Genomic DNA, 561,636 nt, shown 5'->3' with positions numbered 1-561,636 from the left:
TGGAAAAACTCAGCAGGTCTGGCAGCATCGGCGGAGAAGAAAAGAGTTGACGTTTCGAGTCCTCATGACCCTAACATATGCCTGTCTCTGAATCTGCTGTAAAGAACAATGGTTGGTCTCAAGAGGGGTCCAAAGAGTCAAAAGCTCAGACTTCCAGGTTTAAAAAGGCACTGAAACCTCAGACAGGCAATAAAGAGTTAAAAAGGATTGGAAATGGAATGAAGCTGTGTGATTTTAGCTTGCTGGCAGAACCTCAACCAGAGGTGTCAAAGCAGAATGTAACCATGGCACACCAGGCTGATGAGAAAAAAAGTAAGGCAGTGCTTTAAACAAGTGACTTGTCTGTAACTAATGCTGATACTGTGGAACTGCGAGGAAGAATTAGAGTTCTAGGATGCAAATTAAAACTTCAGAATGATAAAGCCGTTTCTCTTATGAGGGAAGATTTGCACAAAGTTCACGTGTAGTGAGGAAAAGAATTTAAAATAAGTTGTGAATGGAACAGAAAAGAGCATCAGGATTTTTCGACCAATCATCAACTTAGGTTATCCTTAAAGCAGCAAATGAAACAATAATCCTGCATTTAAACGGGAAGAGGATAATTAATTTGCTTTCTCTAGCAGAGACTTTTTTCAACAACCTGGACAAAAAAAAACCTACAGCCGTGAAAGAGAATGGAGATCCAGGGTTAAAACTGAACACACTGTCTTTAAAAGTTAACACCCTGTTGATAAGGCAATGCCTGATTCTAAATAAGAATAAAAGGACATACTGACGCCACATGAGTAGAGAATTGGCATAGAGGATTTCATCTCGATTTACAGTTTGCGCCTCATGAAGTTAAAAACTCACAGGGATTGTTAGCAAGTAACAGTGTTGTTCTTGACAAAGTTCCAAAATTGAATGAATTGTGCATTCTTTTAATCAATGCCAGAACACCAGAAAACATAGACACTGTGGAAAGTAAGAAGGGTGATATTTTGTGACACATAACAGAAGGTTAAGTCACTAGCAGTAAAACAAATTCTTATTTATATGAAAGAAAGATCTTTAAAATCTCATAAGTTGAACTTTAAATCTTGACTGTTACATGGAATTGGTGATGACTTAATCCATGTGAGAGTGTTGATGTGGATTATATACTGGTGAAATGGGACAAAGGGGAAGAGATTGATAAATAAATGTGTCATAAATTAATCATTAAAATGTGTAGAATGTTGTAATTTATTGTATTTTGTATGGTGTTCTTGAAAATTCACCACTTCTGTGATGACTTTTCATTTTTTAGAGGGGAGGTGTTACAGATATGAAGTTTGTAAGATGGTTATGTTTTGGGACTGTCTCTTTAATTTAGGGTAAAATGGAGGAATGGAGGGGGACATGTGACCTATTCTGAATTCTCCGACAACAAGGCCCAATTTGTATTATTGGGAAGAAGGTCTAAGATATTCATAACTGTGGACAACGGTAAGAGCATCTGTGATGACGTATGTAGACTGCTAGCCTTCAAGTCTCACCAGTAGAAATGTCAGGCCCTATAAATGTTTATACTTTAAAATGTTGATTTAATTCCAAGATAGAATGGAATTGGGGGTCTAGAGCAGAGTTGATTAGCATTTCTACCTGGATACCAGTCCCATGTGATTCAATTTGCTATTGAGATGGGCTTTGAGAGGGGAAGAATCCAGAGGAATCCATTGTAGGATCGGGTTGCAGGTTTTTCCTAAGATATCACTGAACCTGACAGTCTGCAAGAATCTGAGAGAAAGAGGGAAAGAGCGAAAGAGAGGGAGAGAGAGAGAGAGAAAGAGAGACCAAATGAGAGACAGCAGTCACTGTTTTTTATCAGGCAGAATACTGGTGAGAGCTCATGCTTTGATTGAAGAAACTAAGCTTATGAGGATCTTTACGAGGCTGGAAGATTTGCCAAGCGTTGGCTAGAATGCAGAATCCTTTAGCTTTGGCTAGAGGGAGGTAACCGTCACAGTGACAGTCAATTTGGGGATTAAAAATTACCCAGCTTAAAAAGGTAAAAAGGAAGACAGCCCTCAGGAGCTAAGATCACTTTGGACTGGTTTTTTTAAGATACAGTCTAAAGCATAAACGTAACATCGGATTTTTGGTTGTTTTAAAGGTTAAATGGGGGAAGTTCTTTTCTGTAGTTTAAATTACATGTTGCCAACAATGTTGCTTTTAATTAATTTGTTACAGTAAAAGTCTCAAGGCTTGAAATCTTGTCATGTGATCATTTCAGTCAGTCACTGGAAGTTCAAGTGTCTTTTCAGAAGTTATTGGTTTCTACTGGGATCATAATAATATACCAGATGGCACTTGTCTCCTGATTGCACTAAGGTCATCATCATCATCAATCCCTTGAGCTGAGGATGTCATCTGCCAGGCTTTATGATTTGTGTGTCCTCAGGTGACTCAGCAGGCTAATCCTGGAGCCACTGGTCTTTGGCAGAGAGGACAAGAGTTGCCCCAAGGTATGGGTTTCTTGAAGGAGAGTCATACGGGCTCGAAACATTAACTCTGTCTTTCTCTCTGCAGATACTGTCAGACCTGCTGAGTTTTTCCAGCACTTCTTTTGCTTTTGTTGTGGGCTTCTTGAGCCAGGGTTTTGATCTCTCTGCTTCCACTTTTGTTGCTTTCCCACAAGGTACAACAGTAGGCATCAATGGTGTGAGTAAAGAGAAGTGAAAGATGAGGTCAATGCTCTTACCCAGCCAATGACCCAGCACAGAAACCTCCTAGACCACAGGTGCACAACCATATCGTTCTCAGAAATCACTCACTTGAAGGTGAAAGCCACCTTAGACCTCAGGTGCAACTAAATTCTCAAAGCCCTCTCATGCATTGGCGAGGTCACTCTAACCCAGGAAAATCTTACAGCCCAAGCCATTCATGGCATGCAGCAAATTAAGGCATCCCTCTACATTCTCCAAGGTTACGTCTGGCAGTAAGATAACGTAGGCACCAGAATAAAGAAAAACAGAGAGGGACATATCACCATAGATCAGTAAACTGTAACATTTTTTTGGTCACTTACCAGAAACACAGCTCTTGAACACCTCCTGATGGATGTAGAGCCAACACTCTGTCAACGGTTTAACAGAAGTTCAGGGAATCTCACATCCAGAGAGAGTACGGTTCCTCCACTCTTATTACCCCCTCGTTGCTGGTCACATAAGGCTGCTTTGGGGTGGTGGAGGTGGGGTGCTTAGAATGACAATTAAACACCTAATAACTAGACGCTTTCAACACCCTATCTGTTAATTTAGACTCATTAATGGATCATGCAGCTCAGTATCTCTGCTACACAAAGTTAATGTTTCTGCCGACTGTGTCTCGACTTCCACCTGACAATGTCCTCTCCTTGCTCCTTTCTATCAGCGAGTCCCAGAATACCTGGTTAGATCTGTTGTAAGCTTAATATTTTTGATTGGTTTACTAATCCCTTAAAATGTTGTAGGGGATTTGTGTGGTTTTTTTTATTCCCAGCATGCTGTTGCCTGAATTACTTTAATCTGCACTATCAGTGAGAGCCTGTCATTTCTCAAATACAATTTTAGTCATGAAAACTGATTTTCAAAAATGGTTTACAGCTTCCAGATAAAGGCAGCCGTTCACTATCTGGAATTGTCCTCAAAGCAAGTGACTGAAATTGCCCAGATTAATGAATTAAGGAATGAATTTCCTGTCCTCTCTTGTTTTTATCTCCCGTCTCCTTTCGATCTCGGCCTCACATATCACGATATTGTTCTACGATGAAAAATCAATTTAAAAAATTGCAAAATCAGGATATTGTTGGTTTGTTTTCACTTAGAGAAATTTTTAGTTCATGCATGTGGCAGGAGGAAGATTAAATCTTTAGCCCTGCCTGCCACATATTAAAACAACAGACCATTCTGTCAGTGTTGAATTGGATAACAAGCAACAGACATTAAACAAAATGAATAAAGGGCTAAATCCATTTTACTTTCTACTGGCCTCATTTCTTTTTTCAACAAAGCTGTGCTATTTTTAGTGAGGGCACTGTTGACTATTAACCATCTCCAGTAAGAAAGAAACTCAGTTAGTGAGAATCCTATATCTAAATGGGTACATAAATGGGCCAAATCCTCTTGGAAAACTAACTGGAAGTTCATGATATACGTTGTGATTAATGCGCAAATTAGGCAACAAGTTCAGGGGTTTAAGAGGTACAATGCGAGCTGTAACTCTCCAGAACTTGCTGATCAATTTACATCGCTCTGTTGTTTGCCTGACAAAAATAGGGCATCTGGCTCTCAGTTGCACCATTATTTTTAAGAGCTTGCTGAATTAATTCAGCATTAATTGCCTATTAAACTCACCAGAGAAAGTCAGGGCTTATACTTAACAGCGCAAGTATCTCTTTAATGATGTGATCATTGTTAATACAATGTAGCATTCTCTCCTGCTAGGAATGGGAACAATTTAAACCATTAGACCTCATTCCAGCAGATAGAAAACTCTTCTTAAATATTTTTTAAAAAGTAAAATTTTATATTTAAACATTTTTCTTTAGTTTTCCTTTTGTCCCTCGATCTTTTTTTCTCTCTATCTCTCGTTTATACTTGATTTGACTTGAATTTGCCCTCCTTTTCTGTTCTTCCTGTTGCTTACTTGATCCCGAAATCTCATTGGTTCAGGGGATACACTGTTGGCCCCATTGTTCACTGAGGTCCCCGATACCCCTGTTTCCCTCACCATCATAAGCTTGCACTTCCAATAAGTTACAACGTAAATTGTATTTGAGCTAAAGGGTGCAGGAAATAGCTAACCAAACAGCACATGCACATGAAACATCCCATTCCATTTGGCCCAATTATGGTTTGGTCTAAGTTTGCATGTGTGTCCTCTGCTGCCTTCCGTGTATATATCTCATTGCCTCTCTCAGTGTGCTGCACATTGCTCTTTCTCTGCCTGTCTGATTACATTGCATGATTTCGCCACGTGTGTCACACTCACCGTTTTCCAATCGATTATCTGTCAATGTTTATCTATCTTAGGGCCACTCTTTCTGTCCTGTCAAAATGAGGATCAAATTCCTTCTCTCACCCCACAAACACATCAACAATAAAGCCAAAGCAATGGGAAGACAGTAGCAAAGCGGTGTTGTTACTGAAGCTGTAATCCAGAGGCTCAGGCTAATGCTCTGGGGACATGGGTTCAAATCTGGCCATGGCAGCTGGTGGAATTTAAATTCAATTAATAAATCTGTAATATAAAGCCAGTCTTATGACAACTCAATTGTTGTAAAACCCCAGCTGGTTCACTCAAATGCCCCTTTAGGGAAGGGGAAGGAAATCTGCTGTCCTTACCCACATGTAACTCAAGAGTCATGACTTAACTGCCCTCTGAAATGGCCTAGAAAGCCACAAAGTTCAAGGGCAATTAGGGATGGGCAACAAATACTGGCCTTGCAGGGGTGATGCCCACATCCCATGATAAAAATAAAGAAAATAAACTTGCTGCTGGTCAGACCCTCTCCATCCACACCCTGGAAAAACATGAAACAAGTCAACAGCGAGGCTGGGTTTCCATCACTTTCGTTGGAGTTTTACAGCCTCGTCTTGGCGAGGGCAGGGCCCGGAAAATGTGGTGAGCCGTTCAAAAGCCTACTGACTTCGGTGGGACCTGAAAATCCTGCCAGCAGGAGAAGCCGTAAAATTCCGCCCCTGGTTGTATCCCAAACTCAAAGAAAATCACTTTGATTTGTGCACAGCCGCAGGTAACAGAAACTCTTGAGAAGAGCAGTGTCAGCTGAGCACATCTATCTCAAATACCTGTATGTCAATGAGTAGCAATATCCTGTTGCAGCCCCTTTATAGCCTCTTCCATCTCTATCCTGGCTCAGTGGTACGTTTTTCGCCTTACAGCCAGAAGTTCACAGGTTCATGCCCCACTCTAGAGGCTAGGCCACAAAATCTAGGCTGAAACCCCTCTGTAAGACTGAGAGAGTGAAGCACTGGCCAGAATTTTTCCATCGGCGAGCTGGGGTCGGGGCCCGCTTGCCGACGTGAAAATGATGCGGGAACCCCTGGCATCACCCGCCCCATTTAAATATTCAGGAAGGTGTTGGTGGGGGGGGGGGATCAGTGCGATCAGCTGGCCACCCGCCGACTTGTCAATGGCCAATTGAGGCCATTGACAGGATCATTAAACCAATTAAATGCCCCACGTTGGTGGGCAGGCCAGGAGCCCCAGCGGGCTTCTGAAAAAGCATCAAACCTCATCCACCGGCGGGATGAGGTTTCATGTCTGTTTTAAAAATGTTTAATAAGGTTTTAGTGATATTTATTAACATGAGCCATCTTGTGTGACATTTTCACATGAGGGGGACATGTTAATAATTCTTTTATTATTCTATTTTTGAAGTTTGAAACACTATCAGTGATCTCCCTGAAGCAGCACTTAGTCTCAGGGAGATGTGCGCTCTTCCGTGCTCATGCGTGAAAGAGAGCACTCTGACAGTTGGGAAATTCTCCCCCACCCCCGCACAGGAAGCGCATAGCATTTCCCATCGGGCGGCCCGCTGTGTGGTCCTTAATTGGCCCACCCATTCAAAATGGCGGCGGGGCCCGTTTCGGCGGCAGTGATCAGCTGCCTGCCCGCTGCCGAGCCAGTGGGGCCCGCCCGCCCATCAAGGGAAAAATTCTGCCCATTATTGGAAATGCCATTTATCTGAAGAGATGTTAAACTGTAGCCTCATCTAAGGTCTCATAGCTCGCTTATTTTTGTAGAATAGATCAGCAGTGAAGGCAGAAACCATGACAAGTTTTCAAAATGAAGGTGACATCAACAATGGCCTCCTCTTCCCAGAAACATGACATCAGATTTAATTTTTATTTAGTGGTGTTATGGGAATCATAAATAATGGCTATTTCCCACAGCAGTGTTATCATCTAAAGCACAAACAAGGCAGCAATTGAAGTGATTGCTAAAGGATTTATGAGTTTAGATCAAAGCCGTAAATCTCCTTCCATCATTCAAATAGCCTGAAATCTTTAATAAATAGATCAATGTTTTCAAAGCATCAAAGGATAACACATGAGAGAGAGACAGAGAGACAGGCAGTGAGCCAGAGACAAAGAGGGAGAGGCAGAGACAGAAAGAGAAAGGCAGACAGGAGGGCAATAACCAGAGGTCCCAGCTTTTATATAATAAAAGAAGCTGGAGAATCAGTTGGAGGAAATACTTTTTGTGATCTTGAATGCAATGCTGGAAAGGGTGGTGGAAGTAGATGCAATAGTAACTTATAAAAGGGAATTGGATAAATTACTTAAAGAGGGAAAAACTAAGAGGGCTATGGGGAAAGGGTAGGACATGTGATGGGTTTGTGAGTGTGTGAATTGAGATTGATGAGAAGAGTGACTTACCCTGGCGGAACGATGAGACCATTCACTCTCTTGCAACATAGAAGTGCTGAAAGAAAGGTTATACATTTCTAAAGTGCCTTTCACAACTTCCGGAGGTCCCAAAGTGTTTTACAGTCAATGAAGTACTTTTGACACAATGGTTGCAATTTAGGAAACATAGCAGCCGCTTTGCACACAGCAAGATCCCACAACGTGGTGATGACCAAATAATCTGTTTTAGTTAATGCATATTGGCCAAGGTGCCAGCGAGATCTCCCTTGCTCTTTTTTGAAATGGTGGTGGCTTCTCACACCGCACTCTCCCAAACCGCATTAATTATTCATTCCCGGGAAACACGCTGTTTCCAAGGTAGGCGGGTTCTGATTTGCCAGCCACACCATCGCCTCACTGCTTCCTCACACTGGCACCATGGTTAAAGTGGAGCCACAAGCACATCTCTCAGTGCTTCCAGCCCAGGGACACTGCAAAGAAGACCCGAAAGGCAAAACAGCTGCAGTCCCCGGTTTAATGATGTGACCTTCAAGCACCTTTTGGACACCGTGGAGGCCCACCCTGACGTCCACTAACCCTGCTCTGGGCGAAGGCCAGCAAGCAAGGTCCACCATGGGAGGCTTTGGCTGCGCAGGTCAGCGCCAACACCCTGCAAAGGAGGACAGCCACACAATGCAGAAAGAGGATGAATGATCTCCCCCGGTCCCCCAGGGTAAGTCACTCTTCTCATCACTCTCAACTCACACACTCACAACCCATCACACATCCACAGGGATCTCACATCTCAAGGGATAACACCACTAACTCTCACACACACCCTCACATCTCCATCAGGCTCATATCCTCTTGAGCATGCATCCTCATCCCGTCCATGGCTCCACTCACCACCCAAACATTCCACACACCATGTGTCCTGCTCACAATCTCTCCATCTGTTTTCATGTAGGGGAAGCTGGCTCACAACAGCAGGGAGAGGTCCCAGGCCGGGGGCGGAGTGGCCCACATTAGGCCCCTCGCTCACTTTGAGGAGTGCGCCATCGTGCTGACAAGTGAGGACATGGACTGTGCCTGCGGCAATGGCGAGGTCAGCGGTGAACACCCATGTGAGGACCGGCACCACACCCTCCTTCTCTCAATGCAACTGTGAGTGCTCTCTCTCCTGCTTTTAACTTTGCTGCCATGCACTAATCACCTCTACTTTGGTTCACTGGGAGCTCTGCCAAGTGACCTATACCCTCAGCCAGCCAGTCCCTCAGATCCATCCAGGTCCTCACCTCCAGCCAAGAGGACACCTCCTCCATTGAAGAGCTGGAAATAAGCAGCCTGGAAGACCCATCACGGCGCTTACTCACACCCTCCACTAGTGCAGAGACATACACCTCAGTGGGACCTAGATCTACAGCAGGCTCAGGTTCACAATCTGGTGGTCACCGCACAGACACATGTCTGCAGCAGGAGGAGGCAGGTTCAGCTGAGCTCCCCGGCACTCAGAGGGCTGCTGGGGAAGAAGTATCTGTGAGGCTCGAGTCAGATGACAAGCCTCTGGATTCAGCCTTCCAATGCATCCTGGAAAGTCAGCAGAAGGCGGGGGAACATCACGCAGAGCTGTTGAAATTCCTTAACAGTGTGGCACGCAAGTTGGACGAGTGCGTCTGCCTGCTCTTTGATGAAGTGGTGCCCACATATGTGAGTATGGAGGTCTCCATGTGGAGGATAGTGGACACCATGGAGACCCTGGTTTAGCAGAACACAAGGATGCATGCAAACTTGCACTCCAGCGTGATAGCCCTCCTACAGAGTTCCTGTAGTGGCAATGCGAGAGGGAAATGGGGCACCTCAACATCTCTCCAGGTAATCCTTCCCCTCAAGGAATCAATCCGAAGCCCTCGGAAACCCAAAAGGAGGAGGAGCGGCAACTGGACACCCCTGGGTTAACCAATCAGGAATCTCAGAGGCTGTCTTCTCCCTCCAAGTCCCCTTTGCCCGTGATCCCCTCAACCTCGTCCTCTGTCACCGCAGCTGGCCCACAGGAGGACAGCCAAAGCAAGCCGAGGCCCCCAAAGTCTCAGCTCTCCAGAGGATGCACACCAAAGGCATCATAGGTAACAGGGCCAACCAGTGTACAGGCTGTCACCACCTCTGCTGTGGATTTCAGGGCAGCACCTAGAAGTCTAAGGCATAGAAAAGTTAAGAAATTCTGATCACAGTTGTTTGCATGAGTGAACAGACTTTGTCACTTTACAACCTGAAAAAATATTCACGTTCACTGAATAATGTGTAATTGAGTGTTTCAGCTCCATTTACAGGCTTCACGAGTCAGCCCCCTGCTTCTCTCCCTCCCCCACCACTAGCAGTCCAGCTGCATGCAGCTGGCCCACAGGTGATTCTGGAAAGGGAGAAGTTGTGTGGCAGGGCCTTTTGGAGCCTCGTGCAAGCACTCTCCCCTCCCACGTACACAGAGCCTTCATCCATCACACTCATCTCAATGTCCTGAGCTTTTTCAGTGTGGCCTGCTGGGGTTTGCTTTCAGTTGTCCATCTGAGCTAACCTGCATCTCTGCCCACCAATTGATCACAATCCCATAAAGCACCTATTCCCACCCACCATGACTCTTGTTTCACTTTTGGATTTGCAAACATGGTGCATCTGACATTTTTCTTGGTGAACGTGTACATTCCCTACCTTCCCAAAAATCCACCCTCATCCACATTAGCCTCCCTGACCTCCTCCTTCCCACCACCAGGGTGCTTGTCTGCCTCCAAGTCTCCAACAACAACCCTCGCCTACCCTTCTACCGATACATGCCCTCCATGTCCCCATGGCACCAAATCCTGTAGCAAGTGGCAGATGCGACTGACTAGTTCCCTGGACATGTGCAATCTTCGGCAACACTAGTTCTCAGTCATCTGCAGGAATGATAAGTGCCATCTGTAGACCCTGGGTCTAGCTCTTCAGCACTGAGTGTGGGAGCCCCAGTTGCCCCTTCTTCCTGAGGATGCACCTCCTCCCTCTGCCCAGCCAGGCACCTCCATCACTCTCTTCTCCTTTGTCTCCGTTCCCCGTCAGCCATGAATCATACAACTAGGTCACTAGGCTCCACGCTCCTGATGTACTCCTCCTGCAGGATGAAAGAGAGAGACACATGGGCTAGCATGGATGTTCTAAGAACCTCTCTTGGTTAAGTTTGAAGGCCCCTTAATGTATCCCAGAGAGTGCTGGCCACCACTTGAATATCCAGAGTTTAGTGCGCTGCATGGCTGCCAGAAACCCCACCCTCCTCCACCCCACTCCACCCGATTGGCAGCAGCTTTGCCCATTGGACTGCAGGCTGTGCCCTGAGCTCAGGCACAGACATTCTCCTAACCCGCACTGCAAGGCTGCTCTGTTAGCTTGGACCATGGGGGAGACTGGTCCAAACCGGGATGATGACATTACAAGGGCCTGTGAGCACCTCCAACAGTGACTGCTCCATGGCCAACTTTAGCAAGGAGCTTGTACAATGTGCCCAGTCCTCAAACTGTTCCGCAAGCCACTAAAATGCTCATTAGTTTGCAGTCTGTGCCCGAGCAGTGAAAAGCTCTGGAGTATTTGGTGGCATTTCCATGCCTCTGCACTGTTTGAGTGGGCAGATAAGCGAGAGGCCTGACTCCAAACATGTTATTGTGGCTGCGCCTGAACTGTCTCAGTTGCAGAGGAATGGTCACTTTATACAAGGGCCTGAATTTTACGTTCTGGGAACAGGAGCATTTCCCGTTTTGCGGAGCATAATATCGGGCACGATGATGTTGGGCGGCATTCCTGACATCATCACGCTCGTTTTAGATAATACCATGCAGGTCAAAAGGCCAGGAACTCGCCCACCACTAGGGCCCGGTTGGTCCACCCTGCGAGGTTCCAGGATCTGGATGGGCGACTAAGCTCCCAGTTCTCCTGTCACCCAAGGCCTGGGCCCCTGAGCGCAGAGCCAGGGCGATGGTGTGCAGGTCAGAGCACATCCTGACAATTGCATCTACAATGCGCTTGGTTTGCCTCCCCAGGACAGTTGCCAATCTGAAGAGTGGGTGATCGCAATACACATGGCCTGCATGGACACCTCCACAGTCTGGGCCAGTGCCTGCATCCCCTCTGGTATACCAGCCATATCTTCACAGACCTCGCACTGCACATCCAGCATCTGCTGCCTTATGGACGACTCCTGAGGCTCATCGACTGACTTGGATTCAGAATCTAGCTCACCCCAGGCACTCCAACACTGCCGGAGGACTGCTCCACCCCACTCTCTGGGAGCCTGTGCAGTGCCCTCATCAGTGTATATATTACCCCTGTCCAATGCGCTGATCCCTGCCGAAGTGCCAGTATCTGCGATGGTGCTGAATGCTGAGAGAGGGTGCAATGGTGCATCCTCCGAGGGTTGATCCTCAGAGGAGGGTGGAGGTTCTTCAATCTTATCCAGTGGATGCTGCACTGAAGAGCTTTTTGCTGTAAGGAACAGAATTAATTCAAGGGAGTGAAGAAGAAGAGTCATATGGACTCGAAACGTTAACTCTGTCTTTCTCTCCACAGATGCTGTCAGACCTGCTGAGCTTTTCCAGCACTAGCATCCACAGTATTTTGCTTTTAATTCAAGAGGGTCATCAGCTATCACATAAAAGCATTACAACTAAATCTTAACTCAGATACACTCTCACCTGGCCAAACCTGCATTAATTAACTCCACGGAAACTCTGATCTCATGAATGAAGACTTCTACCCTCTGATGACGCTTGCCAACAGTCATGGGTGTGCAACCCCAGCACCAAACACCGTGCATTTCACCAATACACCTTCAAATCACAGGGATCATTTCATCCTTTCATCCAGTATGATGCCTCAGGCATCTCACCAGAACCAGGTCGACCTCCAATCTCACCAATGCCTATAAGCCTTGGCCCCTGTGTGTCTACGAGAGACAGCACCTGTACCTCAAATGCGGTGAGGATCTGGAGCCATGCAGCTCCGCCACCAATGCAGGACTGTTTGCTGGCATTCTTAGCTCACCTTTCCTGAAAACATTAGATAGGGTTGGTGTTAACACTCTCAAGTACTCAAATGTTTCAACAACATTATCAGATGAGCACATGGCTGGCTGAAGACTGTCCTCAGTCGGAGGAATGTCATCATGCCAACCAACCACCGTCCAAAATAGAAGAAAAAGATGTACACACGGGGAATGCTGGTAGATGTCATCAGGTCTGGCATCACCTGTGGAGGGAGAGAGGCTGAGTGAAAATTTCCAGGAAGCATGACTCTTCTTCAGATCTCAGAGGAATTGATCATCACTGCAAACGGCTCCCTATGTTTCCCTCTTCACACATGATGCCAGATGTGCTGACTTCTACCAGCATACTTTACTTTTTGTTCTGGCTTTGCTGCTTCTGCAGTTCTTGAGCTGCCTGATTCATTGCTTGGAATGATCCATGGCATGATTAAAGAAAGCTGTGTGCTTGTGCAAACATGCAACTGTGGATGAGCTGGGTACATGGCCCACCCGCTGGATTTGCTTTTTACTTGTGCTCCACACTGGAAAGGCCTTGTCCATACTGATATCATGCTCACCCTTGATGGCCTCACAAGGTCATTGAATCTCTTCTGGCACTGACTCCAGCTCCGCCTCACCATGTCCACATTCAGGACATGCTCGGCCATCCCACACAGCTCGTGTCTGCCTGTGGTCCCTCCCCTTGCCCTCTCTCGGGAGGAGGTGTTCAGCTCGAGCTCCTCCACTGCGAGGAGGAATGCATCAAGCGCCCTCTCTGTGAACCTGGGGACAGCTTTGCTCCTTCTGGAGCTGATCTCCCCTTGCTCCGATGGGGCAGAATGGAAATATAACATAAATGCACAAATCTTCAATGACTGCAGCTAGTAAACTTGCTGAAATATTCAGTTATAGCTCATTGTGAGGCTGTAGAAGCAATCATTAACATGAAATTACCTTCATACAGTGCAGAGGAATGTGATGCTCTCTAGTCCACACTTTCTTTCCATTCAGGACTCCCTTTGGCTCACCTGACCCTGCCTATCTTTAAAGTTCTGACCTGACTTGGTTCCGGGTCATGGCAGAAAATTTCAGGACCTAATTCCTACCTTCCGGACCGCATTGGACAGGATGGCTGTCTGTCATCCACCCTTGCAGCTAATTGGTGGCAATTAGCGCATTATAGCATACGCTCGCATGGCAAACCTGGAAGTCAGAACGCAGTGTGGGGGGATGATACCAGCTAGCTGGGCTTATAATGATATGCAGTTGTATTACAATGAAGTTCCTGACATCCAAAAAATGTGGCCCACCATTGATAGGCAGAGCATACAATTGCAAGCTGGTTTCACAACATCATGAAACCAATTTTTGGCCTTCTCGCCATATTGTTCACTCACGCCACCAAACACACCCGATGCCAGCAGGCAGGGAAAAGTCTACCCAGTGTTACAGATTCTTTTAAACCCACCTGAGAGGGAAGGCAGAGCCTTAGTTTAACATCTCATCTGAAGGATGGTATCTCCAACAGAGCAGCCCTCCCTCAGTAATGCACTGGACCATCAGCCTGGATTTTGTGCTCAAGGTTGGGTTGTGGGGGGCTGGGTGCTGGGGCCAAGCAGACTGGGAGTGAGAGACATCGGTTCATCTGGGGGAACTAAAGAAATGAAGAAATGCCAACATATCAAGGACTCAACAGAAACCTGCCGACTTCGGCATTTCACTGGTACTCTTTTTGGAAACGTATGGAAAACCTTTGTGGGGTTTAAATATGTTAAAAACCACAATTGACTGGCTCCCTAAAGCCTGTCCACCATCTACAAGGCACAAGTCAGGATTGTTATGGAATACTCCCCACTTGCCTGGATGAGTGCAGCTCTACAATACTCAAGAAGCTCAACACTGTCCGGGACCACCCAGTGGCTCTCCAAACCCTTAGCTCCCTGCCTCACCTTAGCCTGCGAGGACTTTTTCAATACAAATCCACCTATGGTAACAAAACTGACTGCCCCATAACAGCTTCTTCTCCAAACCCTCACCAAGCATCGAATTCCTTTTGTTTTGCCTCCCTTTTTAGTTAATGGTAAGCACCAAAGCTTCAAGATCATGAAGAATTTTGCTTCTAGTTTTGTTCCGAGACTGCCCTGTAGCCTTTATTTGTCTAATCTGTTCAAGCTACAGCCTCTAGTTGCACTTCTATGTCTGCTGGGATTATTACTCCAAGATCGTCCTCTCACACCATTGGAGGCTCTTTCTCTAACGTGGGATGGTTTTCTGCGCATTTCTACTCTCCACTCTTTCATTCCATTTTGTCAGTCCATGGGCCTCATTTCTTAACCATCATTCTGAACGTTCAACCAATATTTAAACTTGTCAGTAGTTTTTCCTGCATTTCCCATATTTGTTGTATCCCTCCATTCATTAGACCTCTCTTGCGTATTCTACGGACTTGCATAATAAAGGATACAATGATTTGTGGTACAAATTAATGATTACTTCTATCAGCTGCTCCAAGTCCAAGATTTTGTAATTAATCACAATTAATCATGAGGAATACATCTTAACCATTTCATTGGTATGTTTGATAAATGCTGTCTTACCATCATGACTTATTACTTTACCATGGCCTTTCCATTCCCCATGACACTCTCTTTTCTAAACACCAAATCTCCAGGACTAAATTCTGCCTTGGAGGGTCTTAAACAGAGCTCCTGAGTTTTCTCCGAGATTTCAGCCTTTGTGAAAGCCCGTGTGATTCTGTGATCCTGTCTCCCTGCATGTTGTAAGGGGAGTCTGTTTTTAAAGTTAATTCGTACTTTTTGAGTTAGACCCTAACTAAAACAGAAACTGAACTGAAAAGGGAAGCAGAAAGGGAAACAGAACAGGAAAACATAGAAAAGAAACTGACCATCCCAGTTTCTAAGGAAACAAAAATGAACTGAGGATTGGAAACAAACCTTCTGGGTAAACTTAACCTGGTTAAAAGATATATAAGGGCACAGATCAGTCTGAGATGGGTTCGCAGTTGATAAGTCCAGTGGTGCACAACTGGGCAAGACTGAAGGCAGATTCCAAATCCAGAAGCTGAGAGCAAGGTGCTGCAGTTGGTTCTATTACTGGAAGATAACATTGGTGCATCTATCTTATCCAGACTGAGTTGAGCAGGTTCTGCAGATATGTGCCATTTGTGGTGAAGACTGCGTCAGTGGAACTCGGGTTAGTTATGTGCTAATGTCGGCTGGGGAGGAGCTGGAAGGAGAGGAGCTGAAATTCATGATGAACAAGACAGAGTTTGAAGGACTTTGTGACTGAGAGTAATCACCAATATCTGAGTGGATTACTAAACCAATCCATAAGTTTAATCTTAGTTGTTTCTGCAATTCAATGTGCAATTCATAGTTTATATTTGATACAATTTGCCTGTTAGTTCATGTTTAACTCATGTTAATTCTGGATGTTAAGAGTATAGGATAGATAGTATTTAGTGTTTGCTTTGTTGACCCTTGTATAGTAAAATGTATTCTGTTTTAAACCATGGAATCTTGTGGCTTTATTCTTTGAGTAAATAATAGGGATTTTGAACTTTATAAACTTTAAAAAAAAAATTATTGTTCTCTATGAGATCAGAGCAATGTAAAGCATTCAAATGTGCAGAAAAAATAAACTAATTGTAGTACCTTCTAAAGCAGGAGGATTATCGGGAGGAACAGAAGGCAAATTGGGAATTTGCCTAAGACTAATTGGTAGGGACTATATCCTCCAACTGTCTCGAATGAATTCTTGCATGAACCACCCATGTCAGGGTGGTTGTTAACTTGCAGTCTGGTTGTTAACTTGCAGTCTGATTGATCAGCTAAGATTTGATGCAGTATTTCATTTTTCACTGCAGGATTCCTTTCACCCTCTTTTTGCCCTCCAAGTTACTTGCCTTGTATTGCAGCCACTTGCTTCTTTGAATCTGAAAGGCCTCTGCTTGGCCTTCCAGGTTCAAAAGCCTGCCTGCCATCCTTAATTAGACAGGGAACCCATTTCCATGCCAAGTAAGGGCTCACCTCCATGTGAAAATCTTAAATTTAATCAATCATTTTCCCACATGAGGTGTGTTATGACCAGGTGAGAAGGGGTGAAGCAGCTCTCTTCTATTCAACAGCCTTGGTTGTCACAACAAAGGTTTAAGTTTCTCTTTCCCGGGGATATACCTTTTTAAATCAGATTCTATTTAACCATTTATGCAGTGAGCAATAGGGAGCCAATCAAACAAGGTTTCCTTGGGTAAAAGTAAGCAAGTTTATTAACCACCAAATGCAAGAAAAAAAATAATAAAAACGTGACGTCACTCGCACAGGTATGAGAAATAAGAGAAGATAGAGTCCAGTAAAAAAAAGGTTAGGAAAGATATATTTAAGTGTCCTTTGCTTGTCCCTGAGGCATAGGTTGTTAAATGTTATGGCTGACTTGGATTAGCTGGTTTCATGGATGTGGTCAGATTTATAAGATGTGGCAATTATTTCGAGACCTAGGTTTGCTGGCTGGTTTCTGATTGTTGACTTCTCAAACTGGGTGACAGACACTTTTTCCAAAAGGGACAGAGGGAGAGAACAGAGCTTTTCAGCCTGTTTCCTCTGCTGAAAACTTTCTGGACATTCCCTGTGTCACTTCCAATCTCCGCAGCAACTGTAGACAGGCCTGTTATACTTCATCCATTGTGTATTTCCAAGGGGTTTTGGGTAGATCTTACTGTGGCAGTCATTGTTTCAATATCCAGCACTTTGCATTTTAATGTCTCTTCCTTAGACGGTGAGGAGTTGTGATGGATCTTTGAATTATAGGAAATGTCCCTCTCTTCACATTCCCCTGAGGGTATTTCGCTTGCTTTTTCACCTTCACCTTGCACTGTTAAATGGTTTGTTTTCTCTCAGTGCAAATTGCAAAATTTCCAGTCAGATGAAAGTTGGAAAATAATTTTTCAGAATTAAAGGATCATAGCCATATGACACGTGGATTCCTGACTTGAAAACCCAAATCCTGTTTTCTGCCTGTTGCAAAGTTCGGCTCAAAGAGCACTGTTCAAAAGAAATTGACCTAAGATAGCTAGAAGCTCTTCAAGCGAAAGCTTGTGAAATGCAAAGCACACTCTCTCAGATGTCCACCTGACATCTATCACAGCACCTAAGGAAAGAACAAATAAAATTAAATAATATGCTGACTGTTTTAATTACATTAACATTGTCCATGTGAAAGTAAGTCTATGAGTATTTTAATAAAACAACTCCCCCTTCCCCCGCCCCGCCCAACCACCCCACAAATTGTAATGTGTGGTAGAATAGCTATGCAATAGCTGGATCTTGCAGGTTAATTTCATATTTTAATTATAAGCTCCACCTGGCAGGGGGAAGAAAATGGAGCCTTGAGCATGGAGGTTGTGGTGGGCATCTTATTATTTTTGCCACTATCCTGATCCATTTATTTGCAAGGTAACAAAAGAAAAATCATTCCCAAATGTTAACTGCATGTTTAACTCTCAATGTTCTGTATGATTCACCACCATGCTTTCAGGACAGCTATAGAGGCACTATAAATTGTAAAGCCATAGATATTACAGTGTAGAAAGAGACCAGTCAGTCCACTGAGTCTGTGTGACAATCCACTAAGTCTGCTCCCCTGTCCTTTCAATTATCCAACTTCTCTTTTAAAAGTATTATGAATTCTGCTCCTACCATTGCATTTGCTAGATCATTTATTAATCAGTTCTTACTTATATTTTTCCTTACTTGTGTAGCAAAGTTACTTCAAGTTATCTAACAGACAAATGATCTTCGCAGATAGGTTAACAAGATAGAGGCAAAGAAGGCAATGCAAATGCAGCCTATCCAAATCTGTTCATCATTTACTCATTCATCAAACAACTCTAATTTCACATTTTACTAAGGTTACCTATCTTGCTTTGTTATGGTATGACAGCTTAGTTTTAAGCAGTGTTCAGAGATTCCTATATCATTTATTAACTTAAAAATTCTATACCATCTATTCTCAGTCACCTCCTTTCAAAGCTGAAAGCCCTTATTCCCCCAAGTCTCACCTCATAACTCAAACATTTACTTTTGAAGGTGAGCCTTGTCACTCTTTCTTTGCACTTTCCCTGGACTTGGCATTCCCTATTCTGAATGGTCAGCACTGGAAAGGGTGCTTAAGGTGTGCCAGCCAGAACACTCTGCAGTTGGAACCAGACTTTCTCTGACTTGTATACTTATGTTTTGGTTATAATATCCGGTATTCTATTTTATTTGTAGAAGTGTCCAGGAGTACTCCAAACAATCCTAACTCATTAACCTTACTGGTTTTGATGGAAGTCATATTTGGGTTTATAGTTTTGCGAGTTAATGGACTTATCAAATTAGAAATTAGTGCACAAACATTTAATATTCTTATGACACCACTCCGTCTGTTATTTTAAAGGGTAGCCTCTTGTATGGTAAATGGTGGAATATCATAAAAAGTAGTTAAGTTTCTTTTGCTAATATGGCTAACAGTAATTTCTAGATTATATTGTTTCCACAGCTTATTAAAACATACTGAATTCAACAGCTTGCTACAGTAGCTTTTTTGACTTGCATGGGAAGGGGAATTATTCAGATTTGGATCTGAATTTGATGCCCTTTGAACATTTTAACAAGTATCTAGGCAGAGGTTCCCCACATGCCAAATTTTTTAATTGGCTTGTGAATCAAGAATTTGACTAACAGATACGGTACTTTTGATTCTCCTTCCCTTGCTAAGTCCAATGGAGTGGTAAGGTCGAGTGGGAGTTTCAATTACTGAAAGCAATGAACAATTACAAGGTGTAGCCCACTGAAAGATGAGAGGGAGATCGAGGCCATTGTCTATGTGCAGCCCAAAGCCCAAAATCATAAGAAATAGAGCTGCTGCTTTCTTCTTTATATCTGGGAGTCCTAACCTATCATGTTGCATTCTTGAAATCCCAACTCACATGTTCCATTTCATGACAAATATGAGCAGGAAATTAAAAACATCTTACCTTGACATAGCTATCACACTGATGCAGAAGCTGTATTTCAGTTTTGTACTCATTCACTTTAATGCCCAGCATCTTCAATTCTCTTCCTATCTCACAGAACAATGTTGTTGGTGGTTTGAATATGATAACATTAATCTCATCGAAGCCATCTGTTACAGTGATACGAAGTGGGGCTACATCACTTTCCTTGGCTGGGCGTGAAACCTATAACAAAACACACACAAATACAAGCTATTCAAATGTACAACAGTTTGCATGTGTATTTCTTATCTCAGAACCATTTTAAGTTGACTTTTTCTTGTTCAGTGAACAATAATGAATCAAAATTACAATGCATAAATACAGCATCTTGTTTTTCACATCCTCAGCTCATACCAAAGCACTTCTCAGCAATGAATTGATTTTGAAGTAATCACTTGTTTTTTTGGCTACTTCCCAAGGAAGTCCCTCTGTCCCTCTGCTTTAACTATTTACACCTTCTCTGGACCTGTCTATTATTTCTTTACTTGCTTCATTAATTCCCAAACCCCATCCACACACCATCATTCCTTTTGTCATTTAGTCAAAGTTGGCAAACACAGACCTAACCCTTTGATCTTTCCTTGACCGCCCCATTTCCCTGGTTCTGTACTTGCTTAAAAACTGCTAAATATCAATGTCACAGTAAAAAGGAAGAAGCAGTAGAAAAAAAAGATAGAATAAAAAAATAAATAAAGAGGTACTTAATAGGTTGGTAGCAATCAAAATAGAAAAGGTACCATCTATGATCCTACCAGATCCATATGGAATTTATCCAAGATGGATGAGTGAACTAAGGATGGAAATTGTGTAGGCTCCTGATCCAATTCTGCTTAGATATAGGAGTGCTGCCAGAGGAGTGGAGGATTGTACACTTCTGTTCAGGAAAGAGGAGTGGAATAATCCCAGTAATTCGTAGGCCACTCAGTCTAACATAGTCGCTGGGAAAATTCTTAGAGACAATAATCTGGGACAAAACTAAATACTACTTGGAAACATATGGGTAAATAAATGAAAGCCAGCACAGATGTTTATAAAAAGCAAGTTCTATTTGACTAACATGATTGATTAAATAATGGAGAAAGTTGACGTTGTGTATATGGACTTTTCAAAATGATGAAGTGCCACATAACAGACTTGTTAGCAAAATTGCAGTTTATGGGATTAGTGGAGCAGTAGCTGTTTGGATACAGAATTGGCTAAGGGACAGGAAGCAAAAAGTACTGGTGAACAATTATTTTTCAGACTAGAGGGAAGTGTGTGCTGGTGCCCCTTAGGGAATATTCCTCTTTTTAATACATACTAATTACCTGGATTTCAGTACAGTATACCAAGGCACAATTTCAAAGTTTTCACATAAATGAAACTTGGGAATGTAGCAAAGAGTGAGGATGATAGTAACAAACATCAAGAAGACACAACAAGACTGGAGAAATGGGCAGATGCATGGTAGATGGCAAATGGTTTGATTTTAAGGGTTGCAGGAACATGTACACAAATCCTTGAAGGTGGCAGAGCAAATTGTAAGTTCTGTTAAAATGAGTAATTGGCTTTAGAAATGGAGGCATAAGTATAAAAGTAACAAGTTATGCTTTATAAAATATTGGTTCAGACTAAACTGGAGAATTGTGGCCAATTCTAGAAACCCTACTTTAGGGAGCACTGTCAACATCTTAGAGAGGATGCAGGAGGTTTACTAGAATGTTATTCAATTATGTAGAGAGACAAGATAAACTGGGGTTGTTTGCCTTAGAACAGGGTGGGTTAAGGGAGATTTAATAAAAGTGCTCAAAATATTGAAGGTTTTTAATAGAATAAATAGGGAGAAACTTTCTAGTGGTAATCGGGTCATGAACCAGAGGATACAGATTTAATGCAATTGCCAAACAACCAGAGGTGACATGACAACAGGTTGTTATGATCTGGAATGCACTGCCTGAAAGGGTGGCAGAGGCAGATTTTCAATAGAAACTTTAAAAAAGGAATTTAATAAATACTTAAAGGAGAAAACCTTGCAATATTTTGAGGAAAGAGCGGGGGAGTGGGATTAATTGGATAGCTCTTTCAAAGCACTGGCACAGTCAGTCAAAGAGCCTGCTTCAGTGATTTATCTTTCTATCATATGTCTCTAAGTTGTTCCAGTTCTGAACAAGAACTCAGTTTTTCTCTCGAAGATGCCGTCTGATCTGAAGAGTGTTTCTAGCATTTTCTGTTTTCTTTCTAGGTTTCCAGCATCCTTGGAATTTTTCTCTTGTTACTTCTTGTCTTCATTAAAAATGGTTAAATGGGTTTAGATAGCATTTTAATTAAGCAACAACAAATTCATTGAATGTGTATGGCCACTCCTGCCCCTGTTCTATGCCCCTTGCCTCTATTCCAAGCCCCCTGTCCCTGTTCCACAGCCCCTGCCCCCAAACCCTGTATAGGTACTTCCCAACATTTCCCAAAAGGCAAAACCAGCAAAACTTGAAAATGAAGGGTACCGGTCAAACTTGTCTGAACTGGTTCTGAGGGGGAGTCATATTGGCTTCGAAACGATAACTCTGTTTCTCTCTTCATAGATACTGCCAGACCTGTTGAGTTTTTCCAGAATTTTCTGTTTTTATTTCAGATTTCCAGCATATTTTGCTTTTATATAATTGTCCAAACTGGTCTTGTATATCTTAAAATGGAACTCCAGTATTACTGGTGACAGTATTACTGATTTTACAGGGGTTTGAACATTTTGAACTGGCTTTTCCTTATGGGTTACTAACTCAAACTAAATGATGGATCAAACCTGGGACCATTCTGACCGACATTCAGCTCACTGACACACTATGCAGTACACTTGTGCAATGTTCAGTCTTCATTTGGGAAAGGACATCTTACTGAAACATACCTTTGTGATCTCAAAACATCCATTTACAAATGTTCCTTTGGGCATTTGTTTGATCTCTCTCAGACTGAGGACTGGCACTTCTTTGATTGCTTTGATCACATTATTTGACAGTTTGGTGATCTGTGAGCCTTTGGTCACCTCCATGACCCCATTAGAAAACTTAAAATTGGTGATCAGAACGTTGGCACCTTTGTAAAATTCCTTCGGTTCTCTGTTATACACTTTCACTTGAATGGTATCATTTTCATCTGCTATTATTGCGTGGAAAACCTTCATTTTCTTCTTTTGGTTGTTTACGTAATTATGGATCACCTTCTCAATAATCTTCCCTCTGACAGCTATGTCTCTCTGATATTCCATTTCATTTAATTCCATTGCTTTTAGTTCCCATAAAGTTGTGATGCGAGGTCCAAATGCCTGTGTGAAATACAATTCATTGACTGTTAAATTTATATTAAAAAACACCATTAATATCAATCAACACACCTTCAAAATGTTTCTCTTTTAAACTGTTAATTTGATCTAAAACAGAACACACTCCTGTTATCGGTTTCTCTGTTAACCGTTAATGTGTCTTAAAGCAAACTCTAGTTGCCGAGTGCATAAAATCACCACCAGGTATAACATTAAGCCATAGAGAACAGAAGGTTGTGTTTATATTGAGTTAACTGATCTCAAGCAAAGGTGCTGCAATTGACTATTCACCTTCTGGGATGGGCAGGTAAAATAACTCAGCTGTTCCAAGGACAGTGGCAGGTGGCAAATTCGACTGGGGTGGTACACCTGTCACACTGTAACTCAGATGTCTTAAGGCTCAAGGAGGACAGAAACCTCCCAGGGAGCAGAAGGGCAAAGGCTCACTTGATCTTGATTTTCATTATTAAGAGATGCTCCTCATCACCTTAAGTGAAGAATGGAATTGACTGTCAAGTTCAGCACAGTCTAAGTCTGTTGATGCTCACTGTTTCAGTTGATGGAATATTGATCAATAGGGTGAGATTCTGGAGAGCTTATTATCAAGAAAGTTGTATCCCAAAGTGTGGGGTGGGGGTTGTGTAGTTAAAACAGAAGAAGAATGTGGCATGATAAAGGAAGACATTAATAAACTTGTGTAATGAGCATGAAGTTGGTAAATTAACTTCAATACAAATAAATGTAAGATGGTACATTTTAGAAGGAAGATTAAGGAGGTCATATACTCTTTATAATAAGAGACTAAATGGGGTAGACGGACAGAGGAGTCTGGACGTACAGATACACAACTGACTAAAATTAGTGTGCCAATTAATAAGGCCATTAAAAAAGCAACAAAGCACTGGGGCTCATTTCTAGACAGATAGAATTGAAAAACAAAGCAGTTATGTTAAACCTGTTTAGAACTTTGTTAAGACCACACTTGGACTACTTACACATTTTTGGTCTCCATATTCGCAGATGACCCAAAAACCTGGGATATTGTGAACTGTGAGAAGGATAGTGATAGACTTCATGACAATATAGACAGGGTGGTGGGAATAGATATGGTATGTAGCATATGAAATTTGATACAGAGAAGTGTGCAGTATGAAGAACAAGGGCAATACAATATAACGGATACAATTATAGAAGAGGATGCAGGAGCAGAAGAACCCTGGTGGTATATGTGCACAAATTGTTGAAGGGGTCAGGGCAGATTGAGAGCACGGTCAAAAAAGAATATGGAATCCTGGGCTTTATAAATGGAGGTATCGAGAACAAAAACAAGGGCCAGGATTTTCCTCTCAGCGATTTGGGGGCGGGGCCTGCTCGCCGAGGGGAAAATGACGCGGGATAACGTTGGGAGGAACCCCCGACGTCATCCTGGTCCATTTAAATATTCAGGAAGGCGGGCGGACAGCGAAATCAGCTATCCGCCCGCCGACCTGTCAATGGCCAACTAAGGCCACTGACAGGCTAACTAGCCTTATTAAACACCCTGCCCAGCCAACCTTAAGGCTGGCGGGCAGGCCAGGAGCCCCAGTGGGCTGCAGATTTTTAATGAAACTTCATCCACTGGCGGGATGAAGTTTTATGTCCGTTTTTTAAAAATTTAATACATTTTATGTGTTTATTATTAACATGTTCCATCTCGTGTGACATTGTCACATGAGGGGGACATGTTAATAATTTTAATATTTCTCTATTTTTAGAGTTTACTTACCTCTCACGAATCTCCCTGAGACAGGACTTTGCCTCAGGGAGCTGTGCGCTCTTTCGCACGCATGCGCGAAAGAGCGCACTTTGACAGATGGGGAATCCCTCCCCCCCCCCGCCCAAACACAGGAAGCACATAGCGCTTCCTGTCGGGCAGGCCGCTGGGCGGCCCTTAATTGGCCCATCCACTCAAAATGGCGGCGGGCCCCGTTTCGGTGGTGGAGGTCGGCTGTCCGCCCACAGCCGAGCCGGTGGGGCCCGCCCGCCATCTGAGGGAAAACTTCTGCCCAAGGAAGTTATGGTGAACCTTTATAAAACACTAGTTCAGCCTAAACAGGAGTATAGTATCAAATTCTGGGCTTCGGACTTTGGAAAAGATGTGAAGACAGTGAGTTTGCAGACAACGTTTACGAGGATGGTTCCAGCGATGAGGGACTTCAGTTACCTGGATAGATTGGAGAAACTGGGCTGTTATCCTTGGAGACGGGAAGGTTGAGAGGAGATTTGATAGTTATTCAAAACCATGAGGGGTCTGGACAGAGTAGGCAGAAGCTGTTCCCACTGGTGGAAGGATCGAGATCAAGAGGACATCAATTTAATGTGAAGGCAAAAGAGCCAACAGAAACATGAGGAAAAGATGTTTTCTTAACAGAGCAAGTCATTAGGATTTGGAGTGCACTGCCTGAGAGTGTGGAGGCAGATTCAATTGAGGCTTTCAAAAGAGAAGTGGATGATTAATGAAGAGAAAATAATTGCATGGCTACAGGGAAAGAGCAATGGAGTAGGACTAGCTGAGTGCTATTGCAGAAAGCAGCCTGGACACAATGGGCCAAATGGCCTCTTTCTGTGCAGTAACTATTCTATGATTATAAAAAGGGGCAGAGAGATACTGGAGAAGGTGCAAAAAAGATTTACTAGGGTGATACCAGAACTGGAAGTAATGCCAATCATGAAAGATTAAACGGCTTGGAACTCTTTTCTCTAAGACTGGAAGGTGACCTGATAGAGGACTTTATTATGAGATTATGAAAGGTTTTGATATGGCTGACTTAGAAAAGATGTTTCCACTGTGGCCAGTACCAAAACTAGGGGACTTAAATATAAGATGGTCAATAATACATTTAATTGGGAATTCAGGAGAGAAGTCCTTACTCACAGATTGGTTAGAATGTGGAATTCACTATAAAGGAGTAGTTGAAGTGAATGGTATAGATGTCTTTAAGAGGAAGCTATGTAATGGAGAAAGGATTGAAAGGATGTGTTGATGGGATTAGGTAAAGAGCTTTGGGAAGAAACTTATTGGAGCAGAAACACTGGCAATGACCTATTGGGTCAAATGACCTTTGTGCTATAAATACCATGCAATACGTACCATCTTAGTAAATCTTTTTTGCACCTTCTCCAGTGTCTCTCTGTTCATTTTTAATAATCATAGAATGATTACAGCACAGAATGAGGCCATTTGGCCCATTGTGTCCAGGCTGCTCTCTGCAATAGCATTCAGCTAGTCCTACTCTACTTCTCTTTCCCTGTAGCCATGCAATTATTTTGATCATTGGTCATTTCAATATTAAAATTGTAATGAATGGTACCTCTGGTGTTGAGTCAATTTTTCGTTCCTTTGTTCTTTGCATTTGCTGTAGTTTGGCCAGTTTACCTTCTGATGCTTTGCGTTTTGGTGGACCTGTAATGCAAAAGCTGTTACCATTACTGGAACACAGGAACAGGAGTAGGTCATTCTGAAAATTATATTAGTGTCTATTGTTTTAATCCCAATAGCTTTTCCCACGCTCCCCTCCCCATCCTTAATCATACTAGCTTATCAACCAAGACATTTCAATTGATTTACATCTTTAGCGGTGTGCCCACATTCTCATAAACCTTCATGAGAAAAATCATGCCTTGACTTGCTATTAAAATGCTTAACTCAAATGTGAAGTTTGTTCTGGATTCCACTACTAGAAAGAAGGTTCATCACTGCTTTACCCAGTCAGCTTCTTTGATTATTTTAAAGGTGGGGATCAGAATCTTCCTCCACCTCCTCAAATAAGTTCACCCAGTCTCTCATCATAGCTTAGTCCTTTCATCTCAGGTATCAAGTTGATATATCATTGCTGGGCTTTCTTCAAGAGCAGCATATCCTTCAAAAAGATGCCCACAAAACCGAATAGCATGCTATAATTTAAAAAGAATTAAAACTAAGCACAACTATAATTATGACCTGAAAAGAACCAAAATCTGGCTTTTGAGCTGAGACTGATCAATCTCAATGCTTACATAAACATACTGGGAAAAGTAAAGGAAAAAGCTGCAAAGTTCAAGAGGACAAGGTCTGGCAAGCAGCCAAGAAGGAGCATGAAGCAGTGTAGCAGTGTATAATCCAGATAGGGTGCCAGACAGCACCATGTGTAGAGGTTAGGCTCTGTAAAGAGCCATTTTCTATCTTCTGGGGGCAAAGATAGATGATCTCTGGAATCGCGCGATGATCTGATGGAATGTATAATCAATTTACATACTGGTGATAATGAAATAATGGATAGAAACCCATTTGTTTTCCAGGATTCCTGCAAAGACTTAGGGTTGTCCTCCAGCAAAAGGGTGCAAAGGTAGCAATCTTCAGACTATTACCAATCATGTCCAGTTCACTAGAGAGGAACAGCCAAACCGTAGGATTCAACATCTGGCTTTTGGACCTTTGTAAAAAGAAGCTATTCAATTTCAATGAAAGTGGGACATTTTGATTGGACAAAGCAAGCTGTTTGGGAAAGACAGTCTCCATCTAAACTCTGTGGGAGCACAATGGTTGGTAGAGGGTGTTGAGCTGGCATTTAGAAAACCTTTAAACAAATTCAGCACGAATACTGTGCAAATATGTTTAAGGAAAGCTTTACTGATAGTTATTATTACCTAGATTCTAAACATGTAATTAAACCAGATAGTAAGCAAGCCTTAAAGACCTTTACAGTTTTTTTAATGTAAAAGTGTGGACAGTTAGGAACAAATTGTTGGATGTGGATTGGCCAGAAGCCATCTCAGTGAAATGGAAGATCTTAATAAAAAAAATTATTTTTTCAGCTTTGTAGTTACAGAGCATCAATCAGGCAGGAAGAGCCTTAAAAACAGCCTCATAATTGAATGTTAATTTAGTTAAAATACTGAGATGGAGGTAAGCACCTTCTCAAGGTCAATTAGGGATGGACAATAAATGCTGGCCTAGCCAATGACACCCAGGTCCAGTGAAAGAATAAAAAAAGTGCTGTGCGCCCTCTTCACTTGTTAGTAATTGTTACTGACCCTGACACCCGAACAAGAATAATTACTATAACATAGATTGCTAATTCAATGATTAATGGTTGTTCCTGTCAATTAAAATAGGTAATAAGTGCACCCTCCCCCCACCTTCTTAAAGTGGAAACACTAATAAATTACTGCTTAAACAAAAATTTAAAGGAAACTTAACAAGTCAAATTAAAATTCAGTTCCAGGTGTTAATAAAGCACTTCAGTCCATCTTGTGCCTACTGGTCGCAGAAGGCCTCAAATGTGTCCATGCATATCATGTCCTCTCTCTCCAGGGACACTCGGGGCCGAATTGGGGGAATGTGTTACTGGTTAAAACGAGTGGGAGGAGTTCAAAAAATAATTTTAGTATGAATTTAATACAGAAACAGATTATAACCCTAAGAGGCAAGAGTTCTACTGGCCAAAAAGACTGCCATAGACAACTAAAGAGGTAAATACAACATTAAACTAAAAGGAAAATCACACAAAAATGAGAAAGAGGCAGGCGGTCAGGCCAAATGACCTCCTTGACTGCACACTGCCTAGACCTTTTAATGACCACTTTGACTAAGCTCAGGATCAGTGCCAGAGGAGGTCCTCTGATCTACTCACCCTCGCTCCCCACTGGATGGCCAAAGACCAAGAGTGTGGGACTGAGTTTCAACCAAAAATTAAGGAGCATCCCTTCAAAAACTGAAAGAGGGGCTGCAACCTCTCATGCTCTAGAACACATGATACAGCAACTCCCCTAAGCTGCAAAAAATTGTAGGTAGCTTGGGGCTCTGTGAATCTATTTAAAGTGTGAGGAACTAGGATCTAAATTAAAACACAGAACCTCACCTTTAGATTGTAACTTCAGCCATGCGCAAATTGACAAAGGGATAAACAGATTAGCAAGTTAAATGTGTGGCTGTGAGTGATGGAAAGAGGAAAGGCAGAATTTGCAGTTCATGGGCCACTGGCATCAGTACTGGGGAAAGAAGAAGCTGTTCCATTGGGACAGCTCCACTTAAACAAAAACAGAATTACCTGGAAAAACTCAGCAGGTCTGGCAGCATCGGCGGAGAAGAAAAGAATTGATGTTTCGAGTCCTCATGACCCTTCGACAGAACTTGAGTTCGAGTCCAAGAAAGAGCTGAAATATAAGCTGGTTTAAGGTGTGTGTGTGGGGGGCGGAGAGATAGAGAGACAGAGAGGTGGAGGGGGGGGTGTGGTTGTAGGGACAAACAAGCAGTGATAGAAGCAGATCATCAAAAGATGTCAACGACACAAACACTAGGAGGGAAATGGAAAGCAATGAAGGTGAACAAGGCAACAGAGAGATACGGAAATCTTGTCGCAGAGAGGAACAGAACTTCTTCAAGGAGGTAGGCATTTCTTGAAGAGCAGTGGCAGTCAATTAAACACAGAGATAAAAACAAAAAAACTGCGGATGCTGGAAATCCAAAACAAAAACAGAATTACCTGGAAAAACTCAGCAGGTCTGGCAGCATTGGCGGAGAAGAAAAGAGTTGACGTTTCGAGTCCTCATGACCCTTCGACAGAACTTGAGTTCGAGTCCAAGAAAGAGCTGAAATATGAGCTGGTTTAAGGTGTGTGTGTGGGGGGCGGAGAGATAGAGAGACAGAGAGGTGGAGGGGGGGGTGTGGTTGTAGGGACAAACAAGCAGTGATAGAAGCAGATCATCAAAAGATGTCAACGACACAAACACTAGGAGGGAAATGGAAAGCAATGAAGGTGAACAAGGCAACAGAGAGATACGGAAATCTTGTCGCAGAGAGGAACAGAAATTCTTCAAGGAGGTAGGCATTTCTTGGAGAGCAGTGGCAGTCAATTAAACACAGAGATAAAAACAAAAAAACTGCGGATGCTGGAAATCCAAAACAAAAACAGAATTACCTGGAAAAACTCAGCAGGTCTGGCAGCATTGGCGGAGAAGAAAAGAGTTGACGTTTCGAGTCCTCATGACCCTTCGACAGAACTTGAGTTCGAGTCCAAGAAAGAGCTGAAATATAAGCTGGTTTAAGGTGTGTGTGTGGGGGGCGGAGAGATAGAGAGACAGAGAGATGGGGGGGGGGGTGTGGTTGTAGGGACAAACAAGCAGTGATAGAAGCAGATCATCAAAAGATGTCAACGACACAAACACTAGGAGGGAAATGGAAAGCAATGAAGGTGAACAAGGCAACAGAGAGATAAAACCTGGCTAGGACCATTCTCCTGGTGAATAGAACAACAAGGGAGATAACAAGGCTTCAAACTAATGAAGTGGTATAGGAGGATTCAGGAAAGGGTACATTCAAACACAGTCAGCGAAATGTCAAGGCTGTAGAGCAGAGTAATGATTTGGATAAAAATCAGCAGGAAAGGACAAAGAACTTAACAAAGCTAACAGGGTATTTGAGATAAACCATCTGTTCGGAAAAGCCTGCATTTCTTTGTGTGGTGTCCAAAGTGGGCCTTGAAGTATTCTGAAAGACGGTTAAATGGTTATTTGATTATGACATCATTAGGTTCCAAGAAATGTGACCTGAGGCTGCCACAGTGAAGAATAGCTAGGAAACAAAGGGTAAATTGAAAGCATAATGCAGTGGGGTTGGGTCAGCTTGCATTTTCTGTTTAGCAGTGTAAAAAGGAAACAAATAAGATTTTCTCCAAATGGAACAGTTCTCGTTTTGGCAGTCTTAAAACAGATCTTTGTGTTGAAGCAGGTCTCTGAGAATAGAAGAGACTATGCTACTATGTATCTTATATAGTTGGAAAGATCAGAGAGCTAAAGGCAGAAGGGCAATGGATTTTGGATTGGACAAGGTCCTTTGCAGTTGTTTCAGTGTTGCCAGAGACCACCAGATGGTTCAGAGCATGGTTTCTCTGGGGCTTCTGTGCCATGAGAACTGTTGTGACCCAAGTAGGGAGTTTTTGGATGAGCGCCTTGTCGGACGTAACTGTGACTAAGGACTTTGGATGGAAAATGGCTGCTGGGAATGCGACTAAAGAGTCAAAATGATTGTGCGGAAAGTGAGAGACCCTACATAGTGGGGGCTGAATTGAAAAAACTGTGAGAGGCACATGGTGCCACATTTATGCAGGAAGTAATGAAAATGCTTGTTACTACATGAGGCGTATCTTTGATGTATGGAATATTTAAAGCAAAATTTACCTTTTTATTTGCAATATCCTTTGCTTGTTAATTAAAGTTTGAATTGTGTTGAGTTTAGTTACAGTAAAAGGTAAAATACTGTCCAAGAGTTTTCTTTATGATGGCTTCATAGGGTTCCTTTTGTTTAAAATTTATTGGTCTCTACAGAAATAGTAACACATTAGTGACTAAGGTGACATTAGGGCAAAAAAGAAGTTAAAGTTCAATGTAGTATTTGAAGGGGGGCAAACATGAAACAGCTACCAAGATTATAGATTTAGGTAAGACGGACCTCAGTGGGATGAGACTGAGGCTTTCTACAGTAAACTGGATAAATCTGTTATTGGGTAAAATGACAGAAGATTAGTGAGAACTGTTCAAAAAGAATTTAAGGGACTCAACAAAATTAATATGGAAAAAGTAGCAGAATGGCACTGAAGGTTGACAAGTCCCCAGGACCACATGGTTTCTATCCCAGGGTTTTAAAGGAAGAAGATGAGAACATTGCAGATGCCCTAACTATTAATTTTCAAAGTTTTCTCCATTCACAAACCATTTCTTTAGGCTGAAAAATTATGCATGACACTCTGCTAATTAGGAAAGTTGAGAAGAGAAAACCATGGAATTGTAGACAATTTAGCCTAATATTGGCTGTTGGTGAATTGTTTGAGTTTATCCTTGAGAATAAATTGACTAAACACTGAAAATTTTCATCTGAGCAGAGGGAGGCAGCACTTAGTCATGCCTGGTGAATCTGATTGAATTTGGAAAAGTTAATGGGTAATGGATGTTATGTATATGGACTTCCAGAAGACATTTGATAAAGTCCCCAAAGATAATCGTTAGCTAAAGTTGAAGCTCATGGAATTAAAGGCAATTTTTTGACCTGGTAGGGAAATTGATTGAGCAGCAAGAGACAGAAAATAGGGATAATGGACAGGTACTCTAAATGGCAGAATGTGACAAGTGGCGTCCTGCTAGGATCTGTATTAGGACCTCAACTATTCACCATATTTACTAATAACTTAGATGATGGACAGATGAAAATGGAAAGATGAAAGTGGACAAATCTCCAGGTCCGGATGATTTGTGTCCCAGACTGCTGAGGGAGGCAAGGCAGGGGATTGCAGGGGCTCTGACCCAAATTTTTAATTCTTCTCTGGCACGGGGGAGGACTGGAGAACAGCTAATGTGGTTCCATTATTTAAGAAAGGTTGTAGACTTAAGCCAGGGAACTGCAGGCCACAGAGTCTCACGTCAGAGGTAGGGAAACTATTGGAGAAATTTCTGAAGGAGAGTATCTATCTCCACTTGGAGTGGCAAGGTTTGATCAGGGATAGTCAGTATGGCTTTGTCAGAGGGAGGTCATGCCTAACAAATTTGATTGAATTTTTTGAGGAAGTGACCAGGTGTGTAGATAAGGGTAGTGCAGTTGATGTAGTTTATATGGATTTCAGCAAAGCCTTTGACAAGGTGCCACATGGGACACTTATAAAGAAGGCAAAGGCACATGGGATACAGGATAATTTGATAAGGTGGATTCAAAATTGGCTTAGTTGTAGGAGACAGAGGGTGATGACAGAAGGGTGCTTTAGTGACTGGAAGCCAGTGTCCAGTGGCGTACCACAAAGATCTGTGCTGGGTCCCCTATTATTTGTCATTTATATAAACGACATAGATGACTATGTGGGGGATAGGATTAGTAAGTTTGCGGATGACACAAAGATTGGCCGGGTGGTTAACAGTGAAACTGAGTGTCTTGGGGCTACAGGAAGATATAGATGGGATGGTCAAATGGGCAGATAAGTGGCAGATGGAATTTAACCCTGAAAAGTGTGAGGTGATACACTTTGGAAGGAGTAATTTGACAAGGAAGTATTCAATGAACGGCATGGCACTAAGAAGTTTTGAGGAACAAATGGAACTTGGTGTGTGTGTCCATAGATCTCTGAAGACAGAGGGGCATGTTAGTGGGGTGGTGAAAAAGGCATATGGAACACTTGCCTTTATCAATCGAGGCATAGATTACAAAAGTAGGAAGGTCATGTTGCAGTTGTATAGAACCTTTGTGAGGCCACAGCTGGAGTACTGTGTGCAGTTCTGGTCGCCACATGATAGGAAGGATGTGATTGCATTGGAGGAGGTGCAGAGGAGATTCACCAAGATGTTGCCTGGAATGAAACATTTAAGTTATGAAGAGAGATTGGATAGACTTGGGTTGCTTTTGTTGGTGCAGAGAAGACTGAGGGGCAACCTGATCGAGGTGTACAAGATTATGAAGGGCATGGACAGGGTGGATAGGGAGCAGCTGTTCCCCTTAGTTGAAGGGTCAGTCACAAGGGGACACAAGTTCAAGGTGAGAGGCAGGAGGTTTGGGGGGATGTGAGGAAAAACCTTTTTACCCAGAGGGTGGTGACAGTCTGGAATGCGCTGTCTGGGAGGGTGGTGGAGGCAGGTTGCCTCACATCCTTTAAAAAGTGCCTGGATGAGCACTTGGCACGTCATAACATTCAAGGCTATGGGCCAAGTGCTGGTAAATGGGATTAAGTAGGTAAATCAGGTGTTTCTCATGTGTCAGTGCAGACTCGATGGGCCAAAGGGCCTCTTCTGCACTGTATGATTCTCTGATTCTGTGATGATGGGATAGAAAGCCACACATCAAAATTTGCTGATGGCATTGTGAGCAGTGACACATTGATCGATCAAGTGAAGGAAAAGACCATGGCAAATGTAGATCATCCACTTTGAATTTAAAAAAGATAGAACAGGGTACTTTCTAAATGGTGAATGGCTAGAAACAGTGGAGATCCAAAGAGACTTGGAGGTCCAAGTACGTAAGTCATTAAAATGTCATGAATAGGTGTAGAAAATAATCAAAAAGGCTAATGAATGCTGACCTTTACATCCAGAGGAATAGAACACAAGTGGGGAGCTATACAAAGCTCAGTTTACAGCACACCTGGAGTACTGAAAGCAGCTCTGGGCAGCACACCTTGGCAGGACACAGTGCGTGGGATGGGGGGGTTGGGGGTGGTGGTTTGTTTACCAGGTCGGTACCTGGAGTCAAAGGATTACATTATGAGGAGAGATTGCACAAATTAGTGTTGTATTCCCTGAAATGTAGAAACCTAAGGAATGATTCGACTGAAGTTTTCAAGAGGTTAAGGGGAGCAGAGAAGGTAGATAGAGGGAAATTATTTCATTTGATTGAAGAGTCTAGGATCAGGGGCATAGCCCAAAAATTAGAGCCAGACTTTTCAGGATTGAAACTAGAAAGCACTTCTACACACAAAGGGTGGTACAGATTTGGAACTCCAAGGTATTAAAGGATATGGGGCAAAGGTGGGTACGGAGTTAGTTTCCAAATCAGCCACAGTCTCACTGAATGGTAGAACAGGCTGAAGGTGTTATGTTCCACTATATCTGAATGCATGGAGCATTCACAACAAAATAGCTGGAATAAAAGCACAGATGGAAATTAATGGGTTTGATCCAATAGCTATTACAAAGACATGGGCAGGATTTTGCCCTTGGCGGGGGCGGTCGGCTCCGCACCACGATTTCACGTGGGCAGGTCAATTAAGGCCCGCTCTGCATTGATCGCGAGCAGCAGCGCTGATCACTGCCTGTGTGAAGAGCAGGCTTAGCACACAGTTTGTGCATGCGCGAGAAAGAACGCTTCAATCTCCCTGAGACACGCAACTGCCTCAGGGAGATTAAAGCATTTTTTTAAAAAATTAATAAAGACAATAAAAATTTAATGAAACATGTCCCCTCATGTGACTTTGTCACATGAGCTGGGACATGTTTTTAATTCAAAAATAAAGTTTTTACTTAATATTTATTTGCTTTAGGAAACCTCATCCCACTCGTGAATGAGGTTTCCTCAAAAAATGTAACGGCCGCTTGGTTACTTTGCCTGCCGGACAACCGTTAGGTTGGACGGGCAGCGTAAATTTGAATTTAATTAGATTGTTAATGGCCTTAATAGGCCTTTTAATTATAGGTGGGTGCACAATCGACTCCGGCACACATCCGCTGAACAAAGTATCGCGACACTGCATGATGACGTTGGGACGCACAGCCGACATCATCGTGTGACATTTTACACTCGGGAGTGTTGGGCGTGTGCCAGCACGCCAAGCGTAATATTCTGCCCATGATTCCAGAGTGAACATGGTTGGAAATTAAATATTTAGGATTTTTAGATGATCCAGGCAAAATGGAAAAAAAGTTGGGTGGGGGGAGGGGTGGTGTGAGGAAGGGTAGCCTTGATTATAAAGGATGGGATAAATACAATAGGCAGAAAGAATCTTACCTTAGAAAATCATACAAACATACAAATTAGTAGCAGGAGTAGAGCACTTGGCCCTTTGAGCCTGCTCTGCCATTCAAAGAGATCACGGCTGATCTGAATGTAACCTCAACGCCACATTCCTGCCTACCCACAATAAACTTTCACCCCTTTGCTCATCAAGAATCTACCTAGATCTGCCTTATAAATAGTCAAAGACTCTCCTACCACTGCCTTTTAGGGAAGAGAGTTCCAAAGACACTCAATCCTTTGACAGAAAAAAAATTCTCCTCATCTGTCTTAAATGGGCAGTCCCACATTTTTAAACAGTGACCCCCTAGTTCTAGATTCCCCCACAAAGGGAAACAGCCTCTCCACATCCACCCTGTCAAGGCCCCTCAGGATGTTATCTGTTTCAATCAAGTCAACTCTTACTCTTCTAAACTCCAGCAGATACAAGCCTAACCTGTCCAACCTTTCCTCAGAAAACAACCCACCCAATTCAGGTATTAGTTTAACACAGAATCAATTTCAATGAACAGAAAAAACAATATGGGCCAAAAAGCACTAGTGGGAGTTATTTATGACCCTCTACCAGTAGTTGTAGAGTTTGGTAGTGTAGAAATCAGGAAATTAGAGGTGCATAAACAAGAACAATAAAGTAATAACTTTATTGTGACTTTAAACTTTATGTAGACTGGGTAAACCAGAATTGTTTCAGTAGTGTGGTGTATGAGTTTATGGAATGTGTACAAAATAATTCTCTAGGTCATTATGTCAAGGAACCAACTAGGAAACAGACAGTCCTAGAATTATTATAGTGCAATGATAAAAAGTTAATAATCTTGCAAAGGGGCTTTTAGAGAAGAGTGAACATAAAATAATAACATTTTACATTGAGCTAGAAAGTGATTTAGTTGAGTCCAAAACTACTGCTTTAAATCTGTGTGAAGCAAACTAGGAGGGCATGAGTGGCAAACTGGTTAAGGTAGATGGGAAAACTGCATTAAAAGATATGATGGCAGATAACCAAGTGAGGCCACCAGGGGAAGTGAGCTAGGCAGCCAGGGGAAAACGAGCAAGTGAGGCCACTGGGGGAAGTGAGCTAGGCCGCCGGGGGGAAGTGAGCGAGTGAGGCCGCTGGGGGGGGGGGGGGGGGGTGAAACGAGCAAGTGAGGCCTCCGGGGGAAGTGAGCGAGTGAGGCCACTAGGGAAAGTGAGCTAGGCTGCCAGGGGGAAGTGAGCGAGTGAGGCCACTGGGGTGGGAAACAAGCAATTGAGGCTGCCGGGGCAAGTGAGCTAGGCTGACGGGGGGGAAACGAGCAAGTGAGGCTGCTGGGGGAAGTGAGCGAATGAGGCTGCCAGGGGAAGTGAACGAGTGAGGCCACTGGGGGCGGAAGCAAGCGAGTGAGGCCGCTGGGAGGGTGGGGAAGCGAGGGAGGCCGCTGTGGGGGGGAGTGAGAGAGCGAGGCCGCTGGGGTGGGGGAAGTGAGCGAGTGAGGCCGCTGGGGGGGCGGGAAGTGAGTGAGTGAGGCCACTGGGGTGGGGGGGAGTGAGCGAGTGAGGCTGGGGGGGGGGAAGTGAGCGAGTGAGGCTGCTGCGGGGGGGAAGCGAGCGAGTGAGCAAGGCCACTGCGGGGGAGTGAGCGAGCAAGGCTGTCAGTGGAAGAGAGCATGCAAGGCTCCTGGGGGTGAGGAGTGAGCAGAGCTACTGGCGAGGGAGTTGAGAGAGTGAGTGAGGTTGCCAAGGGGAGTAGGCAAGGGTGCTGGTGGGGGTGGGGGTGTGGCTGCCAGGGGAGCGAGCGGGTGAGGCTGCTGGCAGTGGCTGAGAGGTTGCTGCAGGGAGGAGGCTGCTGAGGCGGTTGAAATGAAAATAATGAGCTTGATTAAAGTTAATTGGAGTAGGGTAAAGATGATCGAAATCAATTTTGATTTACAATATGGTTGTAATCTTGTAAAAAAAAACTGTCTGTTCAGTGAGGTAACTTGTGTTTCCAGATATTGATTGAGGTACAACCAAACATTGGCCTATTAATAAATCTGCAACAATATAATTAGAGACTATACATGCAATTGTCAACTTGGCTACAACATCAAACTTCAGCAAGGGCATAAAGGAATAGTGGATCAGGAGGGAGAGAGAAAACAGTGAACTATGGGTCAGTTAGCCTGTCAACATTATTAAGGAAAATGCTGGAATCTGTTATGAGGGGTGTAATTCCTGCGCATTTTGAAAATCATACAGGGCCGTAACTTCCTCGGAGTGGCAATCAGCGTCGGATTGCCACTCTGTGTTCACTGACCTATGCCAAATTTCTTCCATGTGTCTTGCCCAACCTTCTAACTCAGGCTGGGTAAGATCCAGGCAGCGCAGCTGTTACCAAACCCCAGTGTCAAAGTCCAGCACCGAATTGAAGGAGGACGCACCCCCTTTTTTATGGCTTTAAAGCAGGTAAGTTTAAATGTCTCATTGAAATCGGGATTGGTGGGATGGGGGTATTCAGAGATCGGTTGTGGATGGAGGGGCGGGTATCAGACATCAGGGGTGATGTGGGCGGTGTTGGACATTGGGAGGGGGTGCCAGACATTAGGATGGGATGCAGCGGGCCGGGCAGTCGTGGGGGTTGGGGAGGTCAGACATCAGGAGGGCTTGATGGCTAAGGAAGGTGCATTCATAATGTGGCTAAGCAGGTTGATTGTTGGCCTGTAATTCTTTCCAATATGCTTATGGCATGGCAGGACAGTTGCCTGCTCAGCCAGAATTGTGTGGTAGCTACAGCACAGCCTCTCCATGTTAAAAGACTCCATGTGCTCCAGTTGTAAACAGATTGGTTTAATCTCAGACTGTTACCGGAGAGAGGGATAGTGTCAGTAGCTAGGGAATGGAGTTTGTAGGGGGGACCGAAGAACAAATGGCTTCATTCATCCGAAGACAGTGTTAGTTTTCACATGTACACTGAAGACCCCCAGCTCTACTTCACCACCCCCTCTCTCGGCTCCTCCACTGTTGCTAAATTATCAGACTGCTTATCCCACATCCCATACTGGACGAGTGGAAATTTCCTCCAATTAAATATTCGGAGGACGAAGTCGGTTTTTTTTCAGCCCCCATTACAAATTCTGTTCCCTAGTTACTGACTCTATCCCTATCCTTGGTAACAGTCTGGGGTTAAAACAGTCTGTTCACAATCTTGGTGTAAGTTTTGACCTTGAGCTGGGCTTTTGGCATCATATTTGTGCCTTCACTAAGACCGCCTATTTAAAACTCGGTTACATTGTCTGACTTCGCCTCAGTCTCAGCTCATCTGCTTATGAAACTCTCATTCACGTTTTCGTTACCTCTAGATGTGATTATTCCAGTGTACTCCAGATTGGTCTCCCAACTTTTTACCTCCCATAAGCTTGAAGTCATCCAAAACCCTGCTGGCCATGTCTTAACCCGCAGCAACCTGTTCCCCTACCACCTCTGTGCTCGCTGACCTACATTGGTTCCTAGCCAAGTAACATCTTATCTTAAAACTCCCAAATTCCTCATGACCTTTCCCCTCCCTATCTCTGTCATCTCCTCCAGCCTCACAATCCTCTGAGATAGCTGTGCTCTACTAATTCTGGGCTGTTGAACATCACTGATTTTAATTGCTTCAACATTTGGCGTGCCTTCAGTTGCTTAAGCCCTAAGCTCTGGAATTCCCTCCCTAAACCTCTCCACCTCACTACCTCACTTTCCTCCTTTAAGACACTCCCTAAAACCTACTTTTGTATGCAGTTATGGTCTCCTTATCTAAAGAAGGATATAAATGTGTTGGAGGCAATTCAGAGGAGGTTTACAAGATTGATACCTGGAATGAGCTGGTTGTCTTATGAGGAAAGGTTGGACAGACTGGGCTTGTTTCCACTGGAGTTTTGAAGAGTGAGGGGTGATTTGATTTAAGGATATAAGAACCTGAATGGTCTCGACAAGGTGGACATGGAAAGGATGTTTCCTCTTGCGGGTGAGTCCAGAACCAGGGGGCACTGTTTTAAAATTAGGGGTCACCCTTTTAGGGCATGGATGAGAAACTTTTTCTCTCAGAGGGTTGTGCAACTTTGGAACTCTGCCCCCGAAGGTGTTGGAGGCGGAGTCATCCAATATTTTTAAGGCAGCGGTAGATAGAATCTTGTTAAGCAAGGGAATTAAAGGTTATTGGGGATAGATGGGAATGTGGAATTCGAAACACAAACAGATCAGCCATGATCTTACAGAATGCCAGAGCTGGCTCAAGTGGCTGAATGGCCCACTTCTGCTCCTAACTGTATGTTCATATGTACTTCTTTGACCAAGTTTTCAGTATTCAATCTAATATATCCGTATGTGGCTCAGTATCATACTTCATTTATAATGCTCCTGTGAAGGGCCTTGTGTTTTATTAGGTCAAAGACAATATATAAATACAAGCTATGTTGTTGATCTAATTGAAACCTATAAAATTCTTAAGGGGCTTAACAGGGTAGATGCTGGAGGATATTTCTCCTGGATGGGGAGCAAGGATAAAGGGTCAGCTATTTAGGGTTGAGATAAGGAGAAATTTCTTCACTCAAAGGGTTGTTAACTTTTAGATTCTCTACCTCAGAGAGCTGTAGCTGTTCAGTCATTGTATATATTCAAAACAGATGTTTATAGATTTTTGAGTCCTAAGGAAATTAAGAGATATGGGGTTAATGCAGGAAGGTGGCCTAGAGGTAGATCAGCTATGAGCTTATTGAATAACAGAGCTGGTGTGAAGTATCAAATGGCTCACTCCAGCTTCTGTTGCATGGAAGTGCCCTCTGTAAAACTCTACATGCCAAATTCCCAATGGAAAATAGCAGGGTTCCCATGTAAAGAGCTCTGTTCTGGGGGTGCCCATTTCCTTCAGATGGTGTGCAACGACATTTCTGGATGACAGAGCAGTAGAAGGAACTGGAGTGCATGCAGGAGCAGCCTATGCAGCAATCCTCTCTGTGCAGAATCAAATGGCATGGAGGGGATTATTGAAAGATGGCTCAAGTTGAAGTGCCAGCTCTCAAGGGAGGGTTCTGGGCCTTGCACCAATGAAAAATTCTATTCAAAGAAGGGTCAGTTCAGTTGGGAGTGGTCCATCCACTTTAGCCTCCTCAATGCCCCAAAGAACGAGAACCAAGAACCATTTTTGGTGTCCCAGTGATTTCGATTGTGAGCAGAATGTGCTGTGCCAGTTCCTGCAGTGACACAAAGCCCATTTTTTCACCTTTCACTACATCCCAGACTCCCGTTACCTTGCACAGGCCATGACACTGATGTTCTCTAGCTTAGAGACCAGTGATTGGTCATTGCCAGCAATTCCAAGAACTGATTAGGGAATCCCTATATTTTTCCAGTACATAGAAGAAGGGAAAGCTGAGATACAGGTATTGAAGGAGCCTGATCCACAGCCTCACATGCCTCAGGACCCAACAAACAATAGTACTCACCAATTTCGATTGGAAGGAGATCGTTGCGAGGTATTTTTGACAAAGCCTTTTCCAGGACCTCGACTGCCATTGGGTAAGGATAGTGACTAATTAATGTTCTAACAAGGTACACTTTCGACTTGTTGTTTAGCTGTCCCCTGGGAATTTTCATTTCCTTAAACTTTTCTTCCAGTAAGAATAGAAGTTTTTCATATTCCTCCATTGTCAGTTCTTCGACTGTGTCCAACAGTTTTAATCTAATATCCATTCTGAAACACAATGCTCCACTTTCAGGAGACAGTGTAAACAGGCTACAAAGCAGACAATTTAAGCAATACAAGTATTACACATTTATAATTTGATGAACATATAGGTATAAATGTATTAGTAAGTTACTGTACAATTATTATTTATTTTTACTTCTATTTCCTCAATGATTACTGGTTTGGGTCTGCAGAATTTGCTATATGGTGCCGTGATGCAGTGACCATTTTCAACAGAGTGCTAACCCATGGTTGTAACAGCGATAAGCTACAACTAACCTGGTACTTACTTGCAGTAAAGGGGAAAATTCTTTTCCAAATAACTTCATTTATTCATGAAATGAAGCCAAGATTCACAAAGTTCTGCAGGTAGCACTAACTATACAGGTCTTCATGCTGAACTTTGAATCTTGACAAGTAAAGTTCAAAGTATATTTGAATCTGCAGCTGCATGTAAGAATTTCCTTACACATCTCAATATGCTCCATCATGTGCTCAGATTTACCTTTGAAATGAAGCAGTCTAACAAGCTCCCTTTCCTCAATATGCTAGATGAGAAATCCACTAATGGGTTCTCTACTACTGCCTACCACAAGCCTACCTGCATTGGTTAATATGCGCATTGGGATTCCTAGACCTCCACACACTATAAGATTGGCCTTATCGGTAATCTGGTAAATAGGGTCCGAACCATTTGCTCACCATGCAAGCTTAACATTGAAATACAACACATCAAAGCTATCCTGTGAGATAATGCCTACCCAAGGCAGCATTTGACAGAGTGTGGCATCCAGGAGCCCTATAAAAACTGAAGTCAATGGGAATCGGGGGAAAATTCTCCACTGGTTGGAGTCATACCTAGAAAAAACGAAGATGTTTGTGTTTCTTGGAGGTCAATCATCTCAGTCCCAGGACATCACTGCAGGAGTCTCTCACGGTAGTGTCCTAGGCCCAACCATTCTCAGTTGCTTCATCAATGACCCTCCTCATATCATAAGGTCAGAAGTTGGGATATTTGTTGATGATTGCACATTGTTTGCAACTCCTCAGGTACTGAAGCTGTCTGAATCCATGTGCAGCAAGACCTCAACAACACTCAGGCTTGGGCTGATAAGTAAAATTCGTGTCACACAAGTGCCGGGCAATGACCATTTCCAACAAGAGAGAATCTAACCAACTTCACTTGACATTAAATGACATCATCATCGCTGAATCCCCCACTATCAACATCCTGAGTGGTTACCATTGACCGGAAACTGAGCTGGACCAGCAATATAAATACTCTGGCCACAAGAGCAGATCAGACTCTGGGAATTCTGTGGCAAGCAACTCACCTCCTGACTCCAAAAAGCCTGTCCACCATCTACAATGCACAAGTCAGGGGCGTGATGGAATACTCTCCACTTGCCCAGGTGACTACTGCTCCAACCACACTCAAGAGGTTTTACACCATCCAGATCATACCAAATAGCACTTCCCTTTGGCTATTCACAACAGAAAGAGTACAGGCCATATTCAACCAGACAATGCTTGCAAAACTCAGAACAGAATGTCTAAGATCAGATGTGATTGTGTGATTTGACAGCACTTGCTGAACAATCCTGAGTGTGCTAAGAATTACACTAACAACCAATTTAAGATTACCAATCGGATTCACCATGTAGCTCATTTACACTTGCTGGAAGCTACTTATATTCATACATAGGGACCTGTTCTCAGCAGGCAAAAAGAACATGTCCAGGCATTGTGTGCTTTTTGAATTAAACAAAAGCACAGGTGACAATAGTTTCTCTAGTGCATTCTCCATGACAATTTTCAGCTATATTCAAGCAATGAAAGGAGTACAAAACTAATAAGGTGCTTAATTGTATGATGGGATCCACACTTGAGTATTGCTGAAAGAAAAAGCCATGATGTAGAAGAAGTGCCGTGTAGATGATCCACCTCGGTCTCCTCCAGAGGTCCCCAGCATCACAGATGCCAGTCTTCAGTCAATTTGATTTACTCCATGTGATATCAAGAAATGGCTGAAGGCACTGGATAATGCAAAGGCTATGGGCGCTGACAATATTCCAGTAATGGTACTGAATACTTGTGCTCCAGAACTTGTTGCACTCCTAGCCAAGCTGTTCCAGTACAGTTACAACATAGGCATCTAGCCGGCAAGGTGGAAAATTGCCCAGGTATGTCCTGCACACAAAAAGCAGGACAAATACAACCTGGCTAATTACTGCCCCATCAGTCTACTCTCGATCATCAGTATATTGATGGAAGGGGTCATCAATAGTGCTATCAAGCAGCACTTAGCAATAACCTGCTTACTGACGCTCAGTTTGGGTTCCGCCAGGGTCACTCGGCTTCTGACTTCATTACAGCCATGGTTCAAACATGGGCAAAAGAGCTGAACTCCAGAGGTGAGGTGAGACCAACTGCCCTTGACATCAAGGTAGCATTTGACTGAGTGTGGCATAAAGGGGCCTTAGCAAAATGGAGTCAATGGGAATCAGGGGGAAAAGTCTCCACTGGCTGGAGTCATACCTAGCACAAATGCTGTGGTTGTGGAGGTCAATCATCTCAGCTCCAGAACATCACCGCAGGGGTTCCTCAGGGTAGTGTCCTCAACCCAACCATCTTCAGCTGCTTCATCAATGACCTTCCTTCCATCATGAAGTCAGAAGTGGGGATGTTCATTGATGATTGCACAATATTCAGCACCATTCGCGACTCCTCAGATACTTAAGCAGTTCATGTCCAAATGCAGTAAGGCCTGGACAATATCCAGGCTTGGGCTGACAAGTGGAAAGTAACATTCGTGCCTTACAAGTGCCAGGCAATGAGCATCTCCAACAAGATAGAATCCAACCATCATCCCTTGACATTCAATGCCATTGCCATCGCTGAATCCCCCACTATCAACATGCTGGGGGTTACCAGTGACCAGAAGCTGAACTGGACTAGCCATATAAATACTGTGGCTACAAGAGCAAGTCAGAGGTTAGGAATCCTGTGACAAGTAACCCACATCCTGACTCCCCAAAGCTGTTCACCATCTACAAGGCACAAGTCAGGAGTGTGATGGAATACTCTCCACTTGCCTGGATGAATGCAACTCCAACAACACTCAAGAAGCTTGATACCACCCAGGACACTCAAGAAGCTTGATACCACCCAGGACAAAGCAATCCACTTCATTGGCACCCCTTCCACAAACATTCACTCCCTTCACCACCGACTCACAGTAGCAGCAATGTGTACCATCCACAAGATGTATTGTAGAAACTCACCAAAGTTCCTTAGACAGCACCTTCCAAACCCATGATCACTAGCACATAGAAGGACAAGGGCAGCAAACAGATGGGAACACCAACACCTGGAAGTTCCCCTCCAAGCCACTCACCATCCTGACTTGGAAATATATTGCCGTTCCTTCACTGTCGCTGGGTCAAAATCCTAGAACTCCCTCCCTAACAGCACTGTGGGTGTACCTACACCACAGGGACTGCAGCGGTTCAAGAAGGCAGCTCATCACCACCTTCTCAAGGGCAACTAGGGATAGGCAATAAATGCTGGCCTAGCCAGCATCTCGTAAATGAATTAAAAAATCTATCCGCCCTATGCTAGTGGGCTCAGGGCTGTTCAATCAGAGCTTCCGAGCTGGGTCATCTCCTCTCCACAGTCGCCACTGCTGCTCGGAGGATGGCAGCTCACAACATCAAACGTGGCCTCTGCGACCCACAGTTTGGGAATCCCTGTTCTAGATGGTAGAGGTTGTGGATTTGGAAGCAGTCATCAGGGAAGCATTGGTGATGTAGCAGTGCAACAGTGCAACAGTGCATTTTGGTAGATGCTTTACATGGGCAGCCACGGTGCACTGATGGAGGGAGCGAAGACTTAAGGGAGGTGGTGGGTGAGTTGCCAATCACGCAGACTACTATTCCTGGATGGTGTCAAGTTTCTTGGGTGCTGTTGGACTGCACTCACCCAGGCAAGTAAGGCCTATTCCACCACACTCTTGGCTTGTGCCTTTTAGATGGTGGAAAGGCTTTGACGAGTCAGAAAGTCAGTTTCTGCTGCAGAATACACAGATACTGACATTCCTATTGCCACAGTACTTATTTGGCTGGTCCAGTTAAGCTTCTGGTCAACGGTGACCCCCAGGATATTAATGATGGAGGATTCAATCACAGGAGTGGTGTTGAATATCAAGCGGAGGTATTTAGATGCTCTCACTGTTCCATATGTTAGTTGCTATCCTATCTTAGGTAACTCTGGTCTGACTCAAGTAGCTTACTTCAAACTAGTTTATTAACACTACATACAAGATAGGCTCTAGAGTAGGTATATCTCTCTTGAGTACAGACTATTCCCTCTGCTCTACTGGGTCTCGAGTACATGACTGCCGATGTCACTGTCAGATCATAAGACACATCACTAAATCGCTACCATAACTGTAACCCATTATACTGCACCTCCTCCCAAGTATACTGTCAACGTATTTAATGACAATGTTCAACTATTTCTTAAGCTACTTACATCACTTTTCAAACTTTTGTAGTCTCCTTTACAGTTACAGGTTCTATCCAAACTTACTCCAATTCCTCCCCCTTGTCCCCAAGTCACTGTTATGAGGGATTCAATCTCCCACAGTGTGCTTGGACATGCTCGAAAGACGTTTTGGATACATGTGGGCATTCATCTTTTCCGGGGTAGGCTGTTATCAGCAATAAAATGTGCAGCAGCATTCCAGGGCTGCTGGTAATTGGGATGTGATATTCAGGACAGCTGAACTGCAAGGACAGTGGACCCTTTTCATAGAAAGGCTGATACAAGAGAGAATGCTAAAAGATGTCAACACTTGCTGTCTCTTGAACCGGAAGAGGGTAGATTAGAATTCACTCAAGAATGTTCTACTCCCTTGAAAAACGCTGGGGAAAGACCTGGATGACAAAAGATCTTCAACTCCACTGAAGAATTGCACAGCTTTTTCATTCATTGTTGCATTAAGGACGATAAAGGTATTGCAAATCTGAGTCAAATGTTTCAGAAACTACTTTTGCTTTCTGTAGGCAGTAGTAACATTGTCGCACTTTCCTCAGTGTGATACTGCTCCACTCTGGGCAATGGGGAGACCATATCAGGATAAGAAAATAAGACAGCAATGGAATGAATCTGCAGAACAACATCTCGACAAAATTCTAGTACAGGATTCCTACGCTGTAGAAGCTCTGAAGATTTCACCTCAGTTTCAGTGCTGAAGAACAGTTTTAGTGGGATGAAAATTTCCTGATGAGATTGAAATGTGGGCATCAACTTATTTTCACCCAAGCTAATAGGCTCTACCAACACTCTAGCTGTGTGATCCTCTATGGAATCAAGCATTTTGTTCTCCATGGACAACTCTTCAGGGTCAACTAGCTTACACCTCTTTGGTGGGGTCAGTGGGGCAAACATAAAAAAAAAACCCCCACTAGAGCTATACCTTGAGTGCCCTATCATCCATTCTTAATCAGCACATTCGTTTAGATAATATCACCAACTTTAACTTTAACACCTATGTGTTCTATTGTACTATTGTCGTTGACATCTTTTGATGATCTGCTTCTATCACTGCTTGTTTGTCCCTACAACCACACACCCCCCCCCACCTCTCTCTCTCTCTATCTCTCCACCCCCCACACACACACCTTAAACCAGCTTATATTTCAGCTCTTTCTTGGTCTCGAACTCAAGTTCTGTCGAAGGGTCATGAGGACTCGAAACGTCAACTCTTTTCTTTTCCGCCGATGCTGCCAGACCTGCTGAGTTTTTCCAGGTAATTCTGTTTTTGTTTTGGATTTCCAGCATCCGCAGTTTTTTTGTTTTTATCAAACATATGAATGCTGCTCTTCCAAGCAAATACAGCTGACTCCTCAGTGAAAAAAAGCAGAGATTTCATACACTTCAGCAGTATATTTGAACAGAGTACCAATCCCTAGGGCCTTAGCTTCCAACAGATCATTCGGTACTACAATGGCCTTTTTCTCATAACCTTCTCAGAAAAGAGTCAATCCAGGTCCAAAAGGTTTTCTTGGATGACCCCTTGGATGGCCAGGCTTCTAAAGAACTGAGAGACCCACAATCTCAATATCAGCCCAGGATTGAGTGGATGGTGTCTATGTGATGGAGAGTGAAGCATTGCTCAATAAGTAAACCTCACCAGGTTTAGGGTGAAAATCTACCAGTTCACCACATGAATTGCATAACTCCTCCATGAAAGTCAACCAGTTGTCTTGTTGTAGGTCCTCACCTGCTTTTTCCAGTATGCCCAGTTGTATAGACATTTCCACTCATTAAAGATATGCGTTGATTGTGGACAACATAGAGAGTCTCAACAATCTGCCGCCCCTTGTAGCAAAGGGTGGTGATTAGCTGACCTTCAACTGGAAGATTCATGCCACCTGAATCTTGCAACTTAATGTCTGAGGGATAGAGGGATATTGTTTGGAGCCAGTCCAGATGAGCAGCTAATATTGTAATGCCAGCTCTATGGAATCAAGCATTTTGTTCTCCATGGACAACTCTTCAGAGTCAACCAGCATACACCTCTTTGGTGGGGTCAGTGGGGCAAACATATGAATGCTGCTCTTCCAAGCAAACACAGCTGACTCCTCAGAGAAAAAAACAGAGATTTCATACACTTCAGCAGTATATTTGAACAGAGTACCAATCCCTAGGGCCTTAGCTTCCAACAGATTATTTGGTACTACAATGGCTTTTTTCTCATAACCTTCCTCAGGAAAGAGTCAATCCAGGTCAATTTGAAAGTCAGTTTTAAAGCTTTTAACTTCCACTGTGACTGACCAATAGTCTTGATCATGACCCTTTGCTTCTCCTAGGAATTCTGTAATTCTGTGTCTGTCATTATTTCCAATTTCTTAAATAGTTTGCATTTCATGAATGTTCTCCTGTCTTCTTCCTCTATTGAAATGGTTAGACTTACAGAATTGCTTGAAGTGTCCTGGAAACACTCTGTGGGGCAATTCTGGCATCTGTCCTGCTTCTTTGCACTGTAACGTAAGCATCTCAAGATGTCTACTGTAGGGTTTACCACCCTTTCACTGTTTAGGCAGGCTTTTGAGTGGGTGGTGTTGCCGCTCTTAGGCCTACCCAGCAAATGGAATCATCTAGAACCTCGCTGTCACAACGGATTATAGCCCAATTTGACTCTGAGTTCAGCCTGCCTCACGTACTGAACCACTTGATCAAAGGGGAGGTCATGTTTCATCCATAAAAAAATCAGAGCTTTTCAGCGCAGATTCTGACAACAACGCAGTCATGAGTAAATTCATCTTTCAATGCACCATGGCTGCAAGGACTAGCTAGGAAACTTTGGGATCTCTAATCAAATTGCACTTGCTCAATCAAGAGGTTTTGTTTCGGACTAAAGAACATATTGAACGCTTCTCGAACTCTGCATAGGTCTCTTCTACCCCCGTCTCAAGAGGACATCATTGCCAACAGGTCCTATGGCGTAAAAGAATGAACTAACCTGATGGTTCTGCTCTTTGGCATGCAAGCCCAGTACCCCTCAATACCTTAGGAAGTATTTCTTCATAACTCCCAGTGTTGGCCTCTCTGCGAGTCTTCGAGACCTTCGAGCGGGCAGGGTAGGGGCAGTGACTACTCACCTGGTACAGACTTTGCTACCGCATTCAAGTGTGCATCCCTCAAAGGTAATTTTTCAGATTCTTGCTTCTAACAGGTTTTCTTCTATTTCCGCACCATGGATGTTTTGTCGATGGCACTAGCCCATTGTTAGATTGGTGTCACCACCGCTGCTGCCATGTTTTGTATCTTAGTTATGTAACCTATCTTATCTTGAGTAACTCTGGTCTGTCTCAGGTAGGTTACTTCAAACTAGATAGGCTACAGTGTAGGTACATCTCTCTTGAGTACAGACTATTCCCTCTGCTCTACCGAGTCTCTAGCACATGACTGCTGATGTCACTGTTTCATAGTGATACACATCACTAACTCATTGCCATAACTATAATGTTAACCCATCATGGAGACGGCCATTTTTCACTTATCAGATCAAGCCTGAATGTTATACAGGCCTTGACGCATGCAGGCACGGACTGCTTCATTATCTGCAAATCAGATTTTGTATTGATGTCAAGGGCAGTCACTGTCACCCCAGCTTTGCAATTCAGCTCTTTTCATAGAATTACCGAATGATTACAGCACTGAAGGGAGCCATCCAGACTGACATATCTATGCCAGCTCTCCAGGCTAGTCCCATTCCCTTGTCACTTCCCTGTAGCCCTGCAAATATTTTCTCCTCTGGTGCTTATTAAATTCTCTTTTGAAAGCCATGATTGAATCTACCTCCACTCACCTGGACAGGGAGTCCTGCAGGAGTGGACACAGGAGGGAGTGGAGGCAGCTGGGAAATTGAAACCCAGGCCTGGGGCCCCATCTGGAGTGGCAGCCAGCAGCAATTAAATTGAACTCAGGCTCAGGGCTATTCACTTACCTGGACAGAGAGAGAGAGAGAGTCGGCAATGGGAGCGGACATGGGCATGCTCAAATTTGAAAAAGTGATTGATAACCATCAGTGTGACTCCACAGGAAAGCCATGAGTTGATTGGTAGGTGAGTATTACAACTTTGTTTCCCTTTCTCCAGAGTTAGGTGTTTGATCTAAATTACCTTCTAGTAGCTTATACCCAAGACAAATAGCTTGAAGGTCATCAGATTGATTGAAGAATATAATTAGACATCTAAGCAGCCCAGCTGTAGCTGAGAGAAGCAGGTCGTTCTTCCATAAACAAAACACTTTTTTTCACAACATCTCCTTAAATAGTAATCTATTGAGTGTCTAATGACACCAATGTTTTCGTCCATGAGTGAAGGCTGGTCAGGACATGTTTAGCATTATACGCAGCCCAAAATTTATGGCTGGTTCCAATTTTCAATGCCAAGTTCTATTGGAAGATCACTCGTTCTATTTCTTAGAGCGGAGTCATTCCAGAGTTGCACAAAGTGAAAAAGGGTGTTTTACCAGCTGGCCGCAATGGCAGGTTTTTGTGCTGTATCATCCCATTCCTGGCGCGTCCCGCCTCATTAATAATGTATTCCCAGGATACACGCCGGATTACAGGCAGTGGTGGGGGGCTCTAATTCACCCGCCCCACAATCACCTTAGGCCTTCAGTAATCCAGGCGCCATCTTTAAAAAGCGCTTCTACACAGAACTAGCTCTCTCTAGAGCATCGGAAGCTTTTGGAAAGTCATGGCTGACAAAGGAAGGAAACATGCTGCTCCCAAATTTTGCCACACCTCCCTCAGGGGCCTACTGGAAACACGTTGTTGTTTGAACATACCAACATCTCAGTAATCAGTCCGAAGCTAGACTAGCGAACATACAATGTTACGGTAATGGTGATGAACCCCAAAACACTGAAATTTCAACTTTTCAAGAAGACAAAGATCGGGATTTTCCGGCCCCGTCATGGGCAGGACAAGCCGCAGGGGAGGCGGTGCCCCAGCCAGAAGTCCACTGACTTGTGGCAGGACTGGAAGATAACCATGGCGGGCGGGTGCGGAAAATCCCAGAGTAAATGTCAGACCTGTAAAAGTAGTGCTAAAACTGCAGAACTATAAAAGACATGGTTGAAGAACTCCAGACATGCTCCATAGATTAAATGGAGGCAGGAAAAGTCAGAAAATCAACTTTCAAAGTCATTCAGAGCTGCACCACAGGTCTGTGAAGAAATGCCCGATCCAGCAATCATAGGCTTCGAGTCAGGTAACCAAGCAAAGATTGTAGAACTGGTGAGCAACCCTTAAAAAGGGTAAAAATTAATTTTAAATGGCACACTGGGCAGGCAGCTGGGGAAAACCAGATCCCTAGCAAGGGCAGGTTACGGGAAACGCTGCAGTCTGGCTCCGAGATCCCGGACGACACAAACCTACTGTTAAACCAGCTCTGCTGGATTTTAAGGGAAACCAAGACATTGATCAAGAGGGTTCCTCACAGCTTCCATTCCGACCCAAAGAATTACTTACAGGGCTGAAAGTCCAGGACTATCCGAGAGATCAAAAATGAGGGAATGCTCCAGAAGTAAGGAAGGACAGAAGAAACAAAGGAAAAAGGGTATACTCATGAAGCAAGGATAGGGAGCATGTAAAACACCGAGAGAGGGATAAACCTTCAAAATCAAATAAAAAAAAAAAGGCAATGTGATGGAGAGAAATATAACAGTGAACTGAGGAAGAAACAGGTCAAGTCCAGATCCAGAAGTTGGACCGGGGAAAGGAGTAATAGCCCAGAAAGATGACAATCAACAGAGATTTTATTTAGTACATACTTCAGAAGGTACAATAAGTAGAAACCAGAGGAATCTTATTTCTATTTTCAAAGGTGACAATCAGTCATACATTTGGAAGAAATTGTTCATTTCCAACTCAATGCCTAAGAACCAGATACTGCAACGCCCAATGAAGATCATCCAAGTCAAGAAAAAGGAGTTCAGAGAGAGACTAGTGATCTTCTAAGTCTGACAAGAACACAGTCAGGGAGAGTTGTGAAGGCCCCTGACATACTGAACCTGTGATGTCAGATTTGGGGTAGTTGGGGTATTATGTAAATATGAATGTAAAAATATGGATGAAGACTGGGAGGGGAAATGTATTATTAGGGTATTAGAGTTTGCAAGGGTTAATGTGTGGGACTGTTAAAATAGCTTCTCCCATATGATGATGTAAGAGAACACTTGTAAGAGCACACAGAGGAGGGAGGGAATGCTCATGGCTTCAGCAGCGTAACAGCTAGACATGGAAAGCTGTACATAGTTCAGTTGTGTAAAATAAACCAGTTGTCATTTGAACATACCAACGTCTCAGTAATTATTCTGAAGCTAAACTGACCAACATACAACAACTTCATGTGAAGTGGAAACAGGGCCAGGGAGAGAAATCATGGTGCTTCTCCTGTTTCTGGGCCCTGTATTGCCTCCCTACCCTTTAACTCTCCCCCTTAGTCATGCATGATGTTTTTTTCCCCTTTCAAGATTCACCAATCAATTCACCAAACAATCACAGAAAGCTCCTTGTAAAATGATAACTCCCATTGTTGGCATCTGCTTACAAATATCGTCCAATATATATGCAGCATGGGTCATTAATATTAAGAGAAGCAACAATATAATAGTGTTAGTTTGGGTGTGCCCTATAGGTGATCCCACCATAACTAACAAACAAACCAGAGAGCACAAATTTTAGTTTAACAGTATCACACAATATTGTTAATGTGACAGGAAAATATCCCATTAGTTATTTATAATACTGCGGGCAATAACATTGATTTTGGTGGCTGCCTCATTAACATGTTCTGCACATTGCACCATATGTGCACGGTGACAGTAAATTCAAATTTGGGGGAAATATTCAATACTTGCAACCCAGATTGCAAGAAAACCTTTTGTTTTATATATTTCGACTACCTATTCTGTATAGAAAAGACAGTCTCCATGCTACAACTCCTATTGTTTCATTGTTGGAGAATTGTAAAATGGAAAGAGGGAAGGAAGGAGAGATAGGAGTAGGAGAGGGGATGGCCTCATTCACTGGCTGCTGCCTAAGCTTCCTCCTCCTTCCCCAGACACATTGACACAGCACTCACTCAACTCATTCAAGATAATTCAATATCACTAGAAGTGAAGTTCCAGCTCTCTGGGAGTGGCTCATACTGTGGAGTTGGATGGCTGCTGGGTCCAGCCTGCCACGAGCCTGAGCTGCCCTCAGCCTGCTCTGGCCTCATTACAGGCAGGGACTTCCTGCTTTTCTTTCATTTTTTGCTTTATCTCCTTGGCCTCCCAGGAAGTGTCATCACAAATCATTCAGTGCAGCTGAATGACTCCTGCATGATGGCCTTAACCTTTTAGGCCCATGAATTTGATGTTGCTGAAAACCCTAATGACTTATAACAGATGCACAGATAATTTCTTACACTTACAGAAATGCTGTTCTGTGGATTTCCCCTGTGATGGCCCCTCAAAAATATTAGTTTTGTTTTAAATGTATTTTTAAGTTCAAAAGTGTGATTATTCATCGGATTCCCTTGACGCCACAGTCAGGTTTTCATTGAAATCTTAAACAAACTAGTTTTGATTCCAGCTGCTTTAATCACTTTCCTCCTAAGGATACCTGCAAAATCTGAGAGCCCAAGAAATCTTTGCTGCTTGGCCTGCACATATTTCCATATTAACCAACTTTAGTTTGCCAGGGTCATTGTGATTATACATGGAGGTTTTATTTCCAACCCTCCCTCTGGTTCTCTCCCCTCTCACCCCCACCCCATCGTCCTCTCCCCTCTCCTTACCAAATCAAAATGCACATCCTCCTTTTCTGATCATCTTTGTTTCCTTTTTGGGTTAAATTCATAAATCCCAGAGTAATTGGCTTAAAAAAAACCTATATTCATTGAAGGTTATTATAAGAGATTTGGAGACCAATGCAGAAGTGGGAGAAGCAGGATCTGTCATTGGAGGTGCAGCTCTGTCTTTTCTGCATGCACTGTTGCTCGCATCACTGCTCTGCTGTCAGTCTGAACTTTGGGCAGCTGTGGTTGGCTGGTTTTAAAAAAAAACTTGGAACCGCAAAGTTGCTCAAAAGGCAGAAGCAGCAGAGCAGCAAGTTAGTTAAACTGGCCTGAAAAACCAGTTTCAAAAAATATAATCAGAACTGTCAAGCAGACAGTTCCAATTTTTAAAGCTGGTCTCTTCCGGTCTGCAGCTCTGCCTCTGGCTGCTCAGACTGAATGGACTCCGTTCACAAAATGGAGCCCGAGCCTGAGCCCGAGCCCTCTAGTCCTCGGGTTGCCTACTAGCTGTACCCCACCTCTTCTGGGCCCTGAGCTGGGAGAGCATAAATTGAACCCAGGCCCCGGGCCATTCACTTACCTGGAGATGGAGGGAGAGAGCCAGCAGTGGGAGCAGCAGAGAAAGGATAAATTGAACCCAGGATTAGGGTAACTCGCTGGAAAGAGCGAGTGGCAGTTGCAGCAGACTTGGACACGCACAAATTTGAAAAAGTGAAAGGTAACCAAGATGACATCACAGGATGTGCATGAGTATTGCAGTTTTGTTTCTCTTTCTTCAGAGTTAGGGGTTTGGTCTAAATTACCTTCCAGTGATGAAAGCTAAAATGAATAGGCTTGAAGGTTATCAAGTAGATTGAAGAATATAATTAGACAATTGAGCAGCCCAACTGTAGCTGAAGAACACAGGTTATTCGTTGGTAAACAAACACTTTTTTCACAACATCTCCTCAAATACCATTTATTGGTGTCTAATGACACCAGTGGTTAGTACATGAGGTGAAACAGGTCAGGCCATGTCAAACACTATATGCAGCCCAAATCTATGATCAATTTCAGTTTTCGATGCCAAGTTTTGTCGGAAGACCACTTCTAATTATTAGTTTTAATAATATCTACAATTTCTAGTAAAGTCCCGTTTTAAAGATATATTACATATTTTAAACCGATTCGTAACTGCTTAGATGGTAAAGCAGTCTGTGTCTCCACGCAGCAAAACCTGAACAATATTCAGGCTTGCACTGATAAGTGGCAAGCACCACACAATTGCCTAGCCATGACCAACTCCAACAACAATGAATCCAAACACCCCCCTTGACATTCAATGGTATTACCATTGCTGATTCCGCCATCATCATTAGCCTAAGGGTCACCATTGAGCAGAAACATAACCGGACCAGCCACATAAAGATTGTGGATAGCTATTGTGGCTATAAGAGCAGGTCAGAGCTCGGGTGTTCCATTGGTATTCGCCTCCTGACTCCCCATAACTTTTCCACCATCTACAAGGCACAAGTTTATTTGATCCATTCCTGAAATGTGGGTGTCATTAGCAAGGTCAGCATTTATTGCCAAACTCTAATTGCCTTGAGAAGATGGTGCTGAGCTGTCTTCCTGAACTGTTGCGGTTCATGTGGTGTAGGTACAGCCACAGTGCTGGTTAGGAGGAAGTTCCAGGATTTTGACCCAGCAACAGTGAAAACAGTGATATAATTCCAAGACAGGATAGGATGGTGTGTGATAAAAACAAAAAAACTGCGGATCCTGGAAATCCAAAACAAAAACAGAATTACCTGGAAAAACTCAGCAGGTCTGGCAGCATCGGCGGAGAAGAAAAGAGTTGATGTTTCGAGTCCTCATGACCCTTCGACAGAACTTCAAGTTCAACTTGAAGTTCTGTCGAAGGGTCATGAGGACTCGAAACGCCAACTCTTTTCTTCTCCGCCGATGCTGCCAGACCTGCTGAGTTTTTCCAGGATGGTGTGTGATTTGGAGGGGAACTTGCAGATCTTGATATTCTCATCCATTTGCTGCCCTGGTCTTTCTAGGTCAATGCTTCCCAAACTATTTTCCAATGTGACACTATTTTAACACCTGAAAATTAACATGAAGCCAGCAAAAGGAAAATAGCAATAAAGCAGCATAGTGACAGCAATAAAGTAGCATATAAATAGCAATAAAGCAACATAGTAACAGCAATAAAATAACACAGTAACAGCGATAAAGCAACATAGAAACAGCAATAACGCAACATATTAACAGCAATAAAGCAACATAGTAACAGCAATAAAGCATAGAAACAGCAATAAAGCGGCATAGAAACAGCAATAAAGCAGCATAGAAACAGCGATAAAGCAGCATAGAAACAGCGATAAAGCAATGTAGAAACAGCGATAAAGCAACGTAAAAACAGCGATAAAGCAACGTAGAAACAGCGATAAAGCAACATAGAAACAGCGATAAAGCAACATAGAAACAGCGAAAAAGCAACATAGAAACAGCGATAATGCAACATAGAAACAGCGATAAAGCAACATAGAAACAGCGAAAAAGCAACATATAAACAGCGATAATGCAACATAGAAACAGCAATAAAGCAACATAGAAGCAGCAATAAAGCGGCATAGAAGCAGCAATAAAGCGGCATAGAAACAGCAATAAAACAACAATAAAACAGCACAGTAACAGCAATAAGGGGAGGTGATGACGTAGTGGTATTGTTGCTGGACTAGTAACTCAGAGACCCAGGGTTATGCTCTGGGGACCCGGGTTAAAATCCCACCACAGCAGTTGGTGGAATTTTAATTCAATAAAAATCTGGAATTAAAAGTCTAATGATGACCATGAAGCCATTGTCGATTGTTGTAAAAACCATCTGCTTCATTTATGCCCTTTAGGGAAGGAAATCTGTCATCCTTACCTGGTCTGGCCTACATGTGACTCTTAAACATCCTCTGAAATGGCCTAGTGAACCACTCAGTTGTACCAAACCCCTACAAGGTCACAAAAAAGGGATGAAGCCAGATGGACCACGCAGCATTGACCTAAACACCAGAAACAACAACAGCAATCATAGCCCTGTCAACCCTGCAAAGTCCTCCTGTTAACATCTGGGGGCTAGTGCCAAAATTGGGAGACCTGTCTCACAGACTAGTCAAGCAACAGCCTGACATAGTCATTCTCACAGAATCATACCTTACAAACAATGTCCCAGACACCACCATCACCATCCCTGGGTATGTCCTGGCCCAGCGGCCAGACAGACCCAGCAGAAGTGGCGGCACAGTGGTATACAGTCGGGGAGGGAATTGCCCTGGGAGTCCTCAACGTTGGCTCCAGGCCCTATGAAGTTTCATGGCATCAGGTCAAACATGGGCTGATTACCACGCACAACCCTCCCTCAGCAGATGAATCAATATTCCTCCAAGTTGAACATCACTTGGAGAAAGCACTGAGGGAGGCAAGGGTACAGAATGTACTATGGGTGGGGGACTTCAATGTAGCAGTAGCACCACTACTGATCGAGCTGGCCGAATCCTAATGGTCTGAAAGAACCAACAAGAGGGAAAAATCTCATCCTCACCAACCTGCCTGCCGAAGATGCATCTTTCCATGACAGTATCAGTAATCAGTATCGCCACACAGTCGTTAGACGAAATCACACCTTCACAATGAGGATACCCTCCATCGTGTTGTGTGGCACTACTGCCATGCTAAATGGGATAGATTTTGAACAGATCGAGCAACACATCCATGAGGCGTTGTGGGCCATCAGCAGCAGCAGAATTGTACTCGAATACAATCTATAACCTCATGGCTCGGCATATGCCCCACTCTATCATTACCATCAACCCTGGCTCAATGAAGAGTGCAGGAGAGCATGCCAGGAGCAGCACCAGGCATACCTAAAAATGAGGTGTCAACCTGATGAAGCAACAACACAAGACAACTTGCAAGCCAAACAGCATAAGCAGCAAGTGATAGACAGAGCTAAGTGATCCCACAACCAACAGATCAGACCTAAGCTTTGCAGTCCTGTCACTCCAGTCGTGAATGGTGGTGGACAAATAAACAACTCACTGGAGGAGGAGGCTCCAAAAATATCCCAATATCCAATGATGGAGGAGCCCAGCACAGCAGTGCAAAAGATAAGGCTGAAGCATTCACAACAATCTTCAGCCAGAAGTGCCAAGTGGATGATCCATCTTGGCCTCCTCTGGAGGTACCCAGCATCATAGATGCCAGTCTGCAGCCAATTTGATTCAATCCATGTTATCAAGAAACAGCACTGGATACTGCAAAGGCTGTGGGCCCTGACAATATTCCGGCAAAAGTACCGAAGACTTGTATTCCAGAACTTGCCGGACCCTAGCCAAGCTGTTCCAGTACAGCTACAACACTGGCATCTACCTGGCTATGTGGAAAATTGCCCAGGAATGTCCTGCACACAAAAAGGACAAATCCAACCGAACCAATTATGCCCCATTAGTCTACCCTCGATCATCAGTAAAGTAATGGAAGGGGTCATCAACAGTGCTATCAAGCGGCTTTTGCTTAGCAATAACCTGCTCACTGATGCCCAGTTTGGGTTCTGCCAGGGCCACTCAGCTCCTGACCTCACTGCAGCTTTGGTTCAAATATGGACAAGAGCTGAACTCCCAAGATGAGGTGAGAGTGACTGCCCTTGACATCAAGGCCACATTTGATCAAGGAGCCCTAGCAAAACTGGAGTCAATGGTAATCAGGGGGAAAACTCTCCACTGGTTGGGGTCATACATAGCACAAAGGAAGGTGGTTGTGGTTGTTGGAGGTCAGTCATCTCAACTTCATCTCATCAATGCAGGAGTTCCTCAGGGTAGTGTCCTCGACCCAACAATCTTTAGCTGCTTCATCAATGACCTTCCTTCCATCATAAGGTCAGAAGTGGGGATGTTCGCTGATGATTGCACAATGTTCAACACCATTTGCGACTCCTCAGATACTAAAACACTCCATGTCCAAATGCAGCAAAATCTGGACAATATCCAGACTTGGGCTGACCATCTCCAAGAGAGAACCCAACCATTGCCCCTTGATGTTCAATGGCATTACCATCACTGAATCCCCCACTATCAACATCCTGGGGTTGCCATTGACCAGAAACTGAATTGGACTAGCCACATAAATATTATGGCTACAAAAGCAGATTAGAGGCTAGGAATCGTATGACGAGTAACTCACCTCCTGACTCCCCAAAGCCTGTCCACCATCTATAAGGCACAAGTTCGGAGTGTGATGGAATACTCCCCACTTGGTTGGATGATTGCAGCTACCACAACACTCAAGAAGCTTGACACCATCCAGGACAAAGCAGCCCACTTGATTGGCACATCCACAAACATTCGTGCCCTCCACCACCGACGGACATTAGCAGCAGTGTGTACCATCTACAGGATGTACTGCAGGAATTTGCCAAGGTTTCTTCAACAACATCTTCCAAACCCATGAACACTACATCTAGAAGGCAGAAAGATGGGAACACCACCACCAGGAAGTTCTTCTCCAAGTCACTTACCGTCCTGACTTGGAAATATATTGCCGTTCCTTCACTGTCTTGGAGATAAAATCCTGGAACGCCCTTCCTTACAGCACTCTGGGGTGTATCTACACCAAATGGACTGTAGCAGTTCAAAAATGCAGCTCACCACAAGCTTCTCAAGGGCAACTAGGGATGGGCAATAAATACTGGCCCAGCCAGTGATGCTCATATCCCATGAATGAAGAAAATAAATAAATAAAACAGTATAGTGACAGCAATAAAGCAGCATAGTGATAGCAATAAAAGAGCATAGTAACAGCAATAAAACAGCATAGTGACAGCAGGAAGGCAGCATAGTGACAACAAGAAAGCAGCATAGTGACAGCAAGAAAGCAGCATAGTGACAGCAATAAAACAGCGAAGAACAGCATAGTTACAGCAAAGAAACAACTCGTGTCATGAAGCTGCTAATGTATATAATGTTATTGGAAATTATTTTTTTAAATAGTGATTTATTCTGTGGGTGCGTCTGTGTGTATCTTAATTGGATTAAAGCCATCTAGTCTGGGTGCTTTGATGTATAGCAGTTTTGAGGTGTAAACAGAGGTAGAGGTACATTTGCATTTTGTTGAATAGAGCATTCAAGGGTGGGAGTGAAATCTTACACCTAGCTAGGAGAGACCAAGCAATGTTCATATTACTAATAAATTGGTACTATGAAACTAGTTCAAAGGGCCTGGTGACATAATGAGAATTTACATTCAAAGAGGAGTGCTGGGTATAACAGAAAGCAAGTTTGTGTATGCAGAACAAAGGCATGTAATATCAAAGCAACTGTAAGCCTACAACTGTCTGCAAAGAAACCAAATTGAAAGGAACCTCATTTTGAATTTGTAAGGCGAAAATGCTTTGTCTGGTGTCTGATTAAGTCTATTGGTTATTGTTGTCTTAGTGGAGATTAATTTGGGAATTTGTTTAGGGTTATGATAGCAGTCATTTGTAGCCATGTGTATATATTTAATTTATTGTAGATTAATAAATGTCTCAAGCAGTTTGACATAAAAAACCTCTTGACAACTGGTGGTCTTAATCCTGGATTTAGAGCTGCAACTCAAAACATACCAATTGAAAATATAAGTTACGACAGTTGTTTAAAGTTTCCCTCTGAGATTTTAAATAACTCAGCCATTTAAAAACTGCTGTGTCATAACAATTGGGGGCTTTTGGTGGTATAAGATTTTAATTCCTTAATTGGTTTGGAATTGGTGAACCTTAAGGTTACAATTATAAGAAGCATTTTGAATTCAGGAATTGGTGAGGTATTTTAGAAGTGGTGAGACTGCAAGATGGCTTTGGCAATTGCTAAGACTTGTCTGGGAGTAAACGATATAACTCTTATTGGATTAGAAAAAATAACTAAAAGTAAGTTAATAGAGTTGGCAAATAAGTTAAAATTGGGGTTACCTGAGGGTGCTAGGAAATCATATATAATTAAAAGTATAGCACAACATCTACAGGTGGAAGTGAAACCTGACACGAGTGAGTCACAGCTGGAGGTAGTGAGATTTCAGTTACAAATGAAGACGCTTGAATTTGAACAAGCAAAGGAACTGAAGAAACTTGAATTAGAAGCAAAGGACAGAGAAATGGCTTTTAAAAGGGAGCAGGTAGAAAGGTAGGAAAGAGAAAGAAAAACAGGAAAGGAAATTAGAAATTGTGAAGATAGAGGAGGAAAGAGAAAAAAAGAGAGAATTTCAACTGAAAGTGTTGGCAGTTAAAAAAGAGATGCCAGGAGATGAGGAAGGACTTATCTCCAGAGTAGAACCAGAGGGGAGATGTTTAAATTTGTACAAGCTCTTCTAAAGTTTGAAGAAAAAGATATTGAAGCATTCTTTATTTCATCTGAGAAGCTAGCTAAACGGATGAAATGGCTACAGGAAAACTAGACATTATTATTACAGTCTAAATTAGTGGGTATAATGCTTCGCTATCAGAAGAAATGTCAGTGAAATATGATGAGGTGAAAAAGGCTATTTTGAGTGCATTGGAGTTGGTTCCTGAAGCATACAGGCAGAAATTTCAGAATATGAGAAAACAGCCTGGGCAAACTTACATTGAGTTTGAATGAGTAAAACAAAGTAATTTTGACCAGTGGATACGGGTGTTAAAAATAGAAACAACCTATACAGCACTTTGGGAAGTCATTCTTTTGGAAGAATTTAAAGATTCAACCCCTTCAGTAGTGAGAACTCATATGGAGGAACAGAGGGTTGATTCTGTAAGACAATCAGCAGGGATGGCTAATGATTATGAGTTAGTTCATAGAACTAAACCTATTTTTCGTCACCCTTTCAAATTGGAAAAGGACAATAAGTGGGAAGGTGAAAGGAAGGCAGGTAGTCAGGGAAGAGAAGGAGTAGCTGGAAGTTCCGAGGAAGTGATTTCTCAGAATAAAAAGGAAGGTACTGAAGGTAGAAGTGACATTTGAAAATTAAGGTATTTTCATTGTAATAAAGCGGGGCACACAAAGTAAGTGTGTTGGAAATCGCATGAAAAATCTGTTGGAATTATTGGGATACAGAAACACTCTGGAAATAAAAGGACTGTGTGTTCTGAGGTTCAGGCACAGGAGAAACCAGCACAGGTTTGTGTACAGGTGCAACAGGGAGAATCAGTGATAGGTGAAGAAGTGAAAATGTGTTCACAGTTTACTCAAGGGAATTCTGAGGAGCAGGTTGCAGAAATGTTTAAAGACTTTGTGTGTGAAGGGAAAGTCTTTCCATGCGTACATGATGGAGTAGGTAAAGTTGTTAAAATTTTAAGAGACACAGGGGCGAGTCAATCTTTAATGTTGTGGAATAGTGATATTTGTTGTTCAAAGGGAGTATTGCAGAAGCAGGTAATAATAAGTGGGGTTCATGGAGATGCTAAATATATTCCATTGTGGAAGGTAAATTTAAAGAGCAAATAGAAGACAGGTGAATTATAATTGGAGTGGTGGAAAAATTGCCCATTGTAGGGGTTCAGTTTATTCTGGGTAATGATATAATGGATCGCAAATATGGGTGATGCCTATGGTAGTTCAGCAGCCTGTAGAAGTGCTTTCAACAGAGGTGTTACAGAAGGAATATCCTGGATTCTTTCCTGATTGTGTTGTAACGAGATCAAAAGCTCATAGGGAAGAACGAGAAAAAGAAGACAGGCAGATCAAAGGCAAGAAGAAGGTGTCGAAATCCAATTAGCTGGCACTGTGTTTGATAACATTGTTCAGGAGGAAAGAATATAGGACAATTCAGCTGAAGTGTTTAACTCAAGGAGGTTAGTGGAGTTACAGAAAAATGATTTGCAATTAAAGCAGTTATATCAAAAAGCTTATTCAGAAACAGAAGCAAAACGTATTCCAGTATGTTATTACCTTCGGGGAGATATTTTAATGAGAAAGTGGAGGTCGGATCATGTCTGAGCAAATGAAAGCTGGAGGGAGATGCATCAGATTGTTATCTCATTAGGGTATAGAAATGAGATTCTGAGGATTACTCATGAAATTCCAATGGGGGGACATTTAAGAACTAGGAAAACACAGGAAAAGGTAAAGAGGTTTTTTTGGCCAGGATTGCATAGGGATGTAGTCAAATTCTGTAGAACCTGTCATACATGTCAAATAACAGCGATTAAGCTGGCGCCTTTAATCCCAATACCAGCATTTGAAGAACCTATTGCCAGGGTAATGATTAATTGTGTAGGACCCCTCCCTAAGACTAAAAATGGAAATCAGCATTTACTGACAATAATAGATTTGTCTACCAGGTTTCCTGAAGCAATATCTTTAAGAAATATTACAACTAAGATGAATGTGGAGACATTAATTAATTTTTTTACAAGATATGGTTTACCTAAAGAAATACAATCAGGTCAGTGATCAAATTTCATGTCACAGCTGTTTAAGGAAGTAATGAACAGTTTGGGGATAAAATGGTTTAAGCCAACAGCCAGAGTCACGAGGAGCTTTGGAAAGATGGCATCAAACTTTAAAAACTATAATGACAGTGTACTGTCAAGGATTATCCACAGGATTGGGATACATGAATTCCATTTTTGTTATTTGCTATTAGAGATGCTTCTAATTCATCGACTGGTTTTAGCCCTTTTGAACTAATTTATGGTCATGAGGTAAGGGGAACACTGAAATTGATTCATGAGAAATTGGTGGGTCAAAATTCAGAAACTATTCTCCTGGATTACATATCAAATTTCAGGGAAAGATTGAACAGGGCATGTGAGTTTGCTTGGGAACAATTAAAGACATCATAGAAAGCGATGAAAGTGAAGGCAGATAAGAAAGCTAAAACTCACAGTTTTGTTTCTGGAGAGAAAGTAGTTTTGTTCAGTACCAGATGATTTGCTAAATACAAGATTTAGTGTGCCTTACAGGATTGAAAAGAAATTGAGTGAAGTAAATTATTTAAGAAATATTCCAGAGAGAAAAAAGCAGAGGGTGTGTCATGTAAATATACTTAAAAAGTACTTTGATAGGGAGGAGGAACAGAAAGAGGTATTAGTGATGGTGGATGATGAGAAAAAGTGCAGGGCTCTGAAACTGATTTTCCTTTAATCAAACTGGATAATGAGGGGGTGCTTGAAAATGTAAATACAATATTGAGTTACCTTCCAAGCAAGTGTCAAAGTGATTTGGAAAAGCTATTGCAGTCACACAAACCTATTTGTGGAAATAACTTGGGAAAGATATTGTATGTATAGAAATATCATCTTCAATAAGGCAACATCCTTATAGATTAAATTTGGCAAAGTTATCACAAGTACAAAAAGAAATTGATTTCATGCTTCAAAATGATATCATTGAGTCTAGTTGCAGTAACTGGAGTTCACCTATTGTACTGGTGCCAAAATTGGATGGAACACAAACACTGTTTGTGGACTATCAAAAAGTGAATGAGGTGACAAAAACAGATTCACATCCTATACCATGGTTGGAGGATTGCATTGAGAAAGTGGGACAATCCAAATTTATCACAAAGATTGACTTGCTAAAAGGATATTGGCAAGTACTGTTATTGGGGAGGGCAAAGGAGATATCAGATTTTGTAATGCCAAGTGGACTATATCAGTTTAAAATCATGCCATTTGGTATGAAGAATGCATCTGCGACATTTCAAAGACTGACAAACAAAATAATTGCAGGTCTAAGCAATTGTGCTCTTTATATCGATGATTTAATCGTTTTCAGTCAGACGTGGGAGGAGCATTTACAGCATCTGGAAGAATTATTTACTCGACTACAAAAAGCTAATTTGGTGATGAACTTGGCTAAAAGTTAATATGCAAAAGCGCAAGTTACATATCTAGGCCATACCATTGGACATGGTAAGGTGGCTCCAAGAGATGCGAAAGTCAAGGCTATCATGGATTTCCCAGTGTCTACAACAAAATAAGAAGTTTTGCAATTTCTGGGCATGAGTGGGTTTTACTGGAAATTTGTACCAAAGTTTAGCCAAGTGGTTGCTCCACTGTCTGAACTATTAAAAAAGAACAAGAAGTTTCAATGGACACTGGAGTATCAGAAGTCATTTGATAGTTTGAAAACTGCATTAACTACGACACCAGTTTTGGCAGTATCCAATTATGCCAAACAATTCAAGTTGGCCATTGACGCAAGCGATATAGGCATTGGGGCTGTACTGTTACAAGAAGGTGACACTGGAATTGAAAAACCGATCGGGTATTTTTCACAGAAGCTGAATGTACAGCAGAGAAGATATTCAACGATTGAAAAAGAGACTTTGGGTTTGGTGTTAGCATTGCAGCATTTTGAAATTTATGTTGCAAACAATTCATCACAATCAATTGTTTATACAGACCATAATCCTTTGAAGTTTTTGGACAAATTTCAAGACAAAAGTGCAAGACATTTTAGGTGGATTTTATTATTGCAACCATTTAATCTACAGATTATACATATTGCTGGAAGAGAACATCTGTTTGCAGATGCCTTATCAAGAATTTGAAGCTTAAAGAAGAATTGGACTTTTTTTTTTAAAACCTGGACACTGAACACATATGTATATATATTATATATATATATATAGAGTTATGTCAATTCATGCATCTGTAATTTAATAGTGTAATAAGTGTAGGTGATAGTGTTAGATGGGTTATTAAAAATGAAGCCATCTTTTAGAATTATGACAGTTCATTTTACGATAGGAAGGGGGATATCATGAAGCTATTAAGCAGGTGGGGCCCGCTCCCTGATGCATAAAATGATGCGCAGTGACGTCGGGCAGGTGTCCCAACGTCACCGCATACCATTTAGATTTTCAAAACAAAAAATAAAAAATACCTAGAAAAACTCAGCAGGTCTGGCAGCATCGGCGGAGAAGAGTACAGTTGTCCTCATGACCCTTCAACAGAACAAAGTAAAAATAGGAGAGGGGTGAAATATAAGGTTGGGGGAGGGGGTTGCGGGGAGAGAGAGAGAGAGAGAAGGGGGGGATGGTTGTTGGGACAAGTAAGCTGTGATAGAAGGAGATAACCAAAAGATGTCACAGACAAAAGAACAAAGAGGTGTTGAAGGTGGTGATATTATCTAAAATAATGTGCTAATTAAGAATAGATAGCAGGACAAGCAAGGTACAGATAGCTCTAGTTGGGGTGGGGTGAAATAAGACTAAAAGGGCATAAAAGGTATAGATAAATGATCGGTGGAATACATTAAAAATAATGGAAATATGTGGGAAAAGAAAAATCTATATAAATTATTGGAAAAAACAAGGAGGGGGAAGAAATGGAAAGGGGGTGGGGATGGAGGAGGGAGTTTAAGATCTAAAATTGTTGAACTCAATATTCAGTCCGGAAGGCTGTAAAGTGCCTAGTTGGAAGATGAGGTGCTGTTCCTCCAGTTTGCGTTGAGCTTCACTGGAACAATGCAGCAAGCCAAGGACAGACATGTGGGCAAGAGAGCAGGATGGAGTGTTAAAATGGCGAGCAACAGGGAGGTCTGGATCATGCTTGCAGACAGACCGAAGGTGTTTCACAAAGTGGTCACCCAGTCTGCGTTTGGACTCTCCAATGTAGAGGAAACCGCATTGGGAGCAACCAATGCAGTCAGTTCGGCGCACCCGCCGAACCATCAAAGGCCTATTTAAGGCCATTTAAAACCTAATTAACTCAATTAAATGAGCTGCCTGTCCAACCTTAAGCCCAGGCGACCTTCGCATTTTTCATGAAACCTCATCACAGTCAGGATGAGGTATCATGAAGTGGTTTAAAACCTAATAAAAATGTTTACATTAATTCTTTGACATGTCCCAGCTCATGAGATGGTGTCACGTGAGGGGACATGTTTTAAAAGTTTTTTTCTCCTTCATTTAAATTTACGCATGTCAAACTAACCTCCCTGAAGCACCTCCATGCCTCAAGGAGATTTTTGTGCGCGGAAGTGCGCAGGCCCCGACTCAGGGAAACAGTCCCCTCCAAATGTACAGCACTTCTGGCCGAGCATCTTGATGGGCAGGCCTTAATCGGCCTGTCCACGTAAAATGGCAGCGCGGCCCCAATCAGGGGTGCGGATCAGGTGTGTGCCCGCCCCCGCACAACCCCCCCGACAGGGGAAAATTTTTCCCAGGTAGATTGAAGCGCTTTTAAAAAAATAAATGCATTAAAAATTTAATGAAACATGTCCCCTCATGTTTTTATTTTTCAAAGAATGTTTTCACTTAATTTGTAAAAGCTTTAGGAAACCTCATCCTGCTGGTGGATGAAATTTCCTAAAACACTTAAAGGCCGCTTGGCCTTTTCGCCTGCCCACCAATTGTAAGGTTGGATGGGCAACGTAAAATTCAGGCTAATTACCCGGTTAATGGCCTTAATAGGCCTATCAATTATCGGCAGGCACCCAGCCGACTCAAACACGTGCCCACCAAACTAAATATCGTGCGACTTCACGATGACGTTGGGACGCACGCCCGATGTCATTGCTCATCATTTAACGTTCCAGCATGTAGAGCACGTGCCTGCATGCCAAATGGAAAATTCTGTCCATGCAGGTTTCAGTCAAGCTCTCCATATTACTTGGTAACAGGAAGACTCAGTGAAGCTACTCTCTCCACCACTGCTGCAGACACATTGTAATCAGCCCCTCTCCCCATATCGTGCGTGCACACACACACACACACACACCCTTTCCCAACTCGCAAACTGTCTGCTCACTCAGCAGCCCCTCTTTCCAAACCCACAGCCCCATTCACTCGGCAGCACCTTGTCCAGAACCCCCTAACCCGCACTCACTCAACAGCCTCCTTCACAGTCCTCTTCTCCCCACTATCTCAACAGCCTCCTTCACAGCCCTCTTACTCCCACTCACTCAACAGTCCCATTCCCAAATCTCCTCCCTCGACTCACTCAGCACACCCTCTTCCCAACAGCACCCCCCCCCCAACACACACACAATACATCAGCCCCTCTCCCCTTCCCGCCTTTTGGTCTAGTTATTAGTGCCTGTGAAGCACAATCGCTATCCTAGTGAGGGGTGGGGGATAAGGAGTCTGTAAACAGGTAGACAGGAGCAGGAATCCAGTAAAGTTTGAAGTCACCACTCACCATTCTGGTTTAGTCCCACGACCTCCAGATTTTTCCTGCACTCAGGCAGTGACTGTGTTACACCTGCAGGCCGCCAGCTGTGCCAAGTCAGCGCACAAACAACCCAGGCCCACTCAAACCCATGTTTTCTGAAATTAAAGAACACTTTAGGCTCACCGTCCACCCTGCGCTGTTTTGCGGAACTGATCCAGTGGATCCAGGGCTGTCCTATCAGAACTTCCGGACGGGGTCATCTCCTCTCCATAGTTGTAATTGCTGCTCGGAGGATGGCAGCTCATAACACCAAACATGACCTCTGTGATCGCATTGGGGATCACAACCCAGAGTCTGGGAATCCCAGTTTTTAAGTGGTAGAGGTTGTGAAGGTCAAGCTGTCATCAAAGAAGCATTGGTAACTTGACCAAATATTGTGCTGTTGTCAAGGCACAAGTACCTGGATCTGCACCTTAAGTGCTGTAAGCTGCAGGGCTATGGGCTGGGTGAAGGAAGGTGGGATTAGAAAGGACACCTGGGAGTCCTTGGGCTGGCATGGACAAGATGGGCCGAATGGCCTCCTTCTGTGCTGTAACTTTTCTATGGTTCTAACTTGCTGCAGTGCATTTTGGTAGATGCTATACATGGCAGCCATGGTGCACTGATGATGGAGGGCATGAATGTTAAAGGCAGGTGGTGGGTAAGTTGCCAATAGCACCGACTGCTATGTCCTGGATGGTGTCAAGTTTGTTGGGTGTTGTTGGAGCTGCACTCACACAGTTAAGTAGGGCCTATTTCATCACGCTCCTGATTTGTGCCTTGTAGATGGTGGACAGGTTTTGAGAAGTCAGGGGGTGAGTTACTTGTAGCAGATTCTGACCTGCTCTTATAGCCACAGTGCTTATGTGGTTGGTCCAGTTAAGTTTCTGTTCAAAGGTGACTCCCAGAGTGTTAATGGTGGGGGAGTCAACCACATTAGTGCTGTTGAATGTCAAGGGAGGTGTTTCGACGTTCTCATGTTGGAGACAGTCATTGTCTGTCATTTGTCACTTGTCAGCTCAAGCCTGACTATGGTCCAGGCCTTGCTGCATGCAGGCACGGACTGTTTCATTATCTGCAAGATTATAAATGGAAACGAAAATTTTGCAAAAATCAGTGAGCTTCCCACTTCTGACCTTAGGATGGAAGGAAGGTCATTGATAAAGCAGCTGATATGTTTGGACCTAGGATGTTCCCCTGAAGAAATCTTGTAGTGATGTCCTAGGGTTGAGATGATTGCCTCCAGCAACCACAACCATCTTCTTTTGTGGTGGGCATGACCCCAGCTAGTGGAGAGTTTTCCACCTGATTCCTATTGACTTGAATTTTACCAAATCTCCTTGATGCCACACTGGACCAAATATTGTGCTGTTGTCAAGGGCAGTCACTCTCACCTCAGCTCTGCAATTCAGCTCTTTCACAGATGGATAACAGAATGATTACAACACTGAAGAAAGACATTCAACCTGACCCTATCTGTACCCGCTCTCTAGTCCAGTCCCATTCCCTTGTCCTTTCCCTGTAACCCTGCAAATTTTTCCTCTTCAGGTGTGTAGATAATTCCCTTTTGAATGCCACAATTGACTCTACCTCCATTCGCACACACCTGGAGAGAGAATCGGCAGCAGAAGCAGACCCGAGAGGAAGTGGAAGCAGCTGGGAGAGGATAAATTGAAACCCAGGTATAGGGACATCGACTGTCTGGACCATGTGTAGCCAGGAGCGGTTAAATTGAACCCAGGCTCAGGGCTATACGCTTACCTGGAGAGAGAGTGGATAAATTGAAATCCAGGCTTGGGGCTACTTCTTAGAGAGAGAGAGTTGGCAGTTGCAGCAGACTTGGGCACACACAGATTTGAAAAAGTGAAAGATAACCTTCAATGCGACATCACAGGAAGGCCATGAGTTGATTGGTAGGTGAGTATTGCAGCTTTGTTTCTCTTTCTCCAGCATTAGCGGTTTGGTCTAAATTACCTTCCAGTAATAAAAGCGTATACCTAAAATAAATAGGCTTGAAGGTTATCAAATAGATTGAAGAATATAATTAGACAACTAGCAGCCCAACTGTAGCTGAGGAACACAGGTGATTCATTAGTAAACAACACATTTTTTTTCACGGCATCCTTCCTTCTAGGAAAGATGATGGACACAAAGCAAACAAATTAATTTCAGGTGGGGCAACTTCATATGGCACACCTTTGCTGATGGCTGAAGAGGCCAATCTTTGAGGAGAGGGAGGTTCTTCCACAAGTGCTGCACATCAAGCTACCAACTATCTTTGTGGGTTGTTGTGTTTGCTGTTGGTGTCTGTTGCCAAGCAGCTGCAGGCACTGGTCATCGTGGTGGTGCACACCAGCCCATAGGAGTTGCTGCCATTTTCCTCTGTCATCAGCTAATGACTCTCAGGTGCGATAACTGATGTCTGGGGCCTTCATGTCACGCTTGCAAGCATCCTTGAGGTGACGCTTTCGGTGTCCTACTGGTCATCTGGCTCCGGCTACTTCACCATAAAGCAAGTCTTTGGTTACGCAACCATCTTTCATTCTGTGGAAGTGCACGAGCCAACGAAACCACCTCTGTTTGATGAATGCTTACAAACTTGGGAGCTCTGCCTTCGGGAGGACTGCCGCATTTGTTTTCTGTCCTGCCGGATCTCGCCTCAGATAGCAAAGATGGAAAGGATGGAATCCCAGCCAAACTGCTCAAGTACAGGAAGTTCCATCTATTTTGACCTTCTCCTTCTCTGCTGGAGTGTAGGCTCCATTCCACAGGAGATGCCTGATGTAAAAATTGTCACCCTATACCAAAAACAAAGGTGAGACTGCAACAACTACAAGGGCATCTCACACTTCGGGGTCACGGGGAAGATATTTGCTAGAACCAAACTTAACAGATCCCATGTACTTGTAGACCAAGACCTGGAAGTGGAATGTGGTTTCCATGTCGGCAGATCTGTTATGGACATGATCTTTTCCAATGCCAGCAACAATTGTAAGAGTATACCTTTTTAACTTACTTTTATAGATCTCACTAAAGCATTTGACACTATCAGCAGAACAGGACTCTGTAAGATTTTGGGGAAAACTGGCTGTCCACCAAAGCTCCTCAGTCTCATCCACTCCTTCCATGACAACGTGCACTGCACTGTACAGTGTGATGGGTCCGCTTCCGACAGTTTCAGAGTGAAAAATGGAGTGAAACAGGGTTGTGTCCTAGCCCCCACTCTGCTTGGCATCTTCTTCTCCCTGTTCCTGACCTTTGCCTTCACTGCAAACAAAATAGTGAGTATCTTAATAATGAGTAGTTTGATTATACCTGTTAAGTGAGTTAATATAATAAATAGAAGTATGGTAGAGTTCCTGAGACCCATGGAATGTGCATACTGTGTCATGTGGAAACTCCAGTATGCTTCCTGTGTCCTGAATAATCACAGATGCAAGATGTGTCATCAACTGGAGGAGGTTGAGGTCCAAGTTTTGGAGTTTGAGTAACAGCTGACACTATGCAGTCGATCCATGAGGTTGAGTATTTCGCAGATAGCACATTTCAGGAAGTGGTCACCTTGCAACTTAAGAGAATGCAGACAAAGAAGTGACTGTCAGACAGACGAACAAGAGCAGGCAGATAGCTCAGACGACCCTGACAGCATCTTGCTCTCGAATCAGTAGTCGGTTCTGAATACAGAATGGGGAGAATGTTCCTCTGGGGGATACAGCCAGAACCAAGACAATAACACAGTGAGTAGCTCAACTGTACAGGAAGGGAGGAGAAAGGTAAAGAGAGCAATAGATTATAGAACATTCCATAATTATGGGAGCAGGTCAGCACTTCTGTGGCAGCAGACACTGGTTGGTATGTTGACTCCCTGGTGCTAGGTTCAAGGGTATTATCCACTGGCAGGACATTCTGGAGGAGGAGGATGAACAGTCATACATGGCTCATATCAGTACCAATGACATAGGTAGAAAAGGGGTTGAGGTCCTGCAGGCAGATTTTAAGGAGTTAGGAAAGAGATTAAGAAGCACACCTCAAAGGTAGTAACTTCTGGTGCTACGCACTAGTGAGTACAAAAATAGAGTAAATGTGTGATGGAGGAGAGAAGACTTTAACTTCTTGGGGCTTTGGGACCAGTTTGGGGAAAACTGGGCTCTCCATAATGGTTGCACCGTAACAGAGCTGGGAACAATATCCTAACGGGCAGGCTGTTGGGGAGCTTTTAAATTAATTTGGTGGGGATGGGAAACTAAGCATAGATTCAGAAGGGAGAGAATCAGAGCTGGAAATGGAAGGGAGAAAGTTAGCAAGAGAGTTTGGAAAGCAGGACAAACAAAGGCTGGAAAATAGGCAAAAAAGTAGTCTGGTTGTGTTTAATGATAAATACATAAATGCAAGAGTACAGTGAACAAGGTAGATGAGTTTAGGACACAAATTGGCTTGTGGGAGTATGATTTTTCACTATTACTACAATATGGCTTAGAGAAGGGGAAGAAAGGCAGCTTAACACTCTGAGTTACAGAGTTTTCAGAGAGTACAGAGCATGATATTTTTTATCTTCTACCTTTTTGGAGGTGGGGTGGCAATATTGATTAAAGAAACAATCACAACAGTGAGAAGGAATGATATGTATGAGGAATCATCAAATGAGGCTTTTATGAATTGAACTACAGAACAAAAAAGGGACAATGACACTGCTGGGAGTGTGCTATAGACCTCTAAACAGTCCAAGGGACATAGAAGAGCAAATTTGTAGGCAAATTTCTGACATGCAAAAACAATAAGGCAGTAAGTGTGGGGGATTTTAATTACCCTAATAATAACTGACACACAATTAGTGTAAAAGGTATTCCTAAATTGCATTCAGGAGAACTTTTTTCTCTTCACAGATGCTCCTTGGCCAAATGAAACATATCCCAGGTTGTTAAAAGGGAGAAAACTATGGAGGCTATGACCATCATATTTCACAATCCTCCCTCGCTATAAGATTGGCACCAAGATTGAGCCAGACGGGGTAGTAAGGAATGAAGTTGAGGATGTCTAACTCGAAGACAGAGGCTCGGTTGAGGAATTTTTCAAAATGTTTTCTCCAATGAGCACTGACTGCCTCCCTGTCCTTGATGACCTCCAATGCATGCCTGCCTCTCGGTGGTGTGGATCCTTGAATGCTTGGGCCATATATCTTCTCAATAATGCTGAAGAAACTGCACATGACATTGATGTCTGCGTGTTGTTGGATCTCCTGCGCTCTTTCTACCTACTCTTTGTTCTTTGGTTTTAATGTACTACTGTTGCCTTCAGTCATCTATAGGGTTGTTGATTTTCTCTTGAGGTATGGTGAACCTGAGACTAAGGTCATGGTTTACAGGCAGCAGTGATCCCCATGCTCCTATACAACCTACAGAAGGCACCTCAAAGCATTTGCCATTGCAAGATTCTCCAAATTCAGTGGTGTCCTCTCCCAAGCCAATTTAACAGGTCTAGCACCTAGTTGCTAATCACTCAAAACCATTTTCACTAGACAGGACATGTCATCCATATGTCTGACACCAGACTTCCGAAGCAACTGCTCTACTCGGAACTTGGTCATGGCAGGAGACTCCTAGGAGGGCAGCGGAAATGCTTTAGGGATGTCCTCATGTCCCTGAAGAGGTCAAACATCCCTGCCGATTCTTGAGAGTTCCTGGCTTGTGACTCACTTAAATGGAGAAGGTTCATTTGGGAAGGCACCAAACACATCGAGAGACTTCATTGGGAATATGCAGAGGCAAAGTTGAGGAGTCGGAGAGTTCACACGCACACCTCCAAACAACTCATCTACCCGACCCACCAAGGACAACCAGATATGGTAGAGTCTGCAGGTCGTGCATTGAATTTATCAACAATCTCAGAGCCCATTGAACTGGAGTGGAAGCAAATTATTCAAGAGCCTGAGGGGCTGCCTAAGAAGGAGAGTGATTTCATTGATGAGGAACCTGCTGTTCTCTCTAAGGATGACAGCGTTCCTTCTGCCTTCCTTACCACTCCACTCTATCCTCAATTGAATGTCAGTAGTATTCCATTTGTAAAGCTGTAGCTTCTGGGACAGCAACTCATAGGAACACTAGGTAGGCAAAGGCACATGGAAGACAGGTTGCGAGGGAATGCACAATATTTATGTATGATTCATTTGATACATTTTTGATTTCTCATTTGATATCTGTGGTCTACCGAAGGGAGTACCATTAAGTGTTCACAGAAAGAGGATGATGTGATGGTAATTGAAAGAGGAAAGGTAATGAATGTAGGACTGCTGGTGAAAGGAATCGTCCTTCAATCAGCTGATCATGTATAGCCTTGAAAGAAAGGTCTATGTTGCAGTCTCCCTTCCTCCTGCTCCATTTCCTCCTCCTTCTCATGCTTCTTATCCTCAGATAGCTGCCTGCCAAGTAATGGCAAGGGCTGTTCCCTCACCAGAAGAGACTAAAGACAGATTATAAAAGCTTCTGCTGGTATGTAAAAGAGAATAGCATTAGCGAATGTGAATCACTTAGAGGCAGAGACAAGAGAAACTACAAAGGGAAATGAAGAAATGGCAGAGACAAATGCTTTGTATCTGTCTGCATAATAAAAGACACAAAAAAATTCCAGAAGTAAAGAGGGAATAAAAAACAACAGATAGACATCAGCAATAGGAAAAAATGCTAGATTCTATTGTTAAAGACATGATAGCAGGCACTTAGAAATCATAATAGAGTCAACACAGATTTATGAAAGGGATATTGTGTTTGATAATTCTGTGAGAGTTTTTTGAGATTGTTACTAGCAGAGAAGATTAGGGGGAACCAATGGAAGTAGTGCATTTGTATTTTCAAAAGCATTCGATAAGGTGCAGGTTATTGCACAAGATTAGGGCTCATGGAATTGCCTGGGAAGGTGGTGGAGGTGGGTTGCCTTACATCTTTTAAAAAGTACCTGGATGAGCACTTGGCACATCATAACATTCAAGACTATGGGCCAAGTGCTGGTAAATGGGATTAGGTAGGTAGGTCAGGTGTTTCTCACATATCAGTGCAGGCTCGTTGGGCTGAAGGGCCTCTTCTGCACTCTGTGATTCTGTGAAGTGTTGTATCAAGGAGCCCTAGCAAAACCGCAGTCAATGGGAATCAGGGGGAAATCTCTCCGCTGGTTGGAGTCATACCTAGCACAAAAGGTGATGGTCGTGATTGTTGGAGGTCAGTCATCTTGGCTCCAGGACGTCGCTGCAGGAGTTCCTCAGGGTAGTGTCCTCGGCCCAACAATCTTCAGCTGCTTCATGAATGACCTTCCTTCCATCATAAGGTCAAAAGGGTGGTTATTTGCTGATGATTGCACAAGTTTCAGCACCATTCATGACTCCTCAGATAGTGAAGCAGTCCATGTCCAAATGCAGAAAGACTTGGACAATATCCAGGCTTGGACTGAAAAGTGGCAAGTAACATTCGTGCTACATAATTGTCAGGCAATGACCATCTCCAGTGAGAGAGAGTCCAACCACTGCCCCTTGATGTTCAATGGCATTACCATCACTGAATCCCCCACCATCAACATCCTGTGGGTTACCATTGACAAGAAACTGAACTGGACTAGCTATATAAATACTATGGTTACAAGAGCAATTCAGAGGCTAGGAATCATGTGATGAGTAACTCATTTCCTGACTCCCCAAAGCCTGTCCACCATCTACAAGGCACAAGTCAGGAGTGTGATGGAATACTCCCCACTTGCCTGGATGAGCGCAGCTCCCACAACACTCAAGAAGCTTGACACCATCCAGGACAAAGCAGCCCACTTGATTGGCACCACATCCACAAACATTCACTTCCTCCACCATCGATGCAGCAGTGTGTACCATCTACAATATGCACTGCGGGAATTCACCAAGGATCCTTCTACAGCACCTTCCAAACTCACTAGTGCCACCTAGAAGCACAAGAGTAGCAGATAGATGGGAACACCGCCACCATGATGTTCCCTCCAAGTCACTCACCATCCTGACTTGGAAATATATCACCATTCCTTCACTGTCAAAATCTTGGGACTCCCTTCTTAACAGCACTGTGGGTGTACCTACACCACATGGACTGCAGGGGTTCAAGGAGACAGTTCACCACCACCTTCTCAAGGGCAATTAGGGATGGGAAATAAATGCTGGCCTGGCCGGCGAAGCCCACAGCCCGTGAATGAATAAAAAAAAACATGGTAGTTCACTGTGAGTAAAAGAGTCTGGAAGGAGCCAGCATGGAGACAGCACCCATGTAGGGCTGTGCCTTGGATAGATATATTTTTATGGGCTACCAATAAATGATTTATGTTTAAACATATCAGCCTCCAGATCTCACAGTGAGATCCAAACAACCTTACAACATGACTGCTGCCAAAATAGCAAACATTCCATTTTCACACATGGCCACATATCACCGCAAGAGAAATAGACACCATTCAGCCTAATTTAACTCCCCCTTCCCCATGGATGTATCAAAACAGGGAAACAACCCATGTAGTCCCTTTAAGAGGATGCTATCCCTTTAAATGGTACTCAGAAAACCACCATTAACTCAGATACAGAACACTATTACATCAATAGTGAGAAAATGTTATAATTTTATAAAGCATTTGATGTACTTCCCTCACAAAAATTAAGCTTAGCATTTAGTTACAACATATAAAATATTTGAATCAGTTAGGCAATCAACACTTTTCCTTTAGTTCACTTCAATTTTCCATTGTTTGATCAGTTATTTTATGCCACTGTTCATGTGCAGCTGATATTCAGCCAGTGCTGAGCCTTTTCATCCATAGATGGAGCCATTGCGAGTGGTTTGGTATTTCTCAACAGGATTTTCATAAAGAACGTGGTGGATAAATGCTAAGTCAGGAGAAGTTCTGTCGAGGGGTCATGAGGACTCGAAACGTCAACTCTTTTCTTCTCCGCCGATGCTGCCAGACCTGCTGAGTTTTTCCAGGTAATTCTGTTTTTGTGTTGACCAATATCCATTTGTGTCCATACTTAAACATATGCTAATTAACAGGAATGGTGAGTTAAACAGCCTCAAATGCACGTGGGTATATATATCAATGCGGTGCTTGGACACAAAAGCTTGGACTAGGAAAAGAAAAATTACCCCATAAGTTGCACTTATGAATGCTATGCAGTGACCCTGCTGCAAAACGCAATGCGGATAGTGGTTTAGCTGTGAAGTCCTACTTTGTGCAATACCTACTGAGCCACTTATCATTCATAAATACAGATATTCCTTAGGAACATTTTGTAACATAACCAAAATACTGCAGCTGCTGCTGAAAACCTTAAATAAAAACAGAAGTGCTGGAAATACCACTGTCATTTTGTAGCACTCTTGCTTTCACATTTGAAAACTGTGGGCTCAAGTCCCACTTGACTTGAGCAGAAAGTCTGGTTGACAGCCCACTACAGTACTGAGGGAGTGCTGCACTTTCAGAAATACCATCTAACAGAGGCAATGTCCACCTGTTCAAGTTGTTGAAGGCAAGCAGAGCAGTTCTCCTGGTATCACAGCTAACAACCATACCTTAATCACCCTTAAAAACAGATTCTGAGCTGAACCTCTTCCAAGGCCTATAAATCCTTCCTGAGCTGTGGTGCCCAGAACTGAACACAGTACTTCAGAAATAAAAACAGAACATGCTGAAAATGCTCAGCAGGTTTGGCAGCATCTGTGGAGAGAGAAAACAGAGTTAATGTTTCATCAGATGAAAGGCCATCGACCTGAAATGTCAACCATCTCTCTCCACAGATGCTGCCAGACCTGCTGAGTATTTCCAGCATTTTCTGTTTCTATTTCAGATGTTCAGCAGCAGCTGCAGTATTTTTGGTTATGTTGCAATCCTCAGATGTGGCCCAACTGGAGCTTTATATAAAACAAAAAACTGCGGATGCTGGAAAAAAACAAAAACAGAAACCTGGAAAAACTCAGCAGGTCTGGCAGCATCGGCGGAGAAGAACAAAGTTGACGTTTCGAGTCCTCATGACCCTTCTGTTGAAGGGTCTGTTTTTGTTTTGGAGCTTTATATAGTTGCTGAGATAAAACTCAACATTCCATTCGTCTTTTTAAATTACCGTATATACTTATGTAAAAGTTGTCCACATGCTTTTTGGCCGAAAAAGCTCTAATTTTTTCATAAGCCTCATGTAAAAGTTGATCCTAGTTTTTCAGGAATAAAAGCCCAAAAATTTCAGAAGCAAAGAATAATCTCAACAATCACATGAAAAACCTCAATTCATTATTCATTAAAAAAGTTACACTTACCATATTTCCTCCAGTTCCTATGTGTCAAGAAGGAAAAATGTAGATTGATTTTAATTTTCAAGGGGGAGAAACTGACAGATTGGAGAAGGGGAATAAACAGTGGACATGGAAACAAGATGCAGGGGACAACTTCCAAATAAATGAATGGCTGGGACTTTTGTCCTCCAGCAATGTCCTGAGACTTCCTGCGGAGGGGAGGGGAGGCTTAGGCCTTGCCAATCATGCCCTTGCAAGTGCTGACTTAGTGAATGCCCAGGCAACAATGCCTAGATCAAGGGCTAGGGCCGTCAGTGTGAGATTTTCTAATGACATGGCCCTTTCCTTTCCTTCCACTGAGCAGCATTGAAACAGCAGGTCCAGTGATGCTGCTGCTTCCTCTCCTGAGGAAAACAAAAAATAAAAAATAGCTGCAAAAACTCAGCAGGTCTGGCAGCATCGGCGGAGAAGTGTACAGTTGACGTTTCGAGTCCTCATGACCCTTCAACAGAACTGTTTTTCCAGCTATTTTTTTATTTTGGATTTCCAGCATCCGCAGTTTTTTTGTTTTTATCCCCTCCTGAGGTATTGGCAGGGGAGGGGAAGTTGGGGCGGGGAGAGTCTTAATATAAACAGAGAGAGAGAGATAGACAATAAACGGCTGGTGTGGATGCCAATTCTCCCATTATCTTGCGGATTCTTTTGAGAACCATTTTAGGTGTGCTGGGCCAGTGTGTTTTAGTAAACAAGCCCCTTGAAAATGCTACCTGTGTAAAAGTAACCCTTTAACCTTTTGCCTAAAAAAAGGTTTCAAAAATTTGACTTTTACATGGTATGGTAATATATGGTAATTTTGTACCTCTAGTTTTCAATGCTTTCTGAATTTAGACCCCTAAGTCTCTCTACTCATCCACAGTTCCCAGGTTATCACCATTTAGAATGATCTATCTTTCTTAGGTCCAAAGTGGATGGCCTCACAGTTTTGCCCACTCACTTAATCTATCATTGTCCCTTTGCAACTTTTTGCTTCCATCTCCTTACTAAAATGTCATCAGCAAACTTGGATGTACGACTTTGAGATTCCTTCATTCCAATCATCGATATGTGTAGCGAAAAGATGAGATTCCAATACAGATTGCTGGGAGACATCACAAGTTACATTCAGCCAAAGTACATATACTTTATGCCTACCCTGTTTCATACCTCCTAATCAAATCCCCACCTACATCTAAAGGTTGTTTCCAATTTCAAGTTTTTTCAGATTTTCTAAGTCTCTTGTATAAATTGGATGCTATGCTTCCCCCCATTACAATGACTGCACTTCTAATAATTCAGTGGCTGTCATCCTCAGGATATGAAGGGTGCTATATAAATGCAAATCTGTAATAATTTGTGAATGGATTTGTGAATGAAGCAAAAACAAGATATTAAACAGCACAATACCTATATACAATGCTTCACAACCAAGACAGGAAGCCATTTTCTATTGTTCTCAAAGAAGAGCTGGGTTGTTGTGTTTGGGTTGGGAGGGGGGATGCATGTCCTGGCCAATATGCCTCCCTTAGCCCACAGCACCAAACTGCTTTGGGATGTTCTTGGGACCAGAAAAGTCCTTTTTGATTGTCTTAAAACGTAACTCTGAGGACATGGGCACTTATTGCCCATCCCTAATTGCCCTTGAGAAGGTGGTGGGTGAGCTGCCTTCCTGAACCGCTGCAGTCCATGTGGTGTAGGTACACCCACAGTGCTGTTAGGGAGGGAGCTCCAGGATTTTGATCCAGCGACAGTGAAGAAACGGAGATATATTTCCAAGTCAGGATGGTGAGCGACTCGGAGGGGGAGCTTCCAGGTGCCGATGTTCTCATCTACCTGCTGCCCTTGTCCTTCCAGATGGTGGAGAAACTCCAAATCCATTTCTAGATCAAAAATAGAACTCCAGTGTCGTGGTCTTGAAGGATGCCATCACCAACTGGCAAATGAAAGCTTAAGTCTGCCAGGAAGAAGAAGAAATTAAAGGAGGTGAGTTTGGGGCACTTGGTTCTATTTCACCCACTCATTTTGATGGATAGCACGAAACTAGTGGCGGCCAAAGGGCAGTGAGTGTGCGGCTAGGCACAGCAATCTACAGTCCAGTGCGGGCGATCCCAATATGTTTTTAAAAAAATGTATAAAAATAAAAGGACAGTTTTATTCATCGCCGCAGGGATGCCAGCGACGGCCGCGCGCGCGAACAGCTCGGCTCAACGGCCGGTCAGGGGGAGGGGCTGGGGTGGGCGAGGAGCGGGGCGGGGCGGGGGAGGGGAGGGCAGGCGGGCACGGGGATACGGCGCGAGCCTCAAAACCCAAAGGCGGGGCTCGCGGGGGGGCGGGGCCAACCTGGCAGGTGTCGCGTCGCGGTGAGGCCTCGTCATTGGACAGGCGCGCGCTCTGGCCGCGAGCGGTGACGCACGCGCTCTGCGGCGGCGTGTGCGCGCGCCCCCGCCCCCGCCGCCGCCGGCCCGCGCGCCCTTGTTGTGTAGTATTGTCAGTAAGATGGCGGATGATCGGCAGTGAGTGACGGTTCCCTTGTTCCGCCTGACGGAAGCGAGCGACGTAAACAAGGCAGCGAGACAGAGAGAGAGAGAGAGAGAGCCGCAGTCCTTCTGGAGCGTCCATCAGGGATGGGTGGTTAGTCAGCGGATGCCCCCAACTCACTGCTGGGATTTTTAATTTGTGTGTATGTTTCTTTAAAAAAATAACCAAGTGCAGAAAACACCAATCATGAAATTCGCCGAACATCTATCAGCCCACATCACGCCGGAATGGCGCAAACAGTACATCCAGTATGAGGTGAGCAGCGGCACGAAAGGACAGGGAGGCGGATGGGTTAATGGCACAATGGACAGTTCGCATCTGAGAGGGTTAGGACGCTGAGGGGAGAGGGGGAGCGGGATTGGAGGAGATGGGATGGAGGGCGAGGGGATGGAGAGGAGGATGAGGGGATGGAGAGGAGGTGGGTGGAGGGAGAGGAGGTGGGTGGAGGGCGAGGGGATGGAGAGGAGGGGATGGAGAGGAGGGGGGTGGAGGGCGAGGGGATGGAGAGGAGGGGGGTGGAGGGCGAGGGGATGGAGAGGGGGAAGGCGAGGGGGTGGAGAGGTGGGTGGAGGGCGAGGGGATGGAGAGGAGGGGGTTGGAGGGCGAGGGGATGGAGAGGAGGGGGTTGGAGGGCGAGGGGATGGAGAGGAGGGGGTTGGAGGGCGAGGGGATGGAGAGGAGGGGGTTGGAGGGCGAGGGGATGGAGAGGAGGGGGTTGGAGGGCGAGGGGATGGAGAGGAGGGGGTTGGAGGGCGAGGGGATGGAGAGGAGGGGGTTGGAGGGCGAGGGGATGGAGAGGAGGGGGTTGGAGGGCGAGGGGATGGAGAGGAGGGGGTTGGAGGGCGAGGGGATGGAGAGGAGGGGGTTGGAGGGCGAGGGGATGGAGAGGAGGGGGTTGGAGGGCGAGGGGATGGAGAGGAGGGGGTTGGAGGGCGAGGGGATGGAGAGGAGGGGGTTGGAGGGCGAGGGGATGGAGAGGAGGGGGTTGGAGGGCGAGGGGATGGAGAGGAGGGGGTTGGAGGGCGAGGGGATGGAGAGGAGGGGGTTGGAGGGCGAGGGGATGGAGAGGAGGGGGTTGGAGGGCGAGGGGATGGAGAGGAGGGGGTTGGAGGGCGAGGGGATGGAGAGGAGGGGGTTGGTGGGCGAGGGGATGGAGAGGAGGGGGTTGGTGGGCGAGGGGATGGAGAGGAGGGGGTTGGAGGGCGAGGGGATGGAGAGGAGGGGGTTGGAGGGCGAGGGGATGGAGAGGAGGGGGTTGGAGGGCGAGGGGATGGAGAGGAGGGGGTTGGAGGGCGAGGGGATGGAGAGGAGGGGGTTGGAGGGCGAGGGGATGGAGAGGAGGGGGTTGGAGGGCGAGGGGATGGAGAGGAGGGGGTTGGAGGGCGAGGGGATGGAGAGGAGGGCGAGGGGATGGAGAGGAGGAGATGGAGAGGAGGGCGTGGGGGTGGAGAGGAGGAGGGGGTGGGGAGGGCGAGGGGAGCAGAGTGAGGGGGTGGAGAGTGGAGGGTGAGGGATGGAGAGGTGCGGGGTGGGGGTGAGGGATGGAGGGGGAGGAGTGCGAGGGGAGCAGGGTGAGGGGGTGGAGAGGTTGGAGAGTGAGGGGTTGGAGGGGGTAGGGACACTGGGAGCAGAGGGGGATTGGAGGTGGGATGGGAGGGGAGGGGTTTGGCCAGGAAGATTGGGGATGGGGCAAGGGAGGGTTCAAAGGGAGATGCAGAGCTATGAGAACAGGAAGTGAGTAGGTGATCGGAGAGACGTTGATGGTCTGAGGAGGGGGAGACGGTGAAATGTTAGAGATGGAGATTGGGATTGGGATGGTGGTCAAAGAATAATAATTTTAATGACCTCTGAAATATGCTAAGAACTGCAGATAACAATACCCAATGGTAAAGTGTTGGGTCTGGGAGGAGATTTTATATAATTATGAGATAAGGATTGGACACAGTAAATTGATCTTGGAGGGATGTAAGGCTGCAGGCAGTGTTGATGTGAAAAATAAACACTTTGTATTACATTCCACGGCATTAACGTTTGAGATTGTATAAACAGCTTGAACAGTTTATTTAGACCTTTTGTGTGTGGCTGCTTTAGGATCTATTTCTGAATAAATTCTTCAGTGTAAGCCATTAGTGGATTTGTTTCTGCATCTTTGTGTTACTTCTGGTGAGTAGGGTTGAACTGTCAGAGACAAATAGCAAGGCTCTGTGATTGAACATCATTAAAATCTTGTGTGATATTGTGATGTCTTTTATTGATTGAAAGATGGAAATATGATAGCTTTTCTAAATCCAAAAACTACATTGTACCTAGGTTCGTTTCTGCAAAGATTGGAGAGTAATTAATATTGAATGTAAAAGTCCCAGAATTGTAAACGCTGGAATATAACCACAGCACAGCATAATTAGTGGTGTGCATGTGGGATTTTCAGTATTCTGCAGGTAAATTACTTGGAGGAAAGTGAAAAAGAGAGACTGCATCTACAAAGAAATCAGAGAAAAAGGGAAAACGATGGTAGAGGTGCTATGATAAAAGCAAAAAACTGCGGATGCTGGAAATCCAAGACAAAAACCAAAATACCTGGAAAAACTCAGCAGGTCTGGCAACATCTGCGGAGAGGGACACAGTTAACATTTCGAATCCGAGTGACCCTTCAACAGAACTAAGTAAAAATAGAACAGAGATGAAATATAAGCTGGTTTAAGGGGAGGGTGGGACAAGTAGAGCTAGATAGAGGGCCAGTGACAGGTGGAGATAACCAAAAGATGTCACAGACAAAAGGACAAAGAGGTGTTGAAGGTGGTGATATTATCTAAAGAATGTGCTAATTAAGGGTAGAAAGCAGGACAAGCAAGGTACAGATAGCCCTAGTGGGGTGAAGGAATCGAAAAAGGCTAAAAGGTAGAGATAAAACAATGGATGGAAATACATTTAAAAATAATGGAAATAGGTGGGAAAAGAAAAATCTATATAAATTATTGGAAAAAAGGGGGGGGGGGTAGATTGGAAAGGGGGTGGGGTTGGAGGAGAGAGTTCATGATCTAAAATTGTTGAACTCAATATTCAGTCCGGAAGGCTATAAAGTGCCTAGTCAGAAGATGAGGTGCTGTTCCTCCAGTTTGCGTTGAGCTTCACTGGAACATTGCAGCAGGCCAAGGACGGACATGTGGGCATGAGAGCAGGGTGGAGTGTTGAAATGGCCCGCAACAGGGAGGTCTTGGTAATGCTTGCGGACAGACCGAAGTTGTTCCGCAAAGTGGTCACCCAGTCTGCGTTTGGTCTCTCCAATGTAGAGGAAACTGCATTGGGAGCAACAAATGCAGTAGACTAAATTGAGGGAAGTACAAGTGAAATGCTGCTTCACTTGAAAGGAGTGTTTGGGCCCTTGGACGGTGAGGAGAGGGGAAGTGAAGGGACAGGTGTTGCACCTTCTGCGTTTGCATGGGTAGGTGCTGTGGGAGAGGGTTGAGGAGTAGGGGGTGATGGAGGAGTGGACCAGGGTGTCCCGGAGGGAACGATCCCTCCGGAATGCCGCCGGGGGGGTGGTGAAGGGAAGATGTGTTTGGTGTTGGCATCATGCTGGAGTTGGCGGAAATGGTGGAGGATAATCCTTTGAATGCGGAAGCTGGTGGGGTGATAAGTGAGAACAAGGGGAACCCTATCATGTTTCTGGGAGGGAGAGGAAGGTGAGGGTATCCGCTTAGATAATATCACCACCTTCAACACCTCTTTGTCCTTTTGTCTGTGACATCTTTTGGTTATCTCCACCTGTCACTGGCCCTCTGTCCAGCTCTGCTTGTCCCACCCTCCCCTTAAACCAGCTTCTATTTCACCTCTCTTCTATTTTTACTTAGTTCTGTTGAAGGGTCATTAGGACTCGAAACGTTAACTGTGTCCCTTTCTGCAGATGCTGCCAGACCTGCTGAGTTTTTCCAGGTATTTTTGTTTTTGTTATAGTGGTGCTATCCATGGTCTCAGCAGCCCCAGCTAGAACTCGTCAATCATGGCCCTACTTATGCCATGCCTGGGTATATTAATTTATTCCTAACAGTTAAATAGCATCATAGAATCATACAGCACAAAAGGAGGCATTTGGCCCAGCGTGTCTGTACCAGTTCTTGGAAAGAGCTACCCTGCTCTTTCCTTGTAGCCCTGTCAATCTTTCCTTTTCAATAATATGTCCAATACCCTTTTGAAACTTATTGAATCTGCATTCATTTCAGGCAGTGCGTTCCACATCATTGTAAATTGCACAAAACAGTTTTTTTGTAGCTTGTCTATCATTACTATCTCGACTCAAACTATGTGAGACAGAGGAGAAAAAACACGTTTTTTTGTGGGTTGTTGTGCATTTAAATAGGATAGGATATGCATATCATTCTTCAACCTACCCCAAACCAACAATCGTCAGTGCATTGGACTTACTCACAGTACTAGCACTTATGAGTTAATTAGGTATGTTAGTCTCACCCATATAGTTATTTATAATTCGGCAAAGTATAACGCTATCATTATTCTAAAGCTTGGTTTGTTTTACTTTGGTCAATGTACGTGGATTCCACCTCACCTGCAAAATAAATTTTGTAAAAGTGGTTTGGAACTACTGTAATAATGAGTATGGGTGTACATAATATGAAGTAAAAACTAGTAATACAGTTTATAAATCAGTGAACAATCTTATTAGACTGAAGCAAATAGTACAGTTAATGAGAATACATGCAATAAAAGCTGAATTCTCGTTGTGTTCCCTGTAACCCTATTTCTTGATTTCAAGCAAAACTCAACAAGTAGTGAAGAGTTTGAAACATAAGCATTTAGCTTGTGTTCTGTTACCTTGGTGGACCCCCTTTGATGTTGGCATGATTTTTACAAAATATTGTTGCAGCTTTTGGAGAGGTGAGGTGGAATGTTTATAAAACTAAAACGTGCCAGGCATTAGAATAATGATAGCATTATACCTTACTGAATTATAAATAACTGTATGGTGGAGGCTGGCATACCTAATTAACTCATAAGTGCTAGTTTTGTAATTAATCCAATGCACTGACAATTGTTGGTTTGGTGGTGGCTGATTACATGCCTAAGAATGATTTGCGTATCCTATCCCAGTTTTTAAGATCATGACAGCTCGCAAAGGGTCTTGTTTTGTTGACTTTATGTTAAGAGCTTTTTCTTGACTTCATCATTGCAGCACAGCTGCTCAGGTGGTTGCAAAGTTGTGGAGGAATATACTCTTAGCCAGCCTTTCACATTCTACCTTCCAGAAACACATTTCTGTCCGTGTCCTTATTCACACCAAATATCGTTCACTTATCACTCCTCTGCTTGCTGACCTACCCTGTTAAGCAAAACCTCAATTTCAAAATTATCATCTTGTTTTCAAATCCTTCTTTCCTTGCTCCTCCCTTTGCCCCTCTGTACTCTCCTAGTGCCCCACAACCTACCGTTGTCTGCATTAATCTAATTCTGACCTCTTGAGCTTTCCTGATTTTAATCGCTTCACTATTGGTGGCTATGCCTTCAGCTGCCAAAGACTTAAGCTCTAAAATTTCTACCCTAAAGCTTTCCGCCTCTCTAACTTTCTTTCCTCCTTTAAGACACTCCTTAAAACCTACCTCTTTGACCAAGCTTTTGACCAGCCGCCCTAATGTTGCCTTAAGTGACTCAGTGTCAAATTTTGCTTAATGTGAAGTGCCTTGGGACAATTTATGTTAATGGTGCCATGTAAATGCAAGTTGTTGTTGATGCTGGGAAACTATTCTCAGTGTGGAGATGTATCCCCCAGTTATCTCATAACACATATCAATGGATTATAGAGGAAAGTCAGTATGAAACAAAGACTGCCAATATCTTACTGCATTTTTTTAAAGTTTTCGATTTCCAGCATCTGCAGTTTTTTGCTTTTATCTTAGTGTTGCATTTTTTTTAAACCTGGGTGATGAAAAGAAATAGTGAGTGTATGTCAGTCCCCACCCTCCCATCAATAATAGTAATCAACTGCATGCCTGTGGCCTGGAATTCATGGCCTCTCAGGTCTAGAGTGTTACATGGCATATCTTTTTTCAAAAAAGTTAAACACACTGTGTATTAGTTTTGTGCAAATGGTCCTCAGAAAATCTGCAACCAATGTCTTTGGCCACCACCCTGCTCCCATGCTACTGATTCTTTCACTTCCCTGGCCATTGTCTTGGGCTCAGCCATACAATTTTTAACCTTGTCAGGTCCTGTTCAGCTCTGAGCTTAGCTTTAGATCTCCATACTTGGCACTATAAAGAAAGATTACTTCCATCTCTGCAATATTGTCTGCCTCCACACCTGTGCCTTTGGTGAAACACGACTTCAGGACATCAAGGTTCTTATTGCTCGCCTCTCTTTCTCCAACTTGAGCAAGTTTACAGCATGCATGCTGTCCCACACTAAATTCTGTTTGTCCATCAGCTTGCTGTATTTACTCGAGTCCTCAACCTTAAAGCTCTCCAACAAACTCTGGCTCTTGATCCCCCGATGAGCATTGTTCCTCTGATATAAAAATAAAAACAAAAAACTGCGGATGCTGGAAATCCAAAACAAAAATTAAAAAATACCTGGAAAAACTCAGCAGGTCTGACAACATCGGCGGAGAAGAGTACAGTTGACGTTTCGAGTCCTCATGACCCTTCAACAGAACTAAGTAAAAATAGGAGAGGGGTGAAATATAAGCTGGTTTAAGTGGTGGTGGGGGAGAGAAGGGGCGGGCGGCAGTTGTTGGGACAAGCAAGCAGTGGTAGGAGGAGATAACCAAAATATGTCACAGACAAAAGAACAAAGAGCTGTTGAAGATGGTGATATCTAAAATAATGTGCTAATTAAGAATGGATAGCAGGACAAGCAAGGTACAGATAGCTCTAGTTGGGGTGGAGTGAAATAAGACTAAAAGGGCATAAGAGGTATAGATAAATGATCGGTGGAATACGTTAAAAGTAATGGAAATAGGTGGGAAAAGAAAAATCTATATAAATTATTGGAAAAAAACAAAAAGGAGGGTGAAGAAATGGAAAGGGGGTGGGGATGGAGGGGGGAGTTTAAAATCTAAAATTGTTGAACTCAATATTCAGTCCGGAAGGCTGTAATGTGCCTAGTTGGAAGATGAGGTGCTGTTCCTCCAGTTTGCGTTGAGCTTCACTGGAACAATGCAGCAAGCCAAGGACAGACATGTGGGCAAGAGAGCAGGGTGGAGTGTTAAAATGGCGAGCGACAGGGAGGTCTGGGTGATGCGGACAGACCGAAGGTGTTCTGCAAAGCGGTCACCCAGTCTGCATTTGGTCTCTCCAATGTAGAGGAAACCACATTGGGAGCAACGAATGCAGTAGACGAGGTTGAAGGAAATGCAAGTGAAATGCTGCTTCACTTGAAAGGAGTGTTTGGGCCCTTTGACGGTGAGGAGAGAGGAAGTGAAGGGGCAGGTGTTGCATACCTTGCGTTCGCATGGGGAGGTGCCGTATGAGGGAGTTGAGGAGTATGGTGTGATGGAGGAGTGGACCAGGGTGTCATGGAGGGAACGATCCCTACGGAATGCCGCCGGGGGTGGTGAAGGGAAGATGTGTTTGGTGGTGGTATCATTCTGGAGTTGGCGGAAATGGCAGAGAATGATCCTTTGAATGTGGAGGCTGGTGGGGGTGATAAGTGAGGACAAGGGGGACCCTATCATGTTTCTGGGAGGGAGGAGAAGGCGTGAGGGCGGATGCGCGGGAGATGGACTGGACACGGTTGAGGGCCCTGTCAACTACCGTGGGTGGAAAACCTCAGTTAAGGAAGAAGGAGGACATGTCAGAGGAATTGTTTTTGAAGGTAGCATCATCAGAACAGATGCGACGGAGGTGAGGGAACTGAGAGAATGGGATGGAGTCCTTACAGGAAGCGGGGTGTGAGGAGCTGGAGTTGAGGTAGCTGTGGGAGTCGGTAGGCTTGTAATGGATATTGGTGGACAGTCTATCACCAGAAATTGAGACAGAGAGGTCAAGGAAGGGAAGGGAAATGTCAGAGATGGACCATGTGAAAATGATGGAGGGGTGGAGATTGGAAGCAAAATTTAAAATTTTTCCAGGTCCCGATGGGAGCATGAAGCATCACCAAAGTAATCATCGATGTACTGGAGAAAGAGTTGTGGGAAGGGGCCAGAGTAGGATTGGAACAAGGAATGTTCCACATACCCCATAAAGAGACAGGCATAGCTGGGGCCCATGCGGGTACCCATAGCCACACCTTTTATTTGGAGGAAGTGAGAGGAGTTAAAGGAGAAATTGTTCAATGTGAGAACAAGTTCAGCCAGACGGAGGAGAGTAGTGGTGGATGTGGATTGTTCGGGCCTCTGTTCGAGGAAAAAGCTGAGAGCCCTCAGACCATCCCGGTGGGGGATGGAGGTGTAGAGGGATTGGATGTCCATGGTGAAGAGGAGGCAGTTGGGGCCAGGGAACTGGAAATTGTTGATACGATGTAGGGTGTCAGAGGAATCACGGATGTAGGTGTGAAGGGACTGGACAAGGGGAGAGAGAAGGGAGTCAGGATAGCGAGAAATGAGTTCCGTGGGTCAGGAACAGGCTGACAGGATCGGTCTGCCGGGACAGTTCTGTTTGTGGATTTTGGGTAAGAGGTAGAAGCGGGCCATCCGAGGTTGGGCGACTATCAGGTTGGAAGCTGTGGAAGGAAGATCTCCAGAGGAGATGAGGTCACTGACAGTCCTGGAAACAATGGCTTGATGTTCAGTGGTGGGGTCATGGTCCAGGGAGAGGTAGGAGGAAGTGTATGTGAGTTGATGCTCAGCCTCCGTGAGGTAGAGGTCAGTGCGCCAGACAACAACCTTGTCAGCGGGTTTGATGACAATGTTAGGGTTAGACCTGAGAAAACAGAGTGCAGTAATTTCAGAGAGAGAGAGGTTAGAATGGGTGAGAGGAGCAGAGAAATTGAGATGACTAATGTCACGCCGACAGTTCTCAATGAAAAGATCAAGAGAAGGTAAGAATCCAGAGGGAGGGGTCCAGGTGGAGGGAGAATATTGGAGGTGGGTAAAAGGATCCGTTGAACGGGGAGAGGACTCCTGCCCAAAGAAGTGAGCCTGGAGATGAACACGGCGGAAGAAGAGTTCAGCATTGTGCCGAGCCCGAAATTCATTGAGATGAGGGCGTAAAGGTATGAAACTAAGTCCTTTGCTGAGCACTGAACGTTCAGCATTGGAGAGGGGAAAGTCAGGGGGTATAGTGAATACCCTGCTGGGGCTGGGATTGGAAGATGAGGTGGGGACAGAGGGACAGGCAGGGGTGGAGGGTCCTGGATGGGTGTTGGTTTCGATGAGTTGTTGGAGCTTGCGTTCCTTAGCACTTGAGAGAAAGAGAAAAAGTTTCTTGTTGAGGCGCGGATGAAACGAAGAATAAAATGAATTGGGGACACGTGCAGCTTTGGAAAAGGGTGTGGTGGTGGTGCTGCTGGAGGGAGAGGTCGAGTGTGTTCATATGGCGGTGCATAGCACTGAGTGTGGATCTCAGAATGCAATGGGAACAGCAATCCAAGGAACGTTCTATGTCCCGGAGATACCTGTAATCCTGGGTGGGTTTGAAACATGAGGGATGGAATTTCAGTTGAAATCCACATCGGGTAAGTCGGAGACGGAGACAGTCACTTAGAAAGGAAATATGGCTGTGAAAGCGGGTTTTAGTAACCACCTTGTCAAACACCAGGCGAGAAATAGAAAGCAATGAAGGTGAACAAGGAAAAAGAAAGATTTGAAAATCCTGACAGTAGAACAAAATTTCTTCAAGGAGGGCATTTCTTGAAGAGATGTGGCAGTCAATTAAACACAGAGATAAAAACAAAAAACTGCGGATGCTGGAAATCCAAAACAAAAAATAAAAAATACCTGGAAAAACTCAGCAGGTCTGGCAGCATCGGCGGAGAAGAGTACAGTAGTACAGTTGACGTTTCAAGTCCTCATGACCCTTCAACAGAACTAAGTAAAAATAGGAGAGGGGTGAAATATAAGCTGGTTTAGGGCGGCGGTGGGGAGAAGTGGGGTGTGGTTGTTGGGACAAGCAAGCCATGATGACTCTGGCTTTTTCTATGTCATCTCCTTCCATCTCAACAATGGTGTTTGTTAAAGCTGCCCTGATCCTGAGCTCTGGAATTTTCTCCCTAAGCCCACCTACCTCACTCTGCTCCATTAGAAAGGTCCAAAATCCACCTCTTTGATCAAGCTTATGGCCACCCTCATAACCTCTTTCTCCCTGGCACCGCGCCCAATTTTTTTTACCTCTGTGAGTTGTCTTTATGTTGAATGCAAGTTGTTACTGAATGCATTATATTATTCTCTACCACTTCAGATATTTGAAAGTAATTTAAGTCTGACCTGGGGACTTTAAATGACAATATACATATTTCAGTAGCAGAATAAAAAAAAGCAAGGTTTTGACTGCAGACACTAGTGGCTTCCACTAAAGGAAACCCTGTATCTGTATAATTATAGAGAGGAACATACCTTAGTAATTCAGCAGGAACTTTGAAATGAGTATTTAGGGATGCTGTTATCACTGCTTATGTATAGCACAATTGAAGAGTGCAGATGATGTCAGCAATTCTGTGTGCTTAGATATTGTGGTTTGTTCTTCGGTTGAATTCTAAAATTGTTTTACTGCCTGAAATAACCCAGGTGGCCAGCTTCTATTATATATTATACGAAGGTTAGTGAATTTTAGAAATCAAGAAAATCAATTCTTTCATTGCTATGGTATCGTTGATGACCCAGGCACTGCCAGGGAATCAATTGTAGTACTTTGTGATATTGGATCCAAGTTTATAGTGGGACATATTTTGATGATGACCTGAAGGATTCTTCCCTGTCTGTTCTGAAAATCCTGGTCTGGCAGAGATAGCGATTCTAGCTGACAAAATTTTTGTCCAGTGCTCTGTTCTGGTAATTTGCAGTTTTAGCTGGATAAACTCCAGTTGTACACCTGCACACACCTGAGGATGCCCAAACCTTGGTCTGTTACCAGCTGGCACCTCAACTCTCTAGACTTGGGCAAGTGAAGTATCTTTCTAAGGCACAGTGTTGTTTATCTTTATTGGCCAAACAGACCTCTACCTGTGTGAATTTGCAGTATCTTGGTTTAAAGACTGTTGCACATGATGATGGATTTACGTGCTTTCGGCACGTGGTTATCAAAAAAACGTAGTCAGCACATTCAATAATTCAATCAAAGTATGAAGTGTGACAAGCATCCATGTTATTGAATGAGTTGTTTCCATTCTCTATTACTGTGTGCAGAGTTTTAATCTGATAATGATAAAATTATATGTTTCAGATGAAATTATACCATGTATGGTCTCAGAGGCAAATGTTTGTTTGCCACGCCTATTTACCAGGCTACCATAAGTGTAACTACTTATAACTACTTCACATACCACTTTTCAGTTGAGCACAGGTCTCTTCACCAATATGTTGCCACCCACTGCTCTTTGCATTAGATCTTCACACTTGGCATTATGAAGAAAGATTACTTCCACCTCTGCAATATTGGCTAGGGTCTAAGCCTGTCCCTGTCTCATCTCAGTCTAGGTCTCTCGTAGAGTTTCCCTTTTCTATTTGCTTGATGGTTTACACTATATACTTGCTTATTGAAATGCAGCACAGCATTTAACTCGAGTTGCAGAAAGTGACCAACTAAATACCAGAGCAGGAAAAATCAGATCATCTTTTATCTTGGATGGTCCCAAATAATTTAACCAGAAATGATTGTGAAAGAGAGTGTTAACAGTATTCATTGAAGATGATCAGGAAAGCATTGTAAAGTTTTATATTCGGGTTCAAGAGATCTGATCTCTGTAACAGATTGCTTCGTATGTATTGCTGTCTATTGTATGTGAAATGCTTTAAACCATTGTGAATGCGGCAGATAGTGAGTGAGACCATAGTGAAGCAGTGCATGTATGATCTTGGCAGAATGCTACTTAGTATGAGAGACTGTCTAACAGTTTAATCTGTACAAAGTGAGGTGCTGCGGACACTATTAACACTGTTTTGTGTATACAGCAGCATGTTAAAATGGTCGTCTTAGAATAGGGCCAGCATCACGGTGAAGAGAAGATGGTATTGGTTTGTTTATGGGCTAACAGCTTAGTACAGTACAGGCAGTTTATTCAGTACAATGAGAGTGAATTATGTTATTTTACAATCAGTTGAGAAAGATGGAGATCAAACAATCATTGCTTACATTTTTACTGGACTATTATGTCCAATACGAGGCACCACAGTTAGGAAGGATGTGTAAGCTTCAGAGAGGGTGCAGAAAAAATTTACGGGAATGGTTCCTGGGATGAGGGACTTCAGATCATCTTTTACCTTGGATATGAGTTACATGTTTAGATTGGAGAAGCTGGGATTGTTCTCCTTAATACTGAGAAGTTTGAGAGGAGATTTCATGGAATCACAGAATGGTTACAGCACAGAAGGAGGCCATTCAGTTTGTTGTGTCTGCACCAACTGTCTGAATGGGCAATTCACTTGGTGCCACTTCCCCGCCTTCTTCCCATAAGCTGCACAATCTTGCTTTTCGGACGATAATCCAATTCCCTCTTGAATGCCTCGATTGAAACTTCCTTCACCACACTCTCAAGCAGTGCGTTCCATTTCCTAACCACTTGCTGTATAAAAAAAAATTCTCTTTTGTCAATTATCTTAAATCTGTGCCCTCTCATTCTTGATCCTTCCACCAATGGGAACAGTTTTTCCCTGTCCAGAACCCTCATAATGAATACCTCTATCAAATCCCTCCTCAACCTTCTCTTCTCCAAGAAAAACAGTTCCAACTTCTCCAGTCTTTCTATATAACTGAAGTTCCTCATCACTGGAACCACTCTTTGTGAATCTTTTCTGCACTCTCTCTAATGCCTTCACATCTTTCCTAAAGCGTGGTGCCAGAACTGGATGCGATACTCCAGTTGAGGTTTTGTACAAGTTCAACATAATCTCCTTGCTCTTATATTCTATGCCCCTATTAATAAAGCCTTGGATGCTGTATGCTTTATTAACGACTCAACCTGCCCTTCACCTTCAATGACTTATGCACATATACACCCAGGTCCCTTTGCTCTTGCACTCTTTATTTTATATTGCCTCTGTATTCTTCCTACCAAAATGAATCACTTCATTCTTTGCTACTTTGAATTTCTGTCATTCCTTTTGAAGTTCTGCATTTGATAGAAGTGTTCAAAATCATGAGCCTAGACAGAGTAGATGGAGAAATTGTTTGGCAAGAAGATAGAGAACTAGAGGACACCTAATTAAAGCGATTGGCAATAGAACAAAGATGACATAAGGTAAAACTTCTTTACACAGTGAGTGATTAGGATCTGGAATACACTGCCTGAAAGAGTAGTGGAGGCACATTCGCTCCTGGCTTCCTAAAGGAAATTGAATAAGCACCTGAAGGGAAAAAAATGTGGAGGGCTGTGAGGAAGGGGTGAGGGAACAAGCTAAATTGTTATTCCAGAATCGACAATGACTCAATGAGCCAATTGGCCCCCTTCTGTGCTTTAATTTAAAAAGAGTATGCGTGAAATAAAAAGCTTTGCAGATTTTGTATCTGTTGTAACAGAATAGAGTCCTCCTATGACCTAGTGAGTGAAGACACTGTCCAGTATTGTACTAAGCCATACAGGAGGTCCTCGGTTTGATTTCTGACGTATGCTGATTTAGCTGATCTCGGCTGAAGCAACAAATGTGATCCTGCAATTGATCACGTATCCCCGGTTAAAGGAAGGAGAAAGTGATTTGGCCATTCTGCTTCTGCTTTATATCATCTTGCAAAGTGTATTTTCTTGGATGTCAGGTGAGAGCAGGATTAGGTTTAATTATGGTCTTCCCTAAGGTTCAGTAACATTCACTCTCTCTCTAGGCTTACACATGAACAACGATTGCTAATGTGAAATATTGGATCGTCTGACACTGGAACTGTGTTTCAACATAGCCTGTCCCTTCAGGAGAGTGTGATGAAATTTAAGTGGGTGGGATAGTGGTTGCAGGGGGAGCGGGGAGTGAAGGGAAGAGATAATTATACAAAGTTACAAAAGAGCATTGCGTGTCTATGCGCGTGTCCTTAGCATGTGTAGCTGTGGAATGGGTGGATGAATGTGGGCTTGACTTTCTACTCCCTCCTAAGATTCCTGTGCTATTTGTGCCAGTGTAGGATGTACTGAGTAGAGGTCAGGTGCTTCCTGTAGGGCTGTAGGGGAGAGAAATTGTGTGAGAAGTTTGCATCAAGCCACTTGCCCCTTCTAGTGGCTAGCTGTTTTGATGTTGCGAGTGGTTAGGGAGCCAGCCCAGCCACCTATACTGTTAGACTGAAGTGATCAGAGTTGTAGATTAAAAAGGTATTAAGCCTGAAAGGCACACTGGTACTGTAGCATTCTGTGCCACAGAGTGGTGGAGAGTGGTTTGTCTTCTCATGATTTCCCTTTACTATCAGTTTCCAATTATAATTGGAAGATATGGAATTAATGCATTGGTAGAGGTCTTGAAACCAGGTTAACTGGCCTTATTGCAGATGTTACACAATGTCAGATCTGATAAAAGGAGGGAATACATGAAATTAAATATGTAAAACAAAATTGGAACAAGAGCAATGAATGAAATACAAACCTGTTAAGGTTCTTAATTGTATGATGGGGTCCAAGCTCATACCGAATGCTTGTATTGTGTGGTCAGCTGCCATTAATGATCCCATACAAACTGAATTGCTTAAAATTTCTATTGAAGTTGCAAAATTAATAGATGTAAAATGTTTCAGATACTTTTTCTATCTGGTTCATTTGAAAATATGTGGCAGAATCTTCCACACCTGGTTAAAAGAGCTGGTTAAGGTGATGTTGTGCAGGAATGAATAGAAATAGTCGCTCAATTCCGATAAACCTTTAGAGTGTAAATCTTTGAAAAATACTTTGGCAATCTGCATTTTCCAATATTACATTGCTGATCCATTCTGTATTATCCTGGAGGATGAATTCATGGAGTGTATTCAGGACAGTTTTTTAGAACAATATATCCTGGAACGTATGCAGTAGCAGACATTTAAGGAGGTATTTCTTAACTCTCAAAAAGATATATTCGATTGAGGAAGTAAGACTCTATTAGAAGGATACAGCATTCATTGTTAACTAAAGAAGGATGGTATCAAATCGAAAGAAAAGGCATACAATGCTGTGAAGATTAGTGGTAGGGCAGAAGGTTGTGAAAATTTTAGAAACTAGCAAAGGCTAACGAAAAGAAAGGTGGAAGAATTGGAATACGAAAGAAAACTAGCAAGAAGTATAAAAACAGACAGTAAAAGTTTTAAGTATTTAAAAAGGAAAAGAGTAATGGGAAACAAGGAAATGGCAGAGGCTTTGAACAAGTATTTTTGAATCTGTCTTCACAGTAGGAGACACAAAAAGGATTCCAAGAATAATAGAAAATCAGAGGCGAAAGGGTAAAGCAAACACTGTCACTGAAGAAAAAGTAATGGGAATACTAATGGGACATAAGGCTGACAAGTTCCCTGGACCTGATGACCTGCATTGCGGGACTTAAAAGTGGCTACAGAGATAGGGATGCATTGCTTGTGATCCTCCAAAATTCCCTAGATTCTGGAAAGGTCCCAGCAGATTGGATAACTACAAATGTAGCACCTCTTTTCAAGAGTTGAGAGAGGCAAAAAGCAGGAAACTGTAGGCCAGTTAGCCTAACATCTGTCATTGGGAAAATGTTAGAATCCATTATTAAAGAGGTAGTAGAAAATCATAATACGATCAAGCAGAGTCAACATGGTTTTATGAAGTAAAAACCATGTTTAGTAAATTTCTTTGAGTATTGCTGGAAAAAAGACATTTGTCGAAGCTTTTTGTCTTGCACCCATCAGGACAATCGCATAAATACCAATGTCAGGGGAAGCAACAAGTTTATACTGTATGAGAAGAGAGTGCTAATTGGTTGGCAAGTGGACTCTAATTGATAGAGGCGTTGCCATAGAGAATGCATCAGTCAATGGTTACGGAATGCACCATTAACTGGTGACAAGGGAGTCGAGGGTTATGGACGATAGACAGGAAAATAGATTTAAGGCCACATCAGATCAGTCATGATCTTATTGACTGGTGGTGCAGGCTTGAGGGACCAAATGGCCTATTCCTTCTACCTATTTTATGTTCTTATCCAATATTACATTGCTGATCCACGGTGCTTTGTAGCACACATTATTTGATAGACAATTTTGTTTATGCAATCTTAGTTTTATGTGCACTCTCCTGAAACTCTGATCTCCACCCATTCTGTTCTATTCTGTTATGTACTTTTGCCCATCCACACATGGAAATGGGTGTTTGCATGCCAGGTTAGTATAAAATTTTAACATGAATTAAAACCCACAGTTGAATATAAACTATCCATGGAGACAAATAGACAATGAATATTACTACATGCATCCTCTGGATCAGCAGCAGGTATCCATCAATGCCATAGGAGATCGTACAACTGTATTCACAAAAAAAATGTTGGTCATGAAGTACGTTCTCCAAAACATCAGTAAAAATCCCCATTTATTATACTTAAATCTTTTTCTTAGTTCCAGTGCCTATGTCATCATAAGCCTCCAGCAACAGACAGGTTTATAAATCTACGCTTTTGGGATTGGATCATAATACTGGCTTAAAGCAGCTAGATGTGAACTATTGGTAGTAAATAATCGACATGTTAGGTTTAGTGTATATAACATAAACAGTGTTTGTGATGGTGTTTGAACTTGTCTGCTTAATACAAACATTGCTTCTATTTACATGATTTACATGCTTTTTATTTTCACCAGTGACTGATTGTAAATTGCTAGTTTAATCCAACTGCTAAATCTGCACTGCTGACTTTCCTTGGGAACATTTTTTAAAAAAAACCTTTAAAGTATCAATAGCTTATTGCAATGTAAGAGTCTGTGATAGTGATATTTTGTGTTCTGATGCCATGATGTGAAATCAAATAAATATCTAGGATCATCAGAAACCTTTACAATATTTGAATAAAGTATGTATTCTAATCTGACCTTTTACTTTGGTGCTGGATTACTGTTGAGGACCTGGAAAAGTTAATTTACGATGACCATAGTTTGAGACTTCCCAGTGGTTTATTAGGTGAAGCATCACCTGAATGGTATATTTTCTGTGTAATAGATTAGCAAAATTCTAAACATGTTTGCAAAGAATGCATTTCTAAATTAGTTACACCTAGCACATAGAGGCAATCTTCCCTGCTGGTGCAGTGCTTATTATTTAGCGAATGCGAATCCCCGCAGCCAAATGATCGTCTCCTCATTAGCTGAATTTAAGGTGATAAGTTCGCCACTTGGTCAGTAGGGGGGACACTCCTAGGTGACATGCAGCACTGTCAGTGTTTCTCCACAAATGCATAAGAGGTTTGTACTGAGGCCCCAGCGGTGGAGGATGGCTGCGCATGGACCCTGACTTGTCCTGAACCTTACTAGCAAGGACCACTCCTGCTGTGGTAGATCAAAGCCTGCTATTCGACAGGTGGGGTTTGTCACAAGAAGCTTATTAATGACTTCCCGTGTTTCTCATTCCTTGGCCCAAAGAATGTCTGCTCAGGGCGATTACTCCATATGGGGCACCGAGATGGAAGGCAGGCAGCAGGATTGAATGTATCATTGTGTAGTGGCAAGTGAGGTGCATCACGGATGTTTTCAACCAGCTTGTGGGCTTTCATCAGTTGGTAGATGTTTGGCGGAGTGATGTTTATGAGGACAGGAGGCCAGGGGCAGGCTGTTGAGTGGAGAGTTCCAGTTATTATGTGCATTGTTGCATTTAATTGAGTGTCAACAATATGCATGTGTGATGACCTGTATCAGACATGTACACAGTACTCTGCTGTGGAGAACGATAGGGCAAGTGCTGAGGTCTGGAGTGTTGTGGCAACTGTGCCCATGTAGATCCAGCAAGTTTGGTTAATAAGTTGTTTCTGGTTTTGACCTTTGCTGCTGTTTTCTTCAGATGTTCCCGAAAGGACAGAGTTCTATCTGGAGTCAGTCCCAAGTATATTGGGTTGGGTCATGCTTCACTCTCTGACCACTCATGTAAACGCAATTCTTTTTTGGCACTGGCATTATGGAGGTAGAATATAGTGGATATAGTCTTAGAGGAATTCAGTCACCATTTGCTGCAGTGATTCGTCAACTTCGTAATGTCTTTGTTAAGGATCTGGTCCAGGATGCAGAATGATGGGGCTTGGGTGGCACAACAGATGTTGTCAGCATAGATGTACTTACGGGATGTGGTTGTTGGCAGGTCATTTGTATATAAATTGAACAGCATTGGGGCTAGCATTGAGCCCCATGGTAGTCCATTGGCCAGTCTTCTCCATGCACTTCTCCCTTGTCTAAGATGGACTTTAAATCATCTGTTGCAAAGAGGTGTTTCAACAACTGTCCTGACCCAGCTTTAGGAACAGACCAGTATGCCACACTGTATCATAGGCAACTGAGAGGTCCAGCAGCACCGTGCTTGTCTTCAAGGTCTTTTGGAAGCATTTTTGATGTAGGTGGTGAGTACCAGAACTTGATCACTTGTGCTGCACCCCTAATGGAAACCAGCTTGGGCGACATTAAGGATGGTCTCTACTTCCGGAGCTATGAGTTGCAGCATTAGATGCCCAAAAATCTTCAAGCACACAGAAAGTAGCTGGCTGCCAGTGTTGGATCTTTTCCATGTTTTGGTATGGCAGTGATTTTTGCCATACGCCACACCTTCGAGAGTGAGTTTGAGCTGATGATCCTTATGTAGAACTGAGTCAATCAGGCACGAGCACAGGGGCTGAGTTGTTTCAGGAATTCTAGTGTAATGTTGTCATGTTCCATTGCTTTGCCACATTTTGGGTCCCTTAATGTTGTCTCCAGTTCTGTGCTGGCTAGACCAGCATTTATTGCCCATCCCTAATTGCTTTGGTTCTGGGGTCACATGTAGGACAGACCTGGTAAGGACAGCAGATTTCCTTCCCTAAAGGACGGTAGTGAACCAGATGGGTTTTTACGGCAGTTGGCAATTAATGGTTTCATGGTCATCATCAGACTTTTAATTCCAGATATTTATTGAATTCAGATTTCACCATCTGCCATGGTGGGATCCCACCAGGGCCCCCAGAGCATTATCCTGGGTGTTTGGAATACTAATCCAGTGACAGTGCCAGTATGCCTTTGCCTCCCACCCGGACTGCCTTGTTCTGCATGTTGCTGGTGTGATTTATTTTAGTTCATTATAGATGGTGAGTTTTGTTTTCTTATCCACTGGTGCCCTCACCACATTGAGCAGACGATGGGCAGTTTGGTTTGGGTTGACTGATGAGCGATTCAATACAGGTGATTTTTGGGCTGCTTCAAGGTGGTACTTCCAATGGGAATGAGTGAAGTTGAGCCCTGCTGTCATTTCCTCCCATCTGTCACAGTGAGCAGCATTGAGAGACTCAATGAGGTGGTCTGCTATTTCAGGTTTGCCAGATGATTCATATTCCTTTAGGAGTGCTGCTCTTTCAGTTTCAAGGCATCGGATATGGATGGCTCAGTAGCCATGAGGGATGGCTATGCAAACAGCCTTGTGAATGGCGCCACAAAAGCGCTTATATATCTTCCACAGGTATGTTACGGATAGGCATATTTCCAATAATCCAGCCCGAGGTCTCACTGTATTTTTGCCAGTCAGCTTTTCGGAATTTCCATCACATCTTCCTTGCACTGTTGATGACTGGAAGACAAAGGCCAATATGGATGAGTGATAGCCTGTGTTGACTATGTGGGAAATCATCCATGTTGAGGATTACCATCAAAGGAACTGACCCAGCACAAGTCAGATAAGCATTTCTGGCCCCATCCAGCTGAATGAAATGTTCTCTGTTGCCTGGGGTCATGTTTCAAGGTAAGGTCATTTTTGGAGACCCACTGTAGGAGCTGTCCGCTATCACTTTGGTACTGAGTCAGTGTGGTGGTTGTTGAAGTCTCCCAGGTGGTTGAGTGAGGCAATGTTGGCAGAATTGTTCCCAGCTGGCACTTGGAGGCTCAAACACATTTGCGATATGAAAATGCTGACCCGAATTGTGTCACAGAACTTGGTTGATGACAAGACTACATTAGCAATGCCAGATCAGACATGGGGGGTGGCTGTGTTTAGCATGAGGGGAGTAGCACAGTTGGTCAAAGCTGTTGATTAATAGTGACCTGCTTCTTCAGTCCCATTATGGGCCTCTTGGAGACAGATGATGTTGATGGAGTGTTGGGTGGCAAGGCTGATAGGCCCTCGACATTAAGTTCTAAGATTCGGAGAGCATGCCCTTTTGCCATAACGCCAGTGGGCTACTCAATGTTAAGACTGTTGGTTCTGGGGGAACTGGGATTCTGCAAGGGAGCTCTTTTGGAGCCCTTTAATTTTCTCATGGAATTCACTCTACTGGTAGGATTATTTACTTCCCCAGGGGCAACTGGGTACTAACCAGGGATGCGATGTGAATGTTGATCCATTGTTCCCTGTAGTGCTGAGCCATAAGACCAGAGGGTTGCAGCTTTGAATGGTGTTCCACAGTGAATTAACTGAACTCGGGTGAGATGCTATAACTGACATCCCTGAGCTAGGAATAGCTGAGATTTCCTGCTCCTGACACCTATCCAGTGATCCACAAAGAATTGTCCATTGAGTACTGCACCTGCAGTCTGCCTGACCCACAGATCTGTATCTCCGTAAAAGTCATTGCCTTTAGGAGAGTAGAAAGAGACAAATGATGAAAAATTCTCAGCACCTTAATTTTTAAAAACACATGCACAGTGTTGTAAAATACCTTTAAAATAGCATTCATATTCAAAGTGGACTTTTGGAGCAGTAAATTGGTATATTTGTCCGGAAAGGTGTAGATTCAACTTGTGCCTGTGATATCTTGCTCTTTGCTTGTCCTTTGGTAGGAGGAAGAAAGGGAGGTGTTGAGTGGAGGTAACCTGCACGGAGGGGGATCCCATGGAGAGGAAAAATTGAGAAGGTGGTCACCTGGGCAATTTTTGTCTATCTCCTAATGGCAAGCTTGGAGTGTCTTTGAGATTTTCTCGATGTCACCTGTCTCAGTCCCAGCCTTGCTTCCCTTTACTCTAGATCATTCTCCACAGCTTTTGCCCAAGTTTTGCACGTGACAACTTGCGATTTGTCCAAAATTCCACTAGTTGAATTCTATTCTGAAATAATTTTTGCTTCTCTCTCATGCCTTGCATACTTCATTTGCTGTTGGTCCCTGCAACACATTGTTTTCCAAGTTTTTGTTTTCATCTACAAGTGTCTTTGTAGCCTCATCCCTCCTTATTAGCAACCTCCCTCCCAATTCCGGTTTCTTTTGCATCTCACTTGCCTGCATATTCCACCATTGATACTAAAAAACCTTAAAGCCACCTTTATCTCCAAGTTTTGGAATGTTCCCTATCACCTTTGCCTTGCTGTCTTTCGCCTCTCATTCAAAAACCTCAAAACCTATCTCTTTAATCAAAATTTTGCTGCCCCCTCTAATCTATCTTAATCACCATTGCTAGATGTCTGGTTACTTTTACCTCCTGTAAAGTGTTAATGGACATTCTGTTACATTAAGACACTTATATAAGTGAAAGTTGGAAAGGAGTATGCATTTGAGTAGAGAGGAAAGCCTTTAATAGGGAAAATAAATGAATGGGGAAGTAGGAAAATGCAAATTTCACAAGAGGTTTTTAAAATATACTGCCAATATGCTTACATAGCCATTAAATGAGTAAGCAGGGGCCATTTATCTTTTAAAATATATATCTGACTATCTGCTGTGTTTCGCAATAACACTCGTGCCTAAAAAAAGCATGACTAATTCCTGAGCCAGGTTATTTGGAAGACGGTTACTAGAAATTACTTCAGCTGAGTTACAGTAATACCTTGAACTCTGAGGCGCTGCCAGTCCATAGTACATCACATTGCACTGCTCAAATAAATATGTTAATATTTAACTCATATCTTTTCCCTCTTCTCATGACTTGGTATAAATTGTGCTTCAAAGAGGATTTGAAGAATTGCATCAAGAATTGCAGCAACTAAATGAAAAACTTGCACAGCCTGGGATTGTTCAAATTGGAATAATTTGTCCTCATTTGAAGCGATCCCAGAGCTAGTTTTGAATTATTTGTTTTCCACTTTCCCACCCAAATATACTCTGCAGAAAACATGCAATTTTTTTTTGCCTTTTTTATCTATAATATTCCATTTTTTTTTGCTTTGTGACGGAGTTCTTTAACTTTGAGCGGCACATAAAACTCTGTTAAATTAACTGGTGTGATGAGGCAGTGAAATCAGATTCACAGAATGTAGCTGCTTGGGTTGAATACTGTTAACGGTAACAGATCATTTCAGAGTTTTTGTTGCATTACCTATTGAGTGCTGGAGAAAATTTCCGAGGTTTTGCCTTGGAGATTTTAATTGTGATTATTCGATTTTGTTAGATTGCTAAAATTTGGAGAACCCACTAAAGAGGCGGTATTCTCCTAAACGTTTTCATAAGCAGAACAGCCCGATTTAACCAGAAGCTCTGACTGTAGGTTAACCATGTGTAGGTTAATGTTGCTTATATTTAAAATGTTAGAAAACTAATTTTCCAGTCAATTTAGAAGGTGGAAAGAACCAAACTGCTGGACCTATCTGTACATTCAAAACTAGTGTCTACATATACTTATAGACAAAAAAATCAGAAAGATGTGATTCAGTATAATAATTGAACGCATTGAACCAGTTCCTAAAGGGTTAATTGCACCTTCTTTTCAGAAAGCTTTCTTAGTGGTAAACTCATGGCTCTCTGGATGAGGCAGTTGGGTTTTCTCCTTTGCAGTTTTGTTAGAGGAAACTGTGAGCTCCATATACCCATTGAATTTGTTGTGCTTATACCAGAACTAAACACTACTGAAGACTTCCCATGTTTTATGGTTTTAATGGCCCAATTTTATGGTCAGCAATGAATGAACAGCCGCAAGCCATTCATTACCTTTATACACATACTTTTTAAAGGCTTTTGCATTGAAACTTGCCATAATTAGAAACATAGAAAAATAAAGTAGACAACAATGTTGCCAAACAATGACGTAGAAGAGCAGTGAGAAACATTTAAAAAGGTGTTCAGCAGAGTGCAGGGAAAAACATACTCCACTAAAAAGCAAGAACAAAATAAACGCTAATGACTTACCATGCTTGAATAAATGACATGAGGGAGGTAAGGAAAGAGCCTAAACTAAGTACATGGATGGCAGGGGAAAGTATGATGTGTGCAGTTCTGGTCACCACATGTTAAAGGGGATATAGAGGCACTATAGATTTAAAGATTTATAAGGATGATACCTTAGGTTATACCTATTAGGTAAGATATAAAGCCTGGGTCTTATTTCTCTTGAAGATAGAATGCTGAGGGGTTACCTGATAGAGGCTTTTAAAATTGTCAAATGTTTTGATAGAGTAAACACAGAGACTGTTCCTATTTGTGGAGAAGAGAAAAGCTAGAGGCCAACGATATAAAATTGTCACTAAGGAATTCAATAGAAACTTCTTTACCCAGAGAGTAAAACTCATTACCACAGGGAGTAGTTGATGCATTTAAGGGAAACCTGGATAAATATTTGAAGGAGAAGGGAATAGAGTGTAATAAAAACGGAAAATGTTGGAAAAACTCAGCAGGTCTGACAGAATCTGTGGAGAGAGAAACAGAGTTAATGTTTTGAGACCGTATGACTCTTCAGAGCTGAAGAAGTCACATAGACTCAAAACATTAACTCTGTTTTTCTCTCAACAGATGCTACCAGACCTGCTGAGTTTTCCCAGCATTTTCTGTTTTTATTTCAGATTTCCAGCATCTGCAGTATTTTGCTTTTATCTTAGGGATAATATGCTAATGTAATTAAATGAGGAAGAATAAGAAAAGGCTCGAGTGGAGTATAAACATAGACATCGACTGGTTGGGCTGAATGGCCTTTTTTTGTGTTGTATATTGTAGGCAATTCTGTGTAAAACAGCACCCTCTTCAGGGATCCAGGATCTGCGTGAATGCGGCAAGCAATTGGATTGAAAAATCTTTGAGCCTGTCAGTTTGAACCAGGAAGTCTACGTTAGAACAGCTAGTTCAAAGCAAAATCATGTACTGATAGTGAAATAACAAGAGCGAAAGATAGAATTGCAAGAGAGATTACAGAATTGTTACAGTGCGGAAGAAGACCATTCGGCCCATTGTGTTTGCATTGGCTTTCCGAATGAGCAATTCACTTAGTTCCATTCTCCTGCCTTCTCCCCATAACCCTACACATTCTTCCTTTTCAGATAACCGTCTGATTCCCTTTAGAATGCTTCGATTGAACCTGCCTCCACCACACTCTCAGGCAGTGCATTCCAGACCTTAACCTCTCGCTGTGAGAGAGTTCTTTTCTCATACTACTTTTGCAAATTACTTTAAACCTGTAAGATTAGAAACAAAGACAAAGGTAACATTTTATTTAAAATTCTTTATTTTTTAAAATTTTCAACAATAATTAAAAACTGAAGTGATGAGATTCCACACTTGCAAATGTTAATTTTTTCAATGCCAGAGAGGCTTTTTGGGAGTAATTAAGACTTACCATAAAATTGCTTACCCTGTAATGGATAGGCCCCAACTTTTTCTGGCATGTTAAGTGGGTACCTATCATGTAAATACCCCATCCTAATGCCCTTCCATATATTCGAATGTTGAGCCTCTTGCCGAGATACAGTTATAGCAAAGCTTCTGGAGGAGCCGTGCAACCTTGATAACAAGTTTCTCATTCAATTGTGCAGTCTTTGGAAGAGGTCCAATTTTCTCCTTAATAACCATGGCCCAGATGGTTTTGTGGAAGGATTTTCTCCATATAGTCGGAGACTGGATGTATCCTGGAAGATGGGCTATGGGACCTCTTGGAAGTCTCAGCGCAAGGATTTCGTGAGAATTTGAACATTCCCCTGCTCCATGGGACACTCTGAAAAAGTCTCCAACTCTGGGTTCGAGTTGAAGACTTCAGGCGGTTCCGACTTACTTAACTGGATATAGTTACCCAGGAAATGATAGACAGAAAATTTCTCATCTGACACCTGGGCAACTATGCATCTAAACTCCCAATCACTCTCACTGATGCCACCTGACTCTCCCGAATTCCAGAATACCCAGCCTGACTGCGCCCACCCCCAACCTCCGAGCCTGACCACCCCCATCTCCCCGGCTTCCAAGTTTGCCCCCCCCCCCCCCCCCCCCCCCCCCCCCCCCCCCCCCCCCCAGTTTGACCTGACTACCCCCTGAGCTGCTTCAACTACCCACTTATACACCCACTGCCCTGCTCGTTTCCACTGGCACCCGCATGGTTTCTGCGCAGATTCTCTGCTCCCTATGAATTTTTCTGCATTAGGTCAGATGCAAAGAATCCTCCATCAGAAGATTACTCAGAAAAATCAGAGGAAGATAAGTGTGTGTTTACTTTGGCTGATCAGGGTCGGCAACTGGGGTTCTGATCCTGAACAGACAACCTGGACCGGTGAGTGTTGATAGTCTCAGCACTTTTTTTAAACTGCTAACTTATTCACTCCATTTTAAATGAAGCATTGCCAGTAACAAATTATCAAAGGGCAGTCCATGAGGATGTTTGTCACTGAGCTGTTAAACACACATTGCTTGGTTCTCAAGCCCATATTAAAAGTTTATTTTGGTACAATCCAAAATTGCAAACTACAAAAACTCATTGTCTTAACTAATCTTCTACTGAACATCCTTGCTTGTTTATCACAGATAGATTGCTTCCTGCCTTCTGTTTTGGAACTTATTGCAGCCACTTAGCTATCGTTTTAAAAGCCAAATCAAAGACTGAAAGTCTCTTTTTGTCATGCCAAGATAACAGACTTAATACAGACAGCGTTGGATTGATAGATTGAACAGTCTTTTCTCATTTCACAGTTTACGTTCTGGTGCCACTAACTGTTGTTTCATGTTGTTACATAAAATGAATCACACTTCTATTTCAGTGGAAAAAATTCAGGGTGAGTGGAGTGCAGTTTGCACATTGCAGGATACTTGTACTTGCAGCAAATTTAGAACAAAAAGAACTGCAATTAATTTTGCAGTTGACTTTTCCAACCAGGAACTGCCATGTTAACAAATTCTTCAAGGATTCATGGTTATAAATTGATCAACAGCTTGGTGTCTAGCTCTCTTTAAATACTGTTTAGTGATTTTCTGCAGAGTGCAGTGAACAGTAAACCATACTGAAGTAGGAAATTCTAATAACCACTTAATTTTAAGCAGGGCGGGGGAAGAATCTTATAACCATAAAACATTGTAACTCCAATAGCCCACATCCCGTAAAATGAATAAGAAAAAAACCCTGCTCTCTTGCCCACATGTCTGTCCTTGGCTTGCTGCATTGTTCCAATGAAGCCCAACGCAAACTGGAGGAACAACACCTCATCTTCCGACTAGGCACTTTACAGCCTTTCGGACTGAATATTGAATTCAACAACTTTAGGTCTTGAGCTCCCTCCTCCATCCCTACCCCCTTTCTGTTTCTTCCCCCTTCCTTTTGTTTTTTTCAATAAATTATGTAGATTTTTCTTTTCCCACCTATTTCCATTATTTTTAAATATTTTAAAATCTTTTATGCTCTCCCCACCCCCACTAGAGCTATACCTTGAGTGCCCTACCATCCATTCTTAATTAGCACATTCGTTTAGATAATATCACCAACTTCAACACCTATGTGTTCTTTTGTTCTGTTGTCTGTGACATCTTTTGATGATCTGCTTCTATCACTGCTTGTTTGTCCCTACAACCACACCCCCTCTCCACTTCTCTCCCCCCACCCAAACCCCCCCCCTGCCACACACACACACACACACACACACACACACCTTAAACCAGCTTATATTTCACCCCTTCCTCGGATTCACCTAGTTCTGTTGAAGGGTCATGAGGACTCGAAACGTCAACTCTTTTCTTCTCCGCTGATGCTGCCAGACCTGCTGAGTTTTTCCAGGTAATTCTGTTTTTGTTCAGTGATAGAAGCAGATCATCAAAAGATGTCACAGACAACAGAACAAAAGAACACATAGGTGTTGAAGTTGGTGATATTATCTAAACAAATGTGCTAATTAAGAATGGATGGTAGGGCACTCAAGGTATAGCTCTAGTGGGGGTGGGGGGAGCATAAAAGATTTAAAAATATTTAAAAATAATGGAAATAGGTGGGAAAAGAAAAATCTATATAATTTATTGGAAAAAACAAAAGGAAGGGGGAAGAAACAGAAAGGGGGTGGGGATGGAGGAGGGAGCTCAAGACCTAAAGTTGTTGAATTCAATATTCAGTCCGGAAGGCTGTAAAGTGCCTAGTCGGAAGATGAGGTGTTGTTCCTCCAGTTTGCGTTGGGCTTCACTGGAACAATGCAGCAAGCCAAGGACAGACATGTGGGCAAGAGAGCAGGGTGGAGTGTTAAAATGGCAAGCAACAGGGAGGTTTGGGTCATTCTTGCGGACAGACCGCAGGTGTTCTGCAAAGCGGTCGCCCAGTTTACGTTTGGTCTCTCCAATGTAGAGGAGACCACATTGGGAGCAATGAATGCAGTAGACTAAGTTGGGGGAAATGCGATTTTATCCCTATCCACCACTACTCTCCTCCGTCTGGCTGAACTTGTTCTCACACTGAACAATTTCTCCTTCAACTCCTCGCACTTCCTCCAAATAAAATGTGTGGCTATGGGTACCCACATGGGCCCCAGCTATGCCTGTCTCTTTATGGGGTATGTGGAACATTCCTTGTTCCAGTCCTACTCCGGCCCCCTTCCACAACTCTTTCTCCAGTACATCGATGATTACTTCGGTGCTGCTTCATGCTCTCGTCAGGACTTGGAAAAATTTATTAATTTTGCTTCCAATCTCCACCCCTCCATCATTTTCACATGGTCCATCTCTGACACTTCCCTTCCCTTCCTTGACCTCTCTGTCTCAATCTCTGGTGATAGACTGTCCACCAATATCCATTACAAACCTACCGACTCCCACAGCTACCTCGACTACAGTTCCTCACACCCCGCTTCCTGGAAGGACTCCATCCCATACTCTCAGTTCCTTCGCCTCTGTCACATCTGTTCCGATGATGCTACCTGCAAAAACAGTTCCTCTGACATGTCCTCCTTCCTTAACCGACTGGGCCCTCAACCGTGTCCGGCCCATCTCCTGCGCATCTGCCCTCATGCCTTCTCCACCCTCCCAGAAACATGATAGGCTTCCCCTTGTCCTAACTTATCACCCCACCAGCCTCCACATTCAAAGGATCATCCTCCGCCATTTCCGCCAACTCCAGCATGATGCTACCACATCTTCCCTTCACCTCCCCTGTCGGCATTCCGTAGGGATCGTTCCCTCCGGGACACCCTGGTCCACTCCTCCATCACCCCCTACTCCTCAACCCCCTCCTATGGCACCACCTCATGCCCATGCAAAAGATGTAACACCTGCCCCTTCACTTCCTCTCTCCTCACCGTCCAAGGGCCCAAACACTCCTTTCAAGTGAAGCTGCATTTCACTTGCATTTCCCCCAACTTAGTCTACTGCATTCGTTGCTCCCAATGTGGTCTCCTCTACATTGGAGAGACCAAACGTAAACTGGGCGACCGCTTTGCAGAACACCTGCGGTCTGTCCGCAAGAATGACCCAAACCTCCCTGTCGCTTGCCATTTTAACACTCCACTCTGCTCTCTTGCCCACATGTCTGTCCTTGGCTTGCTGCATTGTTCCAGTGAAGCCCAACGCAAACTGGAGGAACAACTCCTCATCTTCCGACTAGGCACTTTACAGCCTTCCGGACTGAATATTGAATTCAACAACTTTAGGACTTGAGCTCCCTCCTCCATCCCCACCCCCTTTCTGTTTCTTCCCCCTTCCTTTTGTTTTTTCCAATAAATTATATAGATTTTTCTTTTCCCACCTATTTCCCTTATTTTAAAATATTTTTAAAGCTTTTATGCTCGCCCTACCCCCACTGGAGCTATACCTTGAGTGCCCTACCATCCATTCTTAATTAGCACATTTTGTTTAGATAATATCACCAACTTCAACACCTATGTGTTCTTTTGTTCTGTTGTCTGTGACATCTTTTGATGATCTGCTTCTATCACTGCTTGTTTGTCCCTACAACCACACCACCCCCCTCCACTTCTCTCCTCCCACCCCCCCACACACACACACCTTAAACCAGCTTATATTTCACCCCTTCCTTGGATTCACCTAGTTCTGTTGAAGGGTCATGAGAACGCGAAACGTCAACTCTTTTCTTCTCTGCTGATGCTGCCATACCTGAGTTTTTCCAGGTTGTTCTGTTTTTGTTTTCGATTTCCAGCATCCGCAGTTTTTTGTTTTTATTTAAGAAAAAAACTTTCCTGTTAACATGAGGTGCTTTAATTCAGATGTAGGAGAAAGGGACTTTTGAATTTGAGATGTGTATTGCAAAATGAGATTGATTTTGAAAGGCATTTCAGCAGCCTTTTGTTATGCTGTTGGTGCAAAATGCGGATGAATGCAAAGTTATGCCAAAGCAGATAACTTGTTAATACTTGGAACTACTTCCTGTTAATCAAACTGTCTTATCTATATTGTAGATTGGATTCACTAAGAGGCGAGCACTTAAAAATAAACCCCAATGTATTACAATGTATACATGTAGGCAGTAGGTAAATTATTATTTACCACGTGCCTCTTCTATTATTTGGCTCCATCTTGATTATAATGTGGCTGTGAACATATGCACATGTGTAAATTTGGCTGTTTGACCTCATTAAGAAATTCTTCTAAAGCACGTGCTTGACATTGTAGTGACAAACTACTGGCACCAAGTGGTTTTTGACATGCCTTTTCCTCAATTATGTTCTAGCAGCACAATTGCCTGACATTTGAGAAAATATTACTGCATTTTCATATTTATAATTTTCAAGATAAATACTATGATGTTTGTTGAGAGCATATTGCTTATTCATTGGAACTGAAGTAATGCAACTTCTCATCTTATACCAGGAAATACTTTTTCACTCCAGATGAGTTTTTGCCACGACTCGCCTTAACTTGGCTTTACTTACACACAACCTCATTTACCTGCTTGTTCTCTCTCTCCCTCTCTCTGTCCCTACTCCAGGCAGTGATCTTGTTGGTATAAATTTAGCTATCAGATTGTTACTTGGATCCATATCTTACCCTTCTCCCTGTAAATTTTGGAGGCAAAGACTCTTGATGCATGTGGTTCCACTAGTGCCGGCAGCATTTTCAGCACATCAATCCACATGGAAGCTCAGGTGATGAGTGTCAGCAGGTCATTTGACCACAGTAAGCATTACAGGCAAGCCTTATCTGTCCTCACTTGATGACATATTTGCACTTTCCAGCAGGGGCCACAGGATAGCAGTCAGGAGTGGTTGATTTTTGATCCTTATTGGCACCAATTGTAGCAGTTAGCTGAGATCAGATAACTCAGCACAGACTTGCAGTTAAACCTGGGAACTTCTGATCTGTGAGATACAGTAATAGACTAGATTGTGCATAGAATGTTGGTGGTTAAGCTGCCCTATAATATCTGTAATGGAAGAAGGAGGTAACTGAGGCAGATAGTTATTTACCAGGGAATCTGTGATGGGGAACACCATGTATAGTAATTTATTTATTGATGTTGGATTTTTAATAATTTCTGTTTTGAATGATAATTGATGTTTAATTCTGAAATGTTTTGTATTGCAGGCTTTCAAAGAGATGCTGTATGCAGCCCAAGACCAAGCACCATCTTTAGAAGGTAATGGACTTTCATGTAATTCCTCTGATGAGCAAGGCTGATTCTCTCAGCTATTGACTGCAGAATTTAACATTTGCAACCCAATTTATGGAGTCATTCATGTGCCTACCAGTTTCATACCATAATAAAATAAAACTGCAAATAAAGTGGAGAGAATACATTGCATTGTGAGGGGAACCTAGGAGCTAAACTGGGTTTATTTTTAATAATTGGAAGTTGTTTACTTTTCAGTGGAAAAATAATTCTGACTAGTAATCCCACATTCATACCATTCAACACAATTAGTCCACATGGTAAAATGGAACTGAATAGAATGAAAATGTCTGAAGTAGATTAAAAGTTGGCTAAAGCACAGAGTCTATACGTTGATTGTCATGGAGCATGGTGTCACTAGTGGGGCATTGGAGGGACCAACAATCAGGCGAGTGCTGTTTGGAGACACCAAACAGGCTATCTTAAGCTTGAAGATGACACCAAATTGTGGTTTTGTTGGGGGGTTGGGGAGGGTGGGGTGCAAGTAAAAGAGAAGGGGCAAACCAAATGCAGAATGATCTGGAGAGATTGAGAAGTGACTGATGAATGATCAGTGGAAATGCAGAGTAATGGCACTTCCTTGGGAACAGCAGGAAAATAAATTTTAATGAGTGATCGTGCAGCAATTTTATTCTTTTTTTAATACTCTGCACATTCTGGCTGCGGCAGTAAGAGGAGTCAAGTGCAGAGGATGGCTCTTTGAGGCGAATGGGAGTTGAGTGTCATTTCCACAGGCCTGTTTTCTCCTTGTGTCTGAGTTGATTTAAGCTTTAGAGCTGGGTAAAGTGGGTTCTGGTTAGGTTCTTTCTGATCTTTATTTCACACTGTGGATGTCAAATTGTCTTAGTAAGATAAAGTGCGACTGTTTTCCATTAATTTGGTGGAGTGCCATTAACAGGTTATCCAATTCCAGCCTCACTGAAAATGGTCTTCTTGCACCATGTGCAACAAATGTGGAATATCAGCAGTGCAGTTTCACACATCAGGTTTAACTGTGGCATTCTTTCCAAGATATAATTTGTGGCTCAGTGATTGTATTCTCACCTCTTAGAGAATTTTGAATCCCAGTTCCAATGTTACTGTTTTCGTAAGGACCAAAGTCATGGAACAGCTGCCCTTGTTCTTCATCTTCTGTTCTACATCTATGTATTTTGGAGATTCCATTCAAACTCTGTCTTGTTTGAAACAAAAACAGAATTACCTGGAAAAACTCAGCAGGTCTGGCAGCATCGGCGGAGAAGAAAAGAGTTGACGTTTCGAGTCCTCATGACCCTTTGACAGAACTTGAGTTCGAGTCCAGGAAAGAGCTGAAATATAAGCTGGTTTAAGGTGTGTGTGTGGGGGGGCGGAGAGATAGAGAGACAGAGAGGTGGAGGGGGTTGGTGTGGTTGTAGGGACAAACAAGCAGTGATAGAAGCAGATCATCAAAAGATGTCAACGACAATAGTACAATAGAACACATAGGTGTTAAAGTTAAAGTTGGTGATATTATCTAAACGAATGTGCTAATTAAGAATGGATGGTAGGGCACTCAAGGTATAGCTCTAGTGGGTTTTTTTTTAATAATGGAAATAGGTGGTAAAAGGAAAATCTATATAATTTATTGGAAAAAAAAGGAAGGGGGAAACAGAAAGGGGGTGGGGATGGGGGAGGGAGCTCACGACCTAAAGTTGTTGAATTCAATATTCAGGAATATTGAATTCAACAACTTTAGGTCGTGAGCTCCCTCCCCCATCCCCACCCCCTTTCTGTTTCCCCCTTCTTTTTTTTCCAATAAATTATAAAGATTTTCCTTTTACCACCTATTTCCATTATTAAAAAAAAACCCACTAGAGCTATACCTTGAGTGCCCTACCATCCATTCTTAATTAGCACATTCGTTTAGATAATATCACCAACTTTAACTTTAACACCTATGTGTTCTATTGTACTATTGTCGTTGACATCTTTTGATGATCTGCTTCTATCACTGCTTGTTTGTCCCTACAACCACACCAACCCTCTCCACCTCTCTGTCTCTCAACAACTTTAGGTCGTGAGCTCCCTCCCCCATCCCCACCCCCTTTCTGTTTCCCCCTTCTTTTTTTTCCAATAAATTATAAAGATTTTCCTTTTACCACTTATTTCCATTATTAAAAAAAAAACCCACTAGAGCTATACCTTGAGTGCCCTACCATCCATTCTTAATTAGCACATTCGTTTAGATAATATCACCAACTTTAACTTTAACACCTATGTGTTCTATTGTACTATTGTCGTTGACATCTTTTGATGATCTGCTTCTATCACTGCTTGTTTGTCCCTACAACCACACCAACCCCCTCCACCTCTCTGTCTCTCTATCTCTCCACCCCCCACACACACACCTTAAACCAGCTTATATTTCAGCTCTTTCCTGGACTCGAACTCAAGTTCTGTTGAAGGGTCATGAGGACTCGAAACGTCAACTCTTTTCTTCTCCGCCGATGCTGCCAGACCTGCTGAGTTTTTCCAGGTAATTCTGTTTTTGTTTTGGATTTCCAGCATCCGCAGTTTTTTTGTTTTTATCTCTGTCTTGTTTGACCTTGAACTAAGTTTCAAACCTCTGCTTCCCACAGTTTCAATGACCACCTACCTTCCCTTGTTCAGTTGCTCCTCTGCCCTTTCTCAGTTATCCATTTTTCCATGAAAGTCATAAATCGGTAGTGTTGAACATTAATGACCTTATCTGGACTGTCTCAGATGGTGAGATCACATGGAGATGAGGGTTGTTGTAGGAAATGTATCATAAACTGAAAACAATAGATATTGCCAAGTGGCATAGAAGCCTAAATTTCACAAGTTTATTTCTAGGAATGTTGAATCCTCTAGGAAATTCAGATGAGAACATCTCATTGAAAGAATACCAGCAAAATAAATTGCCATATTGCTTTATAAATTGCATAAATATGGGGACCACACAATTTATGCAAAACCATAAAACCACCAACCCATGAATAACCAACTGAATATGATGCCACATGATTCTGGTATGGGTCAGGAGTTTGTGAAGTTCACTAGCTCATCATGAGGACTCGAAACATCAACTCTTTTATTCTCCGCCGATGCTGCCAGACCTGCTGAGTTTTTCCAGGTAATTCTGTTTTTGTTTTGGATTTCCAGCATCTGCAGTTTTTTGTTTTCATCTCTGGCTGTGTTGTGCAGCACTACCTCACCTTGTACTCATACCTGAATAAAATATTTCCATGCCCCTTCATCACTGTCAAAATCCCCAGTTCATTTAAAGTGACATTACCTGTTACCATTATGGCTTAGCGTGTCTGTGAAATATGGGAAATATCCTGACATTGTTTCTCTCTGGTCACTTGTAAGATATCTGTGTTTTCCAGGGTTGGAAACATGGCTCCATATAGCTGTTTTGATGCAGCTGCTCTGCTGTAGCCCTTTGGGGTTATATAGTGAGTTTAATTATTCCTTTCTGTTTTATTCCTGTTGATCCTCTTTACAATAGCAATGTTGTTTGCCAGACAGAACGTGCTGGGCTCTGCCATAGACTGGAAATTCCTTTATGAAGGTTAATTAAACCTTCAAAGCTCTCAGACGAAACAATTGCTTGATACCAGGGCTTGAAATTGGAGTGAGATAAAAGGGACCGAGTGTTAAAAGCAACAGCTTCTATAAGCCTTTCAGGAGAGAAAAGTTTATCTCTCGCTGCAGCTCTCCCTTAACATTAACAGTGCTGTAATCCCATATAATTCCCTGTGCCAGCAAAGAATGCTATCTTCCCCGGTGTCTTCTCTAGCTTTTAAGATAGTTTACAGTTCAGAACACGGTCTTTTAAGCTAAAATCAGATAACTATTTAAATCATTCTTTTTTGCCCAGAGTAACTCCTAACTAAGAAACTTTAAGTCAAGCTGTGCTAATATTTTCAAAATGAAAGGAAGAAACTCTAATGGTGGAAATTTGAAAGAAAAACAATATGCTAGAAAAACATGGCAGGATTGTCAGCATCTGGACAGAAAGAAAGATTAACCTCTCAAGACAATTATGAAGGAGGAAAGTAATTGAACCCATCTCCAGTTTATCTACTCAAAAACACTGAAATTCTTTTATTTTCTGAAATGATTCTAGGGTTCTGATGCCCACTGTTCTTTTACCATTGTTTATTCCATTCCGTCTACAGGTCCTGCTTTGTGTGTAAAAGGATTTCTTAACATCTATCCTGGATTTGCCTTTTACTAGGTTAGCTGTTTGTCAACCTGAATTGGTACCATTCTTGGCTCTGAGTCATATGGTCGTGGACTTGTGCTCATGCCTCTGGAGCAGAGCTCATAATATAGGTCGACATTCCAGTGTAGTAGTGAGGGAGTGCTACACTATTGAACATGCTGGCTTTCAGATGATATTTTAATTGAGACCCTATCTGCCCTTTCAATGGATGTAAATTTCCCATGACAATATTTAAAGAACAGCAGTGGAATATCAATCCCTCAATACACCACCACACCAGATTATCTGGACATTATTACATTACTGTTTATGGGAGCATGCTATGTGCAATTTGGCTGCTGCATTACAGCAGTGACTGCACTTCAAAAATATTTAGTTTAGGAAGCCCTAATATCGTGAAAGTCGCTATGTAACTGCAAGTTTTATTTGTATTTTTAACTGTTGTCCCCTAGTCCCACTCTCACAATATGGTTTAAAAATTTCCAGATTTACTTTTATCCAGTCCAGTCAGCTGCCTTATTTACCTCTAAGCTCACCCTTTGGGTGCTACTTTTCAAGGCAGATAAGTCTTGGAGGTTCTTCAATCACTCCCTAGAAATGTGTCCAAGTAGCTTCTGAAGCTATTCATACTGTTGGCTTCAATGGCCTTCCCCGATAAGTTATTCCACAAGTTGATTCCTGTGTGTAGCTCCTCTTTTTTTTTATTACTTAATGATCTAATTTTTAACTTGTGTCCTTTGCTATTTGAACCTTAGCTAATAGATCAGTCTTACACATGTGACATGGATAAGTTGCAGGAGAAGACCGCTTGAAATGAAAAGATAATGATGGAAATATATAGCAGGCCTGCCTGCGTGTGGAAGCAGCAAAAATGGTTTAAGTTTTCATGTTTATCAGAATGGGAAACTGGAAAACAGGCAAACCTTAAATGGCTCAGAAGGAAACAAGCAATAGAAAAGAAAGGTGAATCAAGAATTGTGACTCGTGTCATGAGATAATGAGTTGAATGCTGCCTTGTACATTTGTACTGTCAGAGAGATCCAGTGAAACTCTATATCAAGGAGGGTTCTTGTACCAAGTTGTTACTATCACAACCCAGAACTCCTGATCTCTGGATGGCCATAGCCCAGAAGTACCTCCGTAAGATCAGAGGGGGATCCCTCTGAAGTCTCTGCACACTGTATATGCGGGAATTGCTCAGGTAGAATGAAACCCTCCAAAAAAGTCTCCAACTCTTGAGATAGAGTTGGAGACTTTGGATGGTTCAGACTCACTTACCAGAATAGTTACCCAGGAAAAGTTAGAAGGATTAATACCAGTTCCAACTCCACTAATGCCTGGGTAACTATTCTACTGACCATCTAACCCTGCCCCCCCACCCCCACCCCCCAAACAACCATCCCCACAAACCGACTACTCACCCCCCTCCCCCGACCCCCTAACCACCATCCTAACTGCCCAACTACGCCTGACTCTCCGGACCACCCGACTACCCTACCGACACTTGACTACCCTCCCCTTGACAAACCCCACACTCCCCTGACTCACCCAATCGCTCACCCACCTGTGGCCCTGCCTCCTCACCACCTTATCTGCTGCCCTACCCCCTCACCCATCTACCTGCCACCCTACCCCCTCACTCTCTAACCTGCCACTCCACCCTCTCACCCACCGCTACGCTACTTTACCCTCTCACCCAATTACCTTACAAACAGACCTTCTCTCTGTAGCTTCTCAAAGTGACTTTGGGACCTTTAAATCTCTACTGACTGAAATACGACAGCTAGTGCCGTTTTGAGATGTGGCTTCTACAATGATTTTCTCCACTGCTCCCTGTGAGGATTTCTGCACTGTGAGAGTTTGGAAGGAGCTTCTGTCAGAAGATGAGTCCAAAATATTGTAGGAAGGTAAGTATGTCACTTTTATAAAAACAAAAAACTGCGGATGCTGGAAATCCAAAACAAAAACAGAATTACCTGGAAAAACTCAGCAGGTCTGGCAGCATCGGCAGAGAAGAAAAGAGTTGACGTTTCGAGTTCTCATGACCCTTCAACAGAACTGAGTGAATCTAAGGAGAGGGGTGAAATATAAGCTGGTTTAAGGTTGGGGGACATAAGTTGGGGGGGGTGGTGGTGGTGTGGTTGTAGGGACAAGCAAGCAGTGATAGGAACAGATAATCAAAAGATGTCACAGACAAAAGAACACAGGCGTTGAAGGTGATGATATTATCTAAATGAATGTGCTAATTAAGAATGGATGGTAGGGCACTCAAGGTACAGCTCTAGTGGGGGTGGGGTGGAAAGGCTAGCAGGGCAAAAAAGATTTAAAAATAATGGAAATAGGTGGGAAAAGAAAAATCTATATAAATTATTGGAAAAAACAAAAGGAAGGGGAAAGAAGCAGAAAGGGGGTGGGGATGGAGGAAGGAGTTCAAGATCTAAAGTTGTTGAATTCAATATTCAGTCCGGAAGGCTGTAAAGTGCCTAGTCGGAAGATGAGGTGCTGTTCCTCTGTTGGGCTACACTGGAACAATGCAGCAAGCCAAGGACAGACATGCAGGGTGGAGAGTTAAAATGGCAAGTGACAGGGAGGTTTGGGTCATTCTTGCGGACAGACCGCAGGTGTTCTGCAAAGCGGTCGCCCAGTTTACGTTTGGTCTCTCTAATGTAGAGGAGACCGCGTTGGGAGCAATGAATGCAGTAGACTAAGTTGGGGGAAATGCAAGTGAAATGCTGCTTCACTTGAAAGGAGTATTTGGGCCCTTGGACGGTGAGGAGAGAGGAAATGAAGGGGCAGGTGTTGCATCTTTTGCATGGGCATGGGGAGGTGCCATAGGTGGGGGTTGAGGAGTAGGGGGTGATGGAGGAGTGGACCAAGATGTCCCAGAGGGAATGATCCCTACGGAATGCCACCGGGGGGGTGAAGGGAAGATGTGTTAGGTGGTGTCATCAAGCTGGAGTTGGCGGAAATGGTGGAGGATGATCCTTTGAATGCAGAGGCTGGTGGGGTGATAAGTGAGGACAAGGGGGACCCTATCATGTTTCTGGGAGGGAGGAGAAGGCGTGAGGGCGGATGTGTGGGAGATGGGCCGGACACGGTTGAGGGCCCTGTCAATGACCGTGTGGGGAAAACCTCAGCTAAGGAAGGAGGAGGACATGTCAGAGGAACTGTTTTTGCAGGTAGCATCATCAGAACAGATGCGACAGAGGCGAAGGAACTGAGAGAATGGGATGGAGACCTTACAGGAAGCGGGGTGTGAGAAGCTGTAGTCGAGGTAGCTGTGGGAGTCGGTAGGCTTGTAATGGATATTGGTGGACAGTCTATCACCAGAGATTGAGACAGAGAGGTTAAGGAAGGGAAGGGAAGTGTCAGAGATGGACCATGTGAAAATGATGGAGGGGTGGAGATTGGAAGCAAAATTAATAAATTTTTCCAAGTCCCAGCAAGAGCATGAAGCGGCACCAAAGTAATCATCGATGTACTGGAGAAAGAGTTGTGGAAGGGGGCCAGAGTAGGACTGCAACAAGGAATGTTCCACATACCCCATAAAGAGACAGGCACAGCTGTGGCCCATGCGGGTACCCATAGCCACACCTTTTATTTGGAGGAAGTGAGAGGAGTTGAAGGAGAAATTGTTCAGTGTGTTCACTCCTCTATCATTCCCTACTCCTCAACCCCCACCTATGGCAACTCCCCATGCCCACGCAAAAGATGCAACACCTGCCCCTTCACTTCCTCTCTCCTCACCGTCCAAGGACCCAAACACTCCTTTCAAGTGAAGCAGCATTTCACTTGCATTTCCCCCAACTTAATCTACTGCATTCGTTGCTCCCAATGCTGTCTCCTCTACATTGGAGAGACCAATCGTAAACTGGGTGACCGCTTTGCAGAACACCTGCGGTCTGTCCGCAAGAATGACCGAAACCTCCCTGTCGCTTGCCATTTTAACACTCCACCCTGCTCTCTTGCCCACATGTCTGTCCTTGGCTTGCTGCATTGTTCCAGTGAAGCCCAATGCAAACTGGAGAAACAACACCTCATCTTCCGACTAGGCACTTTACAGACTTCCGGACTGAATATTGAATTCAACAACTTTAGATCTTGAACTCCTTCCTCCATCCCCACCCCCTTTCTGTTTCTTCCCCTTTCTTTTTGTTTTTTCCAATAATTAATATAGATTTTTCTTTTCCCACCTATTTCCATTATTTTTAAATCTTTTATGCCCTGCTAGCCTTTCCACCCCACCCCCACTAGAGCTGTACCTTGAGTGCCCTACCATCCATTCTTAATTAGCACATTCGTTTAGATAATATTATCACCTTCAACGCCTCTGTGTTCTTTTGTCTGTGACATCTTTTGATTGTCTGTTCCTATCACTGCTTGCTTGTCCCTACAAACACCCCGCCCCCCCCCCCCCCCCACTTCTCTTCCCCCACCCCCCACCTTAAACTAGCTTATATTTCACCCCTCTCCTTAGATTCACTCAGTTCTGTTGAAGGGTCATGAGGACTTGAAACGTCAACTCTTTTCTTCTCCGCTGATGCTGCCAAGTATGTCACTTTTGTCTGGTTGGGTCTGAGATCGGCATTCCAATCCAGATTGGAAGTTTTGGTCCTCGTTGTTGCTATAGTTGTCATCAGTGACAACTCTGATGAATGGGATATCAATCTTCAGTCAGAACAGTTTCAATACAGGAGCCCCTTCTATACTTTGGGGTGACATTGCATGAAATCTGTAGACTTGTGTGGTTCTTCAGGGTTAGAAGTCATAATAGATTTTATAACTGGCAGGCATTCCATTAGGAGTAAACCTGTTTTAAATAATTCAGTAAATTTTAGTACAATGAATTATGATTTCATTGGGAGATTTGCAATATGTTGGAGAAAAGCCAGGCAGGGTAAAATAAGATGCAGCATGATCTTCAGCTAGAACACTCAAATTGGAATAATGAAAGCTTTAGTACTAAATAGCAACACTTTTGTGTGTCAGAAGATCGTGGGTTCAAGTGTCACTCCAGGACTTGATCTCATAGTTTTGGCTGACAACTTCAGTGGAATACTAAGGGATTATGGTGTCGGGAGTGTCATCTTTTGAATGATTTGAGTGAAACTGAGCTTGTTCAGGTGAGTGTAAAAGGTCCCATAGCACTTTTGAAGAGAGCTGTGAAGCTCTCCTGGCCCTGACCAGCTTTCAGTCCTCAACCAAAACAGATCAACTGTTCAGTTATCTATTTCGCTGTTTGAATCCTGCTGTACACTAATTGACTGCCAGATTTGCATGCCTAACAACAGTGACTACATTTCAACATTAATCCATTGCCAAGTCTGAAGGATGTGAAAGGCATTATATAAATACAAGTTCATTCTTCTAAATTTTCAATTCTCCTGGTGGCTTTTAACTGTTCAATTTACTGTGCGTGCCATTTGAAGGTCACTTGCATACCAAAGACACCATTGGACATCCTGTTCCCAAGCATTTAGAAATGTTAAAGCTCTATAAATATCATCCCATGCTGTCCTGTAATCCTTGGTTATTTCACTTTTGACATACTGATGACAGAATGACAAGGTGCATTCGGCTGTAACTTCATTCTCCTGGCCTGATGTAACTAATCTTTTCCACACAACTAACAACTTGTCTTAATGAGATATTGTTTTTGAAATTTATGTGTTTGTTGTGTTTATGTAAAACTGATTATTGTTGCCATTGTGTAGCACATTGATACCAATGCTCTCCAGGGTTAGAAGGTCATAATAGATTTTATAACTGGCAGGCATTATATTAAAAGTAAACATGTTTTAGAAAAGCCATGCTTAAATCAACACTCTTAAAGTTGTGCCACTAAGATTCTTGTGTAATGCAACCAGTGACTGGTTTGAAAATGCGAATACTTCTCTGGTTTTATGTAGCTCTAAATATTCTCTAAACAGGAATTGCATTTAGAGGTACAAAATCTATAGTTGTACTGTTGACTGCCCCTCACACTTTGAGTGGACAAAAATTAAAAATTTCACTCACCAACTTTAGAGTTATCTGGCAATAGTACCAAGTAAGCAAGCTAGAAGACAGCAAAGATGGAGAAAGTACAAACAACATTCCGTATGCAGTGAAATGTTAATATATCAGCCTTTGACTTGTAGCTTGGCTTGGTGTTCCAAAGTTTAGTGTCCTCCCAGTCCCTAGAATCAAATTATATTTAATTTTACTTTGATATATCAAAAGTAATTTTGTTTCTTTGCTCAGTTGCACTCACCTGCTCATGGTCCAACTCCACTTCATAGCCTAAAAGATTTGGGGTTTGGCTGTGTGCAACTTAACCCAAAACAACAGAGGTAATTGCTGCACCAGTTCCCTGTGTTACTGTCTAGTCCTGATTTCGGCGCGCTCCCAATCTGCTGTCCCTGGTTCCCAATCAGCATGAGATCCTAGTTGGAACAGGCAGTGTTTTCCTGTTTATGCCATTGATTGCATTAGGCCTGTCAAATTTAAGCAGATAAGCCCAATGACACGGATAAGAATAGTGCTCACTGTTCCAACTGAGTCTCTTCCCTCGCATTGCTCATGCTATCCAAGACTCAAAGTGAGGAGAGCAGGGAAGCAGTAAACTGATACTGGAGAGTAATATGAAGGCTAGAATGGTTTTGATATCAGATGGCTTGGGTCAGGTTTATATCTGGTGTGATGGGACTGGAGCAAGTACAATTAAGTGGTAGGCTGAGAGAGCAGAAGAATAGAACTGGCACAGTTGCAAAAATCTTGGTGCATCTAAGCCACAATATATTAATTTCTTTGGACTTTGATATATAGTTTCTTCTGTATGTTGTACAAAATATTAGGGCTTACAGTGCATCTTGGCTTTAGTGAGTGTCACTGAATCCTTTCAGGTTTTAAACTTGTGGTGTATAATAATATCTGAACAATGGGATTTGCTGGTCTATAACTCTCTCCTTGTATCACACATGTCACACCTTGAATTAAGACCAAAAAGAATATAGAAAAATACCCGCATGGGCCCCAGCTATGCCTGTCTCTTTATGGGGTATGTGGAACATTCCTTGTTCCAGTTCTACTCTGGCCCCCTTCCACAACTCTTTCTCCGGTACATCGATGATTACTTCGGTGCTGCTTCATGCTCTCGTCGGGACTTGGAAAAATTTATTAGTTTTGCTTCCAATCTCCACCCCTCCGTCATTTTCACTTGGTCCATCTCTGACACTTCCCTTCCCTTCCTTGACCTCTCTGTCTCAATCTCTGGTGATAGACTGTCCACCAATATCCATTACAAACCTACCGACTCCCACAGCTACCTCGACTACAGCTCTCCACACCCCGCTTCCTGTAAGGACTCCATCCCATTCTCTCAGTTCCTTCGCCTCTGTCGCATCTGTTCTGATGATGCTACCTTCAAAAACAGTTCCTCTGACATGTCCTACTTCTTCCTTAACCGACGTTTTCCACCCACGGTCGTTGACAGGGCCCTTAACTGTGTCCGGCCCATCTCCCGTGCATCCGCCCTCACGCCTTCTCCTCCCTCCCAGAAACATGATAGGGTCCCCCTTGTCCTCACTTATCACCCCACCAGCCTCTGCATTCAAAGGATCATCCTCCACCATTTCCACCAACTCCAGCATGATGCCACCACCAAACACATCTTCCCTTCACCCCCCCGGCGGCATTCCGTAGGGATCGTTCCCTCTGGGACACCCTGGTCCACTCCTCCATCACCCCTACTCCTCAACCCCCTCCTATGGCACCTCCCCATGCCCACGCAAAAGATGAAACAGCTGCCCCTTCACTTCCTCTCTCCTCACCGTCCAAGGGCCCAAACACTCCTTTCAAGTGAAGCAGCATTTCACTTGCATTTTCCCCAACTTAGTTTACTGCATTCGTTGCTCCCAATGCGGTCTCCTCTACATTAGAGAGACCAACGTAAACTGGGCGACCTCTTTGCAGAACACCTGCGGTCTGTCCGCAAGAATGACCCAAACCTCCCTGTCGCTTGCCATTTTAACACTCCACCCTGCTCTCTTGCCCACATGTCTGTCCTTGGCTTGCTGCATTGTTCCAGTGAAGCCCAACGCAAACTGGAGGAACAGCACCTCATCTTCCGACTAGGGACTTTACAGCCTTCTGGACTGAATATTGAATTCAACAACTTTAGATCTTGAACTCCTTCCTCCATCCCCACCCCCTTTCTGATTCTTCCCCGTTACTTTTGTTTTTTCCAATAATTAATATAGATTTTTCTTTTCCCACCTATTTCCATTATTTTTAAATCTTTTATGCTCTGCTAGTCTTTCCACCCCACCCCCACTAGAGCTATACCTTGAGTGCCCTGCCATCCATTCTTAATTAGCACATTCGTTTAGATAATGTCACTACCTTCAACATCTGTGTTCTTTTGTCTGTGACATCTTTTGATTATCTGTTCCTATCACTGCTCGCTTGTCCCTATAAACACACCTCCCCCCCAACCTTAAGCCAGCTTATATATCACTCCTCTCCTTATATTCGCTCAGCTCTGTGGAAGGGTCATGAAGACTCGAAACGTCAACTTTTTTCTTCTGCACCGATGCTGCCAGACCTGCTGAGTTTTTCCAGGTAATTCTGTTTTTGTTTTAGAAAAATACAAAGTCTGAATCATAAATATTAGTGAAAGGTGCTGCAGATTGTGACCACGTTCTTGTGCTAGTGATGCTAAACACGGATGCAGCAAAAGTTCCAGGGTTCCCATAAAGATAATGTCCAATGGTCATGATGGATTGGGTGCAGTCTTAATGGCGTTGACCTCAACAGAATTCAATGTACCCTTTCCCTCCATACAAAATACAGTCTTCCATGAAGAAAACACAGTGACCCACAAATGTATGCATGTGTGTGTGTGATTGTGGGGAGCTACTGTCTTTTCAGAACATTCTGTAATTTGTGGAAATTATTTATAGCCCCTGAAAAGGTTGCTAGACTATGTTATCAAAAGAAACCCTGCTGATGCTGGTATTTGATTGGTAAATGTGCAGGCATTTCCCCAGACTCCTTTCCCCTTCAATTAGATGCTGTGTTAGTGCAGATGAAAGTACGTGTATAAATTATTCATTTGAATTATCTGTTTGATAGGCTGATGGGGGCTGATGTTTTTTTAAGTGCTGTTCCCTTTGTAATAACTGTGTCTATCTCAGTTGTCGTGCTTTTGCCCCCAATAAAATTGGTTTACTCTTAATAACTTTCTAGATTGTTCACTGAGATGAAAGGTCTCAATTGTAGTCCAGCCCTGGGAGCAAGTATTAGAGCAAGAAAATATAGCAAGGAAATAAGACAAAGCAAGATAATATTTTGACGAAAACAATGAATACAAACATCCAGATCATCCAGTGGAAAAATCATTAATAAAAGGGGAAAAAAAAATCAATGTACCTGTAATTACCAGTATAAGGTAACAACTATTGGCCACTTGCCAGTAGAGCAGTACCAAACACCATGTATTGGGAGGCATTCTGTGAAAACGGATGCAGACAGATGTAAATCAAATTCAGACAAATTGCTAGCAAAACTTCAAATTGTTTACAGGTTTTAAGCTATCATCAAAATATACAGAGCAACTACACTAAGAAAATACACTGATATTTGGTGGATTTAGGTTGGCAATCTGCCATTGTGTGACTTCATGATAATTGTCATCTTCCCTTTATTTACTATCTTGTCTAAAGAGTCTGTCAGGCTTCATTGAGGCATCTGCCATTGGCATTGTCCATCTCATTAGTATGTTTGGCTTGCTCCGAGTTTCCCTTGCTTTTTGTTGGGGGTGCTTATCCCTCTGCTCAGTGTGTCTTGACAGCTTGGCTTCCCATATGGGAAATTATCAAGCAGGTAGGTAGCACTGTGCACATATGTGAGTAGATCAACGGTCAGATTATTATTTTGTAATGGAACCGCTTAACATGTAACTGTAATTATAGAGCTCCAAGAATGCAATGCCCGAATTGAAGTAATCTTTGTATTTGTCTTTCTGAATGTGGAAACCCAGCATTTGTAAGTTGGCTTTCATTGTTACTGCTGTTAAATCTAGTTTCTATAAACTTGCAACATACATATAGACCCACTTAAAGTTGGCTGCTTTTATAATATTTTTAGAACTGCAGCTCCTGTAGCATGGGTCTCCCACAAATGACAACCTTATCAAGGTAGCCTGTTGGAACCAGAAACAGAGAAGATCTCTGTTTTCAAGAGGTTCCTGGCTTTTGCTATCCCTAATATAGCTGGTAAACATGTTGCTATGATGGCAGCAGCATGATTCTGTAGAAATGTAGGATCTAATCATGCACACAGGTCAACCAACACTATCCCATTCCCCAATAGTGATTTCCCTTACCTTGATGAACATTGAGATCACCAAAATACACCAAGCTGATAGCTGTGGTAGAATGGAAGACTGGTGAAAGTAATAGGCCTACATTCTGTACCTAAACATACTTCAGCTTTAAAAACAAGTGCATTTGCTGCTGAAATCCTCATTCATGCTTTCGTAGATAGATCAAGTAAGGATCCGAGTTTCCTAGCACTGTAAAATTGTAACGTGTAGTGTTTAGGTTTGTCCAAATTCATTTGAATGCCTCTCATTTGTGAAGTCTTCGATCTTTTAATCTAATCTACCATATAGAAGTCATTTTTGCTCCTTTCTTAAAGATAATCACTAAAGTTGGAATCATTGAAAAGTGATTAGAAGGAGGATCTTTGTAATTTTTCCTGTATTCCATCCTCGTCCAGCCTAGGAATACTGAGGCCAGTTTACACTCAACTGAAATCAGTCAGCTTGTCGTTGCATAGCGATCAAACTTGGGATCTTCCTAGTTTCTTTACGGCTTAGTAGCACACTAAGCAACATGTTTATCCTCTATGCTGTAGAGGACACCAACAGAATCATAGAAAAGTTCCAGCACAGAAAGAGGCTATTCAGCCCATCATGTCTGCGCCAGTCGAAAAAGAGAAAAAGAAAAAACTAACCGCACATTCTAATCCCACATTCCAGTATCTGGCCTGTAGCCTTGCAGATTAATGCATTTAGGGGCTGATCAAGGTACCTTTTAAATGAGTTGAGGGTTTTCGCCTCAACCACCAAACTAGGTAGCAAATTCCAGACACCTACCACCCTCTGGGGCAAGAAGATTTTCCTCATGTCCCCTCTAATCCTTCTACCACTCACCTTAAATCTGTGCCCCCTTGTAATTGACCTCTTCACTAGGGGAAATTGGCTCTTTCCTGTCTACTCTATCTAGGCCCTTCATAATTTTGTACACCTCAATTAAGTCGCTTGCCAGCTTCCTCTGTTCTAAGGAAAACAACCCCAGCCCATCCATCCTTTCCTCATAACTGAAATTTTCCAGCCCTGGCAACATTCTTGTAAATCGCCTCTGCACTCTCTCCAGAGCAATTATGTCCTTCCTGTAATGTGGTAACCAGAACTGTACACAAAATTCCAGCTGTGGCCTAACCTGCGTTTTCTACAGTTCCAGCATTACATCCCTGCTTTTGTGTTCAATACCTCATCCAATAAAGGAAACATTCTTTGCTTTCTTTACCACTGTACCCACCTGTCCTGCCACTTCAGGGACCTGTAGACATTTACTCCAAGGTCCCTCACTTCCTCTACCCCTGTCAATATCCTTGCATTTATTGTATATTCTCCAGCTTTGTTTGCCCTCCCCAAATGTGTTACCGCACACTTCTCTGGATTGAATTCCATTTGCCACTTTTCTGCCCATTGAACCAATCCATTGGCATCATTCTGGAGTTAACAGCTTGCCTCTTCACAATCAACTACACGGCCAACTTTTGAGTCATCTGCAAATTTCCCAAATTTGCCTCCCACATTTAAGTCTAAATCATTAATTTATACAACAGACAGCAAGGGCCCCAACACTGAGCCCAGTGGAACTTCACTGGAAATAACTTTCCATTCTCAACCATTACCCTTTGTTTCCTGCCACTGAGCCAATTTTGGATCCAACGCTCCACATTCCTCCGTATCCCATGGACTTTTACTTTTCTGACCAGTCTGCCATGTGGGACCTTGTCGAATGACTTACTAAAATCCAAGTAGACAACATCCACTGCACTACCCTCATCAATCCTTCTTGCTACTTCCTGAAGAAATTCGATTAAATTAGTAAGACCCAACCTTCCCCTAACAAAACCATGCTGACTATCCCTGATTAATCCATTCCTTTCTAAGTGACAGTTATCCTGTCTCTCAGAATTGATTCTAATAACTTGCCCACCACCAAAGTTAAACTGACTATAATTATTTGACCTAACCCTTCCACCCTTTTAAAATAATATTACAACATTCGCAGACTTCAAATCCTCTGATACCTCGCCTGTATCTAGTGAGGATTGGAAAATGATCCCCAGAGCATCTGCGATTTCCTCCCTGGTTTCTTTAACAGCCTAGGATACAATCCATCTGGTCCGGGTGATTTATCCGCCTTCAAGGATGTCAGCCCCTCCAGTACTTCTTCTCTCACTATGCTTATTGTATCTAATAGTTAATAACCCTCCTCCTTAACTAGAATGTCTGCATCATCCCTCTTATTTGTAAAGGCAGAGATAAAGCACTCATTGAGAACCCTGCCCACATCTTCTGCATCAATGCGTAAGTTACCTTGTTCACTCCTGATAGTTCTACCCTTTCCTTAGTTATCCTCTTGCTCTTAATGTACTGATAAGACATCTTTGGGTTTTCCTTGATTTTACCTGCCAATAGTTTTTTAAATCTTCTCTTTGCTTTCCTAATTTCCTTTTTTGCTTCACCCCTGTACTTTCTATACTTCTCTAGGCTTCCTACAATATTAAGTTTTCTTTATGACTGTCATTGGCTTTCTTTTTCTGCTTGATCCTATCTTGATTGCTTCTGGATAACCAGATTTGGCAGTAACGCCCTTTTTCTTTGTGGGGCACGTCTACACTGTGCCCGTTGAATCTTGCTTTTGAATGCCTCCCACTGATTTGTCACTGATTTTCCTTCAAGTAGCTGTGTCCTGTCCACTTTTGCCAGAACACTTATCAGCATCATAAGATTTGTCTTCCTGCTCCTCCCCCCACCAATTTAAACTTTTACTCCTGTTCTATCTTTGCCCTTTTCCATAATGCTAACTATATTATGGTCACTATCTCAATTCGTCATCCCCTGCAATTTCATTAATTTGCCCTGCTTCATTTCCTAAGACTAAATCAAGAATTGCGCTCCCTCTCATTGGGTTTGTTACGTGCTGGCTAAAAATGTTCTCTTGCATGCAGTTCAAGAAAAAATGCTGAACAATTTAGGATCTAACATAGAATACTCGATGCCTGCCCACCGAAACTGATGGGGTTAGTGGTACTTAAATTCACTCTAAGTAGACCAAAAAATTATAACCTTCAAAACAAATAACATTAATGGTAAGCCCCAGATGTTTAATTGGATCCCATCTGTTGAGGGTCAACCTAAATATTTAATTGCAAGGCTTGTTTGATCCCAAATTGTAAGCTTTGAAAGGCCCTACTTCAGACAGTGATAAAATATTGTCCTATATGGTTGAAATTCCCCTGAGCACTGTTTTTAACCTACTAGTCAAGGTTTGCCTTCCTGTTATTTTAAATGGTTAGTGTTATTGTCAAAATAGCGCACATAGGAATTTGACAAGTGTGCTAACCAGTGCTCTAAATATAGCGAGCAGAGAGTAGTCAACTTCAATGTATTTCATTGGTTGAATTTTTACTTCTCTTTAAAGCTATTCTTCAGACCTTTCCTCTCTCCTATACTGAAGGCATTGATAGCTTCGATGAAGTCTTTTTCCAAGACTGTCCCCCTTTCAGCACTTTGCCCAGTGTATAAACATTGATGGTAGTGGGCGAAGATAACTCCACCTAATCCAGTCTTAGCCCAATGCCTGCCTCTTTGGTTATGAGGAGTGGGCTAATTGATTCTTTTCTAACTATGGCGCAGTAGCTAATTGCGCTATTGTTATAAATCTAGCATGGCTTGTGGATTGAATCTGGGGTTCACCTGATCTGTGTGCTTCAGAGATGGGGATTTTACCTCTCAGCCATAGAAGTGATGATTACTTGTTGTGCTTTTTAAATTAAAAGTAAATTGCTGTGTGCCAAAGAATAATTTATTATCTGAGTTGCTAACTATTGTAACAGGAACATATTAATGCAGATACTTATTTATGAATCCTCTTTTCTGTATGCAGTTATCAAAATAAATTATAATCAAAGATCAATGAATGTTGTTTGAATTTACATATGTAATCAAAAATGTGTGTTTGAAAATGAGAGAAAAATGATCCAAGTGTCTTGGAATCTTTTTAGCTCCACAGAGTTCAATATTTATTAACTTCTCCAAATGTTTTCTTTGTCTGTAGCCAAACCAAATGATTGAGGACAGGAAGAGTTATTGTTGGAATGAAATCCCACCTTCCTGATCTGAACAGCCTGAGGTAGAATACACATTGCTTAGAAGCCAGGTTTATATCAGTAGAGGTAGTATCAAGGGAGCATGGTGTGAAGATGACCAGATGAGCAGAGGGAAACTACAGGCTAATTTAGGTTTAATCTATGTGTGGATTCAAGTGTTGCCTAGGAGACCACTAGACATCCACTGTGATTGCAAATTGAAAGATTTGCCATCAGAATGTGCTTCACATCACAGCAAGAATTATTGTGATATAAAATAAGTAATTTAGTGGCTAAGGCTTCAGAAAGATGTCTGAAAAATGTGAAATAGAAGTTTATGTACTTCAGATTGTATGAAGTTATACAGTAAAGATCAAAGGAAATGTGAATTCAAAACAGAAAATGCTGGAAATACACATCGGGTGCACTCGTATCTGAATGGAATGGCACGTTTTGAGTCTGGTGCTTCTTTAGTTGGACAAAAGATCTTGAAAATATCTTGAAACTTGAATTTTAACTTTCCAAGAGGCCTGCTGTGTATTTGTGATTTTCTTTTCATTATATAATTGTTTTGCAATGGATTAGTAAAACACAGCATGATTAAAGTCAGTATAATGATGCCTTGCAGAATGTACGTGACAAGAATAGGAATTTCTTTCTTTTACTTGAGTAGCATTTAAATAGTCATGGTTAAAATTGGTTATCACCAGCTATCGGGTGTGGGAGGAGTGGGGGTTATGCTTGGGGATGTTTGCAGCAGTCATGTGGGCATTCATGGACTAATATTGCAAAACAAGGGGAATGCAATGCTTGTATATCAGAAACAACATACTCAGTGTACACACTTGAATAAAACCTGTTATTTCATATTTGCCGGATTCCCGAAAACACATCATATTGTTAGTTTCCGTGGGATCCTCTGCAGGTCTAGTTTTTATGACTTCATCTTCATTAATTTCCAACTGCTAGATGGTGAAACCAGTAGAGTTGAAATTTGAATAGTACCAAGAAACATGATTGCTTGTAGGTGTGCTTTTTTGGAGTCAGTCTTCAAGCAAACTGTAGCTACGTAGGGATGGACAGCGATGCTCACATCCCATGAGCAAAGTAAAAATAAAGGTGTTTTCATTTTTTATGTTTGGTTTATAGATGGGGTTGGATTTTTTTTATGTACACTTAAATATGTGCCATCCGAGACTGACCTTCCAGAATTTTTCAAGTGATTGATTCTGTGGGCTCTTCAAACTGCCAATCCAGTTTAGATGTATCACAAACTGTTCAATTGATTCCACAGTATCTTGCATCCGTCTCTTTGTTTCTGCTTATCACATATTGTTAACTGTAGTTTAGCATGTATAAGATCACTTAAGGGTGTGAAACTTTCCCTTGTCTAAATTGGCAGATTTATTGAGATCCCACATTTTCTACAGCGAGCAATCTTCGACAATCACAGATAATTGTTGGATTCAGGCTGTGCCAACTAGCAGAGTGAAAGATGCTGGTTTTGGGTTGTAGATATTTTTGTTAACAAACTGTGTGTATGTGGAAAGAGGTGTTGGACAGACCTCCAGGTTAAATGATTTGTGACTTGAACTGCTGATTAGCATTCATTATGTATATTTTCTTGCAGCTTGACTGCTTTGTATAATTAGTTTTTTTGATTATTTTCCTTACCCCTTCCCCCACCCCATCAACATGTCCCAGCGTTCAGTTAGACAAAGAATCGATTCCTGTGTTTCTGCCACAACTTCGTTTGAAATAATTGCAAAAGAACAGCTTTGGATGTGGCAGATACTGTGAACATTAAGATGAACATCATAGTATTACTTTTGTATGGTTTCAGAAATATGGTTCATGGTTTTAGTTTCATCATAAGAATGTGCTAACATCAGTTTTGCAGTATTGTCTCTCTTTTAGGCTTTACTGTAAACTGCATGATTAAATGTGGAATTCAGTTTCCAAACTGTAAGTAGTACAGTGAATGCTATCAAGTGCACGTATGGGATAATTCTGCATCATGTATGGACCACCAGGAGGAGGTTCTGAAGGGAAAACAGATGGTGAAATCACTCTTATGCATCATCCGATGAACTGGTCAAAGAGTGGAGTTTGAGATTAGGGAGTAACTCACTTGTGCCGATGGTGACATTTTATTTGGAGGGTGACACATGAAAAAAAGGAGCATGCATTTTAAAGCTTAGTCACTGCCTGCAAATAGGAGAATACCAAAATAAGAGTAACATAAATACTGTACATATATAAGCAGTGTATTTTATGTACTGTACTTCATGTAATTTTCATCAATATCAATCATTAGTTTTTGAGTCGTAATAGGATGTTGTCTGGTTAATTGTTTGTTTCAATGCAGAAACAAAATGGAAATGGCAACCATTGTTTCTACCTTGCTCCTATGTGGAGTTTTATTTCTTGTGACCGAGACATTTGCCTCAGTGCAGTCTTTGTAACTCTTTCGAGTACAAACACGTTTCCATCTGTTTCAGATGAAGTTACATTGTTTCATAGTTTGCCATTGTGAGATTTGAACTCTTGATCTTGGGGTTACAAACCCAGTACCATAACCACTTGGCTATTTAGGCCAAGCATGCAGTCTTTGTAACTCTTTCGAGTACAAACCCGTTTCCATCTGTTTCAGATGTTGTTTCATAGTTTGCCATTGTGAGATTTGAACTCTTGATACTCTTTTGAGTAAACCTGTTTCCATCTGTTTCAGATGAAGTTACATTGTTTCATAGTTTGCCATTGTGAGATTTGAACTCTTGATCTTGGGGTTACAAACCCAGTACCATAATCACTTGGCTATTTAGGCCAAGCGTGCAGTCTTTGTAACTCTTTAGAGTACAAACCCGTTTCCATCTGTTTCAGATGAAGTTACATTGTTTCATAGTTTGCCACTGTGAGATTTGAACTCTTGATCTTGGGGTTACAAACCCAGTACCATAACCACTTGGCTATTTAAGCCAAGCCCCAAAGACTTCACCAGGACAAGCATCATAGTTTGCCATTGTGAGATTTGAACTCTTGATCTTGGGGTTACAAACCCAGTACCATAACCACTTGGCTATTTAGGCCAAGCGTGCAGTCTTTGTACTTGGCTTTCTTGCTAGCTCTTTTTAAAATGCTCAACTAGCATCTCAGATGATGTTAATTGTGACATTATTGGTGGCTTTGTGGTTAAGGTTGAAATTGGAATGATTCCACGGAGAGAGTTAGGATGATTTATTTGAATTTCATGAAATTGATTGGATGTGCAGCGTGATTGGAAGTTGAGGGAGTATTCCCATTTATCTATCAATCCCAACACTTTAAAAAAAAAACCAGGATGGTATTATGGTTTATAGCTCAGTAGAACAGGAAAAAAGTTTCCAAAGATACGATCAATGCTGCATGTTTTTTTTACGTGCTTTAAATCGAATATCCAGTTTTGTGTACACTATTTTGTATGAATGTCACCTTTTCCAGATATGTACAAAGAACAATTATTCAGTGAAGTTGTAACTGACTTAGCAATCCATACTTTGATTTAACAGCTGCGGTCTGTCCGCAAGAATGACCCAAACCTCCCTTTCGCTTGCCATTTTAACACTCCACCCTGCTCTCTTGCCCACATGTCTGTCCTTGGCTTGCTGCATTGTTCCAGTGAAGCCCAATGCAAACTGGAGGAACAGCACCTCATCTTCCGACTAGGCACTTTACAGACTTCCGGACTGAATATTGAATTCAACAACTTTAGATCTTGAACTCCTTCCTCCATCCCCACCCCCTTTCTGTTTCTTCCCCCTTCCTTTTGTTTTTTCCAATAATTAATATAGATTTTTCTTTTCCCACCTATTTCCATTATTTTTAAATCTTTTTAAATCTTTTATGCTCCCCCCACCCCCACTAGAGCTATACCTTGAGTGCCCTACCATCCATTCTTAATTAGCACATTCGTTTAGATAATATCACCAACTTCAACACCTCTGTGTTCTTTTGTTTTGTCTGTGACATCTTTTGATTATCTGCTCTTGTCACTGCTTGCTTGTCCCTACAACTACACCCCCCCCTTCCACTTCTCTTTCCCCCCCACCCCCCACCTTAAACCAGCTTATATTTCACCCCTCTCCTTGGATTCACCTAGTTCTGTTGAAGGGTCATGAGGACTCGAAACATCAACTCTTTTCTTCTCCACTGATGCTGCCAGACCTGCTGAGTTTTCCAGGTAATTCTGTTTTTGTCTTTGATTTATTTTGTTTGTTCAGCTTTCTTATAAGGCTGTTGCTGGATTAAAGTTGCATTGATTTCAGCTATGCTCTAGTATCGTATCCATGTGTAAATCCGAAAGTGTTGTTCTCGGTGTTGCCTATTCAACCACAGAGAGCACCACCACTGAGCTGGATTCTGACCTCCGGTTACTAGATAGCAATGAGGACTAGGAACGCTTTTTCAGGGCACATGAAAATGTCACACAGGAAAAGATAGGCTAGTCTGTCAAGCCTGTCCCATATAGTGGTGATGCATTATGCATCACCTTGAGACTCCTTATTTCCCAGGTGCCATGAGAGACGAAAAAACCAAATAAAAAAGGTTGTTTTAGAAAAAGGATGTGGATATTCTTCTGAGTCCTCCAGATGATGTAAGCTCTACCAGGAGACCACATTGCCCACTACTTAAATTGTTTGGTACCTGTCTGTATGATATGATCATTGCCCCAGCCAAAAAGGTAAACAGTAACTCAGTACTCTTTGTACAAGTCAGCAACCTTTTCCACAGGCCTATTCTCTGGAGAAAGAGGAGCCACCAGTTATTATCTAACATGTGATACCTTGGCTGGACTTACCTAAATATGCAAGGACTGCAAATCCAACATATTCATGTCTTTTGTACTTTATTTAAAAATTCTTATTAGAAGTTAGTGACTTGATCCCTTGTCCTTCTGCAGGATTTTTCAATTTGTAGATGGTGCCTGTTAGAATCTGATGAATTTTGATTAGTCCTGGCTATTTAAATAGACCCAGCTGTGACAAAGTCGACTTTGCTATGTATGAATAATACAATGGATGTGGATGGCTGATGCACTTAGGTATAACTCTTGAAGTGGGTATTTTAAATTGATAATTGGAGAAAAAGCACCTGGCTATTTTGGTTATGATTTAGCTCTGAGGGGAAGGTTTTCATAGATGAAATTTCAAGCAAAAGCACTCTTTATGCAAGCAGCTTTTGATGTGGTTTAACCAACTTTGATTTCTGTAAATAAGATAAATTGATAAGATTCCTTTTAAAGAGTACATTGTACAGTGTTTCAGACTTCAGAAGTACAGCAAAAGAATTCTGATCCTGTAGGGGAATTCTGGGTTTTCATAATTTATAGCTAAGATCTGCATTTAACCACAAAAGTTATTTTGCTCAGCATTGAGCAACTGCTTATTTTTACTATAATAAAAACAAAAAAACTGCGGATGCTGGAAATCCAAAACAAAAACAGAATTACCTGGAAAAACTCAGCAGGTCTGGCAGCATCGGCGGAGAAGAAAAGAGTTGACGTTTCGAGTCCTCATGACCCTTCGACAGAACTTATTTTTACTGATGGCTTTGGAATAAATCAGGTTCCTCCAATGTTTGCACATTTGTAATCTTATCTAAAGTAACTTTTATTACTCAATATGTGTTTAGACATGGTGTTGGAACATTTACTTATGTTTGCCTATGTAATTTAACCTACAGCCTGTTGGTTAGAATTAAATGAGTTTGTGGGAAGAAGTGAACCATTTCTTATCAATGCAAATATCCCATGTGGTTGCTGTTTACAGTGCCCATTTTATGCCTGAGGATGCTCTTGTGTGTTTTTCTCTCTTGGCTGATGATCTTGGCTGTTCGGCTCAGTTAATAGCTACTCTACAAAATTTCTAATTATACTACTAAACAAACAACAGCTCCATGTACATGCACAAATAATGTAGATGTTTTTGGTGCCATGCTTGAAATTTTATCTTGACAGAATCTCCTATTTCCTCCCAATCCATAGTGACAATCCCCAAAATCCAAAAGCAGTTCATTCTGTGGAGCACCAAAACAAAAACAGAATTACCTGGAAAAACTCAGCAGGTCTGGCAGCATCGGCGGAGAAGAAAAGAGTTGACCTTTCGAGTCCTCATGACCCCTCAACAGGCCAGAGTTCTGTTGAAGGGTCATGAGGACTCGAAACGTCAACTCTTCTTCTCCGCCGATGCTGCCAGATCTGCTGAGTTTTTCCAGGTAATTCTGTTTTTGTTTTGGATTTCCAGCATCCGCAGTTTTTTGTTTTTATCATTCTGTGGAGCCTTTTTAATTGGTTTGATGTGATAAAATGCAAGTATTAACAAAAAACATATGAATATAACACTATATTTATATTCCAGAACACCAGTAATGAGGGAGTTTTAACACTTGCTTCAGGGGGCAAAGTGCCATTGACCACAAATGCAATGGCCGTTGTTCTTGTCTGGATTATCTTTTTATTTTGGTCAGTGGGCTTTGTTATACAGGCACTATTGTGGTTTTATCCTTGCTGGCCTCTAATAGATCTTCACCTGACATAGGGGTACAGTTGTCCTGATGTTAGATCACACAGAGTGCTGAGATTCGAAGTACCTAGAACAAGAGGAGAAAATGCAAGGTTAGCTACTTTAATTCCGAAGCTAAGGACCTACATTCTAATAAAACTGTAAATGACACCTTACATAAGCAAAGCTTTTCTCTTAATCATAATCAAAGTGGAAGGTAATGGGTAGTAAAACTAGGACAAATTATAAACCATTTTGAAAAACCCATGTTCATTGCTTGGATATCCTGCTGATACAACATCTTTGCACTGCTAAATGCTTTCCAAACCATTGCTAATCTAGTCCATGATTATCCACACTGTTGAATAACTGGTTTTAACCTTGGCTTTGCTGTTAGTGTTTTTTGGAAATGTTGATCTTAGCTGAGGATTTTGCTGATTCTGCACTTGATAATGTTGCACGTGATTTTGCATGGGTATTGGAATGCGGAAGGAACTTGCACACTGTTGTGTATCTGTGTTGTTTATAAAATTGATTTTAAATATATTTTAAACGCAAGCACAAATTTTGATTAACCTAAACCTGTTCCATTGGGAATAAAATGGCACTAAAGCTATAATACACTAAGAACTAGATTAGTGTCACCAGCCAGCAGTGTGCGAGTGTCATGCAGTCAGCTGCAATCCAAAAGTAAATTTTCTGGTTTCATGAGATGTTGATTTACTTGTACTTCTTCCAGCCTCGTTTTGCTACTTATGGTGTGACCTTCACTACATCGGAGAAATCAAATGCAACTGGGTGATCACTTTGCTGAATAACTCCATTCTGTCCACAGGTGTAACCCTGAGCTTTCACTTGCTAGTTTAAATTCCTCTGCTGCCACTGTGACATTTGTCCTTGACCTACTGTTCCAAATAGCCCCAACACAAGCTTGAGGAATAGCACCTCTTCTTTCTAGTAGTACTTTACAACCCTCTGGTTTTAATGTTGACATTAACAGCTTCCATCCTTCCCTTAGTCCATAATTTTTCTCATGCACAGCAAGTGCTGATAATGTAGGATAGGTACACTGTTTTTCTGGGAATGGATGAAATTGTGGGCTGGTGCATGAGTTGGGAACCTCCCCAATGTCTACATTGCAGATGGGGTGGCCACTCACCTTTTCCTTCCATAATACCCCTGGGTCACTGGGGTCTGGGCAAATTTTCCATCCTTCCCTCCTTCTGTTATTCTGTAACCGTTCATACATCCTCTAAATCTCAAATTCATCTTTTATTTTTCTAATTATTGCCTTCCTTCATCATTTTATCATCGTATCACTGAATTAGATTTTTTTTGGCCATCCTTTTGCCCCATTCTCCCTGGCTCTGGTTCTGTTTGTAAACTGTTCATCTACATAATCTCTTGTCCTGATATGTTAACCCTACCTTCCTCTCTCAACAGTTGCTGCCTGACCAGTTTCCAGCGTTTTCTCTTTCAACATCCGCAGTATGTTGTTTTCCATCTTCCTTGCCAAATTTCCCTTTGGATTGCAGTCACTGCATGAAATTTCACTAATAATTCCAAAAGCATATTCAGGATCCAAAGAATGGTGAGAATGTAGGATTTCCTACCATACGGAGCAGTTGAGGTGAATTGCATAGGAGCTTTTAAGGAGAAGCTGGAGAAAACAATAGAAGAAGATGTCAATAGGTTCAAATGAAGTAAACAGTGGGAGAAGGCTGGTGTGGACTGACTGGATGGGTTCTGCGCTGTAAATGCCATTCTGTAGAATTTTAAAATTCTAAAGCTCTAGTCTCAAGGGTGCTGCACAATATAAAAGCAGCATCCATTCCAACTGATGAAGAATCATACGGACTCGAAACGTTAACTGTATTCCTCTTTGCAGATGCTGTCAGACCTGCATTTTTCTAGGTATTTTTGTTTTTGATCCATTCCAACTACATTGATATTTCTATCGTAAAATCTGATTTGGAAAGCTATGATTGTGATGCTCTTTCTTTTCCTCATTCTTAAAATATGCCCTTCTCCCCCTCCTTGGTTTCTTTTGTGCCATGTGTTGTTCTCCAACACTAATGGCAGGTGGGAGAGCAATTCCTCTACAATTTTCATATTCGAGATGGCTCTAAGAAATGGTCCCTTTAAGTTGAGTGCAGGTCATGTACAAGTCAGTCCCTTTTATTTACCATGTGCGGCTGTGCAAAAAAAATTAAACAAGTTGACCATGCACTCCCAAAAAAAACATTAGCAGGTACACTAGTTCTAAGAGATGCCAATTTTCACCCTTCTCGCTGTTTCCTTCCCTTGTTCCTTGTCCCACAAGTCTGTGATTCTTGCTGGACTACGCTATTGACTGCCGCCTTATAACTCACCCAAGTAGCTATTTTTGAGTGAGCTCTGATGGTTTGTGGTGCTTACTTTGTTGGGCTAATACAGCCAAGCTCTACCTGTGAACTCACTCAATGTCTGCCTGCATGTGCGTTATTGGATGGTGATCAGGAATGGGAGTGTTGGGAGATTTTGTACTGACGAGTTGTACTTCCTGCTGTATGGGTCACTGATGCTCGGGCGTGGAAAGCTAGGCTTACTCCTTTTCATTCCTATCTTCTCCTATCAGTACAAGGCTATGAAGGCTCATTATTAAGTTCCAGTGATAACTGTATCCTGGGGACAGCATTGTCTTCATGTTTCAGCACTACACTGAATATAAAGCTAGTCTCAGTAATGGTGACCATGACAACCGCCAATTATTGTAAAAGCCCATCTGATTCGCTATGTCCTTTAGGGAAGGAAATCTGCCCCCTCTACCCGGTCTGGCCTATATGTGACTCCAGGCCCACAGCAGTGTGGATGACTCTTAACTGCCCCCTGAAATGGCCAAGCAAGCCAGTCAGTTCAAGGGCTATTAGGGATAGGCAATAAATGCTGGCCTTGCCAGTGACACCCACATCCCATGATAGAATAAAGAAAAAAAATGTGGTACATCTACCCAGTGTCATAAGAGAACTTCTTATAGCACTTATGTTTGCTGTGAGACTAAAATTGTGCGAGGGTCACTTCAAAAATAGATTCAAATTTGTTTTTGAAAATATGTGACCATATTATCATCCCAGACCTAAAGCATTGAGTTGTGGCTGACTTTCAGGATGTAGGTGGTTCAGTGCACAGGTTGGTTGCTACTTGATTTGAAGATGTTAATAAAATAACAAGACAGTATTGCCCAGGGTAGTATATGTGGCTTGGTGTTGAATTTTGTTTGGGGAAGGGTTTGTTGGTCAGTTAGCACTGTTGCATTGTCGTCTCCTCAATGCCCCGAAATAGGGAGTGAAAGATTACAGGGTTCCACTCCTGATTATTGCCCAATGGCATCTGCTGGACAGTGCACATATGTGGCTGTCACAAGAGGACAACTCAGCTGTGATGCCTGCAGTGATCAACTAGCTTGTCAACATTCAGCATCTAGTTTCACACATGAAGATTGGGCACTTGGACAAGTCACCAGAGGACTGCCTTTATCGTATGCCCTAGCAAGAGAGCAGCTTCAGAAGAAGAGGGCTGCGTTGCGTTTTGGGGTTAATTGATATTCTGACAAAACTTTTTTCAAGCCACCAAGCGTTCAAATTCAAACATGATTATTCAACAATCAAGAAACATAAGGACAATTTACCTGATGTGCATGAGCTTTGAGGACAGGATTGTCGAGGCTTGAGAAGCAATTTGTGCTTGGGTCATAGTCGTACACCCCTGGTCAACTGTGAAACTATAGATTTTTTTTGTTGGCATTGCCAGTCAGTCATGCTGCAGAACATGAAATGCTGCACTGTACAAGGCAATGTAAAACATGGATTACTTAAGTACAAATATAGCATTAAAGATATCAAGTATTCTTGAAGAATTCATTCAGATAGAAACGTTGAAGAATGCAGTGAATGTTGTAACTGGCTGCATTTTGTGTTTCTAGCTTGTTGGTTGCTGTGAATTATGGTCCTTTTAAATTGGTCCTTTATTTTGCGGTTGCGCTTTTGGCATTTGGAGCATTTAAGCTCCTTGCAGTGTTAACGTATGCTATCCTGTTCAATATTTATAGGCTGTTAAGTAACTTTTTTTGAGGTTAAGAGTGATTTTTGGTGGATTTAAAGTTTTGTGTTGTTGCTCATTTTTGCTGTCACGTAATATGTCTAGAAGAGAGAGATTAAGTATTTCATAACAAAAACAGAATTACCTGGAAAAACTCAGCAGGTCTGGCAGCATCGACGGAGAAGAAAAGAGTTGATGTTTCGAGTCCTCATGACCCTTCAACAGAACAGTATTTCATAAATGACTTGCACCTTCTTGCTCCCAAATACCTAGGCATTCTGGATTACAAGTTGAGTGGATTTTACCACCAGATTCTAAACACAGGAAATTCACTTTCATTCTCAATATAGCCTGGCTTTATGGATCTGGAGAAACCACATATGGAAACGACGTTGAGGATAGATATTATTTCACATGAAAGCCTGCCTACTCCCTTTTCATGACTTGCTAAGGCTCCTTGCTGTTTTTGGGACAAAATCTCTAGTTTAAGTTAGTAGGACATGAGACTATCAAATATTCTATTGGTTAATCAGGCCTCTCCAGTTTTTTGAGAGTCATTTCTGGGTTTCTCAGGAAGCTGAGTTAAAAATATCAGGCAGAGCTTGCTGATGAAAATTGGCAGCACCTTTTCAAGGCAAGCTGATAAAAGAAACTAAAGCAATGCCATTTTGGTTGTACGAGAACACCAGGCCTCAAATCTTAGTTCCTAGGTGGCTGTAGAGAGAGTAAATAAGGCAGGCGAAACCAGTTAAGGCACAAATTGGGATTTTGCATAAACTGCTCAAGCTGGGCTGTTAGTAGTTTTGGCACTGATTCATCTAATTAGATCAAACTAAATGCCTCCGTAGTTTCATTCACCTGTCTGCACCGTTATCAACAACAACAACTTCTTTCATGTATATAGTGCTTTTATTGCAGTAAACTGCCCCAAGCTGCCATATAAGAGTGATTATCAAACAAAATTTGATTTGAAGCCACCTAAGGAAATATTAAGACAGAAAAATAAAAACATGGTCAAAAAAGCAGGTTTTAAGCAACATCTTAAAGGAGGAGAAAGAGGTAGAGAGATTTAGGGAGAAAATTCCAGAGCTTAGGGCCTTGGCAATTGAAGTCGCAGCTGCTATGAGGGAAATGAAGAAAATAGGGGATGTGCAATAAGGCAGAAATAGAGACATCTTGGAACTTGGTGGGCTGGAGGAGTTACAGAGATTATGTTCAATAAGTGCAGAAGGACAAAATGTGGAGTCATGATTGCTGATACACTCAACTTTTGTGTAAAATGTTTGTTGCCTAAAAGTGATGCTGACTTCCCCAATCAAGTTCATGACATGCACCAGTAAAGAATAACTGAATTGTTTCCCTCTAATCAGAGTAAAATAGATGAGCACATTAAGCCTACAAAATCCACCTGTGCCCATATTGATTTCCGACACTGGTCTATTGAATTAGGCACCCTTTTTAGTGCAACCGTATGCTGAGACCCGAGGATACTGCATGGACTGAAAAGAGTGCATATTGGGGTATTTGAATTTTCTATGAATTAGGACTTGTGTTTCTGCAAAATAAGATTAACCACATGACTATCCGTCCTCAGCTCCAAAAGATTGAACGTCCTTGGCATAAAATGTATTTTTAAGACATTGCATCCCATCATTTTTAAATTAATTTTGCCAAATCCTTTGGTAAAGGATTCATTCCATTTTTCTATTATTGCACCTATTTGGAGAACACTGGTGTCCTAAGAAAAAGCTCTTAAAAAATGAAGGCAAAAAAATGAATAATGGGTACAGTCTGATGTGAATGTTTTTGAAAATTAATGTTGCTTATAAAACTTTATTGTGTAACAAGAACAAAGCAGCAAATTCTAACAATCGGGCATTGAGTCATATATTTCACCTGTGAGGGTTGCTACCCTTCTCTAGCTCACTTATAGTGTTCTGTCCACTCTAAGATTGTCCATTGTATGTCACATAGTGTGATGTACCTCAGTGTTATCACTCAGCTGGTGGAAGATGGGAAAGGGCGAAAGCATCTCCAACACAATATGTTGAATAATTTAAACCTGACCTAAAAGCTGGTAGAATAGCTTTATTATAATTTGTAAAGATTGCAAACCTGGCCTAAAGGCAGGGACTAAGAACACATCACTAGAATGTGATTATGTTGCTGTTGTGACAAGTGGAAAAAATTGACTTGGAACAGTGTTAAATGTATGATAAAGCAAGCAGGCAGATTGCCTGACAGCTGGGACAACTGTAAAAATCTGCATGATATAATGGATAAGCAGGAGGATGTTTCAGGTTGTTTGCATAGCTAAGGATTCAAATGCAATAAACTGAAAATAATCAAATCTGTGTCTATACAGCTTATCCTAAATTTGCAGTGCTATATTTCTCCCACCTGGCATTTTTTTAAATAAAGATTTGCACACATTTTGACTGCTGGAAGTTGTAAATTGTGGATGATTTACCAGTGTTGAAAGCTGCTTTGTGGAGCAGATATTGTGCTGATTGGGTGACTGTGACTTGTTGGGTTTACAATATCAGTAATGAGGGGCTGAAGTTACTCACTTCCTTGTATGTTGCTCCATAATGGAACACCTTATTGAAATGTGGAAAGAAATGGAACAAGAACAGTCCATATTACCCTTTCCCTCACCCAGCCTGGCACCTGTGTTCTTTGTTCTGAAAATGGTTCTGTTTGTTTCTTGAGCAGTATTAATAGGATTTTTTTTTTTGGAAATTTGTGTATTGAGTTTTTCCCCCTATTTTAATACTTAAGATAGTTGAAATTTCTTGGGACCATGATTGATTTTATTACAATACTCTTTATGGGGCAATGGAATAAGTAGTTTGTAATGAATCATAAATATAATGTTGACATTAAAGTTGTAAATCTTGTGTGCAAATTATAACTCCTTTCTGTAGTGCACCTTTTAGTCTGGTCACAGAGATGGAGATCCTGGGATTGTATTGTCATGTGACTGAGCTGTAACCATTGACTAAGGGACCACTTTGTATGTGACTATTTTGACTAGTGTATTATGATCAAGGAATGGGTACACATTGTTTTTCAGTTTGAGGCCTGCACATTTAAAAATGCAGGGATGCTTTGCATAGAATAACAGATCTTAATGTTTTAACATAGGCTCTGAGCTGTGAGGCAAATAAAAAACACAATTGGATCATTTGAAACTAGAATGGTGAATCTGTGTATATAACGAAAGATCTAAATGCAAGAGGCCAACCCACAGATACCTTTAAGAGCTGCCAGAAGGGAGAGTGAGATATGATATGAGATAGATATGAAATGATTTGAGAGAGATTCTTGATTAACAAGGGAGTGAAAGGGTATCGGGGTTCTGCAGGAGTGTGGGGTTGTGGTTAAATTCAGATCAGCCATGATCTTATTGAATGGTCGAGCAGGCTCGAGGGGCCGAGTGACCTACCCCTGCTCCTAATTCGTATGCTCGTGAGGCCTGTGGTTAAGTCCAGGAACTGAGTGACCAAGTTTTATGCAATCCTGAATTCAATGTTACTCTATACAGAATGCACAGTGCGCATTTTGAAGCATCTGAAGTCATGGTTGCAGGGCTGTACTTTGGGTTTTAAAATTTCTCAGTGGTAGAAACATAACATACGTAATTATTTACATAATTTGGGTAAACCAGTTTCAGCAGTGCAGTGGCTCCAAGTAAAAAGACAGTTGGATTTCTAACTGTGTTGCAGATTTAACATAGAAGATTGATACTTGCAGTACATTACAATCTTATCAACTGGGGGCATTGTCTCTGGAATGAAGAACTGTTGTAATATAGAAAATAGGAAACTGACAATTTTCATATTTAAGTAAACCTGCCTTTTCAAGTCTTACTGAGGGCTATCTATTTTTTGCGCATTGCCAAATTAAATCACAAAGGGGAAAAAAAAACAATGATAATTATTTGCAAAAAATTGTCTTATTGATCCTTGTATTTAGTGAGAAGGATACAGATGTATTACAGTGCTATCTTGCTTCTGTGTGGGCAATAATCTGTTGAGGACAACAGTCTTAGGCTCCTTTGCTTTGTTGTATCGATGTATCATTGGGAAGTGGCAGAAGACAGGCTTGCTCTGCAGTCTAGCTTCGAAGAGTTAAGAGTTCCAGAGGGGGTTCTTGTTTGAAGAGAAGTGACTGTCTCAGGTGTAGTGTTGACTGGGGCAAAATGTTGATGCCGTGGGTTAGCCATTTGTGAATCCAGGCTGTGCTAATGGGATGTTTTTGATTGTAAAATGAGTGTAGACAATTCAATGGAAATCCTTAGTGAAAGTTATGGAAGGATAGCTTGTGAGAAATGGAAATGCCTTATCAATGAGATTACCGACTGAGGTTGCAATGCAGTTTTGGGATAATGTGGGCACAAAAAAAATCACTCAGTAATAGTGAAAAAGAAAAAAGACTTGCATTTATATAGCACCTTGAGATGTCCAGCTCTTTTCAACCAATGAGATACTGTTTTTTAAAAAAAGTGCAGTCGCTGTTGTAATGTAGGAAATGTAGCAGCCAGTTGTCACACAGCAAGCTCCAGCAAACAGCAATGTGATGATATCAGATAACGTTTTTTATGATGTTGATTGAAGGATAAGTATTGGCTTTGAAGTAGTGCAATGGGATATTTTACATTCACCCAGGTGGGCAGATGGGGCCGCGATTAAAGGCTCATCTGAAAGACTGCATCTCCAACAGTGCAACGCTCCCTCAGTTTTGCATTTGAGTTTCAGCCTTGATTGTTGTGTTCAAGCACTGGAGTGGAACTTGAACCCACAACCGAGAGCGCTGCTAACTGAGCCATGCTCATGACATATTGAGCATGAGATGCTACCCTAGTTGAAAGAAGGAACATTTTTATTTTTACACAGTAGTGAATTGATGCATTGTAAAAATGAATTATTGATCTCTTATTGCTAGCTGATTGCTATAATCTCTCACCCATTGGATTGACAGATGGTCAGGAGCGGAGTACAAAGTGTGAAATAACAAGGGGAGAGAGAATCTTTTTTTTGTGTTTTTAATCCTCATGAAACCTTCCCAATGGTTCACTATTTTGTGCTTTTTCATTTTAAAGTGCAGTGATTGCCCTGCAATGTTTGAGACATTGGAGACATGCACCTTGCAAAATAAAAACGTTAGAATCGTAGAAATTGCAGCAAGAAGGAGGATGCCATTCAGGCCGTGTCATCAGTGCTGGCCCTTGAACTATAATAGTTACTCCAATTGTCCTGCACTTTCCTCCTTTTTCAGTGTTATATTCTTCCTTTTTAAATACATAACCAATTGCCTTTTAAATGATATAGCCTCTATATCAGTAGCCCCTGGCAACCCTCAGTGTGAAAATATTTCTAACTTCCCCATTCAATCTTGTGGTAATCAAGAGTTTTTCGCCTCAACAGCATTTTATCAGCCAATGGAAATATTTTTCCATTATTTCTGCTCTCAGAACCTTTTAGAATGTTGAAACCCTTTATCAGATTCCCCTTTAACCTTTTATTTTCCAGTGAAAAAGATCCAACTTTTGATTATTTCTTTTGAACTATAGCCTCATTCTCAGTATCATTCTAGTGAATTATTTGCTGTACTACATGGCCTGGAACTGCATGTACGTGCAGTGCCCTAGTCGTCTAACCAATGTGTTCCACAAATTAATATCTCTACTTTTTATATTCAATGTCCTTAATTATAAAATTTAAAATCCTGTTTGAGAATTAAAATTTACTATCACAAATAACATACAATTGTTTTGCATTTTTTCCAGTTATAATCCTATTAACTAATGCCAGCAAATACCAGTTTCCCAGCAACAGCATCAAATATTTTTCTTTAAAAAAAAGTCTATATGAAAATGATGAGCTAATGTGTTTTCTTTCTTGAAGAGGAACCAATCGTAAAATGAGAATTTACATATGTCAGTGACTTTAATTAAGCGATTATACTAAACATCATGCTAATACCTGCTGTGGGATAGGTGGAAATGCACTGTCCTTCACTTTTCAGTGGAAGTCAATGGCTCTAAGCAAGGCATGTTTAATTTCCACAAAGTGAATCTTAAAAGCCCTCCTATTATATCAGCTGTTCTCTTCTATAAACATACAAACAAGGAGCAGGAGTAGGCCATTCAGCCTGCTGAGCCTGCTTCGCCATTTAATAAATCGTGGCTGATCTGATAGTAACCTGATATCTGCATCTCACCTACCCCTGATAACCTTGCTTACCAAGAAACTATCCAGCTCTGCCTTAAAAATCTTTAAAGACTCTGCTTCCACCACCTTTTCAGGAAGAGAGTTCCAAAGATACTCTACCCTCTGAAAAAAAGTTTGCCTCATCTCTGTTTTAAATGGGAGACCCCTTATTTTTAAACAGTGACCCTTAGTTCCAGATTTTCCCACAAGAGGAAACATCCTCTCCACATCCACCCTGTCAAGACCCCTCAGGATCATATATGTTTCAATCAAGTTGCCTCTTACTCTTGTGAACGCCAGTGGATACAAGCCTAGACTGTCCAATCTTTCCTCATAAGACAACCCACGCATTCCAGCATTAGTCTAGTAAACCATTTCTGAACTGCTTCCAAAGCATTTACATCCTTCCTTGAATAAGGTGACCAATACTGTACACAGTATTCCAAATGTGATATTACCAATGCCCTGTACAACTGAAACATAACCTCCCTACTTTTGTATTTAATTTCCCTCGCAATAAATGATAACACTCTTATTAACTTTCCTAATTACTTGATCTAGTTGCAAACTAGCCTTTTGTGATTCATGCACTAGGACACCCAGATCTCACCGTACCTCAGATCTCTGCAGCCTCTCGTAATTTAGTTAATATGTTTCTCTTTTATTCTTCTTGCCAAAATGGACAATTTCATATTTTCCCACATACTCCATTTGCCAGATCTTTGCCACTCACTTAACCTTCTTTATCTTTTTGTAATCTCATGTCCTCTTCACAACTAACTTTCCTACCTTTATGTCATCAGCAAATTTGGCAACCATCCCTTCAAACTCTTCATCCAAGTCATTTGTATAAACTGTAAACAGTTGAGGCCCCAGCACTGATGCCTGTGGCACACCCCTCATTACAATTTGCCAACCTGAAAAAGATCCATTTAAGCCTACTTTCTGCTTCCTGTTAGCCAGCCAATTTTCTATCCACGCCAATATGTTACCCCAATATGTTATATTTTCCATAATAACCTTTGATGTGGCACTTTATCAATGCCTTCTGGAAATCTAAGTACAGTACATCCACCAATTCCCCTTTATCCACATCATATGTTACTTCTTCAAAGAGCTCCAATAAGTTGGTTAAACACGATTTCCCTTTCACAAAACCATGTTAACTCTGTCAGATGACGTTGAACTTATCCAACTGCCCTGCTATAACTTCTTTAATAATAGCTTCTAACATTTTCCCTACGACAGATGTTAAGTTTCCCACTTTCTGTCTCCTCTTTTTGAATAATGGAGTTACATTTGCTATCTTCCAATCTCATGAGACCTTCCCTGAATTCTATAGAGTTTTGGAAATTTACAAGGGCCTTGGGCCGCCACTTTCAGACTTGAAAAGGCCCAGCCTACCTCCAATTACAATGGAAGGGTAAAGTAGAACTATAGAATCATAGAAAAGCTACAGCACAGAAAGAGGCCATTCAGCCCATTGTGCCTGTGCTGGAAGGTATCGCAAAAACATGAGCAGCAGGTGAAGCTAGCTGTTTTGTGCTGCTACTGTGCACTAGCAACGTGAATGTTTTTTTCTACTAAAAAGATGCTGCTGTCAAGCCAACAAGACGTTCTGTCTACCACACAAATAAGTAATATAGTATATAAATTCCAGTGCTGTTGCGATGCCAGATACCTAGGCAGTATGACCCAATGACTGGTGGATCATATCAAACGGTGCATCCCTTCGGCTGTTTGCAATAGACAGAGTGCTGACCATACTCAACCACCCTGTGCTTGGAAAACTCAGAACATAATGTCTAATGTTAGGTGTGATTCTGCAATTGGGCAACACTTGCTGAACAACCCCGAGAGTGCTAAGAATTATGCTAACAACCAATTTAAGATTATTAGCCGGGTTTGCAATGTGGCTCACTTACACTTGCCATGAGCTACACATATTCGTAAGGAGGGACTTATCCTCTGCAGCCAAAAGGAGCATGTCCAGGCATTGTGCCTTTTTTTGAATTAGACAAAAGCGTGTTGCACTCTCTCCCCTCCATCCTCACCCCCTTTTTTTATCCCCTTTCTTCTACATTAATTTTTATTTTTTATCCACTTGTTTTATTTTTATTCATTTATCCATGGTTTTATCCCTTTTTTTTATCCTTTTTTTCCCCCACCACTGCCCCCTCCCCCTACCCCATCCACTACAGGGCAATCCGTCACTTGTTCCATGCTGTCCTTTCACACGATGCTTCCCTTGTTCTGCTATAATCACATTCTGCTGTCTTACCTTTGCGCCACTATTAGCACCTTTTTTTTTATCACTAACCATTACCATTAACAATCCCTTTCTCCTTTAGCTTGTGACATCTTTGTCAATCCCCTCTTTGTCCCCACCTATCTCTGGCCTTCTATCCAGCTCCACCTGCTCCACCCCCTTAAACAGTTTAAATTTAATCACTTTTCCAATTTCTCTTCAGCTCTGAGGAAGGGTCATACGGACTCGAAATGTTAACTTTGTTTTTCTCTCTCCACAGATGCTGTCAGGCCTGCTGAGTTTTTCTAGCATTTTCTGTTTTTGTTTAATACTAAAGGAATACTGGTTATTTGTAGTTAAAAGATTTAGATTGAGCTGTTAATAGTCTGTAACTTGTAAAAGTGGTATAAACAAACAACAAATGCTGGTTAGGCCACAGCTGGAATTTTGTGTACAGTTCTGGTCACCATATTACAGGAAGAACACAATTGCTCTGCAGAGAGTATAGAGGAGATTTACAAAAATGTTGCCAGGGCTGGAAAATTGCAGCTTTGAGGAAAGATTGGATAGGCAAGGGTTGTTTTCCTTGGAACAGAGGAGGCTGAGAGGTGACCTAATTGAGGTGTACAAAATTGAGGGGCCTAGATATGATAGACAGGAAATACCTGTTTCCCTAGCTGATGGGTGAATTACCAGGGGGCATAGACTTAAGGTGATCGATAGAAGGATTAGAGGGCACATGAAGAAAATTTTTTTCACCCAGAGGGTAGTGGGTGTCTGGAATTCACTGCCTAAATTGGTGGTTGAGGCTGAAACTCTCAACTCATTTAAATGATTATAATAAATCTGGACCTGCACCTGAAGTGCTGTAACCTGCAAGGCTACAGACCAGGTGCTGGAAAGTGGGATTAAAAATGAGTGTCTAGTTTCTTTTGTCCCGCCAGCTCAGACATGATGGGCTGAATGGCCTCTTTCTGAACCGTAACTTTTCTATGGTTCTAATTGGTTAATTGGGACAAATTGGCTTCCTCAAAGGTGTCCTGAATAAACAACTTTTATTATAAACATTTGAAGCAAGCTTGTAATCATTGAATCTTATTTTAATTTGCTTTTCCTGCTTCGAACCCTACCCATCCACCCAAGTAGCTGGCTGGGTCGTAAGATTGCCAACTCCAGATATATTCTAGGAGGTTTCATTGAAAAATGAGACAGCACTGACTTTATGATGTGTTGAGAGTCATGGAACTAGTGTGAATGAATGATGAAAGGTGACAATGACCAGTCTCCAGAATGTATTGAATTAACATGATGTTGATAAAATAAACCTGATTCACCGTTTGAGATTCTTTGAGAATTTCCTATGACTTTTGTCCTGTATTGCTTGAAGCAGTGTCTGGGAGATAAATCTTTAATTTCTGGAGATTCCAGGACAATCCAGGAGGGCTGGCAATCTTTTAAGACTGTGTAGTAACTCCCTCATCTAACATTCAAAGTTGCCACACAGTTTAGCATCCAATTTGTACTATAACCTCTAGTTGAATTTCCCTTCACTTTACCAATGCAATTCCAATTCCTTGGGCTGATAGCTTCACCAAGTTATGTATCATCAGATTGCCCTTGTTGCATGTACTGGGCATTTTGGCTTGCTGCAGTACTCACTGTGGTACTGTGAATTTGTGGTTGTGCATGATGCATTGCACAGCCTGTATCTGTAGTGCTGTCCCCAATTCAAAAAGCTCAATGTTTGCCATGACAAATGACGTAGTAGAAGTGAAGTTGTACTATTACCATGTTTCTCCTGCTGTGGCTATTTAATTATAACTGCATATAACATGTACCCACCTCATCCTGAATTGCTCTTTCAATATAGACCCTCCTTTGCAATTCTTGTTTTTATGTTTGAATTCTATACTTGCAAATAACTTTGTATCACTATTGTGATGTAGTAATCGGCAGCGTGCAATCAGTGACTGCATTCACATTACCATTTCAAAAATGAATCGACTTTTATTTTATTCTAGAATTTTGAAATTCTCTACTGCAGAGAGATGTGAATTCTCAGTTGTTGAGTATATTCAAGTTAGAGGCTAACAGATTTTTGGCAGCTCGAGTCGAGGTATGTTGGTATAGTGCAGGAAGGTGTAGCTGAGGTAGAAGATCAGCCATGATCTTACAGAATGGCAGAGCAGGCTTGAGGCCGAATGACCTACTCTTTTTCCTTATGTTCTTATTTAAAATTTCATGACACGCCAATTGAAAGGAAAGGAATGATCATGTGAACCATCAGTCAATCGTTCAGGCTTTAATATTTACAATCAAAAGTATAACAATTTCTGTTCAACTATTGGACTATACAATGGCTCCTTTGGTTTTCCAATATGAATAGTCTTGAATTTGGTTTCATATGTGACAGAACAATCTGGTGGACCCATTTATTGACAGTAGAACACACTGTATTGCACAGTGGCAGGGCACAAGTTTGTGGTGGTGATTTTATGCATAGTGAGTACATTTAACTGTCGGTGGGAGGCATTATGTGGCAGATGGCTGCTGCCCTTTAATGAGAGATCAGTAATTGTAAAATGAGATATCTTGGATACTTGTAACAGATTGCCTCAGATTACCATTGACAGATCCAGTAGATGCAGCCTTATATTGTGAGAAACCTAACAGAAGCTGGCTTTTTTAGCTGGAGAGTTACTCCTAGCACAAAAGTTTTTTTTATTCCTCCTCTTCCTCCTCATAAAACCATTGACTCTTGTGGAAGTGGCATTCCAGGAGTGTTGACAGCTCTTCCGTATCTCATATGAGCCACCATTCTTTATGTATGAAGCTGGAAAATGAGTCTTGATAGAATATTGAACTGTCTGTTGGGAGATGGGGATGTGGGGGGTGGGGGAATGATTGCATCACACCTGATCCTGTCATGACCCAACATATAGAGATCAGGAGATGGAATCTTTGTTAATTTCCCCAGAGACACTGGGCTTAAATTATTATTCCTACCATTGCCTCAGCTTCCATCAGCTAACTCAGCAAGTCCAAAAGTTGAAACCTCTTGGGTTTGTATGGCTCATTGATGCTCTGCATTCACCCACTGAGCTATCAGAAGAGCACTGTGTAAGGGCTACCGGATGAGAGTGCAGAAAACAAAGGGTGGGAGGAGACAGTGAAACTAAACACAGAACACATAGTCATTAAAGCAGAATGCTGTCATTCTGGGCAATACACCTCTAATTATCATTATCTCACTTAAGACTGCAAACTTTGTGACGTGTAAATGAAAGATCATTTTTATCCCTAATATTACTGTGGGATACTGAAGTAGGCTTATGGGGACTGTTAGTGTGTCTAATTTAATTAAACTGCAGACAGTCAGACTGCAAGGTTTGAATCATAAAAAGGGGTTAGGTGTAAAACAGGCACTTGAAATGAGATGAATAAGCTAGGATGAAGTCTCAGCAGATAGTGTGAGTGGAATTTGCAGTTTTAGATATTGAGAGGTTGTTTAATTTTCAAAGGGACATGAAAAGATGTTTGAACACAAGGATGTTCATAAGTGTACCTGATATTGGAGCACCTTGGGTCGAAAGTCGATTATTGACTTTATAGTTGTGTCATTGGATCTAAGGCCATATGTTCTGGACGCGTGGGTGAAGAGAGGGGCAGGGCTGTCAACTGATACCACTTGGTGGTGAGTTGGATTTGGCGCGCGGGACGTGGGCCGGACAGTCACGGGAGGCCTAAGCATGCTGTGAGGGTCACCTGGGAATGTCTGGCAGACGTTTCTGAGCGAAATGATTTCAAATCCCTTGCCCGAAAGAATTTCTCTTGTATCCCGGGTGAGGTCAAGAACATCGAGTCCGAATGGACCATGTTGAAGGCCTCAATTGCTGAGGCGGCTGCAAAAAGTTGTGGCTTGAAGACGGTTGGTGCTTGTTGTGGCAGCAACCCAAGGACCCGCTGATGGTCACCAGTTGCGAGGGAGGCTGTCAAATTGAAGAAAGAGGCCTTCCAGGCAATGCTCGCAGATCGGTCTCCTGATTCGGTCGGGAGGTAGCAGCAGCGGTTGGTGAAGCGAAAGCTCGGGCTTGGGAGGAGTTTAGAGAGGCCTTGAAGACTGACTATTGGGTGGCATTAAAGTTGTTCTGGCAAATCATTTGGCGCCTCAGGAGGGGTCAGCGGGATGTCGCCCAAACTGTTCTCAGCAAGGGTGGGGAAACGCTGACCACAATTGAGGAGATTGCAGAGAGGTGGAAGGAGCACTTTGATGCCCTCCTTAATCCAGTGGACACACCCTCCTTACAGGAGGCAGTGTCAGAATCCTCCGTTGAGCTCAAATCTATTGCTGTTGCTGAGGTGGCTGCAGTGGTCAAGGACCTCCATAGTGGTAAGGCAGCAGGGTGGACAAGGTTCATCTGGAAATAGTGAAGGTGCTGGAGAATGTTGGGGTGTCATGGTTAATGCGTCTCTTCAATGTTGCATGGAAGCCAAGGACAGTACTGTTGGATTGGCAAACTGGGGTCCCCATCTTTAATAAAGGGGATCAGAGGGTGTGATCCAATTATAGAGGGATCGCACTTCTCAGCCCCCCTGGGAAATCCTATGCCGGCGTGCTAGAGAGGAGACTTCATCTGTTAGTCGAACCTCAGATTCAGGAGGAACAATGTAGATTCTGTCCTAACAGTGGAACAGCTCAGTTCCCTATCACGGATATTTGAGGATTTGTGGGAGTTTGCTAACCTGTTCATTTTCTGATTTGTGGATCTGGAGAAGGCATGTGACTGTGTTCCTCAGGGTATTTATGGTGGTGGTGGTGGTGGGTGGTTGGGTGGGGGGGGTGGGTGGGGAGGTGGCAGGGAATAGCTTCCCTTTGTGGAGGAGTTCAAGTATCTCAGGATCTTGTTCATGAGTGATGGCGGGGGGAGAGGGGGAAGGCGTGAGATTGACCAGCAGATCAATGCAGTGGCTGCTGTTCAGCGAGTGCTATACTGGTCCATGGTGAAGCGGGAACTGAGTTTTAGGATGAAGCTCTCGGTTTACCGGTCAATCTACGTCCCCATCCTCACCTATGATCATAATCTGTGGTAATGATCGAAAGGATAAGATTGCGGGTATAAGCGGCAGAAGTGAGGTTTCTCCACAGGGTTGCTGGCGTACTCTCCTGCACAGGGTGAGGAGTTCGGCAATCTGAGAGAGTGTCAGAGTAGAGTCGCTGTTCCTGCGGATCAAGTTGAGGTAGTTCGGGAATCTGAATAGGATGCCCCCCGATAGGCTCCCGCCGGAGCTGTACCGGGCACAGTCCACTGGGTTCAGACCTTGAGGCTGACCCAGGACACACTGGGAGTTTACACCTCTTGGCTGGCCTGGGAACGCCTGGGAATCCCTCAGGAGGAGTTGGAACTTGTGACTGAGGAAAGGGAAGTCTGGTCAGCCCTGTTCAGCTTACTGCCACTGCAACCCTTACCAGGCGAACCAGTGTGAAAATGAATGGATGATTGGATGGATGGATGGACGTGATAACATGTTTACAACAGGCAAGATAAATAAGGCAAAGTTATTAGGTTTATTTTTCCCTGAAGTGCTGGCTTTAATGACTACATGAAAGATTTTATATTCTGGGAAAAGTAGCTTCCAAAGAAAGGTTGAATCAATGGGATTTACAGATCAAAAGGGAGAAATATATTTAAAGCAGGATGGAAAGCTTTATAGGTGTGGCCGTGTTAGATCTTGGAAGGTGCACTGTGTGAAACAGACTGATGGAAAAGCCTGGTGAGGTTTGCTGTTTCAGTAATCAGGGTTTTATTAAAAGCCTTTGGAATTCCATTGTTGAGTAAGAGGGAAGCCGTGAAATACCTCCCTTATAGCAACAGTGGGTGCTTGTGGTAATATTGCTGGATGCTTTACAGATTACAAATCTATTTGGACTGTTGCCCAAAAGGGGTATGTAGTAGGGAGTTGTGAAGTAGAAACCTTGTGGGAACTGTTATAAAACTAAATGTAACTGTGTAACTGTAATCTTGTGCATTTAAGTTTTCTTTTCTTTTGTTAATAAGTGTTTTAACATAACCTTTAAAATCTATGAAGGTGGTAGTTGACTCTTTATTTCTGACTTCAGTGAACAAACCATCTCTTAATAAATACAAATTGCAAAATTGTCATGATAAAGTGGCCAAGTTTCCCTTTGGGTTTTGGTCAGCCTGGCAAATGCCACTTGCTTTATTTTTTAAAAATACATTCACAGGATGTGGACTTCGCTGGCTGGGCTAGCATTTATTGCCCATCCCTCGTTGTCCTTGAGAAGGTGGTGGTGGGCTGCCTTCTTGAACCGCTGTTGTCCATGTGGTGTAGGTACACCCACAGTGCTGTTAGGAAGGGAGTTCCAGGAATTTGACGCAGCGACAGTGAAGGAACGGCGATATATTTCCAAGTCAGGACAGTGAGTAACATGGAGGGAAACCTCCAGGTGGTAGTGTTCCCATCTATCTGCTGCCCTGGTCCTTCTAGGTAGTAGTGGTTGTGGGTTTGGAAGATGCTGTCTAAAGTGCCTTGGTGAATTCCTGCAGATCATCTTGTAAATGGTATACACTGCTGCTACTGTGTGTCGGTGGTGGAGGAAGTGAATGTTTGTTGATGTGGTGCCAATCAAGCAGACTGCTTTGTCCTGGATGGTGTCCAGCTTCTTCAGTGTTGTAGGAGCTGCACTCATGCAGGCAAATGGGGAGTATTCCATCACATTCCTGATTTGTGCCTTGTCAATGGTGGACAGGCTTTAGAGAGTCAGGAGGCAAGTTATTTGTCGCACGATTCCTTGCCCCTGACCTGCTCTTATAGCCACAGTATTTATATGGCTAGTCCAGTTCAGTTTCTGGTCAATGGTAACCCCCAGAATGTTGATAGTGGAGGATTTAGTGATTGTTGAATTCTCTCATGTTGGAAATGGTCATTGCCTGACACTTGTGTGGCACGAATGTTATTTGCCACTTGTCAGCCCAAGCCTGGATATTGTCCAGGTCTTGCTCCATTTGGACATGGACTGCTTCAGTATCTGAGGAGCCGTGAATGGTACTGAACATTGTGCAATCATCAGCGAACATCCCCACTTCTGACCTTATGATGGATGGAAGGTCATTGATGAAGCAGCTGAAGATGGTTGGGCCTAGGATACTACCCTGAGGAACTCCTGCAGTGATGCCCTGGAGCTGAGATGACTAACCTCCAACAATCATCTTCCTTTGTGCTAGGTAGGACTCCAAACAGTGGAGAGTTTTCCTCCTGATTCCCATTGACTCCAATTTTGCTAGGGTTCCTTGATGCCACACTCAGTCAAATGCTGTCTTGATGTCAAGGCATCTCACCTCTGGAGTTCAGCTCTTTTCTCCATTTGAACCAAGGCTGTAATGAGGTGAGGTCAGGAGCTGAGTGGCCCTGGCAGAACCCAAACTGGGTATCAGTGAGCAGGTTATTGTTAAGCAAGTGCCACTTGATAGCACTGTTGATGACACCTTCCATTACTTTACTGATGATCGAGAGTATACTGATGGGGAGGTAATTGGCTGGGTTGGATTTGCCCTGCTTTTTGTGTACAGGACATACCTGAGCAATTTTTCACATAGCTGGGTAGATGCCAGTGTTGTAGCTGTACTGGAACGGCTCGGTTGGGGGTGCAGCAAGTTCTGGACCAGAAGTCTTCCTGCTTTATCATAACAGAGAAACATATTGATGTTAGTTGTTAATGTCTTTGTATCAAGAAAATCTTATGGGATTTTTTGGATAAGTATAGAGCGTACTATACTGGAAGATTTACGGTAAGCACTGAAACATTGGCACACAAATGGTTTGTCCTTATGAATTAGCTTCACTCTTAAGTGGATTGTGCACCTGGTGCATGTGTTAAAACAGAATTAACATTGATTAAACCATGGTCATCTGTTGTGTGACCAACACAACATGCCATTAGTTGGGTTTGTTAGATCTCTGAGATGTGCTCAAGTATGGATTAGTTTTAATTCCTCAGTATCGAGAATTGGATGTAGGAAAATAGCAAGACACTAACCCTGTGCCTAATTTGCTTCGTCCGATCAGTTGTGACTGAGGTAACGCTGTGGCATAAATCAACTGATGTCAACTATGTTGTCAGAAATGCCCAAACCCCTCTCAGGAGGTGGTTTCTCTGTTGTCAAGGGCCATTGCCACGGGTCTATCTTTTGAATGTTTCAGTTCAGCACTGACGTTTCCATTTTGCTAATTTGTACGGGTCTTTCCTTGACGTTAAATAAAGATGTTATGAAGCAAGCTACTATTATCTCATTTGCCAACGCAACATAAATGGGCAAATTCATCTCTCTGGAAGTTGATGCATATACAAGTGAAAACAGTTTTGCAACATAACGTGGATGTACGGTAAACTGAAAAAAACAGGGTTCCATCATAGGGCTTGGTTTAAACTCGCTGATTATTGAGGCTACCATTTTGTATAACGGGACAGTTGGGGTACACTTTCACCAATGTAATTAGTAAGCTGTGCTTACTGACTTTACATTGCATCCAGTGGGGCTTACTGTGCTTGTCCTATATTTCTTTATTCACTTAAAATTCCTTACTGTGCCTTGAAATCTGGACAGCTGGTTTGTTGTTGTGGATCTTCACATCTAATTATTCAGTGCAAAGGCAGCTTTGTATTACCTCGGGTGATTTCCACTGAAAATCATGTGACAGTTTTAAGCCATTTCTTTTGAGTGGGGGTTATCTAGCACCAATTATCTGCAGACAGCCAGATTCTAGCGAAGGTCAGGTTTGAGAGGACATTCGCTTCACAAACACAAGGCACTAATGTTCATATCCTTGGACACAGCATGAATACTTCAAATTGTTTCTGTCCTTTGGTGCTTTCATTGAAATTGCTAGCTTATTATGCAGTGTTATTTTAAAGCTTTCAAAAGATCATCACAGTATCTGGAAAAATCATTAACTCCTAAGATGCAGTCAGGATTTGTCATCATTGTTTGCAAGTTTTCAGTTAAATAATCATCTTTTGTATCAATTGGCAAAATGACCGTGTACCTTGATTTGTGAAAATGAAATTACAAGGCTGTAATCTTTTGTTGTTCAACACTGCCACTAGTGAATTGTAGAATACGTAGAATTCTGCGTTATAGCGTAGAAGGAGGCCATTTGGCCTGTTGTGTCTGTGCTGGCTCTCTCAAGCAGCAATTCACCTAGTGTCATTCCTCCACCTTCTTCCTGTAGCCCTGCACATTCTTCCTTTTCTGCTAACCCAATTCCTTCTTGAATGCCTTGATCTAACCTGCCTCTGCCACACGCTCAGGCAAGGCATTCCAGATCCTAACCACTTGCTGTGTGAAAAAGTTCGTCCTCATGTTGCCATTGTTTGCTTTGCCAATTACCTTAAATCTATGGTAAGGAGAAGCAAGATGCGCAGAGGATCGGGTGAGACAGATGGCACTTAGAGTGAGAAGTAGCAAGGTTTTTGGTGAGATCAGACTAAGTAGGAAATACATTAAGATTTGAATCGTGTTTACAGTGCTTGTACGTAAACGCGCAAAATGTGATAAATAAGGTTGGTGAGCTGCAGGTGCAAACAGCCATCTGGAATATGATGTTGTGATGATAACCGACATCTGGCTCTAAAAAGGGCAGGGCTGGGTACTAAATATGCCTGGTGTTCAGGAAAGATTGGGAAGGAAGGAAAGAAAGGAAGAGGGATGGTAGTATTGATCAAGGAGAATATGACAGTGATGGAGAGAAAGATTTCCTAGAGGGATCAAGCATGAACTCTATGTAGTTTGAGTTAAGAAACAATAAAGATGCCATTATACTACTGGGTGTGTTCTTAAGGCCACCAACTGGTAAAGCTACAGATCAGTAAATTTGTAGGGAAATTAGAGGTTCAAGAACTATTAGTGAGTGATAATGAGGGACTTAATTGTTCTAATGTAGACTGGGATAGTAACATAAACAGCAAATAAGAAGAGGAGGTCCTGGAGTGTGTTCAGGAGAATTTTTCAGATCAGCATCTTTCTGGCCAAAGAGGAAGGATCTGGTTCCTGGGAATGAAGTGGGGTCAAGTGGTTCTAGTCTTAGTAGAGGAACATTTAGAGAACAGTGATCATAAGGTTTAGATTAACTGTGGAAAAGGACCAAGAACTCACTCACTTTTCCAGAAAGGCTTCATCCAATTCAGGCTCGTGGGGAGATGGAGCCTATCTCAACAGGCAATGGGCGCTTGGCGGGGTACATCCAGGATGGGGTGCTGGCCCATCACGGGGCACACACGCACGCACACGCGCACACAATTTACCGTAGCCAATCCACCTAACCAACACGTCTTTGGATGGTGGGAGGAAACCAGAGCACCTGGCGAAAACCCATACAGACACATGGAGAACGTGCAAACTCCACACAGACCGACACCCGAGGTCAGGATCGAACTCTGGCCTCTGGAGCTGTGAGGCAGCAGTGCTAACCATTGTGCCACCAGGACCAAGAACAATCTAGAGTAAAAATACTTAATTGGAGGAGAGCCAATTTCAGTGGAGCTGGGTGCTGTCCAGCAGTGACATGGTGTATTCCTGTAATGTATACAGAAGTGGTGATGCCATCAGTCTGAACAGTTGAAGGAAAGCTCACATTTCCCTCTCTACAGATGATGAAGTGGTTTCGTTGGTAATCCAGATTGTATTTTTTTAAATAAAAAGTGAGTAATAGAGGGTCTTTGGGCCTGTGATCTCAGTATTCTGCATGGTGAATTCAAGTGTACTTTAACCCTTTAGTGCATTTGTTGGTAAAATAGTAAGTTGGAAAACTGTGCATTTGGGATTATTTGATCATCATATATGCTCTACTTCCTTGATTAGTATGTATCAGCCATCTGTTAAAATGGATGAAAATGTTGGTTTTCTGGTTACTGTATGTCTTTGTGACCAACTTGACCAATCAGATTAACTATTCTAGGATAGCAAAGCATGCCCAACTCATAATGAACACCACCTACTGGACAATGGACATGCAGCATTCAGCTGCATTCCAGAAAGAGAGTGTGGAAGCCTGGCATGGATGAAGGACAGGTGATTTCTGGATGGGGAACAGAGTTATGTGCCTGGATGGGGAACAGGTGTTGGGTCTGGATAGGGAAGTATGGAGGTTGGGCTCTAGGTCGGAGAGGAAGGGGGATGTGTCTGAAAGGGGCTGTAGGTCTGGAAGGAAGCTGAAGAGGGTGTATCTGAAAGAGGAGGGGGGTGGGGCAGGGAAAAGATGTGGGCCTGGATGAACAATAAGTAAGGCTGGGAAGCAAGAAAGGGTGAGCCTGCTGCTGCTTTTATTAGTCAATCTTCACATAATCACTTTGAAGTCATAAGAACAAAAGAAATAGGAACAGGAGTAGACCATTTGGCCCCTCGAGCCTGCTCTGCCATTCAATAAGATCATGGCTGATCATCTTGCATTTCTATTCCCACATCCCCATCTAACCTCAATAACCTTTGATTCCTTTTACCTAACAAGAATCTATCTACCTCTGCCTTAAAAATATTCAATGACCCCATTTCCACCACCTTCTGAGGCAGAGAATTCCAAAGTCGCACAACCCCCTGAGAGAAAAATTTCTCCTCATCTCGGCCCTAAAAGGGCGTCCCCTAATTCTGGACTCACCCACAAGAGGAAACATCCTTTTGACATCCACCTTGTCAAGGCTGTTCAGAATCTTGTATACTTCACTTAAATCACTCCTCACTCTAATATTTTCTTCTAAACTCCAGTGGAAACAAGCCCAATCTGTCCAACCTTTACCTTTGTAACTGTTGAACAAAAGCATAGCTGAACATGTGAAGAGAGCACTCAAGTAGAGCACATACCTGCACCATGTTGTGTTAACTCAACATTATTACAATTATGCAGCCCTTTTGTAAGACTTTTCTCTGCCTGGTGATGCTCTATAACTACAAAGCTGACGTTTTTTTTTAATAGCGTTTCCATTTCACTGTGGGGGCTTCAGGCCAATCCGCATCCAACAACCTACTCTGAAAACTCTGCTCACATTTTGACAGCTGTGACAAATTTCACCACAGCAGCTGAAACAATCCACAACATACTAAAACAATCAGCAACATTCCAAAACAAAAGTCAATTTGCCCCATCTCCCAGTGTTAACAGATCCTTTAAAAAAAAGTCTAGGATCTGGATCTGTACCTTCACCAAAAGCTAATGAGTTCTTCCTTGGGCTATCAATGTACCAAATTTCATTGAAACCCATCCATTAGTTTTTGAGATATATTGTTTAGAGACAAATAGGTTAACAGGTTGAAAACATTACCTCCCCTCACCTTCAGTGGTGGAGGTACTTGGTAAGGTTTTCCTCTGTAGTTTTCTATCAGGAAGTTTTCACAGGTGCACAATAAGTGCAGTAGATGGTCACATTAATTAAAATGGTACAGTGGAGGTAACTAAGATGTACTGGGTCTGTTAAATTCATGCCAGAACCCAAACAGGTGAAAGAGAAAATCTGCATTTCGCACTGAATGGCAGTGGATGTTTAAGAAAATATAGCCATAACAAACCTGTACTGTTTGCCACATTTTCTACTGAAACAAGTTGCAGGTGGTGAAAATGTTGTCGGCACCTTCTCCTTGCTATGTTGCATGGCTCTCAAGTCCAGTGGCTAATGTATTGGATAATGCTCCTGTGCGGGAAAATATGGACCATTTTCTGTATCTTGGGAGCCTCCTCTTGACAAAGGCAAATGTAGATGGTGAAATTCATCATCACCTCGGACATGCCAGCTCAGCCTTTGGCCGACTGAGAAAAAGAGTATTTGAGAACTAGGAACTCAAACACGAGACCAAGGTCATGCTTTACCGAACAGCAGTGATCCCTGCATTCTTATGTGCTTTGGAGACTTACAGCAGGCAACTCAGAGCACTGGAGAAGTACCACTAGGAGTGGCTTCACAAGCTCCCCCAAATCCAGTGGCAAGAAAGGCAACCCAACAGCAGCATCCTCTCCCAAGCTAAGTTGCCCAGCATCGAGCTGCTAATCACTTAAAACTAGCTCCACTGGACAGGCCATATTGTTCGTATGCCTGACATCTCACTCCTGAAGCAACTGTTCTATTGGAACTCAGTTGCAGCAGGAGATTCCCAGGAGGACAGTGGAAATGCTTTAGATGTGTCCTCAAGGCATCTTTGAAGAGATCAAATATACCCTTCACTAATGGGAGTCCCTGGCTTGTGACCAACCGAAATAGAGAAGGTACATTCGGAAGACACGGAACACATCGAGAGACTCCATCGGAAACATGCAGAGGTGAAGTCAAGGTGTCAGGGAGAGCACACAAACCTCCAAATCCCTCAGCTACCCAACCTGCCCCACATGTGGCCGTATCTGCAGATTGCAAATTGGACTTAGCAGCCATCTCAGAATCCATCGAACTGGAGTGGAAGCAAGTCATCCTCGATCCCCAGGGACTACCTAAGAGAAGAAGATTCCAATATAGAATGGTAAGGGCTGATGTGTAAATATAAGTTCTTACTGTGCATTTATTTTGTTCCATCCCTGCATTTGCCAACCTATGCCTGGCACCGTTCCTTTGTATGGCTGAGATTGGCAATCTACTGTTCGTGTTCATTTCCTTTCACTTTGTGGCACAGTATGTTCAAGTTAACCACAAGAATTTTAATCCAGAATGAGTGAAAAGCATTGAAATTGGTGGCAGTCAGAATATTCAGTCAGAAAGCTCTGTGCCCTCTATATTTTGTATCTATGTATGTGTGTGATGCACACTTTTATTCTGCATGTTTGAGTGCATGTGGAGAAGCAGATGGGCTTTTCCTTCATCCCTGTTTATGTGTAAAATGGTAGATTAGTTGCAAAATGCTGGCAATTTCCAAATTCTGCTGCTTGAGTTTCATTTGCAATTTGGCTCTGGTGTTAGGAAATTACCTTGTTGAGGTTGTCTAGAATTGTTGTGTGTGAGAGACTCTTTTTTTGCAGTATTTAGATTGTAATTAGGAATGACAGCTCTGGTGGAATGATAAATATTATGTTGACATGTTCCTACACTGATCGTGGGTTTTCAGCAGATTAATAGCAGAACATTTTCAGACTACTGGTTGTTGGCATTAGCCAGAGACAGAATCTAGTCATTGCCTGATCTTAACTCACCCTGGATAGTCAACAGTTTTTAATCATGTTCAGTGTTCCGACAAAAATATAGGAGCTGCTTATGTTTTGCACATTACACTAAAAGCTTCAGTGAGAAATTAAGATGATTCATTCACTGGTTCAGGTACATATTAAAGATCCCATGGCATTGAGAGACCTGGAAAGTGGAATTAGGCTGTATTGTATAGTTCATTTCCTGCCGTTGCAGACAGGTTGGGCCAAACAGTGTCCTATGCCATTAATTTCTGATTGTACACATCAATGCACAAAACTTGCCACAGTGCTGCATTTACCAGGTTTCTTCCAATGCAGCCATGAGCTAAATATTCACATATAAAGCTATTGTGTATGTGCAACTTGCAGTCATTGCAAAACTGCATGTGGCAGGGTCCTCCCCATAATTATCGTTTCCTATGGTCAGACCTGACGGTCTGGTGCACCATGAAGCATTTTCCATCAGGAGCAGCCTGTTTCAGTGCTTCTGACAGAGCATTTGAACGTTTACATGTGTTTGGCAGATGCATCTCTGTGGCACTGGCTGGTACAGTTTTTATTCTCCCCTCTTCCCTCCCCCACAAAAAAATAATCTGGAGGCTCTTTTAGTAGAAGACTGGAAACATCCTTTGAGAATAATGTAGATTTTAACTTGACTGATAGATACATTTTATTCCAGTATGAATATTCAGGCCATGTTCGGAGTGTTTAGTAAACCTGACAGATATCAGTTTTGATGTTAATAGGCAATATTTAGGAGAGGAAACCTAATGTCGCAAGCAGCGTGGAAGCTGCTGTCCTATATATTTCTATGTTTAAGATCTTTTATATTTGAATTGCAAAGAAAAGGATTTAAGATCCATTTTTGGTGCAATATATTGATAATCATTTTGACAGGGGATGTGATTTCTCTACATCAAATCTGAATTAATCTCCGGCAATGCCAACAGTTCGTGTTGCCTTCTCTTAATTTTCTAGTTTCCTTGTGTCCTTGCTACAGAGGCATTGATTGTTGTGACCCTGACCTTGTAGATTGTGACATACTTAATAATCGCCTCAACTTAGAATTTTCATATGACAAATATTAAATATGCCTACTTATTTGGAGTTGCCAAATGGATGAAAGTACCATCCTCAAAGAATGGCTCAGAATTCCCTTCCCATCTATTTTTTAAAAATCAGCCAAAAGCTTTGTTTTCAGGTGATTTTTTCTTAAATACCAAACAACAATGTCAGCTCAGGGGAGCTGGTTTGGAGAAGTCATTGAGCTATCTGCTGATTTAACAGAGGTAAAGACAAAATCATCAACCCACAGGAGTGCTGGCTTCAACCAAGCATATGCACGTATAGCACACTCGTACCCTCAGACGTAGTATCTCCTCAGCTGTCATCTCTTTGCATTGGCTGTTTACGTTCCGAAAAATAAAAAGATGGACATACAAGTCTGCATTTTTTAAAAGCCCGCTTGACTCAAGGTAGCTTTCTCCTTCATAATTCAGGAGTTTGTGAGTTTGGGCACATAATTTTAGCTAAACTTCAGTGCAGCACTGAGGTAATGCTGCGTTATCAGTCTTTTGAATGAGGCTTTCAGTTGAAGGCCCTGACTGTCTCTTCAGGTTGGTAAAAGATCCCATGGTATTGTTCCAGGAAAACAGGGGAATTCTCCTGACCATTGGTTATCCATCAGTCAGTACCGTCAAATACAGATTAATTTCTCATGTATCTCATAGATGTCCGTGGGCCCTAGCTGTGTGCAAATTGGCTGCTGTGCTAATGAATCTAATATACTGACAGCACTTGATTAAGTAATTTATTGTCTGCAAAATGCTTTGGATGTGAGAAGATACGTAAAATGCAAGTTCTTTAATTTTCCCTTTTTAAAAGGGTATTGTGGGGTTGGGCTGATTAGTACTGTAACATCAGAGTTATCTATGGTATGATATTGTCTAGATTTCTGTTGTCACTTTTACTGCTGTAATGGATCTAGAGGCAGGTATGTGAATGCCAAGAAGGCTTTTCAGCAGTTGGGACATTCAGAGCAATCAATCTCATAGATTAGAGGTGTGTGAAGATAGCTGTTGTAAATCGGCCCTGTATTACTGATATCCCTCTGGAGAGTTAATTAAAGATTTGATTACCAAGTAATCTTGGTCTGTTTGGACAGATGGCATGATGTTGGCATGAAGTGGGATCTGTCCAACTCCCTTTGCATGGTTTTAATGTTTGCAAGTATAAGCAGGTCAAACAATTTTTTTTCTGAGTGGCCCACTTCATTTCTTGCTTAGTTTCCTCAGGCATCTGGATTCAGTGGAGGTACTTGTACTTGATAATTATCATAGTTTTCTGCCTGGGGATAAGTGAATACTTCTATGCAGCTCCAAAATAGTTCATCCCTGGATTTTGTTCTTAATTTTGTAATTTTAAAAAAGCCATTCTGACATTGATTTGTTTGTAAAATGACGGGTAGTTTTTTTTTGGAAGAGGCTACTTTTCTAGGTTTTAATTTCGAAGTAGGTCAGTTTTTTGTAAAAAAAAAGAAATTCTTACCCTGGTTTTCAGGGCCTTCTGGCTTGCCTCTCCCTATCTCTGTAACTGCCTCCATCCCTACATCTCTGAGAATTCTACATTCTTCCAACTTTGTCCTCTTGTGCATCCCGGACTCCCTTTGCCCCACTGTGTCTTCAGCAGGTGTTGGTAACCTATTGTCTGGAGCAGCATATGGCTCTTCAACATCTCATTTGTGGTTCCCAACCTTTTTAGAGTTGGATGCATTATCATGAGAAAAAGCCCAAAAAAATTAAGTCAAGAAAATGACAAATCAAAGGACCACGTGGCACACATTTATTTAATCAAAAATGTAGCTTCCACGCTGTCAAACTTCAAAATAGCATTTATAGGGACTTTTTTTAGAAAATATATGGTAATTGCACTATTAAAAAGATGGAAGCTTAAACTGCCCTTAACAGTGCAATCCCCCTAGTTGTTGACAATTTATCTCTTGATTCAATTCATAGATGTTAAAGATTTTATCACATCCAATTACTTAACGCTTGAATTTACTAAATTGTATGAATAATGTTAGGAGAAATATCTCACAGGGGATTTATCTATCTTGTTGAAGAGTTGAGAATCATGTTTTTATTGTGAGGATGAAAGGCTAACCATTATGCTGCACTTTATGGTTTCAAATGATTATTTTAATGAAAAATATCATTGTGCTCTAAATGAACCGGGCCAAGTAGTATAGCTACGCCAGGGTTATCTATAACATATAAAATGTGAACATGGATGAATTGGATAGCTCTTCAGGTAAAAAAGGGTGCCAACCCCTGGTCTAGGCCCTAGGCTCTGGGATTTCCTCCCCACCTCTCATCTTCCTTTAAGTTGGCCCTTAAATCCTACCACATTGATCAAGATTCCACCCTAATATCTCCTCGTCTTGCTCAATTCTCACTTGATTATGCTGCTGTAAACCTCCTTTACTGCATTAGAGGTGCTGTCATTATTGTGCTGTCTAACCTGGCAACCCAGAATAGGATGTTTAATACAGTGCATAGGCCTGAGTCATGCAAAAAAAAATTACTGTTGCCAAATTCATAATTATAATTATTGCATGCTGTTGATGTTTGCAATTATAAGAGTAATAAGTGGGATAGTATTGAAAGATTTTTTTCTGTCGCTGTGATGAGCATAGGGCATTGAATAATTAGTTGTTGAGTGTGTATTCATTATTCTGGGCTGGCTAACTGTTACTGTATTATGGACATTACAGCTGTAGCAATGGACCAACCTCTGTTATATTATTTTGCCTTGCATATCCAGCACTGTTCAGTGTTAAAGGGGAATTTTTTGATTAGATTGCCCAATTTGTTTTTTAAAAGGAAAACATTGGCACTTGTAGGCTTGCCGGTGTGTATTAATTTATTTTTACTTCATCTGTTTGCAAACTATTTGTTAGGTACAGGTTGGCAGCAGATATTTTGTATCTAGGACGATGTGAATGAAGCGTGCTATTCACGATTCACTGTCCCATCTTCATTGTGACATGAGGGGTAATTATTTATATTGCTAGGTTATTTCTATGAACATACGAATTAGGAGCAGGAGTAGGCCATTCGGCCCCTCGAGCCTGCTCAGGCATTCAATAAGATCATGGCTGATCTGAATGTAACCTCAACCCCACATTGCTGCCTGCCCCTGATAACCTGTCACCACCTTGTTAATCAGGAACCTATCTAGATCTGCCTTAAAAATATTCAAAGACTCTGCTTCCGCTGTCTTTTGGGGAAGAGAGTCCCAAAGACACTCAACCCTAAAGCTTTATTCCATGTGTAAACAAACTCCTTGAGCAAATCTCCATCACTGGCCTTGGCTGGGTTAATTGTGAGCAACTCAGCTACTGAGAACGGTAGAAATAAATTTATGGCTACCTCTGCTGCTCGGAATGACATTGCCTTGTGTGTTGGTCCAATGCAATCAACTCTTCATGCAGCCTTGTCTGTTGACAGCCTCAAGACTGATGCCACCAGTGAAATAAATGAAATGGCCTTCGTCTCATCTGGGGGTTTATCAAAACAAAACCTTTTCTTCCTTTCAGGTGTGGAGTATTGTAAGCTTCAATAATTCACGAATATCAACGCCCCTCTGGATCTCTCTTTCTCTTCACCTCCCTCTGATCCCATCCCTACTTCCTATCTCACCGCTTGCTGTATGTTCACGATCTTCCCCTCTCACCCTGAACAATCTGCCCTTGGCAAAGGCCTCTGCTTCATCCCTATTCCCCATTACAAATTATCCTGTCTGTGCCAGTAATGGACCCCCCATTTATTCTTGCTAATATTTTCCTTTTCACATACCTAAAGAAGCTTTTACATCTGCCTTTATGTCTCTTGCTAGCTTGATTTCATATTCTTTTTCCCCTTTCTTTACCACTTTCTTGTTGTACTTTGCTGGATTCTAAATTGCTGCCATTCCTCAGGCTTACCACTTTTTCTGGCAACCATATAAGTCAGTTCTTTTGATCTAATGCATTTGCTAACTTCTTTTGTTAGCCACGGCTCATTGTTGGGTTTTTGTGTCTGAGGTATGTGTATTTGTTGTGGACCGTGTAGTACTTCATTAAATACTAATCATTGCTTGTCTACTGTCAATTTTTTTTGCGTATTTTCCCAATCCTCTATAATTTACCCCTCATAGCTTCAAAGTTTCAGAATTAAGACCTTAGTTTCAGAATTAACTGTATCACTTTCAAACTTAATGTAAAATTCTATGATATTATCGTCACTATTTCTCAAAGGCTCCATTACAGCAAGGTTATTAATTAGCTCTTTCTCATTGCATAATACTAAATCTAAAGTTGATCCCTAGTTATTTCTTCACCACACTGCTTCAGAAATTGTCTCGTACATACTCCAGGAATTCATCCTCCACTGCAATAGTGCTAATTAAGCTTACCCAGCCTATATGTAAATTGAAGCCGCCCATTATTACTGCATTTCCCATTGTTACATGCAGCTCTAATTTCCTGATTTATACAGTGCCCAATGTTTTCACTACAGTTTGGTGGCCTATAAACAACTCCCTCTAATGTTTGATACCCTTTGCTGTTTCTTAGCTCCACCCAAACTGATTCTACATCTTAATCCTTTGACCTAAGATCCTCTCGCATGTACTGATCCTGTCCCTTATTAACAGCGCTATCCCACTTCCTTTAACTTTTTTCCTATCCTTCCTGAATAACGAATATTCTTGAATATTCAGTTCCAAGTCTTGGTCACCCTGTAACCACATTTCTGTAATGGAATTAAATCATACCCATTTACCTCTATTTGTGCCTTTAAATTATCTACCTTATTGTGAATGCTGCATGCATTCAGAATGCCCTTAACTTTGTCTTTTTAACATTATTCTGCGTCCTTATCCTATTTGATGCTTGCCTTTGCTTCACCTGCCGTCTCATTTTGCTTACTACTTTTCTACTTCCTGTTACCAGTGTCACTTGCCTGAAATCTAAGCTCCCTCTTAGTTCCCATCCTCATGCCAATCTAGTTTAAACCCTCCCCAAAAGGATTAGCAAATCTCCCTGCGAGGATAGGGAAATGGCAGAGAAACTAAAAAAATGATTTGGTGCCGGTTTTCACAGAGGATGATGCAGAAAATCTGCCAAGAATACTAGGCAAGCAAGGGGCTTATGAAAATAAGGAACTGAAAGAAATTAGTATTAATAAAGAGGTACTATTCAAAAAATTAATTAGTTTGGAGGTTGATAAATCCCCTGTGCCTGATCAGCTACATCCCAGAGTGTTGAAGGAGGTGGCGATAGAGAGAATGGATGCCATGGGTAGTTATCTTTCAAAATTATATAGATTCTAGAAAGCTTCCTGCAGACTGGAAAGTTGCAAATACAACCCAAGTTTTAAGAAGGCAGGGAGAGGGAAAACAGAGAACTGCAGACCTGTTAGTTTGACGTCAGCAATAGAGAGAATGTTAGAATCTATTAGAAAGGATGTGTGAACTTGGAAAATGATGATATGATTGGGCAGAGTCAGCATGGATTTATGAAAGAGAAATCATGTTCGACAAACCTGTTGGCGCTTTTTAAGGATGTTACCTGTAGCATAGATAAAGGAGAATCAGAGGATGTGGCGTATTTGGATTTTCAGAAGGCTTTTGATAAGGTCCCACACAGGAGGTTAGTAAACAAAATTAGAGCACATGGGATTGGGGGTAAGAGGCTGCTATGGATTGAGAATTGATTAATAGAAAACAGAGAGTAATAATAAATGAGTCTTTCTCAGGATGGCAGGCTGTTACTAATGGGGCACTGCAAGGATCAGTGCTGGGGCCACAGCTGTTTACAATCTATATAAATGATTTGGATGTGGCAATGGCATAGTGGTATTGTTGCTGGACTAGTAATCCAGAGACCCAGGGTAATGTTCTGGGGATACCATGTCAGATGGTAGAATTTGAATTCAATAAAAATCTGGAATTAAAAGTCTAATGAAGACCGTGAAACCATCGTCGATTGTTGTAGAAACCCATGTGGTTCACTAATGTCATTTACGGAAGGAAATCTGCCGTCCTTACCTGGTCTGGCCTACATGTGACTCCAGACCCACAGCAATGTGATTGACTCTTAAATGCCTTCTGAAATGGCCTAATAAGCCATCCAGCTGTATCAAACCACTACAAAGTCACAAAAAAGGAATTAAACCAGACAGACCAGCCGGCATCGACCTAGGCACCAGAAACGACAACGGCAATTTATCAACCCTAGCCCTTTTGACCCTGCAAAGCCCTCCTTACTAACATCTGGGGCTAGTGTCAACAGCTTGACATAGTCATCCTCATGTAATCATACCTTACAGAAAATGTCCCAGACACCGCCATTACCATCCCTGGGTATGTCCTGTCCCACTGGCAGGGCAGACAGAGCTGGTGGCACAGTGGTATATAGTAGGGAGGGAGTTGCCCTGGGAGTCCTCAACATCGACTCTGGACCCCATGAAGTCTCATGGCATCAAGTCAAACATGGGCAAGGAAGCCTCCTGCTGACTACCATGTACCACCCTCCCTCAGGTGATGATTCAGTGTTCCTCCATGTTGAACACTACTTAGAGGAAGCACTGAGGGTGGCAAGGATGCAGAATGTACTCTGGGTGGGGGACTTCAATGTCCATTACCAAGAGTTGCTCATTAGCATCACTGCTGACCGAGCTGGCCGAGTCCTAAAGGACATAGCTGCTAGACTGGGTCTGCGGCAGGTGGTGAGGGAACAAATGAGGAAAAAACATACTTGACCTCATCCTCACCAGGCATCTGCCTGCCGCAGATGCATCTGTCCATGAAAGTTTCAGCAGGAGTGACCACTGCACAGTCATTGTGGAGATGAAGTCACGTCTTCACATTGAGAATACCTTCTATCGTGTTGTGTGGCACTATCACCATGCTCAATGGGATAGATTTCGAACAGATCTAGCAACTCAAAACTAAGCATCCATGAGGCGCTGTGGGCCATCAGCAGCAGCAGCATTGTACAATCTGTAACCTCGTGGCCTGGTATATCCCCCACTCAGTGTCCCCCAAAGTAATGGAAGGGGTCACCAACAGTGCTATCAAGCAGCACTTGCTTAGCAATAACCTGCTCACTGACACCCAGTTTGGGTTCTGCCAGGGCCACTCAGCTCCTGACCTCATTGCAGCCTTGGTTCAAACCTGGACACAAGTGCTGAACTCCTGAGGTAAGGTGAGGCGAGAATGACTGCCATTGACATCAAGGCCTCATTTGACTTGAGTGTGGCACCAAGGAGCCCTAGCAAAACTGGAATCAGGGAAAACTCTCCACTGGTTGGACCCAAATCTAGCACAAAGGAAGATGGTTGTTGTTGGAGGTCAGTCATCTCAGCTCCAGGATATCACTGCAGGAGTTCCTCAGGGTAGTGCCCTCGGCCCAACCATCTTCAGCTGCTTCATCAGTGACCTTCTTTCCATCATAAGGTCAGAAGTAGGGATGTTTGCTGATGATTGCACAATGTTCAGCACCATTCGTGACTCCTCAGGTAGTGAAGCAGTCCATGTCCAAATGCAGAAAGACCTGGACAATATCCAGGCTTGGACTGACAAGGAGCAAGTAACATTCACACCACACAAGCGTCAGGCAACAACAAGAGAGAATCCAATCATCACCCCTTGATGTTCAATGGCATTATCATCAATGAATCTCCCACGATCGATATCCTGTGGGTTACCATTGACCAGAAACTGAACTAGACTAGCCATATAAATACTGTGGCTACAAGAGCAGGTCAGAGGCTAGGAATCGTGTGATGAGTAACTCACCACCTGACTCCCCAAAGTCTGTCCACCAGGTACAAGTCAGGAGTGTGATGGAATGGTCCCCACTTGCCTGGATGAGTACAGCTCCCACAGCACTCAAGAAGCTTGACACAGTCCAGGACAAAGCTGCCCACTTGATTGGCACCACATCCATAAACATTTATTCCCCTCCACCACCGAGGCACAGTAGGAGCAACGTGTACCATCTATAAGGTGCACTGCAGGAATTCACCAAGGCTCCTTCGACAGCACCTTCCAAACTCACAATCAGTACCACCTAGAAGGACAAGGGCAGCAGATAGATGGGAACACCACCATCTGGATGTTCCCGTCCAAGTCACTCGCCATCCTAACTTGGAAATATATTGCCATTCCTTCACTGTTGAGGAATCAAAATCTCGGAACTCCCTAACAGCACTGTGGGCGTACCTACACCACATGGACTGCAGTGATTCAAGAAGGCAGCTCACCACCACCCTTTCAAGGGCAACTAGAGATGGGAAATAAATGCTGGCCCAGCCAGCGAAGTCCACATCCCGTGAATTATTTTTTTAAAAAGTCACTTAGGTGCAGCAAGCAATTAGGAAGGCAAATGGCATGTTGACCTTCGTTGCAAGATAATTTGTTGCTGCAATTATATAGCGCCTTGATGAGGCCGCTATCTGGAATATTGTGTACAGTTTTAGTCTCCTTATCTAAGGGAGCATTCATGGGATGTGGGCGTTGCTAGCTAGGCCAGCATTTATTGCCCACCCCTAATTTCTCTTGTTCAGAGGGCAGTTAAGAGTCAACCACATCTGGAGTCACGTGTAGGCCAGACCAGGTAGGTACAACAGTGAACCAGATGGGTTTTGACGACAATCGTTTCATGGTCATCAGCAGACTTTTAATTCCAGATTTTTATTGAAATACCAACATCTGCCATGGCTGGATTCGAACCTGGGTCCCAAGAGCATTACCTTGGGTCTCTGGATTACTAGTTTAGCAACAATACCACTACGCCATTGCCTCCCCTATATTCTTACTATAGAGGGAGTGCGACAAAGGGTTCACCAGACCAATCCCTGGGATGGCAGGATTGCCTTATAAGGACAGATTGGGGAAACTGAGCCTGTATTCTCAAGAGTTTTGCAGATTGAAAAGTAATCTCATTGGAACTTAAAAAATTCTTACAGTGCGTGTCAGGATAGATGTAGGTGGGATGTTTTCCTTGGCTGGTGAGTCTAGGACCAGAGGACACAGTCCCTAATGGCCTGCCTTTGTCCTGAGACTGAGATGAGGAGGTATTCCTTCATTCAGAGGGTGGTGAATCTTTGGAATCCTCTACCCCAGAGGGCAGTGGAAGTTCAATCATTGAGCATGTTCAAGACAGAAATTGATAGATTTCTGGAGACTGATGACATCAAGAGATATGGGGATAGCGCAGAAAGTGGAGTTGAAGTAGATGATCAGCCATGATCTAATTGAATGGTGGAGCAGGCTCAATGGACTAAATGGCCTTCTCCTGCTCTGTGTTCCTATGTTCATCTCCTTACTTTACTGCAAGATTTTGCTGCCTTTGTGGCTCTTCAATTGTTCAGTTTGCATATGTCAAGCTTTTTGATCACATGTGCCTTCAGAAATTATGTTGACTTGGAAACTTGATAACTGTTGAGGACTGGAAACTGGCTGCTGTGTTGTGTTTTGCCTTTGACAGCTCAACTTCTTTGTTTACTTTGTGAGTCTGCTGCTGCTGTTTGAGGTATCATTGCCAAACCAAGAATGTTAAAATTGTATTTTAAATCTTGATGGACTGTAAGAAAGAACTACCGTTGGTAAAGTGTGTAGCCTAAGAAGTCCTCTATATTTGTTAGAAAGAAATTGCATTCTAAAATTGTCATATATTGCACCTTTCACAATCTCAATGTCGCAGAGCTAATTATGTACTTTTTGAAGTGTGGTCACTGTGCTAATGAAAGAAATGTGGCGGCCAATTTATGCCAACTGAAGTCCCATAACCAGCAAAGAAATAATCTATTTTAGTGACATTGGTTGAGGGATAAATCAAAGGGGAGACTTCCTCTGTTTTTCTTTATAAAGTGCTGTTGAGTCTTTTACAACCATCTTGAAGAACAGATAGGGTCTAGTTTTAATGCCTCTTGTGAAAGATGGTACCTGTGGCATTGCAGCATGCCCTCAGAACGAAACTACCCGTCCAAGATTGTGCGCTCAATTCTGTGAAGTGGGGCCTGAACCCATTGTGATATGTGACAAATTGTGAAATGCCTTTTTATCGAATTACTCTTCCTAACAATCTCTTGAAATGTAAAAGAATTTTTGCCTTTTTGCCAGTGATATTTGAAAAATAACGATAGCAACTACCAAAAAGGTTCTGTGTTGTGGAGCCCCGAACATGACAATTGCGTGATCTCAATTGGACAATCAGGGATGCAGAGTGGATATACCAGGTCTTTCCTGATAGATTAGGAGAAGGGTTGGATGAATTGTTTCGAGCATCTTTTTTTGAACCCTTTAGTCCACAGTTAGAATGAAACTGGTGCTCTACCAATAAGGATAGAAAATATTAAACAAAATACCTTGCTTAATATGCTGAAAAGACTGGCTATTAAGACAAACTGGAAGGTCTGTGTTTCACAAAAGCAGTATCCACATCTGGTGACATTTGTAAACCACAAAATTGTGATGGTGCATGACCATTTTAAAGCAAGTTTTTCAGTATTGAGTTGTCACGTTATTCATTTAGTAATGATCTCTGTGAAATTGGAGGCTTGCACCACCTTTCTGTGAATGCACATAGTGTCTGTTTTAGTATTGATGGGAAATTAGTACAAATATCTTAAACATCAGATGACCAATCTGCAGAGAAATGCACTAAGTACTTACTTAGCTCTTTGGTTGCTGAGACCATTTTTTTGGCTATAAAACAGCACACTGCCTGTACGTTTTTAAAATTGTGACACCTTTGTTAACAGCTATAGTCAGTGAAGCATGTTGTCTGTCCATGTATGATATAGGTGATTTGCCATTAACAAGAGGCAGGAAATTCTTCATTGCTGAATGATTAAAGGTGTTATTTTATGCGTAATTAATGCCACCCTCTCCCATGAATTTCATATCAGTCATTAAAATACTGAAACATCACCTTAGCTCAATTTTTGCTCTAAATCAAGCTAGTTGCATGAGTAGCAGAATCACAGAATTATTACGACGCAGGAGGAGGCCATTTGGCCCATTGTGTCTGCACCAGCTCTCCGAATGAGCATTATGACTTCGTGCCATTCTCCTGCCCTTTCCCCATAACCCTGCACATTGTTTCCATGTAAATAATCATCTAATGCCCTCTTGAATGTCTCGATTGAACCTGCCTCCACCACAGTTCCAGGCAGCGTATTCTAGACCTGAGCCACTCGCTATGTGAAAAAGTTTTTTTCTCACATCACATTTATTTCTTTTGCATATCACTTTAAATCTGTGTCCTCTTGTTCTTGATTCTTTTACGAGCGGGAACAGTTTCTCCCTATCTACTCTATCCAGCCCCCTCATGATTTTGAACACCTCTATCAAATCTCCTCTCCAAGGAGAACAGTCCCAACCCCTCTAGTCTATCTTTGTAACTCAAGTTTCTCATCCCTGGAACCATTCTTGTAAATGTTTTCTGCACTCTCTCCAATGCGTTCACATCCTTCCTATAGTATGGTGTCCAGAACTGTACACAATACTCCAGCTGAGGTCTAACTAGTGCTTTATATAAACTCATCATAAACTCTTCTATTAATAAAGCCCAGGATACTGTATGCGTTATTGGTTGCTCCTGCCACCTATCTGCCAGATGAAGTTCAATGTGGAGAAGTGTGAGGTGATGCATTTGGGTAGGAAGAATATGGAGAGGCAATATAAAGTAATTGTTGATGATGGCAGGACAGGTGGAGAGAGCAATATCCTGGGCTTTATTAATAGAGACATTGTGTACAAGAGCAGGGAGGTTATATGAGCTTGGAGAGGACATTAGTTAGACGATAGCAGCAGGACCTCAGCCATGTCTGCTGTCTTTATTTAAAAACAAGAACAAAAATGTTGACAATACAGAGCAGGAAGAACTATTTGAAGACCTTCTGCATTCTGAGCTTCTAATACTTCAGACTTCTACCATTCACAGTTTATCTTTGTATCCGTCGTTTTTGTTTGACAACGATTGCTTATATTGTCCGAGATGCCTTTGCACATGCCAGGTTTAAATTCAAGGACCATGTCTGCTCAGGGGTTTGGCAAACCTGAAACATGTGTTTTTGTGTGTTTTTAAATTAGATTAGAATCTCACTTTCTAAAATATTTAATAACCATTCATAAATTTCTTTAAAAACGAATGTTGCTTCATATTGTGAAGCAGTGTATGGCAAAAAGAAAATATGTCTTTACGTTGTGAAAATTCATATTAAAATTTTGTTTGGTTTGTAAATCGCAACAAACAACAGTAATTCTAATTTACTAACTGTTAATTATCTGCTTTGAGGGTAGAGTGGTGTCATCAGTTGAGCATAAGTACCAAGCTTGTATTAAGGGCAGCTCCCAAGTGGCCCAAAAAGTTCTGGCATTGCTTGGTGTAGTACTAAGCTACATAGTCTTGAAGGTCCCAGGTTTAGTCTCTGTTCTGCACTGAGGCAGTAATTAATTCCCCCACTCAAAAAAAAACCTCCATTTACCCACCTGACTTCACTATCAGCCACCCCATCTCCAGCATCCCTCTCCTCTCCAAAATACTTGAATATGCTGTCACTTCCCAGATCTATGCCCACTTCTTGCCGCAATTCTTTAATAAATTTAGCCACATACTTAATCTCCAACAACTCTCCTTTGTCTGGTAAAAACAAAAAACTGCAGATGCTGGAAATCCAAAACAAAAAATAAAAAATACCTGGAAAAACTCAGCAGGCAACCACCGCAGCTCCCCCCCCCCCCGCCCCTTAAACCAGATTATATTTCACCCCTCTCCTATTTTTACTTAGTTCTGTTGAAGGGTCACGAGGACTCAAAACGTCAACTGTGCTCTTCTCCACTGATGCTGCTTGACCTGCTGAGTTTTTCCAGGTATTTTTTATCTCAGTAAGAGCTTCTAACGCTTATCCTCAATCACAAAGACTGCCATACCTCTATGACAACACCTGTCTCAGCCCATCTGCTGTTGAAGCCTTCATCTACATCTTTGTTTCTTGCAGACTCGATTTCTCCAGTAGTCTCCTGATCAGTCTCCCATTCTTTACCTTCCATAAACTGCACAATTTTAAAACCATACATTGCTGCATGTACTCTCTTTAACCTACATTGTCTCTTGTCCCCCTTTTGTTCCCTTACACCTCTGCAAAGGACTGAGGGATGTTTTTCTACATTAAGGGTGTTCTATAAATAGAAACTGTTATTCTATGTGCTTAATACTTATATTTTCTTTTAAATTCATATTGTCCATTACCTTTATTTTGCAGGTTTCAAAAAAATGTTAAAGGCTCGTTAGCTGGTTAGAGAACCTTACTTTTAATTCCCTCTTCTGATCTAACATTGAACACAAGCATTTTCCAACTAGATAGTGTGAGCAGTAGCAATCCTGCCTGATCTTCCTCCTCAACCTCCAGCCCCACTCTCCCTGCAGTGATGAAGCAATTGTAATGTAATGACTGCTGCCCTAGCTGAGATCAGCTAACACAGTATAAACTGTGAAGTAAACCATCCTGTTGATACTTTGTAAATCTAATCGGGAAAATATATTTGGAAAGCTTTTTATGAATTATTCCGCAGTACTGCTTTGTATAGAGTTTTGTATTTTATCCTTATAATTGGTTCGGAATAAAAACAAGCTAATTCAATCTTGGAGAATGACAGAAGAGAGAATGGAAAATAATATCAGCTGCAACTGGAAAATCAAATTGTTGCAGCTGCAAACTTAATTTCATGTGATCTTCTATCAGCTATGTCAGGCTTCAGCCATGACAATTGCATTTAAATTTACAGACACTTGTCTGCACTGTATCCTGAAGTATTTCATGCAGTTCCTCTGTTGCATCAATTTGCCCACTAATCGGAAGAAAATTCATAGAGCCGTAGAATAGTTACAGCATAGGAGGGGGCCATTTGGTCTTCCATTCTATGTCGGATCTCTTCAAGAGCAGCTCGGCTAGTTCCACTCACCTGCCTTCTCCTGGTAGCCCTGATTTTTTTTCTTTCTGTTCAGATAATTATCTGAGATCTGTAAGGTTTTTTACTAATCCAGGGCTGATTCACGGTACAGTATAAAGAGCAATATATTGATTACATATTGTGACATGTTCTAAATATACTGTTCATATCTTTCCACCACAGTTTTATAATTACAATTTTTGCCACCTCTTTCTTCTCCCAAATGTGCTGACATCTGGTGCAGCCACCTGATATTTCGTTCCGTTGAGAATGAAAACCCACAGCCTTTTTGGTTTACAGGGCCCATCCCTCTCCTTATCCACCAAACACACAGGCCACTTGTTGACACCCAAATGCACAATCCAGCAAATGAATCCAGGATCTCTGAGTTTGTGTCTTAGCATCACAACATATTGTGCATTTGCCTGTTCTGCTTTTGGGACCTGTATTGGAATATCCATAAACTATGGCATACCCTTAAGAATTCTACGGAGTTAGGGAAAAACCAACAAAATGTTTGCATGCTAAACAATTTGTATCTCACTCATTTGACCATCAGCCCTTTAGTTTACTTGTAGCCTACCCTTCTTCCCTCTTAAAGGAATTGATGTTTTAAGAGATTTGGTCCCATGAAATGCGGGGTAATCTCCAGTATCTTGCCCAAGTGACCATTATCTGCTGATACTTGACGGTTGGTGTTGATGGGCTAGACTATGAGGCCATCAAAGCTGAACCCAGTCTGCTCTCATCCGGCATCCACGAGCAGTAGACATCCAACAATGTCATTGTATAGTGAGGAGCAAAATCGTTAGCTCTTGCTGTTCTCCCATCCCCCCCACCTCAGTAACTTTAGGGCACAAGCCTCCACTACCTAATCCTGCTGAGGTTAGCTAATTTCATATAGATCATGGATCAAATATGAAACCATCCTTACTTCCTTGTCTGTCTCTAAGCCACAAGGGAAATCATCTTTTAAAGAAAAATTTCAGAAGTCATAGCTGTGTGCATGATGTAGTCTGCTATTGTGACCAAAGATGGAAATCCCTCTGGCTTTTAAACAGCTGGTCATCAGACAACAGTCTTTGACATTTGTTCAAGGCTGGCAAATAATTGATGAGAAGCTTTAATGGACAGAAAAGATTGATTTGATGAACAGTAAACCAGTACGAACCTGGTATTCTTTTTAATGTTCATTAGATACACAACATGGTTTAAAGTTGCAATGCCTGTTCTGTACAAGGTGTAACACCAGTTGGACTAGTAATTTTACTTTTAGGAATTCATCTGTCAAATATTGTACTTGATGGAAATTTCCAATAATTGTTGCTGTAAAGGTTTTCACTGGAAGTAGCAATTGGCAGACAACCTGGTTGTGTGTGGCTGACTTATCTTATGTGACAGTAATGTATATTAAACATGGTTGCTGTTCTTGCCCTTTTGCAATATTCACAAATTCTGCACTTCTATTGCTTAAGCCAGCAGCACTCTCTGAAATCAATAAACTGAATGAAAACAGGCAATTGTCATTCCTGGGGGATTTGGTCTCTTCCTCTCATAAATTTACTGCATTCTCTGTCTTAGAGAAATGCCACATCGCTTTCAGATAGTGAGCATAAACTGTCTTTATACATATGCATATGTTTTATCCACATTCACATTTGTTTTCTCCTTTCTTTGCTCCCCTACAGTGGGGACTTTCCACCGCAGACCGTGAGCTGTTGTATCTGCTTTGTCAGCTTAATCTTAGTATTTTCTGAAAAGTGGAATCGCTCTGATGATATCAAAATCTCCAGGCGATTCTATATTAATGTGTAACACACTTATTGGCTCTACTTCACCCTGTCTCTTTTATGATCCCAATCGGTAATAAGTGTCTGACTGACAGAGGTGTTCTAGCATGGGCAGTAAAGAAAAGCCCATTTTCAGGACACTGGGCCAAGTAAATTCCACTATGTCTCCATCATTGACTTTAACAGCCTTCTGAACATAGAGCCCAAAGCTGCAAATAATATTGACTTACCTATTAAAGGAAAATGGAAAGAAAAGTTCCCAGAAATAATATCAGCTTGGCATTGAAGCAGAGTGGGTGTCCGGGAAAATTGGACTGTTTAGAAGTGGCATATTCTTGTGTAGATTTTACACGTAGCATTACTAAGCTCTCTTGATGTGGATAATAGTTGTATGTAATTGTGCTTTTATTTCAAGATACAAAGATGCAAGTCTCCTAGGTTCATTCCTAATTTCCCTTCCCCTTTTCTTTTTGCTGTGAGTTACAGTTTTTGCTGTGGTGTGGGTCCACAGACATGAGCAAGCTCCAGATGCCACTCCCACATAATCATTTGTTTGTAAGCTCAGTGAGTGTTGGAAGGTTGTTCATTGCCAGGAATACTCAAAAAAAAAACTCAGCAGGTCTGACAGCATCTGAGGGGGAGACTGAGTTAAAGTTTGCAGTCCGTATGACCCTTCTTCAGAGCAAAAGAGAAGTAGAAATGTGATGAAATTGGTACTGTTTAAGGGGGGTGGGGTAGGTGAAGCTGGATGGAAGGCCAGCAATAGGTGGGGGCGTAGGAGAGATCCTCTACATTGGGGGGACCAAACGCAGACTGGGTGATTGCTTTGCGGAACACCTTTGGTCTGTCCACAGCATGATCCAGATCTTCCTGTTGTCTGCCATTTCAACACGCCATCCTGCTGTAACACCCACATGTCCTGCTGCAATGTTCCAGTGAAGCCCAATGTAAACTGGAAGAACAGTACCTCATCTTCCGATTAAGCATTTTACAGCCTTCCAGACTTAACATTGAGTTCAACAACTTCAGACCATGAACTCCCTCCTGTATCTTCACCCCTTTAATCCCTTTTTTCAAAATTCTTTTTTATTTTTTTATCCGCTAATTTTATTTATTTTCATTTTTGTTTGTTTAGTCATTGTTTTATCCCATTTTCTATCCTTCTCCTCACCACTACCACCTCTCCCCACTCAAGCCCCAAAAGGGCCATCTCTTACTTGTTCCATGTTGTTCTTTCACAGAGTGCTTACCCTTGTTCTGCTATTTTCACATTCTGCTTTCTTATCTTTGTGCCATTATCAGCAACTTTTTTAGCCCTTACCACTACCATTAACACTCCCATTGTCCTTTTGTTCATGACATCTTTGCCAATCTCTCCTTTGCCCCTACCTATCGCTGGCCTTCCATCCAGCTTCACCTGCTCCACCTTTAAACAGTATACATTTCATCACATTTCTACTCCTCTTTAGCTCTGAAGAACGGTCATACGGACTTGAAACATTAATTCTGTTTCTCTCCCCACAGATGCTGTCAGATCTGCTGAGTTTTTCCAGCATTTTCTGATTTTGTTTCAGATTTCCAGCATCTGCAGTATTTTGCTTTTACCTTATTTTTCATAGCCAGGTTTGGTCCTGCACTCTTTGTATATCCATACACATAATCTTTGCCAGCAATCTTTGGCAGCAACTAGGAATATACACACTAGCTGTTTTTCTTTTTTCTCTTCTCCCAATTCTGCTCCAACTTTCCTTGGCCCAAGACCTTGATGCCAGTTGTACAATCTTCATTATACTGGAATCAATTCAACTACCTCACCACAAATGAAGATTTATACTTGGAACCTTAAATGTGTATTGGCTTGGTGGCCAGTAGCTACAGCCTGTGACTCCGTACCATGACGCATGATGCATTTACCTGCTGAAGTTATTAGTCTTGAGTGAAGTAAATTATTCTGTAACAAGCATCATTCATAGACACTGCTCTTACTGGGTTCCCTACAACCCACAAGATTGGTAACTAAATATGTGATTCTAAATCAATCCAACCAAGTGATTCTCAGTGAAATTTTGTTGCTTGTGTGTGACTTTGAGGCTCCATTTACAAAAAAAAACTTTTACAAAAAAAGTTTGTTATTGTATACCTCGACAATAACTCGTCAGATTATTAGGATAACTTGGTGTAACTTTCAGTGTCAGTGTTTGTTTAAAAATAAAATATTGCAATGCTGTACAATGCATCTGAACTTCATTGTATCTATACTGACTCGCCTGTGAGTTTCCACATACAGCTACTAACGTTAGCTGTAATGTAAATAAGGCATTGCTGCTGGGGAATTGTGTAGAATGATCTACTTCACTCAAGACTAATAACTTCCTCAATGCCTCCTGCCTCCACTCCGATCTTTACTGGCCATGCAGCATTTGACCAGCCAGTGCAAACCTACATTTTAAATATTGCTGGGTAATCTGCCAGGAAAGTCAGTTACCAGTAGTGAAGGTCACAGTCTCATGACTTCTAAGCAACTGTGCATCTACAAGCCTCCATAGATATGGTTTCCCTGATTGTGTGTGGAATCTGTCCCGCATTGTATTTTGAATAGATTCCATAGCCCTAAAAAAAAAGTGGTGAAGTTCTGTAAATAAAAGGGGTATGAGTCATTGAGTGAGAATTTTAATAGTTAGCACCTTAGCGCTGTCTCCTTTTAATGAAACCCCTCAAATCATCAGATTAAATCTGTAGTGATATCATTGTATTTTTAGACATCATTAGTTGAATCTGCTAAGAATTTACCCCTAAAGTCTCTTACTGTAAGCTTTTCATTGAATTTCCTTGCTGGCCTAAACTCTGCTGAATCTTGAGTGAGGTTTTACTGCATGTATTTTCCAACTTTATTCATGAATCTCGTGGGTCCGGGTAATAGAACTAGGGAAAACACTTCTCCTTTTAGTTCACTGAAATCAATATGTTATCACTCATGCGGAAGGTTCATCACTTGAACATCGTACTTCTGCAAAACGGATATGTTGTACTGCTGCAGAAAATTAATTATTTTCTTCAAACTGCAGAACTGTTGTTTCTGACACAAAAGCCGTTTAATTCTTTTTGGTTTTTGTATATGGACGTCTTCAGTGTTTGTGCTGATTGGTCCAATTTCACTGCAGGTACACTTAGTATAGTTTGCTGTCTTTCTTTTTCATCCACTGTTAATATGGATGAGGCCGTGCCATGACCATCAGTATTGATTGGGAGCAAGGAAAATCCGCTTGGTTGTATCAATGAAGGTATAACATGAATGACACCCAATTATATCTTGATTTAGTGATCTCACCTGCATATATTAGTTGGCAATTATTTTCTAATGCTATGGATGCAGGAAATGTTAACCACAGGTTTATGGCACACTGATGCTCTTCTTCTATGTTTTAAACTAGAGGTAATTACAGAATTGTTACAAAGTAGGAGGAGGCCATTTGGCCCATCGTACCTGCATCAGCTCTCCGAATTAGCAACTTACTTAGTTCTATTTCCCTAACGTCTCCCTGTAACCCTGAACATTCTTCCTTTTCAGATAAGTCTAATTCCCTTTTGAATGCTTCAGTTGAACCTGCCTCCATACTGTCAGGCAGTGCATTCCAGACCTGAACTACTCATTGTGTGAAAATGAGTGTGACTACTCATACCACTATTGCTTTTCTCATTAATTATTTTAAAACGCAAAAGTATTTTTCAGTGATGCCGCCCCGACATGTGTACTGTGCTTATGTTGCTGGTTTGCCTCTGGTGGCAGCTTTAAGCACAGCAGATCAGCAAATAAGCTGGTTTTAGGCCAAGCTGCTGACAGCACCTGTCGTGGCAGCAAAAAAAACATGAAGAAAGTGGCCAAAGCATTTGTGTTATGTCTTTTTAGCTCTACTGGCCCATACAAACTTTTTCATGACCATTTATCCCAAGCATGTAGTTGCCACATGCAGTTTTAAGGTGGAACATAATTGTGCCAATTCTGCAGTGGCCACCATTATTACTGGCTTCTTTAGGAAACTGTTCTGCAATATAAAGACAGTAGTGTTGGCCATGTACTTTGTCCCATTATCTCACATTTTGGATATTGCAAACATATAAACAATGACAGACAGGTCTGCTCAATACAATTGCATCAGAGTGTGGAGATCCCACCCAAAACACTAGGATACCATTTTTGGTTCTACCTTTTCAGCATGGGGTATACTCACGAGAGATAGAAGCGAGGTTAGAATGAAATTATCATAACAACATGCTTTAGCCCAGACCTCAAAAAGTAGCATTTATTGAATTAGTGTTTGTACTTGCATTTCTATTTCCCATGGGAAATATTTTTGTGGCTTATCAGAGTGAGAAATTGCATGTTAATATGACCTTGTTGCTAATGTTGTTGGGAGTTTTGTACTGTGAACTTGTACTGGTGTTTATGTTCAAATAGAAAAATAAACACAAATATTATAAGGCTTTACTATAAGTTATGGTTGCGTTTCTGAAAATTGTGACTTTAAGTGAAATGACTTCAAATGAATCGAGGGTTCCCATAGGAATCAATGTTAAAGCTGGAGTTAGGTTCCTTTGGTTTTTCCAGGCAAGAAATATCCAATGTACAAGTTGAAATACTACTGTATATGTGCAGCACTGTACGTTACTAGCTGGAATAACTTGCAAAATAAAATAAATTACTGAACATAAAAGGAATACTATATATATATTGAAATTATATAACACTAAATCACCAAGATAATCCCTGAGCAGCACAGCTCCTGTGTCTCACCCACAGCACTCCCAAAGCTCAACTCAACTTTTTGCTTGCTTTTCTTTCCTGCTGTTTCTCTCTCTCACTCTCCTTTTTAATTTTCTCCCTCTTTCCATCTCTCCTTTCCCACTCTCTGTCTCTCTCTCTCCCTCTCCTTCTATGTCTCTCTCTCACACCTGTCTCTCTGTCTAGCTCTCTGTCTCTCTCTCTCTCTCTCCTTCTGTCTCTCTCTCTCCCATTCTGTCTGTCTTTCTGTCTCTCTCCCCTTCTGTCTTTCTGTCTCTCTCCCCTTCTGTCTGTCTGTCTCTCTCCCCTTCTGTCTGTCTGTCTGTCTCGCTCTCCCCTTCTGTCTCTCTCTCTCTCATCTGTCTCTTTCTGTCTCTCTCTCCTCTCTCTCTCCTTTCTGTCTCCCTCTCTCTCCTTCTGTCTCCCTCTCTCTCTCGCTCTCCTTCTGTCTCTCTCTCCTTCTGTCTCATTCTGTTTCTCTCTCTCTCACCTGTCTCTCTCTCACCTGTCTCTCTCTCTCTCCTGGTCTCCTTGTGTCTGTCCCTCTCTCTCCGCTGTCGCTCCCTCCCCATCCGTCTCTCTCTCTCTCCTCTGTCGCTCGCTCCCTGTCCATCCCCTCCCTCCCTTCGCGCGCACCCTCCCCTTGTGCCCGCCCCGCCCCTCCCTCCCCTTGTGCCCGCCCCGCCCCTCCCTCCACTTGTGCCCGCCCCTCCCTCCCCTTGTGCCCGCCCCTCCCTCCCCTCGCGCCCGCCCCGCCCCTCCCTCCCCTCGCGCCCGGCCCTCCCTCCCCTCGCGCCCGCCCCGCCCCTCCCTCCCCTCGCGCCTGGCCCTCCCTCCCCTCGCGCCTGGCCCTCCCTCCCCTCGCGCCCGGCCCTCCCTCCCCTCGCGCCCGGCCCTCCCTCCCCTCGCGCCCGGCCCTCCCTCCCCTCGCGCCCGGCCCTCCCTCCCCTCGCGCCCGGCCCTCCTCTCCCCTCGCGCCCGGCCCTTCCCTCACCGCCCCCTCCCTCCCCCTCGCGCCCGCCCCCTCCCTCCCCCTAGCGCCCACCCCCTCCCTCCCCCTCACGCCCGCCCCCTCCCTCCCCCTCCCTCCCTCCCCCCCTCCCTCCCTCCCCCTCGTGCCCTCCCCCTCCCTCCCTCTCGTGCCCTCCCCCTCCCTCCCTCTCGTGCCCTCCCCCTCCCTCCCTCCCCCTCGTGCCCTCCCCCTCCCTCCCTCCCCCCTCCCCCCTCCCCCCTCCCCCCTCCCCCCTCCCCTCGCGCCCGCCCCCTCGCGCCCACCCCCTCGCGCCCGTCCCCTCCCTCCCCCTCGCACCCGCCCCCTCCCTCCCCCTCGCGCCCACCCCCTCCCTCCCCCTCTCGCCCACCCCCTCGCGCCCCCCTCGCGCCCACCCCCTCGCGCCCCCCTCTCTCCTTTTCCTCTGTCTTCTCTTTCTCCTGTCTTGCCCCCTCCTTTCCCACTATCTCTGTTGTTCGCTGGCGCCATGCTGGTTTGTTGAATTTAAAACAAGACACGGCAGCTTTTTTGTTGGAGAGAGTTTATTGACTTAGTTCACAATCAATACTACTGCAACACATCAGTGCCTCGGTTTATTTTTTATATATTCCTGTTTATTTAGTTTTTTGACACAAACACAGTTTAATTACCCTGTACAATTGAAAAAGGTTCTTCAAACACCCATCACCTGTTTAACAATGTAATTGCTATTAAACCTTAACAATGTAATTAATAAGACATTGAAACACCTCCCTGGCAGTTTGCAGGGGCAGGGCCCTGTCTAGCGGTTGCCACGGAAGAAGGTGGTGGGCTACAGAAGAAGCCGGGGGTGTGGAGGGACCACTCCTTCCCCTCCCACCCTGGGTTACTCACAGTTCAGCGGCTGGCAGCTTCCCATCCCCACACTGCAATCCTGCTCCTGAGATCTTGGGCCCCATTCTCATTCCCTGCAGCCTGGGCTTCTGGCAATAGCGGCAACTGCTCCGGTGTCAGAACATGGTGGCAGCTGTCCCAGAGTTCTACACAGAGGGCTGAGGCCAGAATGCTAATGATGTAAAGTTGAAACTACCGACCCAAATAAAAAAAAAATCCTAAAGCGTATAAATGACGTTATAGTGAAATGACTTATAGTGAAGACTTACTGTAAGTTGGCTCTTCTGCTTAATCCTTTTAATTATCTTAAGTTTGTAATCATGACTTGAGCTACTTTTATACTAGATTTAGTGTGTGCTTGTGTTCGCTTCTAAAGTGTCTCCTGGCGTAAGCAAGTTTAGGAGTATTACTTTTAAGGTTCTGTTTCTCTCTCCATCTGTCTGTCTCTGTCTCTGTCTCTTTCTCTTTCTCTCTCTCTCTCTCTCACCTTCTGTCTGTCCAGTAGGCTTAGCTTCCTACTTGCGGTTCTTAGAGCCACTGGACAAGTGTAGTTGTGACCTTTGGGGTTCTCAGAGTACTGGCCTCACAGTTCCCACAGTATAAGCAAAGTAAATTCAGACCAATGAGTTCCATGTTGTTGTGGAAACTGGAAGGGATTCTTCAGTGGAATTGAAATTAACAGAGTAAAGCAGAACTTGATCAAGGAGTTAGTTTGAGTACTGCCTAGCTTCATTTTACTTTAAACCATTACTGCCAGCAAATGAAGAGAGCTGTTCCATCCTGTCTGTCAAGGCTGAATTCAAACTCTGTTCTCAATAGAATTTATAAATATGTTAAAGTCTAGGCTATTAAATTTTAGTCATTAAAACTCCGTGTTAATTTATTACTGTCAATGAATGGCAAGGCCAAAAGCTGACCTGAGAGCTCAGTGTGTTGTAGATTGAATTGCCTGTATACTAAATCTATTAATCATGTTGGACACATGACAGCGCAGGACTGTGTGGGTTTCATAATTGCCTTTCCTCTCCCTTTCCTTCAAAGTTCTTAAGTTCTTCTGAATATCTGTGTTCTTTGAAAAAGGCATTTGTTTGTATTTTAGCACAATGTCAATATTCCTTTTCCACAGTATGGGGAAGGCAGTGTGAATGATTAAGCTATTCTGCAGTATTAGGTTGGTGATTATTCTGCAGTTCCCAGGAGACAGTGACTGAACATATTTCACGTTGCTTTGGGTTTATTAGTGCGAAAATCTTTAGGAATACATAGTCAACAAGTACTACCACATGTGTTTATATAGCACCTTTAATATAGAGACACATCCTAAAGCAGTTCATAAGAGCGTAAACAAAAACAGAATTACCTGGAAAAACTCAGCAGGTCTGGCAGCATCGGCGGAGAAGAAAAGAGTTGACGTTTCGAGTCCTCATGACCCTTCGACAGAACTTGAGTTCGAGTCCAGGAAAGAGCTGAAATATAAGCTGGTTTAAGGTGTGTGTGTGGGGGGCGGAGAGATAGAGAGACAGAGAGGTGGAGGGGGTTGGTGTGGTTGTAGCGACAAACAAACAGTGATAGAAGCAGATCATCAAAAGATGTCAACAACAATAGTACAATAGAACACATAGGTGTTAAAGTTAAAGTTGGTGATATTATCTAAACGAATGTGCTAATTAAGAATGGATGGTAGGGCACTCAAGGTATAGCTCTAGTGGGTTTTTTTTTTTATTTTATATAATGGAAATAGGTGGGAAAAGGAAAATCTTTATAATTTATTGGGAAAAAAAAGAAGGGGGAAACAGAAAGGGGGTGGGGATGGGGGAGGGGACTCACGACCTAAAGTTGTTGAATTCAATATTCAGTCCGGAAGGCTGTAAAGTCCCTAGTCGGAAGATGAGGTGTTGTTCCTCCAGTTTGCGTTGGGCTTCACTGGAACAATGCAGCAAGCCAAGGACAGACATGTGGGCAAGAGAGCAGGGTGGAGTGTTAAAATGGCAAGCGACAGGGAGGTTTGGGTCATTCTTGCGGACAGACCGCAGGTGTTCTGCAAAGCGGTCGCCCAGTTTACGTTTGGTCTCTCCAATGTAGAGGAGACCACATTGGGAGCAACGAATGCAGTAGACTAAGTTGGGGGAAATGCAAGTGAAATGCTGCTTCACTTGAAAGGAGTGTTTGGGTCCTTGGACGGTGAGGAGAGAGGAAGTGAAGGGGCAGGTGTTGCATCTTTTGCGTGGGCAAGGGGTTGTGCCATAGGAGGGGGTTGAGGAGTAGGGGGTGATGGAGGAGTGGACCAGGGTGTCCCGGAGGGAGCGATCCCTACGGAATGCCGATAAGGGGGGTGAAGGGAAGATGTGTTTGGTAGTGGCATCATGCTGGAGTTGGCGGAAATGGCGGAGGATGATCCTTTGAATGCGGAGGCTGGTGGGGTGATAAGTGAGGACAAGGGGGACCCTATCATGTTTCTGGGAGGGAGGAGAAGGAGTGAGGGCGGATGCGCGGGAGATGGGCCGGACACGGTTGAGGGCCCTGTCAACGACCGTGGGTGGAAAACCTCGGTTAAGGAAGAAGGAGGACATGTCAGAGGAACTGTTTTTGAATGTAGCATCATCGGAACAGATGCGACGGAGGCGAAGGAACTGAGAGAATGGGATGGAGTCCTTACAGGAAGTGGGGTGTGAGGAGCTGTAGTCGAGATAGCTGTGGGTGTCGGTGGGTTTGTAATGGATATTGGTGGACAGTCTATCACCAGAGATTGAGACAGAGAGGTCAAGGAAGGGAAGGGAAGTGTCAGAGATGGACCACGTGAAAATGATGGAGGGGTGGAGATTGGAAGCAAAATTAATAAATTTTTCCAAGTCCTGACGAGAGCATGAAGCAGCACCAAAGTAATCATCGATGTACCGGAGAAAGAGTTGTGGAAGGGGGCCGGAGTAGGACTGCAACAAGGAATGTTCCACATACCCCATAAAGAGACAGGCATAGCTGGGGCCCATGCGGGTACCCATAGCCACACCTTTTATTTGGAGGAAGTGAGAGGAGTTGAAGGAGAAATTGTTCAGCGTGAGAACAAGTTCAGCCAGACGGAGGAGAGTAGTGGTGGATGGGGATTGTTCGGGCCTCTGTTCGAGGAAGAAGCTAAGGGCCCTCAGACCATCCTGGTGGGGGATGGAGGTGTAGAGGGATTGGACGTCCATGGTGAAGAGGAAGCGGTAGGGGCCAGGGAACTGGAAATTGTTGATGTGACGTAAGGTGTCAGAGGAATCACGGATGTAGGTGGGAAGAGACTGGACAAGGGGAGAGAGAAGGGAGTCAAGATAATGAGAAATGAGTTCTGTGGGGCAGGAGCAAGCTGAGACGATCGGTCTACCGGGGCAGTTCTGTTTGTGGATTTTGGGTAGGAGATAGAAGCGGGCCGTCCGAGGTTGGGCAACTATCAGGTTGGAAGCTGTGGGAGGGAGATCCCCAGAGGAGATGAGGTCAGTGACAGTCCTGGGAACAGTGGCTTGATGTTCAGTGGTGGGGTCATGGTCCAGGGAGAGGTAGGAGGAAGTGTCTGCGAGTTGACGCTCAGCCTCCGCGTGGTAGAGGTCAGTTTCCACCCACGGTCGTTGACAGGGCCCTCAACCGTGTCCGGCCCATCTCCCGCGCATCCGCCCTCACTCCTTCTCCTCCCTCCCAGAAACATGATAGGGTCCCCCTTGTCCTCACTTATCACCCCACCAGCCTCCGCATTCAAAGGATCATCCTCCGCCATTTCCGCCAACTCCAGCATGATGCCACTACCAAACACATCTTCCCTTCACCCCCCTTATCGGCATTCCGTAGGGATCGCTCCCTCCGGGACACCCTGGTCCACTCCTCCATCACCCCCTACTCCTCAACCCCCTCCTATGGCACAACCCCTTGCCCACGCAAAAGATGCAACACCTGCCCCTTCACTTCCTCTCTCCTCACCGTCCAAGGACCCAAACACTCCTTTCAAGTGAAGCAGCATTTCACTTGCATTTCCCCCAACTTAGTCTACTGCATTCGTTGCTCCCAATGTGGTCTCCTCTACATTGGAGAGACCAAACGTAAACTGGGCGACCGCTTTGCAGAACACCTGCGGTCTGTCCGCAAGAATGACCCAAACCTCCCTGTCGCTTGCCATTTTAACACTCCACCCTGCTCTCTTGCCCACATGTCTGTCCTTGGCTTGCTGCATTGTTCCAGTGAAGCCCAACGCAAACTGGAGGAACAACACCTCATCTTCCGACTAGGGACTTTACAGCCTTCCGGACTGAATATTGAATTCAACAACTTTAGGTCGTGAGTCCCCTCCCCCATCCCCACCCCCTTTCTGTTTCCCCCTTCTTTTTTTTCCCAATAAATTATAAAGATTTTCCTTTTCCCACCTATTTCCATTATATAAAATAAAAAAAAAAACCCACTAGAGCTATACCTTGAGTGCCCTACCATCCATTCTTAATTAGCACATTCTTTTAGATAATATCACCAACTTTAACTTTAACACCTATGTGTTCTATTGTACTATTGTTGTTGACATCTTTTGATGATCTGCTTCTATCACTGCTTGTTTGTCGCTACAACCACACCAACCCCCTCCACCTCTCTGTCTCTCTATCTCTCCGCCCCCCACACACACACCTTAAACCAGCTTATATTTCAGCTCTTTCCTGGACTCGAACTCAAGTTCTGTCGAAGGGTCATGAGGACTCGAAACGTCAACTCTTTTCTTCTCCGCCGATGCTGCCAGACCTGCTGAGTTTTTCCAGGTAATTCTGTTTTTGTTTTGGATTTCCAGCATCCGCAGTTTTTTTGTTTTTATCTCATAAGAGCGTAATATTGCCAAAGGAGGAGACTTTGCACAAGTGACCGAAAGGTTGGTCAATGGGGTAGGTTTTAACTGGACTTCAAGAAGGGAAGAGAGGCAGAGAGGTTTAACAAAGGAATTTCAGAGCTTGGAGACCACTGAATGCATTAATGGTGAGGTAAAGGAAGTGAGGAAGAGGCTGGAGTAGATGTAGGAAGGTCCAAGGTCATGAAAAGAATTGAATATAAGTAGAATATAGTGAATTGTTCATAAGTAACAAAATATGTAAATGAAGTTGTTTTAATTCTTGTAAAGCAAGGTTTCTGTAAAAATTTGAAAATCTTGATCCTGTTCATTTATAAAAGTGCTATATGAACTCATAACTGAAAACTATTTTCGTTAACTTAAATATAGTGGAATTCACTTAGTGTTAAAAATATTTATTTTCCATGTATAAATTGCATTGTAATTTCAACATTTCTGTGAATATTTGATTGCAATTAGATTTCGCTAAGTGAAGCTTGTTTATAACATCAACACTCAGGCATGGTGTTACATCTTTCTCTGGCTTCCCTCTTTGATCCATTGCCCTGACCCATGAAATAATTTTGCTAGACTCTGTACTTCTAGCCCTCCTGCACTCGCTGACCTACATTGGCTCCTGATAAAACCACACCTCAAATTTTTAAATTCTCATCTCTATTTCAAATCCTTCCATGACCTCTTCTGTTCTTCTCTCTATAATTTCCTCCACCCCTACAACTCTTCAAGAACTCTGCATTCCTCCAATTCTGTCCTTATGTCCATCCACAATTTTAATCACCTTGCCATTTTTGGTCTTGTTTTCAGCTGCCAGGGAGCTAAGCTTCTAACATTCCTCACCTAAACCTCTCCACCTCTCTATCTCCTTTTAAGAAGCTCCTTTAAACCAACCTCTTTGGTCAAAATTTTGGTCACCTGACCTAACATCTCCTTATGTGTCTCGGTGTCAAATTTTGTTTGATAGCTCTCCCATGAAGCACCTTGGGACATTTTAGTACCTTAAAGGGACTACATAAATACAAGCTGCTGTTAGGCTGTTTCATTGCTGCTCCTACTTAGAATTCTGCACATGATAACATTGATAACTGCTCTTCCTTCCTCCATTTGGCACGGCCTCTTCACATCCTGAGTCATTTGAGCCTGTCATTTTTAAATATCAATTTGCTGTTCTGAGCAGCAATCACAGTTGTGCTGCAACTGTTCTTTGTTTCAGCGTAGGTTTTTGTTCCTGGCCTCCATTGTAATACCATTGTGTGGATGTCGGTTGAGGACAGGTTCAGATTCAATTCTGATGCTTAGAATGCTGAAGCTCCCTATTCAGTCTGTCAAATCATTCATGACCACGTGCAGAAGGAATCAGAGAGCTATTGGCATCTGTGAGCCTGTCAATTCACCATTAGTGTTTGCATTCAATAGAGGAGTGCAAAATTACACTAGGGGTTTGGTTTAACAAAAAACGTTTTCTGTGATTTTTCTAAATAGCAGATTTGCAGTTGTTATGTTTGTATACACTCATAATAAATGCCCTGAAATATTGCTGTATGTGAGAAATATAAAATTGTGTTAAAATGGCTCTCATTTCCTAGTCAATCTATCATTGAAATAGAAACTCAGTGATGGGTGTGCACGGTGCTAAAGGTTGAGTGAAGGGTTGTGGATTGTTCAACAGTTAGATGACATTCTGGAAAGGGGAGAAGCTTGTTGGCCATCAAAAATGGTAGAGTGAGGACTGTGAAGAATTCACCAAAGATTAGGTTTTGAAGTCTCAGCTCCTTAAAATTCTTGACTGGGTCTTGTGATTTTGTCAGTCGTCTGGCAGCATTACTATTACTGAGTGGAATGTGTCAACATGTATCAACTACCAGGAATTGCATTCTATCTTTGATTTGTTACTATCAATTCCTTGTTTGAATTTTTTTAAAAATCTTATTACGTTTAGACACTAGATTTAGCAAAGAAAGATCTAGTCTGAAATTTTCCCACAAGCAGATCTGATCATCTGATTTAAATATCCCCAGAATAGAAATGCTGTAATATGGCTATTAGTGCTGTAGTGAGAGCTATAAAAGTGCACCAAAACTGCTGTTGTCGTCCAGTCAACTTTATTTGGTTAACAGACTTTCTGGGCATTGACTAATTTCTCTGTTCATCTTTCTCTCTAAACAGGTGACTATTCAGTTGCCTGCTTACTACTCCCACAAAAAAAATCACCAATGGCATATTAGATAGCTGCATAATCAATTATAGTAACATAGTATAGTATAGTAGAGCATAAGTGTCGGTATATAGTAGAGCATAAGTAGAGCATAAGTGTCGGTATATAGTAGAGCATGTGTCTTTGCCACAGGTCTGACTTAGGGCCAAGTCACCTCATTGGTGTTTTAACCTGTTTCATCACTCGTCCTTCAGACATTGGCCCACAGTTTGCAACCCCAATAGCAGTGAATGCTGAGAGGTTCCCTGCTATTGAGGGCTGCAATGATACAGCCCACTTATGCTCAGACTCAAAAGTTACAGTGCACCTGAAAAGGTAGGTTTTGGAGGAGCCCCACATGATGGTTCCGTTGGGACCTGTCACATGAGAACTTGGGCTGATTGCTCAGCACTTACACCACATCTGATGTTTTTTTTTACAGCTGCTCGTAGCACTCCCGCTCCTCTCTCCTGCTCAGCCCTCCTGGGAAAATCCCCCCACTAGGTTCCATCTCCAAAATCGGTGGGATTGAGAAGCTGGAAGCTTTGCTGGGAGGAGCTATAACTAAAATTGCATCAGATGTATGAACATGTGAATTAGGAACAGGAGTAGGCCATTCGGCCCCTCCAGCCTGCTCCCCCATTCAATAAAATCATAGCTGATCTGATTGTGGCCTCAGCGCCACTATCCTGCCAACGCTTGATAGCCTTTGACTCCCTTGTTAGTCAAGAATTTGTCTACATCTACCTTAAAAATATTCAACGACCCTGTCTCCACCACTTTCTGGGGAAAGGGAGTTCCACAGAGTCACGACCCTATTGGGAAGAAAAATTGCTCCTCATCCCTGTCTGAAATGGGAGACCCCTTATTTTTAAACTGTGTTCCCTAGTTCTAGTCTCTCTCACAAAAGGAAGCATCCTTTTAGCATCCACTCTGTCAACCCCCCTCAGGAACTTACATGTTTCAATAAGATTACCACTCATTCTTCTAAACTCCAATAAATACAGGCCCAACTTATACAACCTTTCCTCATAAGATAACCCCCTCACCGCAGGAGTCAGTCGAGTGAACCTTCTCTGAACTGCTTCTAATGCAGTTATGTCCTTTTTTCAAATAAGGGGACCCAAACTGTACACAATACAATACATGTGGCCTCGCCAATGCCCTATACAACTTTTTTAAAAATTCATTCACAGGATGTGGGCTTCGCTGGCTGGGCCAGCATTTATTGCCATCTCTAGTTGCCCTTGAGAAGGTGGTGGTGTGCTGTCTTCTTGAACCGCTGCAGTCCATGTGGTGTAGGTGCACCCACAGTGCTGTTAGGGAGGGAGTTCCAGGATTTTGACCCAACGACAGTGAAGTAACGACGATATATTTCCAAGTCAGGATGGTGAATGACTTGGAGGGGAACTTCCAGATGGTGGTGTTCCCATCTATGTGCTGCCCTTGTCCTTCCAGGTGGCACTGGTCGTGGGTTTGGAAGGTTCTGCCTTAGGAGCCTTGGTGAACTGCCGCTACTGTGCATCGGTGGTGGAGGGAGTGAATGTTTGTGGATGTGGTGCCAATCAAGCAGGTTGCTTTGTCCTGGATGGTGTCCACCTTCTTGAGTGTTGTGGGAGCTGCACTCATCCATGCAAGTGGGGAGTCCCCTACTCTATCACACTCTTGATTTGTGCCTTGTAGATGGTGGACAAACTTTGGTGAGTCAGGAGATGAGTTATTCGCTGCAGGATTCCTAGCCTCTGACCTGTTCTCGTAGCCACAGTATTTACATGGCTAGTCCAGTTCAGTTTCTGGTCAGTAGTAACCACCAGGTGTTGATAGTGGAGGATTCAGTGATGGGTAATGCTTTTGAACATCAAGGGGTGATGGTTGGATTTTCTTTTGTTGGAGATGGTCATTGCCTGACACTTGTGTGGCGCGCATGTTATTTGCCACTTGTCAGCCCTAGCCTGGATATTGTCCAGGTCTTGCTGCATTTGGACATGAAGTGCTTCAATATTTGAGGAGTTGCGAATGGTGCTGAACATTGTGCAATAATCAGCGAACATCCCCACTTCTGACCTTATGATGCAAGGAAGGTCATTGATGAAGCAGCTGAAGATGGTTCGACCAAGGGCACTATCCTGAGGAACTCCTGCAGTGATGCCCTGGAGCTGAGATGACTGCCTCCAACAACCACAATCATCTTCCTTTGTGCTAGGTATGACTCCAACCAGTGGAGAGTTCCCCCCCTGATTCCCATTGACTTCAGTTTTGCTAGGGCTCCTTGATGCCACACTCAGTTAAATGCTTCCTTGATGTCAAGGGCAGTCACTCTCACCTCACCTCAACTGTAGCAAAACATCCCTACTTTTATATTCCATTTCCCTTGCAGTAAGCAACAACATTCTGTTTGCCTTCCTAATCATTTGCTGTACTAACTTTTTGCGATTCATATACCAGGACACCCATATCCCTCTGTACCTCAGAGTTCTGCAGTCTCTCTCCATTTTGATGCTGCTTTCCTATTCTTCCTGCCAAAATGGACAAGTTCACATTTTCAAAATTGAAGATCAGTCTAAAGAGCCTGTCAGTGAGCTGAACACAGACCTTAGAATGTGTCTCCAGTTCATGATATCAGAGGGGGTATAGCTTCGCCAGCAATGCGGCTTGCCACTAGACCTCTCCACTCAGTTCGCTGTTGGACTGACGCTGCAGCCGGGAGCGCGAGTTCTTACTGCAATCTATGGAAAAGTGAGGGTTGTACTTTTTGACTCAGTGATTAATGCATCCACTTTGTTGCTGACCACATGATCCTGGCCTTTATATTCTCTCCAATTTAGTTCCTCCTGTCCTGTTGCTGAGGTATGACTCCACAACTGCTGGGCATCCCTTGATACTTTACACAATTGTCTTGCAAAGAGTTTTGTAGATATTACAACCAAGAAAGAAGCCATTTGGGCACTCCATGTTGGTACTTATCCTCTATACAAGCATAGTCCTAATCCCATGTATCTGCCCTGTTGCCATATCACTTTTGTCCCCCTTTCCTTCAACTACTTATCCAACTAATTATTATTATATTTTGACACAATCTCAGCTTGAATCATTAAATCTAGTTGTGCATCCACAGTTTAACAACCTTGTTTAAATAGAAAACCCTTCTGTTTATCCTAAAGCTTTTACATTTAACCTTTACCTATGTTCCTTGTTCTAGATGCCTCAACTACTAGAAATTGTTTTTATCTACTTTGTTCCATCTCTTCTAATCTTCTTACAAGAACAGCCCCAATTTGTAAAACCAGAAAATTTCTGTTGGCAGGCTACTTAAAAAAGGTAGTGTATTAATAATGTTACTGGATTAATAATCCAGAGGCCTGGACTAATAATCTGGAGAATGAGAATTTAAATCCAAACGTGGAAATTTGAGACTGAATTAAGTTTACAAAGTCTGGAAATAGTGTCAGCAGAAGTGCCCATGAACCTGTTTGGATTGTTGCAAAAACCCAACTGGTTCACTAATGTCCTTTTAATGAAGGAAGAAAGCCTGCTATCCTTGCACAGTTTGGCTATACCTGAGTCCAGTTTTACAACCACAAACTGCCTTTGAAGTAGTCCAGCAAACCACTCAGTTGTCAAGACAGCTGTGGACGGGCTGGCTTTATCAGTGACATCCTGATCTCCAGAATGAGTTTAAAAAATTCCATCGTAGGGCTTCTCACAGTGACCTCAAATCTGCCCTCAGCTAATGTATGCCAGAAGTATAATGTGCAGCATGAAACCCCAAATAAGTATAAAGAGCAGGAAATGTTTCTGACTGTCTCTGCCCTGAGCTGGTTGTGGTGTCCCAAATGTAATCTTAGGCTGATGCCGTAACAGTAAAATCTGATATCTCTAACAAATGCTGCTTTTTAAACTGCTGTAAACCTATTTAAATACTTTGGAAAACAGTATAAACCTAGCCTCTTTTGGTCTTCATGTTACAAAAAGATTTAGTCATCACTTCCTAATGTTTTGCATTCATTGAGGGAGGAATTTTAACCTATTCCACCCTACTGTTGATTTGCCTCCCACATCAGCTTTTTACTCCCTTTGTAGGAAATACTGATTTTTTTTTTTAATAGTTGGATCAGGCTGGCTTTGATGGCCCCTTGTTTAAATAATCTGTTGATGTTCACTGGTCTCAAATGTGAATAATAGGCGCTTGCATCATATAACACTTGTCTGTCACTCCCAGTTTAACTGCACTCCCATAAAAGTTATGGGAATGCCTCAAGCTCCAAATCTTCAAGTCATAAGAACTAGGCCCAGGAGAAGATCATCCGGCCCCTTGAGCTTGCTCCGCCATTGAATATGATCGTGTCTATCTTCTGCCTCAGCATTATTTTCCCACCTGCTCCACATATTCCTTGATTCCTTGAGTGAAAATAAATCTATCACAGCTTTTTATATACATTCAATGATGGCGCATTCACAGCACTCTGTGGTAGAGAATTCCAAATTTCACAAGCCTTTGAGTGAACAAAATTCTCCTCCTCCTAAAAGACCGGCCCCTTAACCTCAGACTGTGCTGCCGTGTTCTAGATTCACCAGCCAGGGGAGAGCAACCTCTGTTTTTACCCTGACAAGCACCTTCAGAATCTCATATGTTTCAATGGAATCGCCTCTCATTTTTCTAAACTCCAGAAAGTATAGCTCCAATTTACTCAGCCTCTTATCACAGGTAATTTTCTCGTCTCAGAGACTAACCTAGTGAACCTTTGCTTGCACTTGATATAAGCAAGTATGTATCCTTCCTTAAACATGGAAGCCAAAGCTGCGCACAGTATTCCAGATGTGGTCCCACCAAAGTCCTGTACAATTGTAGCAAAACTTCCTTATCCTTGTACTCCAATCTCCTTTTAAGAAAGGCCAACATGCCATTTGCCTTCCTAATTGCTTACTGTACCTGCATGCTAACTTTGAGTTCCTTCTACAAGTGCACCCAAAGTTCTCTGACCATCAACATTTACAAGTTTCACGCCTTTTAAAAAATATTCTGCTTTTATGTTCTCATCTACCACCTTGTTGCTTATTTCACTTGACCAGTCTATATCTCTTTGCAGCTGTTTTGGTCTCCTCTCCTCACAGCTTATGTTCCCAAATAGCTTTGTATCATCAGCAAACCCAGATACATTGCTCTTGTCCTCTTCATCTAAGCCATTAATGTAGATTGTAAATAGCTGAGGCCCCAGTACTGACCCAGCAGCATTCCACTATTGTTAATCTACCAATTTGAAAATGCTCTGTTTACCTGTACTCCTTACTTCCTTTCCATTAACCAATCCTCTATCATGCTTATATGTACCAATCCCAACCCCGAGCCCTTATCTTGCGTATTAACCATTTTTTGTGGCACCTTATGGAATACCTTTTGGAAATCCCAGTATACTACATCTACTGACTCATTTTTTTTGAGGATGCAACCAATAATAAATTTGTGAAACTCAATTTCCCTTTTGTAAAACTGTGTTGACTTTGTCTGACTAGATACTGACTTTCTAAGTTCATGTTAAGTCTTCCTTAATGATAAATTCCAGCATTTTCTTGACAACTCTTGGTCAGGCTAACTGGCCTGTAGTTCCATGTTTTTGAACATATACTGCCATTCTTCCGTTGCTGCTAGGTCAAAATCTGGAGATCTTTTAACGTAACATTGGAAACGTCATTAGCAGAGTGACTTTAAGCAGTTCAATAAGGCTCACCACTAACTTCTGAGGGCAATTAGAGATGATTATATATGTAACCTTGCAGTGTTGTTTTCCTCTCCTGAACAAATAATGAAGTAGATACCTTCGAAAGATTAAATGTGAAAACTTGATTCAGGTCCAATACTGTTTCTGTTGCAGGCTATACCTGCATTTGTCTATCAAGATGCCTTTACTGTCTTCATGTGCTTGTACATGGTTTGCCAGTATATAGTGTAAACAAGTACAAAATAAGATTTATTTTAATATAGCATTGCTAGCTATCTAGCATTGGATGATTGAAGTAGGTTTGCAGTAAACTGAGTGAATCAATTTACAAATTTTTTCTTCCAACTAGATTCATAACAAGATAAAAGCAAAATTCTGCGGATGCTGGAAATCTGAAACAAAAACAGATTTATAACAAGTTTAACCCCTGAAAGTCTGGGGTTTGAGCATTTTGTTCCAGATATTTTTGGTGACCTTGATCTGTTTATTATTTGCAAATTATTTATGCTTTTCTAACCTGAAATATTATTGTTTTGACATAAGTCTAATAATCATTCAACAATGAATTCTGCAGCATTATCCTTTGCATCTCAATGCTCCTGTGATGTAAAAGTCCTTATTCTTTTATTGATGCTTTCAGTTGGAATAGTGGAAGGTTGTATCAAATAGACATTTTGTTTTTCTCATTTACTTATTTACATTATCTGTTAGTCGTGGCAGATATTTATGCATTCTCTGATCTTGTAAGCATTCCTGATGTAGAATTTAATTGGGACTGAGCTTGTAATCTTCTATGACAGCATGGTTTGTTCAGTAAGCCACTTTAAGTCATTTTCTGGATATTTCCTAAGGGAATGAATTTAAACCTGACACTCCTCAGGTATTTACATCTTGCTATATGTGACCTATTTCCTAGTAATTCAGAGAAGTCCCTACTTAACAGGATTGTGAGTGTGTCTGCACCATACTGAATTTGGCAGCTGAAAAAAAATGGCTCACCACCACTTCCCAGTCTCCCCCCCCCCTCCCCCTCCCCCTCCCCGCTTTCTAAAAAGAATCCTCTTTGTCCCCCCACATCCTAAAGAGAATAACTGTTTGTCAGGGTGCAATCTCACAGATGCAGACCACCCTCCAGTAGCTTACTCTAACTCATCATTCATTATGTGTGGTTTTCTTTGAGGGCATCACAAACTGGACCAATGTAATTCTCACTGGATCGTCGCACAGATACTTTCTAGCTGGATAATGGGGAGCTCGAGCTGTTTTCTTTACTTACACACACACACACACACACACTCACACTCACACTCACACTCTCACACACTCTCACACACTCACTTCAAGGCAAACACAACTTATCATGCCCCCAGACCAGTAACATGATAGCTACCTACATGTCCTATAAATCCATTCTTTGATACCCTTTTACCTACATCATTTACTTATGCTTCACACATTCACAGCATAACAGAAGGAAAAATAAAACTTGAGTTGGTTGCCAGTGTGTGTCACTTTGGCTCAGAGGTAGCAATCTTGCATTTGAGTCAGTGAGGTTTTTTTTTTCATTCATGGGATGTGGCCATAGGTGGCAATGCCAGCACTTATTGCCCATTCTTAATTGCCCTTGAGGAAGTGGTGGCGAGCTGCTGAATTCCTTATGGGGCAGGCATCCTACAGCCTTGTTAAGTAACAAAAACAGAATTACCTGGAAAAACTCAGCAGGTCTGGCAGCATCGGCGGAGAAGAAAAGAGTTGACGTTTCGAGTCCTCATGACCCTTCGACAGAACTTGCGTTCGAGTCCAAGAAAGAGTTGAAATATAGGCTGGTTTAAGGTGTGTGTGTGGGGGGCGGAGAGATAGAGAGACAAAAAGGTGGAGGGGGGGGTGGGGGGGTGTGGTTGTAGGGACAAACAAGCAGTGATAGAAGCAGATCATCAAAAGATGTCAACGACAATAGTACAATAGAACACACAGGTGTTAAAATTAAAGTGGGTTTTTTTTATATAATGGAAATAGGTTGGAAAAGGAAAATCTTTATAATTTATTGGGAAAAAAAAGGGGAAGGGGGAAACAGAAAGGGGGTGGGGATGGGGGAGGGAGCTTACGACCTAAAGTTGTTGAATTCAATATTCAGTCCAGAAGGCTGTAAAGTCCCTAGTCGGAAGATGAGGTGTTGTTCCTCCAGTTTGCGTTGGGCTTCACTGGAACAATGCAGCAAGCCAAGGACAGACATGTGGGCAAGAGAGCAGGGTGGAGTGTTGAAATGGCAAGCGACAGGGAGGTTTGGGTCATTCTTGCGGACAGACCGCAGGTGTTCTGCAAAGCGGTCGCCCAGTTTACATTTGGTCTCTCCAATGTAGAGGAGACCACATTGGGAGCAACGGATGCAGTAGACTAAGTTGGGGGAAATGCAAGTGAAATGCTGCTTCACTTGAAAGGAGTGTTTGGGTCCTTGGACGGTGAGGAGAGAGGAAGTGAAGGGGCAGGTGTTGCATCTTTTGCGTGGGCATGGGGTGGTGCCATAGGAGGGGGTTGAGGAGTAGGGGGTGATGGAGGAGTGGACCAGGGTGTCCCGGAGGGAGCGATCCCTACGGAATGCCGATAAGGGGGGTGAAGGGAAGATGTGTTTGGTGGTGGCATCATGCTGGAGTTGGCGGAAATGGCGGAGGATGATCCTTTGAATGCGGAGGCTGGTGGGGTGATAAGTGAGGACAAGGGGGACCCTATCATGTTTCTGGGAGGGAGGAGAAGGCGTGAGGGCGGATGCGCGGGAGATGGGCCGGACACGGTTGAGGGCCCTGTCAACGACCGTGGGTGGAAAACCTCGGTTAAGGAAGAAGGAGGACATGTCAGAGGAACTGTTTTTGAAGGTAGCATCATCGGAACAGATACGACGGAGGCGAAGGAACTGAGAGAATGGGATGGAGTCCTTACAGGAAGCGGGGTGTGAGGAGCTGTAGTCGAGATAGCTGTGGGAGTCGGTGGGTTTCTAATGGATATTGGTGGACAGTCTATCACCAGAGATTGAGACAGAGAGGTCAAGGAAGGGAAGGGAAGTGTCAGAGATAGACCACGTGAAAATGATGGAGGGGTGGAGATTGGAAGCAAAATTAATAAATTTTTCCAAGTCCTGACGAGAGCATGAAGCGGCACCGAAGTAATCATCGATGTACCGGAGAAAGAGTTGTGGAAGGGGGCCAGAGTAGGACTGCAACAAGGAATGTTCCACATACCCCATAAAGAGACAGGCATAGCTGGGGCCCATGCGGGTACCCATATCCACACCTTTTATTTGGAGGAAGTGAGAGGAGTTGAAGGAGAAATTGTTCAGTGTGAGAACAAGTTCAGCCAGACGGAGGAGAGTAGTGGTGGATGGGGATTGTTCGGGCCTCTGTTCGAGGAAGAAGCTAAGGGCCCTCAAACCATCCTGGTGGGGGATGGAGGTGTAGAGGGATTGGACGTCCATGGTGAAGAGTAAGCGGTTGGGGCCAGGGAACTGGAAATTGTTGATGTGACGTAAGGTGTCAGAGGAATCACGGATGTAGGTGGGAAGGGACTGGACAAGGGGAGAGAGAAGGGAGTCAAGATAACGAGAAATGAGTTCTGTGGGGCAGGAGCAAGCTGAGACGATCGGTCTACCTGGGCAGTTCTGTTTGTGGATTTTGGGTAGGAGATAGAAGCGGGCCGTCCGAGGTTGGGCGACTATCAGGTTGGAAGCTGTGGGAGGGAGATCCCCAGAGGAGATGAGGTCACTGACAGTCCTGGAAACAATGGCTTGATGTTCAGTGGTGGGGTCATGGTCCAGGGAGAGGTAGGAGGAAATGTCTGCGAGTTGACGCTCAGCCTCCGCGAGGTAGAGGTCAGTGCGCCAGACAACAACAGCACCACCCTTGTCAGCGGGTTTGATGACAATGTCAGGGTTGGACCTGAGAGAATGGAGTGCAGTAAGTTCAGAGAGAGACAGGTTAGAATGGGTGAGAGGAGCAGAGAAATTGAGACGACTAATGTCGCGCCGACAGTTCTCAATGAAAAGATCGAGAGAAGGTAAGAATCCAGAGGGAGGGGTCCAGGTGGAGGGAGAATATTGGAGATGGGTAAAAGGATCCGTTGAACTGGGAGAGGACTCCTGCCTAAAGAAGTGAGCCCGGAGACGAAGACGGCGGAAGAAGAGTTCAGTATCATGCCGAGCCCGAAATTCATTGAGGTGAGGGCGTAAGGGTATGAAACTAAGTCCTTTGCTGAGCACTGAACGTTCAGCATCGGAGAGGGGAAGGTCAGGGGGTATAGTGAATACACGGCTGGGGTTGAGATTGGAAGAAAGGGTGGGGACGGAGGAACAGGCAGGGGTGGGGGGTCCTGGATGGGTATTGGTGTCGATGAGTTGTTGTAGCTTGCGTTCCTTAGCACTTGAGAGAAAGAGAAAAAGTTTCTTGCTGAGGCGTCAGATGAGCCGAAGGATAAAATGAAACTGGGGGCACGCGCAGCTTTGAAAAAGGGTACGGCGGTGCTGCTGGAGGGAGAGGTCGATGCTGAACGTTCAGTGCTCAGCAAAGGACTTAGTTTCATACCCTTACGCCCTCACCTCAATGAATTTCGGGCTCGGCATGATACTGAACTCTTCTTCCGCCGTCTTCGTCTCCGGGCTCACTTCTTTGGGCAGGAGTCCTCTCCCAGTTCAACGGATCCTTTTACCCATCTCCAATATTCTCCCTCCACCTGGACCCCTCCCTCTGGATTCTTACCTTCTCTCGATCTTTTCATTGAGAACTGTCGGCGCGACATTAGTCGTCTCAATTTCTCTGCTCCTCTCACCCATTCTAACCTGTCTCTCTCTGAACTTACTGCACTCCATTCTCTCAGGTCCAACCCTGACATTGTCATCAAACCCGCTGACAAGGGTGGTGCTGTTGTTGTCTGGCGCACTGACCTCTACCTCGCGGAGGCTGAGCGTCAACTCGCAGACACTTCCTCCTACCTCTCCCTGGACCATGACCCCACCACTGAACATCAAGCCATTGTTTCCAGGACTGTCAGTGACCTCATCTCCTCTGGGGATCTCCCTCCCACAGCTTCCAACCTGATAGTCGCCCAACCTCGGACGGCCCGCTTCTATCTCCTACCCAAAATCCACAAACAGAACTGCCCCGGTAGACCGATCGTCTCAGCTTGCTCCTGCTCCACAGAACTCATTTCTCATTATCTTGACTCCCTTCTCTCTCCCCTTGTCCAGTCCCTTCCCACCTACATCCGTGATTCCTCTGACACCTTACGTCACATCAACAATTTCCAGTTCCCTGGCCCCAACCGCTTACTCTTCACCATGGACGTTCAATCCCTCTACACCTCCATCCCCCACCAGGATGGTCTGAGGGCCCTTAGCTTCTTCCTCGAACAGAGGCCCGAACAATCCCCATCCACCACTACTCTCCTCCGTCTGGCTGAACTTGTTCTCACACTGAACAATTTCTCCTTCAACTCCTCTCACTTCCTCCAAATAAAAGGTGTGGCTATGGGTACCCGCATGGGCCCCAGCTATGCCTGTCTCTTTATGGGGTATGTGGAACATTCCTTGTTGCAGACCTACTCTGGCCCCCTTCCACAACTCTTTCTCCGGTACATCGATGATTACTTCGGTGCCGCTTCATGCTCTCGTCAGGACTTGGAAAGATTTATTAATTTTGCTTCCAATCTCCACCCCTCCATCATTTTCACGTGGTCTATCTCTGACACTTCCCTTCCCTTCCTTGACCTCTCTGTCTCAATCTCTGGTGATAGACTATCCACCAATATCCATCACAAACCCACCGATTCCCACAGCTATCTCGACTACAGCTCCTCACACCCCGCTTCCTGTAAGGACTCCATCCCATTCTCTCAGTTCCTTCGCCTCCGTCGCATCTGTTCCGATGATGCTACCTTCAAAAACAGTTCCTCTGACATGTCCTCCTTCTTCCTTAACCGAGGTTTTCCACCCACGGTCGTTGACAGGGCCCTCAACTGTGTCCGGCCCATCTCCCGCACATCCGCCCTCACGCCTTCTCCTCCCTCCCAGAAACATGATAGGGTCCCCCTTGTCCTCACTTATCACCCCACCAGCCTCCGCATTCGAAGGATCATCCTCCGCCATTTCCGCCAACTCCAGCATGATGCCACCACCAAACACATCTTCCCTTCACCCCCCTTATCGGCATTCCGTAGGGATCACTCCCTCTGGGACACCCTGGTCCACTCCTCCATCACCCCCTACTCCTCAACCCCCTCCTATGGCATCACCCCATGCCCACGCAAAAGATGCAACACCTGCCCCTTCACTTCCTCTCTCCTCACCGTCCAAGGACCCAAACACTCCTTTCAAGTGAAGCAGCATTTCGCTTGCATTTCCCCCAACTTAGTCTACTGCATCCGTTGCTCCCAATGTGGTCTTCTCTACATTGGAGAGACCAAACGTAAACTGGGCGACCGCTTTGCAGAACACCTGCGGTCTGTCCGCAAGAATGACCCAAACCTCCCTGTCGCTTGCCATTTCAACACTCCACCCTGCTCTCTTGCCCACATGTCTGTCCTTGGCTTGCTGCATTGTTCCAGTGAAGCCCAACGCAAACTGGAGGAACAACACCTCATCTTCCGACTAGGGACTTTACAGCCTTCTGGACTGAATATTGAATTCAACAACTTTAGGTCGTAAGCTCCCTCCCCCATCCCCACCCCCTTTCTGTTTCCCCCTTCCCCTTTCTTTTTCCAATAAATGATAAAGATTTTCCTTTTCCCACCTATTTCCATTATATAAAAAAAACCCACTAGAGCTATACCTTGAGTGCCCTACCATCCATTCTTAATTAGCACTTTCGTTTAGATAATATCACCAACTTTAATTTTAACACCTATGTGTTCTATTGTACTATTGTCGTTGACATCTTTTGATGATCTGCTTCTATCACTGCTTGTTTGTCCCTACAACCACACCCCCCCACCCCCCCCCTCCACCTTTTTGTCTCTCTATCTCTCCGCCCCCCACACACACACCTTAAACCAGCCTATATTTCAACTCTTTCTTGGACTCGAATGCAAGTTCTGTCGAAGGGTCATGAGGACGCGAAACGTCAACTCTTTTCTTCTCCGCCGATGCTGCCAGACCTGCTGAGTTTTTGCAGGTAATTCTGTTTTTGTTTTGGATTTCCAGCATCCGCAGTTTTTTTGTTTTTAGCCTTGTTAAGTATGTTGTTCCTGGATTTTGACCCAGCAAAGAGGAAGGAACGAGAATTTTATCATTCAGTTCAGTGTTAGAAGCCAGCTTTGGATCCATTGCATCACCATAATTACAACATACTAAACCTATAAGATGCAACATTGCACAATTAATATATGCACACATTATCTATTGAGTTGTGATAAACAACTAAGTGCAATATATTACTATGGACAATGGGGAACGAGTTACTCCAAACTGGCAGTGATTTTTGACTCAGCAACGATAAAGGAACAGTGGTGCATCTCCAAGTCAGGATGGTATGTGTCTTGGAGGGGAATTTGCATGTTCCCATGTGCCTGCTGCTCTTGTTCTTCTAGGCAGTAGGAGTTGTGGATTCAAGAGGCTATCGCTGAACCATGGCTGACATCAATGTGAGAGTGATCTCTCATACCATTAACTTTGCAAATTTTGTTGCATCCCAGTTTTTGAAATCTACATTTGTTGAATTTTTAATTCATAGCAGAGCAGAGCTTTTCTTTTACCCACCATGGTCTACTGTATGAAATACAACATTCACTGCCTTGCTGCAGCATGAGTTCTGTTCAGATGGTTTGAGATGGGATTCCGAGTCTCGGGTTGGAGATTGCATGCTCGTAAACTGTGCAATGTTTATGCTGAAGGCTGTTCCTCATGCAGTCCTCAAATGTAATAGGATGTGAACCCTCTCTTTCATCTGAATAGAATTCAACATTGTACATTAATTTGACTGGATGGCAATTTGATTTTCAGTGTTCTTAATAAAGCTAAACTGTTCCAAGAAATAACTTTGTATAATGATGTCTGTAGGCTAGCTTATCAGCCTGGCAACTGTAAACCTTGAAATAAAAACTGAAAATGCTGGAAATACTCAGCAGGTCAGCTGGAGAGAGAACCAGAGTTAATGTTTCAGGTCGTGAGCTTTCATCAAAACACATGCTGCCTGACCTGGCAAGTATTACCAGCATTTTCTGTTTTTATTTCAGATTTCCAGCAGCTATAATATTTTGCTTTAGTGAACCCAAACAGTTATGTGCAATGACAGCCACATTGTTGCTAAAATGTCACATTTTAAATGACACACTTTTATTTGCTAAAGTATTAAGAAATAAAGCGTACAGTTTCCTGTGCTTGGTTGCTTCTTTTCCACTGGCTGGATGATATAATGGCTTATAAGTATTCAAGGGATGAGCTTCAAAAGTCAGATGACCTTTTCTTATCCCTTTTGTATTTATCTTGCTGAACAAATTTGGCTGTAATGTTAGGATATCTCTGCCATATAGCGTTGGATTGTATTATTTATTTACTCTTCAACTCTTCCTCCTCTCCTTCCCTTTAACGAGCTTTAAATTAGTACTTGGTAAGTGTTAGAAAAGAAAACATAACATAAGAAATAGGAGCAGGAGTAGGCCATTTGGCCCCTCAAGCCTGCCCTGCCATTCAATAAGGTTGTGGCTGACCTGCCCCAAGCCTCAACCCCTCTTTCGTGCCAGCTCCTCATAACCCTCAACTCCCCGATATTTCAAAAATGTATCTACCTCCTCTTTAAATACTTTCAGCGATCTAGCCTCCACAACTCTCTGGGGTAGAGAATTCCAGACATTCACTACCCTTTGAGAGAAGAAATTCCTTCGCATCTCAGTTTTAAATGAGTGCCCCTTTATTCTGTAACTACTTCTCCTGGTTCAAGATTCCCCCACTAGTGGAAACATCATCTCAACATCTACCCTGTCAAGACCCCTCAGAATCTTGTATGTTTCAATAGATCACCCCACATTCTTCTAAACTCTAATGAATAAAGGCCTAACCTGTTTAGCCATTTTTGATAAGTCAACCCCTTCATCCCAGGATTCAGCCTAGTGAATCTCTCTTGAACTGCCTACACTGCCAGTATATCCAGGGACCAAAACTGTACACAGTACTCCAGGTGCGGCATCACCAACACCCTGTACAATTGTAGCAAGACTTCCCTATTTTTAAACTCCAACCCCTTAGCAACACAGGCTAAAATTCCATTTGCCGCCTTAATCACTGGCTGCACCTGCATGCTAACTTATTGTGTTTCATGCACAAGAACACACAGATCCCTCTGTGCTGCACTTTTTTGTAGTCTCTCTCCATTTTAGCAATAGTCTGCCTTTTGATTTTTTCTACCGAAGTGCTTGACCTCACACTTTGCTACATTAAACTCTATCTGCAAAGTTGTTGCCCACTCACTCAACATGTCCATATCCCCTTGCAGATACCTTATGTCCTCATCATAACATGCCCTCCCACCTATTTTTGTATCATCAGCCAATTTAGGTACATTACAATCTGCCCCCTCCTCCAAGTCATTAATATAGATAGTAAATAATTGAGACCTTAGGACTGATTCTTGTGGCACTCCACAGTTACAAGTTTCCAACCTGAAAAAGACCCATTAACCCTGACTCTTTGTCTTCTGCGTGTTAACCAATCCTCAACCTATGCTAATACATTACCCCCAATACCGGGAGCTCCTATCTTGTGCAATAATCTTTTATGTGGCACGTTATTGAATGCCTTCTGGAATCCAAATACACTACATCTACTAGTTCCCCTTTATCAACTCTGCTTGTTATATCCTCAAAGAACTCTAGCAAATTTGTCAAACATGATTTCCCTTTCACAAAACCATGTTGACTCTATTTGATTGCGTTAAGCTTTACTAAATGTCCTGCTATTTCTTCCATGACAGATGTGAGGCTGACTAGCCTATAGTTTCCTGCTTTTTGTTTCCCTCCCTTCTTGAACAGGGGCATCACATTAGCTCTAATCTACTGGGACCCTCCCAGAATCCAGTGAGTTTCGGAATATTTCAACCAATGCCTCCACTATCTCTGCAGCCACTTCCTTTAAAACCCTTGAATGCAGGCCATCAGGTTCTGGTGACCTGTCTGCCTTCAGCCCCATTAGTTTGTCAAATACTTTGTCCCTCATGATAGAGACTGTTACAAGATTTTTCCTGTCATTAGCTCCTTGCTTATCCGATATCTTTGGAATGTCCTCTACCATGAAAGCTGATGCAAAAAATATTGGTTTAAATTATGTGTCATTTCCCTGTTCCCCGTTATCAGTTCTGCAGTCGCATCCTCCAAGGGTTCCACGCTCACTTTAGCTACTCTCTTTTTATATGCCCGTAGAAGCTCTTGCTGTTTGTTTTTATATTTTTTGCCAATTTACTTTCATAATCAATTTTCTCCCACTTTATTAACTTTTTAGTCATCAGCTGCTGGTTCCTAAAAAAAAATTCCTAATCCTCTGACCTACCACTAGTTTTCACCACTTTGTATGCCTTAGTTTTTGATTGGTTACTCTCCTTGATCGTCTTTGTTAACCATGGGTGGTTCATTCTTCTCATCGAGTCCTTCTTTTTGACCGGGATAAATTTTTGCTGAGCGTTATGAAATATCTGTTTAAATGTCTGCCACTGCTCATCCACTGACCTTCCCCTTAGTCTATTTTCCCAGTCTGCTTTAGACAACTTTTTTTTCATACCTCTGCAATTGCCCTTATTTAAGTTAAGGACACTGGTTTGAGATCTAAGTTGCTTGCCCTGAACCTGAATTTGAAATGCTATCATGTTGAGATTGCTATCCTCTAGAGGATCCTTAACCATGATATCTCTTATTAATCCTACCTCATTGCACATTACTAGATCTAAAACAGCCTGTTCCTGGGTAGGTTCTGCAATGTATTGCTCTAAGAAACAATCCCTGATGCACTCATTCGTGTTCCATGTTACCCCTGCTAATCTGACTTGTCCAGTCATTATGCAGATTAAAATCACCCATGACAATTGTCGTGCCCTTCTTACACGCCTCCATTATTTCCAGATTTGCAGTTTGTCCTACAGTGAGGCAACTCTTTGGTGACCTATAGACTCCCATCCATGATAACTTCCCCTTGCTATTCCTTATTTCTATCCAAACTGATTCCACATCATGACCAATGGAACCTAAATCACTACTCGCCACTGCAATGATACCTTCCTTTATTAACAAAGCTACCCCACCTGCTTTTCTGTTTCACCTATTTTTCTGGAACGTCGAACACCCTTGGATATTGAGTTCCCAGTCTTGGTCACCCTGCAACTACGTTTCTGTAATAGTTATCAAGTCATATCCATATATTTCTATTTGTGCCATCAACTCACCTCATTACAAATGCTGCATGCCTTCAGATAAAGAGCCTTAAGCTTCGACGTTTTACCACTATTGTTCATTCTGGTTCTAATTTCTGCTACACTTTTGCTTATATTTTCTGCCCCTTCCTATCACACTTTGATTATCGTTCGCCTCTTCACTATCTTGCACCTCTGCTCTCTCGTTTCTTTTTGAATTTTTAAAACTTCCCTTCAATTGAACCGTCCCCAACACTAGTTAGCTTAAAGCCCTATCTACAACCCTAGTTATATGATTCACCAGGACACTGGTCCCAGCATGTTTCAAATGAAGCCCGTCTCAATGGAACAGTTCTTTCCTTCCCCAGCATTGGTGCCAGTGCCCCATGAATTGGAACCCATTTCTCCCACACCAATCTTTGAGCCACCCATTTATCTCTCTAATCTTATTTACCCGACATCAATTTGCACATGGCTTAGGTAGTAATCCGGAGATTATTATCTTTGTGGTTCTGCTTTTTAATTTAGCCCTGAGTCGCTTGTAGTCCCTCGGGAAAACCTTTTTCCTAGTCCTACCTATGTTGTTGATACCTACGTGGACCACGACAGCTGGATCCTCTCCCTTCCACTCCCGATCCTCTCCAGCCTAGAAGAGATGTCCCTAACCTTGGCAACAGGTAGGCAACACAGTCTTTTGGAGACACTGTCTTTGCTGCAGAGAACAGCATCTATTCCTCTAACTATACTTTCCTCTATTACTACGACACTTCTCTTTTCTCCCTGCACTTGAATGGCACTTTGTACCATGTTGCTGTGGTCAGTTCGCTCATCCTCCCTGCAGTGTGCGCCCTCGTCCACACTGGGAGCAAGAACCTTTTACCTATTGGACAAGGGCACCAGCTGAGGCTCCTCTAAAGCTAAACTCTGGATCCCCAGACCTCCTCACTTACAGTCACACCCTCTGGTCCCTGACTGCGGACCAAATTTGATGTAATTCATCTAAAGGGTGTGACTGCTTCCTGAAACAGTATCCAGGTAACTCTCCCCCTCCCTGATGTGTTGCAGTATCTGCAGATGGGCCTCCAGCTCATCAACTCTGAGCCGAAGTTCCTCGATCAGCCAACACATGCTGCAGGTGTGGTCACCGTGGATCGCACTGACGTCTACCAGCATCCATCTACTATAGCTGCAACACAGCGCCTGCCCAGCCATCTCTATTCTATTTAATTAATTCATTTGGATGTTAAATATTTTAAAAGTGAATTTCTTAACTGTAATCTTCAGTTGTAAATTACGTCTCCTGATTTAAACTGCTTGGCCAATCAAAAGAGATTTTTTAACATGCAGCTGGATCCCATTCTGCACTCCCTGGCATTGCATTTGTCTGTCTGTGTGTGTCTGTCTCTGTCTGTCTCTCTCTCTCTCTCTCTTATATATCTCTTATATATTTGTTGGAAGTCCTTAATGTTAACATGAGTTACTTTCAAGACGTCAGCTGTGACTCAGTGGTAGCTTTGCTGCCTCTGAATTATAAGGCCACAGGTTCAAAACCCATGAGCTCTTAATTAAGGCTGGCAGTACTGAGGGAGTGATGCATTGTCGAAGGTGCTGTCTTTCATATTCTCCCAATATATATCCCTCAACCAACATTTCTGAAATAAATTATCTGTTTAGTGTAGGTAATGTATTCCTGAAAAACAACATGCTAAACAAAAATAACTTTCCCATGAGAAAACATGTGATGAGGGCGGATTACATTGCTGACCTGTTACATTCAGATTAAAAACACATTTTTCTGTGTTTCTATATTAGTTTAATATATTATGTAATTTTGTATTAATTAAACATAGAAACACGTGAATAAGCACAAGTAATGACTCGCCAAACATGCACCAAATGCAGAAACTTGGGTGATTAGTTACAGGGTGCTGGAACACGTTAAATCACTTGCCTAACTGCTGGGACCAAAATTCTTTGACTATAATGAAGCTCGGGGTGGAAGCTGAACCTCAAGATACCCAGTAGAGGTGGGATTTCTGACAGGGCCTGGGAACACGGAATCTTTTCTCAAAATCCTATGCACTACAATTGGAACATAGGAACAGGAGTAGGCCATTCAGCCCATCAAGCTTGCTCTGCCATTCTATATGATCATGGCTGATCATCCACTTCAATGCCTTTTTCTCACACTATCCCCATATCCCTTTATGTCATTGGTGTTAAAAAACCTGCCAATCTCTGCTTTAAACATACTCAATGACTGAGCTTTCACAGCCCTCTGGAGTACAGAATTCTGAGTAAAAAGATTTCTCATCTCAGTCCTAAATGGCTTCCCCCTTATTTTGAAATTGTGTCCCTGGTTCTAGACTTTCCAACCAGGAGAAACATCTTACCTGCATCTACCCTGTCTATCCCTTTAAGTATTTTGTAGATTTCAATGAGGTGACCCCTCATTCTTCAAAATTCGAGAGAATGCAGGTCCAGTTTCCCCAATCTCTCTTCATAGGACAGTCTTGCCATCCCTGGAATAAGTCTGGTGGACCTTCATTGCACTTCCCCTATGGTAATAATATCCTCCTTAAGGTAAGGGAACCAAAACTGCACTCAGTACTCCAGGTGTGGTCTAACCAAGGTTCTATACAACTGAAGCTAGACTTCGCTACTCCTGTACTCAAATCCTCTTGTGATAAAGGCAAACATACCATTAGCCATCCTAATTGCTTGCTACACCTGCATGTTAGCTTTCAGTGACTTATTGGCGAAGACACCCTGGTCCCTTTGTACATCTACACTTTCTAATCTCTCACCATTTAAGAAATACTGTGCGCATCTGTTCCTCCTACCAAAGTGGATAACCTCACATTTTTCCACATTATATTCCATCTGCCATGTTCTTGCCCACTCAATAAGTCTGTCCAAATTCCCTTAAAACTACTTTTTATCTTACTCACAACACACATTCACATCTAGCTTTGTGTCATCCGTGAACTTACATGGAGGCCTGGACAAGTATAAATTTTGCCCACCATAAAGATGGCCTCTGATGTCAGAAAGGGTGGAGTGGCAGAGTTGGTGCCCACCTAAGCATCCAAGTTTGGACCTCTTATTAGAACACCAATATCAAGGGAGCTACTTGAGTAACAACCAAAAATAGCAGAGGTGGACCAATGAGTGCCTTCGTGCTACAATACCCACTCTCTCAAGATCCTATTTAAATAAGAGATAAAAACAAAAAAACTGCGGATGCTGGAAATCCAAAAGAAAAACAGAATTACCTGGAAAAGCTCAGCAGGTCTGGCAGCATCGGCGGAGAAGAAAAGAGTTGACGTTTCGAGTCCTCATGACCCTTCGACAGAACTTGAGTTCGAGTCCAAGAAAGAGTTGAAATATAAGCTGGTTTAAAGTGTGTGTGGGGGGCAGAGAGAGAGAGATAGAGAGAGAGAAGTGGAGGGGGGGTGTGGTTGTAGGGACAAACAAGCAGTGATAGAAGCAGATCATCAAAAGATGTCAACAACAATAGAACAAAAGAACATATAGGTGTTAAAGTTGGTGATATTATCTAAACGAATGTGCTAATTAAGAATGGATGGTAGGGCACTCAAGGTATAGCTCTAGTGGGGTTGGGGAGAGCATAAAAGATTTTAAAATATTTAAAAATAATGGAAATAGGTGGGAAAAGAAAAATCTATATAATTTATTGGAAAAAAAAGGAAGGGGGAAACAGAAAGGGGGTGGGGATGGGGGAGGGAGCTCAAGACCTAAAGTTGTTGAATTCAATATTCAGTCCGGAAGGCTGTAAAGTGCCTAGTCGGACGATGAGGTGTTGTTCCTCCAGTTTGCGTTGGGCTTCACTGGAACAATGCAGCAAGCCAAGGACAGACATGTGGGCAAGAGAGCAGGGTGGAGTGTTAAAATGGCAAGCGACAGGGAGGTTTGGGTCATTCTTGCGGACAGACCGCAGGTGTTCTGCAAAGCGGTCGCCCAGTTTACGTTTGGTCTCTCCAATGTAGAGGAGACCACATTGGGAGCAACGAATGCAGTAGACTAAATTGGGGGAAATGCAAGTGAAATGCTGCTTCACTTGAAAGGAGTGTTTGGGTTCTTGGACGGTGAGGAGAGAGGAAGTGAAGGGGCAGGTGTTGCATCTTTTGCGTGGGCATGGGGTGGTGCCATAGGAGGGGGTTGAGGAGTAGGGGGTGATGGAGGACTGGACCAGGGTGTCCCGGAGGGAGCGATCCCTATGGAATGCCGATAGGGGGGATGAAGGGAAGATGTGTTTGGTGGTGGCATCAGGCTGGAGTTGGCGGAAATGGCGGAGGATGATCCTTTGAATGCGGAGGCTGGTGGGGTGATAAGTGAGGACAAGGGGGACCCTATCATGTTTCTGGGAGGGAGGAGAAGGCGTGAGGGCGGATGCGCGGGAGATGGGCCGGACACGGTTGAGGGCCCTGTCAACGACCGTGGGTGGAAAACCTCGGTTAAGGAAGAAGGAGGACATGTCAGAGGAACTGTTTTTGAATGTAGCATCATCGGAACAGATACGACGGCGGCGAAGGAACTGAGAGAATGGGATGGAGTCCTTACAGGAAGCGGGGTGTGAGGAGCTGTAGTCGAGGTAGCTATTGGAGTTGGTGGGTTTGTAATGGATATTAGTGGACAGTCTATCACCAGAGATTGAGACAGAGAGGTCAAGGAAGGGAAGGGAAGTGTCAGAGATGGACCATGTGAAAATGGTGGAGGGGTGGAGATTGGAAGCAAAATTAATAAATTTTTCCAAGTCCCGACGAGAGCATGAAGCGGCACCGAAGTAATCATCGATGTACTGGAGAAAGAGTTGTGGAAGGGGGCCGGAGTAGGACTGCAACAAGGAATGTTCCACATACCCCATAAAGAGACAGGCATAGCTGGGGCCCATGCGGGTACCCATAGCCACACCTTTTACTTGGAGGAAGTGAGAGGAGTTGAAGGAGAAGTTGTTCAGCGTGAGAACAAGTTCAGCCAGACGGAGGAGAGTAGTGGTGGATGGGGATTGTTCGGGCCTCTGTTCAAGGAAGAAGCTAAGGGCCCTCAGATCATCCTGGTGGGGAATGGAGGTGTAGAGGGATTGGACGTCCATGGTGAAGAGGAAGCGGTTGGGGCCAGGGAACTGGAAATTGTTGATGTGACGTAAGGTGTCAGAGGAATCATGGATGTCGGTGGGAAGGGACTGGACAAGGGGAGAGAGAAGGGAGTCAAGATAACGAGAAATGAGTTCTGTGGGGCAGGAGCAAGCTGAGATGATCGGTCTACCGGGGCAGTTCTGTTTGTGGATTTTGGGTAGGAGATAGAAGCGGGCCGTCCGAGCTTGGGTGACTATCAGGTTGGAAGCTGTGGGAGGGAGATCCCCAGAGGAGATGAGGTCGATGACAGTCCTGGAAACAATGGCTTGATGTTCAGTGGTGGGGTCATGGTTTCCAGTTCCCTGGCCCCAACCGCTTCCTCTTCACCATGGACGTCCAATGCCTCTACACCTCCATCCCCCACCAGGATGGTCTGAGGGCCCTTAGCTTCTTCCTCGAACAGAGGCCCGAACAATCCCCATCCACCACTACTCTCCTCCGTCTGGCTGAACTTGTTCTCACGCTGAACAATTTCTCCTTCAACTCCTCTCACTTCCTCCAAATAAAAGGTGTGGATATGGGTACCCGCATGGGCCCCAGCTATGCCTGTCTCTTTATGGGGTATGTGGAACATTCCTTGTTCCAGTCCTACTCCGGCCCCCTTCCACAACTCTTTCTCCAGTACATCGATGATTACTTCGGTGCCGCTTCATGCTCTCGTCAGGACTTGGAAAAATTTATTAATTTTGCTTCCAATCTCCACCCCTCCATCATTTTCACGTGGTCCGTCTCTGACACTTCCCTTCCCTTCCTTGACCTCTCTGTCTCAATCTCTGGTGATAGACTATCCATCAATATCCATTACAAACCCACCGACTCCCACAGCTACCTCGACTACAGCTTCTCACACCCCGCTTCCTGTAAGGACTCCATCCCATTCTCTCAGTTCCTTCGCCTCCGTCGCATCTGTTCCGATGATGCTACCTTCAAAAACAGTTCCTCTGACATGTCCTCCTTCTTCCTTAACCGAGGTTTTCCACCCACGGTCGTTGACAGGGCCCTCAACCGTGTCTGGCCCATCTCCCGCGCATCCGCCCTCACGCCTTCTCCTCCCTCCCAGAAACATGATAGGGTCCCCCTTGTCCTCACTTATCACCCCACCAGCCTCCGCATTCAAAGGATCATCCTCTGCCATTTCCGCCAACTCCAGCATGATGCCACCACCAAACACATCTTCCCTTCATCCCCCCTATCGGCATTCCGTAGGAATCGCTCCCTCCGGGACACCCTGGTCCACTCCTCCATCACCCCCTACTCCTCAACCCCCTCCTATGGCACCACCCCATGCCCACGCAAAAGATGCAGTCTACTGCATTCGTTGCTCCCAATGTGGTCTCCTCTACATTGGAGAGACCAAACGTAAACTGGGCGACCGCTTTGCAGAACACCTGCGGTCTGTCCGCAAAATGACCCAAACCTCCCTGTCGCTTGCCATTTTAACACTCCGCCCTGCTCTCTTGCCCAAATGTTTGTCCTTGGCTTGCTGCATTGTTCCAGTGAAGCCCAACGCAAACTGGAGGAACAACACCTCATCTTCCAACTAGGCACTTTACTGCCTTCCGGACTGAATATTGAATTCAACAACTTTAGGTCTTGAGCTCCCTCCCCCATCCCCACCCCCTTTCTGTTTCCCCCTTCCTTTTTTTTCCAATAAATTATATAGATTTTTCTTTTCCCACCTATTTCCATTATTTTTAAATATTTTAAAATCTTTTATGCTCTCCCCACCCCCACTAGAGCTATACCTTGAGTGCCCTACCATCCATTCTTAATTAGCACATTCGTTTAGATAATATCACCAACTTTAACACCTATGTGTTCTATTGTTGTTGACATCTTTTGATGATCTGCTTCTATCACTGCTTGTTTGTCCCTACAACCACACCCCCCCTCCACTTCTCTCTCTCTCTCTCTCTCTCCGCCCCCCCCCCACACACCTTAAACCAGCTTATATTTCAACTCTTTCTTGGACTCGAACTCAAGTTCTGTCGAAGGGTCATGAGGACTCGAAACGTCAACTCTTTTCTTCTCCGCCGATGCTGCCAGACCTGCTGAGTTTTTCCAGGTAATTCTGTTTTTGTTTCCTATTTAAATAAGGTGATCTAGCTATGACTGCAGATTGTATAGTGAGACCAGAAGCATGTCCAGTAATGACTGAGCAAACACGCTTCTTGACACATGTGCAATAACTGCGCTAAACGGAAAGTAGGCGGGCAGCAATAGTTTTTCGGAAAGCTCTCTTATTGTAAAACTGCTATAAAATGAAGAGATGTTGTTAGCATGTGCTCTAAAAATGGAATATCCATAAAGCACTTTGGGACATTCTGATTGCTGTTTAAATGCAAGCCTGTCTGTCTCTCCTTTCTCTCTCCTTTCTCTCTGCTTTTTCTCTCCCATCTCTCTCTCCCATCTCTCTCTCCCATCTCTCTCTCCCATCTCTCTCTCCCATCTCTCTCTCCCATCTCTCTCTCCCATCTCTCTCTCCCATCTCTCTCTCCCATCTCTCTCTCCCATCCATCTCTCTCTCCCATCCATCTCTCTCTCCCATCCATCTCTCTCTCCCATCCATCTCTCTCTCCCATCCATCTCTCTCTCCCATCCATCTCTCTCTCCCATCCATCTCTCTCTCCCATCCATCTCTCTCTCCCATCCATCTCTCTCTCCCATCCATCTCTCTCTCCCATCTCTCTCTCCCATCTCTCTCTCCCATCTCTCTCTCCCATCTCTCTCTCCCATCTCTCTCTCCCATCTCTCTCTCCCATCTCTCTCCCATCTCTCTCCCATCTCTCTCCCATCTCTCTCTCCCATCTCTCTCTCCCATCTCTCTCCTTTCTCTCTCCTTTCTCTCCCTTCTCTCTCGCTCTCTTCTTTCGCTCTCTCTCATGCTCGCACGCTCTCTTTCTCTCGTTCTCTCTCTCTCTCTCTCTTTCTAATTCCCCAAAGTATAAATTTCATCATAACATTAATGCATTCTTTGTTACTGAATTATTTGCAAGCTGAATATTTGTATTGAGTTTCTGGATCAGATCATTAATGCAAATTAGAAATAGTATTGATCTGCTCACTCGCTCCTCTCTCTGCTCCCCCACTGACATATTTCGCCTTACAAGTTGTTATTCCTTAAACTTCAGTTTCCTATTCATTCCTGAGTTTTCCCTGAATCCACACAGCTTCGAGGTAGTGGCCTATTGTGTGGAACTTTGTAAAAAGGCCTTTGGAAGTTGAAGTTCACAATATCTTGAGGCTTCCCACAGGCCACCTGGGTTATTACTTCCTCAAAGAAGTCAAGATAAGCATGATTGTCTCCTCCTTAATACATGCTGACTGCTGTTAAAAATTGTCTAATATTAGATTTAAGTTACAAACGTACATGCGGACACATGAATTAAGAGTAGGAGTTAGCCATTTGGCCCTGGAGCTTGCTCCACCATTTGATAAGATCATGGCTTATCTGACTGTGGCCTCAACTCTACTTTCCTGTCTACCCTCTATAGTCTTTGACACCCTTGTTATTCAAGAACCTATCTAACTCAGCCTTAAAAATATTCCATGACCTTGCCTCCACTGCTCCCTGGGGAGAAGAATTCCACAGACCAAACAACCCCCTGGGGAAAAAAAAATTCTCCTCATCTCAGTCTTAAATGGGAGATCCATTATTTTTAAATGGTGTCCCCTAGTTCTAGTCTCTTCTATAATGGGAAACATCCTTCCAGCATCCACCCTGTCAAGTTCTTCTAAACTGCCATGGATACAGGCCCAATCTGTCCAATCTTTCCTCCATAAGACAACCTCTTCATCCCAGGAATCAGTTGAATGAACCTTCTCTGAACTGCTTCCAATAAAATTATATCCTTTAAGTAAGTAGACCAAGAGTGTACACCAGATGTTATCTCACCAACACCCTGTACAACTGTAGCAAAACTTCCCTACTTTTATATTCCATTTGCCTTGCAATAGATGACAACATTACATTTGCCTTCCTAATCATTTGCTGTACCTGCATACCAACCTTGTGTGATTCATGTAGATCAGCTATGATCTTATTAAATGGTGGAACAGGCTCGACGGGCCAAATGGCAGCCTTCTGCTCCTCGCTTGTACGTTCATTTGTACCAGGACATCCAGATCCCTGAATACTGCAGAATTCTGCGAACTCTGTCCATTTAAATAATATGCTGCTTTTCTATTCTTCCTGCCAAAGTCATCAAGTTCACATTTTCCAACATTATATGCCATCTGCCAAATTTTTGTCCACTAACTTAACCTATCTTCATTCTTCTGCAGACTCCTTATGTCCTCTTCACAACTTACTTTCCTACCTACCTTTGTGTCATTAGCAAAGGTAGCAACCATCCCTTCAATCTCTTCATCCAAGTCATTGATATACATTGTAAATAGTTGACACCCCAGCACTGATCCCTGTGGCACCCCACTCATTGCATCTTGCCAACCTGAAAATGACCCATTTATGCCAGCTCTCTCTGTTTCCTGTTAGCTAACCAATCCTCTAACCAGGCTAATGTGTTACCCCCGACACCATGAGCTCTTAGCTTGTATAGCAGCCTTTGATGTGACACCTTATCAGATGTCTTTTTGAAATTCATTTACACTACATTTATAGGTTCCCCTCTACCATCTTGAATACCTCGATTGAACCTGCCTCTATCACACTTCCAGGCATTGCATTCCAGATTCGAACCATGCGCTGTGTGAGTAAGTTTTTCTCACATCTTCTTTTGCAAATCACTTCAAATCTGTGCCCTCTCGTTCTCGATGCTTGCAGCAATAGGAGCAGTTTCTTCCTATCTACTCTGCCCAGCCCCCTCATGATCTTGAAAACATCTATCAAATCTCCTCTTAGCCTTGTCCACTCCAAGGAGAACAGTCCCAACCTCTCCAATCTATCTTCATAATTGAAGTTTCTCATCCCTGGAACCATTCTTGTAAACCTCTTCTGCACTCTCCAATGCAGTCACATTCTTCCTACAGTGTGGCACTCAGAACTGTACACAATGCTCCAGTTGAGTCTCATTGGATGTCTTATATAAGCTCAGCCTAACCTCCTTGTTCTTTTACTCTATGTCCATATTAATAAAGCCCAATATACTGTGTGCTTTATTAACTGCTCTCTCCACCTGTGCTGCAACTTCCAATGATCTATGCACATCTACACCCAGGTCCCTCTGCTCCTACACCCCTTTAAGAATTATACCCCTTATTTTATATTGTCTCTCCACATTCTTCCTACCAAAACACATCACCTCACACTTCTCTGCATTGAACTTCATCTACCACCTATCTGCCCACATTGCCAACTTGTCTGTGTCCTTTTGAAGTTCTACACTGTCCTTCTCATAGTTTACAATGCTTCCAAGTTTCATATCATCTACAAACTTTGAAATTATTCCCTGCACATCAGATCTCGATCATTAATATATGTCAGGAAAAGCAAGGGTCCCAATACTGATCCCTGGGGAACTCCACCACAAACCTTCCTCCAGCCCAAAAAATATTCATTGACCATTAGTCGCTGTTCCCTATTACTCAGCCAGTTTTGTATCCACATTGCTACCGTCCGTTTTATTCCATGAGCTATAACTTTTCTCTCAAATCTGTTGTATGGCACTGTATTTGAATGCCTTTTGAAATCCATTTATATCACATCAACAGCACTGCTCTCATCAACCCTCTCTGTTACTTCTTCAAAAATCTCCAAGTTAGTTAAACATGATTTTCCATGTAGAAATCCATGCTGGCTCTCCCTGATCAACCCACGTTTTACCATGTGACTACTAATTCTACCCCGAATAATTTTCTCTAGAAGCTTGCCCACCACGGAAGTTGAATTGACTGGTCTGTAATTGCTGGGCTCATCCTTGCAACCTTTTTTGAACAAGGGCATAATGTTGCAATTCTCCAGTCCTCTGGCACCTCCCTTGAGTCTAGGGAAGATTGAAAGTTAATGGCCAGTGCCCCTGCAATTTCCACACTCACTTCCTTCAATATTCTGGGATGCATCTCAACCGGTCCTGGTGCCTTGTCAACTTTAAGTACCAACAGTTTACCCAACACTTCCTCCTTATCAATTTTCAACAGAGACAGAGTTTCCTCCTCTGTTGTCATGGCTTGGGTAGCATCTGCTTCCTTGGCAAAAGCAGATGCATTTAACACCTCAGCCATGGGAAAATCCCCTTTTTTGGCCCTGAATCAGCCCTAATCCTCATTTTAGCACGTTTTACTATTTATGCGCCCACAGAAGACTTTGGGATTCCCCTTTATGTTGGCTGCTGATCTTTTCTTATAATCCCTCTTAGCTTCGCTTATTGGCTTCTTCACCTCTCTAAACCTTTGTATTCCATTTGGTTCTCAGTTGTATTTTCTACCTGACACCTGTCATTAGCACACTTTTTCTTCTTTATATTAATTTCTATCTCCTTTTTCAACCAGGGAGCTCTGGATTGTTTGCCCTACCTTTCCCTTTTGAGGGAATATACCTTGACTGTGCCAGAACCATTTCTTTTTTGAAGGTAGCTCATTGTTCAGCTACAGTTTTTTCTGCCAAACTTTGGTTCCAGTCTATCCAGCCCAGCTAGTTCTTGCCCCATTGAAATCGGCTCTCCCCCAGTTAATTATTCTTATTCTGGGTTGCCTATTGTCCTTTCTACCGTCACCCTAAACCTTATGGTACAATATGCAATACAATATCTATTCAATGCTTTTGCCATTTCCTTATTTCCTATTATTAATTCCGCAGACACACTCTTTAGAGGACCTACACTCACTTTAGTTACTCTTTCCTCTTTAAATACTTGTAGAAGCTCTTGCTATCTGTTTTTATATTTCTAGCTAGCTTTTTCTCATACTCTAATTTCCCCACCATTTATTTTTTAGTCATTATTTGCTGGTTTTTAAATTCTGTCCTACCACTAATCTGCGCAGAATTGTTTGCTTTTTCTTTCAGTTTGATACTATTCTTAACTTCCTTAGATAGCCACACATGGTGCATCCTTTTCATAGAGGGGTTAGCAATTTTACTCAGGGAGACCAGAAGTTTTGATTGGTGTAGGAACTCAGTAGATGTCAGCTCTTGCAGTAGCTCTTTTGCAGGACTTATGGCACACTGAGGAGGCACAGTTGAGGGAGCTATAAGAATAGAGGAACATTGTGCAGAGTAGGCCATTCAGCCCCTCGAAGCTGTTCCATCTCCTCTGTTAGATCATGGTTGATCTGTATCTCAAATTCCTTTATCTGACCTTGTTCCATATCTGTTGACACCTTACCTAACAAACATTTTTGCATTTTCTTTGTATTCACCTTGTGAGAGAAGAGTGGCTAATGCTGCACTGAGTATGAATCTTTAATAGAGGGGCTTTGATTTTAATAAATGCGACCCCATCAGAAAGTTATCTGGCTTTATTCGGATAAGTCAGAGTGAAGTTCAATTTAAAATTTTGATTTATTTCATCTACTCATGATCACAATTGTTTTGCTGATCCTGTTGTTCACGAAGAAAGTATCTTCACCAGAGTATTACATGAGTAGTGTTAATGTCACAGTTCAAGCTCCCTGCCCCCAATCTCCCCACCCACCAACACCTTACTCATGTTCATGGCTGCACTGTTAATTTCTATGAACTGTTCTTAAGAACTGTTCTTATGAACTGAAATCCATGTATCTAATCCAGTTAGTCTGGCTGAAATTTATTAATACTCACTTGCAAGTAAATTCTTGGGATACTTACCACCATACTTAAGTACCTTAAGCAGGCAGAAAAATAACATGCTGTAGGATAAGAGGCAAATAAGATCAGAATTATTTATAAACGTGCAAAAAGACTTGGAAAGATAATGATACAGTACAATAACGAAATCTACACACTATATAAATTAATTTGTCTAAAACTATAGAAAGGTGAAGACTGACTTCATGCAGTTCTTAGAAAATTCTTGGTGCTTTGTTTACCTGTCAATATAATTGCGCATTTGGTTTCAATCCTGCCTTCTTTAACAAAAGGGGCTAGACAGGTAGAGGACTTTTGAATGACTTGCCAATGCTTGCTCTCTGTGCTGACACTGAAATAATGGCCATTTACTTGAAGTAATGGAGAACATTTGGAACAATAGACAAGCAAGAGAGAGAAAAGGGAGAAGAATCACAATCCCTTTAAAAATTTGAGTATCTAAATAAAAATCACTCTAGTGCTGACAAACATTTACCCTTTAACCAAGAGATAAAAACAAAAAAACTGCGGATGCTGGAAATCCAAAACAAAAACAAAAACAGAATTACCTGGAAAAACTCAGCAGGTCTGGCAGCATCGGCGGAGAAGAAAAGAGTTGACGTTTCGAGTCCTCATGACCCTTTGACAGAACTTGAGTTCGAGTCCAAGAAAGAGTTAGTGTTAGCTTATATTTCAACTCTGTTAATGACACCCAACTGCACCTCACCACCATCACTCTCAACTCGCCCACTGTTGCTAAATTATCAGGCTACTTATTCAACATTCAGTACCAGAGGAGCAGAATTCCCACCAAAAAAAATTTGGGAAGACTGAAGCCATTGTTTTTGGTCTCCATTCCAAACTCCATTACCTATCTACCGATTCTATCTCTCTCCTTGGCAACTGTTTGAGACTAAACCAGACTATTTACAACTTGGTGTCATATTTGATCCCGGGGTGAACTTCTGACTACAAACTTGTTTATCACTTGGACTGCCTATTTCCATCTCTAACATTGCCTAATTCCCCCTTGCCTCAGTTCATCCCCTGAAACCCTCATTCATGCTTTTGTTATCTCCAGCCTCAACTATTCCAGTACTCTCCTAACTGGTCCCCCCACATTCTATCCCATTGTAAACTTAAAGGATAATTCAAACTTCTATTCCCCTTGTCTCATCCCCCTTGGCCCCAGCCAAGCAACATCTTGATTTTTAAATTCTCATCCTTGTTTTCAAATCCCTCCATGGCCTTGCCCCTCCCTATCTCTGTAATCTCTTGCAGCCCAATAACCATCTGAGATATCTGTGCTCCTCTAATTCAGGCCTCTTGAGCATCTGTAATTTTAATTGCCCTGCCATTGGTGGCTGTGCATTCAGTTGCCTAGGACCTAAGCTCTGGAATTCCCCCTGTATACGTCTCCACCTCACTTTCCTCCTTTAATGCGTCCATTAAAACCTACTCTTTTGACTGAGCTTTTGGTCCTCTGACCCTAATATCTCCTTATGTAGCATGGTGCCATATGTTGTTTTATAATGCTGCTGTGAAGTCCCTTGGGATCATTTAAGTTAAAGGCGCTATATAATTGTCACTGATGTGTGCAAGTAAGCTCCCATGTTTGCCTGCAGAACAGCAGTGACTACTCTTAAAAGTAATTCATTGAGTAAACTATGACATGCGATGTCCTTGTAAAGATAGTGTAAATAAAGCCATTGCTTCTTCTTGCCCTCTTTAGTGTAACTAAACTGAGCTCCAGTAATCCCTGCTGACTCTAGTGCAATACTAAGAGAATGGTGCACCTTCAAACATGTGTCTTTTGACTAGAATAAATTGATGCCCTGTCTGCCCTTTCGGATGCTTGTAAAATATATGGCAGTACTCAAAGAGCAAGGAGTACTTCAGCTATCCTGGCCAACATTGATCATTTGACCAACACCAGCAAAAACAAATTGACTGCTTATTTATCTCAATGCTGTTTCATTTTTCTTCGATCTAGATAATCTATTCTTTAGTGATGTTGGTTGAGGGATTAAAAATTGTTCACTGCACTGGGCGAACCTCTTTGAATAGTACAATGGAATTTTATACATCCAATTAATACAGCAGATACACAGAATTGTTTCCAGGACTGTCAGAATCTTCACCTCTGAAGATCTTCCCTCCATAGCCTCCAACCTCTTTAGTCCCCCAACCCTGTACAGCCCACTTCTACCTCCTTCTCAAAATCCACAAACAGGACTGTGCGGTAGACCCATCATGTCAGCCTGTTCCTGCCCCATGGAACTCACTTCTTCCTATCTTGACTCCATTCTCTCTCACCTTGTCCAGTCTCTTCCCACGTACATTTGCGATTCCTCTGACATCCTTCATCATATCAACAATTTCTAATTCCTTGACCCTAACTGGCTCCTCTTCACAATGGACGTCCAGTTCCTCTACACCTCCATCCCCCACCAGGGTGGTCTGAGGGCTCTCCACTTCCTTGAAAAGAGGCCTGAACAATCTCCATCCACCACCACTCTCCTCCGCCTTGCTGAACTTGTTCTCTCACTGAACAATTTCTCCCTTAACTTGTCTCACTTGCTCCAAATAAAAGATATGGCCGTGGGTACCCACCTGCGCCCCAGTTATGTCTGTATTTTTGTGGGATATATGAAACATTTCTTGTTCCAGTCCTACTCAGGCCCCTTCCCATAACTCTTTTCTCGGTACATCGACGACTGTATCTGTGCTGCATCATGTTCTCGTCTGGACCTAGAAAATTTATCGAATTTTGCTTCCAATTTCCACCACACTCTCACCTTCACATGGCCCATCTCTGAAACATCCCTTCCCTTCCTTGACCTTTCTGTCTCCATTTCTGGTGATAGACTGTCTACCAATGTTCGTTACAAGCCCACTGACTCCTACAGCTACATCAACTACAACTCCTCACACCCTGCTTCCTGTAAGAACTCCACCCCATTCTCCCATTTCCTCAGCCTCCGTTGCAATTGTTTTGATGACACTACCTTTCAGAACAGCACTTTTTTCCTTAACTGAGGATTCCCCCCCCTTCACAGTGGTTGACAGGGCCCACAACTGTATCAGACCCATCTTCCACACCTCTGCGCTCATCTCTTCTCCTCCGTCCCAGAACCATGATAGAGGCCCCCCCCTGTTCTCACTTTTTTTATCCCACCAGCTTCCGCATTCAAAGGATCATCCTTCACTATTCCAGCCAACTCCCAGCATGATGCCACCACCAAATACATCTTCCCCTGTTGCACACACCACCCCCCCGCCAGCATTCCCTCTGTGACGCCCTGGTCTACTCCTTATCCAAAGCCCCAAATACTCCTTTCAGGTGAAGCAGTGCTTCATTTGCACTCCTTCAATTTGGTCCACTGCATTCGCTACTCCCAATAAAGGCTCTTCTAAATTGGGGAGACGAATCACAGACTGGGTGACGCTTTGCAGAACACCATCACTTGGTCTGCAAGCATTATTCAGACCTTTCTGTTGCTTACTGTTTCAACACACCATCTTGCTCTCATGCCCACATGTCCGTCCTTGGCCTGTTGCAATATTCCAGCGAAGTCCAATGTAAACTGAAGGAGCAGCACCTTATCTTCCCATTAGACATTTTACAGCCTTCTGGACTTAACATAGAGTTCAGCAACTTCAGACTACGAACTCAGACCATGCACTGGGATTCCTCAACATCGATCTGGACCCCATGAAGCCTCATGGCATCAGGTCAAAGGTGGGCAAGGAAACCTAACGCTGATTACCACCTACTGCCCTCCCTCAGCTGATGAATCAGTGCTCCTCCATGTTGAACACCACTTGGAGGATGCACAGAGGGTGGCAAGGGTGCAGAATGTACTCTGAGTGGGGGACTTCAATGTCCATCACCAAGTGTGGCTTGGTAGCACCACTACTGACCCAGCTGGCTGAGTCCTAAGGGATATAGCTGCTAGACCTGGCCTGTAGCAGGTGGTGAGGGGACCAACAAAAGTGAAAAACACACTTGACCTCATCCTCACCAACTTGCCTGCCACAGATGCATCTGTTCATGACAGTATCGGTAGGAGTTATCACTGCAGTTGTTGTGGAGACGAAGTCCCACCTTCACATTGAGGATACCCTCCATCATGTTGTGTGGCACTACCACCGTGCTAAATGGGATAGATTTTGAACAGATCTAGCAAGTCAAGACTGGGCATCCATGAGGCACTGTGGGCCATTAGCAGCAGAATTACACTTGAACACAATCTGTAACCTCATGGCCAGGCATATCTACCATTACCATCAAGCCAGTGGATCAACCTTGGTTCGAGGAAGAATGCAGGAGGGCATTCCAGGAACAGCATCAGGCATACCTAAAAATGAGGTGTCAACCTGTTGAAGCTATAACAGAGGACTACTTGCGTGCCAAACAGCATAAGCAGCAAGTGAGAGACAGACAGAGAGAGAGAGAGATAAGCAGTCTCACAACCAATGGATCAGATCTCCAGTCCTGCCGCATTCAGCCATGAATGATGGTGGACAATTAAACAACTCAGTGAAGGAAGAGGAGGCTCCACAAATATCCCCATCCCCAATGATGGTGGAGCCCAGCACATCAGTGCAAAAGATAAGACTGAAGCATTTTCTGCAATCTTCAGCCAGAAGCAACGAGTGGATGATCCATCCCGGCCTCCCCCAGAGACTCCCAGCACCACAAATGCCAGTCTTCAGCCAATTCAATTAACTCCATGTGATATCAAGAAATGGCTGAAGGCACTGGATAGTACAAAGGCTATGGGCCTTGACAAGCATTCCAGCAATAGTAATGAAGGCTCCAGAACTTGCCGTGCCCCTAGCCAAGCTGATCCAGTACAGCTACCCTGCTGGCATCTACCCGACTTTGTGGAAAATTGCCCAGGTGTGCTCTGTACACAAAAAGCAGGATAAATCCAACCCGGCCAATTACTGCCCCATCTACTATCGATCATCAGTAAAGTAATGGAAGGGGTCATCAACAGTGCTACCAAGTGGCACTTACTTAGAAATAACAAGCTCATTAACACCTAGTTTGGGACCTGCCAGAGCCACTCAGCTTCTGACCTAATTACCCATTAACAGGTCCAGGCAGCGGGCGATCGACGGGGAAGCCCCGCCCGATTGTTTGTCCCTCTTCCGCGGCTATGTTCGCAGCCGGATGTCCCTGGAGAGGGAGCACGCGGTGTCTGCTGGCACTCTTGAGGCCTTTTGTGCTCGGTGGGCACCGTGGGGACTGGGGTGTTTTATTGACCCCTTTAATCACATTTTGGTTTGAAGTTGTAAGTTTCCTTTAAATTTTTTCTTTAGTTTTACAGCTGACCTGAATTAGGGGCTGTGCTTGATTTGTCTTCATTTTGTTGATTTGGTTTAATTGGTTTCACCAGAAAGATACCCTGACCTAATTACATCCTTGGATTGAACATGGACAAAAGAGCTGAACTACCGAGGTGAGGTGAGAGTGTCTGCCCTTGACATCAAGGCCGCATTTGACCAAGTGTGGTATCAAGGAGCCCTAGCAAAACTGAAGTCAATGGGAATCAGGGGAAAAATTCTCTGCTGTTTGGAGATATACCTAGCACAAAGGATGATGGTTGTGGTTGTTGGAGGTCAGTCATCTCAGCTCCAGGACATCACTGCAGGAGTTCCTCAGGGCAGTGCCCTCGGCCCAACCATCTTCAGCTGCTTCATCAATGATCTTCTTTCAATCATAAGGTCAGAAGTGGGGGTGTTTGCTGATGATTGCACAATGTCAGCACCATTCGTGATTCCTCATACTAAAGCAGTCCATGTCCAAATGCAGTGAAACCTGGACAATACCCAGGCTTAGACTGACAAGTGGCAAGTAACATTCACACCACAAGAAGTGCCAGGCAATGAACATCTCCAACAAGAGAGAATCTAACCATCGCCCCTTGATGTTCAATGGCATTACCATCACTGAATCCCCCACTATCAACATCCTGGGGATTACCATTGACCAGAAACTGATCTGGACTAGCCATATAAATACAAGAGCATGTCAGATGCTATGAATCCTGTGATGAGTAACTGTGAGTAACATCTCCTGACTCCCCAAAGCCTGTGCACCATCTACAAGGCACAAGTCAGGAGTGTGATGGAATACTCCCCATTTGCCTGGATGAATGCAGCTCCCCTAGCACTCAAGAAGCTTGACACCGTCCAGGACAAAGCTGCCCACTTGATTGGCACCACATCCACAAACATTCACTCCCTCCATTGCCGTTGCACAGTAGCAGCAGTGTGTATCATCTACAAGATACACTCCAGAAACTCACCAAGGCTCCTTAAGCAGCACCTTTCAAACCCACGACTGCTGCCATTTAGAAGGACAAGGGCAGCAGATAGATGAGAACATCGCCACCTGGAAGTTCTCCTCCAAGCCACACACCATGCTGACTTGGAAATATATTGCCGTTCCTTCACTGTCGCTGGGTCAAAATCCTGGAATCCCTCCCTAATAGCACTGTGGGTGTACCTACACCACATGGACAGCAGCAGTTCAAGAAGGCAGCTCACCACCACCTTATCAAGGGCAATTTGGTATGGGCAATAAATGCTGGCCTTGCCAGCGAAGCCCACGTCCTGAGAGTAGATGAAAAAAACACTTTAGCTCTGAAGAGTCATATGGACTCGAAGCGTTAACTCTGTTTCTCTCTCTGCAGATGCTGCCTGACCTGAGTTTTCCAGCATTTTTTTATTACAGCAATTTCAATGCCTTCTTTGAAAATGAGCCTCTTGACAGTGTGTTACTCCCTCAGTGGTACTGCAGTAGGGTGTCAGGATTAAATGATGCCATTTTTGAAGTGGGGCTTTAATCTATCGCCACTGAGTCAGAGGTGAGAGTTCTACTACTGAGCCAAGATACAAATAAAATATTGTGTAAGTACCAATATCTGCAGACCTTTTTATCTCTACCATCACTAACACTGATGGAAATTGAATTTGTTTTAACATGTGCAATGTTCCAAAGATTGAGTAGTATTTTAACAGATGTGGCATGAGACAGTGCATTGACACAATATAAATATTCTGCACAATTCTGCAATATACAAAGAACTTAGTGGAGCATGTATTATATTCTGATTGTCTGCTGGCCGGATGGCCTGCCTGAATGTCTTTCAAGTAGCAACACAATTGTGCTCCAGTTTATAGTTTTGGGCTTCCATCCATGACCTTCTCAATCAGATGAGAGCACTACCACTGTGACATGGTTCACACTATTCATACCGTCCTTTATCTCATTGCTGTTTGTGGAATCTTGCTCTGCACAAATTGACAGGTTAGTTCCTAATTATGAAAGTGACTGTTTCAAAAAAACTTCATTGCCTGTAAAGCAATTTGGCACATTGTGAGGTCATGAAGAGCACTCTATGGAAAAATAATAATCAAAAGTTAGTTCAAAAAAACAGTAAAAAGCTTATTTTTGCTGGAGCAACTGGATGGAGTGTTAAGTATTCTAAATGTCTCAGTTCAGGGACCTGTTTGTTCTTGTGTTGTCTTGTGATTGTTTTGCCACTGCTTCACGTGTTGGACTGTGGTGTGGAGCTTGAACCCATGACCATAGAGAGTGCAGCTACTGAACAATGAATTGATCTTTTTCACCTTATAAATGTCATACTAACTGACAGAGAGGAGTAGATCTGCTTATCCCTGTACTGTGAATCCATTTTCAATCTGAAATGCTGCAATCACTCCCCGCTAATCTGTAAGAATACTTCTGTTTATGTCAAAAGCACAAACTTGAAGGAGAATTTTTCAGAGATATGAGGAAAGAGTAGCTCCAGTGTTCCTGCCATCTTCTGACTGATGGATCTGCTCATCTGGTTCCATCCTTGCAGTTAAAGAGTCATCTGCATTGGCCTCCGCTCCTGCATCATTACCTCTGGTATCTGGCACCTCTCCTATTTCTCATCCATGTGCTGGTCCTTGATGACATCCTTCCCAAAAACCATGTTAGTTGCCACATTTATGCTGATGATAATGAGCTCCACCTCACCTCCACCTCTCTTGCTCCTTCCACTTCTCTAAACTGACAGTCCGACACCTAATGCTGGAGGAGCAGAAATTTCCTCCAGCTAACTATTAAGACAAAACCCATTTTCTTCAGGCAATGTCACAAAGTTCATCCCCTTGCCACTGACCACATCCCTCTCCTGATAAATTGAGATTGAACTGTTCTCCACTACAGATCACAAATTACATTAACGATTTGGACGTTGGAATCAAAAACACAATTTCTAAATTTGAAGGTGGCACCAAGTTAGGGGAATTGGTAAATCAGTACCGAGGAGGACGAAAACAAATTGCAGGAGGGCATTAACAAACTTGCAGAATGGATAAAAGGCAAGGCTGTTAATAGTGGAGAAATTAAAAACAGGAATGCTCAGGAAGCCAGAAATGGAGGAGCACAGAGCGCTCAGGGGTTGTAGGAGATTAAAGAGACTGGGAGGAGGTGAGGCCATAGAGGGATTGACAACATGGGTGGGAATTTTAAAATTGAGGTGTTGCTTAACTGGGAGCCAATGTAGATCAGCAAGCACGTGGAGATGGGTGAGCAGGACTTGCTGCAAGTTAGATCACAAGTAGCAGCATTCACATGCTCCTTTGAGCCTCCTCCCATCTTTTCTCATATTTGTGTCGTTTCCCCTTAAATGCATCTATACTATTTACTTCAATCAGTTCCTGTGGTAGCCAGCCCTAAGCTCTGGAATTCCCTCCCTAAATCTCTCCACCTCTCCACTTCTCTTTCCTCCTTTAAGATGCTCCTTAAAACCTGCCACTTTGATCAAGCTTTTGGCCATCTGCCCTAGTATCTCCTTACGTGGCTCAGTGTATAATTTTGTTTGTAAGCTCTCCTGTAAAGCACCTTGGGACATATTACAGTCACTATATAAACAAATAAGTACGATCCTAATCCAACATACTTGGGACTGACTCTAGGTAGGACTTTGTCCTTCCGGGAATACCTAAACAAAACGACAGCAAAGGTCAAAACCAGAAACAACCTGCTACCCAAACTTGCTGGATCTATTTGGGGTGCTGCTGCTACAACACACCACACCACAGCATTTACCCTATTGTGCCCTGCAACAAAGTGCTGTGCACTGTCTGGTAAAGGTCATCACACACAGCAATGCGCACTATAACTGGAACTCTCCACTCAACACCCCACTTCTCCCACAGGACAGGCTTCCTGTCCTCATGAACATCACTCTCCCACACATCCGCCAACTGACGAAAACCCACAAGCATGTTGAAAAGATGCATGCTGCATCTCACTTAACGCCCAGTGATGACCTGTTTAACCCCCACTCCCCTATGTCCACCTTCCATCTCGGTGTCCCATATGGAACAACCTTCCTGAGCAAGACCTACTAGCAGACATTTTTTTGAATCAAGGAATGGGAAACATGGGAAGTCACTAACTCCCTTGCGATAAACTCCATATGTCGAATGGCAGGCTTTGAACTACCACAGTGAGAGTGGTCCTTGCTAAATAGGTTCAGGACAGGCCAGGTCTCTTGACCAGCCAACTGCTGGAGCCTTAGTACAAACCCTTTAGGGACAGTGGAAAGACACAGACAATGCTTCAAATTACCGAGGAGTGTCCCTTCTGCAGACTAAGGTGTGCTGACTTATCAGCTTTGCTCCTCAACAAATGAGGAGGTTATCACTGGGCTCCAGGGATTTGCATTCGCTAAATAAATAAATAAACTGTAGCTGTTGAGTGGGATTTACTAGGTTGGTTTCTGAAAAAGCTACCACTATTGCAGACTTGATAGGTTGAATGGCTCCCTTCTCTGTAATTTTTTGAGAGTCCAAGTTCTTAAAGCTTGTTTGGTTCCTCATCAGCACTGTGCTTCAGGGCAATTGCTCCCCCATGAGAGAGTTGTTGTTGCTGGGCTGCTATCATGCACTTCCTGGTGACTGGCTGAAGAAGGGAATTGATGAAGATCTTCGAGCAGATCGACTGCAGGAAGCATTCGACTGACAAAAACAGAACAGAATGAAAGGATGGAAACAAAACTATTTCAGATCTTCAATACAAATTAAATTGTGTATGGCATATAATTTGCAACAGAGACATTTTTGTTCAGTTTGGTGACTGTGATTTTATGCAGGATTTTATTTTAACTAGTGGTATTGGGGATGAGATTGGATCTCTGGTCATATACTGCTGGTCCTAAAGGACAGCTGTCTGTTAGTACTTTTGCACTTTTTTAACATTGTGGTATTAAAAAACGAGTTTTGCAATTCGCTAATAATGTGAAATGGGTCATTTCTTTTCCAATTCTCTGCTTTCTTGAACACACTGGCTATTGACATCTGTCATTGGGAAAATGTTAAGAGTCCGTTATAAAGGATGTAATAGCAGAGCATTTAGAAATGCATAATATAATCAAGCAGAGTCAGCATGGCTTCATGAAGGGGAAATCACGCCCAACAAATTTATTCAAATTCTTTGAGGAGATAACAAGCAGGATAGATAAAGGGGAACCAGTAGATGTAATATATCTGGATTTCCAAAAAGCGTTCAATAAGGTACCACACAAAAAGCTACTTAATGGTGTTGGGGGTAGTATATTAGCATGGATAGAGGAATGGCTAACTAATAGAAGACAGAGAGTTGGGATAAGAGGGGCATTTTCAGGATAGCAACCTGTAACAAGTGGAATGCCACAGGGATCAGTGCTGGGACCTCAATTATTTATAATATATGTAAATGACTTAGATGAGGGAATTGAATGTTCTATCGACAGATTTGCGGATGACACAGAAATAGGTGGGAGGCAAGTGGTGAGGATGACACAGAGAGTCTACAGAGGGATATAGGCAAGTTAAGTGAGTGGGCAAAAACTTGGCAGATGGAATATAATGTGGGAAAGTATGAGGTTATGTATTTTGGCAGGAAGAATAAGGAGCTGAATATTATTTAAATAGAGAAAGGCTGCAGCGCATTGGGATTTGGGAGTACTTGTATATGAATCCCAAAAAGCTAACATACAAGTTCAGCAGGTAATAGGAAAGTCCAGTGGAATGTTGGCCTTTATTTCAGAGGGAATGGAGTATAAAAATAGAGAAATCTTGCAAAAACAAACAAGGCACTAGTTAGACCACACCTAGAATACTGTGAACAGTTTTGGTCCCCTTATCAAGGGAAAATATGCTGGCATTGAAGGCAGTCCAGAGAAGGTTCACTAGGTTGATCCCAGGTATGGAGGGATTTTCTCATGAGAAGAGGTTAAGTAGATTGGAGTTTAGAAGAATGAGAGTTGACCTTATTGGAACATATGAGATTCTTAGGAGGCTTGATAGGGTAGATGCTGAGAGGTTGATTCCCCTTGTGGGAGAGTCTAGGACCAGAGGGCATGATCTCAGAATAAAGAAGCGCCCATTTAGAACAGAGATGAGGAGGAATTTCTTCTCCTAAGGGTAGTCAATCTGTGAAATTCTTTACTGCAGAGGGTTGTAGAGGCTGAGTTGTCAAGTACGTTCAAGGCTGAGATAGACATTTTTAATCAGTAAGGGAATCATGGGTTATGGGGAAATGGCAGGAAAGTGGGGTTGAGGAGTATCAGATTAGCCATGATCTCAGTGAAATACGGAGCAGACTCGATGGGCCAAATGGCCTACTTCTGCTGCTACGCCTTATGGTCTTATGGTTAGGGGATAGATCCGATTGTCGCCATCTTCAGTTCTGTGTCCGAAGGCATGTCTGATCACAGAGTCAGTGATCTCCACCGTGGGCAGGGCAAGGAGGCAGGTTCTGAATCCACCCCAGCTAGAATGGGGATCAGATCCTGCCCTATTGGCACCAATGTGATCCACATTGGTGTCCAACCAATTGAACTGCACCACCCCTCCCCCCGGCAAGGAGTCAGAGTCCTTGTGGCACTTTTGCGTGCATGTTGTAGCCGGGAACTATGGATAGTGATGGTAGAGGCTCCAATTTCTTTCCAGCACATGGCTGACCAGTAATCTCTCCTGCTCTTACTGCCTACAATTGATGTATATGGAAGGATTTACATGTTGATGCTCAACCTGTTTTGTTACATGTTATGAATGCACCTTCCTTGGCCATCAAGTCCTGGAGTGGGACTTTAACCCAGAGTTTCTGTCTCGGAGGTAGGGGCGCTACCCATTGTACCACAATACCCCCTTTTCACAGGTTTAGTACCTCACTTCAGTGCTATTTTTCCTATTCAAACCTAGGCGTTGAATGTTGAAGAAATCATTCTACCATGAAAGCCATTCTAATCTCATCCTGATCCAACATCCATGTGCACACACTTTCTAGCAGTAGCCTTGGTTGATTTTCTAACCCAGAAACCAATTGGGATGTTGCAATAAAAACAAAGAATGCTAGAAATACTTAGCGTTAACATTTCAAGACATGATGACCCTTCTCCAGAAGTGAGGAAAGTTAGAAACTTGCAGTACGTCCTGACTTAAAGTTGGGGTTGCGTTCCTGGTGGGGAGGATAAGAATAGGAGGCCTTGTATGCCCCCATAGCCAGCCACCAGCATGCCATCTAAAGAGACATGCCAGGTTGGCTCTCAATGTGAAGTCCTTCTGTCACAAGTAATGTCCTGATGCTGTCCCCAGCCAGGTGAGAAATAGACAGCTAATTACCCAAATTCACCACATATTGCTGCTGAACAGGTAGCCTCTGCCAGTGAGGACCCGCTCCTGGGAAGGCCATCAAGAGATGCATTGGACTGCTGACTGATGCCAGGATATCTGTATTTTCTCCTGGCTCTGCCTTCCTGAGCCTGCAGAACTGGAAAGATTCCACCATTTGAGTTATTCAAGATCACCTACTTCTCTGCCCCCTGCCCTCCACAAGCCCCATTTCCAACATCCAATGATTTTTTTTGCCTACATTTTATAGTGGGCTGGCAAACGGATGGGCAATAAATGCTGGCCTAGCTAACGAAGCCCACATCCTGTGAACGAATTAAAAAAAAAAGGAATCATCTGGAGATTCAGGTGATAGTTGCCTTTATCAGCACGGTCATCACAATCCCCACTGAACAGAAACAACAACCCTAAATCACTGCATTGCTACATTTTCCAAACTAGAGGGTTATTGATGACAATGATGTGGGCATCCTGTAATCTATCCTGCATGTTTAAAACTGATCATTTGTCAGACAGGTACAAGGTACAGGTCCTTGACTGCTCAGCTGCTTTCCCCCTCTCTTCAACCCTTCAAAGACAGAACAGCACCTTGTCTTGTGTCCAGGGTAATGTAATTGGCGTACCGGCACCACCCATTCCTGGAGCATGCCAGATAGCAAAACTTTTTACTGCATCTGTTCTTAAATTCACTTTTCAATCAATTTAAACTTAAGTCCCTGGTTCTGCTTTTCTAATTATTGGAGTTTACCTTATTTTAACGTATCTAACACCTTTGATACCTTAGGAAGCTCCCCTCCTTCTCCATAAACCATTGAGCTTCAACTTTGCTAACCTGTCCGTGTACCTTGTTGCTTTCCACTTAGGGATCAGTGTTTTTTGCTTTTTTTTTCATTCTCTCCAATGTTTGTGTTGTTTGTAGGATTAGAATCAAACTCTTATTTTAAATTTACGATAGTTATGCTCCATTAAAGTGTGCATACAAGGCAAGAAAAGATTCTTTTAGGGTTCAGACTGATTTTATTGTAACAACTCCTTTGTGCATTGTGGTTTAAGTTTGCCGACCATAAAGATTGTTCAGAGTTTTTTTCCCAGTGAATTGCCATGCAATTGGGAAATTGTGAATATGATGAAATTAGTTGTTTTTAACTGTGAAGCTAATCATCTTAAAATTAAATGGATTGCAGTAGCCCAATTTCAAAGTCTTGAAGAATTCCAACAATGTGGTATGGTTGGCATATAATATTAGATGAAACAACTGAGCAGAATGAGGCATATTGGCAGCAGAAACAATGGTGAGGCAATCACCACTTATAGTTATTAAGGAGTAAATTGGTCAGGAACTTCTAGCAACTGCAGTAAGATGCGTAAATCGGGAAGTTTGCTGTTTGCGTTGCCCTGCTCCTCCAGGGCTTTAGCGATATCTTGCTGAGACACTCCGCATTGAAATAGATGAAAGGAAATTAAATTGCAGTCCCAATGAGATGCCCGTTAAACACTTCAGAAAAAGTTATTGTCTGTTCAAGGTGTTAAGGGATTTTTTTTAAAAAGTGTGATAAGTCTTAATCACTGAAAAACAACCTATGGCACTGAAAATAACTTTCTTGAAGTGTGGAGTCCCATTCCTTCAGATTTTAATTATTTTGGAGATGTTAAAACATTAAAATTTTCCTTTTTCTTTCAGTGTCTCTCCTTTCTTAATCCCCAATTTTTAAAAATCTTTTTTTTCTTTCTGTACATAATATGGCATTGAATTAAATGTTCTAGCTGATGCTTCTGGTCCAGACAGTGCATGTCTGTGTGTCTCAGTAAGATTCTTTAGTTTGATTGGTTGAGGTTAATACAGACCTGAAATGGCCTACAGAGGTTGCCAAGTTGTTTTTGATTTCTATTTATCACGTTCCAGTGTAATATCTGATAGAAAGTCCGTGGGTAAGTTTGGGTAGTGAATGCCTATCACTGTTTGTTGCTGACTGCAAAAGTGCAGACAAATTAATGTAAGCCAAAAGTTTGAAGTTAATATTTTTATTTTTTCATTCTTCAATTTTTTCCTAGGATACAGTGCCATTGTCACCTTCCAGTACTTTACCCAAATGACCATTCTCCCATCACTTATTGGAGACTGTTTTACCATGAAGAGCATCACACGCGAGCCTAGCTTTATTCTCGCCAAACACTGTTGCAAGTATACTTTCCACCTGGGAGCCCTGGCTATCGATTTGGATATTGAGCTGATTTTTCTCCTCCCTGGTCCAGGGACACTGAAGCCAATTTTTTGACCTCAACTGAGATCAATGAATTCAGCTCAGCTTGGAAATCAAATCCAAGACCTTCTGGTCTGTGTGGCTTAGTGGGTGCACCTAAACAAGAATATTTGGTTTCTTCTAAAAACTAGCACACAGTTGCAGTTGAGTGCATCATAGGCTGAGAAGTTACAGCCTGACGGGCAGCTAAAGGGACCGAGCAGACAGGTGTGGAGGATCCTCAGATATTGCAACTGTCAAACAAGTTGAGGTGCTCAGAACCTGTGGGCCAAAGTGAGGTCTGCAAGGTGGATGAGCAGGCTGGCCATTGCACCATGGTTCAAGAAGCCATTCAAGTTGGGGGAGCAAATACGAATGTAGTGGCAGTGGAGAACAGTATAGTGAGGGGGATTGACACTGTTGTCTGCAGTAAAGAGCGAGAGTCCAGACGTCTGCTCAGGGCTGGAGAGGGAGTGGGAGGGGGAGGATTCAGTTGTTGTGGTCCAGTGGGTACCAATGACATAGACAGAACTAGGAAAGAGATTCTGTATGCCAGTATGAAGAACTTGACATCAAACTAAGAAGCAGAACCTCAAAGGTAATAATCTCTGTATTATTAACTGAGCCAAAGGCAAATTGGCACAGGGCAAATAAGAGTAGAGAGATGAATGCATGGCTCAAAGACTGGTGTGGGAGAAGTGGGTTCCAGTTTGTGGGGCACTGGCATCAGTATTAGGGAAAGTGGGGGCTGTACCATTGGGATGGCCTTCATCTGAATTGCGCAAGGACCAGTGTTCTTGCGAACCACATATCTAGGGAGGTAGAAAGGACTTTAAACTAAATAAGGGATCAAACTTGAGTAGATGTTGCAAATCATGGAGTAGAGTCAAAGCAGGAGACCAAAATCGTAATATGGGAAATGACGGTCAGAGAATGGCAGGAAGGGAAAGAGAGAAACCTAAGAATGCACCCACAGCCAAGACTAGATGTTATGAAGATAACAAAAAGGCAGAACTAAAGGCTGTGTATCTGAATGTGCATAGCATTCACAACAAAGTAAATGAATTGATAGTGCACATTGAAGTAAATATGATCTGATAGCCATTATGGAGGCGTGGCTGCAGGATGACAAGGATTGGGTCCTGAATATTGAGGGGCAAATGACATTCAAGGAGAATAGGAAGCTAGGTAAAGGTGGAGGGATAGCATTGTTAATCAAGGATGGCATTTGTGCAATTGTCAGAGATTACTTTGGATCAGGATATAGAACCAGTTTGGGTGGAGATGAGGGATAATAGGGGAAAGAAGTCACTAGTGGGAGTGACCTACAGGCTCCCAACAGTAACCATAATGTAGGATAAACTATACAGGAAGAAATATTGGATGCTTGTGATAAAGGGACAGCAATAATCATGGTCGATTTTAATCTACACGTAAACTGGAAAAGTCAAATTGGCAGTAATTGTCTGGATGAGGTGTTTAGTTTTGGAGATAGTTTCTTAGAGCAGTATGTTCTGGAACGAACCAGTGAGCAAGTTATATTAGACTTGGTATTGTGTAATGTGACAGGATTAATTAATGACCTCAGGGTAAAGGCACCCCAAGGTAACAGCGACCACAATATGATTGAATTTTATATCCGGTTTGAAAGAGAAAAGAGTTGTCTAAGACTAGTATTTTAAGCTTAAATAAGGGTAACTGTGGGCATGAGAGCTGAGCTAGCTGAAGTGAACTAGGATATTAGGATAGAGGATAGATCGTTAGAGGAACAGTAGAAGACATTTAAGGGGATATTCCAGAATAAGTATATTGCTTCTATAAAGAAATATTCTAAGGGGAGGACCCACCATCCTTGGTTAACTAAAGAAGTTAAAGAAAGTATCAAACTTATGGAAAAAGCATATAACTGCAAAGACGAATAATAGGTCAGGTGATTGGTCAGAAAATAAAGAACGGCAGAGTATCACTAAAAGGTTAACCATGAGAAAGAAATTAGATTATGAGGGGAAGCTAGCAAGGAGTGTAAAAATGGATAGCAAGATTTTCTTCAGGTATTTAAAAAGGAAAAAAGTAGAGTGTTGATCCTCAACAAAGTGAGAATGAGGAGTTAATCGTAGATAATAAGGAAATGGCTGATAAATGAACAAATATTTTGCTTCTGCCTTCACTATAGAGGACACAAAAAACATTTCAGTAATAGCTGTAAACCAAGAGTGGAAGGGAGAGGGGAACTTAGCGAAATTACAATCACTAGGGAAGCCTTGCTGAGTAAGCTGTTGGAGCTGCGGGCTGACAAGTCTCTGGGTCCCGATGGACTTCATGCTAGGACCTTAGAAGAGGTTTCTAATGAGGTCATAGATGTGTTGGCATTAATTTTCCAAAAATTGCTAAATTCTGGAAAAGTTCCATTAGACTGGAAGGTAGCAAATATAACCCCTCTATTCAAGAAGGGAGGGAGGCAAAAATGGGAAATTATAGGTCAGTTAGCCTGATATCTGATGTGGGGAAGGTGCTAGAATCACTCTAAGGAGGTTATAGCTGGGCACTTAGAAAAACTCAAGGTAATTGGGAAGGGTCAGTATGGTTTTGTGAAAGGGAAATCATGTTTAACCATTTTATTGATCTTTTGAAGGACTAACTTACACCATGGATAAAGGGGAGCCTGTAGATGTACTGTCCTTTGATTTCCAGAAGGCATTTGATAAGGTGTCACATCAAAGGTCATTGCGGAAAATAAAAGCTCATGGTGTAGGAGGTTACATACTGGCATGGATAGAAGATTGGCTGAATGGGAGAAAACAGTATGCATAAATGGGTCATTTTCTTATTGACAAGATGTAACGAGCGGAATCCCGCAGGGGTCTGTCCTGGGGCCTCAACATTTTACAGTTTATATCAATGACTTAGATGAGGGCAGCGAAGGCATGGTAGCTAAATTTTCAGATGACACAAATATAGGAAGGAAAGTATGTTGTGAAGAGGACCTTAAGGAGATTGCAAATGGATATAGATATTTTAAGTGAGTGGGCAAAAATATGGCAGATGCAGTACAATGTGGGAAAATGTGCAGTTGTTCACTTGGCAGGAAGAATGAAAAAGCAGAGTATTACTTAAACAGAGAACGACTGCAGAATTCCGAGGTGCAGAGGAATCTAGGTGTTCTTGTTCATGAGTCACAAAATGCTAGTATGCAAGTACAACAAATAATTAAGGCTAATAGAATGCTATCTTTCACTACAAGAGGAATTGAACATGAAAGTAAGGATGTTATGTTTCAGTTATACAGGGCATTGGTGAGACCATATCTCAAATACTGTGTGCAGTTTTGATCTCCTTAGTTAATTAGGATGTTAATACTTTAGAGACGGTTCAGAGGAGGTTTACTAGTTTGATAAGGGGTGACTTATATACTTGAAGTATATAAGATCCTGAACAGTATTGACAAGGTAGACGCAGAAATGATGTTTCCTCTTGTAGGTGAGTCCAGAACTAGGGGGCGCTGTTTTAAAATTACGGGTCGCCTTTTAGGACAGAGATAAGAAATTTTTTCTGAGGGTTGTCCGACTTTGGAACACTTTGCCTCCGAAGGTGGCGGAGACAGGGCCATTGAATATTACTATGCTTTCTTAAATCCAGTAGATCTTGACTAAATGTCATTATTGTAGGCTCCAAACATTTTGAGCTTGGAATCTTCCCATTGGAGCAGTGTAGCTTCTGAAGCTGTTATTGTCAAATGGTTCACTTTGGGTATGGGGTTTCTGACTAACTGAATTTCTTCTACATGGTTAACAACTACTGTTGCTTCTGTTATGGGTTTCAGTTCCTGAATTTTGATTATAAACTTGGCTTAGTTGCGCCGAAGGTTCAAAAGGCTGCTATTCAAAAGTATTTTTGTAATCGACTTGCTATTTAGAAGTACAGATCTGCTATTGAAACAATCTCAGTTCCATATATCTCAGCCTAACATTTCTTTTAGATTTCTTTATCACAATATCTAAAGAAGTTTTATGGTGACAGTGGGTTGTCGGAGAGAATGGTGCTCAAGGTTTGCAGTGTGCTGTTAGTTTCTATAGGACCTACTAGAGACCCAGTAAATTAGAGGGTAATAATGTATGTTCTCCTGATGGCAGCTCCTAGGTCATGCATGACAGTTGCTGCTTCCAATGGTATGCATGAGCTAGGAGCTGCCATTCAGACAGCACAAAATGTTCCATTGGTGTGTGTTATTGGCATGAGAAGTATGATGCACATCTTTCTAAGGTTCTCAGTGCCATGCTGCTTTAATATTCAATACAAACCAAACACTCAACTAATTATAGATCTCCAAAAAACTTTAATTGCTTAACTTTTAAGCCAGCATATTGAGATATGAAATATTGTTTGACAAATCTTTTGAATTTAAAAGAAGCCTTTATTGACATATTACAACACTAGTTTTTCACACTATCGCATTCTTCTACTTCTGAATGCTAGTAGGAGTGAATCAGGTCACCAGCAAGGAGAATTGTTTGGCACCATTCATTTGACTTGTATGTGACATGTTTGTAGCTTATGTGATTCTCACTTCCTGTGTCATGTTGCGGGGGGTCTTCTCATGGACTTCATTTCTCTGGTGCCTTCTCACAAGCATCTTGTGAATCTGTGCTGAAATGGATGTGCCACCTTGTGGTGTCTTTTTCAGTCTTACAATCATTAGAGAAACAAACCTAAAGAGGCATTCAAAAATCATTTGAAAGGCCTGTCCACTTGTTAGCTAGTTGACTTCTGTTTAAAGTTTTCACCAGCTCCTAGGACCCAAAATGGCTACAACCGTAGATTTGTATCCATACACCCAAAAGAGTTCTTGGCTATAGATCAAAATGTTGATCTCAGCAGGGCATTGGCTGCATTGTGGAGAGAAACAGAGTTAACATTTCAGATCTATCACCTTACATCAGAACTGGGATAAGATGCGGATGTGATGGGTTTGAGCAAAGGATGGGTGGGACAAGGACAAAAGGAAGGTCTGTGATAGGGTGGAAGGCAGGAGCGATTGAATGACAGATGAGTTAGTCTTCCAAGGCCACAGGGCAAGAAAAGAAATAAAGAAGCAAAAGATGTGACTTGAGCAGGTGAGCTGCTCACTGAAAGAAAAAAAACAAAACTAGCAAAGGAAAGGGAACAAAATGGAGCAGAGTTTATGCTTTGAAATTTTTGAACTCAGTGCTGAAGGCTGTGAAGTGCCTATTTTGAAAGATGAGCTGTTGAAGCTTTTGTACAGAGATGACAGTGTGATAGCCAGGTGGAAAATTAAAATAACAGGCCACCAGAAGCTCAGGGTCCTGCTTGCGGACTGAACCAAGGCAGCCTGCAAAGTGGTCAACCAATCAGTGTTTGGTTTTAGAGGCAACCACATTGTGAGCAGCGAGTACAGTAGACTAGATTGAAAAAAGTACACATAAATTACTGCTTTATCTAGAAGGAGTGTTTGGGACAGTGAGGAGGCAGTTGTAACAGTTCCTACGTTTGCATGGAAGGGGCGGGGTGTGGGGGTGACTGAGGAGTTGACCAGGGGTATCACAGAGAAACATTTCCTTTGGAATGCTGAAAGGGGAGGGGAAGATATATTTGGTGGTGGCATCACAGTGGAGGTGGCAGTAATGTTGGAAAATGACTTACTGAATATAGAGACTGGTGGGGGAAGGTGAGGACAAGGGGAACCCTAGCGTGGTTCTGGGGATGAGGGGAAGGGGTGAGAGTAGAAGAGTTGGAAATGTGGCGGACATGGTTAAGGGCCCTGTTAACCACAGTGGGCAGGGGAGGGGGGGAGAACATCGGAGGGAAAAAGAAGACACCTCAGAAGTGCTGCTGTGGAAGGTAGCATCATCAGAACAGATGCATTGAAGATGGAAAAACAGAGGATGGAATGGAATCCTTACAGGGTGTAAGGTGTGAAGAATTGTAGTTGAGGTAGCTATGGGAATCAGTGAGCTTATAACGAATGAGTTGATAACCAGTTGCCAGAAATGGAGACAGTGAAGTCAAGGAAAGGAAGATAAGAGTCGGAGATAAACCATGTGAAACTGAGAGCGGTGGAAATTAGAAGCAGAGTTGATGATTTCCAATTCAGGGAGAGAGCAGGACATGGCACCAATACAGTCATCAGTGGACCAGAAAGAGTTGAGGGAGAGGGCTGGAGTAGGATGAGAACAAGAAAAGTTCGACATATCTTACAAAAAGGAAGGCATAGCTAGGACCCATTGTAACACCTTTTATTTGGAGGGAGTGAGATGAGTTAAAGGAGAAATTGTTCAATTAAAGAACAAGCTGAACCAGGCGGAAGAGGGTAGTGTTGATGGAAACTGGTTGGGCTTCCACTCGAAGAAGAAGCAGAGAGCCCTCAGATCACCCTGGTGTAAAATGGAGGTGTAAAGAGGTGGTTAGGGCCAAGGATATGGAAATTTTTTAAAGTGACATGGGGGAGTCAGAAGAGTTGCAGATATAGGACTGGACAAGGGAAGAAAAAATAGAATCAAAGTAGGAAGAAATCAGTTCGAGGATAAAAGATCACAGACCTGAAAGATTAACCCAATTTCTCTGCACAGATACTGCAATGGCCTGCTGAGTATTTCCAGCATTTTCTGTTGTTATTTTAGATTTCCAGCATCTGCAGTTTTCTGCTGTCTGTAATATTGATCTGTTGAATTCCAAATGTTCCCTGTTGTACACTGGAACGTCTTTTTATAAAGTTACCATTCAAGACTTCCTTACCAGGTTGAAAATATTGGGAGAGGATCATAGCTTATGTGGGCGTTAATGGCACTAGAGGCATTAGTATCAGGGGTATCCATCCTACAAAGTAGCCTCCAATAATATTGCAAGTATAAATATATTATATTGAAAATTGTGATCAGGTGAGAGTGTTTGCTTAATCTGAACTGGAGCAATATGTAGCAAGTATATTGAGTTGTTATATGCAAATGTTCCAGTTCAAGGGTCTTGAATATAATATCTATGGCCATTAATATTTTGGTGCTGTTTATCTAATCTTCACTGGACATGAAATTTAAGTTATCCTTAATATTAAGCATAGTGTTCTCGACAAAGAATTTGGGCCCAAGAAGTGATGAATGATCCATCAATAATTTTATCTGAGCATTATATCGGAGGGTTTTGTTTTAATATTTTATCTATATTTTGTTTCTATATAATGAATTTTTAAAAATCTCATGGACAAAATAAATATCATTTGCCCCCCCCCCAAGCTTTTTACTTCTGAGCATTTGGCTACACTCAGCAGCATCTAATGGCGTTGGTGATCTTTCGCATCCAACGGCCACTATCACACTCACTGTTATCAATACGAAGAATCCTCTCCCCAGCCCCGGGTTATTTAAAAAAAAATGTTATGGCTGTACATATCTCTGACCTATTCCTGGGGCTTATAAAGCTGCAAATCTGGCTCTCAATCTTCTCATCTGCTTATCTATCTATCACCATCTTGACAGAAGCAGGACACTCAATACTTACTTGCCCAATTTAACTTTGAAGATTTCAGTCACATTTCTGCACAAAAGCAATCAATCTATAATGAAAACAAAAATACCTGGATAAACTCAGCAAGTCTGGCAGCATCTGCGGACAGGAACACAGTTAACGTTTCAAGCCCAAACGCCCCTTCAACAGAACTAAGTAAAAATAGAAGAGAGGTGAAATATAAGGTGGTTTAAGGGGGGTGGGGGGGGAGCTGTGGGAAAAGTAGAGCCAGTGATAGGTGGAGATAACCAAAAGATGTCACAGACAAAAGGACAAAGAGGTGTTGAAGGTGGTGATATTATCTAAGGAATGTGCTAATTAAGGGTAGAAAGCAAGACAAGCAAGGTACATATAGCCCTAGTGGGCGTGGGGTGGGGTGGGGTGAAGGAATCGAAAAAGGCTAAAAGGTAGAGATAAAACAATGGATGGAAATACATTTAAAAATAATGGAAATAGGTGGGAAAAGAAAAATCTATATATAAATTATTGGAAAAAAGTGGGGGGGGGGGGGGCGATCGGAAAGGGGATGGGGATGGAGGAGAGAGTTTATGATCTAAAATTGTTGAACTCAATATTCAGTCCGGAAGGCTGTAAAGTGCTAGTCCGCCTTCCAGACTGAATATTGAGTTCAAAAATTTTGATGGGCCCATCGAGTCTGCTCCGCCATTCAGTCGTGGCTGATAAGTTTCTCAACCCCATTTTCCCGCCTTCTTCCCATAATCTTTGATCCCCTTACTAATCAAGAACCTATCTTTCTCAATGACCTGGCCTCCACAGCCTTCTGTGGCAATGAATTCCATAGATTCACCACTCTCTGACTAAAGAAGTTTCTCTTCATCTCTGTTCTAAAAGGTCTTCCCTTTACTCTGAGGCTGTGCCCTTGGGTCCTAGTCTCTCCTACTAAAGGAAACATCTTCCCCACATCCACTCTATCCAGGCCTTTCAGTATTCTGTAAGTTTCAATCAGATCCCCCCTCATCCTTCTAAATTCCATCGAGTATAGACCCAGAGTCCTCAAATGTTCCTCATATGTTAAGCCTTTCATTCCTGGGATCATTCTCGTGAACCTCCTCTGGACCCTCTCCAATGTATTTCCATCCATTGTATCCTGAGATACGGGGCCCAAAATTGTATACAATATTTTAAATGTGGTCTGACCAGAGCCTTATAAAGCCTCAGCAGCACATCCCTGCTTTTATATTCTAGTCCTCTCGAAATAAATGCCAACATTGCATTTGCCTTCCTAATTACTGACTCAACCTGCAAGTTAACCTTAAGAGAATCCTGGACTAGGACTCGCAAGTCCCTTTGCACTCCAGATTTCTGAATTCTCTTCCCATTTAGAAAATAGTCCATGCCTCTATTCTTCCTAAAGTGCATGACCTCACACTTCCCCACATTGTATTCCATCTGCCACTTCTTTGCCCATTCTCCTAACCTTTCCAAATCCTTCTGCAGCCTCTCCGCCTCCTCAACACTACCTGTCCCTCCACCAATCTTTGTGTCATCTGCAAACTTAGCCAGGATGCCCTCAGTTCCTTCATCTAGATCATTAATGTATAAAGTGAAAAGTTATGGTCCCAACACTGACCCTTGCGGAACTCCACTAGTCACCGGCCGCCATCCTGAGAAGGACCCCCTTATCCTCACTCTGCCTCCTGCCAGACAGCCAATCTTCTATCCATGCTAATACCTTGCCTCTAACACCATGGGCTCTTATCTTACTGAGCAGCCTCCTGTGCGGCACCTTGTCAAAGGCCTTCTGGAAGTCCAAGTAGATAACATCCATTGGCTCTCCTTTGCCTAACCTACTCAAAGAATTCTAACAGATTTGTCAGGCGTGACCTCCCCTTGATGAAACCATGCTGACTTTGCCCAATCTTACCAAGACCGACGTCAGGCTAATCGGCCTGTAATTTCCTGTCTTTTGCCTCACTCCCTTCTTAAACAGGGGGGTTACATTAGCGATTTCAAGTCCTCTGGGACCCTCCCTGACTCCAGTGATTCCTGAAAGATCACCACTAACTCCTCCACTATCTCTTCAGCTATCTCCTTCAGAACTCTGGGGTGTAATCCATCTGGTCCAGGTGATTTATCCACCTTCAGACCTTTCAGTTTTCCTAGCACCTTCTCCTTAGTAATGGCCACCATACTCACCTCTGCCCCCCGACTCTCTTGCACTTTGGGGATGTCACTCGTGTCTTCCACTGTGAAGACTGACGCAAAGTACCTATTCAGTTCCTCCGCCATTTCTTTGTTCCCCACTACTACTTCTCCAGCATCATTTTCCAGCGGCCCAGTGTCCACTTTTGCCTCTCTCTTACTCTTTATATATCTAAAAGAACTCTTGCAATCTTCTTTTATATTACTGGCTAGTTTACCCTCATATTTAATCTTCTCCCTCCTTATTTCTATTTTAGTTGTCCTATGTTGGTCTTTGTAGGCTTCCCAATCCCCTGGTTTCCCACTGCTCTTTTCCGCATTGTATGCTTTCTCTTTAGCTTTTATGCTGTCCCTTGTCAGCCATGGTTGCCTTGTCCTCCCTTTAGTATGCTTCTTCTTCTTAGGGATGAATTTTTGCTGTGTCTCCCAAATTACTCCCAGAAACTCCTGCCATTGCTGTTCCACTGTCTTTCCTGCTAGGCTCATCTCCCAGTCAATTCTGGCCAGCTCCTCCCTCATGCCTCTGTAGTTGCCTTTATTCAACTGCAATACCGTTACATCTGATTCCAGCTTTTTCTTCTCAAATTGCAGGGTAAATTCAATCATATTATGGTCACTTCCTCCTAAGGGTTCCTTCACCTTAAGCTCCCTTATCAAATCTACCTCATTACACATCACTAAATCTAGAATTGCCTGTTCCCTAGTGGGCTCCACCACAAGCTGCTCCAAAATGCCATCTCGTAGATATTCCACAATTCCTTTTCTTGGGATCCACTACCAACCTGATTTTCCCAGTCTACCTGCATATTGAAATCCCCCATGATCACCATAACCTTGCCTTTCTTACACACCTTTTCTATCTCCTGATGTATCTTGTGCCCCACAAGCTGACTACTGTTCGGAGGCCTGTACATAACTCCCATTATGGTTTTTTTACCTTTGCGGTTCCTCAACTCTACCCACACAGATTCTACATCATCTGACCCTACACCATTTCTTGCTATCGATTTAATTTCATTTCTTACTAACAAAGCAACCCCACCCTCTCTGCCAACCTGCCTATCTTTTCGATAGGGTTTATATCCTTGGATATTTAGCTCCCAGTCCGGATCCCCTTACAGCCATTTCTCCGTAATGCCCACCACATCATACCTGCCAATTTCAATCTGCACCACAAGCTCATTTACCTTATTTCGTATACTGCGTGCATTCAGATACAACACTTTCAGTCCTGTATTTCCTGCCCCCATTCTCATTGTTGTCCCTTTATCTGATGTGCTTGAAGTTAGATTCCTAGCCCTTTCCAAACACTCTGTCCTATTTTGTATTCTGGAGACTTTAATAGCCTCTCCAGTTTTTTCATAATTTTCCATGAAGTTGAATCCATGCCCCCCCCCCCCCCCCCCCCCCCCACCCACCACCACATGCTAACCTGCTACTTTGTTTCCCATTAGTCATACTTATTGGAGTTTACCCTTCCTTCCCCCCCGCCCCCCACCTTCTAGTTTAAAGTCCTGTTGACCACCCTATTCACCCTTTTCGCTAGAATATTGGTCCCAGATCGGTTCAGGTGGAGACCGTCCCAACAGTACAGATCCCTCCTGTTCCAATACTGATGCCAGTGCCCCATGAAATCGAACCCCTCCTTCTCGCACCACTCCTTTAGCCACGTGTTTACTTCCCTTATTCTCACATCCCTATGCCAATTTGCACGTGGCTCGGGTAGTAATTTGGAGATTATAACCCTTGAGGACCTGTTCTTTAATTTAGTTCCTAGTTCCTGATAATCCCCAAACAGGTCCTGTTTCCTAGTCTTACCTATGTTATTTGTCCCGTTGTGGACCACAACAACTGGATCCTTCCCGTCCCTCTCCAATATCCTTTCAAGCCGGTCAGAGATGTCCCTCACCCTGGCACCGGGCAGGCAACATACCATGCGGGACCCTCGATCCTGCTCACAAAGGAAGCTATCAATTCCCCTAATTATAGAATCCCCTACACCTACTAATTGTCGTTTTGCTCCCCCCTCTTGAATGGCCTCCTGTGCCAGGGTGCCGTGGTCAGCTGGCTCATCCTCCCTACCGCCCTCTTCCTCATCCACACAGGGAGCGAGTACCTCATACCTGTTGGACAAGGTCAAGAGCTGAGGCTCCTCTGTTCCTGAACACAGGATCCCTCTACCTGTCTCACTTGCAGTCACACCCTGCTGACCCTGACCACTGACCGGACTTGAGGTACTTAATCTGCCGTGTGTAACCGCCTCCTGATACAAACCATCCAGGTAACTCTCCCCCTCCCGGATGTGCCGCAGTGTCCGCAGCTCGGACTTCAGCTCATGAATTCTGAGCTGAAGTTCCTTCAGCGACCAACGCTTGCTGCAGATGTGGTCACTGCGGCTCGCAGTGGGATCTGCCAGCTCCCACATCATACAGCTACAACACATCACCTGTCCAGCCATCTCTTCTTAGATAATTAATTTATTAATTAGCTTTGCAGTTTTTTTTTCAAATTTGGTGCAGAGTTCCTTCCAACCAATCAGGTCACAGCTTTCCTGTGACGTCACTTTTTCAGTTTTGGCTTCAGTTACTCTGTGCCCCGAGGTCACCACTCCGCTGCTCCTCCCTCCGAGTCTGCTCTAGAGACAAGGCTGCGAATCCCCGAGGTAAGCTAGATTTATACTCACCGCTCCGGTGCTCCTCCCTCCGAGTCTGCTCCCAGGGTTACTCACCAATCAGCTGCTTTTTCTTTAAAATCCACTTTCAGAAGAGTGTCCCTCGCAGGTCTGGTGCACTCCTGAAGGTACTGCCTCTTCCTCTCTTTTTTTTAGGTTTGAGGAGGAGGGAGGGATGGAAACACTGCAGCAATGTAAGAACCATGAACATAGGTAACAAACACATGCCAGTGCCCTGTGATGCAAGCTCAATAAAAGCCAGTATAGTACTTGTATGCAATGAATTTATATTTTCATTGTGCATAGTTAAATACTCCAACTGTAATCACATTTGTTCCAAATTAGTTGCACTGATTTTGAATCAGAGATACCGTCAAAATTTCATAATTCATTCTGCTTTGCAAGGATCATTAAGCTTGTCTTGCTGATCTTCCTATAATCCAAATTGATAATGGATTCAAGTCCTGCCTGAATCAACAATCTTGTGCCCAAATGGTCATTTGATAGTACTGAACTTGAGTATTGCTGAAAAAAGACATTTTGTTGAAGCGTTTTGTCTTGCACTCGTCAGAACAATCGCAAGAATACAAATGTCAGGGGAAGCAACAACTTTATACTGTATGAGAAGAAGGTGTTGTTAGGCTGGCAAGTGGACTCTGATTGGTAGAGGCGTTGCCATGGAGAATGCATCAGTTAATGGTGACTGATAGTTAAGTGCCAAGCATTGTTTGAAATTTAAACCAGGTAGCTTGGTCAAGGCATTGCCTTGAGGAATGAATGACTGTCACTTATTTTGTTTAGCTGAAACAGGCGCAATGTGTGTACATGTTTTTTCTGTCTGCAAAGAACAGGGCCCTCTGAATTAATATATGTAGCTTCCAGTATAAGCAAATGTGCCACAGTGCGAGCTCGACTGACAATCTTAAATTGGTTGTCAACCTAACTTTTAGCACGTTGAGGATTGTTTAGCAAATGTTGTACAATCGCGGAATCACATCTAATGTTGGACACTGTGTTTTGAGCTTTGTAAGCATAGAGTGGTTGCATGTGGTCTATACCTTGCCTGTTGTGAACATTGGAACGGCCATACTGTTTGATATGGTCTGCCAGTCTTTGGGAGGCATGGCCTACATACCTAGCATCACTGGCACTGAAATTCATATACCACATTACTCATTTGTCTGATAGGCAGAACATCTTTCTGGCTTGACGACAGCATCCTGTTAGTGACGAATACCACCCATGTTGCTACTGCATAGTAGCAGCATGAAACAGCTAGCTTCACCCGTTGCTCAAATATTTGAGATACCTTGCCCTTCCAAGGTAATGTGAGGTCAACTGGGCACTTTTAAGGCCCAAAAGTGACAGCCTTAGGCCTGTTCATGAGGTTGCGCGATATACAATGTGAAATGACCTGACCAGGGTAGTCATTATCCTGCAGGATGCCTTTGATGCGCCTTATTTCAGCATCCAGCTTGCATGACGTGCAAATGGCTTGGGCCCTATTTATAAAGTTGCCGATAAGGCAAATCTTATAGTGCTTGGAACTGTAAGAATCTCAATGCATGTACTGACCAGTGAAGGTAGGCTTGCGGTAGACCATGGTAGAGAACCCCACCCCCTGACAGATTTCTCAACCAGTACATCAAGGAAAGGGAGTTCATTTGACTGCTCCGTTTCATAGGTAAATTTGAATGCAGGATGGAGCCAATTAAGACATCCAAGTAAATTATTATATGCTGCTTCGGATTTAGATATAGTAAATGTATCATCCACATATCAGAAATATGCAAGGGGCAGGAGGTTTGGTGTCACACACGCGGTGTCGTTAAAACTGAAATCTGCTGCATGAGTTGCTGAGTACATAAGCTCAATGAATACTGATTCACGCAATAGTGTTGGGTCTGGATCTCCATGATACAGTGCTACAGTGCAATTATTTATGGCTTCCATAAGTGGAACATTGGTGAACAGGCTAGCAATGTCAAATGAGCACATGGACACAGCATTGCTATCAATATACAAGTCCTGTATCGCCTTTCCAAATGTGAAGGAGTCCTTCACCGTGTACCTGGAAAACTTGTTCAAACTTGGTTGTAACAATTTGCCCAACTATCTGGCCGATTCATGTTGTACAGAACTGACCATAGAAAAGATAGGGTGTAAAGAGGCATCACTTTTGTGTGTCTTCGGCAGCCCGTACGTATGCGGACACAGTGAGCTGCGAGGATGAATCCTGTTACATATATATCACACAGCAGCTCATCGTTCTTACACAAGTTCAGCAAGTGTTTTTTTTAGCTTACTTTTGAGCAAAGCTGTCTAGTCATGTCAAGCAGCAGGTCCAATGGATACAGATTTGGACACATCATTAAGAGTGGTATGCATTTTGTTGATATAGTCACACTTGTTAAGGATGATTATACCCGTCCCTTTGTCAGGTTTACTGATGTGTGTGTCCGGGTTGATCTTAAGACCTTGCAACTCTGTAGGACATCCGCGTTGCATGTGAAAATTGGACCGATCGTTCGAAATCCTGCAATGAGTGCATGCTAGGTCAGCTGGACATCCTTTCTAGGATTCAGCATCTTCCGTGGATGCTGGTTTGTGGTGGGATAGTTGGGAGTAGAGGAGTTTGAACTCAGCAAATACCTCTTCCCATTTGATTTGGGATGAAGGCACACCAAAATTGAAACCATGTACAATAACAAACTCTTCATTTTCTGAGAGTACATGGTCAGAGATTTGTGTGCTTAGTGGCGTCATTAATTATGTTGCTAAACTGTATCCGCTTAATTGAGTTTATGGTGTGGATGTGTTTCAAGGGGTACGGTCTATGGTGCGGTCATCAATTGAAATAATATAGCGGCATATATGGATCAAATAAAAAGAGAAATTTGCGCACCTCAGACCAAGCACAGTCTAAGGCACAGCGTAAATTAGCAACCTTATTACCAATCTGTTCAATCTCATCTCGCATAAACGCTCACTCAATCATGGGATTGTGTCTCACTTTAGCATTATCGATACATTTGGAAATGAAAACTGGCACAACCTTGGGTTTTATACACTCTTGGAGAAATTCGATAGATAGCTTACCTCTTTTTAACTTGCCTGTAAGTAGGACTTGTTGAGATCCTGAATTTGGTCTTTGTCGTACCTCTGTCTCAGGTATGCAAATAGTCATTTAGTAGAACAAAACTTGAGTATTGCTGAAAAAAGACATTCTGTCAAAGCTTTTTGCCTTGCACTCATCAGGACAATTGCAGGAATACCAATGCCGGGGAAATAAATACTTTATACTGAATGAGAAGTGAGTGCTGATGTCTTTTTTTTTCAGCAACCCCCAAATCTTGTGTCCCTTTTATACTATAGAAATACTTCCAATGTTATGAGATGTGTGATTGTGCCAGTTCCCAATGTGCTGCATTTATTTTGATCATATTTTGTGGTGGATTCTGTAATAACAATTAATTGTGGAGTCACTCTTTCACCCAGCTGCTTGCACTGAATCAAATGTTTTTACAATAAAATTAGGCTGTTGGCCTGGATGGGGAGACTTGGAGCTCAGCAGAATAGTGATTTTCTTTAAAATGAAAAGTTAAATTACATGCATTTAAATCACATTTCAGTCAAGTTTAAATGTGTGTGTTCACACTGCAAAATTACTCTTGGAATAGAATAATCAAGCTGGGGTTGTTGTCCTTAGAGAAGGAAAGGTTGAGAGTAGATTTGATTGAGATTGTCAAAATCATGAGGGGCCTAGATAGAGAGAAATTGTTCTCATTGGTGGAAGGGTCAAGAACCAGAGGACACCAAGATGAACCAAAGGTGACGAAAAGAAAACCCTTTTTACACAGCAAGACCTGGAATGCACTGCCTGAGACTGTGTTGGGGGCTTTTTGGTAGGGATAAGCACCTGAAGAGAAGAAAATTGAAGAGTTATGAGGAAAAGGTGGGCAGAGTGGGACGAGTTAAATTGCTCTTGAACAGTGAACAATCTGTAACCTCATGGCCTCGCATATCCCTCACTCTACCATTGCCCTGGTTCACTAAAGAGCGCAGGAGGGCATGCCAGGAGCAGTGCCAGGCATACCTAAAAATGAGGCGTCAACATGGTGAAACTAGAACACGGGACGACTTGCATGCAGACAGATCTGAGCGATCCCACACCAATGTATCAGATCTAAGCTTTGCAGTCCTGCCGCATCCAGTCCTGGATGGTGGTGGACAATTAAACAACTAACTGGAGGAGGACCCTCCACAAATATCCTCATCCTCAGTGATGGTGAAGTCCAGCATATCAGTGCAAAATACAAGGCTGAAGCATTTTCAGCCATCTTTATCCAGAAGTGCCGAGTGGATGATCCATCTTGACCTCCTCCTGAGGTCCCCAGCATCGCAGATGCCAGTCTTCAGCCAATTCATTTCACTCCACATGATATCAAGAAACGGTTGAAGGCACTGGATACTGCCAAGGCTACAGGCTCTGGCAACATTCAAGCAAAAGTACTGAAGACTTTGTTCACCAGAACTAGCCATGCTCCTCGCCAAGCTGTTCCAGTAGAGCTACAATACTGGCATCTATTCGATATTGTGGAAAGTTGCCCAGGTATATCTTGTCCACAAAAAGCAGGGCAAATCCAATCCGGCCAATTACTGCCTCTTGATCATCTGGATCCTGAGCAGAGTGATGAAAGGTGTTGTCAACACTACTGGGTAACTGTCACTTGAAAGCAATAACCTGCTCGCTGACGTTCAGTTTGGGTTCTGCCAGGGCCACTTGGCTCCTAATCTCTGTACAGCTTTGGTCTAAGCATGGACAAAAAAATTAACTCAAGAGCAGAGGTCAGAGTGACATCAAGGCCGCATTTTACCGTGTGTGGCATCAAGGAGTCCTGGCAAAGTTGAAGTCAATGGGAATCGAGGTGAAAATTCTCCATTGGTTGGAGTCATACCTTCCACAAAGGAAGGTGGTTGTGGTTGTTAGAAGCCAATCATCTCTGTCCTACCACAGGGGTCTGCATGAGTTCTTCAGGGTAGTCTCCTCAGCCCAACCATCTTCAGTTGTTTCATCAATGACTTCCTTCCAACGTAAGGTCAGAAGTGGGGATGTTTGCTGATGCTCGCACAATGTTCAGTACCATTCTTCTTAGATACTGAAGCAGTCCACACTAATAAACATCAAGCCCTGGACAACATTCAGGCTTGGGCTGATAAGTGGCAAGTAACATTTGTGATACACAAGTGCCAGATAATGACCATTTCCAACAATAGAGAATCCAACCATCTCCCATTGACATTCATTGGCATTATCATACGTACATACAAACATACGAATTAGGAGCAGGAGTAAGCCACTCAGCCCCTCGAGCCTGCTCTGCCATTCAATAATATCATGGCTGATCTAAATGTAACCTCAACCCCACATTCCTGCCGAGCTCCGATAACTTTTCATCCCCTTGTTAATCAAGAATCTATCGAGCTCTGCCTTAAAAATATTCAAAGACTCTGTTTCCACCGCCTTTTAAGGAAGAGAGTTCCAAAGACTCATGACCCTCTGAGAGAAAAAATTTCTCGTCGCTGTCTTAAATGAGTGACCCCTTATTTTTAATCAGTTACCCCTAGTTCTAGATTCTCCCACAAGAGGAAACATCCTCTCCACATCCACCCTGTCAAGACCCCTCAGGATCGTAAAGGTTTCAATCAAGTCACCTCCTACTTGTCTAAACTCCAGTGGAAGAATCCTAACCTGTCAGAGCCTTTCCTCATAAGATAACCAGCCCATTATTATTGCTGAAACCCCCACTATCAATATCTTGGGGGTTACCGTTTACCAGAAACTGAACTGGACCAGCCATATAAATACTGTAGCTACAAGAGCAGGTCAGAGACTGTGAATTCTGAAGTGAGTAAGTCACCTCCTAACTTCCCAAACTCTGTCCACTATTTACAAGACACAAGTTAGGGGTGTGATGGAATACTCTCCACTTGTCTGGATGAGTGCAGCTCTAACAAAACTTGAGAAGGTCAACACCCTCCATGACAAAGCAGTCTGTTTGATTGACACATCATCCAGCACCTTCTGAACAAACATACGAATTAAGAGCAGGAATAGGTCACACGACTACTCAATCTTGCTCTGCCATTTGATAAGATCATAAACATTCACTCCCTCCACCACTGACACACATTGGCAGCAAATGCACTGCAGCAAACTCACCAAGGTTCTTTAACAGCAACTTCCAAACCTGCCACTCCTACAACCTAGAAGGACAAGGGCAGCAAATGCATGGGAACACCATCACCTGCAAGTTCCCCTCCAAGCCCCACACTGTCCTGACTTGGAAATATACTGCCATTCCTTCACTGTCACTGGGTTTAAATGCTGGAACTCCCTCTCTCACAGCACTGTGCATGTACCTACACCACATGGACTGCATGTGTTCAGGAAGGCAGTTCACCACCATCAAGTGCAATTAGGGATGGGCAACAAAGGCTGGCCTAGCCAGCGACGTCCTCATCTCATGAAAGAATAAAAAAAAAGTCAACAAAGGCTCGGTGGGCTGAATGCCTCCTCCTATACTATAACCATTCTATGATATATCAATGATTTCTATCAGGAAACTGTCACCTGAGGTGGGTTATGGTGTTCCTTACAGCATTAGTCCTCTGATCTGTCAGGTACTTCCGATACGATCCTTGGTATAAAGAAGAGTTGTTTTAGTATAAAAGAGACATTTGTATATTAGTTATATTGAATGCAATTCTCATACAGCCCTCCTATTTTTTCACAGAGATTTTTTAGAGAAATAGTTAATTGCATATCTTTTATTATTCTGGAAACATTTGGAGGCAGCTGTTTTTCCCCCAATTGATCTTTATTGTAGTGAGTTTAATAAGCGATATAGTGCACCAACTCAGCCACACTTACATGTGGAACTATTTAAAATAGATAAGAATGCTTTTTATTCACAGATAAGTGCTCACTCCTGTTCAGATGATAGGATTTCAAAGAACTTTCACATGGTTGAAACATTACTCGTTGCATATTAAAGGCACGTCGGTCACATCTTCTCTGATAATCATTCATCAGGATGCTTTCACAGTGTTCCTAAAATGAAATTTGTCAGGAAAAACATATTAACCACAAGAACTGCCTATTTCCCAATTCTCCAGCTTATCACCTTTGACATAGACCAGCTGGTTGTATGCATGCATTGTACCTACCCAGGGAAAGGGAAGAGCAAAGGGAGAATGAAGCTATTGTCTAACTAGTTTTTGCAAAGACTTCATTGAAATCACATTATTTACTTATGAAACGGCAACCTTCTTCAAGAAGCAGAGGGTTAAAGTGGTTTAGACATTCCTATATTTAACACCCATTTTTCATTCAAGATAGCAAACAATAGCAAGTCTTTAGAATAGTAAGATGTTTTTGTTGCTTTAGTTTTGGTTTGTTTCTTCCAGCTGAATTGTACCTTAAAAGCCTCTTAAGAAGGCAGGAACAGGAGCAGATCATATGGCCCCTTGAGCATTCAGAATGATCAAGACTGATCTTCTGCCTCAACTCCATATTCCCCATATTCCTGAGAGACCAAAAATTTGTCTGTCACAGCCTTAAATATGTTCAATGATGGAGCATCCGTAACCTTCTGGGGTAGAGAATTACAAAGATTTATAACCCGCTGAATGAAGAAATATTTTCTCATTCAGCCCAATTTAATAAGCCCCTCATCATAGGATAAGCCTCTCATCCCAGGAACCAGCCCAGTGAACCTTCATTGCACTTCCTCCAATGCAAGTATATTCTTGCTTAGATATTGAGACCAAATCTGCGCACAGTATTCCAGGTGTAGTCTCACCGAAGTCCTGTACAATTGTAACAAGACTTCCTTTACTTGTGCTTCAATCTCCTTACAATAAAAGCCAACATACCATTTGCTTTCCTAATTGCTTGATGTATCTGCATGTTAACTTTATGTTCCTTGTACCTAGTCTCTCTCAACATCAATATTTAGAAATTTCACACCTTTTTAAAAGTCTGATTTTCTGTTCTCACTACCAAAGTGAATAACCTCACACATCCCCACATTATACTCCATTTGCCATCTTGTTGCCTACTCACTTAACCTGTCTGTACCTCTTAGCCTCTTGATGTCCCCCTTGCAGCTTACATTCCCACCTAACTTTGTATTGTTAGAAAACTTGGATACATTACTGTTGGCCTCTTTGTCTACGTCGTTAATGTAGGTTGTAAATAGCTGAGGTCCTAGCACTGATCCTTGTAGCACTCCACTAGTCGCAGCCTGTCAATTTGCAATGCCCCATTTATCCCTACTGTTTGTTTCCTGGCTGTTAACAAATCCTCCAATTCCATGAGCCCTGATCTTGCCTATCAAAGTATACTATATCTTCTGGTTTCCCTTTATCTTCCCTACTAGTTACATCCTCAAAAAAACTTTAATAAATTTGTCAAGCATGATTTACCCTTGTAAAACCATGCTGACTCTGTCAATAAAGTGCGTTGTTAAGATTCCTTAATAATAGATTCCAATATTTTCCCAACAATTGATCTCAGGCTAACTAGCATATAGCACTCTGCTTTCTCTCTCCCTCCTTTCTAGAATAGCTGTGTTACATTTGTTAACGTCCAATTCGCTGGTATTGGTCTAGAATCTAGGAAACTTTGAAAATCACAACCAGTGCACCCACTAAATCTGCAGTTATCTCTTTCAGAACTCTAGGAAGTAGGATGTCAGGTCCATGAGGATTTGTTGGCATTTTGTCCCTTAAGTTTCTCCAATACTTTTTCTTTTACTAAAATTCATGACCTTATATTCCTCACTCTTAGCTCCTTGGTTACACTCTGTTTCTGGTATGTAATTTGTTACTTCTACTACGAAGACAGACGCAAAACATTTGTTCAACATCTCTGCCATTTACTCATTCTCCATGACGATTTCTCCTGTCTCTGCCTCTAAGGGATCATTGTTTAGCTGCCTTCCTTCTTAATTTGTAAATGCTCTTACAATCTGTTGCACAAATTCCAAACATTGTGTTACTGTACAGCCAAATATTGGATTTACTTTAATGCAGTCCCTCCAAGCACAGCTCTGGGCAGCAACACAGTGAAGTAAATGAGGTAACACTACTCTCACAAAAAGACTGAAATTCACTTTAACACATGTCGGTCTTTTGGATTAATCTGTTCACTCTGTCCGTGACATTCCAAGCACATTGTCCAATTTGTTGTACGTGAATTTCAATCCCTCTGCCTTTGCAGTTTGGACATTTTTCCACCGTTACTTGCTTACCTCCACAACCACCACATTTGTCACAAATTACATTTTTCTTCCATGCCAGCTTCCTTGTTGCTTTGTTGTAAAGATCTTCAAGTGAAACAGCCAACTGGTGAACAACATCCTTACCTCTTTTCTCCCTTTGCTTTCTGCCACCACCACCACCAAAGAACATGTCAAAGATGACCATGAGTGAGGAGAAACCACCATCCCCTACTTCTCCTTCCTTAATGGCTTGTTCACCACCTTGGTCATAGAGGTCTCGCTTCTTAGGGATAAAAACAAAAAACAAAAAACTGCAGATGCTGGAAATCCAAAACAAAAACAGAATTACCTGGAAACACTCAGCAGTTCTGGCAGCATCAGCGGAGAAGAAAAGAGTCGACATTTCGAGTCCTCAGGTTGAAGGGTCATGAGGGCTCGAAACATCGGCTCTTTTCTTCTCCGCCGATGCTGCCGGATCTGCTGAGTTTTTCCAGGTAATTCTGTTTTCGCTTCTTATGGTCTAACAAAACCTCATAGGTCTATGATATAAGCTTGAACCTTTTCCCCTTTATGTTAAGTGAGTGGGCAAACTTGGCAGATGGAATATAATGTGGGAAAATATGAGGTTATGCACTTTGGCAAGAAGAATAGAGGAGCTGAATAATATTTAAATGGAGAAAGATTGCAGAAGGCTGCAGCACATTGGGATTTGGGAGTCCTTGTGCATGAATCTCAAAAAGCTAACATGTTAGTTCAACAGATAACAGGGAAGGCAAATGGAATGCTGGCCTTTATTTCAAAGGGAATAGAGAATAAAAACAAGGAGGTCTTGCTAAAACTATGCAAGGCATTAGTTCGACCACACCTAGAATACTGTGAACAACTTTGGTCCCCTTCCCTAAGGAAAGATATACTGGCATTGGAGGCAGTCCAGAAAAAGTTCACTAGGTTGATCCCAGGTGTGGAGGGATTTCCTTATGAGGAGAGGTTGAGTTGGTTGGGCCTGTACTCACTGGAGTTTAGAAGAATGAGAGTCGACTTTATTGAAACATATAAGATTCTTAGGAATCTTGACAGAGTAGATGCAGAGAAGTTGTTTCCCCTTATGGGAGAGTCTAGGACCAGAGGACATAATCTCAGAGTAAGGGGGCACCCATTTAAAACAGAGATGAGGAGAAATTTCTTCTCTCAGAGTCAATCTGTAGAATTCTTTACTGCAGAGGGCTGTAGAAGCTGGGTTGTTAAGTACATTCAAGGCTGAGATAGACAGATTTTTAATCAGTAATGGAATCAAGGGTTATGGGGACAAAGCAGGAAAGTGGAGTTGAGGATTATCAGATCAGCCATGACCTCATTGAATGGCGGAGCAGACTCAATGGCCTACTTCTGTTCCAACGTCTCATGGTCATTTCATAGCAGGTCAAGCAAAGCATCATCTTGAATCTTAGTAGCAATGTACTGATCATTGTAATGCATTGGCTGACCTGTTTGGATGGGCACCATAAATTTGTACATGAGTTTAAGATTTTTCTGTTTGTTTGTACCCCATTAAAGTGTGGATTTAGTCAGTGAGTGTTGATAGGTTATCAGATTTTGGTAGGAGTCTGAACCTAAGGCTCTGCCTCCAGCACCTGCCCTCATACACATGCACTTTCCAGCAGGGATCACTGGAAAACAGTCATGAGTAGGAGTTGGATTTCCATATGCCTGGTTTTGAGATATTAAGTCCAGCTGCAGTGTGCCATCTCTTATTCCACTGAGATCTGCTATAGTACAGGTTGGAAAATGGACAACTTTGTTGAAACCATAAATTAACTGATGTCCTCTTACAATAACTGTCTGGGGCAGCTTGAGAATTGTCGCTGTTGTTGAGTCAGTAAACAGGCCTGATTTATTGAAATGGTTTGGCTGGAGTTGTGACATCTTGACATTGTGCTCTGAGCTGAATTTCTTCCTTTGCCCTTCCACTTGAAATGTTTTCACTCTGCAAGTTGCTAGAAGTGTAAGCTGATAATGGTGCAGTGAGATAATAGGGCGACTGGAGCCCTGATGAGCCAAGGGACCAAAGAAAATATATTTGTATGTTGGGAAGAAATGGGAATGACAGAGAAGGAAATAAAAGGAATCAGAGTCATTTCAGGTACAGAAAGAGGAAGAAAGATTGGAATGAGAGAAAGGAAAAGCAAGTTTTTTTTTTAAAAAAACCTTTCCATTTCAAGTTCTCTAGTAACTGACTGCCTGTAGGAATGAGACTGCAGAATTTCAGTTGTTCCCTTTCTAGGCTGGAAGGGTTGAGTGACATCGTAAGATCATAAACTTTATTATTAAAGATACTTTTTAAAAATGAAAATTTGCATTTTTATAGCACTTAAAACCACCAGACATCTCAAAGTGCTCTACAGCCAATGAAGTAATTTTTGAAGCACAGTCACTGTTGTAATGTAGGAAGCGCAGCAGCCAATATGTGCTGAGTAAACTACCACAAACAGCAATGTGATAATGAGCACATAATCTGGTTTTGTAATGTTGATTAAGGAATAAATACTAAATAATAGTAAATAAATAGTAAAAGCCTTAATTTTCTGCGCAATTCACGGGATATCTCTTCCTCACCATAAGTTAATGAAGAATATACACATTAATTTTGCTAAATGAACACATTCACCCAGATTTTGTTTAATAACAATATGTTCCTGTAGCTTGCAAATCTGTTTCCCCTAGTTAAGCAATCAATATTCTGTTCAAGTACACCAAAAGATAAAACAAGTGTGCACTAATGATTGTAATTGATTTTTTAGCATTTATATATTTACTGCAATCTGTTAATATTGAGAGGATTAATAAATCTCTTCCAGAAGAGTGGTAAATGGATGCTGATTGTGCATTCAGTCCTGTTCATTGTGTTCCTGTAGCTTAGCAGATTTGTTGAAGTAAATGTGATTCTTATTCACACTCTAGCTGAAAAGTTGGCCTTGTGCAATAATGCTTTGAATATTGTGAACTTCTGTGCATGGTGCTTTTGTCTGAACAATGTCTAGCTTTGAAGATTAGAAAAGTCAGAGACCGTCTTTCATTGACTCGAATTTGAGGGGATGCAGGATAAAAGGTAACTGTTCAGCCAGGCAGATTTCTGTAATTAAAAATTTGAGCGAGTTTTTTCAGTTAGCACGCAGTTTATTTTAAATTAACCATTTGGCAAAGAAGCTTGACTGCCTAAATAGCCAGTGACGAGTTCTCCTTCATTTAGTTGACAAGTTTAAGGAAACTCTTAGCTGTACCGCTGTGACAATGCTCAATTAGTGCTCATGTTTAATGCTGGATTTTGTTTAAATTAGATTACTGATTTGAGTATCTTGTAAAGGTGATATTGGAATATCTCATCCATGGAGATTATAAGGACAGGTTACCACAGATAGTAATGGGTAATTTATATGTTAATTGAATTTTGACCTAGAACGTAAAATAAAAAATGGGCAGCAGTATCCAAAATGTAGACATTTTGTTGGGCATCTTTGGGATGCACATGCATCCAATGAGTCAACACAAACAGACATTTCAGAAATTTGGGAAAGCAAATCTCCTTAAGGAATGGAAAGCTAGAATTCTGATATTGGGTTAGCTTATTGGATGGATGTAATCAATGGATTAATGTTCATGGTTTCCCATTTACATTACTCATGCTAATATTGTTAGCTTAGTATTTGAACTAGCAGTTGACTAGCATGGGTTGGTGTGTATATGCAATTGGCTAGTGATGACATTACATTGCAAGAGCACACTCTCTACAGATTTAGTAAAATTTACCATGGTAACAACACTTTGAAAAAAAAATCTGGCAAAAGAATACACACTGCCTGCCTACCAAGAGTTAATAGACTTTGGGCATCCTAAAGCAGGCTGTCTAACCATATTTAAAACAAAAACAGAATTACCTGGAAAAACTCAGCAGGTCTGGCAGCATAGGCGGAGAAGACAAGAGTTGATGTTTCAAGTCCTCATAACCCTTCAACAGAACTGAGTGAATCTTAGGAAAGGGGTGAAATATAAGCTGGTTTAAGGTGGAGGAGGGAGGGGGGAGAGAGAGAGAGAGAAAGAAAAGTGTTAGGGGGTGGTGTGGTTGTAGGGTCAAGCAAGCAGTGATAGGAGCAGATAATCAAAAGATGTCACAGACAAAAGAACAGAAGAACACAGGCTTTGAAGGTGGTGATATTATCTAAACAAACACCACCTTCAACGCCTGTGTTCTTTTGTTCTTTTGTCTGTGACATCTTTTGATTATCTGCTCCTATCACTGCTTGCTTGTCCCTACAACCAAACCACCCCCACCCCACTTCTCTCTCTCTCTCTCTCTCTCTCTCTCTCTCCCCCCCCTCCCTCCTCCACCTTAAACCAGCTTATATTTCACCCCTTTCCTAAGATCCACTCAGTTCTGTTGAAGGGTCATGAGGACTCGAAACGTCAACCCTTGTCTTCTCCGCCGATGCTGCCAGACCTGCTGCGTTTTTCCAGGTAATTCTGTTTTTGTTTTGGATTTCCAGTATCCACAGTTTTTTGTTTTTATAACTATATTTAAATGCTGTTTAAATGTGGTGAGGAATATAAAATGGCTTAGTACTTTCAAATTGACTAATCACTTAAGTTTCCTTCCTTTTTAAGAAACCCCAGTTAACTGACTGAGACAATGCCTATTCTTGGACTTGTGGCCACAATGTGTCTCAGTTCTCAGATTCAGAAAACTTGCAGACTGGGTAGTTAAGTGACAAATGAACTTTAACATGGGTAAATGTAAGGTACTACACTTTGGTAGGAAAACTAGAAGCAAAACTAACACCATAGAAAATAAGAAATTGATTGGGGAAGAAGAGCAAAGGCATACCAGTGAGCAAATCATTAAAAGCAGCATTGTAGGCTAGCAAGGTAATTAAAACTGCTATCAAAGCCCTGTGATTTATGGATGTAGAATTCAAAAATATTCATATGTTAAACTTGTAAAGCATGCTGGTCAGACCACACTTCAGACTGCGCACAGTCCTGGTATCCATAATATAAAAAGGACATAGAAGCACTAGAGAAAGTTAAAAGAGGATTTACAAGGTACCAAACTGAGAGATGACAGCTATCAGGAAAGATTGTACATGTTGGAGCTTTTTTCCTTTAGAAAATAGAAGATTTAGAGATCTTTACAATTATGAATTGGTTGGTCAGGGGAGATGTGCAGTGAATGTTTCCATTTGTGGGGAAAGTCCAAAACTAGGGGTTATATATAGATACAGGATCATGTCATGTGTGCTCTGCCCACAGGCAGGTCTGTGATTCATTGTCTGCTGATGCATCATAGAGTTACTAATAAATCCAATAAGGTTAAAAAAGGAAATGTCTTCGCTTAGAGTAATTAGAATGTGGTTCAGGTGTTATGGCGCAGCTGATGGTAAGTGCCGAGCTGCTTAAATCCCAGAGGAAAACTTGAAACAGCTTCCAAAACAGTTTTTGCAATTTGTATAGTATGAGGAGCAGTTCTGAAATCAGGAACTTATTTCCCTGATTACTTGTGATGATTTTGTAGTAAACATTTATTAAAAGAATAAAGAGAGAAAAAAAACACAATTACATTTAAACACAAGAATGGCTTCACACAGTAAACAGTACTTTAAACAGTTCCACAAATCTTATCTTAACTACCCTCAGAGCTAACCTTTCACTTTTCTGTTCATCAACTATCCTTATAGATTTGAAAATCTATAGAAGTCCAGTAATTTTACCACAGTGCTTTTTCCTTGGGGTGTCCCCTGAGGCTGACAGCACCTGGTTCTTTCAGTCTGGCCTTGTTCACACTGTCTTCTGGGAGTTCTGACCAGCTACCCTGCTGTCTCCTGGGAGATCTCAGCAGCTACCCCCTCACCTAGGCTTCAGTATTTCCTTAAATGCATTCCTTCCCTTTCATCTCTCTATTGTTTCAACCAGTCTCTTCAGAAATGCTTTCTTCTCAGAATTGATTATATTTTTCTTTAGCTCTTAGACTTGTAAAAAACAAACTTACTCTTTAAGCTTTACCTCACTTCCTTACGCCTTTTTTACAACCTGCATATATCCCCCTTTAAACTAAAACAACTCAATTCAACTATTCCTGTTATTGCTTTATGGAAAACTCTGATTGAAGTTCCTTTTGGTTCATTAATATATCAAAACCACTTCTTATGATTAGACTTCAGACCTTGCCATCACTCTAGCTCTTAATCCAATTACAGCCTGACTTCCAGTACATAAGAAAATATGCCAGGGTTATTACCAGAAGAAAAATATTACAGTTTCTTGTTTTCTTGACACAGTTGAGTAGCTTAGATGCCAATATAAATGTTGCTCACCAAATTAGAAATAAACCAGTTAAATGATTTGTGTCAAGTCTGCTCCATCCAGATATTCACTCAATTTACCTTGAGAGAAATTGAAGAAATGCATGTGAGAAATGCTGATACCTGATTCAGGGCACGAGGGATTGTTATTTTACACCCCAAGTCATACTATCTTACGGGGCGAGGGTCAACTCCCATAAACATAAGACACTCAGTTCATCTAAAGATGCAACTGAACCTGAATAAAAACAATAGACCAGAATTTGAAATATGCACAGGAAAACTTTGAACATTAATAGAACTGTTTGTTTTGCTTTCACAGTCACTGATGAAGATACGGTTAAGCGTTACTTTGCCAAGTTTGAAGAGAAGTTCTTCCAGTGTTGTGAGAAGGAACTTGCCAAAATCAACACATTCTATTCAGGTAACTTTTGATGGAAAAGGAAAGTCAAGGCGGAATACTTTTTGTTCAAGGTTCTATATTTGTGTGCAAAAATAAGGAACAAATATACATGTTATCTCTGTGATAAAATATTGTTGAATTTGGTGTCTCTCAAAAATCTGCTATTTTAGGCCTCTCTCCATATTTACCCTGGCTTGTTGTGAATCCTGGATTACGGGCAGACGAACAATGACAGACAGATAGGGAAAGATCCTCCAGTCGTCCAGTCTGACCCACACAATTGTGATATCTTGTGTATCAAAATAATATAAAATCTCTACCCAACTTAAAACCGTGCGCTCTCCTGGGAGAGGTGAACAAACCAGGTAAAATTCCAGTCCAAATTCTGGAGGAAAACCTGGGAAATCCCTCCTCTTAGATGTTCAAAACTATCCCAGGGTTCAATCTGGCCCTGATGATTACTTACAGTTAATTATCTTTTGAATAAGATAATCTCCACCTCAACCAGATATATGTTAGAAAAGGAATTCTGCAAATCAGCACCCACACCATAAACCAGCCAGTTCCACAGGTTCCTATTCTCGGGGAAAAGAACTTAAAAATTGTGACCTCAGGTCCTCCCTAACCTATTTAATTGGAACAAGCTGTCTAGCTGTCTACTCAAGCACAATCAAATCCTTTCTTAATCTTACAAACCTTTTAACAAACAGATTACCTACTAAGTCTACCTTTCTCTAAACTATGGGATCCCAGCCTATCTCAATAATTGTTCCAAACTGGGAATTAATCTAATCTTTACACCTACTCTACACCTTTTCAAAGTTTCAATTTCACCCGCCATGTGAGGAGATGAAAACTGATACTATATTCTCACTGAGGCCTAGTACTTCGTTCTTTAGCCAGTTGTCCTGTAAATGCCACCTCAACACAGTATTTACTCTGGATTTTGCTTAATGGCATTGCATGTGAACCTTTTGAAATCTATGCACTAGATCACTCAGATCTCTCTCTTTCTCACCTTTTATTGCTTTTCCCTGTATGTATATTGAGTATTAAATATTAAGTTATTGAGTATTGCCCAGATGTACAAGAGTATACTTTTCTAAATTAAACATAATGTGCCCATCCCTAACTCACCTAGATTCATTAAACCATCAAGCATTCACTGCAGTCCTGACTTCAGCGCAAATCTTAGTATCATCTGAAATTTTTCAGATTGAACCCCAACACCCACATGTAGACCGTTAACAAATATAGTAAAAGGCAACAGTCCTAGCAGTGGTCCTCGTAGGATACCATAGTGATCAGCCTTCAAACAGATCCATACCCACCTGTAACTTTTCTATTTGGAGGTAGCAGCCACTGGGGATAGTTTGAGTGCAATGTTACTCCAAGTGTGACATGACAGGCTGAGGCCAGTGGCTTATGCCTCCCGAGTCCAGATAGAGGTAGAGAGGGACTACTCAAATTATGAACACCATCTCTTGGTGACCTACTAGGCCGTGAAACATTTTCAGTCTTTTACAGGGTCATCCTTAGTGACCTTATCACCTGTCACACCGTAACACAGATGTTACTGGGCAGCAGGATAAAAGATGAGACAGTGAGTAGCAACCGCATTGCCTATTGGACATTGTTGCTCTCCTAAATGAACTTGGGGGTGGAAAGATTGGCGAACCGAAGCTGGCCCAGAACATGATCTATCCGGGAACAGACCACGTGTGCTCAGTAGAAGGGATATGGGATGTAGATGTTGGGTTCTGGACCAGGAAACACCCGACAGGGAGAGACATATATGTGGATGGGTCCAACTCTGTAACAAATGGAGACCGGAGGACAGGGTGTGGAATTTATGACCCGGAGACTGGGATAGAGAAGCTATAAAACTCCCCTCCACACTGAGTGTGCAGCAGGTCCAGCTGGCAGCTGTAGCCCATGTGGTTACGCACCCCTAGGAATTCCCGACCCCCTACACCATGTGCTCAGATTTGATGTTCACTTGTAGTTCCTGTACTAAATATTTATCAATATGGGCCAGGCGAGGATTCAAGTCCACAGACAGGAAACCATTGGTAACAGCCCCACTGCTAAAAACAATACTGAGTGTCCCGGGAAACGGAGGGAATATTATATCCAGAAGGTGAAAGCGTATTCAAAAACAGAACCTAAATGGGCAGGCAACTAGAAGGCCAATGAGTTGGCGAGGAAGGAGACCAGGGAAAGAATATTTTGAGGCCCGTACTCATTGGGACAGATTGCTGCTTTAAGGGGAAAAGAGTGCCCACAGAAGGTAAATCTGCACCCCCCCCCCCCCCCGGTCTGACCCAGGTCCAAGCGCAAGTGTGGTTCTGAAGGCAAGAATCAAGAAAAAGGTAGAGCGGGAGCCAATTGAGGGTCCTTTTGGAATGGACAATGTGGTTAAGGAAGAGATGCTGTTTAAAGGGGATCAGAGGATCGTGCCTGCACAGTGCCAGAAGGAATTTATACATCCAGACCATGGGGGCTCAGGAGCTGGAAGTCCAGGGCTGGAGATGACCTGGAGGAGAGCAGAAGAGGTGGGTTGGTGGCCTTATCTCGGGGAAGAGGTAAGGGAATACAGCAATAGATGCTTGGTGTGCACCGCTCATAACCCAGATTCCCACCACAGAAAAGCCCCACTGGAACATACTAGAAGGACGGAAGGTCCCAGGCAATCCAGACTTCATTGGGCCATTGCCCACCACAAATCAGGCAACAACTATTGCCTGGTGCTAGTGGATGTCTTTTCCAAATGGGTCGAAGCCTTCCCTTGTAGAACAGCCACAACACTGACCACCACTAGGAATTTGGTAAGGCACGTGTTCTCCCAAAGGGGACTGCCTCAGGTCGTGGGGTCAGATCAGGAGAGCCATTTCATGGGACAAGTTTTGAAAGCCCCCCTGAAACACTCAGGGATACAGGGGAAATGGCATGTAGCCCACAACTCTCAGTCATCAGGTATAGTCGAGAGGTAAGGAATGAGAAGGATGCAATAAAATTCGTTGGTGTAGCATATAGACCACCAACTTGTGGGAAAGATGTGGAGAAACAAATTTGCAAAGAAATTACGGAGAGGTGCACAAGTTATAGAGTAATCATAATGGGGGACTTCAATTATCCAAATATAGACTTGGAAAAGAATAGTACAAAAGGACAACAGGGGTGAGAGTGCCTGGAATGTGTTCAAGATAATTTTCTATAGCAGTATTTTTTTTCCAGTCCAATGAGAGGACATGCACTTTTGGACCTGGTTCTGGAGAATGAATTGGCCCAAGTGGATCGGATATCAGTGGGAGAGCCTCTAGGGGACAGTGACCATTGTATCATAAGGTTAATTTAGGTTAATCATGGAAAAAGACAGCGAACAATCCAGAGCAGGGATAATTAACTAGAGAAACCAACTTCAATGGGATGAGAATGCATCTGAGTCGAGTGAGTTGGAATCAAATGGTCTCAGAGAAGATGGTGGCTGATCAATGGGCCACCTTCAAAGAAAACATATTGCAGACAATATCAAGGTATATTTCCTTGAAGGGGAAAGGTAGGAAAAATAAATCCAGAGCGCCTTGGAAGACGAGAGAGGTAGAGGTGAAGATGAAAAGGAAAACGTGTACGTAGGACAGATGTCAGGTAGAAAATACAATGGAGAATCAGGCTGAATATAGAAGGACCAGAGAGAAAGTGAAGAAACTAATAAGAAAAGCAAGGAGAGAACATGAAAAGAGACTGGCAGCAAACATAAAAGGAAATCTCAAGGTCTTCTAAAAAGGGGTGGTAATGGAAAGAGTAGGGCCGATTAGGGACAAAAAAGGGGGCTTGCATGTGGAGGCTGGAGAGATAATGGAGGTATTGAACAAGTACTTTGCATCTGCCTTTACAAAGGAAGAACTTGCTACCCAGGCCAAGGTGATAGAGGACGTAACTGGTACACTAGAAGAACTTGCAATTGAGAGGAAGGAGGTGTTGGAAAGGCTATCTTTACTTAAAGTAAATAAGGTTACCAGGACCCAGATGAGATGCATCCAAGGGTACTGAGGGAAGTGAGTGGAAATTGCAGAGGCACTAATGATAATCTTCCAGTCTTCCTTAGACACGGGAGGTGCCAGAGGACTGGAGACCTGCGAATGTTATGCCTCTGTTCAAAAAGGGGTGCAAGGATAAAGCTGGCAACTACAGACCGGTCATTTTGACCTCAGTGGTAGGAAAACTTCTGAAAACTTTAGTACAGGATAAAATCAATAATCACTTAGACAAGTAAAAGATAATTAAGGAAAGCCAGCATGGATTCATCAAGGAAAAATCATATTTAACTAATGATGGAGTTTTTTGAGGAGGTAGCAGAGAAGGTTGATAAAGGCAATGCTATTGATGTGGTGTATATGGATTTTCAAAAGGCATTTGATACAGTGCCACACAACAGACTTGTAAGAAAAATTCTAGCTCATGGAATAAAAGGAAAAGTAGGCACTTGGATAAAAAATTGGCTGAGTGACAGGAAACAGAATATTGATAAATGGTTGTTTTTCTGATTGGAGGAATGTTTGTAGTAGAGTTCCTCAGGTGCCAGCGTTGAGACCCTTGATCTTCTTGATATATATTAATAACTTAGACCGTGGCGTACAGGGCATGATTTCAAAATTTGCAGATGATACGAAGATTGGAAATGTCAACTGTGATGGGATAGTCTTGAACTTCAAAAGGGCATAGACATGTTGGTGGATTAGGCAGACAAATGGCAGATGAAGGTCAATGCAGAGAAATGAGAGTGATTCATTTTGGCACGAAAGATATGGTGAGGCAGTATAACATAAAGGGAGAACCTCTAAAGGAGATGCAAGAACAAAGGGGCCTCGGTGTATATGTACATAGGTCATTGAAGATGGCAAGGCATGTTGAGAGAGCAGTTAATAAAGAATATAGTACCTTAGGCTTTATTAATAGGGGCATTGAGTACAAGAGCAAGGAGGTCATGTTGAACGTACATAAGACACTAGGTCTCAGCTGGAGTACTGTGTCCAGTTCTGGGCACCATACTTAAGGAAGGATGTGAAGGCATTGGAGAGAGTACAGAGGAGATTCACAAGAATGATAACTGGGATGAAGAACTGTAGCAATGAGGATAGATTGGAGAGATTGGGGCTGTTTCCCTTGGAGAAAAGAAGGCTGAGAGGAGACTTGATAGAGATATTCAAGATCCTGATGGGTATGGACAGGGTAAATAATGAGACACTGTTCCCACTCAAAATAACATCAAAAACTAGAGGGCACAGATTCAGAATAATTAGCAAAAGATGTAAATGTGATGAGGAAAATTTTTTTCTCCTAGAGGTGGTTGAAGTCTGGAACAAACTTCCTGAAAGGGTGGTGGAGGCAGATTCGTTTGAGGTATTCAAAAGGGATTGCTACCTGAAAAGAGAGAATGTGCAAGGTTACAAGGATAATGCAGGAAAGTGGGAATACGTGGAATGCTCTTCAGAGAGCCAGTGCAGACTTGATGGGCTGAATGGCCTCCTTCTGCACTTGTAAAGATACTGTGATACTTTCCAGCCAGTTCTCAATCCAGTTCGAAATGTTACCACTGTTACAGTCAGGTGAGGAGAGGTAGGATGGCTTCCTCTTTTCCCGCTCATTGTTTGACCGCAAGATTTTTTTTTTCGAAGACTATGCTTTCCAATTCGGTGAGTGTTTAACTGTGTAAGTGCTGTGACTGTAAAAGACACACACAGGCACACTTCCAGATTATTTTTCTTGAGGATTTTCATAATGTTTAGTAAAATACTGTTTATAGCGAGCATGGTGTCACTAAAATAGAAGCTGCAGCAAATGTATGTACTTTAATATTTATCGTAGAATGGTTACAACATATAATGAGGCCATTCAGCTGCTTCTCTCTAAGAGCAATCCAGCTAGTCCCACCGCCATGCCCTTTCCCTTTTGCTCTCTACTTTTTTTCTCTCAGGTGCTTTTCCAATTCCAGTTGAAACCCATGATTGAATCTGCCTCCTCCTGTGTTCCACCAGGGTCACTCAGCTTCTGACCTCATTACAGCCTTAGCACAGACAAAAGCGCTAAACTCCAGAGGTGGAGTGAAGTGAGAGTGACTGTCCTTGACATCAAGGCAGCATTTGACTGAGAGTGGCATCGAGGGGCCCGAGCAAAACTGGAGTCAATGGGAATCAGGGAAAATTCTCCCCTGATTGGAGTCATATCCAGCACAAAGGAAGATGGTTGGGGCTGTTGGAGGTCAATCATCTCAGTTCGAAGACATCACTGCAGGAATTCCTCGGGGTAGTGTCCTCAGCTCAACCATCTTCAGATGCTTCATCAATGAGCTTCCTTCCACCATAAGGTCGAAAGCAAAGAGGTTCGCTGATGATTGCACAATGCTCAGCACCATTCGCGACTCTTCAGATACTGAAGCAGTCCATGTCAAAATGCAGCAAGACCTGGATAATATCCCAGCTTGGGCTGAAAAGTGGCACGTAACATTGCCTGGCACTTGTGTGGCATGAATGACCATCTCCAATAAGAGAGAATATAACCATCACTCCTTAACATTCAATGGCATTACCATCGCTGAATCCCCCACTATCAAAATCCTAGGGTTACCATTGAACAGAAACTGAACTGGACTAGCCATATAAATACTGTGGCTACAAGAGTAGGTCAGAGGCTAGGAATCCTGCAGCGAATAAATCACCTCCTGACTCCCCAAAGCCGGCCCACCATCTACCAGGCACAAGTCAGGAGTGTGATGGAATACTCTCCCCTTGCCTGGATAAGTGTAGCGCCAACAGCACTCAAGAAGCTTGACACCATCTAGGCCAAAGCAGCCTGCTTGATTGGCATCCCTTTCCACAAACATTCACTCCCTCCACCACCAACAAACAGTGTACCATCTACAAGATGTACGGCAAAAACTCACCAAGGCTCCTTAGGCAGCACCTTCCAAAGCCACGACTGCTACCACCTAGAACTACAAGGGCAGCAGATAGATTGGAATGCCACCATCCTGACTTGGAAATATATCGCTGGTCCTTCGCTGTCGCTGGGTCAAAATCCTGGAGCTCCCTCCCTACCAGCACTGTGGGTGCCCCTACACCACATGGACTGCAGCAGTTCAAGTAGGCAGCTCACCACTACCTACTCGAGGGAATTAGGGATGGGAAATAAATGCTGGCTGTGCCAGCAATGGCCTCATCCCATAAATGAATGAAAGAAACTCTGTGCATAACCACTCATTCCATAAAAAATAGTTCCTCCTCATGTCACCATCGATTCTTTTGCAAGTCATCTTAAATCTTCTGGTTTTCAACCTTTCCACTAATGGGAACAGTTTCTCCCTGTCTACTCAGTCCAGACCCCTCATGATTTTGAACACCTCTATCAAATCTCCTCTCAACCTTCTCTTTAAGGAGAGCAATTTAAATTTCTCCAGTTTATCCACATAACTGATGCCCCTCATCCCTGGAACCATTCTTGTAAATCTTTCTTGCACCCTGATTAAAGCCTTCATATCCTTAAGTACCATGCCCAGAGTTTAATACTGCTTGCTTTTGTACTCTACCCCTATTTATGAAGCCCATTATCCCATATATCTTTTGAACCACTTTCAACCTGCCCTACCACCTTCAGCGATTTGTTCACATATACCCCCAGGTTTCGCAGGGATCTCAGTTCCTGCATGCCCTTTAGAATTGTACCGAAAATTTTAAAAGCCTCCCCTTATTCTTCCTCCCAAATCTTCCTACCAAAATGTACCACTTCACACTTCTCCATTTCAAATGTAATCCGCCACGTTTACTCTTTCCACCAACCTGTCTTACAGTTCACAATTGTTCCAAACTTTGTGTCACCTGCAAATTTTGAAATTTGTGTCCTGCACAGCGAAATCTAAGTCACTATTATATATATCCAGAGAAACATTGTTCCTAGTACTAACCTTCCTCTGGCCTGAAAAACAACTGTTCACTGTTGCCTGTCACTTATTCAACTTCATATCCGTGCTGTCACCATCCCTTTTATTCCACGGGCTTCAACTTTGTTCTGTATGGAAATACATTCAGTTGGCTCACAAAGCATCAACAAGGTAATTGTCCATTTCTTGGTAGGATATTGGTACAGTGCAGAAGAAACTGCAAAAGTACAGTGCAAATTTTAAAGAGGCTGGAGTAATAAGCAGAAATAGAAGAGTTGGACTCCACCTGGTGGTGCACTGATCACAGGCTAGAAAATCCAAATAAATAAAAGCAAAATACTGCAGATGTTGGAAATCTGAAATAAAAACAAAAGTGCTGGAAAGGTTCAGAAGGTCTGGCACATCTGTGGAGAGCGAAACTTTGAGTTGAATCTGACTGTTCTTCAGAAAAAAGTGTTTGATTCCTAGCTTTTGCTGAATAAACTGATCTCAACATCTGCTCCATGCTTGAGTCGACCTCAGCATCTTTGGACTTGGAAGGGAAAATCTCAGCCGTGGTTCCCGCTCCACAATCCATTTGTACATTTTGGGCATCCAGCGAGGGCAGCATTAGGCTCAACAATGATACTCCTCACAGGCAAAATAGCCTACCAGCAGTCATTGTTTTATTCTAGCACTGAAGAAATGGTTACTTGCTCACATTACCACACGGGAGGCTTTTTATTTATTCACAGGGTGTGGGTGTCGCTGGTTGGGCCAGCATTTATTTCCCATCTCTAGCTGCCATTGAGAAGGTGGTGGTGAGCTGCCTTCTTGTACCGCTGCAGCCCATGTGGTGTAGGTATATCCACGGTGCTGTTTAGGAGGGAGTTCCAGGATTTTGACCCAGCAACAGTAAAGGAACGGCGATATATTTCCAAGCCTGGATGGTGAGTGGCTTGGAGGGGAACTTCCAGGTGGTGGTGTTCCCATCTACCTGCTGCCCTTGTCGTTCTGGATGGTCGAAGTCATGGGTTTGTAAGGTGCTGTCTAAGGAGCCGTGGTGAATTCCTGCAGTGCACTTTGTAGATGGTACACACTGCTGCCATGAATGTCAGTGGTGGAGGGAGTGAATGTTTGTGGATGTGGTGCCAATCAAGCGGGCTGCTTTGTCCTGGATGGTGTCAAGCTTCTGAGTGATGTGGGAGCTGCACTCATCCAGGCAAGTGGGGAGTATTCTATCACACTCCTGACTTGCGCCTTTAGATGCTGGACAGGCTTTGGAGAGTCAGGAGGTGAGTTACTTACCGCAGGATTCCTAGCATCTGACCTGAACAGTATTTATATGGCTAGTCCAGTTCAGCTTCTGGTCAATGGTAACCGCCAGTCTGTTGATAGTGGGGGATTCAGTGATGGTAATACCATTGAATGTCAAGGGGTGATGGTTAGATTTTCTCTTGTTGGAGATGGCCATTGCTTGACACTTGTCAGCCCAAGCCTGGATATTGTCCAGGTCTTACTGTATTTGGACATGCACTGCCCCAGTATCTGAGGAGCCATGAATGGTGCTGAACATTGTACAATCATCAGCGAAGATCCCCACTTTTGACCTCATGATGGAAGGAAGGTCATTGATGAAACAGCTGAAGGTGGTTGGGCCGAGGACACTACCCTGAGGAACTCTGCACCTGTGGAACTGTAAATGCAAAAAGAAAGCCACTCCGTGGAAAGTAAGGGAGAAGGCTATTTTTTAAAAATCTGAGCGAGGAAAGGAGAGGGAGAAAAAAGGCAGAAAAAATTGTGAAAACCTGCATAACTTTGTAATCCAAAATCCAAAAGATTTAATGGTTCAGTTAGAAGAAATATTCGCCTTCTAAATTCTGTTGTGAGAGATGAAGGTTGCGTGAGTCTCATGGGTCTTTTTTTTCAAGCAGCCTGAAGATGATTACACTATTGGATCTCATCTTTTAAAAATTATTCCTATTGCAGCATCTTGCTATTCCTTAAAGGCTCAGTTCCCTGGATTCAACATCATTACTAATTTGGGAGGGGAGTGGCTTGTGTAATTTGGCTTGTTGAGAATTAAAGCTGAGATTCTGGCATTATTAGTGCCAAATGCTGTACAGGCTCTATCTAACTTTAGTGCTGGATTCATTCCAACATAGTCCTTATTTTACTCTCCCTTTTTTTTCCCATCCCTCACCACCTGCCAACAAAATAAACCAAGCAAGAAATTAGCACTGTTAATGGCACAGCTATGTCTCATCTCCCATGGTTTGGTGCTTACCTGGGGATTGCTTACCTGGCTCAAGCTATGGTTTGCTCACATCAGTTGCATTACCAACATCAAAATCTTTGTAGAAAGCTCCTAATATCTGATTTTAATTAACAGTAATGACATAATTTTCAGTGGTAAGTTAAAGCAGATGTGAAATTGGCTATTCCAATATGGAAAATAACATTGTATATGAAGCCATCCATCATTATGTGTGAGCTGCTGAGAGGCAGTTTAGAAGTACTCATTTAAAAAAAAAACCATAGCAGAAACCAAACAGAAAAGACCAATTCACTTCTGGAGTATTCTCCTGTTTCCACAAAGATGGTGAGTGAGGGGAGTGCATTGTCTACTTCGACTTACAAAAGTTTTCGATAAGGTACTGCAAATTACAAGTTCTTTACAAAGAGTAAAGCCATTGATGTTTAGGTAGTATATTGAGCTAATTGAAAACTGACTGTCAAGACAAACAAAAAGCAGTTTCACATGGATTTGGATCTGTTTGGAGATTGGTCACCAGTGGAGTCCCACAGGGATCGGGGTTGGGGATGTTACCCTGTACTTTTTTTTAATGACCCTGGTGTTAGTGCACAGTCAAGATCTCTGAGCGTTAGGACTTTAGACAGTGTAGATGAAGGTGGATCTTAAAGTGTTGTGAGATCAGGGTCATGACTGGCAAATAATGTTTAATTTGGATGTGTGCGGTGTTATGCATGTGGACAGTGCAAATGCTCAATATTTGTATACCCTTCAGAGAAAAGCATAAGAAAAAGGTGGAGAAAGCAATAAAGAAGAAAGGTTCTCGTGCATAGACCTCTAAAGGTACCTGAGCAATGCCATGAAGTGATAGCTGGAGAAAATAGAGAAATGTGTTGGGATACCTTCATAGGACAATTGAATTTAAAACTACTTTGTCCTTGTAGAAAGAAGTTGGTCAAGCCTCACTTGGAATGCTGTTCCCATTTTGATCTCCTCACATGGTGGGTGAAAAGCTGCAGAGGAGGGTCACGAGAACTGTTCCCAGTAAAAAGCATCTTACTTATCAAGATAGATTAAAAGATTGAGACTCTGCACTTTAAAGAAGGATAAATTTAGGGGTGATCTTTTTAAGAATTATAAGATAATGAAGGGAGTAGATTCTGATGGCACTTTGTTCCAACTAAATAGATTAGGGAGGGCCAGGAGCCATGATCTTTTCACAGAGAATAGTGAGCCTCTAGCACAGTCTACCATCTAGTGCAGTGCAGTTGATGTGTTGAATTCCTTCAAGCAAATGCTGGACCTGTTTCTACTTGGGACAGATCTCACCCATTATTAAAGGTGGATGCTTCAGGGAATGATGGTCTGGACTATTTTGATTTGTCTGCATAGATTGGAGAGGAATTTCCCAGATTTTTACCACCCCTTCCCCCAACCCATATACGCTTGGATTTTTATTTGGTTTTTCACCTCTCCCAGGAGATTACATGGTTTTGGGTGGGGTGAACAGTAGTGATAAGTAAGCTGCCACAATTGCGTAGAAAGGACTAGTTGAACCTGAGGGTCTTCACTTGTCTGTTATTGTTTGTATATTTATATTTGGAGATTTGAGTCGGCCTCACAATATCGTCCCATGCTAGTGTTCTAAAGCTAGTGGATAATTAAACGCATTTGAAGAATGTACAAGATTGGAAGGGCTGCCTCTCCCACAGTTGAAAACCACTTTTTTTTTAACCCGGGAAAAGCTGCATGGTGTTTCATGAGACTAATTTGCTTAAATGTTTTAAGCTGATGCTGTATGTTTAAGGGTTACCAAAATGAACACGGGAAACTGACTTTCAAATGCTGCTCTCCTGCAATCTGGCCTCCAGTAGGCTAACAGGAAGTGTCTTTCAACGGAACAACAGTCAGGTGCTTGTCTATAGAAAGAATGTAGGTTTTCTTGCACACCTTTCCCAAGTGGCACTCAGTATCCATATGTAATCTATTATATTTTGGATGTCTATTAAGAAATCACAGAACTTATATTTCAGGTACATAACTGCATCTTTAGAACTCTGTTTAGCAGACTTTCTTCTCCTAGGACTGAGTCCATATTGGTACCATGGGAAAGTAATGTTCAGCAGAGTGTTGATGGGCATGTTTCAAAATGTTTGTTTTATACTTATTTTTAAATAAAATAAACCCAATGCAACCAGACAGCTTTACTTGTATGAGATTGCTCACCGCCAGGAGGTTTAATGAAGAAAAGTGCTGCAGCTGTTTGCAGTAACCTCACCAACGGTCACCAGCATACTATAAGTAATAATTACACTCTACTTCGGGGTGCCTCTGGGACTGGTGATGCATTTCAACAAACATTACATCAGTTGTTTTCAGGAGACACGAGTTACTTGGCTATTGAGAGAAATGCAATTGATTTTTATGCCTTCAAATAAGGGGGGAAGGTGGGTGTCAGTGAGGAGACAAATACCGCGACGTTGCAAAAACTTAAAAACTACCCCTGATTTTGAGGGTTGCCAAATATGGCAGTCTACTATTTGCTAGATTCATAAGCACTTGCTTTTTTAAGTCACTGTATTAGAAGTGGACAGCAATATGTGCAGTGTGCTTTTCAGTAATAGCTGAGTATCAAGTTAGGAAATATCACATGCAGAATGTCATTGCGCTTTGGAATCATAGAATAATGCAGCACAGAAGGAAGCCATTCACCGTGTCTGTGGCCGCTCTTTGAAAGTGCTATCCAATAACTCCCATTCCCTTGTTCTTTACCCCCCATAAATAATAGGCCTATACACAGAGACTAAAACTATTCTGTTTGTGTTAGTGTTTTTGCACATTACATAGAGACAATAACATATAACAAATTAAATATTTTAAAAAGCCAACAATGGTTAACATACATTTTTAAAAATGTATTAGATAAAATAGAACTTTAAGAATCGGTTTAGTATGTGGATCTCAAAAATTTTAATGCACTCATGAATTTGAGATTCTTTCAACTACCAAACAATCCCATTTTTCCAGTGTAAAAGCAAAATACTGCAGCTGTTAGAATAGAAACAAAATGCTCAAAATATTCAACAGGCCTGGCAACATCTGTGAAGAGAGAAACAGAGTTAATGCTTTGAGTCAAATATGACTCCTCTTCAGAGCTGAAGGAAGGTCAAAATGTGATGGATTTTCTTCTATTGAAAGTGGGGAGGGGGAGGAAGAACAAAAGGGATGGTCTGGGACAGGGTCGAGGGTGGTAGAATTTAAGCGACAAAGATATCATGGAACAAAAGGCAAAAGGAGTTGTAATGGCTGTAGTAAAGAAACAAAACATTTGTCCAGACTGAGTGTGAATGGCAGAGTAATGAGCAGCTCTATATTGTTTTGTACCATTTTGAAGTCTCTGGGTCACCTCCTGACTCCCTAAAGACTGTCCACCATCTACAAGGCACAAGTCAGGAGTGTGATGGCATACTTTCTGCTTGCCTGGATGAGTGCAGTTCCAACAACACTCAAGAAGCTTGACACCATCCAGGACAAAGTAGCCTGCTTGATTGGCACCATATCCACAAACATTCATTCCCTCCATCACCAAACAGTGGCAGCAGTATTTATCATCTACAAGATGCACTGCAGGAATTCACCAAGGCTCCTTACAAACCCACAACTGCTACCATCTAGAAGGACAAGGGCAATGGATACATGGGAACATCCCCTTCAAGCCACTCACCATCTTGACTTGTAAATATATCAACGTTCCTTCACTGTTGCTGGGTCAAAATCCTGGAACTTCCTCCCTAACAGCACTGTGGGTGTACCTATACCACATGGACTACAGCGATTCAAGAAGGCAGCTCACCACCACCTTCTCAAAGGCAATTAGGGAATGGCAATAAATGCTGGCCAGCGAAATAAATGAATTTTTAAAAAGTGATGCTGTCAATCACCTCTGATCAAAGACACAGTACTTTCTTTGGAACTTCAATAAAAAAATTATCTTATGTTGTCCGAGTTCCAAATGCTTACTTAGGCCTGATGCTGTAGGATTTAAATATACTTTACCTTGATTTAGTTTCCAGATTGAACAACCTTGTTTGGTTCCTGTAGAAGACCCATATCCCATTCTCCAATTGAAACTTAGAGAGGGAGGAGAGTTTTTTCACCACTTGTTGCACTGGATAATTTAAAGCAGGCTTGTCCAACCTTTTCGCATTGGGGCTACATTTCAAAATTTTTTTCACTCAAGGGGCTGATGAGCAAATTTCAGAAGGATAAACTTTGGCACAACAGTGAACATGAATTTCAAAATAAAACTGAAGTATGAAAAGAAACACCTTGTTGAGCAAAAAAACAATGAGTAAGATGAATGTGTGCGTATGACTCCCAGTTTGAGGGCGCTCATTCACTCACTCTCACCCACAGAGTGGATGAAAATGCATTATGGTGTATATGGGTGAGGGTGAATGAGAACTCTGATACTCTGAGACAGGCTTATGGGCACACCATGCCCACACACACCCTCTCCTCACTCTCTTTCTCTCCCTCTCCTCTCTCACATCCCTTCCACACACACTAACACCCCCCACAAACTCTCTCACTCCCTCCCCCACACTCTCACCGCCCCCACACACACACACACACACACCCCCCACACACTCTCTCACACCCCACACTCTCTCAGCCCCACCCACACTCTTTCGCCCCTCCACACATGCTTACCCTCCCGCTCACAAGCTCTCAACTCCCCCTCACTCTCTATCTCAACCTCCCCCAACACTCTCTCTTAACGCCCCTGCCCCTCCCCACCCACCCATACTCTCTCTCAGATATTCTTCAGTCACTTGCTTTCTCAGATGCCACTGGGCACTGCTCCAGCTGCCTCGTTTTCTGCTTTAGCCCACCTAAGTCCCACTCAAAGTTGCCTGAGACACTCTGGCTGCTTCGCCGCCTGGGACCCGCTCTGACTGTCTCACATCCCTCAAAACTTCTGCTCCCTGGGCCACGCTACCTGGGCCCCGAACTCTCCACTGCTGGTATTTGCTGCTGCTCCAGTGTAGATGGTTTCTCTCCCACATTTGCTGTGGGAGAAATAGCCTGTGATTGGTGGAGCAGCTCCATGCAGAATCTTCCATTCAAACTTGCCTGCTTGACCAGCAATTTAAAAACTAGCTCCAGGGGCCTCATAGAGAGGCTTCGCGGGCTGCATTCAAGCCTGGTTTAAAGTGATTTGTATATACTGCCAGCAAAGTTATTGTGCACATTCTGTGGAGCCTTTAGAAGGAATCATGTTCTAATAAACTGCTTGGAGGCAAGTATTGAGATAAATGAGCCATATTTATCATGCTGCTTGTTTGGAAGGAGGATCAGTTTTATGAAAGACATTAACGCTAGGGATGTTGGAAATCTGAAATAAAACAGAAAATGCTGGAAATATTTAACAGGTGTGACAGCATTTGTGAAGAGAGGGATAACCAGAGTTCTAATGATGGGTATCACTAGCTTTCAACACATGGATTGTACAGCCTGTGGCAAAACCAGAGTGACAGTGCTGCTTTCATTAAGGCCATCAACTGGGAAGAGACAGTATAAAAGATAGGTCTCTTTAATGAATTTGGCATCTTTACTGTGTTGGGTCTCAATTAGTGCTAACCTGTGCATTACCTAATGAAGGTGTTTGGAGCACTATGATTAAGAGGACCAGTCATAAAGAATTAGAATTCCACAGGCGCCAGTCTGCTTCAGCTAACAATTAAAATTGTACAGCGCCTCCCTAAGTTCTTTGTGCTGAGAAACTATATAATTATATTTAGCACAGAGTTCAATCATTATGTACCTTTCACCATTACACAAAGTCCTGATGCTGCTTATGGAGAAAGTTTAGGATATTTAAATAAGCTGTGTTCTCTTTCGAGGGTTTTGCTGTGCTCCCTGTAAATTAATCTCTCAACTGCAGCCTTTTCCACGCTTAGAAATCTCACATCTTAGAATTCAGGAATTCCACATGCTGCTTCCCTCTTCACACTTGCTTCACACCAAGTTTTTCTGCAGACAGAAACTTGAGTGTTGCTGAAAAAATAGACTTTCTTTGTTGAAGTTTTCATCTTGCGCTCATCAGGACAATTTGCAAGAAAATATCAATGTCAGGGGAATCAACATTATTATGCTGTATGGGAAGAGAGTGCTAATTGGTTGGCTCTATCTACTCTGGTAGAGGTATTGCCATGGAGAATGCACCAGTTATGGTGACTGACAGTTAACTACCAAGCATTGTTTGAAGATTAAATGAGGCAGCTTGACACTGGGCAAGACATTGCCCTGGGGAATGAACTAGCAAATGGCTGTCACTTATTTTGTTTAGATGAAACAGGCGCAATGTGTGTACATGGTCTTTATGTCTGCAAAAACAGGTCCCTGTGTATTAATATATGTAGCTTCCAGTAAATCTAAATGTGCCACACTGCGGGCCCAGCTGACAATCCTAAATTGGCTGTCAGCGTAATTCTTAGCACACTGAGGATTCTTTAGCAAATGTTGTCCAATTGTGAAACCACACCCAATGTTGGACCCTGTGTTTTGAGTTTTGCAAGCAAGGGCTGGTTGGGTATGGCATGTGCCTTACTCATTGCAAACAGCGGAAAGGAGATGCTGTTTGATATGATCCGCCAGTCTTTGGGACGTACCACCTATTCACCTAGTTAGCATCACACTGGCACTGAACAATATATTCCCCAGTGCAATGTCTTGACCAGAGTCAAGCTTCCTGGTTTAAATTTCAAACAGTGCTTGGCAGTTAACTTAGTCACCATTAACTGGTGCATTCTCAATGGCGATGCCTTTACCAATCAGAGTCCACTTACCAGCCAATCAGCACTCTCTTATGCAGGAAAAATATGTTGTTTCTCCTGACATTGGTATTTTCTTACGAATTGTCCTGATGAGTGCAAGACGAAAAGCCTCGACAAAAAGGTCTCTTTTTTCAGCAATACTAAAGTTCTGTCGTTTGGGGGTACAAAAAAATTAAAACTCCATCCTAGTTCATTTGAGACTTCAAATTGAGTTACTCTAATATTTCACAGCGATACTAACAAACAATGCACATGCAGAACAGTGCATTTCTTAGCCAGTGACAGCACTAAATGGCCAGGCCTCTCGACATTACACTCTTGCTCTTGTCTCTTGCATCACAAATCACTTTCTAACTCTAGCACAATGAATCAAATGCCCATTCTCGTGTCCCATTTGCACTTGGTCCCATTGGCAGGGTTTAAATTCCGTACTTTGTCTTTGATATGAACTTCAGGCAAATCAAATTCAGTGCAATCAGAAAATGCAGATTTGTCTCAAGTTATCTTGATTGTTTAACTACTTATTTATAAACTTCAAAGTTGAATGATTCTCTGAATGCTCGTACATCCAAAATGAGACCTTTCTGCCTCAATTAGAATATCATACCAACCTGAACATCAAGGGCTAAGGATATCTCTGATAGCCAGAACAAATCATCTTTAGGTTGACCTTCCTTTACTTTAAATGTATACAGCATGTAGATGCTATTCCTACACTTACCTATCATTATACAGCACAAGTCTCATGGAATCTGTTACTCCCCGAACCAGGGCTAGAAATTTCTCATTGTGTACCAAAAGGGGAATATGAGAACCAAGCAATTTTTGAAGTGTGGTCACTGCTGGCAACTGTAGCAGCCAGTTGGTACAGATAAAAGTCCTGTAAACAGCAGTGAGGTTAATGACAGGTCAGACTGGTTTAATGGTGATTGAGGGATGAAAGTTGGTCAGAACATTAAAAGAAGCCCATGCACTTCTTATGCATCCACTTTATTGATGGAGCTTTGGTTTAAAATCTCATCCTAAATATAGCATCTTTAAACAAGCCTCTAATACTGCATTAAAAGAGGATGCAACCTGTTTGACAAAGTATTTCTTATATCAACACACACTTCTAACAAGATCACTGGATGGATGTCTTGAGAGAAAGTGCTGGCCAACTTTTCTGTCTCTGTCTTTGGCCAGGTAATTGAAAGGCAATGGAATACATTCAGTAATAACTTCTAAAAGGGTATTGGATAAATATTTGAAGGGGAGAATTTTTTAGAGCTCCGGACAAAGAACAGGGGCGTGGGACTAATTAGATAGATCTTTCGAAGAGCCAGCACAGACACAATGGGCCTCCTTCTGCAGTGTATCATTCTATGATTCTATACTGTCAACGAGGCGAGGGTTGTTAACGAAGCAGATCAGGGCCTGCACTTGGACCACCTTGGGCTGTACCACAGCATTCCGATTGAACCCATCAGTCTCTTCTTTCTGGCTGTTGGTTGGTCACAAATATTGACTGTGGAGATGCTGCTTTAAGTCATGTTTTCCACTTCCTCTTTTGACTGGCTTAGCTTGAAATGGAGCATGAAATATTTGTGTGTTCTTTTACAGTTGCTGCTGTGATACCATTGGGGAAAGCTGATTCTGAACGCTGACTGAAAATGACACCAATAGAAATGACATTAGCCTACAGCATTTCAGCTTTAACTGACCATATTGAATCATCTGCTTCTCACTGCCAGCTTCCATATTTTAAAGTTAGCTCCACCATGAAGTCCGCGTTCACTTTATGGACATATTTTCAGTGTAAGGACCAAGCTACAAAAGCAAGATTACCAAAGCTGAACCAGATCTACCTGACAAAAGAGATTACAAATGTTCCTTGTACACATAGATGTGTGAAAGTGGTTTGTTAAAGGCTTGCACAAGAAGTTGCATCTTCTATGAATCTAAGAACCCAGTGCAGGGACATTGGGTGTTTTTGAATGCATTCACAGCTTCTTCAGACTATGTATAATACTGATGCTGATCCAGTAGTATTAGTTTTTGGACAAATGAGCAAGTGATAATCTCAAGTCTTGTAATAAGTCTTTATAACTGTTTGGAAGCAAATGTGTCAACTTTTCTTTCTCCCCCTCATGGGATACAATCCTATGCCCCTGACAGTTGGCCGGGGCTTCATCCAATTAGCCATTCTTCATAAGTCTAGACAGCGAGTGTTGAACTGCTAGAGAACTGTAAATCTTTGGAATTAGTCATGCGCTGCCATTTGCTAATATGCAACCAGCCTGTGATTATGACAATAGTGTTTGAGGAATGTATTGAAGTGTTAGCTGCAGAAACCTGAGACGTTTAGTCTGTAGCTGCTCATTTTCAATTCTCTGCCAAGTGCATTCTCCTTGCCAATTTCCTTGTCATTAAATTTAGCACATCCGTCAACTATGGATACTGCAGTTAACAAGTTTCCATTTGCAGTATTTTTAATTCCCCTCTTGCTATCTCAGAGATAAGTAGTGTCCATGCATTGAACTCTTTTCTAACCATAGAGATAAAAACAAAAAACTGCAGATGCTGAAAATCCAAAACAAAAACAGAATTACCTGGAAAAACTCAGCAGGTCTGGCAGCATCGGCGGAGAAGAAAAGAGTTGACGTTTCGAGTCCTCATGACTCTTCAACAGATCGATTCTGTTGAAGGGTCATGAGGACTCGAAATGTCAACTCTTTTCTTCTCCGCCGATGCTGCCAGACCTGCTGAATTTTTCCAGGTAGTCCTGTCTTTTCTAACCATGTTTGTGAATGGAATCAGGCAGTGTCTTAGTTTAATTTCATAGTTTTAATAATAAGCCTATTCCTGCAACTATTCGAAGTGTTTTTAGAGGAATGGAAACACAAATTGAAATTTGAAATCTAATAGCAACTGGAAACATTTCTCATAATTGATAAATGGTTAAGGGAAATTTGTATTTTGAGATTTTAGAACACAATGAATAAACAAATAAATAAAAATAACTCACTGCCAAGGTACATTTCAGACAAAGATTTGCTTCTGAAATTCTACTCCAGCCTCAAATCGTTCATGCTGGCTTCACTGTAAATGTTCTTTCACCTGACAAGCGTTTAGGGGACCATCAAAACGCAACGAAGTTTATCATTGTTGAGCTTGGTAATATTTTAGTTTACATGTTTTCTGGCACAAATTCAGGGATTGCTTTAAGTCAGATTTTCCACTTCTGATGGGTTTCATCCCATTCCATTGATAAAGGAGCAGTTTTGGAAACGATAAGTAACTGCTCTATGTAACTAGGGTCAGCTAAGAAGGGAGCAGCATAGTCGAAACAGATTGTATCAGTTTGACTCGGCACTTTCACCTCTGAGCCAGCAGGATCTGTGTTCAAGCCCCAGTCCGGGCCTTGAGAGTGAATGGGGTGAATTTTCTTGGGGTTTCTCCACCTCTGGAAGTTTGGCGGAGATCCCTTTTCTGTACGTAAGCTGAGGAAATTCACCTAGGTCAAATGCACTGATACCACTTAAGGGAGCGCTACTTTCTGGAAGATGTCACCTTTGAGATTAAGTGATAAACCAAAGTCACAACTAAATATAAAATATGCTACAGCACTATTCAAAGAGTTTGGTACATGAATTCGCCCAGTATACAGGCCAACATTTATCCCTCATCTGAGAAAAGACTATAAATGGATGGAGTGCCTAGAGTATACGAACAAGTTTCCATAAATTATCCAGAATGCTGTTTCAGTAACAGTGGTCTGAGTTTCCCTGATAGGAAGGCTCCTAAGTGAATTTGATTTAATTTTTCTGAATCCAGTTCCAGGTCCCCAGTGAAGTTGCAGCTCAGAACTACCTTTAGTTTGTCATTATGTTGCATGCTTCCTACACTTAGGCCACAAGGAGAGCTTGCGTGGGAAACAGATGTTTCACAGGTGCAATAAGATTGTTGTTTCCTGGCTGGAACATAGTAAAAATAGTTTATCCTTGCATTTTTAGTGGGGCCATATGGCTTATGACTGCTCTGATTTCTTGCACGTAACTTGTCTTCCTGACTGAGTATTCTAGTGTGAAGTTTTCTCTTCTTAGAGGTTTGAGATACTGACATAATAGTATAGTTATGTCTCTCCTTGGTGAATGCACACATTTTACTCTGGTTTGCTTCCAAAATAAAATTATAAAACTGAGTTATTTTGGTATCCAGAATAAAGTGAAATTGTAACTGTTGTGAGCTGTGTTTTTAGTAGCTTCATGGCAGAAATTCACTTCTGCACATGTTATTCACCTAACTGATGCAGGTTATCAAATAACTCTCAAAATTAGAAGTAATGGTGAGGTGGAGGAATGAATCAAATTTACTCTGTCCATTAACAAAGACCTGTTCAGTATGGACTGGCAAAAGTTTGGTGTGTTAGAAGGCTTAGCAGAACATGAGGCAAGTGAATGGTGTCTACACCCGGTGTAGGCATTATTATTATTAGCCTTCTAAATATTTACTTTATGTACCTTCATAGTTTCTATTATCCACGTCAGTCATTTTTTCTATTTCTGGAAATATTAAGTTCCCAGCATTTAGCTCTGCAAGATTCAACTTTGCCACTGCTTGAAAATTTGACTGCCTTTCCTGGAAAAGGAATCAGCAAGATGTAGCATGTGCCAAAGCCATTCATGAATGCTTACATTTCACTTGAGTTGTGTGCTTCAGGAGAGACTCAATAATGAACGTCTGCCCTGCAGAAGGGCGATTAACTTTAATGTTAGGTGTGAGGAAGGAATTTTGGATTGACAAGATGCTTTTAAGGGGCAATTATTATAACTAAGTGGTGAAATAATTGTAGTGGGAAAGCCAAGCAATAATATTTTCACGCACGTTTGAAGAATTATAACACTATTTTGGCACTAATTCAAAGAGGAATTAAATTGCACCATAATTTTCAGCCTGTATAACTGTTTATCTTCACCTATTATTTAATTGTTAGGATTTTAGGAAATAGACTAATTGAAACTTTACTGTTGGTGTGTGCTCCCTCAAAATGTGAGTATGACTGTCCTACCTGTTATGGCCAGGGAAAGGTAGTGGTATAAAATTTCCCCTTTTCCCTCAACTCTCGGTTGTTTGCAGTAAAATGTCCTTTTTTAGAAGGCATTTTTCAAATCTTTTGGAGTGTTTACTTACATAACGCCCGAAATGTAAATGCAACGGAAATACCCACTCCCTCAAATACACAGACTTACACACACAAGAAAAGATGAGTTCTCAAGATGACGCATAAACTTAAGCACATAAACACCCAAGCCCCTCTTTTAATAATTGCAGTCATTGAATGTTGCAGGGCTGATTGAGAGCGCGGTTAATAAAGCATACAGCATCCTTGGCTTCATTTATAGGAGCATAAAGTACTAAAACAAAGAAGTTATGCTAAACTTATATAGAAGACTGGTTCAGCCTCAACTGGAGTATTGTGTCCAGTTCCGGGGCACCACATTTTAGGAAATGTGTGAAGGTATCCGAGAGAGTGCAGAAAAGATTCATAAGAATAGTTCCAGGGATGGAGAACTTCAGTTAAGTAGATTGGAGAGGTTGGGACTGTTTTCCTCTGATAAGGAACCTGGACAGATTCGATAGGGATAAACAGTTCCCATTGGTGGAATGATGGTGAACAAGAGGATATAGATTTAAGGTAATTGGCTAAAGAAGCAATGCAAACATAGGAACAGGAGTAGGCTATTTGGCCTGTCAAGCCTGCTCTGCCCTTCAATCAGATCATGGCTGATCCTCTTCCTCAACGTCACTTTCCCATACGATCTCCATATCCCTTTATCATTAGTCTCCAGAAGTCTATTGATTTCTGATCTGAGCATGCTCAATGGTTGAGCTTCCACGGCCCTCTGGGGTAGAGAATTCCAAAGATTCACTTCCTCCCTTCTAAGTGAATAAATTCCTCCTCATCTCAGCCTTAATCTCAGAAACATAGAAAATAGGAGCAGGAGTAGACCATTCGGCTCTTCAAGCCTGCTCCACCATTCATCATGATCATGGCTGGTCATCCAACTCAATAGCCTGCTTCTGCTTTCTCCCCATATCCTTTGATCCCTTTTGCCCCAAGAACTATATCTAACTCCTTCTTGAAAACTTACAATGTTTTGGCCTCAACTACTTTCTGTGGTAGCGAATCCCACAGGCTCACCACTCTCTGGGTGAAGAAATTTCTCCTCATCTCAGTTCTAAATGGTCTATTCCATATCCTCAGACTGTCACCCCTGTTTCTGGATCCCCTACCATTGGGAACATCCTTCCTGCATCTACCCTGTCTAGTCCTGTTAGAATTTTATAGGCTTCTATGAGAACCCCCCTCATTCTTCTGAACTCAAGCGAGTATAATCCTAACCGACTGAATCTCTCCTCATATGTCAGTCCCGCCATCCCAGGAATCAGTCTAGTAAACCTTTGCTGCACTCCCTCCATAGCAAGAACATCCTTCCTCCGATAAGGAGACCAAAACTGCATGTAATATTCCAGGTGTGGTCTCACCAAGGCCCTGTATAATTGCAGCAAGATATCCCTGCTCCTGTACTCGAATCCTCTGGCTACGAAGGCCAACATACCATTTGCCTTCTTTACCGCCTGCTGCACCTGCATGCTTACCTTCAGCGACTGATGTACGAGGACGCCCAGGTCTCATTGCACATTCCCTTCTCTCAATTTATAGCCATTCGGATAATAATCTGCCTTTCTGTTTTTGCTACCAAAGTGGATAACTTCACATTTATCTACATTATACTGCATCTGCCATGCATTTGCCCACTCACTCAGCTTATCCAAATCACACTGAAGCATCTCTGCATCCCCCCTCACAGTTCACCCTCCCACCCAGCTTTGTGTCATCTGCAAATTTGGAGATATTACATTTAGTTCCCTCATCTAAGTCATCAATATATATTGTGAATAGCTGGGGCCCCAGTACCGATCCCTGCGGTAGCTCACTAGTAACTGCCTGCCATTCGGAAAAAGACCCGTTTATTCCTACTCTGTTTCCTGTCTGCCAGCCAGTTTTCTATCCATCTCAATACTCTACCCCCAATCCCATGCGCTTTAATTTTACACGCTAATCTCTTATGTGGGACTTTGTCGAAAGCCTTCTGAAAATCCAAATAAACCACATCCACTGGCTCCGCCTCATCAACTCTATTAGTTACATCTTCGAAAAATTCCAGTAGATTTGTCAGGCACGATTTCCCTTTCATAAATCCATGCTGACTCTGTCCAATTCTGCCACTGTTTTCCACGTGCTCAGCTATTAAATCTTTTGTAATGGACTCTAGAATTTTCACCAGGCTGACTGGTCTATAATCCCCTGTTTTCTCTCTGCTCCCCCCCCCCCCCCACCCTTTTGTAAATAGTGGCGTTACATTAGCTATCCCCAATCTGTAGGAACTATTCCAGAGTCTATAGAATCTCGGAAGATGACCACCAATGTATCCACTATTTCTAGGGCCACTTTCTTATGTATCCTGGGATGTAGATTATCAGGCCCTGGAGATTTATCGGCCTTCAATCCCATCAATTTCCCCAACACCATTTCCCTACTAATACTGATTTCTTTTAGTTCCTCCCTCTCACTAAACCCTGTGTTCCCCAACATTTCTGGTAGGTTATTTGTGTCCTCCTTTGTGAAGACAGAACCAAGAATGTATTTAGTTGGTGAGCCATTTCTTTGTTCCCATTATAAATTCCCCTATTTCAGGATAGGGGTAGGCCATTTATGTCGTCTGGTTTTAGACTAACCAGCCAGGGGAAACACCTACATCCAACCTGTCACATCCAGTAAGAATTTTATAAGTTTCAGTGAGTTCACCTCTCATTTTTTGAAACTCTAGGGAATACAGAGCTAGTCTGCTCAATCTCGCCTCATAAGAAAATCCCACCATCCCAGGGATTAACCTGGTGAACCTCTGTTGCACTCCCTCTATGGCAAGTATACCCTTCCTTAGAAGAGTAAAACTCCAGGTCTCACCAAGCCTCTATGTAACTGCAGCAAAGCATCCTTACTCCTGTCCTCAAGTCTCGTCGTGATGAAGGTCAGCATACCATTTGCCTTCCTTATTGCTTGCTACACCTGCATGCTAGCTTTTAGTGACTCATGAACACAGGTCCCATTGGACACCTGCACTTCCCAACCTCTCACCATTTAAGAAATAATCTACTTTTTCTGTATTTTCTTCTATCAAAGTGAATAGCTTCACATTTATTCACATTATATTTCATCTGCCATGTTCTAGCCCATTCACTTAGTCTGTCCATATCCTCTTGAAACCTCCTTGCACCCTCCTCACAACTTGCATTCCCACCCAGTTTGGTGTAATCAGCAAATTTGGAAATATTACAGTTGGTCTCCACATCCATATCATTTATGTAGATAGTGAACAGCTGTGGACCTAGCACTGATTCTTACAGTACCCCACTAGTAAGAGCCTGCCATCCTGAGAATGACACGTTTATTCCTACCCTCTGCTTTCTGTCTGTTAACCAATTCTCAACCTATACTACTGTGCTTTTATTTACTAACCTTATCAAAAGCCTTCTGAAAACCCAAATACACCACATCCACTGGTTCTCCTTTATCTATGCTACAAGTAACACCCCAAAAAACAAACACCTCCAAGTTTATCAAACATGATTTTCCTTCGTAAATCCAGGTTGATTATGCCCAATTTTACTATTCTTTACTAAAACTCCAGTTATCATATCCTTTACAATAGATTCTAACATTTTCCCTATTACTGATGTCCAATTAACAGGCCTATAGTTCTCCATTCTCCCTCTTCCTTCTTAAATAGTGACATTACACTTGTTACTTTCCAGTCTGCAGGAACCTTTCCATAATCTATAGAATTTTGAAAGATAATCACTAATGCATCCACTATCTCTCTAGCCACCTCCTTCAACATTCAGAGATGAAGCTCATCTGGTCCAGAGGATTTATCAACCTTCAACACAGTTAATTTTTCAAGTACTACCTCTTTATTAATACTAATTTATTTTATTTCCTAGCCTAGTATTTCTGGGAGATTTTCTGTATCATCTCCTGTGAAGACAGATGCAAAATAAGTGTTTAGTTTCTCTGCCATTTCCCTGTTCTCCATTATAAATTCTCCTGCCCCCACCTATAATAGGCCCACATTTGTCCTAGCTAATCTTTGCTTTTTCACATACCTAAAGAAGCTTTTTTCAGGTACCTTTCTGTTCCTTGCTAGTTTGCATTTGCACTCTCTTTTCTCTTTCTTAGCCAGTTTTTTGGTCCTCCTTTGCTGGGTTCTAAATACTGCCAATTCTCAGGCTCACAATTTTTTCTGGCATCCATACAAGCTACTTCCTTTGATCTAATGCAATCTTTAACTTCTTTTGTTAACCATTGTTGATTTACCTTACCCTTTGGTGTTTGTGCTTAGAGAAGTACATATCTGTTGCAGACAGTGTCGTGTTTCTTTACATACTAGTCATTGCCTGTCTACCACCAAATCTTTTAGTGTATTTTCCCAATCTACCATAGCCAACTTGCCCCTCATACCTTCATAATTTCCTTCCTTCAGATTTGACCCTAGTTTCAGAATGAACTATATCGTATCCAAACTTAATGTGAAATTCTGACATATAATGGTCACTATTTCTCAAAAGCTCCTTTATAGCAAGGTTATTCATTAGCCTTTTCTCATTATACAACTCTAAATCCAAAATAGACTGATCCCTAGTTGGCTGCTCAATGTACTGCTCCAGCAACCCACCTTGTACACACTGCAGAAATTCATCCTCCACAGCATTTGTGCTGATTTGGTTAACCCCATCTATGTGTAAATTGAAGTCACCCATTTTTACTGTATTACTCACATTACATCTCTAATTTCCTGAGTTATACCATGCCCAACATTACCACTACAGTTTGATGGCCTAAAAACAACTCCCACCAATGTTTGCTGCCCCTTGCTGTTTCTAAGACATGAGGAAAAACGTTTTCATGCAGTGAGTGGTTAGGATCTGGAATGCGCTGTAGTGGGGCAGGTTCAATCAAGGCATTCAAGGGGGAATTAGGTTGTTATATGAAAAGGTAGAATATGCAGATTACAGAGGGAAAATAGGTGGGTGGCACTAGGTAAATTGCTCCTAGGAGAGCCAGTGCATACATAATGGCTGGATAGCCTCCTACACTGTGTAACAATTTTGTGATAATCTGATTCTCTGATGTGACCCAGTAGTTTCAGGAACAGGGCACAATTGGAATGGGTAATATGCATATTTTTCAGATAACCTAATCCAGAATTTACCCAGATAATTTAGTAATTCAAGTTCTGGGGTTGTAAACAGATGATGTATACAGGAAGGAGGCAGGATATCTGCCCAGCTGTGGCAATTTATTGAACAGGGATTAGTGAGATGCATGTTACATGACAAATGAATACAACTGTCTGTTGCAATTAGAAGCATTGGAATTGTTCTGACTGGTGTGCAATAGAGAATTCCAACATCTCGTTTAAAATAACTTTTCAGCCATATAGCTGTGTATCTTAATGATTGAGCATACAAAAATAATGGCCATCAGGTTTTCTATGTCTTGTATCAAGCCCATTGATACCATGGTTTGATTATGTGTGTTCTTTGTTTACTGTGAATTATCGATTGAAGCTGACCAACATTGAGAGTCTGGAATTGGCTAATGTTTTACAAACATGTGGTCATCGATAGCCTAAGTGATGGGAAGAACTTATATTTATCTAACATCTTTCACAACCTAAGATTCAAAGCTTCACAGCCAAGTGAAGTACTTTTAAAATGTGATCATTGTCATGGAGAAATGCAGCAGCCAATTTGTATGCAGCACATTTCCACAAACAGTAAAGAGAGAGGTGACCAATTAAACTTCTTATGGGTATTGGTTGAGGGATAAACTTTGGCTAGGGCACTGAAAAATGCCCTAGTTTTCTTTGAAAAGGATCTTTTATGTTCACTCAAGAGCAGACCTTGGTTTAATGTCCCATCCAAAAGCTGGGACCACTAACTGTGCAGAATGTTCTCTAGGTGGTGAAAGTTGGGGCTAGAATGCTTAGCCCCAGCTTTGACCCATCTTCATTGGCATCACAGGATTGTGGAATTAGTTTGTGTCTCAATTTTAGAACAACAGAGGAAATATTTTGGCTTATAAGAAACCTCTGCTCAGGGAACCTTTGGTAAAGCAAAGCATACTGATAGACTGATAGGATCTTTCATAATTGACAATATCCGCATGTTCAGCTATTAATTTCCATTGCGGCCCTAAACTGCTTGTGACTGTGTGTGATAAGTTTCAGTTTTTTTAAATATTTACGCTGATTGAAGATTTTAGTCAAAGAAAAGGTTTTCTTTTACATCTAAATTTTCAAAGATGTAAATCCTTCAAAAATTGTTGCCTAGTTCACCAGTCTACCCTGCTAAACTGAACATTTTGTACTTTGTGAGCGTAGTGAGCAGTTTATTTTCCAAGCAAGACTATATTGTTTGTTCTATTCTCATGAAAGTCACTTGTTAAAAAATTGATATTGGTGTGTCTCAGGCCAATCTCCTTCAAAGTCTACAGTAACTGGATGGCACATCCTCCGACTCTCTGCTCTGCCTGCCCATGCAGGTGCAAAATGTTGGTCCTTGCAGAATAACAGATTTGTCCCTTGCTTGAACTTAAACTTTCAAAGCTGCTATCATCACACACCTGCTTAACTTTCCAACCATAGCATCTTCAGAAATGACTTCTCTTCCCAACACACACCATTACCTCTGGAGTCCCAAATAGCTCCCTTCTCTTCCCCATTTTATACATTGCCACTCATGGCACTATTAGAAGATATGAGGTCACCTCCCACATATACGTTAATGACACCCAGCTCTACCTCTTCACCTTTCTCTTGACTGACCCCTCCACTGTCCCTGCACGTTCAGACTAATCAGCTAACATATGGTCTTGGATGAACCAAAATAGCCTCTAACTAAATATCGGTAAAACTGAAGGCATGATTCTGTCATAAACTCCATAGCCATAACACTTTTTCCATCTCTCTTCTCAACCAGAACTAAACTGTTCACAAGCTCAGCATACTGAGTTTGATCCCAGGCAGGTGAAATTTTAACAAAAATGTGTTTTTTGTTATAACTGAACATAATGCTATCCTAAATATGGGAGCAAAACCATTGTGATTTTAGACCTCATCTCAAGTCAACCAGTACTTTTCAACCTTATTATTCCCAACCATTCATTATCATTTTCTCTGATGTAGATTGTGATGCCAAACTCTTTATTTTTATGGCTGCCCCCGAGTGCTTTCTCTTCATTCCCTCTCTGGCACCAGAACTCAAGAAATTCTTGTCATTTCTGGAGCTCAGGAGAGGCAGAGGAAGTGGAACAAGCCATATAGCCATTAATCTTCCTTTGCTGTATGTTAAATATGACAGCTCTATCTTTTAAAATCTGCTGCCTGCTTTTTCTCCATGTCCCTTCATACCCTTATTTTCCGAGTATTTGTCTTCCTTTTAAGTGCTTCAAATTGATTTTGCATCTAAAGGCTCCTGAGTGCATTCTTAGCAAAGAGATAGTTCATAAAGCTATCATTGATACTATATATCTAAAAACATAATAGGTGGGTGGGAGTGAGGAATAATGCTGCAATTTTAACTTTTGGTTTCAAATGACGTCAATAAGTCATTCAGGCTTTCCTCTTATGACTCAAGATATAATTGAATCCCTCATTACACCAGCTTTATTACTCACACCTAACCATGTATAATTCTATACATAACTGGAATATCACTCTGCTCTGTTAACTTGCAGACTGAATTTTGACCTTTAAAACTCTTGAGACCACAAGTTAGATGTAGTTGAGGATATCTATTCTGCCTCCCTTAGCTTATCTATGCTTAGTCATTTACTGTTGTCTTGAATAAGTCTAAGGCATTAGACTGGCACTATCCTACCCAGAAGGCCATTCTAAGTATTCACTGTTTGCATTAAGAAGTTCTTCCTGACATCTTATCCTAAATTTACCTGTGCATCTTGCTCTACTATCCTAATGTAGCATGAAATAGTGCTCTGAATTAACTGTATCCTTATCATTAATATCTTGTCCACTTAAATAAGATCCCTCTTGAGCATCGTCTTTCAATCCAGTGAAGGCCCATTTTTATCATTGTTTCCTCATATTCCTCATCGACGCTAGAGGTCAGCCTTGTAGCTCTTCTCTGTTTCACTTAAATGTCTTCCTGTGTCTTGGTGGCCAAAACTGAACATGGTCCTCAGTTTGGTCAGGACACTGTACAATTTTAGCAGGTTATTTCCTGATTTATACTCATCTGACACAGCAGTATAACTCAACATTCTGTTTGCTTTCCTTATTACTGTCCTACACTGAATTGTCCTATTAATTAATTAATTAACAGCACCTGATATCTCACCAGATCTCTTTCTGCTTCACCTTCAGATACTTCAATGCAACAATGAGGGAATCCTGCACTGAAGTAGCTGAAGGTGACTAGACATGTTCAATTTAATGTAGGGCAGTAATAACAAAAGCAACAGAATTGAGGCAATGCTGCACTATCGGAGGGCACTGTCTTTTGGGTGAGACATTGAACCAATGTCCTATCTGCCTTCAACTGAGTAAAAAGGTTCCATTGTGCTATAAGAGGAGGAGCAGTGGAATTCTCCTGGTGGCTTGGTCAAAACTTATCCCTCAACCAGCATCATTAAAAAAGATTATCTAGTTATTTATTTAACTGCTGTTTGTTTGAGCATGCTGTGCATGAATTGGTTGCCATATTTTCCTGCGTAACAGTAACTAAGCTGCAAAAGTGCTTGAAGAAAGCTCATATGGACTCGAAACATTAATTTTGTTTCTCTCTCCACAGATGCTGTCAGACCTGCTGAGTTTCTTCAGCATTTTACTGTTTTTGCTGCAAAAGTACTTCATTGACTGTGAAGTGCTTTGGCTGTCTGAAGTTGTGAAAAGCGCAAAATAAATTGAAGTTTTTTTTGTCAACCATGGCTCAGTGGGCAGTCCTATTGTCTCTGAGTCAGAAGGTGGTGGGTTCAAGCCCCACTCCAGTGTCTCGAGCCACATAATCCAAACTGACAGTTCCATGCCGTACTAATGCAGTGCTGCACTCTTGGGCGGCGTTGCCTTTTGGATGAAATGTTAAACTGACACTATCTTTGCCCTCAGATGGAAGGAAAAAAATCCTGCGGCACTATTCAAAGAAGAGCGGGGGTTCTCCTTTTGGCCCTGGTCAGAATTTATTCCTCAACTATGTTATGACCGGTCCCCGGGTGAGGTCCTCCAATTTGTTAATTTCCTGAATGGGACCCCAATTTTGTTATGCTTCTGGGTGAGGAGGAATGAGCTAGATTCCCTTCTTCAATCCCTTCAGTTGTTCGCAATGAGGTTAATTTAAAAGAGCTCCCTTCCCCCATGGATACCTTTTCCCAGTACAGAGGAACAACACCTCATCTTCCGACTAGGCACTTTACAGCCTTCCGGACTGAATATTGAATTCAACAACTTTAGGTCGTGAGCTCCCTCTCCCATCCCCACCCCCTTTCTGTTTCCCCCTTCCTTTTTTTTCCAATAAATTATATAGATTTTTCTTTTCCCACCTATTTCCATTATTTTTAAATATTTTAAAATATTTTATGCTCTCCCCACCCCCACTAGAGCTATACCTTGAGTCTCCTACCATCCATTCTTAATTAGCACATTCGTTTAGATAATATCACCAACTTTAACACCTATGTGTTCTTTTGTTCTATTGTTGTTGACATGTTTTGGTGATCTGCTTCTATCACTGCTTGTTTGTCCCTACAACCACACCCCCCCTCCACTTCTCTCTCTCTCTCTCCGCCCCCCCCACACACACACCTTAAACCAGCTTATATTTCAACTCTTTCTTGGACTCGAACTCAAGTTCTGTCGAAGGGTCATGAGGACTCGAAACGTCAACTCTTTTCTTCTCCGCCGATGCTGCCAGACCTGCTGAGTTTTTCCAGGTAATTCTGTTTTTGTTTTGGATTTCCAGCATCCGCAGTTTTTTTGTTTTTATCTCTGTATTTTTTTTAGAAGCAGCCAATTTAACCAGGGTTTCTTGAGTCAAAAAAAGAGTAAGATTAGTTACTTAAAAACCTGAGAAAAATAATAAACACGCAACATGCACCCACACTGATCAGAAATGAGAAGTTAAGAGTTCAAATAAAAGCCTAATAAACATACAAATCAGTCTTTGGCTTGCTCGTGAGGCATAGGTGGTGATATGTTGTGGCTGTTAAGTTGGGTGATTTCAGTAGAGTTGACTTGGCAGTTTTGCATCTAGTTTGGAGGCACTTGGTTCTGCAGGATAGCTTTTTGATGGTGGCTTCTGCTGCACTTTGCCTCCAGCAACAGAGAGAGAGAGAGAGAGACTTCACCTGCAACTCCAGGGGTGACTAGTTGGTCATCTTCTTGCTTTCTCACACACAATACACACTGCACTGCTCTGCAGCTAGCTTTTTAACCCATTTTTCCCTGTTTTTCCCTGTAAGGGGGGAAAAAAAACATGTCTTGTGCCCAGAGTCTGTTTTCTTTCATCTCCGACCATTTTACACATTCAGAGATATAAATCAACAGAAGGTGGATTTTAGATGACTGCTGAGACGTGGTAATCAGTCTTTGTCTCCGCAATCACAGGAAGTTAAAGTTCATTCTTTTGCATCTTTCTCCCTTTCGAGTGTATCTGTTTGAAGAAGAAGGTCATGACACTTTTCAGGTGCGATATTCCGTGTTCTCTCAGGGCAGGTCTGTCAGTATAATCCGCATAGGAATTTTCCAGAAAGTGATCACTTTGCATTTTGCTCAAGTGCCCTTGCATTTCTTTAAAACACACAAGTCTTCCTTAAAAGTTCAATATGCCCATAAGGAATTCGTGGCAGTAATCAGCTTTTCGTGACAACTAGCGCCATCACTAACATCAGATTATTGGCTTATGATCACATTACTGTTTTCGGGGTCTTACTATGTGCAGTTTGGTTACTGCATACTCTAATTACAACAGTGACTACACTTCAAAAGTATCTCATTGTCTGTAATTCCTTTGTGGCATCCTGATGTCATGAAAGTTGCTATATAAATACAAGTTCTTTCACTTTCTACATCGCCTCTTCAGTATTTCTGAAAAGCTGCACAAATTGTTGTGATTGTTTGAAATTTGGCATTCTTGCGTTTGCCCTGATGATGTTGTGAGTGCAAGACGAAAAGCTTCAGCCACATATCTCTCTTTTCAGCAATATTCGAGATCTCCTGTTCAATATTCATTGCAATTTAACTAGTTTGCTTCGGGCTTCTGCATCTAAGTCATTCATGTAGATTAGGAGCACTAAGGGGCCCTTATGGCACTGCATTCGGCCCTTCCCTTCCGAAACATCCTGTCACCACTCCATAATAGCATTTTCTTTTGCCAAATTCCTGATCAATTTTATCGAAGGCTTTTTAAAAATTAAATTTTACCAATTCAGCTGACTTTTTTCATTATTCATCTAAGAAGAGACTTTCTCAAGAGTATCAGGCATCCATCGATCAACATTCATCTTCTCCTAAAGCCATGTTGACAAGTATGATTACTTTCATACTGATACTCCTCACCTTTGTCCCTGATGATCAGTATCATTAATTTTTTCAAGCACTGATGTTTAACTGGTCTGTAGTGTTCCTTTTCTTGACTAGATTAGCAGGTTTTCAGCCTAGTTGTACTGTATCTCTTGACATTCGCTAAAAATTGTAGAACATTTAAACTAATTTTCTATTCATCAGAGCTCCCTACGAACAGATCCCAGTATAAGCAATCCTTGTAGCAAAGAGGAAAGAAAAGCAAGCAGTGTTTAATATTTAATCAGTTACTGACCCCACAGATTAATAGTTTAGCTGAGCTGTTTTTACTTTAATGGAAATTTATTCAGTCTTTTTTTCACTGTTCTCTTGGGTGCTGTCTCTTGTTCAGCTGTTCAGGACACTGACCACTCACCGATATCTCACCCATATGCTTGACAGTGTGTCTATTTTACCAAGGAAGGCATTGCAGCTGAAAATGCATCCGTCACCATGAAGCAGATTTTAGTGCTTTAACATATTTGTGTCTGGCCTTAGTGCATTAGTTGTGAACTTCAGTTGCAATGTTTCAGTTGCGTTCAATATTGAGTTAATCTAATTCCAAATAATTAGCTTGAAGAATTACTCTCTTCTAACTGAAATATTCCCTCAAAAAGGCCCCAAATTTTCAAGGTAATGAAAGACTGAATCCAAGGACATGCTGTAATCTTTATAAAATAGATTTCTAAATCAGTGGCACTTTGGAGATTAGCTGCTGTATGTTGCAGTCAGCTGAGAAAATTCTTCATTCTAATATTAAATCTTTATCTTGCTTTATGCTGTCATCCTATTTCCCCATCTTCTTTTATTTTCCTCCTTTTAAACCCTTGTCCAAATCCTCTTCAAATTTCTTACAGCCTCTGCCTCAGCACTCACTTATGAGTATTCCCTGTTGTAATAATTAATGTGGAGTTTCTGCAGTGAAGACTTTAATTTATATTTACTGCAGAATACAAAATTGGTAGTGCACTTGTCATTAAAAAGCAGTGTACTGCTGCTTCTATGCTTCCTTGATAATTCAGCAAGAAATGCATTTTCTCCAAGAAAAGATCAATAGTATGACCGTTTTTGTTGACATGTTGTATTTGAAGGCATTGCACTGGGCATTTTATGTTAAGTCTTTGTAGTTGTACTAGATGAGGAGAAAGTTTCTCCAATTAAACATTGGGAAGATTGAAGCCATTGATTTCAGTTCCCACTCCAAACCCTGTTCCTTAGCCACTGACTCCATCCCTCACTCTGGCAACTGCCTGAGATTAAGTCAGTCTGTTCACAATCTTGGTGTCACATTTGATGCTGAAATGAGCTTCCAACCTTACATTTGTGCCATCACTAAGATTGCATATTTCCACCTCCGCAACATTACCAAACATCCCCCCTTCTCAGTTCATCTGTTCCTGAAACCTTTGTTCATGCCTTCAATTGCCTCTAGACTCGAATATTTCAATGCACCCCTGGCTTGTCTCCCACATTATACTCTCCGTAAACTTGAGGTTATCCAAAGATCCATCCATTGCCTGTGTCTCAACTCACAGCAAGTCCTGTTACCCTATCACTCCTGTACTCGCTGACCTACAATGGCTCCCAGACAAGTAACATCACAATTTTAAAATTCTCATCCTTGTTTTCAAATCCATCCATGGCCTTGTCCTTCCCTATCTCTGTAATCTCCTCCATCCACACAACCTTCCAAGGTGTCTGTGCACCTCTAATTCTGATCTTTTGAACATCCCCAATTTTAATTGCTCCACCATTGTTGGCCATGCTTTTAGCTGCAAAGTGCCTAAACTCTGGAAAACCCTCTCTGTATCTCTCCACCTCTCTAACTCCCTCTCCTCCTTGAAGATATTACTCTCTGACCAAGCTTTTGGTCAAGTGCCCTAATATCTCTTTGTGTGGCTCATATCAAGTTTTGTTTAATAACACCCCTGTGAAGTGCATTGGAACATTTTAATATGTTAAAGACAGTATCTAAAGACGGTCTTTTCTTTCTTCCTTAGGCCCCAAGCTCTGAAATTCCTTCCCTACACTCCCCTGCCTTTCTACCTCACTTTCCTCATTCAGAGACCTCTTAAAACCCACCCTTTGACCAAGCTTTGGTCATCTGACCTAATATCTCCTTCTCTGGCCCAGTGTCGTACATTGTTTTATAGCGCCCCTATGGAGCGCTTTGGGACATTTCATTACAAAAAAGGTGCTATATAAATTTATTGTTGTAACGTAGGTGAGATACGTTCCCACCATTTGGGATTGTTTTCCTGATATTTCTCATGCACTCTATTTTGCCCCTAAAAATTTACAGTAGGAGAGTTCACTCTTTTTATCGTGGCGGGTTGGTTATTCTGATCATAGCATGAGTCATTGGTTACGTTATCCATATTCCCAGGCTTGGTAGTTAAAAGTTTGAAGGCTACATGTGATGCTCGAATTGTAACTTGTCCTCCAATCCAGTGTAAAACATGTAGACGGATTCACTGTCATTATTAGGGAGGACGCATTTTGGGAATGCAGGTTTTTAAACATGCCTTGACAGCCAAAGATGATAGTCTGAGCCTGTTTCCAAAAATCTCACATGCGTGCTTCCCAATGGAGCCACTGCAGATGAATTATTTTCCTGGCTGTCCAGAACAGCTGTCCCCTTTGTCCTGTTACCAGTCTTTTGTAATTCCAAATTTTTTTTTTAGGAATTTTTTTATCAACTTCTCTTTTAAAAGTTTCTCTAGATTCTGTTCCCACCAATGTTCCAGGTTGACCAATCAAATCCTCTGCATTAAAAAATCTTCTAACTTCTATCCTCGTGTTTTTGGTCATGGTCTTAAATCTGTCCTGTTTCATTTAATGATGGAAATAATTTTTTGCCAGTTTGCCTTATGGAAACCTCTCAATTTTAAACACTTCAATCAGATTTCTTCAATTTTTTCACCTTAAAGAAAAGAACACTTGTTTCTGCTCAAAATAAAAGTCTCTTTCCCCTGGTAACATTCTTAGTAAATCTAATTGTACACTCTATGTCCTTGATATCTTCCTTAAACAGTGCCCAAAACTGCAATATTTTAATGCAAGCCTAGCCAAGAATTTGCATATTATACTTAGTATCAGCTTTGATTTTTGCTGAGTAAGTCAGACTCCATCTGAAGTACCATGTGTCATTCTGTTTAGTAAATAATTTCACATAATACTATTCTCATATAATACTATTCTTGAGAAGGGACAGAATGAAGCAGCGGGGTATGAAGAGATTTTATGGAAGATAGGCTTCGCATTTTAATAAGTAATGTTTTGAGGAAAAGGTTTAGATCTCCAGGTTGGGAAGAAATTGACTGTCGTAGGCAAATTGGAGGACATACCAAATTTGGGACATAGGATTACATGGGAGTAATTTTTGTTTTTAGAGATGAATAGGAAGTTAGGAAGAAAAGTGGACAGCGCAAGGCTAATGGAGTTCTGGGAGTAGCTATCAGGGAAGGCAATACAATCTGACACATGGATTCCTGAAGAATATCAGTTGAGGGTTATGGAGAGCACCTCTATGAAACAGGCAGGCTTCATAAACCTAATGGGTTTCTCCTATTTCTATTTTTCTACCAACTTGTACAGGAAGAGAGAATGCATATGCATTTCAGGTACGTAAGAATGTGAGTTGCCTACTCTAAGTTCCTAACTTTATCTTTTCCTTCCTTGAGCAGTGTGACGGTGGAGCTCTGTTGCCTCATGGTTCATCTTGCATAATCAGCAGGCTGCTTGACCATTACTTTGCAGCCAAACCATTTTGTTTTCTGTCTCTGCTTCTCATTTTCTCCCTTTCCCCTTGATCCCCCAGGGTGATGGTCAATTTCACCTTGTCCAAATCACCATTACTCAAATGCAAACTCAGTGATATGTATTGGCAGCGAGCCTGACTACAGAGAATATCAGGTCCTGTTCTCAACCAACATCAATGGGATGAGCACTTTTCGCTCATACCATCAGATATTATTAGGGCTCCTTAATCCAGAGCTAAACTAGTTCCTGGCATTCACAGATAATGGCCACTGAAGCAAGAGTAGCTGCTGTGTGGCTGAGTTCATAAGTAGCGATCACAATAAAGGAAAAGCTCAGGAACTGAAGTAAGGACAATTCTTGGGAAGAAAATACAAGTTTGAGAAAGGAGTTCTGCTTATGAGGTTGTTTGTTTGCCTTACAGAAAAGCTTGCCGAAGCTCAGCGCAGGTTCGCTACACTTCAGAATGAGCTGCAGTCAACACTTGAAGTGCAGATGGACCGCAACGCAGTTTCCAACTTGCGCCAGCGAAGGACCGTGTTCCCCCTCTCCCATAAAGAACGTGTACAACATAGGAACATTCGTGACCTGAAGTTAGCCTTCAGCGAGTTCTACCTCAGCCTGATCTTACTCCAGAACTATCAGGTAAGAAACACCTAACAATCTTGCAGGCAGTGAAACGTCCTCAGAGTATAAAAAAAAACCCCACTGTCGGCAGTCCCAGCTGTAATTTTAAAACTGCAGCTTTTTTTTGGCTGTGGAATTCTCCTGATAGCAAGCAGATGGGAGTGAATCATGGTACATTTTTGTAGGCATGAGCTCAGCTTCCATCTATATATTGACAATACCTAAGCTGTAAAAGACTCAATCTCTTTGGAGTAGGGTCTTGTACAATCTTGGTGTTACCAGCATACTGATGAAAGATGACTAGGGAAATGTGGCGCCTTAGCAGCGAGTTTAAAACTGTGTGAGCAGCAGGTTTTTTTTCTGTGTTTCCACAATGCCAGAATGTAGGAACAAGCATAGGCCTTCATCCTTGCAAGCCTGTTCTGCCATTCAGTTCGATCATTACTGATCCATATCTTAACTCCAGCTACTCGGCTTGATTCCATAATATCTTATCCCAAAAAAATCTATAATTCAGTTTTGAAATTAACATTGACCTAATTGTCAATAGTATTGGCAATTACATTAAGGTTTATTGTCAATTACATTGTTAAACAGGTGAAGGGTATTGGAACACCTGTTGAAGGAGCCTTGGTGAGTTGTTGCAGCGCAAATTGTAGTTGGTGCACACTACAGCCACTGTGTATTGGTGGTGGGTGGGGTGCCAAACTGGTATGCTGCTTTGTCCTGGATGGTGTTGAGCTTCTTGAAGGTTGTTGAAGCTGCATTCATCCAGGCAAGTGGACAATATTCCATTGCACTCCTGACACGTGCCTTGTAGATGATGGACAGGCTTTGGGGATTCAGGAGATGAGTTATTCACTGGAGGATTCCGAGACTCTGACCTGCTCTTATAGCCAGTATTATTTGACTGATACAGTTCAGTTTCTGGTCAATAGTAATCCCCAGGATGAATACCATTGAATGTCTTGGGGAGATGGTTAAATTCTCTCTTGTTGGAGATGGTCATTGCCTGTCACTTGTATGGCACGAATGTTACATGCCACTTATCAGCCTGGCCTGAATCTTGTCCAGGTCTTGGTGGATATGAACATGGACTGCTTAAGTATTTGAGGAGTTGCGAATGCAGCTAAACATTATGCAATCGAACATCCCCATTTCTGACTGAATGATAGAGGCAAGGCCATTGAAGCAGCTGAAGATGGTTGGGCCTAGGAACTTCTGCAGAGATGTCCTGGGACTGAGATGATTGACCTCCAACAACGACAACCATCTTCCTTTGTTTAGATATGACCCCAACCAGTGGAGAGTTTTCCCCCGATTCCCATTGGCTCCAGTTTTGCCTGAGCTCCTTGATACCACAGTCATTCAAATGCTGCTTTAATGTCAAGGGAAGTCACTCTGATTGAAACTCTTGATTTCAGCTCTTTTCTCCACGCTTGGACTAAGGCTGTAATGAGGCCAGGAGTTGAGTGGCCTTGGCAGAACCCGAACAGAGCGTCAACGAACCAGTTGTTGCTGAGTAAGGGCTACTTGATAGCACTGTCAACGACACCTTCCATTACTTTACTGATGATCAAGAGTAGACTTATGGGATGCTAATTGGCCATGTTGGATCTGTGCTCCTTTCTGTGGACAGGACATATCTGGGCAATTTTCCACCTTGCCAGGTAGATGCCAGTGTTGTAGCTGTACTGGAACAGTTTGACTAGAGGCACATCTAGTTCTGGAATACAATCTTTAGTACTATTGTCCAAATGTTGTCAGGTCCCATAGCCTTTGCAATATCCATTCCTTGATATCACATGAAGTGAATCGAGTTGGATGAAGGGTCTGTGTTGGTGCAGACCTTGGAGAGACCAAGATGGATCATTTACTGGGTACTTTTTGGTTGAAGCTGATTGTAAATGCTTCAGCCTTATCTCTTGCACTGTTGTACTGGACTCCCTCATCATTGAAGATGGGGATATTTGTAGAATCTCCTCCTCCATTAAGTTGTTTAATCGTCCACCACCATTCACGACTGGATGTGGCAGGACTGCAGAGTATAGATCTGATCTGTTAGTTGAGGGATCATTTACTTTGTCTATCTCATGCTGCTTCCGCTGTTTGGCATACAAATAGTCCTGAGTTTTAGCTTCACCAGGTTGACGCTTCATTTTTAGATTTGCCTGGTGCTGTGCCTGACACACCCTCCTGGACTCTTTATTGAACTAGGGTTGATCCCACAGCGGTAATGGTGGATTGGGGGATATACCATGCCATGAGATTACAGATTGTGGTCGAATACAGTTCTGCTACTGCTTATGGCCCACAGCACCTCTTGGATGCCAGGTTTTGAGTTGCTGGATCTGTTCAAAATCTATCCCATTTAGTACGATGGCAGTAACACACAACACATTGGAGAGTATCCTCAATGTGAAGATGGGACTTCCTGTCCACGAGGACTGTGCGGTGGTCTCTCCTATCAATACTGTCATGGACAGATGCATCTGTGACAGATAGATTGGAGAGGATGAGGTCAGGTAGGCTTTTCTCTCTTGTTGGCTCCCTCAGCACCTTCCACTATGCCCCCTGGTTCTAGAATCGCCAACCTGAGCAAATAATTTCTCTTTTTCTACCCTATCTGTTCCCTTTAACATCTTGAAAATTCAATTCAACATGGATGCTATTTCTTTATTTTCATCGGCTATCACCATTTTCAGTTTTCAAGGGATCTGCAACTCTCCTGACTACCATCTTTTCATTAAAATATAATTGTGAACATTGTTTTGTGTTGATTTTGATTTCCCTTACCTCTTCAGTTGTACATGATACTTTTTTTTAATGAAGTAGAACTCTTGCTTCTTAGGGGTATAAATTGGTTTTGCATTTTTTGAACATTTCCTACTGATCTTCTGTCATATTACTCATTAACAGATTTGCCCAGTTTACTCTGGACAGTCTGTCAAATTCCATTGAAGCCAGCATTATTTATACCTAAAGTTTAAGGAGATCCCTGTTTACTTTAATCAGAATTTTCTTCCATTTTTGAACTAGAGTGGTCACTGCACTAAACACAGAAATTTTTTTTTAAATTATTTCATAAGTAACAAGTGAAGAGGGCACTCAGAACACATACCTCCACCTAGCTGTGTTAACTCAACGTTCGCCTAGCTGTGTTAACTCAACGTTATTACAATTACACAGCTCTTCCTTGAGGCTATTCCCTGCCTGAATGATGCTCTGGAACTACAAAGCTGGAAGAAAATCTTTTTATTAATAATTTTCACCTCACTGAAGAGACCAAATCACATTCAACAACCTACTTTGAAAACTGTGCCCACGTTTTGACAGCTGTGATAGATTCCACCACAGAAGCTGAGGCAATCCACAACATTCTAAATCAAACAATCCACAGCAATCTTTAAAAAAGTCAATTCACCTTATCTCCCAATGTTAACGGGAGTCCTTTAAAAAAAAATTCCAGGACCCGGATCTGCATCTACACTAAAAACTAATAATTCTTCCTTGGCCTTTGCCCTAAGTGTGTGCCAAGTTTCGTTGAAATCCATCCATTACTTTTTGAGATATATTGTTTAGAGACAAACAGACAAACAAACATGGTCAAAACCTTTACCTCTGCCCACCTTTGATGGTGAAGGTAAAAGCTTAGAGCATCAGTTAACTACCGGGCTCAGGGAATTGCAAGTTAGCTTTTAGCATCAAACTAAGTTTCAGGTTTTTGAGACTTGAGGGGAAAATGGGGTACAGCAAGAGGAAGTGATGGAATAAGTTTTTTGAGGGCACAGTGAGGCGATTCAGCACATTTTTGGTTTGGGAGGCTTGAGAGGGGGAAGTTCAGAGGAGCAGTGAATGCCGTTGTCTTGACAAAATCATGTAGGAAAGATTGTGATGGGCACAGGAGGCTGGAGGGGAGAGAAGGATCACAGATCAGATAGTGTGCCTTACCTTGTATTCTGTCCAGGCGGAAGAGGTATTAGAGCTGAGTAGCAGTTGTGGATAGGACTTTGTGTGACAGAGAGATGAATTTTGCAGAGGAAATCAGAAATGTTTAGTACTGTTACTCCTAACTTGTGAAACTGGCACAATATTGATCAGAAGTGAGGTTTTATCATACAACATTGTTAAAAGCTGTATTGATTTGACATTATACTTATTAAAGAATTAAGTTTGTAGCTACAATTTGAAAGCCAGTTTTCCGAAAGTTTTCCCCTTCTTGCTTTAAATGTGAGTTTTACAATTGCAATGAGTGCTGACATCCTGCTGAGTGAGCATCTTGATTGGAATTGCTTCAACAAATGTGTCAATTTTCCTGAATCTATAGCTGCTGTCTTCTGCAGACCATTCTCTGAACAAACAGATTACACAAATGCCCAGAGACATTGACCATCAAGCCAGGATCAACATACCAATCAGTTGGTCAATATTCTGTACTAATTTGCTGACTGCACACCAGCATTGTAATCTTACTTTGCGCAACTTCAGTCCACACAGATGCCACCTGTATCTTTCCAGGGTCCTAGACTGCAAAGCTGACAAACAGTGGTGGTTGTTTTGAAGGTGTTTTTTGCATTTTTGCTTGTGGCCCCATGATCTGCTGAATTGTATCTGTGGAATTATACGCACCTAATGCAGTGGCATTCTGCGGTGTTGACATGCTGCCGCACTGGCCAGTTTACTGTGTACTTTAGCAGTGCTTATATTATTGTGCCTTGGGTGCAACCACGTCTTCTCTAAAAAAAATTATTTCAAAAATGCCAATACTGCAATGCTTTCAGCATTTGACATGTAATCTATCTATTGAGGGAATGAATAGAATGTTTTTTGCTCTGGTATATGAAAATTATTTTAAAAGTCTTGACATGCACAGTCCACTCAGTTTTTAAGATTTAGTCTTTTGTGGAATGCTTCCAGCATCTCGGTGAGATAAATACAGTAATACCCATGGAATCCTTTTATCAGTAACTCTTACAGCAATAACAGCTTAGCCTCTATTAGTATCTTTACCATAGTAAGTTGTCCCAAGGCACTTCGCAGAAACATTATCTAACAATATTTGGCACCAATCCACAAAATACTAGAACAGTTAACCAATAGCTTGGCCAAAGAGGTGGATTTTAAGGACTGTCTAGAAAGAGGAGAGTGGTAGAGATTCAGAGAGGTTTAGGAAGGAAGCTCATGAGCTTAGGGCCTAGGCAGGTGAAGTCATGGCCACCAGTGGTGGAGTGATGAAAATCAAGGATGCACAAGAGACCAGAGTTGGAGAGCTCAGAGTTTTGGAAATAGAGGAGATTGCATAGATGGGCAGGAGTGTGGCCATGAAGGGATTTGAAAACAAGGATGAAAATTTTAAAATGTAGGCGTTTCCAATCTGGGAGCTAATGTAGAGCAGTGAGCACAGGGATCATGGGTGAAATTGGCACCACTTAGGATGTGGGTAGCATAATTTTGGATGAACTCAAGTTTATGGAGGGTGCAATATGGGAGGCTGGTCAGGAGAGCATTTGAATAGCTGAGTCTAGAGGTAACAAAGGCTTGGCTGACAGTTTCAACAGCAGATGAGCTGAGGTAGGAATGGGAGCCAGTGATGGAAGTTGGAAGCAGGAGGTCTTGGTGATGGAGAGGATATGGAGTCAGAAGCTCAGCTCAGAGTCAAGTAGGGCAGCAAGTTATGAATGTCTGGTTCAGCCTACGGGCCAGGGAGCTGGATAGAATCATTGGCCACTGAAGTAAGTTTGTGACAGGAAATTAAGACAAGAGCTTTGGTCTTCAAAATATTTGGACAGGGGCGAAATTAGTTTCAATTAGTTGAAGGAAATTTTTGCTCATCCAGTGCTGGATGCTGTATAAGCAGCATAGCAAATCACACTGTGGGAGGTCAAGAGAGATGATGGTAGGTAAATTTGGGTGTCATCATAGACATGTGGAACCTCACTCTGTTTTTGGATGATATCAGTGAGGGGCAGCAGGCACATAAGAAATAGAATGAGACCAAGGAAATCATTGCGCTCAGAAGTTTCTCTGTTTCTTGTTGCCCCAGTAAATCCTAGTCTTTCCTAAAGTTTTCTTGCTGGAGTTGCAGAAGTACCAGCAGCCTTCGAACTTGCCTGTGTAGGCCCTTCCTCATACATGAGTCCATATAGTGGCACTGGGCACTTAACTGTGCAGGATCTGCTCACTAAACCCCAACCACACTTGATATTCCCACATGAGCTTGGGCTTCCATGATAAGGACCAGGAATGAAAACCCTGACTGATATTTTTTTCATTTTATAGTAAACTAACTGGTGGTTATCTGCAAACTCAAAAGAAAAGGTATAGATCAACATATATGGCTTTTTATTGCATTATAATTAGCCCATTTCTTTACACACACATATTTGGAGACTAGTCAGAGGTCTTGTAAGAATCAGTAACCACAGAAATCGCGAAGGTTCATTCAGATCACAATTTCATAATTATCAGTTCCTTTTAGCAGTAAAATTGTTATTTCCTTATAAAGTGGTTGTCACACTCAATACAAGCATGAGGATATTGGATATTATGGACTGTAAGAACATTTTTTGAAAGAGGCCACAAACTCTGTTAAGGTGGCTGCAACTTAACATGTGACTATGGGCATTTAAACTGGTCAGCACTCGATTCTATGGCCAATATTTAGTTAAATATGAACCTGAATTAAGGACACTTGGCAGCCATCTGTGAACTTTGTGTATTTCATTGTGTAAGGATGAACCAGTGTTTGAGGAATATGGGATCTCTAGACTGTTGGTCTCCGAGTGCCATATTGAACAAAGAAGAGTATGCGAGCTCAGTTGGGGTGGATATAAGAGTGAATGACCATTGTCTACTGCCATCGTATTATGTTGGTCTGAGCCCCAGAAGTGTTAGCCCTGCAGCCATGTAACTGAATCTAACTTTCAGGGACTGCAGTTTAAAATACCCTTAATAAAGCAATTCCAGGAGAAAAACATCTGAAACACCATATACATCTGAAACATCTGCAATAGCTAAACCATCAAGGCTGAAAGTCTTCTAATGCAGCCAACGTATTATACTTGTTCCAGCTTCCAAGTCCACCCGAGAACCTACAAGAGGCTTCATGAGAATCCTTTGTTTCTAAAAGACATTCACTCCAACTGAATTATCAACTCGACTAAGTAGACAGCAGGCCTACATTGACATGGAGTTTGAGTTATAAATTCCATTTTTATAATTATGGCTTTAACTTCATCTGGATCTTATCTTTACATGCGTGACAGTGTGATTGAGACATGGGTTTTAAACATCTGGGGCAAGTGTGTGATGATAAATAACCTGCTTTATTTTTAAAATCACCAAAAATCGTGCCACAGGAATTTATTTTAAATTAGGAAAAGGAATGCAACTCGGTACATACAAACATCCTGATTATAGACTGGAAGGGACCTTTCAAATTCTGTCCATAACACATTTTTCAGCTTGTTGCTCAGAATTACAATTAACAGTGTAATCTTGCTTGCATGGCTCAAAGCTCAATATCTTGGCATTCCTTTTATTACTCTTAGCTCAGGCTTGTTGCTGATAATCTGTTGAGATTGCAGAAATGGAGTTTTGACAGTGATAGTTATACTATAGTATTGACCCAAGATGGTGATGTCTGAGAATAATGCGAGACTTGAACTCTGCAGATCTATGATCTGAATAAATTCCTAACAATTGGAATGATTGCGGAGGACAGGGATTTATGCAGTGCTGTTTGTAAGCAATTCCAGTACTGCCTAGATCTGTCACTCAATGCAAAGTGGAAGGACAACTATGGAATAAGCAATAAATTGCAGAAAGATACAGATTAATAATGATGCCAGACCAGTATAATTGATAGTAAAAGAAAAAGGATAGGTCTGACATAAGGTCACAGCTGCATTCAACTACTACACTGTTTCCTAGTTAGTATACAACAGTTCCTACTGCTGCAGATGCTTTTTTTAAAATAAAAACAAAAAACTGCGGATGCTGGAAATCCAAAACAAAAACAGAATTACCTGGAAAAACTCAGCAGGTCTGGCAGCATCGGCGGAGAAGAAAAGAGTTGACGTTTCGAGTCCTCATGACCCTTCGACAGAACTAGGTGAATCCCAGGAAGGGTTGAAATATAAGCTGGTTTAAGGTGGGGGTGGCGGGGGGGGGGAGGTTGGGTGGGGGGAGAGGGAGAGAAGTGGAGGGGGGTGGTGTGGTTGTAGGCAAAAGCAGTGATAGAAGCAGATCATCAAAAGATGTCACAGACGGCAGAACAAAAGAACACATAGGTGTCAAAGTTGGTGATATTATCAAAACGAATGTGCTAATTAAGAATTTTTTTCCCTCCTATTTCCATTATTTTTAAATATTTTTAAATCTTTTATACTCCCCCCACCCCCACTAGAGCTATACCTTGAGTGCCCTATCATCCATTCTTAATTAGCACATTCGTTTAGATAATATCACCAACTTTGACACCCCCCGCCACTTCTCTCCCTCTCCCCTCACCCAACCCCTGCCCCCCCCCCCCACCCCAACCCAACCCACCACCACCACCAGCTTATATTTCAACCCTTCCTGGGATTCACCTAGTTCTGTCGATGGGTCATGAGGACTCGAAACATCAACTCTTTTCTTCTCCGCCGATGCTGCCAGACCTGCTGAGTTTTTCCAGGTAAATATGTTTTTGTTTTGCTTTTTTTTTAAACCTTGTATCAGAGGGCACATCTCTCTCCCCATTGTTGCACTGCTTTGAGATTCTAAGCTTCTGGTTCCTCCACTTGGGTACGGTGGCAGAACTGCAGCATTAGTGCCTTCAAAGACAGCAGCTGCAGAAAAGAACAGGAGAAGACTTTGAGATGCTTCTGAAAGACTTAATAAATGTATATTTTTTCCTTCCCTTACTGGCTACTGTGCTTGAGTTTACCATTTACACTGGGTCAGTGAGCTATCCATGATCTCAAGGATTCAAGCATGCAAAGTAGGATCATTTTTGGACTCCATTATCTCTCTGTTTGTTAAACATTCAGACATCTGAACAAGTGTGAATAAGTTAAATTAGGTGTTATTTTAATCTCCGGGGTTATGAGGAAAGCTGGCAAATCATTTTTGTAGCAGAGGAATAAAATTTTTTTTGTACTTAACCTGGGACTAAAGTGATCAGTCCACTAAGTAATGTAGGTGCTTTGGCTGCATTTATGGCCACCAGTTGGAAAATTGTTGAATGTGCCACATCCTTAACACTGTAAGTAAAGCAGTTTCTCTTAAATTTATTAGTGACCATCATATTTATGACACCTAGGGCCAGATTTTCGGAGCCATGGCATTTGGATGTTAGGAGTTGTCTTCCAGTTATGATCTTATTGAACGGCAAGAACAGGCCTTAGGGTTAAATGGCTTACTGCTATTCCTGTAAAACGTCAGTATGGCTAAAATTAAAATCTGGAAGTGTTGGAGATCTGAAATATGTAGAAGTTGCAACATGGAAACAGGCAGTTTGACCCAGCCTGTCTGTATTGACCTATGGTTTCCCAGCCCCGGTTCCCAGATCTCTTCAACCTTATTTCTTTCATCCATCTATCTAATCTTTCATGGGATGTGGCCAGCATTTTGTTGCCCATCCCTACTTGCCCTTGAACTGAGTGGCTTGTTAGGCCAATTCAGAGGATAGTTTCAACCACATCACTGTGGATTTGGAATCGCACGTAGGCCAGATCAGGTAAGGACAGCAGATTTCTATCCCTAAATGACATTAGTGAACCAGGTGGTTTTTGCAACAATTGATGATAGATTTGTGGTCACCATCACTGAAACTAGCTTTATAATTGCAGATTTTATTAACTGAATTTAAATTCCACCAGCTGCTATTGTTGGATTTGAACCCATGTCCTTAGAACCCTTGCTGTGCACTATGTTGTTCTAGCAATAGAAAAGCTCCCAAATATTTTCTCATACCAAGCAGCATCCCAGTGAAGTAAAAACAGGAAATACTTAAAAACTGCCAGCAGCTGAACAAAAAATGGCATGTTAACATTTCTGGGAGAGATCCTTTGTTCAAACTGAAATGAGAGCACAGGGCTGTTTACGGTATTAAGTAAAAGCAAAAGCAGAGTGGAGAAGAGCAGGTAATGGTGAAAAATACAACAATGATGCCTGCAATTACACAGTTTATAGGTAACCTGCAAGCAAGGATTACTAAACCGAGAAACATACAACGCGGATACAATTGACAACAAAATTGTGAACTTTTTTCTTCTAATTTATTGATTTGTGAGCTGTGGACATTGCTAGCGAGGCCAACAGTTTCAGACTATTCCTAAATACCATTCGAGAAGGTAATATTGAACCATCCCAGTCCATATGGTGTAGGGAACTTTCACAGTGCTATAGGAATCAGCTCAGCGATGATGAAAAGATTCTCCCTCCACAGATACAGTAGATTATATGCAAAAACCAAAAACCAAGGAGGATAATTTAACTAACTGACAACTTGCAACAAAATTGTAAACACCAGTATAAAGAAGACATTTACAGTCTCACTATAAATAACAAATTATGGCAAATTTTGAAAAGAATTGTCAATTACAGGAATATTCCTGTAAATCAAAGTAAGTTTACTAGCAGTTTGATGAATCCTGCAAGAACATTGCTACCAATGCTTCGGACTCCAGTAGCAGCTCAGTCTCTGCAGAGTTTCTTATTAATATCTGTCGCTAAAAAGTAAGTACTGGAAAAATAGGGAATTCAAAGGGGTGAAACTCTCTCGAGTAATGGATATGTGGAAATGCTCAAATATATTTTTTTAGGAGTGAGGGAGAAGACTTGCTGCCTTTTTGCGATTTCCATCTCCCAGAGCTGCAGTGTTGTCACTCAGGAAAGTGGTCCAGTCACTGTATGCACCTCCCTGTCAGTGGCATCTCCAGAGCAACTTCACCGAGCAGCAAACCTGATACCACAGCTATTAGACTAAATTGGATCAGGGAAGGCGGCTCAGAAATGACAAAATGTGTTAAGCAAAATATGAGTGTGCTGATGAAATTTAATTCAGACATGTGCAAGGTGCCGACCATAGGACGAGAAAAAAGAGACTGGATCACCCAATGCAGATCATCAGTCAACAAAACCAACAGGCCATTGAACAATACTTTTAAGGTGATTGACAAAAGATCCTGAGACGATATGAGGAAGATCTTTTTTAAGCAGTGAGTTCTGGAATGTTCTGGAATATACTGCCTGAAAAGATGGTAGAAGCAGATTCAATATTAACTTTTGTAAAGTAATTGAATAGTTTAAGGAAAAGAATTCATAGGGATATCGGGAAGGTTTAGGGGAGTGTGACTAATTTGGAATGTTCTTTTGAAAGGCCGGCATAAGGACAGTGGGCTGCCTACTGCGCTGTAGCATTCAATGATTCTATGAAATTGCCAAACAGTAGAGTAAAAGTCAAAGGAGTTTATAATTAAACTATACAATGCTCTAGTCACACTGCATCCCGCGTACTGTATCTAATTCTGGTCACTGAGATACAAGGGAGCCATTGAAGTAGACCGTGCAGAGAAGCATCACGAGGCTGATTGCTACGTCAGAGGTCTGAATTACGAAGGAAGATTGGATAAAGTTGGGCTTTTCAGCTTGAAAAGAAGATAATTGAGAAGCCATTTTGTAGAGAGATCTGTAAGATTGATAATGGTGTGGACAAGGTAAATCTGAGAAATGACTTCAAAGTGCATTACAATTGTAGGACAAGAGGACAAATTTAGGATTGATATCAGGAAGTTGTTCTTCACAATGTAACTATGTCTGAAATGGACTCACGAATAGATTTTTGGAAACACAAACCCTGAATTTACATAAAACCCAATTGGACGCTGCAATATGAAGACTTCAGGCTGTCTCTGGAGGGATGGATTAAGATGGTCCGAATCACCTTCCTCTTGCAATTCTTCACCTTGCAATCTTATGAAGTTTTATTTTAAAGGTAACAACTATACTTGCATATAGATGTTTGCATACAGATTTTTGGGGAATATTTTGAATAAAAATGACTTTCCCTTTTAAACTATTTGCCAATATTTTGTATGCTGTCAAAAGTATGGATAATTAATTTTGCACATGACAGATGTTCTGCTGCGAGTCTGTATAGTTGTACTTTTTAAAGAATAGGTGGAACCCCTCCCAGTATTTGGCATTCACAGTAATTACTTATATTCACTAGCAGATGAAGGTATGTCTTTTTAAAGGTTTAAAGGTTCCAGGATCTTGACTGCAGCTTGTGTCTCTGCTGCAGTAACCCAGTTAAGTTTCGACCATCTTCTGAAAGGAAATTTGTTGCTACTTTCAGCAGTCACTGTGTACTTTCAAGTCCTGGACACATGATATATTTTTTATTCATTCACAAGATGTGGGTGTTATTGGCATGGCAGACATTGGCCATCCCTAATAGCTCTTGAGAAGTTGGTGGTGAGCCACTGCAATCCATGTAGTGCAAGATTTTGACAAAGTGACGATGAAGGAACAGTAACATGTTTCCAAGTTAGGATGGCATATAACTCGGAGGAGAGCTTGTAGTTGTGGTGTTCCTATATGCCTCCTGCCATTGCCTTTCTAGGTGGTAGAGATTGAGGATTGAAAGCTGCTGTTGCAGATGCCTTGGAAAGTTATGGCAGTGGGTACATATTGCAGCATTGTGTGCCACTAGTAGAGGGAGTGAGAATTTCAGGCGAGGTGCTGATCAAGTGGGCTGCTTTCTCCTGAATGGTATCAAGCTTCTTCAATGTTTTTGGAGCTGCACTCAGCCAGGCAAGTGGAGAGTATTCCATCACACTTCTGACTAGTACCTTGCAGGCAGTTGAAAGGCTTTAGGGAGTCAGGAGTTGAGTCGCTTGCCACAAAATGCCGAACCTCTGACCCGCTGCTGTAGCCATAGTATTTATGTGGCTGGCCCAATTAAGTTTATGGACAATGATGACACAGCCCACCTCCCAACCCCAGAATGTTGGGGGGGGACTTGATAATGGTAATGCCACTGAACATCATGGGAGGGTGGGTAGACTCTTTCTTTTTAGAAGTGGTCAATGCCTGACACTTGTATGGCATGAATATTATTTATGAGCTGTGCCCTGGGTGTTGTCAGAGTCTTACTGCATGGATTGTATGATTAGCTGAGGAATTGAAAATGGGACTAAACACTGCAATCATCAGCAAACATCCCCACTTCTGACCTTTATTATGAAGGTAAAGCTGCTGAAAATGGTTGAGGCGAAGACACTGGCCTGGAAAACCCCTGCAATGATGCCCTAGAGCTGATATAATTGGCCTCCAACAACCACAAACTTCTTCCTTTTGCTGTTTCCAGAGTACTCAACAGTTTCTTAGTGTCACATGGAATGAATTTAAATGGCTGAATACTGGCATCTGTGATGGTGGAGTCCTCAGGTGTAGGCTAAAATGGATCATCCACTCGGCACTTCTGGCTGAAGACATACATGGCCACTGCAACCTTGCCTCGCGTTCGTGTGCTGGAATCCACCAACGTTAAGCATGGTGTTGTTCCTGGAGCCACCACCTTCTGTTTGTTGTTTAATGGTTCACCACCATTCATGACTCGACATGGCAGGCATCAGATCTACTGATTGTGGGACTGCTTAGCTCTACTTTTGGAAGAATGCTGCCTTCACTGTTTAGCACATGTGTAGTCTGTTATAGCTGCACAGGTTTTCAGGTACGCCTGATGCTGCTCTTGGCATGCTCTTCTGCACTCCTCATTGAGCCAGGATTGCTCCCCTGGCTTGGTGGCTATCTGACCATGACAGATTGTGGTGGAATGCAATTCTACCACTGCTGTTGGCCCACAGCACCTCATAGATACCCAGTTTTGAGCTACTCCATCTCATGTGAATCTGTCCCAACTAGCATGGTGGAAGTACTACCCAACACTATGGAAGGTGTCCTCATTGTGAAGACAGGGCTTTGTCTCCCCAAGGTCAATGTGATGGTCATTCTTATCAATTCCATCATGTATAGATGCAACTGTGACAGGTAGATTGGTGAGGATGAGATCAAGTTGGTTCTTTCCTTCGGTTGGTTCTACACTCAAGTTGGTTCTGTCACTGTTTGCTGCAGGTCCAGTCTGGCAGCTATGTCCTGTCAGTAATGATGCTATCAAGCTATTCTTCTTCATGGATATTGAACTCCCCCACCCAGAATACATTCTATGCCTTGCTGCCCTCAGTGTTCTTCCAAGTCATACTCAACCATGATGCAGTACTGATTCATCAGCTGAAGGAAGTGGTAATCAACAGGTTTTTTTGCCCATGTTTGACCTGATGCCATGAGACTTTATGGGGTCAGGTGGGACAAAACATATCTAGCGATTCTGATAGAAGAACTTGGATGTGTGACTAGTCTGTGGGACAGCTTTCCCAAGTTTGGCGCAAGCTCCTCGATGTTAATGAAGAGGCTTTTGCTGGGTAACTGGGCTGAGTGTGCTTCAGTTGTTTCCAAATGCCGAGGTTGATGCATACACTTTCTTGCAGCAGTTTTATATGATTGAGTGGCTTACTAGACCATTTCAGAGGCAGTTGAGAGTCAGCTAGATTGCTGTGGGTTTGGAGTGAGGACAGTGGATTTCCATCCCTAAAGGACATCAGTGAACCAGTTGAGTTTTTATGGCAGTCTGATAACCACTGTGCTACCAAACCCTGCAACGAATACTTTAAACCCAACACCAGTTGGATGTTGAACTGCTTTAGCAAATCAGTTGTATAGCAATGCGCTGCCTGACACACTGAAGCTGCCCAGCATGTTCATGAGGCAGTGAAGGGAGACATGAATGTTAGTTTTCCCTCAAGTTTCAGACCTTTCACGATGTCTCAGCCACAACCAACTCAACCTGTGCTTGTAGGTATGCTGTTGATGATGTCACTGATCATGAAGAATCATAGGAGCAGGCGGAGACTATTCAGCCCATCAAACCTGTTCTACCATTCAGTTAGTTCTTGGTTGATCTATACCTTAACTCCATTTAATTTGCTCGTCACTTCTTAATGTACTTACCTGATAAAATCTGTTAATTTCACTATGGAATCAATGGCACTACTTGCTGTGTAAAAATACCGTTGGGCGAGTGCTTACAAAAACGTTATGCTCTGGATACAGTGGAGAGTATGGAGAGCAAAGTTGTTGGGTGGGGGTGGCAGCTTGGAACAGTTCTGCAGAAGCCACCCAGCATTCCTTGCCAGCAAAAGCCATTTTTGTCATTAGGCACTGTGGACTAGGCAACAAATGTGCAACAGATGGGCAGTAGGAATGGGATAGTTATGGCAAGAAAATCCACAAGCACTCTTTGCACCTACACAGCTAAACAGAAAGGAACCCTATAGCAACACATACTCTCATGTACTGGAGAGTACCCATACCCATGTGAGACCTGTAGAAAAAGATCAGACTTACCAATATAAAATGCTTCCTGCTTTACTTTTTTTCAGAACCTGAATTTCACCGGTTTTAGAAAGATTCTGAAGAAGCATGATAAGATGCTGGAGACAAGCCGTGGTGCTGACTGGAGAGTGGCACACGTAGAGGTGGCTCCGTTCTACACCTGCAAGAAAATCACCCAGTTAATCAGTGAAACAGAGGTAAGAGACAGAGAGTATTCTACACAGTGAGATAAAATAAGGCCCAACAATCTTCTTGAAAGTGCTCTGTCCACAGGTATAATGCCAGGAACTCTTAATTTTTCTTTTGGACAAAATTTTTTTTTCTACCCCTCTTCCTCCCCCCTGCTAAAATATTTTCCAATCTCTGCTGAAGCAACTGACTGTTTCTAGTGTCCTTGCTTTTCAATTGAACCTATACACCAAGTGTTCACAAGCTCTATTGTTAAGAAACAATAGGTATATCATTGCACTACTGGGCGTATTCCATAGGACACCCACTAATGGGAAAGATATAGAGGAGCAAATTTGCAGGAAAACTATAAAGATGTGCAAGAACAAAAGAGTAGTGAAAATGGGGACTTTCATTATCCTATCATAGATTGCATAGTAATAGTGTAAAGGACAGAGGGGGAAAACAGTTTCTGAAGTGTGCTCAGGAGACTTTCTTGATTAGTATGCTTGGCTCTGAAGAATGAGGCGTATCAAGCATCATGGGGGAAGATTTTGAGGACAATGATCATAATATCAGAAGGTTTAGGTTAGCTATGGAGCAATCTAGAGTAGGGATCCTTAATTTGAGGGAGGGCCAATTTTACTTGGTTGAGAATGGACCTGGCCCAGGTAGATTGGAGTGTAAGATTGGGAAGCAAAACTGTCTCTCCTTTAAACAGGCGATGGTTCAGGTATGGTCAAGGTACCTTCCCACGACGAGGGGGATGGAAGGCCAACCAAAGCCAGAGCATCCTGGATGACGAAAGAGATAGAGAGTAATCTGAAGCAGAGAAAGGGGGTGTATGAAAGATGTCAGGTTGATAATGCAAGTGAGAACCAGGCAAAATATAGAAAGTCCAGAGGGCAAGTGAAAAAAGAAATCAGAGAGGCAAAGTGAGAACATGAGAAGAGACTAGCATAAAAGAAAAATAGAAACATAGAAAATTGGAGCAGGATTACATCATTCAACCCTTTGAGCCTACTTCACCATTCAATACGATCATGGCTGATCCTCTATCTCAGTGCCATACTCCCCATTCCACTTGATGCCTTTAGAGTCTAGAAATCTATTTCCTCCTTAAATATATCCAGTGACTTGGCCTCCACAGCCTTCTGTGGAGGAGAATTCCATAGGTTCATCACTCTCTGAGTGAAGAAGTTTCCACTCATCTCAGTCCTATATGGCCTACCCCGAATCTTGAGACTGTGATCCCTGGTTCTAATCCCCCAGCCAGAGGAAACATCATCCCTGCATCCAGTCTGTCCAGCCCTATCAGAATGTTATACATTTCAATGAGATCCCCCCCTCATTTTTCTAGTGGATACAGGCCTTGTCAACTCAATCTCTCTTAAAACGACAATCCTGCCATCCCAGGAATCAGCCTGGTGAACCTTCGCTGCACTCCCTCTATGGCAAGTATATCCTTTCTTAGGTAAGGAGACCAAAACTGCACACACTACTCCAGGTGTTGACCCACTAAGGCCCTGTACATCTGCAGTAAGACATACTTGCTCCTGTACTCAAATCCTTCTGCAATGAAGACCAACATACCATTTGCCTTCCTAAATGCTTGCTGCAACTTCATGCTTGCTTTCAGTGATTAGTGTTCAAGGACACCCAGGCCCCTTTATATATCAACATTTCACAATCTATCACCATTTAAATAATAGTCATTCTGTTTTTCCTACAGAAGTAGATAACTTCATGCTTATCCACGTTTTACTGCATCTGCCATGTATTTGCCCATTCACTTTCTATCCTAATGAAGAATTTTATCATGTTATGGTCACTGGTCCCCCAAAGGACCCCACACAACCAGATTATTAATTGACCCCTTCTTATTGCACAGTGCCAAATCTAGGATAGCCTGTTCCCTAGTTGGTTCCTTGACATTCTGGTCTAAAAAAACCATCTCATACACACTCCAGGAATTAATGCGCCACAGTATTATAGCTAATTTGGCTTGCCCAGTTTATATGTAGATTAAAGTCACCCATAATTATTGTAGCACCCTTGTTGTGCGTACCTCTAATTTCTTGTTTAATGATACCCCCTACCTTACTGCGACTATTTGGAGGCCTCTGGACACTCCCCCCAATGTTTTCCGCCCTTTTTGCTTCTTGGCTCCACCCAGACTGATTCTCATTTAGATTTTCTGAGCCAATATCCTCTCTCACTATTGCGCTAATTTCATCCTTAACTAACAACGTCATCCCCACCTCCTTCTCGTTTTTGTCTGTCCTTCCTAAATATTGAATACCCTTAGATATTCAGTTCTCAGCCTTGGTCACCCTGCAGCCATGTCTCTATAATCGCAATCATATTGTACCCATTTACATCTATTTGTGCTATTAATTCGTCTACCTTGTTGCAAGTGCTCCGTGCATTCAGATACAGTGCTTTTAGACTTGTCTTTTTAGCATTTTGACTTTTTTTTTGTACTATGGCCCTGTTTGCTGATAGACCTTGTTTCTTCTGCCTTCTAATTTTATTTTCAACTTTTCTGTCTTTCATTCCTACCTTTGTTTTCCTTTCTTCTGTCTCCCTGCTCAGGTTCCCATCCCCTCTGCCACTCTAGTTTAAACCCTTCCCTACAGTACTAGCGAATACCCCTGCAAGGATATTGGTTCTGGTCTCGCTGGTGGGCAACCCGTCCAGCTTGTACAGGTCCCCCCTTCCCCAGAATCAGTCCCAATGCCTCAGAAATCTAAATCCCTCCCTCCTACACCATCTCTTCAGCCACGCATTCATCTGGTCTATTCTCCTATTCCTGATCTTGCTAGCACGTGGCACTAGGAGTAATCTTGAGATTACTACCTTTGAGGTCCTGCTTTTTAATTTATTTCCTCGCTCCCTATATTCTGTTTTCAGGACCTCATTACTCTTTTTACCTAAGTTGTTGGTACTGATATGTACCACGACCTCGGGTTGTTCACCCTCCCCGTTCAGTATGTCCTGCAGCGGCTCGGTGACATCCTTGACTAGGGAGGCAACATACCACTTAGGCATTTCTGCGGCCGCAGATGTGACACTATCTGTTCCCCTTATGATAGAATTCCCAAGCAGAATTGTTTTCCCATTTTTTTTCTTTCCCAGCAATATCCAAAATGGAAAATCTGTTGGAGAGGGAGATGGACCCAGGGGACTCTTACACTATCTGCCTAGTGCTTTTACTCTGTCCGGTGGTCACCCATTCCCTTTCTGATTGTGCACTTTTTACCTGTGTGTGACCAGCTTACTGTACATGCTATCCATGAAGATCTCATCCTTGTGGGTGCTCCACAGTGACTCCAGCTGCAACTCCAGTTCCAAAATGCCGATTTCAAGTAGCTGCAGCTGGAGACACTTCCTGCTCGTGTGGTCACCCTGGACACAAAGTGTCCCTGACTTCCCACATCGCACAGGAGGAGCATTCCACTTCCAAAAGTCTCCTCTAGACATATAAATATTAAAAAAGAGGGGTGGGGCCATATAGGGTCAAAAAGGGATCTAATCATGAAGGCAGAAGGCATGGCAAGATACCAAATGAATACTTTGCATCTGTCTACTAAGGAATAAGATGCAGCCAAAGTCATACTGAAAGAGGAGATAGCTGAGGTACTAGATGGGCTAAAAATTATCAAGAGGAGCTGTTAGAAAGGCTGGCTATACTTAAATTTGATAAGTCACCAGGACTGAATGAGATGCACCTGATGATGTTGAAGGAATTAAGGAAATTGTGGAGGCACTGGCCCTAATCTGCCACTCTTTCTTAGATACAGGGGTGGTGCCAGAAGACTGGAGAATTATAAATGATACACCCTTGTTCTAAAAAAGGATTTAAGGGTAAACCCAGCAATTGCGAAGCAGCCAGTTTAACCTCTGGTAGGAATGCTTTTAGAAACATTAATCTGGAACAAAATTAACAGTCACTTGGACATGTGAATTAATTAAGGGAAGCTAGCATAGACCTGTTAAAGCCAAATCCACTGACTTGATTGAGCTTTGAGTGTTTTGATGAGGTAACAGAGAGGATTGATGAGGGTAATGCAGTTGATGTGGTGTACATGTACTTCCAAAAGGCATTTAATAAATTGCCACATACTAGGCTTGTCAGCAAAGTTGAAGCCTATTGAATAAAAGGAACAGTGACAGCATGGATACAAAGTTGGGTAAGTGACAATAAACAGAGGGTAGTGGTGAATGACCATTTTTCATGCTAGAGGAAAGTACACAGTGAGATTCCCCAGGAGTCAGTATTAGGACCGCTATGCAGAGTAGTGTGAAGTGATCCATTTTGGTAGGAAGAACGAGGAGAGGCCATTTAAGGCAAAGGGTACAAATCTCAATTAGGTGCAGAAACAGCAACACCTAGGGTTATATGTGTACAAATCGTTGAAGGTGGCCAGGCTGGTTGAGAAAGTGGTCAAAGAGGCATGTGGAACCCTGGGCTTGATGATAAGAGACATGGAATACAAAAGCAAGGAAGTTATGAATCTTTATGCAACAGTGTTTTGGCCTTAATGTTTTGGCATTGTGTCCAGTTTTGTGAACTGCACTTCTGGAGAGATGTGAAGGCTTTCAAGAGGGTGCAGAAAGATTTATGGAAATAGTTCCAAAGATGAAAGACTTAAGATACGTGGCTAGATTGGAGATGCTAGGGACGTTCTTAGAGATAAGATGGTTGAGAGGAGATTTTATAGAAGTGTTCAAAATCGAGGGTTGAGGGAAAGTAGATAGAAAGAAACTGTTCCCATTCGCGTAACGATTGAGAACCAGAGGACAACAATTTAAGGTGAATGGCAAAAGAACAAACGGCAACACGAGGAAGAACTTTTTTACACAGTAAGTGGTTAGGATCTGAATGTACTACCTGAGAGTGTGGTGGAGACAGATTCAATTGTGGCTTTCAAAAAGGAATTGGATAAGCACCTAAAGAGAGAAAAATTGCTGGGCTACAGGGAAAGGATGAGAGAATAGGATTAGCTGAGTTGCTCTTGCAGATAGCCAGCATGGACACAACAAAGTTGAATGGCCTCTTCCTGAACTCTAACCATTCTATAATTTGATGTTGAGGGAGGGAGATCATGATTGGAGTCACTGCATTAGCTACCAGGAGCACAAATATTGGCTGGAACTTGCAGAGCACACTGACACCCTCGCCATCACCACCACCACCTCCACCACCACCCAAACCCCTAAACCACTCACAATCACTGAACTCCAACTTGCTATATATTCTTCAGTATTTATAGAAGCATGTGGCACAAAAAAGACCATTCGACCCTTCGTGCTAGTGTCAGCATTTTGAAAAAAATTCTCCATTTCCTATGCCTGATGATTTTTCCCCATTAATGTATCTATCCAATTCCCTTTTTAAACTTACTAGTGAATCTGCTTCCACCACCCTTTCAAACAATGCATTACAGTTCCTAACAGCTTGCTGCGTACATAAAGAAAAAAACCCTCCCCTCTGAATTTTTTGCCAATTAAATTACACCTGTTTCCTGGGGTTGCTAGTCCCCTAACAAAGCCATTCATAATTTTGAACACCTATTAAATCTTCTACACTTAAGAAAAACATTCCTAGGGTTCAGAATGCTAATTTATTTTACCTAATTGTATTTCAGTTATTTCAGATATGTGACTATTTTATTTAATTAATTGAATTCATAAGCAGTACAATTTTGCGTTAAATTAATGTAATACTTAGCAGTTATAATACCAGACCAGCAACCCAGAGGTCACCGGTTCAAATCCTACCATAGCAATTGTGAAATTGATTTGAATAAATCGGGTGATTTGCAGAATCGTAGCAGAAAAATGACCTTAATTTCAACTGTGGACAGGGCAAGTTCAATGTCCCTCCGCTGCCTCACACGATTGCTGGCCAACACTTGGAATTTTCCAAAACTGCCCATGTCGACATCTGGCTCAGGTCCTGCTTCAAGTGACCAACTCTTAAAGTCCACTCACAGCTTAACAAGCTGCTCATTTGTAAAACAGCTGCTGATGGCAATAAATGTGGCCATTACAAAAAATAAATTTAACCATGTAATTACAATGTACCAGTTAAGAATTACTTCAGGTTTAATGACCAGTTTCCTACAATTTTTATTTGATGTGTTCTGGTAAAACTGGTTCTGATTTTTTTTTTCTCTGATAGGCTCTTGTTACCGCAGAATTGGAAGGAGGTGACAGGCAGAAAGCCATGAAGAGGTTGCGAGTACCACCTCTGGGAGCTGCTCAGGTTAGTCCCAGTTGTATTAAGTTTCAAGTTGAGATAGCTTTCATTTCGCTCATTGTTTCTTGCTGTTAGAGATGATACTAGTGATGTAGTCAGGTGCTGTGATGTATATCTTGAATGTTTTTTCTGTCAGTGAATTTTTCCTTTGTGTTCATGGTGAAAGGTGCATTTGCTTGGCCCAACGGTGGCATTCACACCTGAGTCAGGAGGTTGTGGATTTATGCCCCATTCCAGGACCTGAGTCCTCACTGTAGACTGAGACTGCAGTGCAGTACTGAGGGAGTACATTATTGTCACAGGTGACATCTCTCAGATGAGCCATTAAACCAAGGCCCTCTCTGTCCCCTCGAGGCTACAACAACAACTACTTGCATTTATATAGTGCCTTTAATGTAGTAAAACATTACAAGGTGCTTCACGGGAATATTAGTAGATGAAGTTTGACTCCAAGCCACATAAGGGCAGGTGACCAAAAGCTTGCTCAAAGAGGTAGGTTTTAAGGAGAATCTTATAGGAGGTTGTGAGGTGGGAAGTTTTGTGAGTAAATTCCAGGACTTAGGGCGTAGATGCTGATTGGAAGGCATCAGTAGGAATGATAGATATTGAGGCTGCACAGTAGGCCAAAATTGGAGGAATGTCGAGACCTTGGAGAGTTGGTAGAGGTTACAGAGATAGGGAGGGAGGAATTTGAACATTAGGATGGCATTGTTAAATTTGAGGCATTGCCAACTGGGCACTAATGTAGGTCGGTGATCATGGAGGTAATGGTGAACAATTCTTGACACAAGTTAGGATAAAAGCAACAGAGTTTTTAATGAGCTCAGTTTTACAGAGAAAAAGAGCAGGGAAGTCTTCCTAGTGAAACGATCAACATTTACCCCTCAACCAACACCACCAAAATAGATCAACTGCCTATTTATCTCATTACTGTTTGGGGAACATGAAACCTTGCTGTTTGCACACTAGCTAGCATATATGCTTATATAAGAATGACTGCACTTCACAAGTTCGTGGTTGGCTGTGGTGTGTTTTGACATGTCTTGATATGAAGGTGCAATACAAATGCTTACTGTTTTCTTTTGCTGGTAAATAGCACAATTTCAATTTAAGGTGCAAGCTGTTATTATTGAGCATTCCCAGGTCAGGTATAGCACAGTTATCTGCAAAATAAAGCTCCCTCTACTTCTCCTTAACTTCGTACCTCAGCCACCCCACATCTAGAGAGTACCCCTGGCTACGTTTCCTATTTTGCACACCAGCTATGATCTGAGCGCGATTCCCAATTATGGAAAGTTTTGAGCTATGATTCTGTACCCATTTGGAACTGGGTTGAGATCACCCAAACTGCATTCCCAATGGACCCTTTAACCAGTAGGCTTGGGCTACATCTAAACCTGACTCCAAGAAGTAAAAAAATCAGGCTGTAATCCATGGAATGACCAATTTTGTGTTCATCTGCAGACATTTATTGCTGCCATTCTAATTGTTCACTAATTAAAAATCTCACGATTACCATGAAACCATTGTCGATTGTCGTAAAAACTCATCTGATTCACTAATGCCCTTCAATTTCCTTCCTTTAGGGAATGAAATCTGCCGTCCTCACTTGGTCTGGCCTACATGTGACTCTAGATCCGCAGTAATATGATTGACTGTTAAATGCCCTCCAGTTCAAGAAGGTGGCTCACTACCACCTTCTCAAGGGGCAGTTAGGGATGAGCAGTAAACACTGACCTAGCCAGTGACGCCCACATCCTGTAAATTAATTAAAAAAAAATAAGGGTACAAGTCCCTATAAGGTGCTGTAACACAATACTCCAACTGGAGTCAGTCTCAAAAATTGAGAGATGTGGGTGATTCAACTACATAATCGCATAAAGGCAGTTTCAGCTTGTTAGTTGATCTTCTTGCTGCACAGGTTCACAGCAGGTCTTGTGTGCGGAAATACTGCTTGGAGCTCCATAGGTTTAAGTTACATTTTGTTCTTGCAGGTGTTGGTACCTTTGAAAAGATCCAGTGGAACTACCCCTATAAGTTTGCAATTAAGCAGTGCTTAGGCACATGCTCCTAACACAGTGACATGACAGGTTTCATTGCCTTCTGTATGACATTCCAAAGTTTGATACTTAATTCTTCACCACAAGTGTCTCAAGGATACCAAAATGACAGCAAAGAAGGAGGTTAATTCATCCCATTGTTTTTGTTAAATCAATCAGATGAAATGTGCTTTGTATTTCCTAAAGCTCAACAGAGATTTGAAAGAGGAGTTTAGGCATGTGAATTATTACTGTTTAGGAACATCTGGAGTTGTTTCTTGGTTTTAATAAAAGTTGAAGTGTTGTTCCAATGTGTTTTACCCTGTCTTATCTGCCTCATTGTCTCTTTTTTCTTACAGCCAGCCCCTGCATGGACCATATTCAGGGTGGGAATGTACTTTGGAATTTTTGTTGTACTGCTTGCTGCTCTGATACTCATAGGTAAATGTCAGGACCACTCATGCACTAGTTATCTGCGTTCAAAAGGAATTGGGTTTCTGTCTATTTAAGTTTTTTTTAACCTGTTTGGAGTTAGGATGCCACATGCTGTTGTTTCTCACATTGGTGCATTGCCAGGAGGGCGGTCCACTTCCTCAGCCAAACTTGCTTCAGAGATAATGAGTCTGTGTTGACACTGAAAAACCCTTTTCCTATTTGCTTTTCTCCTCCACCCAATTTTCTCTTCTGATCCCATGAAGGTGCTGTCTCATTCTGAGGGGTACTTCCTACAGGCACTGGTCACCTTCTGGTACCTCAGCCACTGACTATTCAACTGTGGGAATATTTATACAGCTGAACATGTACCTGTCCTCACTAGACATACACACTCATTTTCTCCAGCAAGGGTCGCTGGATTAGAATCAGGAGTGAGAACTCTCGATGATTTATCCCATCCATAGCTCCAAAGTACAGAGAACAATTGTAATGGCAAGTTAAGATCAGTTAACTCTCCACACACTGGGAAGAGAAATTATGGTTTGTGTAACTCAGTGCCACACCCAACAGACTTTTAATCCAACCCCCCCATTGAGGGATCTACTTCTTATTTTAAATATGAGCAAAATTTCTGCCCAAAAGTAATTAATGCAAAATGTGAGCAATAATACTGTAATGTTCTCAAGTCATGCAGGTTAAGATTTCAGTGTGCAAGACTTCCCATCTTTCTTGTTTCATTTCAAACTCCCAGTTCTGCTCATATTGGAGTCAAGTAGTTGCTGATTGGGATGCTTAAGCATTTTCAAAGCTTCAAGAAAATGGTTACCAAGGTGACTAGTGTTCACTCATTTTAAACTGAGGATCATTGCCATGATCTTATTCACATTTACGTCACAGCCTTGCTTTTTCCTGGAGGAAATACTCTCTGAATATGTCACTAACAAAAGCAGAGAGTAGCTAGCAAATTGAGGAGGTGCAGCTTCTGCTGTGCTGTCATTACATGAACCCCACCACATAACCAGCAAGATTATGGTGCCCAGACTCTCACGCAGTGCAGTGAGTCAGTAGTATGTATCCGCTGTTTATATTGTGGCTTTTGTTGATCTCTGCCCTTCCCAAAAGATAGTTTTGTAGATCAAAAGGCTAATCTGTATGATTTTTATATCATGGCTCCACAGACCAGAAGCAAGGTAAAAATAATCAAACTGAGTCACACAGACAAAAAAGCCCCAGGATGAATTACCTCATCTGCGCTGAATCAGCTGTTCTCAGTCGAGACAGCAGTTGGTGGAGGAGGTAACGGTTGTCCTCGGGGCCACTGAACTAGGAAGGGGATAACCAACCAGGATTACCATTTGTGATTGCCAACCAGTGACCCCAAAATAAGAAATGTGTGATCATGGAGTGAGGAAATGTCCAAGCTTTGCTTCAGTGCCATCTCTGGTGGAATAGCCTACCAAAACTCACTGCAATCAATTTTCACTGCCTTGCCTTTACCCTGCCCTAATATCTTTGGCTAATCTCAGTAATAAATTACTACTACATCCTGGTATCATATATAAAAGTTTATTATTTTTTTGCATCCTATATACGAATTTTGAATTACTCAGCAGAAGACTCTCAGAGTACATAAATAGGAAATAAAATCAAAACTATTTTTAAAATAAAAGAATGAACAGATGTCCTGGGACAATTCTCTCATGGTGTGTGAGTAGTACCATGACCAGGTCTATGCCCCACATTGGGGCACTTGATAAATGAAGGGTCTTGGCCATGGTGTTGGAGAGGAGACTGGACTCTCTTGTACGAGAGAGAGGCAAGTTGCACTGTGCCACATTTGTCCTTATTTTTGTTGTCAGTTACGGGGAGGCATTGTTGGGCAAGGGGTGAGGGGAAGGGAGTGAGGAAGGAAGAAAGAGAGGCTTGACCCTGTCCCCTTGTAAATTAGGTAGTGATACATGAGAGGAAGTAATCCAAGCACACATACAAAATAGATACAAAAGAGAGAAAAAATCTTATGACTTAATTTGGGACTAATAACAGAAATGTGCAGAAATGCTTTGGCAGCTATTCAGATAATAGGAATCACTGGCACTGTTTCCAGTGCAAGTTCAAATAACTTTGTCTCCTGCAGAAATAATGCTGTGCCACCTTATTGAGGGAAGGAGGTTTCTGCTCCTGGCATCATCATTTATTTAACGTGAGATTAAAAAAATGCATACAGATGAGGAGTACTGTTTTATGCTAATTCATCCATCTTAAAAGACCTTGCGTTCACCTCATTGTTATTTCTAATCCATTATTAAAGAATTCCAGAGGCTTTACCACCACTACTCTGCCTGGAAATCCATTTTAAGTATAATTCATTCTTTGCATCTAGAATTATTTTGTGACATCAAGCCTAATGTTGTTATTTACTACTTTGATCTGTCTCTCACTGGTTAATTTTAAGTAATTTTATAAATTTACCTTGTCTATACGATTTACTATCTTGTATATCCCTCTAAGATTGCCTCTCAGGCACCTTCTTTCCTGATGGAAAAAGCCAAAATCTCCTCAGTTTTCCTGGTTGACACTAAGGGATACTGCTTCCTTTAGTCTAATGGTCAACCCAGTTGTTCCACCCATTGTGCTGACAATTGAAGTAAGTTAGAACCCATAGTCCACTTTTTTTAAAAAAAAATCTCTATTTGAGCTAGACTACTTCCAACTGTCAGCTGTTGTGATTTGAACCAAGGGCCACCATCAAGTTGAATTGATTATCACTAAGCAGGACAAGGTACTCTGTTGTGTGGTATCAGGTACCAATCTTTTTTTATTGTCCTGTCCAGGAGAAAGATGCAAGCAGAGACTCCTATAACAAGGGAACATATTTCAAATTTTGGACAAACTTTCAGAGACCTAAGTGTTTTTGAGGAGGAAATAGTGTTTTGTATAAAAGAGAAAATCCAAACTTCTTGAAGCAGTTTTAGCAATGTTTTGGACGTTGGTGTTCCATCTGAGATTAAAACATAGTGAGACCAAAGGGTGGTAATAAATAAAGGAATTGAGTAATCAAAGGTGAGGCATGATAGCTGTTAGCTGGACTTGCCCCTTCTGATCACTGTAACCTCTTGCAACCCTCACATCTCTATTCTCCTCCAATTCTGCCCTCCTACACATCGCTGATTTTCAGTGCTCGCCCACTGGCAGCCTTGCCATCTGACACTGCTCCTGTGCAGTGTATTCAGGCAACTTCAGAAACAGAAATACCTAGAAAAACTCAGCAGCTCTGGCAGCATCGGCGGAGAAGAGTACAGTTGACGTTTCGAGTCCTCATGACCCTTCAGTCTATTCTGTTGAAGGGTCATGAGGACTCGAAACGTCAACTGTACTCTTCTCCGCCGATGCTGCCAGACCTGCTGAGTTTTTCCAGGTATTTCTGCTTTTGTTCTGGATTTCCAGCATCCACAGTTTTTTGTTTTTATTATTTTTGTTTTTATCTTCAGGCATTTTCCTCTGCGCTATATAAATTCAAATTGTTGTTGGTTTGCAAAAGATATAAGTAACCATGCCTTCAAAAAGTTAAAAGAAACACGATGATTTATGTCCAATTGAAGGATATGCAGGCAATTAAGATTTAGTGATTCTACAGTTGTATTGATGAGTCTTGGTTCAGTGCACTGAGGATGTGTAAACTGGACTAGGTGAAAACATTCCTGAATTTGGGCAGACTCATCACCAAAGCAGTAACTGATAGGATGGTGATATGGAGAAAGAACTGAACCTTAGATGCGAGAGAAAGTGAATCGGAGGGTGAAGCATCAATTACACCACGGTAAGAGAGAGACATAACTTGATCACTTTAAATGTGTATTTAATGGACCACCATACAGCACTGATTTGTTTAGAAATTCATGGAACCAGACCCAGTCAAAGATTTGGTAAGTGTCAAAAGTAAATGACAAGTGTTGAAAAGTAGAGGTCTAGTGGTACATAAACTTAAACAAAAAAGTAACCAGTGGCATGGTCAAGCCAGAAAACCATAGTAGCGATCATTGTTTAGACCTGAACTTTCAAAGTGGATGATTTGAGAGTTAATAGCCTTCATAACTACAGAAATCACAGGCCATTGGTATGGCAGCTGGGACTTGCGAGAGATGATATTAATTCAAGCAGTTTTTAAAGAGAAAGAAGTGTGTTGGATGGATTAAAGAGATGGCATAGGACAAAGGCAAGTTTGCAGATACGTATCTTCAGGGAAGTAGAATAATCGGACTGAAGGCTCAAGGACCAGTTTAGAAAAAGTTATTCAGCCCAGTAAAGACAGTGTAGGTTCTCGTACAATGATGCATTTCAATTCTATTGCACGGTTCACTACAGCTGTCATTTCAGCCACATTTAAATATGCTTTCTCATGTCAAGCACCAGTCCTTTCCAAGAGAGCCAGCTAGCAAGTGATTAATGGTCAATGTTAAGTGAGAACTAAGAGGTCTGTGTCAGTCTCTGGTTTGGTGCATCCTTTTCTCTGTATTCTCCAACTCCTTATGAGACTGCATATAGAAAGGCTTGTTTACCTTTTACAGTGAAAATTATCATCGAAAATGTGTCTTTTCTTACATTTCTAATTAATTTTATATATTTTAATTCACTTGATATAATCTAACTTACAGCTGTTAAATAGTCAATACTGCCAGTGAAGAGATGAATGTCAAGAGGGTCCTTGCGGCTTCATGTGAAAAGTTGAGGTTCAGTCTGGGTGGTTAATGTCCACCTAGCAGCTCAACTGTTTAACACTTTCTGCTCCATCCTCCAGCTAAATCAAAAGAGGGGAACATTTGGCCCTTGGTGCGTATTTATCGTGGTGGATTTCTTCTGATCGAGTTTCTCTTTCTGCTTGGCATCAACACATACGGTTGGCGGCAGGCTGGAGTGAACCACGTGCTAATCTTTGAACTCAATCCCAGAAGCAATCTCTCTCATCAGCATCTTTTTGAGGTTAGTCATTTCAGATTGACAGGCCTATGGCAAATATTAACTTTCAGAGTTATATGAGATTCCGCTCCCATCCCTCCCTTAGAATAGTTTTTGGTTACAGGAACATGGGACACGGGGTTTGATTCAACGTCAGATTCATTTGTTTATTGAAGTCACAAAATCCACCCCCCCCCCCCCCCCCCCCCCCCCCCCCCCCCCCCCCCCCGGCCCCAACGCCAGTACAAATCCCTCTGATTTGACTGGAATTATCAACAACACCTCACAGTACAAATCTCGATGCAAGGTTGACTGAAATTTACAAAATACTCTCAACCCAACCCCTCTACGAATTAGCTGAAACTTACCATCACCCACACAGTTGGTCATTGCCAGTTTTGATTGTAGGCCTGGATCTGGAGATGACCCGTTTCCACCTTCTCCTGACTACAGCGCCTGCTCTCTGATGTGATCCGCTTTTTTTCACAGGCACAGACCCTGTTACCCTTCCACTAAATCATCCGGTGATTAGCACCTCTTTACCTTGGTTTATTTCATGCACTGGTCCAGACAGTTCTGTGTGGACACGATCAATTCTTCTGGTGTAAACCCCTCCCCATGGTGAGGGATACTTGCCTTCAAGGTTGATTGAGGTGTGAATGTGCCTTTCATCCCTGGCAGGAACTAATTGTGTGATGTAATGGCAGTTGCCCTGTGTCATTGTCCATGTTTTAGTCTCCTGATGAGCCAGAGTTTTGGTTAGCTCACCCCTCTGTATGTTCCAGTTAACCCCTTAGCGTCTGTACAGTTCACCTCTGTGTTTGGTTTAGCTGTTTTATATTCTTACAGCCTGGGAGTCATGTCCATCAGTGGTGTGATGGTCTCTTAATCTGTTCATTCACAAAGCCCAGTTAACTGTTCAGTACACCTTGCCAATAATCACAATGCTTATAATGATCTCATTTTATACCTCCCATGTTTAAGATTTATTTCAGCTCATATTTATTAGTCATAGCTACACATCTTTTATTAGGCACATGAGATTGGGTCAGTTCTGAATAACCATCCTCAATCAACTTCAGTTCAGTTTCCAGTGGAAAAAATGTTCTCTTAAATGTGTTCCTGAACATTGGGAGTCTGTGTTGGCTATTTCATTTACAGACTTTACAGCCCCATTCAGAATGTTTTTCACATTTTCTTGGAATTTTTATGGGTTCCTTCTGGGCTCATTTCAAGCATTATAACGGAGTATTTTTGAGAACCCCAGTGAGCACATGACCACCTCAGAAGAAGCAGCATTCAACAACACTTGACATAATGTCAGAGCTTGAATGAAATGTCAAGGATTGGAGTTATCCAAGCACCACATGGTCTTGTCCAATTGCCAAGGAGGCATTCAACAGTTGCCTTTGTTTGGGACTGGGCCCCATGCCCACGATGGTGACCTTGCTTGCCTTCTTTATAGCCTTCCACTATTGTCAAAGCCACCAGAGCCCTTTTCTCCAGCAGGACATGGTTTTTCACTCACTGGAAAGCAGGATATAACCAATCTCATGTTATGCTAAATCACCCTCTCGCTCACCTCATAAATTCTGTGTAACAGGTGCCCAGGATTTCCATGTGCAGAGAAAGGGGAAGGCAGAATTACCGTGAGGTCAAGGTTTAAATTCAATTAATGCTTTGATCTGTGAGCAGTATGGTCCTCATTCCTTTTTTGGAGAGCCTCCATATATCTTGGCATCTGTCAAACTGAAAGAACCTGCTGCAGCTACAGAGGATGGCTTGGTGTTGAGAAACTCAACAAGTGGGGTCTTGGAACTGTGTCGCCTGCTGCCATAGCGTAGTGATTCAATGCAAGTGGAATTCCTTGTAGATTGTGACCACTTAAAGAGAAAGCTGAAGCACCAGATAAAAAAATAGGGCTAGAGAAAAATTAGATGACCTTGACAAATCACACTTTTGGGAAAATTAATTACCCGCTTGGTCTGGAAGTACAGGTAGATCAGGGGCAAGAGAACTTGAGGGTGGAAAATAATACGATATTATTATCGACCCCCACATATTAGGAGCCCATATTCTCACTAAACCTGATAGTTAGAAGGCAATTTGAAGCTCAAGTTCCTGTCATAAGATGTAAATGTTCAAAAAATGAAATGCATGTCTTGACATAAACGTGGAGCAACATAATCAAGGAAACACTTAATCAGGGTTATTGGGTAACATATTTCCTATTGTTAGATTATGGTTTCCTTTACAAATTGGTAATTTTGGGAACTGCCTGTGGCACATGTGAGTGTGGTCACATATGAAAAGACTGTTAAGCCCATCAGCAGTTATCCACCCAATTAAACAGTGCAACCCTGTGCTAATAATGCAAACACCGAGGAAATGCAAAAGCTAAAAGGGGAGAAAAGTTCACACATTCATCTTTTCTCACCCAAGCTGAAATCTGTGTATCCTTGTCCCAGAAGTTGTGTTAAACTTAATCATTACATCATAAGCGTCTGATATTGTCCCCTTCAAGACTATGTTCTTTTAATGAGGACTGTTTAGTCCTTTCTCCACATAGCCCTGCTAGCATCTATTCCATGTACATGTGGGATCATAGTGGATTAGATCACCATGTTAATTGTATCATATTTTCAAGTGCATAAGGGAGGGGAATTGGCTTATTGTTGTATGTGTGTGTATCTGTATAAAATAAATAAAACCATTTATCTTTTTACAGATTGCTGGCTTCCTAGGTGTCCTATGGGGCTTGAGTCTGTTCATCAGTTTGTATGGGTCATACAAATTAATTCCAATGCAGGTCAACCCCCTCATTCTTTATGGGTTCATGTTCCTGTTTCTGATCAATCCCACAAAAACCTGCTACTACAAATCTAGGTTCTGGCTGTTAAAGCTCCTGGTAAGTAAAAAGGTTTATTCCCCAACAGTTATTCATACATTTATCTGGATTAATATATTTTTACAGTGGGAGTAAAGCATTTTTGTAGTGCCAAAATTTGAGATGTAGGAGCTCTAAGAAAATGCGTTGGCCATATCATTTCTAAATCTACTATTACATTGTTTTCCTATGTATTAATCACTTGAGTCCCAAAACGTCGGTTAAACTATGCTTTTTTTAAGTGAAAAATATTAGTGCCGGAAGGCACTATTTTGAACCATATGGTATTTTGAATCATTAGCCTTTAGCATAGCTAGAATTTTATTATGCAATGGTTTAATTGTTTAATTCAAAAATGAATTAAAACATGAATTACAGAAAACTTCACTTACTTCTTACTGGGGGATAGTATATAGAAGGGCCACTGCTTTTGATTTATATTTATAACCTAGACTTAGGTGCACAGGGCACAATTTCAAAATTTGAGGATGATGCAAGACTTGGAAGTATTGTGAACTGTGAGGAGGTTAGTGATAGACTTCAAGAGGATATAGGCTGACTGGTGGAATGGACGGACACTTGGCAGATGAAGTTTAATGCAGAGAAGTGTGAGGTGATACAGTTTGGTCAGAAGAATGAGGAGAGGTGACATAAAATAAAGAGTACAATTCTAAAGGAAATGCAGGAGCAGAGGGACCTGCTGGGTAGGCCAGCATTTATTGCCCATTCCTAATTGTCTTTAAGGTGGTGGTGAGCTGCTTTCTTGAACCACTGTTGTTCCTGTGGTGTAGGTACATCCACAGTGCTGTTAGGGAGGGTGTTCCAGGGTTTTGACCCAACAAAAGTGAAGGAACGGCAATATATTTCCAAATCAGGATGGTGAGTGGCTTGGAGGGAAACTTGGAGGCGGTGGCATTCCCATCTATCTGCTGGCTTTGTCTTTCTGGTTGGTAGTGGTCGTGGGTTTGGAAGTTGTGCTGTCTAAGGAGTCTTGTTGTGTTTCTGCAGTGCATCTGGTAGATGGTACACACTGCTGCTATTGTGCTTAGGTGGTGTGGTGGAGGGAATGAATGTTTGTGGATGAGGTGGATGATGGTGTCCAGCTTCTTGATTGTTGTTGGAGCTACACACATCCAGGCAAGGGGAGAGTATTCCATCACACTCCTGACTTGTGCCTTGTAGATTGTGGACAGACTATGGGAATTCAGAAGCTGAGTTACTCGCTGCAGAATTCCTAGCCTCTGACCTGCTCTTGTAGCCACAGTATTTATACAGCCAGTCCAGTTCAGTTTATGGTCAATGATAATCCCCAGGATATTGATAGTGGGGGGGATTTAGCGATCATAATGCCATTGAATGTCATGGGGTGATGGGGTCAGCTTTTCTCTTGTTGGAGATGGTCATTGCCTGGCACTTGTGTGGCATGAATGTTGCTTGTCACTTGCCAATCCAAGTTTGGATATTGTCCAGATCTTGCTGCATTTGAACATGGACTGCTTCAGTGTCTGAGGGGTCGAGAATGGTGCTGAACATTGTGCAATGTCAATGAACATCTTCACTTCTGACCTTATGATGGAAGGAAGGTCATTGATGAAGCAACTGAAGATGGTTGGGCCGAGGACACTACCCTGAGGAATTCCTGCATTGGTGTCCTGGAATTGAGATGGCTGACCTCCAACAACCACAACCATCTTCCTTTGTGCTAGGCATGACTCCAACCAGCAGGGAGATTTCCCCTTATGCCCATTGACTCCAGTTTTGCTAGGGCTCCTTGATGCCACACTCTGTCGAATGCTGCCTTGATGTCAAGGGCAGTCACTCTCACCTCACTTCAGGAGTTCAGCTCTTTTGTCCATTTCTGAACCAAGGCTGCAATGAGGTCAGGAGTGGGGTGGCCCTGGCAGAACCCAAACTGTGCGTCAGTGAGCTGGTTATTGCTAAGCAATTGCTGCTTGATAGCACTATTGATGACCCATTCTATCCCTTTACTGATGATTGAGAGTAGACTGATGGGGTGGTAATTGGCCAGGTTGGATTTGTCCTTTTTGTGTACAGGACATACCTGGGAAATTTTCCATATTGCTGGGTAGATGCCTGTGTTGTAGCTGTACTGGAATAGCTTGACTAGGGGCACGGCAAGTTCTGGAGCACAAGTTCTCAGTACTGTTGCCGGAATATTGTCAGGTCTAGTAGCCTTTGCAGTATCCAGTGCCTTTACCTGTTTCTTGATATCACGTGGAGTGAATCGAATTTGTTGAAGATTGGCATCTGTGATGGTGGGGACCTGTAGAGGAGGCAGAGTTGGATCATCCAATTGGCATTTCTGGCTGAAGATTGTTGCGAATTGGGAATGAATCTTTTGCACTGACATGTTGGGCTCCCCTATTGTTGAGGATGGGGGATATTTGTGGAGCCTCCTCCTCCAGTGAGTTGTTTAATTGTCCACCACCATTCACAGCAGGGTGTGGCAGGACTGAAGAGCTTAGATCTGATCCGTTGGTTGTGGAATCGCTTAGCTATGTCTGTTTTATGCTTGTGCTGTTTGGCATGCAAGTAGTCCTGTATTGTAGCTTCACCAGGTTGACACCTCATTTTTAGATATGCCTGGTTCTGCTCTTGACATTCCTTCCTGCACTCTTCATTGAACTAGGGTTGATCCCATGGCTTGGTGGTAATGGTAGATTGGGGGATATGCCAGTCTATAAGGTTACAGATTGTGATTGAGTACATTTCTGCTGCTGCTGATGTCCCGTAGTGCCACATGGTTGCCCAGTCCTGAGTTGCAAGATTTGTTCGTAATCTATCCCATTTAGCACAGTGGTTGTGCCACACAACACGATGGAGGGTATGCTCAATGTGAAGGCAGGACTTCATCTCCACAATGACTGTGTGGTGGTCACTCCTACCGACACTGTCATGGACAGATGCATCTGCGGCAGGCAGGGTGGTGAGGTTAAGGCTAGGTATGTTTTTCCCTCTTGTTGGTTCCCTCACCACCTGCCGCAGACCCAGTCTAGTAGCTATGTCCTTTAGGACTCAATCAGCTTGTTAAGTATAAATATCTGCGCCTCCGTCGCATCTGTTCCGATGATGCTACCTTCAAAAACAGTTCCTCTGACATGTCCTCCTTCTTCCTTAACCGAGGTTTTCCACCCATGGTCGTTGACAGGGCCCTCAACCGTGTCCGGCCCATCTCCCGCGCATCCGCCCTCACGCCTTCTCCTCCCTCCCAGAAACATGTTGGGGTCCCCCTTGTCCTCACTTATCACCCCACCAGCCTCCGCATTCAAAGGATCATCCTCCGCCATTTCTGCCAACTCCAGCATGATGCCACCACCAAACACATCTTCCCTTCACCCCCCCCCTGTCGGCATTCCGTAGGGATCGTTCCCTCCGGGACACCCTGGTCCACTCCTCCATCACCCCCTACTCCTCAACCCCCTCCTAAGGCACCACCCCATGCCCACGCAAAAGATGTAACACCTGCCCCTTCACTTCCTCTCTGCTCACCGTCCAAGGACCCAAACACTCCTTTCAAGTGAAGCAGCATTTCACTTGCATTTCCCCCAACTTAGTCTACTGCATTCGTTGCTCCCAATGTGGTCTCCTCTACATTGGAGAGACCAAACGTAAACTGGGCGACCGCTTTGCAGAACACCTGCGGTCTGTCCGCAAGAATGACCCAAACCTCCCTGTCGCTTGCCATTTTAACACTCCACCCTGCTCTCTTGCCCACATGTCTGTCCTTGGTTTGCTGCAATGTTCCAGTGAAGCCCAACGCAAACTGGAGGAACAACACCTCATCTTCTGACTAGGCACTTTACAGCCCTCCGGACTGAATATTGAATTCAACAACTTTAGGTCTTGAGCTCCCTCCTCCATCCCCACCCCCTTTCTGTTTCTTCCCCCTTCCTTTTGTTTTTTCCAATAAATTATATAGATTTTTCTTTTCCCACCTATTTCCATTATTTTTAAATATTTTAAAATCTTTTATGCTCTCCCCACCCCTACTAGAGCTATACCTTGAGTGCCCTACCATCCATTCTTAATTAGCACATTCATTTAGATAATATCACTAACTTCAACACCTCTGTGTTCTTTTGTTCTGTTGTCTGTGACATCTTTTGATGATCTGCTTCTATCACTGCTTGTTTGTCCCTACAACCACATCCCCCCCCCTCCACTTCTCTCCCCCCACCCAAACCCCACCCCCCACACACACACACCTTAAACCAGCTTATATTTCACCCCTTCCTTGGATTCACCTAGTTCTGTTGAAGGGTCATGAGGACTCAAAATGTCAACTCTTTTCTTCTCCGCCGATGCTGCCAGACCTGCTGAGTTTTTCCAGGTAATTCTGTTTTTGTATAAGATTAAGTATATAGCTTGTTAAGTATAAGATCGATGCTGGCATAAAAAAAAATTACAATAAAAGGCAAAGAGCGGGGGTTCTTCAAGTGTGAAGAGCAGGGATACGAGAGTAATTAATTAAGTAATTAAATCTAATAAGATGGTCACGGCAGGAAAAGTGATGTGTTGCTGCTGCGGCATGTGGGAGCTTCTGGACAGCAAGGTGATCCAAAGCAAATACATCTGTAGCAAGTGTTTGCAACCTGAGGAACATCATATCCGAGTTAAGGAGCTGGAGTCTGAGCTGCAGACGTTGCACCACATCAGGGAGGGGGATGATTACCTGGACACTTTGCTCCAGGAGGCGGTCACACCCCGCAGATTAGGTCATTCGAATTTGGTCTGTGATCAGGGACAGGAGGATGTGACTGCAGGTGAGGCAGGTATGGGAACATGGGGGGTGGTATTTGAGGAGCCTCAGCCCCTGCAGTTGTCTGAGGTTCTTGCAAGCTGTGTGGACAAGAGCAGGGAATGCAGGGAGGATGAGCAAACTCACCGTGGTACTGGAAGCCATTCAAGTGGGGGGACGAAATAGGAATGTAATAGTGGCAGGGGGCAGTATAATTCGGGGGATAGATACAATTCTCTGCAACCGTGAGGGTGAGCCCCGAAGGCTGTGTTGCCTGCCCGGTGCCGGGGTTAAGGGCATCTCCTTGCCTGGAGAGGAACTTGGAGTGGGAGGGGAGGGATCCAGTTGTCGTCGTCCACGTTGGTACCAATGAAGTTGATAGGACTATAAAGGAGATTCTGCTGAAAGAATTTGAACAGTTAGGAGCTAAATTAAAAAGCAGAACCTCTGAGTAATAATCTCGGGATTACTACCTGAGCCACAGGCAAACTGGCATAGGGCAAATAAAGTCAAGGAGTTAAATGCATGGCTCAAAGATTGGTGTGGGAGGAACGAGTTTCAGTTCATAGGGCACTGGCACCAGTACTGGGGGAGAAGGGAGTTGTTCCAGTGGGACAAGCTTAACTTGAACCATCCTGGGACCAGTGTCCTGGCGAATTGAATAACTATTCGAGAGGACTTTAAATTAAATAGGTGGCGGGGGGGGGTAGGGTTCTGGAGAGGGGATATGTAGGCTTACAAAGCTCAAGGATATGGTAGCATTGCAGAGCAGCTATTTGGATAATGATACCCAGAGTGTGACAGGAAGAGATAGAGTGTACAAACATTTAAAAAAAAGCAGCAAATAGGGTCAAAGGGGGAAAAAATGATAAAAAGGCAAAATTAATGCCTTTTTACTTAAATGCACGTAGTATTTGGAACAAAATAAATGAATTAGTGGCATAAAAAGAGGTTAATGGGTATGATCTTATAGCCATTACGGAGACATGGTTACAGGAGATCAAAGCTGGGAACTAAATATTCAGGGGTATGTGACTTTTCGAAAGGACAGGCAGGAAGGAAAGGGTGACGAGGTAGCTTTGTTAGTACGAGATGGAATAAGTACGATAACAAGAAATGATTGGAAGATGTAGAATCCATATGGGTGGAGGTAAGAAATAACAAGGGGAAGAAGACACTAGTGGGAGTAGCCTATAGACGTCCTAACAGTAGCTATGCTGTAGAGAATAAATCAGGAGATAATGAGGGCATGGAGAAAAGACAGTACATAAATCATGGGTGATTTTAATCTTGTAGATTCGAAAAATCAAATTGGTAGAGGTAGACACAAGCAAGAATTCATAGAGTGTATTCGGGACAGTTTCCTCGAACCATATGTTGTGGATCCGACCAGGGATCAGGCTATTTTGGATCTGGAATGTGTATTGCAACAGGCTTAATAAATGATCTCAGAGTAAAAGATCCCCTAGGAAACAGTGGCCATAATGTGGTGGAATTTAGCATTCAGTTTGAAAGTGAAAAACCTGGGTCAGAAAAATAATGGTAATTACAAAAGAATGAGGGCAGAGATGACTGGAATGGGAAAGGAGTTTAGCAGAGAAGACGGTTGATGACAATGGCAGACTTTTAAGAAAATAGTTCATGACTCACAACAAAGATATATCCCAGTGAGTTAGAAGGATTGTAGGAAGGGGATAAACATGGTTAACCAAGGAAGTTAAGGATAGTATCAAATTGAAAGAAAAAACATACAATGTTGCAAAGATTAGTGGTAAGTGGAAGAATTGGGAAAGTTTTAAACACCAGCAGAAGATGACCAAAAATATAGTAGAGGGAGAAAATAAACTTTGAGGGTAAACTAGCAAGTAATATAAAAACGGTCATAAGAGCTTCTTTAAATATATTAAAAGGAAGAGAGATGCCAAAGTCAGTATAGGCCCCTTAGAGAATGAAGTTGGGGAAAAAATAATGGGAACCAGGAAATGACAGGAGTTGAATAAATATTTTGCATCAGTCTTCACGGTAGAAGACACTAATAATATACCAAAAATACTAAATAATCAAGGAGCAAAAGTGGGGGAGGAAATAAATACAATAACTATCGCTAGAGAAAAAGTACTAGGGAAATTAATGCAACTAAAGGCCGATGGGTTGCATCCTAGAATATTAAAGGAAATAGCTGCAGAGATAGTGGATAATCTTCCAAGAATCCTTAGATCCTGGAAAAGTCCCAGAGGATTGGAAAACCGCCAATGTAACACCCTTATTCTAAAAAGGGAAACAAAAAAACGTGTAACTATAGGCCAGTTAGCTTAACATCTGTCATTGGGAAAATGTTGGAGTCTATTATAAATGATGTAATAGGGCATTTAGAAATGCATAATCCAATCAAGCGGAGTCAGCATGGCTTCGTGAAGGGAAAATCGCTTGGGCCCCCTGCTGCTCCACCTGCCCCTCTCTTCCCCGCAGCTCTCCACCCCCCCCCCCCCCCCCCCAACCACCACTGCCTCGCCTGGGCTTTGTTCAATTTTGGGAAATCCAGGGGAAGGACAAAGTTCTGTAGCACAAGTTAAAAGGAAGTGAAATGGAAGATAAAAATAAAGCAGAAAACCATGATCCGGAGTTTATCTTTTTCAGCACTCATCAGCCAAAGATCCCCTGCAGCACCTTCAACAACAAGCACCAGTGGGTAACTGTATACGTTGTTTGATTCTGAGGGTTGAAAAGTACATTGTTCTAAACCTTGGGGAACTCAACCCAGACAAAGCACTGTTCTTGTTGTTATTTCTAACAGAGTGAATCAAATTGGTGTCAGCAGTGCTGTGTGTTAGATATGGAGCTTCCACCCAGCCCTAAACACTACCACACCAAGCTCACCAAATGGGTCAGATATTGGAAATTAGCAGAAGTGAAGCAATTCATGTTGTCTATGCGATTTGTGGAAGATTAGGCTGCTTCTGGGTTAAAGTGCAATGGAATTGTAGGGAATTGTGTGGAAGAATAGTATACACTAATTTGGAGACCAGAAAACCGAGCCAGTGATCACCGTAAAAATGTGCAATATACAATTATCAGACGTACCTCTATTTAGTGCAGTGAAAAATTGTAATGTTGCATTTATTTTGCTTGCCATAATAATGGTCCAGTAGCTATCAAGTGCTTAAAATGAAAATGATTGCAAGGGACAGTAAATAGTAATGTTGAGTTGATTTTTAAAAACAAAGTGGTTTGAAGTGAAATTGTCTGTCGCTATTACACATGCCCTGTGGAGCCGGTGTTACTATAATCCAATCCAAATTGACAGCAGAATTTATATTTAGAAAGCATCTTTAATGTAGTAAAACTTTCTTCATAGGAACATTATGAAACAAAATTTGATGCCAAGCCACATAAGGAGCTATCAGGACAGATGACCAAATGTTTGTTCAACGCAATAAGCTTTAAAGAACGTCTTAAAGGAGGAAAGAGATATAGAGAGGCAGAAAAGTGTAGGGAGAGAACTCCAGACCTTAGAGCCTTGGTAGCTGATGGCACAACTGCCAGTGTTAGAGCAGTTAAATAAAAATAGAAAATGCTGGAAAAACTCATTAACTCTGTTTCTCTCTCCATGGATGCTGCCAGACCTGCTGAGTTTTTCCAGCATTTTCTGTTTTTACTCAGATTTCCAGCATCCTCAGTATTTTGCTTTTATCTTAGAGCAGTTAAAATCGGGAATGCTCAAGTGGCCAGAATTGGATGGTGCAGATATCTCAGAGGGTTGTGGAGCTAAAGAAGATTACAGAGTTAAAGAGGGGGAGGCCAGAAAGCAAAGATGAGAATTTTAAAAACAAGCATTGCTTAACCAAAAGCCAGTGTAGATCAGTGAGCACGAGGAGTGATGGGCGAGCAGAACTTGGTGCAAGTTAGGACACAAAGAACAGAGTTTTGGATGAGCTTAAGTTTATGGATTGTTGAACTTGGGAGGTTGACCTGTAATGTTTAGGAGTAGACATGTATAGAGGTAACAAAGGCATGGATGAGGGTTTCAACAGTAGATGAGTTTTGGCAGGATAGAGTCTGGCTGTGCTACTGGAGTTACTTTAAATTAGGTGAAGAGCAACTGTAACTGGATATAACCACTATTTCACAGGCACAGTAGGTCTATTAATTGACCACTGCAATGGCACGCAACAGGGCTTTGCTTGTACTGTGGGCTTTTTTTGGTAGTGTTGTTATGATTAACATACATCAAAGGGTGAGGCTGGGGTTTATGCAGCCCTGGGGAAATCGTCAATATTTTAAGTGCAAAATTATTCCATCCAATGCATGTTATGAATATAAAAAAACTATTTGCAATCATAATTTCTTATTTAATTTTCTTAACTTATTAAAGATGTTTTAAATTTAATGGAGTTAGAATTGCCTGAGGTAGTGTGCATTCAAAACAAATGCAGACCCAAGGTCCTCCACAGCATATACTGCACCCTCAGGAAATAAAACAGCAGCTGCATTTGGAGCTTCAGCGTATGCTGGAGACATGGGGAATTGTGTATGTGTTTTCAAGGGGAGTCAGTAGGGAATGAGATTGGTGCACATTCCTGCCTCTAACATAATTCTCGGCATCGATTCTCACACCTTCCTCTCACATTCCTACTTTCTCCATTTTTTCCTTCTTGTTTTCATTCTTTCCTTCATACTTTCCCCTCTGTCCATTTTTCTTTTCTGTTCTTTCTTCCCCTTTGTTTCTCTTATTCTCTCGCCTTTATCTAGCCCAATTAAGTCTCCCATCCCTTTGTCTCTCTACCCTTCTTTTTCTCCCATGTTCACACTCTTCCTCCTACACACTCTTTTGTTCCACTCTATTACCCCCTTCACTCTTCCCGCCCTCTTCCTGCTTTTCTCCCTGCCGCCCCATTTCCCTCTTCCTTTCCCCCTTGCTTCCAAAATCGACATCAGTGCCTCTGCACTAAGAAGAATCAGCCAGCTGACTTCAGATTACTATCCAATGACTTCTACTAAAAAGTATATGTATATTATTGAATGAGGACAGGATTGAGCTGTGATGCCTTCCATTGCTGATTAGTCTGCTAATTCTTCTGATCAAGGGTCACGCCTGAGAGTGATGCCACTAGCATGAAGTGCCTGGACTGCTGACAATGGTGATCTGCCCCAGTAACACACTAATCATGCCTGGGGGATTACACCAGCTCATGGTGTTGGTCTTTATCCAGTAGTTCTGATCCCATGTGCCTGCCCTATTCCCATATCACTATCTGTTCAACCACTACTGTAAACTACAGAGTCTTAAAAATTGACATGGTCTCTGCTTCAGTTGCTAACTCCATTAGTGAATTCCACAGCACCTCAACCTTCCATGTAGAAAACAGTTTCTCCTTTTTGTCCTAAATCTCTTGCCTTTAACTGTGTCATTAATAGACCTTATTCTAGACCCCTCAACTACTGGAAACAGTCTGTCTCCATCTATGTGTCCTATCCCTTCAAAATTTCAAACACTTGTATGAAATCACCCCTTCCCCTCCTCTGTTTCAAGAAAAACAGCTTTAATTAGTTGTTGGACACATTAAATAAGGTCTCTGACTCTAGTTGAGCATGTTACTGTGGGTTTCTTCATGTGACCTTCTTTCTGCTACCATCCCAGTCAAACAGCTTTTATTTCTGATTTTCAATAATTTTATAACTAAGAAATTAAAATGTTCAAAGAAAATGAAAGAAACACTTTTTTCAAAACCCCAATTATTTTTCCCCCCAGGTATTTTACTCACAGGAGTGTCCGGGTGATAAATCTTTAATCTCTGGAGACTCCAGACAATTGGAGAGGGTAGGTCACCCAAGCATTAACCCTGGCCTTAGTTCCAAAAATTTGAGTTGTAAGCCTGAGAAATTGCATTGCTTTTAGCCGTCCACTGTGGGATCATCCATTTTGATCAGGATCTGTAGGTGTCAATAGTCTGTAATACATTCACGGAAGATTGTTCTCGTAGATGCTGTGGTGAAGAGAGATGTGCTGAGGGGGAATAAAAGGAATTGAGTGCTTTTTGTAATTGGTTTTCTGAAAGGCCACTGTGGCAGCTGGCTGGGTGCAGAATTTCTAATAGAGTGTAATAATGCACATTTACAAACAATGGCAAATGATTGACAGGCCAGTAATTGTATGAATTGAATGCACTGTACTTTGCTAAAAGAATACAAATTCTACAAAAGCTGATGAGCTTTTCTATGGGCTTCAGTAATCTATTTAGCCAGTAATAGATTACGAAGGAGAGGAACAAACATCTAAAGAATTGAGCTAACCTTGTACTGTTGAAGTAATGTTATTTTTCCACTGAAGTAGAGTTGTTGAATAGCAGTTCCAAAGAGCAGTCATTTTTGCTTTAATCTCTCCCAGTTTTTGTCACCTCCTCTGCTGATGTCTCGTTGTTAGGATAAAGTTTCACTTGTACTTTTAGCTCTGCTGCATTACCAACTGCTATTACTTTCAGGTGGAGCAATACCCTAATAAATGAGTGCACCTTAGAAGTGCAGTCCTATAAGGAGTGAGGGAGAGCAAGGATGATAATCAAATATAGAGTGGAAGGTCTTTAACTGTAGCTGTTTTCTTCCCCCATGTAAACGTTTTGAGAGGTTAGAAGCATTGAAAGTATGTTTCAGAAACCATGGCTGGGATTTTCTGGCCCTGTCATGGTGGGACCCACCGCAGGAGATTTGGTGGCCCAGCCAAAAGTCTATTGACTTTTGGCAGGACCAGATGATCCCCGTGATGGGCAGGACTGGAAAATCCCATCCCATGTCTTTCAACAGCTCTTTACTATTAGAAACTACCCAGACACGGGGATTATTTTCATGTTTTGTCAGTGATATATTTTACTTCAAAAATATGTGCCTGTGCTTAAATGTATTTAAGCAAATAGGGCCACTGCAGTATTCGGTGTCAGAGATGGCTCCATGGTAGCATTCTTGCCTCCCAGCAGTTTATGGGTTTGTGTTCCACTGCAGAGACTAGCAAATATTAATTTTGGCTGACATTCCAGTGCAGTACTGAGAGAGTATTATATTGTCAGATAAAAGGTCAAATTATGGCCTGATCTGCCTCACAGGTATTTGTAAAAGTCCCCATAACACTCTTCAAAGAAGAGCAGGAGAGTCCTTCCTACTGTCTTGGCCAATATTTAACCCTCAACCAACATTGATTTTTTTTTAAAGCAATTAAATTGGTCATTTATCTTATTGCTGTATGTAAGATTTTACTTTGCACAAATTGGCTGTTGAGTTTCTCTACATTACAACATTGACGATTTTTCAAAAGCAGTCGTTGGCAGCAAATACTTTGGAACATCCTGAGGTCATGAAAGGTGCAACATGAGTTCAAGTACTTCCTTTCTAAGTAGAATTGTATAATTTCGATCACTTCCAGCGTAATATATCAGCTGAGTTGCAAGGGTGTTTGTTGATGAAATATAAATTACTCCATAATGCTGAGTAGGAGAATGAATCTACTTCACGTAGATCTTTATTGGAATAGGCAAAAGATCAGGAAGCAATCACCCAACTCTGCTGGTCATGTTCCTTCTCTTCCCTTACCAAGGAATGTGATTTTCCCACCTTTCATACTAGTTCAACATATCCCACCTTTTTTTTATGACCTTTTACACCACAAGTGTGACATTTGGAAGGAGCCTGGCTTCACTTTTAAGCTCTAAAGTGATGAGGCCATAGCACTCCAGCACTTTGAGCCAGACAGGCTACCTCAGAATGGAAGGTATCTTCCCGACTGTTCCCTGAATTGACAGCAAAATTCCCAACTGTTCAAGCAGGAGCTTTTGGGATGTATGTCGAGGTAATGCAAATCAGTTTAGCTTTCAGAGAGGTGGCGAAACAATATAGTGCAGTACACAGAATACCATTCTGCCTGTTTCAAAAGATGTGCAGCTGTGACCACATGCTCAGTAAATCCTTGTTTTTAAATTCTTGTTCTCTTGTGTAACCCGCTCACTGAAAGACTGATCATTTATCTCATTTGCTGCTTGTGGAATCTTGCTGTGCATAAACATTTACCATGTTTGCCTGCCTACATGAATACACTTCAAGCCTAATTCATTGGCTGTGTGGTGCTTTAGGGCATTCTGAGAACTTTGAAGGTGCTCCATGAACGCATGTTATTTTAAATGAGCAAGCATTCCATATATTTTAATAAAATTTACTTGGAGTCTATGGGAAAGTTATAGATGAGCGCACACAATCTGAAGGAATAAATGATAAACCTCATATGAAAGTTTAGCAAGTATTCCTTTAATCATCGCATACTTTTTGTGGAGCTGGAGGTTTAACAGAACCCGTATCTCCATTGGTTCGTAAGACTACACTTGATTCACCAGAGTTCATAGATTTGGCTGTCATAGATTCTACCACAGATGTATCCGGTCAGGGAAGTATAAAGTGATGCCTTCAATTGTGTGACATCATTTCAGTTCTTAAAATAGTGTTTTTGTGTAAAATGTTGTCTGTTTTTAGAACTCTGAAGCTTTTAGTTAAAAATCATTTACTTAAATAGATTTTAGCTTTCAAAACTGAATCACAAACCAACTACAATTACCAGAAATAAACATTTAAGAAGCAGTGCATTCTCCACCCCCACCTCAATGACCCCATCTAACAAGATGCTGAACCATGTAACCAAAAAGAATTCAGCTTTGATCTGTGGTCAGTGCTTAGTTACCTGCTCTCAGCTGGGACTGTAGTAGAGGTTTTGCAATTCAGGAGGTGACCACGTTCCCCATTGCTGATCTGCTTGAAAGTAGAGGACAGGGTTCCCCTGCCAACACTCGGTATCAAGAAACGTGCAGGAATAATGGGCACTTGAACAAAGTACTATAGGATAATGGGCGTCTGTGGAGCAGTGTCCATCAGGGTGTCAATGACTTCAGCAGGGGAGAGTGAAAAATATTTGTTTTAAAAAATGAATGTCAACTTGCCCCTAGGACAATACAGTTTTTCAAAGCAGACTCCCAGCTGTAGCACAAGGTACACGCAGAATAAATCACCCTTTTTATTCCACTTAATCAACCTAAAGCTCTAACTTCGGCATCACATTTTCCTACATTGCGGCAGTTCAGTTTCGCAGACCAGTCATCTATGTATGGGTGATTTGCCAATTTCAAGTAGGAAATACATAAACTTGGAACCAGCAGAGGGAAGAAATCTTCTGTTTGGACTGGATTTGAATCCAGCTCTGAAAGGACATTGTGCCCAAGTTTCTCCGGTATAATATCAGTTTGTGTTCAATGAGTGAACTGAACCATTCCACCTGTGACTTGTTAAAAAGTGATATGGGAGGAGGTTGCATAATAAACTCTAGTCTTACGGTCACAAACCTTATTCATTGGCTGTGGGCTAAGTGCCACTCTGCTGATTTAGGAAAGGAAATGATGGTGTATGCTGCTAACTTGTTGAGTAGTGACTCCAATTGACTTTCAATTGTTTGAAACTCTTGTCATTTACATAAGGCTGGCAGTCTCTGATATTCCTGTCTTTGAAAACCTTCTCTGTTGCCCAAATGTTCCCAGAATGGGATTTTCTTAATTTCAGAAAAAAACCTCACTGCGACTTTGGGGTAACAGTCTCACCTATTTAATTGCATGTCTTGGTTGCCCTTTCTAATGGTATATTTTTTATTTGATATTTTTATTGTTACTGCACATAACAAAACAACTGTGATTACTTGGTACTCATGGGATGTTGTCCACATCCAGCAAGTGACAACACAGTGACTGAGGCAGTGTTGTGTGAAGGGATAGGATGATGAAGGGAAAGGGGAGCAAGGCTGTACCTATAAGCTGTTGTTGATTGACATCTTTTTCTGTTGTTCCCATAGTTCAGAGTCTTCACAGCTCCATTCCACAAGGTAGAGTTTGCAGATTTTTGGCTGGCCGACCAGTTGAACAGCCTGGCTACGATCCTGATGGACTTGGAGTACATGATCTGTTTTTATAGCTTTGAACTGAACTGGGGCTTGAGTGAGGGACTACTCAGTACTCCAGGTAATGTATTGTGCTAAATAGTAACAGTGAGGCTCCAAATCAGTATGGTTTCTGCCATATTGTCTACACCTAAAACAAATAGCAGCTGGTAGAAATTAGTGGTCCAAGGTTGCAATTAGCATCAGGACTTCCCTTTTTAAACTTTTTGAGGCACCTCTAACACCTTGGCATGAGCTTATCTGGAGTGCTATGTTCAGTTCTATACCTCATGAAGAATATATTGGCCTTGGAGGAGGTGAGCATGTATTCTTCAGGATTATACCTTGGTTTAAAGGATTAAATTATAAATACAAGTTGTATAAATGTGTTGTATTCCCTTGAGATTGAAAGTTTGAAGGTTGATCCGATTGACGTGTTTAAAATGAGAAGGATTCAGTGGCGTAGAAACAGAGAAATTAATTTGAATAAAGAGCCACAGTCTTAAAATTGGAGCTAGACCGTTCAGGGTTGAAGTCGGGAAACACCTGGAGGGTAGCAGAAATGTGGAATTCTCTTACCCAAAAGGCTGTGGGTACTGGGTCAATTTAAATTTTCAAGATTAAGATCAACAGATTTTTTTCTTAGGTAAAGGTATTGAGGGATATGGAGCAAAGTGGGGTAAATGGAATCAAACTAAAGGTCATCTAAAATCTAATTGAATGACAGAACAAATTTGAGGAGCTGAATGGCCTACTTCTACTCTTAGTAGCCAAGTGTACTTCGTGATTTGTTTTGTAACTACTGAAGCCAGCAAAGCTCCAGGTTTGATTCCAGCCCTTTCTGAGTGAGTGGGTCTTGACTAGGGTGTTAGGATGGGAGTCCGGAAGCAGCTAGGATTCCCACTATTGGTTGCTGCGTAGTGAAATGCACAATTTGTTGAATAAGTACAAAAGTAAGCTTTACTATGATGCAATATACAGTGGAATAGCCTAGTTGGTACTCAAATGAAGCACGACTATTTGGCCAAAGTATCAGATGGCTACAGATACCTATGCAACCATACCCTAGGTTGATCACCTTCAGGAGAGGAGGGAATGAAATATTTTTCCTCCCAAAGTCTCCAAGGTGAACCATTGTTCTGTGCATATTGAAACAATAAGAAACTGCTGACTGTTGGCCAATGTTCCCAATAATTTTTTTTTGTTGTCTGCGGCCTATTCCTTTAAATGTGTGGGCCCTTTAAATTTTTTTGCACAGCTGTGCACACCCGGTAACTCAGACTTGTGCTCAGCATGCACAGGAGCTTTTGGGTTGCTACACAGATTAGACGGAGTGTCGGTGCTCCTCCATAACATGACTCGGAGCTACAAGCATTTTGCATTCTGTAAGTAGCAGGCAATCCTTTGTGCTAGAAAAGGGATGATGCAAGGAAGCTTAAGAAAAATACAGCTTTAGCTGCTTAATTCATCTTTGCAGTCCTTCAAAAAAAAAAATTCTGAGCTAGTGCTTCCAATAATTCTATTAAGAGTTTCAAATGGAAGGGTTTGTGAATTGCAAGGGCAAATTTGATTTGGTTCAACCTATACAAAAAGATTGTTTTAATATGTAAATGTCATTAACACATAGTTATTTCATGCTTAGTTTATTTTACTGTTGTTAAGCATAATCTGTTCAAAATTGTGGGAGCCAAGGGAATTTACATATTTACATATGTGGTCAGATTGCAGAGTGCATCTAGAAGATATTCAACTATCTATTATGAGAAATGCTCGAAATTGGTTTTGGATGTAAGCATTCCATTTGCATTATCCTATTACATTTAAATTATGCATTTGAAATACATGATATGAGTTCACTAGGAATTTTTTCAGTTGATCCTTGGGTCTCAGGGAAGTGACCTACATTTTGCTATGAATGTTTCATTAGAGCCAGCCTATGTGTGGGTTAACTCTGGAACCAGAAACTCCTTGACCTGCAAGCCTGAACCGAACAAGCTATTTAGAAGATTGCTGAATGCACCAAGTATTAATGTTGCGACATCCATAAAATTGAAGTTAATTTGGAGAATGACCATTTTGGGCAGGCATCACAGGACTTTGCATGTCCATGAAACCACACCCCAGTGTAACAGCATCTTTGGTTGGTCATGGATTCTTTCCCTAGATTTAACATCCTCTTTGTATCTTTTTTTGTTTCATCTGTTGCTTTCTCCTATTGTGGCTGAAGTGTATCCAATTGAAAACCTATTCTGACCCCTTTAAGCTTTAGTGACACCTATTTTAGGAAGATATACAGAGTAGTTTAATGATTACATGATTACACAATGCTTGATTATCTATTGATATGACGGTCAAACAGTGTTGGACAATGGCATAAACTGAGAGTGACGGCCTCCATCATCTGGCATAAGTGGCTGATCGTAACGGGAAGATTTGGATATTTTGTGTGAGGAAAGTATTGTCAGGTTCCTCTCTGGTTGGGTCAGCTTTCCAATTGTATAAGTTCCCTCGATGTGTAAAAATCAATTAAAGTCATTGCACATATCTTGAGTTCAAGCATTAGGTAGTTATAGCAAGCCATTGTTGAGATTGGCGGTGGCAGCAATGCAGTGGTGATCTTTATGGTAGGAAAGAGTAGTCAGTACAGATTTCAAATGTCTTTGTTTAATATGGCCACCTATTGATGTTGTACTGGCATCCTGGTCAAAATATAAATAGAATAGTTAATCTACAACCAGACTAAAGGGGGCGGGCAGAGACAGACAGTGAAATATTTGAGACCTGATGTTTATGCTGCTGCAGTTATTGATTCTATTTCCCTTTTGCTCATCACAGGTGATCACGTGTGCCACAGCTACTCCTATGGAGTAAGAGCCATTATCCAGTGTCTGCCCGCATGGGTGCGCTTCACCCAGTGCCTGCGCCGCTACCGAGACACCAAGCGAGCATTCCCTCATCTGGTCAACGCTGGGAAGTATTCCACCACCTTCTTTGTGGTGACCTTTGCTGCTCTTTACAGTACACACAAAGGTAAGGTCGTGAGGAACAATTGCTTCCCCTGCCCTATGCACTAATAACAATTTTCAACCTGACTGAAGGCAGTGGTTTAAGAACATGATTTAAAGAAATGTGATGGTGAGTGGAATTCAATAAATTTCACAGGGCAAGTATAACTGATTTTATTGTTTCTCAGATATTGTGCTCTTCAAGTATAATGTGAACAGATTCTAATCTGCTATTTCTCTCACTTCCCTTAGCAACCTCTGTCTCTCAAATCCACTTTCAATATGATGAAAAGCATTTAGTTTAGTGCCTGTAGGCAGATCTGATGTATATAGGTTTCTCTCATGGTTTGCCCCTTGAGATCAGAATAAAGGAATTGTGTAAATGTATAATAAAACACCAGAAGTCACTGGGCTAATGGGAATTTCTTACTGCAACTGCAAAAGCATTGCAAGTCTGTACTTGCATGCCATTTTTACATATCATGTTTTAGATTTGTGGTAAATCTCAAATCTTCAATCTTCATTGTACTCTCCACCTCTGTTTTTATCCAAATTCAAAAATGTTCAATAAAAATGGGAAAATTAATGTTTTAACTGGCAGGCCAGGTATTATTTGGTTAGAGTAAATTTGTACCCTAGCAATGTGCTTCAGCCCCACACTCAGAAGATGGCTCCTTTTGTACCAGTGTGCCATTGTGCCACTTGTCATTTACACCATCCTCTAGCTTATGAACTGGAACCAAAACAAGAAATATAAGCAGAAAATTACAGAAATGGTCAGGCAGCATCTGTAGAGAGAGAAACAATTAACATTTCGGTTTGATGATCTTTCATTATTATGGAGTGATTACAGATTTAACAGTTTTGCTCAGGCTGTTTACTTGCTAATAAACTGATAAATCTCTAACTTCTTCCAGTTCTGATGATAGTTATCAATTGGAAAAGTCAGCTCTATGTTCTCTCTTAACAGAAGCTGCTAGATCTGCTGAGCATTTTCAGCATTTTCTGTTTATATTTCGGATTTCTGACAACCGCCACTCCAGGTTTTTAAACAGTGGGACCGAATGAAACAGGAATAAAATTCGGGCTTATTTTATGCAGAAGACTTGCATCAACGTCCTTGGGTTCATCAATGACCAGAAACTGAACTGGACTGGCCCACTGCGACTATAAGAGCAGATCAGAAGCTGGGAATTCTGCGGTTAGTAACTCATCTCCTGACTTACCAAAACCTGTCCACCATCTACAAGGCCCAAGTCAGAGTGTGATGAAATACACACCACTTGCCTGGATGAGTGCGCTTCCAACAACACTCAAGAAGCGCAACACCATTCAGGGCAAAACAACCTGTTTGATCAGCATCTCATCCACACCTGAAACATTCGCTCCCTCCACCAGCAGCACACAGTGACAGCAGTGTGTACTATACACAAGATGCACTGCAGTAATTCGCCAAGCTTCCTTTCACAGCATATTCCCAAACTGGGACCATTACCACCTGGAAGGATAAGGGCAGCAGATGAATGGGAACATCACCACCTACAAGTTCGCCTCTAAGTCACACACCATCCTGACTTAGAACTGTATCACCAGTACTTCACTGTTACTGCATCAAAATCCTGGAACTTTCCTAACAGCACTGTAGGTGTACCACATGGACTGCAGCAGTTCAAGAAGACGGCTCATTACCATCCTATCAAGGACAATTTGGGATGGGCCACAACTGCTGGTGCTGCCAGCAACACTCACAACCCATGAAGGAATCAAAAAAACCACAGAGGCAACTTTGATTCCATCAGGCTGGACCAGCTTTGAAGTCAATCCCTGAGGTGATAAGCCAATGTCTAACCATTGTACCATGCAATGCCTTGGCATAGAAAACAAATTAACAGCCTACTGAAGACCTGAAATGGTTAGTGTTACGGTTATGACTTCGGAGCTCAAGTATTAGATGTACTGAGGATTGTGTATGTTAGGTTCATATATAATATACAACTGTTTACAATTCACTTTTGCTTTAAGTGACGCAGTACAATACACTTAATGGTAACAGTGTGTTAGATTATATGTATACCTGTAGAAACAAGCTGTTTTTATATAGTGCCATTAACATTGTAAAATATCCCATGATGCTTCACAGAAGTATTGGCAGACAAAATTTGAAACCAAGTCACCTAAGATATTAGGTTGGCTAACCAATAGCTTGGTTAAAGAGCTAGGTTTTAAGGAATATCTTAAAGGAGGGAGAGAGGTAGAGAAGCTTAGACAGGAAATTTCAGAGTTTGCAGCCTGGGCAGCGGCCATTGAAGGAGCACTCAAAATCGAGGATGCACAAGTGGTCAGAATCGAAGGAGATCAGATATGTTGCGGGATTTTATGACTGGAAGAGGTGATAGAGGTAGGGAGGGTGATGTCCTGGAAGAATTTTAAAACAAGGTTGTGAATTTTAAAATTAAGATGTTGAAGATATAGAGAAGAGAAGAAAACACACAAGCAAGTGCTGGAAACCTGAAATAAGAACAGAAAATGCTGGAAATATTCAGGTCAGGCAGCATCTGTGGAGGGAAAAACAGAGTTAATGTTTCATATCAGTGAAAGGTCAACGACCTGAAACATTAACTCTGTTTTTCTCTCCACAGATGCTGCCTGACATGCTGAATATTTTCAGCACTTTTGACTACAGAAGAAAATGTAAGTCTGCCAGCAGAGAAAGAATAATAGTAATGGCAGCCCCTCCACCCCCTAGCGTCCTCCATCAGGGATAAAAAGTGAACATCGTCCATCAATGGACAGGGGATTAACAAGGTGTGCAGAACAGTCTGAAATAGCCAGCACATTTAATGCCCTCCTTTTATTATTATAATTTCCAATTAGAACAGGGAATGTTTTATCATGAGCTGCTATTGTTGCAAAGACGAAAGAAACATTTAAAAGAGAATTAGCAAAGGATTTAAAGAATAGGCATAGGTACAGTGGGCTGAACAGCCTCCTTGTGCATTGTAAATTCTGTGATCCTATGAGTCAGTGGCGACAAGAGGGGTGAAAATGAGAGAAGTGAAAACAAAATGAGAAAAATAACTCTTGATGCTAACTGCAGCCTCCTTCCTTGAAGAATTGTTTATGGCTTTGTTGCTTATGTGTTGCATTGTCCTAATTTGTAGAAATCAAAATGCTGTCACTCAGTTCTCCATGAGTGTCCTCCATTAGCAGCAAACATGAACCCACACATGTAGTAAATGTAGTTGTTCTCATTTAATTGCATCATTTAGGCTTGTTAAGGTTGTGCTTAATTTGAAAAGGCACTATATTCATCTGCTCAGCACTGGAAAGGTTCAGACCATTTTCTCAAGGTCTTGCTCTTTTCTGTGACATAATTAGAGAAGAGGATTTTTCATCATTATTTTCAAGCTAATTTGACAGTTGATTTCCACTTGCTTTTTCAAAGAGCCTCATGGCCTTGGAGACAGTAGATGCAGATACCCATGCACAGTGATCTGATGCTTGTTGCAGTTGTTTGTGAGGTTTTAAACCCATATAACGCCAGGGACTGGGTGTGTACTTCAGAGCAAATCATCCTGTCGGCTCTGGATTCAAATTGAGCCAAGGCTAATGGGCAAGGCCACAGTGACTGAATGAGTCAAATTCCATTTTCTTTACACAGGATTGTGAGATTACCACCAGTATTTTGAGGTCACATCCTGGGATTCTGTCCTTTTTTCCATTAAAAAGGCAAACCAATGATTTTGCTAACAGGATGAAAGTCTCTTATCTGTTACATAAAATGACTTGGGACAGTCTGAACCCAGTTTTCATTCGGCATATTCTGCAACACAGAACTGTAATTCACCAGGAGTCACATAATCATATAGATGGATGGAGGTGTGGAGTGTCGTAAGATTGACACTAGTGTCCAAGGGGCTTAAGTCATATTAGCATAAAATAAATTGAGCTTTTTGCTACATTTGGCTTTAAAATAAGTGACGTGAGAATGCTTGACCCTGACGCTGATTTGAAAAATTATTTCATTCATTGCATCCATGAGTACAGCAACTTTTCAATAGATATAAAGAAACAATCCATAATGTAACTGAAGGAACTATCGTTGCATCCAATTTTAATCTGTCATGTGGAGCCAACCAAATGGCACATGGACAAGGCCTGTTGCATATATGTAATGGATTCTAGACATGTTTTGTATCTGTATCATTGATGAGGATGGAAACAAAAATACTTGCACGATGGTCAGTTTCTGCATATGTTGCCACTGTTGCAAATAAGTTGGTTGTGGAGGAAGATTTGTTTAATGTATAGTCCAAACTCATCCATTACTTCTGGACTGTTATACTGTTCATGCATGCCATGAAGGTCTAAGGTTTAAGGCATGGTCTGCACAGAGGGCAGCAAGAGTGGCTGCTGCAGTTGCCATTGATGTAAATGCATCCTTTTTGCACATACTGTACAATACCTTTCTCCCTAGAGTGGTCTAAGATTGCCCATTTGTTTTCCCATTTTGATTTAGTATTGGCAACAATCTCCTAGATGAAAGTAAAATGAATGTTCACTGCTGCTAAGAGAATAACCATTCTGACTGAATCCCATAGGCCACCACTTAGTATAGATTTCACTATTTAATATTTTTTTTTTCTTTCCCCGTTTTATATGTTTGGTTCAATAAGACAGTGCTTTGCCATGACCTACATGTGGGATTTGTAATCTAAGTCTGTCTGTTGGAGGCTTTGGTTTAGTGTTTTTTTGCGCATACTGGTTTTCATCACTCCACTATTGGTGGCCATTGCTTCAATTGGCTAGGCAACGCACTGTGGAACTCCCTCCCCCACCACGCCACCGTCTATCTCTTTAAAGGCACGCCTTAAAACCTGCCTCTGGCTAAGCTTTTGGTCACCTGCCCTACTATTGTTATGTGACTCAATGTCAAGTTTTGTTGGATAACATTACTGTGAAGCACCTCAGGACCTACATTAAAGGTTCTTTCTAAATGACTTCCAAACCCATGATCTCTACCACCTAGAAAGACAAGGACAGTAGATGCGCAGGGGCATCACCCTCAAGTTCCCCTCCAAGCCACTCACCATCCTGAACTGGAACTATATTGCCGATCCTTCACTGTCACTGGGTCGAAATCCTGGAACTCTCTAATGGCACTGTCCAACACATGGACTGCAGCAGTTCAAGAAGGTAGTTCACCAGCACAAGGTCAATTAGGGATAGGCAATAAATGCTGGCCCAGTCAGTGACGCACCACATTCCATGGATGCATTAAAAAAAAGTTGTTTTTCTTGTTTCTGGTGTTGAAGCAGAGTTGGATCCAAATAATAACTCATTGTGTCCTTACTTGAAAACAAGCCTGTGTGTGAAGGGCAGAATTTTTCAAAGCGTACTGTTAATGCTAAGGGAGATATGTTTATAAATTAGCATACAATCTCGCTTAGCAGTTGCTGCTGTGGGTGACACTGTGCAGATTTGTACAGAGTGATGTAGTTAATAGCTGCCAAGCAGAGGTCAGTCATCTCCCAGTGTGATGGGAAAGAAAATTGAAGGGAAGAACCATGTTCTGTTTCACTATCCTCGGATCTGGTTTCAGAACAGCATTGAGCAAAGAGGACCACAACAATAAGCAACTGAGAAACAGGAGAAAATAGATGGAGGCTTGCCTTTTTTAAATCCATTCTTTTTCCTGCTAAACATGCTGTGCTTGCTTATGTACAGGTCAGGGGGCATTGGTTGCCTCTAGCACCTCCACTAAGTGGCTGTTCTTTGTGCATTAACCTAGATCAGGCTTGTCCAACTTTTTCACATAGGGGCCACATTTCAGTCTTTCTCTCACTTGGGAGGTGGATGAGCAAACTCCAGGAAGTTAAGTTTTGGCACAACGTTAAGCATGAATTTCAAAAAAATGTTTATATATGAAAAAAACTTGCTGAATCACCTGCCCCCCTCCCTCCCTCCTTCCCACTCACTCACTCACTCTCATTCACTCGCCCACACTCGCTCGCTCGCCCGCCCTCACTCACTCACTCGCCTGCCCACCCTCACTCACTCGCCTGCCCTCATTCACTCACTCGCCTGCCCTCACTCACTCGCCTGCCCTCACTCACTCACTCGCCTGCCCTCACTCACTCACTCGCCTGCCCTCACTCACTCGCCTGCCCTCACTCACTCACTCGCCTGCCCTCACTCACTCGCCTGCCCTCACTCATTCACTCGCCTGCCCTCACTCCCTCACTCACTCACTCGCCTGCCCTCACTCACTCACTCGCCTGCCCTCACTCACTCGCCTGCCCTCACTCACTCACTCGCCTGCCCTCACTCACTCGCCTGCCCTCACTCACTCGCCTGCCCTCACTCACTCACTCGCCTGCTCTCACTCACTCATTCGCCTGCCCTCACTCACTCATTCGCCTGCCCTCACTCACTCACTCGCCTGCCCTCACTCACTCACTCGCCTGCCCTCACTCACTCACTCGCCTGCCCTCACTCACTCACTCGCCTGCCCTCACTCACTCACTCGCCTGCCCTCACTCACTCACTCGCCTGCCCTCACTCACTCACTCGCCTGCCCTCACTCACTCACTCGCCTGCTCTCACTCACTCACTCGCCTGCTCTCACTCACTCACTCGCCTGCCCTCACTCACTCACACTCGCCTGCCCCACTCACTCACTCACTCGCCTGCCCTCACTCACTCGCCTGCCCTCACTCACTCGCCTGCCCTCACTCACTCGCCTGCCCTCACTCGCTCACTCGCCTGCCCTCACTCGCTCACTCGCCTGCCCTCCCTCGCTCGCTCACGCGCCTGCCCTCCCTCGCTCGCTCACTCGCCTGCCCTCCCTCGCTCGCTCACTCGCCTGCCCTCCCTCGCTCGCTCACTCGCCTGCCCTCCCTCGCTCGCTCACTCGCCTGCCCTCCCTCGCTCGCTCACTCGCCTGCCCTCCCTCGCTCGCTCACTCGCCTGCCCTCCCTCGCTCGCTCACTCGCCTGCCCTCCCTCGCTCGCTCACTCGCCTGCCCTCCCTCGCTCGCTCACTCGCCTGCCCTCCCTCGCTCGCTCACTCGCCTGCCCTCCCTCGCTCGCTCACTCGCCTGCCCTCCCTCGCTCGCTCACTCGCCTGCCCTCCCTCGCTCGCTCACTCGCCTGCCCTCCCTCGCTCGCTCACTCGCCTGCCCTCCCTCGCTCGCTCACTCGCCTGCCCTCCCTCGCTCGCTCACTCGCCTGCCCTCCCTCGCTCGCTCACTCGCCTGCCCTCCCTCGCTCGCTCACTCGCCTGCCCTCCCTCGCTCGCTCACTCGCCTGCCCTCCCTCGCTCGCTCACTCGCCTGCCCTCCCTCGCTCGCTCACTCGCCTGCCCTCCCTCGCTCGCTCACTCGCCTGCCCTCCCTCGCTCGCTCACTCGCCTGCCCTCCCTCGCTCGCTCACTCGCCTGCCCTCCCTCGCTCGCTCACTCGCCTGCCCTCCCTCGCTCGCTCACTCGCCTGCCCTCCCTCGCTCGCTCACTCGCCTGCCCTCCCTCGCTCGCTCACTCGCCTGCCCTCCCTCGCTCGCTCACTCGCCTGCCCTCCCTCGCTCGCTCACTCGCCTGCCCTCCCTCGCTCGCTCACTCGCCTGCCCTCCCTCGCTCACTCACTCGCCTGCCCTCCCTCGCTCACTCACTCGCCTGCCCTCCCTCGCTCACTCACTCGCTTGCCCTCCCTCGCTCACTCACTCGCCTGCCCTCCCTCACTCACTCGCCTGCCCTCCCTCACTCACTCGCCTGCCCTCCCTCACTCACACTCGCCTGCCCTCCCTCACTCACACTCGCCTGCCCTCCCTCACTCACACTCGCCTGCCCTCCCTCACTCACATTCGCCTGCCCTCCCTCACTCACACTCGCCTGCCCTCCCTCACTCACACTCGCCTGCCCTCCCTCACTCACACTCACCTGCCCTCCCTCACTCACACTCGCCTGCCCTCCCTCACTCACACTCGCCTGCCCTCCCTCACTCACACTCGCCTGCCCTCCCTCACTCACACTCGCCTGCCCTGCCTCCCTCACACTCGCCTGCCCTCCCTCACACTCGCCTGCCCTCCCTCCCTCACACTCGCCTGCCCTCCCTCCCTCACACTCGCCTGCCCTCCCTCCCTCACACTCGCCTGCCCTCCCTCCCTCACACTCGCCTGCCCTCCCTCGCTCGCTCACTCGCCTGCCCTCCCTCGCTCGCTCACTCGCCTGCCCTCCCTCGCTCGCTCACTCGCTTGCCCTCCCTCGCTCACTCACTCGCCTGCCCTCCCTCACTCACTCGCCTGCCCTCCCTCACTCACTCGCCTGCCCTCCCTCACTCACTCGCCTGCCCTCCCTCACTCACACTCGCCTGCCCTCCCTCACTCACACTCGCCTGCCCTCCCTCACTCACACTCGCCTGCCCTCCCTCACTCACATTCGCCTGCCCTCCCTCACTCACACTCGCCTGCCCTCCCTCACTCACACTCGCCTGCCCTCCCTCACTCACACTCGCCTGCCCTCCCTCACTCACACTCGCCTGCCCTCCCTCACTCACACTCGCCTGCCCTCCCTCACTCACACTCGCCTGCCCTCCCTCACTCACACTCGCCTGCCCTCCCTCACTCACACTCGCCTGCCCTCCCTCACTCACACTCGCCTGCCCTGCCTCCCTCACACTCGCCTGCCCTCCCTCACACTCGCCTGCCCTCCCTCCCTCACACTCGCCTGCCCTCCCTCCCTCACACTCGCCTGCCCTCCCTCCCTCACACTCGCCTGCCCTCCCTCCCTCACACTCGCCTGCCCTCCCTGACTCACTCGCCTGCCCTCCCTGACTCACTCGCCTGCCCTCCCTGACTCACTCGCCTGTCCTCCCTGACTCACACTCGCCTGCCCTCCCTGACTCACACTCGCCTGCCCTCCCTGACTCACACTCGCCTGCCCTCCCTGACTCACACTCGCCTGCCCTCCCTGACTCACACTCGCCTGCCCTCCCTGACTCACACTCGCCTGCCCTCCCTGACTCACACTCGCCTGCCCTCCCTGACTCTCACTCGCCTGCCCTCCCTGACTCTCACTCGCCTGCCCCCACTCACTCACTCACTCGCCTGCCTTCACTCACTCACTCGCCTGCCTTCACTCACTCACTCGCCTGCCCTCACACTCACTCACTCGCCTGCCCTCACACTCACTCACTCGCCTGCCCTCTCACTCACTCACTCGCCTGCCCTCTCACTCACTCACTCGCCTGCCCTCTCACTCACTCACTCGCCTGCCCTCTCACTCACTCACTCGCCTGCCCTCTCACTCACTCACTCGCCTGCCCTCTCACTCACTCACTCGCCTGCCCTCTCACTCACTCACTCGCCTGCCCTCTCACTCACTCACTCGCCTGCCCTCTCACTCACTCACTCGCCTGCCCTCTCACTCACTCACTCGCCTGCCCTCTCACTCACTCACTCGCCTGCCCTCTCACTCACTCACTCGCCTGCCCTCTCACTCACTCACTCGCCTGCCCTCTCACTCACTCACTCGCCTGCCCTCTCACTCACTCACTCGCCTGCCCTCACTCACTCACTCGCCTGCCCTCACTCACTCACTCGCCTGCCCTCACTCACTCACTCGCCTGCCCTCACTCACTCACTCGCCTGCCCTCACTCACTCACTCGCCTGCCCTCACTCACTCACTCGCCTGCCCTCACTCACTCACTCGCCTGCCCTCACTCACTCACTCGCCTGCCCTCACTCACTCACTCGCCAGCCCTCACTCACTCACTCGCCTGCCCTCACTCACTCACTCGCCTGCCCTCACTCACTCACTCGCCTGCCCTCACTCACTCACTCGCCTGCCTTCACTCACTCGCCTGCCCTCACTCACTCACTCACTCGCCTGCCCTCACTCACTCACTCGCCTGCCCTCACTCACTCACTCGCCTGCCCTCTCACTCACTCACTCGCCTGCCCTCTCACTCAATCACTCGCCTGCCCTCTCACTCACTCACTCGCCTGCCCTCTCACTCACTCACTCGCCTGCCCTCTCACTCACTCACTCGCCTGCCCTCTCACTCACTCACTCGCCTGCCCTCTCACTCACTCACTCGCCTGCCCTCTCACTCACTCACTCGCCTGCCCTCTCACTCACTCACTCGCCTGCCCTCTCACTCACTCACTCGCCTGCCCTCTCACTCACTCACTCTCCTGCCCTCTCACTCACTCACTCGCCTGCCCTCTCACTCACTCACTCGCCTGCCCTCTCACTCACTCACTCGCCTGCCCTCTCACTCACTCACTCGCCTGCCCTCACTCACTCACTCGCCTGCCCTCTCACTCACTCACTCGCCTGCCCTCTCACTCACTCACTCGCCTGCCCTCTCACTCACTCACTCGCCTGCCCTCTCACTCACTCACTCGCCTGCCCTCTCACTCACTCACTCGCCTGCCCTCACTCACTCACTCGCCTGCCCTCACTCACTCACTCGCCTGCCCTCACTCACTCACTCGCCTGCCCTCACTCACTCGCCTGCCCTCACTCACTCGCCTGCCCTCACTCCCTCACTCACTCGCCTGCCCTCACTCACTCACTCGCCTGCCCTCACTCACTCACTCACTCGCCTGCCCTCACTCACTCACTCACTCGCCTGCCCTCACTCACTCACTCACTCGCCTGCCCTCACTCACTCACTCGCCTGCCCTCACTCACTCACTCACTCGCCTGCCCTCACTCACTCACTCACTCGCCTGCCCTCACTCACTCACTCACTCGCCTGCCCTCACTCACTCACTCACTCGCCTGCCCTCTCACTCACTCACTCGCCTGCCCTCTCACTCACTCACTCGCCTGCCCTCTCACTCACTCACTCGCCTGCCCTCTCACTCACTCACTCGCCTGCCCTCTCACTCACTCACTCGCCTGCCCTCTCACTCACTCACTCGCCTGCCCTCTCACTCACTCACTCGCCTGCCCTCTCACTCACTCACTCGCCTGCCCTCTCACTCACTCACTCGCCTGCCCTCTCACTCACTCACTCGCCTGCCCTCTCACTCACTCACTCGCCTGCCCTCTCACTCACTCACTCGCCTGCCCTCTCACTCACTCACTCGCCTGCCCTCTCACTCACTCACTCGCCTGCCCTCTCACTCACTCACTCGCCTGCCCTCTCACTCACTCACTCGCCTGCCCTCTCACTCACTCACTCGCCTGCCCTCTCACTCACTCACTCGCCTGCCCTCTCACTCACTCACTCGCCTGCCCTCTCACTCACTCACTCGCCTGCCCTCTCACTCACTCACTCGCCTGCCCTCTCACTCACTCACTCGCCTGCCCTCTCACTCACTCACTCGCCTGCCCTCACTCACTCACTCGCCTGCCCTCACTCACTCACTCGCCTGCCCTCACTCACTCACTCGCCTGCCCTCACTCACTCACTCGCCTGCCCTCTCACTCACTCACTCGCCTGCCCTCTCACTCACTCACTCGCCTGCCCTCACTCACTCACTCGCCTGCCCTCACTCACTCACTCGCCTGCCCTCACTCACTCACTCGCCTGCCCTCACTCACTCACTCACTCGCCTGCCCTCACTCACTCACTCACTCGCCTGCCCTCACTCACTCACTCGCTCGCCTGCCCTCACTCACTCACTCACTCGCCTGCCCTCACTCATTCACTCACTCGCCTGCCCTCACTCATTCACTCACTCGCCTGCCCTCACTCAACCAATGAACCGTAATAGGATGATCACCACCTCACCCTCCAGCCTAATAATCTGGAAGTAATAATTTATTGAATATAAGCTGACTCGAAGTCAAAATTCAATGTAATGCATAGTTGGTGTTTCAAGTGCTGTCATTGCAATGTGCATATTGGGAGATTGAGTTTTGGGGTGGGAGGAGAGGCGACTGACTGGATGCAGATGGGAGACCAGAGTATAGAGAGAGGCGAGTGAGAGGCCAGGTGACTGAGAGAGGCAAGTGCAGGGCCGGGGGACTGGGAGAGGGTAGTGGGATGTCAGGGGACCGAAAGAGGAGATTCAGTTGGATGCCAGAGGACTAAGAGAGGGGATACAATGGGATGCCAAAGAATAGAGAGGGGAGTAGGACGCCAGGGGTCTGGGAGAGGGGACTCTGGGATGCCAGTGGACTGAGAGAGGGGACTCTGGGATGCCAGTGGACTGAGAGAGGGGACTCTGGCATGCCAGTGGACTGAGAGAGGGGACTCTGGGATGCCAGTGGACTGAGAGAGGGGACTCTGGGATGCCAGTGGACTGAGAGAGGGGACTCTGGGATGCCAGTGGACTGAGAGAGGGGACTCTGGGATGCCAGTGGACTGAGAGAGGGGACTCTGGGATGCCAGTGGACTGAGAGAGGGGACTCTGGGATGCCAGTGGACTGAGAGAGGGGACTCTGGGATGCCAGTGGACTGAGAGAGGGGACTCTGGGATGCCAGTGGACTGAGAGAGGGGACTCTGGGATGCCAGTGGACTGAGAGAGGGGACTCTGGGATGCCAGTGGACTGAGAGAGGGGACTCTGGGATGCCAGTGGACTGAGAGAGGGGACTCTGGGATGCCAGTGGACTGAGAGAGGGGACTCTGGGATGCCAGTGGACTGAGAGAGGGGACTCTGGGATGCCAGTGGACTGAGAGAGGGGACTCTGGGATGCCAGTGGACTGAGAGAGGGGACTCTGGGATGCCAGTGGACTGAGAGAGGGGACTCTGGGATGCCAGTGGACTGAGAGAGGGGACTCTGGGATGCCAGTGGACTGAGAGAGGGGACTCTGGGATGCCAGTGGACTGAGAGAGGGGACTCTGGGATGCCAGTGGACTGAGAGAGGGGACTCTGAGATGCCAGTGGACTGAGAGAGGTGACCCTGGGATGCCAGTGGACTGAGAGAGGCGACTCAGTGGGATGCCAGTGGACTGAGAGAGGGGACTCAGTGGGATGCCAGTGGACTGAGAGAGGGGACTCAGTGGGATGCCAGTGGACTGAGAGAGGGGACTCAGTGGGATGCCAGTGGACTGAGAGAGGGGACTCAGTGGGATTCCAGTGGACTGAGAGAGGGGACTCAGTGGGATGCCAGTGGACTGAGAGAGGGGACTCAGTGGGATGCCAGTGGACTGAGAGAGGGGACTCAGTGGGATGCCAGTGGACTGAGAGAGGGGACTCAGTGGGATGCCAGTGGACTGAGAGAGGGGACTCAGTGGGATGCCAGTGGACTGAGAGAGGGGACTCAGTGGGATGCCAGTGGACTGAGAGAGGGGACTCTGGGATGCCAGTGGACTGAGAGAGGGGACTCTGGGATGCCAGTGGACTGAGAGAGGGGACTCTGGGATGCCAGTGGACTGAGAGAGGGGACTCTGGGATGCCAGTGGACTGAGAGAGGGGACTCTGGGATGCCAGTGGACTGAGAGAGGGGACTCTGGGATGCCAGTGGACTGAGAGAGGGGACTCAGTGGGATGCCAGTGGACTGAGAGAGGGGACTCAGTGGGATGCCAGTGGACTGAGAGAGGGGACTCAGTGGGATGCCAGTGGACTGAGAGAGGGGACTCAGTGGGATGCCAGTGGACTGAGAGAGGGGACTCTGGGATGCCAGTGGACTGAGAGAGGGGACTCTGGGATGCCAGTGGACTGAGAGAGGGTACTCTGGGATGCCAGTGGACTGAGAGAGGGGACTCTGGGATGCCAGTGGACTGAGAGAGGGGACTCTGGGATGCCAGTGGACTGAGAGAGGGGACTCTGGGATGCCAGTGGACTGAGAGAGGGGACTCTGGGATGCCAGTGGACTGAGAGAGGGGACTCTGGGATGCCAGTGGACTGAGAGAGGGGACTCTGGGATGCCAGTGGACTGAGAGAGGGGACTCTGGGATGCCAGTGGACTGAGAGAGGGGACTCTGGGATGCCAGTGGACTGAGAGAGGGGACTCTGGGATGCCAGTGGACTGAGAGAGGGGACTCTGGGATGCCAGTGGACTGAGAGAGGGGACTCTGGGATGCCAGTGGACTGAGAGAGGGGACTCTGGGATGCCAGTGGACTGAGAGAGGGGACTCTGGGATGCCAGTGGACTGAGAGAGGGGACTCTGGGATGCCAGTGGACTGAGAGAGGGGACTCTGGGATGCCAGTGGACTGAGAGAGGGGACTCTGGGATGCCAGTGGACTGAGAGAGGGGACTCTGGGATGCCAGTGGACTGAGAGAGGGGACTCTGGGATGCCAGGGATCTGAGAGAGGGGACTCTGGGATGCCAGGGATCTGAGAGAGGGGACTCAGTGGGATGCCAGGGATCTGAGAGAGGGGACAGTGGGATGCCAGGGTACTGAACAAGGGGAGTGGGATGCCAAGAGACTGAGAGAGGGGGGAATGGGATGCCAGGACTAAGATGGGGGGGCGACACTCAGTGGCATACCAGGGGACTGAGAGAGGGGACAGTGGAAGGTGAGGGGACAGTGGGAGGCGAGGGGACTGAGGGAGGGGACAGTGGAAGGTGAGGGGACAGTGGGAGGCGAGGGGACTGAGGGAGGGGACAGTGGGAGGCCAGTGGACTGAGAGGGGACTCAGTGGGAGGTCAGGGTAATGAGTGCTGGGAGACCTGGCAGCTGCAGCCATCTGCCCCAACCCAAGTGCCAGGGATTGTCAGTGCTGGCAAATCAGATAATCTGGTGTAAAACTTTTTTAAATTAATTTACGGGATGTGGATGTCACTAGCTGGGCCAGCATTTAATGCCCATCCCTTTTTGCCCTTGAAAAGGTGGTGGTGAGCTGCCTTCTTAGACAGCTGCAGTCCATGTGGTGTAAGTACACCCATAGTGCTGTTAGGGAAGGAGTTCCAAGATTTTGACCCAGTGACGGTGAAGGAAAGACAATATAGTTCCGAGTCAGGATGGTGAGTGGCTTGGAAGGGAACTCTCGGGTGGTGGCACTCCCATGTATCTGCTGCCCTTGTCCTTCTAGATGGTAGAGGTTGTGGGTTTGGAAGGTGCTGCCTGAGGAGTCTTGGTGAATTATTGTAAAGCATCTTGTAGATGGTACACACTGCCACTACTGTATGTCAGTGGTGGAGGGAGTGAATGGCACCACACCCACAAAAATCAAGCAGGCTGCTTTGTCTTGGACGGTGTCAAGCTTCTTGAGTATTGCAGGAGCTGCACCCATCCAGGCAAGTGGGGAGTATTCCATCACACTTCTGACTTGTGCCTTGGAGATGGTAGACAGGCTTTGGGGCGTCAGGAGGTAAGTTACTCGCTGCAGGATTCCTAGCACTTGACCTGTTCTTGTAGCCACAGTATTTATATGGCTAGTCCAGTTCAGTTTCTGTCAATGGTAACCCTTATGATATTGATAGTGGGGGGATTCAGCGATTGTAATGCCATTGAATATCATGGGGCGATGGTTAGATTCTCTCTTATTGGAGATGATCATTGCCTGGCATGAACCTGGATATTGTCCAGGCCTTCCTGCATTTGGACATGGACTGCTTCAGTATCTGAGGAGTTGTGAATAGTGCTAAACATTGCGCAATAATCAGCGAACTGACGTTATGGTGGAAGGAAGGTCATTAATGAAGCAGCTGAAGATGGTTGGGTCTAGGACGCTACCTTGAGGAACCCCTGACATTGTGTCCTGGAACTGAGATGACTGACCTCCAACAACCACAACCATGTTCCTTTGTGCGAGGTATGACTCCAATCAGTGGAGAGCTTTTCCCCTGATTCCCATTGACTCCAGTTTTGCTAGGGCTACTTGATGCCACACTCAGTCAAATGCTGCCTTGATGTCAATGGCAGTCACTCTCATATCACCTCTTGAGTTAAGCCCTTTTATCCATATTTGGACCAAGGCTTGAGAGCACTGTTGATGATTCCTTCCATTGCTTTACTGATGATTGAGAGTAGACTGATGGGGCAGTAATTGGCTGGGTTGGATTTGTCCTGCTTTTTGTGTGCAGGACATACCTGGGAAATTTTCCACATAGTCAGATAGATGCTGTACTGGAACAGCTTGGCTAGGGGAGTGACAAGCTATTGCCAGAATATTGTCAGGGCCCATAGCCTTTGCAGTATCCTGTGCCCTCAGCCGTTTCTTGATATCACATCGAATTGGCTGAAGACTGGCGTCTGTGATGTTGGGGACTTCTGGAGGAGGCCAAGATGAATCATCCACTTCTGGCTGAAAGATTGTTGCCAATGTTTCAGCCTTATCTTTTGCACTGATGTACTGGGCTCCTCCATCATTGAGATGGGATATTTGTGGAGCCCCCTCTTCCAGTGAAATGTTTAATTGTCCACCACCATTCAGGACTGGATGTGGCAAGACTACACAGCTTAGATCTGATCTGTTGGTTGTGGAATCACCTGGCTCTGTCTGTCACTTGCTGCTTATGCTATTTGGAATGCAAGTAGCCCTGTGTTGTTGCTTCACCAGGATGACACCTCATTTTTAGGTATGCCTGGTGCTGCTCCTGACATGCCCTTCTGCATTCTTCTTTGAACTAGGGTTGATCTTGTGGCTTGGTGGTAATGGTAGAATGGGGAATATGCCAGGCCATGAGGTTACAGATTGTGGTTGAGTACAATTCTGCTGCTGCTGATGGCCCACAGCGCCTCATAGATGCTGAGTCTTGAGTTGCTAGATCTGTTCAAAATTTATCCCATTTAGCACGGTGGTAGTGCCACATAACTCGATGGAGGGATCCTCAGTGTGAAGACGAGACTTCGTCTCCTCAAGGGCTGTTTGGTGGTCACAGCTACTAATACTGTCATTGACAGATGCACCTATGGCGGTCAAGTTGGTGAGGATGAGGTCAAGTGTGTTTTTCCCTCTTTTTGGTTCCCTCACCACCTACTGCAAACCTAGGCTGGCTGCTATGTCCCTTAGGACTTGGCCAACTTGAGTCTGTGGTGGTGCTACCAAGCTACACTTGGTGATGGACGTTGAAATCCCCCACCCAGAGTACTGATTCATCTGCTGATGTAGGGGGGAGGTGCGGTGGTACGTGGTAATCAGCAGGAGGTTTCCTTGCCCATATTTGACCTGATGCCATGAGACATCATGGGGGCTGGAGCTGATGTTGAGGGTTCCCAGGGCAACTCCGTCCTGACTGTATGCCATAGTGCCACCACCTCTGTTGGGTCTGTCCTGCCGGTGGGACAGTACATGCCCAGGATGATGATGCTGGTGTCTGTGTCATTGTCTGCAGGTAAGATTCTGAGAATATGACCATGTCAGGCTGTTGCTTGACTAGTTTGTGAGACAGCTCTCCCAATTTTGGTACAAGGCTCCAGATGTTAGCAAGGAGGACTTTGTAGGGTCGATGGGGCTGGGTTTGCCATTGTTGTTTCCAGTGCCTAGATAGAAGCCGGGTGATCCATCTGGTTTCATTCCATTCTATTGACTTTTTAGCGGTTTGATACAGCTGAGTGGCTTGCTAGGCCATTTCAGAGGGCTTTTAAGAGTCAACCACATAAAACACAGTGCCAAAAGATGAAAATATGTGCAGCTTTTGTGATTTACATCAGTGCAAATTACTTGTATGAGCAATTGTGGCTCCTCCCCCACTTTTCTTTGATGACATTGTCAGGAGCCAAATGTATTCATGCAATTCACACTCCTCCTACATCTGCCTTTATGCAAGATTAAGTAGATAACGTGGGAGTGCTTTCAGTTTTCAGTTAGCAATTACTTCATCCAGGCTCTGAAAAGCCTTAACAGGATTTCATCTAAAGGGCTCAATTATACCCTGAAAAATCACCGTCACCAATAATACTGAGATGAGAGCCGTACTGGTAATATAAAGTGAGGAAAAAGGCAAACTAGCCCAGCAAGTTCCAACTCTCAAGAGCCTGTGGTAATAACGTCAGTGTTTATTATTCATATTGTGTGAAGCTCTGCCTTTCAAAGAACTAGACATTTTTCATAAATTCAGAGGTATGATAATGGGCAGGCAGTTGCCTTTCCTCCCATTCCTAGCTCTTTAAAGCCATTACCCTTGACTTTGGGTCTGAAATTATTCCTAAAATAAAGATATTATTTTTGTTAACAAAAACAAAAATACCTGGAAAAACTCAGCAATTCTGGCAGCATCTGCGGACAGGAACACAGTTAACGTTTCGAGTCCGAATGACCCTTCAACAGAACTAAGTAAAAATAGAAAAGAGGTGAAATATAAGCTGGTTTAAGAGGATGTGGGACAAGTAGAGCCAGTGATAGGTAGAGGTAACCAAAAGGTGTCACAGACTAAAGGACAAAGAGGTGTTGAAGGTGGTGATATTATCTAAGGAATGTGCTAATTAACGGTAGAAAGCAGGACAAGCAAGGTATAGATAGCACTAGTGGGGATGGGGAGGGGTGAAGGAATCAAAAAAGGCTAAAAGGTAGAGATAAAACAATGGATGGAAATACATTTAAAAATAATAGAAATAGATGGGAAAAGAAAAATCTATATAAATTATTGAAAAAAAAAGGGGAGAATCGGAAAGGTGGTGAGGCTGGAGGAGAAAGTTCATGATCTAAAATTGTTGAACTCAATATTCAGTCCGGAAGTATGTAAAGTGCCTAGTCGGAAGATGAGGTGCTGTTCCTCCAGTTTGCGTTGAGCTTCACTAGAACAATGCAGCAGGCCAAGGACAGACATGTAGGTATGTGAGCAGGGTGGAGTGTTGAAATGGCAAGCGACAGGGAGGCCTGGGTAACGCTTGCGGACAGACCGAAGGTGTTCTGCAAAGCGGTCATCCAGTCAGCGTTTGGTCTCTCCAAAGTAAAGGAAACCACATTGGGAGCAGTGTATGCAATAGACTAAATTGAGGAAAGTGCAAGTGAAATGTTGCTTCACTTGAAAGGAGTGTTTGGGCCCTTGGCCGGTGAGGAGAGGGCAAGTGAAGGGGCAGGTGTTGCACCTTCTGCGTTTGTATGGGAAGGTGCCGTGGGAGGAGGTTGAGGAGTAGGGGGTGATGGAGGAGTGGACCAGGGTGTCCCAAAGGGAACGATCCCTGTGGAATGCCGCCAGGGGGGTGGGTTGAAGGGAAGATGTGTTTGGTGGTGGCATCATGCTGGAGTTGGCGGAAATGGTAGAGGATGATCCTTTGAATGCGGAAGCTGGTGGGGTGATGTGAAAACAAGGGGGAACCCTATCATGTTTCTGGGAGGGAGAAGAAGGTGCGAGGGCGGATGTGTGGGAGATGGGCCGGACACTTCGGTGCTGCTTCATTCTCTCGTATGGACCTGGAAAATTTTATTAATTTTGCTTCCAATTTCCACCCCTCCATCATTTTCACATGGTCCATCTCTGACACTTCCCTTTCCTTCCTTGACCTCTCTGTCTCAATTTCTGGTGATAGACTATCCACCAATATCCATTACAAGCCTACCGACTCCCACAGCTACCTCGACTACAGCTCCTCACACCCTGCTTCCTGTAAGGTCTCCATCCCATTCTCTCAGTTCCTTCACCTCTGTCGTATCTGTTCTGATGATGCCACTTTCAAAAACATTTCCTCTGACATGTCCTCCTTCTTCCTTAACCGAGGTTTTCCACCCACGGTCGTTGACAGGGCCCTCAACCGTGTCCGGCCCATCTCCCGCGCATCCGCCCTCACGCCTTCTCCTCCCTCCCAGAAACATGATAGGGTCCCCCTTGTTCTCACTTATCACCCCACCAGCCTCCGCATTCAAAGGATCATCCTCCATCATTTCCGCCAACTCCAGCATGATGCCACCACCAAACACATCTTCCCTTCACTCCCCCGCCCCAGCAGCATTCCGCAGGGATCGTTCCCTTTGGGACACCCTGGTCCACTCCTCCATCACCCACTACACCTCAACCCCCTCCCACGGCACCTTCCCATGCAACCACAGAAGGTGCAACACCTGCCCTTTCACTTCCCCTCTCCTCACCGACTGAGGGCCCAAACACTCCTTTCAAGTGAAGCAGCATTTCACTTGCACTTCCCTCAATTTAGTCTACTGCATTTGTTGCTCCCAATGTGGTTTCCTCTACATTGGAGAGACCAAATGTAGACTGGTGACCGCTTTGCAGAACATCTTCGGTCTGTCCGCAAGCATTACCCAGACTTCCCTGTCGCTTGCCATTTCAACACTCCACCCTGCTCACATGCCTACATGTCCGTCCTTGGACTGCTGCATTGTTCCAGTGAAGCTCAACGCAAACTGGAGGAACAGCACCTCATCTTCCAACCAGGCACTTTACAGCCTTCCGGACTAAATATTGAGTTCAACAATTTTAAATCATGAACTCTCACCTCCATCCTCACCCCCTTTCCGATCCTCCCCTTTTTTTTCCAATAATTTATATAGGTTTTTCTTTTCCCATCTATTTCCATTATTTTTAAATGTATTTCCATCCATTGTTTTATCTCTGCCTTTTAGCCTTTTTTGATTCCTTCACCCCACCCCCACTAGGGCTTTCTGTACCTTGCTTGTCCTGCTTTCTACCGTTAATTAGCACATTCCTTAGATAATATCACCATCTTCAACACCTCTTTGTCCTTTTGTCTGTGACATCTTTTGGTTATCTCTACCTATCACTGGCTCTACTTGTCCTACACCCCCTTAAACCAGCTTATATTTCACCTCTTTTCTATTTTTACTTAGTTCTGTTGAAGGGTCATTCGGACTCGTAACGTTAACTGTGTTCCTCTCCGCAGATGCTGCCAGACTTGCTGAGTTTTTCCAGGTATTTTTGTTTTTGTTTTGGATTTTCAGCATCCGCAGTTTTTTGCTTTTATACTATTTTTGTTGCTGTCTGTTGGCTTCATTTGAAAACCACAATAAAATGCATGTGTTTGTCTTTTTTCCATCCTCAGACCATTCAGCATTGCTTCTCAGAGATCCAGACACAAAATTACACAACTGGAATAACTTGGCAGCAGATATTAGGCACTTTTCACCAGTATTATTGTTGAGCTGGTAACTGCTGTCTTTGTAATGGTGCTGTGACCAATGGAGCACAGCAGAGATGAGAATGTTATATTTTACACAGCGCGTTATGATAAGCAGGAATGCACTCTCTGAAAGTGTGGTGGAAGCAAATTCAATGGTAACTTTCAAGAGGGAATTGGGTAAATATTTGAAAAGGAAAAATTAGCAGCACAATGGTTAAAGATTGGGGGAGTGGACTAATTGAACAGCTTTTTCAGAAATGGGACAAATGGCCTCATTCTGTCCTGTGAGATTGTACAACAAGGAAGTTTATCATTTTGTTTCAGATGTGCAAAGTTTCTCCCACCCACACATGGTGGTGCTGGTTTGTGTTGGATGAGTATCATTGCAGAACACAAATTTCAAGATTTTATTTCATTGATTTAGGTAGTGCTGTACTGAATATTTAAAAATAATTGCCACCTGCTTGCACCATTCTGTGTCCAATATATTACTACCTTTTAAGCTATGGTACTCGCAGCAAGTAGCTTTCAGCTGCTGTCAGCTGGATCGATATTTGGGGCATTGCAAATAGCGTCAGTGCCTGTGGGCTGAAGAAGTGAAAAATCTGCCAGGGTTCCTGCTCATGCTTGCCACCCAGTGACTCCTATTGGACAGGAATAGGTCAACTTCAGTGCACACCATGGTCAAATAGCTTGTAAGCTCTCACATACAAAGAATGGCCACTTTGGGGAGGTGCTGGAGGACACCTTGTAACTATAACCCAGCAAGGACCGTGAGTTTAGCAAAGGAGGGAAGAGATGGAGGGTAAGGCTTCAACTGTTTAAGGTATTTTAACCCCTCTGTTTCCTGCTGTCTTTGATATTCTGAAATATGTGGCACCACACATTGGCAATGCTGCAAAACTGTTCCTTAAAGGGGCCAGTATCTTTCTAGTGATGAGGAGAAAATCAGGGAGGTGGGTATGTGGAAGAAAGGAAAAGGAATACTATCATCTACTGTCAATTCCTGTGGTGGGTCAGAGAATATACTATTTTATAAAGAAAGGGGTATTAACGCCATTTAATACCCAATGCATTATTCTGATGGTATACCATTGCTGGGTGTATCTTGATGTTCCTTGGTTGGGCCAGAAATGATGTAATTTCTGTGCATTGCTTAGCTCGGTTAGAGGCTGGTTAGCTTTGAAAGATCTTCAAATCAGTTCACGGGCAGACTCTACAACTTGCAACGCAAATTTTCTTGTCTAACACTTGAAATTTGCACACATGGTGATGCCATATGCTAGGTGCAACATTTTTGCATATAGTATTTCATATATGTAGCTAGAGAGAGTTTGTATTAGGGCACCAAGGAAGAGGAGGTTAACGACCTATTACAAATACTAACTTCCTAAATAGATGGCTGTAAACAGAATTATTTGTCATTTGAATCAGTCATTTCCTTAAGAAATGAGATGAATGTATTGTACGAGTTGTACCACTTTCTTTATGTGAGGTGCATCCATCAGTGACTGGTAAAGTGTACTTCTGGTTATATTGTGCAAACCAACTTCTTTAAAGCCTCTATCCAGGTCAGCAGGCATGTTTTGTAACCAGGCACAATCAACCTTTTCAGTGCCTGCAACCATGGCAAACAAGTATCAACTGCAGGAGAAGTGAATTTCTAAAAGGAAAAGAAAAGAAAGTAAATTAAAAATCAGTGATGGAATTACCCTGGTTATAAGTGTAGGCAGAGTTTCACCAGGCAATTATTGGAGTGCCTCAGAGTTGAAGCACTTCACTGAAGCAGCACTGAAATTCCTTGTGTCGGTCCATTATTAGCAAAATGCTGCACCAGTGGCTGAAAAAGGAAACAAGATCCAGTGTGAGTGAAATTACTTTGTGCAAAATCTTTATTGTATGAATGTTAGTGATAATTATACGGCTTGCAATATAAGTAACAGCAGGGATCTTGTAAAGAAGTCAACTACAATTAATCACAAAGCCTCTATGACATGAAACCGTTCTCAGAGCAAGTTTGAAAGGAATTGAATAGAAATTACAAACAGATTGTTCAATCCAACTAATCAGTGTTGGTGTTTACTCTCCACTTGGGCCTAATCCCATTTTGCCAGCCTATTCCCATGTAGCTCTATTTCCCTTTCCCTTGCCTGCTTGTTCCAACTTATTAAATGTTGATATGGTCTCCGCTTCAATTAGTAGTTCCTGCATTTCACAGCCTCAACCCTCTGTGTAGCAAAATAAAGCCTACTCTATATCCCAAATCTCTTGCATTTAATTTTGTAGCCACCCATCCCTGTTCTTGACACCTCAAACCCCAGAAATCTGTTCCTATTTAACCTGTTCTATTCTTTCAGAATAATAAACATTCCTGTAAATCACTCGGTAGCCTCCTCTAACAAAAGCTGTCTCAGTTTTTCAAGTCTTCATATTTATATTTTCCTCATATCGAATCAGCATTGTACCCTTTTCATAGCTTCAATATCCATCCTATAGTGTATTCCTCAACTGTGCACCCTAAACCAACCTTTGCCATTTAATTCAGATTTCCATTAAATAAAAATTTATCTAAGGCCCTTCACATCTTCAGGTTGCCTTAAATTGTTTCATAGTCAATTGAAGTTTAATGCAATGTAATGTAGGCAAACACAGGAACTGATTTGTGGCAAGCAATACCTTACAAAAAAACAATGAGGTAAGTGACCAGTTCATCTACTTTTGTTGGTGGCAGTAGATGGCTAACCCTTGACCAGGACACTGGGAGAACATCCTCTGCTTCTCTTCTTTATCTACTGGAAGAGGTAGACAGTCTCAGTTTAACACCTCACCAAAGACATCATCTTCAATAATGTGTATCAATGACTCTGCTGGAGCTGGATTAGCCTAAATTATACACTCCAGCCTCTAGTGGAGTTTAGAAAAAACAAACAAGGCGAAAGTGCTATCACTGAACTGATTCGTGGTTTATTATGGCCGTATCTACTTGACATGTCATTTTGTCTTGTGAACCTGAATCTAGGAACGCTTGCCCCTCTCCGCCCTTTACACTATCACTGTCCCAGTCTGCATTCAGGTAATTAAACTTGCCCATTATAATTAATCTATAATGTTTACATCTCTCTAATTTACCTGCCGATTTGGTCCTCTACATCTTTCCCACTAGTTTGCATCCTTTTTGCTCCGTAGTTCTAGCCGAATTGATTCTGTCCTTGAACCCTCTGGGACATCCTCTTTCCAGCACTGCAATACTCTCCTTAACCAATGCTGCCACCCCTCCTCCATTCCTTCTTTTCCCATCTTTTCTGAATACCTTGTATCCACGAATATTTAACACCCAGTCCTGCCCTTTCTTTGAGCCAGGTCTCTGTTATTGCCACAACATCATATTTCTACATTGGGGAATTACAGGTGCAGATTGCAATCTTATTTACTATACCCCATGCATTCAGATACATGCATGGTAACCCTCGACTTAGACGTCATTACTTACTCCGACTCCACCTGTTAACTTATTGTTGTCTCTAGTGCTCTCCCAATATTTTGGCACCTTGGTATTCCTTTCTAATATTCTCTCCTGGTCCCCACACCCTTGCCAAGTTAGTTTAAAGCCCACCCAACAGCACCCACAAGGAACTCAGTCCCGGATCTGTTCAGGTGCAATCCGTTCGGCTTGTATCGGTGCCATCTTTCCCAGAGCCTGTCCCAGGAATCTAAAGCCCTCCCTCCTGCACCATCTTTCCAGCCACACATTCATCTGCCTTATCCTCCTATTTCTGTACTCCCTTTCATGTGGCACTTGGAGTAGTCTAGAGATTACTAGATTTGAGGTCCTGCTTGCTAATTTTCGATCTAGCTCCCTGAATTCTGATCGCAGGTCCACATACCCCTTCCTACCTAAATCAATGGTACCAATGTAGACCATGACCTCTGACTGCTCACCCCCAGAGGAATGTCCTGCAGCTGCTCGGTGACATCCTTGACCCTGGCATCACAGAGGCAACACACCATCCTAGAGTCACATGTACGGCCGCAGAAACCCCTATCTGTCCACCTATCTATTGAATCCCCTATCACTATTGCTCTTTCCTACTTCTTCCTCCCCTCCTGTACAGCCGAGCACTCGTGATGCCACAAATTTGGGTCTGACTGCACTCCTCTGAGGAACCAGTGCCCTCACTAGCTTCCAAAATGGAAAACCGATTTGCGAGCAGGACCCCAGGAGACTTCTGCACTGCCTGCTTAGTTCTCTTGGACTGCCTGGCAGTCACCCATTCCCTTTCTGCCTCTAGGCTCCTAAGATGCCTCCCTAAATGTGCTGCCTACAAAGTTCTCAGCCTCGCAGATGTACCACAGTGACTCCAGCTGCCTCCCTAAATGTGCTGTCTACAAAGCTCTCAGCCTCGCAGATGTACCACAGTGACTTCAGCCGTTGCTCTAGCTCTGAAACCCGGAGCTCAAGTTTCTGCAGCTGGCAGCACTTCATGCACATGTGGTTGCCAAGGACACCGGTAGCGTCCATGACTTCCCACGTATTACAGGCCACACATTCCACTCGACCAAGCTGTCCTGCCATGTCTCAACTTTATTTTACTTTGGTTTACTTATATTACTTTATTATACTGGCCCTGACTTTCCCTTATTCCTGGTGTTTCTCACTTAAATCCAAGTATAGCCGCTTCTTTAAAAATAATATTCTTTTCTAATTTACAGCAATTTAAAGACAATCCCTAACAGCAGTTATCAGTCAAAGAACTTAGGGTTTTCCTGTAACGTCACTATTTGTTTTTTCTCACCCTCCTTTCGAACTCAGCATGGGCCAGTTCCAAGCAGCTGACTGATTTGCCTTTCCCATTCCCAAGGCAAGTGTAGGCCTCAGTCCTGATTTATCTGCTCCCACTCCGGGTTGTTTGCTCGCAGGCCCAACACCCAAGGCAAGTGTGCAAACAGCATTTAGGAGCAGGTGGGAACTTGGTGCTAATGTCACTGGAAATGTAATCCAGAGGCCTAAGCTAATGCTGTGGGAACATGAGTTCAAATCCCACCATGGCAGCCGAAGGAATTTAAATTCAGTTAATAAATTTGGAATATAAAGCTAGTCTCAGTAATGGTGACCATGAAACTATCATCGATTGTTGTAAAAACACACCTGGTTCACAAATGTTCTGTAGGGAAGGAAATCTGCCATCCTTATCTGGTCAGGCCTAGATGTGCCATCTTTACCTTGTCTGGCCTAGATGTGACTCCAGACCCACAGCCATGTGGTTGACTCTCAACTGCCCTCTGAAATGGCCTAGCAAGCTGCTCAGTTCAAGGGAAATTAGGGATGGGCAATACATCCCATAAAAGAATGAAGGAAAAAAGAGCTTAAATATTATGGTCCATCTTGAAAATGACAGCAGGTGCAAATACACTATGTACAAGTCAGTTCTCTTCCAATTGCTTGCGTTAGTGACTTGGGCAGGTTTACACTGGGGTAGCTGTCGACATAAGACCGGTACTACAGTAAGTGTAGTATACTGTATGTAGTATAATGGGAACTACAGTGACTGAGAGTCTACCACCACGGAGGAGGAGTTAGATTTGGTCATATAACAAACAGGCTGATGCATCGTACTAGAATGCTATCTAAACAAGTGGCAGTATAAAAAGTATAAACAGGTGGAATGTTCTTTGACGCCAGTCGTAAGCAAAGAAACAATAGTAACCAAAGAAATGGAGGAAATACTCAGCAGGGAGCTATGGAATACTTAAGAAAGAGAAAGTTGCAAGTTTGCTCAATGATCTGATTTCCTCCATGAGCTCATGTTCATCTGAAAGGTGAACACAAATAAAAAGTGGAATAATTTATGTTTACCTGAGGAACGAGACAGAGCCTCCACTTAACAACTTGTCTGAAAGACAGCAGCTTCAACTGTTAGATGCGCACAAACCCAAAAGCAAGGGTAATATTTCTTGACTTATTTTCTGCAATAGCTGAGTAAAGAGGATAGGGCTGGACTGAACTGCTCCAGTCTTCCCATCTTGACTTGCTGATTCTCACTGACCAATCTCAGTCTTGGAGTGGTCAGTAAGTTGGTGCACTGGGTAATTCTTAAAGCTGTAACCCCTATCACAGGATAGTGGAGTTGGGGGAGTGAATATGGAGTGAAATTTGAGGAAGAGGCTCTTGCTCAATCAGTTGTTTGCTTACCACAAAATTAGCACTTTCCAAATCATAAAATAAAGTGTTTGTGCTACTTCTCCTGTACCTTTTAAGGGTCCTGTGCAATTCAGCCAAATGAGATGGTGGGCAAGGAGTCTGTGCCTCAGTTTTAATCCAAGCCACTGAAGTAGCCAGCCTTTGGAAACTAGTGTGTCAACTGGTCCCTGCACTCAGAATGGCACTGATGAGATGTAAACTCTTACCAGCAGATATGGGGTTGGTCACGATCTAGTTCTCTGGCATGCTGTATCTGGTGTACCAATAACCTGGCTGTACTGGCTGACTTCTTACTCTTAGTTGATTGGACTATTTCCCAAATCGCAATAGTTTGATAGTTTATAATTGCTAAAGATTATAGACATTATTAATGTCCATTTTCTTCATGCAAAGGATAATACATGAGATAAAATAAGAAAATAATTATGCGCTTAAGCAGACCTATGGGTTGAAATGCGGAATTCCCCAAAAGTGATAGCACGGGTTGATAAAACCAGACATACCAGTGTGGAGGATTGTCGTAACTCGCAATCTGTTTCAAACTGTTGCAATGAGGACCTGTTGTCTCATCTTGAGTCCATTAGCTAGGAAAGCTAAGCAGTTCTTCATCTCATTATAGGGGACCAACCAATATTCACACCCACTGTTGTAAGGATGATTCTAGTCACATAGAATGTGTCATGAAGAATATATTCCTGGGAGAAGGGGTAATTCATTTGATTGGCAGGTTGAATAGTGCCTGCATGTCTAGGGAAACACAGAGACAACCACCCACTCTCATTCCAGGGGTTAGAATTAATGCAAAGGACAGGATACAGAGACAGGCAGGTTTTGAACAGAGGACTGGTGTAGGTCTGGGCCCAGAACTGGAAGCTAAAAATGCAAGATGTCCAGTCTAGCAATTAGAAGTTGTCTGTAGAGAGCGCATATCAAAAACAAGCTAGTCAACCCACAGAAGGACAGGATGCGACTTACACTTCTGTTTTCTCTATTTGATTAAGGAAAGAAGTGAGAATGTGTTAAGCAGAACTTGAAAGAGAAAAAAACTTATATTTAAATAGAGCTTTTCACGACCTCCACGTCTCAAAGTGCTTTGCAGTCAAGTGTAGCCTCTGTTGTAGTTCAGGAAACGTGACACCCAATTTACACTCAGCAACCTCCCACAAACAGCAATGATAATGACCAAGCAATCTGTGTTGACATTGATTGAGGGATAAATATTGGCCAGGACACCGAGGATAACTCCTCCACTCCTCTTCGAGATTGTACCATAGGATCTTTTACATCTACCCAAACAGGCAGACGAGGCCATGGTTTAATGTCTCATCCAAAAGACAGCACCCTTGACAGTTCAATGCTCCCTCAGTATTGCACTGGAGTATCAGACTTCATTTTTGTGCTCTGGCCCAGGAATGGACTTGCACCTGGAACTTTGTGTTTCAGAGGCAAGTGTGCTACCAACTGAGCCGTGCTGTTACTGATCTGGTGCTGTCTATGTTCACTTACAGTTTGTGAAATAAGGCAGCTCAACAATTTGTATTTGGTCTCAATTTATCAAATATTTTTAAGTCCAGTTCATAAAGATTGGAGGAGATCATACACAAAGGACAATCTATCCAACTCAACAAACAAGGAGTTCTATTCTTACACCCTTCGTTATACTAACATATGATTAGGTATTGCAAGCACACCTCTAAACATAAGGCACTGAGGTCCACTTATATACCAGTGATTAGATCCTAAATTTGTAAAATACAGTTTAAACAGCAAGCAGCTGTGGAATGTGCATTGTAGATCTGGGGAAAAACATCAATTATTTGAAGGGATGCTGTAGGTGCAGTTAGAAACCAGTGTTACATTTTTATTTTCTAGCAAAATTAACTTTTTTGAACTCTCTAAAGCACACACTACACACAAAGGGCTATAGTAACTTTGAACTTGCAATAAGTAGAAACAGAAAACTCTGAAAATAAAAAGCAGGCCCGTCAGCATCTGTGAAGAAAAATGATGTTTTGGGGTGTGTGCTGATTGTCCAAATAACTGATGAAGAGTAACATTCAGTAACATCATAATCCATCTTTTCTCTTTAATGATGTTGATTGACCTGCTGTATATTTCTGAAATTGCCTTGCTTTCTCATATTTCCAACATTCCCTCCCATTAAATTTGCAATGTGGATAGCTAGCCACCTAACTGGTCACTCAACTTGTTGCTGTTAATGGGACATGCTCCAGTGTGCAAAATGGCTGCCACATTAGCCTACTAGCTGTGGCTCAATGGGTAGCGCTCTCGACTTTGGGTCGCAAGGCTGCAGATTCAAGGCTGACGCTCCATTACAGTACTGAGGAAGTGCTGAACTGTTGGAAGTGCAGCTTTTTGGATGAGATGTTAAACCTTAAGGCCCTGCCTGTGTCTCAGGTGGACGTAAAAGATCCCATGGCAATATTTTGAAGAGCAAGGCAATTATTCCCAATGTTTTAATCAATATTTATCTCTCACTCAACATCAAAATAACAGGTTATCTGGCCATTATCACATTGCTGTTTTTAGGAACTTGCTGTGCACAAATTGATTACTGTGTTTCCTACATTACAGCAGTTTGTACACTTCAAATGTACATCATTGATTGAAAAGCGCTTGGGATGTCTAGTGTTAATGCGTCTTTCTTTACTAACTAGTCACTGCTCATGTATGTATAGCATTTCCTATATGTTTGCGGAATGCAATAAGGAACTATTAAAGCAATAGTTTTCTTTGCAGTAATACAAGTGTCTCCTGTTGCTAAACATCTGGGAAAATTATTCTAGGTAAAAACTAAATGCTGAATATTCCAAATTAGTTCATTAGAACCCAAACATTTTAATCAAAAAACTTAATTAAGCCAAATTTGGGGTCCTGCTCAATATAAAATATAAAAACTGAATAAATGTGTTATATTTTCTCTAATGAAGTACAATTTTTGCCATAATTAACACTTGTGATTTTAGATGAAAAATATAATTTAGATGCTCAAAGAAACATAAATCTCAACTGGTGCACAGAAGCCATTGGTGCATAAATCATTTGGTGTTATTTATTTGATTGACAAGCAGTGGAAATTATCACTCAAGCAGTCCGTATAGATTTGAAGTGCCCTGCGGTAAAAATGGAATGATTTTATGAGCTTTTGTGTAATAAATGGAATGCATGGTAGGGCAGAATACCGATGCTCTTGTTTTTTTCCCTAATGCTGGCAGTGTGCAGGGGCATGAGGACAAGTCAGCAGTGATTGAGTTGTAATTGCTTGCCTGTGGCGATAACAGCTCATAAAACCTGCTCTGAATGTTGATGAGATAAAATGGAGAGAGAAAAATGCTAATTGAAGAAAAGAGTACCAAAAGCTGGGCTAGTAGCTGATAGATTTTCCGTTCCTTGTCTAAATGCCTTGTAGTAGCAGCAGCCATAGATAACAGTGGAAGAGACTGTGCCCGGATCCTGCCCTGTCACTGGGCCCCGTTTGACTGGACAGGGAAGCCAATGTGACCATAGACTAATTGAAGAAAGTTCCTGACTCTTAAGAAAGAAAGTCTTAAATTTATACTGTACTTTTCTCAACCTCAGGATGTCCCAGATCACTTTTTAGCCAATAAAGTACTTTTGACATGTAGTCACTGTTGTAATGTAGAAAATACAGTAGCCAATTTATGCACCGTAAAGTCCCAGAAACAGTAATGCGATAATAACTGGATAATTTTTTTTTTACTGTGCTGATTGAGGAATACTTATTGACCAGGAGAGTTTCCCTGTTCATCTACAATATTGTGCCATGGGATCTTTTAAACCCACTTGAGAGCAGGCGGGTCTCAAGTCACCATTTCATCTGAAGGATGGCACTTCCAACAGTGTAGCGCTCCCTCAGTATTGCACTTGATTGTCACCCCAGACTTTATGCTCAAGGCTTTGGCATGGGACTTCAACACACAACCTTCTGACTCAAAAATTCATCAGCCAGCTGTAACTACACGTGCTAGGAAGGTTCATTACCACAAGTATATTTATGGAGGGATTGCCAGCATTACATCAAACACAGACCCACAAATAAACTTCATTTCTGGCCATATCTACAGACTGAACATGTTTTACGCGATCAAAGCCAGACATGTTTGCTCTTAATTAAAAATGCAACCTCCTTCAGTACATCTTTTACAAAATAAACACACCTCTGTGTGTTTGCAACCCACCTCTTTCCCTATTCTCATAAATCTCATGTCTAACAATTCAACACTGCTGAAGGCTCCAAATTTGTCCTGAATTCCAACTTGCCTCTGCCATTGAAAGCTGCCTAATCGACCACCTTTAAAATTAGCTAGGAGTTGCAATATCCATGCCAGGGCCAGGTCATGTCCTAGGGCTGATCTAAAGCAATATGTTTAAATTTCTGCTGCTGTCTCCTTGCATTCTGGCTAAATAAAAATAATTTTTAAAACCCTTCTGAGTGCACTTTAAATGTACATTGTTTGCTTTTTAAATATTATTATCCTTTGGAACCACCTCTGCATCCAGCTGAACGTTGAAGTACTTCACAGCAGCTGGTTTCAGCATAAGGACAGAACAATACTGTAAGCCTTTTGTTTACAGCATTTGGAGCATTGGAGTACCAATTCTATTTTAGCAAATTTGTCCCCCGCTTGAGAAAATGTGCCCTCTAGAATAATGCTAAGTTCTCGTGATTTCTTGCTCCCTACTAGTTTAGCTGATCTGAGCCGCAGCACATGTGGCACCCCTGGTCATGGGAGATCAAGAATCAACAAAGCTTCCCACTCTTCATTGCTTCATCCCTGCTCAAAGGTGTGTCCATGAATATTGGGTCAGGAAAAGATTGCGATCGGATTTAATGCAAGCCTCAACACACCCCACTATTAAATAAGCTATAGATGTTTGCTGTCTTGGGTCACACATGAAGAATTGCAGCTTGAGAGGGCTGCTAGAACCTTTAGAACTGTACCCAAGGTCAAGGCAGCACCATTACGACAGAAGGGAAGTGGGGTCCATGGAACTGTACCCCAGTGAGGAGAGTCAGTACCTTCAGGAGAGGAGGGGAGGTGGGGTCCATGGAACTGTACTCCAGTGAGAGTCAGCATAAGACCATAAGATTTAGAAGCAGAAGTAGGCCATTTGGCCTATCCAACAAGATCATGGCTGATCTGATAATCCTCACCTCCACTTTCATCCTGCCTTTTCCCCATAGTCCTTGATTCCCTTACTGATTAAAAATCTGTCTGTCTTAACCTTGAATATACTTAACAACCCAGCCTCTACAGCCCTCTGTGGTAAAGAATTCCACAGATTCACCGCACTCTGAGAGAAGAAGTTCCTGCTCATCTCTGTCTTAAATGGGCGACCCCTTACTCTGTAATAATGCCCTGTCCCTAGACCCTCCCACAAGGGGAAACAGCCGCTCAGCATCCACCCTGTCAAGCCCCCTAAGAATCTTGTTTCCTTCCATAAGGTCGACTCTCATTCTTCTAAACTCCAACGAGTACAGGCCCAACCTACTCAAACTCTCCTCATAAGAAAGTCCCACCATACCTGGGATCAGCTTTGTGAACCTTCTCTGGACTGTCTCCAATGCCATTATATCTTTTCTTAGATAAGGGGACTGAACCAAAACTGTTCACAATGTTCGAGGTGTGGTCTAACTAGTGTCTTGTATAGTTTAAGTAAGACTTCCCTATTTTTATACTCCATTTCCTTTGAATTAAAGGCCAACATTCCATTTGCCCTCCCTATTACCTGCTGAACTTGTATGCTAGCTTTTTGTGATTCAAGCACGAGGACTCCCAAATCCCTGTGTGCCACAGATTTCTGCAGTCTTTCTCCATTTAAATAATATTCAGCTCCTCCTATTCTTCCTGCCAAAGTGCATAACCTCACATTTTCCCACATTGTATTCCATTTGCCCACTCACTTAATCTGTCTATATCCCTCTGTAGACTCTTTGTGTCATCCTCACCACCTGCCTTCCCACCTATTTTTGTGTCATTCACAAGCTTGGCAATAGTACATTCACTTCCTTCATCCAGGTCATTAATATATATTGTAAATAATTGTGGCCCCAGCACTGATCCCTGTGGCACTCCACTTGTTACAGGTTGCCATCCTGAAACCGCCCCCTTTATCCCAACTCTCTCTCTCTTCTATTTCTCATTTCTGCTGAGTTTTTCCAGGTGTTTTTGTTTTGGATTTCCAAGATCCACAGTTTTGTTTTTGTTTTTTTTCTCTTCTATTAGTTAGCCAATCCTCTATCCACGCTAATATACTATTCCCAACTTAACTTTTTAAGTAGCCTTTTGTGCAGTACCTTATCGAATGTCTTTTGGAAATCCAAATATATTACATCTGCTGGTTCCCCTTTATCTATTCTGCTTGTTATCTCCTCAAAGAATTCTAATAAGTTTGCCAGGCATGATTTCCCTTTCGTGAAGCCATACTGACTCTGCTTGATTATATTATGCATTTGCTATTATATCCTTTATAATAGACTCTAACATTTTCCCAATGATGGATGTTAAGCTAACTGGCCTATAGTTAGCTGCTTTTTGTCTCCCTCCCTTTTTGAATAAGGATGTTACATTGGCAGCTTTCCAATCCTCTAGGACTTTTCCAGAATCTAAGAATTCTCGGAAGATTACCACTAGTGCATCCACTATCTTTGTAGCTAGTTCCTTTGATATCCTAGGATGCAACCCATCAGGTCCAGGGGACTTATAAGCCTTTAGCCCCATCAGTTTCCCTAGTACTTTTTCTCTAGTGATATTTATCATATTTATTTCCTCCCAGTCTTTTGCCCCTTGATTATTTAGTATTTTTAGAATACTATTAGTATCTTCTACCGTGAGGACTGATGCAAAGTATTTACTCAACTCCTCTGCCATTTCCTGGTTCCCCATTATTATTTTTCCAGCCTCATTCTCTAGGGGGACTATGTTCATTTTGGCCTCTCTCTTCCTTTTCATATATTTAAAGAAGCTCTTACCGTCTGTTTTTATATTACTTGCTAGTTTACCCTCAAAGTTTATTTTCTCGCTTTTTTGGTCATCTTTTGTTGGTTTTAAAAACTTTCCCATACTCTAGCTTACCACTAATCTTTGCCACATTGTACCTTTCTTCTTTCAATTTGATACTATCCTCAACTTCCTTGGTTAACCATGGTTGGTTTACTCACTTCCTAGTATCCTTCTTCCTCACTGAGATATATCTTTGTTGTGAGTCATGAACTATTTTCTTAAGCGTCTGCCATTGTTTAATAACCATTTTTTTCTGCTAAACTCCTTTCCCAGTCCACTCCAGCCAACTCTGCCCTCATATCTTTGTAATTACCCTTATTTAAGTTGAGCACAGTTGTTTCTGACCCAAGTTGCTCACTCTCAAACTGAATGCCAAATTCTACCATGTTATGGTCACTATTTCCGAAGGGATCTTTTACTCTGAGATCATTTATGAAACCTTCTTCATCAAACATTACCAGATCCAAAATAGCCTGATATCTGGTTGGATCCACATCATATTGTTCTAAGAAACAGTCCCACATACACTCTGAGTGCTACCTCTGCCAATTCGATTTTTCCATTCCACATGAAGATTAAAGTCATCCATGATTAACATACTGTCTTTATTACATGCCCCCATTATCTCCTGATTTATTCTCTGTCCTACAGTATAGCTACTGTTAGGAAGTCCATAGACCACTCCCACCAGTGTCGTCTTCTCCTTGTTATTTCTTACCTCCACCCATATGGGTTCTGCATTTTCCGATCCAAGATCATTTCTTGCTATAGTACTTATTCCATCCCGTACTAACAAAGCTACCCCACCACCCTTTCCTCCCTGTCTGTCCTTTCGAAAAGTCACATACCCCTGAATATTTGGTTTCCAGCTTTGATCTCCTTATAACCACGCCCCCATAATGGCTATAAGATCATACCCATTAACTTCTATTTGTGCGATTAATTCATTTATTTTGTTACGAATACTACGTGCGTTTAAGTATAGAGCCATTAATTTAGCCTTTTTACCAATTTTTCTCCCTTTGAGTCTATTTGCTGCTGTTTTTTATGTTTGTACACTCTGCCTCTTCCTGTCACACTCTGGGTATCATTACCTAAATAGCTTCCCTGCAAAGCTGCCATATCCTTTTGCTTTTTAAGCTTATGTATCCCCTTACCAGAACCCTCCCCTCTCTATTTTGTTGAAAGCCCTTGCTACAGCCCTAGTTATTTGATTCGTCAGGACACTGGTCCCAGCACAGTTCCAGTGAAGCCTGTCCCACTGGAACAGCTCCCTTCTACCCCACTACTGGTGCCAGTGCCCCATGAACTGAAACCCATTCCTCTCACACCAACCTTTGAGCCACGCATTTAACTCCTTGATTTTTCTTACCCTTTGCTAATTTGTCCATGGCTCAGGTAGTAATCCCGAATTATTACCTTGGAGGTTCTGCCCTTTAACTTAACCCCTTCCTAGTCCTATCAATGTTGTTGGTACCAACATAGACAACGACGACTGGATCCCTCCTGTCCACTCCAAGTTCCTCTCCAGCCCTGAGGAGATGTCCTTAATGCTGGCACCGGGCAGACAACACAGCCTTGGGGACTCAATATCTATCCCCCTAATTATACTGTCCCCTACCACCACTACGTTCCTATTTCCTTCCCCCGCGTGAATGTACCATGGTCAGTTTGTTCATACCCCCTACAGTCCCTGCTCTCATCCACACAGCTTGCAAGAACCTTGTTGCCATTGGACATTTACAGAGGCTGAGGCTCCTCAAACACTACCCCCTGCCTCACCTGCCGTCACACCCTCCTGTCCCTGAGCACAGCCCAAATTTGAATTACCTAATCTGTGGGGTGTGACCGCCTCCTGAAGTAAAGTGTCCAGGTAACTTTCCCCCTCCCTGATGTGGCCTGAGTCTGCAGCTCGGACTCCAGCTCCTCATCTCGGATCCGAAGTTCCTCAAGCGGCACACAGTACAGAAGTGTTCGCTCTTGATCACCTTGGTATTCGCCCTGGATCACCTTGGTGTTCGCGCTGGATTATGCTGCAGTAGCAACACATCACCTGTCCTGCCATCGCTATTGTATTTTATTTATTAACTAACTACTCTAGTATTCCCGCTCTTTAACTTACTCTTTACACTTTCCACTTTCAGGAGAGGAGGGGAGTGGGGTCCATGGAACTGTACCCCAGTGAGAGTCAGCACCTTCAGGGGAGTGGGGCCCATGGAATTGTACTCCAGTGAGAGTCAGCACCTTCAGGAGGGGAAGGGAGTGGGGTCAGTGGAACTGTACCCCAGTGAGAGTCAGCACCTTCAGGAGGGGAAGGGAGTGGGGTCAGTGGAACTGTACCCAGGTGAGAGTTAGCACCTTTAGGAGAGGAGGGCAGTGGGGCCCGTGGAACTGTACCCCAGTGAGTGTCAGCACCTTCAGGAGAGTGGGAAAGTGAAAAATATGTTCTAGTTACATAACACAAAACATAGTAAGAAAGAACAACTCAGAAAGCAGTCAGAACCTATTAGAAATAATAAGTAGCAAGCACTGTATAAGTATTTGCCAAATACCGTTGACTTTACCATCTCGCTAATTAACTGGAAATAAGATTGGTTATAAGGATGAAGTCAAAGGTGGAATATTTTAGATATAAAAGTAAACTCAACATAGGACATCTTTCTTTAGCTGAGGAATTACCTTCCTCTCTCAGTACTTGGGGCTATGTGTACAGAAAGAACAGAGGAGAAGGGGGTTGGATCTAGGATTCAGACTGAAGTCCAGCCATTCTATTTACTAATGCTAAAATAATTTATCAATACCCTACATAATGAATTCTCTCAGCAAGTAAAAAATAGATGCATACAGACAATTGTTGTCTGATTAAATTTATAGACATTTCTGGATATCATGCGAGTTTCCACATCAAAACAAACAGCAATTGAGTTTTTTCAAAAAGTGCATAGCATTATTGTACTGATTTTGTGTAATGAAACATATTTTCATTTGTTAGCTACAGTCCTGTAGAAAAATAAACTAATATCCCTCCCACAAAATATTAACTTAATAGGTTGGTTTATGAGTTTCAGTTCGGCTCAGTGTTTTCTGAATATTATAAATGATGATTTTAATCAAAATCCTGCTTAATCCTTGAATGAACATGTTCCACAATGTGATGGTAACATTGTAAGAAATATATACGCAAAAATTGATAGGAGTGGAAACGATATTCCGTCCTCACACTGAGGACATGCTCCATCATGTTGAGTCACGCCAAATGGGATATGTTCAGAACAGACCTAGCTAGTAGCTCCAACTTTGGGCACCTATGAGACGCTGTAGGCCATCAGCTGCAGCAGAATTGTATTCAACCACAATCTGTAAACTCATAGCCTGGTATATCCCTCACTCTATTATTACCATTAAGCCAGGGGACCAACCAATAAGGAGTGTAGGAGAGCATGCCAGAAGCACCGCCAGGCACACCTACAAATGAGGTGCCAACCTGATGAAACTACAACACAAGACCGCATGCTTACTAAACGGTAGGAGAAACCTGCTATAGGTAGATACTCAGGTGTAGGTGGCCTCCTTATCGCACCTACCAAAATGCACCACTTCACACTTGATGAAATTGAAACCCATTTTCCATTTACAGTTCATTTTGCAAGCCTATTAATGTTTTCTTGTATCTTGTCACTTTCTTCCTCAATACTAACAATATTCCCCTATTGGTGACATCTACAAATTTTGGTTGCACTCTCAATTCCTGAGTCTAAATCATTTATATAAATTGGGAAGAACTATGGTCCCACTGAACTCAACTGCACGAGTTGCCGAGTTCATAAGTTCAATGAATACTGATTCATTCAATGGCAGCGGATGTTGATCGCCATGATATGGTGCTGCAGCGCAAATATCTATGGCTTCCTTAAGTGAAACATTGGTGAATAGGCTAACAATGTCAAATAAGCACAAGTCCTGTATGGCCTTTGCAAATGTGAAGGAATCCTTCACCATGTATGTGGAAAACTTGGTCAAAACTGGTTGTAACAATTCGCTGAACCATTTGGCTGATTCATGTTATGCAGAATAGGTCATAGATAAGATGGGGTGTAGTGGGACATCACTTTTGTATGGCTTAGGCAGCCCATGGGCAGAGAATGTAGCGAACAGTGAGGACGAACCCTGTCATATATATCACACGGTAGCTCATTGCTCTTACACAAGTCCAGTAAGCATTGAGTTCAGTTTTAATGACACCTCGTGTGCCCAAATAGATGGTGTTGCCATGGGATCTCTTCCAGGCCCAGCTCTCGCAAACATCTTTGGTGGGTTCCATGAGAAACGTGTCCTCAATGGAATGACACCTAACCTACCTCTTGCATATTTCCGATATGTGGATGATACATTTGCTATACTTAAATGCACAGCTGCATGTAACATGTCTTAATGGGCTCCATCCTTCACTCAAATTCGCCTATGAAATAGAACAGTCAAGTAAATTCCCCAGTAAATTCCCCTTCCTTGACATACTAGTTGAGAAGTCTGCCAGGGGATTCTCTACCATGGTCTACTGCAAGCCTATTTTCACTGGTCAATATACGTGTTGGGATTCTTAAAGTTCCACATGCTATAAGATTGGTCTTATCGCCAACTTTATAAATAGGGCCCAAGCCATTTGCTCACCATGCCATCTTGGTGCTGAAATGGGGCGCATAAAAGGCACCCTGCAGGATAATGGCTACCCTGATCAGATCAATTCACGCTGTATATCACGCAAACTCATGAATGGGCCTAAGGCCGTCACTTTTGGCCCTGAAAAGTGCCCAGTCTACCTCAGATTACCCTGAAAGGATAAGGTATTGCAAAAAAATTGAGCAACAGGTGAAGCTAGCTGTTTCACGTTGCTGCTATGCAGTAGGAACACAAGTGGTATTTGCCACTAACAGGATGCTGCCGTCAAGCTAAAAAGATGTTCTGTCTCATACAAATGAGTAATGTGGTCTATGATTTTCAGTGCCAATGTGATGCTGGATATGTAGGCCGTACGTCCCAAAGACTGGCGGATCATATCAAACAGAATGTCCCAGCCGCTGTTCGTAATGGGCAGGGTACAGACTGCACCCAACTAGCCTGTGCTTGCCAAACTCAAAACACAGTGCCCAACATTACATGTGATTCTGCAATTCGACAACATTTGCTAAATAATCCTCGACGTGCTAAGAATTACACTGACAACTAATTTAAGATTGTCAGTCGGGCTCGCAATGTGGCGCATTTGCATGTCCTGGAAGCTACATATCCTAATACACAGGGCCCTGTTCTTTGCAGACAGAAAGAACATGTACATACATTATACCTGTTTCAACTAAACAAAAAATCGACAACCATTCACTGACTCATTCCTCAGGGCAATGCCTTGACCAATCGGGGGTCAAGCTGCCTGGTTTAAATTTCAGACAATGCTTGGCAGTTAACTGTCAGTCACCATCAGTGGTGCATTCTTCATGGAAACCCTACCTGCCAACCAATCAGCACTCTCCTCACATACAGGATATATTGTTGTTGTTCCCCCGCCTTATATTGAGTGTCCTGATGAGTGCAAGATGAAAAGCTTAGACATATCTCTTTTTTCAGCAATACTCAAACTCTGTACTACCAAATGACTGAAAGAAAGAGCATAAACTCATAGTTATACTTCTCTCCCTCTTGATCATATAAAGTTTATGAACTTGTAATGAGGACCAAATATTTCATATCTACTGCCCTTATAAACAGCAAAGAGCAGGCATGCAATAACATCTGGTTTAATTCCATCTTAACAAGCTCTTATTCTTGCATCTGTCTGGGTGAGTTGAAAATAATAAATCACTGAGAGTTAATCTGTTGGAACTTGCCTTTGGAAAATGAAAATGAAGCGGTGGGTCTGATGTTCTATTGCGTGACTTGTCAGTTTGTTCCAGTGTCTCGAAACCTGATGCACTGCATTTCCCTAATGGGCCATGTTTTCAAGCCTATTGTTATTGATCTAATACACTTATTCAACTAGAATGGTTTACGGAATGTAGTGTGAGTACGTTCCCATCCAAGTGCTGATTTGTCATCATTCATTAGCATTTGTGGACTTGAATCTTTCCAGCTGTTAAATAAATTTTGTCACATCTGTCAGAACAGTGTTTCTGATTTAAAATAGTAATGCTGACTGGAATGAAGTAACCATTAAATGGGTCCTTCATCATCTTACCTCTAGCAAGCAACATTCTTCAATAATAGATGGCAGTAATGGGCTGGCTCTTACTGGGAAATAGCAGCATGTGAATAACATATGCTGCTGCTAATACACAAACTGATCAACAAGTTCAGGTGAGTAGGAGATGCATGAGTTCTGAATGTCCAAAACTTGCTCGTTGGTTTAAACTGCATCATTGTCTGTTTCCTAGTTATTAAGAATTTGCTGGATTTCCACATTCGTTTACCATTAAGCTCACCGCAGAAAGTTAAGTCCAATAATTAAGCTTGTTTAGGATTCTGTGAGGGAATCATAAACCAAAATAGCCAGATTTACCTTATGACCCTCAAATGAAGAAAGTACCAACACAATTTCACTTTTACTTTAACATGAATCAGAACCAATACAAATTACACATGAATTAACAGGCAAATGATACTTCAAAAAAACTTTAAACAGTTGATAAAATAAAGATACATCTTATGCAACCACAGGTATTTGCATCAATCTCCACACAAGCGTGACACTACGTAGCTATATAGTTCCACAACATTCTGGTCTTTATTTACACAGGGTAGGTCAGGAGGCCCAGCCAACAACATCTTTACCTTCAAGTTTCATGGGTGCGATTATCATCAGCAAGGCACACTTCTATGAACCCTCACTCCCTCAGGTCACAACAGTCCTGATGGTGTAGCTTTCAAGAGTTCCTTTTCAACTGACCAGCCAATAACGCCCCAGTTCACAGTTTGGCCACTTCTGGGAAAACACCCAGCTCTTTAGCATCTCCGAGCTATTCACACAGCTTTCCACTTTAGATCATTTTAGCCAGCTCGCACAGTACCTTCAAGAGCTCCTGCCTCCTTTTCTGCCAAACAGAAAAACTGACCTCTTCTTGAGAATGATTTACTACTTCTCCTCACAAGAATTCTGTGCTCCTCTGTTTCTGCCTCTTTGTGGCCGTTTTCTCTTTGTGTCTGCATCTGTGCGCTGATCGCCTTTACCCTGTAGCTCCCCTTTCTGTCTGCCAGCTGCAAGGCTTATTGTTTAACTTCCTTCCTGTAGGGCTGCTTCCAGTCGAGAGTTGCTAGGTCACGTGGACCAGTATTTCTTATTATCGAAGATAATTACAAATTCCTTTACAATTTATGCAAACTCTTAAAAGTCATTTTTAAATGTTCTTAAAAAGAAATGTAATTCCACAGACCTTTTAAAGAAATTACAAATTTTCCTTACTTTTTTCTTTATTCTTTCATGGGATGTGGCGTCGCTGGCAAGGCCAGTTTTTGTTCCCATCCCTTGAACTGAGTAGCATGCTAGGCCATTTCAAAGGGCAGTTAAGAGCCAATTGCATTACTGTGGATCTGGAGTCACATTTAGGCCAGACTGGATAGGATGAATATTAGGAAACCAGTTGGATTTTTATAAGAAGTAATTATAGTTGTCAAGGTTGACATTACTGAGAATAGCTTTCAATTCCAGATTCATTAATTGAATTTAAATTCCACTAGCTGACATGGTGGGATTTGAGCCTGTGACCCCAGAGCATTAGTCTGGGCCTCTGGATTATTATCAGTGGCATTACCACTACACCACCATCTCCCCAATCCCCCTATACTGTACTGTTTCTGGGTCAAAGGCCGTCATAAAAGCATACTTATTCTTTTAACAATGTGATCATCGTTAATGTAATGCTATTCAAACTCTCTAGCTTGGAAAGGAAATAATTTAATCCGTTCAATCTCATTCCTGTAAATTGCTGCTGGAGATGTTTTAAAATGTTCAGTTTTAAAAATTTACTTTGTGTTCTTATTTTTCCTTTCAGTCTCTCTTTCTCTCTCAATCCAATATTTCTTTCCCCATCTTATTTCTCTTTGTAAAGCTGGTTTATTGACTTCCTTTAGTCATCCTTCTGTTTATATCTCAATCATTTCTCATTGGTTAAGGAAATAAGACTGTGGTACCATAAGTCACTACGGTCCCGTAAGTTTTATAAGCTTGCACTTACAGTAGGTTAGAATGGAAAGAAGTCTCAAACTGAAGGGTTTAGGAGCAAGCCTAATTAACAGCCCCAACAAGGGACTTAAGGGGGAGTAGAACCGAGCTACCTTACAATTACCTCTTGCGATATTCCTGAAAAGTTTACTTCCTACAATAATTATAATCCACAGTTAATTGTTAATAACTAATTAATAATAATTACAAATCTGCCACTGCTGGTGGAGCATTTAGGGAATGGGAAAAGGGATGCACAACAGGTCAGAGGGCCAGTTGGCTCAGGCTTGGGCATTGTGATGGAATAGGTTGCAGAGGCCTTATGGGATAGGTTGCAAAAGTAAGATAGATTTTCAAAGTGGTTATGTTAGTCTATTGATCATGTCATGGGACCACTATCGACATCCTGGGGGTTACCATTGACCAGAAACTGAACTAGCCTAACCATATAAATACTGTGGCTACAAGAGCAGGTCAAAGGCTAGGAATCCTGCAGTAAATAACTCATCTCCTGACTCCCCAAAGCCTGTCCACCATCTACAAGACACAAGTCAGGAGTTTGATAGAATACTCTCCACTTGCCTGGATGAGTGCAGCTCTAACAACACTCAAAAATATTGACAGAACAATGCAACCTGCTTGATTGGCACCCCATCCACAAACATTCATTCTCTCCACCACCAACGCACAGTGGCAGAAGTGTGTACCATCTACAAGATGCACTGCAGGAACATCAAGATACTTTAGGCAGCACCTTCCAAACCCAAGACCACTACCATCTAGAAGGAACACCACCGCCTGGAATTCCCCTTCAAGCCACACACCATATGGACTTGGAACTATATCATCATTCCTTCATTGTGCTGGGTCAAAATCCTGGAACTCCCTCTTTAACAGCACTGTGGGTGTACCTACACCACATGGACTGCAGCGGTTTAAGAAGGCAGTTCATCGCCACCTTCTCAAGGGCAATTAGGGATGTGCAACAAATGCTGGCTTATCCAGCGACGCCCACATCCCCCCATGAATGAAATTCTTTTTAAAAAGACCAGTAATCCTGGACTATAAATTCCAATAATGTGAATTCAAATCTTAGTTTAAACATTATATTTTCTTGGCTGCCCTCTGAAGGAGCCTAGCAAACCACTCGGTTGTATCAAACCTGATGCAGCGGTTCAAAAAGAAAGCCTACCATTACCTGCACAGGGCATCTAGTGATGGGCAATAAACGTTGGCTATGCTAATGAAACCCACATGCTGGAAATGAATATTAAAAAAGTAGGACATGGCGTGGAACAGAGTTAATAATATGAGATGAAGTAACAAAAACAAGGGTTCATTTCCATGACCAGGCACCTGCCTCAATGAACATTCAGCATTTAAAGCTTTACGTATGCATGCGTGTTCCAATTCATTGATTTAGGAAATGTTATATTAATTTAAGCAAAAAGAGGGGAAAAAAGGACATTTTCAATGAAAGTGTCTCATTCACTTATGTTATGACACAGCAGTTGGTAAAGGCTGAGTTGTTTAAATCCCAGAGGGAAACTTGAACAACTGTCATAACCTCTATTTCCAATTGGTATATTTGAGATGCAGCTCTGAATTCAGGAATAAAACCACCAAGCCGCAAGAGGTTTTTTAAAATATAAAACTACATTAAACATTTATCAATTTAACAACAAATTAAACACATACACATCTACAAATTACTACCATAATAACTTTTAAACAAATCCCCAAGTTAATCACTCCCAGGTAAATCTTCACCAATGCAACAATAACCCATGGGGCAGGATTTTCCTAGTGGGGGGGGAGGCCCGCTCGCCGACGCAGTGACATCAGGCGTAACTCCCGATGTCACCATGCCCCATTTAAATTTTCTAGTATGCGGGCGCACAGCAAAATCAGCTGCGCACCCACCAACTTGTCAATGGCAATTGAAGCCATTGACTGTGTAATTAAACTAATTAATGGACCTGCTCGTCCAACCTTAAGGTTGGCAGGCAGGCCAGGAGCCCCAGCGGGAATTAGAAAAAGCATGAAACCTCATCCATGGGCGGGATGAGGTTTCATGTAGGTTTTAAAAATTTTTTTAATTAAGTTATTGTAAAAATCATGGACATGTCCCAACTCATGTGACAGTGTCACATGAGGGAGGGACATATCAGGGAAATTTTACTTTTCTATTTTTAGCTTGTCTACATTTAGAGCCAATCTCCTTGAGGCAGCACTTAGCCTTAGGTAGATGAATGTGCTCTTTCGTGCGCATGTGCAAAAGAGCACACTCTCGATTTTGGGATCCCCTCTACCCACACAGAGAGCACATAGTGCTTCCGTGCAGACATCATGCTGGGCGGGCCTTAATTGGCCCACCAATGTAAAATGGCAACACGCCCCCAATCGGGGGCGCCAATCGGAAATGTGCATGTGCATGCCTGCCCTTCAGCTTCGCCCCCGATGGGGGGAAATTCCTGCCCATAGACTTTAAACAGACACCAGGCAGAGCACATTTGTCCTTACGAATTCAAAATAAGGTCCCTTGCAATTTGGTTCCTTTGCAGACACAGTTGTAGGCTTACAGGCTGGTTAGAACTTAAGTGTCTCTGGCCTATACAGACCAACTCCTTTCTGTTTATACCTCGCTTCCCCTTTGAATGTAAATTTTCCAGTGTATCCTAGGTTTTTTTAATTTTACCTCTCCTAACAATAATCCTTTCATTCCACCAATTTTATTCGTAATATAAATACATTGCTTGGTGTCTATCAGCTAGGTGCAAGATTTTACCCATTCTTTTGAATGGTTTATGCAACAAACGCAAATGTACTCTTTACCTTTTAACTATTTACGTTTATCTAATTAACATCTCAAACTACTGTACATCAAAGCACCCAGACCAGCTGTCTATAATCCAATTAAGCCACACACACAGACACAGACCTTACTACAATTCTAATTTAAATAATTTCCAGTAACATTTTCCATATTAATATCTCTTCAGGATACTTAACATTAATTTGTTCTCCAGTTAGCTTACATGCTCCAAACTAAATTCATAGAAGGTCCACCCTGGGTTGTTTGTTGTAAATGGCCACTCAGCAACTGTATCTGATATTTGCATTAGACTGTGGGGCCTGGTGGTCACTTGTAACCATATCCTATTGCAAGCATTGTCACAGCAGCAGTTAGGGGCATCACAGTTGGAGGCTGGGGCTGTAGAAGTCAGCCAAATTTTCCACTCCTGAATGCTATCCAGCAGCCCTGGCCTGAAGGCATGTATGCTTGTGCTTTAGGTGAGTAAGATCTTGGCTGTAATATTGCCCACACCCTTTCCGGGATCACATGAATGGTCAATTGGTTGAGGTAACGGGAGTAACCAACTCGTGGAACTGTCCTTAGTCAAACTTGGTGTGGAGAGAGAGAGAGAGACTGAGGTTTTATAAATCACCATACTGCTCTGTCAATGTTTTTTTTTGCTGCAGTTGCCCATCTAAATCTGAAATTGGCTAAAAGCATTATTCCACTGTTCATATATTTACCAAGAAGGTTGTGAATGTAGGAAAAACAGCCTAAAACATCAGAAAAGAGATTTGGATGAGTACCTGAGAAAGCATTTGGTAAAGTGGTATGAGAGGTGTCATGAGATGTAATATGTGGAAACAGACTTGCCAGATGAATAACAATGGACACATTTCCAATCGTGTACATTCCTGTGTTCTTTTCATGAAAGAGAAAAGACAACTTTTCCCATTAAGATAAAAATAAAATACTGCGGGTGCTGGAAACCTGAAATAAAAACAGAAAATGCTGGAAAAACTCATCTTAGGTCTGGCTGAGTTGTTCAAGCATTTTCTGTTTTTATTGCACTTTTCCCATTGCTAGGTTATTGATGTTATTTGAATCAGTCAGTGAAGAACCATGAGATAAAGATCAGTCATGACCTGATTGAATGGCAAAACCAAGTTGAGAGGCTGAATGACCTACTCCTGTCCCTTTGAGAGGTGTGTTGTGATTCCCACTGCAGTATTGCAAAGTGGTAGTTGGGTTCGACATACTTATCCTGCGTTATGGCAAGTCTCTCGTTTTAGGAGTGTGTTATTGGAGGGATTGACAAAGTGAGGAATTGCCACTTACCTGTGGAAAAGTTACCAAAGAGTGGTTTTTATTTCAAAAGAAAGGAATTTTATATAAACTTAAGCCCTTTCCCATTGGATAACAGAAAAGGAATCAAATGGCAACCACCCCACTGCATATATTTTCTCCACCATTTTTCTCCCTGGTTCTCCTGAAGGTATTGATTTTTGCTGGGCTTCCATTTCACAGGCAGTGATAGCTTCAAAAGCCACTTGTTTCCTAATGCAGGATGTTGAAGCATGATGATGTACCCTGCCCTGTTCCATTGAGATCAGGAAGCTCAGCACATCTGGAAACTTAAGGTGTTTATGGCTTTGCATAGCACTACATGGGACATTCACTCACTGAAGCCACTTTTTGTACATTGCTTAGCAGTACATTCCTCACTGCTTAAAATGTACAGAATTTCCTCCTCAAACATCTCTGCCTCTCTTTCTGCCTTTTCTCCTTTAAGTCATTCCTTCAAATCTACCTCTTTGACCAAGCTTTTGGTCACTTATCCTAATATCTCCTTATGTGACTCAGTGTCGAATTTTGGTTGATAAAGCACCTTGGGGTGTTTTACTTCATTAAAAGTGCAATATAGACGCAGGTTATTGCTTAACATGGGTAGTCACTCCATTTCAATTTACATTGTCAACTCAGAAGTTGCTGGCCATAGGGTTTGATTTTATGGTCAGAAATGGGGTGGACAATGCCCACCCGCCACCAATGCCCACCCAACTACGCAAGATGCAAGGCAACGACATTTGGTTGACAATCCAACCTCTTCACACCAATCTCTGATATTACAAAAGGTGAGCCAAAATTGGAAGCCAACCTGCCATTTTGAAAAAGGCAATTGCGAAGCTGTTAGACTGACACCAGATATGAGGAGGCGGCACAAGGGCAGATGAAAAGGCCTGCCAACAAGACCATAGCTATAGCAGCAGAGTCTGCTGGTGAATGTGGCAGTGTTTGGATGTTATTAAACTTACAGTTTTAGGCTGCCATAACAAATAAGGAGAGAATGAGAGGGCCGTGAATGACTTCCAGTTCACAAAACGACCCCTCTACCACCTGATGACCTGGCATAGATGTCTGACTGGGCACAGAACTCCTCTTCTGAATTCTAGTAGGACTGAGGTAGAGACAGCAGTTTTGGGAAAAAGCAGCAGTTTTCAGAATTATCACTGTGATATTGTATAAGTGAAGTACACATGAAAAATTGATGCCCGTTTTAATTTTTATATTTTCCCTCCTCTCCGGATCTTGCTAAAAGTAGTGGAGACCGTAAAACAAACACTCCTGCTTACCTAAGCTTGAATTGGAAACAGAAGATGGGGGATAAGCTGCAGACGCATCATAAAAATCTGCAGCCTGATTTTTATCAGCTGTCCACCAAAGAATCTTAAAGGGGAGCTTATTGAGGTTTTGCCAGTACTGGTAAAGATAACATTAAGTATTTATGGTAGGCAGTCGAACCATCATTGGAGTCAATTTAACATGAATGAAGCGACAATGATGTGGCAAATAAGAATCAAACAGTGAACCTTTGTTTTAAGTAGCAACAGAAGTAATTTCTCATTGGAGCAATGAAAACAAGCAATAAGGGAAGTCACTGAGTTGGAATTCAATTCTTTTTTATATGCCTGCGTGATGCGTTGTTTAGGACAGCACAGGCAGATTATTTTTTTCTTGTTATATCACCTATTACGTTAATGCCTGTAGCATGCCCCATTCTAGTTTCACACCATGATAGCAACAAAAATGTTGCTCGCTGGAAGTGTCAGTAACAAGCCTTTGTGTACAATGGGCAAATTGGAGTTTCAGAAATTTGGCTGAAGCAGTGGGGACTGTACGAATGGGCAGGCCTGAGCATAGGTCTTCTGCCTGGTGCAACGCAGGTTGACCTAGACCTAGATGTAAAAACAGAGCAAATGAACTATTGGACAAAGATTGCAAGTAACAATGGACTTGCTTTTTTTCGGTATAAGCAACTTTTTTACTAGAATTGTCATATATTTGCAGAACTATGGTTACCATTTTGTTAACTGTTCACACTTGATGTCTCTTTTTTACATTTTGCATAGATGCACTTACCACATTAAAAAGGGTAATTAAAGTTATTTGACAAATTATACCATCCACTCTCTTGGGTATTTTAATGTCACTATCAGGACATATTTCCCAATTGCACACTCCTAATGCAAAGCCTCCAACACTATCTCCACACTGGAGAGTTCAATTGAGAAATTTACTGCAAAGAGTAAGTGATACGATTATTAAACAGCATTGTAAAGTAGGCTCTATTTATAACCCCCTACCTTCACCTGTGTAACTTGAGTTATCTTCAACCCATGAGCGACTTAGGAATCAAGCTGGGATCCATTACCGTCCAGATGGAAGAAGTTATATCATCTCGGTTAGCAATATCCTGATATTTAATAGAGGTTTCCCAACATTTTGTAGCATTTCAGGATACATTCCCATTTATCATCACATTTAGCTTGAATAATGTTTAACTCCTGCTCTCTTAACTGCCCTAACTATCCCACCTACCCTGATTGATTTGAAAGAGAAAATGATAATTAGGTTGTTGGCAGATAGTCCTTTAATAAAGTTTGAGAGCCACACACTTAAGATCTGATGTTTTAGCCACACTTCTATAGCTTTTAGAATTACAGAAATTTTTTTTCAGCCGCTGTTCTGCCAGATCCTCAAGTGCCTAATGGGAAGCTATTTGTGGTCAGGTATTGTAATTGTGTTTTTTCTAACTTACAAAAGTGAATATTTTTACCTGCATCTTGACTAGAAACAGATTATTGGGATTAATTTGAGATTAGCATTACCTGGTGATACTTCACTATCGTTTAAGATGTTAGTATTTATTCTGGAGAATTCTATCGTTGTAGGGATAGGGAGTCACTTGATAGTTTGGGTATGTCATCAATGCTACGCTCCAGTGATTTTGATTTGATTCATTTATTCATATCTCAAATGTTTCAGTGCACTTCACACGCAGTGAGTTGCTTTCAAATGTAGTGACTGCCATGGTTTAGACCAGTGAAGCAGGTAGTTTGCAGCTGGCAAAATTCCACCAACAGAAATGAAGTGAATCGTCGTGGAAAGCTTGTTGGTCAGGGTTCTTTCACCTGAGAGAGCAGCCTAGGCCTAGTTTAAAGTCTCATTTGAAAGATGGCACCTCCCACAGTGCAACACTCCCTCAATACTGCATTAGTGTCAGGACAAGTAAGTTTCTGTTGTGAGACTTGAGCAATAATGTCACCCACAGAGTCAAGGCTGACACATCTAATGCAAGGCACTGGCTCATTGTGGTGTGGTTTTTCTGATGGGGCAGATTTGAGGATGAGGTTCCAAACCTCTTAACCTCTCTACCTCGCTGTCCTCATTTAAGATGCTTCCTAAAACCTACTACTTTGACCAAATGTTTGGTCAACTGCTCTAACATCATCTTTGGTTCAGTGTCAGTATTTGTACTCTTATAAAGAGCGATGGGACAATTTATTAGATTTAAGGCAGTAAAGCAAGTTATTGTTAATGCTATGGTCGGACAGCAGAAGTTTTTATGCACAGGAGAATTATACACCTGTCTAGCGGACCCAAACCCTCATCAAGATTGGAAATCCATATTCCATGCAGAGTCAGGGTCAACTTGGTGTAGCACACTCAGGTTAACGAAGCAGTCTCCAATTTAGATTAACACACTCAGGTTAACAGTGCAGACTCCAATTGAGATTAACACACTCAGGTTAATGATACAGACTCCAATTGAGATTAACACACTCAGGTTAACGATACAGTCTCCAATTTAGATTAACACACTCAGGTTAACGGTGCAGACTCCAATTTAGATTAATATACTCAGGTTAACGGTGCAGACTCCAGTTGAGATTAACACACTCAGGTTAACGATACAGACTCCAATTTAGATTAACACACTCAGGTTAACGATACAGACTCCAGTGTAGATTAACACACTCAGGTTAACGATACAGACTCCAATTTAGATTAACATAGTCAGGATAACGAAGCAGTCTCCAATTTAGGTTAACACACGCAGGATAACGAAGCAGATTCCATCTTAGTTTGACAGACTCAGAATAACGAAGTGGACTCCATCTCCATCAACTCGGGTTAACAATGTGGATTCCACATTAGTTCAACATGCACATGATAACAAATCAAACTCCACCATATTATAACACTCAGGTTAATGATGCATTTTACGGCTTAGTCGGCTGCAGCTTTATATGATGTAACTTAGTTCAAAACTTAGTTTTAAGGAGTAGGATGCAGATTAATCTGAGTCTATGCTGCCAAGGAAGAACTTTGCAGGTATGTTGTCCGCCGTTAATGTTAATGGACAGAAAATCAGCTGCAGCACAATTGTGACTCCCCAATATGTTCATCTGACAGCATCCCTCAAGACACCTGTTTCTCACATGTAGTTTATGTTTGTAACTAATAGTAATATTATTTCTATTTAAACTAATAACCATTTTTAATAGTATTATGACCTCTTTACTATTTGTGAGGCTGGACCATCTGGTCAGTAATAATTCATCTTCTGTGATCTAGTTTTCTGACTCTGAGATAAACCTGTAATGACATCTAGATTTATACCTTCCCCAATTCTTAATATGTTTCTCTCACTTATCAGGCACGTTCTGTCAGTTTCTTTCAGGGTATTCTGTACATGTACTTCAAACCCACCATATCATTCCCACATCAAGAACTTACATTATTGCATTAACTCATTGCAGTAATACAAGATGTTTCACTGCACCAAGCTCTCCAAATTTTACCTAGTTTCCTTTACTTTCAGCAATAGTTTGTCTTCTCTCACTCTCTGCCTCTATTGCTCTGCTAATTGGGAAGAAAACCTGCTTTTTCTACCTGACATCAAAGTGATTCATCACAGTGTGGCTTATTTTGTAGCCTTGTATCAAAGTTTAAGTCTTGCTCTTACTCTTAGTCAACTTATGGAACACTTTTAGCCTTTCAATTTGGTGTTAGGTTTTGTTTTGCAAAATGGCTTCAATTTTTAACTACATAGAGACAAATACACAGAAATGTTTCATAACAGACTTTGACCTTAACCTTGCCTAAAGCTGCCCTCTGCTGGCAATTCTTAAGATATTTTCAATAGAAATTTCCTTTTTAAATTCATTTTCATGTCATTGGCAAGGCTAAAATTACCAATTCTAATTGTCCTAAGGTGGTGTTGGGCCTTCTCCTTGAAGTGCTGCATTTTTTCTTCATAGCATTTGATTCAACTGAGTAGCTTTCTGGTCCACTTCAGAGTCATTCATGTCAGTTATAGGATTGAAGACACATATAGGCAGAGGATAAGTTTCTGAAGGACATTCATGAATCAGTTGGTAACAGAGAAAGCATATTCAGATCCCACTTTGGCAGTTTTGAAAATTTGAATTCAATTAGAGTAAAAAAACTATAAACAAAAAGTGTCATAAAAAGCCAACTAGTTCACTAATGGTTGCTGGTTTCAGAAAGCTGCTTAGTTGAATCAGACAGAACAAAGAAAAAAATGCAGCAGAGCAACTAACGACACCTACATATCGAGAATGAATTATGTTTAAATTGAGAAGAATATTAGGACACTGGGAGGGCTCCCACTTTGAACAGTGACCCTGCATCTCTTAATGTCCAGCTGAGCCACCACAATAGCCAGGTGGGACCTTGGTTTAATGGCTCATACTCAGGCATCACTTTTTGACAGTGTTATAATCCCTCAGTAGTGTAGTGCAGTATAAGCCGTCACTGAGCTCAAACTCCAGGCGTAGGCCTGAACTTCCAACTTTCTAACTTAAGCAACAGTACTCCAACTCAACCAAATTGTTTTGTTCCTCATTGTTTGGAAAGGGTTAACAGTTAATGCAAAAAATGAAGTTTTTTAGAATTGTTACATAATTCTATTCAGTCCTACATAATGCACACTCGTATTCAAACAAAAATGTAATTTGAAAAACATTTGTAGGCTTATACCGGAAGAAATCTTGCAGTTCTGCAAGCATTATGATGCGTGGTTGAAAATAGCACAGGATATTGGTTTGGGTAATCCTTCATATCATTGCAAATAATACTGTAGTAAGAATAATTACATAGAGTTCACAGCACAAATTGGAGCTATGCAGCCCAACTGGTTTATGCTAGTGTCGATTCCTCACATGAGCCTCCTCCCACCTAACTTCATCTCATCCTATATGCATATTTTTCTATTCCCGTCTCCTTCATGCACTTATCCAATTTTCCCTTAAACGTATCTATGTTATTTGTCTCAACTGCTTCTTGTGATAGCAAGTTCCACATTCTAACTATTCTCCTGACTGCTTTATGACTCACTGACTATATTATATTTGTGGTCAAAAGCAAATTACTGCAGATGCAGGAAATCTGAAATAAAAGTAGAAAATGCTGAAAATACTCAGGTCTGGCAGCAGCTGTGGAGAGAGAAACAGAGTTAACCCTTCAGATTGTTCTGATGAAAAGTCTCAGCCTGAAACAATGTAGAAAATTTTCCAATGTATATCTTGTCTACAAAAAGCAGGACAAATCCAACCTGGCCAGTTACTGCCCCATCAGTCTATTCTTGACCATCAGCATAGTGACGAAAGGGCCATCAACAGTGCTGTCAAACGGCACTTACATACCAATAACCTGCTCACTGACATTCAGTTTGGGTTCTGCCAGGACCACTCAGCTCCTGACGTCATTACAACCTTGTTCCAAACATAGACAACAGAGCTGAATTCAGGACATGAGGTGAAAGTGACTGTCCTTGACATAAAGGCAGCATTTGACTGAGTGTGGCATCAAGGAGCCCTGGCAAAACTGGAGTCAATGGAAATCGGGGAAAACTCTCCACTGGTTGGAGTAACACCTAGCACAAAGGAGGATGGTTGTGATTGTTAGATGTCAATCATTTCAGTCCTTGGGCATCATTGCAGGAGCTCCTCAGGCTAGTGGCCTAGGCCCAACCATCTTCAGCTGCTTAATCAATGACCTTCCCTCAATCATAGGGTTAGAAATGGGGATGTTTGCTGATGATTGTGCAATGTTCAGCACCATTCATGACTCTTCAGATACTGAAGCAGTCTGTGTCTATATGCAACAAGACCTGGACAACATTTGGGCTTGGGCCGATAAGTGGCAAGTCACATTTGTGCCCCACAAGTGCCAGGCAATCATCAACAAGAGAGAATTTAGCCATCTCCCCATGATATTCAATGGCATTACCATCGCTGAATCCACCTCTATCAACGTCCTGGGGTTACCATTGAACAGAAACTGAATGGGACAAGCTGTATAAATACTGTGGCTACAAGAGGAGGTCAGAGGCTGGGAATCCTGTGGTGAGTAACTCAGCTCCTGAGTCCCCAAAGCCTGTCTGCCATCTACAAGGCACAAGTCTGGAATGTGATGGAATATTTTCCATTTGCCTGGATATGCAACTCCAGCAACACACAAGAAACTCAACACCATCCAGGACAAAGCAGCCTGCATGTTTGGCACCCCATCTAGCGCCTTCAACAATCACTCCCTCTGCCACCGACGTACAGTGACAGCAGTGTATATCATCTACAAGTTGCACTGCAGCAACTCACCAAGGCTCCTTCGACAGCACCTTCCAAACTGGCAACCCTTACCATCTAGGAGGATGGTAAGCAGATACATGGGGACATCACCACTTACAAGTTCCCCTTCAAGCCACTCACCATCCTGACTTGGAAATATATTGCCATTCCTTCACTTTCGCAGAGTCAAAATCTGGAACTCCCTTCCTAACAGCACTGTGGGTGTACCTACACCATATGGACTGCAGCAGTTCAAGGAAAGTAGCTCAAGGGCAATTAGGGATGGGCAATAAATGCTGGCCTAGCCAGCGACACCCACAACCTGTGAATGAATCAATAAAGACAATTTTGTCAGACCTGTTGAGTATTTCAACATTTTCTGTTTTTATTCTATATTTATGGGCTTTAGTTTTGAACTCCTGCACAATTGGAAATATCTTATTTACATCTACCCAAAGGATAATATCTCCAAAAGGAAGCTGTTTCCATGCAAACTCTCACTTCCAAAGTGTTGATTGCTTTAAAAAGTGGCCAGACAAATAAATCCTCTCTGTGTCTATCAAATTGTGTTACTATCAGTTCCCACACCTTAGTCAAATTGTCAGTTTTCATCTGTGAACTTTGACAGTGACTTCAGCTGTCAAGGGCATGACAGCCAAACACAATCCCGCCTTCAGCTGATTTCCACGCAAGTGCGGTTACTGAGAGGACTCCAAGCTATCTGCTGAGCACAGGATCCCTTTGATTTCTTCTCCCTGGCAGAAAAATGCTGAAGCCAATTGTATCATCCTAGCTGATGCCTTAGTTGCAATCTGCTAGCTCAACAGAGACCTGGAATTGAAGCTTCCAGTATGTATAGCTTAGTGCTGCTATTAAAAGTATGGTGGTAGGTATTCTCTGCTGCTCAGCGTCACCTGTTAGTGGATCTCATATCTCTTAGCCTCAGGAATTTACTTTTATTGCCCATTGCTAGTCATACATCAGTGTTATGACCGGTGCAATTGGTAAAGCGGAGTTATTTAAAATTTCTGGAGGTAAATTTTAAACAACTGTCATAACCTATAATTTTAAGTGTTATGTTTGAGATGCGACTCTAAATTCGGGAATCAGACCACCTGGTCTTGAGGCTTTACATTAACCTAGCTGAAACATTTTATTAATTTACACAGGTTAAAAAAAAAAATATATATATATACATGGCTACAAATTATTACTATCCTAACTTTAACAAATTCCCAAACTAATCTCCATGAAGGCAACAGCAACCCATTAGACTTAACCAAACACCAGGCAAAGCATTTTCACCTTACGAATCCAAAATGAGGCTCTTTCGCTTTGGTTGCTGTGGAGCAAGTTGGAGCCTTACAGCTGCTTTTTGATCTCACATTGCCTTTGCTCTGCACACCTGAAAACTGCTAAAGTTATACCTACCACCACTGATTGAATTCAAATTCTCATTGTTTCACCAGCCTCTTTGAACTTCACTTTTTAACAATGAAACCCCTTTCATAGTATCAACTTTATTAGTAATATAAACATATGGCTTGGTAGCTGATAAGATAGGTGTCAGTTTGCACCCTACTTCTTGAATGCTCTATTAAAAAAAATGCAAATGCACACTATCTCTCTTCCATATCAAAACTAGTAAACATCAAACCACCCAGACTAGCTGGCTTTAATCCAGTTAAGACACCCACAGACTAAACCTCTATTTTAAAAGAAAAATATTTTGCAAAATATTATATACATTAATAGCTTCATGACATCCCCCTGCTTATCAGAAAATGAACTGTCATAATTCTAAAAGACAGCTTCATTTTAATAACCCATCTCTCACTATCTCCTGTACTCATTACACTATTACATTATTAGATGCATGTATTAACATAACTATATATATATATATATATATATATATATATATATACACACACAAGTCCTTGGTATCAACAGATATCACTCCAATTCAGTGTCCAGGTTTTTTTTTAAATGTCCCATTTTCCTTTAAGCTTCTTGATAATGCATCTGCGGACAGGTTTTCTCTTCCAGCAAGCAATATGTATAATACATAGATTAAATGGTTGTAATAGTCGACTTCAACTGAAAAGCCTTGCACTTTTGTTTTGAAATTTGCCCAAAAATTTCAAAGGATTATGGTCCGTATAAATAATTATTTCTGATGAATTGTTTACAACATAAATTTTAAAATGCTGCGTTGCTAACAACAAACTCAAAGTCTCTTTTTCGATCATTAAATATCTTCTCTGTTGTACATTCAGCTTCTATGAAAACTACCCTATTGATTTTTCAATTCCAATGTCATCATTGTAATAGTACAGCTCCAATGTCTATATCACTTGCGTCAATGGCCAACTTGAATTGCTTGGTATAATTGGATACTGCCAAAACTGGTGTCGTAGTTAGTATAGTTTTCAAACTATTGAATGACTTCTGACACTCTTCTTGTTCTTTTTTAATAGTTCAGTCAGTGGAGCAACCACTTGGCTAAAATTTGGTACAAATTTCCAGTAAAACCCACTCACGCCCAGAAATCGCAAAACTACTTGTTTTGTTGTAGACACTGGGAAATCCATGATTGCCTTGACTTTTGCATCTCTTGGAGCTACCTTACCTTGTCCAAAGGTATGGCCTAGATATGTAACTTGCGCTTTTGCAAATTCATTTTAGCCAAGTTCATCACCAAATTAGCTTCTTGTAGTTGAGTAAATAACTCTTCCAGATGCTGTAAATGCTCCTCCCACGTCTGACTGAAAAATATTAAATCATCGATATAAACCGCACAATTGCTTAACCTGCAATTATTTTGTTTGTCAGTCTTTGAAATGTCGCAGGTGCATTCTTCATACCAAATGGCATGACTTTAAACTGATATAGTCCACTTGGCATTATAAAATTTGATATCTCCTTTGCCCCCTCCAACAACGGTACCTGCCAATATCCTTTTAGCAAGTCAATTTTTGTGATAAATTTCGATTGTCCAACTTTCTCAATGCAATCCTCCAACCGTGGTATAGGATATGAATCCACTTTTGTCACCGTATTCACTTTTTGATAGTCCACACATAGTCTTTGTGTTCCATCCAGTTTTGGTACCAGTACAATAGGTGAACTTCAGTTACTGCAACTAGATTCAATGATATAATTTTGAAGCATGAAATCAATTTCTTTTTGTACTTGTGATAACTTTGCCAGATTTAATCTATAAGGTTGTTGCCTCACTGAAGATGATATTTCTATACATACATCATGTAAAGTGAAATGTGTCTTTCCCAACTTATTTCCACAAATAGGTTTGTGTGACTGCAATAGCTTTTCCAAATCACTTTGACACTTGCTTGGAAGGTAACTCAATATTGCGTTTAAATTTTCAAGCACCCCATCACTATCCAGTTTGATTAGAAGAAAATCAATTTCAGAAGTCCTGCACTTCTACCTCTTTTTCATCATCCACCATCGCTATTATCTTTTTTGTTCCTCTTCCCTGTCAAAGTACTTTTTAAGCATATTTACATGACACACCCTCTGCTTCTTTCTTCTATCTGGAGTATTTATTAAATAATTTACGTCACTCAATTTCCTTTCAACCCTGTAAAGCCAACTAAATCTTGCATTTAATGAATCCCCTAGTACTGGTGACAAAAATAGCACTTTCTCTCCAGAAATAAAACTCTGAATTTTAGCTGCCTTATCTGCTTACTTACTGTGATGTCTTTAAATGTTCCCTAGCCAACTCGCATGCTCTGTTCAATCTTTCCCTGAAATTTGATATGTAATCCAGAAGAGTAGTTGCTGAATTTTGACCCACCAATTTCTCATGAATCAGTTTGTGGTCCCCTTACCATAAACAAGTTCAAAAGGGCTAAAACCAGTCGATGCATTAGGTGCGTCTCTAATAACAAATAACAAAAATGAAATTCCTGTATCCCAATCCTCTGCATAAACATGACAGTATGCTCTTATAGTTTTTAAAGTTTGATGCCATCTCTCTAAAGCTCCTTGCGACTCCAGATGATAAGCTGGTGACTTAAACTGTTTTATCCCCGAACTGTTCATTACTTCCTGAAACAGCTGTGACATGAAATTTGACCCCTGATCTGATTGTATTTCTTTAGGTAAACCATATCTTGTAAAAAATTTGATTAACTCCTCCACAATCTTCTTAGTTGTAATATTTCTTAAAGATATCACTTCAGGAAACTGGTAGACAAATCCATTAATGTCGATAAATACTGATTTCCACTTTTAGCCTTAGGGAGGGGTCCTACACAATCAATCATGACCCTGGTAAAAGGTTCTTCAAATGCTGATATTGGGATTAAAGGTGCTGGCTTAATCACTGCTTGTGATTTTCCTGTTGCTTGACATATATGACAACTTCTACAGAATTTGGCTACATCCCTATACAACCCTGGCCAAAAAAAAACCTCTGCATCTTTTCCAGTGTTATCCTAATTCCTAAATGTCCCTCCATTGGATTTTCATCAGCAATCTTTAGAATCTCATTCCTATACCCTAATGGGTTAACAATCTCATGCACCTCCCTCCAGCTTTCATTTGCTCAGATAAGATCCGACCGCCACTTTCTCATTAAAATATTCCCTCGAAGATAATAACAGACTGGAATGCATTTTGCTTTGGTTTTTAAATAAGCTTTCTGATATAACTGTTTTACTTGAAAATCATTTTTCTGTAACTCCACTAAGCTCTTTGAGTTAAACACTTCAACTGAACTGTCCTGCATTCCTTCCTCCTGAACAATGTTATCAAACACAGTGCCAGCTAGTTGGCTTTCGACACCTTCTTCTTGCCTTTGAACTGACTGCTTATTTATTTTGTTCTTCCCAATGGGCCTTTGATTTTGTTATAACACAATCAGGAAACAATCCAGGATGTTCCTTCTATAGCGCTTATGTTGAAAACACTTCTACAGGCTCTTCAACTACTACAGGCATCACCCACATTTGCGATCTAGCTATACCCAGAATAAATTGAATCCCTGCAATGGATCTTTCCACCACTCCCAACTATTATTTCACCCAACTTCCATCTGCTCTTTAAATTTACCTTCCACAATGGAATAGATATAGCATCTCCATGAAACCCACTTATTACCTTCTCCTGCAAAACAAGTATCACTATCCCACAACATTAAGGATTGACTAGCCCCTGTGTTTCTTAAAATTTTAACATCTTTACCTACTCCACCTTGTACACATGGAAAGACTTTCCCTTCACATACAAAATCTTTAAACATTTCTGCAACCTGCTCCCCAGAAGTCTCTTGAGTAAACTATGAATACAATTCCATTTCTTTACCTTCCACTGATTCTCCCTGTTTCACCTGTACCCAAACTACTGGTTTCTCCTGTGCCTGAACCTCAAAACCCACAGTACTTATACCTCCAGAGCTTTTCCATACCCCAATAATTACTACAGATTTTTCCTGCAACCTCCAACACACTGACTTCGTGTGCCCCACTTAATTACAATGAAAACACCTCAATTTTTGAATGTCACTTCTACCTTCAGCACCTTGCTTTTTATTCAGAGAAAAACTTCCTGGGAACTTCCAGCTACTCCTTCTCTTCCCTGACTACCTGCCTTCCTTTCACCTTCCCACTTTTTATCCTTTTCCAATTTGAAAGGATGATGAAAAAAAGGTTTAGCTCAATGGACCAGCTCACAATCATCTGCTGCTTGTCTTACAGAATCAACCCTTTGTTCCTCCATATGAGTTCTCACTACCGAAGGGATTGAATCTTTAAATTCTTCCAAAAGAATTACTTCCCTAAGAGCTGCATAGATTGTCTCTATTTTTAACAGCCATATCCACCGGTCAAGATTACTTTGTTTTACTCTTTCAAACTCAATATAAGTTTGCCCAGGCTGTTTTCGCATATCCTAAATTTCTGCCTGTATGCTTCAGGAACCAACTCATATGCGCTCATAATAGCTTTTTTCACCACATCATAATTCACTGATATTTCTTCTGAAAGCGAAGCTTATACCTCAAGCTCCCTACCTAACAACTTATACTGTAATAATAACGTCCAGTTTTCCTGTGGCCATTTCATCTATTTAGCTAGCTTTTCAAATGAAATAAAGAATGCTTCAATATTATTTTCCTCAAACATTGAGAGAGCTTGTACAAATTTAAACATCTCCCCTCTGGTTCTACTCTAGAGATAAATCTCCCCTCACCTACTGACATCTCTTTTCTAACTGCCAACATTTTCAGTTGGAATTCTCGTTCTCTTTCCTCCTTCTCCATCTTCACATTTCTAATTCCCTTGCTTATTCAAATTCAAGCTTTTTCAGTTCCTTTGCTTGTTCAAATTCAAGTTTCTTCATTTGCAACTGAAGTCTCGCTACCTCCAGCTGTGACTCACTAGTGCCAGGTTTCACTTCCAACTGTAGATACTGTGCTATACTTTTAACTATATCTGATTTCCTAGCCCCTGCAGGTAACCCCAATTGTAACTTATCTGTCAACGATGTTAACTTACTTTTGGTTATTCTCTCCAACCCAATCAGAGTTATCTCTTCTACTCCCAGACAAGTCTTAGCAATTGCCAAAGCCATCTTACAGTCTCACTACTTCTAAAATACCTCACCAACTCCTGAACTCAAAGTGCCCCTCATACTCATAAGCTTAAGATTCACCAAATCCTAACCAAGCAAGGAATTGGAAATATAATTTATCCCGGCACAGCCACCAATTGTTCTGACTGATGCTGTTGGTAAAGTAAATTTATTTAAAATTGGGAGAGGGAAACTTTAAACAACTGTCATAACCTATAATTTTAAGTCATAGAGGTGTACAGCACAGAAAAAGGCCCATCAAGTCTGCACCAGTCAAACAAGTACCTAACTATTCTAATCCCATTTTCCAGCACTAGGCCCATAGCCTTGTATGCCATGGCATTGCAAGTGTACATTCAAATACTTCTGAAATGTTATGAGGGTTTCTGCCTCTACCACCCTTTCAGGCAGTGAGTTCCAGATTCCCACCATCCTCTGGGTGAAAAAATTCTTCCTCACATCCCCCTACCTTAAATCTATGCCCCCTGGTTATTGATCCCTCCACCAAGGGGAAGTGTTCCTTCCTGTCTACCCTATTTATGCCTCTCATAATTTTATATATCTCAATCATGTGCCCCTTCAATTTCCTCTGCTCTAGGGAAAATAACCCCAGTCTATCCAATCTTCCTCATAATTAAAACTCTCCAGCCCAGGCACCATCCTGGTAAATTCCTCTGCACTCTCTCTAGTGCAATCACATCCTTCCTATAATGCAGATTCCAGAACTGCACGCGATACTCTAGCTGTGGCCTAACCAGCATTTTATACAGTTCTAGCATAACCTCCCTGCTCTTATATTCTATGCCTCGGCTAATAAAGGCAAGTATCCCATCTGCCTTCTTAACCATCTTATCTACCTGTCCTGCTACTTTAAGGGACCGGTGGACATGCACACCAAGGTCCCTCTGATCTTCGGTACTTCCCAGGGTCCTACCATTCATCGTGTATTCCCATGCCGAATTTGTCCTGCCCAAGTGCATCACCTCACACTTATCTGGATTGAATTCCATTTGCCACTGGTCAGCCCATCTGACCAGCCCATCTATATCCTCCTGTAATCTAAGGCTATCCTCCTTACTATTTCCCACCCCACCAATTTTCGTGTCATCCGCGAACTTACTGATCAACTCTCCTACACTCAAGTCTAAATTGTTTATATATAACACAAACAGCAAGGGACCCAACACTGATCCCTGTGGAACCCCACTGGACACAGGCATCCAGTCACAAAAACACCCCTCGACCATCGCTCTTGCCTTCGTTAGCAGTTGCCCATGCGAGACCTTATCAAAAGTCTTGCTGAAGTCCAAGTAGACCACGTCAAATGCATTGCCCTCATCTACACAGCTGGTCACCTGTTCGAAAAATTCAATCAAATTGGTCAGACATGACCTCCCCTTAACAAAACCATGCTGACTGTCCTTGATTAATCCCTGCCTCCCCAAGTGTAGATTAATTCTGTCCCTCAGAATTGCTTCCAATAGTTTCCCCACCACTGAGGTTGGACTGACTGGCCTGTAGTTCCCTGGTTTATCCCTTCCTCCCTTCTTGAATACCGGTACCACATTGGCTGTCCTCCAGTCCTCTGGTACCTCTCCTGTGGCCAGAGAGGTATTGAAAATTATTGCCAGTGCCCCTGCTATTTCTTCCCTTGCCTCACTCAACAGCCTGGGATCCATTTCATCTAGGCCTGGAGATTTACCTACTTTTAAGCCTGCCAGACCACTTTGAACCTCCTCCCTTTCGGTGCTAGTTTCTTCAATTATATCACAATCGTTCTGCCTGATTTCCGTACCCACGTCATCCCTCTCATTTATGAACACCGGCACAAAGTATTCATTTAGAACCTAAACTACGTCTTCCAGCTCCACACACAAATTACCACTGTGGTCCTTAATGGGTCCTACTCTTTCCCTAGTTATACTCTTACTCTTAATGTACTTGTAAAATAACTTTGGATTTTCCTTTATTTTACCTGACAATGTTTTTTCATGCCCACTTTTTGCTCTCCTAATTTCCCTTGACTTCCTTAGAGTGGCACTGAATGTGTGCGTGTGTGTCTGTGCGTGTGTGTGTGTGTGTGTGTATGTCATTTTTCAGATGGGATGCTAAACCAACATTCTCTCTCCACAGGTGGATGTAAATGATCCGTTGACACTATTCGAAAAGCAGGAGAGGCCTCCAATATTTATCCCACAACAAATACCACCAAAACAAAATTATCTGGTCACTTTTTTCATTACTATTAGTGGGACCTTAGCTTTGTGCAAATTGACTGCATTTCCTATATTACAACAATAACTACACTTCAAAAAGTACTTCATTGGCAAAGTGTGAAACACTTTGGGATCCCCTGAGGTTGTGAAAGGTGCAATAAAAACAAGTTCAATTCTTTACTAATAGAATATTTGGAAGAAGGGATCAATTTTAAACATTTTTCTAATGCATTTTAAAAGAATATACATGAAATTGTGATGAAAAGTATCAATATTTTGGTTGCGGGAATTAACTTTGTTCAGTTAATTGGAATTGGTTAAGTTGTATATTATTAAGCAACAATTGCCCAAACTGTACATACTGTAAAACTGCATTTGTTGTACAGCACATGTACCTCTGTCCTTGATAAAATATTCTTAGATCCTCCATTCCTTATGGCATTTCCCTGGCCAGTTTCATCCTCCAGAAACACTACAGATCCAGCCTTCAAAGCTAACTTGCAAACGTTTCATTATTTGTATTTCTCCCACCAGCAGTTGTTTATGTCTAAGATTATTTGTAAGGCCTATTAACAAACAAGCTGTTCATAATGGCAATTCAGTTCATCTGTTCTTATTTCTTATGAAACTGCTGAACTAGAGTGATTGACTAAGTTCTATTCCACTTTAATGGAATTAAAGCTTATATTCCAGCAGAGTCCTAATTAAGCAAAGTTGAATGAAAAGCCCAGCACAGCTTTGTACTTGTTTTAAGTATCTAACAGTTGCTGTCCCATTAAGATTCATCTTCCATGGCCCCCTTTTTGGTCTAGGTGAGGTTGAATTCAACTATTTCTCTGATCATTCTTCTGATTTGTTTCTAGACCTTAAAGAGTTTCCAGAAGGACTAAACTGACCTATTATCTATTTCAAGCTGATAAGCATACTGCTAATTTCTAACAATCCCCCCTAATGCCTTTGCATCCTGCCAGAATTGGACACAGTGCTGCAGTTGAAGTCGAGACAATGCTTTATAAAGCACTATACCTTCCTTACTCTTTATAGAGTATACTTCTGTTTATAAAGCCCAGGAGCCCATATGCTTTTTAAAGTGCTTTGTCAACCTGCCCTGCCACCTTCAATGATTTGAGGTCCCTCTGCTCCCTTTTAGAATTGTATCCTTTATTTTATATTGCCTGTCCTTATTCTTTCTACCAAAAGTGCACCAATTTGTACTTCTCTGCATTGAATTTCATCTACCACGGGACTGCCCATTCCAGCAGCTTGCCTGTGTCCTTATAAGTAGCCCCCTCACTGTTCACAAAACTTCCAAATTTTGTGTCATCCACAGATATTGAAATTGTGCCTTCCACACCCAAGTCTGGGTCATTAATAAAGATCAGAAAAGTAGTGGTTCTAATGCCAACTCCTGGAAAACTCCACAGTGTACTTTTTTTAAGACTCTGATGAGTTAAAAGGAAATGGTGTACCCATATGGCAAAAGTTAATGGTGTTGCTTATGTTTCTCTTTCAGAACAGAAACATGAAGACGCAGTGGTATTTCTCTACCTGTGGATCGCCTGCTTGTTGGTCAGCTCCTGTTATACTCTCACCTGGGACCTGAAGATGGACTGGGGCCTCTTTGACAAAAATGCTGGAGAAAATACCTTCCTGCGTGAGGAGATTGTCTACCCTCAGAAAGTATGTGTTTGAGCAATCCCAAGCAGTGGCCATTCTGTTTGCTGGGGTAGTAGATATTAATAGCAGTGAAAGCTGGGCCAACAATACTGTGGAACATGGTGGTGCAGACTAACTTGTGCCTCGGTCTTCCCAATAACTTAGCGAGATCCAAATTATAATGGGCGATTCTTGGGGGGAAATGTGCCTGTGCACACAAGGGAGAACAGACTTGGATGTGATACACCCACTGCCCACCTACCATGCTGAGATAGCTTGCTGAGGCTCTCTCCCTTCCTGGCCTAGCAGTTAACCTAACATACCAAAGGGCTAGCATGTAGAACTGCATCTCGTCAAGAGTCAGTGCCTTGAAGGAGGAGAGAAAAGTGAGGAACAAACCAGCAGAAATGTGTATTTCTCTTTCCAGCTCTTAACTTATCCCTCCTGGTGATTAGGCACTCCAACCTTTCCGCATGAATAACATGTCTGATGAACTCCGTTCGTTTTCTTTGGATATTATTTGAGAGCTCTCTTGTTTCTGGCCTCACTCAGTACTACTTCATTAGTTATTTTCTCTACCCAACTTACCTTTAGGATCCTTCTTAAGCAGCACATTTCGAAGCTCTTGATTTTCTTTTCCTCTTTCCCGATGCTCCAAGTTTCACATCTATAATTCGTTACTGACCAGACATAATGTTTTAGTATAAGAGCAAAATACTGCAGATGCTGGAAATCTAGAACAAAAACAAAATTACCTGGAAAAACTCAGGTCTGACAGCATCCGCGGAGAGGGATACAGTTGACCTTTCACGTCCATATGACCCTTCATCAGAACTAAGACATATAGAAATGAGATGAAGTATAACCTGGTAGAAGGGGGTGAGTCAGGAGAGCTCAGTAGGGGGCCAGTGATAGGTGGAGGCCAAGGTGAAACTGTCAAAGATGTCATAGACAAAAGGACAAAGGGGTGTTGACGGTGGTGATATTATCTAAAGGATGTGCTAACGGGGACATTAAGGGAAGCAAGCAGGACAAGCTAATGACAGATGGCCCTAGTGCAGGTGGGGTGGGGGGAAGGGATCGAAATGGGCTAAAAGATGGAGATGAAACAATAGATCGAAATAAATGTAAAAATAGGAGGGAAAAGAAAAAAATATAGTTGTAAAAAAATTATAAATTATTGGGAAAAGGGGCGTCGGAAAGGGGATGGGGATGGAGGAGAGTGTTCATGATCTGAAATGGTTGAACTCAATATTAAGTCCAAAAGACTGTAAAGTGCCTAGTTGGAAGATGAGGTGCTGTTCCTCCAGTTTGCGTTGAGCTTCGCTAGAACATTGCAGCAGGCCAAAGACGGACATGTGGGCATGAGAGCATGGTGGAGTGTTGAAATGGCAAGTGACAGGGAGGCCCCCTCTTACGGCACCTTCCCATGCAACTGCAGAAGGTGCAACACCTGCCCCTTTACTTCCCCCCTCCTCACCGTCCAAGGGCCCAAACACTCCTTTCAAGTGAAGCAGCATTTTACTTGCACTTGCCTCAATTTAGTCTACTGCATACACTGCTCCCAATGCGGTTTCCTCTATATTGGAAAGACCAAACGCAGACTGGGTGACCGCTTTGCGGAACACTTTTGGTCTGTCTGCAAGCATGACCCAGATCTCCCTGTCGCTTGCCATTTCAACACTCCACCCTGCTCTCATGTCCACATGTCCATCCTTGGCCTGCTGCAATGTTCCAGTGAAGCTCAACGCAAACTGGAGGAACAGCACCTCATCTTCCGACCAGGCACTTTACAGCCTTCAGGACTGAATATTGAGTTCAACAATTTCAGATCATGAACTCTCTCCTCCATCCCCACCCCCTTTCCGACCCCCCTTTTTCCAATAATTTTTACAACTATCTTTTTTTCTTTTCCCTCCTATTTTTACATTTATTTCGATCTATTGTTTCATCTCCACCTTTTAGCCCATTTCAATCCCTTCCCCCCACCCACACTAGGGCCATCTGCCACTTGCTTGTCCTGCTTGCTTCCCTTAATATTCCCATTAGCACATCCTTTAGATAATATCACCACCGTCAATATCCCTTTGTCCTTTTGTCTATGACATCTTTGGCAGTCTCACCTTGGCCTCCACCTATCACTGGCCCCCTATCGAGCTCTCCTGACTCACCCCCTTCTACCAGGTTATATTTCATCTCATTTCTATATGTCTTAGTTCTGATAAAGGGTCATACAGTCTCAAAATGTCAACTGTATCCCTCTCCGCACATAATGTTTTATTGTACAGATTCTCATTTCTAGGCTCAAGCTGACGTTTCTTAGAATGTTGCTTAATTTTGTAAAAACACTTCTGGCTTGTTCAATCCTTTTTCATTTTTCAGTACGGTTTTTGACATTGGATGTTATTGTGCTTCCTGGATAGTTGAATTGATTAACGTGTTCTAACTTGCTTCCGTTTGCTGTGATGTTGCATACCAAGATGCCCTTTTTCTTTGTCTTTAACGTAGTGTACGTTTTCTTGCAGTTGGGTATAAGTCCCTATCTACCGCATTCCTTTACGACCATACCGTTTAATTTTGGCAAAACTTCTTCATTTATTGTTATAAGTACGGAGTCATCGGCATAGTGGATGTTGTTGATGACTCTCCCTCCTATCTTTCTACCAGTCATCCCTTCAATTCCTCTGAGAATTGAGGAATTGAAGGGATGCTTTTGTACGTCCCACATTTAATGGTAAAATTTTATTGAGCAATGTCAGCGAGTGCAGGCAGAAGTCATTGACCTGCATTTGAGCACAACTTCTCAGTAAATATGTTTATGTAGAAGTTGCCTTATAGCCATGATGTCCAACCTATAGTGCCTAGGCCCTGGCAGTCCTGCTCCCACTACATGCATGCTCTGGTTAAGTATCATGAGCCTGGAGGTTTGGAAAGGGCTATAGTGACGAGATTGCTTTGGTCACAACACCAGGACCTACTCATATCCATAAGATGAGCTAAGAACATAGAATTTTACAGGAAAGAGTCGACCACTCAACCCAACTGCCCTATGCTGATATTTGTGCTCTACTTGAGCTTCTAACCACCTTACTTCACCTCACCCTACCAGCATAGCTTTCTCTTCCTTTCTCTCTCATGTATTTCCAGGCTTCTCTTTAGATGCATCTGTTATTTGTGTCAACCACACCATGTGGTTGAGAGTAAATGGGAGCATGAATTTAAACAATGTGCATAACCCTTCAGGCTCCTTAGTATGCACTCATGTTGTCACAGTAATCAAGGAACTGGGCTGCTTCTGCTTAATAGGAGTTGTGTTCTCATAAGAATGAGAGACCTCCATCCCTGGACTGCTGTTTTGGCCCTAAGTTGTATCACCTATCATACTAACAGAACAGATTGTCATCCATTTCTGGCCACTTGCCAGCGTACTCACCTGGATCTTTTTGATTCCTGTTGAAAGACTATTTCTTTCTTTCCTGATACGTGTTTTGCACCTCTGCAACCGATGTGCTTCTACACCCTCAACCAGTGCACACATTCTAAAAACATCTGCGAAAGTAGCCTTTTCATCTTTAGAAAGGTCTTCAGGCATAGTCATGTCTTCCATCAGGTTATGATACAACCCTTGATGCATTATTGTACATCTCCTTAAGTACCCATAGCTAGGGGCTTTGACCAGCAATAAGAACCTTTTCTATCTTCAATCTGGTCTCTTATGCATCCCCAATTTTCATCACTCTACCATTGGTGGCTGTGTCTTCAGCTGCCTAGGCCCTAAAACATGTAATTCCCTCCCTAAACTGCCCCTCCTCTCTACCTCTGCTCTCCTGTGATGGTGTTACTTAAAACCTACCTGTTTTTCCATGCTTTTGATCATCTGTCCTTGTATCTCCCTGAATAGCTTGCAATGTTTATTCTAAGCTATAAAACCACACAACAACCCAGAAGTCTTGCACAAGCCAAGCATAAGTTGACCTCTTTAATTTACTGTTTGTGCATGTCCTCACAAAAGAATTTAAAGGATCTTAAATGAATAGGCCATGCAAAACAAAATAATTAGAGGGAACGTTGGTGGTTTGGTGTGAAATTTTGACACCCCTGTAATGTCTTACTACTTTAAAGGCATATTATTGCAAGTTGTTAATTTTATCTTCAGCCAACATTTGAGACACTAATGCTTATCAGTGGAAAAGCTCCTTAGTACAGTAAGTCCTCACTGTAAGTTGGTTGCATTCCTGAAAATCGTGACTTCAAGTGAAACAACTTTAAGTGCATCGTGGGTTCCCGTAGGAATCAATGTTAAAGCTGGAATTAGGTTCCTTCAGATATTTCTTGCCCGGACAAACCAGTGCACAAGTTGAAACGCTGTACTGTACATATGCAGCACTGTGCATTCCTAACTAGAATAACTTGCAAAATAAAATAACTCACTGAATATAACAGAAATATTGTATAAATTCAAATTAGATGATGCTAAATCACCCAGACAAGCCCTGAGTAGGTCCTGTGTCTCACCAACAGCACTCCTGAAACTCGGCTCAACTTTTTGCTTGCCTTCCTTTCCTAATCTGTCCCTGTCTCTCTCTCTCTCTCTCTCGCTCGCCTTTCTCACTCGGTCTTTCTGTCTCGCCCCCTTTCTGTCTCGCCCCCTTTCTGTCTCGCCCCCTTTCTGTCTCGCCCCCTCTCTGTTTCGCCCCCTCTCTGTCTCGCCCCCTCTCTGTCTCGCCCCCTCTCTGTCTCGCCCCCTCTCTGTCTCGCCCCCTCTCTGTCTCGCCCCCTCTCTGTCTCGCCCCCTCTCTGTCTCGCCCCCTCTCTGTCTCGCCCCCTCTCTGTCTCGCCCCCTCTCTGTCTCGCCCCCTCTCTGTCTCGCCCCCTCTCTGTCTCGCCCCCTCTCTGTCTCGCCCCCTCTCTGTCTCGCCCCCTCTCTGTCTCGCCCCCCCCCTCCGCCTCGCCCCCCCCTCCGCCTCGCCCCCCCCTCCGCCTCGCCCCCCCCTCCGCCTCGCCCCCCCCTCCGCCTCGCCCCCCCCTCCGCCTCGCCCCCCCCCTCCGCCTCGCCCCCCCCTCCGCCTCGCCCCCCCCCTCCGCCTCGCCCCCCCCTCCGCCTCGCCCCCCCCGCCTCGCCCCCCCCTCTGCCTCGCCCCCCCCTGTCTCGCCCCTCCTCTCGCCCTCCCCCTCTCTCTCGCCCTCCCCCTCTCTCTCGCCCTCCCCCTCTCTCTCGCCCTCCCCCTCTCTCTCGCCCTCCCCCTCTCTCTCGCCCTCCCTTGCTCGCTCCTTTCCCATTCTGCCTATCCTTGTCTCTCTCCTACTCTTTCCACTCTGTCCCTCTCTCTCCTTTCCCAGTCTGTTTCTGTTTCTCTCTTCAGAGCCTGAATCCCTTCCTGACCATTTGTAAGGGTTGAGCCCCTGTCCTAGGGGGTGTCTTCCTTGGAGCGGTGGGTGTTAGTGGTGGCAGCAGCAGCAGAAAGGAGCCGGAGGCCTCGGTGCCCCTCCCTGGCCCAGGTTACTCAGTTCATCATCCGATTAACGGCCAGCTGCTTCCTGTCCCTGCCTTGCGCTTTTGCTCTTGGGATCTCAGACCTTGCACTCTCCCCGCAATATGGGCCTCTGGTGACTGCGGCAGCAGCTGCAGTGTTAGAACATGGTGGCTGTGGCTGACCCAGAGTTCAGTGCAGGGGTGGTGGGGCCAGAGTGTAGATGATGTAAAACTGAAAATGGTGATGTAACTCAAAGAAAGGGCCTAAAGAATAAACATTAAAACAAAACGATTTTAAGGAGGGCAATTTAAAGTGAAGACTTGGTGTATATGTAGCACCAAATCCAAGCTTGAATGGAATTGCCTGAATCTAACAATAGGGTTCTGGTTATGGTAATAGATGTCACGGCATAGACTGAGAGACAAAATTCTTCCAGGCAATATTGGAAATATGGTTTCAACTATGATGTCAATCAGATTCTCAGTTGCGGTTGTTATTACATAATAAGTATTGCTGTCACATCCTGTCACCAGCTGAGAGTTATCTTGCGTGTTCCCCACTTCCTTTGTCCCACCTTTAGTGATCGTGTTTTCAGTTGCCTAGGGCCTAAACTCTGAAATTGCCTTCACAAACCTCTCCACCTCCCTCCCCTACTTTAAGATGTTCCTCAAAATCTACTTTGGCCAATCTTTCTATCATAATATCAGTTTATGTGGCTCGATGTCAAGTGTTGTTTGATAATATTCCAATAGAAAAGCCCTGGAATGTTTTAATGTATCAAAGCTGCCATATGAATACAAGTTGTTGTTAGTTATTTAAGGAACATTTTGAGAGGACTGAGAGTAAGTTCTCTGCTGTCTCTGCTATTGGTCTACTCGAGCTCGGAAGAAAGGTGAGGGAAATTAGTTTATTCAGATTTGCTCTTGTATCCCATTATATCCTGAAAGTATACCAAGGGATTGATATTTTGCTTTTATTCACAGAGTTATTACTACTGTGCCATAGTAGAGGATGTCATCTTGCGATTTGCTTGGACTGTGCAGATTTCCATCACCTCAATGAGCACATTTGCTTCAGCAGGAGACATTATTTCCACCGTACTGGCCCCGCTGGAGGTCTTCCGGTAACATAATTTAAAACCATGTGGTGAATAAATTGATGCTTAGGTTTGGGGGTGATGTGGACAAGTAGCAATAACATTGACTGAACTCAGTGTGGAACATGGTGACCCCTAGTATGCTTGGATCATGCCAGCCAAGAAAGGTATCGGATGAAGGATGTTTTCTGAGGGTGCAAAAAGCTATTCTTTAATTTTGCTTCTGGAGCAGAGATTTAAAAAACCCTAAGAAGTTCCCGAGATCCTGAATTGAATGCCAGAGATGAGGATGGAGAGTATGAGCAGGAAGGTTAGAGTAGGTATCTTGAGTTGGAGCAGAGTTTGGGGCTGTTCTTGTTTTCCAGGACGATCCTACAGTAGTTAGTGGGGTGGGGGAGGGGGTGGGGATAATTTGGCAGCACAGTAAGGATTCTGTCTGAGGCAGTGAATTTCTTGAGTATGTTTATGATAATTTTCTACAGCATTATATCCTAGAGCCAACAAGAGACCATACAAAATTTAGTGATGAATAATGAGCCAGATTTATTTAATAGCCTAACTGTGCGTGAAGTTTATCAAACAGTGGACATAATGTGATCAAGTTCAATATAACATTTAGAGAGATGAAACACGAAGCAGCTACTAAGATTCTAGACTTAGATAATGCTGACTTCAATGGAGTGAGACGGAGAGTGTCCATAATAAAATGGGAAAATCTGTTAATGGTTAAAATGACAGAAGTTCAATGGGAGGTGTTTAAAAAAAGAATTTAATATGATGCAGAACCAGTTTGTACCCTAGAGCAAGAGCTCTACTTGTCAAAAAAGTAGCCATGGACAACTGAAGAGCTAAGAGACAAAATAAAACTAAAAGATAAAGCATACACAAATTCAAAAAATAGCACAGATCCTGCCAACTGGGGGAGATGCAAAGGGTAACAGAAGATGACAAAGCAGATAGTAAGAGCTACAAAAAGGGAGCATGTAGAAAAGCTTGCAAACAATATAAAGATCAGCACAATTTTTATTATTATGTTATGAAAAAGAGTGGCCAGGAGCAATGTGGGCCCTTGAACTGATAATGGTGATTTGAATGTCGTGGGAAGAAAAATGATGAGGAAGTGATAGGAAATACCAGCACTGGCAATGGAGACCCTGGAAGTGACCACGCACTGTGCTGATGTTGAGGGTGGTGGTCATACATGTGAGTTTGAAGTTTTTGTGGAGGACAACATTGTGCGGAGGAGGATGGAGAAACCGGAAGAGGCGAGGCAGGGTTGGGTTCCAGTGGTGGGTGGGGAACACTTTAATCTCTCAACATATCTCTAAAATACTTTTTAATGTGAAAATAAGTAACTTTCTGCTTAGAATTTGTGCCTACACTTATAATTAGCGAAAAGGGCTTGGAGATTAAACTGGGAGCAACAGCCCAGGTTGTAAGGCAGCGAGTGTCTGTTAAAACTCAGGAATACACTAAGTGTTTGTACACTTAGGTTGGCAGAATATAATTTTACAAGAGCAACCAGCACAATGTTGAACTGTTTGTGAAAGGGTTGGTTATACCGAAGCTGAAACATTTATCGTGTGCTGACTTGTCACACTGGGGTGGAGTGAGGGAGCTTAGGGCCAGTTTTTAAGAGTTTTAGGTTTTGCAGCTGACTTCAGGTAAGACTGGGCTCAGATCTGAACAAAAACATGTTACTTTGTAGTACCTTGCGTTTTACGGTTGCCATCACTACACTACTGCTCACTAAAGTTGAGTGTGTTTCCCTGCAGCCGGTTTGTGTGGAATTTCTTCCGTTTGGAAAATGAACACCTGAACAACTGTGGTGAATTCCGTGCTGTACGTGATATCTCGGTGGCACCCCTCAATGCCGATGACCAGACTGTCCTGGAGCAGATGATGGACCTCGAGGATGGGGTGCGGAACCGCCAAAAAAACAGAGTGTGGAAACGCACTTACAGCATCTCTCTGCGTAAAACACTGTACGTACTGATTTCAAGAAGCTCGCTTCCAAACTGCAGGGCAGTCGCAGCACCAGGGAAACTCAAAAGATAAAGAAGCAACACTTCTATAGAACACAGTAAACAACGAATGAACTTCCGTTTATATTGCTTCTTTCACAATCTCAGCATGTGTTTTCCAACCAATTATAGCAGGGTCACTGTTGTGATGTAGGAGACGCAGCAACCAGTTTACACACACCAATGACTTAATGACCAGAAAACCTCTTTTGGTACTGTTGAGGGATAAACATTGGCCAGGACTCCAGGGAGAACTGAAGTCACAGTACTCTCATGATTGAATTTTAGATTTATTCTTCACCGCCCAAAAGGTACTGTCTCTGGCTGCAGTACAAAACCATGGATCCTGTCATGCTCTGGTATTCCATTCACATGTAGCTTGCCTGCCAGATAGCCTGCACCATAAATTCTTTAAGATTGCAGTGTTTGAGTGGTAGGGAAAAGTGGGAAACAGAAGTGGCAGGAAAGCAGCAGTCAGGCAAGATGGTGCATGATTGAAGGAGACGATCATACTATCCCATTTGATAGGGGCTATCAGTGTAATGATGGAAAGATGACAGCCCTGGAGATTGAGTCCTTGTCTTCTCCATACCTCTCCTATCTGACCCCATGCTCCACAAATCACACACATGCACAACACCGTCTCCCATATCTTCAACCTCGAAGTCCTGTACTCCCATTAACCCTGTCCTTTCCAAGTCCCATTGCTTCCCAGGCCCAGCAAATGAACTTCACTCCTTTAATTTGAGACTCCCACAGCATCCTCCAGCTATTCTTATCGATCCACATTCCAACTCAGGTTACTCTTTCTTTCCTGCTCCACCATCATTGTCACTTTTCTAGTCACTGTGTTCCTGTTGCAGTCCTCCACTTTGCTCTCTCCTAAATACTCCCTTCAAAGCTCAAGGACTTCTTTGTCACTAAGATTGAGACCATCTGATCAGCTGCCCCTGCCTCTTCCTTCCATTCCCTTAGCCCACGAAGCCAAACTTTCTCTCCTAAGGATCTGCCCCTCTCCTAGCCCTGAACTTGCATCCTTCTTTAATTTCTCTCCTATCTCTGCTCATATCCTTTCCAAGCTCACCTCCTGCTCCCTCAATCCTATTCCCTATCTGCGCTCCTCTGGCCTCTTGAGCATGCTCCATTTTAGTTGTTCCACCATTGGTGGCCATGCCTTTAGCTGCAAAGGCTGTAGGCAACGGAATTCCTTTCCTATACCTCTCCACCTTTCTTTCCTCCTTAAACCCTACCTTCTTGACCAAGCTTTTGGTCATTTGACCTCGTATCTCTTCATGCGCCTTGCATCAAATTGTTTTGTAATGCCCCTGTGATGCACCTTGGCATGTATGTTTTATCCATTTAAAGGACGATATAAATTTAAGCTACTGTTCTCTTGATTGCACCTTTCCTCCCCTTAAGTGCTTTGAGACATGAAATACGCTATTTAAATTTCAAAACATCATATTTCATAAGTACATATTGGCTGTGAAGTGCTTTGGATGAGGATGTGAAAGACACGATATAAATGTGAGTTCTTTCTTTAGTCATTTGCTTTACTGAGAGAGCATACTGACACCATATGACGGGAATCTGCACTGCAGCAGTAGTTCTGCTGATCTTTTTGTCTAGCATTTTTACAGGATTTATTCAGAGGTATCTTACCAAACAGCTTGATGTGCTCATTTTTGGGCTGAGAAACTTCTTGAAGTTCTCTTTTTATTTATTGTTTTAAAAAAACAAAATTGTATGTTGAAAGTACTAGTTTAATACTTTTCTGGGAAGTGTAATCCTGACTATGGAATGCATGGATTCTAGTGTGTGCATAGTACCGGCAATAAGAAATCTAAAGTTCACAGCACTCCAAGATTAGGGAAGGGAAAATAGATAGAATTCCCCACTGTTGATTGCTATTCAGTGATTCCTCCTACAAAGTGTGGGGATTTGTGAACAACATGAGAGATCATGATTAGTGATGCCATTGCAGTGAAATATCCTGCCAATTGTCGAAGTTTGCCCTCTTGACTTTGACCTACTATGTTTCCTGTCAGTTTACGTGCTTCTGCTAGGATTGCTGCTATCTGGGCTCACTTTGGGTGAACAAGGAGCTGGCATTCTCAGAAAGGCAATGGCAATGAAAAGGGAAAGCAGGTCCCTTAATGAAACCATTTGTTTTGATTACTGTTATCTCGGTGAATGAGAACCCTCCAGGCACAGAAATGCTCCTTACCAAATGGGCTCCTTATCTAATATGTGGAACTGTAAATTATGATATCTCTGCAAGACTTAAGGCTGAAATAAGAACCTGAAACACTGTTGGTCCACAGGTAGTTTTAACATACTGCTGGATGTATATTCACTGTCTCAACTCAGAAGAAGAGAATTTCCCATTGTGCCCAGTTCAAATTGACTGATCTGAAAACCAAAACAATCTAGTAATCAAATCACTTTCCTCGCCCCCTTAAAACCCTGTAAATAGTCTGAAATTGCCCTGCTCATATGTGCTCGGCTGGTGTATCTTGTATTCTCCAAAATATCCCATCAGTACCTCTCGCATGTTGTACTTGCCCATTTGGAACAATGGTAGACTATTTAGCCCCTGGAGCCTGTTCCATCATCCGAGTCGCCCAGGGGGTGTCAAACTCTATATGCATGGCAGACCTGATTTGATATTCTAGCACTCAGCGTGGGTCACATTCAGTAAGAGCTATTGGACACACCAGGGATAGAAATAGGTATGCAATCCGTCTTTGGGGGAAGAACATGTGTGGAGAAGGAAGAGTGCTCTTCCCAGCTGCACCACCCTGCTGCCAACCCATACTCCACCCTCCTGTGTCTCATTCCTCCATTTATTGGAGCTTATGATACTCCCTGAACTCAGTGAGAATCTTTGGCCGCTTTCCCCTTGTTCCTCACACTTTCACCTACCGGTAGAAACAACCTTTCGCTATTTACTCTTTGTAAGATCCACAGGTTTCACTAGTTGTACAAAGCTGTTAGAAGCAACACCCAGGCGGGCATAAGAAATAGAAGTAGACCATTTGGCTCTTCGAGCCTGCTCTGCCATTCGACAGCTGATCTATCTCAACTCCCACTCCCTGTGCTATCCCCATATCTCTTAATTCTCTTAGTATACAAAAACCTAATGATCGCTGTCTTGTACATACACAACGACTGAGCATCCGTAGCTCCCTGGGGTAGAGAATTCCAACGATCCACAATCCTCATCTCAGTCTTAAATGGCTGATCCTTAGTCTGAGACAGTGACCCCCTATTTCTGTACTTCTAGCCAGGGGAAACATCCTCTCAGTGTCTACACTGTCAAGCTCTAAGAATTTTACATGTTTCAATGAGATCACCTCACATCTTCTAAACTCCAGAGCATTTAGGCTAATTTCACAACACCTTAAGTACAGCATGCTGCAGGATGCAACTGTATTTCAAGCCATATGTTTGACACCCCTGTGTTAGGTCATGGCTGATCTGTACTTCATCCCCATTTACCTACTTTTGCTCTATAATCCTTAATAGCCTAACTTAACGGAAATCTGTTTATTTCAGTCTTCTAAATTTTAATTGAATCCCAGCATCCACAGTCATACTGGGGGACAGAGTTCTAGATTTTCACTGCTTTGTGTGATAAAGTACTTCCTGCTTTCAATCCTGATAGCCTGACACAAATTCTAAGTCTGTGCCCTTCCCCATCAGAAAAAATAGATTCTCTGCATCTACTTTTAACATTTTAAGCACCTTGACTGCATAGCCTGGTGTATTTAACTTCACAAACGAGTAGATTTTCTATGGGCAAAGGCACTGAAGGGCAGTTGAGTTCATTGAACCCATGGCAAAAGTCAAGCCAAAGCTGTAAACAAAGCACTGGGGTTCATGACTAGAGAAATAGAAATCAAGAGCTGAGGTGTTATGTTAAATTAATATATAGAACTTAGGCACATTTGGGAATACTGTGCACAGATATGGTCTTCCCTAATATGAAAAAGGATACAGAGATATTGGAAAGGATGCAAAAAAGATTTGTAAGAATGATACGAGAACTGGAAATAAATAACTATCAGGAAAGACTCAACAGGGAGGGTCTTTTTTTTTCTTTAGGAAGTGACCTGATAGAGATCATAAAATTATGAAGGCTTTTGACAGGGTAGATATAAGAAGATGTTTTCACTTATGAGGAAGTTCAAAATTAAGGGTGATTAAATGTAAGATGGTCACTAATAAATCCAGTAAAGAATTCAGGATAAACTTACTTACCCAGAGAGTGGTTAGAATGTAGAACACATTACCACATGGAGTAGTTGAATCAAGTAGAATGCATTTAAGGGGAAGTTAGCTAAGTACATGAGGGATAGAAGGATATACTGACAGGGTGAGATGAAAAGCGGAGACTCCTGTGAAGCAAAAACTCTGGCATAGACCAGGTGGGCTGAACGGCCTGTTTCTATGCTGTAAATTTTCTGTAATTCTGTGAGAATGCAGAACGTTCAGGAGAGCAGGGTGTGGGTAGGCAGGTGATTTGATTTTAAACTGTGAATCCTGGCTGTTAATTCTTACCTGTTTCTCACCCCCAGAGTGAGGCCCCGGGACGCAGCCGTGTTAATCGAAGACACAGATGATGAAGCGTACACATGAAAATCAGCACCGAGCAATCACTGTCCTTCACACGTTCCAGTTCTACCAGGCACTGAACACAATCTGCCACCATGTGTGGCAACAGACTCTATTCCATTTTTTCCCCTTTGTTTTAATATATTAATTTAAACCAATTTATAAAAAAAAGGGTTGTAAAGAACAATTTTACAACCGACAACAAAACATATCCACAAGGATCGAATCAAACAGAACAAACTCTGTGCTGGAAGATACCAGTTTTCTTTTTGTTTTGTCTTGTTTTTTTTTCTTCTCTCTCAGGCTCAGTATAGCTAGGGCTGGTTTAAGCTGGTTTAAACTGGTTTCTTCAAGTCTTTCTGACCAGCTCATGGCCCTGGTTGCACTTGCAGGGAAAGTGCACTTAATTGTACTTCCTACGTGAAGTTATGGTGTTTTAAAAAAATCATTTTGATATGCATTTGTTCTGTTCCAATCGTAAATGTTCATATTATTTATGAAAGAAACTTGTGTCCTGTATGTTGATGCAGATGTTAGTGTCAATGTTTGTTGAACTTTATTTTTTGTGTTTCGGTCTTGCAAGAAAGCAAAGAGTCTTTATGAAGAGCACTTCAAAGCTTTCTAGGTGGATGTTCCTGCAGAGCTGTCAAACACAGAAGTCCTGCATCCAACACAGACCTACCAGGCTATATTCCACTGGCACAAGTTACATATGACAGGCTGGATTAACAAAAAAAACTTTACAAGTGCCACAAAATATGTTTGTATTCTTTATAAATCATATCTACAGCCTGTGGTATCAAGGACTGTTACAAAGAAATGACTTTTCATTTCAAATTCTTCTATCAGTGAAACTTTACAATTTACACATCCCAGAAACTATATAGAAATTTCATAGGAAATTCCAAATGAATAATCTGTTAATTTTTTTTGGCCAAAGTTTGAATGTCAAATAATGGATTCCCTCAGCACATCAACTTAATCCACCATTTAATCCGTTAAACTTGCCTTTCATTTCCTTGTATCACTCCTAGATCCTGTTGCTGTCTTGCTACATGCCCAGCCTGTCATAGCGGGTAGAATATTGATTGGTGAGGTAGAAAGTTTTCCGGCAACGGTGCGTTCAGGGAGCAATCAGTGCCATCGTTCCAAGAGCTGCCCTTCCTCCCCATTCTCCGGAGGTAGTGCCACACTGAGTTTCTCCAGTAATTTAGGCTCATGGCAGTGTAAGTGACACTTAGACTCATGGGCGGATGTTTCAGTGGAGCCACCTTAAGATCCAGTTCATTCGGCCAACAACAAGATCAGTGGAAGGATTTTAATGCAGTGGGTTGTTTCAAAGGGACATTCATGGTTGGCTGCACACTTCAGGATTTAGAATTCACTGTAAATGTATGTCACTGTGAAAGTTAGTAATAGTGAAGTTGGGAATTGCTCATCAATCGCTCTTGTCATGTTCTGAATTCATTCCATCTACCTGATCTTAACAGGGATTTTTGTTTTTTAATGTAGTTGATTTAGCTGGATTGGGACATTCAGAAAGTACCTTCTAATAATGACTGTCTTCTGACATAGTCTTAAGAGGGCTCCATTGTAACAAAGAACTCGTGATTCTGGGCATACAAAAAGGAGATCAAGGTAAGTGCAGGCCTGGGCAAGGACATTAAGTCTCACTCTGTGTTGGAGAACTTTATGTCTCGTGGCTGAGCCTGGTTAAACAGTGGTTTACAATTTCCTGCAGATGTCAAATGGATGGGTGAAGACTTCAGTGTAAAGGAGCTCTGAGTTTGGCTCGCTTGGATGCAGGACTACCTTCACAATAGAGTATAACTTAGCACTATCACTTAGAACTGGAAGTTGAAGCAAATGCGTGAGCATTGGATATGATCAAGTTTTTGGTGAATGAATCATTCATAGACAAGATAATGGCTTAAAAAAACACTTTACAAATCTCTCTCACTGGCACAAATTCACAATATTCACTCATATTTTGTTTTGCAGCAGTAGCTTGTTTTATACAGAATTTCACATTCCTGTTGCTTTCTGTTAATAAAATGTACGGAAAATGGATGCGATTCAGTCATATTGTAATGCCTACAGAGGAAGAGGGAGAAAAGGGACACAAGGTAGCTAGGCCAAATGTGAACTTCTCTGAGTGTGGTAGCTCAAGAAACCTGATTCGGGCAGTTCCACAGTACAAGCATTGGTAGCCTCCTTTTATATTATGGGACCACTCCCAGTGAATGCACTTCCATAATAGAATGAGTTCCTGTTATTGTTGAATCTGACCTTTTTATATTGTGGGGCAGACTCAATAACAAGGGGACAACTGCCCAAACAAAGCAGGTGGCCAGTCATGTTGGTGATTCTGGCTTCGCTTGAATGTTGGACAAAGCTTCGTATTGCCCAGCAACAGGGCAAGTGAGGGCTGAAAAGTTGTAGGCAGTGTAAGTTCCTGTAAGAGATGAGAAGGGGCGGAGATAGAAGGGAACCCAAGTTACTTTGAGAAAGCTAGCCAGGGAAATATGGATGGGTGCTTGCATTGTTTATGATACCTTGTTAGGCAAATGCAGTATGCATTGTGACCAACATCAGAGTTGAGGTTTGATGAAGCAATACAAGAGTTAATTCAGAATTAATGCAGTGTGCACTATTTGATCTTGTAGTTTGGGCTCAATCCAATGTCATAGCCTAATTATGAATGAGACTCAACACAAACCTAAATGTAAAAACAAAAAGTGAACATCAAGTCCAGGTGGCCAAATATCTTTTGGGGAACCATTTTATATTTTTTCTTTGATAATTTTAATCCGGGGGTCAATTTGCTAAATTGAAAAGTGGCACAAAATAATTAGCTTTCATTAAAATTTCTGAACATACATTGTTTTATTCTGTTCTGAATTGGGGCTAGAGTTTGCTGATTTTCTGACAGTTCATTCTACATGGTATACCCTTCCCCTCTCCCTCTACTCCACAGGTACAAATAAAAGCCAGTCCGCCTTTGCAGAGGCCAGCTGAAAAACCTAGCTCTGTGGGTAGCATAACTGTATTGGTGCAGGTAATAATGAAGAGCATAGAAATACTGTTGATGTTTGAGCAGGTACTCAAACACTTGCCTCGTCCCTTTTCTTACTTGGTTAGCTCCTCACAGAGACATAATCCTGGATTGAGGGACTTGGGGCACTCTACTGCCTGCTCTGCACAGCACCCAGAACCTAAACTCATCTCTTTGCTTGTAGGAAGATTTCATTGTTGGAAGCTTTGAACAAGGAGACCAAGCGTAGGATCAGTCCTTCTTTTGTTGTTAATGTACGAAGGCATGGAACTCTTCAGGGATGGCAGTACTTATATTTTATACATTTGAAGTGGATGATGCCACAGTGTTGCTTGAAGTCACCATGCTCAGTGTACTTATTTTGTTGTGTATAGAGAACTGGAGAACCCAAGATGGTTCATTAAACTTTAATAAAGTGAGAATCAAATCCATGAACATTGGCGATTCCCATTCTTGGACAGTGCAAATAGAGATAATCCTCTAGAACTGTACAATTCTAAAACATACACCCCCTCTGTAACCAGTGACTGGCCTATTCTAAAACACGGGTTATAGAGGGCTGTATTACAGCCCTCTATAACCAGTGACTGGTGCATTGTAAAATACACAGCCCTCTATAACCAATGATTGACCCATTGTAAAACACAGCCCCCTATAACCAATGGCTAGCCCATTCTAAAACACACAGCCCTCTAAAACCAATGACTGGCCCATTGTAAAACACACAGCTCTGTAACCAGTGACTGACACATTCTAAAACACACAGCCCTCTATAACCATAGACTGGCCCATTGTCATAGAGGTCGACAGCACAGAAAAAGGCCCTTCAGCCCATCAAGTCTGCGCTGGTCAAACAAGTACCTAACTCTTCTAATCCCATTTTCCAGCACTAGGCCCATGGCCGTGTATGCCATGGCATCGCAAGTGCACATCCAAATACTTCTTAAATGTTATGAGGGTTTCTGCCTCTACCACCCTTTCAGGCAATGAGTTCCAGATTCCCACCACTCTCTGGGTGAAAAAATTCTTCCTCACATCCCCTCTAAACCTCCTGCCCCTTATCTCAACATTGTAAAAAACACAACCGTCTATAACCAATGACCTGGTCCATTGTAAAGCAGTCACAGCTTTCTGTTTGTATATTGTTAGATTGACTCACTGGTGTTGACTATTCTTTTGGTAGCTGTGCTCTATTTCATCGTGGTGAAATGTGTCACTAATAATTAACGGCCCCTTTACAAGCAGCTAACCAATGTTGGTTTTGAGAGCCTCTTCTTGGTCAGAAGATTGCTCCTGTGAGTCCATGGACTGCCTCTCACCAACTATTATCCCACAGTCAGTATATCATATTCCTGATCAGCCAAGAGAATGGTCACTATCAATTAAGCCACTTGCTGGAAAAGTCTACTCTAGGGAAAGTGTCATTGTGTTTGACAGTTCTAAGAACTAAGAACAGTTCTTAAGCTGTGAAATTACTTGGAGGTTTATGACTCTGTTGACTGCCAAACCTCCTTGATTTTTAACTGCAATATGGCAGGTTTAGAGCACAGGCAGAGGGAACCTCAAGGCTGTGACATCATCACTAGAAGGTAGGTCTCTCCAATTTAAAGTTGTCTCATTTTTTGAAAAAAATCACCATTCTTTTCTCTCTCTTTGGTTTGACACCCATTGGTTCCACAGTTGGGCCAGGCTTAATCAACACCACATACTCCACACCCACCACACCCCACAGTGCCCCTCCCCCACCAACACCACCCCCACCCACCACCACCACCACCTACCCCCACCCCCCGCCAAAAAAAAAAATTCATCAGCCAGTCCTGGAGTGTGACTAGCAACAGAAGCAAGAGATGCCTGGCTTGACTTGACCTCTGAATCCCTGTGAGAAGTGCAATATCAGTACCAATCATCACACTTCCCTGCTGAAGGGCCTGAGAACACAGGACCTCACTGTGACTGAAACTAAGAGTGCAAACAGTGTACTTGTCCAACAATTTTGGCCTGCTGCAGGAAAGGAATTCTCCTTTTCTCTGCTGGCATCAGAGTAGCGGAGAAGCACAGGCATCAACTGTCTGCAATTGAAATCATTCCAAAGCACCCAACAGTGTCAAATGACCTTGGGAAGATAGAAATTTAAAGCCAAAACCTTAATGAGCACACAGTGCAAAGATGTAATCTGTCCAATACAGTTAATTTAACAGGGATCCTCACAGTCATTGTTTTCAGTTGGTAAAGTGCCAATCTGTCTAATAACCTAATCCAAAAGGTAACTCTTTTTAAAAAAAAAAGTAATGAGTGGTTGAGCTATTGGTTATCTTATACGAAATAAATGAAAGTGGATGTTATTGTGAAAGCAAGGTCTGAGTTAGGGTTTTTGGGGACGTGCGTTCCCACTCTTAGCCCCAAAGATACACCTTTGTTAATCTTTTACAGGACATCCACAATGAGCATTTTCAAGCTAATACTGTTTGGTCTATGAAAGATTAAGCTCACCTATATGGCAACCTCCTGAGCAGTCAGCTTGTCCTAATTCACCTACACAGTAATTAATACATCCTCAATACCAGTTATGGGGGAAAAAACTAACGCAGTTATAACCAATTTGAAAACCCAAATGGCAGAAAACTCAGAGACAAAGCTCAGCTTTATAACTTGTGCAGTCGTGCTGATCACTCCCAATTGGTGCTGCTCCATTCTGTGATTCATTTGCCCAGTTCTTAGTAGGCTTGTTTTCAGAAAGTCTGCCAAGAAAGCCCCTACTCCTTCCCCACAAATGCCCCTTCACCTTAATAGCAAGCACCACATTCTCAGACTAAAGGGATGTGCCCTGCATTTCAAACACTGATGCTGCCAAGCCAGCTTCTGGGAGGTGTGCAATCTGGGTACTGACCCATTGTCCCTCCAGAGTAGATACTGGCCTCAATACAACATCACTTCTGCTCTTGTTCCCCAGCCCTGGATTGTGGAGTGAAGAGCAGAAACATGAATTTTACTGGGCTCTGCAAAGTAGCATTAGAATCTAGCTGCCTTGTGCAGATGCCCCAGGCTACTGGACCTTTTTAACCTTAAGGGTGCTCACTCACTGATAGCTGGACCATTTATGTTGCATTAAATCATTGTCTCAGGAGTTGAGCCAGTTCTCAAAAACTGCACAAAAAAGTTACTAATAAAACAGCAAGTCTCATCTGTAAATATTCTGAAGCTGGCTTTAGTTCCAATAGTAGTCTTGGGTTTTCATGCTGCTATATTGTGCCACACAGATGACTAAAGACAAGCCTCGCAAAGAGCATGGTCAGTGATTTTTCCAATAATGACCCATATATTCACCTCTAGCGACATTGCTGCTCTCTATTGGCAGTTATAGGGATGCCTGACTTTCGCCTTTATTCTTTGTCACCTATGCTCGAAACATTGCTTTCGCTTCACCAGATGCAAATGTCCTAAAGAAAGTCTGCTTTTTCTGTGTCTTGTCTGTTGACGAAAAAATTGTGGAACTTTGGTTGTCAAGTTAGGATAATTTTTGGTTGTAGCTGTCGCTTGCACTAGAGTCATATGTTCCTAGACTGCACCAATGTAGCAGTATCTCATAATTATTATTCTCCCTTCAAATCTGTTGCCTTTATCTTTAAGAATTTCCCATCAACAAAGAAACATTCATCCAAATTCATCAAAGGTACATGCAGCTATACTGTGATGGGACAACTGTAGCTACCAGCAGCACTGTAACCTGAGGGGACAGCTGATGCCCCTGTGTTTTTTTTTCTCTCTCTAATTTATATTTATTTAAAAAGTAGTACTTAGAATCCTTGAGCACAAAATGAACAGAAGAATAAGAGAGCTGTGTTATCATTTCACATCTGGGCTCTAAATATACACCTGTATGTTAATAAAAGAAAAAAGGTGGGCACACTGAGAAGAAAGAGGACACCTCAACCAGATTATTACTGATTCCAAGTCCACAGCCCAGAGGCACCCACAGTCTAGTTTTAGACTGGTGCAGAAGGTTTGGGAATTGGAAGGAGGGGGTGCCCTTTGAAGGTTGGAATTAACTCACCTCATTAGTTTGTGCCTCGCCTACACCTCACCTATACTGCTGACACCGGTTTCAAAATTTGCAAGTGGGCCTAGTTGCATCCTCTATATAGCAACTTCATAAAAGAGAATTGGGAGGGAAGAGGGCACATCCTCACAATGGACATATCAAAAATGGCTGCTGGTGTGTTTGCTTTACCTTCTCTTTCTGAATCACTTCCTTTGCCTCATCCCACTATGTAATTACAGCTGTTATTTTCCTAAATGCCTGATCTTTGCCTTCCTGCCCATTTCCTCACCACCTCAAACAAAATTAAACCCTAGCCATCTTATATTGATGGCACTGTGTACATGCACGCGCACACACACACACACACAAACACACACACACACACACACACACACACACATACGTGCCTTGGTCTAGTATTCAGGTTAATGCACAAATCAGTATTGGATATGGTTAAAACCCGCACTGTAAAAAGACCCAGTTTGGGATGTTATTCTTGTAGCTTTCCTAGTACAGGCTTGTTTTAAGTGTTTTTTAAAAGAGAGAATGATCCTGCAAAGTTCTTTGAGTTGTAACTGGTGCTTCATAGAAATATTTCCACATGTTTTTGCTTATTTGTAATATTTTCTATTAGGTTGCAAGATTCCTCAGTGCATAGCCTGACATTGCTCTGGTTTAGTTCAGAGGCTTTGTGGAATATGTCTCTATAGATCTGACTCATGTTCATAGGAGCTAAAAGTGCCAATGACAGCAAAGGTCAGCAAACCAAACCACGCTGTCATCATTTTGGTCATTTCATTTCTGATATCCACATCTTAATGGAGACTTTAAAAAGTAATATAGTCATCCTTCTACCTTATAATTTAGTATCACACCCTTGAGCCACCATCTGAGCTGATTACTCATTGCTTACAATCCTAGGGGTCAAAATGAGTGGCCACAGTGTTTAATGAGTAAAATGCTACAAGGCTGACATCTTTGTGCTATTCTCAAAATGGTGGAGGGTGTCACATGACAAGTAAAAGTTGATAACTCTGAGTTTCAGTAATAAAATGTCAAGAAAAGATGATCATCAGTTGGGACATGGTGACCTAATTAGTAAATTTTCACTAAATCGGGTTAGATGGTGATCTTTCAGGAACTTATTGCTATATTAATACACAAACATTGATGATGTAAATATTTATCAATGCTCAGCAAAATGAGTCCTTTTCCTACATTATAGTACTGACTACACTTCAAATCTGCTTCATTGGCTCTAAGCCACTTTGGGATCTCCTGTGGATGTGAATGGCCCTGTACGAATACGTGACTTTCATTTTTTAATACCTACCATGGTTTTTTTGTGTTCAAGTTTCGAGCAGTTCTGCATCACATATTTAGTAAAAGCCTCAAAACACTCTGCTCATATGTCCCTGTATACCAATATCTGATTGCCTTCTACTATGAGGTTGATCACTCTGGTGGTCAGAATTAGTCACTCCAAATACCCACTATTTCCCCCCCCCACACACACACTAAAATATATCTACTTAAAAATACCTCACTTTATCCAACTACAGACTCATTTAGGGAGAGTTTGCCTGAATTTCGACATAGGTTTTACCAAAGTGCATGGAACTCTACTTGGACAGCGGGCCCTTTTCTTCAGATGATTTAATAGGGGTAGAGTTCCTACTGCAAACTGCAGCTGGTGGGTTTACCCATCACAGCATCTGCTATCATACATCATGTAGAATATTCTCACCACATTAATTTCATTGTCTCCTTCCCTTCCTGGACCTTCTAACTCCTAACACATTAATAATTCACATGGGATTAAATGGCAAGGGTTACTGTGATCATGTTGAAGGAGGGTAGGAGGTGAAGCCAAGCATTATAGGGATATGACCCTTTTTTAACGCACAGTCTCCATTTGCTGATCCGTAACTTTTCTAAAAAATCTGTAACAACATTTAGTAACCTTGCAGATACAAAGCTGAAATACTTTCAAATGTGTATGGTTGTAGCAGTGGGTAGAATCATTAAGCAAAGATACAAGTTCAATTAAAGGATAACTCCAAGGGCTGGGATGGTGGAGGATGGGGAGCCTGTTAATTCTGTTAGTGTTCTTTATTATGTCATTTCAGATCTGGGTCAGTTTGCTCCTCTTTCTCTGCACACAATTTCAAAAGTAGCTCTTCACTGTGGGTTGAAATATCAAGCATTCCTCTTGGCACTCACAGTCAGCCCCTGTGATCTAATCCCGGGTGTCCACCTCACACAATTACAAGCTTCCCCAGAACAAAATTCAGAGCCCAGATGATGAATAGATTATTATACAAAACACGCAGCAGTGCATTTCAGTGCTTTTTAACAAATATATATATACTTGTGTCCTTGGCTATTTCATCTGTTTTTTGAAGGACACTATTCCACGTTTGACATGTACAGTAGCTTTTCCCTGCCAGCAGTACTGTTAATAGTATGATGCTTATGAGTCCTGTTAATTGAACAAAGTGAATATGGAATGTGATTCGTCCTATATTGGTGCTCTCTTTTCCTACTCCCCTCACTATTGCTGACTAGTTGCTTGCAATTCCATAATGTAAGAGCAAAGCTTGCCATGCGGTCTTTGTAGTCTGTGGCGTGCCCTGTTGATGATGCACATTGTGATAATTGATGTCTGTGGAAGATAGATGGTGAATAGATTTCTGTGGTTTAAGTGTTGATCTCGGAGAAGGATGCATTTTCTCTACCTTCCTTTAATAGAATAGTTTGTAAAAATGGTGATTGGTTTCTCTGCACTATATTCTGATGGTTTCTGGTGATCTTGAGTTGTATTTTTGTACACACCACAATCCTGGCATTGTTGGTTTTATAAACCAGTTTGTTTGATTTTTTTTTAGTGGGGAACATTTGAAATGTACAACTCCTTCCTCTTTTTTTTCTTCCCTGCCTTTCTTTATGCAAATATTATCTTGATGTGATTGTACTATAAAATGTACCAAGTTTATAAAGCACCTAAATTTGGTCTTGCTTTGGTACCAATGTCAAGCCCTAGTTGTAGCTGACTTGTAAACATGCCAACACCTACACCAGTTGGGGTTAACCCAGTAATACCTCTTCAACCAATTCCCCATCACTGGCTGTCTGTTTCTGTGTTGGCTTTCCTTAGAAACAGGGGAAAGCAGATCCAGGAAGGGCTACTGCTCCTCTTTGCTCCTTGCTCAAACATGCTTGTGTGTGAGGACAAGGTTAGACTGGGCTCTGGTGCCCTGTAACCATTTCACTCATTGTCTAAACTAACAGTGTGATGAATAGTGAATGTTAACATCAATTGTGACCCTGTCTAAGATCAGCCTACATAGCCCAGACCAAGAATCAAGCACAGGAACCTGCTGTTCTACATGACTTAGTTTTACACCAGATATTAACTTTTTCATTAGCCTGTTGAAGGGAAAATGTGACACTCTGCAATTAAGGGAACACGAGATCTTTATGAAAAATCAAACCCCAAAGATTAGAGTGCTGATAGACAACTTTCAACAGAATTTGAAGTGCAGAGACAGGCGTTCAGCCATTTATATATTGGTGCCAATGTTCTAAATGAGCCTCTGCCACCTTTCTTCTATCAACACATATTTCTGTTTCTTACTTTTTCTCATACTTAGCTAACTTTCCCCTTGAGTTAAAATGTTAAGTGTTCAAAGAGAATTATATAATGACAATGTTACAAACCCAAATTTATATCTGGAATGTATCCCTCTTATTTTCGGCAATAGCTTTGTTGTGAAAAGCAGTGTGTTGAGTTCTTGTTCTGGACTCAGTTAAGCTGATCCAAGTAGGGCAAGGCAGGAGGGAGAGTACAATTGGCCTCAGTGTCCGTGCCTTAGGGAGAGGAAAAGATCAGCCAGGGTTCCTGCTTCTGAACATTGGTTAACCTGAGATTCCTATTGGAGCTCCATGTGTGAGGATGGGGATCAGAAGCCCTTGTGGTCAAATGTGTGCTGGCACTTACTGTTTCAGCTCACCTTGGCCAAGGCAGCAGAGGATAGCTGACAACCTTAGAATTGTACACCAACAGCCAGAACAAGACAGACGTACCAGACCAGACCAAACTCTCTGGTAACTGGGTCCCATATAGGCTATTCTGCAGAGTCTTCATCCTGAAGAGAAACCTCATCAAAGAGGATCAAATTGTCCATGTGTTTTTTCACACTGTTAGTAAATAAAAGTTTAATGGCAAGATGTTTTCAAACCCTTCAACCTTCAAGTTTCAATGGATTCAAAATGGCTCTTCTCTTGATTGGAGTGACCAAACAAAAATTGCAGAACATTTGATTTTCTCACCCCTCCCTTCAGTTCCTGTTCCTTCTCTGACTTAGTGGGGCGAGCCATCTAACCTTGGGCATGTACCACTGCAGTCCTTGGACCACTGACCAGTACATGAGGCTGCATGTACACCTTGACTGCAGCATCGGGCTGCTGGAGTTGTAACGTAGGTTCCAGGGTGCTCCGGAGTGAAGTGAGGTAAAGGTTTATAGAGGACGGAGTCTCACTCTACTTTGCTCCAGAGCCCACTTAAGCTCAGCCTCTCGAGTTTAAACCTTAACCTGTTAGCGATGTGACACAGCTTCTATGGTTGAACTATAAATGCAGCCTAAGAGTAGCCATGGCATGACTTGACCAGTGTAAAAGTGATTAACCATTTCTTCTGTGCCAGCCTTTGACCCAGATCATAGATTGGTTTATCTGCCTAACCTGGAGTTGTATATTGCATGTGTTCCCTTTGGGAGCTCTTCCCATTGTCACGCGTGCATCTGTCTTGCCTGCCTTTCACCTTCCTTCGATTCATTTAAACAGACACAAGGTTTTTTTGTTTTTGCCCATTTTTAATACAACCCACCAGAAAATCCACGAGGTCACAATGAAAAATATATCTGTACTAGTGAAGTTTTCTGTCGTACAGCTGTAATCAGTGTTTGTTTATACAAAGTATCAATGATCAGCGATCAGTATTACCTCTAATGTACAAAGATTGGTGTAAAATTTGTTCTTGTTAGTTTGTTTTTAGAGGATATATATATGGACTATCTAAACCACTCCCATCCCTCTCCAGGAAATGAAGCCGTTTCTCTTCACATCACCTGTATTTTCTTGTGAAACATTTTAATCCTTTAAAAGTCAGGAGCGATTGTGTTTTTATTTGTAAATAATTAGCAAGCTAATGTAAGATGTCAGGATGAGATGCTCTTGGCTTGTTTCATTTTTAATATCAAATATGGAAACTGCCATTTGCCTTCACCCTACTAATTAAGTCCCAAATTGGGGAGATGGTCAACGTGTGAAATGTTGAATGTTCAATTCCTCAAAGTTAGAAGGTTTTTAATGTTCTTCAAGAAATAGGGATGATCATGATTGGTTTTATATATCAAAGCATTCTGACATTCCTAGTACTGTTTCTGATGGTCTTTGTTTTAAATAGATTTGTCCCTATGCCATCTATGTACTTATTTAGTTGCCCTCTAAGTGGTTAACATTACCCTGGGATGACTGCGTCCCTGATCCCAATTTTCTCTCAGCTCAGAGGTGTGCTTGTGACAATGGGGAGAGGGTTTAGTTTTGATCTCGATGTTAACACTTGTGAAATTTTATATTGTACCGTCTCTGCATCTTATTCTGCTGAACGGGATTTTTACTACCGCAAATTGTTACCCATTAGTTCTAAAATAAAATTTTACTCCTGCATTCAGAATCGGAATAATTTGCCTGGTGTCGCACGTTAAGCCGACTTTGCCCACTGGTATTGCAACAGGGTCAGCGTCAACTGTTCACATTTAGATCTGCATCACGTGTGTGAAATGCCTTGAATCTCAGCAAAAGTCAGTTTTTTTAAAAAAAAATGGTAACCAATGTTGTGATGTTGGGTGGTTACGGTTCACCAGGTGCAAAAACGCAACCAAGAGGAATCATGGTTTGAGGCTCGATCAGTAAACGTTGCAGGTGGGGCCAGCAAACAAAAGAGAAAACATAGGTTAACATTATCTTGCAGTGAGAAGGTCAGCAAAACCACTTCATAGGACTGAATGAAACTGAAAAAGAAGAGGATGGGAGACAGCCATCACACACATCTGCTCAGTGAGTTTCAAATAATAGATTGTGAAGTTGGAGAGAGGTGAAAAGCCACTGGGTGATTTGGTGTGTCTAATTCATACTTTAGATATTTCACTGAAACACCAAAACTGGACAAATGAAAATGAGGCCCCTGTTTAGGGTGGGTTACAACATTTTGCAAGCAGTATTGAACAATAATCTCTGATCCCCAGTGCGTTCAGTTATTTCTTTTAAGTCTTCCCTGCTGTGCTCCCAGTTATTGCAAGTATGTGGGAGTGAGTGGCTTCCTCTGAACTTTATTTTAGGACCTGCATTTGATCACAGAATAGTACAGAGCAGAGGAAGGCCTTTCAGCTCAACATGCCTATGCTGACTCTTTGAAAGAGCTATCCAGTTAGTCCCACTACCCCTCCCATCCACCCCATAGCTCGGGGTTTTCGTTTTCCAGTACATATGAAAAACTTTATGCGGAGTGCTTTGAGAAGCTAGGATTGTTCTCCTTTGAGAAGAGGATGCTAAAGGGTGATTGAATAGGGATGTTCAAAACTCAGGTTTTGAATGAGTAAACCCATCAGCTTGATGGTTGGTAACCAGAGGTGTCAGAGTTAAGGTAATAGACAAAGAAATGAGAGGGAAGATGAGAAGAATAATCTTTTACGCAGCAAGTTGTTGTGATCTGGAATGCACTGCCGAAAAGGGTGGGTGGAAGCAGATTCAATAGTAACTTTCAAAAGAGAATTGGAAAAGGAGAGAAAAATATCTGAGGCTATGGGGAAAGACCAAGGGAGTGGAACTGACAGCATCTGTGGAGAGAAAGACAGAGTTAACGTTTCGAGTCCATATGACTCCCTTTCAGAACTGAACAGAGTTCTGAAGAAGAGTCATACGGACTCAAAACGTTGACTCTGTCTTTCTCCCCACGGATGCTACCAGACCTGCTTGAGTTTTTCCAGCAATATTTGTTTTTGTTTCAGATTTTCAGCATCCACAGTATTTTGATTTTATCTTAAGGGAGTGGAACTAATTGGCTAGCTCTTTCACAGAGCTGACACAGGCAGGAGGGGCTGTAAGCTCTCCTTCTATGCCATATGATACTATGAATTCCTTTCTGAAAGTTGTTGTTGAATCTGTTTCCATCATACTTTCAGACAGTGCATGATCAAGTTTAGGTTTTGCCCAGCTGAGCTTAGATTGTCCTAACTGATATCTGCTGACATGAGGTTGCTCATGGGTACGAGCATCCCAGTTTTGCAAGAATAGTGAACGATTATTTGCCATGTTCCTGCAGGCAGTTACAGTTCTAATGGCATCGCTGAGATTCACCTCAAAATACAAGAAAGAAAGAGGCCAATTGACCCCTCAAGTCCACACAAGACTATATTAATCTGTCCACTCACAGCTATTTATTTAACCCTTTCAGGGGCACAGGCAACCTTATTCGTGTGCCACTGCCATCAAGGTCACTAAGAATTTGGTTTAACATGCAACTGTGGGGGGAAAAAAACTCCTGGGTGGTCCAAAAAAGTCATGAAACCACACAAGTCTGGTCCTTTCCTGATTGATTCCTGAAGAAGACAAGTTCAATGCATGAAAATTGTCAAACAGTCATTTGTACAGGTGCAAGCGTGGAAAATTGTTGTGACATTAAGAAATATTGTGGGTTTTTGTCATTCTTTAGCTACTTCTGTTCATTAGTTATAACAATATTAGAGATGGAGGTAAGAAAGCTATTCAGAATGGCAGCTGGAGCCAGGAAATAATAAGACAAAATCCATCAGGAACATGTGCGCTCAGAAGTGACATCCCTATCTGTGCCTTTTATTTTAAATGCTGCCATCATACCAAGAGTTGACTGTATTTATTACCCTGTTCCATTTTTGAGCTTGTTGGTCTTGGTTAATCAATTCTTGGACCTGACTGCCAGTGAGTGTTTCAAAAACAACCTGCTCACAGTGATCCTTTTTGGGGCATGCCTCAAATGAAAGAAAACAGACAAGAAACAAGTGCATGGAATATCTTTGTCCTCAGCTAATTTTGAAGGTGACAGTATTGTTCCCTCTATCATTTTGAGTTTTGACTGTTGCAAAATAACCTAATCTCAGCTATGGATGTGTAGGTGGCATGCATTTCATGTTTTGTCACCCCATTAAAAATTGCACCACAATTCTGCAATCCTACCAGTGAGTGCAGGCAAGGTTGGAGCGCAACTGGAAATAAAGTGCAGAGGGGGAAGGAGGTGGGGTACAATGCTATCTATTCTTTTTGTTTCCTGCCATAGGAATTAGGAGCATGAGTGGGCTATTTGACCCCTCAAGCCTGCCCCACCATTCAGTAAGATCATGGCTGAGACGACTGTGGTCTTATACTGACTTTACTGCTTCTTGCCCTCACCTGCCCACTTAACTGTTGACTCCCTTGTAGATCAAAAACCTGCCTAAATCAGCCTTGAATATATTCAATGACCCATCCTCCACTGCTCTCTGGGGTACAAACACATTTTTAAACTGTGCCCCCAGTTTTAGATTCCCCCATGAGAGAAAACATCCTCTCAGCATCCACCTGTCAAACCCCCTCAGAACCTTGTATGTTTCAATACAATCATTCTCATTCTTCTACGCTCCAGTGAGTTTAGGCCCAAACCGCTCAACCTTTCCTCATAAGACAATCCTTTCATCCAAGGGGTCAGCCTAGTGAATCTTTCTGAACTGTTTCCAATGCAAGTATATACATCCTTAAGTAAGGAGACCAAAACTACACACTACACTCGGTGTGATCTCACCAATGCCCTGTACAGTTGTAGCAGGACTTTCCTACTTTTATATTCCATCCCTTTTGCAATAAATGCCAACATTCCATTTGCCTTCCCAATTACTCGCTGTACCTGCATGCTACCTTTCTGTGATTCGTGTATGAGGATCTCGATCTGTCTGCATTGCAGCATTCTGCAGTCTCTCTCCATTTAAATAATAGTCTGTTTTTCTATTCTTCCTGTCAGTCAAAATTTCCCACATTATAGTCCATGTTCCAAATTGTGCCCACTCACTTAACCCATTCATATCCCTTTGTAGATCTGTGTCCTCCTCACAACTTGTTTTCCTACCTATCTTTGCATCGTCAGTAAATTTGGCTACAACACACTTTGTTTCTTCATCCAACTCATTCAGATTGTAAATGAGACCCCAATATTGATCTCTGACACTCAGCTCATTACATTTTGCCAACATGAAAATGAACCATTTATCATGACTCTCAGAAATTGGTGAGCAGTGTTCTTTTGTCTCCAAGCTAAGAAATTGTAACTTGCCCTGACTTTACTAAACTAGTAACTAGTTAATTAATCAAATAAATAAATCTGGGCATGCAGACATGGCAGGGTAGATGGTATACCACCACTGGAGCATATGAAAGTTTGTCAGAAGTATTGCAATCGCAACCATATTTGTTGTAAGTGCTTGAGAAATTTCATCTCAGAATTGTTGAGCTGGAGACTGAGCTGCAGACATTGCAGGTCATCAGGGAGGGGGGGGGGGGGTCCGAAACACTGTTCCAGGAGGCAATCACACCCCTTAAGTTAAGTTGAACTTTAGAGTTGGCCAATGCTGAGGGACAGGAGGGTGTGACTTTGAATTAGACAGATATGGGGATCCAGCATGTTGTGATGGAGGAGCCTCAACCCTTGACTTTGGCTTGCAATTATGAGATACTTTCTACCTGTGGATAAGAACTAGGACTGCAAGGTGGATGGCGAACAGACCATAGCACCATAATACAGGACACCATTCAAGTGAGGGGGTGTGAAAAGGAATGTGATAGTGAGAGGGGACATTATAGTCCGGGGATAGGCTGTTCCCTGCAGCCACATCCAGGAGTTCCAATTGTGTTGCCTGCTCAATGCCATAGTACATCTCACAGCTGTAGATGAAACTGGAGTGGGAGAGGGAGGATCCAGTTGTTGTGGTCCATGTTCCGTGTAGAACTAATGTCATAGGTAGAATTAGGAATGATGTTCTGATGAGAGACTTTGAGACGTTAGAGCCTAAATTAAAACAGAGTCTCAAAGATTGCTACCTGAGTAATGCACCAGTAATGGCATAGGGTCAAACAGATTAAATAATTAAGCACATGGCTCAAGGAATAATGTGAGAAGAAGGGGTTTTGATTCATGGGATACTAGCACCTGTACTGGAGAAAAAGGAAGATGTTAGATTAGAATGGGCACCACTTATATTAGGCTGGGATCAGCATCATGGTGAATCATACAACTAGGGCCATGGATAGGGCTTTAAACTAAAAGTGTTGAGGTGGGAGCCACAAGTGAAGGGGCTCCTTTCACAGCACCTTCCCAACCTGCAAAGTCTAGCACTTAGTGCTAAGACAACAGGCACTTAAAAACACCCCCACCTCCAAGTCCACACATGTCTCACACCATCCTGACTTGGAAATATATCACCGTTCTTTCACTGCTGCTGGGTCAAATTCCTGGCACTCCTTCCCTAACAGCACTGTGAGTGGATTGCAGCAGTTCTAGAGGCAGTTCACCATCACCTTCTCACGGGCAATTATGGCTGGGCAATAAATGCTAGCCTTGTCAGTGATGCCCTTCCTTCCTCAATTGAGGACGCCTTGGTTGAAAAGGCCTTTGACCGTGTCCATTCCATTTCATGCACATCTGCTCTCACCCCTCCCCCTCACTCTCAGAACCATGTCCTGACCACCCCCAGCAGCCTTTATATTCAATGGATTATCCTCCACCATTTCTGCCACCTCCAGCATGATGCCATCACCAAACATGTCTTTTCCTCCCTTTTCAGGATTTCAAAGGGGCTGTTCCCTCTGTGACACCCTGGTGCACTTCTCAATCAGACCCAACATCCTTCCCTTTCCCACAGCATCTTCCCATGCCCTTTTACCTCCTCATCCCCAAATCACAGCAATAGAAGGAACAAATAGACAAGAATTCACTTTTTAAAACTTTTACTGTAACAAGTAAATCAACATAAATTAAGCATGCATTAATAGACAAATGGTATTTAAATAGAAGCAATAAAATTCACTTTAAATAGCAATAAAAGAATAATTGTCATGCAATTCTCAGCAGCACTCCTTGCACACATGGCATCAGGTGCAGTCCCAAAGTTCTTCAAATTCTGCTTTATGTACGAAGGATTTCTCATTTTTCCCATTCAATTGATTCGATCCTCAAGCTGCTTGCACCAGTTGCTCTATGCCATCCGAGCTCCCCGGGTACGATTATCACAGACAAAGATATGCCCCTGCTGAACATCCTTAGTTAGGTTCACAACAGGTTCAATGGCATAGAGTCCCAGAGACTCCTTCATCTGACCCCCTTTAATAAACCATTAAATGGTCTGATCAGCTCTGGCAAAACTGAAACAGTAACAGTAAAATTTTCTCTTTTGGACCTTGCTCCAATCCTGTCTTCAGTTAAATAACCGAACACAAAGTGTTCTGTAACTGTCCTCTTTCTACTGAACAGAAACTGATCTTTTGAGGACCCTGCTTGTTTCTTCCCCAGGAGTTCTGTTTCTCTTCACTGGCTGAAATTTGCAACTTCAGGTCACAGATTCATTTCTCAGAAATGATCTCAGTGCCAGGAATTCCAATCCCACCTCATTTCTAGAGAGAACTTTGTTTCACTTTAGTTAAGGGAATATCTCAAAAATATAAGAACAAAGAACAAAGAAAAGTACAGCACAGGAACAGGCCCTTCGGCCCTCCAAGCCTGCGCCAATCATATTGCCCGTCAACTAAAACATTTTGCACTTCCGGGATCCATATCCCTCTATTCCCATCCTATTCATGTATTTGTCAAGCTGCCTCTTAAACACCACTATCGTATCTGCTTCCACCACCTCCTCTGGCAGCGAATTCCAGACACTCACTACCCTCTGTGTAAAAAAACTTGCCCCGCACATCATCTTTATAGTTTTCTCCTCTCACCTTAAATCTATGTCCCCTAGTAATTGACTCTTCCACCCTGGGAAAAAGTTTCTGACTATCTACTCTGTCCATGCCACTCATAATTTTGTAAACTTCTATCAAGTCACCCTCCCATCTCTGTCGCTCTAGTGAGAACAATCCGAGTTTCTCCAACCTCTCCTCATAGCTAATAACCTCCAGACCAGGCAGCATCCTGGTAAACCTCCTCTGCACCCTCTCCAACACCTCCATATCCATTTGGTAATATGGTGACCAGAATTGCACGCTATATTCCAAGTGTGGCCTAACCAAGGTTCTATACAGCTGCAGCATGACTTCCCAGCTTTTATACTCAATACCCCTGCCGATGAAGGCAAGCATGCCATATGCCTTCCTGACTACCTTATCCACCTGCTTTGCCACTTTCAGTGACCTTTGGACCTGTACACCCAGATCCCTCTGCCCTTCGATGCACTTAAGGATTCTGCCATTTACTGTGTAATTCCTACCTGAATTAGACCTTCCAAAATGCATTACCTCGCATTTGTCCGGATCAAACTTTATCTGCCATTTCTCCGCCCAAGTCTCCAACCGATCTATATCCCGTTGTATCCTTTGACAATCCTCTTCACTATCTGCAACTCTTCCAACCTTGGTGTCGTCTGCAAACTTACTAATTAGCCCAGTTACATTTTCCTCCAAATCATTTATGTATACCACAAACAGCAAAGGTCCCAGCACTGATCCCTGCGGAACTCCAATAGTCACAGCTCTCCACTCAGAAAAGCACTGCTACCCTCTGTCTTCTATGACCAAGCCAATTCTGTATCCATCTTGCCAGCTCACCTCTGATCCCGTGCGACTTTACCTTCTGTACCAGTCTGCCATGAGGGACCTTGTCAAAGGCCTTACTGAAATCCATGTATATAACATCCACTGCCCTTCCATCGTCGATCATCTTTGTCACTTCCTCGAAAAACTCGATCAAGTTAGTGAGACACGACCTCCCCTTTACAAAACCATGCTGCCTCTCACTAATAAGCTTCTTGCAAACTGTGGGGTTCATCACAACTTATATATCTTTCAATTTTGTATGATGCTCACAATGTGGTCTCTTCATTGCATAGACCAAACACAGATTGGGTGAACTTTGCGGAACACCTCCATTTACTCTGCACGTGAGTCAAGTGACCTGCAACTTTAATACTCCATCTTGCTCTCACACTGACCTCGGTCTCCTGCATTGTTCCAACAAAGCTCAACGAACAGCATCTCATCTTTCAATAGTCACTTACAACCTTCCACTCAACACTGAGTTTCATCATTTCAGATTGTAGCCCCTGTTTTTTTAAATGGTTTTAGTTTATCTCTTGTAGTTTTCCTTTTCTTTTGTTTTGCTTCCAGATGGCACGAACTTGCCATTCATGCCTCCTCTAGACACATCTTACCACTTCCTTTGGCCTTGCACCATCAAATCTTTTGCCATTTAATCTCTCCTGTCTTTCCACCCTATCAGACTTTCCCTTGTGATTTCCCCCATTCTTCCCCCCACCCCCCTCAGTTGTTTGAAAACTATTATATTTCTAACTTCCCCAAGTTCTGATGAAAGACATGAAACATTAACTCTGTTCCTCTCTCCACAGATGCTCCCAGACCTGCTGACTATTTCCAGCATTTTCTGTGTTTTTTTTTAGTTCAGATTTCCAGCATCTGCAATTTTTGCTTTTGAATTTTCCAGACCAAGTAGGTTGTCAACCCTCAATGTTTACTATCACTGCAAGCAACATCTTCGATAAGCAGAGTCAATTCTCCTCTATGGGTCATAAATGGGATATAACCATTCCTGGATAACACTCAATGCTTTTTCCACCCTCTGCATACTCCTGATCCCACAGATAACAGAAAAGTTATTGTGGAGAAAAATGTGGCCAGAAACGAATTGATTCCATAGCTAAAGTTGGAAACGCTGTACTCAACTTTAAATGGAATTTATGCGATTTCTCATTCTGACACAACAGATCAGTCTTGCGCCCTCTCTTGGTGAGATTTTAAGTTAGCACAAAATGTTTATCTTCTCAAAGTTCTCTCTCATCTCTCTGACCTGGGAGTGCCATAATTCTGAGTGAACCAAAAAACCGGCTAATGCATTTTCATCACAGCCTTAAGAAGCCTCCAAGCACGCATTCATCCAACTTCACAAACAGAAGTGGAACATGACCATAGGGTATCAGGGGTCCGGAACACCTGAAAGGGCGGTATAAACATTTAAGAGATACCTGGATATACTCTTGAAGATGGATAAAGAAGTGGAAAGTAGGATTAGGCTGGTTAGATTTTTTTTCAGCCAGCACAAGACACGATTTGTGAGCCATAAATTTTCTATATTTGCATGTTTCTATGTCACACTTTGCAAAGGCTTTGCTTACCCATTTAAAACCCTGACTAGACAGAATATAATTAGCTCCGGAAACAGCAAAGAAATGTATAATGCTAAAGGAAGCAATTTGGCCCAGTGGATCTGTGTTTGTTTCTTAAAGTGATTCTCATTTTCTTCCATTTCCCCTATTCTTTATTTTCAAATATTTATCCTGCTCTTTTTATTGATTCTGCTCCCAGCAATGTTGTAGGTCCACAACCTAACAATCCACAGCATTAAAAAAAATCTTACTCCCTCCTGTTGTTTTGTAATGACTTTATTCACTCTTGTTACCAACTTATTGTCCAGTGGGAATTTTTATTCCAAGTTACTTTATCAAAGCCCTTCATAATTTTACGACAATCACTGATAGTTTGTCGCCACGTTACCAAGACCAGCTTTCAATTCCAGGTTATTTTTAAATGTATGAATTGAGTTTAAATTCCACCAGCTGTTGTGGTGGGATTTGAACCTGTTTCCCTGGGACATTAGCCTGGGTCTCTCGATTACTAGGTCAGTGACAGCACCATCTCCTATTCCTAATGCTATATGTACTGCATAGTATGCTAGATTTGTCAACCAAAGTCAGCATGCTGCTGATTCATATGTCTCCCTCTGGTGACAATCCCCACCATTTCTAGCAGTCTTGGTGTCATTAGTTTGCCTTTATATACATTGGTGAATACAAACTGATGGTTGAGATCCTCAGCGATGGTGGGAAAACAAGAAATCCTCAATAGTAGATAGAAATTGCACCTGGGAAGGATAGAGAATGAACAGTGAAGGAAGCACAATGACTCTCTCTCTTATCTTCCTACTTTAGCACCTAAAAACATCACTGTCTTACTGGATTCTATTTTGAACAATATTCCTTTTGTTTCCCTCTTATCCCTAGTGTGAAACAATCAATTGCTTTCATACTATTGCACAGTCCATTTATAAAGAAAATCATCACTTTATTAACAAGATTTAAAAAGAATTTTTGAAAGCAATTAAGTAGGATTGTAAAGAAATCAGAATTTAACAAGGTGTAGTGCTTGAAATAGCCAGCGGAGTGAATGCATCTGTTCTGTTGAAGAGTCATGAGGACTCGAGACGTCAGCTGTGCTCTCCTCCACCGATGCTGCCAGACCTGCTGAGTTTTTCCAGGTACTTCTGTTTCTGTTTTTGTGTTGGAGTGAATGCATTATTAGCAGCGACTTTGCAATTGATGCCTCCAGTAATAGTGAGTGGTTAGCACCACATAATCCAATATGGGCCAATATTCAAGGTAAGCAATGATGGAGAACGTGACTGAATTGTATACCTTGTCCATATCCACTTGTACTACTACCCTGTCCCCATAGATTCCATCTCATTGTGGATCCAGATACTTTTCTGTCTCACTCTTCCCCTTAACATGAAAGCTAGTGTCCAGAATAATTTATCTGTTTGACCTTCATATTCATAGCAATCTCTGCACTCTCCTTACACCAGATATACAACAATCCCTTCACACTATCGTCATCAGATATAGAACAATCGCTCACTGTTCTTACAGCAGATATTTGGGAATTCCTGCACATACTCTTTATCTCTACCATACTTTGAATACCATGGACATGCCAATCAAGATTAACACTCCCGCTGTAATGGAGACAAAAATCACCCTTATCAGATGCAGAATATACACATTATATTTTGCTTCAAAGGAATTGAGTGAATTTCCATTTCATGCTATCTCCATTTTGGTAAAGGGATCACCCAGCAATTCCCTGGTCTCTCTGATAATCTAATCAAAGCCTGTGACTTCTGATTATGCCTGGCCTGAACTGCTGCAGCCAGGATTGCAAACCCTCCAAGATTGGCCTGGAGTCTCCACGAATTGAAGATCCATCTCCAGGACACTGCTGTGTGCAATCCTAGAAAATCATCGGGATATTAAAAAAGATCGTTTTTAAATTTTCTTTGAACTTTTCTCTTTACCAGATACTGGAATTGGTGGGGGTGGGGCTCTTTGGTTGTTGGTCAAGCATCATCCAACTGGGTAATGAATCTTTTTCCTTTCCAGTTGATGTAGGAAGACAGTGCGTCACAAATATGTTGATCGACCAATGGCTGACGTGTGGGCCCAAGTCATGTGATGAAATATTAATTACAGTTGGCAACCCTAACTCCAGTCTCCACTGGATTTTGGATAAAGAATATCAATTAAAAAAAGATTAATGGAACGTTGGAGAGCTGGAATACAATAGGGTGGAAGTTATATTGTATTTGTACAGAGTTCTGTTTCGATCCTCTCTGGAATACCTCATTCGGTTCTGAGCACCGCATCTCAGGAAGGATATATTTGAGGGGTTGCAATACACGTTCATTAGAATAATACCAGTGTTAAATTATGAGGATAGATCGCTTAGGCAAGACTTGTATTCCCTTGAACATAGAAGATTAAGGGGTGATCTAATTGAGGTATTTAAGACGATTAAAGGAATTGATAGGATAGATTAAAACTGTTCTGTCTGGTGAGACAGTCCAGAACAAGGAGACACTTCTGCACACAAAGGATGGTAAAAATCTGGAACACTCTCCCTCAGAAAGTTGCTGAATCCCAAACATCTGAAAATTTCAAACAGGACACACTGACAGCCATTGTCATCTCCATTGTCTGTAAGTAAGCTTTACTTAATTTTAATACATTTACTTAATGTATATTCCACTAGAGCTATGGTGTTTCTGAATTAATTTAGTAGGACATTGCTAATCATATGAACTAAGAGCAGGCTACTCAGCCCCTTCTCTGTCATTTAGTAAGATCATGGGCTGATCTGACTGTAACCTCAACTTTATGTTCCCACATACCCCTAATAACCTTTTACCCCACCCCCCGGTTAGGATGGCAGGTTTCCTTTCTTAAGGAGGATTAGTGAACTAGATGGGTTTTTATAACAATCGGCTTTTTATTGAATTCAAATTTCACCATCTGCTGTGGTGGGATTCGAACCAGGTCCCCAGAATACTGCTCCGGTGATTATGCCACCACCACCTCCAGATCACGAATCTGTTTAGCTCTGCCTTAAAAATACTCAGAGATTCTGCTTCCACTGCCTTTTGAGGAAGAGAGTTCCAAAGACTCAAGACCCCCCTGAAAGAAAAAATTTCTTCTCATCTCTGTCTTAAATGGGTTATCCCTTATTTTCAAACAGTGACCCCTAGTTCTAGATTCTCCCACAAGAGGAAACGTCCTCTCCACGTCCACCCTGGGTCGACCCCTCAGAATCTTAAAGGTTTCAATCAAGTCACCTGTTACTCCTAAACTCCAGCAGATACAAGCCTAACCTGTCCCATCTTTCTTCATAAGGCAGTCCGCTTCATCGTTGATGTTGGGTTGCAAAGTGCTATTTGGAATGGTTATTGCTTTTTGGCATTACAAGGAAGTGCAGTTTGAGAAGGTTGAGCTTATGCTGGTCAGTGGTTGCTCAGTGATATTGGCTGGGATTTCCCGTTTGGCGAGCGGGGGTTGGGGGGGGGGTCGGTGGGGGGGTGCTGCTCCCTATGTCACCACGCCCCATTTCAATTTTCAGGTGGACAGATGTTCAGCAGAATCAGCTGTGTGCCTGCTGACCTGTCAACGGCCAAATGAGGCCATTGACAAAGTAGTTAAAGTAATTAATGGACCTGCCCATCCAACCTTGAGGCCACATGAGGGGACATGTCAGGGAAATTTATTTCGTTTTTTAAAATTTTTTCAGACAGGAGCCGATCTCCCGGAGGCAGCACTTAGCCTCAGGGAGATGAGCGCACTCTCGGCTCAGGGAACCCCCTGCCTGCACAGGGAGCGCATAGCGCTTCCTTGCGGAGGTCACGCTGGGTGGGCCTTAATTGGCCCGCCCACGTAAAATGGCAGCACACCCCCCCGACCAACCCTCCATGCGCCCAACCCTAAACTCCACCCCACCGCCCCTTCCTCCAGCGGGGGGGAAAATTCTGCCCATTGATTTTCATTGGTAATGGTCAGTTTAGAAAAAAAACAAATGTCTTGAGATATTTGGCTAAGTTCCAGTGGAGGGCCATGTGATTTTGATCTGGGATCTTTTAGAAGCTAGCACAAGCCCTGACCAGGTTTCACACTTTATAATGAGGTGATTCTATCCCCATTACACAGGGAGGCGAATGTTAATCTTAATTGGCATTTCCATGGTATTCAAAGTATAGGAAAGATAAAGAGTAATTTATTTCTTCCAGGTGAAATTATATTTCATTGAAGATAAAAGTAATGTGTTGTAGTTCCTAACCCTCCTCCCTTGGGTAAGTTTTCTGTCTTTCAGATGAGATGTTAAACTGAGGTCCCCATCTGTCCCCTTACTAAAACACCCATTAGCACCATTTGAAAACCAGGAGAATTCTGCTCTGTATCTTGGCCAATATTCATGCCACAATCAACAGACATTATCTCACTGCTGTTTGTGAGAACTTAGTGTGTGCAAATTGGCTGCTACAATTCCTACAACAGCGACAACCCTTCAAAAGTACTTGTTCTGATAATGTCATCAACCTGATACATTAGTTCATTCTACAGATGCTGCCTGACCTGCTGAACATTTCCTGTTTTTATTTCAAAAGCACTTCATTCTGTTTCGGCATCCTTTGTTGTGAAAGGCGCTTAAATAAATGCAGGTTGTTCTACCAGCATCTCTTAGGCACTCTGGCTAGTGTGACCTGAAGCTTGTTGTTAATACATGATGGCAGGTACAGATTACAAATCCTGCTTGGCATGTTTAGCACATGCACCATGCAATCCCCTTTCACAGTATTTAACTGAACAATGCCAGATGACTACGCCAGGTAATGATCAGTTTTTGTAATGAAAACAAGTTATTTCAGTCCAAACTGTAAATGGTTCAGACGGTAAATAATTTAGCATCACCTCAACTTCCAAATATCAACTCTTGGGTTCTGAGTTATACCTCAGCCTTGACTCAGTTGTAAGCACTCTCACCTCTCAATCAAAAGGTAGTGGCTTCAAGTACCTCTCAAGAGACTTAAGCACATAATCAAAGCGGACACTCCCCGTGCAATACTGAGGGAGTGCTGCACTGTCAGAGCTGCTTTTTTTCATTGAGATATTAAACCAAGGCTGCCCCCTCAGGTAGAAGGTAAAATACTTTGAAGAACTGGGCAGTTCTTGCCAGTGGCCTGGCCCTCAGGGGAAGTGGTGGTAATGTCACTACACTAATAATCCAGAGGCCCAGGCTAATGCTCTGGGGACATGAGTTTAAAGCTGGTGGAATTTAAATTCAGTTAAATCTGGAATTAGAAGCTAGCCTCAGTAATGGTCACCATGAAATCATTGTTGTTCTAAAAACCCATCACTATTGCCCCTTTAGGGAAGGAAATCTGTTGTCCTAACCTAGTCTAGCTTACATGTGACTTCAGATCCACAGCGATATGGTTGATTCTGAAATGGTCTAGCAAGCCACTCACTTGTATCAAACCACTACAAAACCTACAACCAAATCAGATCTAAGCTCTGCAGTCCTGCCACATCCAGTCCTGGTGGACAATTAAACAACTCACTGGAGGAGGAGACTCCACAAATATCCCCATCTTCAATGATGGGGGAGCCCAGCACATCAGTGCAAAAGATAAGGCTGAAGCATTCGCAACAATCTTCAGCCAGAAAAGCTGATTGAATGATCCATCTCAGCCTCCTCCAGAGGTCCCCAGCATCACAGATGCCAGTCTTCAGCCAATTCAATTCACTCCAGGTGATATCAAGAAACAGCTGAAGGCACTGGCTACTGCAAAGGCTATGGGCCCTGACAATATCCCGCAATAGTACAGAAGACTTGTGCTCCAGAACTTGCTGAGCCCTTAGCCAAGTTGTTCCAGTACAGCTACAACACTGGTATCTACCTGGCAACGTACACAAAAAGCAGGATAATTCCAAACCAGACAATTACCACCCCATCATTCTACTCTCAATCATCAGCAAGGTAACGGAAGGGGTTGTTGACAGTGCTATCAAGTGGCACTTATTCAGAAACAACCTGCTCACTGAGGCTCAATTTGGTTTCCACCAGGGCCGCTCGGCTCCTGACCTCATTACAGCCCAAGTCCAAACATGGACTTAAGAGCTGAACTCCAGAGGTGAGGTAAGAGTGATTGCCCTTGATATCAAGGCAGCATTTGACCGAGTATGGCATCAAGGAACCTTAACAAAATTGGAGTCAATAGGAATTGTGGGGGGGAACTCTGCTGGTTGGAGTCATATATAGCACAAAGGAAATTGGTTGTTGGAGGTCAATCATCTCAGTTCCAGGACATCACTGTAAGAATTCCTCAGGGTAATGTCCTAGGCCCAACCACCTTTAGCTGCTTCATCAATGACCTTCCCTCATCATAAGGTCAAAAGGGGGGACGTTCGCTGATGATTGCACAATGTTCAGCACCATTTGAGACTCCTCAGATACTGAAGTAGACCATGCTCATTTACAGCAAGACGTGGACAATATCCAGGCTTAGGCTGACAAGTGGCAAGCAACATTCATGCCACACAAGTGCCAGGCAATGACCATCTCCAATAAAAGAATCCAACCATCTCCTCTTACCATTCAATGGCATTACCATCACTGAATTCCACCCTATCAACATCCTGGGGGTTTACCATTGACCAGAAGCTGAACTGGCCTAGCCATATAAATACCGTGGCTATAAGAGCAGGTCAGAGGCTAGGAATTCCACAGAGAGTAACTCACCTCTTGACCTCCCAAAGTCTGTCCCCCATCTACAAGGCACAAGTCAGGAGTGTGATGGAATCCTCCCTACTTGCCTGGATGAGTGCAGCTCCTACAACACTGAAAAAGCTCGATACCATCCAGAACAAAGCAACCCACTTGATTGGCACCCATTCCACAAACATTCACTCCCTCCGCCACTGTAGCAGCATTGTGTACTATCTACAAGATGCATTGCAGGAACTCATCAAGGCTCCTTAGACAGGACCTTCCAAACCTGCAACCTCTACCACCTAGTTCAGCACCGCCTTCTCAAGGGCAATTGAGGACAGGCAATATAAACACTGGCCCAGGCAGCAATGACCACACCTCAGGAAGGAACATGAAAAAAAATTAACCCTCAACCATCACTAAAACAGATTATCACTTTGCTGTTGTAAGTTGGCTGCCATATCTCCCTACATTACAGCAGTGACCATGCTTCAAAAATTGGTATTTAATTGGTACTATGGTATGTCTTGAAGTGAGAAAAGGTATTAAATATAAGCAGGTCAGTCTTTTTGAATTGGTCTCTTACTACCTCTGGTGAGGATTCACTCTCTCCAGTCCCCCTGCCTCCCACCTCCTCCATGTACACAGAACCACCTCATTGTAAAGTGCAATGAGCTGGTCAGAGTTTAATCTAGCACCTAGAAGAACAAGAGATAGCTGACCATAACTAGTGCAGAAAAGGGTCTATGCAGCTGTGTCAGCGGCATCTTGAATGGTCAAATGTCCTCTTCCACTGGCTGAAAGGAGCAGGAACCCTTATATGGCTGTGCATAAACTTGAGCTGCCCTTTCTCAATCCGTGTTGACTACAGAGATACAAGTATGGCTACAGAAAAGCATGCTATGGGTGGAAGGTAACAGTGCAGTGGGCGTTTGATCATTTTATTAGTCAGCAATATATCTTAAACTGGAATTCAATTGATTTTGTGGTGTTCAAATCTGATATGGTGTAAGTGTAAGTGACATTACTGGATTAGTAAACCAGAGGCCTGGACCAATCATCCAGTGAACAAGAGTTCAAATCCCACCACAGCATTTAGGATATTGGAATGTTTTTTAAAAATCTGAATGGCTAAAATCAGCAGAAGTGACCAGGTAGCTGTTGCACTGTCAGAAAAACAACTGGCTCCCTAACGTCCTGAGAAATCCTGCATCCTTACCCAATCTGGCTGACATAAGAAACAGGAGCTCATGGAGGCATTGGTCCTTTGAGACTCCTCTGCCATTCAATAAGATCATTAACCTTAACTCCCACTTTTCCTCCCTATCCCTTCGTATCCAAAAGTCTTGCGGTCTCTGTCTCAAATATACTCAATAATGGAGTCTCCACAGCCCTCAGGGGGTGGAGAATTCTGAAGATTCACAACCCTCTAAATGAAGAAATCTCACTTTATTTCAGTCCTAAATATCTGATATCTTATCCCTATCTCTAGACTCTCCAGGCTGGGGAAATAGGAAATCTGTCATTAACATTCCTGTAGGTTTCAATGAGATCACCTCTCACTCTTCTGAACTCCAGAGAAGATAAACCCATTCAACTTGATCTCCTCAGAGGACAACCCTCTCAACCCAGGAGTCAATCTAATAAACTGGTTAGGTTACCTCCTTAGATTAGGAGACCAAAACTGTACACAAGCAAAACTGAGATCCTGAAATCTCCTGCACCTTATGGCCTGCTCCACACTACACCCAGGTAGATCCATAGGAGGCAGCTGTTGTATCTCTACAGGGCAACACCATTGAAAACCAGTGCATAGTAAGTGTGAAGGACCACGCAATATGGGACTGTTGAGCTACATTTGTATTTATACATGTTATTTGTTAAAATGATACATACAACAAACATCAATGGGAGCACCATGAGATACAGTGTCACACTAACAATTATCAGGTTGGTTCATTGCAGACTAGGACCTGTCCTTAAACGGGCTAGTGTCCCATTTTGTGTCAGTAAGGCCACTGGAAAAGCGGTACAAGATTGAAAGGGTCCATCGAGGTGATTCACACACCCAAGCGCGGCTGTAGAGAAAAGAAAGGGACCACTCGCGACACATGTCTCATAGCCAATCTTTCAACAGTCAACGGGAAAGTGAAGAGTCTTCCAAACACCAAAGCCCAAAATTGTCCATGTTCATCAGAAACCAGGATTCAAAACACACTTTACATTCCTAATTGCCAAAAAACACACAAGCACGTTTCCACTGCTCACTACCCTTCCATGTAAACAGGGAGCGAAAGCCATTCCAATTTGCAACAGAGGCAGTTTCTGGCCCTAAGCCCAAAATGTGTCAACAAGTATATGTGCAACGCAGGTTCCAGAAGCATTTCAAACAGCAAGGCGGGTGTGTTTCAAAGTCTAGTGGTACCTGTGGTGTTAGTTCAGGACCCCCTGAAGTAGGGCAGCATCCCTGAGTTCAGCTGCCTTCAGTGGTTAGTAACCACCTCCATTAATACCAACACGTTCTTCCAATCAAACACCAAGCTTACATTCTTCGCACCTCCGCAAGTTCCATTCCTTCTGCAAATGTTTAGAGTTCTTCCACCACTACCGTGGCGCCAGGTTGGATTATGGATGCTTTGGAATCAACATATTTAACTGTTAGTATTTCAGACAGGAAGAAAGGGACAGACCCAGGAACTTGCCAGTGACCTTCAGACCAGAGCGGGTGACGAGAAACTGGACCAGCCCCAATGACCTAGCCAGAAGATTATCATACGGTTGTTTCTTTATAGTGAAAAACACCAAGATAAGTTAACTTTAGAAGGCATTACATACCTGCTAATTTGAAAAGGCTGAGACTTGCATTTATAATGCATCTTATTACATCACTCAAACATCTCCAAAGTGTCTTCTATACAATGAGTTACTTCTTTGGCTGACTGCCATTATGCGGGTGAAAATGGGAGCTGCTTTGTACAAGTAAGATTCCACAAACAGCAATACGATGAATGGACTTTTGCTTTGGTGCTCTGAATGCCTAAATTCCTCCACCTCTGCTATTTCTCGAATGGTGCCACAGCACTATTATCACCCAAGTGAATAGTCAGACCATGGGTTAGTGGGTACATCCAGCAATGTAGTCTCCCACAGTACTACACCCGCCTGTTCCGTTCCTCTGAGTTCCAACAGTCACTGCACACTGAAACAAGTTATACTGTCCCCACCCCATCCAAAAAAATACAATCTGTTGTTTCACTGGTAGACCTCCATTGCTCCCAAATGTAAATTCTGCTTTGGGAGGCTTCAACAAGAGCTTCAAAAACACCTAAACAAAGCTTATGTGTAAATTGACACAATGTCCATAAATTAGAGGCTATAAAATGGTCACTAGTGAATCCAATAAACAATTCAGGAGAAACCTCTTTACCCAGAAAGCGGTGAGAATGTGGAACTCACTCCCACAGCGAGCGGTTGGGGCAAACAGTATAGGTGTGTTTAAGGGAAAGCTGGATATGAAATGAGGAAGAAAGGAACAGAAGGATCGGTGGGGTTAGCTAGAGAATGATGGGAGGTTCATGTGGATCAGAAACACCGCATGGACCAGTTTGGTTGAATGACCTGGTTTTGCACTGTAAATTCAATGTACGTAATACTGGAAATACAGGGTGTGGGCTGGGAGAGGGTGAGAAGCATTACAATGGATTACGGGTGATTTATTCACAATACTATCATTCGAATGAAGATTTGGAACAGATCCTTTAACGCTAAACAGAGAACATGTTCTGTGGGGTGTGACTTGGATACCAGACAATGTTGGCCAGGCAGAAAGGGATGGAGCCAAATGAGCGAGCCATCAGTTCAACGAGTGGAGGCTGATCCCTTTGTCCTTGCTTAATGTACAATCTTTTCTTGTTAAATGTGGGATTGAGTTGTTTTTGCTGATGTGCCCAGTCAACATTCCATATCTCCATGTGGTCCTTCTCCCCACACTGTAAACATGCTTTGAATTATTGGCCATTAGTGAGGAGGGCAGAGATCAGCTGGACAGTGTATTCCTGGTCCTAATGTGTCAGCCATGCCTCAGTGGATAGCATGCTCAATTCTAAGTCACAATGTTGTGGGTTTGAGGCCCACTCCAGAGACTTGGTCCCATAACCTATGCTGACACTCCAGAGCAACACTGAGGGAGTACCGCACTGTTGGAGGTATCCTCTTTCAGATATATATCGCCTCAAGAGTGTAAAATATCTCACCACGCTATTTCAGGTTCTCCCTGGTATCCTGGCCAATTTTTATCCCTCAATCAACACCAGATTATCTGGTATTGCTGTTTGTGGGAACTTGCTATGCACAAATTTGCTGCTTCATTTCCTACATTACAACGATGACTACACTTTGAAAGTACCTCATTGGCTGAACCGCTTTGGGATATCCTAAGGTGAAAGGCGCTATAGAAATGCAAGTCTTTTTCTTAAATTTACATTCATGATAATCCCACCCCAATCGCAACTTATCCAAAGCACTATAAGGGTGTTCCTGCGGTGAGAGGGTTAGGTGTCAGGCATGGTACAATGATGCCCTCCCTCACCCCGCCCGGTACACACTGTCTATCTCATTTCCAGGTTGAGCCACCACTAAAAATCCCCAAGCACTTAAACCCCACGACACATCTGACTCTCTAAGTAGCATGTGTCCTTTTCCGGGAATGCCTGTTGGGCTCCGTTAGTTTGGAGCCTCCATGATACCGTTCCCAGCGTCTTCCAGACCCTCTGGGAAACCTGTCTCATATCTGTGGCCAGTGCCACCTGCTCTCATCCCACTGGACTCGTGCCTTTGCCCAGTGCCTGGCAGCTCCATCTCCTGGCTCCCAGAAGCCCCCTCGGGCAAACCCCCAGTCGCCCCGTCGGTGATGACTGAGCGGTAGACGCCGTCTCCCTCAGCAAGCATCAGCTTCAGCTTGGGGATCCAGTGTTTGCGGACCACCCTCCGGGCATTGGTGCACATGTCTGCAGCAATGGCATTCATCTCACTCTCCTTGAAGTTCGGGGCAAAGTTCTGACAGTAAACTGCAAAAGAGAAAGCAAGAGCTTTGCATTTATCTTGTACCTTCCACAACATCAAGGTGTCCCAAAGCACTTTACAGTCAATGAAACATTTTTGAAGTGTGCTTGCTATTGTAACATAACAGCCTATTTGCGCACAGCAAGCTCCCACAAACACTAATGAGATCATACACACTTCTTCCTCGAACAGAGGCCCGAACAATCCCCATCCACCACTACTCTCCTCCGTCTGGCTAAACTTGTTCTCACACTGAACAATTTCTCCTTAAACTCCTCTCACTTCCTCCAATTAAAAGGTGTGGCTAAGGGTACCCGCATGGGCCCCAGCTATGCCTGTCTCTTTATGGGGTATGTAAAACATTCCTTGTTCCAGTCCTACTGCAGCCCCCTTCCACAACTCTTTCTCCAGTATATCGATGATTACTCGGTGCTGCTTCATGCTCTCGTCTGGACCTGGAAAAATTTATTAATTTTGCTTCCAATCTCCACCCCTCCATCATTTTCACATGGTCCATCTCTGACACTTCCCTTCCCTTCCTTGACCTCTCTGTCTCAATTTCTGGTGATAGACTGTCCACCAATATTCATTACAAGCCTATCGACTCCCAGAGCTACGTCGAATACAGCACCTCACACCCCGCTTCCTGTAAGGACTCCATCCCATTCTCTCAGTTTCTTCGCCTCCCTTGCATCTGTTCTAATGATGCTACTTTCCAAAACAGCACTTCTGGCATGTCTTCCTTCTTCCTTAACTGAGGGTGCCCCCACCCACCCCCCACCCCCCCACGGTGGTTGACAGGGCTCTCATCTTTGTCCGGCCCATCTTTGTCCGGCCCATCTCCCGCGCCTCTGCCCTCACGCCTGCCTCTCCCTCCCAGAACCATGAAAGGTTCTCCCTTGTCCTCACTTTTCATCTCATTAGCCTCCGCATTCAAAGGATCATCCTCCGCCATTTCCACCAACTTCAGCATGATGCCACCACCAAACACATCTTCCCCTCATCCCCCTGTCAGCATTCTGTAGGGACTGTTCCAGGACACCCTGGTCCACTTCTCCATCACCCCCAACACCTCATCCCCCTCCCACCACACATCCCCATGCAATCGGAGAAGGTGCAACACCTGCCCCTTTACCTCCTCACCATCCAAGGGCCCAAACACTCCTTTCAGGTGAAGCAGAGCTTCACTTGCACCTCCTTCAATTTGGCCTACTGTATTCGCTGCTCCCAGTGGGGTCTCCTCTACATTGGGGAGACCAAACACAGACTGAGTGACCGCTTTGAGGAACACCTTCGGTCTGTCCACAAGCATGACCCAGACCTTCCTGTTGCTTGCCATTTCAACACGCCATCCTGATCTCATGTCCACATGTCCGTCCTTGGCCTGCTGCAATGTTCCAGTGAAGCCCAACGCAGACTGGAGGAACAGCACCTCATCTTCCGATTAGGCACTTTACAGCTTTCTGGACTCAAGACTGAGTTCAACAACTTCAGACTATGAACTCTCCCCTCCATCCTCACCTTTTTTAAACTCTTTCTTCTGCATTCATTTTTATTTTTTATCCACTTGTTTTATTTTTATTCATTTATCCATAGTTTTATCCCCTTTTTTATCCCATTTTCTATCCTTTATTTACCCCACCACCGCCCCTCCCCCCACCCCATCCCCTACAGGGCCATCTGTCACTTGTTCCATGCTGTTCTTTCAAATGATGCTATCCTTATTCTGCTGTCTTACCTTTATGCCACTATTAGCACCTTATTTAGCACAAACCACAACCATTATCAATCCTTTTGTCCTTTAGTTTATGACATCTTTGTCAATCCCTCCTTTGTCCCCACCTATCGCTGACCTTCTATCCAACTCCACCTGCCCCACCCCCTTAAACAGTGTAAATTTCATCACATTTCCATTTCTCTTCAGCTCTGAGGAAGGGTAATAAGGGCTCGAAATGTTAACTTTTTTTCTCTCTCCACAGGTGCTGTCAGGCCTGCTGAGTTTTTCCAGCATTTTCTGTTTCTGTTTCAGATTTTCAGCATCTGCAGTTTTTGCTTTTAACTAAGGAGATCATGACCAGGTAATCCTTTTTTAATGACATTGGTTAAGGGACAAATGTTGGCCAAGGAGAACTTCCCTCCCCCTCTCCAAATAGTGCCATGGAATCTTTTATGCCCACTCCCACAGACCTCAGTTTAATGTCTCATCTGGAAGGGGGCACCTACAACAGTGCAGTGTCAGGAGTGTCGACCTGGATTATGTGCTCAAGTCTCTGTGGGGCTTGAATCCACAACCTTCTGACTCAGAAGTGAGAGCTCTACTCACTGAGCCCCAGTTGACAGGGAGGGAAGTATTTTGTAAAAGGAGCAAGGACGAGCAGCGAGCTGGCCTGGAATCACAGAGAGTCCCAGTGAGGCCCCTCACCATCTCACTCTGTCTGTAGAATCAGAAAGCGCAGGAGGAGGACATTCAGCCCACCGTGCCTGTGCTGGCTCTTTGAACGAGCTATCCAATTAGCTCCACTGAACTGCTCTTTCCACATTGCCCTGTAAATTTTTCCTGTTCAGGAGTTTATCCAATTCCCTTTGGAAAGTTTTAATTGAGTCTCCTTTCAGGCAGTGCATTTCAGATCATAACCATGTTAAAAAAATTCTCTTCATCTCCTATCTAGCTTTTTCACCCATGATAATAAACCTGTGTCCTCTGGTTACTGACTCTCCTGCCAGTTACTCCTTTATATCCTCAACACCACTACTAGTGAAAAAACATTCTACCTACCCATTAACTCCTTTCAAAATCTGAACAACCTCAGTCAAATCACCCGTTAACCATCTACATTCCAGGGATTACATGCCTTACTCTAAGTATTATTTAATTATTATTATTCTAACCTACTCTAACCCTTGGTAACATTCCAGATCTGCGCTGCACTTCTTCCAAGGCCAATATATCCTTTCTAAGGTGTGGAGCCCAGAACTGTACACAGTATGCCAAATCTAACCAGGGCTTTCTATAATTGTAGCAAATACTTCCTCCTTTACATTCTAGCTCTCCAGACATAAAGGCTAACATTCCGTTAGTCTTTTTGATTACTTTTTAATACCTGACTACTACATTTTAGTGATTTGTGTATATGGACGCATAAACCTCTTTGGACCTCCACTTTTCACCATTTAAGAATACTCAGAGATAACCTTTTTTTAATCCAACTGGATGATGACCTCACACTTATCTGTGCAGAAATCTATCTACCACTATTTTGCCCATTCATTTAGTCTATCAATCTCTTCTTTTTATGCTATCTTCTACATTACTTAATATTCCCCCAATCTTTGTGTCATTGGTAAATGTGGACATATGGCTCACTATTTTGTTATCCAAGTTATTAACAAATACAGTGAATAGTAGATGCCCCAGCACAGATCCTTGTGGGTCACCACTAATCAATCCCTTCCAATTCCAGTATATTTCCATTATTCCCAATCAATATCCTAACCAGCTCATTACCTTGCCTTCAATACCATGAGGTTGTTATGTGGAACCTTATCAGATGCTTCCTAGGAGTCCAAGTTGAAGTGCTTAAAATGATTAAAGGATAAATGGATTACTCAGGCACTAAACACTAGTGAATACCTACAGATGAATACTGACATAGGGGAAGAATTGAGGGTTAGGAAAGAGGCTGATAATAAGTACACAGACAGCAGAGGAGTGCAGGATAAGAGAGAAAATACAAAGAGATTAGGAGAGAGATAAAAAAAACAATTAGGAAGGCAAAGAGTAACTATGAAATTAAACAATCAAAGTACAAAAAACAAAACAGTAAAATATTTTACAGGCACATCAATTTAAATAAGGAAGGGATATACAGGATAAGGCCACAGGTAATGATAAAGAGTTGGTAGGAATATTTCACTTTGGTATTTACCAGGGAGGTGGAACGAGTGGACATGAGATTGAATGATGAGATAAGCAATGAGATAAATGCATTTAAAATAAATAGGGAAGGTATTGAATGAACTAATCAAATTCAAAGAGGATAAAGCACCCGGTCCGGATGGATTGAATCCACATATTTTTAAAGGTTCTAAGGGAAGAGATATTAGAGGCATTACTATTTATATTTAATAATCCATTAGAAAAGGTGTTGTACCAGAGGACTGGTGGATAACTAATGTAATTCCTATGTTTAAGAAGGGGGACAGAACATGTCCAAGGAATTATAAACCAGTCATCTTAACATTGTTGGTAGGAAAAATAAAGGAATCCTGACTAAAGGAGAGATTAGAAGAACATTTAGAACTGAGAGATACAATTTCCAGCATCCGCAGTTTTTTTGTTTTTATTATTAGATACAATAATGAATAGTCAGCATGGATTTCAAAAGGGGAAAATGTTGCCTTATTGAATATTTTGAGGAGGTGACAGAGAAAGGAGAGAGTAGACAATGGTAATCCAGTAGATGTAATTTATCTGGAGTTTCAAAAGGCCCTCAGTAAGATACAGAATGAGCAAATAATTTGGCAAGTCAACAAAGGTAAATGTGAGTAGTCCATTTTGATAGGAGGAAGAGTGAGGTCAACTATTATTTTGAAGGTGCAAGTCTGCGTGGGATAGAGGATTAAAGGGACCTCGGAATACAGATACATCAATCGTCCAGAGTCTGGGTGAGGTACAGGAACAAAGGGATCTCGGAATACAAATACATCAATCGCCCAGAGTCTGGGTGAGGTAGAGGAACAAAGGGATCTCGAAATACAAATAAACCAGTCACTAAAAGTTGTGTCACAGGTTAACAAAGTCATAAACAAACAAACCCAGCTGGAGGATTTATTTCTAGAGGGATAGAATTAAAAAGGAGGAAGTTATGTTAAAAACAAAAACAGAATTACCTGGAAAAACTCAGCAGGTCTGGCAGCATCGGCGGAGAAGAAAAGAGTTGACGTTTTGAGTCCTCATGACCCTTCGACAGAACTTGCGTTCGAGTCCAAGAAAGAGTTGAAATATAAACTGGTTTAAGGTGTGTGTGTGGGGGGCGGAGAGATAGAGAGACAAAGAGGTGGAGGGGGGGGGGGTGTGGTTGTAGGGACAAACAAGCAGTGATAGAAGCAGATCATCAAAAGATGTCAACGACAATAGTACAATAGAACACATAGGTGTTAAAATTAAAGTTGGTGATATTATCTAAACGAATGTGCTAATTAAGAATGGATGGGAGGGCACTCAAGGTATAGCTCTAGTGGGGGTTTTTTTTTAATGTAATGGAAATAGGTTGGAAAAGGAAAATCTTTATAATTTATTGGAAAAAAAAGGGAAGGGGGAAACAGAAAGGGGGTGGGGATGGGGGAGGGAGCTCACGACCTAAAGTTGTTGAATTCAATATTCAGTCCGGAAGGCTGTAAAGTCCCTAGTCGGAAGATGAGGTGTTGTTCCTCCAGTTTGCGTTGGGCTTCACTGGAACAATGCAGCAAGCCAAGGACAGACATGTGGGCAAGAGAGCAGGGTGGAGTGTTGAAATGGCAAGTGACAGGGAGGTTTGGGTCATTCTTGCGGACAGACTGCAGGCGTTCTGCAAAGCGGTCGCCCAGTTTACATTTGGTCTCTCCAATGTAGAGGAGACCACATTGGGAGCAACGAATGCAGTAGACTAAGTTGGAGGAAATGCAAGTGAAATGCTGCTTCACTTGAAAGGAGTGTTTGGGTCCTTGGACGGTGAGGAGAGAGGAAGTGAAGGGGCAGGTGTTGCATCTTTTGCGTGGGCATGGGGTGGTGCCATAGGAGGGGGTTGAGGAGTAGGGAGTGATGGAGGAGTGGACCAGGGTGTCCCGGAGGGAGCGATCCCTACGGAATGCCGATAAGGGGGGTGAAGGGAAGATTTGTTTGGTGGTGGCATCATGCTGGAGTTGGCGGAAATGGCGGAGGATGATCCTTTGAATGCGGAGGCTGGTGGGGTGATAAGTGAGGACAAGGGGGACCCTATCATGTTTCTGGGAGGGAGGAGAAGGCGTGAGGGCGGATGCGCGGGAGATGGGCCGGACACGGTTGAGGGCCCTGTCAACGACCGTGGGTGGAAAACCTCGGTTAAGGAAGAAGGAGGACATGTCAGAGGAACTGTTTTTGAATGTAGCATCATCGGAACAGATGCGACGGAGGCGAAGGAACTGAGAGAATGGGATGGAGTCCTTACAGGAAGCGGGGTGTGAGGAGCTGTAGTCGAGGTAGCTGTGGGAGTCGGTGGGTTTGTAATGGATATTGGTGGACAGTCTATCACCAGAGATTGAGACAGAGAGGTCAAGGAAGGGAAGGGAAGTGTCAGAGATGGACCACGTGAAAATGATGGAGGGGTGGAGATTGGAAGCAAAATTAATAAATTTTTCCAAGTCCCGACGAGAGCATGAAGCGGCACCGAAGTAATCATCGATGTACCGGAGAAAGAGTTGTGGAAGGGGGCTGGAGTAGGACTGCAACAAGGAATGTTCCACATACCCCATAAAGAGACAGGCATAGCTGGGGCCCATGCGGGTACCCATAGCCACACCTTTTATTTGGAGGAAGTGAGAGGAGTTGAAGGAGAAATTGTTCAGTGTGAGAACAAGTTCAGCCAGACGGAGGAGAGTAGTGGTGGATGGGGATTGTTCGGGCCTCTGTTCGAGGAAGAAGCTAAGGGCCCTCAGACCATCCTGGTGGGAGATGGAGGTGTAGAGGGATTGGACGTCCATGGTGAAGAGTAAGCGGTTGGGGCCAGGGAACTGGAAATTGTTGATGTGACGTAAGGTGTCAGAGGAATCACGGATGTAGGTGGGAAGGGACTGGACAAGGGGAGAGAGAAGGGAGTCAAGATAACGAGAAATGAGTTCTGTGGGGCAGGAGCAAGCTGAGACGATCGGTCTACCGGGGCAGTTCTATTTGTGGATTTTGGGTAGGAGATAGAAGCGGGCCGTCCGAGGTTGGGCGACTATCAGGTTGGAAGCTGTGGGAGGGAGATCCCCAGAGGAGATGAGGTCACTGACAGTCCTGGAAACAATGGCTTGATGTTCAGTGGTGGGGTCATGGTCCAGGAGAGGTAGGAGGAAGTGTCTGCGAGTTGACGCTCAGCCTCCACGAGGTAGAGGTCAGTGCGCCAGACAACAACAGCACCACCCTTGTCAGCGGGTTTGATGACAATGTCAGGGTTGGACCTGAGAGAATGGAGTGCAGTAAGTTCAGAGAGAGACAGGTTAGAATGGGTGAGAGGAGCAGAGAAATTGAGACGACTAATGTCGCGCTGACAGTTCTCAATGAAAAGATCGAGAGAAGGTAAGAATCCAGAGGGAGGGGTCCAGGTGGAGGGAGAATATTGGAGATGGGTAAAAGGATCCGTTGAACTGGGAGAGGACTCCTGCCCAAAGAAGTGAGCCCGGAGACGAAGACGGCGGAAGAAGAGTTCAGTATCATGCTGAGCCCGAAATTCATTGAGGTGAGGGCGTAAGGGTATGAAACTAAGTCCTTTGCTGAGCACTGAACGTTCAGCATCGGAGAGGGGAAGGTCAGGGGGTATAGTGAATACACGGCTGGGGTTGGGATTGGAAGAAAGGGTGGGGACGGAGGAACAGGCAGGGGTGGAGGGTCCTAGATGGGTGTTGGTGTCGATGAGTTGTTGCAGCTTGCGTTCCTTAGCAATTGAGAGAAAGAGAAAAAGTTTCTTGTTGAGGCGTCGGATGAGCCGAAGGATAAAATGAAACTGGGGGCACGCGCAGCTTTGAAAAAGGGTACGGCGGTGCTGCTGGAGGGAGAGGTCGAGTGTGTTCATATGGCGGCGCATGGCACTGAGTGTAGATTTCAGAATGTGACGGGAACAGCAGTCCGAGAAACGTTTTATGTCCCGGAGATACCTGTAATCCTGGGTGGGTTCGAAACATGAGGGGTGGAATTTCAGTTGAAATCCACGTGGGGTAAGTCGGAGACGGAGACAGTCACTGAGAAAGGAGATATGGCTGTGAAAGCGGGTTTTAGTAACCACCTTGTCAAACACCAGGAGGGAAATGGAAAGCAAGGAAGGTGAGCAAGACAACAGAGAGATACGGAAATCTTGTCGCAGAGAGGAACAGGACTTCTTCAAGGAGGTAGGCATTTCTTGAAGAGCAGTGGCAGTCAATTAAACACAGAGATAAAAACAAAAAAACTGCGGATGCTGGAAATCCAAAACAAAAACAGAATTACCTGGAAAAACTCAGCAGGTCTGGCAGCATCGGCGGAGAAGAAAAGAGTTGACGTTTCGAGTCCTCATGACCCTTCGACAGAACTTGCGTTCGAGTCCAAGAAAGAGTTGAAATATAAGCTGGTTTAAGGTGTGTGTATGGGGGGCGGAGAGATAGAGAGACAAAGAGGTGGGGGGGGGGGGGGGGGGGTGTGGTTGTAGGGACAAACAAGCAGTGATAGAAGCAGATCATCAAAAGATGTCAACGACAATAGTACAATAGAACACATAGGTGTTAAAATTAAAGTTGGTGATATTATCTAAACGAATGTGCTAATTAAGAATGGATGGGAGGGCACTCAAGGTATAGCTCTAGTGGGGTTTTTTTTTATATAAGGAAATAGGTGGGAAAAGGAAAATCTTTATAATTTATTGGAAAAAAAAGGGAAGGGGGAAACAGAAAGGGGGTGGGGATGGGGGAGGGAGCTCACGACCTAAAGTTGTTGAATTCAATATTCAGTCCGGAAGGCTGTAAAGTCCCTAGTCGGAAGATGAGGTGTTGTTCCTCCAGTTTGCGTTGGGCTTCACTGGAACAATGCAGCAAGCCAAGGACAGACATGTGGGCAAGAGAGCAGGGTGGAGTGTTGAAATGGCAAGCGACAGGGAGGTTTGGGTCATTCTTGCAGACAGACCGCAGGTGTTCTGCAAAGCGGTCGCCCAGTTTACGTTTGGTCTCTCCAATGTAGAGGAGACCACATTGGGAGCAACGAATGCAGTAGACTAAGTTGGGGGAAATGCAAGTGAAATGCTGCTTCACTTGAAAGGAGTGTTTGGGTCCTTGGACGGTGAGGAGAGAGGAAGTGAAGGGGCAGGTGTTGCATCTTTTGCGTGGGCATGGGGTGGTGCCATAGGAAGGGGTTGAGGAGTAGGGGGTGATGGAGGAGTGGACCAGGGTGTCCCGGAGGGAGCGATCCCTACGGAATGCCGATAAGGGGGGTGAAGGGAAGATGTGTTTGGTGGTGGCATCATGCTGGAGCTGGCGGAAATGGCGGAGGATGATCCTTTGAATGCAGAGGCTGGTGGGTGATAAGTGAGGACAAGGGGGACCCTATCATGTTTCTGGGAGGGAGGAGAAGGCGTGAGGGCGGATGCGCGGGAGATGGGCCGGACACGGTTGAGGGCCCTGTCAACGACCGTGGGTGGAAAACCTCGGTTAAGGAAGAAGGAGGACATGTCAGAGGAACTGTTTTTGAATGTAGCATCATCGGAACAGATGCGACGGAGGCGAAGGAACTGAGAGAATGGGATGGAGTCCTCACACCCCGCTTCCTGTAAGTTCCTTCGCCTCCGTCGCATCTGTTCCGATGATGCTACATTCAAAAACAGTTCCTCTGACATGTCCTCCTTCTTCCTTAACCGAGGTTTTCCACCCACGGTCGTTGACAGGGCCCTCAACCGTGTCCGGCCCATCTCCCGCGCATCCGCCCTCACGCCTTCTCCTCCCTCCCAGAAACATGATAGGGTCCCCCTTGTCCTCACTTATCACCCCACCAGCCTCCGCATTCAAAGGATCATCCTCCACCATTTCCGCCAACTCCAGCATGATGCCACCACCAAACACATCTTCCCTTCACCCCCCTTATCGGCATTCCATAGGGATCGCTCCCTCCGGGACACCCTGGTCCACTCCTCCATCACCCCCTACTCCTCAACCCCGTCCTATGGCACCACCCCATGCCCACGCAAAAGATGCAACACCTGCCCCTTCACTTCCTCTCTCCTCACCGTCCAAGGACCCAAACACTCCTTTCAAGTGAAGCAGCATTTCACTTGCATTTGCCCCAACTTAGTCTACTGCATTCGTTGCTCCCATTGTGGTCTCCTCTACATTGGAGAGACCAAACGTAAACTGGGCGACCGCTTTGCAGAACACCTGCGGTCTGTCCGCAAGAATGACCCAAACCTCCCTGTCGCTTGCCATTTCAACACTCCACCCTGCTCTCTTGCCCACATGTCTGTCCTTGGCTTGCTGCATTGTTCCAGTGAAGCCCAACGCAAACTGGAGGAACAACACCTCATCTTCCGACTAGGGACTTTACAGCCTTCCGGACTGAATATTGAATTCAACAACTTTAGGTCGTAAGCTCCCTCCCCCATCCCCACCCCCTTTCTGTTTCCCCCTTCCCTTTTTTTTTTCCAATAAATTATAAAGATTTTCCTTTTCCAACCTATTTCCATTATATTAAAAAAAAAACCCCACTAGAGCTATACCTTGAGTGCCCTACCATCCATTCTTAATTAGCACATTCGTTTAGATAATATCACCAACTTTAATTTTAACACCTATGTGTTCTATTGTACTACTGTCGTTGACATCTTTTGATGATCTGCTTCTATCACTGCTTGTTTGTCCCTACAACCACACCACCACCCCCCCCCCACCTCTTTGTCTCTCTATCTCTCCGCCCCCCACACACACACCTTAAACCAGCTTATATTTCAACTCTTTCTTGGACTCGAACGCAAGTTCTGTCGAAGGGTCATGAGGACTCGAAACGTCAACTCTTTTCTTCTCCGCCGATGCTGCCAGACCTGCTGAGTTTTTCCAAGTAATTCTGTTTTTGTTTTGGATTTCCAGCATCCGCAGTTTTTTTGTTTTTATCTAAGTTATGTTAAACCTGTATTGAACCTTGGTGAGACCACACTTAGATAATGCCTGTTATAAAAAGGATATAGAGGCACTGGAAAGGGTGCAGAGAAGATGGACAAGGATTAACCCAGAAATGTGTGTATATAAAATCAGGAAATGATTGAGAGGCTGGGTTTCTTCTCTTGATAAAAGAAGACTGAGGGGTGATCTAATAGAGGTCTTTAAAATGTTGAGAAGTTTTCAATTGAGTGGATATAGAGAGAATGTTTCCTCTTGTGGGCAAGAGCAGAACTAGAGGCCATTAGTATAAGACGGCCAAGAAATCCAATCGGGAATTTGACCATGAACTGTTTGACAGCAGACAGCATCACAGCCAAACCTGACAACTCAAATTCAACATCCCCATACTGCACCTTCACTGTACAGAGATCAGAGCTATGGCCATGACGAGGTCAGGAGCATTAATGATCCCTTAGACAGGCACGTTTCCACTGGGTAGTGATGGACCCTTGAATCAGGGAGAGAGACACTAATATTACTTTGATTTTTCTCTTTCAGAAGTTCTTGTGGCTGGTGGATTTAGCTGCTGTCATTCCCTGGGGTGTAACGCCACCCCCCTTACTGACTGACTCATCAAACCACATCACCTCCCCCCACCCAGTCATCAAATCTAAATCCCTTGTCCTCATGCTCACCGTCTGGTCCCTTCTAACCTCTCTGGCTCCTTTTTCACCCCCTCCAGCCTCTTGTCTCAAACATCAGTGGCTGAGCCTTCAAGTGTCTCATAAACCCCTTCGGCCCATTCATTGCACCCTTCCCCCTTTCTGCCCAACACACTGGACAACTCAGTACCCATTCCCTTCCCACTGCTTTTTTCACCATTAACAGCTCTCTATAAACACCCCATGTTCACAATGCCCTCTACGCTTACCTTTAATGGCGTTGAGTATCCTGCTATCCAGTGGTTTCCGACTGGGATCGCAAAGTGAGGAACGGATTCCAGTACCACAGCTGTTAGCCAGGGTATTCCTATTGGGACCAGATGAATAACCAGTCAAATCTGGCAAGGGAGATTGGCAGACACACCTTCACCAAACTATGCGATGGTTTCTGGTGACTTTCCCCCATGTAGCCATGGGGGTAGCTCCTGTTATAGGCACCAGCAACAAGCAGTATAGGAAGGGCAGCAAATGGTAATGTTACAGGCCCAGCAATCCAGCGGCCTAGGTTAATGAGCTGGAGCTAAGAGTTCAAATCCCACCATTCACCATGACAAGTGGGAAATTTAAATTTGATTAATTAAATAAAACTGGAATAGAAAGTTAACCTCAGTAATTGTTGTAAAAACCCATCCAGTTCACTAATGCCTCTTTAAGGAATGAAACCTGCTGTCCTTGCCCACGTGTGACTTCAGTCCCACAGCTATGTGGTTGACTCTTAACTGCCCTCTGAAATGGGCAAGAAAACCAACGGCCACGGTAAGTCAAATAAGAATAAAACCATTCAGAACATCCAGCATTTACCTAGGAACTGGGAACGACAAAGGCACACCCTGCCCAGTCAACCCTGCAAAGTCCCAGTAACATCAGCGGACTTGTGCCAAAATTGGGAGAGCTGTCCCACAGACATGGTCATACTCACCGAACCATTCCTTACATCCAATGTCCCAGACACCTCCAATAACATCGCTGGGTATGTCCTGCTCTCCCAGAAAGTGAGTCAGTTACCATTTACCGCTCTAGCCTAGCCCTCACCAATCTACCTGTCACTGCTACATCTGACCAATGCAGTACTGGTATAAGCGATCACTGCACAGTCTTTGTGGAGATGAAATCCCATCCTCACATGGAGAACATCGTCAATCTTATTGTGTGACATTACCAATTTGTAAAATGTGATAGGTTCAGAACAGGTCTAGCAGCTCAAAACTGGGCATCCATGAGGCACTGTGGGCCACCAGCAGCAGCAGAATTGTACTCAACCACAATCTGTAACCTCATGGCCCGGCATGTCACCCACTCTACCATTACCATCAAGCCAGGGGGTCAACCCTGGTTCAATGAAGATTGCAGGAGCAGTACCAGACATACCTAAAAAAGAGGTGTCAACCTGGTGAAACTACAACACAGGACTACTTTCATGCCAAACATCAAAAGCAGCATGCAATAGACAGTGATCCCATAATCAATGGATCAGATCTAAGCTCTGCAGTCCTGCCACACATCCAGTTGTGAACGGTGGTGCACAATTAAACAACTTACTGGAGGAGGAGGCTCCACAAATATCCCCTTCCTCAATGATGGAGGAGCCCAGCACATCAGTGCAAAAGATAAGGCTGAAGCCAGAAGTGCCGAGTAGATGATCCATCTCGGTCTCCTCTGGAGGTCCCCAGCATCACAAATGCCAGTCTTCAGCCAATTCGATTTCTTGATATCAAGAAAAGGCTGAAGGCACTGGATACTGCAAAAGCTATGGGCCCTGACAATATTCCGGCAATAGTACTGAAGACTTGTGTTCCAGAACTTGCTGTGCCCCTAGCCAAGCTGTTCCAGTACAGCTACAACACTGGCATCTACCCAGCAATGTGCAAAATTGCCCAAGTATGGCCTGTGCACAAAAAGCAAGACAAATCCAATCTAGCCAGTTATTGCCCCATCAGCCTACTCTCGATCATCAGTAAGGTGATGGAAGGAGTCATCAACAGTGCTATCAAGCAGCACTTGCGTAGCGATAACCTGCTCACTGATGCCCAGTTTGGGTTCCGCCAGAGCCACTCAGCTCCTGACCTCATTACAGCCTTGGTTCAACATGGACAAAAGAGCTGAATTCACATCATACAATAAAGACTTACAAATCCTACACCGTGTGAAAAAAAGCCTGCTCAACTTTTTCATTGTCATGATGACCCAGAACCGATGAATGATTTTGAAATTTATACTTTACAGAATTGAGTTGCCAACTCTTCTGGATTATCTCCAGGAACCTCGGGAAATTGAAGGTTAATCTCCAGGACACTGCAGTCATCTAAAAACCTCAGATCAAAAATGATAGGGCCATTAAAAATCCGGTTTTTCATTATTTAGTTATCAAACGATCAGAGATGGAGAAAGGCTCTTTTTCTGACAGTCAATAATAATCCGATCGGATAACAAAGACTACAATCACCATCCTGTAGGAAGGCTGTGTCCCTGGAGGATGGACCAATAACGGGACTACAGGATGCAATCATGTGATGAAACCTCCAGAAATAGCCCAAAGCAGATTTGGCAACCGCAATGTAGAGGCATTGTCATGAAGCTATTAATGTATATAGTGTTATTGGAAATTATTTTTTTAAACAGAGGTTTAGTCTGCGTGTGTTAATTGGATTAAAACCAGCTAGTCTGTGTGCTTTGATGTATAGTAGTTTTGAGATGTAAACAGGGAGGCAAAGAATACATTTGCGTTTTGTTGAATAGAGCATTCAAGAAGGCGAGACCAAGCAATGTTTATATTACTAATAAAATTGGTGCTATGAAAGGGGTTCTATTGTTAGAAGAGGTGGAGTTCAAAGAGCCTGGTGATATAATGGGAAGTTACATTCAAAGGGCAGGCTGGGTATAACCTGAGAGGAGTTTGTGTGCGCAGGGCAGAGGCATGTAACATCAAAGCAGCTGTAAGCCTACAACTGTCTGCAAAGGAACTAAATCAAAAGGAACCTCATTTTGAATTCTTAAGGTGAAAATGCTTTGTCTGGTGTCTGGTTAAATCTATTGGTTATTGTTGTCTTAGTGGAGATTAGTTTGGGAATTTGTTAAATAGTTATGATAGTAGTAATTTGAGCCATGTGTATACGTTTAATTTGGTGTAAATTAATAAATGTCTCATGTAGTTTAATATAAAAAGCTCTCGAGAACTGGTGGTCTTATTCCCGGATTTAGAGCTGCATTTCAAAACATACCAACAGTTGTTTAAAGTTTCCCTCTGGGATTTTAAATAACTCAGCCTTTAAAAACTGCCGTGTCAAAACAGGCACAAATGTTTTCTGTAAAAGCTCACACAGTTCAATGGCTGTTTGGTTGCAGTCACACCCCTGGACCAAGCGAACTTCACAGACCAGGTGACAACTGTCATGTTCCAACTCACCGGTCAAAAAACGCCGCCAGCAGCCTCCGCAGCAAAACTTTGTGTCTTGTCCCCGCACAGATGTGGCAGTTCATAAGTTGAGCTCGTGTGATGTACACACTTGTACCTGTAGGTACAATGGTAGCAGGAACCATCAATCAACAGTGTATTTCCTTCCTTTCCACAAGGCTCACACAAGATAGGTCCACTAGCTCATTTCCTAACCAACTCCTAGGCTGTGCTGGACAGTCGCTTCAGTTTTATTCAACCGCATAGCATTGTCTGAAAACACAGCATCAGATTCCACATGTTCCTGTAACACCCAGGTCTACCTCACCACCGCCTCTGCACTGTCTCTAAATTATTAGACTGCTCCTCTTACACCCAGTACTGAAGGAGCAGAAATTCACACCGATTAAATGTTAGGAAGACAGAAGTTATCGTCTTCAAACCCCACCCCAAACTCCTTTCCCCAGCTACAACTCTATCCTTCTCCTTGGGATTAAGCCACTCTGTTCACAATCTTTCTGTCATATTTGACCCCGAGATGAGCTTCCAACCTCATATTAGTGCCATCACTAAGGCTGCCTATATCTCTGTAACATCACCCGACTCTGACCCAGTCTCAGCTCATCCTCTGCTGAAACCTTCACTCATGCCTTCGTTACCTCTAGACTTGACTATTCCAATGTACCCCTGGCTGCTCTCCCATGTTTTATAATCTGTAAACTTGAGGTCACATGAAACTCTGTTACCCATGTCTTAACTCACACCAAGTCCCATTCACCCATCACCCCTGCACTGGCTCCCAGTTAAGCAACAATTTAGATTCACAAGAATGATTCCAGGGATAAAGAATTGTAACTATGAGGGTAGATTGGAGAGGTTGGGACTCTTTTCCTTGGAGAAAAGAAGGCTGAGAGGAGACTTCATAGAGGAATTCAAGATCTGAGGCGTATGGACAGGGTAAATAGCAAGAAATTAAAACAGAAAATGCTGGTAAAACTCAGCATCTGTGGAGAGAGAAACAGAGTTATTGTTTCGAGTCCGTATGACTCTTCTTCAGAGCTAAAGAGTCTGAAGAAGTCATACAGGCTGAAATGTTAATTCTGTTTCTCTCTCCACAGATGCTGAGTTCTATCAGCATTTTCTGTTTTTGTTTCAGATTTCCAGCATCCGCAGTATTTTGCTTTTAAATAGTGAGAAACTGTTCCCACTCAGGAGAGCATCAGAAACTAGAGGCACAGATTCAAAATAATTGGCAAAAGGAGTAAAGTGATGTGAGGAAAAATTTTCAACCTGTGGGTGGTTGGAGTCTGGAACAAACTTCTTGAAAGGTTGGTGGAGGTGGGTGCGATCAAGGATTTCCAAAGGGAATTGGATTGCTATCTGGAAAGAGAAAATGTGCAGGGTTACCGGGATAAGGCAGGGGAGTGGGACGAGATAGAAAGCTCTTTCAGAGAGCCAGTGCAGACTCGATGGGCTGAATGGCCTCCTTCTGCACTAAATATTCTCTGATTCTGTGATTTTAAAACTCTCACCCTTGTTTTCAAATTCCTTCATGATCTCTCCTGTGCCTTTCTCAGCAACCTCCACCAGCCCTTCAACCCACTAAGAACTCTACTCTCCTCCATTTCTGGCCTCTTCACCATCACCAATTTTCATTGGTCCACCATTGGCATCAGAACCTTCAGCAGCTTGGGCCCTAAGCTCACTCCCTTCCTAAGCCTCTCCATCTCCTTCTGTAAGAGGCTTCTTAAATCGACTTCTCTGACCAAGCTTTTGATCATCTGCCCTAACATGTGACTAATAATAATATATTAATAATACTAATAAAATCCCCTAATATCCTATATAACTCAGGATCTTTATTTTTTTATTTGAAAATGCTCCTGAGAGCCAACTTGAAATGTTTTACTATATAAAGACGCTGTTGTCATGAACGCTGAACTTTGCAAGATGATTATATTTTAAAAGGTCCCTTTAACTCAAACCTCAGTTCAGAGTAGTGCCCATGTAACTTCAAATGCCGTGGGGTTGAGAGTTGAAGAGGCAGAGGAATGTCAAATAGAAACCCATTGAAGTGTCAAGTTGTAGTGTTTAAGCTCACAGATCAGAGAAAAGGCTGCTGATGAGAAACAGGGAGGAGAGAATTAGAACTCTGCCAGGAATAGGCCTTCTCTGTTCTGCAGGAAAGGATTGTTGGGGGTGGGGGGGGGAGCAGAAGTAAAACTCTCCAAGGGAAGAACCAGAGTCAACGAAACTATTTAAATCGGTCGGAGACAGGAAACTCTGGCATTCTGGATCGTCAGGAGTGTCGTGACCTGAGGGAGAGGAAGTTTCATCGAGGTGTACCTTGGTGGTGATAATCAAATCCTGAAGATTCGTTGAGAATGGAGCGATTAGCGAAGGACACTGGATGATTCACTTCAACGTGTGAAGGAGTAATTGAGCTCAGCCAGAGAGCTGGGAGAAGCTTTTGGACTTGCCCTTTGATACTACACGTGTGCCTGAAGTGTGGAATAAAGTTTTTTTTAATTGATGTACGATTTGCCTGCCAGTTAATCTTTGAATTATGTTGACTTTAGGTTGTTTGTCACTGTAAAAGTCTTAAAAAGTGAAATCTTGCCCTTTGATTATTTCCATGGAATTGTTTGGGAATTCACTTCTTTGCAAAGTTATCAGTCTCGAGATGGATCACACCAATATATAAATAACAAGATGTTGTTGTAACTACACAGTATAGTATGTTCTCACCCATGTATAGACTCTTGCACTTTGCAGTAGGTGCCATTGGAAGGCAGCAGAAGCAGGAAAGCTGGCTGCTTTTTTCCCCTCTCCAGCACATTTCTGTGTCTTGCGATGTGCTACTATCACACAAGTGCCATTGATCATTGTATACCCAAATCCCCACAAACAAGTCACCTTCTTCCAGCAAAGAAGCTACAGACCCACATTCAGCCTCAATCTCTTCCACCCCACAACGGAGGGATAGTTTAGCCCGGTCCACCCTGGGTTACTACAGTTTGACTTGGTCCAGGCTGGGTTAGTACAGTTTGATTTGGTGCAAAAATAAAAACAAAAAAACTGCGGATGCTGGAAATCCAAAACAAAAACAAAATTACCTGGAAAAACTCAGCAGGTCTGGCAGCATTGGCGGCGAAGAAAACAGTTGACGTTTCGAGTCCTCATGACCCTTCGACAGAACGGTTCTGTTGAAGGGTCATGAGGACTCGAAACGTCAACTCTTTTCTTCTCCGCCGATGCTGCCAGACGTGCTGAGTTTTTCCAGGTAATTCTGTTTTTGTTTTTGATCTGGTGCAACCTGGGTTAGTACAGTTTAACTCAGTCCACCCTGAGGTGGTACAGTTTGATTTAGACCTGTCTGGGTTAGTACAGTTTAACCTGATGCAACCTGGGTTAGTGCAGCTTCATCGGGCCCTGCCTGGGTTAGTGCAGTATAACCTGGTCCTGTCTGGGTTGGTACAGTTTGATCTGGTCCACCCTGAGTTAGTACAGTTTAGCCTGGCCCTGTCTGGGTTAGTACAGTTTAACTCAGTCCACACTGTGATAGTACAGTTTAACCTGATGCAACCTGGGTTAGTGCAGCTTCATCTGGCCTTGCCTGGGTTAGTGCAGTTTAACATGGTCCTGTCTAGGTTGGTACAGTTTGACCTAGTCCACCTGAGTTAGTACAGTTCAACCTGGCCGTGTCTGGGTTAGTACAGTTAAACCTGGTCCACACTGGGTTAGTACGGTTTAACCTGGTCCACCCCTGGGTTAGTACGGTTTACCCTGGTCCACCCCTGGGATAGTACTGTTTAACCTGGTTTACACTGGGTTAGTACAGTTTAACCTGGTCCTGCCTGGGTTAGTACAGTTTAACCTGATCCACACTGGGTTAGTACAGTTTAATCTGGTCCACACTGGGTTAGTATGGTTTAACTTGGTCCACCCCTGGGTTAGTACAGTGTAACCTGGTCCACCCCTGGGTTAGTAAGGTTTAACCTGGTCCACACTCGGTTAGTACTTTAATCTGGCCCTGTCTGTGTTAGTATGGTTTAACCTCGTACACACTGGGTTAGTATGGTTTAACCTGGTCCACACTAGGTTAGTACAGTCTGACCTGATCTTGTCTGTGTTAGTACAGGTTAACCTGGTTCATACTGGATTAGCACAGTTTAAACTAGTCCACCCTTGGGTTAGTACAGTTAAACCTGGTCTACACTGGGATAGTACGGTTTAACCTGGTCCTGTCTGGGTTAGTACAGTTTTACCTGGTTCATACTGGATTAGTACAGTTTAACCTGGTCCACTCTGAGTTAGTACAGATTGACCTGGTCCACACTAGCTTAGTACAGCTTAACCTGGTCATGCTTGGATTAGTACACTTTAACCTGGTCCTGCTTGAGTTAGTACAGTTTAACCTAGTCCACAGTGGGTTAGTACGCTTTAACCTGGTCCACACTGCGTTAGTACAGTATGACCTGAACCTATCCAGATTAGTATAGTATGACCTGGTCCTGTCTGCCTTAGTACAGTTTAACCTGGTCTTACTTGGGTTAGTACAGTATAACCTGGTCCTGCCTGGGTTAGCACAGTTTAACCTGGTAAACACTGGGTTAGTACAGTTTAACCTGGTCCTTTCTGCGTTAGTACAGTTTAACCTAGTCCACCCCTGCGTTAGTACAGTTAAATTATACGAACCCAATGTGGACCAGGTTAAACTGTACTAATCCAGTGTGCAGCTGTTAAACTATACTAACCCAGTGTGGACCAGGTTAATCAGCTGCACACTGGATTAGTACAGTTTAACCTGGTCCACCCTGAGTTAGTACAGTTAACCTGGTCCTGTCTGGGTTAGTACAGTTTAACCTGGTCCTGTCTGGGTTAGTACAGTTTAACCTAGTCTACACTGGATTCGTACAGTTTAACCTGGTCCACACCTGGGTTAGAACGGTTTAACCTGGTCCTGTCTGGGTTAGTACAGTTTAACGTGGTCCACACTGGATTAGTACAGTTTAACCCAGTCCACACTGGATTAGTACGGTTTAACTTGGTCCACACTGGATTAGTACAGTTTAACCTGGTGCACACTGGGGTAGATCGGTTTAACCTGATCCACACTGGGTTAGTACAGTTTAACCTGGTCCACCACTGGATTAGTACGGTTTGACCTGGTCCACACTGGGTTAGTACGGTTTAACCTGGTCCACACTGGGTTAGTACGGTTTAACCTGGTACTGTCTGGGTTAGTACAGTTTAACATGATCCACACTGGATTAGTACAGTTTAACCTGGTCAACACTGGGTTAGTACAGTTTAACCTGGTCCTGTCTGGGTTAGTACAGTTTAACCTGGTCCACACTGGATCAGTACAGTGTAACCCGGTCCACACTTGGTTAGTACAGTTTAACCTGGTCCTGTCTGGGTTCGTACAGTTTAACCTGGTCCTGTCTAGGTTAGTAGGATTTAAGCTGATCCTGTCTGGGTTAGTATGGTTTAACCTGACCTTGTCTGGGTTAGTACGGTTTCACCTGGTCCATCGCTGGGTTAGTACGGTTTAACCTGGTCCATACTGGGTTAGGACGGTTTAACCTGATGCACACTGGGGTAGAACAGTTTAACCTGATCCACAGTGGGGTAGAACAGTTTAACCTGGTCCACCACGGGGTTAGTACGGTTTAACCTGGTCCACACTGGGTTAGTACGGTTTAACCTGGTACTGTCTGGGTTAGTACAGTTTAACATGATCCACACTGGATTAGTACAGTTTAACCCGGTCCACACTGGGTTAGTACAGTTTAACCTGGTCCACCCTGGGTTAGTACAGTTTAACCTGGTCCCATCTGGGTTAGTACAGTTTAACCTAGTCCACACAGGATCAGTACAGTGTAACCCGGTCCACACTTGGTTAGTACAATTTAACCTGGTCCACCCTGGGTTAGTACAGTTTAACCTGGTCCACACTGGATCAGTACAGTGTAATCCGGTCCACACTTGGTTAGTACAGTTTAACCCGGTCCACCCTGGGTTAGTACAGTTTAACCTGGTCCTGTCTGGGTTACTACAGTGTAACCCGGTCCACACTGGATCAGTACAGAATAACCCGGTCCACACTTGGTTAGTACAGTTTAACCCGGTCCACCCGGGGTTAGTACAGTTTAACCCGGTCCTGTCTGGGTTAGTACAGTTTAAACTGGTCCACACTGGATCAGTACAGTGTAACCCGGTCCACACTTGGTTAGTAGAGTTTAACCCAGTCCACCCTGGGTTAGTACAGTTTAACCTGGTCCACCCTGGGTTAGTACAGTTTAACCTGGTCCTGTCTGTGTTCGTACAGTTTAACCTGGTCCTGCCTGGGTTCGTACAGTTTAACCTGGTCCTGTCTGGGTTCGTACAGTTTTACCTGGTCCTGTCTGGGTTCGTACAGTTTTACCTGGTCCTGTCTGGGTTCGTACAGTTTAACCTGGTCCTGTCTAGGTTAGTAGGATTTAAGCTGATCCTGTCTGGGTTAGTAGGATTTAACCTGGCCTTGTCTGGGTTAGTATGGTTTAACCTGGTCCACCGCTGGGTTAGTACGGTTTAACCTGGTCCATACTGGGTTATTACGGTTTAACCTGGTGCACACTGGGTTGAACGGTTTAACCTGATCCACACTGGGTTAGTACGGTTTAACCTGGTCCACACTGGGTTAGTACGGTTTAACCTGGTACTGTCTGGATTAGTACAGTTTAACATGATCCACACTGGATTAGTACAGTTTAATCCGGTCCACACTGGGTTAGTACAGTTTAACCCGGTCCACCCTGGGTTAGTACAGTTAAAGCTGGTCTACAGTGAGTTAGTACAGTTTATCCTCATCCACACTGGGTTAGTACAGTGTAACCCGGTCCACACTTGGTTAGTACAGTTTAACCTGGTCCTGTCTGGGTTCGTACAGTTTAACCTGGTCCTGTCTAGGTTAGTAGGATTTAAGCTGATCCTGTCTGGGTTAGTATGGTTTAACCTGACCTTGTCTGGGTTAGTACGGTTTCACCTGGTCCATCGCTGGGTTAGTACGGTTTAACCTGGTCCATACTGGGTTAGGACGGTTTAACCTGATGCACACTGGGGTAGAACAGTTTAACCTGATCCACAGTGGGGTAGAACAGTTTAACCTGGTCCACCACTGGGTTAGTACGGTTTAACCTGGTCCACACTGGGTTAGTACGGTTTAACCTGGTACTGTCTGGGTTAGTACAGTTTAACATGATCCACACTGGATTAGTACAGTTTAACCCGGTCCACACTGGGTTAGTACAGTTTAACCTGGTCCACCCTGGGTTAGTACAGTTTAACCTGGTCCCATCTGGGTTAGTACAGTTTAACCTAGTCCACACAGGATCAGTACAGTGTAACCCGGTCCACACTTGGTTAGTACAATTTAACCTGGTCCACCCTGGGTTAGTACAGTTTAACCTGGTCCACACTGGATCAGTACAGTGTAATCCGGTCCACACTTGGTTAGTACAGTTTAACCCGGTCCACCCTGGGTTAGTACAGTTTAACCTGGTCCTGTCTGGGTTACTACAGTGTAACCCGGTCCACACTGGATCAGTACAGAGTAACCCGGTCCACACTTGGTTAGTACAGTTTAACCAGGTCCACCCGGGGTTAGTACAGTTTAACCCGGTCCTGTCTGGGTTAGTACAGTTTAACCTGGTCCACACTGGATCAGTACAGTGTAACCCGGTCCACACTTGGTTAGTAGAGTTTAACCCAGTCCACCCTGGGTTAGTACAGTTTAACCTGGTCCACCCTGGGTTAGTACAGTTTAACCTGGTCCACCCTGGGTTAGTACAGTTTAACCTGGTCCTGTCTGTGTTCGTACAGTTTAACCTGGTCCTGCCTGGGTTCGTACAGTTTTACCTGGTCCTGTCTGGGTTCGTACAGTTTTACCTGGTCCTGTCTGGGTTCGTACAGTTTTACCTGGTCCTGTCTGGGTTCGTACAGTTTAACCTGGTCCTGTCTAGGTTAGTAGGATTTAAGCTGATCCTGTCTGGGTTAGTAGGATTTAACCTGGCCTTGTCTGGGTTAGTATGGTTTAACCTGGTCCACCGCTGGGTTAGTACGGTTTAACCTGGTCCATACTGGGTTATTACGGTTTAACCTGGTGCACACTGGGTTATTACGGTTTAACCTGATCCACACTGGGTTAGTACGGTTTAACCTGGTCCACACTGGGTTAGTACGGTTTAACCTGGTACTGTCTGGATTAGTACAGTTTAACATGATCCACACTGGATTAGTACAGTTTAATCCGGTCCACACTGGGTTAGTACAGTTTAACCCGGTCCACCCTGGGTTAGTACAGTTAAAGCTGGTCTACAGTGAGTTAGTACAGTTTATCCTCATCCACACTGGGTTAGTACAGTGTAACCCGGTCCACACTTGGTTAGTACAGTTTAACCTGGTCCTGTCTGGGTTCGTACAGTTTAACCTGGTCCTGTCTAGGTTCGTAGGATTTAAGCTGATCCTGTCTGGGTTAGTATGGTTTAACCTGACCTTGTCTGGGTTAGTACGGTTTCACCTGGTCCATCGCTGGGTTGGTACGGTTTAACCTGGTCCATACTGGGTTAGGACGGTTTAACCTGATGCACACTGGGGTAGAACAGTTTAACCTGATCCACAATGGGGTAGAACAGTTTAACCTGGTCCACCACTGGGTTAGTACGGTTTAACCTGGTCCACACTGGGTTAGTACGGTTTAACCTGGTACTGTCTGGGTTAGTACAGTTTAACATGATCCACACTGGATTAGTACAGTTTAACCCGGTCCACACTGGGTTAGTACAGTTTAACCTGGTCCTGTCTCGGTTAGTAGGATTTAAGCTGATCCTGTCTGGGTTAGTATGGTTTAACCTGACCTTGTCTGGGTTAGTACGGTTTCACCTGGTCCATCGCTGGGTTAGTACGGTTTAACCTGGTCCATACTGGGTTAGGACGGTTTAACCTGATGCACACTGGGGTAGAACAGTTTAACCTGATCCACAGTGGGGTAGAACAGTTTAACCTGGTCCACCACTGGGTTAGTACGGTTTAACCTGGTCCACACTGGGTTAGTACGGTTTAACCTGGTACTGTCTGGGTTAGTACAGTTTAACATGATCCACACTGGATTAGTACAGTTTAACCCGGTCCACACTGGGTTAGTACAGTTTAACCTGGTCCACCCTGGGTTAGTACAGTTTAACCTGGTCCCATCTGGGTTAGTACAGTTTAACCTAGTCCACACAGGATCAGTACAGTGTAACCCGGTCCACACTTGGTTAGTACAATTTAACCTGGTCCACCCTGGGTTAGTACAGTTTAACCTGGTCCACACTGGATCAGTACAGTGTAATCCGGTCCACACTTGGTTAGTACAGTTTAACCCGGTCCACCCTGGGTTAGTACAGTTTAACCTGGTCCTGTCTGGGTTACTACAGTGTAACCCGGTCCACACTGGATCAGTACAGAGTAACCCGGTCCACACTTGGTTAGTACAGTTTAACCCGGTCCACCCGGGGTTAGTACAGTTTAACCCGGTCCTGTCTGGGTTAGTACAGTTTAACCTGGTCCACACTGGATCAGTACAGTGTAACCCGGTCCACACTTGGTTAGTAGAGTTTAACCCAGTCCACCCTGGGTTAGTACAGTTTAACCTGGTCCACCCTGGGTTAGTACAGTTTAACCTGGTCCTGTCTGTGTTCGTACAGTTTAACCTGGTCCTGCCTGGGTTCGTACAGTTTAACCTGGTCCTGTCTGGGTTCATACAGTTTTACCTGGTCCTGTCTGGGTTCGTACAGTTTAACCTGGTCCTGTCTGGGTTACTACAGTGTAACCCGGTCCACACTGGATCAGTACAGAGTAACCTGGTCCACACTGGGTTAGTACAGTTTAACCTGGTACTGTCTGGATTAGTACAGTTTAACATGATCCACACTGGATTAGTACAGTTTAATCCGGTCCACACTGGGTTAGTACAGTTTAACCCGGTCCACCCTGGGTTAGTACAGTTAAAGCTGGTCTACAGTGAGTTAGTACAGTTTATCCTCATCCACACTGGGTTAGTACAGTGTAACCCGGTCCACACTTGGTTAGTACAGTTTAACCTGGTCCTGTCTGGGTTCGTACAGTTTAACCTGGTCCTGTCTAGGTTCGTAGGATTTAAGCTGATCCTGTCTGGGTTAGTATGGTTTAACCTGACCTTGTCTGGGTTAGTACGGTTTCACCTGGTCCATCGCTGGGTTAGTACGGTTTAACCTGGTCCATACTGGGTTAGGACGGTTTAACCTGATGCACACTGGGGTAGAACAGTTTAACCTGATCCACAGTGGGGTAGAACAGTTTAACCTGGTCCACCACTGGGTTAGTACGGTTTAACCTGGTCCACACTGGGTTAGTACGGTTTAACCTGGTACTGTCTGGGTTAGTACAGTTTAACATGATCCACACTGGATTAGTACAGTTTAACCCGGTCCACACTGGGTTAGTACAGTTTAACCTGGTCCACCCTGGGTTAGTACAGTTTAACCTGGTCCCATCTGGGTTAGTGCAGTTTAACCTAGTCCACACAGGATCAGTACAGTGTAACCCGGTCCACACTTGGTTAGTACAATTTAACCTGGTCCACCCTGGGTTAGTACAGTTTAACCTGGTCCACACTGGATCAGTACAGTGTAATCCGGTCCACACTTGGTTAGTACAGTTTAACCTGGTCCACCCTGGGTTAGTACAGTTTAACCTGGTCCTGTCTGGGTTACTACAGTGTAACCCGGTCCACACTGGATCAGTACAGAGTAACCCGGTCCACACTTGGTTAGTAGAGTTTAACCCAGTCCACCCTGGGTTAGTACAGTTTAACCTGGTCCACCCTGTGTTAGTACAGTTTAACCTGGTCCTGTCTGTGTTCGTACAGTTTAACCTGGTCCTGCCTGGGTTCGTACAGTTTAACCTGGTCCTGTCTGGGTTCGTACAGTTTTACCTGGTCCTGTCTGGGTTCGTACAGTTTAACCTGGTCCTGTCTAGGTTAGTAGGATTTAAGCTGATCCTGTCTGGGTTAGTAGGATTTAACCTGGCCTTGTCTGGGTTAGTATGGTTTAACCTGGTCCACCGCTGGGTTAGTACGGTTTAACCTGGTCCATACTGGGTTATTACGGTTTAACCTGGTGCACACTGGGTTGAACGGTTTAACCTGATCCACACTGGGTTAGTACGGTTTAACCTGGTCCACACTGGGTTAGTACGGTTTAACCTGGTACTGTCTGGATTAGTACAGTTTAACATGATCCACACTGGATTAGTACAGTTTAATCCGGTCCACACTGGGTTAGTACAGTTTAACCCGGTCCACCCTGGGTTAGTACAGTTAAAGCTGGTCTACAGTGAGTTAGTACAGTTTATCCTCATCCACACTGGGTTAGTACAGTGTAACCCGGTCCACACTTGGTTAGTACAGTTTAACCTGGTCCTGTCTGGGTTCGTACAGTTTAACCTGGTCCTGTCTAGGTTCGTAGGATTTAAGCTGATCCTGTCTGGGTTAGTACGGTTTAACCTGACCTTGTCTGGGTTAGTACGGTTTCACCTGGTCCACCGCTGGGTTAGTACGGTTTAACCTGGTCCATACTGGGTTAGGACGGTTTAACCTGATGCACACTGGGGTAGAACAGTTTAACCTGATCCACAGTGGGGTAGAACAGTTTAACCTGGTCCACCACTGGGTTAGTACGGTTTAACCTGGTCCACACTGGGTTAGTACGGTTTAACCTGGTACTGTCTGGGTTAGTACAGTTTAACATGATCCACACTGGATTAGTACAGTTTAATCCGGTCCACACTGGGTTAGTACAGTTTAACCTGGTCCACCCTGGGTTAGTACAGTTTATCCTGGGCCCATCTGGGTTAGTACAGTTTAACCTGGTCCACACTGGATCAGTACAGTGTAACCCGGTCCACACTTGGTTAGTACAGTTTAACCCGGTCCACCCTGGGTTAGTACAGTTTAACCTGGTCCTGTCTGAGTTAGTACAGTGTAACCCGGTCCACACTGGATCAGTACAGAGTAACCCGGTCCACACTTGGTTAGTACAGTTTAACCCGGTCCACACTTGGTTAGTACAGTTTAATCCGGTCCTGTCTGGGTTAGTACAGTTTAACCTGGTCCACACTGGATCAGTACAGTTTAACCTGGTCCTGTCTGTGTTCGTACAGTTTAACCTGGTCCTGCCTGGGTTTGTACAGTTTAACCTGGTCCTGTCTGGGTTCGTACAGTTTAACCTGGTCCTGTCTGGGTTCGTACAGTTTAACCTGGTTCATACTGGATTAGTACAGTTCAACCTGGTCCACCCCTGGGTTAGTACAGTTACAGCTGGTCTACAGTGAGTTAGTACAGTTTAACCTGGTCCACCCTGGGTTAGTACAGGTTAACCTGGTCCACACTGGATCATTACAGTGTAACCCGGTCCACACTTGGTTAGTACAGTTTAACCCGGTCCACCCTGGGTTAGTACAGTTAAAGCCGGTCTACAGTGAGTTAGTACAGTTTAACCTCGTCCACACTGGGTTAGTACGGTTCAACCTGGTCCTCACTGGGTTAGTACGGTTTAACCTGGTCCACACTGGGTTAGTACAGTTTAACCCGGTCCACACTGGGTTCGTACAGTTTAACCTCATCCACCCTGGGTTCGTACAGTTTAACCTGGTCCTGTCTGGGTTAGTACAGTTTAACCTGGTCCACACTGGATCAGTGCTGTGTAACCTGGTCCACACTTGGTTAGTACAATTTAACCTGGTCCACCCTGGGTTAGTACAGTTTAACCTGGTCCTGTCTGTGTTAGTATGGTTTAACCTCGTACACACCGGGTTAGTATGGTTTAACCTGGTCCACACTGGGTTAGTACAATTTGTCCTGGTCCACACTGGGTTAGTACAGTCTGACCTGATCTTGTCTGGGTTAGTACAGTTTAACCTGGTTCATACTGGATTAGCACAGTTTAAACTAGTCCACCCTTGGGTTAGTACAGTTAAACCTGGTCTACACTGGGATAGTACGGTTTAACCTGGTCCTGTCTGGGTTAGTACAGCTTTACATGGTTCATACTGGATTAGTACAGTTTAACCTGGTCCACTCTGAGTTAGTACAGATTGACCTGGTCCACACTAGCTTAGTACAGCTTAACCAGGTCATGCTTGGATTAGTACACTTTAACCTGGTCCTGCTTGGGTTACTACAGTTTAACCTAGTCCACAGTGGGTTAGTACGCTTTAACATGGTCCACACTGGGTTAGTATAGTATGACCTGAACCTATCCAGATTAGTATAGTATGACCTGGTCCTGTCTGCCTTAGTACAGTATAACCTGGTCCTGCCTGGGTTAGCACAGTTTAACCTGGTAAACACTGGGTTAGTACAGTTTAACCTGGTCCTTTCTGCGTTAGTACAGTTTAACCTAGTCCATCCCTGCATTAGTACAGTTAAACTATACTAACCCAGTGTGGACCAGGTTAAACTGTACTAACTCAGGGTGGACCAGGTTAAACTGTACTAATCCAGTGTGCTGCTGTTAAACTATACTAACCCAGTGTGGACCAGGTTAATCAGCTGCACACTGGATTAGTACAGTTTAACCTGGTCCATCCTGAGTTAGTACAGTTAACCTGGTCCTGTCTGGGTTAGTACAGTTTAACCTGGTCCTGTCTGGGTTAGTACAGTTTAACCTGGTCTACACTGGATTCGTACAGTTTAACCTGGTCCACACCTGGGTTAGTACGGTTTAACCTGGTCCACACCTGGGTTAGGACGGTTTAACCTGATGCACACTGGGGTAGAACAGTTTAACCCGATCCACACTGGGTTAGTACGGTTTAACCTGGTCCACCACTGGGTTAGTACGGTTTAACCTGGTACTGTCTGGGTTAGTACAGTTTAACATGATCCACACTGGATTAGTACAGTTTAACCCGGTCCACACTGGGTTAGTACAGTTTAACCTGGTCCACCCTGGGTTAGTACAGTTTAACCTGGTCCACACTGGATCAGTACAGTGTAACCCGGTCCACACTTGGTTAGTACAGTTTAACCTGGTCCACACTGGATCAGCACAGTGTAATCCGGTCCACACTTGGTTAGTACAGTTTAACCTGGTCCTGTCTGGGTTAGTACAGTGTAACCCGGTCCACACTGGATCAGTACAGAGTAACCCGGTCCACACTTGGTTAGTACAGTTTAACCCGGTCCACCCTGGGCTAGTACAGTTTAACTCGGTCCTGTCTGGGTTAGTACAGTGTAACCCGGTCCACACTTGGTTAGTACAGTTTAACCCGGTCCACCCTGGGTTAGTACAGTTTAACCTGGTCCACCCTGAGTTAGTACAGTTTAATCCGGTCCTGTCTGGGTTCGTACAGTTTAACCCGGTCCACCCTGGGTTAGTACAGTTTAACCTGGTCCACCCTGAGTTAGTACAGTTTAACCCGGTCCTGTCTGGGTTCGTACAGTTTAACCTGGTGCTGCCTGGGTTCGTACAGTTTAACCTGGTCCTGTCTGGGTTAGTACAGTTTAACCTGGTCCACACCTGGGTTAGTACGGTTTAACCTGGTCCTGTCTGGGTTAGTACAGTTTAACTTGGTCCTGTCTGGGTTAGTACAGTTTAACCTGGTCCACACTGGATTAGTACAGTTTAACTCAGTCCACACTGGATTAGTACGGTTTAACTTGGTCCACACTGGATTAGTACGGTTTAACCTGGTGCACACTGGGGTAGATCGGTTTAACCTGATCCACACTGGGTTAGTACAGTTTAACCTGGTCCACCACTGGGTTAGTATGGTTTAACCTGGTCCACACTGGGTTAGTACGGTTTAACCTGGTCCACACTGGGTTAGTACAGTTTAACATGATCTACACTGGATTAGTACAGTTTAACCCGGTCCACACTGGGTTAGTACAGTTTAACCTGGTCCACACTGGATCAGTACAGTGTAACCCGGTCCACACTTGGTTAGTACAGTTTAACCCGGTCCACCCCGGGTTAGTACAGTTTAACCTGGTCCTGTCTGGGTTAGGACAGTTTAACCTGGTCCTGTCTCAGTTAGCACGGTTTAACATGGTCCACACTGGGTTAGTACAGTATGACCTGAACCTATCCAGATAAGTATAGTATGACCTTGTCCTGTCTGCCTTAGTACAGTTTAACCTGGTCCTGCTTGGGTTAGTACAGTTTAGCCCGGTAAACACTGCATTAGTACAGTTTAACCTGATCCTGTCTGGGTTAGTACAGTTTAACCCGGTCCACCCTGGGTTAGTACAGTTTAACATGGTCCTGTCTGTGTTAGTACAGCTTAACCTGGTCCACACTGGATCAGTACAGTGCAACCCGGTCCACACATGGTTAGTACAGTTTAACCTGGTCCTGTCTGGGTTCATACAGTTTAACCTGGTCCTGTCTAGGTTAGTAGGATTTAAGCTGATACTGTCTGGGTTAGTAGGGTTTAACCTGACCTTGTCTGGGTTAGTAAGGTTTCACCTGGTCCACCGCTGGGTTAGTACGGTTTAACCTGGTCCATATTGGGTTAGGACGGTTTAACCTGATGCACACTGGGGTAGAACAGTTTAACCTGGTCCACCACTGGGTTAGTACGGTTTAACCTGGTCCACACTGGGTTAGTACGGTTTAACCTGGTACTGTCTGGGTTAGTACAGTTTAACATGATCCACACTGGATTAGTACAGTTTAACCCGGTCCACACTGGGTTAGTACAGTTGAACCTGGTCCACCCTGGGTTAGTACAGTTTAACCTGGTCCACTCTGGATCAGTACAGTGTAACCCGGTCCACGCTTGGTTAGTACAATTTAACCTGGTCCACCCTGGGTTAGTACAGTTTAACCTGGTCCACACTGGATCAGTACAGTGTAACCCGGTCCACACTTGGTTAGTACAGTTTAACCCGGTCCACCCTGGGTTAGTACAGTTAAAGCTGGTCTACAGTGAGTTAGTACAGTTTAACCTCGTCCACACTGGGTTAGTACGGTTCAACCTGGTCTACCACTGGGTTAGTACGGTTTAACCTGGTCCACACTGGGTTAGTACGGTTTAACCTGGTACTGTCTGGGTTAGTACAGTTTAGCATGATCCACACTGGATTAGTACAGTTTAACCCGGTCCACACTGGGTTCGTACAGTTTAACCTGGTCCACCCTGGGTTAGTACAGTTTAACCTGGTCCTGTCTGGGCTAGTAAAGTTTAACTGTCTGTGTTAGTACAGTTTAACCCAGTCCACACTGGATCAGTACAGTGTAACCCGGTCCACATTTGGTTAGTAGAATTTAACCTGGTCCACCCTGGGTTAGTACAGTTTAACCTGGTCCTGTCTGGGTTGTACTGTTTAACCTGGTCCTGTCTGGGTTCGTACAGTTTAACCTGGTCCTGTCTAGGTTAGTAGAATTTAAGCAGATCCTGTCTGGGTTAGTAGGCTTTAACCTGGCCTTGTCTGGGTTAGTACGGTTTATCCTGGTCCACCCCTGGGTTAGTACAGTTTAACCTGGTCAACACTGGGTTAGTACAGTTTAACCTGGTCCACCCTGGGTTAGTACAGTTTAACCTGGTACTGTCTGTGTTAGTACAGTTTAACCCAGTCCACACTATATCAGCACAGTTTCACCCGGTCCACACTTGGTTAGTACAGTTTAACCTGGTCCACCCTGGGTTAGTACAGTTTAACCTGGTTCACCCTGGATCAGTACAGTGTAACCCGGTCCACACTTGGTTAGTACAGTTTAACCCGGTCCACCCTGGGTTAGTACTGTTTAACCTGGTCCTGTCTGGGTTAGTACAGTTTAACCTGGTCCTGTCTGGGTTCGTACGGTTTAACCTGGTCCTGTCTAGGTTAGTAGGATTTAAGCTGATCCAGTCTGGGTTGGTAGGGTTTAACCTGGCCTTGTCTGGGTTAGTACGGTTTAACCTGGTCCACCCCTGGGTTAGTACAGTTTAACCTGGTCCATACTGGGTTAGTACAGTTTGTCCTGGTCCACACTGGGTTAGTACAGTTTGACCTGATCCTGTCTGGGTTAGTACAGTTTAACCTGGTTCATACTGGATTAGTACAGTTCAACCTGTTCCACCCCTGGGTTAGTACAGTTACAGCTGGTCTACAGTGAGTTAGTACAGTTTAACCTGGTCCACCCTGGGTTAGTACAGGTTAACCTGGTCCACACTGGATCAGTACAGTGTAACCCGGTCCACACTTGGTTAGTACAGTTTAACCCGGTCCACCCTGGGTTAGTACAGTTAAAGCCGGTCTACAGTGAGTTAGTACAGTTTAACCTCGTCCACACTGGGTTAGTACGGTTCAACCTGCTCCACCACTGGGTTAGTACAGTTACAGCTGGTCTACAGTGAGTTAGTACAGTTTAACCTGGTCCACCCTGGGTTAGTACAGGTTAACCTGGTCCACACTGGATCAGTACAGTGTAACCCGGTCCACACTTGGTTAGTACAGTTTAACCCGGTCCACCCTGGGTTAGTACAGTTAAAGCCGGTCTACAGTGAGTTAGTACAGTTTAACCTCGTCCACACTGGGTTAGTACGGTTCAAGCTGCTCCACCACTGGGTTAGTACAGTTTAACATGATCCACATTGGATTAGTACAGCTTAACCCGGTCCACACTGGGTTAGTACAGTTTAACCTGGTCCACACTGGATCAGTACAGTGTAACCCGGTCCACACTTGGTTAGTACAGTTTAACCCGGTCCACCCCGGGTTAGTACAGTTTAACCTGGTCCTGTCTGGGTTAGTACGGTTTAACCTGGACCTGTCTGAGTTAGCACAGTTTAACCTGGTCCTGTCTGCGTTAGTACGGGTTAACATGGTCCACACTGGGTTAGTATAGTATGACCTGAACCTATCCAGATAAGTATAGTATGACCTTGTCCTGTCTGCCTTAGTACAGTTTAACCAGGTCCTGCTTGGGTTAGTACAGTTTAACCTGTCCTGTCTGGGTTCGTACAGTTTAACCTGGTCCTGTCTAGGTTAGTAGGATATAAGCTGATCCTGTCTGGGTTAGTAGGGTTTAACCTGGCCTTGTCTGGGTTAGTACGGTTTAACCTGGTCCATACTGGGTTAGTACGGTTTAACCTGGTGCACACTGGGTTGAACGGTTTAACCTGATCCACACTGGGTTAGTACGGTTTAACCTGGTCCACACTGGGTTAGTACGGTTTAACCTGGTCCACACTGGGTTAGTACGGTTTAACCTGGTACTGTCTGGGTTAGTACAGTTTAACATGATCCACACTGGATTAGTACAGTTTAACCCGGTCCACCCTGGGTTAGTACAGTTTACCCTGGTCCACCCTGGGTTAGTACAGTTTAACCTGGTCCTGTCTGGGTTAGTACAGTTTAACCTGGTCCACACTGGATCAGTACAGTGTAACCCGGTCCACGCTTGGTTAGTACAGTTTAACCTGGTCCTGTCTGGGTTAGTACAGTTTAACCTGGTCCTGTCTGAGTTAGCACAGTTTAACCTGGTCCTGTCTGCGTTAGTACGGTTTAACATGGTCCACACTGGGTTAGTATAGTATGACCTGAACCTATCCAGATAAGTATAGTATGACCTTGTCCTGTCTGCCTTAATACAGTTTAACCTGGTCCTGCTTGGGTTAGTACAGTTTAGCCCGGTAAACACTGCATTAGTACAGTTTAACCTGGTGCTGTCTGGGTTAGTACAATTTAACCCGATCCACCCTGGGTTAGTACAGTTTAACCTGGTCCTGTCTGGGTTAGTACAGTTTAACCTGGTCCACACTGGGTTAGTACGGTTTAACCTGGTCCACACTGGATCAGTACAGTGTAATCCGGTCCACACTTGGTTAGTACAGTTTAACCCGGTCCACCCTGGGTTAGTACAGTTTAACCTGGTCCTGTCTGGGTTACTACAGTGTAACCCGGTCCACACTGAATCAGTACAGAGTAACCCGGTCCACAATTGGTTAGTACAGTTTAACCCGGTCCACCCTGGGTTAGTACAGTTTAACCCGGTCCTGTCTGGGTTAGTACAGTTTAACCTGGTCCACACTGGATCAGTACAGTGTAACCCGGTCCACACTTGGTTAGTACAGTTTAACCCAGTCCACCGTGGGTTAGTACAGTTTAACCTGGTCCACCCTGGGTTAGTACAGTTTAACCTGGTCCTGTCTGGGTTCGTACAGTTTAACCTGGTCCTGTCTGGGTTCGTACAGTTTAACCTGGTCCTGCCTGGGTTTGTACAGTTTAACCCGGTCCACCCTGGGTTAGTACTGTTTAACCTGGTCCTGTCTGGGTTAGTACAGTTTAACCTGGTCCTGTCTGGGTTCGTACGGTTTAACCTGGTCCTGTCTAGGTTAGTAGGATTTAAGCTGATCCAGTCTGGGTTGGTAGGGTTTAACCTGGCCTTGTCTGGGTTAGTACGGTTTAACCTGGTCCACCCCTGGGTTAGTACAGTTTAACCTGGTCCATACTGGGTTAGTACAGTTTGTCCTGGTCCACACTGGGTTAGTACAGTTTGACCTGATCCTGTCTGGGTTAGTACAGTTTAACCTGGTTCATACTGGATTAGTACAGTTCAACCTGTTCCACCCCTGGGTTAGTACAGTTACAGCTGGTCTACAGTGAGTTAGTACAGTTTAACCTGGTCCACCCTGGGTTAGTACAGGTTAACCTGGTCCACACTGGATCAGTACAGTGTAACCCGGTCCACACTTGGTTAGTACAGTTTAACCCGGTCCACCCTGGGTTAGTACAGTTAAAGCCGGTCTACAGTGAGTTAGTACAGTTTAACCTCGTCCACACTGGGTTAGTACGGTTCAACCTGCTCCACCACTGGGTTAGTACAGTTACAGCTGGTCTACAGTGAGTTAGTACAGTTTAACCTGGTCCACCCTGGGTTAGTACAGGTTAACCTGGTCCACACTGGATCAGTACAGTGTAACCCGGTCCACACTTGGTTAGTACAGTTTAACCCGGTCCACCCTGGGTTAGTACAGTTAAAGCCGGTCTACAGTGAGTTAGTACAGTTTAACCTCGTCCACACTGGGTTAGTACGGTTCAACCTGCTCCACCACTGGGTTAGTACAGTTTAACATGATCCACATTGGATTAGTACAGCTTAACCCGGTCCACACTGGGTTAGTACAGTTTAACCTGGTCCACACTGGATCAGTACAGTGTAACCCGGTCCACACTTGGTTAGTACAGTTTAACCCGGTCCACCCCGGGTTAGTACAGTTTAACCTGGTCCTGTCTGGGTTAGTACAGTTTAACCTGGACCTGTCTGAGTTAGCACAGTTTAACCTGGTCCTGTCTGCGTTAGTACGGGTTAACATGGTCCACACTGGGTTAGTATAGTATGACCTGAACCTATCCAGATAAGTATAGTATGACCTTGTCCTGTCTGCCTTAGTACAGTTTAACCAGGTCCTGCTTGGGTTAGTACAGTTTAACCTGTCCTGTCTGGGTTCGTACAGTTTAACCTGGTCCTGTCTAGGTTAGTAGGATATAAGCTGATCCTGTCTGGGTTAGTAGGGTTTAACCTGGCCTTGTCTGGGTTAGTACGGTTTAACCTGGTCCATACTGGGTTAGTACGGTTTAACCTGGTGCACACTGGGTTGAACGGTTTAACCTGATCCACACTGGGTTAGTACGGTTTAACCTGGTCCACACTGGGTTAGTACGGTTTAACCTGGTCCACACTGGGTTAGTACGGTTTAACCTGGTACTGTCTGGGTTAGTACAGTTTAACATGATCCACACTGGATTAGTACAGTTTAACCCGGTCCACCCTGGGTTAGTACAGTTTACCCTGGTCCACCCTGGGTTAGTACAGTTTAACCTGGTCCTGTCTGGGTTAGTACAGTTTAACCTGGTCCACACTGGATCAGTACAGTGTAACCCGGTCCACGCTTGGTTAGTACAGTTTAACCTGGTCCTGTCTGGGTTAGTACAGTTTAACCTGGTCCTGTCTGAGTTAGCACAGTTTAACCTGGTCCTGTCTGCGTTAGTACGGTTTAACATGGTCCACACTGGGTTAGTATAGTATGACCTGAACCTATCCAGATAAGTATAGTATGACCTTGTCCTGTCTGCCTTAATACAGTTTAACCTGGTCCTGCTTGGGTTAGTACAGTTTAGCCCGGTAAACACTGCATTAGTACAGTTTAACCTGGTGCTGTCTGGGTTAGTACAATTTAACCCGATCCACCCTGGGTTAGTACAGTTTAACCTGGTCCTGTCTGGGTTAGTACGGTTTAACCTGGTCCACACTGGATCAGTACAGTGTAATCCGGTCCACACTTGGTTAGTACAGTTTAACCCGGTCCACCCTGGGTTAGTACAGTTTAACCTGGTCCTGTCTGGGTTACTACAGTGTAACCCGGTCCACACTGAATCAGTACAGAGTAACCCGGTCCACAATTGGTTAGTACAGTTTAACCCGGTCCACCCTGGGTTAGTACAGTTTAACCCGGTCCTGTCTGGGTTAGTACAGTTTAACCTGGTCCACACTGGATCAGTACAGTGTAACCCGGTCCACACTTGGTTAGTACAGTTTAACCCAGTCCACCGTGGGTTAGTACAGTTTAACCTGGTCCACCCTGGGTTAGTACAGTTTAACCTGGTCCTGTCTGGGTTCGTACAGTTTAACCTGGTCCTGTCTGGGTTCGTACAGTTTAACCTGGTCCTGCCTGGGTTTGTACAGTTTAACCTGGTCCTGCCTGGGTTTGTACAGTTTAACCTGGTCCTGCCTGGGTTCGTACGGTTTAACCTGGTCCTGTTTAGGTTAGTAGGATTTAAGCTGATCCTGTCTGGGTTAGTAGGGTTTAACCTGGCCTGATCTGGGTTAGTACGGTTTAACCTGGTCCACCGCTGGGTTAGTACGGTTTAACCTGGTCCATACTGGGTTAGTACGGTTTAACCTGGTGCACACTGGGTTGAACGGTTTAACCTGATCCACACTGGGTTAGTACGGTTTAACCTGGTCCACACTGGGTTAGTACGGTTTAACCTGGTACTGTCTGGGTTAGTACAGTTTAACATGATCCACACTGGATTAGTACAGTTTAACCCGGTCCACACTGGGTTAGTACAGTTTAACCTGGTCCACCCTGGGTTAATACAGTTTAACCTGGTCCTGTCAGTGTTAGTACAGTTTAACCTGGTCCACACTGGATCAGTACAGTGTAACCCGGTCCACGCTTGGTTAGTTCAACTTAACCTGGTCCACCCTGGGTTAGTACAGTTTCACCTGGTCCACACTGGATCAGTACAGTGTAACCCGGTCCACACTTGGTTAGTACAATTTAACCCGGTCCACCCTGGGTTAGTACATTTAAAGCTGGTCTACAGTTAGTTAGTACAGTTTAACCTCGTCCACACTAGGTTAGTACGGTTCAACCTGGTCCACACTGGGTTAGTACGGTTTAACCTGGTCCACACTGGGTTAGTACGGTTTAACCTGGTACTGTCTGGGTTAGTACAGTTTAAAATGATCCACACTGGATTACTACAGTTTAACCCGGTCCACACTGGGTTCGTACAGTTTAACCTGGTCCACCCTGGGTTAGAACAGTTTAACCTGGACCTGTCTGAGTTAGCACAGTTCAACCTGGTCCTGTCTGCGTTAGTACGGGTTAACATGGTCCACACTGGGTTAGTATAGTATGACCTGAACCTATCCAGATAAGTATAGTATGACCTTGTCCTGTCTGCCTTAGTACAGTTTAACCAGGTCCTGCTTGGGTTAGTACAGTTTAACCTGTCCTGTCTGGGTTCGTACAGTTTAACCTGGTCCTGTCTAGGTTAGTAGGATATAAGCTGATCCTGTCTGGGTTAGTAGGGTTTAACCTGGCCTTGTCTGGGTTAGTACGGTTTAACCTGGTCCATACTGGGTTAGTACGGTTTAACCTGGTGCACACTGGGTTGAACGGTTTAACCTGATCCACACTGGGTTAGTACGGTTTAACCTGGTCCACACTGGGTTAGTACGGTTTAACCTGGTCCACACTGGGTTAGTACGGTTTAACCTGGTACTGTCTGGGTTAGTACAGTTTAACATGATCCACACTGGATTAGTACAGTTTAACCCGGTCCACCCTGGGTTAGTACAGTTTACCCTGGTCCACCCTGGGTTAGTACAGTTTAACCTGGTCCTGTCTGGGTTAGTACAGTTTAACCTGGTCCACACTGGATCAGTACAGTGTAACCCGGTCCACGCTTGGTTAGTACAGTTTAACCTGGTCCTGTCTGGGTTAGTACAGTTTAACCTGGTCCTGTCTGAGTTAGCACAGTTTAACCTGGTCCTGTCTGCGTTAGTACGGTTTAACATGGTCCACACTGGGTTAGTATAGTATGACCTGAACCTATCCAGATAAGTATAGTATGACCTTGTCCTGTCTGCCTTAATACAGTTTAACCTGGTCCTGCTTGGGTTAGTACAGTTTAGCCCGGTAAACACTGCATTAGTACAGTTTAACCTGGTGCTGTCTGGGTTAGTACAATTTAACCCGATCCACCCTGGGTTAGTACAGTTTAACCTGGTCCTGTCTGGGTTAGTACAGTTTAACCTGGTCCACACTGGGTTAGTACGGTTTAACTTGGTCCACACTGGATCAGTACAGTGTAATCCGGTCCACACTTGGTTAGTACAGTTTAACCCGGTCCACCCTGGGTTAGTACAGTTTAACCTGGTCCTGTCTGGGTTACTACAGTGTAACCCGGTCCACACTGAATCAGTACAGAGTAACCCGGTCCACAATTGGTTAGTACAGTTTAACCCGGTCCACCCTGGGTTAGTACAGTTTAACCCGGTCCTGTCTGGGTTAGTACAGTTTAACCTGGTCCACACTGGATCAGTACAGTGTAACCCGGTCCACACTTGGTTAGTACAGTTTAACCCGGTCCACCGTGGGTTAGTACAGTTTAACCTGGTCCACCCTGGGTTAGTACAGTTTAACCTGGTCCTGTCTGGGTTCGTACAGTTTAACCTGGTCCTGTCTGGGTTCGTACAGTTTAACCTGGTCCTGCCTGGGTTTGTACAGTTTAACCTGGTCCTGCCTGGGTTCGTACGGTTTAACCTGGTCCTGTTTAGGTTAGTAGGATTTAAGCTGATCCTGTCTGGGTTAGTAGGGTTTAACCTGGCCTGATCTGGGTTAGTACGGTTTAACCTGGTCCACCGCTGGGTTAGTACGGTTTAACCTGGTCCATACTGGGTTAGTACGGTTTAACCTGGTGCACACTGGGTTGAACGGTTTAACCTGATCCACACTGGGTTAGTACGGTTTAACCTGGTCCACACTGGGTTAGTACGGTTTAACCTGGTACTGTCTGGGTTAGTACAGTTTAACATGATCCACACTGGATTAGTACAGTTTAACCCGGTCCACACTGGGTTAGTACAGTTTAACCTGGTCCACCCTGGGTTAATACAGTTTAACCTGGTCCTGTCCGTGTTAGTACAGTTTAACCTGGTCCACACTGGATCAGTACAGTGTAACCCGGTCCACGCTTGGTTAGTTCAACTTAACCTGGTCCACCCTGGGTTAGTACAGTTTCACCTGGTCCACACTGGATCAGTACAGTGTAACCCGGTCCACACTTGGTTAGTACAATTTAACCCGGTCCACCCTGGGTTAGTACATTTAAAGCTGGTCTACAGTTAGTTAGTACAGTTTAACCTCGTCCACACTAGGTTAGTACGGTTCAACCTGGTCCACACTGGGTTAGTACGGTTTAACCTGGTCCACACTGGGTTAGTACGGTTTAACCTGGTACTGTCTGGGTTAGTACAGTTTAAAATGATCCACACTGGATTACTACAGTTTAACCCGGTCCACACTGGGTTCGTACAGTTTAACCTGGTCCACCCTGGGTTAGAACAGTTTAACCTGGTCCTGTCTGGGTTAGTACAGTTTAACCTGGTCCACACTGGATCAGTACAGTGTAACCTGGTCCACTCTTGGTTAGTACTATTTAACCTGGTCCACCCTGGGTTAGTACAGTTTAACCTGGTCCTGTCTGTGTTAGTATGGTTTAACCTCGTACACACTGGGTTAGTATGGTTTAACCTGGTCCACACTGGGTTAGTACAATTTGACCTGGTCCACACTGGGTTAGTACAGTCTGACCTGATCTTGTCTGGGTTAGTACAGTTTAACCTGGTTCATACTGGATTAGCACAGTTTAAACTAGTCCACCCTTGGGTTAGTACAGTTAAACCTGGTCTACACTGGGATAGTACAGTTTAACCTGGTCCTGTCTGGGTTAGTACAGCTTTACCTGGTTCATACTGGATTAGTACAATTTAACCTGGTCCACTCTGAGTTAGTGCAGATTGACCTGGTCCACACTAGCTTAGTACAGCTTAACCTGGTCATGCTTGGATTAGTACACTTTAACCTTGTCCTGCTTGGGTTAGTACAGTTTAACCTAGTCCACAGTGGGTTAGTACGCTTTAACCTGGTCCACACTGCGTTAGTATAGTATGACCTGAACCTATCCAGATTAGTATAGTAAGACCTGGTCCTGTCTGCCTTAGTACAGTTTAACCTGGTCCTACTTGGGTTAGTACTGTATAACCTGGTCCTGTCTGGGTTCGTACAGTTTAACCTGGTCCTGCCTGGGTTCGTACAGTTTAACCTGGTCCTGCCTGGGTTCGTACGGTTTAACCTGGTCCTGTTTAGGTTAGTAGGATTTAAGCTGATCCTGTCTGGGTTAGTAGGGTTTAACCTGGCCTGATCTGGGTTAGTACGGTTTAACCTGGTCCACCGCTGGGTTAGGACGGTTTAACCTGGTCCATACTGGGTTAGTACGGTTTAACCTGGTGCACACTGGGTTGAACGGTTTAACCTGATCCACACTGGGTTAGTACGGTTTAACCTGGTCCACACTGGGTTAGTACGGTTTAACCTGGTACTGTCTGGGTTAGTACAGTTTGACATGATCCACACTGGATTAGTACAGTTTAACACGGTCCACACTGGGTTAGTACAGTTTAACCTGGTCCACACTGGATCAGTACAGTGTAACCCGGTCCACGCTTGGTTAGTTCAACTTAACCTGGTCCACCCTGGGTTAGTACAGTTTCACCTGGTCCACACTGGATCAGTACAGTGTAACCCGGTCCACACTTGGTTAGTACAATTTAACCCGGTCCACCCTGGGTTCGTACATTTAAAGCTGGTCTACAGTTAGTTAGTACAGTTTAACCTCGTCCACACTAGGTTAGTACGGTTCAACCTGGTCCACACTGGGTTAGTACGGTTTAACCTGGTCCACACTGGGTTAGTACGGTTTAACCTGGTACTGTCTGGGTTAGTACAGTTTAACATGATCCACATTGGATTACTACAGTTTAACCCGGTCCACACTGGGTTCGTACAGTTTAACCTGGTCCACCCTGGGTTAGAACAGTTTAACCTGGTCCTGTCTGGGTTAGTACAGTTTAACCTGGTCCACACTGGATCAGTACAGTGTAACCTGGTCCACTCTTGGTTAGTACTATTTAACCTGGTCCACCCTGGGTTAGTACAGTTTAACCTGGTCCTGTCTGTGTTAGTATGGTTTAACCTCGTACACACTGGGTTAGTATGGTTTAACCTGGTCCACACTGGGTTAGTACAATTTGACCTGGTCCACACTGGGTTAGTACAGTCTGACCTGATCTTGTCTGGGTTAGTACAGTTTAACCTGGTTCATACTGGATTAGCACAGTTTAAACTAGTCCACCCTTGGGTTAGTACAGTTAAACCTGGTCTACACTGGGATAGTACGGTTTAACCTGGTCCTGTCTGGGTTGGTACAGCTTTACCTGGTTCATACTGGATTAGTACAATTTAACCTGGTCCACTCTGAGTTAGTGCAGATTGACCTGGTCCACACTAGCTTAGTACAGCTTAACCTGGTCATGCTTGGATTAGTACACTTTAACCTTGTCCTGCTTGGGTTAGTACAGTTTAACCTAGTCCACAGTGGGTTAGTACGCTTTAACCTGGTCCACACTGCGTTAGTATAGTATGACCTGAACCTATCCAGATTAGTATAGTATGACCTGGTCCTGTCTGCCTTAGTACAGTTTAACCTGGTCCTACTTGGGTTAGTACAGTATAACCTGGTCCTGCCTGGGTTAGCACAGTTTAACCTGGTAAACACTGGGTTAGTACAGTTTAACCTGGTCCTTTCTGTGTTAGTACAGTTTAACCTAGTCCATCCCTGCGTTAGTACAGTTAAACTATACTAACCCAGTGTGGACCAGGTTAAACTGTACTAACTCAGGGTGGACCAGGTTAAACTGTACTAATCCAGTGTGCTGCTGTTAAACTATACTAACCCAGTGTGGACCAGGTTAATCAGCTGCACACTGGATTAGTACAGTTTAACCTGGTCCACCCTGAGTTAGTACAGTTAACCTGGTCCTGTCTGGGTTAGTACAGTTTAACCTGGTCCTGTCTGGGTTAGTACAGTTTAATCTAGTCTACACTGGATTCGTACAGTTTAACCTGGTCCACACCTGGGTTAGTACGGTTTAACCTGGTCCTGTCTGGGTTAGTACAGTTTAAATTGGTCCACACTGGATTAGAACGGTTTAACCTGGTGCACACTGGGGTAGATCGGTTTAACCTGATCCACACTGGGTTAGTACAGTTTAACCTGGTCCACCACTGGGTTAGTACGGTTTAACCTGGTCCACCACTGGGTTAGTACGGTTTAACCTGGTCCACACTGGGTTAGTACAGTTTAACATGATCCACACTGGATTAGTACAGTTTAACCCGGTCCACACTGGGCTAGTACAGTTTAACCTGGTCCACACTGGATCAGTACAGTGTAACCCGGTCCACACTTGGTTAGTACAGTTTAACCCTGTCCACCCCGGGTTAGTACAGTTTAACCAGGTCCTGTCTGGGTTAGTACAGTTTAACCTGGTCCTGTCTGAGTTAGCACAGCTTAACCTGGTCCTGTCTGGGTTAGTACAGTTTAACCTGGTCCTATCTGAGTTAGCACAGCTTAACCTGGTCCTGTCTGCGTTAGTACAGTTTAACATGGTCCACACTGGGTTAGTATAGTATGACCTTAAACTATCCAGATAAGTATAGTAAGACCTTGTCCTGTCTGCCTTAGTACAGTTTAACCTGGTCCTGCTTGGGTTAGTACAGTTTAGCCCGGTAAACACTGCATTAGTGCAGTTTAACCTGGTCCTGTCTGGGTTAGTACAGTTTAACCTGGTCCACCCTGGGTTCATACAGTTTAACCTGGTCCTGTCTGGGTTAGTAGGATTTAAGCTGATCCTGTCTGGGTTAGTACGGTTTAACCTGACCTTGTCTGGGTTAGTACGGTTTCACCTGGTCCACCGCTGGGTTAGTACGGTTTAACCTGGTCCATACTGGGATAGGATGTTTTAACCTGGTCCATACTGGGATAGGACGGTTTAACCTGATCCACACTGGGTTAGTATGGTTTAACCTGGTCCACCACTGGGTTAGTACGGTTTAACCTGGTCCACACTGGGTTAGTACGGTTTAACCTGGTACTGTCTGGGTTAGTACAGTTTAACATGATCCACACTGGATTAGTACAGTTTAACCCGGTCCACACTGGGTTAGTACAGTTTAACCAGGTCCACCCTGGGTTAGTACAGTTTAACCTGGTCCCATCTGGGTTAGTACAGTTTAACCTGGTCCACACTGGATCAATACAGTGTAACCCGGTTCACACTTGGTTAGTACAGTTTAACCTGGTCCACCCTGAGTTAGTACAGTTTAACGTGGTCCACACTGGATCAGTACAGTGTAATCCGGTCCACACGTGGTTAGTACAGTTTAACCTGGTCCAACCTGGGTTAGTACAGTTTAACCTGGTCCACCCTGGGTTAGTACAGTTTAACCTGGTCCTGTCTGGGTTCGTACAGTTTAACCTGGTCCTGTCTGGGTTCGTACAGTTTAACCTGGTCCTGTCTGGGTTCGTACAGTTTAACCTGGTCCTGTCTAGGTTAGTAGGATTTAAGCTGATCCTGTCTGGGTTAGTACGGTTTAACCTGACCTTGTCTGGATTAGTACGGTTTCACCTGGTCCACCGCTGGGTTAGTACGGTTTAACCTGGTCCATACTGGGATAGGATGGTTTAACCTGGTCCATACTGGGATAGGACGGTTTAACCTGATCCACACTGGGTTAGTATGGTTTAACCTGGTCCACCACTGGGTTAGTACGGTTTAACCTGGTCCACACTGGGTTAGTACGGTTTAACCTGGTACTGTCTGGGTTAGTACAGTTTAACATGATCCACACTGGATTAGTACAGTTTAACCCGGTCCACACTGGGTTAGTACAGTTTAACCAGGTCCACCCTGGGTTAGTACAGTTTAACCTGGTCCCATCTGGGTTAGTACAGTTTAACCTGGTCCACACTGGATCAATACAGTGTAACCCGGTTCACACTTGGTTAGTACAGTTTAACCTGGTCCACCCTGAGTTAGTACAGTTTAACGTGGTCCACACTGGATCAGTACAGTGTAATCCGGTCCACACGTGGTTAGTACAGTTTAACCTGGTCCAACCTGGGTTAGTACAGTTTAACCTGGTCCACCCTGGGTTAGTACAGTTTAACCTGGTCCTGTCTGGGTTCGTACAGTTTAACCTGGTCCTGTCTGGGTTCGTACAGTTTAACCTGGTCCTGTCTGGGTTCGTACAGTTTAACCTGGTCCTGTCTAGGTTAGTAGGATTTAAGCTGATCCTGTCTGGGTTAGTACGGTTTAACCTGACCTTGTCTGGATTAGTACGGTTTCACCTGGTCCACCGCTGGGTTAGTACGGTTTAACCTGGTCCATACTGGGATAGGACGGTTTAACCTGGTCCATACTGGGATAGGACGGTTTAACCTGATGCACACTGGGGTAGAACAGTTTAACCTGATCCACACTGGGTTAGTATGGTTTAACCTGGTCCACTACTGGGTTAGTACGGTTTAACCTGGTCCACACTGGGTTAGTACAGTTTAACCTGGTCCACCACTGGATTAGTACGGTTTGACCTGGTCCACACTGGGTTAGTACGGTTTAACCTGGTCCACACTGGGTTAGTACGGTTTAACCTGGTACTGTCTGGGTTAGTACAGTTTAACATGATCCACACTGGATTAGTACAGTTTAACCTGGTCAACACTGGGTTAGTACAGTTTAACCTGGTCCTGTCTGGGTTAGTACAGTTTAACCTGGTCCACACTGGATCAGTACAGTGTAACCCGGTCCACACTTGGTTAGTACAGTTTAACCTGGTCCTGTCTGGGTTCGTACAGTTTAACCTGGTCCTGTCTAGGTTAGTAGGATTTAAGCTGATCCTGTCTGGGTTAGTATGGTTTAACCTGACCTTGTCTGGGTTAGTACGGTTTCACCTGGTCCATCGCTGGGTTAGTACGGTTTAACCTGGTCCATACTGGGTTAGGACGGTTTAACCTGATGCACACTGGGGTAGAACAGTTTAACCTGATCCACACTGGGTTAGTATGGTTTAACCTGGTCCACTACTGGGTTAGTACGGTTTAACCTGGTCCACACTGGGTTAGTACGGTTTAACCTGGTACTGTCTGGGTTAGTACAGTTTAACATGATCCACACTGGATTAGTACAGTTTAACCCGGTCCACACTGGGTTAGTACAGTTTAACCTGGTCCCATCTGGGTTAGTACAGTTTAACCTGGTCCACACTGGATCAATACAGTGTAACCCGGTCCACACTTGGTTAGTACAGTTTAACCTGGTCCACCCTGGGTTAGTACAGTTTAACCTGGTCCACACTGGATCAGTACAGTGTAATCCGGTCCACACGTGGTTAGTACAGTTTAACCTGGTGCACCCTGGGTTAGTACAGTTTAACCTGGTCCACCCTGGGTTAGTACAGTTTAACCTGGTCCTGTCTGGGTTCGTACAGTTTAACCTGGTCCTCTCTGGGTTCGTACAGTTTAACCAGGTTCTGCCTGGGTTCGTACAGTTTAACCTGGTCCTGTCTGGGTTCGTACAGTTTAACCTGGTCCTGTCTAGGTTAGTAGGATTTAAGCTGATCCTGTCTGGGTTAGTACGGTTTAACCTGACCTTGTCTGGGTTAGTACGGTTTCACCTGGTCCACCGCTGGGTTAGTACGGTTTAACCTGGTCCATACTGGGATAGGACGGTTTAACCTGGTCCATACTGGGATAGGACGGTTTAACCTGATGCACACTGGGGTAGAACAGTTTAACCTGATCCACACTGGGTTAGTATGGTTTAACCTGGTCCACCACTGGGTTAGTACTGTTTAACCTGGTCCACACTGGGTTAGTACGGTTTAATCTGGTACTGTCTGAGTTAGTGCAGTTTAACATGATCCACACTGGATTAGTACAGTTTAACCCGGTCCACACTGGGTTAGTACAGTTTAACCTGGTCCACCCTGGGTTAATACAGTTTAACCTGGTCCCATCTGGGTTAGCACAGTTTAACCTGGTCCACACTGGATCAATACAGTGTAACCCGGTCCACAATTGGTTAGTACAGTTTAACCTGGTCCTGTCTGGGTTCGTTCAGTTTGACCTGGTCCTGCCTGGGTTCGTACAGTTTAACCTGGTCCTGTCTGGGTTCGTACAGTTTAACCTGGTCCTGTCTGGGTTAGTAGGATTTAAGCTGATCCTGTCTGGGTTAGTAGGGTTTAACCTGGCCTTGTCTGGGTTAGTACGGTTTAACCTGGTCCATACTGGGTTAGTACGGTTTAACCTGGTGCACACTGAGTTGAACGGTTTAACCTGGTCCACACTGGGTTAGTACGGTTTAACCTGGTCCACACTGGGTTAGTACGGTTTAACCTGGTACTGTCTGGGTTAGTACAGTTTAACATGATCCACACTGGGTTAGTACGGTTTAACCCGGTCCACACTGGGTTAGTACAGTTTAACCTGGTCCACCCTGGGTTAGTACAGTTTAACCTGGTCCTGTCTGGGTTAGTACAGTTTAACCTGGTCCTGTCTGGGTTAGTACAGTTTAACCTGGTCCTGTCTGGGTTAGTACAGTTTAACCTGGTCCACACTGGATCAGTACAGTGTAACCCGGTCCACGCTTGGTTAGTACAGTTTAACCCGGTCCACCCCGGGTTAGTACAGTTTAACCTGGTCCTGTCTGGGTTAGTACAGTTTAACCTGGTCCTGTCTGGGTTAGTACAGTTTAACCTGGTCCTGTCTGAGTTAGCACAGTTTAACCTGGTCCTGTCTGCGTTAGTACAGTTTAACATGGTCCACACTGGGTTAGTATAGTATGACCTGAACCTATCCAGATAAGTATTGTATGACCTTGTCCTGTCTGCCTTAGTACAGTTTAACCTGGTCCTGCTTGGGTTAGTACAGTTTAGCCCGGTAAACACTGCATTAGTACAGTTTAACCTGGTCCTGTCTGGGTTAGTACAGTTTAACCTGGTCCACACTGGATCAGTAGTGTAACCCGGTCCACACTTGGTTAGTACAGTTTAACCTGGTCCTGTCTGGGTTCATACAGTTTATCCTGGTCCTGTCTAGGTTAGTAGGATTTAAGCTGATCCTGTCTGGGTTAGTAGGGTTTAACCTGACCTTGTCTGGGTTAGTAAGGTTTCACCTGGTCCACCGCTGGGTTAGTATGGTTTAACCTGGTCCATACTGGGTTAGGACGGTTTAACCTGATGCACACTGGGGTAGAACAGTTTAACCTGATCCACACTGGGTTAGTACGGTTTAACCTGGTCCACCACTGGGTTAGTACGGTTTAACCTGGTCCACCACTGGGTTAGTACGGTTTAACCTGGTCCACCACTGGGTTAGTACGGTTTAACCTGGTCCACCACTGGGTTAGTACGGTTTAACCTGGTACTGTCTGGGTTAGTACAGTTTAACATGATCCACACTGGATTAATACAGTTTAACCCGATCCACACTGGGTTAGTACAGTTTAACCTGGTCCACCCTGGGTTAGTACATTTTAACCTGGTCCACCCTGGGTTAGTACAGTTTAACCTGGTCCACACTGGATCAGTACAGTGTAACCCGGTCCACACTTGGTTAGTACAGTTTAACCTGGTCCACCCTGGGTTAGTACAGTTTAACCTGGTCCACACTGGATCAGTACAGTGTAATCCGGGCCACACGTGGTTAGTACAGTTTAACCTGGTCCACCCTGGGTTAGTACAGTTTAACCTGGTCCTGTCTGGGTGAGTACAGTGTAACCCGGTCCACACTGGATCAGTACAGAGTAACCCGGTCCACACTTGGTTAGTACAGTTTAACCCGGTCCACCCTGGGTTAGTATAATTTAACCTGGTCCTGCCTGGGTTAGTACAGTTTAACCTGATCCACACTGGGTTAGTACAGTTTAATCTGGTCCACCCCTGGGTTAGTACGGTTTAACCTGGTCCACACTCGGTTAGTACTTTAATCTGGCCCTGTCTGTGTTAGTATGGTTTAACCTCGTACACACTGGGTTAGTATGGTTTAACCTGGTCCACACTGGGTTAGTACAATTTGACCTGGTCCACACTGGGTTAGTACAGTCTGACCTGATCTTGTCTGGGTTAGTACAGTTTAACCTGGTTCATACTGGATTAGCACAGTTTAAACTAGTCCACCCTTGGGTTAGTACAGTTAAACCTGGTCTACACTGGGATAGTACAGTTTAACCTGGTCCTGTCTGGGTTAGTACAGCTTTACCTGGTTCATACTGGATTAGTACAGTTTAACCTGGTCCACTCTGAGTTAGTACAGATTGACCTGGTCCACACTAGCTTAGTACAGCTTAACCTGGTCATGCTTGGATTAGTACACTTTAACCTGGTCCTGCTTGGGTTAGTACAGTTTAACCTAGTCCACAGTGTGTTAGTACGCTTTAACCTGGTCTACACTGCGTTAGTATAGTATGACCTGAACCTATCCAGATTAGTATAGTATGACCTGGTCCTGTCTGCCTTAGTACAGTTTAACCTGGTCCTGCTTGGTTTAGTACAGTATAACCTGGTCCTGCTTGGGTTAGTACAGTTTAACCCGGTAAATACTGGATTAGTACAGCTTAACCCGGTCCACCCTGGGTTAGTACGGTTTAACCTGATCCTGTCTGGGTTAGTGCAGTTTAACCTGGTCCACACTGGATTAGTACAGTTTAACCTGGTCCTGTCTGGGTTAGCACACTTTAACCTGGTCCTGTCTGGGTTAGCACAGTTTAACTGGCTCCTGTCTGGGTTAGCACAGTTTAACCGGGTCCTGTTTGGGACTAATAGGGTTTAACCTGGTCCTCTGTGAGTTAGTACAGTTTAACTTGGTCGAGTTTGGGTTAGTACAGTTTAACCTGATCCACACTGGGTTAGTCCGGTTTAACCTGGTCCACACTGAGTTAGTACGGTTTAACCTGGTCCTGGTCTGTGTAAGTACAGTTTAACCTGGTGCACACTAGGTTAGTACTGTTTAACCTGGTCCACACTGGGTTAGTACGGCTTAACCTGGTCCTGTCTGTGTTAGTACGGTTTAACCTGGTCCACACTGGGTTAGTACGACTTAACCTGGTCCTGTCTGTGTTCGTACGGTTTAACCTGGTCCACACTGGGTTAGTACGGTTTAACCTGGTCCACACTGGGTTAGTACGGTTTAACCTGATCCACCCCTGGGTTAGTACAATTTAACCTGGTCCACACTGGGTTAGTACGGCTTAACCTGGTCCACACTGGGTTAGTACCATTTAACCTGGTCCACACTGGGTTAGTACGGTTTAACCTGATCCACCCCTGGGTTAGTACCGTTTAACCTGATCCACCCCTGGGTTAGTACGGTTTAACCTGCTCCACACTGGGTTAGTACGGTTTAACCTGATCCACCCCTGGGTTAGTACGGTTTAACCTGCTCCACACTGGGTTAGTACGGTTTAACCTGATCCACCCCTGGGTTAGTACCGTTTAACCTGATCCACCCCTGGGTTAGTACGGTTTAACCTGCTCCACACTGGGTTAGTACGGTTTAACCTGATCCACCCCTGGGTTAGTACGGTTTAACCTGCTCCACACTGGGTTAGTACGGTTTAACCTGATCCACCCCTGGGTTAGTACGGTTTAACCTGATCCACCCCTGGGTTAGTACGATTTAACCTGGTCCACACTGGGTTAGTACGGCTTAACCTGGTCCTGTCTGTGTTAGTACCATTTAACCTGGTCCACACTGGGTTAGTACGGTTTAACCTGATCCACCCCTGGGTTAGTACCGTTTAACCTGATCCACCCCTGGGTTAGTACGGTTTAACCTGGTCCACACTGGGTTAGTACGGTTTAACCTGGTCCACGCCTGGGTTAGTACGGTTTAACCTGGTCCACACTGGGTTAGTACTGTTGAACGGGTCTACACTGTCAGTCTGTGATGGTGATGGATTGATGGACAGTGGCCTTGGTTGGTGTTGCTCACCTGTCACTAGCTCAAGTTTTTCGGACGGGTCACCCTCCACGTACAGCTTGGGGTGGCAGCGATGCCCAATCTGGTTAATCAGGTCAGCGGGCAACACAGCTAGGTCATGCCGAATCCTCATCCTGGACCGTCCATCAACGTGATCGGGCAGAGCCTCCACCCTCTCTGGGGTGGCTGAAAGAGCAAAACAAAGACAGGATGAAAAATGACCCTCTGCTCGAGGTTCAGCTTCAACTCATTCACAGCCAAATGGTTTAGAGCAGAAAGGACTGAGCCGAGGACTGCCCTGATCATATACTAGCTGCACCCATCATTAAAGAAGCAGCAATATAGCCTTGCCGAAGCCTGGCCCACTACTGCACAGCCTGATTGCTGAGGCCAGACTTCCCTGATCCGGCCTCCTCCTCAAGGCCCAGCCCAACCCAGCCTCCTCCCAAAGGCCTGGAAAGGCCTCCTCCCCGAGCCGGGACCGGTCCAGACTCACCTCCTCCCCGAGCCGGGACCGGCCCAGACTCACCTCCTCCCCGAGCCAGGACCGGTCCAGACTCACCTCCTCCCCGAGCCGGGACCGGCCCAGACTCCTCCCCGAGCCGGGACCAGCCCAGACTCACCTCCTCCCCGAGCCAGGACCGGCCCAGACTCACCTCCTCCCCGAGCCAGGACCGGCCCAGACTCCTCCCCGAGCCGGGACCGGCCCAGACTCACCTCCTCCCCGAGCCGGGACCGGCCCAGACTCACCTCCTCCCCGAGCCGGGACCGGCCCAGACTCACCTCCTCCCCGAGCCGGGACCGGCCCAGACTCCTCCCCGAGCCGGGACCGGCCCAGACTCACCTCCTCCCCGAGCCGGGACCGGCCCAGACTCACCTCCTCCCCGAGCCGGGACCGGCCCAGATTCACCTCCTCCCCGAGCCGGGACCGGCCCAGATTCACCTCCTCCCCGAGCCGGGACCGGCCCAGACTCCTCCCCGAGCCGGGACCAGCCCAGACTCACCTCCTCCCCGAGCCGGGACCGGCCCAGACTCACCTCCTCCCCGAGCCGGGACCGGCCCAGACTCACCTCCTCCCCGAGCCGGGACCGGCCCAGACTCACCTCCTCCCCGAGCCGGGACCGGCCCAGACTCACCTCCTCCCCGAGCCGGGACCGGCCCAGACTCACCTCCTCCCCGAGCCGGGACCGGCCCAGACTCACCTCCTCCCCGAGCCGGGACCGGCCCAGACTCACCTCCTCCCCGAGCCGGGACCGGCCCAGACTCACCTCCTCCCCGAGCCGGGACCGGCCCAGACTCACCTCCTCCCCGAGCCGGGACCGGCCCAGACTCACCTCCTCCCCGAGCCGGGACCGGCCCAGACTCACCTCCTCCCCGAGCCGGGACCGGCCCAGATTCACCTCCTCCCCGAGCCGGGACCGGCCCAGACTCACCTCCTCCCCGAGCCGGGACCGGCCCAGACTCACCTCCTCCCCGAGCCGGGACCGGCCCAGACTCACCTCCTCCCCGAGCCGGGACTGGCCCAGACTCCTCCCCGAGCCGGGACCGGTCCAGACTCACCTCCTCCCCGAGCCAGGACCGGTCCAGACTACTCCCCGAGCCGGGACTGGCCTGGCCTCCTCCCTGAGCTGGGACTGGCCCGGCCTCCTCCCTGAGCTGGGACTGGCCCGGCCTCCTCCCTGAGCTGGGACTGGCCTGGCCTCCTCCCTGAGCTGGGACTGGCCTGGCCTCCTCCCTAGGCCCAGGCAGCACCAGTTCTTGCTCTTGCTGTAGCTTCTGATCAGTGGCACTCTGCAGTTACAGTTTTACCGTGCAGAAATACTTGTCCAGGGCATTCTGTTACATTCACACTTGACTACTCCACATCTGTTCAACTCAACACAGGTACATCTCCCTCTCTTTCACCTCTGGTTGATTCTCCTGTGGGAGGGAGGGATGTATCCTGGTATCTGGCAGCATTAGCCCCCATACAAGTGACCAGCCTTCAGTGACTGCCCATGAGCTATTTAAGCAGGCTTGGCTGAGGTTGGTCTGCTGCTAACATCCACTTTGAAACAGGGTGGGGGAGAAGGTGGGGAACATAGCATTGAGGAAAGCATGCCTTAGAATCACTCTGTAAAAGAATTAAACCATGTATTCAAATTCTGATGTGTTAACACGTCTCTGTAAACATTTAAACGCTATAGTTTAGATTCTAAGTGAACCTTTGTCACCTTGGCTTGCATACTTGCCCGTGGCTTGCATACTTGCTCCAACTATACGAAGCTGTACCAGTCTGGTTAGAAAGAGCGTATACTGAACGGGTGTATATTGAACAGGTCTACATTGAACTGGTGTATATTGATAAAATCATTGAGAATCTTCTTACTTAGTTCCTAATCTAATACAGTCCTGACATCAGATATTCAAGGCCAATTAGAAACCAGTTTTCTGTCCTGATAACTGGCCAATTGGCTCAAATGGTTGTAAAGGAGGTGATTAATTAACTGTCCAGGGTTTAAGGAAGGAGCTTGAAACCATGTTCAAAGGCTCACTAGATAGGATTGGTTCCTGGGATATGGGGCTGAGTAAATTGGGCCTATATTCATTGAAATCTACAGAATTCTGAAGGGGTTTGATAGGGTGGACGCTGAGAGATTGTTTGCATTGTTTGGGGAATCTGAAACACGGGGGCACAGCCTCAGGATAAGGGGCCGATCATTTAGGACTTAGAGGAGGAGAAATTACTTCACTCAAAGGGTTGTGAGTCTTTGGAATTCTCTAACCCAGGGGGTTATGGATGCTCCATCATTGGGATAGACAGATATTTGGTCTCTCAGGGGACTAAGGGTTATGGGGAGTGGGCGGGAAATTAGAGTTGAGGCCCAAGATCAGCCGTGATCATATTGAATGATGGCGCAGGCTCAATGGGCCATGTGGCCTATTCCTGCTCCTATTTCTTATATTCCTGTGAAAAGAAGAAAAAACAGATCCAAACAGAGTGATACCTCTTCCCAGAACCTGAGAAATACAAGAAGCCCGAACAGGGTACAGAAGTCCAAAGAGGCAACAAGAATTTAAGAAGTCAGAAAAGGAAGTCGATTTGACAAATCCGGTCTGGATTTTTCCGCACTCCATTGTCCATAGACAGAAGAGGGAATTATAACCTATTGAGCTGTGTTGTGACTTAATAAATCTTTGCTACAATTTGACAATCTTGCGTTGATTTATCATGCCCAAATTCCTTATAGCATTACAATTAGGTGATAGGAACCCTAGTTGGAGAAAAGGGGAGAACCATAATCCAGCAACACCAATATCTGCACAGCTCCTCCCTCCCTTTAACTGAGACCCAGGGAACTGAACAGAGCACTGTTCCAAAACAAAGGTTTTCATTTATAAAATGTTCTTCATGACATCCCAAAACAGCCAAAGAAGTACTCACTGTTGTCATGTAGGAATCACAGCAGTCAATCTGCAAGCTCCATAGACAGCAATGTGATATGCAACCAGGTAATCTTTTACTGTCTTTTACTCTCTCCTCCACCCCCACCCACTTTCCGATCCCTCCTTTTTTTCCAATAATTTATATAGATTTTTCTTTTCCCACCTATTTCCATTATTTTTAAATGTATTTCCATCCATTGTTTTATCTCTACCTTTTAGCCTTTTTCGATTCCTTCACCCCACACCACTCCCACTAGGGCTATCTGTACCTTGCTTGTCCTACTTTCTAACCTTAAATAGCACATTCCTTAGATAATATCACCACCTTCAACACCTCTTTGTCCTTTTGTCTGTGACATCTTTTGGTTATCTCCACCTATCACTGACCCTCTATCCAGCTCTACCTGTCCCAACCCCCCTTAAATCAGCTTATATTTCACCTCTCTTCTATTTTTACTTAGTTCTGTTGAAGAGTCCTGCGGACTCGAAACGTTAACTGTCTCCCTCTCCGCAGTTGCTGCCAGATCTGCTGAGTTTTTCCAGGTATTTTTGTTTTTGTTTTGGATTTCCAGTATCTGCAGTTTTTTGCTTTTAATCTCTTTTACTGATGTTGGTTGAGCATAGGAACAGGAGGAGGCCATTCAGCCCCCTGAGCCTGTCCCACCATTCAATTAGATCATGGCTGATCTGTATCTTAACTCCATTTCTCCAGCTTGCCCCATAACCCTCAATCCCCTTGTGTAAGAAAAACCTAACAAGCTCAGTTTTAACATTTTCAGTTGACCCCCCCGACCCAGTCTCAACAGGCTCAGTGATAGTTCCATGGTCACCATTACTGAGGCTAGCTTTAAAATTACCGATTTTATTAACTGAATTTAAATTCCACCAGTTGCCATAGTGGGATTTGAACCCATGACCCCAGAGCATTCGCCTGGACCCCTGGATGTTATCACTATGCCACCATCTCCCCAACTAGTTTCAGTAATGGTGACCATGAAACCATCATCGATGTTCTGAAAATCCATCTGGTTCACTAATGCCTTTTAGGGGAGGAAATCTGCGGTCCTTACCCGGTGTGGCCTACATGTGACTCCCAACCCACAGCAATGCGGCTTACTCCTAAATGCCTTCTGCAATGGTCTAGCAAGCCTCTTAGTTGTACAAAACTGCTACAACGTCAAAAAGGAATGAAAACAGACAGACCACTCGGCATCAACAATGACACACCCCCTCGGTAATGTACTACGCAAGATCATAAGAAATAGGAGCAGGAGGAGGCCCTTCAGTCCCTTGAGCCTGCTCTGCCATTCTATAACATCATAGCTGATCTGACTGTGGCCTTAACTCCACTTTCCTGTCTGACCCCCCCCATAAACCTTGACTCCCTTGTCAATCAAAAATCTGTCTAACTGACCCTTAAGTATATTCAATGGCCCAGCCTCCACTGCTCTGTGGAGAAGAGAATTCTACAGACTAACAAATCTTTGAGACACAAAATTCCTCATCTCCATTTTAAATGGGGGACCCCCGTATTTTTAAAATGTGTCCCCAGGTTCTAGACTCCCCCAGGAGGGGAAACATCCTCCCAGAATCCACCCTGTCAAGCCCCCTCAGGCTCTTATAATTTCCAATAAGATCACCTCTCATTCTTCTGAGCACTGTTGAGCATAGGTGGGCCTACTCAACCTTTCTTCACAAGACAAGCCCCTTCATCCCACGAATCAACCCAATGAACCTTCTCTGAGCTATCGCCAATGCAAGTATAATCCCTCCTTGAGTAAGGTGACCATAACTGTATAGCCTCACCAAGAGTGTACAGCCCTGTACAGTTGTAACATAACTTCCCCACCACACCCCACTTTGCAATAAAGGCCAACATTCCATTTGTTTTGCTAATTACTTGCTGTACCTGCATGCTAACATTTTGTGATTCATGTACAAGGACACCCAGATCCCTCTGTATTGCAGCATTCTGCTTTTCTGTTCTTCCCACCAAAGCGGGCAACCTCACATTTTCCCACACTATACACAGTCTGCCGAATCTTTGCTCACTCACTTAACCTGTCTATGTCCCTTTGCAGGCTCTCGCTAGCCTCACAACTTGCTTTCCTACTTATCTTTGCATCATCGGCAAATACAGTCAGTCCTTCGTCAGAGCCATTCAAGTGGATTGCACATCGGTGAGGCTAGAAGTAGAGTCCCGCTTGCCGAGGCAATTTCTGCTGCTTACCGACGTGCGGGACACTCATGATGTTGTACATGCTGCACATCTGGACGTACTGCTCTTCTGTCATGTCTTCCAGTCCCTCCTCTTCCGCCTCCTCCTCATCCTCCTCGTTCTGGCAGGAGAAGGGGCTATCGCTGGGGTGAACGCTGCTGGCTCCCGGGCTGGCGATATCACGGGGCGCGCTGATGGGGCAGCCCTGCCCGCTCGCTCCATCGTGTGCCAGGCGGGCCGACTTGGCGCTGCCTGCTGCGGGGCCATCGGCAGCCCGCCTGCCGCGGCCAAGACCCGCCTCGCTCTGTTCCACCTTGACACGGGAGGCGAGGGGGAGGGGAAGCGGGAGGGGGAGGGGCGCGGCCGGGCTCTGAGGCTCCCAGCCGGGGTCGTCGGCGCTCAGCCCTTGTGAGTCGCACCGTGGCGAGCTGACCTTAGACAGCAGCTCAGTGCCCCTCTCCACGATACGCTGTATCTGCAGGAAACCCGCTGTGTACATCAGCATGAACTGCTCGCCCGCCTTCATACTCAGCCTGCCCGTGTAGCAGAAGTTGAGAATGTTTTGGAAGCTCTGCGGCTGCACGGCAGCCGGCAGTTCGAAGGCTGCTCGGGCGGTCCCGGCAAAGAGGTCCCGGAAGTAGGAGCTGTTGGCGGCCAGCACTGCCCGGTGAGCCTTAAATGTTTGTCCCTTCACCACAATCGAGGTGTCGCAGTAAAGACCCTGCAACCGCTGCTCATTCAGGCACTCCAGCACCGTGTTCCCAAAGTTGGGAATCTCCAGCTGCAGCGTTTGAGCCATTGTCAGAAGCACGAGTCCAAAACCTACAAAACAAAGTGAAAAAAAAAACACGTGAATGCTCACACCAAACAAGACGGCAATCCCACACTGGGCCCACTACCAGGCAGCACTCCCACACTGGGCCCACTACCAGGCAGCACTCCCACACTGGGCCCACTACCAGGCAGCACTCCCACGCTGGGCCCACTACCAGGCAGCACTCCCACGCTGGGCCCACTACCAGGCAGCACTCCCACACTGGGCCCACTACCAGGCAGCACTCCCACACTGGGCCCACTACCAGGCAGCACTACCACACTGGGCCCACAACCAGGCAGCACTCCCACACTGGGCCCACAACCAGGCAGCACTCCCACACTGGGCCCACAACCAGGCAGCACTCCCACACTGGGCCCACTACCAGGCAACACTCTCAGGCTGGGCCCATAACCAGGCAACACTCTCAGGCTGGGTCCACAACCAGGCAGCACTCTCACACTGGGCCCACAACCAGGCAGCACTCCCACACTGGGCCCACAACCAGGCAGCACTCCCAAACTGGGCCCACTACCAGGCAGCACTCCCACACTGGGCCCACTACCAGGCAGCACTCCCACGCTGGGCCCACTACCAGGCAGCACTCCCACGCTGGGCCCACTACCAGGCAGCACTCCCACGCTGGGCCCACTACCAGGCAGCACTCCCACACTGGGCCCACTACCAGGCAACACTCTCAGGCTGGGCCCATAACCAGGCAACACTCTCAGGCTGGGTCCACAAGCAGGCAGCACTCCCACACTGGGCCCACAACCAGGCAACACTCCCATGCTGGGCCCACAACCAGGCAGCACTCCCACACTGGGCCCACAACCAGGCAGCACTCCCACGCTGGGCCCACAACCAGGCAACACTCTCAGGCTGGGTCCACAACCAGGCAGCACTCCCACTCTGGGCCCACTACCAGGCATCACTCCCACTCTGGGCCCACAACCAGGCAGCACTCCCACACTGGGCCCACAACCAGGCAGCACTCCCACACTGGGCCCACAACCAGGCATCACTCCCACTCTGGGCCCACAACCAGGCATCACTCCCACTCTGGGCCCACAACCAGGCAGCACTCCCACTCTGGGCCCACAACCAGGCAGCACTCCCACTCTGGGCCCACAACCAGGCAGCACTCCCACTCTGGGCCCACAACCAGGCAGCACTCCCACTCTGGGCCCACAACCAGGCAGCACTCCCACACTGGGCCCACAACCAGGCAGCACTCCCACACTGGGCCCACAACCAGGCAGCACTCCCACACTGGGCCCACAACCAGGCAGCACTCCCACGCTGGGCCCACAACCAGGCAGCACTCCCACGCTGGGCCCACAACCAGGCAGCACTCCCACGCTGGGCCCACAACCAGGCAGCACTCCCACGCTGGGCCCACAACCAGGCAGCACTCCCACGCTGGGCCCACAACCAGGCAGCACTCCCACGCTGGGCCCACAACCAGGCAGCACTCCCACGCTGGGCCCACAACCAGGCAGCACTCCCACGCTGGGCCCACAACCAGGCAGCACTCCCACGCTGGGCCCACTACCAGGCAGCACTCCCACGCTGGGCCCACTACCAGGCAGCACTCCCACACTGGGCCCACTACCAGGCAACACTCTCAGGCTGGGCCCATAACCAGGCAACACTCTCAGGCTGGGTCCACAACCAGGCAGCACTCCCACACTGGGCCCACAACCAGGCAACACTCCCACGCTGGGCCCACAACCAGGCAGCACTCCCACACTGGGCCCACAACCAGGCAGCACTCCCACGCTGGGCCCACAACCAGGCAACACTCTCAGGCTGGGTCCACAACCAGGCAGCACTCCCACACTGGGCCCACAACAAGGCAACACTCCCACTCTGGGCCCACTACCAGGCATCACTCCCACTCTGGGCCCACTACCAGGCAGCACTCCCACACTGGGCCCACTACCAGGCAGCACTCCCACACTGGGCCCACTACCAGGCAGCACTCCCACGCTGGGCCCACTACCAGGCAGCACTCCCACGCTGGGCCCACTACCAGGCAGCACTCCCACGCTGGGCCCACTACCAGGCAGCACTCCCACGCTGGGCCCACTACCAGGCAGCACTCCCACACTGGGCCCACTACCAGGCAACACTCTCAGGCTGGGCCCATAACCAGGCAACACTCTCAGGCTGGGTCCACAACCAGGCAGCACTCCCACACTGGGCCCACAACCAGGCAACACTCCCACTCTGGGCCCACAACCAGGCAGCACTCCCACACTGGGCCCACAACCAGGCAGCACTCCCACGCTGGGCCCACAACCAGGCAACACTCTCAGGCTGGGTCCACAACCAGGCAGCACTCCCACACTGGGCCCACAACCAGGCAACACTCCCACTCTGGGCCCACTACCAGGCATCACTCCCACTCTGGGCCCACAACCAGGCAGCACTCCCACACTGGGCCCACAACCAGGCAGCACTCCCACACTGGGCCCACAACCAGGCAGCACTCCCACACTGGGCCCACAACCAGGCAGCACTCCCACACTGGGCCCACAACCAGGCATCACTCCCACACTGGGCCCACAACCAGGCATCACTCCCACTCTGGGCCCACAACCAGGCATCACTCCCACTCTGGGCCCACAACCAGGCAGCACTCCCACACTGGGCCCACAACCAGGCAGCACTCCCACACTGGGCCCACAACCAGGCAGCACTCCCACACTGGGCCCACAACCAGGCAGCACTCCCACACTGGGCCCACAACCAGGAAGCACTCCCACACTGGGCCCACAACCAGGCAGCACTCCCACGCTGGGCCCACAACCAGGCAGCACTCCCACGCTGGGCCCACAACCAGGCAGCACTCCCAAGCTGGGCCCACAACCAGGCAGCACTCCCACGCTGGGCCCACAACCAGGCAGCACTCCCACGCTGGGCCCACTACCAGGCAGCACTCCCACACTGGGCCCACTACCAGGCAACACTCTCAGGCTGGGCCCAGAACCAGGCAACACTCTCAGGCTGGGTCCACAACCAGGCAGCACTCCCACACTGGGCCCACAACCAGGCAACACTCCCACGCTGGGCCCACAACCAGGCAGCACTCCCACACTGGGCCCACAACCAGGCAGCACTCCCAGGCTGGGTCCACAACCAGGCAGCACTCCCACTCTGGGCCCACTACCAGGCAGCACTCCCACTCTGGGCCCACTACCAGGCAGCACTCCCACTCTGGGCCCACTACCAGGCAGCACTCCCACTCTGGGCCCACTACCAGGCAGCACTCCCACTCTGGGCCCACTACCAGGCAGCACTCCCACTCTGGGCCCACTACCAGGCAGCACTCCCACTCTGGGCCCACTACCAGGCAGCACTCCCACTCCAGGCAGCACTCCCCACTCTGGGCCCACTACCAGGCAGCACTCCCCATCTGGGTCCCACTACAAGGCAGCTCATCCCACTCTGGGCCCCATACCAGGCAAGCACTCCCACTCTGGGCCCACTACCAGGCAGCACTCCCACGCTGGGCCCACAACAGGCAGCACTCCCACGCTGGGCCCACAACCAGGCAGCACTCCACGCTGGGCCCACAACCAGGCAGCACTCCCACGCTGGGCCCACAACCAGGCAGCACTCCCACGCTGGCCCACAACCAGGCAGCACTCCCACGCTGGGCCCACAACCAGGCAGCACTCCCACGCTGGGCCCACAACCAGGCAGCACTCCCACGCTGGGCCAACAACCAGGCAGCACTCCCCACGCTGGGCCCACAACCAGGCAGCACTCCCACGTGGGGCCCACAACCCAGGCAGCACTCCCACGTGGGCCCACAAACAGGCAGCACTCCCACGCTGGGCCCACAACCAGGGCAGCACTCCCACGCTGGGCCCACAACCAGGCAGCACTCCCACGCTGGGCCCACAACCAGGCAGCACTCCCAAGCTGGGCCCACAACCAGGCAGCACTCCCACGCTGGGCCCACAACCAGGCAGCACTCCCACGCTGGGCCACAACCAGGCAGCACTCCCACGCTGGGCCACAACCAGGCAGCACTCCCACGCTGGGCCCACAACCAGGCAGCACTCCCACGCTGGCCCACAACCAGGCAGCACTCCCCACGCTGGGCCCACAACCAGGCAGCACTCCCACGCTGGGCCCACAACCAGGCAGCACTCCCACGCTGGCCCACAACCAGGCAGCACTCCCACGCTGGGCCCACAACCAGGCAGCACTCCCACGCTGGGCCCACAACCAGGCAGCACTCCCACGCTGGGCCCACAACCAGGCAGCACTCCCACGCTGGGCCCACAACCAGGCAGCACTCCCACGCTGGGCCCACAACCAGGCAGCACTCCCACGCTGGGCCCACAACCAGGCAGCACTCCACGCTGGGCCCACAACCAGGCAGCACTCCCACGCTGGGCCCCACAACCAGGCAGCACTCCCACGCTGGGCCCACAACCAGGCAGCACTCCCACGCTGGGCCCACAACCAGGCAGCACTCCCACGCTGGGCCCACAACCAGGCAGCACTCCCACGCTGGGCCCACAACCAGGCAGCACTCCCACGCTGGGCCCACAACCAGGCAGCACTCCCACGCTGGGCCCACAACCAGGCAGCACTCCCACGCTGGGCCCACAACCAGGCAGCACTCCCACGCTGGGCCCACAACCAGGCAGCACTCCCACGCTGGGCCCACAACCAGGCAGCACTCCCACGCTGGGCCCACAACCAGGCAGCACTCCCACGCTGGGCCCACAACCAGGCAGCACTCCCACGCTGGGCCCACAACCAGGCAGCACTCCCACGCTGGGCCCACAACCAGGCAGCACTCCCACGCTGGGCCCACAACCAGGCAGCACTCCCACGCTGGGCCCACAACCAGGCAGCACTCCCACGCTGGGCCCACAACCAGGCAGCACTCCCACGCTGGGCCCACAACCAGGCAGCACTCCCACGCTGGGCCCACAACCAGGCAGCACTCCCACGCTGGGCCCACAACCAGGCAGCACTCCCACGCTGGGCCCACAACCAGGCAGCACTCCCACGCTGGGCCCACAACCAGGCAGCACTCCCACGCTGGGCCCACAACCAGGCAGCACTCCCACGCTGGGCCCACAACCAGGCAGCACTCCCACGCTGGGCCCACAACCAGGCAGCACTCCCACGCTGGGCCCACAACCAGGCAGCACTCCCACGCTGGGCCCACAACCAGGCAGCACTCCCACGCTGGGCCCACAACCAGGCAGCACTCCCACGCTGGGCCCACAACCAGGCAGCACTCCCACGCTGGGCCCACAACCAGGCAGCACTCCCACGCTGGGCCCACAACCAGGCAGCACTCCCACGCTGGGCCCACAACCAGGCAGCACTCCCACGCTGGGCCCACAACCAGGCAGCACTCCCACGCTGGGCCCACAACCAGGCAGCACTCCCACGCTGGGCCCACAACCAGGCAGCACTCCCACGCTGGGCCCACAACCAGGCAGCACTCCCACGCTGGGCCCACAACCAGGCAGCACTCCCACGCTGGGCCCACAACCAGGCAGCACTCCCACGCTGGGCCCACAACCAGGCAGCACTCCCACGCTGGGCCCACAACCAGGCAGCACTCCCACGCTGGGCCCACAACCAGGCAGCACTCCCACGCTGGGCCCACAACCAGGCAGCACTCCCACGCTGGGCCCACAACCAGGCAGCACTCCCACGCTGGGCCCACAACCAGGCAGCACTCCCACGCTGGGCCCACAACCAGGCAGCACTCCCACGCTGGGCCCACAACCAGGCAGCACTCCCACGCTGGGCCCACAACCAGGCAGCACTCCCACGCTGGGCCCACAACCAGGCAGCACTCCCACGCTGGGCCCACAACCAGGCAGCACTCCCACGCTGGGCCCACAACCAGGCAGCACTCCCACGCTGGGCCCACAACCAGGCAGCACTCCCACGCTGGGCCCACAACCAGGCAGCACTCCCACGCTGGGCCCACAACCAGGCAGCACTCCCACGCTGGGCCCACAACCAGGCAGCACTCCCACGCTGGGCCCACAACCAGGCAGCACTCCCACGCTGGGCCCACAACCAGGCAGCACTCCCACGCTGGGCCCACAACCAGGCAGCACTCCCACGCTGGGCCCACAACCAGGCAGCACTCCCACGCTGGGCCCACAACCAGGCAGCACTCCCACGCTGGGCCCACAACCAGGCAGCACTCCCACGCTGGGCCCACAACCAGGCAGCACTCCCACGCTGGGCCCACAACCAGGCAGCACTCCCACGCTGGGCCCACAACCAGGCAGCACTCCCACGCTGGGCCCACAACCAGGCAGCACTCCCACGCTGGGCCCACAACCAGGCAGCACTCCCACGCTGGGCCCACAACCAGGCAGCACTCCCACGCTGGGCCCACAACCAGGCAGCACTCCCACTCTGGGCCCACAACCAGGCAGCACTCCCACGCTGGGCCCACAACCAGGCAGCACTCCCACGCTGGGCCCACAACCAGGCAGCACGCCCACTCTGGGCCCACAACCAGGCAGCACGCCCACTCTGGGCCCACAACCAGGCAGCACGCCCACTCTGGGCCCACAACCAGGCAGCACGCCCACTCTGGGCCCACAACCAGGCAGCACGCCCACTCTGGGCCCACAACCAGGCAGCACGCCCACTCTGGGCCCACAACCAGGCAGCACGCCCACTCTGGGCCCACAACCAGGCAGCACGCCCACTCTGGGCCCACAACCAGGCAGCACGCCCACTCTGGGCCCACAACCAGGCAGCACGCCCACTCTGGGCCCACAACCAGGCAGCACGCCCACTCTGGGCCCACAACCAGGCAGCACGCCCACTCTGGGCCCACAACCAGGCAGCACGCCCACTCTGGGCCCACAACCAGGCAGCACGCCCACTCTGGGCCCACAACCAGGCAGCACGCCCACTCTGGGCCCACAACCAGGCAGCACGCCCACTCTGGGCCCACAACCAGGCAGCACGCCCACTCTGGGCCCACAACCAGGCAGCACGCCCACTCTGGGCCCACAACCAGGCAGCACTCCCACTCTGGGCCCACAACCAGGCAGCACGCCCACTCTGGGCCCACAACCAGGCAGCACGCCCACTCTGGGCCCACAACCAGGCAGCACGCCCACTCTGGGCCCACAACCAGGCAGCACGCCCACTCTGGGCCCACAACCAGGCAGCACGCCCACTCTGGGCCCACAACCAGGCAGCACGCCCACTCTGGGCCCACAACCAGGCAGCACGCCCACTCTGGGCCCACAACCAGGCAGCACGCCCACTCTGGGCCCACAACCAGGCAGCACGCCCACTCTGGGCCCACAACCAGGCAGCACTCCCACTCTGGGCCCACAACCAGGCAGCACGCCCACTCTGGGCCCACAACCAGGCAGCACGCCCACTCTGGGCCCACAACCAGGCAGCACGCCCACTCTGGGCCCACAACCAGGCAGCACGCCCACTCTGGGCCCACAACCAGGCAGCACGCCCACTCTGGGCCCACAACCAGGCAGCACGCCCACTCTGGGCCCACAACCAGGCAGCACGCCCACGCTGGGCCCACAACCAGGCAGCACGCCCACTCTGGGCCCACAACCAGGCAGCACGCCCACTCTGGGCCCACAACCAGGCAGCACGCCCACTCTGGGCCCACAACCAGGCAGCACGCCCACTCTGGGCCCACAACCAGGCAGCACGCCCACTCTGGGCCCACAACCAGGCAGCACGCCCACTCTGGGCCCACAACCAGGCAGCACGCCCACTCTGGGCCCACAACCAGGCAGCACGCCCACTCTGGGCCCACAACCAGGCAGCACGCCCACTCTGGGCCCACAACCAGGCAGCACGCCCACTCTGGGCCCACAACCAGGCAGCACGCCCACTCTGGGCCCACAACCAGGCAGCACGCCCACTCTGGGCCCACAACCAGGCAGCACGCCCACTCTGGGCCCACAACCAGGCAGCACGCCCACTCTGGGCCCACAACCAGGCAGCACGCCCACTCTGGGCCCACAACCAGGCAGCACGCCCACTCTGGGCCCACAACCAGGCAGCACGCCCACTCTGGGCCCACAACCAGGCAGCACGCCCACTCTGGGCCCACAACCAGGCAGCACGCCCACTCTGGGCCCACAACCAGGCAGCACGCCCACTCTGGGCCCACAACCAGGCAGCACGCCCACTCTGGGCCCACAACCAGGCAGCACGCCCACTCTGGGCCCACAACCAGGCAGCACGCCCACTCTGGGCCCACAACCAGGCAGCACGCCCACTCTGGGCCCACAACCAGGCAGCACGCCCACTCTGGGCCCACAACCAGGCAGCACGCCCACTCTGGGCCCACAACCAGGCAGCACGCCCACTCTGGGCCCACAACCAGGCAGCACGCCCACTCTGGGCCCACAACCAGGCAGCACGCCCACTCTGGGCCCACAACCAGGCAGCACGCCCACTCTGGGCCCACAACCAGGCAGCACGCCCACTCTGGGCCCACAACCAGGCAGCACGCCCACTCTGGGCCCACAACCAGGCAGCACGCCCACTCTGGGCCCACAACCAGGCAGCACGCCCACTCTGGGCCCACAACCAGGCAGCACGCCCACTCTGGGCCCACAACCAGGCAGCACGCCCACTCTGGGCCCACAACCAGGCAGCACGCCCACTCTGGGCCCACAACCAGGCAGCACGCCCACTCTGGGCCCACAACCAGGCAGCACGCCCACTCTGGGCCCACAACCAGGCAGCACGCCCACTCTGGGCCCACAACCAGGCAGCACGCCCACTCTGGGCCCACAACCAGGCAGCACGCCCACTCTGGGCCCACAACCAGGCAGCACGCCCACTCTGGGCCCACAACCAGGCAGCACGCCCACTCTGGGCCCACAACCAGGCAGCACGCCCACTCTGGGCCCACAACCAGGCAGCACGCCCACTCTGGGCCCACAACCAGGCAGCACGCCCACTCTGGGCCCACAACCAGGCAGCACGCCCACTCTGGGCCCACAACCAGGCAGCACGCCCACTCTGGGCCCACAACCAGGCAGCACGCCCACTCTGGGCCCACAACCAGGCAGCACGCCCACTCTGGGCCCACAACCAGGCAGCACGCCCACTCTGGGCCCACAACCAGGCAGCACGCCCACTCTGGGCCCACAACCAGGCAGCACGCCCACTCTGGGCCCACAACCAGGCAGCACGCCCACTCTGGGCCCACAACCAGGCAGCACGCCCACTCTGGGCCCACAACCAGGCAGCACGCCCACTCTGGGCCCACAACCAGGCAGCACGCCCACTCTGGGCCCACAACCAGGCAGCACGCCCACTCTGGGCCCACAACCAGGCAGCACGCCCACTCTGGGCCCACAACCAGGCAGCACGCCCACTCTGGGCCCACAACCAGGCAGCACGCCCACTCTGGGCCCACAACCAGGCAGCACGCCCACTCTGGGCCCACAACCAGGCAGCACGCCCACTCTGGGCCCACAACCAGGCAGCACGCCCACTCTGGGCCCACAACCAGGCAGCACGCCCACTCTGGGCCCACAACCAGGCAGCACGCCCACTCTGGGCCCACAACCAGGCAGCACGCCCACTCTGGGCCCACAACCAGGCAGCACGCCCACTCTGGGCCCACAACCAGGCAGCACGCCCACTCTGGGCCCACAACCAGGCAGCACGCCCACTCTGGGCCCACAACCAGGCAGCACGCCCACTCTGGGCCCACAACCAGGCAGCACGCCCACTCTGGGCCCACAACCAGGCAGCACGCCCACTCTGGGCCCACAACCAGGCAGCACGCCCACTCTGGGCCCACAACCAGGCAGCACGCCCACTCTGGGCCCACAACCAGGCAGCACGCCCACTCTGGGCCCACAACCAGGCAGCACGCCCACTCTGGGCCCACAACCAGGCAGCACGCCCACTCTGGGCCCACAACCAGGCAGCACGCCCACTCTGGGCCCACAACCAGGCAGCACGCCCACTCTGGGCCCACAACCAGGCAGCACGCCCACTCTGGGCCCACAACCAGGCAGCACGCCCACTCTGGGCCCACAACCAGGCAGCACGCCCACTCTGGGCCCACAACCAGGCAGCACGCCCACTCTGGGCCCACAACCAGGCAGCACGCCCACTCTGGGCCCACAACCAGGCAGCACGCCCACTCTGGGCCCACAACCAGGCAGCACGCCCACTCTGGGCCCACAACCAGGCAGCACGCCCACTCTGGGCCCACAACCAGGCAGCACGCCCACTCTGGGCCCACAACCAGGCAGCACGCCCACTCTGGGCCCACAACCAGGCAGCACGCCCACTCTGGGCCCACAACCAGGCAGCACGCCCACTCTGGGCCCACAACCAGGCAGCACGCCCACTCTGGGCCCACAACCAGGCAGCACGCCCACTCTGGGCCCACAACCAGGCAGCACGCCCACTCTGGGCCCACAACCAGGCAGCACGCCCACTCTGGGCCCACAACCAGGCAGCACGCCCACTCTGGGCCCACAACCAGGCAGCACGCCCACTCTGGGCCCACAACCAGGCAGCACGCCCACTCTGGGCCCACAACCAGGCAGCACGCCCACTCTGGGCCCACAACCAGGCAGCACGCCCACTCTGGGCCCACAACCAGGCAGCACGCCCACTCTGGGCCCACAACCAGGCAGCACGCCCACTCTGGGCCCACAACCAGGCAGCACGCCCACTCTGGGCCCACAACCAGGCAGCACGCCCACTCTGGGCCCACAACCAGGCAGCACGCCCACTCTGGGCCCACAACCAGGCAGCACGCCCACTCTGGGCCCACAACCAGGCAGCACGCCCACTCTGGGCCCACAACCAGGCAGCACGCCCACTCTGGGCCCACAACCAGGCAGCACGCCCACTCTGGGCCCACAACCAGGCAGCACGCCCACTCTGGGCCCACAACCAGGCAGCACGCCCACTCTGGGCCCACAACCAGGCAGCACGCCCACTCTGGGCCCACAACCAGGCAGCACTCCCACTCTGGGCCCACAACCAGGAAGAACTCCCACGCTGGGCCCACAACCAGCCAGCACTCCCACGCTGGGCCCACAACCAGCCAGCACTCCCACGCTGGGCCCACAACCAGCCAGCACTCCCACGCTGGGCCCACAACCAGCCAGCACTCCCACGCTGGGCCCACAACCAGCCAGCACTCCCACGCTGGGCCCACAACCAGCCAGCACTCCCACGCTGGGCCCACAACCAGCCAGCACTCCCACGCTGGGCCCACAACCAGCCAGCACTCCCACGCTGGGCCCACAACCAGCCAGCACTCCCACGCTGGGCCCACAACCAGCCAGCACTCCCACGCTGGGCCCACAACCAGCCAGCACTCCCACACTGGGCCTGAAGGGAGGAAAATTTGGGCTTAACCCCAAGGAGCTCGATACTCTCTTTATCTCTGTTATTCCACATCTATGCCAATCATATCCCTTGTTTAGATTCCAGTCTCACTCCCGGGTATCTGTTATTCTATATATAAACCACCCAAACCCCTCGATTAAATTCTAGACTGTAACTCGCTCCCGGGTATCTGTTATTCTATATATAAACCACCCAAACCCCTCGATTAAATTCTAGACTGTAACTCGCTCCCGGGTATCTGTTATTCTATATATAAACCACCCGAACCCCTCAATTAGATTCCAGTCTGTAACTCGCTCCCGGGTATCTGTTATCCTATATATAAACCACCCGAACCCCCGATTAGATTCCAGTCTGTAACTCACTCCCGGGTATCTGTTATCCATACATAAACCACCCGAACCCTTCAATTAGATTCTAGTCTGTAATTCATTCCTGGGTATCTGTTATTTTATATATAAACCACCCAAACCCCTCGATTAGATTCCAGTCTGTAACTCACTTCCGGTATCTGTTATTCTATATATAAACCACCCAAACCCCTCAATTAGATTCCAGACTGTAACTCACTCCCGGGTGTCTGTTATTTTATATATAAACCACCCAAACCCCTCGATTAGATTGCAGTCTGTAACAAACTCCCGGGTATCTGTTATGCTATATATAAACCACCTGAACTCCTCGATTAGATTCCAGTCTGTAACTCACTGCCGGGTATCTGTTATTCTATATATAAACCACCTGAACCCCTCGATTAGATTCCAGTCTGTAACTCACTGCCGGGTATCTGTTATTCTATATATAAACCACCTGAACCCCTCGATTAGATTCCAGACTGTAACTCACTGCCGGGTATCTGTTATTCTATATATAAACCACCTGAACCCCTCGATTAGATTCCAGTCTGTAACTCACTGCCGGGTATCTGTTATTCTATATATAAACCACCTGAACCCCTCGATTAGATTCCAGACTGTAACTCACTCCCGGGTATCTGTTATTCGATATATAAACCACCCAAACTGCTCAATTAGATACCAGTCCATAACTCACTCCCAGGTATCTGTTATTCTATATATAAACCACCCGAACCCCTCGATTAGATTCCAGACTGTAACTCACTCCCGGGTATCTGTTATTCTATATATAAACCACCTGAACCCCTCGATTAGATTCCAGTCTGTAACTCACTCCCGGGTATCTGTTATTCTATATATAAACCACCCGAACCCCTCGATTAGATTCCAGTCTGTAACTCACTCCTGGGTATCTGTTATTCTATATATAAACCACCCACACCCCTCAATTAGATTCCCGTCTGTAACTCACTCCCGGGTATCTGTTATTCTATGTGTAAACCACCCACACTCCTCGATTAGATTCCAATCTGTAATTCACTCCCGATTATCTGTTATTCTATATATAAACCACCCACATCCATCAATTAGATTCCAGTCCTTCACTCACTCCCGGGTATCTGTTATTCTATATATAAACCACCCACACTCCTCAAATGGATTCCAGTCTGTAACTCACTCCCAGGTATCTGTTATTCTATACATAAACTACCTACACCCCTTGATTAGATTCCAGTCTGTAACTCACTCCCAGGTATCTGTTATTCTATATATAAACCACCCGAACCCTTCAATTAGATTCTAGTCTGTAACTCACTCCTGGGTATCTGTTACTCTATATATAAACCACACAAACCCCTCGATTAGATTCCAGACTGTAACTCACTCCTGGGTATCTGTTATTCTATATATAAACCACCCCGAACCCCTCGAATAGATTCCAGTCTGTAACTCACTCCTGGGTATCTGTTATTCTATGTATAAACCACATAAACCCCTCGATTAGATTCCAGTCTGTAACTCACTCCTGGTTATCTGTTATTCTATATATAAACCACCCAAACCCCTCGATTATATTCCAGACTGTAACTCACTCCCAGGTATCTGTTATTCTATATATAAACCACCCCGACTCCCTCGAATAGATTCCAATCTGTAACTCACTCCCGGGTATCTGTTATTCTATATATAAACCACCCACACCCCTCAATTAGATTCCAGTCCGTAACTCACTCCCGGGTATCTGTTATTCTATATATAAACCACCCGAACCCCTCGATTAGTTTGCAGTCTGTAACTCACTCCCGGGTATTTCTGGGACCCATGTTCCTCTCCTGGTGTCACAGACATAGGGAAGGTGGGTGTGGGTGTGCGCGGAAGCCGGTGTTTCAATGCAGAGCGTCGTGTATTGCCTCGGTTTGTTGATCTCCTGCACCTGCAGGGTTTGTGATATCAGCACACAGAAAAAGCACTTTTGGTCACTTCTGGGGAGGAGCTGGTCTCAGAATCTTGTGTCAGCAAAAATGCTGTAGGTGTGAAATGTCCAATGGCAAAGCAGCTGCAGTGTCTGCTTCCTGCCACTGGAGGGTGAGTGGTACCAGAGTCTCAGAGCAGCTGTTGACAGCCCATTGAATATTGACAGGGTAAATCCCCCAGACTCTGGAGCTGTTGTATCAAGTGGGTGAGGAAGGAGCAGGCACTGGGACTTCTTGGGTCACTTTTTTCAAAGATCCAGTAAGGGCAAGATGGGCTGAATGTTCTCCCTCTGTGGTATATGATTCTCTGGTGAACTTTGTTGGAGTTCTGTAACAGCTGCAATCACAACTTGTATACATACAGCACCTTTAACACAGAGAAGGTACTTCACAATGATGTAAAAGCACTGAGGAACTGAGAGATTAGGAAGCGTGACCAAATGCTTCGACAAAGGAGGGGTTCAGGTGATACGCCAGTAAGTGCACTATGTAAGTACTTCCCTGTAAATCCATCACTCCAGATCTCCCATGTGCCAAATCAGTCAGGAAAAGTCATCCTGCAGTATCCATTCTGCCTATACAGAACAGAGTGTGACACGGCTGTACTGACAACGTGAACAGGCTAGAGCGCTAACATCAAACAGTGCACCATAGTTTCATATTTCTACTGAGAAAGAAACAGTTGACTTATAACATTTCAAAGTGCCTCACAGGCATTGGGGTCATCGCCTCTGCTGAATCTCTGGCTGAGCCATTCCACCTCATCCCATTCACTTCCCCTTACCCTGTCAACTTTTCAAATGTTCCTTCTGGAAACACAGAGCCTCTCCTCTTTGAAAAGAGGAGGGTCCTAGCCAACCCTCTGATTAAACATCTCCCCCAGACCTCTCTCAACATCTATCACTTCTCAGAGATCTCAAAACATTTCACATCCAATCAGGAACACCATGTCCCAGGAGTGTTTGATGGGTCAGTGTAGAGGGAGTTTTACTCTGTATCTAACCCCATGCTGTACCTGTCCTGGGATAGTTAAATGGGGACGGTGTAGAGGGAGCTTTATTCTGTATCTAACCCCGTGCTGTACCTGCCCTGGGAGTGCTTGACGGAGACAGTGTAGAGGGAGCTTTATTCTGTATCTAACCCCGTGCTGTACCTGCCCTGGCAGTGTTTGATGGGGACAGTAGAGAGGGAGCTTTACTCTGTATCTAACCCCGTGCTGTACCTGCCCTAGGAGTGTTTGATGGAGACAGTGTAGAGGGAGTTTTACTCCGTATCTAACCCCGTGCTGTACCTGTCCTGGGAGTGTTTGTTGGGGATAGTTTAGAAGGAGCTGTGCTTTATACAGTGTAGCATCAAAGAATCAGTCTGCTCCTGACTGTAATCAGACTAACACAGATGAGAAAGAAACGTCTGACAAAACAATAAATAGTAGGAAGCTCACTTGCCAGGCTTCTTCACCACATCCTGCCACTTTCACTGACTCTGCACATGGGCAGTGAGCTGCAGCATTTCAAAATCCAGCTGTCCTTCAACTTAACAACAATAACTTGCATTTACAAAACACCTTTTACACACCAAAACACCCCAAGATGCTTTGCAGGAGCGCTATCAGACACCGAGGCCGGAACTTTCCAGCCCCTCACACCAGCGGGATCTTCCAAACCCCCTCCGATGTGAATGGAGATTTGAATGGCTGACCCCCACCTCGCTGTGGGGGAACCTGCTGCTGGGATGCTGGAAGATTCAGGCCCAAGCCAGATCAGTAGAAATTTGGACAGATGACCAAAAGCCTGGTCAAGGAGGTAAGTTTTAAGAAGTGTCTTAAAGGGGGGAATACGAGAAGTTTCGGGAAGGAATTCCAGGGCTTAGGGTCCAGGCAGCTAAAGGCACGGCCACCAACGATGGAGCAGTTGAAACTAGCAATACAGAAGGGGTTAGAATTAGAGGAGGTCAGATATCTCGGAGGGCTCTGGGGCTGGAGGAGATTCCAGAGATGGGGGTGTGGTGGGGGGGTGAAGCTATGGAGGGAACTGAGAACAAAGATGGGAAGTTTTAAATCGAGGAGCTGCCGCACTGGGGACCAGCATAGGTCAGCGAGCACAGGGCTGATGTGTGAACAGGCTGTGGCGAGAGCAAGGACATGGGCAGCAGGGTTCTGGATGAGCTGAAGCTGGCTGGAGGGTGGAAGATGGGAGGCCGGCCAGGAGTGTGTTGGGGTTATCAGGTCTCGAGGTAACAAAGGCACAGATGAGGGTTACAGCAGCAGAGAAGCTGAGGCAGGGACAGAAACGCTCCATGTTTCAGGGGTGAATGCAGGCTGTTTTTCTGATGAAGCAGGTGTATGGGGCAGGATTTTCTGGCCCCGACACTGGCAGGCATGGTCTGGGTGGGACAGGAACATTTGGAGAGCCATTAACAGTCAACAGTGCCGGGGCCCTGCTTTAGCACCGAGCTTTCAGATGATGTTGCCAAGAGGCCTTTTGTAGATGGGAAATAGGAAGCGGTCAAGGATAGATCCTTCGGAGACCAGAGGTAACAGTGCAGGAACAGGAAGAGAAGTCACTGCAGGTGATTCTCTGGCTACAAATATATACATAAGAATGGAGCCAGGTGAGGGTAGTCCCACCCAGCTGGACAAAGTGTTGGAGGAGAATAGCAGTGTCAAAGGCTGCACAATGAGAGAAAACGATTAAACAACCAAGAAGTTATTATCTGCTGCTCTCAACAGTCAACTCTGACCTCCAAGGCTCAAACCTGACAAATGGTCAGTTTAATGAGGTCCTTCACCCAGGCCTTTGTTACCTCCAGACTCAGCTAATCCTTTTTAGCTGGTCTCCTACCCTCCACTTTCTATAAATGCAACAAACACAATAAATAAAGTAGATGTAGTGTATTTAGATTTCCAAAAGGCATTCGATAAGGTGCCACATAAAAAGTGCCACACAAGACAAGAGCTGATGGTGTTAGAGCAATATATTAACATGGGTAGAGGACTGGGTAGCTAACAGGGATCAGGATAAACGAATCATTTTCAGATTGGCAACTGTAAACTGTGGAGTGCCGCAAAGGTCAGTCAGTCAACTATTTACAATCTTTATGAATGACTTGGATGAAGGCACCAACTGTATTGCAGTCAGATTTGCTGATGATACAAAGATCACTCGGAAAGTAATTTCTTGGGAGGATACAAAGGGTCTGCAAAGGGATATAGATTGGTTAGGTAAGTTGGCTGGGCAGCTGCGTTGTGATGCAGAGTGAAGCCAACAGTGTGGGTTCAATTCCTGTACGGGCTGAGGTCATCCTCTGGGACTATGGTGACTTTCATCCATTCCTTGGTGAGACCGCACATGGAGTACTGTGCACGGTTTTGGTCTCCTTACCTAAGAAAGGACATACTTACCATCGAGGGGCTGCATTGGAGGTTCATCAGACTGATTCCTGGGGTGGTAGGATTGTCCAATGAGGAGAGACTGAGGAAGCTGGGACTGTATAATCTAAAGTTTAGAAGAATGAGAGGTGATCTCATTGAAAGATACAAAATTCTTACAGGGCTCAACAGGGTGGATGCAGAAAGGATGTTTCCCCTGGCTGGGGTGATCTAGAACCAGGGGAAACAGTCTCAGAATAAGGGGCAGGCCATTTAGGACTGAGATGAGGAGGAATTTCTTTACTCAGAGCGCAGTGAGTCTTTGGAATTCTCCACCCCGGAGGGTTGAAGAAGCTCAGTCACTGGGTATATTCAAGACAGAGATCGATAGGTTTCTAGATAGTAATGACATCAAGGAACATGTGTACAGTGCGGGAAGATGGTAATGAAATAGAGGATCAGCCATGATCCAGTTGAATGGTGGAGCAGGCTTGACAGGCCGAGTGGCCTACTCCTGCTCCCATTTCCTGTGTTCCTAATACTCAAGGTGCAATCAGCCCAGAGCACTGCACAATTTGATCACAGCCTCCTTGTATTGTACATGGACATTTTGGCAGCTTGTTGTAAGCATCCGACATCTTTAAGCAGCATGTTTGACAAAGGGCATAGCCTGCAGCACACAAACCCAACTCTCCCTAAGGAATGAAACGCTTGGGCCAGAATATTTTCCTTGTCGGGCGGGCTCGGCGGGAGTGGTCGAGAAGCCGACCTGCTGCCTGCGATCAGCTCCGCACTGCGATTTCACACGGGTGGGCCAATTAAGACCCTCTCTGCGAGGATTGCGAGCGGCGGCGCTGAGCACTACCTGTGCGGGCGAGGGGGAGGAGAGAGAGCTGGGCCTCGCGTGCAGAACACTTCAATCTCTCTGAGGCATGGAGCTGCCTCAGAGAGATTGAAGCGCTTTTTAAAAAAATTAATAAAGGCAATAGAAATGTAATGAAACATGTCCCCCCATGTGACGTGAGATGGGACATGTTTTTAATGTCAACTGGAAGTTTTTATTTAATTTGTAATAACTTTAGGAAACCTCATCCCGCTCGTGGATGAGGTTTCCTGAAAAACGGGAAGGCCGCTTGGCCCTTTCGCCTGCCTGCCAACCGTTAGGTTGGACGGGCAGCGTGAATTTGAAGTTAATTAGCTCGTCAATGGCCTTAATAGGCTTCTTAATTATCGGTGGGCATGCAGCCGACTACAGTGTGTGCCCGCCAAATGAAATATCACGTGAGTGCGCAATAACGTCAGGACATATGCCCGACATCACTGTGCGTCATATTACACTCGTGTATGTCGGGCTCGTACCCGCATGCTAAAGGTAAAATTCTGGCCTTGGGGTAGGCAAGGCCCCTCCCTTGCACTAGTGGCTCTATTCACAACCCCTGTAAATAAACCAATTCAGTCACTCCAGCCTCACATGAATAGGAGCCCCACTCATTCCCAAAGAGATTCAAAAGACAACTGTGAAAGATCAGTCACGTGGTTGTCAGAGACATCATCCAAAAACACAGGCTCAGTTTACACATAAACGCTGATGACACGGGGCCCTCTCTCACCACTACCTCTCTCGACCTCTCCACTGGCTCTGATAGTGTAAAAACATCCAGTACTAATTGAGCAGAAATTTCCTTCAACAAAACATTGGGAAGACTAGAGACATAGGCCGGAATTTTCCAGCACCCCGCCCCACGCCACCCCAACCCCGCCCCACCCCCACCCCAACCCCACCCCAACCCCAACCCCACCCCAACCCCACCCCAACCCCACCCCCACCCCAACCCCACCCTCACCCCAACCCCACCCCAACCCCAACCCCACCCAACCCCACCCCAACCCCACCCCAACCCCAACCCCACCCCACCCCAACCCCGCCCCACCCCAACCCCGCCCCACGCCACCCCAACCCCGCCCCATGCCACCCCACCCCAACCCCACCCCACCCCAACCCCGCCCCACGCCACCCCAACCCCGCCCCACGCCACCCCAACCCCACCCCACCCCAACCCCGCCCCACGCCACCCCAACCCCGCCCCACGCCACCCCAACCCCACCCCAACCCACCCCGGCAGGGGCAATTTAAATTTCCGTTCACTGGCGTGAGGCGCTGGAAAATTCCGGCCATTGTCTTCAGACCCCTTCCGCTCCCTCGGGAATTACCCCATCCCTCGTCTTAATAACTGTGACCGAATCAGACAGTTCGCCACCTGGGCTGCCTATCTGACTCAGAGCTAAGCTCCTGAAGCCATATCCCTCCATCACCAAGACCTCCTAATTCCACCTCCATAACATTGCCAGGTTGTGATCCTAACTCAGCTTATCTGCTGCTGAAACCCTCAGCTATACACTTGTTACCTCTAGTCCTAGCCATTCCAGTGCAATATGGGGTGACCTCTCATCTTCCTCACTCCATAAACTTGAGGTTATCCAAAAATCTGTTGCCCATGTCCTTGCATGACCAAGTCCCATTCACCTCCCTCCCTTGTGCTCACTGACCTCCCACTGTCTCTCCCTCAACGCCTTGATTTTAACATTTTCAGCCTTGTTTCCAAAGCCCTCCATGGCCTCGCCCCTCCCTCTCTCTGTAACCTCCTCCGAGATATCTCAACCCTCCGAGTTATCTGTGCTCCTCGAATTCTGGCCATTTCGGCATCCTCAATATTGTTAAGTTGCTCCGCCATTGGTGGCCGTGCTTTCAGCAGGGCCCTAAACTTTGGAGGTCCCTTCATGAACCCCTTTGCCTCTCAGTCTTACTGTTTGCCTTCAAGATGCTCCTTCAAGCCGACCTCTTTGCCCGAGCTTTTGATCACCTGCCTGAATATCTCTCTGTGCGGCTCCGTATCACAGTTTGTTTGGCTACGATCCTGTGAAGCACCTTGGGATGTTTTACCACACTAACAGGCACTATATAAATGCAAGTTGTTGTCAACGAACTCTAAATCCGCCTCAAAGATTCACCACTATTTTAACCAGGTAAGTCACCCACCCCCCCTCCCATTTGCTGTTTTAATTCTACCCCCATACCCTCTTCCCCCCCTCCAGGCCTGGCCTCACACCTCCAGCAGCGTCACATGGGCCGCTGGCAGGAATCGGGCAATCTCCTGCTCAAAACCTTTCAAGCAGTCACTCTTCTGTCCCTCCCTCTCTCTCTTTTGTATCATTAAGGAGGAGCAGGAGGTATTCATTCCCATTCGAATGATGACCATGGCAGGGAGGAAGCTGCCTCCTTCCCTCCACTGCCTGCCCACCCACACACTGATAAGTGTTATAACCATGGTAATGCCCTGTGATTCAAAAAGGAGGGCTCATTACCCGAAGGAGCAAGAGTACTCAAATGACAAGGATAAAAAATAACAGGGTCCAAGCGTGTCTCCCATCAGGACTCCTTCACAAAAGACACAGGGCGGGGTTTACCAGTCCCGTTGACCTTTAAGGACTCTCCAAATTTTCCCGTCCCACCCACGACAATGCCTGCCCATGTCAAGGCTGGAAAATTCCAACATGTATTTAAAATCTAAGCGTTGTGTTTCTAGATATGGTTATCATGTTGGAAGCACAGAAGGCCGCCATTCAGCTCATCTTGCTTGTGCAGGCTCTGCAACTCACTCTGTTCCCTTTCCCCCATCTCCTCCTGCATTCTTGCTTGTCCAAATTCCTTTGCGAACAAAGCGTTTCCCCATTTTAACAATCCGGCATGGGAGCAAAGCTCCCTTGACCTGACCTGTTGTTAATTCTCAGCCTGTCCTTTTGTGCTTGGTGACCCGCCAAGCAGAAGGAGGGGTTAACTTTTGCTGCTGACCCTCTCAAAATCTGTCAGGATTACGAAAATCTCCGTTAGACTTCTGCCAACCTCGGTCCAGTCCAGTGACGAATTCCCAATATCCCAAGTCTTTACTTGCCACTGCGAAAGCCTTCACGGTGTATCGAAGTGCAGTTGCTTAGGTTGCTGGAATAGTAATCCAGAAATCGCAAGTTCAAATCTCACCAGTTTGAGCTTTCGAATTCAGGTTTTAAAAAAAATTCTGGAAATAAATTAAAACTGATCTCAGCAAAACAACCATGAGGATTGTCAGATTGTTATAAAAAAACCCAACTGGCTCACTGCTGTCCTTACTTGGTCTGGGCCTGTGTGTGACCCCAACCCCACACCAATGGGGCTGCACTCTGAATTGGCCTAGCACGACATCAGGGATGGGCAAGAATTGCCAACCTTGACAGTGACACCCATGTCCTGACAATTAATTAATTAATTAATTGATTGAAAAGCCTCTGATACCCAGTACCATTCTAGTGAATTTTCACTGTTAAATGCTCTTTCGTGATGCAGTACCTACCACCTTCTACAAGTGTACAAACAAAACATGTCAGGCATCACTTCTTGTGGTACTGATGTGTGGATACAGGTATACATCTGTCAGCTGCGGCTCAGTTGGCAGCCTCAGTTAGAAGGTTGTGGGTTCAAGCCTGGAGCGCATAATCCAGACTGACACTCTAATGCAGTGTTGAGGGAGAGCTGCACTGTTTGGAGATGCTGTCTTTCAGATGAGGCATTAAACCGCTGCTCTGAGGCAGACGTAAAAGGCCCCATGGCTCCAAGTGATCAACAGGGGGCCATCCTCCAAGGTCAATATTTTTCGCTTAACCAACATCACTAAGAGAGAATATCTAGTCATTTCACATTGCTGATTGTGGGAGCTTGGAGTGCTCAAATTGCCTACATTACAACAGTGTCTACGCTTCAGAAAGTACTTGACTGGCTGTGAAGCATGTTAGGACACCTTCAGGAATTGACAATGCAAGTCTTTCTTTAATCTTGTGTACTTGTTGACTAAGTATATATACCGGACAGATGCTCTAATGTTGAGATACACATTCCTGCTGTGGCACTGAGCCACTCGGACCAGTCAAACCACAGCTTCAACTACCTACCCATTCTGACCAGCCGTCTTACCACTGTTCAATTGGTCTCGCTGAACCCCAGGTTAAACAGTGAGAAAATCAGTCAGGGTTTCCAGCTCCTGTTCACGCTCTAGAAGGAGACCCCTCTTTTTGAATCCCAGCTGAAGACAGGGCCAAGTAGAGTGGCAATTGCGCCCATGCCAAGTAGCCCATTCAAACTCACTGTGTAGGTTTACACATGAAGGATTCCACAAGTGCTGTGGAGGGACCTTGGCGAGAGTGTGTGTGTGTGTGGGCGGGCAAGAGTGTGTGGGCAAGTGTGTATACGTGTATGTGTATGTGTGTGGGCGAGAGTGTGAGTGGGCAAGATTGTGAGTGTGTGTACGAGGGTGTCAGAGCGTGTGGGCAAGACTGTGAAGGTGTGTGGGTGATAGCATCAGTGTGTGTGGATGAGATTGTAAGTATCTATGAGAGTGAGTGTGTATGTGTGAGGGTTTGGGTGAGAGTATGTGTGTATGTGGGGGAGGGGGTCGTGTGTGTGTGTGTGTGTGAGAGAGAGAGTGTGTGTGTGTGAATCAATGCGTGAAAGAGTGTGTGTGTGAATGTGTGTGAGAGAAAGTGTGTGTTGGGTGAGTGTGAGAGTATGGGTGGGCAAGATTGTGAGTGAGTGTGTGTGTGAAGGTGTCAGTGTGTGTATGGGCAAGAGTTGAGTGTGTGTGTGGGTGAGTGTGTGTGTGTGGGTGAGAGCATGAATGTGTGTGGGCAAGAGTGTGAGTATGTGTGTGTGTATATGAGGGTGTGTATGTATATGTGAGGGTATAAGTGTGTAGGGGGTGTGAATGTGGGTGAAGGTGTGAATGTGTGTCAGGGTGCGAGTGTGTGTCAGGGTGTGATTGGGTGTGGGTGTGTGGGCAAGTGTGTATGTGTGTGTGTGTGTGGGCGAGAGTGTAAGTGTGGTGGGCAAGGTTGTGAGTGTGTGTATGAGGGTTTCAATGTGTGTAGGCAAGAATATGAAGGTGTGTGGGTGATAGCATCAGGGTGTGGGTGAGATTATGCTTGTGTGTGTGTGTGTGTGTGTGTGTGTGAGGGTGCATGTGTATATGTGAGGGTGTGGGTAAGAGTGCGTGTGTTGGCGAGCTTGTGTGTGTGTATGTGGGGGAGGGGGGTCATGTGTGTGTGTGTGAGAGCATGTGTGTGAATGTGCATGTGAGAATGCACGCATGCGTGTAGACGAGCTTGTGTGTGTATCTGAGAGTGTGTGCGTGTGTGTGTATATGTGTTTGTGTGTGTGTGCGAGCATGTGTATGAATGTGTGTGTGTGTGTATGAATGTGTGTGTGTGTGTGTATACGAATGTGTGTGTGTGTGTGTGTGTGAGTGAATGTGAGAGTTTGTGTATTTTTTTTAATTCAGTCAAGGGATATGGGCTTCGCTGGCTGGGCCAGCATTTATTACCCATCCCTAATTGCCCTTGAGGAAGGTGGTGGTGAGCTGCCATCTTGAACCGCTGCAGTCCATGTCACGTAGGTACACCCACAGTGCTGTTAGCGAGGTGGTTCCAGGATTTTGACCCAGCGACAGTGAAGGATCGGCGATATATTTCCAAGTCAGAACGGTGAGTGACTTGGAGAGGAGCTTCCAGGTGGTGGTGTTCCCATCTATCTGCTGCCCTTGTCCTTCTAGATGGTAGCGGTCATGGGTTTGAAAGGTGCTGTCTAAGGAGCCTTGGTGAATTCCTACAGTGCATCTTGTAGATGGTACACACTGCTGCTACTGTGTGTTGGTGGTGGAGGGAGTGAATGTTTGTGGACGTGGTGCCAATCAAGCGGACTGTTTTGTCCTAGACGGTGTCCAGCTTCTTCAGTGTTGTAGAAGCTGCACTCATCCAAGCAAGTGGGGAGTATTCTATCACGTTCCTGACTTGTGCCTTGTAGATGGTGGACAGGCTTTCGGGAGTCAGGAGGCGACTTACTTGTCGCACAATTCCTAGCCTCTGACCTGTGTGAGAGTGTGTGTCTATGCATTTGTGTCCGTGTGAGTGTGTGCATGTGGACAAGCTTGTGTGTGTGTGTGTGTCTGAGAGTATGTGTGTGTATCTGAGAGTGTGTGTGAGTGAGCATGAGTGTATAAGTGTGTGTGAATGTGTGTGTATGCATATGTGTGAGAAATTGTGTGAGTATGACTGTGTGTCTGAGAGTGAGCGTGTGTGTGAATATGTGAGTGAAAATGAGTGTGTGTGAGTGAATATGAGTGTGTGTGAACATGTGTGTAATGCGTGTTTGTGAATGTGTGTCTGTGAATGTGTGTCTGTGTGTGTGTGTCTGTGAATGTGTGTCTGTGAATGTGTGTCTGTGAATGTGTGTCTGTGAATGTGTGTCTGTGAATGTGTGTCTGTGAATGTGTGTGTGTGTGTCTGTGAATGTGTGTGTGTGTGTCTGTGAATGTGTGTCTGTGAATGTGTCTGAATGTGTGTGAATGTGTGTGTGTGTGTGTGTGTGTGTGTGTGTGTGTCTGTAAATGCGTGAGTACGCGAATGTGTGTGTGTGAATGGGTGGGTCAGCTTGTGTGAGCGGGCCATACTTCAGCTAACAAGTAACGTGATAAATAATTGTGTTGCAAACAAATTATTTTATTTTGCACCATTCAGCCTCTTTCTGAAAGTGCTTATCACATCACTCTCCTCCTACCGTGTTACCCTGGCCAATTAGAGCCTCCTGTAGCTCTCAGACTGAGACAGAGCTACCCGGGAACAGCAGTCTGAACCCTAGCAATGCAATGCAAGCTTCGGGTGATTTGGTAGTCCCTGTTCACCCGACACTGCCACTAAACCACTTCTCTGATAGGAGGTTTATCACACATATGAGGGAGGAAGTCTAATTGGGCCAAGATCTGGATTCACAATAACTTTCACAATGTTCGCTGTTTGTCTTCAGTCTGCCTACAGTTGTTCAACTCCAAATTCAACTTTCTATTTATTTCAATATTTAGTTTGTGAGTCGAGTTGATTAAGGGCACAGAGTATGAATATGAATATTCCCAGATCAGGTACAACACGGGGTTAGATACAGAGTAAAGCTCACTCTACACTGTCCCCATCAAACACCCCCAGGACAGGTACAGCACGGGGTTAGATACAGAGTAAAACTCACTCTACACTGTCCCCATCAAACACTCCCAGGGCAGGTACAGCACGGGGTTAAATACAGAGTAAAGCTCACTCTACACTGTCCCCATCAAACACTCCCAGGGCAGGTACAACACGGGGTTAGATACAGAAAAAAGCTCCCTCTACACTGTCCCCATCAAACACTCCCAGGGACAGGTACAGCATGGGGTTAAATACAGAGTAAAGCTCACTCTACACTGTTCCCATCAAACACTCCCAGGGCAGGTACAGCACAGGGTTAGATACAGAGTAAAGCTCCCTCTACACTGTTCCCATCAAACACTCCCAGGACAGGTACAGCACGGGGTTAGATACAGAGTAAAGCTCCCACTACACTATTCCCATCAAACACTCCCAGGGCAGGTACAGCATGGGGTTAGATACAGAGTAAAGCTCCCTCTACACCGTCCCCATCAAATGTACAAACATTTTAAAAAATTCTTTCATGGGATGGTGGGTGTCGCTGGTAAGGCCAGTATTTGTTGTCCATCCCTAATTGCCCTTGAACTGAGTGGCTTGCTCAACCATATCAGAAAGCAGTTCAGAGTCAACCAGATTACTGTGGGGTCTAGAATAACATGTAGGTCAGACCGGATAAGGATGGCAGATTTCCTTTCCTAGACATTGGTGAACTAGATGGGTTTTTACAACGATCAATGATAGTTTCATGGTTAACATTATTGAGAACTAGCTTTATATTCCAGATTTATGAATGAATGCCATGGTGGTATTCATACCTATATCCTCAGAGCATTGGCCCGGGCTCCCAGATATCTAGTTCAGTGACACTACCACTATGCCACCGTCTCCCCCCAAGCATACGAACATACGAAATAGGAGCATGAGTAGGCCATTTGGCCCCTCAAGCCTGCTCAGCCATTCAATAAGATCATGGCTGTTTGTGTTTCGAATTCCACATTCCCATCTAACCTTTGACTCCCTTGCCTAACAAGAATCTATCTACCTCTGCCTTAAAAATATTCAATGACCCTGCCTCCACCACCTTCTGTGGCAGAGAGTTCCAATGTCGCACAAACCTCAGAGAAAAAATTTCTCCTCATCTCTGTCCTAAAAGGGCGACCCCAATTTTTAAAACAGTGCCCCTAGTTCTGGACTCACTCACAACAGGAAACATCCTTTCCACATCCACCTTGTCAAGGCTGTTCAGGACCCTTGTACACTTCAATCAAGTCACCCCTCATTATTCTAAACTCCAGTGGAAACAAGCCCAGTCTGTCGCAACCTTTCCTCATAAGACAACCCACTCATTCCAGGTATCAATCTAGTAAACCTCCTTTGAACCGCCTCCAATGCATTTACATCCTTCCTTAAATAAGGAGACCAAAACTGCACACAGTATTCGAGATGTGGTCTCATCAATGTCCTGTATAACTGAAGCTTAACGTCCTTACTTTTATGTTCAATCCTCTTATAATAAAGGATAGCATTCCATTAGCCTTCTTAATTACTTGCTGTACCTGCACACTAAACTTTTGTGACTCGTGCACTAGAACATCTAGATTCCTCTGCACCTCAGAATTCTGAAGTCATTCTCCGTTTAAGTAATACTCTGCCTTTTTATTCTTCCTGCCAATGTGAATAGCTTCACATTTTCCCACATTATACTCCTTCTGCCAGATTTTTGTGCACCCACTCAACTTATCTATATTTGTCTGGAACCTCCTTATGCCCTCTTCACAACATACTTTCCCACCTGTCTTTGTTACTTATCATCCCCCATGCCTTCACTCCTCTCATCTAAGTCACTGACATAAATTGTAAAATGTTGAGGCTCCAGCACAGACCCCTATGGGACTCCACTTGCCACATCCTGCCAATCGGAAAAAGACCCATTTACGCAGACTCTGCTTTCTGCCAACCAGCCAATCCTCTATCCAGGCTAATACGTTACCTCCTACACCATGAGCTTTTATTTTCTGCAATAAACTTTGATGTGGCGCCTTATCAAGTGCCTTCTGGAAATCCAAGTACAGGCTCTCCTTTATCCACAGTGCATGTTATTCTTCAAAGAACTTCAATAAATTGGTTAAATATGATTTCCCTTTCATAAAACCATGTTGACTCTTCCTGATTACCTTCAGCTTTTCTAAGTGCCCAGATAGAACCACCTTAATGATTGATTCTAGCACCTTCCCCACGACAGTCGTCTGGCTAACTAGCCTATAGTTTCCTGTTTTCTGCCTCCCTTCCTTCTTGAATAGAGGGGCGATATTTGCTACTTTTCAGTTTGATGGAACCTTTCCAGAATCTACTACCTCATTAGCCACCTCTTTTAAGACCCTAGGATGAAGTCCATCGGGATCCAGAGACTTGTCAGTCCGCAGCTCCATCAGTTTGCTCAGTACCGCTTCCCTAGTGATTGCAATTTCACCAAGTTCCTTTCTCCCCTCCACTCCCCGTTTATAGCTATTACTGAATGTTTTTGCATCCTCTACAGTGAAGACAGAAGCAAAACATTTGTTCATTTCATCCGCCATTTCCTTATTATCTACTATTAACTCCCCACTGTCACTCTCTAGAGGACCAACACTCACTTTACTTACTCTTTTCCTGTTTAAATACCTGTAGAAACTCTTGCTCTCTGTTCTTACATTTCCAGCTAGCTTCCTCTCATACTTTACTTTCTTTCTCCTGATTAACCTTTTAGTCAATCTCTGCCACTCTTTATATTCTGACCAATCATCTGACCTGCCACTCATCTCTGAGCAGTTATATACTTTTTCCTTAAGTTTGGAGCTTTCCCTAGCTTCTTTAGTTAACTACAGATTATGGGTCCTCCCTTTAGAATTTTTCTTGATAGTAGGGATATACTTATTCTGAGTATTCTGCAATATCCCCTTAAATGTCTGCCATTGCTTCTCTATTGATCTACCCTCTACCTAGTATCCCAGTTCACTTCAGCCAGCTCAGCTTTCATGCCCACATAGTTGCCATTATTTAAGTTTAAAATACTAGTCTTAGGCCCACTCTTCTCCCTTTCAAACTGGATGTAAAATTGAATCATATTGTGGTCACCACTATCTAGGGGTGCCTTCACTCTCAGGTCATTAATCGATCCTGCGCATTACACAATAACAAGTCTATTATAACCTGCTCTCTGGTTGGTTCCAGAATGTGCTGCTCTAAGTAACTATCTCAGAAGCATTCTATGAACTCCTAACCCAGGCTACTACTGCCAAACTGATTTTTCCAGTTTATATATAGATTAAAATCACCCATTATTATTGCTGTACCTTTATCACAAGCACTCAATATTTCCTCTTGTATATTTTATCCTACATTGTGGTTACTGTTAGGGGGCCTGTAGACCACTCCCACTCATGACTTCTTTCCCCTACTATTCCTCATCTCCACCCAAACCGATTCTACATCCTGATTTCCTGCACCAAGTTCATCTCTAACTATTGCACCAATGCCATCCTTGGTCAACTCTCTCCACCTTTACCTGGCTTCCTATTCTTCTTGACTATCATATACCCCTCAATATTCAGGATTCAGTCCTTGTCATCCTGCAGCTATGTCTCCGTAATTGCTATCAGATCATATTGATTTACTTCAATGTGGATTTAATTTACTTGTTATGAATGCTACACGCATTTCATACATTAGACACATACAGAGCCTTTAGTTTTGTCTTTTATTATCTTTGCAACATCTAGTTTTGACTATTGGTGTATTCTTACGTATTTTCTCTCTGTACCTTCCCGCTATTCTCAGACCCTCATTTCCCAATTTACTGTTATGGTCTCCTGTCTTGAATCTACTTCTTGATTTGCCACATCTACCCAACCTTGATCCCCCACCCACCTTGTTTAGTTTAAAGCCTTCTCTACTTCCCAAGCTATGCAATTCTTAAGAACACTCGTCCCAGCACAGTTCAGGTATAGACCGTCTCAACGGTACAGCCCCCACATTCATCAGTACTGGTGCCAGTGCCCCACAAATCCACTTCTCCCACACCAGTCTCTGAGCCACGCATTCATCTCTCTAATCTTATTTTCCCTATGTCAATTTGAATGTGACTCAGGTAATAATCCAGAGAATATTACTTTTGAGATTCTGCTTTTTAATTTGGTACCTAGCTTCTCATACTGACTATACAGAACCTCCTTCCTTGACATGCCTATGTCGTTGGTACCTACATGGACCACAATGATTGGATCCTCCCCCCTCCAAATGCAAGTTCCTTTCCAACCCTGAGCAGGTGTCCTGGCACCGGGCAGGCAACACTGCGTCTGAACTTTCACTCTTTGCTGCAGAGCACAATGTCAATCCCCCTCACTATACTGTCCCCGACTACCACTACATTCCTGTTTTCTCCTCCTACTTGAACAGCTTCCTGTACCATGGTACCATGGCCAGCCTGCTCATCCACCTTGCAGACCTCAATTTCGTCCACCTCAAACCTGCTCGACAAACGCAAAGTCTGAGGCTCCTCCCCTAGTGTCTGCTCAGTCTCACTCACAGCCTCACTCACAGTCACATCCTCCTGTCCTTCACTGCTGACCAAAACAGACAACCCTATTCTTAGAGGTGTTACCGTCTTCTGGAACAAAGTGTCCAGGTATTTCTTCCCCTCTCATCTGTGCAGCGTCTGCAGTTCAGCTTCCAGGTCAACAATCCTGATCTGAAATTCCTCTAGCTACTTACACTTACTGCAAACATGTTTGTCCTGGATTACCTTGGTATCCAAAAGCTCCCACATTCCACAGCTGCAACATAAGACCTGTCCTGCCATTGTTACTTATGTTACTTAGTGAACTTAATTTCATTATTGACCTTGACCAGTCTGGCCTACATGTGACTCCAGACCCACAACAATGTGGTTGACTCTTAATTGCCCTTTGAAATGGCCTAGCAAGCCAATCAGTTCTCAAGGGCAATTAGAGATAGGCAATAACTGCTGGCCTAGCCAGTGATGCCCACATTCCATGAACGAGTGTTTGATGAGAACAGTGTAGAGGGAGCTTAACTTTGTATCTACCCCCGGACTGTACATGCCCTGGGAGTGTTTGATGAGAACAGTGCAGAGGGAGCTTTACTCTGTATCTAACCCTATGCTGTACCTGTTCTGGGAGTGTTTGATTGAGACAGTGTAGAGGAAGACTTATTCTGTATCTAACCATGTGCTGTACCTGCTCTAAGATAGTAGGGGTCGCGCAAGGAGACAGGTGACTACACCTGAGATGGAAACTGAATAAGTAGCGAATTTGGTTCAGGTTATAAGTTCTGGTAAGTCTTTTTCAGGTTAACAACATATTAAGAATCAAGATCTGACATTGTGCTAACCTTCAAATAAGTTAGGCTAGCTTGTTAAACAGAGAACTGCCTGAAGTGGCAGTAATCTGTCAGTCACCTGAAAGCAGTTGGTTCAATTAGTGTTAATTACCATAGCAATTAGCTAAACTAGCTAGTGACTCATCAAAAGGTCTATAAGAGAGACAGGCTTTTAAAACTGCACAATCAGTAAGGGTTGTGGGAGGAGACAGGCTACTAGGCCTGAGTGAGATAGAAACTGAGTGAGTTGCGAATTAGGTTCACGTGCTATCAAGTGGCAATTGCTTAGCAATAACCTGCTCATTGACACCCAGTTTGGATTCTGTCAGGGCCACTCAGCTCATGACCTCATTACAGCCTTGGTTCAAACATGGACAAAAGAGCTGAACTCCCGAGGTGAGGTGAGACTGACTGCCCTCGACATCAATGTCGCATTTGACCAAGTGTGGCATCAAGGAGCCCTAGCAAGATTAGAGTCAGTGGGAATCAGAGGGAAAACTCTCTGCTGGTTGGAGTCATGCCGAGCACAAAGGAAGATGGTGTGGTTGTTCGAGGTCATTCATCTCAGTTCCAGGACATCACTGCAGGAGTTCCTCAGGGTAATGTCCTCGGCCCAACCATCTTCAACTGCTTCATCAATGACCTTCTTTCCATCATAAGGTCAGAAGTGGGGATGTTCACTGATGATTGCACAATGTTCAGCACCATTCACAACTCCTCAGATACTGAAGCAGTCTGTGTCTGTAGAATTCCCATCCCAGCCCCTGACCTGCTCTTGTAACAACATAATTTATACAACTGGTTGTGTTGAGTTTCTGAAGACTGTCAAAAAGATGAAGAGATAGATTGAGGGAGAGTTCCAATGCCCTACAAAATCATGAGTTAAAACAGCAGGTAGTGTGATCAGCCTTGAATGTTGAAGGGGAAAGGCAGAGTGAGTAGATCGGTGAATTGGTGATAAGGATCAAGAGAAGAAAGTTAAACTAGTACCTAATTGATGAAATAGGAGATACAATGTGTACTGTAATAGAGAGAAATAGTTCATTGGCTCGTCTCACACTGAATTTAAAGTGCAAGAGACGAGATAAACAATCTTCTCAGATAGAGGAGCAGGAGTCAGTTCTTGGGAAAACATGGAATTTGTAGAGAGTTCTGAGGGTAAGAAAAAGTGCTTGGCATGGAAGAGGGGACTGAGCTTCTTGGAGACAGTTCCAGTCACTGAGCTGATGTGCAAGGTCCATTTAGATCAGTTAAGTTGATGAATCCAGGAGTGGAGGACTAAGTGCAGAATGAATCATCAAGGTACAAGGCGGTACTTGGGAATGGGATTTGCAAGACACACAAAAACTGATTTTGAAAATAGAATGGAACAATTTGTCATTGGTCCACTGAAAGACAAGATGGAGATGGCAACACTGCCAGTCAAGGGTGCATGCTCTGAAGCAGGTTAATGAATGTGGAGTGGAACCAACACAGGACTGGATATGGTTGTATTAGAATGTTTATTTGTGCAGTAATATAGACAGAGGCTACAGTTCTCTGTCTTTTTTATCAAGGATCAATTTTTGGGCAGAGAGTCAAACATTTGCAGTTTATTAATGATTAGTTGAACGTACGCATATTCACCAACACCAAGATTACAATAGACGGGAAACTAATAATATCCAATGTGCAACCAAGAGTGAAGGCCAGTGATTTGTGGCTGAATGTAAACTGGAAGAAAGACTTGTATTTATTTCACCTCTCGACATCCCAAAGTTCTTCACAATGAATGAAGTACTTTTGAAGTGTAGTCACTGTCGCATTGAAGGGAATGCACAGCAAGATTCCACAAACCGCAAAGCGATAATGTCCAGACAATCTGTTTTTCACTCATGTTGATCGAGGCATAAATATTGGCCAGGGCACTGGGGAGAATCCCCCTCTCTTCTTCGAAATGGTGCGATGGCATCTTTTACTGTGAGGGCAGCTGGGCCCTCAGCTTAGTGTCTCATCTGAAAGACGGCACCTCTGACAGTGCAGCACTCCCCCAGCACTGCAGCAGGAGTGTCAGTCTGAATGCTGTGCTCAAGCCTTTGGTGGGACACAAACCCCGACCTTCTGATACATTGGAAAAAGTGAGGAGGACGAGGAGCAGGAGAAAGAGGAGGTTGAACTGTGACGCATGTTCTTCTGCAGCCACATCTTTGGTAGTCTCGTGGGTGAGGGGAGAGAGAGCACTGCAGACACAGTGAGAAAGAAAGGTTCTGAAACAGAGGTAGCAAATGAACAAGAGTGTCCTGGATAGTGAACTATAAGCACAAAATTTGACATTCTCCTCACCTCCACCACTGCCCCCCTCAACCCCCAACTTCCACCCCTCCACCATCAAGTCTTAACACCTAAAGCAACTACATAAGAACATAAGCAAGAGGAGTAGAAGCAGCCCATCAAACCAACTCCACCATTCTACACAATCATGGCTGATCTTGGGCTTCAATTCCACTTTCCCAAAAATCTGCCAATCCCAGCCTTAAACATATTCAACGATGGCGCATCCACAACCCTCTGGGGTAGAGAATTCCAAAGATTCACAACCCTCTGAGTGAAGAAATTTCTCCTCATCTCAGTCCTAAATGATCGGCCCCTTATCCTGAGACTGTGCCCCTGGGTTTTAGACTCCCCGATCAGAGGAAACAATCTCTCAGCATCCACCTCATCAAACCCTTCAGAATCTTGCCAACCATCAGACCCTTTAAAAGTTACAGCTCAAGAATATTAAACATTAAACCACGCACAGAATGGCGGCCTTCCATCCGAGAACCATAGAAAGGTTGCGGAGCAGAAAGAGGCCATTCAGCCCACCATGTCTGTGCCGGTCAGAGAAAAGTTGAAAAAGAAACTAGCCGCTCATTTTAATCCCACTTTCCAGCACCTGGTCCGTAGCTTTGCAAGTTACAGCGCTTCAGGTCCAGATCCAGGTACCTTTTAAATGAGTCGAGAGTTTCAGCCTCAACCACAGATTTAAGCAGTGAATTCCAGACCCAGCACTCCCTGGGTGAAGAAGTTTTTCCTCATGTCTCCTCTAATCCTTCTACCAATCAACTTAAATCTATGCCCCCTGCTAATTGACCCCTCCGGTAGGGGAAACAGGTCTTTCCGGTCAACCATTTCTAGGCCCCTCATAATTTTGTACACCTCAGTCAGGGCACCTCTCAGCCTCCTCTGTCCTAAGGAAAACAACCCCAGCCTATCCAATCTCTCCTCATAGCTGCAATTTTCAAGCCCTGGCAACATTCTTGTAAATCTCCTCTGCACTCTCTCCAGAGAAATTATGTCCTTCCTGTAATGTGGTGACCAGAGCTGTACACAAAATTCCAGCTGTGGCCTAACCAGTGTTTTATACAGTTCCAGCATTACATCCCTGCTTTTGTGTTCAATACCTCGTCCAATAAAGGAAAACATTCCATATGTTTTCTTTACCACCTTATCCACCTGTCCTGCCACCTTCAGGGGCCTGTGGACATGCACTCCAAGGTCTCTCAATTCCTCAGCCCCTCTCAATAGCTTCCCATTTATTGATCATTCCCTAGCTTTGTTTGCCCTCCCCAACTGCATCACCTCACACTTTTCTGGATGGAATTCCATTTGCCACTTTTCCGCCCACTCAACCAAACCATTGATATAATTCTGGAGACATCAGCCATCCTCTTCACTGGCCAATTTTTGTGTCATACACACGTCCTACACTGAGCTTTCAAATCAATGCTAAATACTTTAGTTTGGAATCAAAGATTTTATAAGGTGAAGGGCCAGGATAGAAGCTGGCAGACAATCTTCCTGCAAGAAGATCTTCATGATGAATTCGGCACTCAGTCTCACTCAGAGACTGTAGCGACGCTGTCCTTGTATTGGGTGTTCTGTAGGTTGGGCATATTATCAAGGTAGTCTTCCTCTGTGTGAAACCATTGTGCCATCTGAGCTGGAAAGGCATGAGAGTAACATTTGGTGACTTCTACCATCTTGTTAGTCACCAAAACAATGACACAAGTCGAGGGTGTTATCACTCATAATTGGCCAAATAGCTTTCTCAGACTTTATCTACTCTCTGGAATTAAGGGTCAAAAATGTCCCACAAAGCAGCAAAGTTCTAGAGAAACTGAGAGACAAGTTTCCCCAGTATTAAGTGTATTGCACGCAGGAAACACACACACTGCTGCAACTCCATCCCACCCCACCCTGCAAAACCACTAGGAAAACAGCCAACAGCTGTTCCTCAGAGTAGTGTCCTCAGCTCAACCGTCTTCAGCTGCTTCATCACTGACCTTCCCCTCGACCCCCTGGCACTCATCATAAGGTCAGAAGTGGGGATGTTCGCTGATGAATGCACAATGTTCAGCACCATTCACGACTCCTCTGATACTGAAGTAGCCCATGTCCAAATGCAGTAAGATTTGGTCAACGTTTAGGCTTGGGCTGATAAGCAGCAAGGAACATTCATGCCACACAAGTGCCAGGCAATGACCATCTTCAACAAGACAGAATCTAACCAACTCCCTTTGATATTCAATGGCATCACCATCACTGAAAACCCACTATCAACACCCTGGGAATTACCATTGACCAGAAACTGAACTGGACCAGCCATATAAATACTGTGGCTACAAGAACAGGTCAGAGGCCGGGTATTCAGAGGTGAGTAACTCACCTCCTGACTCCTCAAAGCCTGTCCACAATCTGCAAGACACAGGTCAGGAGTGTGATGGAATACTCCCCACTTGCCTAGATAAGCGCAGCTTCAACAGCACTCAAGGAGCTCAGCACCATCCAGGACAAAGAAGCCTGCTTGATTGGCACTCCATGCATCACCTTAAACATTTACTCCCTCCACCACCATTACACAGTGTGCACCATCTACAAGATGCACTGCAGCAACTCACCAAGGCTCCTTTGACAGCACCTTCCAAACCTGTGACCATTACTATCTAGAAGGACAAGGGCAGGAAATAGATGGGAACATCATCACCTGCAAGTTCCCCTCCAAGCCACTCACCATCCACTTGGAAATATATCGCCGTTCCTTCACTGTCGCTAAGTCAAAATTCTGGAGCTCCCTCCCTAACAACACTGTGGGTGTACCTACACCACATGGACTGCAGTGGTTCATCACCATCTTCTCAAGGGCAACTAGGGATGGGCAACAAATGATGATGAAGAGTCATACAGACTCGAAATGTTAACTGTATTCCTCTTGGCAGATGCTGTCAGACCTGCTGAGTTTTTCCAGCTATTTTTATTTTTGTTGCTATTTTTATTTTTGTTTCAGATTTCCAGCATCCACAGTATTTTGCTTTTATCTATGGGCAACAAATGCTGGCCGAGCCAGCGATGCCCACATCCTGTGAAAGAATAAAACAAAATCCCTGGGTTTGCTGGAAACATACCTGTGAGACAATATTAAACGTCCCAAGTATCAAATGAAGCAAGGCAATTAAATTTAATAAAACATGTTTTAAAATTGTAGAAAACATTAGGGAATAAAATAAATTGGGACTAAAATACTGAAATAACAAATGGAAAAAAACGTACAGGGGAGTGGAGGATAACTAGGCCTGTCACTAAGCAAATGACGGAGGTACTTTTGTGCTGGAGAGGAGGGAGAGATGTGCCTGTGACAAGTTGTAAAGTTTGGTTTTGTAGTGGGATACTTGTCTCCCTTTCTCATGCCCCATGATGAGTGAGTGCAGTGAACACAATGTATCTCGATCGGATGCAGGTATATAAAAGGTATCCAGTAAGTGTGACATTGTAATTCCTGCTGGAGCTGGAGCTGGAGCTGGCACCTGTACCCGCACCCAGTCTACCCCCTCCCCACCCCAACACCCAGCTTCACCCCTCCCCCATCTCACCAGCTTCTTCCCCACCCTGGGGTGGGTTAATTAGACTTACCCTCCTGTGCCAGCTCCCTGGGTGGCTCCCCTTTTCCCTCCTGGTTGATGTTAATTCCTATCTTCACTCACTCCCTCATTGCTGCCGATCGTTCCAGTGAGGGCACAGAGGGAGGAGGAGGGGAGAGAGAGAGAGAGAGAGAGAGAGAGAGAGAGAGTGTGAGCCTGGTGCGGTGGCCGCCGGGATCTGTAGTCCTCCCGCCCGCTCCTCCCAGCGCCTCCAACTGGACCGCAAACTACAACCCCCGGCGGCCACCGCGGAGGACGGCGCCTGCGCAGCAGCCGCTCCCAGGAGCTGGCATCCTCTCGTGTCGCTCTCTCTCTCTCTCTCTCTCTCTCTCTCCAGTGCCCATATTAAACAAGATGGCACAGGAGAGAGGCAGAACCAGTGGGTGGGGACATCTTAAATAAAATGCATCACGACTAATGCAAGGTGGCACAAAACATCCTTGCAACCATCCCCCCACCACCGCTGGAATCTGTGCAAAAGCCCTCTCAACTGTTCAACTTGTCTTTCGTCCCTGGTGCCATGATACCGCTCCCTCTGCTGTGCAGCGCAGGGTCCCTATGTTTTTGTGATGTTGACAATTCCAGAACATTTCAGACAATGAATCGTCCTCAGCCCAGAATCAGGATTTGCAAAAATTGAAGAAAAAAAATGACTTTTTTTTATTCCAGACCACCCCACCACCCCCCCCCCCCCCCCCCCACCACCCCAAAATTTCTGTAACTTTTACAAGATGGGTAACTTTTTGATGAGCTCAGACATGGCAAAGTGCTAACAATAACAGGCCAGCCGTGCCAAGTCTCTGCACTGCACTGCACTGTCCTCATATCCTTCCTCAAAATGTCTGCCCAGAGTTCAAAATCTCCAAACAGGCGCTGTTTTGAGGCTCATTCTGCACCCTTGTAATGTTTTTCTTCATAACATCAATGATAATTAATTGATTGGAGGTTTTTGATAAAGATATTGCCAGATTTTCTGATGGAAACTCTTTCCACCCTGTCTCCCGATTGTATTTTTGAGAGGCAAAGGGGGCTGTTTATGCGTTCACCCCATTTTAACCAACCTCTGAAAGTTGGCAATTCCAGTTTCTGACTGTCACCAGAGAATACGGTTATATTGTTGCTGCCCTCATTTCCCAGACCCTGCCCATTTCCCCCAACCTTCCTTGATGCCTAATAATTCCTCCCTTTCCCTTGACATGCCCATTCCAATATCCTTCCTTCAACATTCCCTATTATCCCCTCCACTCAACACTCATCATTATCTTCTTCCATTCACACATCCATTATCCCCTCCCCCTTTTCTCAAGCCTCCCCATTTCCCTTCTTCATTTTTTATCACTCCCCATTAGCCCTCCCCTTCCCTTCACACTCCAATACCCCCTACCCTACCATCCACCCCCACATTTTCCCCTTTCTTTCCCTTGACACTCACATTACCATTCGCTCGGAGCTCCAATCACCCCTGACACATTCCTTGAAACCCCATTCCTCCTCCCCTTCTCTCGAAACTCCCAATTTACTCTCCCCTTTCCACCTTATCCCATTGCACCCTCTCCTTCCCTCAACCACTCCTATTATTCCTGTTGCACTCGACACTCTCATTTATCCCTGGTGCTGGCCACTTCCTCCTCCCCATTTCCCAGAGAGAAAGAAAAGCTTGCATTTATATAGCGTTTTTCACAACCAGAAGACATCTCAAAGTGCATTCCAGCCAGGGAAATAGTTTTGAAGTGAGGTCACTGTTGTAATAAAGCAAACACAGCAGCCAATCAGCACGCAGAAAGCCCCCACAATCAGCAATGTGATAATGACCAGATAATCTGTTTAAATGATGTTGATTGCTGGATAAATATTGACCAGGACACTGGGGAGAACACCCCTGCTCTTCTTTGAAATCAGGGCCATCCCTAGGGAGGTGCGGGATGAGGGACAAATCAGACTGTTTGAGCCAATGCAACATTTTTAGACAAGTTTCCTCTGATGGCTGGATCTCTGAGTGTATGTGTGAAAAGGAGCACCAGCAGTGTCCCAGCTACTGAGCACCTGGTCACAAGCACATCCTGCACTATTGACCGTGGTAACTGTGTTGCATGTAAAACTACACCTTGTTCCAAGGCTGAACATAGTTGTTGGCTTTCCCTTTGTTTAGGGGAAATCCATGATCCCTAAGGGATTCCGTTCTAACATTTTTACTAACTCACCCCACAACCCAACTGGAGAAAAAGACCAGAATTTTCCAGCCCCTCACACCGGTGGGATCTTCCTGTCCCACTGATGTGAATGGAGGTTTCAATGGCTTGCCGGCCCCTTCACAGGAGAACCCGCCACTGTTGAGGGGACGGTGCTTTGTTTATTTGCTTATATCCACCAGTAAATACTAATTTCGAGCTGAGAGTACGAGAGACAGCAAATCAGCTGGTATGGACCACACCTG

General features: G+C 44.0%; 3 protein-coding genes across 8 annotated transcripts; 1 reads left to right on the top strand and 2 right to left on the bottom strand.

The window, feature by feature from the left end:
* Positions 1-16,676: 16,676 nt before the first annotated feature.
* On the bottom strand, positions 16,677-53,996 carry LOC121289245 (gamma-interferon-inducible protein 16-like). Its single transcript, XM_041208490.1, has 6 exons — positions 53,879-53,996; positions 40,695-40,942; positions 26,108-26,199; positions 22,344-22,760; positions 19,445-19,648; positions 16,677-17,577 (listed from the first exon to the last, which is right to left on the bottom strand). The coding sequence occupies exons 2-6, from the start codon at positions 40,939-40,941 to the stop codon at positions 17,569-17,571; spliced, it is 969 nt and encodes a 322-aa protein (XP_041064424.1). The 5' UTR covers position 40,942; positions 53,879-53,996; the 3' UTR covers positions 16,677-17,568.
* A 26,248-nt stretch (positions 53,997-80,244) lies between these two features.
* LOC121289009 (xenotropic and polytropic retrovirus receptor 1 homolog) lies at positions 80,245-436,088 on the top strand. Of its 3 annotated transcripts, XM_041207881.1 has the most exons (15): positions 80,245-80,547; positions 111,137-111,188; positions 266,793-266,894; positions 304,744-304,964; positions 320,435-320,584; positions 326,743-326,826; positions 329,219-329,300; positions 334,090-334,271; positions 336,976-337,155; positions 351,762-351,927; positions 354,681-354,875; positions 419,249-419,415; positions 425,849-425,988; positions 427,737-427,946; positions 432,566-436,088. In XM_041207881.1, the coding sequence occupies exons 1-15, from the start codon at positions 80,479-80,481 to the stop codon at positions 432,624-432,626; spliced, it is 2,061 nt and encodes a 686-aa protein (XP_041063815.1). In that variant the 5' UTR covers positions 80,245-80,478; the 3' UTR covers positions 432,627-436,088. The 3 variants fall into 3 exon arrangements, 1 of the variants encoding a protein (XP_041063815.1); XR_005945477.1 differs by lacking the exons at positions 425,849-425,988; positions 427,737-427,946; positions 432,566-436,088 and adding exons at positions 403,999-404,050; positions 417,653-417,887 and having other exon boundaries at positions 419,249-419,383; XR_005945478.1 differs by lacking the exons at positions 425,849-425,988; positions 427,737-427,946; positions 432,566-436,088 and adding an exon at positions 417,653-417,887 and having other exon boundaries at positions 419,249-419,383.
* An 18,255-nt stretch (positions 436,089-454,343) lies between these two features.
* On the bottom strand, positions 454,344-559,333 carry LOC121289178 (nucleus accumbens-associated protein 1-like). Of its 4 annotated transcripts, XM_041208360.1 has the most exons (7): positions 559,195-559,325; positions 536,314-536,853; positions 521,959-522,768; positions 516,315-516,488; positions 480,866-480,971; positions 477,672-477,769; positions 462,698-465,921 (listed from the first exon to the last, which is right to left on the bottom strand). In XM_041208360.1, the coding sequence occupies exons 3-7, from the start codon at positions 522,743-522,745 to the stop codon at positions 465,578-465,580; spliced, it is 1,509 nt and encodes a 502-aa protein (XP_041064294.1). In that variant the 5' UTR covers positions 522,746-522,768; positions 536,314-536,853; positions 559,195-559,325; the 3' UTR covers positions 462,698-465,577. The 4 variants fall into 4 exon arrangements, with proteins under 4 accessions (XP_041064295.1, XP_041064294.1, XP_041064293.1 ...); XM_041208359.1 differs by lacking the exon at positions 536,314-536,853 and having other exon boundaries at positions 559,195-559,333; XM_041208362.1 differs by lacking the exon at positions 536,314-536,853 and having other exon boundaries at positions 462,698-463,489; positions 559,195-559,333.
* Between the last annotated feature and the right edge of the window lie 2,303 nt (positions 559,334-561,636).

Source organism: Carcharodon carcharias, chromosome 16, assembly GCF_017639515.1.
Source record: "Carcharodon carcharias isolate sCarCar2 chromosome 16, sCarCar2.pri, whole genome shotgun sequence".
In the NCBI taxonomy this organism is placed as follows: Eukaryota; Metazoa; Chordata; class Chondrichthyes; order Lamniformes; family Lamnidae; genus Carcharodon; species Carcharodon carcharias.
The sequence above is the reverse complement of the archived record's forward strand: the minus strand, read 5'-3'. Positions and strand labels throughout refer to the sequence as shown.

Bases quoted from the DNA above. Each gene is read 5' to 3' on its own strand.
- LOC121289009 (XM_041207881.1), top strand. From the start codon at position 80,479: ATGAAATTCGCCGAACATCTATCAGCCCACATCACGCCGGAATGGCGC. The intron at 80,548-111,136 runs GTGAGCAGCGGC...TTTGTATTGCAG, and splicing joins AACAGTACATCCAGTATGAG to GCTTTCAAAGAGATGCTGTA. The intron at 425,989-427,736 runs GTAACATAATTT...GTTTCCCTGCAG, and splicing joins GCCCCGCTGGAGGTCTTCCG to CCGGTTTGTGTGGAATTTCT.
- LOC121289245 (XM_041208490.1), bottom strand. From the start codon at position 40,941: ATGGATATTAGATTAAAACTGTTGGACACAGTCGAAGAACTGACAATG. The intron at 26,200-40,694 runs GTGAGTACTATT...TTTGCATTACAG, and splicing joins TCTCCTTCCAATCGAAATTG to GTCCACCAAAACGCAAAGCA. The intron at 22,761-26,107 runs GTACCATTCATT...TATTTCACACAG, and splicing joins AAATTGACTCAACACCAGAG to GCATTTGGACCTCGCATCAC.
- LOC121289178 (XM_041208359.1), bottom strand. From the start codon at position 522,745: ATGGCTCAAACGCTGCAGCTGGAGATTCCCAACTTTGGGAACACGGTG. The intron at 480,972-516,314 runs GTGAGCAACACC...TTGTACCTACAG, and splicing joins AAAACTTGAGCTAGTGACAG to GTACAAGTGTGTACATCACA. The intron at 477,770-480,865 runs GTGAGTTGGAAC...TGGTCCCAATAG, and splicing joins CTGGCGGCGTTTTTTGACCG to GAATACCCTGGCTAACAGCT.